The 576,716-nt window shown below is 40.5% G+C and overlaps 18 protein-coding genes and 6 long non-coding RNA genes across 64 annotated transcripts; 20 read left to right on the top strand and 4 right to left on the bottom strand.

The window, feature by feature from the left end:
• The first annotated feature begins 60,361 nt into the window (after positions 1 to 60,361).
• NUP50 (nucleoporin 50) lies at positions 60,362 to 72,382 on the top strand. 2 transcript variants are annotated; one of them, XM_015870382.3, is made up of 8 exons: positions 60,362 to 60,608; positions 63,343 to 63,421; positions 64,102 to 64,185; positions 66,162 to 66,354; positions 67,154 to 67,813; positions 68,853 to 68,931; positions 70,162 to 70,280; positions 71,993 to 72,382. In XM_015870382.3, the coding sequence occupies exons 2-8, from the start codon at positions 63,353 to 63,355 to the stop codon at positions 72,193 to 72,195; spliced, it is 1,407 nt and encodes a 468-aa protein (XP_015725868.1). In that variant the 5' UTR covers positions 60,362 to 60,608; positions 63,343 to 63,352; the 3' UTR covers positions 72,196 to 72,382. The 2 variants fall into 2 exon arrangements, with proteins under 2 accessions (XP_015725868.1, XP_015725877.1); XM_015870391.3 differs by lacking the exon at positions 60,362 to 60,608 and adding an exon at positions 60,804 to 61,500.
• A 5,199-nt stretch (positions 72,383 to 77,581) lies between these two features.
• On the bottom strand, positions 77,582 to 136,508 carry KIAA0930 (KIAA0930 ortholog). 8 transcript variants are annotated; one of them, XM_085543768.1, is made up of 11 exons: positions 136,108 to 136,508; positions 128,853 to 128,906; positions 109,284 to 109,432; positions 94,828 to 94,935; positions 93,477 to 93,554; positions 91,169 to 91,270; positions 90,521 to 90,661; positions 88,537 to 88,731; positions 86,317 to 86,479; positions 84,864 to 85,019; positions 77,582 to 82,386 (listed from the first exon to the last, which is right to left on the bottom strand). In XM_085543768.1, the coding sequence occupies exons 1-11, from the start codon at positions 136,250 to 136,252 to the stop codon at positions 82,346 to 82,348; spliced, it is 1,332 nt and encodes a 443-aa protein (XP_085399894.1). In that variant the 5' UTR covers positions 136,253 to 136,508; the 3' UTR covers positions 77,582 to 82,345. The 8 variants fall into 8 exon arrangements, with proteins under 8 accessions (XP_085399894.1, XP_085399903.1, XP_085399958.1 ...); XM_085543777.1 differs by having other exon boundaries at positions 94,828 to 94,932; XM_085543832.1 differs by lacking the exon at positions 128,853 to 128,906 and adding an exon at positions 89,228 to 89,329.
• A 9-nt stretch (positions 136,509 to 136,517) lies between these two features.
• On the top strand, positions 136,518 to 142,082 carry LOC146762505 (uncharacterized). Of its 2 annotated transcripts, XR_014944931.1 has the most exons (3): positions 136,518 to 136,915; positions 137,754 to 137,847; positions 138,884 to 142,082. It is a non-coding gene; the product is annotated as an uncharacterized LOC146762505 (long non-coding RNA). The 2 variants fall into 2 exon arrangements; XR_014944930.1 differs by having other exon boundaries at positions 137,754 to 142,082.
• A 32,082-nt stretch (positions 142,083 to 174,164) lies between these two features.
• Positions 174,165 to 182,033, top strand: UPK3A (uroplakin 3A). 3 transcript variants are annotated; one of them, XM_085543901.1, is made up of 7 exons: positions 174,165 to 174,245; positions 175,638 to 175,711; positions 175,959 to 176,114; positions 178,613 to 178,892; positions 180,058 to 180,140; positions 180,578 to 180,710; positions 181,035 to 182,033. In XM_085543901.1, the coding sequence occupies exons 1-7, from the start codon at positions 174,232 to 174,234 to the stop codon at positions 181,120 to 181,122; spliced, it is 828 nt and encodes a 275-aa protein (XP_085400027.1). In that variant the 5' UTR covers positions 174,165 to 174,231; the 3' UTR covers positions 181,123 to 182,033. The 3 variants fall into 3 exon arrangements, with proteins under 3 accessions (XP_085400027.1, XP_015725909.3, XP_015725919.3); XM_015870423.3 differs by lacking the exon at positions 174,165 to 174,245 and having other exon boundaries at positions 175,487 to 175,711; XM_015870433.3 differs by lacking the exons at positions 174,165 to 174,245; positions 180,578 to 180,710 and having other exon boundaries at positions 175,540 to 175,711.
• Positions 182,034 to 188,227: 6,194 nt separating this feature from the next.
• On the bottom strand, positions 188,228 to 191,231 carry LOC107317503 (E3 ubiquitin-protein ligase PHF7-like). 2 transcript variants are annotated; one of them, XM_085543756.1, is made up of 9 exons: positions 191,090 to 191,231; positions 190,676 to 190,767; positions 190,483 to 190,584; positions 190,103 to 190,227; positions 189,751 to 189,913; positions 189,552 to 189,658; positions 189,278 to 189,391; positions 189,008 to 189,126; positions 188,228 to 188,866 (listed from the first exon to the last, which is right to left on the bottom strand). In XM_085543756.1, exons 1-9 carry the CDS (start codon positions 191,145 to 191,147, stop codon positions 188,526 to 188,528), a joined length of 1,221 nt encoding a protein of 406 aa, XP_085399882.1. In that variant the 5' UTR covers positions 191,148 to 191,231; the 3' UTR covers positions 188,228 to 188,525. The 2 variants fall into 2 exon arrangements, with proteins under 2 accessions (XP_085399882.1, XP_085399873.1); XM_085543747.1 differs by having other exon boundaries at positions 188,228 to 189,126.
• Positions 191,232 to 191,671: 440 nt separating this feature from the next.
• LOC146762504 (G2/M phase-specific E3 ubiquitin-protein ligase-like) lies at positions 191,672 to 195,187 on the top strand. Its single transcript, XM_085543923.1, has 5 exons — positions 191,672 to 192,011; positions 192,103 to 192,198; positions 192,445 to 192,569; positions 192,758 to 193,119; positions 193,338 to 195,187. Exons 1-4 carry the CDS (start codon positions 191,694 to 191,696, stop codon positions 193,014 to 193,016), a joined length of 798 nt encoding a protein of 265 aa, XP_085400049.1. The 5' UTR covers positions 191,672 to 191,693; the 3' UTR covers positions 193,017 to 193,119; positions 193,338 to 195,187.
• A 5,585-nt stretch (positions 195,188 to 200,772) lies between these two features.
• On the top strand, positions 200,773 to 201,415 carry LOC146762503 (uncharacterized). Its single transcript, XR_014942320.1, has 3 exons — positions 200,773 to 200,882; positions 200,974 to 201,069; positions 201,315 to 201,415. It is a non-coding gene; the product is annotated as an uncharacterized LOC146762503 (long non-coding RNA).
• A 151-nt stretch (positions 201,416 to 201,566) lies between these two features.
• On the top strand, positions 201,567 to 203,949 carry LOC146762502 (uncharacterized). The gene is made up of 3 exons (XM_085536790.1): positions 201,567 to 201,989; positions 202,208 to 202,588; positions 202,758 to 203,949. The coding sequence occupies exons 2-3, from the start codon at positions 202,480 to 202,482 to the stop codon at positions 203,564 to 203,566; spliced, it is 918 nt and encodes a 305-aa protein (XP_085392916.1). The 5' UTR covers positions 201,567 to 201,989; positions 202,208 to 202,479; the 3' UTR covers positions 203,567 to 203,949.
• A 5,477-nt stretch (positions 203,950 to 209,426) lies between these two features.
• Positions 209,427 to 210,818, top strand: LOC146762501 (G2/M phase-specific E3 ubiquitin-protein ligase-like). The gene is made up of 5 exons (XM_085523862.1): positions 209,427 to 209,744; positions 209,836 to 209,931; positions 210,177 to 210,301; positions 210,490 to 210,652; positions 210,774 to 210,818. The coding sequence occupies exons 1-5, from the start codon at positions 209,427 to 209,429 to the stop codon at positions 210,816 to 210,818; spliced, it is 747 nt and encodes a 248-aa protein (XP_085379988.1).
• Positions 210,819 to 210,948: 130 nt separating this feature from the next.
• LOC146762500 (uncharacterized) lies at positions 210,949 to 212,431 on the top strand. Its single transcript, XM_085523183.1, has 3 exons — positions 210,949 to 211,012; positions 211,070 to 211,180; positions 211,401 to 212,431. Exons 1-3 carry the CDS (start codon positions 210,949 to 210,951, stop codon positions 212,429 to 212,431), a joined length of 1,206 nt encoding a protein of 401 aa, XP_085379309.1.
• A 6,047-nt stretch (positions 212,432 to 218,478) lies between these two features.
• LOC146762499 (uncharacterized) lies at positions 218,479 to 219,458 on the top strand. Its single transcript, XR_014942319.1, has 3 exons — positions 218,479 to 218,579; positions 218,671 to 218,766; positions 219,012 to 219,458. It is a non-coding gene; the product is annotated as an uncharacterized LOC146762499 (long non-coding RNA).
• A 136-nt stretch (positions 219,459 to 219,594) lies between these two features.
• Positions 219,595 to 221,299, top strand: LOC146762498 (uncharacterized). Its single transcript, XM_085536789.1, has 2 exons — positions 219,595 to 220,015; positions 220,167 to 221,299. The coding sequence occupies exon 2, from the start codon at positions 220,177 to 220,179 to the stop codon at positions 221,260 to 221,262; it is 1,086 nt and encodes a 361-aa protein (XP_085392915.1). The 5' UTR covers positions 219,595 to 220,015; positions 220,167 to 220,176; the 3' UTR covers positions 221,263 to 221,299.
• Positions 221,300 to 224,344: 3,045 nt separating this feature from the next.
• On the top strand, positions 224,345 to 229,161 carry LOC146762497 (G2/M phase-specific E3 ubiquitin-protein ligase-like). The gene is made up of 5 exons (XM_085522432.1): positions 224,345 to 224,490; positions 227,113 to 227,461; positions 227,553 to 227,648; positions 227,894 to 228,018; positions 228,208 to 229,161. The coding sequence occupies exons 1-5, from the start codon at positions 224,345 to 224,347 to the stop codon at positions 228,464 to 228,466; spliced, it is 975 nt and encodes a 324-aa protein (XP_085378558.1). The 3' UTR covers positions 228,467 to 229,161.
• LOC146762496 (uncharacterized) lies at positions 228,523 to 230,149 on the top strand. Its single transcript, XM_085521705.1, has 3 exons — positions 228,523 to 228,730; positions 228,788 to 228,898; positions 229,119 to 230,149. The coding sequence occupies exons 1-3, from the start codon at positions 228,523 to 228,525 to the stop codon at positions 230,147 to 230,149; spliced, it is 1,350 nt and encodes a 449-aa protein (XP_085377831.1).
• Positions 230,150 to 235,918: 5,769 nt separating this feature from the next.
• Positions 235,919 to 237,430, top strand: LOC107317466 (G2/M phase-specific E3 ubiquitin-protein ligase-like). Its single transcript, XM_085520972.1, has 5 exons — positions 235,919 to 236,355; positions 236,447 to 236,542; positions 236,789 to 236,913; positions 237,102 to 237,264; positions 237,386 to 237,430. The coding sequence occupies exons 1-5, from the start codon at positions 236,038 to 236,040 to the stop codon at positions 237,428 to 237,430; spliced, it is 747 nt and encodes a 248-aa protein (XP_085377098.1). The 5' UTR covers positions 235,919 to 236,037.
• Positions 237,431 to 238,100: 670 nt separating this feature from the next.
• Positions 238,101 to 239,036, top strand: LOC146762495 (uncharacterized; the record flags this gene model as incomplete). The annotated part of the gene is made up of 1 exon (XM_085520221.1): positions 238,101 to 239,036. A coding segment is annotated over one exon (936 nt), but the record flags the coding sequence as incomplete, so codon positions are not given.
• Positions 239,037 to 245,118: 6,082 nt separating this feature from the next.
• On the top strand, positions 245,119 to 246,055 carry LOC146762494 (uncharacterized). Its single transcript, XR_014942318.1, has 3 exons — positions 245,119 to 245,219; positions 245,311 to 245,406; positions 245,652 to 246,055. It is a non-coding gene; the product is annotated as an uncharacterized LOC146762494 (long non-coding RNA).
• A 244-nt stretch (positions 246,056 to 246,299) lies between these two features.
• On the top strand, positions 246,300 to 248,077 carry LOC146762493 (uncharacterized). Its single transcript, XM_085536788.1, has 2 exons — positions 246,300 to 246,655; positions 246,807 to 248,077. Exon 2 carries the CDS (start codon positions 246,817 to 246,819, stop codon positions 247,900 to 247,902), a length of 1,086 nt encoding a protein of 361 aa, XP_085392914.1. The 5' UTR covers positions 246,300 to 246,655; positions 246,807 to 246,816; the 3' UTR covers positions 247,903 to 248,077.
• Positions 248,078 to 257,512: 9,435 nt separating this feature from the next.
• On the bottom strand, positions 257,513 to 287,267 carry SMC1B (structural maintenance of chromosomes 1B). Of its 3 annotated transcripts, none has more exons than XM_015870480.3 (26): positions 286,960 to 287,267; positions 284,735 to 284,923; positions 284,316 to 284,428; positions 282,980 to 283,183; positions 282,411 to 282,649; positions 281,759 to 282,017; positions 280,149 to 280,289; positions 277,490 to 277,572; positions 276,041 to 276,248; positions 274,175 to 274,360; positions 271,863 to 272,042; positions 270,810 to 270,956; positions 270,081 to 270,218; positions 269,464 to 269,580; positions 268,134 to 268,240; positions 266,482 to 266,623; positions 265,704 to 265,849; positions 264,391 to 264,544; positions 262,970 to 263,065; positions 261,966 to 262,122; positions 261,097 to 261,251; positions 259,532 to 259,683; positions 259,186 to 259,255; positions 258,617 to 258,727; positions 258,228 to 258,359; positions 257,513 to 257,946 (listed from the first exon to the last, which is right to left on the bottom strand). In XM_015870480.3, exons 1-25 carry the CDS (start codon positions 287,093 to 287,095, stop codon positions 258,258 to 258,260), a joined length of 3,732 nt encoding a protein of 1,243 aa, XP_015725966.1. In that variant the 5' UTR covers positions 287,096 to 287,267; the 3' UTR covers positions 257,513 to 257,946; positions 258,228 to 258,257. The 3 variants fall into 3 exon arrangements, with proteins under 3 accessions (XP_015725966.1, XP_032302405.1, XP_015725957.1); XM_032446514.2 differs by having other exon boundaries at positions 257,513 to 257,771; XM_015870471.3 differs by having other exon boundaries at positions 257,513 to 258,359.
• Positions 287,268 to 287,313: 46 nt separating this feature from the next.
• Positions 287,314 to 297,673, top strand: RIBC2 (RIB43A domain with coiled-coils 2). Of its 3 annotated transcripts, none has more exons than XM_015870492.3 (7): positions 287,316 to 287,531; positions 289,420 to 289,501; positions 291,747 to 292,091; positions 292,233 to 292,351; positions 294,715 to 294,942; positions 296,395 to 296,561; positions 297,520 to 297,673. In XM_015870492.3, the coding sequence occupies exons 1-7, from the start codon at positions 287,412 to 287,414 to the stop codon at positions 297,599 to 297,601; spliced, it is 1,143 nt and encodes a 380-aa protein (XP_015725978.1). In that variant the 5' UTR covers positions 287,316 to 287,411; the 3' UTR covers positions 297,602 to 297,673. The 3 variants fall into 3 exon arrangements, with proteins under 3 accessions (XP_085378987.1, XP_015725978.1, XP_085378986.1); XM_085522860.1 differs by lacking the exon at positions 287,316 to 287,531 and adding an exon at positions 287,575 to 288,481; XM_085522861.1 differs by lacking the exon at positions 291,747 to 292,091 and having other exon boundaries at positions 287,314 to 287,531.
• Positions 297,674 to 327,035: 29,362 nt separating this feature from the next.
• Positions 327,036 to 407,390, top strand: FBLN1 (fibulin 1). 4 transcript variants are annotated; one of them, XM_015870504.2, is made up of 17 exons: positions 327,036 to 327,190; positions 339,988 to 340,087; positions 348,557 to 348,692; positions 354,789 to 354,960; positions 357,078 to 357,137; positions 361,948 to 362,049; positions 363,161 to 363,298; positions 365,074 to 365,211; positions 367,300 to 367,443; positions 368,057 to 368,185; positions 368,675 to 368,800; positions 369,273 to 369,392; positions 370,258 to 370,389; positions 370,966 to 371,089; positions 384,031 to 384,173; positions 385,814 to 385,945; positions 406,203 to 407,390. In XM_015870504.2, the coding sequence occupies exons 1-17, from the start codon at positions 327,112 to 327,114 to the stop codon at positions 406,340 to 406,342; spliced, it is 2,115 nt and encodes a 704-aa protein (XP_015725990.1). In that variant the 5' UTR covers positions 327,036 to 327,111; the 3' UTR covers positions 406,343 to 407,390. The 4 variants fall into 4 exon arrangements, with proteins under 4 accessions (XP_015725990.1, XP_015725998.1, XP_032302414.1 ...); XM_032446523.2 differs by lacking the exon at positions 327,036 to 327,190 and adding an exon at positions 327,384 to 328,066; XM_015870512.2 differs by lacking the exons at positions 384,031 to 384,173; positions 385,814 to 385,945; positions 406,203 to 407,390 and adding an exon at positions 378,814 to 379,262.
• Positions 407,391 to 417,718: 10,328 nt separating this feature from the next.
• Positions 417,719 to 435,370, bottom strand: LOC107317662 (uncharacterized). The gene is made up of 3 exons (XR_001556963.3): positions 435,234 to 435,370; positions 434,853 to 434,934; positions 417,719 to 420,696 (listed from the first exon to the last, which is right to left on the bottom strand). It is a non-coding gene; the product is annotated as an uncharacterized LOC107317662 (long non-coding RNA).
• On the top strand, positions 435,211 to 546,777 carry ATXN10 (ataxin 10). Of its 21 annotated transcripts, XR_014936748.1 has the most exons (14): positions 435,211 to 435,364; positions 442,538 to 442,729; positions 445,517 to 445,599; positions 464,590 to 464,686; positions 465,631 to 465,795; positions 477,033 to 477,113; positions 484,747 to 484,912; positions 489,518 to 489,626; positions 490,967 to 491,136; positions 502,889 to 502,942; positions 504,032 to 504,195; positions 511,106 to 511,169; positions 511,829 to 511,895; positions 512,261 to 512,377. XR_014936748.1 is itself a non-coding variant. In XM_085522734.1 (13 exons), exons 1-12 carry the CDS (start codon positions 435,237 to 435,239, stop codon positions 511,131 to 511,133), a joined length of 1,437 nt encoding a protein of 478 aa, XP_085378860.1. In that variant the 5' UTR covers positions 435,211 to 435,236; the 3' UTR covers positions 511,134 to 511,169; positions 526,416 to 527,135. The 21 variants fall into 21 exon arrangements, 12 of the variants coding, with proteins under 12 accessions (XP_085378860.1, XP_085378898.1, XP_085378876.1 ...); XR_014936758.1 differs by lacking the exon at positions 502,889 to 502,942; XR_014936762.1 differs by lacking the exon at positions 504,032 to 504,195.
• A 27-nt stretch (positions 546,778 to 546,804) lies between these two features.
• On the top strand, positions 546,805 to 566,125 carry LOC146762492 (uncharacterized). 2 transcript variants are annotated; one of them, XR_014936784.1, is made up of 4 exons: positions 547,445 to 547,566; positions 548,612 to 548,634; positions 548,899 to 549,014; positions 565,510 to 566,125. It is a non-coding gene; the product is annotated as an uncharacterized LOC146762492 (long non-coding RNA). The 2 variants fall into 2 exon arrangements; XR_014936783.1 differs by lacking the exons at positions 548,899 to 549,014; positions 565,510 to 566,125 and adding an exon at positions 546,805 to 546,933 and having other exon boundaries at positions 548,612 to 548,737.
• The last annotated feature ends 10,591 nt before the right edge of the window (positions 566,126 to 576,716 follow it).

Genomic DNA, 576,716 nt, shown 5'->3' with positions numbered 1-576,716 from the left:
GCACTCATAGTCAGGAGGGTCTGCCAAGTGCCTGAACATAATGCAATTTAGCTTTGCCAGATTTTAGCTGGAGCCATACATCAGATGATAATCATTTCAGACCCAAAAGAATTTCAAATAACTATTTTACCTTTATATTTTTTCATTGCATCTCTCTGATTTTTCTGGACTTGTTGGTACGTCTCCTGTTTACAATTAAGAGAGTAGAGAGGTTTTGGGTTTTTTTTGTATTGCCTATTTCTGATGAAAACCTGGGCTATTTCTGCTCTTAATCATTTTTGCCTTGAGCCTCATTTAGGAAGAGGAAGAGGAGCATCATAAAAGAGAGAACAGGCCATGGCCAGGCAGAAAGTTTGGAGGTGAAGTGATCCCACGTCATGTGTTATGGGTCAGCTCTTCAGTGAGTACTTACATTTCTGTGCCTTTACTGAACATTTTACCAACTGCTGATTGCTTTTACTCTTATGTACCAGGTGGATTTTCACAAAAAGGAGTACTTAAATGGTCATTTCCTCGTATCCTATCTTCTAAGCGTGAGTTTTTTGAGCACAAAAATAAGAAACATCAATTTTTCTGAGGGAATATTAACCTTCCTTAAAAAACACCCATGTTAGAGGTTACCAGCTAACCCAGCCTTCATATGTGCATGTGATATTTGTGCTTTTTTCACGTATTTAATATTTCCTTCAGGTTATTTATATGAGAGATTTACTTTTATTTAACCTTGACAGACACAAGGACAGGTTTAGGAACATCCCTACAACATGGACAGAACTGTTGAGAATTTATTTTTCAGACAGCAAAATGCATGAATAAAATCTTCTCCTTCACAGCATCTGCATAGAGATTAGGAAGACAATCCTTCCTCCCAGCCATAACATTGCACAATTGTCTAAGTGCATTTCTGCTTGTTTTAGCTTTTTTCTACAAATCCCTGTGGACCACAGGACAAAGCCAAATATACCAGGCACAAAGTTAATTATGAGTTCTTAATTAAAGAACAATAATTAGCCAAATTACAAAAATAATAGTGGAACTAGACTTGCCATCTCTCTGGTTTTCATCTATGGATATCTTGGATGTCTTAGATACAGTAAAAGCTCTGTTTCTATTCATCTAGGTCCTTATCAAAGAAGTGCACAGTTTGCCATGTGTTCCCATACCTGGCTCTTGGAGTAGTAACTAGTTCTGTTTTTCATTCTTGTAACCTCAAAATGCCTTCATCATTTTGCAGCCTGCAAAGGAAATTCAGTCCTTCCCCACTGAAGGCTGAAGGAGTAAGGCCCACCAACCCTTTTGTGATGGAGTTCCATTCTTATTTTTGCCTAATAAATTACGTCTTGCTCAAAGGTCTTCTGCCCACTTGCAGATGTTCCTGATTTCTTCCTGGTCATCTTTTCCTAGAGCCAAATTAACCTACAAATCAGTATAAACTTCTATCCCTAATGGTAACATATAATTGCGTTAATAATTTCTTTTTGTCTTGGGTCCCCTCTTTCACCACAACAGGAGTTTTGTCCTTGTAAAATCACTAGAATAAATAAGTTATTGTGTTTTCTATTTTTTGTGTTCCGTAACACTGTGAGGATACTCACTATGAGGCAAAGCAAAGATAGATTCAGCATTTAACATTAGGTTTGGATATTTTCATTACTCAGACAAACAGATGCAATCAGACTTAACAGTCATTAAAAATGACTGTTGCATAGAATGGTTATTAAAGTATTAAATTAAATTAAATTAAATTAAATACTGCAGGTATAAAGTAAAAGTGGAATCTGGATGCTTTATTCTTAATTCTCTCACAGCAGTGAAATGGTTAAGGACTTTTTCTGAACAACTTTAGGGGCACAATGGAGAAGCACAGAAGCATAAATCTGAAGGTTAAATTTGTATGGCTTTGCTCCTCCTTCCCATAGGAGCACAGATGGTAAAAACCTTAAAGCTACCCGTGCTATTATCATGGAATAAATGAATTATCAGATTTCTCCCTCACAGTGCTAACTATGGAAGGTGCCTTCCTACTCACATCTTGAGCAAGATCATTTAAATGAAGAAGTGTTCTTTGTTTGATCTGAAAAAGAAAGGAAAAAAAAAAGAGAGAGAGGAAAAAAAAAAAAAAGAAAAAAAAAAAGATCTCTAAAAGATCACCCTTTGGTTTGGAGCAATCACTTCCAACACAGTTGCCTAAAGCCACAAAGCTGCCAAGCCCGCTGGATTTCTAAAAATGATATGGGATGCTGATTCCTCAGCTTCTGCTTCAAAGAGCCACAGTTTGTTTGTTGTGGTGGCTGCAGAAGCTGCTGGTACCTGAGAAGTGGCATTTCTAGAGGGGAGGCAAATTAAAAAGGAATCTGCCTTGCATGTAGCTTCCAGGGAAGAGGGCAAGTTGACATGATGGGTAATGAAAACAAGGCAATGCAAAGCATTAAGGAATGTACTGAGGGAAATATTCTCTCTGAAGCTATGATTAAAATTATCCTTTGGAATAGATGAACCTCTCTCTCTTCACACTTCTGCAAGCCTTCATGCACAACTTAAGACCACTTTAACTAACATTAAGACCATGATAGGCTTCAGGAAAGCATCTCCCTGCAAAGATCACATAAGCAATTAAACCAGATGAAAGTGGGATTTCATCTGACATTCCGATGTTAAAACATGGATGAAACAAAATCAGAATTTAAGCCTCTGAGCCTATATTTTTGTTCAAATTCAATGAGAAAAGGAGACTATGAGAAGCCAGTGGCAGGGGTCTTAATTAAATAAAACTACTATTTGAACCCCAAAGATTAAAGTGAGCATTAGCTCTTGCGCGTACAACCAGCAGCTACTTAGCAGTTCTCACCACCTGTTCTCAGTTCTTTATAGCACGATTTCAGAAAATTTTATAATTTCACTCAAACTCTGGACTTCTAGGGGTCCTATTTAGAAGGCATTTTCCAATGTAAAATAATAATAATAAAAATAAATCTCACATAATCTCCTTATTCTTATCCCAAGAGCTGTGGGCTCACGTGCAACTTGAATCTCAACTAAACAGCAGGTGGTGGTATCTAGGAAAACGTGCACGTGCATTTGCTTCTATATATTCTGTGAAGATGATTGTTCACATTCAATGCTGGATTTGATATTGAGGGACAATGAATAGGTCTGTTGCTTTTCAGATGTGGTTACCACATGTGCCTATAGATTATTGCACGTGGGGTGGACTGCAGTCTGCTTCCTGGGTACAGCTCTACCTTCATGTCCTAGTGTACAAAATCAATGGGGTTGTGTTGTGCAGGTGAATTCTAGCTTGCAGCATCATTGAGTTAGGTGGGAGCTTAAAGAAGTGAAACATTACACAAAATGGAAGGGAGGGTAATCTGAGAAAAGGTATGTTTTTCTTCAGTCAAATCATGTATAGGTCCCTTTTTCCTTTAATTTCTATTACGTATACATTTGGAAAATATTAGTCATTCTTCTTGCAAAAATACAAGTGAGGAAATTACATGGCCATCGAAGCATTCAAATGTAAGTGATATCATTTTAAAAACAGCAGAAATAGAGTAAGGAGAAAATAACAGTTAGTTGTTCTCTTTGAATAAGTTCAGCAAAATTATGGAATACTTCCTCTGAGTTATGAAGGCAGTCATTTGTGCTGTGCTGTTTGCACAGATGAAGGTATGTATAACTCAACTAGATTTTTACTGTTGAGAGCTACCAAGCCATTGTCTGCAACACTACAGCAGCTCAATCAAACAAGGTCCAGGCAAGGGTTACCACAAGGAGTATGCAGAAATCGATAGTACTGAAGAGCAGTCGTTCACTGATGGCCAGCATGAGTGAACTGATAATGGACTGTTCTCTGCATCAAAATCTGTATGGAGGTATCTCTGAGTTTGTGAAATTGTGACTTCTGCCTTCCAAATCCTGAAAGACCCAGACAGGATCTTTTCATGTAGATAGCGAGTAATATGGCTGCTGACTCACAAACCACGTCTTCCACACTTACATATGGCCAAATGGCACACTGCTTTGAGTCGTAGTTGCAGAGTGCAATGGGAGAAAATGGCCTGTTAGGGAAACAGATAAAAGTTAGCAAAGGGATTACAGCAGGAGCTCAGAGATCACCACTTCCACCTCCGGGATTAAAACCCTTAATGAATAAAGAATAACACAGCATCTTTATGCAAGGTGGAATTTCAGCAGTGAATGCAAGCTAGTGGCAAAAGAGCAGCAGCACAGCAGTGACAGAGGGACAGTGTGAGGGAACACAGTTTGCCCAGGAAGACATTCCATGGACAGAGAGGGCAGGTCTCTGGCTTTCCACTACCATGCCCTGCTATGAACCCTGATGTAAAAGCACACAGAAAAAGTAGAGCATGTCCATAAACTGGCAGCAGTTCCAAGCACATCCTCTATAACCAAACAGACCATGGAAGAGGTCTGTTTGCCCAAGAAAACATGCCAAAGGCAATGTGTTTAACAGAGCAGCTGTGCTGGGATAGAGCTCTTTGAGTAGAAACACTGAGATAAGTTGTGACGGTGATGCAATGGCTGATCAGCTCCTGTGTTGAGCTATACTGCAATTTCTACATTCAGGAGACATTTGTCTACCTGAGACCCAGGGCATAGCATGTATTTCTCCCATCAACTGTGCCTTCAAGGAACAATATATGATGTCTGAGATTTACTTCAAGCTTAATTCTGGGCTCAGCATTCAGACACTGATAACAAACTGATTGCTTTTCTCCTGGATCTAATGATGTTTTCTCTGAACAGTCAAAAATTAAATTTCCTTTGATCATGAATTAGTCAGCATGTGAAATGCTGCATGCTCTCTTCCATTTCCACAGGCCTGAGAATGAGCTTGCATATGTTTTTAAGCTGGTGCAATCAGACATACAAAAGGGGAAATCCTCACAGATTCCACCGGAGGACTACAGCACTTTGTGCAGAAGTAGTCCATCCTATTGAACTAGAGGAAGAGAATGTTAAACCCCAATACAGAGATAATCTGAGAAGAACAGCATGCATAGGATGACAAAGTTTTCATTCACTTTAACTTTTGAATGTTAAAAATAAAAATGTAATAGCCATAATAATGGACAAAATTACAGTTAACCATAGTCAGAATACCCACACTCCTAAATAATCTGACTAGAAAAGATAAAAAAGATTCGAGGCATACCGAATTTCTTTGAATACTTGAAATTCCTTTTGTCTCAGAGACAGAGGGTGTTCAGTGCTGTAACATTCATTCACCATTACATTTGTCAAATGCATTTGTCTGGCCTTCTGTTTCCCTGTGATGTCTTGTCCTGCCTGATTTTACACTTTCTGTTTAATTAGCCTTCTGTGACAAGAGCCTGAAGAAGTATTTGCTGAGCATTTCAGGCCAACATTCTTCATCTACCTCACTCTTCTACAAGGCTTGCACTGCTGTTGGTGCCTGACTGGCATCTTTCGCCTTTCAGCATCCACTAAAGGACATTCCAGCATCCACAGTTAATGACAGCTGTTAAATAAGAAACCATTTGAATTAGTTGCTTGTCTGAATGAGAGAAGGATGTGATCTAATAGCATGAGCACTAGACTGGGGACTTTGATTTCTCAACACAACACTGGTATCAAATTCCTCTCTAGCCTTGAGATGATCATTTCAGAGCCTTGCTTTAAGTTCACAGTTTGTAAAGGTAGTGATAACTACTCACCTCATTGAGGTGCTGTGATTCCCATTTCACTGTGCTCACTTATCCCTCTAGACTGATATTCACAGTTTTTAAAAGATAATGTTCTTACTTAAGGATGGAGGGAATTTCAGATAAAGTGAAGCACTGGCTGAGTTTGAAAGTGGTCTCTCCTTTTAGCTGCCGGCACTACTGATTTACCTCGGCAGCTTGTAGACTTTACGTATAACAAAAAGGGGATGCAGAAACAGTGAAAAATAACTTTCCTGACAGATCTTGGTATATATTTTAAAGCTTGATGGTGAATTTCTCACCCACCAGTGTTCTGAGAACAAAGAAGTGAAAGAGGCTGTAAAGTACCCATATTCCCTCTGTCTGGTGATTACCAGTGAGGGATTGAAAACCCAAAAGAAGCCCCTGGAGATTTGAACAGCCCTACCAGAAAGCTTGGGCTGTGCACATGCAGGATGGTGCACCAGCAGAGCATCCAGAACAGCTAAGACTGTGCTTGAATGCTTTGAGTTGAGGGCTTTTGTGAGCAAGGGCCTCTGTTTTTCTGGGTATGGTTCTAAGTGCCTTGCAAGAATCATAGAATCATAGAATTACCCAATCTGGAAAAGTCCTCGAAGATCATCAAGTCCAACTACAGCCTAACCATAGTACCCTAACTCTAACAACCCTCTGCTAAACCATATCCCTGAGCACCACATCCAGACGGCTCTTAAACGCATCCAGGGATGGCGATTCAACCACCTCCTTGGGGAGCCTATTCCAATACTTAACTACCCTTTCTGTAAAGAAGTGTTTCCTAAAGAAACAATTTCCTAAGAAACTGGGAATCTTCTTTTCTTTTACACCACAGCCAACCTGAAGTGATATGAGGTCCAGACAGGAAGAGCCTGCCCTCATCAGTGTTGGCTTGAGGGATTCACTGTACTTAGAACTGAGTTTCCACTTCTCCCTGCCACATGCAAGTGTTTCACCCCTAACCCAATGAGAACAAATGTCAGTAGATATTGGGGATTCATTACTGTTATGATCCTTTTTTGTATATACTTTGAAAAATCACCTTGCCCCCTCCTCTTCTGATCAATGTGAAACATAATTTGGTTGAGCAGGTTGAGCCTCATTGACCTGGTATGTGAGACCTAAGGTAACTGCAATTATACAACTGTTAGTTAGGCATGTTACTTTCCAACTTTTTCTTCGTTTTCCCTAAGTTGCATCTCAGAGAAGATACGACACCTGAAAGTGCTTAATAATGGCCCCCTATACATCGGATTTTTTTCTTCTACCCAGTATCAAACATATTGACCTCCTCTTTACTTCAGTTAATAGATCTTGATTTTAGTCTCTGCAGTAATTTGTGTATGCTAATTAGGAACACCCTCATCCCAATGGAGGCCTCATTATGACACTATGAATCAGTGACTACACAGAAAAGAGTGAAATCATGCACACACAAAGATCTATGCTATGCCACTGTCACCTCTGGCAACCACACGAGCTCATCCAGATCTCTCTTGGGTGTGTATGGTCTGCTCTGTGCTTTGCAAAGAGGTTCTTTAGGTTATACCTCGAGAGCTGCCCACGGCAGTAGTGTTGGAACTGGGTGTTCGTTTAGGCCTCTGTTCTGTGATCTACGAACAGAATCCAGTTCTTCATGGCAGCAGTCAGCTCCTGTCCACAGTGTCCCCCCTACACCTCTCCAAAAAACAAACAAACAAAAACCCTCAAAACTACTCTTAAAGTTTATGTTCTCCTGTATGCACAGGAAGGGCAATTTTAATACCGTAATCTCACCATTTTTTTAATGCTGTACTTTGTGACTTTTGTGTCATTCTTTCAAACACAGGTGTTTGTAATAACAAGAAAGAGGGCAAGTATCTTATTTGAAGTGAGAAGTACCCTCTTAGCTTTGAAATGCCTCTTTCTTCCCTGGAATTATTCCTTTCAGGAAATGACAGTGAGCAATAAGTAGCAAACAGAGCTTTTTAGGACTCCCATGATTGGCACCAGATCGGTGAAACCATATGTTTTACAGCCATCACCTCTGCCCCAAGGAGAACTTTTGCCTTCACCTGTCTTAATTATATTGAACCGAGTCCTTTCCTTGAAGAAAGAAAATGGTGTTCTTCACCTCCCCATGTACTCAGTCACTTCCTCAGGTCCAACCCCATTGCTGTAAGTCACCTGCAAATATTCTGAAGCATTTATTACAGGAATTACACCTTCTGAATAGATGCACATAAATTCACTTTGGACAAATAAAAGAAAATCCCACTCTGTGCAATCCAGTTTTTGTTATGTTTTATTGAGGAATGGCATTTTGTATTAAATTGTTGGCTGTGCTTTTCATTCATGCACATGCAGCTTTTACCAAAGTGTAACCTTAGCAGCTAACAGAGTCACCCCAATAGAACGGGCTGATCTCCAGCACTTCCAGGTTGTAGAAGAAAAGCCTTTATGAAAGGAAGTGTTCCTTCCTGCATGAGGTCTGGTAGGTAGCAGAGGCTCACAGGCAAAGGGCTACTTGGGTATATGTGGTGACTGAGAATAAAATTGTTGATTACAGGTGCCTGACTACTAAGATAAATGCTGTTCATTTCTACCTACAGACATGAAATAAAAACTTCCAGTTGGTGGGCTACCTAGCTTGGCTCATAGACTGAAATAACATGGGGCAAGGGAGTGTCAATCAACCACTTAATAATTCAACTGAGACTGAGCCAGTATTGCAGTAAAGAAGGAAGAAGTTGAGAAAAAAACTTATTACAAGAAACTTAACTTTGGCATAATTCATAGATAAATTGAATTTGGTTTGGTATTTTCAGATAAAATACAAAAGGCAGAATATTATCTACCAGTACTTCAGTCCACACTGGGCAGACATACTGGGCTTGCAGGAAATACCAGCCACAGCAGGCAAAACACCAGCCCCCAGCTGCTTCAAAGCAGGCTGTCAATGGAAGAGTCCGTCTACCTCCTCAGGTCTTCATTACCTCACATTTCTGATGCCTTATTTGCACCAAAGCGGGACAAGTACACCTTCAAAAGATCCACCAGCACCTGGAAGAGAACTCTTCTGGAGTAAAGGGGACATGTGCTGACCTATATCAACTGCTGAAGTCCACTTTTTGAAGCATAGGTATGACATGCTTTGTAAGCCATGTGGCAATTCAAAAGAAGGGACCTAAACTGTAGAGTCTGGGGCTTTTTTGTCTCGTTTGCTTAAGACAGCTGCTCCAACAGTCCACATAAAAACAGATAAAATTGCTGAAAATGTGGATTTCCTGCAACTCTATATTCTTGGAGCAAGTAAAAAAGAGAAAAAAAAGGAAAAAAGAGAAGGATGGAAGCAGGAGTAAAATGTTGAAAACAGGAGACAAAGGAAAATGGGTTTAGATGAAAATCTTTTAAAATATAAATAGAGAGAGAGGCTCCAAATACACTCTCCTCACAGCACAATCTACGATGTGGTCCTTAGCCTGGAGATGTTGTGGGAATGCCACCTACCTGCATAACCAATGTGTTTTAGCAGTGCACGGCATTTCCCAGGCTGCAAACACTGGCATACTCACACACCAGTTACATTTTATGGCCTGGAAACTATAGTAATGATGATAAGAGCAATGCCTCTAATATAGCAAATTAGTGTTGCTAGCGAACTGTTCAATATTACCTTTTCCAACAATGTTATAGAGACAGGAGAGAGTCCTGACAAATTATATGTGGAGTATAAAAATAATAAATTAAATTACAAGTGAACAGCAACTCAATATTTTGCATGAAAAATCAATTTTCTCTCTCAGCTCTGTTATACAGCAGGCAAAAGAAAGAACCCAGCATATTATCTTTTCAGACTCAGAAACCACTGAAGTAGAGACCTTATTGTTATTTTTCCAAGCCATTAAAACTTCTTTTTGTACTGGGTATTGTTTGGTGTTCCTCCTTTTACCCTACACTGGATCTATGATACCGTAACTTTATAGGTGGAGCTGATAGCATTGCCTAATTTTGTGTCAGTCAATTATTTATTCCTCTGCTTATAAGTTTGCCAAACATATTTCATGTGAACTTTACCATTCTATTTGTAGGGCTCAGACAGGCCGCAAGGCATTTGCATTTGTTTAATTTTATTTCAGCCAAAGTGAGACCACTCTTTCTGTAGACAAAACAATGGAAATGCATCTGAGTTTACCTTGGTAAAAGTACAAACTTCTTTAGGATTTGCATCCTGGAAGCTATGGGACACTGCTTGCTTGTGTAGGAAAATGCCTTTGACTGCGGGCATGAAACTTCAGCAAAATTCAGCCAAGCTGCAAGACCATTAAAAGATCAGCTTATACATGTTCAGATGACATATTTGGGGATATTATTTCTTCATCTGTTTTATCCTTACTGAGCTTGAAGATGGACAGATTAAACAGGACTTTCCTTGCAATGCAAGTTTAATCCAAGATCTCAATAAAGGTGTTTGGAAAAGTCAGTCTGGGCATAATCACTCAGAACTACTGGAACCACAGATGGGAATCATAGAATCATTGAATCACCAAGGTTGGAAAAGACCTAAAATATCATCCAGTCCAACCGTTCACCTATTACCAATAGCTCCCACTAAAACATGTCCCTCAGTGCAACGTCCAATCGTTCCTTGAACACCCCCAGGGTCGGTGGCTCCACCACCTCCCTGGGCAGTCCATTCCGCTGCCTGACCACCCTTTCTAAGAAGTAATATTTCCTGATGTCCAGCCTGAATCTCCCCTGCCACAGCTTGAAACCATTCCCTCTAGTCCTAAAACTATTCCCTCTAGTCCTAGAGAGGAAACCAGTACAGGAATAGTTCAGGAATAGTCTTAGAGAGGAAACCAGTTCAGGAATAGGGAGATGAGAATCAGGGAGAACCTATGAATGCGAGTGGGAGCACAGAAAATAGGACATGAAAGCTGGCAAAAGAAAGTTAGTTGGAGATGGCAAAACAACAGGGTGGAGCAAACAAGTGAACCGGAGCCAGAACAGCAAATGAAGTGTGACACTCCCTCCTGAGATGGGATGGAATGAAGGGAGATCACCCACCCCTGAAAGATTTAATCTCTGTTTATGATCAAATCGAATGTCAATACAGTGTCAGGCCATAGCATTTTATTTGTTTTAATTTGCAACTAAAATAGGCAATTTTTAAAATACACTAAAAAAACATTATTGAGGTTGAAAATACTAACTGTAAGAAGTCAAGAAAATGTCTTTAAGCATACAACAGAGAGACAGAATTATCCTGCCTCCATTTTGCCATTTTTTATGCCTTTATTTGACTTTATAACCCCAAACATGCTCTTAAACATCCTGTCCATCTGTGTGCTCTAAAGCAAACACCCAGTGCTGATTTCACGTGGGAGGACCCCAAAAACCCTCCAACTGCCAGAGGGGCACCAAACAGACTGCACCCCACATTCCACCACAGGACTCAGGTTGGAGGAAAAAATAAAAGCACGGCAGGTAAAACAGCTCCCACACAACTGGCCCCTTTATAGCTTCATTGAACATCCAATTAAGTCTTTGAAAAAGCATTAGTTTATCGCCTTTTCACTAGGATTCATTTCAATTAGCTTTGAATAAGGTCATTAGTAATTTTTTACCCAGCCAGGTGGCATTTTTCACCAATGCAGATTTCACATGGAGAATATCAGAAAGCCACTGAATAGCCATTGAGCAGGCTGTATTGGGAAAAAGGGCCATGCTGTAAATCAAAACTTACACAGAGACTTTCTTTCTTTGGATCTTTTGCATCCCTGCTGAAGCTTTCATCTCTTCACAAAGGGTGCAGTGCTCTCCATTTTCCTCTTGAAACTGAGGAACAAGTTTACCAGTGCGGTCTTGACAGGTTTTATTTCCGAGGAGCCAATGGACAGAGACGAAGGCAGTACGCAGCTGTATGTTCATGTTGCTGCTACTGGCTTTGTAAAGTTGCCTTTTAGGGATCATGTACACACAAACTTAGTTGAAATACCTCTAACTTTAGGAGGAAGTTTTTTGCACAGAGAGTGGTGATGCACTGGAACAGGTTGCCCAAGGAGGCTGTGGATGCCCCATTGTTGGAGGCATTCAAGGCCAGGCTGGATGTGGCTCTGGGCAGCCTGGTCTGGTGGTTGGCAACTCTGCACATAGCAGGGAATTTGAAATGGGATGATCATTGTGGTCCTTTTCAACCCAGGCCATTCTATGATTCTATGATTCTATAATTCTATGATTCCATGATTCTGTGATTCCATGATTCCATGATTCTATGATTCTATGAACTGTCTCACTGAAGACAGTGGACTCAAAGCCTGGTTTCCAGAACTACTTTGGGGAATAGTTGTTGCCTGCTTACTACCTTGATTAAAATTTGTAAGCAATAAAATCTACTGTCCCAAATCCACTGCCACAGGATGGATTTGAGTGGAGAGCTGTGCTCAGTGGATGACGCAGAAAGCACGTCTGTACTCACCTTCCTCTTATCTCCTGTCGGATTTTGTGGAAGAAAGGCATCTCATCCCAGCATAGCAGCTGCAATTTCTGGAGGGAAAGGATACCTGGAGGGTTCTTTATCCTGTGTGTTCAGCAGGGGGGAGCTGCCCCACAGCTTGGAGGTGCATTGGCGGGCTGTGCTGCCACCTAGCCCGCATTCTGCTGCAGAGAATGCTACGGGTTTGGCTGGGAGGATATTAATGATCGGACGCACTGTTCTCAAACTGTGGTCGAAAAATCCCCACGGAGTAAGAGCAGCTTCTAAAGGGTCCGTGAAAGGTCATGTGGAGAAGAAAGCTTTTTGTCAATACTGTTCCATCTGCAGGCTAACAGGCTGCAGTGCTGCTGGAAAATATTTAGTGGACTGCAATTGGAATAGATTGAAAACTTCCTGGTTTACGCGGAATCAAAAATACCTCTGTTTCCACATCAAAACTAAAGCTGCGAGAGTGTTGTGGTGCAGTCACTGAGAACAAAATTATCTTCAGGACAAACTGAAAGGATCCTGTGCTGGGCCAGAATTGTCTGTATTCCTATTACTTGATAGCCACACCATCACCCTGCAACGGTGCTGCTTCTTGTTCAGTGATGGCAGCTGAAGCCTCTTTGCTTTCTTGGCATTTTTAATGAGAGCTGGGAAGGCAGTCTGATGCCATAGAAAATTGTGTTCAGTGGCTTTATGACCCTGTCATTACCAGCATGCTCTTTACAAAGGCTGGTCTTGCCAGGGTTTTTGTGGCAGGCTATCATCCCTCAGACTTTGGAAGAAACCCAGGTCACTAAGCCTTTTCAAAAGGCACTAGGATGGAGACAAGCACAGTGTGGTAAAAGCTCTCTGCCATCAAACTCCTGGTCACCTAGAGAAGCATCAAATCCTGGGCTGTGCTGCATAATGGCAGGTGATTCCATGGGTGTGAGAAGGGTATGTGTGCAAAATGAGAAGCCAAATTTGCATGCCCAGCTGAGGTGTTGGGCCACCTAACACATTCACAGTGCTGTGAGTTTAATAGGGATGGGTTTTATTTCTCAGCTCTAAAGCTGGCTGCAGCTTACTTTTGCAAAACCACCTCCAGCACAGCCCTGGCCAGTACCTAGGAGTAGATCAAAATATATTTTGTTCACTTCAGAACACCTGCAGGCTTGGGACAGCCCAGTCAGTGATTCACATGCTGCCTTTCTGCATACAAAAATAAATAAACAATTAATCATACATTTCCAAAAATGGCAATTTTATAAATATCCAAGACAGATGCTTCCTCTGTTCAGAAGAATTCTCATCTAGCTTATGTAAATGGGCAGAAATGTCAGCATTTCCAAACTAAGGTGCTCTGGGGTTGGTATCATCACTGCGATGTTTCCTCCACAAGTCCTAACCTAAGTTTATATAGAGCAGCCTGGTGGAATGAGCATGACACCTTCAGCACCACGCTGAAGGCAGTGGCAGGGCAGCTTTTGAATGGAAGCTTAAAAATCTTTGGTATGGGACGGTGAATTTCTCACAGAACTAAGCAGTACATCACACGATTTTTCTTACAGATCATAGAATCATAGAATCACAATCCTCCCATTACTATTGCTACAGCAAACCACTAAACCATATCTTGTAGCTCCTCATCCAGATACCTCTTGAACACTGCCAGGGACAGTGACTCCATCTCTTCCCTGGGAAGCCACTCCAGTGACTGACCACTCTCTGAGAGAAAAAGTTTTTCCTTATGTCTAATCTAAACCTCCTCTGGCACAATTTGCAGCCATTTCCTTGGGTCCTGTTTGTTGCCTGGGAGAAGAGGCCAAGCCCCTCCTCATCACAACCTCCCCTCAGAAAGTTGTAGAGTGCAAAGAGGTCTCCTCTGAGCCTCCTCTTCTCCAGGCTAAATAATCCCATCTCCCTCAGCTGCTCCTCATAAGACTTGTGCTCCAGACCCCTCACCAGCTTTGTTGCCCTTCTCTGGACACGTTCCAGGGCCTCAAAGTCTTTCCTGTAGTGAGGAGCCTAAAACTGAGCACAGTACTCAAGGTATGGCCTCACCAGAGCTGAGTACAGGGCCAATGGTCTGAATGAATGAATCGTCTTTGAATGCTACCTACGTATCGATGTAGGTTCCTGAACACTGCTAACAGGACATTTCCCCACTCAAAGTAAAGAGTGTAAACACACAGAGTAACTAGTAGCTGTGGTGCTGCAAGCATTACTTTATCCTGTCCTATATAAACTTGTGCAAAAAACAAGAATTCTATGCTTTCTTACTTGATCCCTTCACTTTTGACTCCTTCACAGCTAAAACCAAATACATTCCAAATATTCCTTAGGGAGGAAAACTTACTCTCTGTTTCAAGTCACACCAAAAATACAGCTGACCCAGTTACAACTGTATTTTTTCAGAACTGCTCAGTCAGAAATCAGCTGGGGAAAGCAGGATGAATAAATGACATTCTGGATCAAATAGATAATTAAAGGATACTAAATACAGCTGGCCACATTTTTTTTTTTCCCACAAAGGAAAATGATTTTATATAGCCTTCTATAGATAAACATTTTTCAGTGTTGTTCATGTTATCCAGTTTTTTATATTTGAAAGTCTCACATGTTTTTAATTCAGCTGCTTCTATCAGAACAACTAAGAATGGTTAAGAAACTGAAGCTGGTTTCTTTTCTCAATAAATTAGTTTTTGAGTGTGATTTTCTCTGTGAAATTCAGGGGAATTCTTTCCCTGAAACCACAACTCGATTTGAGAAAATATGAGAAAGTATTTGCTTTTATTCTTCCTGAAAACGTCTGTAAAGTAATGACAGTTTTGTGATGAGTTCAATAATCTGTGCTAAATGTGACATCTTCTTGTGAAGAGTTTATTTACAACTTTGAAGTGATCATCAGTACATTCTTTTACCAAAAGCTGTGCATTAGATTCTACACTTACGATTATTATTTGATGACCATCCTTATAAATTGAACATCCTTATAAAAACATGAAAGGTAACATTAGTTCTACCTCTCCTAAATATAAAGACATATATTTTGAACTCTCAAAATGAAACCACTTTAATATTTAAAAGATAGTAACATTTCTCTCCTTCATGTCCTAAAGATGAAGAAAAGACGCAGAATATGTGGTTTTTTTTTCAAGGGAACCAGGCATTTGTTACTTCCCCTTGTCAGTTTAAATCAATTTAGAGCGATCGTACATGCACTTACACTGCTGGTATTATATTATTTTTATTTGATCACATAGCAGCCTTTCCCCTTCAAAGACTTAACTGCTTCCAATAATAATCAGGAAAAACTGACCTCGGAACTTTCTCATAGAATCTTACTTCTCATTTTTCTTCTAGTTCTGACCTTTCCCTAAGCCTCCTCCCCCAAGAAAGAGACAGGGTGTGAATGGCATTAATTAATTTATCTATTGTACACATCAGTGGAAAGCGGGTCCCCTGAATGTTTCATTGTTAGGAATAAGTGTCTCATCAATCTCAAGCAGATCAACCCACATACACAATTAAAGCCAAACAGAGTAATGACTGCTGTGATTTGAGAGCACACAATGTGACGTCCAGGGAATGCATTCAGCGGGGGCTCTTTCAGCACAAGCATGTACATCTCTTTGCCTCCTGCTAGCAAGTTTCCAGGATGAAATTCTTGCTCAATTGATCTTGGCCAATTTCCATAAGCACTGGGTTGTGGTTTTCTGTTGTTGTTTGTTTGTTTGTTTGTTTTTGGAGGGAAAAGGAAAACAGTGGGGTCAGGCCTAAAGGAAACAATACTCAGAGGGAACCGGGCTCAGGTGCTATTTGGGAAAGCCTTGAGGAGGTCATCTCTCTCAGCAAGCACTTTTGTCCCATAGAGAAGGCTTTGTCTGATGCCTGGGGAACATCAAAGTAATTAATAAGCCAGGCTACTTCTTGGTGTAAAAACAGCCCCATCCTTACCTTGTACACACTGTTTGTTCACGTGCTGGAGCAGTTGGAGGGTGACGGTACTGGGATGACAGTACTGGGATGACTGGGTGACAGGGATACAGATACATGAAGGTGGATGTAAAGAAATGAGCAAATTTCCTACATGCTTTTTTAGTCCTCCTCTGTATTAAAAGTTCAAACCCAGAAGTTTTCCTTGTTTTCTTTCACCTCAGGTTGCTACTTGGATTTTCTTTTCTGTGTTCACACCTTGCTTGTAACATTAACCAAGTACGTTATTATAACTAAGTATTTCTTTCAAGAAACAACTATTCACATGGACTGAAATGCTGATTGCAATTTACATTAGTTTAGAACAAATTCCTAGTAGAATTTTTAAATGTTTTAAAGCTGTTTTACATTATTATTTATTATTTTTATTATTTTGTTGGAAATATATTTAACTATGATAACATGACTTCACTTGAGGATTATTCATTTTGTTTGACTGAAATAACTCCTTCTAACCTGAAAGATGATTAGTGACATTACAGCATTTGGCATTTTCATTTCTTTATTTTGAAATATTCTTTTATTATATATATATATATTTCATTATTTGTTGTCAATTTGGAAGGAACTGAGTTATTTGTAGAGATCAAGCTGTAGCGCTTGTGGCATGTATGTCTGTGTGTTACACATGAGTTCATCTACTCTGGGAACCTGGTTTTGGATCAAATATACTCACTGCTGAGTACATGGCAACTGGAGTAATTATATTCTTGCTAAGTTTCAACTTAATTTGTGTATGGAAAAAACATATTCAGTATGAAATGTTATTGCGCTATAGGTAAAGAGTTGTCATGTTCCACCCTAGCATCTAGACTCAAAGCTTTTGGCAAGTTTTATCCAGGGGGATGAAAGATGTTAAATACTGAATTATCTTCATTTGTTTTATGGTCCTAAAACAACTTTATTTTGCCACAAAGTTAGAAAATATGTGAGTATATCTTGTACCCCATGTTTCACTATGAAAAAGGAAATTCCTCAACAGTGCCAAGCCAAACCAGTTATAATAGAGACACAAAGAAAAAGCTGCTGAGGAAATGTGCATTAAGGAGCAGATAACAGAAAAATGGTGCAGCCTGTGCATTGTGGATACCAAAAGCACAATTTCTGTTCCCAGATTGTAGAGGTTTATTGCCTCTGCCCATTGTGTATCCTTAACAGACAGTAAGTAAGTCACTGCACTTTCTTAACACTGCTTTTCTGCGTTTGACTAAATGGGCGGTCCCATATCTCTAGACTGTAGAAAATTTAGATGTCTAGCTGTGGAAAGATGGAGTCCATCAACTTCCTGCACACCACAACAGAGTTTCTAATTCAAAGAATTAGACTGCAAGCAGGAATTAAACCTTTAGCAATTTGCCTTAATATCTCCCAATATCATAAGGTGAAAACTCTACCATAGAGGGCTCTGGCTTCTGTACACCTTCAGCCTTATTCTGGTCCATGTTGAGAATTACTAATTTACATCAGAAATAATTAACAGTGGGATTTTACAGTCTCAGATAAATTAGGACAAAATTGCATATGTGTGACACTCAGACTCGCAGCCTTGAAAAATTCCACCCAACTCTGTTTTCCCCTCTTTTGGGTGCAGAAGAAGCATCCTAAACTTCAGTAACAGATACAACAGAGAAGGTGTTCAGAGGATCCTTTAGTACTTTTGACATCTAACAGAGCAGCAAAATCCTATCAAAACAAAAGCATTTCTCTAGCACCGTAAGATGGATTGAAAAGGAATCTGGGAAACTTGAGTGCTTGAAACTGGAACAAAGGGAACTGGCAGGCTAAAATAAATTAAGTTATCAAAACACGACAGGAGACGAACGTGAGGGATATATACTAAGCTGATGGAAAGCAATGCAGAAATAGGGGGAAAGCTGCTTGTTAGATTTAACTAATCAGTAGGCAAGCATTTGGGTGGAGGATCTCTGAACAGCAAGTATCTGTTGAAAGAGCATTTGAACTTCACAGAATTGCTGAAATCCCTTTGCATTAGCCAAGGTACTTCGCTACTCTCAGCTGCAGAGTGCAGAATTGTAGGTGCTGTTGGCTCTGAACTTTCTGACTTTTGCGAGTTCCATTATTGTCTTACTGTAGGTTTATGGGGGTTTCTTTTCTTCTTTATTTCCTTCCTTTTCCCATACATTCACACAGATTACATTTCTACTCACAGAGCTGTAACAAGTGAAGAAAAAACTCAGCCCTGGCAGTATTCCTCAACATACTTTGTGCAGCTACTGATTGTATTCATGTTTTCCTCACAGCAGCCTCTTTATGCAATAATAAAAACATACAGACAGTAGAAAAAAAAAAAACAAACATCCTGTCAGAGCAACAAGCTTTGACTGGCCTCTTGATTGCTTGGGAATGTATGTGAAGTGAAGGGAGAACGTGGGGAATCTAACCGTGACAACTGTTTGTGAGTGAATATAAATTTCATGTCTGGGTGACCATTTCCTAATTGCAGCTCAATTTTGATCTTTTTCTAGTGGATCTCACTTCTGAAGCTGGTTCTTCTTGAGTAGCCTGCATAGAGACAGTCCCTGCTAGGAGGTAATTAACAAGAATTAGCACAGGTGCTTCACTTGGCTTCCATCCAGGGTAGTCAGCAGTGCAGCTCGGCACTCCTTGCCCTCCATGCCAGCCTAGGAACATTTTCTGGCAGGGATGCACAGAGCTGCTGCCTCCCCTGCACAGCACAATCGCAGCTTACTCATGAAGAGCAAGATTTTCATCTGTCCGCTGGTTTTCTTTCTTAAAGCTGAATTTATATTCTAGTTATTGTCTCTGCATAAAGGACAAGAACAATTCTTGTTGTTGCTGATCAGCAGTGACCTGAAATCTAGTTACAGTCACTGTGCATTTAGTGTTGTTGGGAGTCGGAGCTGAAAAAGTAACAATTTATAGGTTTCAGTTCCACTTAATGCAAGTCAGTCATGGGATAAACAGATTTACCACGCCAGTAACTCCAAGATAAATTGGTAAGATGAACAAAATGATTTTAGAATTTAGTAGAACTGCTGTCTGTGTTCAGCATTAACACCTTATGCTTATACTATCATTACTTGATTTTGAAGTGACTTTATATGTTGGGCGCATATTGATAGAGGAAGTGAAGCAAAGCACAAAGTGCAGCGACTTCTGAAAATCATTGAAGAGATGCACTGAGAAAGCTAGAAATGAAAAGTAAGTCTTACAGGCTATAACCCTGTAATCTTTAGTAATACCCCCTCACTTTATGAACCTTTCATTTTCATCACTTGTTTATTGTCTTTATTTTTCTAGATAGTCACACAGCTGCTGAAGAGTTGAACTTCTTGAGGTGTATATGGGCTTCTACTTGTGTGGTGCCTTAACTATGTCTGGGGTCCACAGAACTAGCTCTTACAAATGTAGGAAATGCTACAATTAGCATGTCAATTCTAATACCTGATTATTCAAAATGTTTCTTTATGGAAACTGAGAACCCCACCCAGAAGCATAATTACTCCTTGAAATAGTAAAACAGAAATTACAACTTTTGTCTTGTTTTGCACACTTCTTATTACCTAATGATAAATACCAATTCATATTCAAACAATAAGTAACTTTGCATTAAGGAGATGGCTGCCTTAGGAATTCTGTAAAAAGTGTCCTTAAATTGCAGGTAGTACAAAGTAACGTATGGCTCGATCCAGATTGAAACTGGATGATCATTGTGGTCCTTTTCAACCCAGGCCATTCTATGAGTCTATGATTCTCTACCTCAGGATATATGCTGGTGGTGCCATATCACAGACGCTGATAAAATACAAACAAGAATTAGACTTTGTCTAATAGCTGCCTTAAAACTGACCACAGGTTTCCAATTCTATCAATTTCACACAGCGTGCAGAATCAGATGATACAGCAGACACTTCTCAGTTCTCCCCCTTATTCCCTGGCTGTATGTAAGCTACAGAAAAGTGTTTCATTAAAGAAATGGAAATACCAGAAACCACTGTCACGAAAGAGCTATATTCCTACATGGCATAACTGAGGCCACAAGAAGAACATCAAGTTGTCCTTCAAAAATATTTTAAAATTAAACTGTACAAAAGTCTGACTTAAATTCATTTTGTGAACTTTAAAGACGACTATTTCTATCCCCACACCTACGTATGTTCCCACACAAAATGCTGCACAAACTTACAGTGAAAGAACACAGAGGATTATATCCTGACTGAGACTCATGCCTTAAAACACAATGGAAATAGTAATAATCAGGGATACAGAAAGTGCAGAGTAAAAAGTCATACTCAGGGAGAGGAGAGTGGGAGTGAGGAAGGATTAAATGCACAAACCCACAAAAAATATGGACTGTGAGTAGAGTTTCAGCACTGTTGTTGCAACTGGAAAGGATAGTAGAAAAAGGGGAGTCATGCCCTGTGATAACATCAAACACTGGACCACATAAATCAGAATTATACCAGAGTATAACTTTCACATACGTATCAGACATATCTGATTGTCTCAATTAAAGTATTGTACTAAATTTACAAAAAGTAAGCCATTAAAATTAATTCAGATTTGTACATACATTAACAGGCTGTTTTGTTTATGATACTGCAGCCATCACTCCAAGATTAGTTTTTGGCTATTTTTGGGGGAGAGTAAATTACAGATTCAGAACAATATTTAGGTACAAATTGGGCTTCAAAGAAATCTTCCTCCAGGATATTTGTATGTTTACATCTTGAGTGGCACAACTAAAACCAGTAAAGAAGTTTTTCCACTAATATTAGCTATATTACTTCCTCCAAATAAATCCCAACCTAAACCCCCAAGAAAGGCTGCAGCCTGCTTTCTCCTCCCCCTTTCCCCTCTTTTCCATTGGGTTTTGTGGCATTTTTCATTTGCTTTTTTCAGGTCTGCCACAGATAGGCTGGAAAACACCAAAGTCTCCTCAGAAGAGGGCTGCTTCTAATTTGTAATCTACAAAACACAGATAATGATTATTGCCTTCATGTGCTGCAGTTCAACAGTGAAAATTTAAAAAGATTGGGGGCATTTAAAAAGATGTGGGGGTTTCTGTTTCTCCTATGCACAGCTGTTAACTAAAAGAAATCTTAGATGCCCTGTTTCTCATTTAAGACCATCCAATATTCCTGCACTTACAGCTAGGTTAGTTTCAGAGGCAGCAACTTGAGGCTTCCACCACAAGAACAAAACCACTACTGCCTCAAAACTTCAAATGCTGATCTAGTATAAATTAAACCTCCTCATCTAAATAACTTCAGAAAAAACTGAGAGAAAAATGTTGTCGTGTCAGGTACTTAAGCAGCTACCCTCTGTCCTCCTAAACCTGTTGGGTAATTTGGGGAAAACAATCACAGGACACACTTGTTCTGAATCAAATTGGTACTGTAGGTGATGAGGTCAAGCACAGATCTAATATTCACTCCCGCAGCACTTTAGCCTGATATGCTACATAGCATAAGCTGACAGAGACTGTACCTGTTTCTGTACCTGCTATATAACAAGGGCTGCTGATAAGGTCTGCTGCACACAATGCTCAGGATATCCTTTCAATGTGCTGGTGGGAACCAACAGTTTGGTGAATGTGGCCTTGGCATGCAAAGCAGCTCTGAGCTAAGAGAAGATCAAATGAATCATATGGGTTAATACACTGTAAGCTCTGAGGTACATTCCTCAAAGGCATCAACTTCCTCTAGCCTGAACAGAATTTTTTTGGCTTGGGGAGCTCAATTGCACCAAGTAGTCACAGCAAACACATCAGAGAGAAGGTTCCACCTGAAGCATCAGCCCAGGGAAAATGCTGCTTGGCTCCGTTCGCTGCAGAACTGCTTTCCGTGTAGCCATCTAGTGGAAAACAACAGAAATGTTCCCATTTAGGGGGAAATAATAAATAAATTAGGGAGGATTTCTGCAGGCGTTCGGAAGATCTCAGTATAAACATCTGTTAAATCAAAAGGGACAGATACCTCACTGAAACTCTTACAAACAGATAATTTGCAGTTACACAGTAGCAGTTATATTAATCTGCCTCCTGCCTTTAAGAAAACATAATCAAGTATCCCCAAACCTCATAAGTTTATTTCTCCTGTCAGCTTGGTTCTACTTTGTCAGAACTCTATTCTAATTTACAAGAGTTTATTTCTGATTACATAAAGGTAAATGAGGTGGGAACTGGGCCTATTAAGTGTACATTTAGTTGCATCCCTAAGCAATATTTTTATTATTTATTTATTTTCAGACCGTGGATTGCTTATTTAAACCACACAAATAACTAATGGAAAAACTTACCTGCTGCCTGAAGAAAGCCAGCTTTATTCTTGCTGTTAGCACAGGCTTAGGTGACTCCAAAGGACTGAGGTTTCACTGAAGTTGTTAGCAAGTGTCTGCTGCTCAGCTTTGCTGTATCTTGTGGGTAATAAAATGCTGCTTGTTTTATAAGTGAGAAGCAAATGCACAGAGTGCTGCACCAAATTAGTAAGGAAACCGTGAGGGACAATTACTTCAGCTACGGCAGCAGCTGAGTGAGGAGACAAAGCATAGCTGGGCTACACTACACCAGAAATAAAATCCCCATGCACCAGAAATAAAATCCCCATGTTTCCCTTTATTAACAAAAAGGGAATGCACACCTGTATTACCTGTCCTTTCTCCCCTGTTCCTTTTTCACTCAGATCCTTCCATTTTATTTGCCTGCCAGATTCACAAGAAACAGTTACTCTGAAGGACTGCCAGATGCTCCAGTTAAGGGCAGCAGTGCTAAGTAAATGTTAATTCTGGTCCTGACTTCCACCAGCTTTTTGGGCTACAGTCACATTCCTACTTCAGTTTCTCCACCTTTAAAACAAGAGACATGGCATGATGGAAAACACTAGGGGCTGGGATCCTTTTATTGTGAGATTAGTCTTGTCACGTAAGTTTTGATACTAACAATGGTGAAGTGTATGGATGAAATGCTCTGTAAGATGAATTCTAACAAGTAATCATCTCTTCTTGTTCCTGCCTAATGTACAAGAGCTGAGAACTCCAACAGCTGCACATCTGCCTCCAGGTTGTGCCCATGCATTGATTAAATGACAAGAGAATTGGCTTTAATATTTGCAAAGCATTCTGAGGATAAAAGAAACTAGTCACCTGCAAAGAAGTACTGTGGAGGTGATTAGGAAAGCTGAAGATACCAGCAATACCAGTATTTTCAAATCATAACATTAAAAACCTGATTTCTCTTTTTGAAAAATATCTTCCTAACTGATGCCAACAGAGTCAAATGTTACCCTGTACGGTGAATGCATATGAATGTTTTTGCAAAACAGAGGACCACAGTGAGGTAGACTCCTTTATTTTCAGTTCTGTCTTGCTTCACAAAGGACTGACAGAACTGGACTGACTTAGGCTGTCTGAAGAGCAACTTTCCATCTTGTCTAAGTAGAACATGTCATTGCATGGTTGGGTTTTATTGACAGCTAGAGCTCTTTTTCATCTCTAAGATAGTCCCATAAAATAAACAAACAAATACAGTCTCTGAGTTTCTCTAGGCTTTTAGTTGCATTTTTTCTTGAAACACAAAAGCCTCATTTTTATTTTTCTGAATTGCCAGCATTTACTTGCACAACTCCCACTAATATTGATGGGAATTAAACATCTCAAAAATCCCAATGCACACAAAAGAGAATAGACTCCTAAGTGAATGTCTATTATGAAATGACAAAGAAACTGTAGTCTTTGCAAAAGCCGACAAAGAGTATTCTTCAGTTTAATGCTCTAATAAGTGTCCTATTATCCATTTAGTTCAATTACACTGAATGAGTCTGGTTTTTCCAAAGCCTTTCACTTTGCTACACAGAGTACGGGGAGGCTGACAAGAAAGATGAGCCACTGCTAGCTCTTTGGTAACTATACTGATCTCTCTCTATACCTCAGTAAGAAATAGGATCCACTCATTAGCAGAAAGGAAACAGGTGTCACAATAGCTCCCAGTAGAGCCCTCAAGGCACAAATATGACAATGATCCCATTGTAAACCTCTTACCACCAAAATGTTTGTACTCTCATCCATTACTAAACCTTTAGGGACACAGACTTAGAAAACAAGGAGGAAATAACTCCCTTCTGAACTGCTCTGAAGAATATTAGACCGCACTGAACAATTTAAGCCAAGAGCTACATAATTTTTTATATGCTTTTGAATTCTGAGAAGTTGGTTTTGTTGTTTTTAAGTTACAGTGACTTCTTCTAAAAGACATCTACTTTCTTCACAGAAGAGGCCTTTCACAAGGCCACAGAATGGGACACAAATACATTTTACTTTCATGTGAAGAAAGTACACAGAGATTTTTTAAGTGTAAGAGACACAGTAATTAACTATTTAAACTTGTCAAAAGGGTCAATATTTGAAAATATTGGATGGAAAATAATTAAAGACATCAAAGAGAATTTAATATACATATATAAATATGTCGTACATGTGTAAGGTTAGAGCATTCGTAAATACTTCTATATAATCTATAATTTAAAAATTTCATTCTTAAGCAATACATCCAGCTTGCAATGTCTGTAATTACTGTAAAGATAGGTAACTGCTTTATCTAGGCAGACAAGCACACATCGCATACAGCCAAGACCCAGGCCTCCGAGCTCCACCATCATGTTAGATGACTAGCAGTTCTGAAGAAGCCAGTAGTCTTCATACTGGAAGCACAGATTTTAATAGTGACAGATACAAAGCTTCAGAGGAGACCAGTATTAGAAATACTATATATGTATAGTCAACTTGAGAGGTTTACAATATGTACAGTAAGCCATTAAAAATTGAAAAAATATATTGCTGAACAGACATATACATAAAGATGTATGCAATCATATACACTACATATATATGTATAAATATGGATATACATGTACATGCAATAAATTCATCCTTGATATGGTTATTTGAGTCTATAATAAGGATTGATTAAAGTGCCAGAGAGTTCCTTTTTTTTTTTTTTTTAATTTTTTCTTTATTGTGGACCTGTCAGATTATTGTTCATTTCTGTGTATTGAAAGATTCTAAGAGAAATGATAGTTGGACTCTTTATTCGGTCTCTCTTTGACTTAGTTTTGAATGCTGCTGGGGTGATACAATTATAGATTTACCACTTGCTTTCCAGTGTTTACTTGTTTAAAAAGAACCAGATTGTGTGAGCAGGAGCCAACTTTATACTCACCTAAATATTTCAATCAGAAGAGTACTTCCAACATTATAACTACAAAGATATTGTCTCTACTATAGATACAGCTACACCATTTTGCCTTCTGTCAGTTACTCTTCTACCCCAAGGAATAAACCTTGCTTTAAGAATTAAAACCTTTCCAATTGTACATCAATACTTCAAAACCAAAATGACTTATGGAGATTTTCCAAGCATGGAGATTTATTCTACATAATAGAGGAAGTTCATTTGTCAATGTATTCTCACGTCTATTCTCAGCAAATACCCTAACTTACTGCAGGAAAATATGCTTGTTTTCCCTCATGAGATGTGCTCACTGTTCTCATCTACACTATAGCATTAGGGTGTGAAAGAGAGGAATTGGACTGACTTTCAGCTTTCTATACTACAGAATGACCAAAATGTTGGAAATATTGGTCACTTCTGGTGCACAGAGGGAGAAGGCACATGGCTGTCAATCAGGCTGAAGGCATGAGTTGCTCAAAAGAATTTCTCTTAGTGGCAGAAAATGTCTTGCATGGTTTAAGGAGGTTGTCAGATGATAATACATCTTTCAAATGTTTCATAAAATGTGCAGTGACAATAAGCATTTGATGCTGCACTTGACCATCAGAAAGAGCTTTCCCAGAAAAATGCTTTTTCTACTGAAATCAGTTCTCATTTCCTATAAGTAGAGAACATGTTAACAAAAGAATGAACACAAGCAAATCATTCTCTTCATCTCTGATTACATAAAACACATCAGTTTTCAGAAAACTTGAGGTGCAGTTACTTATGGCCTCACTGATCTCAGCACTTTAAGTATTTTACCTTTAAAACCTTTTTTTGGTGTATCTTCAGTGATTCAAATCAACTTCTTGTCTTTAGGCAGACAATAATAATTTAAGAGTTACATTCTAAAATGAAAGTTCTCTTTTAAATTAAAGTGTTTATCTGTGGGAGATAAAATACCACACAGAACTATACCAAGATCAAAAAGAACTGTTGGAAAAAAAAAAAAAAAAAAAGCAAATCCTCTCAAAACATCCATAGAATTTAAAATACCATTTCAGGCTTGGAAAACTACAACATACTTTAAAGACAGCAGGAAATCTGTACTAGAAAGATGTTTCAGAATGACATTTTTATCATTTAGACAAGTGCTGTTTAGTAGGTTCAACTCACCAAATATTGAAATCAATACAAAGATTTCAACCGTCATTACTGAAAATTGTTTTGATCTGAAAAAGAATTTCTGTCTCACCATTTGTACTTAGAAACCAATTCTTTACACTCTGTGTTGGCCATGTCAAAATCTTGATTTTTCAAATAAATATATTCACCAAGTTTCACGTCCCCTTCCTTTTCTTCCTGGTAAGAAGAAACAATGTCTTGCTATAAGACATTCTCCATAATACTTTTAGCAGATTGAAGAGAAGAACTGTGGCTTAAATGCTATATATAAATGAAATTGAAAGACTAAAGACTCTTTGCTCTTACCAACCTTTTCAAGAAATAACTGACAACAGCGAGCACCAAGTTTATGTTTACACGGGTTTGGACATAATCATTGAATTTACTTTTCTTTCACCCATCTTCCAAGTGTTCTTGTGCTATCAGCTTGTCAATGAACTGTAAAGAGTATTTTAGGAACACATGAAGAAATTAAAATTCATTTTGTTCCATTGAAATCCCATTTTCTTACACTTTTCCATAAAAAAACTTGGCAGTCTACTAAGAGAGTAAAAATAATGTAGTACTGATCTGGGCTTCTTTATGTATAGCATAAAAGACAGTCAAGGATGGCAATGGAACAAACAATTTTCAAGTGATCTTTAATTTGCCAGAGAGAATGAGAGAAGCAATTTTGGTAAACATGTAAAAATATCACAAAATATTTTTGATCAAAATTTTGATAGACTTACTGTAAATGGCCTGCCAGAACAGTTTTTCAGATACCCAGACTTTGAACAAATCACAGAATCACAGAATCACAGAATTACCCGGGTTGGAAGGGACCTCAAGGATCATGTAGTTCCAACCCCCCTGCCTAGCAGGGCCACCAAACATACGCCTTTACTAGATCAGGTTGCCCAGGGCCCCGTCCAACCTGGTCTTGAACACCTCCAAGGACGGGGCATCCACAACCTCACTGGGCAGCCTGTTCCAGGACCTAACCACCCTTCTAGTAAAGAACTTTCCCCTGACATCCAACCTAAATCTTCCCTCCTTCAACTTAAAACCATTTCCCCGTGTCCTACTATTATCAGCCCTTTCGAAGAGTTTACTCCCCTCCTGGGAGTAAGTTCCCTTCAGGTACTGAAAGGCTGCAATGAGGTCACCCCGCAACCTTCTCTTCTCCAGGCTGAACAAACCCAACTCCCTCAGCCTGTTCTCATAGGGGAGGTGCTCCAGCCCCCTGATCATCTCTGTGGCCCTCCTCTGGACCCTTTCCAAAATCTCCATATCTTTTTTGTACTGAGGGCTCCACACCTGGACACAGTACTCCAGATGGGGCCTCACAAGAGCAGAGTAGAGAGGGACGATCACCTCCCTATCCCTGCTGACCACCCCTCTCCTGATGGAGCCCAGGATTCCATTTGCTTTCCGGGCTGCCAGAGCGCACTGCTGGCTCATGTTAAGTTTCTCATCTATCAGGACCCCTAGGTCTTTCTCTGCCGAGCTGCTCTCAAGGACAACTCCTCCCAGCCTGTACAGGTGCCTGGGGTTCTTCCGGCCCAAGTGCAAAACCTTGCACTTTGCCGTGTTGAACCTCATTAGGTTCACCCGAGCCCAGCTTTCCAGCCTGTCAAGGTCCCTCTGAATGGCATCTGTTCCCTCCACCGTATCGACTGCACCACTCAGCTTGGTGTCATCAGCAAACTTGCTGAGGGTGCACTCCATTCCCTCATCGATGTCATTAATAAAGATGTTAAAGAGCACCGGTCCCAAGACAGACCCTTGAGGGACGCCGCTCGTTACCGGCCTCCACCTGGACATAGAGCCATTGACCACCACCCTCTGTCTGCGGCCTTTCAACCAATTGCTTATCCATCTAGTTGTCCACCCATCAAATCCACCTCCCTCCAATTTGGAGATGAGGATGTGATGGGGGACCATGTCAAAGGCCTTGCTCAGGTCCAGGTAAATGACATCGGTCGCCTTCCCTTCATCCACCAACGCCGTCACTCCATCATAGAAGGCCACAAGATTAGTTAAGCATGACCTTCCCCTGGTGAAGCCATGCTGGCTGTCTCGGATCACATGCTTGTTCTTTATGTGATCAAGCATGTTGTCCAGGAGGATCTGTTCCATAATCTTCCCAGGCACAGAGGTGAGACTCACCGGCCTGTAGTTACCCGGGTCGTCCCTGCTCCCCTTCTTGTAAATGGGAGTGACGTGACCCTTCCTCCAATCATCCGGGACCTCACCTGACAGCCACGACTTCTCAAATATGATGGAGAGTGGCTCAGCAACCACCTCAGCCAGCTCCTTCAGGACCCTGGGATGCATGCCATCTGGCCCCATAGACTTATACTCATTCAGTCTAAGGAGGCACTCTCGGACTTGCTCTACCCTTACAGTGGGGAGGGATTTACCTCCTTGGTCCCCACATGGAGGTATGGGGGTGCAAGAGTTAGGGATGTGAAAAAGTGAAAAAGACTAGAATCCTGGCCACCAGTGAAGACCGAGGTGAAGAACTCATTCAGCACCTCAGCTTTCTCTTCATCTGTTGAAGCCATTTCTCCTTTTAAATTTACCAGAGTAGGTACGCCCATTTTGGCCTGTCTCTTCTGGCCAATGTACCTGTAGAAGGTTTTCTTATTGTTTTTCACATCCCTCGCCAAGTTCAGTTCTGCCTGCGCCTTGGCTTTCCTGATCCCACATCTGCAAGTTCGGACGGCATCCCTGTATTCTTCCCGGGTGACACAGCCTTGTTTCCAGAGCTTGTACACCCCTTTCTTCACCCTCAGTTCTCTTAGCAGGTCCTTGCTGAGCCATGCCGGTTTTCTACCTCTCCTGCCCACTTTCTTAATCAGGGGAATGGAGACCTCTTGTGCTGCCAGGAGGGCATCCTTGAACAGTAGCCAGCTCTCCTCAACGTTCTTATCTTTGAGGGCAGCGCACCAGGGGATCTTGGCCAGCATTCCATTGAGTAGCTTGAAGTCTGCTCTTCTAAAGTTGAGCATCCTGGTCCTGCTCTTTGCCAGGCCCACATCGCTTGAGATCACAAACTCAACCAGGGCATGATCGCTGGAGCCCAGGCAGCCTCCAACCTTGACGCCTTTGATGATCTCCTCAGCGTTGGTGAGCAGCAGGTCCAGCAACGCTTGACCTCTGGTCGGTCTGTCCAATACCTGAACCAGAAAGCTATCATCAATGGATTCCAAGAGCCTTCTGGAGCTCTTGCAGCTCGCCGTGTGGTTTTCCCAACAGATGTCAGGATGGTTGAAGTCCCCCACCAGGACAAGAGCCCGTGAGCCAGACGCCTCACGCATCTGGAGCAAGAAAGCCTCATCAGCAGCCTCCCCTTGATCAGGTGGCCTGTAGTATACCCCTAATACCAGCTGACCTTTATTAGTCCCATCTCTAATCCTAACCCACAGGCTCTCAACCTGTTCTTGACTGTTTCTCATGGGGAGCTCCTCACAGTTTATCCAATCTCTGACATAAAGGGCGACTCCCCCACCCTTCCTACCTCGCCTATCTCTCCTAAAGAGCCTATAGCCATCAATGGTAGTATCCCAATTGTGGGAGTCATCCCACCATGTTTCTTTGATAGCAACAATGTCATAATTTTCAGAGTGCATCACAGTTTCCAGTTCCTCCTGCTTGTTACTCAGGCTCCGTGCATTAGTATAAAGGCACTTCAGCCTGGCTGTCCGTCTCACCACCTTCATAAGCGATCCAGGATCCGCTAGAACAGCGGCATCCCCAGCATCCCCCTGCCCTACTCCCTCCTTTTGCACTCTGCAATCTTTGCCCACAGAGTTTGGTACAATCCCTCGAATGCACCGTTCAACCCCAGTAGCCCTTATTTTGCCCCCTTCCCCCTTCGTTCCTAGTTTAAAGACCTATCAATGAGTCCCGCTAATTCTTCAGCTAATACCCTCTTATCTTCAGCTAATACCCTCTTCCAAATGCAATGGAAGATCCAATTTGCTATTCCCTAAAACATTTTAAATAACTGCAAAAGGCAAATTTAACTGTGGTTACACAAAGGATGAATGCAGTCCATTGGTTCCTTTCCTAGAGGCCATGACATTAATTATTGAAAAGTTTCTTATTAATGTTTGAAGGGAGTAAATGACCATGTACTAGTGTTTACCTGAGCATCATTTGTTGATGCATCTGTGGCAGAAGATCACTTTGAGTTTCTCAGTATTCAGAAGATCACTAATTATTTGGCAAATACATATCTATATAAAGCCTCTCCTGGCCATGCCTATGGAATCTGCAGGCTTCACAACACCTGAAATGTATTTTCAGTAGTGTATGCAAGCTTGTATTTGGTATGATCAGAAGTGTAACTGAGGTTTCACATAATTTAGAGCTTTAACTGTGAGGCTAAAGGTGACTATGAACCACTTAAAGCCTGTCATTCTAGTCTCATGAAAATTTGATGAGCCATCAAGTGCATAGGTGGAGAGTCTGCATAAACTTTATTGTCTGTATTAGAATTTCTGTCTGAATGGAAGAATTTGGATAGCTTTTGAAAGGGATCTCACTGCTGAGAATTCAGGCTGTCCATTAGAATCCAGCACATTTCTTGATAGTTATTCTAGAATAGTGAGTGCTAAAAAAAACAAGGAAATTAATACTTTTTTCAACTTTAGAACATTAATAACATGTCTATTCCCTCTCTTTCTCCCCTCAGTATCCCCTCGCTAATTCCACCATAATACAATATAATTACATTTTAAAAACAGTGGGCAGGAACTCCCTTCAGTAATGCTCACTACAGTTGAATATTAAAGTCCATTTTCCTGTGCTAAAATCTGGTAAAATTCTTCCCCCTTTTTGCACTTCTGGTTTTCAGTTTGCACATTGCTGCAAGCCACTATGACTTCTCATTTGTTGTACTGATCCCAATCTCTCTGCATAAAGACTCAGAACAGAGTCAAGTGTGTGCCTTTATCTAGTAAAAGACAGGTAAGAAAGAATGGAAAGAGCAAAGTTGGGAAGAAATCTTTCCAGTGTGAAAGACTGATACACTACAGTCATACATGTGCCATCATATGCAAGCACCTTTGGTGATAGATCCTAAAAAAACCTATATGGCATCCCTTTGTTTGTTACTGTGGTCTTCCTTAAGCAAAACATCTACTGGGAGTAAGAAAGACCATACATAACATTATAACCATCCTACTGCAAGAGTGCATTGCTATGACCCTTCTTGAAGAAAATGTTTTGTATTTTAGAGGTTAGTGCACGCACTTTATGTTACGGTATAGGAGATGCTGAGGTTTGTTCATTATAGCAAATTCTACCAGCCAGGTTCTAAGAGGGCAGAATCAAGTTGATCTAAAGAACTTAGCAGACTGAAAGAAATAAGTTGAAATTATCTCTAATAAAGCACAATGATTGTTAATATACTATACCACTGAAAAAATACTTTTAAAAATATGGGAAAAAAATAATGAATTACAGTAATTACAGGATGCATATATCCAACTTTATATCTGTTCCCAGAGAAATTTTGGGAAAAATCAGACAGGAAAATCCATGATATATTTTAGTCACAAAGATATAGGCCCCAGCCTGTGCTTAACTCCATTACTTAACCCTCTGAGCACGGCCCACCAGCCACTTTCTTACCCAAAAGAGAATATACCTTTCCAGGCCACAGTCAGCCAGTTTCCCCAGGAGAATACTGTGAGTGACCACGTCAAAGGCTTTGCTGAAGTCTTAGGTAGACTACATCAGCAGCCTTTCCTCATCTTCCAGTCTGGTCACCCAAAAGTCTTCTGGGAATGGTAGATCTGATGACTAAGAGATCAGTATTCATAACTATTCTCACATTTGTTTATTCTTCCCATCCCTGTCTTCCCTAGTTCTGAAGGTTATTACCACATCAATAAGTTTGCGACTGCGCTTTAGGCTAGATCTGGAGAAAGATCTATCTGAAAATAATTCCTAGGAAGAAAGCAGTAACTACAGACACAAGATCAAGCCTTGACAGTGGAGTAGTGTGCAATAATCTCCAGCCTCTGACAGAGTATAATGTTAGCACAACAGGTTTTGCCAGTCTTGGAAGAAAAGTGATGCAGAAGAAAAACAACAGTTGAAAATGAAGATATGGGCTAAAATGATCTCCCTTAAGAAATTCTGCAGGGAATAAAGTGCATTGATTCAGCTGTAGGATCTGAAAAGGAAAACTTCTGTGACTGTACCACGGGGAAAAGGCCTTAGGGTAAGAAATCAGGCATATAGCTCTTTCACTGCATTAAAATACCATTTTCTTCCTGTTCCAGCTATAAAGACTAAATATGTTAGTTTAAAGAAGCCATTGGGCACTTGAGCACAAGCTTTGGAGGTTCTCTGATCTGCAGGATGCTGACCTCAGAGAGGATGAGAATCAGTGGCCTGTACTCCTTCAAACACAAAGTTCTGGATCTCTACATTACAGGGGTGAGTGAAGGCAGTAATGCAAGTCAAAATGAAAATTTGCCTTCAGAAAATTCAGTGCGTATTTCAGCTATGTTTAAACACAGACAATCCTTCTCCAGCAGTAATGATTCATTTGGTTCAGTATTAAAATATAATTTAATCCTCTCAAGTACATAGAAAATTGAAAGCATTTGCGACTGTGCAACTTCTAATGCATTGCCCACAAGATTTTTAGCCAGGTTATTAAATTCACCACACTCTTTTAACAGGGATGACTTTCCATGCTCCCCATGATGACCAAGGTGCCTCAGCTGACTGAGGTATCTTCCTTTTGTCATGAAAAGCAACTAGACATAGAAAAAATAGCTTTCTGCAGGCAGGCACAATCGGTTGCACAGTCAACCATATGTGTCAGCTACTAATGTATAGATTAACATATTCTTTTGAGGAAAAAGCATTATCAAGCGTCTTTTAGAAATAAGAACATTATAGGGCCAATGTAGTTATGTTACTAATGGACAATACTGCTAAGAAGAGGCTATTTATTAAAGCCTATTATTTGGTTTAGTGAAAATAATAGCTTAACTGCTGCTCAGACTGCTTCCCCCCTGAAGAGCATATTATTTCAAGTATTTCTAGATGTAAGATAAGGTCTTTATTGTCTCAGATTTTGAAGAAGAAAAGATAAGAACAAATCATAATGTTTTCTGACTTTTTTTTTAATACTTGTTTCACAAGGATTTAAAAAAATGCCTTACACAATAGCTCCGAGTACTGTTTTCTTGTAATACTTGCTTCCAACAAAAGTGAATCGCTGTTTCAATTGATTTGGATATTACAGGTAGCCCCCTTATATTTTGATCCCTTTAGAGTCTTTATCACTGATTTCAAAGTTGTTGTGCTGTTGTTTTGTTTTTCAAAAATGCTTTTTTTTTCCCCCTAGATAACTTTGATCAGTTGTCTCCTTTTCGACACTCATTAATTATACACACTGGAACAGATCTGCATCTAGCTCAGCTACTGGAAAAGCCCCTATCTTCTCTCAGGGAATGGCAATGGAACCACATCATATCCATTGTGCAGAAAAAGTGGGCTCATTGCTGAGGACAGAGTAAAGGGTGACAGGTTTCACAGACAACATTGTCTTAATCATTTTTAATTCAGACAAAGTCAATTCATAGCATAGCTCATGTGTATTAAGAAATAGAATTAAATGCCTGCAAACTCAGAAAAGCAGCTGGTACTTTCTGGCTGGTGTTAAATGAGCTCACTGTAGTGGAAAGATCCAGTTAGTCAATTATGTACTTAGGAGGCATGATAAAGCACATTTTATAAGACTGCTTGATACAAATTCCCTCATATTTTGCATCTTGCTTAATAACCTCTAATGATCAGGAAAAGGTTACTCTTTGGATCGCTGTAATTGCCAGTAGCAAGGCATGAATGGGACTTCTGAACAAGAGAAAAAGCAAGAGATTGGCTTTTGAAGCCAGCACAATGAAAACAAAGCAACAAAACAACAACAACAATAACAGATATAAATTGTGCACCTCAAGCATGATGCAACCAGGGTAACACAAAATATACTGCCAGTAGTGATGCAAATAAAATATAAAGAAATAAAATTAATATTTTTTTCTTGACTATTTTATGGCCCCTTGAGAAGTCACAGAAATTAAGAAATTACTTTATGTTAATGGACTTAGGCAAGAGCAATTCAGGCTAAAAGTGAAAAATGCCCACAGTGATAAAAAATCATATGCCACAATCATTGAGCACAGTAGGGATGACATGAGAGGTAACAGGGATCCCACTTAGGTGAATGTCTTGCCAGTAAATGTCTGCTTAAGGCAGCCACAACTTGCTGCCTGCATGGAAATCATGGGCTCACTGAAGAAGAGCAGGGAGAAGAAAGGGAGGACAGACTGCTAGACTGCTTCCAGCTGCTCCTCCCGTGTCTGGGAAAGGAGAGGGCACTCATTCATTTTTGTCCTCTGTCTCTGGACTTCAACGGGATTAGAGTTTTAGCACAAGTAGGATGGAAGAAGTGGTAGGAAAAACAGAACGTACACATACATTCAGATTCTACATTAGGACACAGAGATGGCAGGGCCTCTAAGTCAGTGAGACAGTTGAGGGGGAGCAACTGGGAAAGAAGAACCTCTAACAGCAACCTGCTTTTCAGTGGATGGCCACATACAAGAGGACATGGACCAGAGAAGTTTAAATATGCTTGTTACCATGAAATCCTTCTAGAAACAAGTTGCAGCCCTCAGACTACGGTGGAAGGAGTAGGATTATATTTCTACAGACTTTCCCAATTCTACTAGGATGACATTTACAACCCTCACTTTTCCAAAGCCCAAGTAACCTATTTCAGCTCCACCCCTTATTTCCACCCAGCCCTGACCACAAAAATAACCATTCTTAGTACCAGCAATGAGATCATACAAGCTACTTTTCCTTTCATCCCAAGTGGTAGAACTCTACTTTGCCTCTACTGCTCAGCAATTTTGAACTCGCTGCTTACTTGTGAAGCAGTACTTTTTCAAACATTTATCACTGTTAAGGAAGACATTACCAGTAGGTAAGATAAGATAGCCAGCCATGAAGAACACTGTTTTTAGTGCTGTGAGAATTGGTCTCTGTTTACATACAATGAAAGGTAACTCTGAAAACAAAACGAAGCATCTGTTTTCAGTACATAAAAAAAACAACAAATAATTCGTTGATTTCAATTATTCATCCCTGTTCCTGGGAAGGTGATGAAGCAGCTTATTATGGATGTTATCTCCAACCAAGTAGAAGGAGGTTATCAGTTATAGTCAACATGAATTCACCAAAGGAAAATCTTGCTTAATCAATCTGGTAGCCTTCTATGATATCATGACCAACTGAGAAAATTAGGAGAGAGAATTGGATGTTGTGTACCTTGATTTCAGCAAACCTTTTGGTAAGCTTCCATAAAATCCTTATAGGTAAGCTTAGGAAGTGTGGGATAGATGAGTGGAAATTTAGGTGGATTGAAAATTGGCTGACTGGCAGAGCTCAAAGACTTATTATCAGTGAAGCTGGAAGCCCATAGTTACCAGTGCTCCCCAGGGGTCAATACTGTGTCCAGTCTTGTTCAACATCCTCATCAAAGGACAAATGGGTAGAAAGCACCCTCAACAAGTTTGCTGATGAAATGAAACTGGGAGGAGTGCCTGACACACCAGAAGGCTCTGCTTCCATTAAGTGAGACCTGGACAGGCTGGACAGAGAGGAACCTGAAGAGGTTCAAAGAAGGCAAGTACAGGGTCCTGTACCTAGGGAGGAATAACCACATACATTAACCAGTACAGGTTAGGAGGTGATCTGCTAGAAAGAAGCTCTGCAGAGAAGGACCTTAGTGCCCTGGTAGACAACAGGTTGACCATGAGCCAGCAGTATGTTCTTGTGGACAAAAATGCCAGTGACATCCTGGGATGCATTAAAAAGGATGTGATATTTTCCTCTTCCTCTACTTTGCCCTGGTAAGGCCACATCTGGAATATTGTGTCCAGGTCTGGGCTCTGCATTCCAAGAAACAGGGAACTTCTGGAGAGTGTCCAGTGAGGGACCACAAAGATGATGAGGAGCCTGTAACATCTCTCTTATGAGGAAAGACTGAGAGCCCTGGGACTGCTCAGCCTCAATAAGAGAAGGCTGGGGGGATCTTTTCAATGTTTATAAATATCTGAAGTGTGGAATTCAAGAGGATGGGGCCAGGTGCTTTTCAGCATCGACCTGACTGAGCACAGGCAATGGGCACAAACTCTAGAACACATGAAGTTCCATGCGAACAAGAGGAAAAAGTTACTTTGAGGTTTGTTTTATTTTGAAGATTATGAAACACTTTGAGGCTTTATGAAGCACTGGAACAAGCTGCCCAGAGTGGTTGTGGAGTTTTCTTCTCTGGAGATATTCAAAACCCACCTGGACTCTTTCCTTTCTAACCTACTGCAGGGAATCCTTTTTTTGCTGGCAGTAGATTGGACTAGAACTGGCATACCCAACCCATGGCCAAGCACAGCCCATTTGCAGCCAAGCTCAGCCCAACCTGAGGCTGCCCTCTGCCCTGCACCATCATGGTGGCAGCTCTTCCCCATCAAGCAGCCCAGCCTGGCCCTGAGCATTCATTCATCATTCAGCAACAACCAAACATTGATGCGCAATTGAAATTCTCTGGGCTGAAACCCCAAGGCATGGGGAGGGCACAGTGCAGTGCTAACTCAAGATATAGCAAATAATTATGTGCATTTTGATATACTGCCAGAGATAAAAGAGGCTTGCAAACAGGTTGTGCGGGGCTTGCAAATTCCTCTCCACTTAAAGTCAGTACTTTGTAAACTCTCACAAAATAAGGCTTTGGTTACAAAGGTCATTCAACAGCTTGAACTTATGAACTTTGGACTTACTGTACAGACTTAGTGCACCAATTAACTTTAATGTCTACACCCCGGGTAGCATAAAGTTGGAGTGAATTACACACGGAATACATGTTATGTATGGAGTCTCATACAAGGGGGAATACATATTCGGCAAACTGGGAAGTCTGTAACCACTGAGTACTTCAGATAATGAGGAAAGGGGAAGGGACAGTGTAGACAGAAAGTGCAGATAAGAGAAGACCGTGCCCTCTGATACTCTGAAAGACCCTGCAGGGGTTTTTCCCCCATGGATTCTCCCTTTGTTTGAATAAAGAAAACTAAAGACTTTCCTTTTTTTTTTTTTTTTTAAATGGCTAAGGCAATAAATTGTAGGTGATGTCAGATAACAACCCAAGAAACAAAGGAAAATTGAACAGAAGGGGAAAAAAATGTTGCAGTTTTTTAGCTGTGTTAGCTCAAGCACAAATCTACAATAAGGGGAGAGGTTTCTGTTTTCCTCCAGGAATGAGCAGGCAAAAACACAGAGAAATGAGACAGTTAAAACTCTCAGTTTATATGGGGACAAAATATTGCATGTTAAACAGCTGAAATGACCTGTGAGAAATTTTCTGCCATAAATTGGTGCCATGGGAAAACAAAAGGTTGCATCTTTCTTTCAAACAATTAAGAATGAATATGGGAAATAGAATGCTATTTTTCTGTTTTGTGTCTCTGTTAGTTTTTACAATGCCTTTGCTGGAAAGGCATATTTGAAGAACCCTCCCTTAGAATGCATATTGAAACACTGGGGAAAAAAAAGGGGGGGGGGGGGGGGGGGGCAGAGGATTGGGAGAAGAGCCAGGGAACTCTGTTTTGGAAGATTCTGTTTGGCAGAATATAACTGCACCATTTGCAAAGAGTTTGGGCATTTGAAAAAGAAATGCCCACAGGCTAAGGCTAAGGCTCTGGCTGTAGTAAATGTCACACACCACAGTTAACAATGATGATGCCAGAAGAGTCATTCCCAACTGAATCCCTGGTTACAATAAGATATGGCCAAAGGAAGAGGATGAAACAGAAGCAGGCATAGTGGTTGATAATGCAAGTCCTCCAGATGGTTCACTCATTTTATTTAGCACCTTTTGTACATTTTTTAACTGACATAATTAAGTCAAGAGAAAAGAGAACAAGGCATTTGAGTGTGGTGATCCCTTGGAAGTGAAGGAAGATGTTCCCTGTCTGCTTTGTTACAGTTAAGCCAGAACTTGTTTTTTAAGAGGGTTATTAACTTGCTGAGGAAAGCACTAGACCATGAGGGCTTAATTACTCATATACTGAATGTGATGAATCTACCACAAGAGGTGGCTATAATACATAATTCGGGATTTTTGAAGGAGTCTACAGGTAATTGATATGCAGATGGAAGAAATCTGAGGAGCAGCCCTTCTGCCAGAAGTATCTAAGATCCTCCCATTTCTCCCAGAGGCCCCGCTGGTACCAGTTAAAATGTTTCCCGTCAGAGGAGTTAGAAATAATTAAAAATAGTGGGGCAGAAGAGAGAGAAAATAACTGGTTCACTGGGGATGGTGAGCAGTGGCTACCCAAATCATTGGCCCTACAAGTTTTTAAACAACTTAACAAAGGAAACCACTAGGGCTCCAAAGGATTAACAGGTGTCTTCATGAAAATATGTTCTACCTCAGGGCAATTTGTCCTAGCAAAACGAGTCACCGAGGGATGTTTGATACGTGCTAATATAAATAATAAACAAACAAACAAACATACAAAATGGCAAAAGAAGGCCAGCTCTGAGCAGGGCAACCCTTTCTGTGCTGTCAGGCAGATATTACCTAGATGACCAGAGCTGTGTAATTTAAATACCTCCTAAGAATAGGATGCTAGCTTACAGGATGGCCAGAAGCATTTCTTGTAGTCTTGGCAATATCCAGCTCTGCCATAAAGAGATTCCTGGAACAAGTAATTCCCAGGCACGGGATCACGGAGGCAACAGATTCAAATAGAGGAACTCACATCACTGGGAAGGTGTTGTAGGTGTTGGAAATATCCAAATATTTTTGTCAGAATGGCATCTCTGATAAAAGTAGATTTTATTCACAATTGCAATGGCAGGCATCCCGCAAGCAGGAGTGCACCCATGGACACAGTAGTGCAGCTTTTGTACCTTGTCTCCCCCATGCCCACTCCCTCCCCTGATTTCCCCTTGTCTGGGTACTCCAGGTTCACAATTTTACCCAAAATTTACATTTGTTAATTACATTCTGACACTTGTTGATCCATGTTCTATCTTGTGCCAGTCAGTCACTATCCTGCTGTTTCCAAGATGTCTCAGTACTTTCCTTATCGTGTTGATATAGTGATTCTCTCCACACAGGGAGTCACAACAGTGTTGGGAATACAGTGAGGCTTGCAGACCCCTGGCACCTTAATACATCAGGAAAGATGGAACAGATGAATGGGGAAATAAAGAAACATCTTCTGAAACTGGTGATGGAAACTAGCTTATCTTGGAGCAGATTGCTACCTTTGGCCCTGGCCCAAGCAAGGGGAAAACCTAGGGGAGACATAGGATTAGCCCCCTATGAGTTGCAGCTCAGGATGCCTTACCCAGGTAGATCCCAACCTGGAAGACAGAAGGAAATAAGTGATATTTACCTAGGATAATACACGGGCAAGATACAGCCTCTTGTCAAATCTCTTTGGCAGAAGGCCAGCTAGCACAAACCCTTCCCTTGGACTTTGGGATGCATGGTATTCAGCTTGAAGATTGAATCCTGGTAAAAGTCTGGAAGAAATCATTAGTGACTCTTAAGTGGAATGGACCTTTTCAGGTGCTACTCACTACAGAGACTGCTGTGAAAACAGAGGAACATGAATGGATTCACCATACCAGTGCTAAAGCCCTAAAGTCACACATCTCCAGAAAACTGGACCTTTGAGTTGAAAGAAGACAGAGGACTGTGGATAACCTTTAAATGAAGCCCGCTGTCTAGTGGCCCTAAGAAACTAACCTCCTGGGAAGCCTGAGAGGATAGTGGCAAGGGAGCGCATGAACTGGTTTCACCATGTTATGAGTCTGCATGTTGTTTTCCTACGGATAGGAAGTCAGAGCAATACTTCCAGGAAAACATCCACCCTAGGGGGAAAAACATGTGGTTAGGGTTAGCTTGGAAGGCTACCAATACCTCAGCTTTTTGTGTAGCAGGACAGTCGGCGGACAATACAATGACCACTTGCATGATGAGTGTATCAAACCACCCCCAAATGATACAAACTTCACTGAATTTGACATTAGCATCATGACATGATGCTAATGAGATGATTTGTAGCTGTTTGTCATTTGTCATCTATTGACATGAGATGATCAGTAGCTGTGGGGGAGGAAGTTACCCAGTGGTGTGCCAAAGCATACACATTTAGGTTAGCAAAAGTAACTCACGCAACATGTTTTTTCTAGGTAGTGAGCTGCACTAAGCCCCAGTACAATTTAACTAACCTAGAATTTCAGTGTAATGAGATGATGAAGGCAACCTTTATCTTGATGCATCACCAATAGGGTGTTTCTTTCTCTGCAAGAGTGTCACACACTCCTGTTTTCCCTCTAGTACTATGAGTGGCCCCTGCACTTTGGGATGAAGTACTGTAGCCCTATCTCCTTATGACCTTTCTTACATCTATAGAGGCTGGTTATCCAAATGAGTGGTTCTACAATTTGATGCAAACTGTGATAGTAATGTAAACCTGTTACCAAAGGGAAAGGCAGTTGCCCTAGCCCTTTCTTTAGTGAGTGTCCCAGGACTAACCATCCACAACCATTGACAACTTACTGTGGTCACTATTACCATCACAAAAACAATTAATTTTACATCTCAGGTTCTTGCAGCCTCTAATAAGGAATTTGGAGAAATTCAGCCCGCCATCTAACAGAGCTACAGTTAGTGTTCTGTTACTAAAATAGAATCGTAGGTGTCAGACATTTGAGATAAAGTGTTGTTTTATTATTAGTGATACTTCCTGGTTGGTAGAATGGAAGACTGAATCACAGAATCATAAAATTACCCAGGTTGGAAAAGACCTCAAAGATCACCACAGCCCAACCATAGAACCCTAACTCTAACAACCCTCTGCTAAATCATATCTCTGAGCACATCCAAACGGCTCTTAAACACATCCAGGGATGGTGACTCAACCACCTTCCTGGGAAGCCTATTCCAGTGTTTAACTACCCTTTCTGTAAAGAAGTGTTTCCTAACATCCAACCTAAACAATAAGCAATAAGGTCTCCCCTCAGCCTCCTTTTCTCAGACTAAACAGCACCAACTCCCTCAGCCTCTCCTCATAGGGCTGAATTTCCAAGCCCTTCACAAGCCTTGTTCTAGCCTGAAGATCTAGAATGTTTAACAAAAGATCTAGAATGTTTACCAAAAAGTAATTAACAAGATGAGGGTGAATGGCTCTCCAGGCACCGGGATTACCTTGCCTTCTCCAGTCACTCGGATTAGCTAGATGGGGAGCTTTGCTGGCAATGATCAGAACCATGTTATTGACCTGGGTTTGCTTCAAGATATGAGCCTAGTGAGATGCATGATAAGTCGTGTGCTCTTCTCCATTGAAGAAACTGTAGAAGAACAGGAGGCAGTGGCCCTAGGGCATACCTCCACACCCAGAACTACACAGGAATAGATAATAAAAGCTATGTTAGAAAAGGTTTCCAAGTACAATTTTTGGAATAAAGTTAATTGAACAAGCCTATTTGAGATCCCCCACCCTCCCACCCCCCCAAAATTGGCTAAACACAGTCCTGAAAACAGTGAAAAATAGGTATTTTCACTTCATATTTTTAGAAAGGAAATTGAGAATAGGTTTCAAGATTAAAAAACAATACAGTTTTTGTATACTTGTGATTCCATTTTCAGTCAACATCAAAACATTACCTGCACATTTTCAAATGGAATGTATAGGGTTGCAATCAGACATTCAACTCAAAAACTTGATTATGTCTCTTTACCTGACTTTTATCAGACCTCTTTTAACATGGAAAAATATCCCTCATTTCACCACCATGCCTTATTCATGTCATCACTTTTTGGCAGCATACACACTTGAGAAGAACAGTTTTCAAGAGTGAAGTACAGGAAGAGTAAAGTTTCATCAAAAATCTCCGATGAGCAGCTTAAGAAACCAGTAAGAATTGCATAAGCTGACACCGAGCCAGTCTCCTGCATTTGTTTTACAGAAACAGCATCAAATATCCCAGTATTTTTATGTTTTTATTGTTCTCAGTTTTATATTTTAATAAAAAATAATAAAAATTAAAATGAGTTTAGTTACTTATATACTTGAACATTATTATATATTTTACAAGGGCTGCACTGAAAGGAATGCCTCTTATTTTATTATGTTGGCCCACAACATCAGAGGCAGACGTTGGTATTACAGCAGTAAAGGTTGAACCTTACTGCCAATATTCCATTATGTTGTGTTGCTGTGATGGCAGCAAAGGGGCAGTCCAAGAAAATGGCATCTCACACGGAAGTGCATCTGAATCAAAGATGTGTCACTGAATTCCTCTGTGTGGAAAAAAATAGTACCCACTGACATCCATCAGTGACTGAATGTTTATGGAGACCAAACAGTAGATGTGAGGCAGTGAGTCTCCGCAACAATGCCGTCATAGCAGCAGTGGAACAGTGGGCCACCTCTGCTGGTGCAGATTTCCACAAGTGCAGCATGCAAGCTCTACATCATGGCAGGTGAAAGTATATACCTAATGGTGGCAAGTATGCTGAAAAATAACGTCACCGAGCTGAGAATATGCTCTATCAAATAGTGCTACTGTACTTTTTGTATGGGTTAGAGTAACCAAGGAAATGAATAGGAGGCTTTATTTTCAAAGCACCCTTTGTGGTCCAAAGATGATGGATGATGGAGGAATCACCAAGATGATTCCTCCTCACTCAGTGCAGTCCAAGGAGGCCAAAAGATTGGACAGTAATGGGCTAGATGATTTCCAGAGGTCTCTCCAACCTCTGCAATTCTGTGATCCTGTGACTAAAAAAAATGGGATTAAAATGGAGGAAAGGCCCACAAATCATATACAACTAGTGGAGCTGTACTCAATAGAACCTTTTGTGAAAGGACAAATCACTCACCCAACTAGGGCATGAAAGATCACATTCATTTACTAAATCAACGACTACGTATCTACTGGAGATACTGCAGGAAATACTGTCAGCTAAGAGCGGTAAGGAAAAATGGAGCAAGATGTGTTGCTTCAAGACCATGTTGTCTGGCTACAAAAAAAAAAAAAAAAAAAAAGACATTATGTAGGGCTTGTTACAGCTACATGCAGTATATGAGAAAGGTAAATGCTCAGATGCATTTAAAAGTAAAATACATTCAGCACTCCACCAGGGCCAAGTATTGTTATCATTCATGTTTTCTACTTACAAAACAATGTATGCATATATCTTGTAGACAGGGCCTGGGGGAAGAGAAAATTCAAATGAGATGTGCCATAGTTTGGCTGTCTGAGTCAGCCTGATTAGAATTTCATATATTCAGGAAGATTTACAAATGGATTGTGTGCCTTTATTTTGAAAACATCCTTGTCTACATGACAATCAGCAAATCCAAAACAGCTGCCCTTTCAAGGACACTTGTCCTGAGAACAGGAAGGTGGAAAAAATATTGATAATGGAATTGAAAATGTTTCTAGCTTCCCTAAAGGAGGAAACAAAGACAGTTTGAAGGCATCGAAGAACTGCAGCTTAATATTAAACATGTATTCTATTGGCTTTGAAAGTGGATTCAGATATAAATACAAAACCACAATGAGAAATTCATGGTTGCTTTTTTTCTTCTACAACTCCCTCACAATGTAATCTGTATTTTCCATAATATACAATTCAATGTCTTTTTGTAGCTTTTACACTTCATGTAAATTTACATCCCATCCACAGCAGCTGCCCCTAACAGACTCCAGGATCCTTAGGTCTCTCCCTAAGAGCAGCTGTGCAGTTGGTGCAGATGCAAGCAAAGCAGGAAGGGCCCCTGACCAACCATGTTCACCCTAACCTCTCATGTCTTGGGAGCCTGGCATCAGCCCATGAAATTGCTGTCTCCTTTTCTTTTTATGGGCAACTCTGTTCTCCTAACACCAGCAGGCAGCTCTCTGGGAGCAGTGGAGCTTTCCATAGTATAGTAGGGCAAGGGAAGACCTAGACCTGGAAACTGGGCTTCTCTGTGGGATCAGTGATGGGACAGGACATCAGCAGGGTTGCATGCTGGCACTGCTGTGGTGTGGCTGGGCAGGGACTAATGTCCCTAGGCTGGAGCTGAGGCTGATATGAGGTCCTGAGTCATGGATGTGGATGGAAGGGTGTCCCAGATGGTACTGGTCAAGGCCAATAAGGCCTGTTAGTGTCCCCAGCAATCTGATACTGCCTCACAAACAGGTCAATTGTACTGTGCAGGTCAGTGAGACATAGAAAAACCTATACTGTGTTTTGACAGGCTAAAGCTGGCTAATAATCCAGCTGCTTTTATATGTTAATATTCCTTATATCTCACATCTGGTCACCGAGGATAGTGACAAAAGCAGACAGGTTTACACTAGAGAAGCCTGTGTAAATGACAAAGGCACTTATGAGATGCCTTCAGAGCTACAGAGCACTGGCATCGGGGTGCAGAAAAGATATGACCTATCCATCCCAGTCCATGCTGTGCTCTTTGCCCTGAAAGCCAGAGGGTGACCTTTCCTGTACCCACCAAATCAAATTAGATGTAGCCTCTGTTATTCAACCCACTCTAATTTGAGGATTCATAAAGTCCCATGGCAACTAAAGCAGGATTACCACTAAATAAAAATAACTTTAATGTAGGGTTTTATTCTGATCTTTTGTGCTGCTATTCTCTTGAGCTGGCAGAACTGTTTCTACAGCTGGATGATGAAGCTGATCAGGAAGCTTACCTAAGCTGAAATCAATCTGGTAAGAAAATATAAGTTAGTATTAATTCACACAATTCTCTAACCTCAGCTGCAGAAAACATCTGCCAACACAGAAGAAAGAATAGCTTGAACTGTGAATGGTAGTAAGACTACTTTCTTTTTCTTCTTTTTGGCAGCAATGTCAGTTTAAGTGATTATAAAAACATAGCCTGCCCTATTCAGTAAGACTTGTGGAACTAGCTGCAAAAATACAAGACATTAAATGTCTTGTGAAAAATTCTCAGAAGAGAGTTATGCCAGCAAAAGATCAGTATGAATGACCTATCCTCATTATTTTATGATCAATATTTTGTGTTTTATTTTATTCTTTTTAATAGAAGGACAACATTTCAGCCTGCTACCTAATGATTCAAAGGCATTAGGCTAAATCATTACTTTGCTGAAGAGACTCTAGGGAAAACTGGTGTTACAAAGGGTACAGTGATAATATGTAACTACTAAATCAGCTACAAACTTCCTTTATGAAGTCCAGTTAAAACCTCCTTGCCTCCTGGGCTCAGAAGATTGACATGAACAGAAAAATACCATTGTTTCTGGAATGATAAAGGATAGTGCTTTTCCAAAGTCTGAAACCACACTACTGAGTCATAAAATGATCATCTTTAAGACATATGAAAATCTATTTTTTTCTTTTCCATCAATTTAGAAACATCTTGTTAATGCTCCTTATTAGTCCTCCTCCACCCCATCTCAACAAATCTCCTTAAAATCTCACCTGCCAGCTCTATTTGAAGACGATACAGAAAAACAAAACCATTATAGATTATTTTTTTTCCTGTGGACAGACAGAAATCCAGTACAACTCACAGTGATACCATGATTTTTTTTTCACCATTTTTTTTTTCAGTGACTTCATTTAAAGAAGCTGCTGCCACTATCCTCAAGTGTAAGAGAGGAGCATTTAGTGCAATAAACAGTTAGATGGATGTGGGAATATGGTCTCCCATTACTTTAATATGACATTTGCCACTAAGTGCGTGTGAAGTTCCTGTTAAGTGCAACTATTTAAACACAGAAGTATTCCTTTATGTTCAAACTGAAGAGACAGATTTTCACTTGTTCTCTCTTAGCAGAAGAATAAAAAGATAAAAATTGAAAAAATGGACTTCCAGTCCCATGAGTGTTAGGATTTCCATTATTTAACAAGTAGGGGAGCTATTACAAAGGTTGTATGGGTATTACAGGAACATAAAGAGATCAAATAAAAACTCCAAACATCCAGCATGTATCTTCAAAACTGACAGCTGGAGAGTGTTCTAAAAGTTTAACACCTTCTTAAGGTTGGATTGTGTTATAATACGCTTCTTGTTATTAATCTATTGCGTCCTGTAGTCTTTGATCATTTTTCTGTTCACTGATACTGTGGTTTACCATAACACAAAACAGGGTTGCATCTTGATAACAATGCCTAGAGAACCTAGTTTCCCATGTATGAAGAAAATGCTTTAAAACATTCTCTTACTTTGAAATTAGAAGATATTTTTATCATAAAATTATAACTAAAATTAGTTTGCTTTTCAAGATTTTAAAAACGGAAGGAGATATCAAGATCTGATAATAGGAAATTTATTCCTCTTTCCCTCCCCCTTCTGTATTTGAATGACTTGCCAAAATTATATCTACTGGAAGCAAATGTAGGGAGGTTATATATAGTGCAGTTACATTTGCTGAAAACTCTTTATTTATATAGAAATGCAATAAAACAGGTTAGTAGCACAAACACACTTTCTTCAAATGCATGGAGATCTTCGCAGTGAGATTAAATGCAGATAAAAATATTACATTGAACTGCAAAGCACTGGTCTAGACCGCTCTCATCATATCTTTGTGAACAATAGAGATATCTATCACCAGATTTAGACAAGTCAAGTACTTAAAAGAAAGAAAATGAGTATTTAAGGCTGCAGATGTACTGGTATAAATAAACATCTATTTCATCATAACAAAACATCCTTAGCTACAGAATTCAGAATAAACATTACTATCTGTGTAAACATTGCACAAAAAGCCCTGGAAAAAAAAAAAAAAAAGAAGTGTAGAAGTATGTAATATAAAACATTGTTCAGCCTCAAAGACAAGACAAATGTAAATAATTTTACTACAAAACAGAATTGGAGACTGTTCATCTTGGACTGTGAGTATGTTATTGTCAAGAAACAGTACATATAAATATTTTATCAAGTATTTGTTGACAATGGACTTTTTTTATCAGCTGAAAGCATGTCCACACTAGTTGATGCAGTGCACTGCATATCCATACAACAACAGACACTATCCAGAAAGTGTATGACCCATAAAGTCCTCTATACCACCTTCAAGTTCACTGCCTTGTAGAAGTCAAAGGATAGTTACTGTATATTATAGGTACCCTACATTTCCGTTCAGAAAAATAATTGTAGTTTTACTTACACATAAAAAAGAAAGAAAAACACAGGTTCAAAATGTCTCTTTTAGCAAATCACCTGTCTTCCCTCCAACTCTGTTTCTTAACTCACCATCAAAACTGGTCAATGGAGCTCACTTTTGCACAGGGTAGAGTAACACAGGTGATGTGACACCTATAGATTACTCCAGATAACTGGAGCAGATGGCAAAATGACAGTACTAAAATACATAGCTTTTAGATGCAAGATACCTCATAAGTTTGAGCATTTCACATCTGCAGTACAAATTACCTAGGAACCTGGATAATCCACCCACAGATACATCAAAAACAGTCTAATTCTACACCAATTCAAAGACAATATATAATACCAATGGTTACTGCTGAGAACCTTCAGGAATTCCAGAAGAAACCTTATCTCGAAACTCCTCAAATTCCTGGATTTTTAACCAATTCTCTCAGTTTGATTTGCTATCAATCCTAGTAATAAGTGAATCTTACAAGTATTTGATTTGATTCTGGTTCTGGGGATCGATCTTTTTAATAGGGTAAATAGTTACTGCAGGGAAACATGCATTGGTCTTAGATGATAGACAAGATACTGATTATCATGCAGAAATTTAGTTTTAAGGCTTAGGCATATGCATAAACCCCTTGCTAAGTTCTTATCACTGCTTTTTGCAGAACAAAGCCAAACAAGGACAAAAATAAACATGCATTTGTAAGGAAAAAAAAAACAACTAACAACTATTTTTTTAAAAAGTTTGTTAACTTTTCTTAAGCTTTGTATTTTTGCTGTATCAGCTTTGCAAGACATTTTCCTCAGTAGTGACTTGAAATATGAAATTAATTGCCTAGATATCCTGAAAGCTCAGTAATTCACTTTCCTTATGAACTAACTCTTCCAACAGAATATTTCATAATATAAGTAAAAATACAGTGCCTTATATAAAAAAGCCATTATGCCCCCCCACCTTCCTCCTTCCCCCTTTGATTTTTGCTAATAATATTGAAGTTCGGAGATGAATCAGAAAAATTATTTATATAACTGGCTTGTCTTTTGTTTAACTTGTCTTGCTCTCGCCTTTACCTCGTTGCCCTGGAGTAAATGATATTTTGAATTCATATATTGATGAGATACAATAACCTTTGACTTCCAATACATTTCAAAACCTGCAGGGCTTTTTCACTGTTGTGGTCAATAATACAGTAACACTCCAAGGTTGAAGGCAGCCTGTAACAAAACCAGGTTTGTTTTAAAAGCCCCAGAAAAAGACAAAACTACAGATTTTCTGGAGTACCCCAAAACTCTGTCTAGCAGTGCGGATGGAAAGTACCACTTTCTGGCTGACATTTCACACTCTGTGGATGCTGATGGTGTTTTCAGGCACATTGCCTCTACAGTGGAACAAGGGGAGACAGAAGAAGAGCATGTTTTTAAAACAGACAAGGAAGTTTGATTTCTCCACAAAGAAATTCTACTGAAAACAGAAGGACCAGAAATTCTATTCTGCCACCACTAGGTGAAGAGTGACATTTTCACTGTATCATATTCCATACCTGCTAGGAAAGAAGTTATAAGAGGAAGTAACAGAGAGACTAGGGACTAGTGATCAGTTTTGAGATGGAGACAGGTAATACAGGTGACTACATGCAGATGATTACGTATGCCTTTTGTGTAGAAGCTTGCATTATAGCAAATGAAGATATAGTCACTATATCTGAAAAATACATGTTAATCTGGGTTGTGGAACTCGTAACTGAGTTCCCTCAAGTTACCAGGTGCTAAAATATCCCTAAGAACTCTATAAAAGGCATAAATGATTAATAGTAGTACCAAAACCACCAGGACATAATTTAACAGTGGTATCATTAATAGGGTAATGATGATGTATGTAACACACAAAAAATCATGCACCAGCAACAATTTTGACTTAAGCATTTTATGAGGTTTGTCTTATTGTCTGTTGCAGTCACAGGAAGCTAGGAAAACACTAAAGACAAACAGAGCTCAGCACAGAACTATCTACATTACATACAATGAGGGATCACAGAAGATATTCATGGGGAAATCTACTGACAAAAAGAATCATCACCATTCTTCTGCCCCAGAGTTTTGTGAGTCTACCCAAATGTGCACACAGAGTACTGGATGCAAAGCCAGACCTAATGGAAAAAAAAAATAAAAAATGAGAGTTCAGCAACTTGCACTGAACTAATTGCAAAACACCTGAGGCTTCTGAAAGTTGGCAGTGCATGACAGTTAAGTCTCACTACATGTAGTGAGAAGCCTGGTCTTCTTTTAGCATCTTTTAGCATCTTCACCTAAATGAGTATACAAAGTCTGAGTTTCTTGAATGGTAAACTTGCTCTTATTTTAGGAAAAAAATAATAATTATTTAAAAAAAAATTGTTGTTTAGAAGTCTTGTGGGTAAGAGTTAAGACCTGGACGCCTACCTGTGCGACGTGGTGTAGGGAACCTGCTTTGGCAAGTTGGACTCGATGATCTCTAGAGGTCCCTTCCAACCCCTACAATTCTGTGATTCTGTGACCTAGAACAACAACAAAAAACATACAAAAAAAAAAAAAAAACAGAAAAAAAAACCCACACACACACACACAAAAAAAAAACAACACAAAAAAACAAAAAAAAAAAAAACCACACCAAAAGACACTAATGACTCATTAATAAACGTGCATCTGTCTTGCTGTCCAGCAGGTGATGTTACCAGCTATCCAGAGCCCTTCATGCAGACTGTCTTGAGATTTTTGGCTTAGAACTGGCAACAAATGCTACCCAGCAAATGGGGTTTGCTGCTGATTTCCCCCTCAATCTTCTTCCAGTCAATAACAGATGGAATTTCATTTTTCTAACAATTACTATAGGCTTAGAATAGGCCTAGAATAACAACTCTTATTTCCAACTGAGAAGATGGAAAGCAGCAAAAACAATTAAAAAAAAATAATAATCCCACACAAAAATTCTAGCCATCTGGACACTGAAATGCAGAAATAATGTTTCTCTAAAGTTAGGCTCGCACAACATACTCACATACACACCATCCCACTGTGGATAGAATTAGGTTCTGTATTTCTACAAACTGCCGTATGTAGATAACAACATAACATGATATTCATAAAGAAATAGGTTTCTATAAATATAGAAAATGTTAACAAATCTGATGTTTTCTTAAAAGTTCATGGAAGTCCAGCCAAAAATATGGCATCTGTTTGTAAAATGAAAAAAAAAAAAAAAAAAAAAAAAAAAAAAAAGCTTCTATGTGAAAAATAGCTCAAGTAATTAGTATGTTTTAAATGAAGATAATTACTGCTACAAAGATCTGCAAAGTTGGTACAAACTAATCTTTTGTTTGAAGTCTGGTATAGCACAATTTGCATGATAGTCAGAAAATGACTAAAATTGACAGTCCTGACCTATTTTGCAGCTGAGATTAAAACGAAGAGTGCTTTAAGCACTCTTGGAGTGCTGAGATGATACATCACTGTGACAAAATATTTCAGTGTTTCGTATTGTTTCACCTCAATACTGGTATGTTCGTAAAAATTAATTAGGACTAATGACCCCACTTTGAAGTAAGTAATTACTATTACAGTGATAATAAAGTAGAGTTCTATTAGCAGAATAATCTTGAAAATGGCATCAAAGAAATCTCTTTGATAACAGAGATGGCATTTCCACAAGCATTTTTATAACTGAGTTAGCAGAGGCCAACCACTTCCCCCAAGCAACAGAGGGAAGAATGCAGAGAAATCTTCCTCTTTTTCCTTCTCCCTTCCCTTCCCTTCCCTTCCCTTCCCTTCCCTTCCCTTCCCTTCCCTTCCCTTCCCTTCCCTTCCCTTCCCTTCCCTTCCCTTCCCTTCCCTTCCCTTCCCTTCCCTTCCCTTCTTTTTCTTTTTCCTTTTCCTTTTTCTTTTTTTCCTTCTTTTTTCCTTGCCTTCCCTCCTTTTCCATTTTCTTTTTCCTTTTCCTTTTTTCTTTTTTCCTTCCTTTCTTTTCCCTTTTCTTCTCCTTTCCTTTCCTTTTTTTCTTTTCTTTTTCTGTCCATTTCTCCTAATTTTCAAATTGTTCAAGCACATGCAAAAAATGAGAAGAAACATTTAGTTTCATATTTTTGACAAGAAAAAACAAAAAACCAAACCAAAACAAACAAACAAAAAAACCCAGAAATATATTGGGGAATGAACTATTCCTAATTCATATAGCTCCTATATATGAATATATATATGAATATGCCTTCTAGAAGTGCTGTGATGAACATGTCTTACATACAGACTACCAGAAATATATGTAATGTGCAACTAGACTACAGAACATTCTTTGGTACTTGGTAGCAGTAGAGATGAACACAACACATCAGAAATAGTTTCTATCAAGGACAATACCATATTGAGACTACAGAAGCAACAGTTGTGCTGTTCCCTTTAAAAGCATTGTGAAAAAGGTGAATATTCACACATTCTCAAAGGTCTTCCTCACCAAGGAGAAGAGCTGTGTTTGGCACATTAGTTTTTAGCAGAACTGCAAGGAAAAACAATTTTGACAACACTCAGTAGTGGTAACTTTGGGTCAATTAAAAGGGAAGCAACTAACAACTGCAGTCATCTGTATGAACCACTGGAAGTAATTTGGGAGTTTCTTAGCTATAGCAATGAATAAAGTTTGAATATGCATTTGGAAATGCAGTTTATTTTTAATCTTTTCATAAGAATAATACTTCGTCCTCATTATTTTCATCAACTTTCACATTTCTAAATAAATTGGTATTTTAAAATGCAGCTTCTCACATGGCTCTTGGCTTCCCCTCTTATGCTTTGAGTTTTTCAGGAGTAGTGCAAGCTGCATTTCATTTCTACTCATATTCTTTCTCTCTGAAGACCAATAGACAACATGGTATTCTGAGAGGCTAATTACAAGATCGGTGCTGACACTTCAGCAAACCCAATTCACCGCTGGAAGATATTTCTTTAATTTCCTCTTTTCTATTTTGGACTAGAAATAAAGTCAAGAAAGCCAAGCCATTTCATAGGCAGCTATACTGAGGTACCGGGAGGTTTAACAGATAAACACTGCAAAATGGGGACAATGACAAGAAGAAAACACTGCTATTCTGGATCAGCACTGAGTTTGCTACCCGTCAACAGAACTGTAATTTGTAACACCTGTATAATCACACAGCCTTAGATACTTTCTAATCACTGAGTCTTTTGCATAGTATAGAGTAACACATACATTTCCAATTAAAATAGTTGTTAAAGATAACTTAGAACCCTTCCAGATAACAATGTCCAACCATATAAACATGAAAAGCAGAACCAGTAAATGCCTAGAATCCTACTAAGTGATCCCAGAAAACTTGCTATTGAAGGAATATTTTATAAACAGACCTTTCTTAAGCACTAGGGGTGCTTTAACTACAATGAATGAGAGTTGACAGACCAAGCAATCTAAAATGCTACAGTTCTGGAACAATAAAATGTGTAAACAGCGGAGAAAACATCTATTTTATTAAAAAATGTATTCAAATCTATGTTTTCTTTCCCATTAATTACTTTTTAGAATCATATCTATGTTTGGTGTATTGAGATTTTATCAGCAAACTACACCTGAAACCCCTCATCTTCTGTAAAAACAGATGACCTGTCAAAGCCTCAGACCATACACTGACTTGGCATAGTGGTTGATGCAATCATGTGGGCAATGACCTTTTCAGTTTAAATAGTGTCTTTCAAGGGCAAGGCTGGATTTGTCTTTCAGTTCCTCTTCACATGCTCTCTGCCCCCTACTGAGACAGAATTACAGTCTTTATTTTCATCTTTCAGGCCCAAGATAGAGTTGGACGTAAAGCCCTGCCTGTGGATGACTTTTGTCTTGTCTCATAAAGTCATTTCTCATTATTTTTCTGCTAGAACAAGATGTTATTTAACATTTTCTAGAATGGGACTTGAATTACACCTGTTTCTCCTGAAACCTGGCTCATATTTTCATGGTGCTCTAGGGTAGCTTCAGTCTTGGGTCTTGGCTCAACCTGGCTGAAAAAAAGAGCTCAAATCAAAATGTTGGAGTGAATCAGTGTTTCTACAGCATATTTGCAGTTTGTGTTTTAATTGGATCCGTTCTGAATGTTTCACAAACAAATTCTCTGGGGAAACTTTCCCAGATCACCAGGACTGTAACTGCTCCCTTGTACTTTTTGATGAGTTTGTTCATACAATTCATGGGTCAGAATTTTTCCTGTGCCAAAATCTGCTAAGGGCAGGCTATGGCTCCTTGAGCTCTCAGTGTACATGTGAATCATGGGGTTTCTTGGTGCTTGTGCCAGCTGGCAGAAGGAAACCAGTGGACCAGCTGGCAGCTAAGGCTGGCTGGAGGGCAAGCACCCCCAAACAGCCCTCCTCTCGCTTTCTGCTCACTGGAGGACCAGTGCCAGGGAGCAGTCAGATGCAATCTCTATCTGAACACGCTGTGTCGTCTCTGAGAGGCTATGCTGGAGGTAGACTCTGATCTTGAACTGTTACAATAATGAAAGAGTGTTGAAGCTTTTCTAGTGCAATATTCTCAATTTAAAAGAACTGTGTGGACTGTATGGGTTTTAAACATCAGCGTTCCCATGGGAATTTATGTGAAAATTCAGCTCACTGAACAAGCAGAAAAATATTTTCATTTACTGTATTTGGGTTTCCCACGCTGGAAACTAATCAGCCATTACAAAAGCACGGGAGTGATCTGTGGCTTACATCCAACCAGGATGGTTCAGAGATATCTCTCACTGTACTGTACCCTTGCCTTTTACCAGCCCTACTGAATTTAAAGCTGCTTGTTTGTGTGAGCACTGCAGATTCAAGACTTATATGTCGTGCTATTGCATGCATTAAAACTGCACTTTATACCTGATGGTAACAAGTGTACCTTGCAAGGCCTGGTACAGAAAAGCACTCTGAGAAGAAAATGGTATGTAACATTTATGTTACATAAAGCAGAGATGATTAAATTCACACTGAAAGTTATTTAGAAACAGGTAGCTTTATAATTTTATGTAATTGTCTATCAGACTGCACTACAAAGTGAGTATATAAGCCAGGTAAAATGTATTCATAAACGAATGTTTAAAAGCTGACTAGAGAAATTAAATAACTTGTTTGGGATCAGGTGACTATATCTGTAAACATTCAGGATACTGGAAATTGGGATCTAGAGTATGCATGGCAAATATTCCTATTGTGAGTACTCTCATGTGCATTTATTATGCAGGCATGAGTACTTCCCCAGTCTGGACTGCAATATGCTGGGTGCTGTACAAAGCTAAGAAGAAATAGAGTCTATCCTAAAAGCTTTATAATCAGAACTGATAACGCTTTAATATATTTAACAGGCACTGTGAACATCACAGAGAAATTGCACATGTGAGTAAGCCATACATACAGGTCCATCTCTCAGAGAACACAAAGTACAGCATTTTGACACCAGGCTGTAAGAAAATTAACGGGGGGGGGGGGGGGGAAAGAAGTAGGAAGACACGTGGGTGTTGTACTTAGAAATGCACTGTTTTGTTTAAAAAAGAAAAAAAAAAAAAAAAAGGCTTCATGTTCCCGTGTATTTCTTAATGACTATGTTCTTTCTGAAACAGAAGTAGATATGTTGTGGTTTAAGTTCATTCATTCTAAGATTTGCATAGGCATTTTTCTTCTGACAGTCGTGTTTGTCACACAAGTTGTTTTGCTTTGCAGCCAGACTGGCCTGAAGTTGTACCTTCACTGTGCTTTGAGATAGCTTGAACTTGATCTTAAGGATAACACTGGACACGACTTCCAGAAATTATACGAAATTTAACTATAAAACACTTGTTATTAACCTAATAAATTAAAAATATTAAAATTAAAGTAATTAAAATTTCTAAGAATGAATAATCTAGTGATTTTTCTTTTTTTCAGTAGCCTGTAATAATACTTAAATATACTTTAATACTTTTCTTATTTCTTCTACTGTCCATTGCTACAAATAAAGCCTATTACTACTTACTCATCCCTCAGCAGATGTCCAGGAGGTTTTTCTGTTTTCCTAACAACATATTGAAGAACAAATCATCCTTTATTCCCCAACACCGCATCAAACAAACAATTATTTTGGCTTTGATTTGTTGGTCATCCTCGTACTTTTGCAATTTTGTTATGATTCTGTGGTTATCTTGCATCCACCTGAAAGCTTAGTGCCCAAATCTGGATGAATCTGGACGACCCAAGGGCTCATATTTATTTGACTCTACTCAACAGTAAAATCTGGTCCTTAAACAACTCGTCCCCCTTATATCATTCTAAAATAAATGTAGTGGTTGTCTATTATCAACCCAGGCTACTTCTGCTGTACCATTTATTCCACTCTTCCCATTTGTTCAGGGTCTGTTTGTTTTATTTCTCAGCTGATACTTAAAACTTTTTCACCTGCATCGGTTAAGTCAATGCTTTCCACCAGGAGAGATTGCTACTTCATCTGCCCATCAATCTACTTCTAAGTGTTTAATGTTGACTAGCAGGAATATCTCACTATCTGAGATTACGGGGTGAAATAATATCCTACCATGCCTGTCATATTCTTTAAAGACCTCAGGAAAATGCCTTCCAAAACTTCCCTTTTTCCTAAAGATCCCTAAACTGTGTTTTACAACATCTTCATCTTAGTCACTTATGTCTGCCTCTGAAACCCAACCCAGAACAAGGCTCCTCTGTATCCTACTCAAACACGGAATGCTAATCTCACAGTGCTTTGCACCCAGTGTAGTTCATATGGATACAGGGCAAAGAATTGGGGATTTAATTGGATTGGATTACCCAATTGGACTGGACAACCCAATTCAGGTTGATATCTGATACACAAACTTCAATGTTTCCCAATTAGAAGATCCGAAACACTGTAATTTGAATTTCCCAAATATATCATTGTTACAAAGGAAAATCACCGAGTGATGGTTATGGAGGCTGAGGCCAGAGAATGAGTACATGCAGTGCTGGACTGTGAAGCCACCAACCAAGGGACTGGGGAGTCAGTGAGGGATGACTGCGACCCTTGTACAAATTCGGGCACCAGCAGAGTTCAGCATGGACTCATGCCTGAACTTCAGTTGAGTGTATCTGTGAGACTTGTATCACTGAACAAGGCCTTGACTGGGTTGTACTGTAGGACTGCCAGCAGCTGTGATGCCCATCCCACAGCACCACCCACATTTCCCCATCCCTGCCTGACTCAGGCAGTCAGGACCCCAGAGGGCATGCTCTCAGCAGCAGAGTATGGTGCTGGGACATGGCCCCAAGGGCAGCTTGGTAGAAATCAAGGGCTGGGAGGGCTTGCTGCAGGGTTATCAGTGCACTGCTGCTGCCTCTTCCTGGGGAAGTGAGTGACTGCAGCCTATGTATCTTGCTGTTTGTAATACCTGCCTGCTGCGGCACCAGTGAGGGAGTAGCTTCCTGACCTCAGCTCTCTCCTGCCCACAACACATCCTCTAGCCATGGACTTGGCATCAAGCTGAACCTGCCTGTCTGTTGTCAGCTTTGGGATGATGTCATCTATGTAACTCCCTTTTTCTACCAGCCCCGCTATGGCTGTGTGTTCTGGCGGGCAAAGAAGCAGCTAAGTTGTGCTGTTACACAAAATAACACAAGATAAAAACCATCCAATATTTGGTGAGGTCAGACGATGAATATATTGAGTGTCCTGTCCTGCAGCCCACAGCACATTCAAGTTATGCCTGCAAGAAGAGCAGGGGTCAGCAGAACCGGTGCTTCTCGCTTCGGAGCATAACTTCCCACCTTAGGTTGGGGCTGCCTTTTTCTAAGAACATCCAAAAGACTTCAGACCTCTGCTCCACTGGCTCCAATGAGAGGATCTCCGAGGATGGGTGATGGGAGGTGCTTGCAGGACAGTGCACTGTTGTTGGCTTCACGTGTATGCAAAGGCTTGACCACATGGCCTTGTTGCAGGTGCTGCAGCCATTTATCAAAGACTTCACAGTGCCCTTTGTGAACCTTAAGAGGCAACCCTGGCAGTGGTGCTTGGAAGGCACCCACTGCGTGGCAGAGCACAGCTCAGGGAGACTGGGAGGCCAACACTGACCTCTCAGTTGGCTACTGAAAGAAAATAGAAATAAAAAAAGGAAAAAAAAAAACCAACACATATAATATATAATATATATATATATATAATGTGTGATATAATTTGTTCAGAACTCAATATACACTCTATGGGACATGCTGTGTAGGTTAGCAGTGATGGAACATGGACTATGCACTCACCTGTCTGAGGCTCAGGATGACAGCACAGTCTGAGACTGTGTTGTGCTTTAACCAAGCAGGCAGCTCAGCATCACTCAGCAGCACTTCTCAGCAGTTATCAACATTATTGATAGGATTCCCACTATAAGGATGTCTTGCTTCTTTACTGCAATCTGCATTTATAATATTTATAGCATTGTTATTTGCAGCAATTTTGATTATTATGTTTGGTTTATGTGCCAAATCCAAGCTAATCAGTGCATTAATTCACTAAGCGTGCATGGTGTCCAGGTGGACTGAATCTGAGCTGCATCCAGGTAGGGTGAAAGAAAATTCAGACATATAGGATAACACTTGGTCTTAATTCATGCAAACATGATTTGGACCTTGAATCGAGTGACTATATATTTATGGGGTGAATAACATGGGACTTGCACATAAGGGGTTAAAAATGCTGGTGCCTGCTTATCTCTTGTGTAAACCTTGGGCATGAAAATCTGCAAGGTCGGTATGAAAAGCAGCCAAAAGTGGGAGTCTTGCAGTGGAAGGACAGTTCTCTTTTGGCTAAATGTTTCAAGAAAAAGCAGATATACAGCTTCAGCAAAAAATCTCTAAGGCTGCAACACCCAGAGTTATGCATTTACTGTGAAATTTAATATTAAAATGAACACCTCTGAGTATGCTTATAAGCTCTAAGAAGAACATGCTGAACGTATATGACTATTTACTTGACTGTCCACTCAAATCATGTTAAACATCACCATCTTCAGAGATCCTCTCAGTCTCTTGTAAGGGAGGTATCTTTAGGGGGAAGAACAGGGCAGAGAAGAGGGGAAGAGAAAGGAAGGGAGACTGGAGAAGAGAAAAGAGATAAGAGATGGGACACCTCTTATTAAGTCCTGAGCATCACATCTTGGTGAAGAATACCCAGGGTAGCACTTATTTTGCCAGCACTATCATCATACAATAGCACTATTGCATTTATCAGTGGCAATTCTAAACTTGTTGCATGTGTCACTTCATTAAATCACCTATTTTTTGATGTGAATATGCCCAATGAAAAGAGAGCTTGCCTATAGAAGGAAGCAATTTTTGTGTTTTGGGGGCTAAGCAAGGCAAACAACATGAAGGTCAGGGAAAAAAACCTTCACACTTAGAGAGAGAGGTCCAGGAACAAAGATCTGAACTTAGTTTTGCATGTGTATATTTTGAATATATTCAATATACCATAGAATTATTGGATGGCCTGGATTAAAAAGGACCTCAGAGATCACCTTGTTTCAACCCCCCTGATACATGCAGGGTGTCCAGCCACCAGACCAGGCTGCCCAGAGCCATATCCAGCCTGGCCTTGAATGCCTCCAGGGATGGGGCAGCCACAACATCCTTGGGCAACCTGTTCCAGTGCATCACCACCCTCTGTATTGTGGAACAGACCTCTGCTTCAGGAATCTTAAGGGTGCCTGACAAAAAAAACAGCGTGATCCAGTGGGAGAGTTTTCATTTTTTTTTTTTTTTCCTCTTCCAAGTATTGAATTTGTAATAGAATAGTATGTTCTGAGAGCTTTCATTCGCTGTTACTCTTTCCTCTTAAGGTTATACGGTCGCTATACATGATGCAAACTCGTTTGGAGACACTGCCGTCAAGGCTATAGGGGCAGGCTGTTATACTTCATTCTGGACTTAATCCCCATCGCTATCATACCACAAGTTATAGGTCAGCCAAGCAAACTGCTGCCGCTCCAAACCGGACCTGAGTGCAGCGAGCCGTGACTCAGCGGAGCTACACCCAGCCGGGCAATGCAGGGCAGTGCAGGCAGTGCAGGCAATGTAGGGCAGCCGGGCCCCGAGTCATCACAGTATATACACACAGTATCACAGTCTGGTGCGGGTTGGAAGGGACCTTAGAGATCATCGAGTCCAACCCCCGGGATTCGAGCCCCTGTGTAGCAGAGCGGCACTTCTACCACTTGCACCACAGGGGGGATTCGAACCCAGGGCCTCCAGTGTAGCAAAGTGGCGTCCTTAACCACTGCGCCACCGTGGCACACTAATGCCATGAGGCGCCGGCTCCCCCTCAGAGCAGCACCGCTCCACAGCCGCCACCGGTCCCGGCAGCAGGAAGAGCGCGGCTACGTCACGTGACGAGCAATTCGAACGAGCGGCGCGAGACGCCGACCACGCGCAGGAGCGGTCAGCCTCCCGCGAGAAGCGTCGCAGCGAGGCCTCCCATTGGGCCGCGGGGGTCACGTGTCTCGCATCCCAACGGCCGGCGGCGGGGTAGCGGCCTGCTCCGCCTCCTCCGTCCCTCGAGCTGCGGCCGCGGGGCGGGCTGCGCATGCGCGGTGGGTACGACCGCCGGGCCGGTGTTTCGTGTGGTTCGGAAGGCTCAGGGCGGCACGAAATGGCGGCCTGACGCCGGGCTGCCACACTGCGGGAAGGCACAGCGGGCGGCTGAGGGCCCCGGCGGGGGATGGTGACGGGGCTCCGGAGCCGGGCAACCAGCGAACGCGCTCTGCTCGCCAACCGAAGCTTCGGCCCCGCGGCGAACGACAGTCATCGGGCCGGGCCGCCGGGCCGCGCGGGTGAGTGGCAGTTCCTCCCCTCCTCCCCTCCCGTCTTTTCATAGTATCATAGTCAGAGTATCACAGTCTGGTGCGGGTTGGAAGGGACCTTAGAGACCATCGAGTCCAACCCCCGGGATTCGAGCCTCTGTGTAGCAGAGCGGCACTTCTACCACTTGCGCCACAGGGGGGATTCGAACCCAGGGGCTCCGGTGTTGCAAAGTGGCGTCCTTAACCACTTGAGCCACCGGGACACAGCTCTGTCGCGGCGCTGCGGCAGGGTGAGGCTGAGGCTGCGGGGGCCGTTGCCGGTGGGTTGGCGCCTGCCCGCTGCGGCTCCGGCCGGCCCTGAAGGCCCCGCCGCGTGGGAGCCTCCCCTCGGGGAGGGTCTGCGGGCGGGGAGAGGGATGGCCCGGTTGTGACCGTGTCACCCCGATAAGAGGCCGGCGGATTAAAAAGCAGATGGGCGTTGGTAGCGGGAGTAAGGCAGGGCAGCCAGCTCGCCCTGTAAGGTGTGCGGGCAACGGGTAGGCTCGCGACTTTAAAGGGCGGGTGGCGTTTAGAGGAACTGCGCTGGGAGATGGCAGGAATACGTTGCGCTGCACAGGAACACGGGGCTTTAATCACCGTGAAGAACCGACGGTGTTCTGCGAGACTGCTGCTATAGGCGTTTACAGAGGAAACGACGAGACAGAAGGCGTGTTGAAACAGCACGCTGTTTGAGGAAGCCTGGCTCAGCTGCCCCGTGCCCTGTGATTTCCGGACCTGATGGAAGGCGGCGGCAGCTTCCCACTTAAGAGCAGGGCTGCAAAAAGCTCCATAATGCTGGTCGTGCAGCCCCACTTTAGCTGGCTTAAGGCTCCTGAGCACTGCTGGGGTGACGGTGCCTTCTGTAGCTCCCGCTACTGAGCTTGTAAGTTGTGACAGTGCCGATTTTTTAACCCCCTTTGTAGAAGTTAGATTGTGAAATGTAAGAGAAGTTCTTGTAATACAGCCTTAACTCAGTGGGTCGTAGTAGCTCAACAAAGCACGTGTTGAGCTTCTTAAATAAAAAGCTGTTTCTCATAATTCTCCCATCTAAACCTGCGCTTGTGACAGAAAACTGCCAAAGGTTGTGGCTGCATCTAAAAAGTAACATAGAGCTCGTTTTGTATTGCTTCCTGTTTCACAGCTTAGAAATGCCTAGAATCCTCTTGCTGCTGTCTTCATATAGGTTAGATTCTCTTGTCAGCTCCTATTTTCAGACGTGACCTAGAGAAATCACACAGAATCACACTGATCACAGAATGACTTGGGTTGGAAGGGACCTCAAGGATCATGTAGTTCCAACCCCCCTGCCTGGCAGGGTCACCAAACATACACATTTACTAGATCAGGTTGCCCAGGGCCCCGTCCAACCTGGTCTTGAACACCTCCAAGGACGGGGCATCCACAACCTCCCTGGGCAGCCTGTTCCAGGGCCTAACCACTCTCCTAGTGAAGAACTTCCCCCTAACACCCAACCTAAATCTTCTCTCTTTTAACTTAAAACCATTTCCCCGTATCCTGCTATTATCAGCCCTTTCGAAGAGTTTACTCCCCTCCTGGGTGTAAGTTCCCTTCAGGTATTGAAAGGCTGCAATGATCATGTGAAGACAAGTAGGTATAAAGAACCTGGAGCCTGAGCCAATTAGTTTCCCACTTTTTCCTCATAGTGGAGAACAGGCTTTCTGTTTAATATAGCGCTTGTAATGCTTCAGTGGCTGTCATTAGGACTGGTAATGTGATCTTGTGTGGAATCTGATGGAGTAACTCTAGGTTAGTCTCATGAGCTTTTGAGCTGTGGTCGCTGCCAATGAAATGCAATCTCGCCTTCCTCTGCTGGTAAGTGTTTGTGTGCCCTTGTGGGAAGCTGCACTGGGGAGACAATTGTAAAATAAGTATTTTTAGTTATTTTTCATTGGGTTAATTTAACCAGTTCCCTCGTCTGCAGAGAATCATGTAGTACATGGTAGGACCTCTTTCTTTTCCCCAGCAAAGTGGGGCTTATGCCATTTTAAAGCATTTACGTAGAACAGCTTTTTGCTTCCGCCCTTCTAAAAGATCCTAATAAGTTGCCTTGTGAAATTCATGGCTCTCAGTCACAACCTCTGTAAGTTGTCTCATTTATTTGCAATAGAATTTGTCAGTATTCTAATAGTAATGTCCTAGCAATCTGGTTCTTTGTAGGAGGGTATTGTTTTCATCCTTACCCAAAGTGAACTGGCTTTAGTCAGTCATTATCAGTATATTGATTATAGGTGCTGGCAAGAAACTTTTCTCTTGCAAAGCTGTTAGGTTTTACCAGCTATCCTGAAGGAAGACGGACTGGGATATGTAATCTTTTAGCTAGATCCTTTTATATGTGTTCGTTGTTTTTTTTCAGCCCATCAGCCTAATTGGTGACAAGGGATGGAATACAGGACTGAAAGGAATTTTTCTAGCTTGCTCCACTGCTGAAGAAAAATAACTTTGTGACTGAACTGCATATTTCTGTTGTTGCTTGATTTTAGTATCAAGTACGGCTAATAACCACAATCCCAGTTTCATGTGCTGTGTTGATTGTTGTTGCAACAAATGTTAAAAAACACTTTGTTTCCAAATGTTGTTCTAATTTTGACTTAGTTCTTTGTGAACTCTGATTCCAGTTACTTGTTCTGAATAACAGAAGTTGAAGATTCCCTTCTTAGAATGACCGGGCAATTAAATCTCTGCATTTCTGATCTTTTTTCTACAGGTGTGGAAAAATGGCAAAGAGAATTGCAGAAAAGGAACTGACCGACAGAAACTGGGATCAAGAAGACGAAGCTGAGGAGGTAAAACTATAGATTAGATTCACACAGAATCACAGAATTGTAGGGGTTGGAAGGGACCTCTAGAGATCATCGAGTCCAACCCCCCTGCCAAAGCAGGTTCCCTACACCACATCACACTGGTAGGCGTCCAGGCGGGTCTTGAATATCTCCAGAGAAGGAGACTCCATCACCTCCCTGGGCAGCCTGTTCCAGTGCTCCCTCACCCTCACTTCAGCACATTTAGCACATTAGCTGCCTTTACCACTACTTGAACTGTGGAACATATCTCAATATACCTTCTCTGAACTGGATATGGTTTGTAACAGTGTAGCTGTTACTGATAGAGTACCTTCAGCAAAGTTAGTTTCCTTGTTGACTTGCTTGCCATAGTAAACAGCAATTGAATTGCTTGCAATAGTAAAATTGAGATTGCAGTCTGTATAAAGGGAAATTAAATGCAGAACAGGAAGAACGGAGCTGTGAAATATTAGCTAATCATATCCAAGCACCTGGCAAGCTAATAGTAGAACTGTAATGTTCTTCATTTTTATTTTTATTTCTAATTTCTTCTCTTACTTGTTAATGAGAATTGTTACAGTTCTGTTCAAAAAGTATCTCAGGGTTTCAGTCATCTCATCAGGCTATGACAAATCAGTGTATTCTGAGAGTTACACTAATAATTCCATGTCTTTATCTCAAAGGTGGGAACCTTCTCAGTGGCTAGCGAGGAAGTCCTGAAGAACAGAGCTATTAAAAAAGCAAAGCGTCAGAATGTTGCATCAGAGGTAATGTAATCACTGAACTTTAGTATCATAGTTCCAGTCAGTTGCAAAAAATGACATCTGTGTTCAAATCTTTCCTTATTTTGGCTTGTAACAATTCTGGATAAAGCCATCATTTTAAAGGTATTTGCGACTAGCCAACTGCTCCACTTCCAATCCTAGCAGAGCTGGAGCCTGGAAATCTAGCCTGGAAGCCACTAATTATCATGTTGGAGGGCTCGGGGATGTCCAAGGCAGTAAAAGCCAAGTTATTAAGTTGGTCTAAGAGTGAAATAAATGTGTTCTGTTTAAAAACAGTAGTACTTTTTCCCCTGGAAGACCTTCAGTGTGTGATATACATTTGGCAATAATAAATGGAATGTAGAAGGGAAATTGGCCTTTCTTAGAGATTTAGTTCCTGTGAAAGTATTAACTGTTCTAACCAAAGTTTAGTCCTTTCAGAAATCCTTGACAGATGCTTTGTTGTACATCTTTCTGTGAAACTTTCTTTCAAGATTGCTTGTCTGGTGTTAGGAATTGGACAGTTTTTACCTACCATCCAAGTTCCTTTTAGATAGGACAAGACTGGGCTCAGTTATGAGCTATGTAGCTTTTTCTTATGTTCTTTTTCCTTCTGTCCAAGCAATATAAATGTGGCAGCTGTCCCATCTCACTTCTACCTGTGGTAATTTTAGCCACCAATGTGGTAGAAGGTGCAGTTACTTTAAGAACTCTATTGGGAAGAGGCTTATAGTGATGTTAAAGAAAAAAACAAACACCCAGCACCTTGGACAGGGAGGATTCAGGGGCAAAATAAAATGGAAAGACAGAATTGGTTGAGAAAGGGGACCAGATAATCGCAGAAGAAATGATTGTAAGGTTGGGATTCAGCTGTCAGATATCAGAACTCGAAAAAGTATGATAGGCTAGACAAAGTCTAAAAAGCAGAATAGATGTCAGGGTAGTTGAGTCTGTGTAATAAATCTGTGAAACATTTACAAAAAGATAAACTCAAAGTTTACTGAAGTTCATAAATGGAACAAGCAGAATGCCGCAAAGACAAAACAGGCTGCAGTTTAACTGGCTTGTCCAGAGAGAGGTAGGACTGATCAAAGGGACAGGATAAAAATAGCTAGCTGGAAATGAGAAACAGAGGACTGAACTGGTAAAGGTGAAGCACAAATGGAAACAGAGCCCAGACCTGCAGGGCCAGATAGTGAAAGCGAACCTAAAATTGCTAAGTTCTGTTATTTCTCAGTGACAAAAGCAGATGAACCTCAGAAGATGTTCTCCTTTTTCTCTGATGGCTTTCCAGAGACACTGAAAAAAGAGAAATTCTACTTCAGTGACAAGTGCTCGTTACCTCAAAGCATATGTAGTAGATAAAAGTAGCACTGCCCGTTTGGGTGTTAAATGTGCTATATCACTATCTTATAAAAACGTGTAAAACTATGTCACAAAGTATTATGATGGTAGTAGTGTTCAGAACTGGGTAACGAAAAGGTTGCAGAATGCAGATGCGTTACATTATCAAGCACAGCCTGTCTTTGCTTTTCCCCATCAGTCACACTGGAATAATTTTGGTAAGTTCCTTAGACATTACTGAGGTGACTACAGAGTATGTTGTTTTGATGAGTCTGATGAGTGCTGGACTCTAATTGTGGCTGTTCATGAAAATGAGTCTGCAGTTATATGTTGCTCCATGATTATTTGAAGAAAACAAGATGCTATGAATGTGCGAGTAGGTAGACAAATACATCTGCTGCTCTGAACAATTTCTAGGTATTCACTTCCTGTAAATAGTTTATTTTCATTCCAATCCTCTGAGTCTTTTAAAAATAGTACCAGTATGTGTCATAAGGAAACTACTAATCCTGTTTACATTGCTGACTCAGAATAAGGGATGTAAGGCACGGAATGGCACATTGAAATTTAATACTGGTAGCATTAGAAGCACAGTGATGCATATAACTGATTTTATTTATTTATCTTCTCTCCAGCCTGAAAGTAGAGGAGCGTTTAAAGGGTTTAAAGGCTTTGTATTGCCTTCTGGAAAAGAAGGAGGTGGCTTCAGCGGATTTGGTAATGGTGCAGGAATAAAGCCTTTAGAAGGCCTGTCTAATGGAAACAGTAGTATCTTCAGTACTCCTTTCAGTGGTTTAAAGACAACATCTGAAACAAAATCTGCTTTTGGTAAGCTTTAAATAAGTTAATTTAATAGTGAATAAACATATTCCAATAATTCTGTAGTTCTGTTTCTTAAAGATTTTGGATGGACGTGGTATCAAATAAATGCAGTTTTAAGAGGTAGAAACTACAACTAGAGATAAAACTTACAGAGATAAAGGGAGTGGAAGAAATTTGCTAGAGTATACTCAATAGTACAGAAGAGCTGATAATGCATTCCAGTTAAATATTCATCCCAATTATCTGAATCTTATTAAAAAAATACTGCTAATGGAAAATATCCTTTTAGTAGGTCTGACAACTTTATGGGTTTGGTTTGTTTAGTTTTGTTTTTAAGGTCTTGTTTCTGTATTATTTACTTTTTTTGACGTCTTAAGCTTTGTTTCTTGTACATGTAGTAAGACTGACTGCAGTATAGGAAGTTTATCTCTTACAGTTATACCTACATCTGAAGATCATAGTATCATAGTCTCATGCGGGTTGGAAGGGACCTTAGAGATCATCTAAGGATGCTAAATATTTTGGCAGATCTAACTCTGGTCTTGTGCTTCGGTACTTAGTTCCTTAACTTTACAAGCCTCACTAAGTACTCCTGTCAACGTAGCAAGTTTAGATCTGTTTCATAGCACTGCCTGTTTACTCAGCCTGTGCTATCTGGCACGCAGTGTTGTGATGCAATGAACTGTACATAACTGAGTGGTTTGATAATTTGATACAGAAGTACTGAAAACTTAACATTTGATGAATGAGAATACTTTATATTTTAAAAAGAGAGAGATTCTAAACCATGTTTTTCTTTTAATAGGATCCCCTGTGTCAAATGGTCCGACTACAACCACACTTACTGAGAAGGCGGCTGCAAGCCCAAAAACCAATGGTGGCAGCCAACCATCATCATCTGGCTATACTCAGAGCAAAGTCTGTAGCTCTAGTGTTTATCACAAACAGCTAGCAGCTCTAAACTGTTCTGTGCGTGACTGGATAGTTAAGCATGTAAACACAAACCCACTATGTGATCTGACACCTATCTTTAGAGACTATGAGAAGTATTTAGCAACTATCGAACAGCAGCATGGAAACAGTAGTGATAGTGGCTCTGAAAACGAAAGCAACAAGACACCTGGCACACAGCCTGCTTCCACATTCGGGAATTCAAAGCTACAGCAAGGATCAACTTTTCTATTTAACAACAAAACTGAGGATGCCTCTGACAAAAAAACAGAAGCTGCATCGGAGAAAAGCGACCCATCAATAGGAGCTACGTCAACTGTCTCATTTAATATTGGCAAGAGTGGTCACAGTGAGGGTTTGAGTTCCTTTGGTTCGGGAACACGTAGTAGTTTCTCATTTTCTCCTGGAAATTCAGGTTTGTTTGGAAAAGATGCAAACCAGGCAAAATCTGTCACTGTGGTATCCACCAATGCATCAGAAGCTCAGACAGAAAGTGGGAACAGTGAGGATAAAGGTAAATTCTATGTTTACACATAGAATCTTTTTAATGGTAAACAGTGAATGAATGCGACTTAAGAATACTGCAGAAATTATTAATACCAAGTTGAATGAGATCATAGCTCCTGTATCTGAAAGTTGCAGAATGATGTTACCAATACAGAATTCTCAGTATTGCATGTTGCTTCAGTAACACTGAAAATGTATCACAGAATCACAGAATTGTAGGGGTTGGAAGGGACCTCTAGAGATCATTGAGTCCAACCCCCCTGCCAAAGCAGGTTCCCTACACCATGTCACACAGGTAGGCGTCCAGGCAGGTCTTGAATATCTCCAGAGAAGGAGACTCCACCACCTCCCTGGGCAGCCAGTATGAGTATCGAAACCTACGCATGTCTGTCAGACTTGTATTCAGCATAAGGATTTATTACAGAAAACAAGACTGAACCCAGTGAAATTTAAAGCAGCTGGTATATTCATCTTTGAGCCTGCAGGACACCTCAATCCTATTGCTTTTCCCTGTAGGCTTATTAAAAGATTCCTCAACAAAATACTTGAGATATGAAACACTTTCATGCATCTTATTTGCAAGACTGCAAGAGACAAAATTGCTTGCTATTGGAAGGTTTTTAGCTAAGTTGAATATTGTTAGCTGATAGAAATCCTATAGCAGCTGAAAGAACTGGAATGGCATAATCCTGCCTCTCATCTCTCATATCTGCAGCTGAGTACCCTTCCGCAGATTAAACTCAGCCTCGTGTTCTTATTATTACTGAAAGTTACTCTTAGAAATGTTAGAACGATTTTTTTTCCCCCTGAGAAAAGGTTTTAACTTAAATTTGACTCATTACGCTCTTTTTGCTTTGTTTTAATGCTCTTTGATTGGTTGGTGGGAGTTTGATGTTTTCATCTAATTGAAGTTGAAGATGAGCATATTAAACATATTTTGGCAATCACTGACAAGCTCTGCATGTTTATATAACATCTATAGTCTAACACAATTCTAACACAAGCCTAATGTTAACATGTGGAATGTATTGAAACTTAATTTAAAGGTGGAGAAGAGGAGGAGGAAGAGCCACCAAAAGTCATTGTTAATGAAATAAAAGAAGATGACGCTTTCTACTCAAAGAAGTAAGTTTCTTTATCTTGGAATAGTGAGTCATCACTTTGAGGATAAAATTCATATCTACGTTTTACAATTAACCATAGAGGTATAAAAATTAATGATGTGCATGTTGCCTTTCTGACTTATACGCTATGTAGAACATGAAGTTCTGCCTGTAAAATCATAATTACAATGACATGTAGGATTTTACTAATGTTTTTATGTCACGAACACAGCACTGGTAGCTATTTGTAATAAGGGTTTGTCTTTGTAAATTTTCATTTTATTTTACAGCGATTGAAGAAATGCCTTTGTAGCTGCTTTTTATTATTATTGCTTGTTGAATGATGCCTTTATAATAATTATATTGCTATTACTTACATAACAATAACATAGGACCATATAGGTCCTGAATACAAGCCACTATATTTATGTTTTTATTTTGCTGACAATACTGCTTGTCATTTCAGTACTGAAAGGAATAGCCTCCTCTTACTAAACTGATACGTACCACAGTACTGCATTTTGGGGTGTGTTACAAACAGCATAGGTCAGAAGAGGTAATTCTCCTGTTGTGTCTAGCATTGCTGCAACCTTGTGTGCAGTACTGTGTGCAGATCCACACTGCAAAAAGGATCTTTGAGTGCATACAGAGGAGGGCACCAAAGCCACTAGGAGGACAGGAGGGCATGTCCTATATAGGAGAAGCTGAGGACCAGTGGGCTGTCCTGGATGGAGGAGCCAGGAAGCGATCTCACTGCTCTCTGCAACTCTCTGAGGAGCAAAAGCAGAAAGGGGTGCCAGACACTGCTCCTGTGAACTGATTGCAGGATGGGGACGGCACAGAGCTGCACCAGGGGCTGGTCAGACCAGACACTGCAAAAAGATTATTTACGATGAAGGTGGTCAAGCACTGGAGTAGGTTTCCTAGTGAGGTGCTTGATGTTTCACGTCTGTCAGTGTTCAAGAGGTGTTTGTACGCTGCCCTCAGTAATATCCTAAAACTTTTGGTTAGCCCTGAAGCATTCAGGACTCAATCCTTGAACATCTCTTCCACCTGAACTGTTCTGTCTGTTAGAAAATGAATCAAGTAAGGTCAGGAAGAATAAGGATTTCTTACTCATAGCCCAGAAAGTTAAATGATTTTTGTTAAACTGTTGGCTTCCTGGAAGTCAGACACATGTGTATATATATCTACTTGGGTTGTACTGCTATTTAATCTCTGTACAAACTAGGTCTGCTTTTCTTGCGCACAGGTGTAAACTGTTCTACAAAAAGGATAATGAATTTAAAGAAAAAGGTGTAGGAACATTACACTTAAAACCAGCAGGAAATGAAAAAACTCAACTCCTAGTCCGAGCAGATACCAATTTAGGTAAGTAAATGTCTTCTAGTAACAAGTCTTGATGTAAGACTCTCTGCAAATCATTAGGATTTTGTTACATAATGTAACCAATGAGATTCCTGATCTTAATTTTTTTTTCCTTGAATAATTTCAAACAGTTGGATACCTCTAACAAGTATTCTGAAGTAATACACCTTAAGCGGTGCAAAGAAGTAAAAGGTTACGGCATATGATGGAGTACTTTTTTCCATACTTTTGTTTTAGTAGCCGTTCTCCATCTCTGAATAGCTGTGAAGCTTGGCTTTAGGACTCCACAATCAAGTATATTTGTATCAGTGGTGTGATGAGTGTAGGTGAACATTTCTGCTATGAAGTAGTCCAGGCGTCACCTGCTTTGATAGTAATTGCTGAACAGCTTTGCTACATCTTTAGTACCTCATTTCAACAAATGTGAAACGGAGTTCATGTTAACTTGGCAACTTCCATAAAATACAGTACATTATGCTTATAAAAGATGTGAGAACTTAAACCATGCTGTGCCTGCAAAGCAACTGGTAAATCTTACCTCAGTTTCACTTTATTAAATGCTCTGGCAGGTCTGTAAAAGCCCTCATAGACTTATTAGGCAAAGTTTTCAAGTGTGTGGTGAGACTGGAACTCCTGAGTCAGTTGCTTCCAAATCAACGACTGCTTTTGATGGAAACAGGCAAGGTTTGCCTGATAAAAGGCAATTCTTTTTAGCAATAAAACTTAAGGCAGATGGGTGGCAGCGATCATTTTCTTAAGGATTTGAAGATGGTGAACAGAGCAGGTGAAAACTTGCTTTCTCCAACTTACATACCCTATAAAAGAAGTCTTAGTTTTTAATTCAGCTGATGCTAATTTTCATTACGTTGATTTACATTCCCTCTAACATCATTTAGGTGATGTTAGGAATTTTTTTTTTCTAGCTCACACACTTCAGCTTGGTGACTCCAAGCATTGGTTTGTACAGCAGCTACAGTCATAGTGATGCACACTTTCCTTTTTGCTATCTTCACACAGTGCTGTATTACTTTCCTTAAATCTCACTGTGTTTGAAAAACTGAACTGAAAAGGAAGGCGAAGACTGACTTTCCCATAAATACTACTACCGTGTTCTGAACTATTTACCAGGTTTACCAACTGTGTGCATCGTCTGTTGAAGCAGATTTGAGTTTGTTTGCAACTGTTTTAATAGACCACTAATACCGTGCATCTCCAACTCACTACAGAATTTAACAAGTTGACATAGGTTATTATTAGTAAGTGGTAGACCACATCAGCTGCGGTATATGATTTGAGGATACAAAGTATTTATTCTGTTCTACTTTGTCCATTTTTAGATTAATATGTCTGTATGTGTGTTAAAACTAACTTTTTGCTTTTGTGCTTATGAGCTATGCATCAGAATGAGTAACTTACATAAGCATTAACTAAGTAGTGACTCAATTCCTTATGTGCTGATTCTCTCATGTTCGTTTTCCCTGTGTGTCTCTACTGTCACTTGATACTCCTCAGCTTGCTCCCTTTAAAGCAGGAGCAGGATTCCTCCTTCCTACTGAGGAAATAAATCAGGGGCCATGAGCAGATGCTTAAAGAATAAGATGCTGTGGAAGGAAGTGCCTTCCCTATTTTAATAAGTATATACTAACATCCAGATTGTGGGGAAAAAAAGGTGAAAAATTGCTAAGTTGCATTTTTTTCTCTCCCTTTACATGCAGGAAACATACTGTTGAACGTTCTAATTCCACCCAAGATGCCATGTACAAGAACCGGAAAAAACAACGTTCTTATAGTTTGCGTTCCTAATCCACCCATCGATGAGAATAACCCAACTGTTCCTGTCCCTATGTTAATAAGGGTGAAAACAAGTGAGGATGCAGATGAATTGCACAAAATCTTACTCGAGAAGAAGGCGGCTTAAGCATGTTGCAGCCAATGATCTGAGAAATTATTGCCAAACTGCTGCTGCTCTATTTTTTTTCCCCTTCCATATCTTCACTTGAACACTTAACTCTTTATTCTGATACTAAGAACTACTATAGAAAGTCTGGAAAAAAAATCTGTGAGGAAAAGGTAAACGAGCTAATAAAAGTTTTAATAGAACACAAGTTTTGGACTGTGCTCCCTCATTTTTCATTGTCGAAATGCAGGACCTCTCTTCTGGATAAACTACACTGACTGAAATTAAAGCATGTTTTTAACACTGGTCAGTTTGACTGAATGGACTGAAATCAGAGTATAAAATATGGTACCAGAGATTCCTCACAGACTGCAGTGCAATGCAACGGCCTCCTATTTTGCGAGGATATTCCAATATCCTGTAACTGTTGAAACTGTTTCTGTACTCAAGATTTTTATTTTTAATTGGTCCATCATTCTGGTGAGACTTAATTTTTCAAACTGTCTGTAATGACAATGTGCCCGAACAGCAACGATGTATATTGTACTGTGTTTTAACTCTTACAGACTTTGTGTGATTCTGGGACTGGGGGATTCTGGGATTCGCAGACTGCATCTCCAGCTATTTAATACAAAGTTAGCTTGCATAGTCTTATTGACAATTAGTGTTTCTTAGAGAAGAACTGGCAGTTCTGTTCTTACTGTAGCAACAAGCTAATGATGTGCAATAGTATAAGCGGACAACTGGAAGACTGTTTATCTTGGACCACAACCACAGCTGGCATTTACTGGCTTCTGACAAGTCAGAGGCAAAGGTTCTGATGTTTTCTTCCCTCATCTGTTGGGCTATCACTGCAACGCAGCAGAGGCAGAGCAGGAAGGGTACTTGTCTTGCTAGTTGCTAGTACTTGATGAAGATAGCTTTGTGAAAGACAAAGTTCAGGATCTTTACAAAACCTTGTACTCTGTCCAATGCATGCACAAACATATGTCAATAATTATCTTTCCCGTGTGCTCAAACTGCAGTGCATTGCTGCACTACCTAAAGCAGTGGTTCACAGCTTTGGGATGATCTTTCTATCCCAACCAGGGAGCACGCACTTATTTAATTAGTAACAGGTTTTAGCAGAGTTGAAACAAACCACATGGCAGTGATTCACAGATCCACAGAGTAGAACATTGTTTTGTTCTCTGTTTCCATCAGACCTTGTTCAGTTATTTAATCCTTTTATTTTTCAAGTCTTGCCCTAGTTGGCTGGCAATTCCCTCATAAATATTTCTCTGCTTCATTTCCGTCTCTGAGAACTATCAGAGATCTGGATGCTAATGTTTGATTTGACTTCTGATTTGTTACAGGGACCAGCTCGGGATTTGGAAGAAACACGCCACCCTGCTTCTGGCTAATGAGGCACAGAAGGAAAAACCAAACATTCACTAATGCAGCAGCAGCATGATGTAACTCTCACAGGGGCCGATACAATCTGTAACAGTGGCAGCCTGTGGTGAAAAAAAGAAGTACCTTTTGAGATTCTTGTGCCAGCTCTCCATGAGGGAACAAATGGCTGCTTTTAGTCCTAGTTGACCGCACAATTCAGGTTAAGGCCATTTTTTTCCCCCCTGTTAACCATGAAGGAGGAAAACCTGATAGCATCTACAGCCCTCCTGACCAAAGTTCAGAAACAAAGGCCTTTGTTCACATTTCAGCTTCACTGAGATAACTGGAGTTCCATTTTTAACACTCAATCAAGTGTAAGGGGAATATAGGTACCGCGTCAAGAATTATTCGATAAATACAAAGTTGTGCCTTTATTTTCTTGCATCCAGCTTAGTGCTTTACTGTTGATAACTGACATAACTTTCTTCAGTTTTTATTTTTCTAAAGTCTTGCTGATACCTGAACTGGAGGCCAAAAGCTGAAGGCTTTCATAGTAAATGTGTATGAATGAAAAACAGAACTATTGCCTGAAAGTTGATTTATAGGCTCAGGTGTATCATCCAAGGGCTCAGTTGATTTGTCTTATGATTGTAGTGTCTTAACCTGTCTCCATGCAGCATCATTTATAGGTTAAATTGCTGGATGGGGTGAGCAGATTCTTGTTATGCTTCTCACTTTAAGAGTAATTCGGTACAGATGGTTTCAGGGGTCTTAGTTTTATGTTTATTTCCTAAAGCCCGTGGGTACATAACTGCATATACATTGAAGTGTGGACCAATTAAAACAGTTAAGAGACAAACTGAGCTTCCTAGGTATCCTTAATGACTCACCTCCAAAGCAAGGCAGTCACAGCATTGATACGCTGGAGAACAATATTCATGGCGGCAAGGAATATCTTCTGTTAGCTGTGGGAAAGACTAACAGAGATGAAGCATCACAATTCTTTAACAGTGTATGTGTTTATCAGTAAAGCCTAGGGAAAGGTAATAGAAATCTTGTGTTAATTACAATGTCTTACATTGTCTTATACATGGTCTTAAAAGCATGGCTTGAAAAATGGGAAAGATTAACTGCAAATTAGAGATTTAATCAACATCATTCTTAGTGACCCTGCAATTATTTGTACTATGAAGCAGGAGAAGTTAGTCAAACGTCTGACTTGGTGTTCAATTATAAAGCACAATCCTTCTCAGTACTGTTTCTAAAACAAATCCATGACAAACCTTCAGTTTCTATTTAAATATTGAAATGAAGTGATATTTTTAAGAAGCCAGTGATTATTACATAGAAAACTGAGTTAAAAGCAAGTTAGTGGGGAGAACAGAAACCAATTTATGCCTTCATAACTAAGTGGCTACACAAGGAAGGACTTTGACCAGAGTTCCTGTACAATGAGGCATTCCTGTATCATGGTTGATACTTAATATATTGGACAGCCAGATATCAGACAGACCTAAAGTTGCCTCCCCTAATTAGAGTGAATGCCTAGACTGTTAAAGCTGTACGTAGGTGCTGGAGTGTCTAATGGGTGATATGCATTCTTCCTTTTGTTGCAATTTTGATGTTTCAGCAGCTTGAAAGCCTTTTCCCCTCCCACCTTTCTGCACCTCCAAGAAAAGAAAGTGAAGATCTCAGCTTCTTTTACTTCTCAGTGCCATCTCTAAGAGAGATTATTACACTTGTTGTGTATTTTATTTTAAGATACCAGATTGCTGTTTGCAAAGTCTTTTGCAGTGTACTTAAACAACCTATTTGGGAACACAACAGCATCTTCCTTTAATCTCTTTGTGCTGATGGATGTGAAAACTCAGATCTGTAGTTTAAATGAAGACATTGCAGAATGCAAACCAATGAAGACAGGTAAGGTTTTAGTAGCAGGAACTCTAGTTCAGCTCCCTTTGCAGCACTGTAACACTGAAAATGTTCTTAAAGACTTACTTCCCGATGCCTTAACTTATTTGCATCTGCTAAAGTTTTGTAGCTGGTGCCTGTGTGCAAAAATTTACCGTCATTAAACAATTTTAAGTGGCACGATTTAGTATAAATGGAATGGAAATGCTGAATGTGATGATCTCTTAATAGACTTCAAACTGCTCTAAGTTTTTTCAATGGATGCTTAGTTTTCACATGACTCGTAATAATGTTTTCATTAGTTCTAATGCATTGAGGAAGTGTACAAAAATCCATGGGAAATGTGAATAAATGAATGAGAGAAACATCTTGTGTGCATTCCTTTCACTTGGACTGTGAGCACATAAGGAGATAAAAATAAAATCATCAGACTTGTAAAGAAAAGCTGTGTGTGTACAATGACTTTCCAGTGCACCGTGAACTACTGAGTCCTTGAGAGTACGTCTATCGTACAACTGTGCTTTCTTCCATTGGCCACTGTTGTGCTGTTTGAAACTGAAAGAGTTTAGACAGAAGAACAACAAACTTCCTTGGCTATTCAATAGCTGGTGAATAGATGACAAACTCTACACCACTCTGCACGTTATGTTATGAAGCACTGGAACAGGCTGCCCAGGGAGGTGGTGGAGTCTCTTTCTCTGGAGATATTCAAGACCCGACTGGACACCTACCTGTGCGACGTGGTGTAGGGAACCTGCTTTGGCAGGGGGGTTGGACTCGATGATCTTTAGGGGTCCCTTCCAACTCCTACAATTCTGTGAAGCTGCACAAAACAGGAGCAGTACACGAGAACCAGCGGGAGGATGGTGATGGTACACAGCATGAAAATAGAGCTAGAAGAAAGTTACGCCGTTTGACAGTCACTGATACACCTTTCCATGTTTCTGGCAGGCTTCTGTAAAAAGCAAATATCCAATACCGAAGAGAAAACCATAGGTCACTTACCAAATACAACATCACTGACAATTTATGAAATCAAGTGTTTTCTTACCTTTAAAAGGAAGTCAGAATGATCACCATGAATTACCATCTATGCTTAGTACATAAGGAGAAGATGAGCAGGTTATCTGTGGATATACTTAATAGGAAGTATAGAATTCTGAATTCCTTGTGGGGAATCAAGCTTGAATAACAACTCTTCTTCCTTGATGATCTACCTTCTGTTTTTCCCCAAGCACAGTGTAATTCCACACAAAAGAAGGGATGGAGGATCCACCAACCTCCCTATCTTCAAGAGCAAAGGAACACATCCAGACTTCTTAGCACAGGCTTAAGGCGCTCTATTTCTAGTTGGCATCAGGTTTTGATGAACACACTGGTTCACATATGAATTAAAGTTTGCATCGCTGCCATCACCTTCCATTTATAATTTGCTTGTGTTTCATTTCAGCTATTGTTATGTACCCCTGAAGCTGCCTACTATGAAACATTAGTCACAGAAGTCAGCTAGAGAAGGAAGATGCAGTGCCTCGCAATTCTTCAAATGAGAAAAATGACTCGGTGTTGCTAAGTACAGCTTAAGGAAGCAAAAGCAGTTAAGAGCTAACGAGCAATCTCATTTTAACAATACTATTCAGGTCCATATTGAAGTTCTTCCTATATTTATCACGAAGAAATCCCTGTAGCTTCTCAATATTACACTCTAGTCAAGCCTAAACACTTATGGCTACCTAGCTTAGTTAGAAGAAAACAACTCTTTAGAAGGGCTGATTTTCTGTCGCTTGGTTTTGGATTGTTTGGGTTGTTGTTTTTTTTTGTTGTTTGTTTGTTTCATTTTGCTTTTATTTCAAGTGTCAGCATCTAATGGAAAACTCAGACTTTTAAGACAGATGCGGGAGTGCAGTGACTTGAACCCTTTTTCCCTTCATACAACGTGATTCAGCAAGCAGAGCCAAGTTAGGCCTTGCCCAAATTGGAACAAAAATGGAGAGTAAATAGGCTTTTCTCATGAGTGTCTATTTGGCAATACTTATTACAAGGGCCACAGAGTGCCACCATTAAGGAATACATTCAAGCTCAAAAATCACCAGGTATGGTTGAGAGAAAACACTTAGAGTTTGCAGTCATTTAAGAGGTCTGTTTATTGGCTGCAGGGTCCAACACCTTCTTTGCTGCTGCCATATTCAAAATCAACTCAATTTTTGGTGCACAGAGGTTCTCCTTGCACTTTGTTTCAAGGGCTCAATACAGTACCAGCATGATTTCCAACCCAGCATCTTTTAATCAACACTGATGATCAATGAGGCAAAAAACAAACCATGCAACTTATGTTTGTTCAATAAAATTAAGCTGAGAGTATTTATATATATATACATATACACACACATACACACACACAGAATGTTCAACACTGTAGCCTTCTTGCAGTCTTGACCAAGCATCCAAACACCTATGCTCAGATGTAATATTGTTTGGTGTAAAAGCTACTTATTTAAAAATGCCTTCCACTGGCTTCTACTGCACCTATTTTTGATACCATATTTTTGCTACACACCGGCACCATACACTTTCAGTCATATCACACAGAACAAGGTAAGGCATTCACAGACATCCAATTGCTCTGACCTCAAGACTTCCATTTTCCAGAGCTTTCAGCCATGACCTCTGAAAACCTAACGGGAAGGGTGCAACTGTAGGAGATGGAGAGTTCTTCCAAGAACTATCAACTTATTTCTTTCTTAAACCTCATTGAAACAACAGGACTTAGGCACTTCTAAAGATTTCACATCTTTCATAAGGGGAAGCTTTAGACTACAGGGTGAGCAACCATCTGGGAAGTAAAACATTCGTGATTGGCAAGCAGCAGCCCAACAGCCTAACCATGTAGATTCTATGCAGACTCCATATACAGAGTTCTATAGAGAACCTCAGTGACCAGCAGAGGACTCTGCACATGAGGGTCTGCCAGAAGAAATGTTTGCAAAACCAAGGACCCAAGAGTTAAATTAAAACACGGTCAAATAATACACTTCAGGCAAAACATTGTACTCTGAAAAAAATCACTTTCAAACAACTCTCTTTTCAGGATAGCACATTGTGCCCAGAAATGGAAAACCAAGTAACATGGATTAAAATCCCAACATGCTCGAGCCTTGTAAACAATGAAGACTGATAGAGCAAAAAAAAGAAGGAACACAAACCAACACAGACTGAATTTGCCAAGACAGCTGAAAGATTTGTTGAATTCCTAGAAATGGCTTCTTTTCAAAGGAGACTTGGATCCCATCCTGCACTGGCTGGCACTAAGAGAATATGATTTTACATACACTGTGGTCTCTAAGGCAAAGCAATAATCTGCTAATACAAAACAAGTAATTTAAGAGCTTTCTGTACAAATCAAATGCTTTCTACATGCTGAATTTATGAGTGAAAAATCCGTGCAGGCTGAAGAAACATACAGCCTTGTATATTGTCAGACAACAAATGCAACACAGGTGAAGAAAGTCAGTTGATGCAGTAAGCCTCAGGTCCCCAGAGGGAGTGAATGGGCAGGATAAGGGAAACTAACTTAGTATTGAGGGAGAATGATATTCTGTAAATAAAAACGATTCTGCAAAGCAACCCAAATTTGTTAATGGTGCTGCCTTCTCAGATAGAGCTGTTGCCAAGCATCAACATGAATCTAATGAAAACCACCACACTCCAACAGTCAGGACATCAACACCCATACACTGCTGCAGTCCTTAGAGCATGCACAACATTCCAGTCCATTTCTCAGCAATTTAAATGGCCATCAGAGGCTCAAATCTATTGGTTTACTGCTTTAGAGCATAGAATTTAACCCATCCCTCCCCTTTCCAAATTAAAAAGGGTGAGAGGTTTCTAACTAACATTCCCTTTTCTTTTTTGGTATAGTGCAATAGCAAGCTAAAGGCCCAGCTGTGCTACCCTGACTCGGACAGAAGTTATGTCATCTTCCCTGTCAGTTTGTCTGTACGAGGATAATACATTACAATTTTTTTAGGGATTACTTAAAAGCAAAATAAAATACACATTTTCTCCCCTATCACCTGATCACAACATAAGGAAATTCATCACATACAAGAACTCTAAGTCAGTTGCTTAGAGTGAATAGTTGAGAACAGAGAAAATCTAATTTGCTCCCAAAAGTACCAGACATTCAATAGACTTTTTGTTTACCAGCAATATCCATCTGGGCATACCTGTAGCCCTTTTGTACTTAAAAAAAGTGTGAGTCTTCTATGCATATACTGCACATCTGCTAGCAGGATAAAATACATCAATTAATTCTTCTACAGGACTTTCACATTCAGCCCTTCAAAAACCATACATCAGATTCATCCACATACACATAACAAAGCAGACAATACTTCTTGCTTAGCAGACTTGAGGTTTGCACTGTCCTTTCTATAACGTTGCCCTTCTGCTACTTCAGAATCTTTCCCTATTTGCTCAAAAACCTTACACAAGTTCTGCTCAGGTCTTTCAGACCACATGACATGAAGCTGTCTGAACTTAACACACTGGTATCCAAATGCATTACAAGTTACTTTTGTCGAGGCTGTACTCGCGTACCTACCATTCGGGTTCCAGGGTTCATTGTTTCTGTTTAACCAAACTGTTATCAATTGTCAGTAGCAGTACAAATATTTAACCCACCCTCCCTTCCCTCTCTAGTGACTGATGAAAGAAAACAGCACCACTTTCCCATTCCAATATGAAAATGCAGAACATGGAACACCTTCAGAGGCTTCTGAGTAGGACAGGTCTACAAGCTGAAGACTTCTCGGCATGGCTAAAGGGAGAGAGAGTACTTGCACTGACTGGCTTTAGGTGCACTGCCAGGGATCTCAAGCAAGCACCTGGGCTGCCTATGAAGTTCCCTGAGAGAACATTTCAGTTGCTCTTTCAGGAGTCCACCTTTCTGGTAAGATGGCCCAGATACCTCACCTGCAGGCTTCAAGTTAAGACTGTGTGAACAGCCTCACATGAAGCGTACTCTCCTACAGAGCAAAACTCAGTCTGCAACATGCAAAGCGGCCGTGCTGGCAATGACAAAGTGAACTTTTTTTTTTTTTTTCTCTCTCTAATGCTGTCATAAAACATCTGTAGCAAGCAGAAAGTGCTCAGACGTCCCTGTTATGCACTCAGGCTGCCTGTTTCAGAAATGCCATCACTCAGCACAAAGGTGACTACTCCCAGGCCTAGCCTCAAACAAGAAAAGACCTTACCACACTGGATTCATCATGTTGGGCTGCATGACAGTTAACCTATCTGTTAATGCTGTAGTGAAGCTATTCCCATGGAACTTGGTCTGAGGAAAAAAAGCAGAAAGTCCTATCTGAGAGGTTAAGTCATCAGATGCTATTGAGAAAATATCACAGCACTTTGGGAAAGGCTGAGTTTGAGGGAGACAAAAGGTGCAGGCTCAGAGCACACATCATATTGGTAAGTATGGCACCAGCATTAGAGTTCGGGTGCTCAGCATCTGAAAAGTGACAAAAATGGCACCTTCACTCTCTATGGATCTTTGTGCGTATATCAGAGTGCCTCATGCTACCCCACACTTTGCTTCACCAGTTAGGCAGCTAAAAACAAAGTGAGCCATGGCTAGCTCCCACATTGCTGCAGGGAATCCAGCTGCAGTAGACTCAACAACTCATCATTTAGACTTCATGTGTCAAGGACAGCAGTTGTGTTGTTTTGAGAAAGCTGCACTTTACCTGTAAACATAAGGCATTTTTCCTGAGAGCTCCTGGCACAACTTCCAAACCTCCCCACTATGACATTTTTAGTCACTTTTCAGAGCAGGATCACATTTAAGCCTTCTGCCTTGAAAGAAAACTCCCTGTGCTTCGGCGTGTAACAACAGTATAGCAGAATGTGACCAGGAAATGAAGAATCTGGGAAAGCTGCCCAGACATTAATCAGCTCACATGCCCTCCTTGGCCACAAACACTACCACAAGGACAACTTTTCATACTATGGTCCAGTGCATGAAGAAGGATGATGGTTATCAATAAGATTTTAAGTTTCTGGAGTCCACGTGAATTTTCCAGTTTTTCTACTTTAGCTTCCAACTTGCATGGACTCAGCTAAAAGAGATAAGCAGCATTAGTAGTGGATATGAACCTCAGCTTTACTATATAGCAGCACATTTTAGCCTTCTTTTCCCTGGCTCAGTTTCTTCACCAGTTCTTGAGGATGAAAATGTTCTTTGGTAGATACAGGAATTTTTCAGCAGAGTTCTCCTGTCCTAACACTGGCACATGAACGAATGGGAACATCTTAAGCCTCTTTCAATCTCTGGCCTAACCCACTGCACATAACCAAACGGCAATGTGTTTTCATAGCATCTTTTCCCTTTTCCTCCCTCAACAGGAATTCATCTTATCCCTTCAGTCTCAACACATACACACGCTCACACACACAAAGCCAATCCAACGAGGAGAGTATGGGCGAGAGTCAATGGAACAACGTTCATTAGTACATCGTTATGAAATTGTTTCTTTCAAAGAATATAAAGTTTAACACATTCTGTACATGTTGTTGGTTTCTCAGTTATAAAGTAAACCCAGTAATAAACTGTTCATAAAGCAATGACACAATTCAGACACAGCCCCTTCTTTTGTTTTGTTGAAAGTCCTCTTCCAGTCGGAAACACTCAAGTGATGTACTGCGAGTATGCATATGGTGTATGACAGCAGAGGAAGGAAGAAAGAGGCACTTTTGATCGGCTGGTATTCTTTGACTTCCCTTTTTCTGCGGAGGTTTATGTTCCTGACACTAGATGGTAGTGTTAGCACAGAAAACTGCTGAGGTTAGGCACTTGGCAACAAGGCTCCAAAGCTGTGCCCGCTCTCTGCTATGTCATCAGAATTGGTTTCTGCCGCACTTCCAGGATATCTGGGGAAGGGAGAGAAACAAACAGAAACAGCACATTTAGGAGGCTCCTGGAAGTAGCAACCACACAAGCAATTTTGGACTGCAGCATACACCCCTAATTACACCACTAATGGAGATCAAAACACAACTAGCATGAAATTTTGCCTATAAATGAAGCCTGAACTAATTGCTCCCTGCCTGAAAGATGCTAAGCTATCCCATCACACAGACATGATACCTGACCTATCATTTACAGTGGTACGAAACAACGTGTCCAGACACAGAGAAAGTGGCAGTCTTCCAAAGGAAAAAAAAGTTGAAACATGAAAGGATATGCCAATGTTTGGTTTTTTCCTTCTTGAAGAGAGAAATGCACTATCCTCAAAAATGAAGAAAATTTTTGGCTCTGACGATGCGCGTACAAGCAATTTAATAGTTTCATCTATTTTATAGGTTGAAGTCTACATTCCTGCACTCTAAAGGCCTTGGGTTGCTTAGCACGTAGGGAGAGAAATTCTTAATGAGGATCAGTTCTTAATGGAATTTTTTTTTTTATTTCTTCTCAGCTGAAATCAATTCCTACCCTATATGCAGTGAAATGGCAAATAAGGTAGAAGCATCTCTTTAAGTATAGTTTTTTACCTTATCAGCTAGTTTTCTTTCTCTGTAGAGAACCATTATACTTTTGCAACAGAGTTTGACATCTCTGCCTACAAATGAAGACTGTAGCTATTACTACCACACTAGCATAGTACAATTCATGACATTAGTAGCACACCCATGCTTTCTTCCCATCTCTTTTATCAGATGATTATTCTGTTTAACAACAGATTACCAAGTTCTTTCCTTTTAGTTACTTTTCAGGAACAGTCTGGAAATAACCACTGTGTAATATGTTTGTCCTCTTTCTAGCCCCAGACAAGAAAAAGCAGGCACTGATCAAAAGTGACCCAGTGAATGGCAAGAGAAAGAGAAAAATTAAATTCACAGATGAAGTTAGAAGGCTCTTCAAAGGTTAGTGACAGGACTTTGAACTGCTCTATGATCATAACGTTATTGCAGGGGGTGCCAACTTAATTCAAATCCAGAGTTTAGAGTTAGGTATCTCAGGCAAAACCACTGCTAATTTCTATCTGCATCAAACTTCCTCTGTATCTGAGATAGTCTATGTATACTTTCAGAAAGAAGGCATTTCAGGGCTTCACTCACAATGCATGAAGAGAGTGGACAGCAGCACTAATAACATACAGATGCAAGAAACTACTGCTGTATTTGTAGTGGTATTTACAGAGAAGAGAATGCTTATGAAAATTGAGAAAGCAATAGTATTTAAGCATCCCAGAGTCCTAGGAAGTCCCTCATGCTGCAAGCTATATCCCAGAGATGCTAGCATGCCTGCTGATTGCTAGAGTTTAAACAGATTAGTAGTTTTCCTTGGTTCACCTGTAATTTCAGACATACAAGGATTATTTGGGGAAAAAACTGAAACCTCATTATCTGCCTTCAGGTTGAAAAATACAATTTATTGTGATACTGTAGTCACAGAATTATAGAATAGCTTAGATTGGATAGGACCTTAAAGATCACGGAGCTCCAACCCTCCCACTGTAGGCAGGGCTGCCACCCACCAGCTCAGGCTGCCCAGGGCCCTAACCAAACTGGCCTTGACCACTTCCCTTGCCCTTTGTTAATGTGGCCTTCCTCTAGACCTGCTCCACCAGCTCTGCATCCTTCTTGTGTTTGGGGGTCCCAGGCCTGGATGTAGCACTCCAGACAGGACTTCATGAGGGCAGACAATCATCTCCCTTGCCCTCCTGGCCTATCCCTCTTCTGATCAAGCCCAGGGTACAGCTGGCCTGGGTTGCAAGTATACCCTGAAAATCCAGCTAAACAAACACATACTTGAATATCATCAATATAGAAATTTTCAGAGCTAGACCATCAACTCAGGACCAGTTGTTCATGGTGTTACACAAAAATCACTTAGTTCAGTCAAACAAACTGGGCACCTAAGAGACTTACAGACAGTGTGGATTCTTGGATCAATCCAAGAAACTCATTTAGAAAACAAATCTAGGACTCAGTATTGGCAGAGGAGGTCTCTAAATTGCAAAGCTACCTTTCCATAGCTCTCTCAGTCACATATCTCTGCTACATACGTCTATTGCTCAGTGGACAGTTACACAAAGAATTACATTGAACTTTATATTTCAGCACTATATATTTATATGTAGCCACTAACATTCCTCTGGAAGTAAAATCTACCAGCTTGTTTGAACCCTCACAAATGAAAACCAGCTCAAAGCCTGAGAACAGTTGACACCATTCTGCTTGTTTACATTGATTTGCTGCTACAGTCAGCAAATAGGGTTTGTGAAGTTACATTTCCTTTCAGAGAAAAGCTTGTTCCTCTATCTTAATAGCAAAATCCCACAACACAGGGGCAATCTGGGAGAACCAATTAACTCTGTTTATAGGTAACATATCTTCAAATTCACCTGTTAAAATTCGATGCAATGGCAAAGTGATGTAAGTTAAGTGTGCATAGAGAAGGAAGTTTTCATCTGTTCTGTTCAGTTTCAGCCATGAGCCCACCAGAGACCGTCCTGTCCCAGATAAGGAACGTGACCTCAGATTTGTTGCATTGTGCAGATCTGTAAAGGTAGATGACAGCACATTTTAAAGTGATTGCACTTTCACTGTAAGACTCAATGAAAGCTTCTGAAAGTCAAAGAAAAAGGAAACCCAACTATTCACCTTCTAGAGATCACACATGCATGTCACTTATTTTTAAATGAGTGAGAGTGTGCCAATACAGAATTCACTATTTACGCTGAAGATAATGAACTATAGCAACAGCTGGCAGCAGTGGTAAACCATCATCCACTAATAGGCCAGCAAGAAGAGGGAGGAGAGGGAATCAAGAAACTGCTCAAGCAAAATCCTACTCCAGCCCTCCTTTGTATATAAAATAGAAGACCCTTACAACAAAGTAGCTACTCACATTGAAGTGTAACAGAAAGAAAATCTGAAAGTCTGATCCAAGCTCTGAGATTCACAATCACTCGCTTAAAAATAGGTTCTGATTAATCAGAAGCCCTAGCAAAGTAAAAAGCGGCAGCTACTCTGGCAATGCACATAACAACATAGGATTAGAAAATCCTGATTTCCTTCCCTGTAAATATGTACAGCCAAACATTCTATTCCCTCTACCCATATATTAGAACTGCATCAACAGCACCATGGTGATCAGGTCAGAATGACCTAACTCTGGTAGCTATAATAGGATCAATTCACCTGCTGTGTCATGCTTGTACACAGCAAAAGCAAGTGAAGTCTCTCGGGCTGTTCCTGCCTACAACAGGTCTGTTTGTACTGGAGTCAGGTCTGCAAGCATCACTGGCCAGATCCAGATCAAGAATACTACTGACATTCAGACAAGCCAGTTTTTATCCACCAACAAGGCCAAGACACAGCAGAATTTCCCTACAATAATGCTAAAGGAATAGAAAATGAAAATAATAAGAACGTTCATCATTACGATCAAGTATGCTAGGATCAGACAGTATACTGAGCAGGCACCATCACCACTAATGGAAAGCTGCTGCATAAGAGCTCTGAACACCAGCCTATCTTCTGCAGCCTTCAGGAGAAATAAACTGGGACAGCGGGACTCCATCTGGGGAAGCTGCTCTTCCCATCATAGTACTTAGTAGCCGATCCACACTGTAGCCTTTGTATAATTAAACATGGAGACAAATTGGTCTCCAGCCTCCAAATAGATGCTAAACCCGTGAACCCAGTTTCAGAGTGGCACCAGCATCAGCCTTTTTGAGGAGCTATGCTTTTCATGCTGCAAACCTTTTGCAAAATCCAGCATTGTGATCCCTTTCCACAGATGTGTTTCCCCTTCCCTCTGAAAGTCTGTTTAGTTGATGTTATTTCTCTCACCTCCACCATCATCATCTCTGAAGAACTCCTCACTGTCATTTGCTGAGTGGGATTTTTTCATCTCAGCAATTCGATTTCGGGGCACTTTTCTCTTAAGAGATGGGGAGAAAAAGGACGGCCGGTTGTTGCGTTCTGGGGTTGGTGGGGTGCTGAAAGACGTGAGCTGAAACAGAACAGAAGAAACAATGGAAAAATTTTGTTTACATCTTATTAGAAGCATAGAACTTTTTAGTCTGAAACGTGCCACAACGAGTCACATTTAAAACTCAATCACAGCTGGCATCTAACTGCAAGTTTTAGCGTAGTGGACAGAGAATGTCAACTGCAGAGTCACCTCAGCTTCAAGATGCCCCAAGAACATCAATCTTATTTTTGCATGTTGATATGCAGAAGACTAAAGCTCGGAACGTACACGGTGGACACAAAACTGTGCATCATCATTTCTTTGGTAAGCACAAGGTAGTTGTTCCCCAGGTTAAAGGGGAACATATAAAGGGATGCCACATGAAATCACTGTAAATGTCGCCATCTGTGAAGCAGGGTCACAGGGAAATTACCTAACCCAAGAACATGACACAAAAGCCAAATCAACGTTCAACTTTATGTATATTATTTCTGTATAGTAATAACTTCTCTCATCTCAGCCTTCCTTTCTCACACTGTTGATTTAACAATCCCATAATGTTTCCTAAAATGAGACCTGACACTGCTTATATCTGTCCTTGCAAATATGGAGGGAGGTGATATACAACTGAGAATGACAGCCAAACCATATCAGTGTTGCACTGAAGAAGCCCTCTGTTATCCACATACTAAAAAAAAAAAAAAAAGAACAAAAAAAAGAGGCATTCTATCACTCAAATGATCCTCCCATAAGTGCACTTGTTCTCTAATCTATGCTTGTCTCAATTTCTTTTTAATTCCACAGCCATTTCTTATCACACCTGGAGGTTAAACCAGAAACAAAGGGCCATTAAAACCATTAGCAAAGAGCAACAATGACAGATCAACAGAGACACTGGAAGCCTGATAGCTAAAAGCTCAGGAAGTCCCACCAGGCATGGTTTCTTCAGGCTGTATCTCTACAGTACAGAGCACACACATTCAATTAATGAGCTCAGTGCTGACTGCTTATTTGGGCTTTTAAGAGTCCTGAAGTCACACTCTTCCATGGATACCTCTGGAAGCAGTTCTGTGGGTCTATCAACTACTCACTTAGTGATGTTACATAGGAATCAGTAATCACACTGCCTGGGTCAGGACACACCTGTACAGATATTTTAAAGGCACACTGTCCAATCCCCATTTACTAGGTGAAATGTTGTAACTAAAAACAACACCTAGGATTGATTAAGGGCCAAATCAACATCTCTGGACTTACTCAATTGGTATTTTACTGAGTTTGCATTAGAATTAAGCACATGCATAATTACAGTTCTGCATCTAGATGTATAGTCTTTGCTTTAATATTTTCATCTTCCCACTGCTGGCAAAATCTCTCCATAAGACTCCTCAGAAACTACCTGTGAGGTTTAGTAAGAAAGCTACACCATATGCAAATTGCATGTTTTTTGGTAAACACCACCACGTACAGAAATGGAATCTATTAACTTTCATAGAAAATAGGCAGAACCATCATTTTCCCTGGCATAAACACTGCTGTTGTTTCAACAAAACACTCCTCCAGAAATATGAATCACGCATTCTTCTCTGTATTCAGTATTTGCTCACAGGAAACTGTGACTAGAATCCAACTGCGTATGGGGAGCGTATAAACAGGAGGGAGAACAACTGTTTACATGAATTGACAGTGATAGGACAAGAGGGAATGGTTTTTAAACTAAGACATGAGAGATTTAGGTTAGATACCAGGAAGAAGTTTTTCACACAGAGGGTGGTGACGCACTGGAACAGGTTGCCCAAGGAGGTTGTGGATGCCCCATCCCTGGTAAAAAATCAAGGCCAGGCTGGATGTGGCTCTGGGCAGCCTGGTCTGGTGGTTGGTGACCCTGCACATAGTGGGGAGATTGGAACTACACCATCTTTGAGGTCCTTTTCAACCCATGCCATTCTATAATTCTGTGATATATTGAATATATTCAAAATACACACATGCAAAACTAAGTTCAGAACCATGATGTCGATTAATTCCAGCTTCAGTCCATCCACTGACTTTGAAGTAAAACATACTCATGCTTAAAGTTAGATCAGTCCACTTACTCTCTCATGCACTGGGGAGTCTGGATTTGAATCTTCTTCTGTTCCATATGGTGAAGTGTCGCCAGTAGGAACTCTACTCACTGCCATCTCTGCATGTCCTTTCCCTTGGGGCCCTTTCATCCGAACAAACTCCATGTTGTTGTATTTATAAAAGCCAAAGGACATCCTTTGTGCCATCTTTGCCGCAACACTAACCTACATGGCACCAAGACAGGAAAGAAATACATGCAATTTCATTTCCAGATATAAAATACAATATTCTCTGAAAATAGTTATTTAAGTAAAAACACTGCGAATAATGGTTATTATCTTGATTCTTAGGAAGCATTTTACGCCTCAATAAGAAGTGAATTCTAAAGGGAAAGCAACTTTACAGATAAGAGAATATTGGCTCAGAGAAGAATCAACTCCTTCAGCTATCCAAAAAGCAGAGTTATCCAATGACACACTGAGATAAAAAGTCTTTTACCCAAACCCACCCATCATGGCACATTGGAGCACAGGCAGGCACATGCACAGCCCCTCACAGGTGTGCAGGGATGTTTGCTTGAGTCAAAATACTATAGACACAACTAAAATTGAGCAGAATGGGACTATGTGCCTACCTTTTGGGAAGCACAATTCGGACATCTTTATATTCACATTGTCAAGCCCAAAGCGTAAAGACAGAGTCCTGATGCAAAATTAACACCCGGACCACAACATCACTTGCCACAAAACCCTGACAGCTTTTGAACTCATGGCAGAAAGAAGGGCTCGGTTTCCACTCAACACTACTGAACTGAAAACCGAACTGAGAAATGGAAAAGAGAACAGAATGATATGAAAATGATCAAGGTTTTGTCAAGTGAAATAAGAAGGACTTATCCACACGCTTCAGTTGTTTAATCATAACTTTCAACACTTTAACACCTTGAAGAGCCAAGTTTGTTCATAATGTATCAATCCATACTGCACTAAGAATTAAAGCAGGCAACTAACACACAAGTAACCTTCAAAAGTACACATAGCTTACTACTGCTCTCTTTTGACAAGACAAAGAAGTCAGACTTTTAAGATTTGCCTTCAGCTGCAATCAAATATTAAAACAAACCATTCTATTTTTCATCTAATAAAACTGCAGTATGGTTAAGCAGGACATTCCTTAGCTATAACATGATACTAACACATCAATTGTTGCCTCTCTACTGCAAGACTTTCTTCTTATTTAGTCTTTAGAGGTTCTGCATTCTCACCTGCTGGTAACTTCAGACAGTAGGATGATGGCACAAGAGAGAAAACTTTACTTTCACATTCTTTGGAAGATGAGCTACAAAACTACTCTCATTCCAAATGGGATAAAGAGAAACTGTTCAGGATCTCTATTGAAAAGGGGAGCGAAGGAGTTTACTGTCACAGTAGGTACTGATTGGCTTTATTTTCTTTTAATCCTTCAGTGCTGTCTTCACAGCAAATTTTTGGTGAAGTTGATTGGCTCTTGCCACCTCTCAACTTAACTTCAAAGTACTGAATTTGAAGCTGGAAGTGATGGCATTTCACGTTCCTATCTGAAAACAATGAAGAAGTCTTTTGCAGCTGTGAAACTCAGTGTAGTGTCTTCTGTACTTGTGTACAGAAACATTTCACATATAACAGATAGCAGAGCTTAAGATCTCCCTGCAAAACATGCCTTCTCAGAGGTAAGTAGAAAAATCCACGAGCTTTCAGAAAAATAAAAGGGACCCCAGAACTTTGTTATTCAAGTCTATTCTGGTGTCACATCCTGCCATGCTTATCAGCTTTACTCCTTTTGTCAAACAGAAAACTAATATATAGTGACCTGAGAAACCTCAGATGTTTGAGACAAAAAGCACCAACAGCTTTCAATGCCAAATAGGATAAACTATGATGCAGATGACCTAACAGGACAAAAAACCAACAGTCTCAATACCAAAACTGTGATTAGCATCATTGCTACAAGACACTGCTGTTCAGAGCACCTTACCCTGTTGTCATAGACCTTCTTGAGTGCTTCATAGCGTATGGATCCCTGGAAAATCACACCCTGGAAAGTGTTGCTTTTGTCACTGGCTACCAGCTCCACACAGACCATTTCTCCTTCTCCCACAGTCATGTCACTGAAAACCTGCAAGATGAGAGAAAAAAAGACTTAAAGGAAAAGAGCGGCTGTCAAAGTACAAATACCTTCAGATTCCCTCTCCCTATGCCTAATGCAGAATCAATGTCAATGGGAAAATGCAAGGAATCTGCAGGCTCCTTCCTTGCCTTTCCAAAGATCATAGACTCTAGACAGTGCCCACTGCATATCATAAATTAGGATAGGCATCTCTTAAAATCATCCCCTCTTGCTTCAGTCCTTCATAAAGACCTACAGTAAATTCAGCTCTAAATCCAGATTTCAGACAGAGTAAAGAATTAGAAAGATCACATATGTGTGTGTATATATATATGTATATATATGTGTGTATATATATATATATATATATATATAAAAAATCACCATGACTTACACAAGAAGTTTCTTGGGATACAGCTTGAACAGCCAAAAATATTGGTTCAGAAGTGCTAGAAAACAACTACTTTGGATACAAGACTAGTATAAGACAAAACCCTGCTGCAGCAAGGAACTCACCTCTTCAAAACTGTCAATCATGAAGAATATGTTGGGATAGCTGATCTTTGACTCTTCTCCTTTGCTATCCATTGGGTGTTTGCTGGGAGATGCAAACACTTGCTGAGAAAGATATTGAAAAAGAAAATTACATCTTCTCAGTTAAATGTTTCCAGGAATGGGCACACCAAACACAAGGCAAACCATGCCAAAACACCGCAGTCAACGCTCCTCAGTCAGCCAACACCTGCACTTAAGCTGGACACCCTGCAAGCAAAGCTCATCTTACAATAATGATAGAACCTTCCACTCATGAATTCTTGAGTTTTCATGTATAAACAATCTATTAATTCATGGTAGATGCTTCTGTATGCATCTGACCTCTCATCAACCTATGGTATTGCTTTTCATTAACAGAAAGCTATCCTGAGTTGTCTATATGTTACTGCAGTCTGCTGTAACGTAAGAGCACGTTACAGCAGAGAGTTACTGTGGAGCTGCTGACCTAACACTGTTTGTACAACAAATGTTGTTGTTTGCTCACTTTCACAGTAAGATCAGTATTACTCAGTAATGAGACATGAAGCTCTCAAGAAGACAAGAAGTTGATTTCTCACCATCACCTTCCACTTGTTTCTTTCCCTAGCCATTGTGCTTCCTGTAGCAGTCATCCCCCCTCTGAAGCAACTCCTCATCCTCTTGGTTTATTTCTCTCCAAAACTAGCAACACTTAAGAATATCATGGCTTTAGATTTTAGCAGCCCAACAGGACTGCAAACAGCTAAAGAGAGGAATTCATAGCTTTCTTTGTAGCTTTCTTTGCTTTCACTTCTGTTTACAAAGCTTTGAATTAAAAGAAACATACCAAGTAGCATATCTACTGTATGAACATGGTAGCACACATCACAGCAGTACAGCAGGTCATCCTCCTAAGCAGGGCCTTTTCATACTCAATGTCTATCTGCACATTAGCAGGATAGCATACGTTTTATAAATCAGCAGCAATCAGAGCTGTAGGATAGATCTTAAAAAGTTGATTCATGCATTTTTCAATGAAATGTCCTAATGGAAGTATACTTTCTACAGTACATAGATTTGCCCTTTTTCCTCTCTCCATACAACAGCTTCATAATATTAGGATGTGCAGGTGAATTTTAACAAGTTCCTAGTTTCTCCTAGATAAGAAGAGAAAGTAAAATTCATAAGCAGCCTCACATCATAAACTGCGAGAAATGAGGAACAGAAAAACCTCATTCTTCCACAGAACATTGCCCAAGTGCTTTGGGCAGGCCTTCTATTCTCATCTTCCTAGCTTTCAAAGGCACGCTCAATATTTACAGAACTCTTTCTCAAAAGAATTTTGCTGAAGTTAACTCAGAGTGATATTTGGACTTGTGCACAGCAGAAACAGCAATGAGAAATAAAAGACTTGTTGTCAGTGTTGTAACGTGGTGCCTTAACAGCACCAGGAGGGATTTTTGTGCCCAACATGCAAATTATAAATACAATAACCAGCAGTGCTCATTTTATTTGTAGGAAAAGATTAGAAATAGAAAGAATAGAATTCACTGAAGTAAAGCTGCTTAAAGAATTTTAAAACACTGACTTATTTTAGCTGAAGTCACACAACCAGCAGAGACTAAAAAAAGTTGAAATCTCTGAGACAGTTTATGCAACAGGAGCCCTTTAGAGTAGAATTTCTGTTAAACAGGAAAAGGTATTGCAAGAACTGCTGAAAAATGGGTGACGAAGTCTAGGGTTTCTTATTCTTCATGCTTATCATTCAGTCTCCACCCCTGTGTGAAATGCTGGATTAAACGTATGCTGCACACATCAGTGATAAACGTTCTCTGCAGGCTGATGGAAGGAATAAGCGATTTAAGGAAGAAAATAAGAACTGTGTAAAAACAATAAAAAGATAAGATGCCAATCACTAAATTGTTTACCATTTAATATTGCTGCAATACAGATGTATCCTGCAGGTTTCTTATAACTCACGTCTTGTACAAACTGGGCTTAACCTCTGATTTCACCCTAACAGTCATACTCCTCTCAACTCACTCTTCTCAAACACATCAAGCAAAGATGTAAGTCTTGAGAGCGCAGAGAGGTCTTTATTGCTTTTTGAGAGAGGCTATAAAGCACATTTAGATCCCACATTTAGCTGACTGGCAGGATGTGTCAGCAGGCAGACCTGAGCTGTTTCACAAGGGTGAAGCTGTGACAGAGCACAGCATGAAAACTGCTGTGCTGGTGTTGATACAGTTTTTAGAATCAGTTAATACCGGATGCCAACCTCTTATCCACAGTAAGAATAGGGTAATCTCACCTGAGATTTCTTTTTGTGAATGTGAATATCTCCTCCATCGGAGCGTGTGCACACAGCGCATGTCACCACATAATCCAGCTAAAACAAGGACACCAGACAGAGAAATGAAGTTCTAAAGTCAGAAAAATAAAATGCACACAGCAGAACACGTTCCATCTTCATCTCTTTCAGCTCCCCGACTAAGCAGTAGAATGTTTGGGTACTGCTATTCCCTTCACTATCCTGACACACCTACAGTTTTCTTGATAATAAAAAGACACAAATCTGTGGGCTAACTCAGCAATACTGAAAAAATCTTCTATGGAGATGCTTGCTGGAGTGGACAACCTATGGGTAAAGAATCATCTGTCAGTATTTAACACCAAGCCTACTGGTCAAGTAGAGAACAAGCATGACGCACAGAACACTCTACAGTAGAAATGGAAAATATATTCCCTCCTTTCAAAAAGGGGATAATAAAAACAACAACCAACACAAGTGAAAAATGAGAGAGATCAGAATGCATTAATGCAGCCTGCCAAAAAAAACAACCCCAAAACACTTAGAAGTTGCATGCGTAACAGCTCTGGACAGCAGTGTACTGCTATAGCAGCATCTCCAAATTCTGACTGTAGAATTAAAACAGATTCTGGTTTAAACCAACACCAAATCCATACAGAAACCACTCCTTGCAGGGAATTTCTGCAATTTGAGTTTGTGGAGGAAGGAGAGAGAATAAAACATTTATTCTCCAGGATGTGCGCAATGAGCCAGCAGCCTCATTTTAAAATCATAATCAACAAAACTTTTCAGAGATCTGGAATGATTCCAATAGCATTCGCCTTTTCAAAGCACCAACATAACACACAGTAACTGAACAACAAGAGTTAATTAAGAAAAAATAGGATGTGCTAGTTTCATCTTTCCACCAACAGAAAGAAAAGGTTTCATATAGCTCTGAAGTATAAAGCAGAAAAATCCCATTGCATTTCCATTGAGTAGTTTCCTCTCTTGGCTCTACAGTGAACTAACAAAATTGCTGCCAGCCTAATGGTCTTGTTCACGCTCAAAAACTATTATACTTGACAAAGCCTTCCATTTTGCAGAGCTTTCAGGTAATAATATTCAGCTCAGCTTTACTGAATATATTTAAAGGTTTTGAAGAAAGCTCTTATGCCTCTACTGGAAAATAACAACTATTCCTGGTTTTGTTCATTCAGACTAACAAAAGAAAAAAACATGTTTTGCTTCCATTTTCCAGAGAAGTTCAAATCATCCCAATGCTAGAGAGGAAAGTGGACAGACTAAAGCTTTCCCTTAAACCTTTCCACCACGAACAACATGTGAAAATTAAAGTAAGCACCACTGTTACCTTCTGTAGAATGAGGTTCAAGTAGACACTCTCCTCCCAGTCAATGTCAGGATCTCCCAGCCCAGGAAGCTTCTTAGAATCTCTTCGATAGACTTCAACTTCAACCTGCTAAGAAAAAAATACTTTGAAAAATACCATCCAAAGGTACCAGATGCACATTTAATATTGACTCCAGAAATGACACATTGCCAATGAAGGTGCCAGCATGTTTTTGTGAGGATCAGATTTTGCTGACCAAGACTTTTCATGGAAGCAATGCTTCATTTATTCCCTATGTGTGGGTATGTTTTAGCAAAAGTGAAATCAAGTTTGCTACCCATATGCTGACAGGCATTTCTCTTAACATAATCCCTTGGAACCAGACACTTTAGATGAATGCACACATTCGTCCATCTGGTAGCTGTTCAGAGAAAAATAACATGCAGCAGGAACTGGAACTCAAAGCCATCATATCAGCAATGAGAAACCTTCATCCCAAGGAACCTACAAAAGCTCTGTGAAAAATCCCACGAAGGCAGAACGTCATCAGAGATAAAAAAGCAAACACAACAAATCTGCATGTCACTGTGGAGGCAGAAGGAAAGAACTGAGCTTGTTCCCAAGTGGAGTGGGATACTCCAGGATGAAGTTCACTAATTAATCCCTCAGAAAGCACATTTTGGTTACCCTCCTACACTTTTCACACTGACAGTACTAGATAGACCAGTACTTACATATGAGATTTTCACGTACTGAAAAAAGAGGTAAATAATAATAAAAAAAAAAAAAAAGCCCCAAAAATTCCAGAAAGTAGAAGCAATTCTTCACATGCTGACAAACAGAAGCAGCTGAAATAACAAAAACGTGACTTATTGCACACAGTTAAACAGAAGTCCAGTGTATCACCAACAGCCTTGTCTCTGAAATGGTGCATAAAACAAAACAGAGAGACGGGTAACACTTTGACATAAAAGCTATATAGTATCTTGATATACCTAGAAGAGTATTTCTTCCTCTTTGAGAAATATTTTTAGTTAACATTTCTTACACATCTGTTAAGACACCAGGAATACGCTGACTAGGTAACACAGACAAACTATATAATACCACCATGCAGATGCCATGAAAGCTGAATGTGTAATGTTGTTAATATTTTTTTGCCTTACAAGTATCTTCTAAATGTTATGTTATTTGGTTTTTATTTCCAAAGCTCCTATCAGTTTTTTCACTAGTAACATAATTGCACAGATTGAGTTACTGTGAAAACTGAAGAAAAAGCCGTGAGGAGCTGAGGGCAATAATCTCATCAAAACTCATCTCCAAATAAACTAAGGTGATATTTGCACTTTCGTGCCTAGCAGCACAGAAATGTTATATTCACGGGATGCCAGAAATATCTTGTGAGACAAAGTTGGGCTGTCTGGAAAGGAAAGGAGGATTGGATGAAGGCAAGCGTAATTGAGCATAACTCAACAATTAAAGGGTAAAAGTCCAGGTACAGTTAACAACAGGTCAAGGGAGATAAAGTACACAGCAGACACCCCATTTCACCTCCATGTCTACAAAGCCTTTATTTTAACCCAGGCAGAATCATATCTTCATGATGAAGACCAAATCTCTCTCTACAGAAACTGACCACTAATGTTCTCTACTCATAAAATTAATTCATGCACCACCAGGGAGAAGTAGATCAGAGACATTTGACCACAGCTTTCTCACATAACACCATTCTCATCCTGTGATGGATAATGACAGGCAACAGCCTCTCTCTAATCACCTGTGACTTCTTTTTTCCCCCAAGCTGGGGAGATGGTGTTTCCCCACTCATTTAGCATCTGACCCCCAAGCAGCACAGCTTCTGAGACAGGGCACTGTAGCTCACAGTAAATCCCTTCCACAGGTGCTTAGCACTTGGGCTTCACTGTAATGCAATGGGAACCTTATTAGGTAAGATTAATCAAATCTCTTTTTTCTTTTTCTTTTTTTTTTTTTTTTTGGCAGACAATAAACCACACGGGTCACAGACATATGACACCACCTAGGACATGGGCAGTCTCTTCCACAGCTCACAAATTAACTTCAGCTCCTTCTTTTGCCACAGTGCCAGAAGGTAACAGCGGCCACTTGATTCAAGCTTGTTAATTTATTTCCCATAACATCAATTTGTATGATATGATCCCAATGCTACTGGCACGTTGGAAGGATGACTGGAGTTGAACCCACTTGCAGTGATTTGTTCAGCATCAGCCACTATGAAAGGAGACATTCAAAACAAATAAACCAATCATTTTAAGAGAAGTAAAAAAGAAAACGATGAAGAACTTCAAACACAGACCCTCAGTGTTTCACACACACTGTTAGCCATTGTTTAAAATCAGCTATCTAAATTCCTTGGCAGGTTGATCTAATTTGTTCAGTTCCCTAAGCAATTCACTCACACGCTTGTATACTTTCTTCCTGGTACTACGCAGCAGCAGTGTACATGCCAAACATGCAAAATAAAAGCAGAACCACCCAAACAGTCCCATTTTTCTGTAAGGTTACTTATGTGCAAAAGAATTGCAGTTATTCTACCTCAAATAACTGCATAAACGACTATCTCTCAATTGGCACTAAAAGATTTCTTAATTTAATGAGAAAATCTGAAAAGCAGAAGGTAAGTACTAATCTTTTGTATTTAGGCAAACCATTTTAAGTGACAGTAGTGCTTCTAGAAGACATTGAAAGGGATTGAGAGTATGGTAAACAGAAGATCAACAAGTTGACTATTCTGACCTTTAAGAGTTCAAACAAACAGTAGAGATGTCAAAATCTCAACAGGTTCTCAGTGATAGAAACCATTACTGGAGTTTTGGTAAATTGGTGTTGCCAGTGCTGAGCACAGTGCTCCATGACTGAAGAGGAACATTTACCTTACAGAAGCATTGCCTTAGATTTACATAAAAGCTACATGGCAAATGTGAACCTTTGTTTTGTGTTTGTTTGATTTAATATACATATTTATAATGTGTAAATGAATGTATGTATGGATAAACATAGTGTATACATATAAAATCTATGGGGGTGTTTACACATGCTCAGTGAATCACATGCTTCTCAGCTAAAAATATGTAACTTCATTTGAATTAAAAACTACTACCCCTTTTCCATTCCCTGGTTCTTCTCATGCCTGTTTCTGCTACATTAAGAAGCTCTTTAATACTCAATATATGTGTGTGTGTATATATATATATGTATATATATATATATATATATATATATATTGTTTGCATGAAGAAATGTACATGGTTTAAATTTGTCATTCACCTTTCATATAGAGTAGAATTCCTTTAGGAGTTCTCTATGCCTCCCACAGTTGGGCAACTTCAAATGGTGTCTTTTTCCACTCTCGGTATTTCACCAGTAATTGAGTTTCCCGGTGCTGGTACAGCACTGGTACTTTCACTCGCACTACTCCACTGTTAACACACATCAAGCCCACTGTTTTTCTCCACAGCAGCTCCACGATCTCATGCTTAATTACTTATGCTTCAAGACTTGTGCATTCTTCTCAGAGCCTGCATGCACTCCTGGCACTGAAGTACTGACCTACATTAGTAACAAAGAGTTCCATACTTCTCAGGGAGCATATTGTGCAGGGATAGCCCTGCCGTCACTAATACATGCACCACCAATCTGTGTCATCTACAAATCTGCATCTGCTCTGGTGCTACCATCCCAGTCAGTAACCCCTGTTGATCCTCTTCACCAATATCTCCACTTGGTACCCCCCAACTTAACTTCACATTTTGCCAGAATCCTCCCATTGCCCCATTTCTTTGTCAACACTGGCAAATTCTTGCACATTTCTTACACACTTGCCAAGCTATGGTCCATCTCTAGGATTTCATGCAATCATGTCTAGGATTTCACACAATTACTGTGACTATGCTGCTGTGACATCAGAGGCACTGGAGAGAGCCTGGAAGGGCCATCAGGAGGTTACTGCAGCAGGGAACCTGCAGCATTACTGGAACTGCTGGAAGTGGTAATCTGCATAAAAGAACATTTCAAGTGAGAAGGGACAAAGTATCTACTACAGTTTTAATCACTGAAACATGCCTTTCTGAGATGTAATACAGACTGGATATGTTTGCAGAACTCAAGTAACAGAGAATCACAGATCTTACCCTGGAAACCAATATGACACTCGCATTAGTTATACACTTATTTAGACAGCTGAAGCATTTCTTCATAAAGCCCAGGAAACCCATCTGAACACCATAATAGCTTTAAAACCTTTGTGATAAACTGGATGCTTTTCCCCACCATGCCCACGTACTTCCCAAATAATGGAATGCTATAACATTTAGACACGCTTCCCTTACCCTTCAACTCAGGACAGAATGACTTCTACATAGCTGCTAATGCATTAGAGCTATTTGCAAAAACTTGTGTGAATTGATCACCACCTCATGAGCACAGCTTAGCTCATAAGCCTCTGAAAAACTCCTGAAAGGTGTCTAATCAAAATCAATACAAGCTGTTAGCTGGGCAGCAGGAGAAGAATGGTTTACAGGAAACACTATTTTGTTGGTATTAAGAAGCCATCTCTAAAATAAAACAACAAATAGATTCTTGTCCTTTTTTAAATGAAATCCAATGGGATTACAGGCTTATCTAGTAGTAGCACCTCTTTTGATGAATTTTATGTTTTTCTAAATGCACTGACTACAGGAGCTTACATCCTTCCCTCCCATGCCTCAGATTCCTCCCTTCTCACTCTACACAGTCCCTAGTTTGTTCTGCTCTCTCCTTACGCTTTAATTCACCATAACTGTGATAGAAGACAACAAAATTTTTCACTTAGCAGAATGAAAGATCCCTAAAAAGAAAAGATCAGCTAAAATGAACAAGCATGTTGAAATAACTTGAAATACTTAATACAGCACAGAAGAGTCACTATAGCAAGGCAGTTTATGGCAGTTAATGGATGTGAGGGAGACAGAATTTGCTGCTCTAGGAGCTGCTTATTAGAACCAATTGGTCAGGCAGCAAAAACAAGCTTTGGGGTGCCAACAGCCATCTTTAGCTCCTTCCACCGCAAAAAGCAATTTGTTTCTCCCCAACTTTAGCAAATATATCAATTCTCACTACCACTGCTTCAATGTGTATCCAAAAACATATATAGCTTTGGACTTCTGCATCATCTCCATGACTAACTTCACCAAGGCTATCACAGATATTTTTATCATTGATATTTATCATTGGTACAAATAGACTTTGGAGACAGCTGTAATAAGCTACTTGAATGAATTTTAAAAAGGCATTGAGAGCGAAATCCAAGCACAACTCCTCATAGAAGTTAATGATTCTATGCTATAAGAAAATGCTGAGGGCCTCCATGAGAATTTTTAATTTTACTTCCATTCTATCTCTGAAGCACTTCAAATCCCAGTAAACTTGTTCTTAACTGTTTTAACCAAGAGAGCAAAACACACACATGCATCTTTTAAATAATAATCTTCTGAAAGCTAAAGATGTTAGAGCCTTAACTCTGAAACAGCATCATAAAAAGTTTCAAGCTAAATGTAACTTACTGGTGACGGGAAGAGAAATGGTTTATATTGATTTCTGTATCTAAAAAGAAGCAAACAACACAACAACAATCTATAAGCTGCAAGTCTCTCTACAAAGCACCCTACCCCATTTCATGGTATTTTTACTGTAGGTATCATGACTGAAATTAGCAGATATTAGGTGGTAAATTCAGCCTGAGTCAAAGCTCAGTACCAGGAAAGGGTTTGTGTGCAGTGATTTCTGTTCATCCTGCTCTTAGAAAGGTGGTAGCATGCCAAAATCTTGCAACAGCTCTGGCCCTAGCAACTCTTCCAGCTCCTCAGACCCAAGGCTGGCTACACAGATCTGCCAAAAATCTGCCAAAATGTACCCAAGCTTTTCTTATTTCCTGGAGCTAGCTGCCTTTAGGGCAATGTTCGCTCTCTGAGCACTGTCCCCTCCAAAGCACTGAGCTGCAGGTCATTCCACGCTTCTTTGCCAGCATGCAACAATAAATCAATAGCATGACAAATTCAGAAGGAAACGATAGCATCCCGGGAGCTGTCAAGACTTTCTGATGCAGAAATATGGGATTTTTGTAGAAAAAGAAATCTTCAGGATTGGCAGAGAGGTCACTACTCCAATTTCCAAAGATTTTTATTTCCCATATATTTAATAGGCAAGCAAAAGTTGCAGACATGTATGTGAAGACAAACATTTATGTTTTTTAACAGGCCGCCAAGCATCACTGTAGAGTATATACCCAATAAGACAACATGAGCTGATCTGACCAAGTCACCCATGAAAATCCATCTGCTCATTCATCCGGTCAGCACCAACAGACCTGTCTCTATTAAATGGAAAGAAAAATCAAAGCAGTCTGGCATTTTCTTGAGCATACAGAGAAGCCCTGTGGGAATGGTGCATCCCTGGTCCTGTCAAATACAGTAGCTACAGAAGGGACAGCGACATTAACAACAGACTACATTCTATCCCTTGCCTAGAATATTTACATCCAAGACAATGTTTAAAAGGGGTGAAGTACATGCTGTCGTACAAAAATGAAAAAGATTCTTTCAAACGTAACATGGAGTTTTCATCTTAGGTTTATCAGCTACCCTAACATTCATTGGCAGTAACTCCAGGAGGCAATGAGAAGAAAGCCCTCCAAAACAAGATTCCAATTCCCTTTTCCCAGATACTATTAATTTTTTAGAATCTGCACCTGATGCTCTTGGAACATATTCCAGAGCCCGCATAAAAGGCAGCATAATGCCCAGTAGTTATGGCAACCAGACACACCTAAACTGAAACAAACTAAAAGCTGAAACAAAGCCCACTGTGATAAAGAGATTGTGAACTGCTTTGTGTAAGATGCAAAGTTCAGCTACAGGCTTTTTAACTCATTTTTAACTTGCTTCAATACTATGTTTGTCACAACCACTTCAGTATAGCCAAAAGGTCATACCTACCGAAAGAGCAGTAAATGATCTAAAAAGTTGATTTTACTTCTGCTATTTATTCAAGACCTGCAGGTGAGAAACTCAACAGCCCATATCACCATCCCAAAGTGAAGGCATATAATCTTCCTCTTCCAGGACCAAGCTGACATTTAGCTTTAACATCAACTTGGTTGATTTACTTCAAGTGCTACATGAATGCACAGGTAAGGATTTGGGAGGGTACTTACAGATGGAATAAAAGCCTTAGACAAGGGCAATGGATTACCCTTTTCATTACCCAAGATGTAGGATGGCTGATAATAGACATTGATGTAATAGATGCTGCTCCTATTCTAGCCTGTGCTCACCAGGAACATAGAGTTCACAGAAGGCTACCAGCACAGATGATTTTAAAATAATAACGTAAACAAACATTTTGATGCATTTATCAGTAAATGGGAGATCCACTCAAGTCAAAACCACTCAAACTACACTACAAGAATAGCTCCCGTATCTTTTAGCCTGAAGCTGTGCTGGTTAGAACAAGTAGCTGAACTTATACAACATCCTCTTTCCTCCTGTCCTCACTCACAGCTCTTGCACATACCTAGGACTTCATGAAAACAGGACAGGAGGAAAGAATGCTGTACAAGTTCAGTTGCTTGTGAAAATGGGACTGTCAAACATATTCCATCTTAGAGCAGGCTTCACAAAAAGATGTAGGCTTACCAATGTAACTGTGCATATAGTGGTGGGTAGGAGGGAATCAACATACGCTTTAAGGAAACGGAACTGGCAGAACACACTGATTTCCTTTGTACTCCCACCTATCCTTCATAAGCATCAGCCAACTTCAGACAAATATGACAGAGGTGTCTTAGAGTATATACTCACAATAGTTAGCAATGAGACATCCCCATCTGGGGAAAATGAACCAGGGAAGTTCAGCCTTCGTTCAACTTTTCAGCAGCCATTTGCCATCAATCACTCAAGGTGAAGACCTCAGTGACAACCATAATAACCAGAAAAGAAACAAGTGAAAGGCATGGGATATCACCAGTGGGACACTGGGGGCAGTGAGCAGGGAGCAGCTATTCTTCCAAGTATTCATAACTTCTACTTCAAGTATATTTGACAATGCTGTATCCACAACAATCTAGATTGAAATGTTTATAAAGCAGGCGAGCCCCGACGTAGTGTTAGCACTGGAACAGGCTGCCCAGGGAGGTGGTGGAGTCTCCTTCTCTGGAGATGTTCAAGACCCACCTGGACACCTACCTGTGTGACGTGATGTAGGGAGCCTGCTTTGGCAGGGGGGTTGGACTTGATCTCTAGAGGTCCCTTTCAACCCCTACAATTCTGTGATTCTGTGCTGTGGTTCAATCCAGCAGCAGCTCAGCACTACACAGCTGTTCGCTCACTCCCTCTTCCCAGCTGGATGGGGGAGGGAATGAGGAAAAAAAACCAAAAACTTGTGGGCTGAGATAAAACAAACAAAAACAATTTAACAAGACAGAAAAGGAGGAGAAAAGGAAAACAACAGTAATGATAATATATATGGTATATACCTACAAAACAAGTGATGCAGAACACTATTGCTCACCACCCACCAATACCGAGCTAGCCACCAAGCAGCAGCTGTCCCCCAGCCAAATTGCCTCAGCTTTTAAAAGCTTTCTTGCATGATGTCATATCACGTGGAATATCCCTTTGGCAGTTCAGGTCAGCCGTCTTTGTGCCCCATCAGTCTTTCCCACTTGGCAGCACAGCACAAGAAGCAGAAACATCCCCCAGATTTGTGCAGCACTGCCCAGAAATAAAACACGGTTCTGTTAGCAACACTGTTTCTATCCCAAAGCCACATCACAGCATCATGCCAGACACTATGAAGAAATAAGAACCCAAAACTATATCCCAACTGAAACAAGAGTAGCAAGATTTGCTGAAATCCTATTCTTGTACCATCCTATTATTCAACCCTCAAGTACTTTCCACTGATTAGAGAGCAGTAATACAGAAAGGCGGAGACTAGAGGATAACAAAAGGTAACTGTATCTGCAGATGCATTCATTCATCACAGTCCTTCACCGAATAAGCTCAGTTGCAGTCTGAGCTTGAAAACAACAAAGTACGACTTCATTCACTCCCACTTCCTTTCTTCATGACTCTCAGTTCTGCAAAGCTACTCTCACTACTCAGATCAGTGTTAGTGCAGCTGTAAATCCTTACAAGCCTAATCCTTCCCGTCATATATCAACCTGGTTGCAAATGACAACTTAATGGCACAAGACTGCATTGGAGTGCACATCTTAGCATCTGTTGGAATGAGAAATGCTCTGATTTGTGGAGTCTGACCCCCTGAAACTCAAGGTTAATTACACTGCTCATTACTCCAAACCCATTCAGAAAAGACAAAGCATCACTGCAAACGTTGCCCAGTTTCAACCTGTTTGCATCATCTTCCAAGTAACGGTACATCTGGGGCAGGAACTGAATTTATTCTATGACTGGTTCTGAACCGAACAGTAAACTTAAAGTCAGACCCCGCTTACCTCCCATGAGACAACAGTGGAATGCACAGAGGATGCTTTAAGGATTCTTATTTTCACTCTTCATTATTGGGATCATTTATATCCCAGTAGGAAAAGGAGCATCTTAAAACAGACTACAGCCCTTGTGATAAATAATCCTTAATATATTTGGTAGGAGATCCTTGTGATTAAGTAATATTTAATATTATTTAAGTAATTCTAGCTGCTACCTAACACTTGTACTCTGTGAATTGCATCTATGTTAATTCCCCAATTTAAATGCTCTATAAAATTGCTAAACCAACATTCAAGTACTGAAAGGATAGATATAAGTGCAACTACTTAAACACTATCAAATGCGGTCCCAGACTACAGCGCAACCAATATTTTAGGATGCAACAGGCTGCTTACCACCACCTTATCACCATATTTGACAGCTTCTTTGAAGTCCTCCACAGAAAAGCACAAGTACCTGAAAGTGTGCTGACTGCAGAATCCAGTAAGAAAGGAGAAAGTATGTCTCACCATGAACTCAGGCAGCAGGCAGACATAGGAAAAATAAGGTTACAGAGTGTTAATAAAGTACTGCATTTCAAACCACTTCTGCTGGATGTGGGAATGTATAAACTGAATTACTGAACAGAAAACATAAAAAAAAAAGTAGATAAATTAAACCTGTAAGTCCTAATTACTACTGTCATTAGCAACTGGATTATGATATTCTAGAGCTTCAGTTCAATTGCACAATAGTGCAAGTTTCAACACAGAACACAAGCATTTTCATAACCACAATGAGCAAGCTGACACCGCCTGCACAACCCTCAGATCAAAGGCTACGTGCTCGGCTGAAGCAGCAGCCTGATGTGGCTTTCAGGGAGCTCCAAGCAGACATTCCGACTTTTCCAGGCTGAGCAACCCAGCGAAGCAGTGCTCAGCTGTCCCTCAATCCCCTGGTGACTTAGACACACTGCATTTGAGATACTTAATTATTAATCACTGTTTTATCAATATGGGAAAGTGGGTTTGGGCTTCTTCTCTTCCAGATGAAGCTTCTCTGTCACAGAGAATCAAGCACCTCCTCAACCACAAGACTCGGTGTTGCCACATTTCAGTATAACTCATGTTAAATTAACCTGTGATACTTGCTTTATTGTTACCTGTTCTGACTTCATAAGAAGAGATCTTCAGATGCACAAAGCAATAACCAGTAATCTATCAGAAACACCCATGTGGCACAAGCTGCTTTTTGAGCGGAGAGTTAACCAACTGCAGCACCAAAAAGATATTTCAGCTGCATGCCTGCTTTTCTCAGGCACAAACTTACTCAGGAATAAAGGCAGAACATAAAAGCATCTCCAAACCTAATGCTAATTAGCTTGCCAGATAAGCCACAAGAAATGTCCTAGTTCACAGATAGTTCTGTGTGGAATTGTAACACTCCTGTCATGGTTTACCTTCCCCTTTTCTGCAGAAGCCCCTGTTCCTACTCACTGTAACGCCTCCAAAAGCTTAGCAAAGCAAGAGAGTTGAGTCGTCTTCCTGCAGACTAGCCTATGTTGTAATCATCCTTTGTTCCCACATAGCTATTCACACACAAGACGACAATTTATCTTGCAAATAAGATTCAGAATTTGGCTATTTGTTTCTCTGCTGCATTCAGATGGTGACATGGACCTGTCAGAAAGCGTATCAAGTAGTTCTACAGAAGACATTTTATTTATTTACAGAGTTTAAAAAGCACAGGTCTGAGACTTCTAAGAGGGACAGTTTTATAACACTGCATTTCTGCTAGATGCTAAGATCAGGCTGTCAAATCTTCCTGCCAGACAGATGGTTAATGTGAAATAGATATTCAGCTAAGAATACTGTGAATTTTAGTGGGAGTCATGTGCCTGAAGTCATTTAGAAACTAACTAGTCTCCCACACCAGCCAATATTTGTAGTGTCACAGGTCGTAACATAAATATGTAAACCACTGCTCCTGCTCAGTTCTGTTTCTGAAACCACAGCCACATCAGTAGCTCATGCTTAGTGAAGAATTAGAAGCCTGAATGACTACCACATGCATTTGGCATCAACTCTACTACTTCACAACTGTAGGATGCTGTAGAAAACAGGATCTACTCCAAAATCCAGGCAAGCTCATTTGTATTTATATCTCTGCCTTATAAATACAACACCCTTACCAGATGACAATGCCAGAAGGAGTTTGTACAACCTAGCTCTGCTGATAGACTGATCTTTGAGGTTTTACCTTAGTTTCCCCCTACTATGCAGTTATCCTGCTAACACCATTCTAGTATTTTTCTTTATCCCTAAGAGAAGGCAAAGCTGCTTTCTATAGAACGATCAGAAGCTTGTAATTGTAACATAGCATAATCCTTTATAAATGGCTATTGGGTTGGAAAGATTAACAAATATTAAATTTTGATCTAATGCCATTTTAAGGTCAGAATCCTAAGTTCAACCACTATAACCTTAAAGGTTTTGGCAACATAAAGGAGTCTTTGTAAGTGAGGATCAGGGCTTGTATTTTCAAGCTGGTCATATTAGCTACTGCGTAAGGCAGTGGTGAAGGGATTTTTCTAATCTTGACTTAATAGCAGATAAAGAGCCACAGGCTAAAGGGATTTTACCTTAAAAACCTAGTAAATCAACTTTGAGAAGAGTTGCATTCCACTTTGCCCTGCTGTTACTGATCCTGACAGAGAGCCTATAATTTTGCTTAAAGACATAGAGAGAAAAAGCATCTTCAAAACTTGGCAAGAAGAACTGCACGACTGTTACTGTGAAATGCCAAGAAAAGAAAACACTCGAAGGCACTTACCTGGGATCCAAGAATCTCTAACCAATATAGTATAGAATTAGACACGGCAGTTCTGCCCTGGCAGAAACCATATTAAGAGATTAATTGCTGCTTCACCTGTATACACACAGCTTAGAAACTGGTGAAGCTGAAAGGAGAAGCAAATGGAAAATTTCTTGCACTATGAGGTCTATGAAGCAGATCACTTAAAAGGCTTTTAAAATGAAATTTCAGATAGCAGCAAAGCTAACCACTAGCATCTACTGATAAAGGATTACAAGATTTATTACTTCAAGCTATGGTCACTACACAAGCTGAATTCAAAGCCCGTCTCATTTAGCCTTAAAAATGAACCTCCAACTGATCACAATCCCAACAGTTTTTCTCTGCTTTTCATTTATTTCACTAACTTCACATCAAATATTTTTGCTGACTGTCTTGACCTACAGAAAGCATAAAAAAAAAAGCAAAAGCAGCGATAACTTAAGACACAGAGGACAACCATCAAAACATGGAATGTGCGTGCTAAGTCATCACTTGTCTTCTGCTGACATGAATCATCACTATAGTACGCAATATGAGCATGCTGCATGAGCTCATTATGTCAGAAAACAAACAACCCTACTCTTGGTATCCAAATAGTCCCACTTCAGTCCACTTTTTTCCATCATTGTGATTGGTCCTACAGGAAACTACCGGGCTTAAAGCTGCACAGGTACTATTCTCATGAATATAACTAATATCCTGAGATATCACAGGACAACAATTCACCTCGTGTCTCTCCGCCAGCATTCTTCAGTCAAAACTGATGGTTGCCAGACAAATGCAGAGCAAATAAATGTCTACAGAATAACTACAGTGAGCTTGCTTTATCATATACACAAGTTACAAAGATGCAATTCTACAAATACCCAATATTCAGGCTTTTGTACGGCCAGAAGAACAGTCACTACCACAGACGGTGACCATCAGTAACAGTTTGACACTGCTTAACTATTATACAAGGCATGTACCTGTGGTGCAGTCTGATTCTACCCCTGAGGTCCAAGGCAAGCCCAAACTTCTCCCATTCCCCACTTTCTCAGTCTACCTCTGGGGATGTAAATGAGAACACACAACTTGGTAGATGACAAGGATGTCTGAAGTCAGTGTGAGATGTAAAAAAACAACTGGTCTCCATCTGTTTCCCCTCTTGATGGTATTACTTTGGTATTTTGATACCATCTTTCAAGAAAGAAAAGGCAAAACTAAGAAGTCAAATCAAAAGCTGTTTACTTATATCTCGAAGATCTGAAGTAGTTCAGTGTATCACTGAGTAGGTGCAAAACAGTGTCTTAAAACCTCCGCTATGAGCTACATATAACGTGTTCTCTCCATGTCAGCTGTTAGGGCAAGCAGTTCACTAAAGCAATTTATGAATGCCGATTCTGATATAACTACCACTTACAATAGAGCTCACAAATCAAAATTATCTGTGAGGTTTTTATGAGGCTTAAATAAAGCTCTGATAGCAAATGCAAGGGTTATTTCACTTTCCTCTCTCTGGGGGAGGTCAAACAGTTTGAACTTCTATTAATAAGTTAAATAGAGATTGATTGGAGTCCGTTAATGAATTTTAAGCAATCAGAATTCCTCTAAGGTTCACCTTCTGTGTTGGGAAAGAACGAGAGGTTAAATGACCCGTGTTTTTATTAGGCTAAACAAAGGCACAATGTTGTTTGATGTGAAAATGCATTTGTAGTCATTCAAACAATTTGGGATCAAAATTTCCTTCAAGTCTTAAACACACAAATATGTTATCCTGAAATATTTGCTGAAGAGTAAGGAGCCACCAATCTGACAGGAAAAGATCAATATTCTATCATCCCTACCTTAGGTGGTTGTCATGATAGAGCCCAGAGGCATAAGGGAAAAAGAGGATAACCCTTTGTATTTTCCACATGAACAACAACAGAAAAACACCACAAGAAAACACACTGTTGGAAAGTCTCTTTCAGGATCCCTTTTTCAAGGAAGATGACAACTCTGCGCGATCATATTTTCACCCAAAGAACACACCCAGTTTAAAATAAATAAACAACTCACATACGCCACACACATACATCTGTGATTCATCAGTGCTTATTATTTATATTAAAGTACATATCATTATTCACTCACCTTTTTCCCATCTGTACTATCACTACTAACATAGGACAGTTTTCGACGGACATAGAAGAGCATATCATCCTGCCGGGGGGCCCATTTCTCCATAAAATATGTTGAAAACATCCAAGTCCAGAATACGATACGGTCATCTTTGAAACACCCTAAGAGAGACACAAATTAAAGGGGAAATAAGAGTCATTAAACATCATATTTAATTGAGCCTAATGTGACATACACAGCTATGGATGGTGCAGTCAAGCCCAACTGCAGCAGAAAAGCTTGTACAGCTCCAAGTAGTATATTTGCAGTTGTACAGCTTAGCTACTACTTGGCACAATCCCAGCGCTCATCTTTGGCCACGGACAACTCAAATTGCCCTCTTCAAACCTATCTGCTCCCTTACATGACAAACACAAATCAGGGCCAACAGGAACGTCTCACCTTGTGCCTGTACCGCTGAGAAGTACAGGACCAGTAAAGAGTGCCAGAATTTCTCAGAAGCATTCAAGGAATAGTTCCAAATGTGAATACTGTCAATATATGCTCAAGAAAACAACATGAATCTATCAGCAGATTTATTGTATGCTCTCAAGGAGCACTGCTAATCCCTCAGAAGCTAGCAGCTGTTTCTTTCTTTAAATCAATGTGCAGCAACAAGGACATACCTATGCAGGAGCTAATGTAACTTCTCCTCTAACCAGGAACAAAATCAGTTGTACATCAACAAAACAAGGTGCTTTGAAGTTACTAATCCCAGTTAGGGAGAAGGGGAACATTGAGAGAGGAAGATAACATTAAGCCTTATTGAAGGAGAGAGAAAAATTACAGCATCGAGAACATGGCTGTTGGTCTCTTCCCAGGAAAAGGAGGTATAGCAAAGGTGACCTCACATTTTGTGAAACTCTTCAACATAGTTGGCTATAATAAAAACAGCAAAAGTGTTGCAACTCTGTCATGCTGTAATGTCTACACATTAAAGACCAACACATACAAAGAGAGAAGTCTCAGATCTACACCTGGTAGCTGAAATTCTCCAGCACTGCTTAGGCTGATCAGACTCCCTCAGGAGTCTTGCTGAGTGGGAACTGCAGCTGGCTTAGCCATTCACTGGCTGCTCTGAAACCTGTGCGAATGGCACTGAAAACCGTACACTGTCAAAAAACAGAAAAACCTGAAACTGGTGCACATGTACACATATGGCTGACAGCACAGCCTCCAGAACAAATATCCCTTACAGCAACTTCTTTCCCCAAAATCTATGCACTCGCTGCCAGATTTGTACATGTCACTCCCCAGCCCAGCAACTATTCCCATTGGATCGTTCCAATCCCAGAAGTACACTGAGCATATTAAACGCCGCTGCAGAGAGATGAGCCTTGCGTAAGTGACATTTATGTAGAGTGATACATGAATTAAGCTTTAGAAGATTTTCCAGTCAATTGCAAAAGAAAGCTGACATACCACAACAATGAACATGATTTTTCTTAGGCACTGGTGGCTAACTAACTAACTTCAGGGCTTTATGAAGCAAATCAATCAACTTTCTCATCCACAAGTATAACTCAGCACATTTTCCTACTTCATTATGAGTGCAGTATTTGTAAGCCAAATCTTTCCTCCAAATCTTTAATTACTTGGTGGGCAGGAGATTAGACTTTCAAATTTTTTAGCAGACAAATGAGTGACTGAAATTATATATATATATTTTATATCTTTCCAACTAAATCCAAAAGCAATAATGAAAACAAAGTGAAATTTTACTGATGGAACATACAAGGAATTCAAAGAATCAACATCATGAAAGACAATATTCAAAAATATGAATATAGTTGATTCTAAGTATTAATGAGAAAGGCATGAAAGAACAGCAAAAGGCCAAGACAGAAAGCTTCCAGTAGAGGCTACTTCCAGGCCAAGCTGCAGTTGCTTTATTTGCATAGATGTGCTGAAGTCATTGTGGTCACTTAAGCCAGCACAGAGCATAATGTGCAATTGTGAAATAAAATCTGCACTGTATGCCAGTTTCTCTAGTAGAGAAGGTGAATCTCGCACTGGAAAGTTCGACTCCAGGATGCTGTGCTGCCTTCCCCTAGACGCAAGTGAACAGGACTGCATTGCAAACAGCTGCATTTGGGAGCCTACCAATCCAGAGGAGCTTCAGATGTATTTCTGACTCTCACAGCTAGGGTGAGAAAAGACAATTACCATCATTCAGTATATTCCTAAATAACATACAGAAGACAGAAGAGCTATTCAGGCTTAACGATATACTGCTGACACAAGGATAAACAGCTCCTGAAATACCCACCCATATACCTATATATATATACCCATATACCTACATATACTACAGGTCGGAAGTGAGGAGTATACTCCAAATATTCAGCATACTCCAAAGCATTCAGGTCATGAGCCTCAGGAACAGCCTCCTGAGTAGTAATAGGAAAGGCAAAAATCCCTACAGATGTAAAGGCAGAGTTAACCTTATTTAAGAAGACTGATGTGATACCAGTGACACCAGGGGACAATGTGACCCAGTCCTGCCTCTATATTTAGTGAAGAGTAGGAAACGGGGCATGATTCATTAGTGGTCTCAAAAAAAACCTTATTAAATCTCATGGGTTTTGAGTACCCAAATTCAGAACTTAATTAAAGGGGAGGGATGTGAGGCAGGAGGAGGGGGTAGAGAAAAGGGGGAAAGAGCGTTTGCCCTGAATTCATATGGAGTCTTAGGAAAAAAAGAAAAAAAATGAAGACTAAAAAACCTACAGACTTTAAACAAACATCTGAAGACAACATAGTGTTTGGAAGTACAGTACTTCAGTTTTGGTTTACATGTGGGCAAACAAAATAAACCTAAATAAGACGCTGCTAGATTTATAATGAAAAGTTTTCCTATCAGTGAGAAATTTTACTTTCCCCTTAGTCAAGAAGAATCAAGTTATTTAAATTCAATATCATAAATGAGGGTTAAATAATTTTTAGATTCTGGTAGTACTTGCACAATTCTGAGGAGTGGTTGTATGCGTCGCTGGTAGCATCATTAGCAGCAGGACCTTAATATATGCAGAAGAACAGCAGAACAGAGGAAGATACCAAGACTTCACTTGTGCTCCTGCCCTTGCTGGAGAACAAAGAACAGAATAGCAAGAACAAAGTCTAAACAGAAAACAAGGGGACAGAAGTGCTGTGGCAGTGAAGTTATTTCTGCACTGCAGCATAATGCAGGGGAAAATCCCGACAGCAATTTTGGACAGCCATCAGTTCAAAACCCTACTTCCAAACGATTGGAGAAAGCTGTCCTCCAAACTTCAGAAACATTTTCAGACATTACTGTATCATTAAAAGTGGACTGAAGATGTTCTGACTAATAGGACAGCAGTGGTTGGAGGACTTTTCCTGAATACAAGAAGAGGCAAACCACAGCAGAAAAGTTGCCTTTATTTAATTTTAGTAGAAGCAGGAAGGATGGGGAGTAGCACACAAAGAACTGGCATTAACTTTGAAAATAAGTAAGAAAACTTGTAATTGCAATCATTGCTTCCTAAAGCTCAACAGAAGGGATAATAAATAAATAAATAAAATCAATTCCAATTTCAAGCCATGAACTGACAGGACAAATAAATTCATTCAGTCTTACCTTTCTCAATTAAATCTCCAAAGCAAGTCACATCCTTACAAGTGTTTTGGTAATTTTCAGTGTATCACTTGAAGCCTTCCAGCTCTGCTAAGGAGAATCTTCTAGACTTCTTTTTAAATTCTTTTAGGTAATATCATTGAGTTGGCCAAGCAAACAAAATTCTTCTTTTCAATAAAGAGAACAGAGAAGAGGCCTTAATTTTTCTGACTGTCAGTTATCATTCAAGGAGCCCCAGCTGCACTCGAGATGTCAGGGCTCAGAGGAATACTGGTCACATCATGTGCCAGCCACTAAAGAAGTAGACAGACTCAGCTCTCAGTTGGTTTGCTGACCTCAACCCTCCACTGCAATACTCAATACTACTTCTACCTACTCTGCAAGGACTGAAATAAAAAGGGGAGAGATTTTTTAATAGTCCAGACAATTCTGAGTTGGCAAGAGCTTTCTATGACATTGGTCTGACACTGGTTTGCTCAGACGATGTACATACACACATGCACAGGACTGTCAAGCTGATGGGCACTACATGAAACATCTAACACTCACAAGCCCTGGAAGCTATAACTCCAGCTAGTTGTAGAGTCCTTTCAAAATGCTAAGGTTTATTTTTGCTGGAGAATTTGAGCCTTCTGCAACACCAGAATTAGATGGTATTTGAAAAGGAACCAACTTCCATTTCTAGTTGAGAGCAAGTAGCTTCTGAAAACACTCCTCCCCCAACGAATTCCGTTTCTAAATGAATAAAATGGAAGAGTTGAGAGCATAAATCTTAATACACTAAAAGTTGATTATGTAATTAGAGAACTTTGAAATGAATAAATCCTAATTACAACCATTTACTGTAATGATTCATTTACATGGATTTTATCCTCACTAGAAACAAGATTTATGCCAGCTGCTATGAAATAAATCATTTTTTACCTATTAAGATTTTTCTATCGGGCATTAATTCCAGGGAACTGACTCCAGATTGACATAATAAGCTGGAGACTTTAATTTTTTTTCTTAAATTAATGCTTTTCAAAAAGTCAGTAAATAAAGAGATGTGTCAGTGTATTATTTCGCTTCAAAGGAATAGAAGAAAGTTTCACATTTGGTGAATAATCACCTTTTTTTTTTTTCCCCAGCATGTACCACTATGAATTTTAGAGATGCAATAATTTCAAGGCAGACAGGGTTTACTGTACTTTACTCCTCCAGACTGCCATGAGCTACTATCAACTGTGAAACATCATAAAACTCATTTCACCTAATTTTGTCGCAATGCCATCATTGCAGCCCCAGGATGAGTTCTGAGCAATACATGCTAATTTTGTTTCAAGTGTTCTGCAAGGACAATATGAAAAGTGCTTCACGTAGATTAAAACTACTTTTGGATACTGAAATAGTTTAAACTACAACCACATAATATCAGAACAGATGCCTCCTGTCTCGTGGTAATTGCCAGGGCCCCCACAAAATCAGAAGTTCAGTCTTCTACTCATGCAGACAAGAAATGCCAATATCTAAACCCTTGAGTTTGACCTTATACAAACAGACTTCAGCAAGCATTCGAAAGCTTGCTAGTAACCAACTGTTCCCAATCAGGCAACACACTACCAACTGAGGTCCCCAGAGCAAACCCTTGCAGCATATTCCTCTCAGAAATAGTTGTGCCATGAAATGAGCACTTCCACAAACGCCAGCTGTAATGACAGAGCACTGCAAGAAGCATGTTTCTGCAAGCACAGAAGTCCTAAATCTGTCAGAAAAGACAACATACTTTCAGTGTTAAGTTTCTCTGGCAGAATTCCAGATAAAAAAAGGAAGGCAGCATAGTAACAGCAGAGACAGTGACAAGATAGACACCATAGCTTATCCTTCCTTCTCTGCCATGGGCAGCATGCTTCTTTTCTTACCTCAAAAGAGAGATAACCGTTCCACTGCCCTACCACACATTGCACAAAAACATCCATTATGGTAATATGAAGAAAATAAGCAGAATACTTTTTTTTTCTTTCATCCCTAATTAACAGTTACACCACATGCTCCTCTACTAAAATAGAACAATTAAAGAGGAGAAAAGATCAAGCCTAATCTGAAGCTGAACGAAAACGGTCTAGATCAGATAGAAACATCACCACTTTTTCCTTTCTTTTCAAGCACATTAAAGGACATACAGTTCCAAATATATACCTATTTAAGACCTCTTACAGCAAAACTTATTTTAGACTTGGTTTCACAGTATATCTATAAGGGAGTTGACAAAACTTAAGCTTTGAGCATTGGGTCATCAGTATTAGAAAGCCAAGAAAGAAAATCAGACCAATTGATTTTGCAGCTGCTGTACCCTCTTTGCCAAGAGATTATACTACATCTCTCATTTCTCACCTTCACAAAGCACAAATAAACTGCAGACACCCACTATGAGCTTCAGGATCAATACATAGTTTCAGTGCACACCTTAAATTCAAAGCCTGTTGCCACAGGTAATTGACTGAAAGGCTGAAAGTCATGTAGACAAGAAGCCACTTGGATGTAATACAAATGTGGTCCTTTGTGTGAAGAGGGAGAAAAACACATCACATTTTACTGTTGAACACTGTAAAATCTTCCATGAAGGCATGTGAACAATTCCATGAAATAGCAGGTCCAAAATGCTTATGACTGGGAGAAACTGAGCTTATTTTCAATTGATAACTTCAATTCCCCGAAGCAAAGAAGTGACTCAGAGCTGACTAGACAAATTACACCGAACAAATACAACACAATTATATTCTAAAAACCAAACACAGTTGGTTTACCCCTCTCAGTGAAAGATTCCTTCCCACACCAGAGATTTAACTTTGAAACATTCTGTGACCTCAAACCATGACTGTAGCAATTCATGGTCCATAACCATAAAATAACCGAGAACTGAATCACATGCCTATCTTATCCTCCACCTGCAAAGCAATGGAATTATCACCCCGGTCAAAAATAGAGAGAATTAAGTGCCAAAATACAGAACCTTTTCATTCCCAGTATGAAAATACAACCTTCAAGCATATTTGGCATGCCATAGCAACAACCCTCCACTGCTCCCATGCCTGTTTTGATGGTCTTCATACTTCTATTCATATAATTAAACACAGAGTTCAACCAAAGTGTCCATATAATCAAAGCAATCTAGAAACATTTGCTGCACATGGTTTTTAGGAGTTATAGATTCCCTGTCCCATAACCAGACAGTTACCTAACCACTGATACTTTCATTGGGTAAAATAGATTTGTGCCATAAATGTTAAAACAAAAGGCTTTGGTTACAACACAACACAGTTTCCAAACACCTGAACTGACAGAAACTTCAGATAGCTCATCTTCATAATCATGATTCAGTACTTTCTTCAGCACAGCACACATGTCAACTACGACTGGCCACCTACTTCCCCAGAAAATAAGAAATGCTGACTTTCTTTACTGTAGCATCATTTTCTTTATCATAATGAAGATCTTCATTGCTGCCTAGTGCAGAAATTAATTCATGCAAATTAAACTTTCCCAATATCTCCCTGTGTTTTTAGGAGTACACATTCTTTCCAGCTCAGAATCATCCATGAATAACTTTGGCATGACAAAGTGCACCTTGTGAAAACAGCCAACAGAATTCAGAGCGGTAGTCTGACTTCTGACTCTCATCTATCACTTTTTACTAAGTTCCTTTTCCCCTCTTCACTGATTTAGAATCATAGAATCACAGAATCACCAAGGTTGGAAAAGACCTAAAAGATCATCCAGTCCAACCGTTCACCTATTACTAATACCTCCCACTAAACCATGTCCCTCCCCTGTAAAATTTACAATTTTACTTTAGAGTACCACCAAAATATTCTTCAGAATGTTTTGTGACAGCCAACTATTTGAATATTGACACAAACAGGTACAAACCAAGCAAATATTAGGCTACTCAAAACCAACAAAACCGACTTAAGAATTGGAGACAAAACTTTTTTTGCATAAAATACATTTAACTTTGAAACCCAATTCCAGTTTCCAGGCAAATGCAAGCACACGCAGTTTAATTATCATGGAAAAATCAAAGAACTTGGCTTTCTTAATGCCACATTGTTATATGGTATAATAAACGTGTATAACATTAATAGCATCTTTTTTTCCTCTACTCTTCTAATTGGCTAACAACTAATTCCCATTCTTCATTTCCCTGAGGAAGAAACAACAAAGAAAACAAAATCAGGGTATCAAAACAGCTAAGAGATAGTAGCTAAATGGAAAGCATCTTTTAATACCTGAATACATTCATCCATGGAAGCTAGTACTTCCTCTCCCCCCACAAAAAGGCTTGAGTTTCTCCATTAAAAATGATTTGAGAGACTTTTTTCCATAAATTAAATGAGTGATTGTTTGCTTTGTGTGTTTTGTTTTTTTTTAAATGCAAAGAAAAGTAGCTTGGATAAAAAGTAATAGACCATGATTAGGGGTAAGGCTATTGGAAATGTGAAAGATCTACTGTGTTGAGACAAAGCTTATCACAAATGATATCAGATGTTGTAAGCTGCCACTATCACCTGAACTGGTCTAAACTCTAGTTTAGAATAAACTCCCATTCTAGTAGCTATGTATTTATAATACCTGACACATAAGAACATGAGATAGTAGCAGGTGCCAAAATAAACCCTTTTCAATGTATTACATTTAATATATTCCTGCTGGCTACAAAACAGGAACTGCAAATTGACTGCAGTCTGTATAACTACACATTAAAATCAGGAGTGGTAATTGAGCAGTACATACCTATATCACAAGGTTAAACTAAGTGTTAGGAAGTCTTGACTATTTGATAAAACGTACTGCAAAACAAATCTATAAAAACTTTCAGCAAACGTGCAGTTCTTTAGGAAACACTCCGATTCAGCAGCAATGAAAACAAAGATGTAGAACAGCTATCTCCTGCCATGGTGTCTATGAATCCTTAATATTCATATACTTCAAGATGGAAAAATAAGGTTAGATTTAAAGCAAACAGCTAGCTGAAGGTAGCAATTATACCTTCGCTCTCCAATGCTAATAAAAGCCCATGCCGATCCAGTTTCAGATGTTAACATTCAAATCTTACTTTCCATTAATACCAGCAATGTAGAAAGAAAGAAGCAGAAGCACCTCAAAACAATGCATGACAGACAGCAAGGCTAACATCACAGCAAGGACAGCATTGCTCACCAATGCTTTGTTTTTGGTCACATGCAACTCTGGTTATCTCAGGAAAAGAGCATAAGTGGTACTTTTCTCTTGTGGTCTTCGTTGCTTATGAAAGTTACAAAGATACAGGTAGGATTTCTTTGTTCATTTATTGTTTTTCCCTTTTCAAGGCTCTGAAATTCCCTAATGGTTCCTAAACTCTATATAATACATGCAGCAAAAGCCATTATGACTGCAAAACTAAGACAAAACTGAGATGCATGCCATCCTTACTTCAGTCCTATTATGCAAACGAGAAGATATCATTTCAAGGCCTTACTCAGCCTTTTGTCACTTACCTAGACATCAGTAACCATGTCAGGTTAAGGCTTATGTAACAAGGGGATGACTGCATGCTCTGTCCCTAGTTGCTGAGGCATACTAATTACGGTTTCCCATTCACAGCACAACACTGATACCAGAAGGACATGCCAGGTCTCCAGTCTGTGTAAAATTCCTTCCACTCAGGCTGCAAAAGAAATCAAAATATAATCTTCCTGGATTTTCTTCTTCCCTCCTCTCTTTTCAGCTTTATGCCTATGAGACTGGGCCAGAAACAAGCTTTCTTTACAGGTTTAATCCGTGTAAGTGTCTCAACATCTAAACCCTACTGAGATTAGTGTGAACACTGCTTGAATTTTAACCAGGAACACAAACTCTGAAAAGACAAAGCAGAGCATGAAGAAAACAAATGTTGTCAGCAATGAGGGGAATGACACAGAAGAGTCCTGAACACAAGTTTGTTTTCCAGGTAGTTATAAAAGCAGATTAAAGAGTGCACAGCAACATCTGAGGTAAGCTGTACTACAGAAAGTGTAACATAAGCTCAGGGGGAAAAGTAGGACGGAGCACAACAAAAACAATAAGATGGGCAATATGACTCATTTTACATTTCCTAACTTCATTTTGTTGGGTTTGTCGGCATAAAGCCCGGATTTATGATATCACTGCAAAGTGAAAACTAAATCCATTTATATTCCATGCATTTTAACATCCAGTTTCCTCACCAGATACATGGGAACACCCATGATTTTGTATTTCAGAAGAATATGGATTCTACCATGAGGCTTTTAACTCTATTTTGATACAGTGACTCCTGGCTATGCGGAACAAATGCATTCCTTGAGTCAATTATTTTCAGCCAAAATTCAAAACACGTTTCATAACATGAAACATAATTTAAGGAGGGGGAATATCAGTGTTAAAAGCCATAAACACATAGCTATTACTTTATAGTCTTCTGACATAAGTAAGTATACTAAGCAGGCAAAAAAAATAAAAAAGAAAGAAAAAAAAAGAGAAAAGTACTTCTCTTTTTAGTAACAAGGAACCTAACCTTTCCAGCTTCTAGTGAAAGAAGAACTTCAGTACATCACAATACAAACAAGGAGATGAAACAAAATGAGTGGCTGGTGCTTTGGGTACACAGGGCTACTGGAAGAAAGACAGCGATTAGGTCAGAATAGGGATATAACCAGCTCTCCATTTGCTAAAATGGGAAGTGGAAAGCATAACGCCTACAACACACTTAAGACACAAAACTTGTGCTTCACAGATAATACATCTCAATTCATAACTGCCTTCCAACCCAGTTCTTTTATGTGGGAAATGTGACATCTTGATACCTTTGACATATGCCTCTTTCCTGCAGGAAAGAAAAACCACAATACAACAACCACAACTGAGCTTTCTTCACAGTGTATCAGTTGTCAAGCTGTCAAGATGCCTAACATTCACATCACTACTGCATCACTACTGTTGCCCTTTTTAAGGTCTAAAAGCATTTGTCAGAAATTTTCTGTCAAATTAAAATATGGAAAATAGCAGAAATGATTATGAAAGAGGATTCCCAGCTGGAGAATGAAAAAGTTAGTCAAGAGCAAAACATAAAATTATCTCTCCAAGTACCAGCATGGACAACTGTAATACCTGGAATAAAGACAAATTATCTGTATACTTGATGTGTCAGAATGATAAATTGCAAAGTAGAAGATACTTCCATGCATGAGGCAATAGCACAGCTAGATCAGTTGACTGAAACCATGTAAAAAAGAAAACTTAGAAAAAAAATTAAAAAATACTACAGGCTTTCTTTAACACAGCACCTACTTAAAATAGCCAAGGAAGTATTTGGATCACAGATTTTCTTCCTAGATGGTGCTAGTACTTAGGATTTGAACAGGTAAACTGAAGACAGGAAGGAACATATGGAAGAAGCTCTTCTCACCATAGATGTACACAAGCGTGTCTCCAAATATAGACAACTGCTGTTGGAAAAAATTCAAAAGCTGTTGTCTGTAGCTGATAGCTCATTCTTCCACCATAAAGCACAACCTTTGCAGCAGGGACAGCAAAACAGATGTGGAACTTGCACATTAACTGTTGTAGGTTCAGAGTATTACTGTGTCACTGAATTCATTTCATTATCTGCCAGGCTACAAGCACCTTATGAACAGACCAAGAGACCATGTCTTCATCTGTGCTATATAAGCAGTCACCCTCAGCAAGCAGCAAGGTGGACACAGCTGGGGATGGCAACCTCTCAAATCTTCTCAGCATGAGCCTGCTGATTATAAGATGTCTTTTCCACATTAGTTCTTAGTTCCCCAAAAGCCCAAACCAGTACCAACTTAGCTAAGGAGTACACACAGAATGAAGCTTTATTCCAGAGTTAATAGCAAATTAAAAGCACTAAATTAGTTAAGTCTGACTCAACATTAACCCACCAGGCAAGCCTGAGATAAATACCTTAATGCTCATCCAGAAAACAGATGGAGATAAGAAATCCAAAAGGGAATGCAATCTGTCTGCAGCCAAACAAGTACTAATTTCAAGGAAATCCCTGTCTAGACTCCATGCTATAGATCTGTGTTACTACAAATTCACAAAGCCAGCCCACAGCTCCAGTGTCCATTAACCAAGTCTGTGGTTTGATACCAAATTATTGAATAAACTAGAATGGGAAAGAGACAGAAAGAGTAGAATCAGACTAATACAAATGATTAATATAAAAAAATAAAAATCATTTGTCTTTTGTTTAGCCTTCAGGTCCTGCTCCTGGGTCCATGGGCACCAGGAACACCATCAGGCCCAGCTGCACCAGCACTGGATGTTGAATGTAGAGAAATACTGAAAGCTCTCTGGACTTTTTAAAAGGACCCACATGAAGCACACAAAATTGATGCAATGGCCCAGGGATGCTCCTCACGGCTCCATCAAACTAGAGCTATTCTAGACTAGTTTCATCTTTCCCAAGCAGCTAAAGGGTCAGAATTTGTGAGACATGGGCATTTGGATGGTGTTGGTCAAGTAAGTACCTACTTCTTTCCAGATGTGTTACCTTAGCCAACACCATGTGAATGGATTCTGCATATGCACTAAAGGAGCCGCCTTCCTACTGGACAAGAATTCACATTATATCCGTGTCAAAGATTCATTACAATAATTTTTCCTTCAAAAAGATACAGTGAGGAAAAAAAAAAAAAAGAAAAGAAAAAAGGACCTGAACAATTAAAATCACCAGGTTGCCCTGGCCTTGATGTCTCCAGAGATGGGCCAGTGCTAATCTAACACAGAGATGCAAATAGATGCAATCATAGTATTTCTGTAATCCATTTTGCATCCTCTCCACCTCCTAATCACATACTGGAAAGCAGTAAAAGCAATGACAGAATCAGTGCCTCAGTCTGGGCACCAGTTCTCATTGCAACTGCTTCTGTCTGTCTCTACCACATCAGCAGCCAGTGGACATTTAGCTTGCTTAATTATTTCTGATGCATTTATAGTATCAAAAGAGGCACTTGCAGCAAACAACAGAAAGAACAGTGATAGATTTGTACCATTTGTTTCGTCTGAAAGTGTTTGAACATGGTTCTGGCACAACTAGGCATTATCCTCATCTCCAGAGTTTATTCTCTCTAGAGTTTGTTCTAATTCTTCCTTTTGGTTATTACTAGAAGTAAATCCCACATAAACATCATATTTCATGTACTGTCTTGAAGGTTACTCTTTATTTTCAAATATTTCTGTTTTAGTAGTTGATCTTGCTATCCTACTACCATATTTAATGCCTACAATTTCTTCACCTACCTTTTCCTGACAGCTCCTACAGTTTAAATCTGTAACAAACTGCTTCCTTTCCATGAACTTTGACAGAAAAATACCAAATTACAGCTTTTGGATTTATCACCATACCACCATGAACTCTCCTTAACACATTAATAATGGCACAAGAATATAGCAGCCATTACTGTAAGTCTTCCCTACTGTACTGAAAGACTTAATTTAGCTCCAATACAACTACTGGACTCAAAAGATTTTTGGAAGGGGAAGGGAAAAGGCAAAGAAAATCCTCAGACAAGGACAAATCCCACAGTATTCAGTCTGGGGGAAAAAAAAGGTCTCAGCAGGTGTTCAATAACCAAATAATGCAGTACTTCAGGATAGCTCTAACTTACCTGGCAAAGGCTGAAAGGAAGACAGAAGCAATGAGAAAGGTTCTGCCTTAGAAAATTTACACAGGACAAAGCAAAAAGAAAGGTTTAATCACTTAAGAGCCAAACAGCCTTTTAGCGATATTTAATTTAGTACAAGTAGCAAAATGAGAGGGGTTGAGGGAGGGCACACCTAAATCATGAGAAGCCTCCAGCCAAAAGGAGACAAAACTGTGGGGAAGAGAATAAGACTGCAAAAGCTATAGCACCTGAACATTTCAGAGAAGCTCATTTACACACTCAGGATCTAAGTTAAGTGTTCCCAAATGGCCCTGATTTATATGAAATGCGTGAAATGGGATATTTACTCACTTACAATGTTGCTTGCATAACATTACTCAAAATGCAGCTTTTTAAACAAAAGGTGTTTGACAAAAAACAAAGTCAATGATTAAAATGAAGCTCATAAGCACTTTAGCAGAGAAACTAAATGCAGTATATCGCCCTTCACATGAATCAAAGTTTTACTATGTATATAAGTGTTTTAAGTTATTCCTTATTCTTACTAAGTTCTAATTTTCCTAGATGACAAACCCAAAATAGTACAAGCAAAGATAAACCTAGGAGCGTCAATGGAAACAGACAAGATACTGGAGATCTATTTTGACACCAGTTGTAAGCAAGATAATCATCAGCTGTCTAGAACTACTTTGTGTGCACTGGCAAAATGTGACAAAAGTTACCAAGTTGACCCTCAAACAGAGTCATGAACAGTAATTAAGATTTCAAATGTGCTCTTGTACAAGAAAATACATTAACAAGCTTCAGCAAGAGTGTATTGTAGCCCTCACAAGCAAAACGTCAAGTACAACTAGAGTATGAAGCCACACAACTTCGTAGCACAGAAATTCAGTTCAACTCTTTGTTGGACTAACTCTCATTATTAAGACATAACACAGAGGGGAAAAAGTCCAAAGCAAGAGGCAAGAAAATTAAAACAATAAATGTTGAACTATACTGAATTCATAAAAGACAACTATCAATAATTTAAACAGTTCCATCCACAGAGCTCAAGAGCAATGTATCAACACATTTCTCAGTTGCACTGCTGCTCTTCAGGCCATACACAACTGACTGCCTCTGGATTCAGACCGTTCCTTTTGGCTATTTTCTGTTTTATTGAATTTTACCCAAAAGAAAAGCAATTCACAGGAACTAACTTGAGTATACATTACAGATGCACCTAAAGCAAACACAGAAGGGGAATAATACGCAACAAAAAAGAAATTTCTTCACAGACTTAACCACCATTTATAGGTCACATTCCTATGAGGAGGACAGTAGAACATCAGAACAACTCTCACAAAGAGATTTTACAACAGAAAGCAGAAAAAAGAAAAAAAGAAAATGCCACCAAAAAAAACCAAAAAAACAAAAAAAAACCACACCATGCTTCTTTGTTACTTCATTTCAAGAAAGTAACGATAATAACAAAAGAAAACATCTGTTACCCACACAAAAGCATTAAGAAATCTTAAGAGTTTGGATCCCAGGCACTGTAGCTCTCTCCTTTATTTTCCTTGGGATGCTTTATAGATTATTCAGGAGGGGGGCAATCTTTCTCTTACCCACATTTCTCTGTTTTCTATTTCCATTTGCATATTCTCCATTTTCTCTAACTGCAGAATACTGCTGCACATGTGGTAACCAAGAACACAATCTCCTCTTTCAAAAAAACAAAAAACCACCTGCAAATGGTATTCTTGAAGCTCACATCCTTTTCTAGTGGTCACCTCCATTCTACCATTGCACCCACTGCAGAAAGCATTTTAGTTAATGTGAAATCAAAGGTCATTGAGTTTCAAAATATAAACTACTCAACAGCATTTACAGAATTCCCTTTGAAAGTGTGGAATTCAAACTGAACTGGAAGTTATTTGAGAAATACTGAAACACTGCAGTCTTAGAAGTTAAATTTAGAAAGACATAACATCATTATTAATTATCAAATGAAGACAGCCCGTTACAGAGATCTGCTAGCTTACTTTAAATACATAATCGTAGCAGATGTTAACACAATTGGTAGGATACAGTTATCTGCTAGTAAACTTCAATGCACAGAAGTAATAAACGTTTTTTCATCTAATAGTCATCATATGCATCATGTAATAGTTCCGTCTCCAACATACAGCAAAGATTTATCTGACTTGCTCCAACAGGCAACTAACTATCAGATGTGCTGAAATCACTGAAAGTAACCTGAACCTTCTTCAGAAGCTTCATACAAACCTCACTCACTCCAGGATACAAGTTTCCATCAACTCCAGCAGGGATTGAAGCATTTGTTCCACAGCTTGTTCTCATTTATTCATTAGGATAACATCAGACGATTCAACCACTTCACCTATTCACATAAGAAACTAATGGAGAAAGCACTTCCATGTCTTAACTGACACAGATGTGGAAAACTTCTGTAGGTGTAGCTCTCTTCCTTGAGCAGAAGCTCAACTCCACTGGATGCAATCACTTCCATCCCAGCGGAAGAGGGACAAGTGGCTACACGTGTCCTACTGCTGCTTCCAGTATATGCCAACAACAGACCTAAACTTCCCGAGACTCCCACTCCGGGGGCATCGTTTGAAGACTTGCAAAGCATGTTGGCAGAAGCCTGTCTACAGCAGGACAAACAAATTCTATGTTGTATATACACAGCATTCTTGTTCTCTGCCAACTCAACCATGCCAGCCAGCTGAACGCTGCCAGTCCTGCAAGTTTATGGCATCTAACATCTCTATTTTCATAATTAATAAACATTACAGTCAAAGCACTAACAGACTATTGTTGATGATGTGATAAGACCAGGAAATCAGTTTTCAGCAGAACACTAGCCTTTCAAAACTACTTACAGTCTGCATGTACATACATCCTCTCACATCTTCTCCCTGCTTCATGCTTCTAGCTAACGTCACACCAGCAAGGAAGAAGTAAAGAGCAATTGCTGCAACAGCAATTTGCAGAGAAACAGATTTCCTACCCTGATCACGTACTGGTAGCAGCTGAGTGAGTGTTTAGCAGCTTCACACTGGAAGCTGCAATTCTCACTTCCATTCCCAACCACAAGCCTATTTGCTTCCAGAAGCTGATGACCACTTCTATCCACCTTGTGGTCAAGAATTAAAAACAAACAAACAACCCACCCACCTGTTTGACGTACACTTAAAGAAGACCAGTTTAGAGAAGGAAGGGACTTGCACTTCTGAAAAACAGTTGTTATTAGCTAAAAGGCAGAAAGGGAAAGAAAAGTTGTTAATCATAGGAGAGTTCTTCTGAGGAAATGCCTTGTTATTACCCAATAACATGAAAAGCACAAGCACAAGGAGCATCACCAACTTGCTCAGAATTACAATAAATCTATAGAAACACAGACACTGAATACAGATCTCTGAAGTTCTGCATTAATTGTTGGCATATTCTTTCTCTGGGCGTATCTTCCAAGTTAGATTTCAACTGGGCTTTAGTTTACAGAATGACTCACTCCTCCACCTCCTTACATAGTGTCGGAAGTATCTGGTAAAAGCAAAGAGGAAATCTCATGATGCTTTAGGACTCAAAGCCTTGAGCAGGTATCAAACAAATGACCATCCTCTATTCCACAGCAATGCCTGAAAAACATTTCCAATAGTAAAATATTGCTGATTGAAGATGCTACTCCTGTCCATCCTACTATGTAGGGCAGGCTGCCCTTCAGAGGGGAGCACAGCTTAAAGAAGTGTATATGAATCTGCTAAGAGGGCACTGTCTACATTTCCAGTACCACCCACAAGCCCAAATCACAAGGTCTTTGAGCAAAACAGGAATGAGCCTCCAGAAGGAAGGCCTAGCAAGTCCAAACCTTTCTTTATATTGGAGATACCTAGAAATCTTATTTTATTATGCAGAACACCAAAACTTTAAAATTTACTTTGGATGGTAAATTCTGCCTGTCTTTTATTTTAGGCTTAAAACCATCTATTCCAGCAGAACACATATATTTATTGGAGCAGCCACAAACAGCCGAACATGGAACAACTACTAAAAGCATCACTCTTCCGCATTCATCCTATGATTGTCATATTCAATGTTTTGAATTAAATATCTATATAATATCATACATATATGTAACACATATATAATCAATATTATAGCTGTTGAACGTTAGTAAAAACATTACAATTGTTATTCTGATCCTAGAACATTCAAGAAACTCCTCCTGCATATCATGCATGTCTCACTTTGGTGCTGGACTTGCCCCCCTGTCACGGGCACAGGTAGATTTTTCGGTTAACCTGTGACAACATCTATTACAATTTTAAATTAAAAGGAAGAAAAAAAAAACAAAAACAACAACAACAACAGAAAACACTGCCTATGAAACACATTCTAATATGAATATTTGGCAAATCAGGCCAAAAATAACAAAGAGGAAAAAATTAGTTCCCCTTTAGTCACAAAAAACATGGCCTACTAACAGTTCACATGATGCTTTGACTATAGAGAATTTAGTCACCCTTATTATGAAAAAACACAGGTCATCCATTTACATTATTATATAGACAGAATTAATCTTCTCATTCATACTAAGCAAAAAAATATTAATTAAGCCTTCCTATGGAATGCATAAAGCTGGATTATGATTATTTAGGAACTTTGCTGGGTTTGCAGAGCTTTATCTCCAGGACATACCACGATAAGCCTGTTGCTTTGTTTTGGAAAATATGTATTCAGGCAATAGTCAAGCAGGAGTGACGCTTAGGAAGTATTAAACTCATCTCCTTAAGACTGATTACTTAAATCACTTCGACCGTCCTGCATTCTACGGAGCACTGAGATTTACCATGACTTAAAACTCCCAAGGTTCTTTAAGGTGGTAAGCAAACATACTCTTTATTGAAAATATAACATTGCTAGACACTCAGCAATTCCTGCATTTAGTCTCTGAACAGGGACGCAAGGAGAGGAGCAAGTTTCTAGTGAAACCTTTCAAGTACCTTAGAAGAATAAACCATAAGTACATTTCAAAACATTTTCCTCACCATGATGATGTATCAACATCTACAGGCAACTAGAACTCTTCACAGTGCACACACAGCTCTGGCTTCGCCACTGTATTAATCCGTCTCCCAAATTCTAGGCGAGACCTGGGAGACAGGCCCAAGAAGCCCCAACACACTTTTTCTTTCATTTTCTTGAAAGTTAGACATGTAGAGATGAGAACTAAAACTATCTACGTTACTGTCAAATAGAGGTAATTGGGAAAACAACGTCTTCCACATTCGTTACTTCCAAACAGAGATAACTGGAAATACCTCCTCTTCCAAATCCATGTGACCAAGAGGAGTACTACTCAGCTCCCAAAGGCAGAGCACAGCCCATCTTCCAGGCAGTTCAACACACTGTAGGCACAACTGTTTGTGGAAGCATTAGCTTAATGCAAATCTCCCGAAATTAAGAATCCAGGCATGGAGGAAGCCTCTGGCAATTATTGATTTCTTGCCTCCATCCTCTACATGGTAGCTGACAAAAAGCTAGGTCTTGATTGAGCTGTAAAGATTTTCATCACCCACACATCAACATCAATGTCAGGGACAGTCTCAGTCAGTCTGATTGAGCACATTATGGCTATAGGGGATAGACTCCAGTCCAGTGATGCAATCTCCCATGTAGGGCACCAGACAGTACAACAGATGAGGCAGCTTCAGACCTATCTGTCATGGTTCAACCTGGTTTGGCCTAGTTCTGTGACAGGCTACGAAGGAATCTACAGTCCCACATTGCAGGAAAAGGGGAAGGGAAAAAGGTTTTACAAGGAGACTCCCTGTCATGCTTTGAAATTGTTCCTAACATGAGGGACAACTCTGAAGTGAAATAAAATACACATCTCCAAAATGAATTTCTTTTAATGGCAGAACACAATCTCTTCCCACAAATCAAGGCATTCACTTAAAATATTTGTTTTCAAAAACCCTAATGAAATGTTTAAGGAAAACCTAACAGTATTACAGTTCTACTGCTTTCATTCCATCTTCACGTTTGAAGAAGATGATAAAACTACTGTTACTTACAGGGTTCAAATTCTGTTTAACATCAGCACATAGAGAGAACAGGCAAAACCATATGACAAGAGCTTCCATTTTAAAACTTTGTTTCCATAACAGGATGGCAGAAAACCCTAACATTCCTTATATGTAGTATTCACACCTTTAATGGTAAAGATTTGGGGGGAAAAACTTACTCAGAACAGCTGCTGCATCTTACCAAGTTCTTCCAACATAACAGTTGTTGAAGCATGCTCAGACAGGACCAGGACTCCTATAAAGAGGCAGTATAATGATTTATCTGGCCTTTTTGAATCCTGACTGCATGAAGGAAAGTAATTAATAAGTATAGTAATTAAGTAATTAATTCATTCCTGCAAACAAAGTGTAACCCTCCTTCTTCACGTTGTTTAGCTTTACAGGAATAACTAGATGTAACATGCATTAACTAGTTAATTGCAGGGGGGTTGCTTTTCCAGAAATGCAGATTAAGGTAATAAAGTCTACTTCAATTGCTGGCAACTTTGCATCCTCTGAGTTTTTCTATTGATGAATTCATTCCAAACACAGAATATAAGTGGGGAGAACCACATACTTCATCCACCAAGAAATTCAGTTTTCTTTTCTAGGCAAAGAATCCAAATAGATACACTTTGATCCATCCTGAAGAGTAATGATAGATTGTATTTTAATCCAAGACCTCCTATCCATCTTAAAAGAACAAAACAGAATGCAGACTTCAAAAGGTAATTGTAACCAATAATCCCTTTGAGGATTAATACATATACTGCAGGAACAAAACTAAACAATTATCAGCAAGAACTACATCAATAAAAGATGGATACTTTAAAACTTCCCACCATCAGTCTTACAGACTGACGGTCCAAATTGAAGGGATTCCATCAGTGAGTTAAAGGTAAAAACAACAACAACAAAAAAAACAACTGCTACCAACAAACAGCAGCATGAAAATTAAACCAGTTATTCCATTGGGGCAACAGTGATCTAGAGGGTAGTTTGAGTACTGCTGTCATTTCATTTTGTTGTTTGTTTTTAAAACATCTGCCTCCATATTCCAGCCTCTCCAGCCTGTCCCTTCAAAGATGGATATACTTCTGTAGGACACAGAAATCCCATTAACCATCTCCATTAAAGAGGAAAAAATAAAAATAACCCAACTGCTCAAAAATACATAAAAGCTGTAATAAAAAGATCTCATTATATTATTGATGTGGGATGATGCCTGTCAAGCTCCTGCCAGAAGCTCACTTCCATAGCCAAACTACAAATCCCCTAAAAACACTGATGTGTAATGGAAAGCCTGAAAGGCCGTTAGCTACAACAGTATGAGCAGGGTTCTAGAAAAACAACCAAAATGGTATTTTTAATGAATGACAGTAAAAAAATAATAATAATATTAACAATAACCTGTAAAAAAGGTATTTACCCTGGAGGACCACAGCCCTGGGTTGTACCCCAGACTGCCATTTTCTACAGCACAGTAGTTGGTAACAACAAATAGAAGTAATTAGCACTCAGGCAGTCCAGGAGCTATTTTATATGATTGTCCTAAGGTGGCATATTAAAAAGTAGATGAGGAAGCACATGTTATGGCTTTGATCCTAAGCTGTTACTCCTAAACATGCATGGCTTGATTGCGTGGCAGGACTGAATCATGGGGCACAAGATCTCTGTGTTTGTTCTGGAACCAGACATTTTTTCTCCAGCCTTCAATATTAAACATTATTTGCCTCTGCCCATATCTCCACACAAGCCACACAAGCCTGGACATCACAAGGTCTCCCACTTCCAATGCTAAAGTCTCATTTGTCCCTCCATGGACTCTACCAGCACTGCACAGAAACACACCACAGCAAAAATCACAGCTTATTGCTCTGCAATAGCAACAGAGTGTAATCTCCACTTTAGCTCAAATTCAAATAATCTATTTTAATCTTGCTTTGCATTTTACTTTCTAGAACCTTTCCTAGAAGGAAATACATACTCTTCCTGGCTGGAACACTGTCTTATTTTTACTCATTAGGAAGCTGCTCTATGAACATTTTATTTTAATTGTACTATTTATAAATTACTTACATAAGCACCCTTTTTCGGGATTTGAATATTCATCTTTTCTTGAACATTTCACATGTATTAGCTGCAAAATGTTTTATAAATAGGACAAAGGAATTTGTACAAATATTGAGGTACTATAAAAGATGACTTCAGACTCAAAAAAAAAAATCTTAATGTGTTGAATGAAAATCAATTTAGAAACACAGGTATATTAAACTAATTAAAGAAGACTGTATCCATTGAAATGGATGGGTATACACTCTTCACAAAGGACAGGCAAGGAAGGAGGGATGGTGGCATGGCTCTCTAATGCTAGACAGTGTTTTGATATTGTTGAGCTAGGGGCTGCAAATAATAAGGTTGAATCTTTATGGGTAATCATCGGGGGGGGGGGAAGGAGGGGGGGCAAAAAAGCAGACATCATGGCAGAGGTCTATTATAGACCCTCTAATCAAGATGAAGAGACAGGTTTTCTACAAACAGCTTGTCGAAGTTGTGTAACCACCAGCCCTTGTTCTCATGGGAGACTTCAACTTCCCTAATACATGCTGGAAAAACAAAACAACAGAGAAGAAGCAGTCTGGGAGGTTTCTAGAGTGTTTGGAAGATCAGTCCCTGACACAGCTGGTAAGACCTGCTGTTCACAGAGAAGGACTGGCAGGAGATATGAAGGTCAGGATCTGTCTTAGACAGAGCAACCACAGAACAGTAGAGCTCTCAATTCTTGGTGAAGTCTGGAGGAAAGTCAGCAGAACTGCTACCTTGGACTTCCAGAGGACAGACTTTGGGTTGTTCACAACACTGGCAGGGAGAGATCACTCAGGATTCAGTCCTGAACAGTAAAGAGGCCCAGAAAGGCTGGTTGATCCTCAAGAAGGAAGCACTGAAGGTGCAGAACGGGCTATCCCCTTGTGCCACAAGATGAGCTAATTGGGAAAAAGACCAGCATGGATGAACAGGAGCTCTTCCTGAGGCTCCATGAGAAAAAGAGAATCTATCTTCTATGGAAGAAGGGACAGGCAACATGGGGAGAGTACAAAGAAGTTCTTAGGATGTGCACGGAGAAAATTAGAAAGACAAAAGCCCACCTCAAACTCAGCTTGGCCACTTGGAGAGATCCCAGAGGATTGAAGGCTTGCCAACATGACTCCCATCTACAAGAAGGGTCAGAAGGAGGATCTGGTAACTACAGGCCTGTCAACCTGACCTCAGTGCCAGGGAAGATTATAGAGCAGATCACGCTGAAGGAGATCACACATAGCACGTGCAGGACATGGGCATCTGGCCTAGCTAACATGAGCTCATGAAAGGCAGGTCCTGCTTGACCAACCTGATCTCCTTCTGCAATCAATTGACCCACCTGGTGGATAAGGGAAAGGCTGTTGATACAGTCAACCTAAACTTCAACAAAGCCTTCAACACTCTTCCACAGTATTCTTCTGGAGAAGCCGGCAGCTTCAGGATGTGGCGAGATACGATCAGCCTCTTCTTCCAGGTAACTAGCAATAGGACTGGAAGGAATGGCTTCAAGTTGCAGCGGGGGAGATTCAGGTTGGACATTACTAAATAGGCAGTGAATGTGACTGTTTGTATATGCTCCTCAAGCTCTCAGAAGAGCAGAAGTGATTTACAGTCCTTGTTACTCACAGCTCAAGAGAAAAAGCTTTCCAGCTTTTCTAGTCCCTCACCTTTGACTGGACTAATCACAGAGCCAACTCCACAAACAAACATGAACAAAGAATATATTTTCTTTCTACATCCAAGTTACTCCTGTCAAACTAGCTTAGCAAAACCCTCAGCAGATCCTTCCACCTACTCAGTGGTTATATTTTCATCAGAGTTTCAGAAGCAAATGTATTCTTTGTGAATAATATAATTTAATTAACATTATTACCACTCTATGCAGGTCTGAATTTAATACTTTCAAATCCTAATTATTTGTAATTCTCCTCAATTCTTATTTTTACCCAGTTTGCTTTCCAAACATTTGTTTTGCTGTCCTTAACTCTTTTGCCCACATTTTCCCACTCAAGTCTTCATGTTCCCATCATAATTTCACAATGTCCATAAACACTTAGTATATGCCACCTCATCTTCCCTTCTCTCAAGAAGGTTTGAGACCTACTTATTTCTGAGATTTATTTATTCATCACGATCATTTGGCGCATGAATCATCCCTTTGCCTTTATTCACACGACAGGCTCTGAAGATCACTACTGCACAAACACGTTCACATAGCTCTCAAACTGTGAGGAAAAATGTTCCTCTTTTTGCTGACCCTCTGCCAAGCATGCATCCCCCTGCCCTCCTCTTATCAAGAGTCAGAGGAACAAAAGAGCATCTCCTCCCCAAACAAGAAGCCAAAGGGAACATTTAATTAGTGATAAAACTATCAGGCCTTCTGCAGGGTCTGGCCTCTCAGCCAGCACCTGTAACCACTACAGCTGCTGTCACCAGTGCCTAGTGACAGCAATTTTTGACAGCTGGTTTAGTCCCAAGCCAGCTGCATCAAGACTTTCTCCTGGCTACATCTCTGTCACCAATCAGCTACGGTTCAAGACAGTTCAGACCTATTTATTTATTTATTTATTTTATTTTATTACTAATTATAAGGTCCAGTAGGTAGCAAGTCACAACTCCATCCAACAACATTAGGCTGCACTGAAGACAGGGCAATTCATCCCTGAAAGGATGAAAGACAGAGAAGTTAAGCATCTGACAACACTACACAGTAGTTTCAGATTTAACCTAAGCTCTACCATGTCAGACTTTTGACCAAAAATTAACTTCAGAACTTTATACACAACACTGTTAAGGAGAGCAAGTACAGCAAAGGAAAGGATTCCCAACAGAAAAGCAACAGTTTAAAAGTCCCCAGCTCACACTGTTTTATCAACTAGGTCCTAAAACGAAGAGTGCAGTACTCACAGCCACACAGTTAACACTATATAGAACCATCTAAAACTTTCTTATAAAGCACATAAAGCAACACTATCAATCCCCTAAGTAAGAACTACTTTGACAATGAAATGCAGTACCAAACTGCAAGTCAGAGCTACATTTGAGTGCAATGCTCTGCACAGCTGGGTGACACTGACACGCAGCTGAGCCATCTCACAGCAGCATCATCATTCTCATTAAGTAGCCTGGTACAGAGTCACGTATGAGTCATTATTCTGTAGTGTGACATCAGCGGGTTTGATTATTTTCTATGTTACACAAAGAGGAAAATTAGGAAAATCCCATATGATGGGGATTTACATTTTTTGGACAACACTTGTCTAACTGCTGATGTGATACTCGAAATAAAGCACTTCCTCTCACAGAAAAACCAACATCAGCAAAAAAACCAGCAGTCCCCTCCTTAAACTGGGAAGCATGAGATAACTTAAAAACAACAAAACAAAAAGACATACAGCAGGAAAAAAGCTTCACAAATCTGACCCATTGAGTTTCATTTAAAACAAAGGGGTTAACAGCCAGAAAAACCTACAGTTTAGCAGGATCAAAGCCTTCGACAGATGATATTGAGAGCACTCAAGACAAACTCACAACAGATTGAGTCTACTGTGACTCCTGATACCACTGAAAAGGATTTGGCCATTATGAGAAGACAAACCGCCACCTTAAAACCAGCTGCAGCTATGCTTGTCCTGCAGCCAGGCATGGAACTTGCCCAAGGTCATCATTACCATCTTCAAGGCTGGTTGTTTCAGATGTGACGATTTAAATGTTCATATTACAACCTGATCCTGACAGCAACCCCATTTGTATGTCGGCACTCCTCTGCTGGCAGGACATGCTGATGGGCCAGGTATAGCAGCTACAGACTGGCCAACAGCAGCACTTGCAGCTGGAGTTCAGCTAAATGCAAAAATGAATATCCAAGCTAATCCTATGCTGACATATGACCTAGTTTCAAACAGGCACAGCCACACACAGGAGACCCTTCACAGCCAGAATTAACCTCAGCATAAGGAGCTCAGTCATTCCCCTGGAGTTTTCCTTACATATCTCTGCCAGGAGATGGGAGGAAGGAGAGGGGTTTAAAGACGTAATACTGCCTCATGGATCATGTAGCCATCCAAAAGCCATGCTGTAGCAAGAAATGTTACAGGTATACATTCAAATACAAGCAGCAAGGAAGCAGTCTTATGTCATCACCAGCCAATTTCACTAAAAGAAAGTAGTGGTGGTAGTATTTCTATTTCTGCAAGCTTTTATTTTCACTCAAACCCGATATGGCCAAACTTAAAGTGGCAACAAGTTTTCCATGAAAGCAATCTCACAGACAATTGGCTTTTTTGCTGCTGTTGTTTGTACTTCAACCCCCCCACCCTCCCTTTCATTTACATTTTCTTTGCCATGAGGCTTAATTTGACCATAAGAGGTTTTTATTTGGCCATAACACTTTTATACTTCAGTTTGACCCAGAGACACAACGCCATTAGAAAAAGCACAAAGAAATGAGGAAGACTTGTTTCTTTTTATTTGAAGAAGCTTTCAATATATGCAAGGTAGAAATATGGAAACACCACCCAACCCTGCAGAGACGCCAGTGAGCACTAGAGGCTGACCTGGTACACAGGGGACAGGAGGAGGACCAACAGGGTTTCCCACGTTAACCCCAACCACAGAAATCAGTAAAATCCAAGTCAAACTCTGAGCCTTTATAAAAGACCTGGAGACAGAGATGGCGAGGAAGTCATAAGCGAGCAGTGGAAGGATGAACCACTAATAAAGGCCACACTGAAGAAGTAACAACAATTTCACTTAAGTGTTCCTAATTTAAAGCCCTGACCCTGCAGGAACTCCGAAGCATACATCCCTTCCAGCACAAAGCATACAGCGGTTCTCAACAATGCAAAAAACAGCGCTCACATCACAGCCCACAATCTCTTAGTTGAACGTAACGAGTGATTTCTATTCATTACTCCGGCTGGCAAGAGTTTCCCGGCCCAAAGGCTCTTGCCTAAGGCAGCTGTAGTACCAGTGTCACCTCAAGTCAACTGGAACACAACTCCCAGCTCCTGTTTTGCAACAGGGGCTTAGCCAACACCTGAGCACACGTCACACGCGACGCACATTAGCATGTAAACCCACCGGAGAGCCGGGAGGGACCGTCGCCACGATACACTGCCCGGGCTCCCGCGGTGGCAACGCGGGGCAGCTCGCTGGGCACAGGGAAAAAACCGACTGGGTCCACCCGAGACAAGCGAGCGTACCCCAAACACACCACACGCAATTTCTGCTCCCAGTACTTCCCTCCGCCGGCCCAATAACGCCAAACAACGGAGGAGCGAGAGCCGAGGAGCGGCCCCCCGGCGTTCGCAGCCCTCCGGCTCGCTGCCCGCTGCCGCCCGCTGCCCGCTCCCACCCCGGCCGCCGCCGCCCCTCACCGAGGCCGCTGATCTCGTGGCGGAGGCCGGTGCGGCTGCGTTCCTCCGCTATCGCCCGCAGCATCAGCTGCAAGGAGCGGTCCGGCTCGCCGTTGGCCTCCTCGTCCCGCGGTGCGGCTCGGCCGCCGCTCCCGGCAGAGGCCATGCTGCTGCCGCCGCCGGCGATGATCTCATGTCAGGCCGCCCCCGCCGCCCGCACGGCTCTCCCGGTGGCGGCGGCGGGCGGAGCCGGGGACCGCTCTGTGACAGCGACAAGAGAACCGAACCAAGCCGAGCCGAGCCGCTTCCTTCCACTCGTGCAGCCCGACGGTCCCCGGCTGCCCCCAGCGAGTTCCCGGGGCTCTACCCTATTCGGGGCAGCCCTGGGCTGAAGCCGGCGCGGGCACCGCCCTGCCTGCTACGGCCCAGCCCGGCTCCGCCGCTTCCTGCTTCGCCGACCGCGAGCACCGCCCCAACCCCGCATCAAACCAATGGTGCGATAGAGGGCGGGGAGGAGGGCGGGATTTAAAGCAGGTCCCCGCCCCCTGTGCCGATGGTGCTGGCTACTAAAGCTGAGCTGTGCCGGGTTAAGAAGTCGGACCGTGTGGAGGGATCTTACTGTCACCTGAAGGAGCGGCCTCGAGTCTCCTCTGCTCCTTCGATTAGGTGCTGCAGCTGCTAAGGGTCCTGTCCTGCACAACTGAGGTCCCCTGAGGCTGCCAGCGACCCCATGGGCAATCGCACCCTCTACTACGCCTGACAATGGAACACCGGGGTTTCTTAGCTATCTACCTCGCTTACATCAGCATAAAAGCATCACTGCGTTAGGGTGCGTGTGTTGTGCTAAAGAAATCTCAAGTCATTTAATGCATATGCTGAGTAAGTGCTAGCTGAGCTAACATTGTAAAGAACGTCTTTTGAATCAGTCAGTAATGGTCAAGCTTTGCTACGCCTACATAAATAACTTGTTCCAGCTATGTGCAAGCCTGCATTTTTCTTGCTGTGCTTGTTTTAGTAGCAGCCAATAGGGACAGCCTGCAGGGCTTGTTAGCAGATTCACCAGAGAGTACCTAGCAATTAAAAGGGGGTTGAAAGTCAGCAGATATGAGCTTATTTAATGTATTTGAATGTATTTTTTAATTGTTGAGACAATGCTATATATGCCTTACACTGCTGATGCTGCCAAGGCATTTAGACTTAGGAAACAACAGCTTTGGGCCTCCCATTATGAAATGTGTTAAACTGGGCAGGTTGGAATATGCTCCAAAATTCCTTTTTGTTCTGCTCCCAAGATGAAGCTTACAATTAAAGCTTGAGAAAATACTGTCTTTAGAATGTTGCAGGTTTTTTTTAGCTAGAATTATCCTTCTAGATAGTCCCCTGAGTGCAGCACAGGTCATTATAAGGTCATGTATTTCTGAAGTTAGAGGTGTTTCATCATTTCAGCTTTCTTCAGCCCTTTTGCCCCCTTTTTTGTACTGTTCTTGTCATACCTGTCTCTACTTCCATTAGTTAACTGCCTTGGGTTATGCTGAATGGAAGCCAGAAGTGCTCAGCTTTGCATTGCAAGAGTGGAAACATGTATGAACTCATAGAAACAGCTTTTGAACTTGTCCGATTCCTCTCTTCATTAACAACAACTGAGTCTTCTGTGCCTTTTATTCTAGGTTGCTCCTGTGCTCTTCCTGAGGTGTAATTATCTTAATTGGATTGAGAGGTGAAACACAGCCTTTGTGATAACAGGCTCCTGGGTTTTATTAGGTACTAGCACAGAATCCCTGTTTCATTGTTTTATTTTAACTGTATCTATATTGTATCCAGAAACACCTCACTACTTACAAACCCCCCATCAATTCAGCAAATTTGAAGTCCGAGAAGAAATTCTTTACGTTTTGAGTTTATACCACTTCTTATTTCCTAAGATGAAATGGGCAGGCCCTCAACAAAGCCAAATCACAGGAATTCACTTCCTGCCAGTCTGAAGATGGCTTTGCAGTCAGATGGCAGGGATTTGTTGAAAGGATTAAAGTAATTGGGAAGCTGCTTTGGAAGCAGAGATAACATGGAGCTTTGCACAGGTCAAGTATCTGTTGAGATATAGAATTCCAAGTTGGAAGGGACCTACGGGGATCACTGAGTCCAATTCCTGCCTCCATACAGGATCACCCAAAATCCAAACGTTATGTCTGAGAGTGCTAAGTGCTCCTTGAACTCTGGCAGCTAAGGGCTGCTTTCTGTAATCTGGTAAGAAAGCTAACTCCACTGTGGTGTTAGAAAGCAGCATGTAGTTTAGCCTTCCGTCTCCCAGCTTGTACTGATAGTGAGGGTTGGCATGACCCAGGTGCATGACTTTGCATTTGGCTGTATTGAGCCTCATGACCTCATTGCTGGGATCTCTTGTCTACTGTCAACATCTAATAATGCCAGAGGCTTGTGAAATCTCTTTATAATGACAGAGGGGTTCAGCCCACCCTAAGAAGAAAGTTAAATCCTAGCAGGCAACAATAGAGAGTTTTAAAGAATCACTTGTGGAAGAGGTCAGTCATGCACAGTTTACAGAGGATGTAATGGCTAACTTAATTCTATTGGAAAATTATGCAATAACTTCATTTAAAAAACGATTTCAGCAGGAAATCCTAAGTAGTATTTTAATTAGAAACCAGGGTTTTAAAATCTTGGCCAATTTTGTGAACAATTCTAGAAATGGAAGAGTAAACATTCTGATTGATTCAACTACATTCAAGACAATTCATGTAGTTTTCTATGTTTTTACCACTAACGCAAAGTTTCTCTCTAGATCACACCGCTGATCTCTGCTCAGACCCTCTTTCCTTGGCATCCGATCAGGGTATTTAATCACCTTTGCAAAATATGCTGGTACTCAAATATGTATAAGGTAAAATATTCAGTAAATAATAAATAGATAAGGGCAGACAAGTTTTGAATTAGGGAAATCCTTTCCTGTTTAAAGAAGAAAGAATTTTAAAGCTAGGTGACTATATGTGACCAGATGATCTTGGGTAAAACTGGAACTCAAGTTTGTAAAAGGAAGGTACTAATGGGGTCAGGACATAACTGTAATATTTGGTCATTTAGTGCTTGAACTTCTCTAGGCCTCTAGAATATAGTTGGTAAATGTATTTTACAAAGACAGGAAGTAATTCATGTGTAAGACGAGCTCCATCTCTGACACTTTTCTGACGCAGAATTTTATTTAGAAGGGAAAACAAGAACTTAAGACTCATTTCAGCTAAGGATAAATATGTTTAGAATAAACCATCTGAAGTGTTGACTTTTCTCTCAAATCAAAACATAATGACCTGTATTCTGGTGAACAGGGTGTGGGAGTGAGGAGTGGGAGAAGGGAAGGAAACAAGTTAAAACATTACAACTTTCTTTTTGAACATGGAACATCAACCGTTTTGGTAGGCTGGTGCTTCTGACTGTCCTATTCATGAGAATATCATATTTGTGTTTGGAGTTGCTTGAAACTTTGATGCTAAAATATTAAGCCAGCTCAGTTGTCTGCGTGAGACCTTCATTCCCAACAGAGTTAATGGTACTAGTGATGAGCAAGATGAACTGTAAAAATGTGATTAGCTGGAGTAGCTATAGACTTCAGCTGTGAAATAATCTCAGCTGTTATTCAGTGTCTTGTACAGCATTTCTTGGCCAGAGTCATTATTGCTTCTGAGAACTCATAAATACAACATCCCTCTTATTAAGTGTTTAAAAATCATGAGATTTGAATGTTCAAGCCAAGTCAAGAAGAGAGTAGTTTGCAAGTCTTGGTATCAGTGGTTCATTCACAGATAGCAATTCATTAATTATTATTTACATTTTTTTTTTTTTTGTATTTAATATCTTCTGTGACCTGTTATAGCTTTCTATTTGACATTGCATCTTGTAAACTCTTTTTATTTTTGAAGTAGACCTTTCTATACAGTTTGAAGGTAACGCTTAAACTGACATTGTGTTTTGTAGAGCACGCAATTCTTAGTACAATGGATGGAGAATTAAGTGCATAACTCTTTTACCATAAATGGAAGTTGTTGGATTCCATTTTCTAAAAACTACAAAAATCATGAAGTGTTACTTCCTTCCGGTTTATAACCAAAATTTGCAGGACTATTTACATAAGTGGTAAAAACAAAACATTCTATAATTAACCAAAAGAATGAAATGCAACATTTATTATTATTATTTTAATTAGGATTTACTGCCTTCATAATGTGAACTTAATAAGATATGACTGGCTTGTTACTTGAGTAAGACATCAATAGGGCATTTTAATCATTTAACCAATGAATAAATAAATAAATAGAATAAAACCCAAAAGAAAACAATGTAAAGATTTGTCTGGATTTGGAAGTGAAAGAAGGATGCTGCTTTTGATTTCACTGTTATTCTATCCCGTATTTCTTTCAAGAGGACTGTTTGGTTTTTGACCCTTATTTCTATGAGTGGAATACAGGCATGCATTCAGACTGATTGTGAAAATAATCCTTAATTTTATATATAACAGTGTTATGCTGGATCTTTTTAGCTTGGAAGAGACTGAGGGGTGACCTCATTAATGTTTATAAATATGTAAAGGGCGATTGTCATGAGGATGGAGCCAGGCTCTTCTCAGTGACATCCAGTCACAGGACAAGGGGCAATGTGTAGGAGCTGGAACACAGGAGGTTCCTCATTAATGTGAGAAAAAACATTGTTGTGGTGAGGGTGGCAGAGCACTGGAACAGGCTGCCCAGAGATATTGTGGGGTCTCCATCTCTGGAGACATTCAAAACCCACCTGGACGCATTTCTGTGTGACTTGATGCAGGTATTCCTGCTCCGGCAGGAGGATTGGACTAGGTGATCTTTCAAGGTCCCTTCTGATCCCTGATATTCTGGGATTCTGTGATTTTGTGATAGTGTTATGAGTGATTACTTAAGGTCATGAAGTCAGGAAGAAGCTTTTCCCTCTTGAAACTTGAATTTGATTCCTAAGGCCAAAAACAACAGTGTGTTGTAAATGTCTCTTGTAACAGACATCTTTTCAATCCATCCAGCAAATAGTGTGGTTGTCAGCTTATCTCCTGGAAAATCCTTGATACAATTAAAGTTAGAGGTCAGGCATGCCAAGGAGTGATGCCATGGCTGCTCTGTGTGGAGAACTTTGCTGCACTTGCCAACTCTTACATCTAGTCCTAGCTGCTGAAGTTTTATGAGTATCAAGTGCCAAATGCATAGAAGTATTTCCTGCGCCTTACTATGTTTTTCTTGTTTTGTTTTGTTTTGTTTTATTTTATGTGGAAACATTATGAGAGAGAAGTAATTTCCTGTCAGGAAGAACTAATGTCTCTAAATGAAAGTGCTAAGTCCCTGTAGAATGGTAAATTTGCATGCTGAATCTGCTTACCAAAGTCAATCAAGTAAATGGAAAGACTTGGTAGGTAATTAGCTAGTGCTTCATTGTCTGCTCATGGATGTCTGGCTGCACGTTAGCTCTGACAAATGCTTTGTTTCGGGAGTGTAATTGATAACTGACAGAGTTTCTCTTAACAAGCTGCTCTGACGTCGCATGCTGTATTACAGTCCCTTTTTTGCACCCTTGCAGATAAGCTTAGGTCAACATTTGCCCTATAAGGCCCATATGTTCAGAAATGTGAATGCAGATGTAGATGTTTGCAATAGGTAAACTACTCCACTTTGGAAGACAATATTCTTTTGTTGGGTAGTATGTGACAAATATTAAAGGTATTTCCTTTTTCTCAAGTTAAACTGAAAAAAAACCACCAAACATATTACTTTGAATGTCCCAGTCTCACACACAACACACAGGCTTTAAATGATGTGAATGTATTATTATTATGCATACACAAAGGAAGAGTTCCTGTCCTGAAGGGATTAAGCGACAGTTCTATTATGCATGCATAAAGCTTTGGAAATTAGATGTCAAAAGTCTTTCAAAGCCTCTCAAAGATTAAAGTTGGCATCAATCAAGATAAAGATATTGTCGTAATTGAAAGCATCTTTGGGATGCTCTGCTGTAACTTGGATGTGACCAGACATTTCATCCAACAAAGCCTGCCTGCCTATACAGCTGGCTGCAGGCTACATTCTTATTTCATTTTGGCTCTTTTTTTCCTTGCTTGGGTTGCACTGAGTGAAGAATTGTCTCGGGCTACGTATAAAATATGGTGGTCTCTCCAGAAATAATGCCTCCTATTTATTTCCGTGGAAAATAAAGCAGACATAGAGCATGGTAACAGATAGACTCTTGTTAGTCACTCTCAAAAAATACATAGCTAATGTGTTGAAAAATAGTGTTTTATGGCTAAGAATTTACTCTAACAAATAGTATTATTGTGTTCTTTATTGTCGTTTCCATGGGAATAAATAGGAAGCATTACTTTTGGAGTGACCTACATAGATCACAGTGTTAACAAGCACCGATATTCCTAAGTAAAAAGAAGTACTTAGCACTAATTGCCATATCAATAAAATATATTCCTAAATTGGAATGTTACACAAGTCCTTGTGATGCTCTTTTCTGCTTGCTTTTATTATCATTTTATCATATTTGAGCCTTCTAATGTCAGAAGAATGAACACCAGATTGACAAACATTCCACTTTTGAGTATTTTTTCCTTCAACTTTCAATTATTCTGTTATTCCAAAGAGAAGTAAAAATGTCCCTTACCCCTTTCCAATTGTTGTACTCCACTAATAACGTGTTGAATATTTAAAAGAGAATAATTATAATATCTTCATTTCTTATTTGTACTGTTAGAAAAAAAAATTCAAAGCTATTAGAAAATGTTAAAACTTGTACTTTATTTTCATAGAGTCATAGAATGGCTTGTGTTGGAAAGGACTTCAAAGATCATTTAACTCCAACCTCCCTTTGCAGGTAGGCTTGTCAACCATTAAATCAGGCACTAGAGCAGGGACCCATCCAACATGGCATTGAGTGCCTTCAGGGATGGGGCATCCACAGCCTCTCTGGGCAGCCTGTGCCAGCACCTCACCACTCGCTTGCTAGAGAACTTCCCCCTTGCATCCAATCTAAGCCTGCCCTCCTCAAGCTTAAAACCATTCCCCTTCATCCTATCACTATCTACCCAAGCAAAAAGTTGATTCCCCTCCTTTTTATAGCTCCCTTTTAAATACTGGAAGGCTACAATGTGGTCTCCTTGCAGCCTTCTTTTCTCCAGCTCCCTCAGCCTGTCCTTGCAGGGGAGGTAATGATCATCTTCATGGCCCTTCTGAGGACCCTCTCCAACAGCTCCACCAAAGGTTTAAGGTTGTTTGGCCTGCACCCCTCACTCTCTGACTCACTGTTCCTTTTTTTCTTATTATTTCTCCTTTTTCTTCTTTTTTTTTTTTCTTCTTCCTCTTTTTCCATGCAAGTTCATAAACCAAAGTTGCTTTCTCATGTAAATGTATTTATTTTTCTCATACAAGTGTTAAGTAGGTTGCCAATTTCATTCTGGAAGAATGCATGAATTAAATATACATGTATATGACATTTCTTCAGAGATACGTATCCTAATACATTCTTAAAAGCTTCATTCCTAATACAGCTGTCAGCTGATCTTTTTCAATGAAGATCCTTTGATCCTGCCTTTATACTACTAATTAAGTAATAACAATACAACCTGTCCACTGGTTTTGTTTATCTGGAAAGCTCAGTTTCAGACACACAGAATGTAACTAAGAAACTTTACATGGTTTCTTTAGGCAGGAAAATAAAAAAGGCAGATCAGTATTTCAAGTATTTTCCTTCTAAGAAGATGCTTTTTAACAAACAATAGCAGGATTCTGAAATAATATCTTTCTCCATTTTAAAGGCTTGTGAGACAATTGTGTAGAATTTTGATAGCATTGGAAAGCTGCTAATGCGTGGGATTTGTATCTGGTCTTGCCTGTGTGTACTTTAAAGGAAAAGATGGGAATAAGGGAAAAATTCATCTGGAACCTGAGGGATTTAAGCCTTACACTCTTTCTTTTATAAAACACTGCAAAATAAAAGTGTTTAAACTCTCAATAATGCCAGCTAATGGCAACGGCTCTGACCCGAAGAAATCTATGCAATGCGACTTAACACCAGTAACACATTTAAGTAGATATTCTTACTGGTAGCTCTGGATGCATGGGGTAATCCTCCTATCATGTATACCTTACACAAACAGTCTTCAGTTTATTTACATACCTGGTGTTCCATATGCAGAAGTTTTCCAAGAGGTATGTTACATATTCAGAAGCTTTCTCAGAGTTATGTTATGTATTCAGGTTTTCCCAGAAGTATGTTACATATTCAATGACCCATACCAAGCTGGACCTCCTATTTCCTTGGTATGAAGACTCAGCAGGACTTCCTTATCTCCTTGGTTCAGAGAGACAGCTCTTTCTGTTATCTAAGCAAATTGCAGGGCGGCAGTATTCATCAACAAACATTAGCAAGCTTAACTATGCTCTGACAACTTGTACCATGTTAAAACAGAACTGTCTTAGAACGTGCCTCTCCATTTACAATGCTACCTCACAAATATCATCCATAACATATAAAGGCTTCTATGGTGTTGCTGACAAGCATTACTTACATTTATACAACAATTTAGCAGCTAAGCTTGTAGGGATATATTAACAGAATATTTTGTGTAATTACTTCTTCAAATCAGCTCAAAAGAAAACTTAAAGAAGGACTGCAAGATCAGCTTTTAAGGGTCTTTTCTTCTTTCCAAGAAGAGAGAAGAAAAGCCTTCCAGGGTCAAAATGACAACACCTAGATTGGAGAGGGAAAAAATAAACAAACTAAAAGCAGTCATGGGTACAGCCAGAGGTTGAAGGCCTACTCTGAAAACCTGGAAGTTACGGTGGATGCCAGATTAAACAGAAGCCGGCATCATGCTTTCCTCATGAATAAGGAAAACTATGCTTGGCTTCTTGGTACTGGTAAGGCTGCCTCTGGATTTTTGTGTCCAGTTTTGGGACCTCCTGCTTCAGAATGGCTTCTGATAAACTTGTGTAGATCTAGCGGAGAGTTGCCAGGATAATAACAGATGGGATATGGAGCTGGTCTGGTTTAGTCCAGCAAAGAGGAGGCTGAGGACAGTCTTATTGCATCCACAGCTGCTGTTGGAGAGCCAAACAACAGAGACACAAAGCAGTGTAAGATGATATAGCCCGAGGCAACAGCTGCCAATGAAGGCTTGGCAGGTTCAGACTGGAACAGACTTAACAGCATGAGGTACTGAAGTGTGGAGCATCAAAACCTTGAAAAAAGGCAGAGAGCTGACTCAGCTGGAAAATGTTGAGAAGCTGCTCGAAAAGAGCCTAGGGGCTTGGGTGCCTGGGCTCAAGGCCAGGATAGATTTTATGTAGGTGGCAGCCTTGATAGATAGCAGCCTCAGCAGAGACTTCCCCAAACATCTCTGCCAAGAAGCTACAGCAAGATTTCTCCTTACTTCTCTCTGAAACTGCTTTTAAGGCGAAGCTCTCACATTTAGTAGTCTGAGCTTTGCTGCAACCCTGTGTCAGCTGTGCCTGGCCATGTACCCTGCTGATCCTGGCCCAGACATGTGGTCTTGACCTCCCAAACTGCCACCATGAACTTGCCTGATCCCCTGTGCCAGTGGCTGCCCTGGGCATTCCCTGAACCTGCTCTGATATATTCACAGATCACAGATCTAATGTGGAACAGAAATTACACCTTCTATCCAACCACCCCCGATGATGGCACTCATTGCAGTAATGGGGCTGAGGTAACTGGTGCTGTTTAATCTGGAGAAGAGGAGGCTCAGGGGAGACCTTGTCAGCTCTCAACAACTGCCTGAGAGGAGGTTGTGGCAAGGTGGGGGTTGGCCTCTTCTCCTGAGTAACCGCAGTAGGACAAGATGGAATGGCCTCAAGTTGTGCCAGCGGAGATTCATGTTAAATATTAGGAAAAGCTTGCCTGAAAGAGTGGTCAAATGCTGGGATGGGCTGCTCAGGGAGGTGGTTGAGTCACCATGCCTGTAGATGTTTAAGAGATGGCTACTAAGGGACATGGTTTAGTGGACAACACTGGTGGTAGATGGATGGTTGGACTAGATGATTTTAGAGGTCTTTTCCAACCTTAATTATTCTATGAATAGAGAATTTTCTAGTTCTCACAAGGTATTGCTGGCTCTGCAGACCAAAGGTCAGAAGACACCTCCTCAATGTAGGAATGCAGGAAAACTGGAATACGCATCCTGGCTGTGCTGCTGACATGTTGATCAGTCCTGAATGAGTCAGTTCAAAGCAATGTGCCTCTGTTTCCTGTCCAGTTTGTTCTGTCTGAAGCTTTTATTGAAAGTAAGTAGTAACATTTTTTCACATATGTGTATAAGGGTATGATGGGTCTGTTAGAATGACAAACCCTTTAGGCACTGCTGAGATAATACTAAAAAGGAGAAAGATCCATATTTAAGAAGTGAAGTGTAGATATATGGAGAAATTTTGTCACAGGCTTTCCCATGTTTGTCTTGCCAGTATCTCACTATTTTGGTCTTTAAGGACAAATCTAGTGATGAGAAAACAATCTGACTTCTCAACCCATGATTAGTAATAGAGTGGGAGTTGGCTTCTTCCATTGCTAAAAAGAGTGTGATTTGAAACTGTACTTTCAAAAGCATACAGAAAGTAGGTCTGCCTTATATTAGGATTTCATGATGAGTTCAAAATGACAAGTGATGTTAATGGTATTAGTCAAGCAACAGCATCCATATGTCTTATCCCTTTTCTGGAGCTAAGAATCTATCACATTAATACTTTCCACTTGGTTTCAAAACACCAAAGCGGTTGACAGAAGTACTGTTCTGAGGTGGAAGAAGAACTTGGAGTTATTTACAGTTGCACTTCTGCAAGGAGGGAGTAATTTTTGTACTAGTCAAATACAAGAACAGTGATGAATCTGGCTTACAGTTCTAGCTCCAAGAATTTCATAGTATGCTTACAGTGTACAATGGTGCACAGTGATACCACAACTAGTTAGAAATAAGCTAGTCCAGACTCAATTGCATTAGCAGAACACTCTGCCTATGCAAGTTCACCCAAATTTTACTGGAATGGAAATTGCTCTGCTACGTATTTCTCTGGAAAAAATAAAATAAAATAAAATAATAATAATAACAATAATAATCACCAGTCCTGTTTAACCAAGAATAGTTCAGATTCTGACAGGTCTTAATTTGTTAAATAGGCTGATAGTTCTGCACTCTTCCACTTTCTAGCTGCTTTTACAGTCAGAACTTACAATATGAAACAAAGGACAAGAAGTGAGGCCAGGCCTCACTGGCCTACTGTTGCAAAGAAAACTGAAATTTCATGTGTTTTCATGGCACTGAAGTTAAAGTCAACTGTATCCAGTTTCAAGCTATGGCTGCCTTCTAGTAATGTTTCAGCATTTGTCTTATGTTCTAACAGGGTATTGTAAACCCAGCCTATGGGCAGTGCAGGAAGTGCCTCTTCCTGCTCTAATACCACTGCTATGATAAGCAGCTCAGAGCAGTGTACAATTGTCTTAATGTCCTCCATGCTGCATCGTAGGCATAGCTTGAAAGGAATTACAGTTTATAGCTCTGCAGCCCAGATATTACCACCCTGTCGTAATTGAGGTAGAAAATTAGTAATTCTGGGCTTTGTTTTTCTTTTTGCCTGTGCAACACAATGAACCTTGAAAAGAAAGCCAGAGCTTTCCACTTTAGAAGTATTAAGGTTGTTCACTGGCAAATTTCACAAATATTCTTGTACCACCTCCTTATTGACATTGATTTTATTTTTAGAACAGTCAATATCTTAGTTGGACAACAGAGAAAAAAAGGTTAATTTAATGCAGCGTCACAATGTCTTTGAAATGGTCGCTGTAAATTTATCATGTAATCTGTAAAATGACTCTTAAGAAAAGTCAATGAGAAGGTACCAAGGTCCCTTTTAAACATACACACACACGTACATACACATATGTACTCATGCTTATTCCTGTGCCTTATCCTTCCAGTGGTTAAGTGAATATTTATTATCATTTTGCATGAAAACTGTGTGAAAATGTAGTCATTATTGTTTTTTAAATAATCAGATACAATTATAATTTAGTCTGTAATAATGTCTTTATGAATATTTATTATTACATGTAGAATGAAGCTGAATGATCATAGTATGACGTAGGATCAGGAAATGATCACTGAAGATACAACAAGTTATCAATATCTACAATTTACTGTTCAATGTGCAGCTTGGTCTGTGAATGAATTTAGGGACCAAAGAAAAATGAAAATGTGTGGTGTAATGAAAGACTTTGCAACTTCGATGTTTTCTGTAATTAAAACGTACTCTCCTGTTATTCAGAAACTTTGAGAATGCCAGTATAATAAAACAATAAAATGAAAAATATCACATGTACCCACCACATACTTTTGTTCCATACAAAAGCACATAAAATGAGGGCTTTCTCTTTGATAAAAATTCAACAAAAAGTGACAGAATGAAGAAAGAAGGCATTGCTTAAATTGATATTGACTGTTCTATGACTATTCTTGGGACCTGACTTTGAAGTCTGGCTTCTCAGCTGGGATGTACTGGCTATGTACCAATGGATCTATGCCAGTTGACAAGTGCTAAGGATATGGTCATGGGTTAATAACTACTATAAATCTTTAATGTAACTATCTTGGATAGGCGATCTGCTTTTTATAGCATGCAGCTTACTTGGATTTGGTTGTTAATGAAACTGGAGTGAAATTTCACATCTGATTATCTAAGAGGCTTATGAAAATAAAAACAGAAAGGATGGCTATAAAACAACATGACATTTTTTCAGAAACAAAGCTCGTGTTCCACTGTCATTACCATTTATTTTGTGGCCTTTTCTGATCTATGTCATTCTTAATATGTACATTGTTCCTATACTATCAAAGCTCCTTATGATTGTCACCCTATGTAGTGATGTCACTTCCTTTGTGCCATCTGTGACTGAAAGGTGGGATCCAGCTTCAAGACATTAAACACCTCACCTCCTTTCCCTGTTATTGCAAGCAATGACCTTTACACACCTAACAGGAGACTGTGGTGAGAACACCTCTTAGGGATTTTATCTAAGATTTAAGGACTGTTTCTCCCCTGCCAGTCAAAGCTACAGTGCAGATAGCCAGTAAAACACAAACATCTCAATGGATGCAGTTTTTGCATGAGGCTATTAAAGCTTTGCTAAAATTAGAAATCACAAGAAAAATCAACCCTGGTGTGACTTGCTCTGAGCAAAACAGGGTAGAGTACAGTTGGAAAAAGAGTGACATTGCTCAGTTTTCAAAACACGTGGTTAAGTGTAGGCATTGCTTTGATTTATGGATACACCTGCAGTATGCCAATTTCAGAGTATGTTTTCCAGGTTTTCATACGGGACAAGCCAGGACTGCAAACATGACCCATGATGTTCCCACTGCTATTACAGGAATCCCACTTGTGACTCTGCCTGGCCAAGCTTGACCCAGTAATGACTCAGGCAGCGTATGTCTGTGTTTGTGTCTGTACACGTGTCTGTCTGTGTACTTGCAGATGGATGAGGTCTTTCTTACAAACAACACTCACTCCTTTTTCTTATGTGCCCTCTGATAATGAACAGAATTAGGGTGGGGTGCTTTCTTACTTGGGCTTTATTGTTTTATCTACTTGTCTAGCAGTAACTCCAGAACAACAGATAACTCCTTTCTGAGATGAGACTCAAACCATAATCAGCATTTCTCAGTTACACCCTGTGAAATTAGAAAAAAATTGTTTTTTTATCTGTCATGGCTGTATGGATGGAATTAAATGACTGCAGAAGTACTAACATAAAAGCAGATATGCTCTCAGTACTCTCTGAGAAACAGAGGCAGGATCTAGGGGTCATGCTTCAAGGTAAGTTCTGGCTGGATATGTGTTCCCTTTTCTTGTGGAAAAAAATTCCCAGATAGCGTTCTTGCCATGCAGCTTGAGAAATGCACTCAGCCTGCTGCTGTGCAGCTTCTGGATGATTTCATTTACTATAAAAAGAAGATGATCTCATCCTCAGTACTTAAAGATATATCACTCCATCATTTTCCTTTGCCTAACACAAAGGGGAATTTGAATTTATGAAGCTTGAAGCCTGGCTTAACTATAAAAGGACTGACCTGAATGGCACAAGAGCATTACCTTTAACCCCTTCCCCACTTCTAGCCCAAACATGCAGGTGTGCTGGCAGGAAGAGCAGCCTGAAAGCAGGGAGGAGAGAAGGCTGATCTGAGGTTTGTATGGTGGGTGGCAGAGACACTGGGTTGCTTGATTGCCTGTAGCCTTTCCCTTGAAGCTGTAGAGCCACTGACTTGAGGCCACAGCACACAGCATGCTGTCTTTTAGGAACAAAAGGTGGGATAGACTGTGAGGGGACTGACAGCCTCCCTGAAGGGAAAGATTGCCTCAGTTTCAGGATTATGGAATTGTTTTCTTCAGAGTGTCTGGTGTGATGCTATGTCTTGGTTCTAGGAGATAAACAGTGCTGATAACATGCTGATGTTTATAGCTGCTGCTAAGCAATGTTGTACAAAGCCATGGCCATTCACAGTGAAGGGCCCAAGAAGATGGGAGAGAACAGAATTAGGACAGCTGTCTTAAACTAGCCAAAGGGATATTCCATACCATATTACACCATGTGGAAGGAGTTTTGAGGGAGGTGGGAGTTCATATCACCCTCTTTCTCAGCTTGAGGGCTGAGTTGGGCATCACTTGGGAGTAGTGAGCAATTGCTTGTGCATCACTGGTAATACACAGGTATATATTATTTATATATACATAACTATTGTTCTTTTCTGCATTTTAGTAAATAGTTTTATGTTAACCCATGAGTTCTACATTTTTTTTTCCTCGATTCTCTCCATCATCCCAGTGGGAAGTGGGGGGGTGAGAGAATGACTGCACAGTGCTGAGCCACCAGGTTAAACCACAACAGAGATTCTGTATTTCAGGGTTTTCATCAGTGAAGTCTTCAAAACCAGGAAAGAAAGTATTGAACCCTGAAGTCACATTCTTTGTGTTGTCTATGATCTATTTTCAAAGGACCTGTGGTACATCATTAAGTCAGTGAGAAATGCTAAGGGTGCTTTACCTTTTGCATATCGAACTATTTATTTAGGGACAGATACTAAATTTTTTAGGCTCCGGAAATTTCTTGATGCAGGGTACCTACATTAGAAGTGAGATTTTAGGAACCAAATTCAAAAAGTTCTAGCCTGAGGTTCTTTTGGCCAGTCTGTATGCAGCAATGGTATCTGCAGGGTAGCCATTTCCTCTTAGCTTCCTCTTGCATTGTCATATCATGTGAGTGCTTTCCTGTGGTATCATTTAGTGAGCATAGTCTAACTACAGCATGAATCAAACAAAAACACAGAAGGGCCATATAACTTTGGTGAGAAAAGAATTGTGGCCCATAGTTCTTACATGCTACCTTCAGACTTTTGTGTATTCTACATTAGTTTCCCATGAATGCAAGATCCAAGAGGACCCAGACTACAATGCAGAAATGGTCATCAGTAGTGTATAAATTGCATTTTCTAGATAAATATTCATCTTTTTATTACCACTTTGTTCCAGGCTACAGCTGACAGCACATACCTCAGACTGTAATCGAACCCAATGCTTACATTTCCATTCTTTTTACTGCACTGCTTCTTCAAGAAACACCATAACAACTTCGTTCAGTGGTTTTTAAATGGTCAAAAGATGCCACATTGCTCTGAACACAATAGGTGTACTAACAAGAAAAGAAATTCCCAATATTCCAGATTGTCTTTTTGTCCCCGAAAGCTTTCAAACTGATTCTAATCAATACAGTTTAATTATTTCAGTTTACCTCAGCCAGTACCACACTCATAGGTTCTGTGAAGATGTTCTGTGAAGACAGTAATGCTCTGCACCAAAATTCACTTTCTACTGCCTTCAAGCTGAAGCTCAGTTCTCATTGCCACTTGCAGCATCTCTTGTTAGGAGTAGCATAGTTAATCTGTTACTGCAGCAGAAGACACAGCTCACACAGAAGCCATGGAGGCAATGTAGAAAAGGGTGATTTCAAAAGAAATTATTTTATACTGTGAGCAGCAGCTGAGCTGATATTATGATGCCCATAGATTTTGTTTGGAATGAGAAATTGAGTTGCTCTAGCACAAAGCTCATTTTCCTTTAGTTTTCTCATTCCACTTTCCTCAGTCCTGTCACAGACCATTCAGCAGGTTTCCAAGCACTCTGGAAATGACTGAATTAACATGTTAGAGAAATATAGAGAGGAATAAAAAAGGATAGAAATAATAACGTTCATGAATATTTTTCATTTGTATTATGTCTTTCAACAAGACATTTTAAAAAATATTTTATGGTGTTAATGATGCTTCAAAAATCTCTCAAAGGAAGGTGTTTGTGTGTGGTTTACTGCTAAACATTTGTTGCTGTCAGGGTTTAAAATCAGCTATATAGGTATGTACTGCAACATTACCATTTAGAAAGGAAGATGTAAGGATTACACAGCTGAAAACATAGGGTGAGTTAATAGGAGTAAAATGCACAATGATCTTATCTGCAAGTTGCCCAGAACTTCAGGAATTATAATTCCATGAGGTCTCTCCTGACTGACAACTAGCATCACATATAATGTGCAATTGTGATCTCCCTAAAACGTCAGTAAACCAGAAAGTGACTGAAAGTGTTGTATAATAAAATTACTTTTATCATGTGTTTTCTAACACATGTGTATTTAAGGGAATGGTTCAGAAGCTGGGAAATGGGGGAGCAATGCCCCTCCTGCTGTAATTGAATATCAGGTTTTCGACTGCCTGAGGAACCTGAACATTCATAAATCTACTGGTCCCAATGAGAAGCAGCCCAGATTCCTGAAGGAACTGGTTGAAGCAGTCGCTGAGCCACTCTCAAATGTATCTGAAAACTTATGGCAGTCAACTGAAGTCCCTGGAGACTGGAACAAACACAAAGTCATGCTCATTTTTAAGTAACACAGAAAGGATGACCTAGGGAACTACTAACCTGTCATCTCTGTGCCAGGGTCCCTTCCAAATTAAACAGTGCTATGATAACATGATATTATAGCTATTAATGAAAAATCTTCCTAAAATAAAAGATTAACATGGGGAAAGAAAGATGCTTCCCAAAGTATCCTTCTACTCTTCAGCCATTCTCAGGCAAACTTGAAGGGCATCTTGTAAGTTATCTCACAGATGCCTTAGGCTGCCCTCAGGGAAGGTTCTCTGAAATAGAGGATTTCTGTGGTGGACTTGGAAGCATCAATGACATCCAAGAGCAATCAGAAGGCTTGGGAATAAAGCAGAGACAATGAGCCCTGGGCAGCACCCTTGAGGCTCAGTTCTGTTGAGTCAAACCCTGGTGACTTCTGCAGTGATGCGCCTCAGGGAACTCAGATGAAAGCCTAAGGCTAGGCCTATTGAAATTCTCTCTTGTTTTCCTGCATTTTCAGTTTTAAATGACAATTTAACCATGTTGTTTGATTTTCATTTTCTTTTAAAATGATCTCCAGTGAATCTCAAATTGTGAATTTCTCAAATGAGCCACCACAGTGTTGCAGAGAAGCCAGGTAAGTCTTGGATGAACTGGGGTAAATCACCACCAAAGCTGAAATGCCAGCTTGTAGCATTGTTCAGGGCTCAGCAACCCAGAGAAAGATGATCAATACCATCAGAAAATCCCAGATCACTTAATGTAGTTTGCAGTTTGAGTTCGCCTCAGTTTTGTATTGGTGCTAAGGCCCTGAATCAGCACTATCATTATCAGCAGTATATGTTTGCTGTGAAAATAAATAAATAATATATATATAATTTTCCCCATTTCTTCCATTCTTTTTTGGTTTTGTCAGTAGAAAAAACAACATTAATTATGCATTTTTCATCCTTATTATTTCACTGAGAGTGAAGTCCCCACATGGGACTGCTGGAAGTACGTAGCCTAAGGATCAATGAACCAAAGGGAAAGACACTAATAAAGTGTTATTCAAATGACATTTTAGTGCTAGCAGTTTTCTCTAATCACAGAACCTATAGAATGCATTATGGTGCATTATCTGAAGAATGATTTTTAAAATAATTGTGAGTCACACCTTAGATGTATGACTATATAATGAGTCTGTTCTATTGCCAATTGTACAGAGCATATGAGATGATAAAATACATCTGAGTTTTAAACAGAATGATTTGTTTAAATCCACAAGAAGCATATTTTTTAGTAGTCATGATCTCTCATGTACATTAACTAGAAATGCAGGTGCCGGCTCTGTGAAATGGCTCTTAGTCATCTAGTTCTAACAGAAGACAAGTAGAAGTAATACATTACAAAAATAATATTTGAAAATCTTGTTTTTGAGTTCCCAAAAGAAGACTTTATCAGAAACATGATAGGTAGGAGGGCACGTTTAAGTGCAGTAATAAGTCTAGCATCTCTGCGCTAGTGTTGGGCAGAAAGGTTTGCACTTCTGACTTTGTGTTCTAGGGAGAAACTGTGGGGCAACCATTTCTTGAAAGCTGAATGCAAATCCTTTGCTTATTTTCTACCACTACAGAATTGAAGTTTGCACTGATATTGAGGAAACAAACAAACAAACAAACAAACAAACAAAAAAAACATTAGCTCACTTTCATTTCATATTCAAAGGTTTTTGGTTTTTTGTTTGTCTTGCATTAAAATTGGAGGTAGTGAGGAGTAAAACAATTACCCTGGACAGTCATGACATCCAGCTGCACAGTTAACCCACACTGTTTGCATGTGAGTACATGGACTGACCACAGAACATCCTGTAGGGGAGGAGCCCCGGTATGTTTGACACTTACTAGTGCAAATGCAAATTCATCATTTACAATGCAATGTGCATATCATAGCTGTTAACCAAGGATGAAGATATTTTATCAAACAGACAGAGCTCTGAATACCTGCTGGTTTTGACATGCTTGTAAGGCCAAGCAGCAATAAATTGCATTTCAGCTGAGGGGAAGCTGATGTTGTCTAGACTAATTAAATCCCTTTGGAGTCACCTTTATTACTGTTAATGACACCTCTCAGAAGGTGTGTTGAAATCTAAGTTCTCACAAAATTTTTTCACTGCTAGCATTTCTGATGTTGGTCAAAGTCTCTCATAACCATGTTAGTAAGGTAGTCATGGTATCACCTACAAAATGTAAGTCTCGAGCATACTACTGTTGAGCTATCTGGTGCTGTATAAAACAAATGTTAAACCATTTTGTATATTATCACTGTTGAGTTGGCCCTGCCTTCCCACCAAGTGCTCAATCACTCCTTCAGGCCATGACTTAGCATTTCCACTACAATTACCCATTCTGAAAATGCAAAAGCTATGCTATATAGTTGAAATGAGAAGATGTTTCCACTTGGCCGTGACTTTTATTCTATACCATTCACTGAAACTATGCTGGGTGCTGTGTTCTTGGAATAAGAGGTGGGACAGATTGTTCACCTGGATGGACTGTGAGGGACTGACAGCCTCCCAGAAGAGAGAGATTGTCTTCATTTCTGGTGGGATGGAATTGTTTTCTTCAGAGTATCTGGCATGATGCTGTGTCTTGGTTCTAGGAGAAAAACAGTGTTGACAACACTAATGTTTACAGTTACATCAAAGTTACTTACTAAGCAGAGTAGTTCAGAGATATGGCCATTTACTGTGAAAGGCCCAAGGATCTGGGAGGGAACAGAATTAGGACAGCTGTCTTAAACTGGCCAAAGAGATGTTCCATACCATATGACATCACATGGAAGGAGTTTGAAGGAGGTGAGAGTTCATCTCACTCTCTTCCGCTGCTCAGGGGCTGAGCTGAGCCTTGTTTAGGAGGTGGTGAGCAATTGCTTGTACATCACTTGCCCTTTGTTTGTTTGTATATATAATCATAACTATTATCATTTTCCTTTTCTCTCCTTTAGGAAATAGATTTATCCCAGCCTACAAGTTCTGCTCCTTTTATTCCTGATTCTCTCCCTCATCCCACTGGGAAGGTGGGAGATTTGGGAGATTGAGCAGAGGACAGTGTTGTGCTTGGCCACCACTGGGCTAAACCACAACAAACAGAAGTGTAAGTCCTGATAGAGTGTTTTTATGTCTTTTATTTTTATTAGGTACCAGAACATTCAAGATGTTCGGGAATTACATTGGCAATTAAGTTGTTTTAAAGGCTTTCTTCCAGTATGAAAAGTTTGTGAGTGGCTTTTACTCTCCCACTATCTCTTCGACAGCTACTCCCGGGGTAAAAATCTGGTCTTCGCATGCTTTTCTAGAAAGAAGAGTGCTTCTCTAGAAAGTAACTGGAATTATTAAGTCTTCCTCAGTATTGTCACAGCAAAGGTGCAAAGCCAGTTCACTATTCCCCTTGCAAATGCTTGTGCAGTCACAAGAGACAGCAGGCACTTGCTGATTGGCAAACAGGCTGGAGCACTTCTATACAGCTACGACACTGGATATGCCAGCTTGAACAACTGGTGGAGCTCTGTTGTGAGGAAATGATCCTGTCAGCAGCATCAGCAGTCAGGACCTGACGGAAACTGCACAGCTGAGCTTCAGCTGTACCCTCTGTCAGACCTCACCACACTGCAAATCGTTCTGCACACGTTATGGTGGGTTGTCATGTCAGTCTGGTGGGCTTCCAGATTGGAAACGTTTCATAATTAACGCTAGTTCTACTGAGCTTTGCTTCCCTGAAAAAGTTCAGCTCCATTCTCATCTGCCAGTTACTATAATCAGCTCCTGAGCACTGATGGTAGCTTCTTCCAACAGTCCTGAAACTGCAGTTGTGCTTTTTTTTTTTTTTTTTTGCCAGCTCATAACATTCGCTGTTGCACCAATTTTTCTATGTGACTCAAGCCTACTTTGCCTTGTCTTTAAAACAAGGGATTCTCAACTCCGCAGTTACCTACTAGCTTTTGCAGCCTGCCAAGAGAAAACCTATTATTAAAGCAGGCTGCTTGCCAGAACAGCTATCTTAGTGTGTTCTTGCATTTTAATTTATTTCTGTTGGAATATCCTGTGAGTTTATGAGTTTATGACCTTGAATATCTGGGTGCTTCTGGTCCCTTCTCTCAAATCATCTAGTTTGTATGACTATGTCTAAGTTAAACATCCTGTTAGCACAGAAAATTATAAGCATTTTCACCATGATAGTGCATACTCCAGAGAAGGAATTTATGTAAAGCTATAGGACTCCTCTTCTAGAATTGAATGGGAAACTCACAGCCCTTTTTCTATCCCATCTGTTGGAATAATGAAACGAAATTAAAATTCTTATCTTTTCTTCATTTTTAATTAGCTGAAACAGTTTGGGCAATCTTAAAATCCACTTGTTAAGCACAACAGGTCAGAATCAGATCTGTTGAAATGTGCTGGAAATATTAAACATATTCATTTAGATTATCTGCAACTATGTCCTGCTCTCCCTTATCATAGTCAGTGTTCTACTCCACAGTTTCTAACTTCCTACATGATACAAATGTTAGTGCATTTTCTTCCTAGAACGTGTATGCATTTAATTCATATGGCAAGCTCAGTCAAATTCATGTCAGTTATGAAAACTAGAGTTGCTTATAAAAATAGCTTGGGAGGACTGTTGAAGAAAAAATGTATTTCCATTGGTTCTGAATGCAGGCAATCTAAGAAGCTCTATAATTTGTTAACAGAGAAAATAATTTATTTTAGACAAAATGCCCTGAATAAATAATTTTCCATGGAAAACAATTTTGACTGGGAATTTAATCAGCTTTTGTGTAGGCAAGTGACTCCCATTACAAATCCCACCTCCTACCCACTTCCTCATCTGCTGCCTGCTGCCACACAAGCCTACTACTGCCCTGGCCAGAGTATGGAGTATGAAGACAATGTAGTTCAGGACAAGGAGCAGCACAAGGCTCTTGCTCCTTGGAAGAGATTCTTGGCCTTCACAGTTGTATTACTTCAGAGAGTAGGAAGGAGGCAATGAAGGTTGCTTGAGAAGTGCTCTCTTGTCCTTCCTTCTGGCACTGAGGAGGCTGGTTTTACACACAAAATGCAGAGACACAGTAGCAGCTGTTAGTCTGGAGTTACAGTACATGGAAAAACTCAAAAGAAAGGGTTGTTTATGAGAGCTGTTACAACTGAGGTACTCTTTGACTTCTGCAGAGAACCTTTATGTGTTGCATAAATCATTAAGCTACTTTTCAGCTTTTTAAAGAACAACCTTCTCATGGGTGTCTTCCCTCAGGCCTTTTCAGAGGGATTTGCTGGCAAGTAGCTATGGACAAATTCGTAAATAGGAGCTTGTGCAAGAAAACACAGAGCAGGAAGAGTGGTTGCTAGACTGAATGAATCCTCCTTACAAACTAAACTCAGTTCTTACTCCCAACACTGTACTAAGTCAAGCAGTCAAAGAAAGCAGGCTTCATGGCAGATACACCTCCCTGTAATGGTAGCACATTTCCTCAGCCACTTCAGGGTCTGGAGGACAAAAACAGTTTGGAGAAGCATGTTTACAGAATAATTACCAAATACTGGCTCAGGCAAGAAAACAAGGCAGAAAACCTCCCTGAATTCTTTGGGAGAAGCTGACAGAAGTAGCACAAGGGCTTTTTTGAGTAACAGCTCAGTCATCCAGCTGTGTTAGACATATAGGTCTCCATAACAAGATGTGAAAAGGCTGGGAAGTTCCATTACAGAGATTTCAATTAGATAAAATGGGGATAAAATTGGTTAATACTTACGCTGATTCAATGAGCCATATTTAAACTTAAAAGCCAGAACAGTAATCATTTCAAGTATGTTCTCAGTCATTCAAACATGACAGCCTGAGGGTGAGCCTCTTGAAAAGATTCATCTGAGGAGGCTCATCGAGAGCTGGTTGACACACATCACTTGATTTCTATTTTGGCTTCTGTCTTTTGAGTCAATCATTTTTGTGTTGAGAATTTACATTGATACACCCATTAATGCACTGACTCACTACCATTAACACTTATATATATATATAACTCTTAAAAAGCAATAGCAAATTCTAAAGCAGAATCTAGACCTGTGGTGTCTATCCTAATTTGTATAGCTAGCTCACTGTAATTATGGACACACAGAGCTGTGTTTTTTGACCTCTTTTCCAGTCCCCCATATATAAGCTAGATTCAGTCTGGCAGCCAATGTGCAGTATTAGCACAACAGAGTGACTGAGCTAAACCACTTAGTTCTCTGCAAAACCCCTTCTTACACTCAGCATTGCGTGAACAGGAACTCCTTGATATATTAGTCATTTGTTGAACACCGACTGGAAACATTTCCCACTCTTTCCATTAGTGTGTCAGGCGCTTGGAGCAGGCAGACAGCACATACCCTATAAACTGTTCCCTGAGTTCACACCACTACTCTCCTTAGTCCACCATTTGGAGTGGCTTTACTCGTCTCTCAGAAGACTTTCTCTCCAAACCAAACATTAGTGTGAGTCCATCTCTTCCCTGCTCAGATGTTTCTGTTCCGCAGAGAACAAAGCTAAGAATAAAATTTGATGAAAGACAAATGAGTCTCTTTATGCCTAAAATTAAGTAAAAATGTCCTCTTCAAAATATCTCTCAGACACTTATAACAGAATGTTTGTACCTGAAGAGAATATGTAATGTGTTCTCAGTGTCCTTTTGTGGCTAGCGTTTGCTTACTTCTGAGCCAATTTGTGCTTTATAGAAACACATGGAAGCTTTTGAACATGCAATTAGCGCTGAGATATAGTTCATGCTTATTGGTATACACCTCAGTTAATCTTTGAGAACTTGTTAGAGGTGCCATGTGTTAACTTAGTGTGCAACAACAATTCCTTAACAATGATTCCTCACTCATGTGAAATCATGGCACATTGTGACACATCTACCTGCTCTAGAAAATGTCAGAGCTATTTTAGGAAGTGCATAGTTTTTTGGAAGCTTGCAAAGCATTAACTATTATGTCTCCACTGACAGTTTCATTTTTGCAGTCATTTTTTATTTCATTATGAGGCCTGAAATCCATTAGTAATACCCCGTGCTATTGCACAGTACTATCAAATATAACTGAAATATCTCTCATTCCACAGTTTCTGAGAGTTCTCCAATGCATCTTTCTAAGTTCTCTTTAATCTAGTGAACACAACATGGAAGATTCTTTGTATCTAGTCCTGAGAACAATTCCCTGCTGCACATCACTTATCAAAAGGCAGTTCCTGTTCTTCATTTAATTACATTTGATTTTCTGTTAAGGATAAAAGGTTCCATTTTAAAGAGATACCCACTGCAATGCAGTGCAGAGAATACTTTGCTGGAGGGCCTGCAGTCCTGAATCTGAGGTCTAATCTTCTACTGACCTCTTGGTTTGCTTTTCTTTTTTATGTTTCCCTCGGTCACTTTCTCCTACACACTTGTCTCCATTACCTCAGATCAGACTGCATTAAAACAGATTCTTGATGTATGCATACGCAATAATGCTCGGGAAATAATAAGCAAAAAAGGCCTTTGCATTCTTCATGTGCACTGAAAGACAGGACGCAACAAAACTCTACACAACACCACTGTATCAAATCTGTACTGGCACTACTTAGTGTCTATGAAATTATTTCTGACTTTTCTGGTTCTTCCTCACCCCCTCATATAATCCTATGGCACACAGAAATTGATGGTTTGATTTTACATCCTAAAACAACAAAATCTGACATTCATTAATAAAATTGCCCTTTAGGAAATCTGGACTGTATTAACTTATGTTTTTGTTTTGTTAAGATCTTTTTAAAGATCTCTCCATTGGAGAAATCAGTTTATTACTCCTCAGCCTTCTATTGCAATGTTTTTTTTCCATTTTGTGGAAATTCTCTTGTTCATTTTTAGAGTCCAAACTACAGTAAAATGTACAATTTGTTCTACCAGAGATGTTTGACATTATTATGTGGCTTCTGGGAGTAACAGCTTGGGAAGTGTCAGAGCTGAGTATGAACATGCTAAAACAAAGGGATAAAAATAAAGCAGGAGGAAGATAGCCCAAGAACAGGAAGAAAGCTAAAGAAAAAAAAAGAATATGTTTGTTTGTTTTTTTTTTTAATCTCAAAGAAATAAAAGGCAAAGTAATTAAATAATGACTACAAAACACACTCATTTTAATATTATTTAATTCATAACTACAAGTTATCCACATTACACAGTTTTAAGATGTAGAAGCTGTTCATCTATAAACAGCAGCCAAAGTGTCAGTTCAAAGCTACAGCTGGTTAGGCTGCAAAGTGGATGTGAAATTGCTGGGAAGTGCAAAGCACCTGTATTTGTAACAACATCCAGTAGGAACTGAGTTGTACTGAAATTTGTTCTTGTGTTGCCAGCTGTGGTTCAGGTTGAATGGCCAAAAGCCACACTTAGTTGTAACAGACTACAGCTTCATACAGTTAGATACATATTAATTTTAAGCTTTCTTAGAGTCTTAGTGATCTCCATTGGAGTTTTTTATTTTTGCAATTAGTATTTGATAGTGTTGAAAGAGTTCAGAGGATGCTCCAGCAAATAACAATAACAACAAAAAGCAAAAAGCAGAGGCCCAGCAGAGTCACAGGTACACATCTGCAGGAGTTCACTTCACTAGAGGGAGCTATTGCTATTTCCTTTCAGTTAGCAGCTCCTGCAACAAAATCGAAGAACCAGAGGAGAAAAAAAATAAAATCTTTTATAAAAATGCCTACTGATGACCCATCAGTCAATAATTTTCTGATACACGACATAGACAAGTTCCCCTGCTTTTGACAGAAAGACTATGATACTATGATGATACTGGATAAAAGGCAGAGTGTGAGAATGCCAGATAAGAGTCAAAACATGACAGCAAGAACAATGCTCTCTATGCTTAATAGTGATCACCACATACCCATTTGAAAGTTGAAAGTCTACTCTTTTATTCTTTCCATCTAATTGATTTTTTTTTTATTTAATATGCAATATATTCAAGATACAGAATCATAGAATCATAAAGGAGAATTGTTTGGGTTGGAAAGGAGCTTTAAGATCATTTAGTTCCAACCATCAGCTGTAGGCAGGGACACCTCCCTTTAGACCAGGTAGCTCAAAGCCCCATCCAGCCTGGCCTTTAATGCTCCAGGGAGGGGGCATCCACAGCCATTCTGGGCAACCTGTTCCAGTGTCTCACCACCCTCACAGTAAAGAATTTCTTTCTAATATCTAGTCTAAATCTACCCTCTTCCAGTTTAAAGACACTTGCTTTCTGCTACCTTCATTTATGCTACTGTCAACAGCACTGAGGTACCGCTGAGGTATGTGCAAATGAAATTAGAAATCTATTACACGCTATTTGATAATAACCGCCTACAGATAACTGTAACATGCCTATAGATAGTATGTCCTTGGTGTGCCTCAAAGAATGGTAACATAACCACAGGTAAGCACTGAGTTTGGAAGTCTTCACCTGCCTTGGAAATACAAGGTATGAAAATATCTGTTAATTCTCTGACCTCAGATAAAAATTCTCTTGATCTCAGGTGCTATTTATGAGCCTACCCCATCAAGACTAAAATAAATGTGTGGTTTTAAAAACAAAACCAACACCTTTTAATTCTACCAGCTTTTCAAATCAGCAGATTTTTTGCAACCTATGAATGACGTACCTCTGAAACTTAATGTCTTCACCAAAGATAGTTAAATCTATGTTTGTAGCTTGCAAGGAGTGATCATATCAGTTTCTGAGATTTTCAAGCCTTTCAGTCCTGCAATTTATTGCTTAATTTATTTTATTAGTTGAACGGGAGATGTTTATTGGAAGAATTATCTTGTTGAGATCTTTCATTGACCAGATTACAAATGTGCAAAATGTAATGTCAGAAACCTAGAAGAACATCTTAGGTATCAACTCAAGTCAATAAGATTGTTGTTTGCAACAGAGTTGTCAAGTTGTAGTAAGTATTGATTCTTATTTTGCCAGGGAGTGGAAATGAAAGCTTTTAACCTGTTCTATATCTCATGTTACCCTTCTGAACAGAAGAGACACAATGGAACAAATGAAGGAAAGAGATTCAGGAACTGAACTAGGTTTTCAAGAACCAATTTAGCATCCTAGGAGTCATCTGTATGTCACATCTCTTTTCTGACGTTTTGGGGGCCATAGAGTCATAGAACCATAGAATTACTCAGGTTGGAAAAGACCTCAAATATCATCAGGTCCAACCACATCCTAACCATAGTACCCTAACTCTAACAACCCTCTGCTAAATCGTATCTCTGAGTACCACATCCAAACGGCTCTTAAACACATCAGGGATGGTGACTCAACCACCTCCCTGGGGAGCCTATTCTCGTGTTTAACTACTCTTTCTGTACATAAGTGTTTCCTAATGCCCAACCTAAACTTACCTTGGTGCAACTTGAGGCCATTTTCCCTCGTCCTGTCACCTGTCACCGGTGAGAAGAGACTTTCCCCACTATCACTGTAAAGGATAACAGGAGTCAGAATTAGGACCAGTCAGAAGAGAGATTCACTTGCACTGCCAAAACATATCAAAACTATCATGAGGAATATTTACTTTCCAAACACTAAATGAAGAATGTGTCTTGCTCATAGTAAGGGCAAATGGGAGGGAAACAGCATAAAGACCAATATTTGAAGGGGAAGGAATAGAAGCAGAAAGGAAGAAAAAGAAGACAAAATGACCTAGGGGCAAGGGGTAATGGGAAAGACTGCTCTGAAATGAGGAAGAAGTAGGAGTATAAGAAACACCTTATGCTGCTTTACCAGAGAGATACCAGGCAACCAGTCCGCACTTAGAACATGAATAAATTTCCATCAGCCAAGGAGCTTATGAGAGCTTCCCCAAGTTGGCCTATCTTGACTCACAGCAAAATAACATACCAGAAAATCTTTCCACTCTTTCCCAACAATGGATACAGTTTCTGAAGTTTCATTTTTTCTTTTCCTTTCAGACAACGAGGTAATAAAAATCTCAAGCAAGAACCAAACTAACAAACAGAACACAGATCCATCATGAAATCACTTTTGAATTCACTAGGTGGCAACAAGGAGTAAGAAATAAGCACTGGAATCTTTAACCAGAACATCTGGTTGGACCTTTGAAGCCCCAGCACCCCTTCATCCCCACCAAACAAACTGAAGCTCTGGTCGATCAAATGACCACCTTCTAAACACTAAATAAAACATACTCCCTGCAGATGTATAAATATTGTCTCAGTTGGCCAGTGCTCATGCTGACTGACTATCAGTGCATTTATCTGGTTTCACTCACAGCCACATTTGTGTGGCTTTGATGTGGCATTGGGGTTACCAGTTTTGACGTAAGCCCTGTATCTGTACCTCTCGTTGCCTCTCAAAAGCAGAGCAATTACTTTCAAATCAAACAGCTTAGGAGTGGGGAGGGGGAAAAAATGTTCATTTTTTTGAAGTATAAATCAATTACATGTGCTGAAATGTTCCCATTTCACTGAATATGGGTTTCCAAGGGAATCATGGGTCTAATATGCCCTTGTTCCCCTAGGGTTTAAGTAAGTAAACAAAGTGATGTATATTTAAAATGCCTATTTCTCTTATATTTTAAATACACAGTTTTTGTGTTTATTTTTCTGTGTAAATCCCTAAATTGAACCATTTAAGAAGAAAAAGAGAGAGAAGGATAGAAAGAAAGAGAGAAAGGGAGGAAGGGAGGGAGGGAGGAAGGGAGGGGAAAAGGTGAAATGGGAGAGAGGGAGAAGGGAGGGAAGAAAGAGGGAAGGGAGAAAGGAGGGAAGGGAGAAAGGAGGGAAGAAAGAAAGGAGTGAAGGAGTGAAGAAGTGAAGGAGTGAAGGAAGGAGGGAAGGAAGGAGGGAAGGAGTGAAGGAAGGAGTGAAGGAAGGAGTGAAGGAAGGAAGGAGTGAAGGAGTGAAGGAAGGAGGGAAGGAAGGAGTGAAGGAGTGAAGGAAGGAGTGAAGGAAGGAGTGAAGGAAGGAAGGAGTGAAGGAGTGAAGGAGGGAAGGAAGGAAGGAAGGAAGGAGGGAAGGAAGGAAGGAAGGAAGGAAGGAAGGAAGGAAGGAAGGAAGGAAGGAAGGAAGGAAGGAAGGAAGGAAGGAAGGAAGGAAGGAAGGAAGGAAGGAAGGAAGGAAGGAAGGAAGGAAGGAAGGAAGGAAGGAAGGAAGGAAGGAAGGAAGGAAGGAAGGAAGGAAGGAAGGAAGGAAGGAAGGAAGGAAGGAAGGAAGGAAGGAAGGAAGGAAGGAAGGAAGGAAGGAAGGAAGGAAGGAAGGAAGGAAGGAAGGAAGGAAGGAAGGAAGGAAGGAAGGAAGGAAGGAAGGAAGGAAGGAAGGAAGGAAGGAAGGAAGGAAGGAAGGAAGGAAGGAAGGAGGGAGGGAGGGAGGGAGGGAGGGAGGGAGGGAGGGAGGGAGGGAGGGAGGGAGGGAGGGAGGGAGGGAGGGAGGGAGGGAGGGAGGGAGGGAGGGAGGGAGGGAGGGAGGGAGGGAAGGAACCCTCTGCTAAATCATATCTCTGAGCACCACATCCAAATGGCTCATAAACACATCCAGGAATGGTGATTCAACCACCTCCCTGGGGAGCCTATTCCAGTGTTTAACTGCCCTTTCTGTAAAGAAGTGTTTCCTAGTGTCCAGCCTAAACTTATCTTGGTACAACTTGAGGCCATTTCCCCTTGTCCTGTCACTTGTCACTAGTGAGAAGACACCAGCCCTGCTCTCACTGTAAGAACCTTTCAGGTACTGGAAGAGGGCGATAAGGTCTCCCCTTAGCCTCCTTTTCCCCAAACTAAACAGCCCCAGCTCACTCAGCTTCTCCTCATAGGAGATCTGAGCCCTTCACAAGCCCTTCACAAGGAACAGGAGGCAGACGTTTGTCTCCATTGCCACCCTTTACATTCATTGCTGTATGCCTGCCATTTTACTCTGTGCTTTAGCTCTGCAGATGTAGAATGAGAACAGCACTCCTCAGATTCACTCTGCTGGGATACAAATCCAACCCATCCATGGGACTTCCAGGCTATATCCTCTGTGGACTGCACAGTTTTTAGTTCTTATCTAGCATTGCTAGCACTATTAATGCTATTGACATCCTACTCAAAGTGCCTAGGATGTCAGCAACCATTGTATTGGTTTCACTCTGACAAGGTGAATGTGTGCTGCAGTTCTCACTTCCCTTCAACCACAAGTAAGCACTATGACATCTTTCTGGAGGATATCTCAAAAGACACAGAGGCCCCAGTGAATCAGCCATGGAAACATTTACACATTTACTTCAGTGGGCATAAATAGTATATAGTGATATATCAGTTTTTATAGTTAACTAAGTCACTTAAGTGCAGCAATTAGGCAATGCAGTAAAAGTCTTGATTATTAGAATCTTCTGATTTATTTTGTTGCCTTGCCTCCTAGTTCTCAGCCAGAGACTCATAATCTGAAGTCAGCTGTCCTTCTCAGCTTTTCTTCCACATCTCCAAAGTATTGTCTGAAACCCTATAAGGGAAACTAAGAAGATCTTAAGTGCTTAGTTTCTGCAAATACAACTAGAACAAGAAGACTTTTAATTAGTTGTGACCACATAGTCACTGTGCATTGCTTTCAGCGTGCACCTGCAGACAGGAGGGACACCAGCAAGGGAAAAATGGCAGTTTAGGAATATCTATTCCCAGAATCTCTGTGCTGTAACACTTCTACTTCTGTTATACTTTTATTATAGTAATATCAGCAATTGCAAACACTGCCTTCCAAGCCAGATCAGTGCCATCTGCAGGGTTTATTCAGAAGGACAGGAGAAATGGGCCTTCAGGAGGAGTCAGATTAATGAGGTCAGGTCTGAAATCAGGGGTTGGATCAGTAAAACTTACTCTCTTGTGCATAAAGAAGGGATGGTGAACCTTGCATGTTTTTCTCCGTGCATGGTGTAAAATCATTCTGTGCTTTTCTGAGTAACTCATAAGCTTTAGATGTATGGAAGGCAATTCTGGGGAAATGAAAAGACATGTTGTCTTTCTGTGGGGTATAATGAAGTAAGACTCTCTGAAAGAAGAAGCCACCTACCTGCCCAATTCCCCCACAGTCCAAACTAACATTGGGAAGGAGTGTGGGTTGAACTGTTCATAAATCAGCATATAAAATAAAGCTTAAAATCCAAGGGATCATTTGGAAAACAAACCTCACATTGACATCCATAGCTTTTCTAGAAACATCACCAATAGGACAATGGTTATTTCAAAGGATGTTCTGGTTTGTAACATCTAGACTCTCCGCATGCTTTCTTTCCTCACTTGTTTATACTGCATGCTTTTCAGGCTGGAAGTTATTATTCTGTGTTTGCATCAAGACTTACATAGTGAAGTCAGCATCTCCAGTGGGATTTCCACATTCAGCTGAAATATAATAGAAAAACATAAAGCCTCTTAAGATATAAATAATGAAGATAAATGCATGCACTTATTTATCCAATGTGATTTCCTGTCCCCCCAGCTTATTTTCAAGCTATTTATATTATGCCATATGCCTAATCATAAGCGCTGTATTTTAGGAAGACCTTTTATCCTAAAATTCAAAGTTTATCTAATTCACTCAGTATCCAAAATAGAAGGGTAATAAAGACAAAAATGCTCTTAGATAACTAAGCACCATATGTGAAGCGAATCACTTTTACTCATTTAACTCATGCCACAAAAACGAGTGTTGCATTTAACTTAAGTAGCATATATAAAGATTTAGAAGATTTCAGTGACTTTAGTTCTCAGTTGAACAGTTCCATGATTGAAAGGAGCTGCATAGACAGGCAGCAGAACTCCGTTCTTGTTGGTCAGGTTGAAGTCAAAGAACAAGTGTATACACCTGATCACACATGAATTAGGATTGAATAAATATCATCAAGTCACTATAGCCTCCATCATTTTCAAGATCTCTGAACTAACTTGTAAAACAAACTGTCTGGTGCCCTGTTTCATCTAGATGAGAAAGTGCTCTATAAAGGTGAGAGACTGCTACTGCTAAGCCCCGTGTCTTTATTACTCGTGTTATCTCCTCATCCATCATATGGCATTTTGGTGAAACAGGGAAGGGAATTTTAAATGTTAATAGGGATGCTAACTTTGCTCATAAATATTTAAGTAAATGATAGAAATGTTAAATATCAGTGTAGCTAATATGGCCTATAAAAACAAGTATCTATGCTTCCTCAGAGACAATGTTTTATTTAACTGAGGCCTTTCGTCATGCTGGTAAGATGAATTACAGTCTACCTGCTACAGTTCACTTCTTTCAAATCCTTATAGATTCTAATCATTTTAGAGATATATGATACTTTCATTTAAGAAGACTTTGAATCAAAGCCTCATTGCTTCAGTCAAAGAAAGCTAATACAGAAAAAAATACAGAATTTTCCTGGGAGATATTAGCCCATCCAATCATTACAGTGTAAGTTCCAACATGTAAAGCTTCATTGGTTTGATGTCCTCAGATGCCGCTAAGACCGAAGAATACTGAGCAATGAAACACAGAAATAAAAGGTCAGATTCTGATATATACACAAATATATGATTACATTTCTGACAAGGTTGAATCTCTCCTTACTCTAATGAAACTGGAGGCACTAACTATGTTGAAATGACTTTCTTTAACTATCACTAACTAAAGCCAAGTAGGTTGTCCCCAAATCCTGACTTTCAAAACCAGAGCACAGGACCTCCAAGTACAAAAGCCAGTGAGCTTCCATACCAACACATAAACAAGTAAAATGCAGGAGTTGTTAAGGTAACTAGGCAAGTTAAGCTATGTGCAATGCTATTCTTCAGAAGAGATCCCAATGACCTGTGGATCTCTGTGGAGAGACAATGAATTTCAGAGATACAACCTCGTACTCTCTTTCAGAGTCCTCTGAAAGACTTTCTTAAGAACAGGCATTTAGCCCAACATTCCCCAAAGGCTCTAAAAAGCAGAGGGTTGAGAGAAAAAAAAGTCATAAACAGACAAAGAAAAATGAATTTCTGCTCTCAGATAATATAATACAACTCACTAAGAAAGCTATTGCTAGTCACCATCTCTCACTTAATCGTGATCACTAATGTAATTACATAACGAGTTTAGTATTCATTATTCCAGGAGACAATTTAGATGCTGGAATAACAATTCCAGTAACTGCACACTGTTTTATTAGTTAGTAGCCTTAGTATGTTAACACATCTTAATGTCTCTATGCATGTTTTTCTGAGGAGTACAGGGAAGCTTTGCTTAAAGTAGGGATGAACCAGTGGAGACCTCTGTTAGGTTTTCCTTCCAGCAAAGTCAAGCAAAAGTCTGCCTGAAGTGAATTGTAATTTTATTTGTGGTAAGGTTAAGAGGGGATTACAAGATCCACATCTACAGTAATATAGGTAGCATCCATCAGCATTTATTCATCATTAGTAACATATTCTATAAAAATTGTGTAGTATTGTTTCTCAGCCATTAATAATGGAGTCTGAACTACTGTTATACATTTACGGGATCTTTATAGAAAGCCAGCAGAAGACTTTTATTTATCCTGCTTATCAGTGTTCCTACATGTTGCCATCCATTTGCTCCCATCACAATCCCAGGATGCTGCCCCATGTCTGCTGTAGGCCAAGAGAGAGGAGAAATAAGGTTTAAGTAGTTCTACACAAGACAATCAAGCTTCTGCTTACCACTTAAGTAAAAATATCTTAGCTCCATCCATTAGATTTTGGACTGGGAGAAACAAGAGCAGACGTGTTTTTTTTCCAAGTCCCTGAACTTCAGCGTGCCTTAGTTTTTACACTTAGACATCAGTCACAGCAGTGCTTGCATGTCTCGTATAATCTTACAATAAAATATATATGTATTTTTTCCTGTCATAGGCTTATAGGTTTAAGTCCTCTGTCCCAGATGGACATTCAGTGCCTCACTTGTGAGTTACTCCATCTTCCCGCACAGTCTGCATTTCAACCACGGATATGAAGACCAAGGACCGATGCACCAGAATTATTTCTCAAAACTTCTACTTTTTTTAGAAGGCAACTGCATGAGGTTTTTCTCTGGTATTGTCTGAAGAATGCAGACTCAGACTAATTAACATCTAATTCATATACCTCATTCTAAAGGCTAGCTCTGTTCTGGCATTTATCTGGTTATTTTCTAACAGCATCTATCAGAATGTAACCTAAAGTATTTCAGCTGCAACTTTAGTCAGGATAACGTACTTTTTATCCTCCTGGAAACAATAAATAAATGATTTTGGTTAAAATTAATGCATAAATGAAGTTCTAATGAAAAGCTTTATCCATTTAAAATTATGATATTATGGACTTAATTCATCATTTTGTTAGAAAACTTCACTCTGACTGCAGTGGAATTCAGAGCATTGGTCAGCATGGGAGCCTGGTTATGTTGTACTTCATGCTCATTTGAAACCACAGCCACTGCACTGAATTTCAGCTGAGTCTCAAAGGTATTAGAATAGCTCCATGCAGTGATGCGTCAAGATTCTAGATTTAGAAGACTTCCAAGCTCTATAAAAATCTCCAAGAGCAAAAAAACTTACTCTCCAGCCCTTACACAGGAATCCATCTCAAACCTCAAGTGTTAATCTAGTAGGATTTCATTAACATTCACTTTTGGTTGCAAACTCAGAAAGCTAAATATCATTTACCTGGTAAAATGAAGGTACAAGGGCTATATCATACAGATACTCGGGGCCATCATGAGGGATCATATTGCTTGGAAAGGCCTGCTTACCTACATCATCCAGGGAAGTGTCATTGCTTTAGCCCTTTTCAGTGCCAATACAGTCAAGTCACTTTTGCACAAAGCCAATAAAAGAAACTGCAGCTTAAGGAATGTAGTCATAAGCCAGGAATATTAACTTGATCCCCTGTCATCTCTGCTTAGCTCTTCATCAAAAAATGCATTACTTTTTCATAGATACAACACACCATTATCCATCCACAATGAACTACCAACAATATTTTGTCTTTTCCTTCTTTTACACCAGTGTGACCCTTGATTGTAAATGATGTTTAGACCAAGTTTCTCATTCAGTCAACAGTAAATTAGGAAACTATCATTATTACCATCTTGCATGCACAGAACTGTGTGACTGCCCTATATGGACCTGTCTGTCTGGTACAAATGATCCATCATAACAGGTAGTTCTGAGAAGGCTGCAGTAAAGAAAGGGTGTTTGGTTTTTATCAGGGACATCTCCACTGTCACATAAACTGAGGATTTTAATAAACACGAATACCTCTTAGATGTTCCCAGCAGTACGAGACTGAAGTTCAAAAAGTTATCTGTAAATGGTAAGAAATTTCCTCAGCAAACACAACAGTAATTTTTGTGTAACAAAGGGGCCTTTCATTTTAACCTCTGGCTCCCCTAAACTGCAGATGCTTCGGTGCTGTGAGGTTGTTTGGAGTTTACTGCAATGTTAAGATCTTGCATGAGATTTCTGAGGGGAAAGCTAGAAGGACCAGTTCTGTCAGTAAGAAATTCACCTCAATGGAGCTGTGCCAATTTACATCATTAAACAATGGTGTGGCTCTGATTTCTGTAGCAAGCTGTTTTTCCCTTCTTATTGCTATCACTGCTTGATCTTTCAAGGCTGAACAAAATTAATTTTCACCAGATGATAAAATAAGCTCTAAGAGTTGTCTTCATAACTGATCCTTCCTATTTCCTTATGAACACAAGAAAGATTTCTAATTTAAGGAGATCTATGGCTCAGTGTGTTACACTGCCCAGATCTGTGCACAGATGGGATCTCAACACAGCAGGTAGGTCTGTTCCTTTGCAGAGTGACTGTAGGATGGAGCTTATCTCCATCACTTCAGCCCCTTTTCAACATCCTGAGGCCCGTAATCCTTAAACACAAAGGGACTTTATTAGGAAAGGAAGAAGCCACGTCAATAGGTGTGCAGATTTAAAGATCTGAAGTGAGTGCTCCTTGTGGCAGCCACAAAGGGCAGTAATACTCTCCCAAGGAGCCAACGATGTATCAAAGAAATTCCACAACAGCTCAAAAATATCAGGCATCCTTGTGGCCTCTGTGCAGCAGATCTTGAGGTGTGAATTGCCTCCTCTCCAAGTATCCTGGAATGACTTTGAGAGAGAAATGTCATAGAAGGTATTTCAACTCCTGCTTCAGTGGGCAGTTTTATCCCTGGATAAATGGGAAATTTCTAACTTTTATTTATAGCCCTATGATGTAAGTACATTGTGGCAGTGACTGCAAGGTATTTGTTGATAACTGGAAGTTATCATTGCCAGGATAGCCTGGATTTCTAGATACTATTATTACATTATTAACACTGGCCAGCAGAACAACCACTTTTGAACCCTATAGTAGCAGCCTAGTAACAGCTTAGAACAGTCTTATTGGTTTCAGTGCAACTCTCAAAAGGTCAAACTCCTTTACCATCATAGCAGCACTACAGCAGCTTTCCTTGCTGGTAAAATCTGTGGGGTTGATAATGCGAGACCAAGCATCAGAAGCAGTTACAGATTCCACCAGGCCATGTTAGGTAGGGTGACTGGCAGAAGGAGAAATATTTCCATTGTTTCATATTCCATCTTGTCCTCACTTTCAGGATTTTTCACAGTGTTACATCTCCATACTTGCCCATTTTTATCTGCCTGTTCTCCACCACTGTCACAAACCTTGATCACCAGTTTATCGTTGTTTTTAATGAGATCTCCATATTCTCTCCCACATCTTTTATATTCATTGAAGGTTTTTTATTATTTTTTTTTATTATTTTTTATTAATTCACAAAGGCATTACTACTCTCTTCTTTCAGCTCATTCCTCGCGATCCCCATCCACCAAGATATAGGCAGGAAATTGCAAGCTTATTATAGCTTTTCCAACAACCAGTGATGATGCTCGAAGCACTTCAAAATGGATTCTATGTATTACTTATTTTTCTACCCTCTGCACCGGATTCTTTCTGAACTGGTTGATGTCACCCCCCTGTTTTTAATCTCTTTATTAAACACTGTAATGTTCTCTACAGGGATCTGTGCTTGCAAGCTGAACGCAAATTTCAGGCTCTGTAGTGAATAAGAGAGATGAAACACAGCAGAATATGGGGGGTTATCTCCACCCTGCACACAGCTGAAGATGGCTTCAACTACATATCTTGGAAGACTCTATACGCTTCATGGCCTTTGGGGCCCTATCATCCCCAGTTAATTATGGTTTTCATACAGCCCTGGAAAGACAGGGTTACAGGTAAGTTTTGTTCTCACAAAGCCATTGATCCAGACTGACTCTAAGGACTTCTACAGATTACTCCAGAATGAACCACAAGGTAACAGAGAGCAAGAAGACTGGCGTAGTTACTTAAACAAAGACACAGAAGTTTACAGTGATCTCATCTGCTTGCTTTAGGGGACACTATAGTTACACTGTGGTTAAGTTCATGGTAACATGCTGTAAATCCAGACCAGTTCTCCTGACTTCAGTGGAGTCCATATGGATTTACATGAGTGTAAGCAAGGATGGAATCTGGTCCTAATTTAGGACACATCTGTCAACACAGATGGAGCTGAGAGAGCTTATTGTCATGTTACTTTCCTATTTTTGCTTGAGATGCTGTTCAGTATGGAGTAAACCCAACAGTTTTAAAATCTCAGAAGACAGGCAGTGTTATCCCCCCTTTTGTGTGTCTGGTGAATGCAAGATGGCCAGGTACTCAGGCTAAGTCACAACAGCTTAAGAAAATATCATCATGAGAAATAATGAATAGAATCGTCATCCTGTGACCACTTAAAAAGTTGATTAACTTTTCTGTGATGAGCAACTCTTCTGGCATACTTCTGACAGTTGTAAAATCAATCACATGAGTAACAGCTTGTATGATCATATCCCACAGAGTGCTGTACTACAGCCTTCATCCAGGCAAAGTTCCAAGAAGTTCATGTAGAGCTTTGTCTGAGTGGTGAACTTATTGCTTGACAGCAGCAAATCTAAAAAGAAATAATGATTGTTACCTTTCAACCAAAATTTATGTTGTGATTCTGGACCTCAACCCATTGCTCTTTAAAACTGTTGTTCTTTCTGTTGTCCATCTGTTTTGACCACTACAGGAAGCAGATGAGGGAGAAGATATTTGCTGCAAAACATGGAAGAGTATCTGTAAGTACCTTGTACGTCACAAAATAGGCTGTTTCTTTTCCTCCGACATCCAATATGTTCTGGTGGTTTATTTGCTTTGTTTTAATTAGGCAAATAATATGTGCATTTTCTGTCTCAAGAAAAAGATAAAAATAAAAAGGAAAAAAAGACTGCTTATCTGGAGTTACCTACCTAAGGAACTCATAATCTGATTCTATGGGAATCACTGGAGAAAGCAATGATTTTATGATCTAGAAAGAAGCCTTGTTGTTCTTAAGCTGTGCAGTTGCTTTGTAGCCAGGAGCCTTCCAGATTTTGGGCATCACTGATAATGTTTTAAGGAATAAAAACACTCTTGAGTGCTTAAGGACCAACTTTGTGCAACAAATCAAAAGCAGAAGTATTAAAAGTTAGATTCCTAGTAATAAAAGACAGAAGGGTAAGTTTTATTTTTCTGATTTACATGAGTATTTTCAATCTGATAGACCTGAGTGTTTATGCCAGCAGTGGCTCAGAGTGTACGGTGAAGTGATAAGGAATACTAACACACATCCTTGCTCTATAGCAGTGCAAATCTGGGATAACTTCACAATTCAAAATCTTCCCTCAAAAGTAGCGTGACAAAAAATAGTCGAACCAAACACATGCTGATATGCAGGATTTAAAACAAACTGAGACACATATGGAGAGGAAATTGCATTATAATTATTTGATTATATATTTCAAATGAATGTCAGGGTCCCGTGACATATCCATGAAGGAGATGGATTTGCTAATCTAACAGTAGTGATATTACCGTATGTCTGGAGTTGGCTCAGTGGCTTCAAGCTAATTCCAAATATTCTGTAAAATCTTGCAGTTATTTTTCCCCTCCGCCTACTTTAAGCAGGTGGTTATTAGTTTTGTAATCTTTTGTAACAGACCATCCTTAATAGCAATACTCATCAGGTGTATTCTCAGATGAACAATTCAGTACAACAGGTTCAGCTTTCCCAGTGGCTTGTTATTCATGTTGATGCTCTGAAATCTACCAAGGTTGAGCAGAATCAAAAGACGTATGTTTTTCAACACATAACCCAGGAAACACAATTCAAAAGGCAACTGCAACCTAGTGGCTGGCAACCCTGCCCATGACAGGGAGCTTGGAACTAGATGATCTGTAAAGAACCTTCCAACCCAATCTCCACTCACAGCCCTGCTGAGAGCCATGCTGCTGCCTACCACCAGGTAAAAACATACATCACCCTCCCTCAGCTGGAAGCTTGTGAGAGCCAGGGTAATTGACACTACCTGAAAAGGAGGGTGATAAGCATAGGGGGAGGTGCTAAGGATGGAGAAGCTTTTGGAAGGGAGTGGATATATGAGATCTCTAGTAGGGGCTACTTACCAGTGTTACTTTTCTTTTTGTGGCAGGTGCTCAGAGAGCTCTGGCATGCTCAGCCATTGGGTTATGTTAGTCTTTTGCTTCTTGGGGCAGCTTTGTGCGGGTAAGTGGTACTTATCTCCAGTATTTTTTCTTGTTGCTCTCTTTGTATCTCTTCATTTTCTGTTTTGGCGGGGTAATTTTTTATTATTATTATTATTATTATTATTATTATTATTATTATTAGTGTGCGTGTGTGTGATTTTTGTTGTTGTTGTTTTTCTTCTTTTTTTGCTTTCTCTTAAAGCTCTTTCCTAGGACCTGTGTTGAAAAAGGTTTTCCAATATTATTTTGGTCACTTTATCTTCCAGATCAGAGCATGAAACCTCAGCTTGCAGCCCCTCAGCTTGCAACCAACAATCCCACTCTCACTACAGTTGCCCTAGAGAAACCATTCTGTACATTTGATAGCTCACTACACCCAAACAAATCTTATGCCATCTACTTGTATGTGATGAAAAGTTCAGGTAAGTACCAAGCATTATTTCATCTCTAGAAAATAACTACATTACATGGCTACTGCATGCTATTCTTCAGAATTTGGTTGGAGCAAATATCAATGGAGGAAAAGAGAAAAGCTGGTAGCTGTAAGTTACATGTAAGCTGAGCCTCTGGTCTCAGTCTTTTTCTAAGGTCTTCCTATAAAATAGCTGTAGGAATTCCATGGGACTGATTAAAGGTGTGCACTGTAAGCTGACCCTGTGTAGGTGTGGAACAGCACTACAAGTTATAAGCAGTTTGCCCTGATCTTGCTAATGAATCCAAGCAGACCAAAATCTTCTACCTTCTCCAAACAGGAATAGATTGAATAAAAGCCCCAATCCCCTAAGTAAGTCTGCTGAGAAAAGATGGGCAACCTCTGCTGTTTGTTTCACAGTTAAGGTTGCATAGACCCAATTTATTTATGACTAAAACAAGTCATGCTGGACTTGTGAGCAAAGATACCTGGCACACACAGATTCATTTATGAAATTAATTTCATAGTTGCTTGGCAATGAATCATTACTGGCCATGACCAAAAGCTACCTTTGCTGCTTCCTGCTGTTCTGACAGACTGTGTGAAATGCCAGCTAGAGCTGCTCCTTAAGCTGACAGGAACGAATGACTTGATATCATCCTGTTGCACCCAAAGGCTGTCTGCAGCCTCCTTCTCTGAGGAGAGTTTATGTGGGGTGGGAGGGAGAAACAGTTCAACAGCACAAAAATGCTAAAGCTTGCACTGCTGAGTGATGCTATTTTGGAAAAACTGGGAAGTTTTCTTCATTGCCTTGGACTGGTTGAAACCTTAACCAGACACACTGTCTGATACAGCTACCAGTGCAATTATGAGAGCGCTGCCTTTTGAGATGATTCCCAGTAATGAAGTACACCTCTTTGCATGTCTAAAACAGATTGCAAGTGCATTATGTGTATACAAAAGGCTACAATGACCTGAAAGCAGTTATAACTGCAAATCTGGATCTGACATTTTGTGTTAGAAAAGACTGATGTCAGACACCCCGTCTCCTATGGATTCTGTGGGAAAAGCTTTCTACAGATGGATGAATCTCTACAAATGAGGTTTCATAAAGAAAAACCTATTCTGCTGTTTTTAAAACAGGCAGATGCAAACTTGTTTCTTGGCAGAAGGGGAAGGAATTTTGTTTGGATTTTATTTTTATGGCCTGCAGAAAAGTGCATTGTCTCACTCTCGGTTGCATTTTTGAGCAGGGAGAGAGGAAACTTAAGAATTTAATTTTCTAAACATCTTATGTTCAGCTCTGTTGTCAAGGAAATGCATCAATACGCAACAAAACTAAGAGCCTAGCAAATTTCTGCAGAACGAATGTAACCTTTAGGTCTACTCTTGCTAATCACACTATCAGACTTGATCTACCTAATACGTTTAAAAAGCAAACACAATAACTGATTGCTTAGAGAATAGCTCACCACAGCCATGCTGAGAGTTACTGAAAGAAGACACTGGGAGAGCAGGGAGACCCAGGTGTAATTATTTGAATTTAGGAAAGACAGTCTCTGTAGCTCATGTCATGGCTTAGCCTTCACTTTCATGTTCTTGACTCTGTTCAGATAACTTGAGCACTGTCTCCCAAGTTAGATTTTGAACCCTTATCTTTCAGAACAGACTTAATTTTGCACTGTGTCATACCTAAAAACTTCTCATGGCCAAACAGTTGCAAGAACTCTGCTCCAGGAGCACAGCAGAATGTTTACAAACCTAAGTAGTCCTTAGTATACTGCAGCTGTGGGAAAACTGGCAGTCTTTAAGTGCTGACAGTGCTGAACAGCTGGAAGGAGCTCTCAGAATAAATTATCTCTCAGTTGCAGAGCTTGGGAGCATCTCTGGACACTTGTGCCTTGGCTTTGCAATAGGAAAAATGTGAGAGTTGGAACTGAAGTTTCTAAATGATGCTGTGGAGTTGGGTGCAGATGTACACTTGGCTTGAAGCCATGAAGACTTTCAAAATTTCTGTCATGTCATCTGGAAGCATTAGCATGGCCTGGCTGGTTGGGAATACAGATAACTGCATCTGCTCGTGCAGCTCCTATACGCTAGTCTGCATGTTGTGATGTTCTGAGAGGTGCAGCTGTTGTGCAACTGAGGTCTCAGGGTTTCTGCTCCACGAGACAGAATTGTGGCTCTATAGAAACTGCCTTGGCAGTATCAAGTCAGAAATGGCAGAACTGGATGCTTTTTGGAGACACATGGGATAAGGGTGAAGAACAGCCTTTGCCACCACAGTCAGTCAGATCCTTCTCAGAAAGGAGGAAATTTTGGAGGAACAAACATAAAAAGTTTTGACAACAGATGGGGAAGATGCAGTAGGATCCCCACACATACTGTTAGCAGATGTCTGGTTTCAGGTGTTTGGGGGTAGAAGAGCTACCTGTCAACTAAATGCAAGATAAAAGGAAAAGCCTTCATCAGTTCTAACAACCTTGTTAAAAATCACCTCTCCTGCAGGAAGCACAATAAGCTCTGTGGTGACTGACAGCAGCAGCAAGCCACTGGACAATACATTCCAGCAAACACATGGGGGACAGCTTGGACCTTACAAGGCTGCCTCATTCGATGTACCCAACTGTATGTCACCCCCCAAGTTTACTGATGCAGGAGACACCAACAAAGTTTCCGATGTCCTGAAACAATACCTCTTCAGAGTTGGGGACGATGGGAGTTGTTTGTATGACCCAAACTTCCTAGACATCTGCAACCCACCTCTTGCACCAGACACAACATACAGGTATAACTCTTATTTCTTACAAGGTTGTTGCTGCTTTTAAAACTCAGTTAAGAAGGAAAATTTACTCTTCTGAGTTCCCTTGTGATAATATGATGTGAATTACCGGTACCTAACTGGGGGCTGAAATGCACTACTGCAGTGACAGTTATGAAGAAGGCTTGGCTTTGGTCTAGCACCCTGCAGATTGTGCTCTATGGTGTTTTTGTAAGGGTGAGCTGTCGTGTTAAATTCATGGGTCAGCAGGAAAACTCATGTGTGAACTTCTGGATTTATGCCTACATTGGAGCAGATGATTTAGGGGCAGTATCTGATCAGAAACTGATGGAAGAAAAGGAGATTGAAGAATGAAGTTGAGATTATTCACCGTGTATTTTGAGTTAGACAGATCTGCCAAACAGCAGACATGAGTTTGGCTCTGCTCGATTTGTTTTGATGGGATTTTTGGGAGCCAAAAGTTTCTGTAACCTCCTGCTCCAGGAAGTTCTCAATGTAATTGGAGGTGTCACAGTAAGGGCCAGGCAGCTTTCAGGCTTGTCTGTTGAAGTGAACCATCCGGGGAGTGTGAGGATGATCACTGCTGTTACCCAAGATACTGGGTTTTGCTGTCATCCACTGTTTAAAAGCTGTAGTAAAGATGGCAGCCATATGAAGCTGTATCTTCTGTAGAAACTTTTGCTTCTGAAACAAAATGCTATGGGATCTTTTGAGAAAACTGCCTACCTTCCTCTCCAGACATTTATGAAAACTCAAAGTATTGTGGAATGGAAACTGAATTTCTTTGCCAAATCTGCTGTTGGCCTGCTTTTTCAATGCTTTCCCTATCAAAAATAGTGCCAAAGGTTTCTGTTGTTGGACAAAGTCTTTGACTTCCATATGAAAGTCAAAACCACTTGCGAGGCTTTTCATAAGGGAATAGCAAGCTGGGAAAAACTAGTTTTGGAAAGCTAATACCTGCCAAGTCTCATAAGAATAGAGTGCAAACTACATGTCATAGCACAGAATACTTCTGCTATTAATACTATTTGTTCCTTATATGGTCTCTGAAAATAGTTGTCTTTCACTGTTTCTGCCTAATGCTTCAACCAAAAACTAGAGTCTGACTAGCTAATCTACAAAAGGAAGCTCAAATTTTGAATTACCTAATTTAATGCTTTTTTCCCCTCAGATTTAAATATGTTTTGGTCGATAACACTGAAGGTATCATGAAAGACCAAACTCTTTGGTCTGATCCAATCAAAACAAGAAAAGGTAAGTCTGCAGCTTTGTTCAGGTCTTCTGAAGTAGCCTTGCTTGCCTTAGGACATTATTGATTTCCTAATAAGCAATGTCTAGTACTTTTCTACAGCTTTAACAATGTTTTCAGCCTTTTAGTACTGAAGTCGCAAACTTAAATATGGGATAATGGTCTTCTTCTTTTGTGTACTTTAAAGCTTTCATGAAGTTTGTCCATGTGGTTGCAGAGTTGGTGCCTGTTCATGTAATTGGGTGTTGCCAAAATTTCTGGGTAACACAGATATTTGTCAAGCTTATAACTTCAAAATGCTGACACCGAGTCTGAAGCTTGTTCGCCATAAATCACCTGGATATCAGTTTTCCTCTCTTAAATCACCTGCTTTCTGCCTTTTAATAAGGTTGTACATAGTCAAAAAGCAAATCATAGGAACATTCTTTTCATGGTTTTCTAGGTAAACTTCCCATGAAAATTGATATCTGGCCCGGACAAAGGAGTGGAAGCATGATTGTCATTACATCAATTCTAAGTGTGTCAATGTTCCTTCTGCTTGCTGGCTTGCTCGCTTCTGTGCTTTCTGCTCTCGTGTAAGTACTGCTATACCCTGCAGCTTCTAGTAATAGTACCTAATCCCCTGACAATCGGCATTTTTTTCTATGGTTCCAAGCCACTGTTTCTAGTGGTGTTCAAAACTGAAAGGATATCATCTGATCTGTCATGTCAAACCTGCTTTAGAATCATAGAATCACAGAATCACCAAGGTTAGAAAAGACCTAAAAGATCATCCAGTAGGCTGTAGGCTGCTCTGAATGAAATGTTTTAAGTAGTAATTGGCCTTTGCAAAATATACTGACAATAGGCTCCACTTGGTCTCTTCTGGAACTTATTGAAGTCTTTCCCATAACCACTAGGGTATCAGAAGATCCTTCTGCAGAGACAAAGGGCCCTTCTGGGACTACTCAACAGAGTGAACTGAGACCACAGCTGAGCTCTGAGTGAACAGCCTGATTCAAGTGAAGTCTGGAAATACAGCTGGACATGTGCTGTGCCCTGCAGGACTTCTGCCCAGCACTGGCCTCCTGCTACAATATGCAACAAACTGGGCCTGTACAACACAGAAAATTGACTGTTTTTTAAGTCTTGCAGTGCATGATATCCTGTCTTGTCTTGAAATCTTAATAAGATTTCACTTAGGTGACTGCAGTCGATAGCACACATCGGGTGCCTGATCTGGAGATGAAGGTTTATGAGATCCTTCAGCTTCAACATTCCAATAATAAGTTTTCTAGCATATGTTCCCATGTGGAGTAAACATTACAGCAGACCTGATTTGCTTCTCATATTCAGCTGAATGTGACATAGCCATTGGAGTCTCAGCACTTCTCTATATAGTAACTGCTGAGGAGTTAAAAAATAAATAAATACACCTAACTGCTTTAGAAAACAGTGTTATAAGACATGAGTAGGGATTGAAAGGTGGGTAAAAAAACAGGGCAATACTCCTTCCTCAACATTTTAGTGACCAGTTGTCATACCTTCAACTTTGTCTTTTCTTCCTAGAAAGGAAGAAACCAAGTTCCAATTACCCTGCAGGTAGCAGAGTAATCCTGACCTCGTACACTTAAATATCCTCAAATAGTTTTGCAGGAATGGTGGCTAATAGAATTGCTTCAAATCTCTTCAGAGCTCCATATAACTGTTGATTGGCTGGTAAAGGGGTGATACTGCTTTGATGGAAAAGCTCAAGTATATTCACAGCTATCTGGCTTAGCCTCATTTCTGTCTTTTCTTTACCTTAGACAGCAGCGTCTTCACATCTTACAGTCTAGGCTGGTGGGGGGTTTAGAGTGATTCTTCATTTTGTGATTTATTGGTGATTAGAAATAAATCTTTGCACCAGGTTTAAGTTATGTACTGCTTTTTTGTTTGTTTGTTTTCCGTTAATACCAGCTTGCAACAGGTTTGTCTCCATAGATGACCAATAAGGATTCATCTTCAAAGTCCTTTTCAGTATGTATAAGCAACTGTTCTACTTACTGGTGATGAGCAAAAAGCTCTTACTAGTTATTATTGATTTTCTCCTTGTTTATCATTACATTATATTAAACTGTCTTGGTTTATAAATGGGTAGCTGCTCTTTTTTGACACAAGTCCTCTGGCTAGAAATGGATGCTCAAGGATTGGGAATGGTTTGGGTTTTTTTGTTTGTTTCGTTCTTTAAATTGGTGCTTTGCTGCTCTAAACACCCTCCTGAGGTACTTTCCCATTCGTGTATTGAATCAAGGGATATCTGGAGAAAATGGCAGTCTGAGTTACAGATGCACAATGTTGAAAATCAGAGTGTACGAGGGATCTTTGTACTGTTTACCTCCCTTATAAGCCCGAACAAGTACTTCTTTTTCAGAAGGCTGTTCAGAAGGAGCTGGAGCCGAATCTGGCTGCATTTTTGCTTAAATACAATATAGATAAAACAAAAGGATGTTTTCCAGCACTTACATGTGTTTTCATTAGAAATATCAACAGAAATGAAGTGAAATGGTTATCTAGGTACTGTAGCTGCTAACAGGTTGAGCTCAGGTTCTGTCACTGTTGCACATAACAATTGTGAACAAGCTGAACTTGGAATGCTCTGAGACTTTGACCTACACCTGGTGTTCTTTACAGAGGTGGATGTAATCCTAATGGATTTAGGTTGCCTGTAGTTTTGAATTCTATTTTTGGTATTTATTATATGGCTCCTGGTACTTCTCTGGATCAAATGATCTGGAAAAATTAGTGCAAGGAAGCAGTTATGGTACACATTTTTAGCTGTACTTTAGGTTGGGATTTAAATGATGGACAAATTACATTAAATTATGTTTGCATCACTTATTCCAGCATGCTTTCAGCTGAGGTTCTAGCAGGAATGTTTCCTTAGGCTTGCTAGCAGATGGACTGACTGCAATGAGATTCTGTACAGTTGAAAGCTGAAGTTCTGTGATATCTTGCATTCCTCTGTGGGTTTATTGCTTCATCCCCTGTTAGGCTGTAAATTCCTCAGGATAAAGACTATGTTTGGGCAAACATACTAGAACTCTATATTGCTATTTCACAACTGGATGTATTGCAATGCACAGCTATAATGCTAATATTGACAACAAGTATCAATATTCCATAATGCTTTGTTTGCACGCCTCTGATCCTAGACAAGTTTTTAGTAATGCTGATAAAAATCAGACATCCTAGACGTGTCTTTTCTGTAGAAATGTTTCCAATATCTCAGTCAGTACTAGAAATCTGAGGTTATTTGCTATCTGTCCCTCTTCAAGCCTTCTAAAACAACAAATACTCCAGGAAAGATAACATATTTTCTCTATACAAAGTCAATGGCATTATCTGCGTTGTTGCTACAACCCAAAGCTGGATGTAGAGAGTCTGTAAGTCTCCCTAGTAAATTTAGTGTCTTGTATACAGAAAAACTACTTGTATATAAGATGGGTTTTGCTCCATCATTGTCTCATGGACTGTATCTTTACAACCTCTCACATGTGCTAGAGAAAACTGAAAGAATATAAATCTCATCAGAAGGTAAAGGATTGTTTCTCATATCTAAATGATAAGGACTCATGATATTCATGAAATAGCCTTAATTCCAAATAATGTTCTCAGTCCTTTATATAAATAGTGCACAATATTTGGAAGAGAAAATAGGTGTAACTCTAACAGAAGAAAACTACAGCTCTGCTGTACAAGTACAAGCTCAGCTCAAGCTTTCTCCTCTGGAAAAGAAGTTGACAAAAATTATGTGCATCAACATCTTTTCTTTTTTCCATATCTTCTTTCTTGATTTTTATTTACTGGAAGTAAATCTGTCCGTCCTTCCAATGATGCAAACTCAGCCTCTCAGATGTTTGATAAGCTGGGCTACCTCCCTCTCTTTGCCTTAGGATAGAGAGAGCTGTTCAGGTTAGACAGTGTCTGCAAATACCCCTTTATTACTTTGACGTTTGGGTTTTATTACATAATACACACCATACTGCTGCTTTGGAGCATTGCAAATGGATTTTGTAATTGAAAAGCTGAAATGCAGAGGATGAGCAAGTGGTAATAATCAGTTTAATATGCTGTAGCAGTTCTTAAATACATAGTTCTGTGTGTCTGCTGGTTCTGATTATTTAATTTAATGTGGTTTTTTTATTATTATTTTTTTAGATAATCTGGATACATTCAGCTATAAGATACAGTGGTCCTTCAAACTGTGTCATAATAGCAATATAATAATGGAATCAGAAAGGAATAAGAATAGAATCATTAAGGAATGAGAATAAATCGTGAAAGTCTGGTACTTTACTAATAATAGAATTTTTATTTTGCCTGAGCACAGGAACTTCTTCCAAGGTAGCTCATAGGAGTACTATGGAATAAGGATGTGCTGCAGTATATCCATTTTGCCTAGCTCAGGCAGTGATATAGCAGTGTATATCTGAAGGCTCAATAGCACTTGGAAGAGTTTTCCTCGTATTCTCCTGATAAAACTGGGTAAAAAGGATGGTACTTACAGTATCTCGTTCCACATCAGCAGCTTCAAGACTAAAAGTTTGTACATGAATATACAAGTGCATGTAAGTTTGCTTCTTCTATTCACCTGAATAGCTTAGGACTTCAATGTGAGATAGAGATGCCATTGTATTCTAGGAGACTGATGTTTTTGAGGGCAATGCTTCATTTCCTGGTTTAGCTGGGAGTTAATATTTTTAGATAAGATCTGTGAGTGTCCACATTCTTCAACTGTTAGGACATTTCATTATTATACTTAGTCATGTGATGCTTCATGGACAAAAATGAAGTACCAGCTGATTTTTCTTTTAAATACCTTTTTTAATGACTTTGAGGAATTACATATATATTCTTTGAAACATTGCAAATTCCTTCTGGATGAAAGGAGTTATTCCCTTGATGGTATGAGTAACACTGGAATGGACCTTCCACACTTCCCAATGCAATACCTGCCAAATCCACTGAAGCCTGTCCATTTTCTTTGCATTTGTACAAGCATAGATTAACAGCTGAATGTGCTCCAGAACTGCAACCCTTTCTCAGGAAACATCCCCATTTAGATTTGCCAAAGATTTGAAACCTCGTGCACAGTTGGAATCAGTTTATTAATGTTCAGTTTCTCCTTCCTGGCATTAGTGCAGCTGGCCATAGCCCAGCCAGAGTGCACTAGGACCAGAGCCACAGAATGTCACTCTGCAGACTCACTGAAATTCCAATCTGCTCTTTGCAGCCACACGAGAATCCCAGGGTTTATCTTAAATTTGGCATAAGGAAAAGAATTCTCAGCTTAAATGTCAATAAAGGTTCATGCATTGTTGATAGTACACGAGGCAATTATAGTACAATACGATGGAAATAATGCCATGTGTTCTTACATCCTTTTCAAACCTTAGTTAAATAAGGAGTTAGAGTCTGAACACAGTTTCAAGTATGAGGTTAGAAAACAACTATTAAATACAAAGAATTCTCACAAAAAGTATATTGTCATAGTCAGAAATGTGTTTTTCACAAATGGAAAAAGGAAATGACGAAGAGTTGATGGATATGAATGATTTTTTGCTGCACTTTTGAACACGTATTGTTTGGGTTATTTTTTACGTTTGTATTCTGGATGGGTGGGGGGGCAGAAATGATTTACTAACCAGATGCAATAGAGATGATATACTCATTTCTATTAGGTTTCCTGACCATCACATCTTTATCTGGAAAAGAATTTGCTCTTGTGTTGCCTTTTACCTTCAGCATTGCATTTTTTGTCTATTTACAAACAAAATTATAGCAATAAGAATGTTTATTTCTTAGATTATTCATGTTCCACAGAATATCCTTCCTTTACAGTTTGCAACCAAACCCCATCAAGGCAGCAGTACGTATTCTTGTAGATTCAACTACTCTTCGCTCTGTTTTTTTTTGTGTTTGTGGGTTTTTTTAACTTACTGGTGTATTACCAGTCATAAATGTGGGAAGCATCACCACCCTCACAGACTTTTTGGATATTCGCTGTAAGTCAAGGCAGTGAATGCATTTTCCTCATTTATGATTTTCCCTGTGTGGAAAAAGTTAGTTCACATCTGTTCAGATTTTAGAAAGACCTGGTTATAAATTGGCAGTGCTATGAGGAATGGCTGTATTTCATATTTGGTTAAAGGGAGTTTTGTGAGAAATGGGCATAGTCTGTGAGTGACTGGAGGGCACCGCTGGGGTCCTGTAGGAGAGCAGAATCTGGTAAGGTCAAGAACACCCACCTAAGCCATCTCAGTAATATTGTAAGGCCAAGATAACCAAGGAGACAGTACCAGAAATTACATATTTGGATACATGTATGGCAACACTGTATGGAAATCAGTACGGAAAGTGACATCATCTAAGAAGGAGCTTAACTGAAGAAAGGGATGAATAAAAAACACAAAAAGGTAAATGCTGTCACTGGGGATGTCCACAGCTCACAGGCAGCACTTTGATAATTGCAGCTTGGAGAAGAACAGTAAACCAACACTGTTCTGATGTTACAATACATCTGAAACCTCCTTATACAGTCAAGAGAGCTGCAGTGCCTATTCTTTTTTTTCTTTTTTTTAATGACCTGGGTTGGAAGGGACCTCAAGGATCATGAAGCTCCAAACCCCCTGCCTGGCAGGGCCACCAGACTTCCACGTTTACTAGATCAGGTTGCCCAGGGCCCCGTCCAACCTGGCCTTGAACACCTCCAAGGACGGGGCATCCACAACCTCCCTGGGCAGCCTGTTCCAGGGCCTAACCACTCTCCTAGTGAAGAACTTCCCCTTAACATCCAACCTAAATCTTCCCTCTTTCAACATAAATCCATTTCCCGTTGTCTTACTATTATTGGCCCTTTCAAAGAGTTTACTCCCCTCCTGATTATAGGTTCCCTTCAGGTACTGAAAGGCTGCAATGAGGTCACCCCGCAGCCTTCTTTTCTCCTGGCTGAACAAGCCCAGCTCCCTCTGCCTGTCTTCATAGGGGAGGTGCTCCAGCCCCTCGATCGTCTTCGCGGCCCTCCTCTGGACCTTTTCCAACAGCTCACTGTCTTTCTTGTACTGAGGGCTCCATATCTGCACACAGTACTCCAGATGGGGCCTCACAAGAGCAGAGTAGAGAGGGACAATCACCTCCCTGTCCCTGCTGGCCACCCCTCTCCTGATGGAGCCCAGGATGCCATTTGCTTTCCGAGCTGCAAGAGCACACTGCTGGCTCATGTTAAGTTTCTTGTCCATCAGGACCCCCAGGTCCTTCTCTGCTGAGGGAAGCCTTCTTGAGGGAAGGCTTGATCTGACATTTATCGCGCTTTAAAAGGCTGCATGTTACAGTGTACAGAACTGACCAGAAAGCATCAGACTGTATAGGAACGAGCAAAAGGACGCTTGCTCCAAAGCCTGCAATGCACTTGTGCAAAAGCCATGGGGTTGGCTGGGGCTCATCCAGGGCAGGACAGCCTGGCCTGCGGCTGCTCACATCAGCACGCAGCTGTTTGCTCACAAGGATGCTGTCAGGGGTCCAAACTTGGCACACTCTCTGTCCTTCCGTGTGTAGGGGGATGTGATGTTTAAGAGCAGTTTCACTTACTGAGATGCTCAGCATGACGTGGGGTTTCTAATTGAGCAGAGTGATTAAAGAATATCCAAACTGATGCATGGGTTGCTTACCCTTACTGAAATGCAGCGGTGGCAGCGCACAGTGGGGTCCCAATGTAAGCACAGTCATGACAGTGCACTGTCAGACACTGCACTTGCTGTCGAGGCTGGGCACTCCTGGCTGTGGAGCAGTGCATGGACTGACAGCAGCTCGAAGTCCTTAGCTTGGATTTGTGCCACCAAACCACGGGGTTCAGCTGGGTGTTTTATTCCCACAGTGCTGCTCTGGCTGGACATGTTCTTGGCGGGAGCATCACCTAAACTAAGGCTGACTTTGCATCGGCTTCCATGTGAGTAGTAGTGAAGGTGAATACCCAAAACCCGTTGGATATGGATACATGCATCATAGAATTAAGACTGGCAAAGACCTCCAAGGTCATCATGTCCATCCCCCCCCCCCCCCTCCCCCCCCCCCACCAGCCCACTGCCCGCGTCCCTCAGTGCCACATCCCCACAGTTCTGGAGCACCCCCGTGGACGCTGACTCCCCTAAAACTGCCCAGCTCAGAAAGGGCAGAGCAGAAGAAAACTGACAGTGGTATGATGGAATTCAGTTTTATTGGGATGGATTCAGATGACTTGATGACTTTGTGTAGGGAACCTGCTTTGGCAGGGGGGTTGGACTCGATGATCTCTACAGGTCCCTTCCAACCCCTACAATTCTGTGATGACTTTGGATAGGAAGCGGAGCTTGGACGCGGTTGCTCCTACGGCATCAGCGGGGCCGCCTGGTGATGCGCCGGGCCCGACGTGGTGCCCGGGAGCGGCTCCGCCCCTGGGCTGGCCCTCGCCGCCTGGACCGGCTCCTAAGGCGTCTTCGGGGCTGGCTGTCGGTGTCTGCAGCCCGACGATCGAGGGGCGAGCGGCTTCGAGTCCGCGCCCGCCCCGGCTGCCCGGAGAGCAGCTCAGGCACCTGGGAAGTGGGATCCGGCTCCGACGGTGCCTGGCTGGTGGTGTCGGAGCTGCTGCTCTGCTGTCCTGCGGAGCTTTGGGACGGCCCCGGTCCCTGCTGGCTGGCGGTGTTGGGGCCAGCGCTGTCCGAGTTGGTGCCGGAGGCTGTAAGGAAAGACAGGAAGGTGAGCGGGACAGATCTCCAGCCCCGTGGTGGGACGGGCTCCCATCCGTCGTGGGCCAAAGGGACTGGAGCGAGGCCTCGCCTGGCCCCAGCCCGGCAGCACGCGGCTGTTGGCCTCTTACCGGTGCCCTCTCCAGCACAGCTGGCGCACTCCCAGCTGGTGGTGCTGGGACTCAGGTTGGAGCACAGTCGGTGCGTGCCTTGTGCAGCGCAGGAGCTGCAGAGGAGCAGCTGCCAGGGCCTGTGGAAAGCAACGGGTTGTGGCCGTGAGGACAAAGTGCCCTGAGCCAGGGAGTGCCCGGCACAGCTCTGGTGCTCGGTCTGTGCTCCCGCAGCCTGTGGTGAGGCTGCGATGCCACGCAGAGCCCCAGAGGGCAGCTGAGGTCACTCACCCCTCTCCCTCTCTCTGCTCCCTGCCATGGGGGTGACGGCAGTCGCTGGCATCGCAGCGTCTGTGCCGAACTCCCAGTGCTGCGTAGGCACGGTTGTGCTCCCACTTGGGTTTCCTGCCAGAGAAGAGTGGGAATGTGATGAGCTCTGAGTGCCTCTAGACTAAGACTGAACAAAGCCAGCCCTGCAGCAAAGGGCCAGGCCTGCCGGGGTAGTCCTTGGGCAGGCACAGCTCTTGTGCCCTCACACCTCAAGAGCTGGATGAAAGACACCAACCTGACTGGGATGTAGATGCCCAAGTTGAGCATTTCCTGCACGAACCTCTCTCTGTCTCGGCAGAGAGGGCATTGGAAACAGCGAAGCCCAGCGCTCCTGGCCATTTTCTGCAGCAGAAACACAAGCAGCGCTGAGTGTGAGCCGGGCCTGGTGCTGCTGAGCGCCTGCGGTGCCCGCGGGGCGAGGGGAGGGCTCCTACCTGGATGCAGGCCCGGTGGAACCAGGCGTGCTGGCAGGCTGGGCACACCATGGTGGCATATGACCTGCTGTCACCCACGGGCTCCAAGCAGATGATGCAGGTGGTGTCCTGCATCGGTGCTGTCTCCACTGGCTGGTGCGGGAGGTGCTCCCAGCAGAAGGACCTGGGGGAAGATGGAAGGGATGGGTGAGGTGAGAAGGGCTGCAAGGAGGGCAGAGGAACGGGAAGGAGCCCCAGGCCTTGGCTCTGGCTCTGTCAGGCTGCTGGGAGGCGTCACAGCGCGTTCCTCGCTGCTTTGGCTGATGCTGACAGCAGGGTTGAAGGGCCACAGGTGACAGCTGGGAGCCCTTACCTGTGGTCTCCAAAGTGTTGGGTGACACATTGACCCTCTCGGGCACAGGGGAAATGGAAGCTCCGCGTGCAGCCCGGCTCTGCGCAGGTGACGCTGGCCCCCATTTTGCCGCAGACGAAGCAAAGCTGGAAAGAGCAGAGCAGCCCCATCAGCTGCAGGCTCAGGGCCTATGCAGCGGGCCCCGCACCTCTGGGCAGGGCGCAGGATGCGGGCAGGGCTGGGTGGCACTGTGCAGAGGTGCCTGGTGAACAGGGCTGGTCTGCAAGAGCAGGAATTTCTCCTGGAGCTGGGAGGAGGGTCTGGGATTGCTTTCTTGGGACCAGGCTAAGCTCGCCGTGCCTCTCCTGGCACCAAGCTCCCTGTTCCGGTCCGGTGCTCACCTTCTGCGCTGCCACCCTCATCAAGTCAATGAGGTGTTCAATGTGGAAAAGCCCCCTGTTTTGATCGTCTATGCCATGTTGGCAAAGACCGTTGGCAAATCCCTGATCAGGAGGAAAGAGCGTGATTTTGTTAATGCAGAAACGAGGGAACCACTGGTTGGAGGAAGGTGTCAGGAGCCACGAGGGAACTCACCACACAATATGCATGGAAACACAGCCCATACATCTCATATCTCTTGCCGAAGATGGATGGCTTGTTATCCACTCGGCCACAGAGCACGCATGCTGGAGAGGAGAGAGTAACAGTCGTGAGTGCCTTGTGGGGCCAGGTGCCCCCGGGGGCTGTCCCAGGGGCTGCTCTGTGCCAGCTGTGCCAGCTGAGGGGCAGGGCTGGAGGCCGTGGAGGGGAAGGGGCACCGTAGGCCTAGCAGTGCCAGTGGGCAGCCACAGCCCAACCGCAGCCCCCCTGGCCAAGGAGCAGAGGGGCCCTGCCTGCGGCAGATGGGAGGCCCTGCGTGCCCCCACCTCCTCTCTCTGCTGCAGGCAGACCACCAGCACCCCTCTGCCCAGCGGCAGGGAGCTGCGTGCAGGGATACTCTGCTCTCACCTAGCTCAGTCGAGCCGGCGGCCTCCTGTGTCCCCTCGGACATCCCCTCAGACATCATGTGAAAAAACGGCGAGCAATCACAGAGTGTCTGTCCCAGAAAAACCAGGCTTTGTCCTCTGTGTGCCAACCTATGGGAGAAGCAAGACAAGGATGAGTTGGCAGCTCAGCCTCCGAGCACTGGGGAACCCTCCTCCCTCCCTCAGCAGCCTCAGGCAGCCCCTTCCTCCCTGCTCACCTCACAAATTGTATTGAGCTCCGCCTGAGCCCCGCAGCCTCAGGTCTACATCACAGCCAACGCGTCACAATGGCTGTTCCATTCTGATGCCATTCTTGGGTGCCCTCAGCCCAGCCCTGTGAGGTGTGATGGCGTCACAGAGGGTGACATGGAACGGCCATTGTGACTCATGGGCAGTGGAGCAGAGCTGTGGCTGCAGGGCTCAGGCTGAGCTCAGTGCGACCTGGTGAGGTGAGCAGGGAGGAAGGGGCTGCCTGAGGCTGCCGAGGGAGGGAGGAGGGTTCCCCAGCGCTCAGGGGCCTGAGCTGCCAACTCAGCCTCGTCCCGCTTCTCCATAGGTTGGCACGCAGAGGACGAAGCCCCGCAGTGATGGGACAGACACTCTGCACTTGGTTGCGGTCGACGCTCACGGCGCGAGCGGAGACACAGGAGGCTGCCGGCTCGAGAGGGCCAAGTGAGTGCCAAGTATCCCTGCATCCACGGCCTGCGGCCTTGCCCCTCAGCTGGCACAGCCAGCACAGAGCAGCCCCTGGGACAGCCACCGGGGGCACCTGGCCCCGCAAGACGCTCACTGCTGTTACTCTCTCCTCTCCAGTTTGCGTGCTCTGTGGCCTAGTGGATGAGGACTCCGTCATCCTTGGCCACAAAGAGCGTATTTGTGGATTGTATTTCCATGGGTTTTGTGCGGTGAGTTCCCTCATGTCTCCTGCCACCTTCCTCCAATCAGTGATTCCCTCCTTTCTGCCCTAACTAGACCGTGCTCTTTCCTCCGTTACAGGTCTTTGCCAACGGTCTTTGTGAAAACGTGCGAGTTAACGGGCTACGTTTTTGCTTTGAAGACCTGATACGCATAGTGAGGGAGGCAGAGCAGAAGGTGAGCACTGGACCGGAACAGGGACCTTGGTGCCAGAAGAGCTTAGCCTGGTCCCCAGAAAGCAATCCCAGCCCCTCCTCCCAGCTCCAGGAGAAATTCCTGCTCTTGCAGACCAGCCCTGTTCACCAGGCAGCTCCGCACAGAGCCACCCAGCCCTGCCCGCATCCTGCGCCCTGCCCAGAGGTGCAGGGACCCACTGCATAGGCCCTGAGCCTGCAGCTGATGGGGCTGCTCTGCTCTTTCTAGTTCTGCTTCGTCTGTGAGACTTCAGGGCCCACCATCATCTGCGCAGAGCCGGGATGTGAGCGGAGCTTCCATCTCCCCTGCGCCTATGGGGGTCAATGTGTCACCCAACACTTTGGAGAACACAGGTAAGGGCTCCCAGCTGTCACCTGTGGGCCTCCAACCCTGCTGTCAGCACCAACCTAAGCAGCGAGGAACGTGCTGTGACGCCTCCCAGCAGCCTGACAGAGCCAGAGCCAAGGCCTGGGGCTCCTTCCCGTTCCTCTGCCCTCCTCGCAGCCCTTCTCACCTTGCCCATCCCTTCCATCTTCCCCAGGTCCTACTGCTGGGAGCACAGGCCGCAGCAGGCAGTGCAGGCAGCACCGGAGCCAGACACGACCTGTGTCATCTGCTTGGAGCCCGTGGGTGACAGCAGGTCATATATCACCATGGTGTGCCCAGCCTGCCAGCACGCCTGGTTCCACCGGGCCTGCATCCAGGTAGGAGCCCTCCCCTCGCCCCGCGGGCACCGCAGGCGCTCAGCAGCACCAGGCCCGGCTCACACTCAGCGCTGCTTGTGTTTCTGCTGCAGATAATGGCCCTGCGCTCTGGGCTTTTCAGCTTCCAGTGCCCCCACTGCAGAGACGGAGAGATGTTTCTTCGTGAGATGCTGACTGTGGGAATCCATATCCCACTCAGGTTGGTGTCTTTCATCCAGCTCTTGAGGTGTGAGGGCACAAGAGCTGTGCCCGCCCAAGGACTGCCCCGGCAGGCCTGGCCCTTGGCAGCCCTTAACATGGGCCTCAGCGCCATTGGGAAGCTGGAACCAGGGATAAGGTGGATGGGGATGGATTTCATGGGTTAGTTTTAGTTCTGGGCCAGTGAGTGCTCATCACATTCCCTCCCTTCTCTGGCAGAATTGCAGAAGGGGAGGACAACACCACCTATGAAGCACTGGCAGTTTGGCACCGACGCTGCCATGCCAGCGACTGCCTTTACCCCTATGGCAGACTGCGGTCAGGAGAGGGGTGAGTGACCTCAGCTGCCCTCTGGGGCTCTGCGTGGCATCGCAGCCTCACCACAGGCTGCGGGAGCACAGACCGAGCACCAGAGCTGTGCCGGGCACTCCCTGGCTCAGGGCACTTTGTCCTCACGGCCACAACCCGTTGCTTTCCACAGGCCCTGGGAAATGCTCTTCTGCAGCTCCTGCACTGTACGAGGGACACACCGGCGTTGTTCCCTCTTGAGTAACGGCACAACCGTATGGGAGTGCAACGCCTGTGCTGGAGAGGGAACCGGTAAGAGGCAAACATCCACGTGCTGCTGGGCTGGGGCCAGGCCAGGCCTAGCAGGGGTTGCTCAGAGCGGCCCTGCTCAAATCCCTCCAGCCCGGCACAAACGGGAGCCAGTTCCACCCCATGGCTGTAATTCCATCCTGCTCACCTTCCTGCCTCCCCTTACAGCCTCCAGCACCAGCTCAGGTCTTGCTGGTCTCGGCACCACCAGCCAGCAGGGACTGCAGCTGTCACCAATGTATGTGACACCCGAGAGCAGCAGCTCCGGCACCACCAGCGAGCATGGATTGCCGCCATGCCAAGGCTCCACAGCACCAAAGAGCAGCAGCTCCACAACCACCAGCCAGGCACCACCGGAGCCAGCTCACAGATCCCATGTGCCTGAGAGCAGCGGCCTGTCCATCCAGCGCAGGACGGACCGCAGGAGAGTCATGCCACGTCTGCATAGGGATGAAAACAGCTTGAATGAGTCTCGAGGACACCGTGGCACAACCCATAATGCTGCCCCAATTGCTGAGAGCAGCACCTCAGACTCGGCCAGCCAGGGGACATCTCGGTCCTCGAGGCGCTGCCCTGCACTGGGATACAACCTCAGGTGCAGGCAGGGACAGCGGGCCCGGACAAGAAGCCGCTCTCCGTTGCGGCGCCAGGGCCCAGAATCTCCGAGCCGGCCCCAGGGACACCGTGGGAGCATGCAGACACCAAGCCGAGGTGCTCAGAGCTGCACCCGCAGCTACACCACACCGGCAGCACCAGGGTCCTCCAGGGCTTCCAGAACAGACGACGGAAGCCCATCCAGACATCCAGGGCGGGCGCGGACTCGAAGCCGCTCGCCCCTCGATCGTCGGGCTGCAGACACCGACAGCCAGCCCCGAAGACGCCTTAGGAGCCGGTCCAGGCGGCGAGGGCCAGCCCAGGGGCGGAGCCGCTCCCGGGCACCACGTCGGGCCCGGCGCATCACCAGGCGGCCCCGCTGATGCCGCGGGAGCAGCAGCGTGCAACCTACAAGCTGGCACCGATCCTCAGAGTCCAGCACCATTCGCTGAGAGGTGTCACATTTTTTTATTATTTATTTACATTTTTTTTTTTTTAAATTATTTTTTATTTAGTTTATTTTATAATATTATATAATATTATTTATTTATGTATTATTTTTATATATATGTTTATTATATCCCCTAATAAACTTCCCCACCCTATTTCTGTGTCATGTTTTGCTTTGTTATAAATCAGTCGCAGTGTCAATAGTAACGTGCAGTGTAAAGGCTGGGGCTGCTCCAGGCGCTGCTGCACTGATGGCTCAAGGCCTGACAGGAAGCACCAGCCCTGCTCATGGGGAAAGCTGAAGCAGACAGCAGAGAGCTGCCCAGGAGATGGGCTGTGTTGGTAGAGACAGCAGGCAAAGGGTGCTGCAGAGGCTGTTGGCAGAGGCAGCTCTTGCAGCATCACACAGTGAGGGGCCCAGTGCCGGACGCAGCCCTGCTGGAACCCGGCGTGTTGGTGCTGCCGAAGGCACTGGGTGGCACATCCACCCTCCTGGCCCCACCTGAACTCTACGGGGCCTGTGGCACCAGCAGTTTCCCAGTCAAGCGTTTATGTGTTGCTGTGATGTTCTCCAGGCTCTGCTTGGGTCTGTTGGCTGCTGTTACCTCTCGTTCCAATAAATGACTCACAGAATCACAGAATCTCTATGGTTGGCAAAGACCTCTAAGATCACCAAGTCCCACCGACCACCCCCCAGCTGCCCACTGCCCGCGTCCCTCAGGGCCACATCCCCACGCTTCTGGAGCACCTCCATGGACGCTGACTCCCCCAGCTCCTCGGGCAGCTGTGCCAGTGCCCGAACGCTCTTTCAGCACAGATTCTTCCTAATATCCTACAGGGACCTCCACTGTTGCAACTTGAGGCCGTTCCCTCTGGTCCCATCACTGTTACCTGGGAGAAGAGGCCGACCCCCACCTGGCTACAGCCTCCTTTCAGGGAGTTCCATGAAGTGAGGCCTCCCCTGAGCCTGATTTCCTCAGTGGTGTTAGTACTGCAATGCAAACCATTGCTTGCACCCGTTGGTACCCAGGCATTCTCATTAAAGATGTTAGGAGTGACAGTACATCAGCATAAGGGTGTTATTTTCGTATGAGTGTCCCTAATCTTTATCCTGTATTTCTCTGGCAAGGGAAAAAGCGAACCTGTTGGTTAAGCATCAGGTTGTTATACGGCAGGAACAGCAGTGGTGGGGTGCGTGTGTGCTGTAACACAAACGAGTGCTGTTCCTGTGAGGTTTCTTCTCTGAGTGCAGCAGGGAGCAGCCTTCCATTGGCAAAAACACTGTGGCTGCCTACCACAATAGTGAGGCTGAGGCAGAGATGTGCAGGGCTGAGCTCCCGGGAGCAGAGATGCGCCCAAATACGCTCAGGTGACCTCCAGGTTTGGGGCTCAGGGTCTCCTTTTTCATGACTGAATCCTTGTTGTCAGGGCCCTGAGCCTCTGGCTTGGATCCAAAGATGCCACCGTGTTGCTTACATGCTCCTTTGGACATCCCAGGCTGTCACCTTCAGGGTGCGGTGTCTTAGTTTCAGAGCCCACCATTTCCTTTTAAGGTGCAAAATCACCTTCTGAGGCTCCCAGTGCTTTCCTCAAGAGGAAAGCCCCATTTTTTGAGCTCCCAAATCCTTGTCCTAGGAGCCAAGGCCTGAAGTTTAGGACCAAAATCCTCCTTTCGGGAAGCAAACACTCATTTTGTGGGATCGAACCATCTTTTGGGGTTCCAGCCCCCAAGGTGGAGTGTCCAGATACCCAGTTCTAAGTGCTAAGGCTCCATGTTGAGGCGCAGACCGTGGTCTGTGGAGCACAAAGCCTCTTCTCAGGCTCCACATTATTTTTTTGCAGAACCAAAGCCCTGCTGTAGTCATCTGAGCCTCTTCTGGAGCACCCGCTGTCCCTCCTGTAGGACCAAAGCTGCTGCTTGGAGTTCAGAGAACCATTCTTGGTTCTCATTCTTTTCAGGCCCAACATGTCCTTAGTGGCCTCAAGCTTCCTTTTTGAGGTCCCAAAGTTGCATGCTGGGGGCCAAAGCCTGATTTTTAGGGTTCAAAGTCTCTTTTGCAGATCAAACTGCCATTTTGAGAGCTCAAAGCATCACTTCAGGGCATCCAAAGCCATTGTTTTATTGCCCAAACCTCGGTCTCTGTTTTTCATGGCCAAAGCCTGATTTGCACAACCCTAAGCTTCAGGTTCATATCCTGAGCCAGTGCAGGAGGAGATGCACAGGAGCAGAGCTGAGCAGAGGGCAGGAGGAGATGCCAAGAGATTTCCAGCGTGCTCAGCTGTCTGCCTGGGAGGAGTGCCACCAGCGCCACACACTGCGGAGCCTGGAGAAGAGCTGTCAAAAGCTGAAGCTTGACAGTGGTGGTGGGCTTGTTTCTCTCAGGATCTGTACTGTCTGAAGGGACTGCAAAGAGATGGATCCACTGGGGTCTCACAGCACACTGTGAAGGCCTGAGATAACAGAGGAACAGAGGCTTGATGACAGCCGTGTACCTGCAGGGCGCCCAGCTCTCCCCACTGGCAGGAGGGAGCAGGCGACAGGCACGTCACCTGCCAGCTACCCTGACATCCCACTCCCTGGCTTACCCTGGTAGATATTCTTCTCTCTCAGCCTGCTGCTGATCCCTCTTGTGCTGCCCTAAGAGCCCTGGTGACATACAGCCCCATCAGCAACCCCAGCTTCTGGCTGTGTGCATCATGGAGGGCCGGGGACAGGGGAACCTCAGCTTCAAGGCTCACCCATGAACCTCCCGGTTTCCCACCACAGGGGCTCCTGCGGGCTCAGTAGGTAGAGCAGGTTCTGCCCAGGTAGTCCTGCGCTGCGCTTTTCCTCCTCTCTACCAGCTGGAGAGAAAAGGGCATGGGGTGAGCGCAGAGTGGTCTCAAGCCAGTCTTTGGCTGTAGAAACCTGCATACCGGGCATTCGCCGATCTGCCAGAACTGTGCCACCTCTGTCAGCTGCTCCAGCCGTCTCCAGTGCAGGAATTGTGCAGCACCAAGGAAGGCTTTCTGGGAGACCTGCCAAAGAGCTGAGATGGCACCACAGCCCAAGCAGCAGCAGAGCCTGCGTTCCTTGGAGCCCATCCGCAAGGAGGATGCAGCTGCAGGGGCTGACGCTGCCATGGGTTGCAGTCCCTTGTGTTTGGAGGGCACCACAGGGGCAGCATCGCCCTCCCCCAGGTAAACGCGATTCCCACCTTGGCCACGCTCTCTTCCTCATCGTGCGGTACTCTCTGGGAGGGATGAGCTGCTGCCTATCGAGTATGTTTAAAGCAGTACCTGTTACATGGCTTTGGGGTTCTGGAAATGGAGGTCCTTACAACAGGACCGGTAATGACCACTGGAGACCTGTGGCACCAAAGTCTTCAGAAGTTAAATAAGATGCACCTTAAATGTTTAACTACTGTAGTAAAAAAACAAATGAACAAAGGGAACCCAATGTGTTCTTTTTATCCTCTGAGAACAAGTACTTGGTCGCTGTAGGGAACTGTAGGAATACCTATTGTACTTTTGAACACTGGATTTTACCTAGGAAGAAACCTGTGCTCTAAATGTTGGGTCAGTAGAAGGAGAACCTGTTGTGTCCTGTTGGTAGCAAACGCACTGGATAGCTCTGGTGCACAAGAGGTCCTCTGGGTGTAATCTGAGTGCTCTGGGGCACCTTCCATAGTCAGAGATAGAGCTGTGGTGGCTTAGCTGGAAGCTGTGACACTTGGGATATCCAGCCTTATCCCAGATAGCTAGCTCCTGTTTCTTGTGCTTTGATGGCCAGACCATTTGCTACTTTACTAAGCCCATATTTCAGTGGCAAAGATTAGACTTCATTTTATTAAATCACCTGCTACTGGGGAGTATGAATTAAATCTGAATCTTAAAAGCAGAAATGTAATTTGACTCACAGCTAGATGGAAAGCAATCTTAAGGTCTAGGGCCATTTGTTCCAACTGGTAGTGCATTACATGGTATAAACTTTAAAAATTCTCTTCAAGCAACAACTTTATAGTATGTATTCAACTAGTCAAACTCCTGAAAATGAATATAATTTTTTTCATGAAATCCGAAATTTGGAGACTCTCCATTCAAACTACTGCAGTTGAAAGCTAGTTGAAGTTCCTTCAGATGTTGTCCAACGAAGCTCTGTGGGAAGTTATGATGTTTCCATAAGCCATCTTCTATGATGATCTTCTATTTTTACCGTAGTTCCTGCTTTCTGATCAGCATTTATACGGAATTTTCTGACAGACCGCGTCTTCATTCTGTCTGAAACTGTAATCGTGTCCATTTGCAAAGTTTTCTTGTAGAAAAGAACAGATCTACATTGATGAACATGAGGGGGAGATTTCTGATTTATGATGGTTAAATGGGTCCAGCACGTGGAAATGAAAACTGTCAGAACTTCCATTTATTTTATTTATTTATTTATGTTTACTCTGGAGTCTGAATACTTTTGGGTTTCCCTACAAAATGAAAAGGCAATCTCTGCAGGTCTGCTTCTGATGTACATGGTTTGCTGTGAAAGTAGTGCCTCCTGATTATTTCCACTGAAAATGCAACCAGCACAAAAAGCACAATAACACATAGAACATCTGTCATTTCATAGAGCAGATTCTCAGCTACGAAGCACTATTTTTCAGCATAGTCACCACCATTAGCTATGCATTTCACCACCGATGAACAAGAGCCTGGATGCCTTACTTGTAAAAATCCACATAGCCATCCAGAATGTGGCTTGTCTTTCATTTCACTGTTTCCACTGCTGAAATGCATGATTCACTACCTCACTGTGCTCACATTCACTGCTCTTTTCAACAGTACCTATTACATGGCTTTGGGATTCTGGAAATGGAGGTTCTTACAGAAGTGTTGGTCATGGTGAATAGAGACCTGCAGCACTAAAGTCTTCAAAAGAGCACCCTGAGTATTTAACTAAAGTAGTTAAAATCAAACAAACAAAAGAAACTTTTATGGTCTTTGTAAAAACCTGCAATAAGCATTAATGAATGGCAGTGGTTGCCATTTTTTTTCTACCCGGAAAGGAATTTGGTGTCAAATCTTCCACGTCTGACATTTTGTCAGACTGTTCTTCTGCTGCCACGTGTTACATGGCAACAAAATGTAATGAATACTAGCGGGAAGAGTCAACCTCTACTGCCAGACCACCAACATCTACATCTGAAATTCTGAGTCAATATCATAAAATAGGGAACATTACTTTTGCAGCAGCTCTGACAAGGGTCCTGGAAACATGAGGGTGAGCTGCTGGCTCTGAATTCAGAGGATGTATCCCTCTGGTGTGGATCAGGCTAGGTTTTGCTTCTGATTTTCTGATCTGATCTGATCTGATCTGATCTGATTTTCAGCAAAACTGAGTATCTGAGAACTCTCTGCAGTATATTAGAATGTTGAGTTGCCGGGATGTGTTGATAGACAGTCACAGTTACTGTGCTACAAGAAAATGAAATCATTGTCAGTTAACATGATAGACATCACAGCCAACGCGTCACAATGGCCGTTCCATTCTGATGCCATTCTTGGGTGCCCTCAGACCAGCCCTGTGAGGTGTGATGGCGTCACAGAAGGTGACATGGAACGGCCATTGTGACTCATGGGCAGTGGAGCAGAGCTGAGGCTGCAGGGCTCAGCCTGAGCTCAGTGTGACCTGGTGAGGTGAGCAGGGAGGAAGGGGCTGCCTGAGGCTGCCGAGGGAGGGAGGAGGGTTCCCCAGCGCTCAGGGGCCTGAGCTGCCAACTCAGCCTCGTCCCGCTTCTCCATAGGTTGGCACGCAGAGGACGAAGCCCCGCAGTGATGGGACAGACACTCTGCACTTGGTTGCGGTCGACGCTCACAGCGCGAGCGGAGACACAGGAGGATGCCGGCTCGAGAGGGCCAAGTGAGTGCCAAGTATCCCTGCATCCACGGCCTGCGGCCTTGCCCCTCAGCTGGAACAGTCAGCACAGAGCAGCCCCTGGGACAGGCCCCGGGGGCACCTGGCCCCGCAAGACGCTCACTGCTGTTACTCTCTCCTCTCCAGTTTGCGTGCTCTGTGGCCTAGTGGATGAGGACTCCGTCATCCTTGGCCACAAAGAGCGTATTTGTGGATTGTATTTCCATGGGTTTTGTGCGGTGAGTTCCCTCGTGTCTCCTGCCACCTTCCTCCAATCAGTGATTCCCTCCTTTCTGCCCTAACTAGACCGTGCTCTTTCCTCCTGTAAAGGTCTTTGCCAACGGTCTTTGTGAAAACGTGCGAGTTAACGGGCTACGTTTTTGCTTTGAAGACCTGATACGCATAGTGAGGGAGGCAGAGCAGAAGGTGAGCACTGGACCGGAATAGGGACCTCGGTGCCAGAAGAGCTTAGCCTGGTCCCAAGAAAGCAATCCCAGCCCCTCCTCCCAGCTCCAGGAGAAATTCCTGCTCTTGCAGACCAGCCCTGTTCACCAGGCAGCTCTGCACAGTGCCACCCAGCCCTGCCCGCATCCTGCGCCCTGCCCAGAGGTGCGGGGCCCGCTGCGTAGGCCCTGAGCCTGCAGCTGATGGGGCTGCTCTGCTCTTTCTAGTTCTGCTTCGTCTGTGAGACTTCAGGGCCCACCATCATCTGCGCAGAGCCGGGATGTGAGCGGAGCTTCCATCTCCCCTGCGCCTATGGGGGTCAATGTGTCACCCAACACTTTGGAGACCACAGGTAAGGGCTCCCAGCTGTCACCTGTGGGCCTCCAACCCTGCTGTCAGCACCAACCTAAGCAGCGAGGAACGCGCTGTGACGCCTCCCAGCAGCCTGACAAAGCCAGAGCCAAGGCCTGGGGCTCCTTCCCGTTCCTCTGCCCTCCTCGCAGCCCTTCTCACCTTGCCCATCCCTTCCATCTTCCCCAGGTCCTACTGCTGGGAGCACAGGCCGCAGCAGGCAGTGCAGGCAGCACCGGAGCCAGACACGACCTGTGTCATCTGCTTGGAGCCCGTGGGTGACAGCAGGTCATATATCACCATGGTGTGCCCAGCCTGCCAGCACGCCTGGTTCCACCGGGCCTGCATCCAGGTAGGAGCCCTCCCCTCGCCCCGCAGGCACCGCAGGCGCTCAGCAGCACCAGGCCCGGCTCACACTCAGCGCTGCTTGTGTTTCTGCTGCAGATAATGGCCCTGCGCTCTGGGCTTTTCAGCTTCCAGTGCCCCCACTGCAGAGACGGAGAGATGTTTCTTCGTGAGATGCTGACTGTGGGAATCCATATCCCACTCAGGTTGGTGTCTTTCAGCCAGCTCTTGAGGTGTGAGGGCACAAGAGCTGTGCCCGCCCAAGGACTGCCCCGGCAGGCCTGGCCCTTGGCAGCCCTTAACATGGGCGTCAGCGCCATTGGGAAGCTGGAACCAGGGATAAGGTGGATGGGGATGGATTTCAAGGGTTAGTTTTAGTTCTGGGCCAGTGAGCGCTCATCACATTCCTTCCCTTCTCTGGCAGAATTGCAGAAGGGGAGGACAACACCACCTATGAAGCACTGGCAGTTTGGCACCGACGCTGCCATGCCAGCGACTGCCTTTACCCCTATGGCAGACTGCGGTCAGGAGAGGGGTGAGTGACCTCAGCTGCCCTCTGGGGCTCTGCGTGGCATCGCAGCCTCACCACAGGCTGCGGGAGCACAGACCGAGCACCAGAGCTGTGCCGGGCATGCCCTGGCTCAGGGCACTTTGTCCTCACGGCCACAACCCGTTGCTTTCCACAGGCCCTGGGAAATGCTCTTCTGCAGCTCCTGCACTGTACGAGGGACACACCGGCGTTGTTCCCTCTTGAGTAATGGCACAACCGTATGGGAGTGCAACGCCTGTGCTGGAGAGGGCACCGGTAAGAGGCAAACATCCGCGTGCTGCTGGGCTGGGGCCAGCAGCAACCCCGCTACCAGGGGTTGCTCAGAGCGGCCCTGGTCAAATCCCTCCAGCCCGGCACAAACAAGAGCCAGTTCCACCCCATGGCTGGAATTCCATCCTGCTCACCTTCCTGCCTCCCCTTACAGCCTCCAGCACCAGCTCAGGCCTTGCTGGTCTCGGCACCACCAGCCAGCAGGGACTGCAGCTTTCTCCAATGTATGTGACACCTCAGAGCAGCAGCTCCGGCACCACCAGCGAGCATGGATTGCCGCCACCCAAAGGCTCCACAGCACCAGAGAGCAGCAGCTCCACAACCACCAGCCAGGCACCACCGGAGCCAGCTCACAGATCCCATGTGCCTGAGAGCAGCGGCCTGTCCATCCCGCGCAGGACGGACCGCAGGAGAGTCATGCCACGTCTGCATAGGGATGAAAACAGCTTGAATGAGTCCCGAGGACACCGTGGCACAACCCATAATGCTGCCCCAATTGCTGAGAGCAGCACCTCAGACTCGGCCAGCCAGGAGACATCTCGGTCCTCGAGGCGCTGCCCTGCACGGGGATACAACCTCAGGTGCAGGCAGGGACAGCGGGCCCGGACAAGAAGCCGCTCTCCGTTGCGGCGCCAGGCCCCAGAATCTCCGAGCGGGCCCCAGGGACACCGTGGGAGCATGCAGACACCAAGCCGAGGTGCTCAGAGCTGCACCCGCAGCTACACCACACCGGCAGCACCAGGGTCTTCCAGGGCTTCCAGAACAGACGACGGAAGCCCATCCAGACATCCAGGGCGGGCGCGGACTCGAAGCCGCTCGCCCCTCGATCGTCGGGCTGCAGACACCGACAGCCAGCCCCGAAGACGCCGCAGGAGCCGGTCCAGGCGGCGAGGGCCAGCCCAGGGGCGGAGCCGCTCCCGGGCATCACGTCGGGCCCGGCGCATCACCAGGCGGCCCCGCTGATGCCGCGGGAGCAGCAGCGTGCAACCTACAAGCTGGCACCGATCCTCAGAGTCCAGCACCATTCGCTGAGAGGTGTCACATTTTTTTTTTTTTAAATTATTTTTTATATAGTTTATTTTATAATATTATATAATATTATTTATTTATGTATTATTTTTATATATATGTTTATTATATCCCCTAATAAACTTCCCCACCCTATTTCTGTGTCATGTTTTGCTTTGTTATAAATCAGTCGCAGTGTCAATAGTAACGTGCAGTGTAAAGGCTGGGGCTGCTCCAGGCGCTGCTGCACTGATGGCTCAAGGCCTGACAGGAAGCACCAGCCCTGCTCATGGGGAAAGCTGAAGCAGACAGCAGAGAGCTGCCCAGGAGATGGGCTGTGTTGGTAGAGACAGCAGGCAAAGGGTGCTGCAGAGGCTGTTGGCAGAGGCAGCTCTTGCAGCATCACACAGTGAGGAGCCCAGTGCCGGACGCAGCCCTGCTGGAACCCGGCGTGTTGGTGCTGCCGAAGGCACTGGGTGGCACATCCACCCTCCTGGCCCCACCTGAACTCTACGGGGCCTGTGGCACCAGCAGTTTCCCAGTCAAGCGTTTACGTGTTGCTGTGATGTTCTCCAGGCTCTGCTTGTGGGCTGTTGGCTGCTGTTACCTCTCGTTCCCATAAACGACTCACAGAATCACAGAATCTCTATGGTTGGCAAAGACCTCTAAGATCACCGAGTCCCACCGACCACCCCCCAGCTGCCCGCTGCCCACGTCCCTCAGGGCCACATCCCCACTCTTCTGGAGCACCTCCATGGACGCTGACTCCCCCAGCTCCCTGGGCAGGTGTGCCAGTGCCCGACAGCTCTTTCAGCACAGATGTTCTTCCTAATATCCTACAGGGACCTCCACTGTTGCAACTTGAGGCCGTTCCCTCTGGTCCCATCCCTGTTACCTGGGAGAAGAGGCCGACCCCCACCTGGCTACAGCCTCCTTTCAGGGAGTTCCATGAAGTGAGGCCTCCCCTGAGCCTGATTTCCTCAGTGGTGTTAGTACTGCAATGCAACCAATTGCTTGCACCCGTTGGTACCCAGGCATTCTCATTAAAGATGTTAGGAGTGACAGTACATCAGCATAAGGGTGTTATTTTCCTATGAGTGTCCCTAATCTGTAGCCTGTATTTCTCTGGCAAGGGAAAAAGCGAACCTGTTGGTTAAGCATCGGGTTGTTATAGGGCAGGAGCAGCAGTGGTGGGGTGCGTGTGTGCTGTAACACAAACGAGTGCTGTTCCTGTGAGGTTTCTTCTCTGAGTGCAGCAGGGAGCAGCCTTCCATTGGCAAAAACACTGTGGCTGCCTACCACAATAGTGAGGCTGAGGCAGAGATGTGCAGGGCTGAGCTCCCGGGAGCAGAGGTGCGCCCAAATACACTCAGGTCACCAAAAAACCTCCAGGTTTGGGTCTCAGGGTCTCCTTTTTCATGACTGAATCCTTGTTGTCAGGGCCCTGAGCCTCTGGCTTGGATCCAAAGATGCCACCGTGTTGCTCACATGCTCCTTTGGACATCCCAGGCTGTCACCTTCAGGGTGCGGCGTCTTAGTTTCAGAGCCCACCATTTCCTTTTAAGGTGCAAAATCACCTTCTGAGGCTCCAAGTGCTTTCCTCAAGAGGAAAGCCCCATTTTTTGAGCTCCCAAATCCGTGTCCTAGGAGCCAAGGCCTGAAGTTTAGGACCAAAATCCTCCTTTCGGGAAGCAAACACTCATTTTGTGGGATCGAACCATCTTTTGGGGTTCCAGCCCCCAAGGTGGAGTGTCCAGATACCCAGTTCTAAGTGCTAAGGCTCCGTGTTGAGGCGCAGACCGTGGTCTGTGGAGCACAAAGCCTCTTCTCAGGCTCCACATTATTTTTTTGCAGAACCAAAGCCCTGCTGTAGTCATCTGAGCCTCTTCTGGAGCACCCACTGTCCCTCCAGTAGGACCAAAGCTGCTGCTTGGAGTTCAGAGAACCATTCTTGGTTCTCATTCTTTTCAGGCCCAACATGTCCTTAGTGGCCTCAAGCTTCCTTTTTGAGGTCCCAAAGTTGCATGCTGGGGGCCAAAGCCTGATTCTTAGGGTTCATAGTCTCTTTTGCAGATCAAACTGCCATTTTGAGAGCTCAAAGCATCACTTCAGGGCATCCAAAGCCATTGTTTTATTGCCCAAACCTCGGTCTCTGTTTTTCATGGCCAAAGCCTGATTTGCACAACCCTAAGCTTCAGGTTCATATCCTGAGCCAGTGCAGGAGGAGATGCACAGGAGCAGAGCTGAGCTGAGGGCAGGAGGAGATGCCAAGAGATTTCCAGCGTGCTCAGCTGTCTGCCTGGGAGGAGTGCCACCAGTGCCACAAACTGCGAAGCCTGGAGAAGAGCTGCCTCAAGCTGAAGCCTGACAGTGGTGGTGGCCTTGTTTCTCTCAGGATCTGTGATGTCTGAAGGGACTGCAAAGAGATGGATCCACTGGGGTCTCACAGCACACTGTGAAGGCCTGAGATAACAGAGGAACAGAGGCTTGATGACAGCCGTGTACCTGCAGGGCGCCCAGTTCTCCCCACTGGCAGGAGGGAGCAGGCGACAGGCACGTCACCTGCCAGCTACCCTGACATCCCACTCCCTGGCTCACCCTGGTAGATATTCTTCTCTCTCAGCCTGCTGCTGATCCCTCTTGTGCTGCCCTAAGAGCCCTGGTTACATACAGCCCCATCAGAAACCCCAGCTTCTGGCTGTGTGCATCATGGAGGGACAGGGACAGGGGAACCTCAGCTTCATGGCTCACCCATGAACCTCCCGGTTTCCCACCACAGGGGCTCCTGTGGGCTCAGTAGGTAGAGCAGGCTCTGGCCCAGGTAGTCCTGCGCTGCGCTCTTCTTCCTCTCTACCAGCTGGAGAGAAAAGGGCATGGGGTGAGCGCAGAGTGGTCTCAAGCCAGTCTTGGGCTGTAGAAACCTTCATACCATGCACTCGCCGATCTGCCAGAACTGTGCCACCTCTGCCAGCTGCTCCAGCCGCCTCCAGTGCAGGAACTGTGCAGCACCAAGGAAGGCTTTCTGGGAGGCCTGCCAAAGAGCTGAGATGGCACCGCAGCCCAAGCAGCAGCAGAGCCTACATTCCTTAGAGCCCATCCGCAAGGAGGATGCAGCTGCAGGGGCTGACGCTGCCATGGGTTGCAGTCCCCTGTGTTTGGAGGGCACCACAGGGGCAGCATCGCCCTCCCCCAGGTAAACGCGATTCCCACCTTGGCCACGCTCTCTTCCTCATCGTGCAGTACTTTCTGGAAGGGATGATCCGCTGCCTATCGAGTATCTTTTCAGCAGTACCTGTTACATGCCTTTGGGGTTCTGGAAATGGAGGTCCTTACAACAGCACCGGTAATGACCACTAGAGATCTGTGGCACCAAGGTCTTCAGAAGTTAAATAAGATGCACTTTGAGTGTTAACTACTGTAGTAAAAAACAAATGAACAAAGGGAACCCAATGTGTTCTTTTTATCCTCTGAGAACAAGTACTTGGTTACTTTAGGGAACTGTAGGAATACCTATTGTACTTTTGAACACTGGATTTTACCTAGGAAGAAACCTGTGCTCTAAATGTTGGGTCAGTAGAAGGAGAACCTGTTGTGTCCTGTTGGTAGCAAACGCACTGGATAGCTCTGGTGCACAAGAGGTCCTCTGGGTGTAATCTGAGTGCTCTGGGGCACCTTCCATAGTCAGAGATAGAGCTGTGGTGGCTTAGCTGGAAGCTGTGACACTTGGGATATCCAGCTTTATCCCAGATAACTAGCTCCCGTTTCTTGTGCTTTGTTGGCCAGACCATTTGCTACTTTACTAAGCCCATATTTCAGTGGCAAAGATTAGACTTCATTTTATTAAATCACCTGCTACTGGGGAGTATGAATTAAATCTGAATCTTAAAAGCAGAAATGTAATTTGACTCACAGCTAGATGGAAAGCAATCTTAAGGTCTAGGGCCATTTGTTCCAACTGGTAGTGCATTACATGGTATAAACTTTCAAAATTCTCTTCAAGCAACAACTTTATAGTATGTATTCAACTAGTCAAACTCCTGAAAATGAATATAATTTTTTTCATGAAATCTGAAATTTGGAGACTCTCCATTCAAACTACTGCAGTTGAAAGCTAGTTGAATTTCCTTCAGATGTTGTCCAACGAAGCTCTGTGGGAAGTTATGATGTTTTCATAAGCCATCTTCTATGATGATCTTCTATTTTTACCGTAGTTCCTGCTTTCTGATCAGCATTTATACGGAATTTTCTGACAGACCGCGTCTTCATTCTGTCTGAAACTGTAATCGTGTCCATTTGCAAAGTTTTCTTGTAGAAAAGAACAGATCTACACTGATGAACATGAGGGGGAGATTTCTGATTTATGATTGTTAAATGGGTCCACAACGTGGAAATGAAAACTGTCAGAACTTCCTTTTATTTTATTTATTTATTTATGTTTACTCTGGAGTCTGAATACTTTTGGGTTTCCCTCAAAAATGAAAAGGCAATCTCTGCAGGTCTGCATCTGATGTACATAGTTTGCTGTGAAAGTAGTGCCTCCTGATTATTTCCACTGAAAATGCAACCAGCACAAAAAGCACAATAACACATAGAACATCTGTCATTTCATAGAGCAGATTCTCAGCTACGAAGCACTATTTTTCAGCATAGTCACCACCATTGGCTATGCATTTCACCACCAATGAACAAGAGCCTGGATGCCTTACTTGTAAAAATCCACATAGCCATCCAGAATGTGGCTTGTCTTTCATTTCACTGTTTCCACTGCTGAAATGCATGATTCACTACCTCACTGTGCTCACATTCACTGCTCTTTTCAACAGTACCTATTACATGGCTTTGGGATTCTGGAAATGGAGGTTCTTACAGAAGTGTTGGTCATGGTGAATAGAGACCTGCAGCACTAAAGTCTTCAAAAGAAGCACCCTGAGTATTTAACTAAAGTAGTTAAAATCAAACAAACAAAAGAAACTTTTATGGTCTTTGTAAAAACCTGCAATGAGCATTAATGAATGGCAGTGGGTGCTGTTTTTTTTCTACCCGGAAAGGAATTTGGTGTCAAATCTTCCACGTCTGACATTTTGTCAGACTGTTCTTCTGCTGCCATGTGTTACATGGTAGCAAAATGTAATGAATACTAGCGGGAAGAGTCAACCTCTACTGCCAGACCACCAACGCCTACATCTAAAATTTTGAGTCAATATAATAAAATAGGGAACATTACTTTTGCAGCAGCTCTGACAAGGGTCCTGGAAACATGAGGGTGAGCTGCTGGCTCTGAATTCAGAGGATGTTTCCCTCTGGTGTGGATCAGGCTAGGTTTTGCTTCTGATTTTCTGATCTGATTTTCTGATCTGATCTGATTTTCAGCAAAACTGAGTATTTGAGTATTGTCTGCAGTATATTAGAATGTTGAGTTGCCGGGTTGTGTTGATAGACAGTCACAGTTACTGTGCTACAAGAAAATGAAATCATTGCCAGTTTAAATGATAGACATCACAGCCAACGCGTCACAATGGCTGTTCCATTCTGATGCCATCCTTGGGTGCCCTCAGACCAGCCCTGTGAGGTGTGATGGCGTCACAGAAGGTGACATGGAACGGCCATTGTGACTCATGGGCAGTGGAGCAGAGCTGAGGCTGCAGGGCTCAGGCTGAGCTCAGTGCGACCTGGTGAGGTGAGCAGGGAGGAAGGGGCTGCCTGAGGCTGCCGAGGGAGGGAGGCCGGTTCCCCAGTGCTCGGGGGCCTGAGCTGCCAACTCAGCCTCGTCCCGCTTCTCCATAGGTTGGCACGCAGAGGACGAAGCCCAGCAGTGATGGGACAGACACTCTGCACTTGGTTGCGGTCGACGCTCACGGCGCGAGCGGAGACACAGGAGGCTGCCGGCTCGAGAGGGCCAAGTGAGTGCCAAGTATCCCTGCATCCACGGCCTGCGGCCTTGCCCCTCAGCTGGCACAGCCAGAACAGAGCAGCCCCTGGGACAGGCCCCGGGGGCACCTGGCCCCGCAAGACGCTCACTGCTGTTACTCTCTCCTCTCCAGTATGCGTGCTCTGTGGCCTAGTGGATGAGGACTCCGTCATCCTTGGCCACAAAGAGCGTATTTGTGGATTGTATTTCCATGGGTTTTGTGCGGTGAGTTCCCTCGTGTCTCCTGCCACCTTCCTCCAATCAGTGATTCCCTCCTTTCTGCCCTAACTAGACCGTGCTCTTTCCTCCTGTACAGGTCTTTGCCAACGGTCTTTGTGAAAACGTGCGAGTTAACGGGCTACGTTTTTGCTTTGGAGACCTGATACGCATAGTGAGGGAGGCAGAGCAGAAGGTGAGCACTGGACCGGAACAGGGACCTCGGTGCCAGAAGAGCTTAGCCTGGTCCCCAGAAAGCAATCCCAGCCCCTCCTCCCAGCTCCAGGAGAAATTCCTGCTCTTGCAGACCAGCCCTGTTCACCAGGCAGCTCTGCACAGTGCCACCCAGCCCTGCCCGCATCCTGCGCCCTGCCCAGAGGTGCGGGGCCCGCTGCGTAGGCCCTGAGCCTGCAGCTGATGGGGCTGCTCTGCTCTTTCTAGTTCTGCTTCGTCTGTGAGACTTCAGGGCCCACCATCATCTGCGCAGAGCCGGGATGTGAGCGGAGCTTCCATCTCCCCTGCGCCTATGGGGGTCAATGTGTCACCCAACACTTTGGAGAACACAGGTAAGGGCTCCCAGCTGTCACCTGTGGGCCTCCAACCCTGCTGTCAGCACCAACCTAAGCAGCGAGGAACGTGCTGTGACGCCTCCCAGCAGCCTGACAGAGCCAGAGCCAAGGCCTGGGGCTCCTTCCCGTTCCTCTGCCCTCCTCGCAGCCCTTCTCACCTTGCCCATCCCTTCCATCTTCCCCAGGTCCTACTGCTGGGAGCACAGGCCGCAGCAGGCAGTGCAGGCAGCACCGGAGCCAGACACGACCTGTGTCATCTGCTTGGAGCCCGTGGGTGACAGCAGGTCATATATCACCATGGTGTGCCCAGCCTGCCAGCACGCCTGGTTCCACCGGGCCTGCATCCAGGTAGGAGCCCTCCCCTCGCCCCGCAGGCACCGCAGGCACTCTGCAGCACCAGGCCCGGCTCACACTCAGCGCTGCTTGTGTTTCTGCTGCAGATAATGGCCCTGCGCTCTGGGCTTTTCAGCTTCCAGTGCCCCCACTGCAGAGACGGAGAGATGTTTCTTCGTGAGATGCTGACTGTGGGGATCCATATCCCACTCAGGTTGGTGTCTTTCATCCAGCTCTTGAGGTGTGAGGGCACAAGAGCTGTGCCCGCCCAAGGACTACCCCGGCAGGCCTGGCCCTTGGCAGCCCTTAACATGGGCCTCAGCGCCATTGGGAAGCTGGAACCAGGGATAAGGTGGATGGGGATGGATTTCATGGGTTAGTTTTAGTTCTGGGCCAGTGAGTGCTCATCACATTCCCTCCCTTCTCTGGCAGAATTGCAGAAGGGGAGGACAACACCACCTATGAAGCACTGGCAGATTGGCACCGACGCTGCCATGCCAGCGACTGCCTTTACCCCTATGGCAGATTGCGGTCAGGAGAGGGGTGAGTGACGTCAGCTGCCCTCTGGGGCTCTGCGTGGCATCGCAGCCTCATCACAGGCTGCGGGAGCACAGACCGAGCACCAGAGCTGTGCCGGGCATGCCCTGGCTCAGGGCACTTTGTCCTCACGGCCACAACCCGTTGCTTTCCACAGGCCCTGGGAAATGCTCTTCTGCAGCTCCTGCACTGTACGAGGGACACACCGGCGTTGTTCCCTCTTGAGTAACGGCACAACCGTATGGGAGTGCAGCGCCTGTGCTGGAGAGGGCACCGGTAAGAGGCAAACATCCGCGTGCTGCTGGGCTGGGGCCAGCAGCAACCCCGCTACCAGGGGTTGCTCAGAGCGGCCCTGGTCAAATCCCTCCTGCCCGGCACAAACAAGAGCCAGTTCCACCCCATGGCTGGAATTCCATCCTGCTCACCTTCCTGCCTCCCCTTACAGCCTCCAGCACCAGCTCAGGCCTTGCTGGTCTCGGCACCACCAGCCAGCAGGGACTGCAGCTTTCTCCAATGTATGTGACACCTCAGAGCAGCAGCTCCGGCACCACCAGCGAGCATGGATTGCCGCCACCCAAAGGCTCCACAGCACCAGAGAGCAGCAGCTCCACAACCACCAGCCAGGCACCACCGGAGCCAGCTCACAGATCCCATGTGCCTGAGAGCAGCGGCCTGTCCATCCCGTGCAGGACGGACCGCAGGAGAGTCATGCCACGTCTACATAGGGATGAAAACAGCTTGAATGAGTCCCGAGGACACCGTGGCACAACCCATAATGCTGCCCCAATTGCTGAGAGCAGCACCTCAGACTCGGCCAGCCAGGGGACATCTCGGTCCTCGAGGCGCTGCCCTGCACGGGGATACAACCTCAGGTGCAGGCAGGGACAGCGGGCCCGGACAAGAAGCCGCTCTCCGTTGCGGCGCCAGGCCCCAGAATCTCCGAGCCGGCCCCAGGGACACCGTGGGAGCATGCAGACACCAAGCCGAGGTGCTCAGAGCTGCACCCGCAGCTACACCACACCGGCAGCACCAGGGTCCTCCAGGGCTTCCAGAACAGACGACGGAAGCCCATCCAGACATCCAGGGCGGGCGCGGACTCGAAGCCGCTCGCCCCTCGATCGTGGTCGGGCTGCAGACACCGACAGCCAGCCCCGAGGACGCCGCAGGAGCCGGTCCAGGCGGCGAGGGCCAGCCCAGGGGCGGAGCCGCTCCCGGGCATCACGTCGGGCCCGGCGCATCACCAGGCGGCCCCGCTGATTCCGCGGGAGCAGCAGCGTGCAACCTACAAGCTGGCACCGATCCTCAGAGTCCAGCACCATTCGCTGAGAGCTGTCACATTTTTTTTTTTTAAAATTATTTTTTATTTAGTTTATTTTATAATATTATATAATATTATTTATTTATGTATTATTTTTATATATATGTTTATTATATCCCCTAATAAACTTCCCCACCCTATTTCTGTGTCATGTTTTGCTTTGTTATAAATCAGTCGCAGTGTCAATAGTAACGTGCAGTGTAAAGGCTGGGGCTGCTCCAGGCGCTGCTGCACTGATGGCTCAAGGCCTGACAGGAAGCACCAGCCCTGCTCATGGGGAAAGCTGAAGCAGACAGCAGAGAGCTGCCCAGGAGATGGGCTGTGTTGGTAGAGACAGCAGGCAAAGGGTGCTGCAGAGGCTGTTGGCAGAGGCAGCTCTTGCAGCATCACACAGTGAGGGGCCCAGTGCCGGACGCAGCCCTGCTGGAACCCGGCGTGTTGGTGCTGCCGAAGGCACTGGGTGGCACATCCACCCTCCTGGCCCCACCTGAACTCTACGGGGCCTGTGGCACCAGCAGTTTCCCAGTCAAGCGTTTATGTGTTGCGGTGATGTTCTCTAGGCTCTGCTTGTGGGCTGTTGGCTGCTGTTACCTCTCGTTCCAATAAACGACTCACAGAATCACAGAATCTCTATGGTTGGCAAAGACCTCTAAGATCACCGAGTCCCACTGACCACCCCCCAGCTGCCCGCTGCCCACGTCCCTCAGGGCCACATCCCCACGCTTCTGGAGCACCTCCATGGACGCTGACTCCCCCAGCTCCCTGGGCAGGTGTGCCAGTGCCTGACAGCTCTTTCAGCACAGATGTTCTTCCTAATATCCTACAGGGACCTCCACTGTTGCAACTTGAGGCCGTTCCCTCTGGTCCCATCACTGTTACCTGGGAGAAGAGGCCGACCCCCACCTGGCTACAGCCTCCTTTCAGGGAGTTCCATGAAGTGAGGCCTCCCCTGAGCCTGATTTCCTCAGTGGTGTTAGTACTGCAATGAAAACAATTACAAAACCATGTACCCAGGCATTCTCATTAAAGATGTTAGGAGTGACAGTACATCAGCATAAGGGTGTTATTTTCGTATGAATGTCCCTAATCTGTAGCCTGTATTTCTCTGGCAAGGGAAAAAGCGAACCTGTTGGTTAAGCATCGGGTTGTTATAGGGCAGGAGCAGCAGTGGTGGGGTGCGTGTGTGCTGTAACACAAACGAGTGCTGTTCCTGTGAGGTTTCTTCTCTGAGTGCAGCAGGGAGCAGCCTTCCATTGGCAAAAACACTGTGGCTGCCTACCACAATAGTGAGGCTGAGGCAGAGATGTGCAGGGCTGAGCTCCCGGGAGCAGAGGTGCGCCCAAATACACTCAGGTCACCAAAAAACCTCCAGGTTTGGGTCTCAGGGTCTCCTTTTTCATGACTGAATCCTTGTTGTCAGGGCCTTGAGCCTCTGGCTTGGATCCAAAGATGCCACCGTGTTGCTTACATGCTCCTTTGGACATCCCAGGCTGTCACCTTCAGGGTGCGGCGTCTTAGTTTCAGAGCCCACCATTTCCTTTTAAGGTGCAAAATCACCTTCTGAGGCTCCCAGTGCTTTCCTCAAGAGGAAAGCCCAATTTTTTGAGCTCCCAAATCCTTGTCCTAGGAGCCAAGGCCTGAAGTTTAGGACCAAAATCCTCCTTTCGGGAAGCAAACACTCATTTTGTGGGATCGAACCATCTTTTGGGGTTCCAGCCCCCAAGGTGGAGTGTCCAGATACCCAGTTCTAAGTGCTAAGGCTCCGTGTTGAGGCGCAGACCGTGGTCTGTGGAGCACAAAGCCTCTTCTCAGGCTCCACATCATTTTTTTGCAGACCCAAATCCCTGCTGTAGTCATCTGAGCCTCTTCTGGAGCACCCGCTGTCCCTCCTGTAGGACCAAAGCTGCTGCTTGGAGTTCAGAGAACCATTCTTGGTTCTCATTCTTTTCAGGCCCAACATGTCCTTAGTGGCCTCAAGCTTCCTTTTTGAGGTCCCAAAGTTGCATGCTGGGGGCCAAAGCCTGATTTTTAGGGTTCAAAGTCTCTTTTGCAGATCAAACTGCCATTTTGAGAGCTCAAAGCATCACTTCAGGGCATCCAAAGCCATTGTTTTATTGCCCAAACCTCGGTCTCTGTTTTTCATGGCCAAAGCCTGATTTGCACAACCCTAAGCTTCAGGTTCATATCCTGAGCCAGTGCAGGAGGAGATGCACAGGAGCAGAGCTGAGCAGAGGGCAGGAGGAGATGCCATGAGATTTCCAGCGTGCTCAGCTGTCTGCCTGGCAGGAGTGCCACCAGTGCCACACACTGCGAAGCCTGGAGAAGAGCTGCCACAAGCTGAAGCCTGACAGTGGTGGTGGCCTTGTTTCTCTCAGGATTCGTGCTGTCTGAAGGGACTGCAAAGAGATGGATCCACTGGGGTCTCGTAGCACACTGTGAAGGCCTGAGATAACAGAGGAACAGAGGCTTGATGACAGCCGTGTACCTGCAGGGTTCCCAGCTCTCCCCACTGGCAGGAGGGAGCAGGCGACAGGCACGTCACCTGCCAGCTACCCTGACATCCCACTCCCTGGCTTACCCTGGTAGATATTCTTCTCTCTCAGCCTGCTGCTGATCCCTCTTGTGCTGCCCTAAGAGCCCTGGTGACATACAGCCCCATCAGCAACCCCAGCTTCTGCCTGCGTGCATCATGGAGGGACAGGGACAGGGGAACCTCAGCTTCATGGCTCACCCATGAACCTCCCGGCCTCCCACCACAGGGGCTCCTGCGGGCTCAGTAGGTAGAGCAGGCTCTGCCCAGGTAGTCCTGTGCTGCGCTCTTCCTCCTCTCTACCAGCTGGAGAGAAAAGGGCATGGGGTGAGCGCAGAGTGGTCTCAAGCCAGTCTTGGGCTGTAGAAACCTGCAAACCGTGCACTCGCCGATCTGCCAGAACTGTGCCACCTCTGTCAGCTGCTCCAGTCACCTCCAGCGCAGGAACTGTGCAGCACCAAGGAAGGTTTTCTGGGATGGCACGGCAGACCAAGCAGCAGCAGAGCCTGCGTTCCTTGGAGCCCATCCGCAAGGAGGATGCAGCTGCAGGGGCTGACGCTGCCATGGGTTGCAGTCCCCTGTGTTTGGAGGGCACCACAGGGGCAGCATCACCCTCCCCCAGGTAAACGCGATTCCCACCTTGGCCACGCTCTCTTCCTCATCGTGCAGTACTTTTTGGAAGGGATGAGCTGCTGCCTATCGAGTATGTTTAAAGCAGTACCTGTTACATGGCTTTGGGGTTCTGGAAATGGAGGTCCTTACAACAGGACCGGTAATGACCAGTGGAGACCTGTCGCACCAAAGTCTTCAGAAGTTAAATAAGATGCACCTTGAGTGTTTAACTACTGTAGTAAAACACAAATGAACAAAGGGAACCCAATGTGTTCTTTTTATCCTCTGAGAACAAGTACTTGGTTGCTGTAGGGAACTGTAGGAATACCTATTGTACTTTTGAACACTGGATTTTACCTAGGAAGAAACCTGTGCTCTAAATGTTGGGTCAGTATTAGGAGAGCCTGTTGTGTCCTGTTGGTAGCAAACGCACTGGATAGCTCTGGTGCACAAGAGGTCCTCTGGGTGTAATCTGAGTGCTCTGGGGCACCTTCCATAGTCAGAGATAGAGCTGTGGTGGCTTAGCTGGAAGCTGTGACACTTGGGATATCCAGCCTTATCCCAGATAACTAGCTCCTGTTTCTTGTGCTTTGTTGGCCAGACCATTTGCTACTTTACTAAGCCCATATTTCAGTGGCAAATATTAGACTTCATTTTATTAAATCACCTGCTACTGGGGAGTATGAATTAAATCAGAATCTTAAAAGCAGAAATGTAATTTGACTCACAGCTAGATGGAAAGCAATCTTAAGGTCTAGGGCCATTTGTTCCAACTGGTAGTGCATTACATGGTATAAACTTTCAAAATTCTCTTCAAGCAACAGCTTTATAGTATGTATTCAACTAGTCAAACTCCTGAAAATGAATATAATTTTTTTCACGAAATCCGAAATTTGGAGACACTCCATTCAAACTACTGCAGTTGAAAGCTAGTTGAAGTTCCTTCAGATGTTGTCCAACGAAGCTCTGTGGGAAGTTATGATGTTTTCATAAGCCATCTTCTATGATTATCTTCTATTTTTACCGTAGTTCCTGCTTTCTGATCAGCATTTATACGGAATTTTCTGACAGACTGCGTCTTCATTCTGTCTGAAACTGTAATCGTGTCCATTTGCAAAGTTTTCTTGTAGAAAAGAACAGATCTACATTGATGAACATGAGGGGGAGATTTCTGATTTATGATGGTTAAATGGGTCCAGCACGTGGAAATGAAAACTGTCAGAACTTCCTTTTATTTTATTTATTTATTTGTGTTTACTCTGGAGTCTGAATACTTTTGGGTTTCCCTCAAAAATGAAAAGGCAATCTCTGCAGGTCTGCATCTGATGTACATAGTTTGCTCTGAAAGTAGTGCCTCCTGATTATTTCCACTGAAAATGCAACCAGCACAAAAAGCACAATAACACATAGAACATCTGTCATTTCATAGAGCAGATTCTCAGCTACAAAGCACTATTTTTCAGCATAGTCACCACCATTGGCTATGCATTTCACCACCAATGAACAATAGCCTGGATGCCTTACTTGTAAAAATCCACATAGCCATCCAGAACGTGGCTTGTCTTTCATTTCACTGTTTCCACTGCTGAAATGCATGATTCACTACCTCACTGTGCTCACATTCACTGCTCTTTTCAACAGTACCTATTACATGGCTTTGGGATTCTGGAAATGGAGGTTCTTACAGAAGTGTTGGTCATGGTGAATAGAGACCTGCAGCACTAAAGTCTTCAAAAGAAGCACCCTGAGTATTTAACTAAAGTAGTTAAAATCAAACAAACAAAAGAAACTTTTATGGTCTTTGTAAAAACCTGCAATAAGCATTAATGAATGGCAGTGGGTGCCATTTTTTTTCTACCCGGAAAGGAATTTGGTGTCAAATCTTCCACGTCTGACATTTTGTCAGACTGTTCTTCTGCTGCCACGTGTTACATGGCAACAAAATGTAATGAATACTAGCGGGAAGAGTCAACCTCTACTGCCAGACCACCAACACCTACATCTAAAATTCTGAGTCAATATCATAAAATAGGGAACATTACTTTCGCAGCAGCTCTGACAAGGGTCCTGGAAACATGAGGGTGAGCTGCTGGCTCTGAATTCAGAGGATGTTTCCCTCTGGTGTGGATCAGGCTAGGTTTTGCTTCTGATTTTCTGATCTGATCTGATCTGATCTGATTTTCAGCAAAACTGAGTATTTGAGTACGCTCTGCAGTATATTAGAATGTGTTGCCTGGTTGTGTTGATAGACAGTCACAGTTACTGTGCTACAAGAAAATGAAATCATTGCCAGTTTACATGATAGACATCACAGCCAATGCGTCACAATGGCCGTTCCATTCTGATGCCATTCTTGGGTGCCCTCAGACCAGCCCTGTGAGGTGTGATGGCGTCACAGAGGGTGACATGGAACGGCCATTGTGACTCATGGGCAGTGGAGCAGAGCTGTGGCTGCAGGGCTCAGGCTGAGCTCAGTGCGACCTGGTGAGGTGAGCAGGGAGGAAGGGGCTGCCTGAGGCTGCCGAGGGAGGGAGGAGGGTTCCCCAGCGCTCAGGGGCCTGAGCTGCCAACTCAGCCTCGTCCCACTTCTCCATAGGTTGGCACGCAGAGGACGAAGCCCCGCAGTGATGGGACAGACACTCTGCACTTGGTTGCGGTCGACGCTCACGGCGCGAGCGGAGACACAGGAGGCTGCCGGCTCGAGAGGGCCAAGTGAGTGCCAAGTATCCCTGCATCCACGGCCTGCGGCCTTGCCCCTCAGCTGGCACAGCCAGCACAGAGCAGCCCCTGGGACAGTCCCTGGGGGCACCTGGCCCCACAAGACGCTCACTGCTGTTACTCTCTCCTCTCCAGTTTGCGTGCTCTGTGGCCTAGTGGATGAGGACTCCGTCATCCTTGGCCACAAAGAGCGTATTTGTGGATTGTATTTCCATGGGTTTTGTGCGGTGAGTTCCCTCGTGTCTCCTGCCACCTTCCTCCAATCAGTGATTCCCTCCTTTCTGCCCTAATTAGACTGTGCTCTTTCCTCCTGTACAGGTCTTTGCCAACGGTCTTTGTGAAAACGTGCGAGTTAACGGGCTACGTTTTTGCTTTGGAGACCTGATACGCATAGTGAGGGAGGCAGAGCAGAAGGTGAGCACTGGACCGGAACAGGGACCTTGATGCCAGAAGAGCTTAGCCTGGTCCCAAGAAAGCAATCCCAGCCCCTCCTCCCAGCTCCAGGAGAAATTCCTGCTCTTGCAGACCAGCCCTGTTCACCAGGCAGCTCTGCACAGAGCCACCCAGCCCTGCCCGCATCCTGCGCCCTGCCCAGAGGTGCGGGGCCCACTACGTAGGCCCTGAGCCTGCAGCTGATGGGGCTGCTCTGCTCTTTCTAGTTCTGCTTCGTCTGTGAGACTTCAGGGCCCACCATCATCTGCGCAGAGCCGGGATGTGAGCGGAGCTTCCATCTCCCCTGCGCCTATGGGGGTCAGTGTGTCACCCAACACTTTGGAGAACACAGGTAAGGGCTCACAGCTGTCACCTGTGGGCCTCCAACCCTGCTGTCAGCACCAACCTAAGCAGCGAGGAACGCGCTGTGACGCCTCCCAGCAGCCTGACAGAGCCAGAGCCAAGGCCTGGGGCTCCTTCCCGTTCCTCTGCCCTCCTCGCAGCCCTTCTCACCTTGCCCATCCCTTCCATCTTCCCCAGGTCCTACTGCTGGGAGCACAGGCCGCAGCAGGCAGTGCAGGCAGCACCGGAGCCAGACACGACCTGTGTCATCTGCTTGGAGCCCGTGGGTGACAGCAGGTCATATATCACTATGGTGTGCCCAGCCTGCCAGAACGCCTGGTTCCACCGGGCCTGCATCCAGGTAGGAGCCCTCCCCTCGCCCCGCAGGCACCGCAGGCGCTCAGCAGCACCAGGCCCAGCTCACACTCAGCACTGCTTGTGTTTCTGCTGCAGATAATGGCCCTGCGCTCTGGGCTTTTCAGCTTCCAGTGCCCCCACTGCAGAGACGGAGAGACATTTCTTCGTGAGATGCTGACTGTGGGGATCCATATCCCACTCAGGTTGGTGTCTTTCATCCAGCTCTTGAGGTGTGAGGGCACAAGAGCTGTGCCCGCCCAAGGACTGCCCCGGCAGGCCTGGCCCTTGGCAGCCCTTAACATGGGCCTCAGCGCCATTGGGAAGCTGGAACCAGGGATAAGGTGGAAGGGGATGGATTTAATGGGTTAGTTTTAGTTCTGGGCCAGTGAGTGCTCATCACATTCCCTCCCTTCTCTGGCAGAATTGCAGAAGGGGAGGACAACACCACCTATGAAGCACTGGCAGTTTGGCACCGACGCTGCCATGCCAGCGACTGCCTTTACCCCTATGGCAGATTGCGGTCAGGAGAGGGGTGAGTGACCTCAGCTGCCCTCTGGGGCTCTGCGTGGCATCGCAGCCTCATCACAGGCTGCGGGAGCACAGACTGAGCACCAGAGCTGTGCCGGGCACTCCCTGGCTCAGGGCACTTTGTCCTCACGGCCACAACCCGTTGCTTTCCACAGGCCCTGGGAAATGCTCTTCTGCAGCTCCTGCACTGTACGAGGGACACACCGGCGTTGTTCCCTCTTGAGTAACGGCACAACCGTATGGGAGTGCAGCGCCTGTGCTGGAGAGGGCACCGGTAAGAGGCAAACATCCGCGTGCTGCTGGGCTGGGGCCAGGCCAGGCCTAGCAGGGGCTGCTCAGAGCAGCCCTGCTCAAATCCCTCCAGCCCGGGACAAACAAGAGCCAGTTCCACCCCATGGCTGGAATTCCATCCTGCTCACCTTCCTGCCTCCCCTTACAGCCTCCAGCACCAGCTCAGGCCTTGCTGGTCTCGGCACCACCAGCCAGCAGGGACTGCAGCTGTCTCCAATGTATGTGACACCTCAGAGCAGCAGCTCCGGCACCACCAGCGAGCACGGATTGCCGCCATCCCAAGGCTACACAGCACCAAAGAGCAGCAGCTCCACAACCACCAGCCAGGCACCACCGGAGCCAGCTCACAGATCCCATGTGCCTGAGAGCAGCGGCCTGTCCATCCAGCGCAGGACGGACCGCAGGAGAGTCATGCCACGTCTACATAGGGATGAAAACAGCTTGAATGAGTCCCGAGGACACCGTGGCACAACCCATAATGCTGCCCCAATTGCTGAGAGCAGCACCTCAGACTCGGCCAGCCAGGGGACATCTCGGTCCTCGAGGCGCTGCCCTGCACGGGGATACAACCTCAGGTGCAGGCAGGGACAGCGGGCCCGGACAAGAAGCCGCTCTCCGTTGCGGCGCCAGGCCCCAGAATCTCCGAGCGGGCCCCAGGGACACCGTGGGAGCATGCAGACACCAAGCCGAGGTGCTCAGAGCTGCACCCGCAGCTACACCACACCGGCAGCACCAGGGTCTTCCAGGGCTTCCAGAACAGACGACGGAAGCCCATCCAGACATCCAGGGCGGGCGCGGACTCGAAGCCGCTCGCCCCTCGATCGTGGTCGGGCTGCAGACACCGACAGCCAGCCCCGAGGACGCCGCAGGAGCCGGTCCAGGCGGCGAGGGCCAGCCCAGGGGCGGAGCCGCTCCCGGGCACCACGTCGGGCCCGGCGCATCACCAGGCGGCCCCGCTGATGCCGCGGGAGCAGCAGCGTGCAACCTACAAGCTGGCACCGATCCCCAGAGTCCAGCACCATTCGCTGAGAGGTGTCACATTTTTTTTTTTTTAAATTATTTTTTATATAGTTTATTTTATAATATTATATAATATTATTTATTTATGTATTATTTTTATATATATGTTTATTATATCCCCTAATAAACTTCCCCACCCTATTTCTGTGTCATGTTTTGCTTTGTTATAAATCAGTCGCAGTGTCAATAGTAACGTGCAGTGTAAAGGCTGGGGCTGCTCCAGGCGCTGCTGCACTGATGGCTCAAGGCCTGACAGGAAGCACCAGCCCTGCTCATGGGGAAAGCTGAAGCAGACAGCAGAGAGCTGCCCAGGAGATGGGCTGTGTTGGTAGAGACAGATGGCAAAGGGTGCTGCAGAGGCTGTTGGCAGAGGCAGCTCTTGCAGCAGCACACAGTGAGGGGCCCAGTGCCGGACGCAGCCCTGCTGGAACCCGGCGTGTTGGTGCTGCCGAAGGCACTGGGTGGCACATCCACCCTCCTGGCCCCAGCTGAACTCTACGGGGCCTGTGGCACCAGCAGTTTCCCAGTCAAGCGTTTACGTGTTGCTGTGATGTTCTCCAGGCTCTGCTTGTGGGCTGTTGGCTGCTGTTACCTCTCGTTCCAATAAACGACTCACAGAATCACAGAATCTCTATGGTTGGCAAAGACCTCTAAGATCACCGAGTCCCACCGACCACCCCCCAGCTGCTCACTGCCCACGTCCCTCAGGGCCACATCCCCACGCTTCTGGAGCACCTCCATGGACGCTGACTCCCCCAGCTCCCTGGGCAGCTGTGCCAGTGCCCGACAGCTCTTTCAGCACAGATGTTCTTCCTAATATCCTACAGGGACCTCCACTGTTGCAACTTGAGGCTGTTCCTTCTGGTCCCATCGCTTTTACCTGGGAGAAGAGGCCGACCCCCACCTGGCTACAGCCTCCTTTCAGGGAGATCCATGAAGTGAGGCTTCCCCTGAGCCTGATTTCCTCAGTGGTGTTAGTACTGCAATGCAAACCATTGCTTGCACCCGTTGGTACCCAGGCATTCTCATTAAAGATGTTAGGAGGGACAGTACATCAGCATAAGGGTGTTATTTTCGTATGAGTGTCCCTAATCTGTATCCCGTATTTCTCTGGCAAGGAAAAAAGCGAACCTGTTGGTTAAGCATCAGGTTGTTATAGGGCAGGAGCAGCAGTGGTGGGGTGCGTGTGTGCTGTAACACAAACGAGTGCTGTTCCTGTGAGGTTTCTTCTTTGAGTGCAGCAGGGAGCAGCCTTCCATTGGCAAAAACACTGTGGCTGCCTACCACAATAGTGAGGCTGAGGCAGAGATGTGCAGGGCTGAGCTCCCGGGAGCAGAGGTGCGCCCAAATACGCTCAGATGACCTCCAGGTTTGGGGCTCAGGGTCTCTTTTTCATGACTGAATCCTTGTTGTCAGGGCCCTGAGCCTCTGGCTTGGATCCAAAGATGCCACCGTGTTGCTTACATGCTCCTTTGGACATCCCAGGCTGTCACCTTCAGGGTGCGGCGTCTTAGTTTCAGAGCCCACCATTTCCTTTTAAGGTGCAAAATCACCTTCTGAGGCTCCCAGTGCTTTCCTCAAGAGGAAAGCCCCATTTTTTGAGCTCCCAAATCCGTGTCCTAGGAGCCAAGGCCTGAAGTTTAGGACCAAAATCCTCCTTTTGGGAAGCAAACACTCATTTTGTGGGATCAAACCATCTTTTGGGGTTCCAGCCCCCAAGGTGGAGTGTCCAGATACCCAGTTCTAAGTGCTAAGGCTCCGTGTTGAGGCGCAGACCGTGGTCTGTGGGGCACAAAGCCTCTTCTCAGGCTCCACATTATTTTTTTGCAGACCCAAAGCCCTGCTGTAGTCATCTGAGCCTCTTCTGGAGCACCCACTGTCCCTCCAGTAGGACCAAAGCTGCTGTTTGGAGTTCAGAGAACCATTCTTGGTTCTCATTCTTTTCAGGCCCAACATGTCCTTAATGGCCTCAAGCTTCCTTTTTGAGATCCCAAAGTTGCATGCTGGGGGCCAAAGCCTGATTTTTAGGGTTCAAAGTCTCTTTTGCAGATCAAACTGCCATTTTGAGAGCTCAAAGCATCACTTCAGGGCATCCAAAGCCATTGTTTTATTGCCCAAACCTTGGTCTCTGTTTTTCATGGCCAAAGCCTGATTTGCACAACCCTAAGCTTCAGGTTCATATCCTGAGCCATTGCAGGAGGAGATGCACAGGAGCAGAGCTGAGCAGAGGGCAGGAGGAGATGCCAAGAGATTTCCAGCGTGCTCAGCTGTCTGCCTGGCAGGAGTGCCACCAGTGCCACACACTGCGGAGCCTGGAGAAGAGCTGTCAAAAGCTGAAGCTTGACAGTGGTGGTGGCCTTGTTTCTCTCAGGATCCGTGATGTCTGAAGGGACTGCAAAGAGATGGATCCACTGGGGTCTCACAGCACACTGTGAAGGCCTGAGATAACAGAGGAACAGAGGCTTGATGACAACTGTGTACCTGCATGGTGCCCAGCTCTCCCCACTGGCAGGAGGGAGCAGGCGACAGGCACGTCACCTGCCAGCTACCCTGACATCCCACTCCCTGGCTTACCCTGGTAGATATTCTTCTCTCTCAGCCTGCTGCTGATCCCTCTTGTGCTGCCCTAAGAGCCCTGGTGACATACAGCCCCATCAGCAACCCCAGCTTCTGCCTGCGTGCATCATGGAGGGACAGGGACAGGGGAACCTCAGCTTCATGGCTCACCCATGAACCTCCCGGCCTCCCACCACAGGGGCTCCTGCGGGCTCAGTAGGTAGAGCAGGCTCTGCCCAGGTAGTCCTGTGCTGCGCTCTTCCTTCTCTCTACCAGCTGGAGAGAAAAGGGCATGGGGTGAGCGCAGAGTGGTCTCAAGCCAGTCTTGGGCTGTAGAAACCTGCAAACCGTGCACTCGCCAATCTGCCAGAACTGTGCCACCTCTGTCAGCTGCTCCAGTCGCCTCCAGCGCAGGAACTGTGCAGCACCAAGGAAGGCTTTCTGGGAGGCCTGCCAAAGAGCTGAGATGGCACCGCAGACCAAGCAGCAGCAGAGCCTGCGTTCCTTGGAGCCCATCGACAGGGAGGATGCAGCTGCAGGGGCTGATGCTGCCATGGGTTGCAGTCCCCTGTGTTTGGAGGGCACCACAGGAGCAGCATCGCCCTCCCCCAGGTGAACGCGATTCCCACCTTGGCCACGCTCTCTTCCTCATCGTGCAGTACTTTCTGGAAGGGATGAGCTGCTGCCTATCGAGTATGTTTAAAGCAGTACCTGTTACATGGCTTTGGGGTTCTGGAAATGGAGGTCCTTACAACAGGACCGGTAATGACCAGTGGAGACCTGTGGCACCAAAGTCTTCAGAAGTTAAATAAGATGCACCTTGAGTGTTAACTACTGTAGTAAAAAACAAATGAACAAAGGGAACCCAATGTGTTCTTTTTATCCTCTGAGAACAAGTACTTGGTTGCTTTAGGGAACTGTAGGAATACCTATTGTACTTTTGAACACTGGATTTTACCTAGGAAGAAACCTGTGCTCTAAATGTTGGGTCAGGTGAAGGAGAACCTGTTCTGTCCTGTTGGTAGCAAACGCACTAGATAGCTCTGGTGCACAAGAGGTTCTCTGGGTGTAATCTGAGTGCTCTGGGGCACCTTCCATAGTCAGAGATAGAGCTGTGGTGGCTTAGCTGGAAGCTGTGACACTTGGGATATCCAGCTTTATCCCAGATAACTAGCTCCCGTTTCTTGTGCTTTGTTGGCCAGACCATTTGCTACTTTACTAAGCCCATATTTCAGTGGCAAATATTAGACTTCATTTTATTAAATCACCTGCTACTGGGGAGTATGAATTAAATCAGAATCTTAAAAGCAGAAATGTAATTTGACTCACAGCTAGATGGAAAGCAATCTTAAGGTCTAGGGCCATTTGTTCCAACTGGTAGTGCATTACATGGTATAAACTTTCAAAATTCTCTTCAAGCAACAGCTTTATAGTATGTATTCACCTAGTCAAACTCCTGAAAATGAATATAATTTTTTTCATGAAATCTGAAATTTGGAGACTCTCCATTCAAACTACTGCAGTTGAAAGCTAGTTGAAGTTCCTTCAGATGTTGTCCGGCGAAGCTCTGTGGGAAGTTATGATGTTTTCATAAGCCATCTTCTATGATGATCTTCTATTTTTACCGTAGTTCCTGTTTTCTGATCAGCATTTATACGGAATTTTCTGACAGACCGCGTCTTCATTCTGTCTGAAACTGTAATCGTGTCCATTTGCAAAGTTTTCTTGTAGAAAAGAACAGATCTACATTGATGCACATGAGGGGGAGATTTCTGATTCATGATGGTTAAATGGGTCCACAACGTGGAAATGAAAACTGTCAGAACTTCCTTTTATTTTATTTATTTATTTATGTTTACTCTGGAGTCTGAATACTTTTGGGTTTCCCTCAAAAATGAAAAGGCAATCTCTGCAGGTCTGCATCTGATGTACATGGTTTGCTCTGAAAGTAGTGCCTCCTGATTATTTCCACTGAAAATGCAACCAGCACAAAAAGCACAATAACACATAGAACATCTGTCATTTCATAGAGCAGATTCTCAGCTACGAAGCACTATTTTTCAGCATAGTCACCACCATTAGCTATGCATTTCACCACCGATGAACAAGAGCCTGGATGCCTTACTTGTAAAAATCCACATAGCCATCCAGAATGTGGCTTGTCTTTCATTTCACTGTTTCCACTGCTGAAATGCATGATTCACTACCTCACTGTGCTCACATTCACTGCTCTTTTCAACAGTACCTATTACATGGCTTTGGGATTCTGGAAATGGAGGTTCTTACAGAAGTGTTGGTCATGGTGAATAGAGACCTGCAGCACTAAAGTCTTCAAAAGAAGCACCCTGAGTATTTAACTAAAGTAGTTAAAATCAAACAAACAAAAGAAACTTTTATGGTCTTTGTAAAAACCTGCAATGAGCATTAATGAATGGCAGTGGGTGCCATTTTTTTTCTACCCGGAAAGGAATTTGGTGTCAAATCTTCCACGTCTGACATTTTGTCAGACTGTTCTTCTGCTGCCACGTGTTACATGGTAACAAAATGTAATGAATACTAGCGGGAAGAGTCAACCTCTACTGCCAGACCACCAACATCTACATCTGAAATGTCAATATAATACTACATCTACATCTAAATCTGAGTCAATATAATAAAATAGGGAACATTACTTTTGCAGCAGCTCTGACAAGGGTCCTGGAAACATGAGGGTGAGCTGCTGGCTCTGAATTCAGAGGATGTATCCCTCTGGTGTGGATCAGGCTAGGTTTTGCTTCTGATTTTCTGATCTGATCTGATCTGATCTGATCTGATTTTCAGCAAAACTGAGTATCTGAGAACTCTCTGCAGTATATTAGAATGTTGAGTTGCCGGGTTGTGTTGATAGACAGTCACAGTTACTGTGCTACAAGAAAATGAAATCATTGTCAGTTAACATGATAGACATCACAGCCAACGCGTCACAATGGCCGTTCCATTCTGATGCCATTCTTGGGTGCCCTCAGCCCAGCCCTGTGAGGTGTGATGGCGTCACAGAAGGTGACATGGAACGGCCATTGTGACTCATGGGCAGTGGAGCAGAGCTGAGGCTGCAGGGCTCAGCCTGAGCTCAGTGTGACCTGGTGAGGTGAGCAGGGAGGATTGGGCTGCCTGAGGCTGCCGAGGGAGGGAGGCCGGTTCCCCAGTGCTCGGGGGCCTGAGCTGCCAACTCAGCCTCGTCCCGCTTCTCCATAGGTTGGCACGCAGAGGACGAAGCCCAGCAGTGATGGGACAGACACTCTGCACTTGGTTGCGGTCGACGCTCACGGCGCGAGCGGAGACACAGGAGGCTGCCGGCTCGAGAGGGCCAAGTGAGTGCCAAGTATCCCTGCATCCACGGCCTGCGGCCTTGCCCCTCAGCTGGCACAGCCAGCACAGAGCAGCCCCTGGGACAGGCCCCGGGGGCACCTGGCCCCGCAAGACGCTCACTGCTGTTACTCTCTCCTCTCCAGTTTGCGTGCTCTGTGGCCTAGTGGATGAGGACTCCGTCATCCTTGGCCACAAAGAGCGTATTTGTGGATTGTATTTCCATGGGTTTTGTGCGGTGAGTTCCCTCGTGTCTCCTGCCACCTTCCTCCAATCAGTGATTCCCTCCTTTCTGCCCAAACTAGACCGTGCTCTTTCCTCCTGTACAGGTCTTTGCCAACGGTCTTTGTGAAAACGTGCGAGTTAACGGGCTACGTTTTTGCTTTGAAGACCTGATACGCATAGTGAGGGAGGCAGAGCAGAAGGTGAGCACTGGACCGGAACAGGGACCTCGGTGCCAGAAGAGCTTAGCCTGGTCCCCAGAAAGCAATCCCAGCCCCTCCTCCCAGCTCCAGGAGAAATTCCTGCTCTTGCAGACCAGCCCTGTTCACCAGGCAGCTCTGCACAGAGCCACCCAGCCCTGCCCGCATCCTGCGCCCTGCCCAGAGGTGCGGGGCCCACTACGTAGGCCCTGAGCCTGCAGCTGATGGGGCTGCTCTGCTCTTTCTAGTTCTGCTTCGTCTGTGAGACTTCAGGGCCCACCATCATCTGCGCAGAGCCGGGATGTGAGCGGAGCTTCCATCTCCCCTGCGCCTATGGGGGTCAATGTGTCACCCAACACTTTGGAGAACACAGGTAAGGGCTCCCAGCTGTCCCCTGTGGGCCTCCAACCCCTGCTGTCAGCACCAACCTAAGCAGCGAGGAACACGCTGTGACGCCTCCCAGCAGCCTGACAGAGCCAGAGCCAAGGCCTGGGGCTCCTTCCCGTTCCTCTGCCCTCCTCGCAGCCCTTCTCACCTTGCCCATCCCTTCCATCTTCCCCAGGTCCTACTGCTGGGAGCACAGGCCGCAGCAGGCAGTGCAGGCAGCACCGGAGCCAGACACGACCTGTGTCATCTGCTTGGAGCCCGTGGGTGACAGCAGGTCATATATCACCATGGTGTGCCCAGCCTGCCAGCACGCCTGGTTCCACCGGGCCTGCATCCAGGTAGGAGCCCTCCCCTCGCCCCGCGGGCACCGCAGGCGCTCAGCAGCACCAGGCCCGGCTCACACTCAGCGCTGCTTGTGTTTCTGCTGCAGATAATGGCCCTGCGCTCTGGGCTTTTCAGCTTCCAGTGCCCCCACTGCAGAGACGGAGAGATGTTTCTTCGTGAGATGCTGACTGTGGGAATCCATATCCCACTCAGGTTGGTGTCTTTCATCCAGCTCTCGAGCCGGGAGGGCACAAGAGCTGTGCCCGCCCAAGGACTGCCCCGGCAGGCCTGGCCCTTGGCAGCCCTTAACATGGGCCTCAGCGCCATTGGGAAGCTGGAACCAGGGATAAGGTGGATGGGGATGGATTTCATGGGTTAGTTTTAGTTCTGGGCCAGTGAGCGCTCATCACATTCCCTCCCTTCTCTGGCAGAATTGCAGAAGGGGAGGACAACACCACCTATGAAGCACTGGCAGTTTGGCACCGACGCTGCCATGCCAGCGACTGCCTTTACCCCTATGGCAGATTGCGGTCAGGAGAGGGGTGAGTGACCTCAGCTGCCCTCTGGGGCTCTGCGTGGCATCGCAGCCTCACCACAGGCTGCGGGAGCACAGACCGAGCACCAGAGCTGTGCCGGGCACTCCCTGGCTCAGGGCACTTTGTCCTCACGGCCACAACCCGTTGCTTTCCACAGGCCCTGGGAAATGCTCTTCTGCAGCTCCTGCACTGTACGAGGGACACACCGGCGTTGTTCCCTCTTGAGTAACAGCACAACCATATGGGAGTGCAGCGCCTGTGCTGGAGAGGGCACCGGTAAGAGGCAAACATCCGCGTGCTGCTGGGCTGGGGCCAGCAGCAACCCCGCTACCAGGGGTTGCTCAGAGCGGCCCTGGTCAAATCCCTCCAGCCCGGCACAAACAAGAGCCAGTTCCACCCCATGGCTGGAATTCCATCCTGCTCACCTTCCTGCCTCCCCTTACAGCCTCCAGCACCAGCTCAGGCCTTGCTGGTCTCGGCACCACCAGCCAGCAGGGACTGCAGCTGTCTCCAATGTATGTGACACCTCAGAGCAGCAGCTCCACCACCACCAGCGAGCATGGATTGCCGCCACCCAAAGGCTCCACAGCACCAGAGAGCAGCAGCTCCACAACCACCAGCCAGGCACCACCGGAGCCAGCTCACAGATCCCATGTGCCTGAGAGCAGCGGCCTGTCCATCCCGCGCAGGACGGACCGCAGGAGAGTCATGCCACGTCTGCATAGGGATGAAAACAGCTTGAATGAGTCCCGAGGACACCGTGGCACAACCCATAATGCTGCCCCAATTGCTGAGAGCAGCACCTCAGACTCGGCCAGCCAGGGGACATCTCGGTCCTCGAGGCGCTGCCCTGCACGGGGATACAACCTCAGGTGCAGGCAGGGACAGCGGGCCCGGACAAGAAGCCGCTCTCCGTTGCGGCGCCAGGCCCCAGAATCTCCGAGCGGGCCCCAGGGACACCGTGGGAGCATGCAGACACCAAGCCGAGGTGCTCAGAGCTGCACCCGCAGCTACACCACACCGGCAGCACCAGGGTCCTCCAGGGCTTCCAGAACAGACGACGGAAGCCCATCCAGACATCCAGGGCGGGCGCGGACTCGAAGCCGCTCGCCCCTCGATCGTGGTCGGGCTGCAGACACCGACAGCCAGCCCCGAGGACGCCGCAGGAGCCGGTCCAGGCGGCGAGGGCCAGCCCAGGGGCGGAGCCGCTCCCGGGCATCACGTCGGGCCCGGCGCATCACCAGGCGGCCCCGCTGATTCCGCGGGAGCAGCAGCGTGCAACCTACAAGCTGGCACCGATCCTCAGAGTCCAGCACCATTCGCTGAGAGGTGTCACATTTTTTTTTTTTTTTAAAATTATTTTTTATATAGTTTATTTTATAATATTATATAATATTATTTATTTATGTATTATTTTTACATATATGTTTATTATATCCCCTAATAAACTTCCCCACCCTATTTCTGTGTCATGTTTTGCTTTGTTATAAATCAGTCGCAGTGTCAATAGTAACGTGCAGTGTAAAGGCTGGGGCTGCTCCAGGCGCTGCTGCACTGATGGCTCAAGGCCTGACAGGAAGCACCAGCCCTGCTCATGGGGAAAGCTGAAGCAGACAGCAGAGAGCTGCCCAGGAGATGGGCTGTGTTGGTAGAGACAGCAGGCAAAGGGTGCTGCAGAGGCTGTTGGCAGAGGCAGCTCTTGCAGCAGCACACAGTGAGGGGCCCAGTGCCGGACGCAGCCCTGCTGGAACCCGGCGTGTTGGTGCTGCCGAAGGCACTGGGTGGCACATCCACCCTCCTGGCCCCACCTGAACTCTACGGGGCCTGTGGCACCAGCAGTTTCCCAGTCGAGCGTTTACGTGTTGCTGTGATGTTCTCCAGGCTCTGCTTGTGGGCTGTTGGCTGCTGTTACCTCTCGTTCCAATAAACGACTCACAGAATCACAGAATCTCTATGGTTGGCAAAGACCTCTAAGATCACCGAGTCCCACCGACCACCCCCCAGCTGCCCACTGCCCACGTCCCACAGGGCCACATCCCCACACTTCTGGAGCACCTCCATGGACGCTGACTCCCCCAGCTCCCTGGGCAGCTGTGCCAGTGCCCGACAGCTCTTTCAGCACAGATGTTCTTCCTAATATCCTACAGGGACCTCCACTGTTGCAACTTGAGGCCGTTCCTTTTGGTCCCATCACTTTTACCTGGGAGAAGAGGCCGACCCCCACCTGGCTACAGCCTCCTTTCAGGGAGATCCATGAAGTGAGGCTTCCCCTGAGCCTGATTTCTACAGTGGTGTTAGTACTGCAATGCAAACCATTGCTTGCACCCGTTGGTACCCAGGCATTCTCATTAAAGATGTTAGGAGTGACAGTACATCAGCATAAGGGTGTTATTTTCGTATGAGTGTCCCTAATCTGTATCCTGTATTTCTCTGGCAAGGAAAAAAGCGAACCTGTTGGTTAAGCATCAGGTTGTTATAGGGCAGGAGCAGCAGTGGTGGGGTGCATGTGTGCTGTAACACAAACGAGTGCTGTTCCTTTGAGGTTTCTTCTCTGAGTGCAGCAGGGAGCAGCCTTCCATTGGCAAAAACACTGTGGCTGCCTACCACAATAGTGAGGCTGAGGCAGAGATGTGCAGGGCTGAGCTCCCGGGAGCAGAGGTGCGCCCAAATACGCTCAAGTGACCTCCAGGTTTGGGTCTCAGGGTCTCCTTTTTCATGACTGAATCTTTGTTGTCAGGGCCCTGAGCCTCTGGCTTGGATCCAAAGATGCCACGGTGTTGCTTACATGCTCCTTTGGACATCCCAGGCTGTCACCTTCAGGGTGCGGTGTCTTAGTTTCAGAGCCCACCATTTCCTTTTAAGGTGCAAAATCACCTTCTGAGGCTCCCAATGCTTTCCTCAAGAGGAAAGCCCCATTTTTTGAGCTCCCAAATCCTTATCCTAGGAGCCAAGGCCTGAAGTTTAGGACCAAAATCCTCCTTTCGGGAAGCAAACACTCATTTTGTGGGATCGAACCATCTTTTGGGGTTCCAGCCTCCAAGGTGGAGTGTCCAGATACCCAGTTCTAAGTGCTAAGGCTCCATGTTGAGGCGCAGACCGTGGTCTGTGGGGCACAAAGCCTCTTCTCAGGCTCCACATTATTTTTTTGCAGACCCAAAGCCCTGCTGTAGTCATCTGAGCCTCTTCTGGAGCACCCACTGTCCCTCCAGTAGGACCAAAGCTGCTGCTTGGAGTTCAGAGAACCATTCTTGGTTCTCATTCTTTTCAGGCCCAACATGTCCTTAGTGGCCTCAAGCTTCCTTTTTGAGGTCCCAAAGTTGCATGCTGGGGGCCAAAGCCTGATTTTTAGGGTTCAAAGTCTCTTTTGCAGATCAAACTGCCATTTTGAGAGCTCAAAGCATCACTTCAGGGCATCCAAAGCCATTGTTTTATTGCCCAAACCTCGGTCTCTGTTTTTCATGGCCAAAGCCTGATTTGCACAACCCTAAGCTTCAGGTTCATATCCTGAGCCAGTGCAGGAGGAGATGCACAGGAGCAGAGCTGAGCAGAGGGCAGGAGGAGATGCCAAGAGATTTCCAGCGTGCTCAGCTGTCTGCCTGGGAGGAGTGCCACCAGTGCCACACACAGCGGAGCCTGGAGAAGAGCTGCCACAAGCTGAAGCCTGACAGTGGTGGTGGGCTTGTTTCTCTCAGGATCCGTGCTGTCTGAAGGGACTGCAAAGAGATGGATCCACTGGGGTCTCACAGCACACTGTGAAGGCCTGAGATAACAGAGGAACAGAGGCTTGATGACAGCTGTGTACCTGCAGGGTGCCCAGCTCTCCCCACTGGCAGGAGGGAGCAGGCGACAGGCACGTCACCTGCCAGCTACCCTGACATCCCACTCCCTGGCTTACCCTGGTAGATATTCTTCTCTCTCAGCCTGCTGCTGATCCCTCTTGTGCTGCCCTAAGAGCCCTGGTGACATACAGCCCCATCAGCAACCCCAGCTTCTGCCTGCGTGCATCATGGAGGGACAGGGACAGGGGAACCTCAGCTTCATGGCTCACCCATGAACCTCCCGGCCTCCCACCACAGGGGCTCCTGCGCGTTCAGTAGGTAGAGCAGGCTCTGGCCCAGGTAGTCCTGCGCTGCGCTCTTCCTCCTCTCTACCAGCTGGAGAGAAAAGGGCATGGGGTGAGCGCAGAGTGGTCTCAAGCCAGTCTTGGGCTGTAGAAACCTGAAAACCGTGCATTCGCCGATCTGCCAGAACTGTGCCACCTCTGTCAGCTGCTCCAGTCGCCTCCGGTGCAGGAACTGTGCAGCACCAAGGAAGGCTTTCTGGGAGGCCTGCCAAAGAGCTGAGATGGCACCGCAGCCCAAGCAGCAGCAGAGCCTGCGTTCCTTGGAGCCCATCCGCAAGGAGGATGCAGCTGCAGGGGCTGATGCTGCCATGGGTTGCAGTCCCCTGTGTTTGGAGGGCACCACAGGGGCAGCATCGCCCTCCCCCAGGTGAACGTGATTCCCACCTTGGCCACGCTCTCTTCCTCATCGTGCAGTACTTTCTGGAAGGGATGAGCTGCTGCCTATCGAGTATGTTTAAAGCAGTACCTGTTACATGGCTTTGGGGTTCTGGAAATGGAGGTCCTTACAACAGGACCGGTAATGACCACTGGAGACCTGTGGCACCAAAGTCTTCAGAAGTTAAATAAGATGCAACATAAATGTTTAACTACTGTAGTAAAAAAACAAATGAACAAAGGGAACCCAATGTGTTCTTTTTATCCTCTGAGAACAAGTACTTGGTTGCTTTAGGGAACTGTAGGAATACCTATTGTACTTTTGAACACTGGATTTTACCTAGGAAGAAACCTGTGCTCTAAATGTTGGGTCAGTATTAGGAGAGCCTGTTGTGTCCTGTTGGTTGCAAACGCACTTGATAGCTCTGGTGCACAAGAGGTCCTCTGGGTGTAATCTGAGTGCTCTGGGGCACCTTCCATAGTCAGAGATAGAGCTGTGGTGGCTTAGCTGGAAGCTGTGACACTTGGGATATCCAGCCTTATCCCAGATAGCTAGCTCCTGTTTCTTGTGCTGTGATGGCCAGACCATTTGCTACTTTACTAAGCCCATATTTCAGTGGCAAAGATTACACTTCATTTTATTAAATCACCTGCTACTGGGGAGTATGAATTAAATCAGAATCTTAAAAGCAGAAATGTAATTTGACTCACAGCTAGATGGAAAGCAATCTTAAGGTCTAGGGCCATTTGTTCCAACTGGTAGTGCATTACATGGTATAAACTTTCAAAATTCTCTTCAAGCAACAGCTTTATAGTATGTATTCAACTAGTCAAACTCCTGAAAATGAATATAATTTTTTTCATGAAATCCAAAATTTGGAGACTCTCCATTCAAACTACTGCAGTTGAAAGCTAGTTGAAGTTCCTTCAGATGTTGTCCAACGAAGCTCTGTGGGAAGTTATGATGTTTTCATAAGCCATCTTCTATGATGATCTTCTATTTTTACCGTAGTTCCTGTTTTCTGATCAGCATTTATACGGAATTTTCTGACAGACCGCGTCTTCATTCTGTCTGAAACTGTAATCGTGTCCATTTGCAAAGTTTTCTTGTAGAAAAGAACAGATCTACATTGATGAACATGAGGGGGAGATTTCTGATTTATGATTGTTAAATGGGTCCACAACGTGGAAATGAAAACTGTCAGAACTTTCTTTTATTTTATTTATTTATTTATGTTTACTCTGGAGTCTGAATACTTTTGGGTTTCCCTCAAAAATGAAAAGGCAATCTCTGCAGGTCTGCTTCTGATGTACATGGTTTGCTCTGAAAGTAGTGCCTCCTGATTATTTCCACTGAAAATGCAACCAGCACAAAAAGCACAATAACACATAGAACATCTGTCATTTCATAGAGCAGATTCTCAGCTACGAAGCACTATTTTTCAGCATAGTCACCACCATTGGCTATGCATTTCACCACCGATGAACAAGAGCCTGGATGCCTTACTTGTAAAAATCCACATAGCCATCCAGAATGTGGCTTGTCTTTCATTTCACTGTTTCCACTGCTGAAATGCATGATTCACTACCTCACTGTGCTCACATTCACTGCTCTTTTCAACAGTACCTATTACATGGCTTTGGGATTCTGGAAATGGAGGTTCTTACAGAAGTGTTGGTCATGGTGAATAGAGACCTGCAGCACTAAAGTCTTCAAAAGAAGCACCCTGAGTATTTAACTAAAGTAGTTAAAATCAAACAAACAAAAGAAACTTTTATGGTCTTTGTAAAAACCTGCAATAAGCATTAATGAATGGCAGTGGGTGCCATTTTTTTTCTACCCGGAAAGGAATTTGGTGTCAAATCTTCCACGTCTGACATTTTGTCAGACTGTTCTTCTGCTGCCACGTGTTACATGGTAACAAAATGTAATGAATACTAGCGGGAAGAGTCAACCTCTACTGCCAGACCACCAACATCTACATCTGAAATGTCAATATAATACTACATCTACATCTACATCTGAGTCAATATAATAAAATAGGGAACATTACTTTTGCAGCAGCTCTGACAAGGGTCCTGGAAACATGAGGGTGAGCTGCTGGCTCTGAATTCAGAGGATGTTTCCCTCTGGTGTGGATCAGGCTAGGTTTTGCTTCTGATTTTCTGATCTGATCTGATCTGATCTGATCTGATTTTCAGCAAAACTGAGTATCTGAGAACTCTCTGCAGTATATTAGAATGTTGAGTTGCCGGGTTGTGTTGATAGACAGTCACAGTTACTGTGCTACAAGAAAATGAAATCATTGCCAGTTTAAATGATAGACATCACAGCCAACGCGTCACAATGGCCGTTCCATTCTGATGCCATTCTTGGGTGCCCTCAGCCCAGCCCTGTGAGGTGTGATGGCGTCACAGAAGGTGACATGGAACGGCCATTGTGACTCATGGGCAGAGGAGCAGAGCTGAGGCTGCAGGGCTCAGCCTGAGCTCAGTGCGACCTGGTGAGGTGAGCAGGGAGGAAGGGGCTGCCTGAGGCTGCCGAGGGAGGGAGGCCGGTTCCCCAGTGCTCGGGGGCCTGAGCTGCCAACTCAGCCTCGTCCCGCTTCTCCATAGGTTGGCACGCAGAGGACGAAGCCCAGCAGTGATGGGACAGACACTCTGCACTTGGTTGCGGTCGACGCTCACGGCGCGAGCGGAGACACAGGAGGCTGCCGGCTCGAGAGGGCCAAGTGAGTGCCAAGTATCCCTGCATCCACGGCCTGCGGCCTTGCCCCTCAGCTGGCACAGCCAGCACAGAGCAGCCCCTGGGACAGCCCCCGGGGGCACCTGGCCCCGCAAGACGCTCACGGCTGTTACTCTCTCCTCTCCAGTATGCGTGCTCTGTGGCCTAGTGGATGAGGACTCCGTCATCCTTGGCCACAAAGAGCGTATTTGTGGATTGTATTTCCATGGGTTTTGTGCGGTGAGTTCCCTCGTGTCTCCTGCCACCTTCCTCCAATCAGTGATTCCCTCCTTTCTGCCCTAACTAGACCGTGCTCTTTCCTCCTGTACAGGTCTTTGCCAACGGTCTTTGTGAAAACGTGCGAGTTAACGGGCTACGTTTTTGCTTTGGAGACCTGATACGCATAGTGAGGGAGGCAGAGCAGAAGGTGAGCACTGGACCGGAACAGGGACCTCGGTGCCAGAAGAGCTTAGCCTGGTCCCAAGAAAGCAATCCCAGCCCCTCCTCCCAGCTCCAGGAGAAATTCCTGCTCTTGCAGACCAGCCCTGTTCACCAGGCAGCTCCGCACAGAGCCACCCAGCCCTGCCCGCATCCTGCGCCCTGCCCAGAGGTGCAGGGACCCACTGCGTAGGCCCTGAGCCTGCAGCTGATGGGGCTGCTCTGCTCTTTCTAGTTCTGCTTCGTCTGTGAGACTTCAGGGCCCACCATCATCTGCGCAGAGCCGGGATGTGAGCGGAGCTTCCATCTCCCCTGCGCCTATGGGGGTCAATGTGTCACCCAACACTTTGGAGAACACAGGTAAGGGCTCCCAGCTCTCCCCTGTGGGCCTCCAACCCTGCTGTCAGCACCAGCCAAAGCAGCGAGGAACGCGCTGTGACGCCTCCCAGCAGCCTGACAGAGCCAGAGCCAAGGCCAGGGGCTCCTTCCCGTTCCTCTGCCCTCCTCGCAGCCCTTCTCACCTTGCCCATCCCTTCCATCTTCCCCAGGTCCTACTGCTGGGAGCACAGGCCGCAGAACGCAGTGCAGGCAGCACCGGAGCCAGACACGACCTGTGTCATCTGCTTGGAGCCCGTGGGTGACAGCAGGTCATATATCACCATGGTGTGCCCAGCCTGCCAGAACGCCTGGTTCCACCGGGCCTGCATCCAGGTAGGAGCCCTCCCCTCGCCCCGCAGGCACCGCAGGCGCTCAGCAGCACCAGGCCCGGCTCACACTCAGCGCTGCTTGTGTTTCTGCTGCAGATAATGGCCCTGCGCTCTGGGCTTTTCAGCTTCCAGTGCCCCCACTGCAGAGACGGAGAGATGTTTCTTCGTGAGATGCTGACTGTGGGGATCCATATCCCACTCAGGTTGGTGTTCTTCATCCAGCTCTTGAGGTGTGAGGGCACAAGAGCTGTGCCCGCCCAAGGACTGCCCCGGCAGGCGTGGCCCTTGGCAGCCCTTAACATGGGCCTCAGCGCCATTGGGAAGCTGGAACCAGGGATAAGGTGGATGGGGATGGATTTCATGGGTTAGTTTTAGTTCTGGGCCAGTGAGTGCTCATCACATTCCCTCCCTTCTCTGGCAGAATTGCAGAAGGGGAGGACAACACCACCTATGAAGCACTGGCAGTTTGGCACCGACGCTGCCATGCCAGCGACTGCCTTTACCCCTATGGCAGATTGCGGTCAGGAGAGGGGTGAGTGACCTCAGCTGCCCTCTGGGGCTCTGCGTGGCATCGCAGCCTCACCACAGGCTGCGGGAGCACAGACCGAGCACCAGAGCTGTGCCGGGCACTCCCTGGCTCAGGGCACTTTGTCCTCACGGCCACAACCCGTTGCTTTCCACAGGCCCTGGGAAATGCTCTTCTGCAGCTCCTGCACTGTACGAGGGACACACCGGCGTTGTTCCCTCTTGAGTAACAGCACAACCATATGGGAGTGCAACGCCTGTGCTGGAGAGGGCACCGGTAAGAGGCAAATATCCGTTTGCTGCTGGGCTGGGGCCAGGCCAGGCCTAGCAGGGGTTGCTCAGAGCGGCCCCGCTCAAATCCCTCCAGCCCGGCACAAACGGGAGCCAGTTCCACCCCATGGCTGGAATTCCATCCTGCTCACCTTCCTGCCTCCCCTTACAGCCTCCAGCACCAGCTCAGGCCTTGCTGGTCTCGGCACCACCAGCCAGCAGGGACTGCAGCTGTCTCCAGTGTCTGTGACACCTCAGAGCAGCAGCTCCACAACCACCAGCAAGCACGGACTGCCACCACCCCAAGGCTCCACAGCACCAGAGAGCAGCAGCTCCACAACCACCAGCCAGGCACCACCGGAGCCAGCTCACAGATCCCATGTGCCTGAGAGCAGCGGCCTGTCCATCCCGCGCAGGACGGACCGCAGGAGAGTCATGCCACGTCTGCATAGGGATGAAAACAGCTTGAATGAGTCCCGAGGACACCGTGGCACAACCCATAATGCTGCCCCAATTGCTGAGAGCAGCACCTCAGACTCGGCCAGCCAGGGGACATCTCGGTCCTCGAGGCGCTGCCCTGCACGGGGATACAACCTCAGGTGCAGGCAGGGACAGCGGGCCCGGACAAGAAGCCGCTCTCCGTTGCGGCGCCAGGCCCCAGAATCTCCGAGCCGGCCCCAGGGACACCGTGGGAGCATGCAGACACCAAGCCGAGGTGCTCAGAGCTGCACCCGCAGCTACACCACACCGGCAGCACCAGGGTCCTCCAGGGCTTCCAGAACAGACGACGGAAGCCCATCCAGACATCCAGGGCGGGCGCGGACTCGAAGCCGCTCGCCCCTCGATCGTCGGGCTGCAGACACCGACAGGCAGCCCCGAAGACGCCGCAGGAGCCGGTCCAGGCGGCGAGGGCCAGCCCAGGGGCGGAGCCGCTCCCGGGCATCACGTCGGGCCCGGCGCATCACCCGCCGGCCCCGCTGATGCCGCGGGAGCAGCAGCGTGCAACCTACAAGCTGGCACCGATCCTCAGAGTCCAGCACCATTCGCTAAGAGCTGTCACATTTTTTTATTATTTATTTACATTTATTTTTTTAAAAAATTATTTTTTATTTAGTTTATTTTATAATATTATATAATATTATTTATTTATGTATTATTTATATATATATGTTTATTATATCCCCTAATAAACTTCCCCACCCTATTTCTGTGTCATGTTTTGCTTTGTTATAAATCAGTCGCAGTGTCAATAGTAACGTGCAGTGTAAAGGCTGGGGCTGCTCCAGGCGCTGCTGCACTGATGGCTCAAGGCCTGACAGGAAGCACCAGCCCTGCTCATGGGGAAAGCTGAAGCAGACAGCAGAGAGCTGCCCAGGAGATGGGCTGTGTTGGTAGAGACAGCAGGCAAAGGGTGCTGCAGAGGCTGTTGGCAGAGGCAGCTCTTGCAGCATCACACAGTGAGGGGCCCAGTGCCGGACGCAGCCCTGCTGGAACCCGGCGAGTTGGTGCTGCCGAAGGCACTGGGTGGCACATCCACCCTCCTGGCCCCACCTGAACTCTACGGGGCCTGTGGCACCAGCAGTTTCCCAGTCGAGCGTTTACGTGTTGCTGTGATGTTCTCCAGGCTCTGCTTGTGGGCTGTTGGCTGCTGTTACCTCTCGTTCCAATAAACGACTCACAGAATCACAGAATCTCTATGGTTGGCAAAGACCTCTAAGATCACCGAGTCCCACCGACCACCCCCCAGCTGCCCGCTACCCACGTACCTCAGGGCCACATCCCCACGCTTCTGGAGCACCTCCATGGACGCTGACTCCCCCAGCTCCCCGGGCAGCTGTGCCAGTGCCCGAACGCTCTTTCAGCACAGATTCTTCCTAATATCCAACTGGGACCTCCACTGTTGCAACTTGAGGCCGTTCCCTCTGGTCCCATCACTGTTACCTGGGAGAAGAGGCCGACCCCCACCTGGCTACAGCCTCCTTTCAGGGAGTTCCATGAAGTGAGGCCTCCCCTGAGCCTGATTTCCTCAGTGGTGTTAGTACTGCAATGCAAACCATTGCTTGCACCCGTTGGTACACAGGCATTCTCATTAAAGATGTTAGGAGTGACAGTACATCAGCATAAGTGTGTTATTTTCGTATGAGTGTCCCTAATCTGTATCCTGTATTTCTCTGGCAAGGGAAAAAGCGAACCTGTTGGTTAAGCATCAGGTTGTTATAGGGCAGGAGCAGCAGTGGTGGGGTGCGTGTGTGCTGTAACACAAACGAGTGCTGTTCCTGTGAGGTTTCTTCTCTGAGTGCAGCAGGGAGCAGCCTTCCATTGGCAAAAACACTGTGGCTGCCTACCACAATAGTGAGGCTGAGGCAGAGATGTGCAGGGCTGAGCTCCCGGGAGCAGAGGTGCGCCCAAATACGCTCAGGTGACCTCCAGGTTTGGGGCTCAGGGTCTCCTTTTTCATGACTGAATCCTTGTTGTCAGGGCCCTGAGCCTCTGGCTTGGATCCAAAGATGCCACCGTGTTGCTTACATGCTCCTTTGGACATCCCAGGCTGTCACCTTCAGGGTGCGGTGTCTTAGTTTCAGAGCCCACCATTTCCTTTTAAGGTGCAAAATCACCTTCTGAGGCTCCCAGTGCTTTCCTCAAGAGGAAAGCCCCATTTTTTGAGCTCCCAAATCCTTGTCCTAGGAGCCAAGGCCTGAAGTTTAGGACCAAAATCCTCCTTTTGGGAAGCAAACACTCATTTTGTGGGATCGAACCATCTTTTGGGGTTCCAGCCCCTAAGGTGGAGTGTCCAGATACCCAGTTCTAAGTGCTAAGGCTCCATGTTGAGGCGCAGACCGTGGTCTGTGGAGCACAAAGCCTCTTCTCAGGCTCCACATCAATTTTTTGCAGACCCAAAGCCCTGCTGTAGTCATCTGAGCCTCTTCTGGAGCACCCACTGTCCCTCCTGTAGGACCAAAGCTGCTGCTTGGAGTTCAGAGAACCATTCTTGGTTCTCATTCTTTTCAGGCCCAACATGTCCTTAGTGGCCTGAAGCTTCCTTTTTGAGGCCCCAAAGTTGCATGCTGGGGGCCAAAGCCTGATTTTTAGGGTTCAAAGTCTCTTTTGCAGATCAAACTGCCATTTTGAGAGCTCAAAGCATCACTTCAGGGCATCCAAAGCCATTGTTTTATTGCCCAAACTTCGGTCTCTGTTTTTCATGGCCAAAGCCTGATTTGCACAACCCTAAGCTTCAGGTTCATATCCTGAGCCAGTGCAGGAGGAGATGCACAGGAGCAGAGCTGAGCAGAGGGCAGGAGGAGATGCCAAGAGATTTCCAGCGTGCTCAGCTGTCTGCCTGGGAGGAGTGCCACCAGTGCCACACACTGCGGAGCCTGGAGAAGAGCTGCCACAAGCTGAAGCTTGACAGTGGTGGTGGGCTTGTTTCTCTCAGGATCTGTGCTGTCTGAAGAGACTGCAAAGAGATGGATCCACTGGGGTCTCGCGGCACACTGTGTAGGCCTGAGATAACAGAGGAACAGAGGCTTGATGACAGCCGTGTACCTGCAGGGCGCTCAGCTCTCCCCACTGACAGGAGGCAGCAGGCGACAGGCACGTCACCTGCCAGCTACCCTGACATCCCACTCCCTGGCTCACCCTTGTAGATATTCTTCTCTCTCAGCCTGCTGCTGATCCCTCTTGTGCTGCCTTAAGAGCCCTGGTGACATACAGCCCCATCAGCAACCCCAGCTTCTGGCTGTGTGCATCATGGAGGGACAGGGACAGGGGAACCTCAGCTCCATGGCTCAACCATGAACCTCCTGGCCTCCCACCACAGGGGCTCCTGTGGGCTCAGTAGGTAGAGCAGGCTCTGCCCAGGTAGTCCTGCGCTGCGCTCTTCCACCTCTCTACCAGCTGGAGAGAAAAGGGCATGGGGTGAGCGCAGAGTGGTCTCAAGCCAGTCTTGGGCTGTAGAAACCTGAAAACCGTGCACTCGCCGATCTGCCAGAACTGTGCCACCTCTGTCAGCTGCTCCAGTCGCCTCCAGCGCAGGAACTGAGCAGCACCAAGGAAGGCTTTCTGGGAGGCCTGCCAAAGAGCTGAGATGGCACCGCAGCCCAAGCAGCAGCAGAGCCTGTGTTCCTTGGAGCCCATCCACAGGGAGGATGCAGTTGCAGGGGCTGACGCTGCCATGGGTTTCAGTCCCCTGTGTTTGGAGGGCACCACAGGGGCAGCATCGCCCTCCCCCAGGTAAACGCGATTCCCACCTTGGCCACGCTCTCTTCCTCATCGTGCAGTACTTTCTGGAAGGGATGAGCTGCTGCCTATCGAGTATGTTTAAAGCAGTACCTGTTACATGGCTTTGGGGTTCTGGAAATGGAGGTCCTTACAACAGGACCGGTAATGACCACTGGAGACCTGTGGTACCAATGTCTTCATAAGTTAAATAAGATGCATTTTGAGTGTTAACTACTGTAGTAAAAAACAAATGAACAAAGGGAACCCAATGTGTTCTTTTTATCCTCTGAGAACAAGTACTTGGTTGCTTTAGGGAACTGTAGGAATACCTATTGTACTTTTGAAAACTGGATTTTACCTAGGAAGAAACCTGTGCTCTAAATGTTGGGTCAGTAGAAGGAGAACCTCTTGTGTCCTGTTGGTAGCAAACGTACTGGATAGCTCTGGTGCACAAGAGGTCCTCTGGGTGTAATCTGAGTGCTCTGGGGCACCTTCCATAGTCAGAGATAGAGCTGTGGTGGCTTATCTGGAAGCTGTGACACTTGGGATATCCAGCCTTATCCCAGATAACTAGCTCCTGTTTCTTGTGCTTTGTTGGCCACACCATTTGCTACTTTACTAAGCCCATATTTCAGTGGCAAAGATTAGACTTCATTTTATTAAATCACCTGCTACTGGGGAGTATGAATTAAATCAGAATCTTAAAAGCAGAAATGTAATTTGACTCACAGCTAGATGGAAAGCAATCTTAAGGTCTAGGGCCATTTGTTCCAACTGGTAGTGCATTACATGGTATAAACTTTCAAAATTCTCTTCAAGCAACAGCTTTATAGTATGTATTCAACTAGTCAAACTCCTGAAAATGAATATAATTTTTTTCATGAAATCCGAAATTTGGAGACTCTCCATTCAAACTACTGCAGTTGAAAGCTAGTTGAAGTTCCTTCAGATGTTGTCCAACGAAGCTCTGTGGGAAGTTATGATGTTTTCATAAGCCATCTTCTATGATGATCTTCTATTTTTACCGTAGTTCCTGCTTTCTGATCAGCATTTATACGGAATTTTCTGACAGACCGCGTCTTCATTCTGTCTGAAACTGTAATCGTGTCCATTTGCAAAGTTTTCTTGTAGAAAAGAACAGAACTACATTGATGAACATGAGGGGGAGATTTCTGATTTATGATGGTTAAATGGGTCCACAACGTGGAAATGAAAACTGTCAGAACTTCCTTTTATTTTATTTATTTATTTATGTTTATTCTGGAGTCTGAATACTTTTGGGTTTCCCTCAAAAATGAAAAGGCAATCTCTGCAGGTCTGCATCTGATGTACATAGTTTGCTCTGAAAGTAGTGCCTCCTGATTATTTTTACTGAAAATGCAACCAGCACAAAAAGCACAATAACACATAGAACATCTGTCATTTCATAGAGCAGATTCTCAGCTACAAAGCACTATTTTTCAGCATAGTCACCACCATTGGCTATGCATTTCACCACCGATGAACAAGAGCCTGGATGCCTTACTTGTAAAAATCCACATAGCCATCCAGAATGTGGCTTGTCTTTCATTTCACTGTTTCCACTGCTGAAATGCATGATTCACTACCTCACTGTGCTCACATTCACTGCTCTTTTCAACAGTACCTATTACATGGCTTTGGGATTCTGGAAATGGAGGTTCTTACAGAAGTGTTGGTCATGGTGAATAGAGACCTGCAGCACTAAAGTCTTCAAAAGAAGCACCCTGAGTATTTAACTAAAGTAGTTAAAATCAAACAAACAAAAGAAACTTTTATGGTCTTTGTAAAAACCTGCAATAAGCATTAATGAATGGCAGTGGGTGCCATTTTTTTTCTACCCGGAAAGGAATTTGGTGTCAAATCTTCCACGTCTGACATTTTGTCAGACTGTTCTTCTGCTGCCACGTGTTACATGGCAACAAAATGTAATGAATACTAGCGGGAAGAGTCAACCTCTACTGCCAGACCACCAACACCTACATCTAAAATTCTGAGTCAATATCATAAAATAGGGAACATTACTTTTGCAGCAGCTCTGACAAGGGTCCTGGAAACATGAGGGTGAGCTGCTGGCTCTGAATTCAGAGGATGTTTCCCTCTGGTGTGGATCAGGCTAGGTTTTGCTTCTGATTTTCTGATCTGATCTGATCTGATCTGATTTTCAGCAAAACTGAGTATTTGAGTACGCTCTGCAGTATATTAGAATGTGTTGCCTGGTTGTGTTGATAGACAGTCACAGTTACTGTGCTACAAGAAAATGAAATCATTGCCAGTTTAAATGATAGACATCACAGCCAACGCGTCACAATGGCTGTTCCATTCTGATGCCATTCTTGGGTGCCCTCAGCCCAGCCCTGTGAGGTGTGATGGCGTCACAGAGGGTGACATGGAACGGCCATTGTGACTCATGGGCAGTGGAGCAGAGCTGTGGCTGCAGGGCTCAGGCTGAGCTCAGTGCGACCTGGTGAGGTGAGCAGGGAGGAAGGGGCTGCCTGAGGCTGCCGAGGGAGGGAGGAGGGTTCCCCAGCGCTCAGGGGCCTGAGCTGCCAACTCAGCCTCGTCCCACTTCTCCATAGGTTGGCACGCAGAGGACGAAGCCCCGCAGTGATGGGACAGACACTCTGCACTTGGTTGCGGTCGACGCTCACGGCGCGAGCGGAGACACAGGAGGCTGCCGGCTCGAGAGGGCCAAGTGAGTGCCAAGTATCCCTGCATCCACGGCCTGCGGCCTTGCCCCTCAGCTGGCACAGCCAGCACAGAGCAGCCCCTGGGACAGTCCCTGGGGGCACCTGGCCCCACAAGACGCTCACTGCTGTTACTCTCTCCTCTCCAGTTTGCGTGCTCTGTGGCCTAGTGGATGAGGACTCCGTCATCCTTGGCCACAAAGAGCGTATTTGTGGATTGTATTTCCATGGGTTTTGTGCGGTGAGTTCCCTCGTGTCTCCTGCCACCTTCCTCCAATCAGTGATTCCCTCCTTTCTGCCCTAATTAGACTGTGCTCTTTCCTCCTGTACAGGTCTTTGCCAACGGTCTTTGTGAAAACGTGCGAGTTAACGGGCTACGTTTTTGCTTTGGAGACCTGATACGCATAGTGAGGGAGGCAGAGCAGAAGGTGAGCACTGGACCGGAACAGGGACCTTGATGCCAGAAGAGCTTAGCCTGGTCCCAAGAAAGCAATCCCAGCCCCTCCTCCCAGCTCCAGGAGAAATTCCTGCTCTTGCAGACCAGCCCTGTTCACCAGGCAGCTCTGCACAGAGCCACCCAGCCCTGCCCGCATCCTGCGCCCTGCCCAGAGGTGCGGGGCCCACTACGTAGGCCCTGAGCCTGCAGCTGATGGGGCTGCTCTGCTCTTTCTAGTTCTGCTTCGTCTGTGAGACTTCAGGGCCCACCATCATCTGCGCAGAGCCGGGATGTGAGCGGAGCTTCCATCTCCCCTGCGCCTATGGGGGTCAGTGTGTCACCCAACACTTTGGAGAACACAGGTAAGGGCTCACAGCTGTCACCTGTGGGCCTCCAACCCTGCTGTCAGCACCAACCTAAGCAGCGAGGAACGCGCTGTGACGCCTCCCAGCAGCCTGACAGAGCCAGAGCCAAGGCCTGGGGCTCCTTCCCGTTCCTCTGCCCTCCTCGCAGCCCTTCTCACCTTGCCCATCCCTTCCATCTTCCCCAGGTCCTACTGCTGGGAGCACAGGCCGCAGCAGGCAGTGCAGGCAGCACCGGAGCCAGACACGACCTGTGTCATCTGCTTGGAGCCCGTGGGTGACAGCAGGTCATATATCACTATGGTGTGCCCAGCCTGCCAGAACGCCTGGTTCCACCGGGCCTGCATCCAGGTAGGAGCCCTCCCCTCGCCCCGCAGGCACCGCAGGCGCTCAGCAGCACCAGGCCCAGCTCACACTCAGCGCTGCTTGTGTTTCTGCTGCAGATAATGGCCCTGCGATCTGGGCTTTTCAGCTTCCAGTGCCCCCACTGCAGAGACGGAGAGACATTTCTTCGTGAGATGCTGACTGTGGGGATCCATATCCCACTCAGGTTGGTGTCTTTCATCCAGCTCTTGAGGTGTGAGGGCACAAGAGCTGTGCCCGCCCAAGGACTGCCCCGGCAGGCCTGGCCCTTGGCAGCCCTTAACATGGGCCTCAGCGCCATTGGGAAGCTGGAACCAGGGATAAGGTGGAAGGGGATGGATTTAATGGGTTAGTTTTAGTTCTGGGCCAGTGAGTGCTCATCACATTCCCTCCCTTCTCTGGCAGAATTGCAGAAGGGGAGGACAACACCACCTATGAAGCACTGGCAGTTTGGCACCGACGCTGCCATGCCAGCGACTGCCTTTACCCCTATGGCAGATTGCGGTCAGGAGAGGGGTGAGTGACCTCAGCTGCCCTCTGGGGCTCTGCGTGGCATCGCAGCCTCATCACAGGCTGCGGGAGCACAGACTGAGCACCAGAGCTGTGCCGGGCACTCCCTGGCTCAGGGCACTTTGTCCTCACGGCCACAACCCGTTGCTTTCCACAGGCCCTGGGAAATGCTCTTCTGCAGCTCCTGCACTGTACGAGGGACACACCGGCGTTGTTCCCTCTTGAGTAACGGCACAACCGTATGGGAGTGCAGCGCCTGTGCTGGAGAGGGCACCGGTAAGAGGCAAACATCCGCGTGCTGCTGGGCTGGGGCCAGGCCAGGCCTAGCAGGGGCTGCTCAGAGCAGCCCTGCTCAAATCCCTCCAGCCCGGGACAAACAAGAGCCAGTTCCACCCCATGGCTGGAATTCCATCCTGCTCACCTTCCTGCCTCCCCTTACAGCCTCCAGCACCAGCTCAGGCCTTGCTGGTCTCGGCACCACCAGCCAGCAGGGACTGCAGCTGTCTCCAATGTATGTGACACCTCAGAGCAGCAGCTCCGGCACCACCAGCGAGCACGGATTGCCGCCATCCCAAGGCTACACAGCACCAAAGAGCAGCAGCTCCACAACCACCAGCCAGGCACCACCGGAGCCAGCTCACAGATCCCATGTGCCTGAGAGCAGCGGCCTGTCCATCCAGCGCAGGACGGACCGCAGGAGAGTCATGCCACGTCTACATAGGGATGAAAACAGCTTGAATGAGTCCCGAGGACACCGTGGCACAACCCATAATGCTGCCCCAATTGCTGAGAGCAGCACCTCAGACTCGGCCAGCCAGGGGACATCTCGGTCCTCGAGGCGCTGCCCTGCACGGGGATACAACCTCAGGTGCAGGCAGGGACAGCGGGCCCGGACAAGAAGCCGCTCTCCGTTGCGGCGCCAGGCCCCAGAATCTCCGAGCGGGCCCCAGGGACACCGTGGGAGCATGCAGACACCAAGCCGAGGTGCTCAGAGCTGCACCCGCAGCTACACCACACCGGCAGCACCAGGGTCCTCCAGGGCTTCCAGAACAGACGACGGAAGCCCATCCAGACATCCAGGGCGGGCGCGGACTCGAAGCCGCTCGCCCCTCGATCGTGGTCGGGCTGCAGACACCGACAGCCAGCCCCGAGGACGCCGCAGGAGCCGGTCCAGGCGGCGAGGGCCAGCCCAGGGGCGGAGCCGCTCCCGGGCACCACGTCGGGCCCGGCGCATCACCAGGCGGCCCCGCTGATGCCGCGGGAGCAGCAGCGTGCAACCTACAAGCTGGCACCGATCCTCAGAGTCCAGCACCATTCGCTGAGAGCTGTCACATTTTTTTTTAATTATTTTTTTATATAGTTTATTTTATAATATTATATAATATTATTTATTTATGTAGTATTTTTATATATATGTTTATTATATCCCCTAATAAACTTCCCCACCCTATTTCTGTGTCATGTTTGGCTTTGTTATAAATCAGTCGCAGTGTCAATAGTAACGTGCAGTACGCTGCTGCACCGACTTTTTGGTGGATTAGGAATTGGTTGGTCGGTTGCAGCCAAAGGGTTCTAATCAGAGGTTCTGTCTCAGGGTGGAGGCCGGTCACAAGCGTTTTCTCTCAGGGGCTGGTCTTCAGATTGGTGCTCTTCAGCATCTTCATCAGTGACACAGACGCTGGCATCGAGTGCACCCTCAGCAAGTTTGCAGATGATACCAAGCTGAGTGGTGAGGCTGATACATTGGAAGGATGGGAAGCCATCGATAGGGACCTGGACAGGCTGGAGAAGTGGGCCCTTGTGAACCTAATGAGATTCAACAAGGCCAAGTGCAGAGTACTGCACTTGGGTCAGGGCAATCCCAGGTGTTTATGCAGTCTGGGAGAAGATGTCCTTGAGACCAGCCCTGTGGAGTAGGACTTGGGGGTCCTGGTGGACGAGAAGCTGGACATGAGCCAGCAGTGTGTGCTTGCAGCCCGGAAGGCCAACTGTGTTCTGAGCTGCATTAAAAATGGGGTGACCAGCAGGGAGAGGGAGGTGATTGTCCCCCTCTACTCAGCTCTTGTGAGGCCCCATCTAGAGTACTGCATCCAGGCCTGGGGCCCCCAGTATAAGAAGGATGTGGAGCTCTTGGAGCTGGTCCAGAGGAGGCTAAGGTGATCAGAGGGCTGGAGCGCCTCTCCTGTGAGAAAAGGCTGAGGGAAATGGGCTTGTTTAACTTGGAGAGGAGAAGGCCCTGGAGACACCTCCTCACTGCAGCCATCCAATACTTGAAGGGAGTGTATAAACAGGAGAGAAAATGGCTGTTTATGAGAGTTGATAGTGACAGGACAAGGGGGAATGGTTTTAAACTACGACAGAGTAGTTTTGTGTTGGATAGTAGGAGGAAGTTTTTCCCCCAGAGGGTGGTGACACACTGGAACAGGTTGCCCAAGGAGTCTGTGGGTGCCCCATCCCTGTGGGTGCCCTGTGGGTGCCCCATCCATTCAGGGCCAGGCTGGATGTGGCTCTGGGCAGCCTGGTCTGTTGGTTGGCAGCTCTGCACATAGCAGTAGGGTTGAAACTACGTGATCATTGTGGTCCTTTTCAACCCAGGCCCTTCTGTGGTTCTGGGATTCTATGATTTTCCATAGCCTTGCTCTTAGAAAGTGCTGTATAGTCTAAGTGAATTTTCTGGAGTGTTTTCTACCTCTTGAAAAACATCAGTCAGCTTGGTTTGACAGTGGGAATATCACACAATGTCTAAAAACAAAGTTCCTCAATGGAAAGTGATGGGCAAACTTCACTATTAGTGCTTACAAGAAGGTAGCCCACAGAACAGAGATGGGATAGGAATTCCGGATTATCTGCAAAGAAATTTCTTCCAGACAGAAACAGTGGAATATTTTACCTGATGTATGTGAGAGAGACTGATACACATAACGGTACTTAAAAACTTAATTTAGTTGTCTGTCATCCAACAATTTAAAAGGTGTTTTAAAAGTCTCCCAGAACTCACTGCTTCTGGGAGTGAATCCAGGACTTGTGGGGTGAGCGCCCTGGGCGTGTTGTAACTGAGACAATATACACTGATCCCTCTGCAGATGATTCATTCTGAGTACAGATAAGGCTTTGGAAGTAATGATGGAAATATTCCATTTCTACAAAAAATGATGCATAAAACTGGGAACATGCCAGGCATGTGCACTGCTCTAAGGTCTCAAATACAGTGGGGAAATAAAAAAAATAATAATTAAAAAAAAAATAAAGGAATATATTATATAAGCTAGAAGTAACAAAATGCATTATATTAATATATTTTTTATTCCTCAGGAGAAGTATCTTGATTAATATAAAGAGAATCCTGCAATCCACTTATGATTTTTGTGATGCACTGTGTCCATACTAATAACAAGGTAGTACACGAATAACTGATTGCAAAAATAAGCCTTTTCCAGGTGTGGGACCTGGAGCTTCCCTCAGTTGTATAGCAAAGTTTCCCTCATGCCAAATGATGAAGTGTTTAGCTGCTTCACCCAGATGCACTTAGGGCCAGGTTCGCTCTCTTTTTTCTGGAAGAGATAGCACAGTGAGGTCTTGTTTTTACAAGAGAGGAGCTCTTAAACGTCGCACAGTGCAAACAAGGGCAAAAGTATGTACACAAGTATTTTAACTCTCAATAGGATGTGTATTTTAATGGTTCCTAGGAATCAGAACTGCAAACTCAGGCAAAAAATAGCTCCCTTTAGAAATGAACTCTGTGCAAAATTTTATGATTTCTGGACCATTTTATTCATTGCTTGGCATAATGTCCTGTAGATGAGTCATCTGTCAGATGAGTAACCTGCCATATGACATAATACTTCAGAGGATGTCTTCTTTGTTTTGGGCATGCTGCTCTGAAAGTAATGCCTCCTATTTTATTATACTGGCCTGTGACATCAGAGGCAGATGTCTGTGGTACAGCAACAGAGGTAGAACCTTCCTGCCAATATTCCACCACATTCTGTTACTGAGGGAAAAGAACAGTTTCAGTCCTGAGGGATAAAGAAAGAGGAAATTAAACATGACCTGATAAATCCTGAACAAGAGCCTCAGATTCCTGAATCTTACCATTCCTCTCCTGTCCTCTGGTTATCTGTGAAACCTACAAGAAAAAATCACCATCTGTCGCAAGTGTCTCTGTATTTAGACCATGTTAATTTTTCTCCTAGTATCACTTGTTCTGTTAAATTAAGTGACAAAGTTCCTTGAATTGATTCTAGAGTCTCCTGTCTTAAAGTCACATCATAGAATTTTGTACGTATGTCTTTCACTAAAATTACACTCAAGGCAGCGTTGAAAGAAGGCTAATACTGCAAAGTTAAGTTAGTTACAAGAGAGGAAATCAGTATTCTGGACATTTCTTCATTATTAGCATTACTTATGGATGTTATGCTACTGTCTTGGTTATTTCTTCCATATGCTGCCTCTGTATGAATCGGGTTCATATGCTGGGTAACACCACTTCTTTCCTTGCATCAGTCAAATGGAGACAATATTTTCTCTTCAGCTCACAGGATGTTAAAAAACTTACAAACCATCATATAAAGAAAAAATGTCATTGAAGAGAAATAAGTAGCCTCACTTTTGGCTCCAGTTCAGGGAACGTGCAGTTTTTTAATCAAATCGCTGTACATTTGAAAGAAAAATTGAATAAAAAATTGAAGCAAGTGCCACCCACTCTGTGCAGTAAAAGAGAGGTGGGATGGGCTAAAGAAGTGCGCATTCCTGTATAGAAGTTGTAGAATTTTTATCATGATGGAAATCAACGGTAAAGAAAATCAGGGATGCACTGGCAATGTTTGCTTTCTTCTTTCCTGCCTTTTTGGTGTTTGAGCTTGAACCTTTTGTACAGTTTTGCAAGAGGGTTGTTTATATTTGCTAATATTACCTACAAACCTTGGTTTATCCAAATTTCTCTGCAATTCTGTTGAGTTAGTCATTAAATCATTTGTTCTGCCCACTTTGTCTCTGTAAAGAAATGACTCTGTTTATACTACTAATGCTTTCCTTCCAAAGCTTCTGATTTAGGTACTGACTTCTCTCACCAGCGCAACTCAGCTTCTGGCTATTTAATAATACAGCTAAAATACTGACCTGAACTTATATACCCAACAGATTCTTTCTAAATCTAATCACTATGTTCCTGTATAAAACCATGGAATAGTTCAAACACACAGACAGTAGGAATGTAGTTGAAAATGCTGGAGGAAGTTAAACAGAACTGAATTATTCAGATAGGAATTTGATCGAGTCGGAAGCATTAATACAGGTCTGTTAAATTTGTGTCATCAGAATAGCTTTTTGTTGTTTCTTCCCTTTAATTATATCTCAGAACTGGTGACATATTCTAGAAATTACAGGTGTACCTGTGGGCATCAAATTCTATGTATAGGGGGGGAGTATCAGGAGAAGACTGACACATATTAGAAAGCTAGCTTTTAAAATCTAACCACAAATGAACTAATCACGACTGCATTAGCAGATGAAATCTAATTATATTGTTTCTTATTAAAAATGGGCATGGGGAATTCTGGGGTGAGTCACGTTGCAATATGACTGAATATTGGAGTTCATAACTTCCACAATAAATCCAGTGGATTTAGTGAAAGAAAGGTGTGATGTGTTCAGATTATGGAGCCTATTGTGTCTCATCAGAGACTTGGAGCCAGAAAAGTATCAAACTGAAAATTTCATACAGAAATTTCTTACTGTGGTACATTCAAGTGAAACTTTAAAACTCAAAAGTAGCCTCTTGATTTTTCTGTGGAAAGTAGGATCTTCACATTATACCATTTCAAGCCTTTGTATATTGCCTATCTCTCAAATGGTTAAAGCTGAGGTCTGAAGATACTGCTGTTATAATCCTGCCTGATTGTCTTGCTTTTGTGTTTCAGTATCTATGGGATCCTGCATCAAAGCCCAGGTTCTCAAAGGAAAGAACAAGAGATAAGTACCCAAACATCCCTGAACTCTCAGCCTGGATCTGCAATCCTTATTAGAGTGATAGGACACGTTATAGCAAAGCACTTCATTACAACATGGTGTTGCTGGAGTAACATCAGTAAGTTCTGTCCATGGAAGAACTGACTAGGAGTCAGCGTGAGAGAGCTACATGCAAGGTAATGCAGAGCTTACATCAAGTTATGCTCTATGAAGTAAAAGCTGACTGTAGGGAGAACTTTGTTAGTATCTGTCACTTATCACTTGGTCATTTAAAAAGTAGACTCTGATGTGCTGTTGCAGTTACATCCTGAGTTATTTTAAAGCAGGTATTGTGCATATACAGTGCTGGAAGTAAAAACTGGAAGGTTTACTTAGAGAATTCATCTCTATATTCAATCATAGTTAAACTCAAAGTGATCTGACACTGGCTTTTGAAAACATACTTTGAATTTTTGATAGTATCTTTCTTCTTCAAAGCATTTTACAAACTCTTCTGCTTACGGAGATGACAAACTAGTGAGATCCAGCCAGCACTGCACTAGAAAAGAGCGAGCAACTATCAAGGAGTAACTAGAAGCTCAATTGTGCATGCAGAAGGAATTTTATCTCAATCAACAAGGGTACACTGGTTTTCTGTTAGGAAGTAAATTAAGATATGAATTTGTTGGTCTGTTAAAGATGCTTTCCAATAAGCTCAATAGATTTTCATTGTGAGTTTTACTGGTTTGCTTTTCAACCATGAGGATCTGGCACACATATTGTAGGATTTAATTTACCAAAACTTATAAAATAGCTGAAAAATTGGACTCAGTGCCTCCTCTAGCCAAAGCCAACCAGCAGTGCTGCTTATCCTGATTACATCAATTTCAGTGGTATTCACAGAGGTAGCAATAAAGTCCAAAATAAGCCACTGAATGAATATATTGTTTGGTACACTTGGATAAGCATATGGATTTAGTATAAGATGGGAGATTAACCTGAGGTTGAATCAAGTGGTAAGCTTCTACAGTTATTTTAAATGTGTTCTGTTATGTTAAATGTGTTGCCTGTCACCAAGTTTCTCACTTGCAGCAGCAGTACTTACCTTTCCTTGTTGTTTCTTGACAGAAACTCCTTTCTATTTCCAAGTTTACAATTCAACACATTTTGCCATTCTCTTCTCAGTATGGCTTTTGCTACTGAGCTTTTTTCCCTATTTTCTTGCAACATTATGTGCTTGTCTCTGTCATACACAGCTTGAATTATAACAAACTAAATTTGTAATTAAAAATGTAATGAAAAAAATACACAATTGCTTATTGCTTTATACTAAAGCTCCTTTTGATTGTGTTTTGTATGACTATGTTTGGATTTTATTTGGTTGGAAAATATTAATATTCTTCATCCTTAGTGACTTTCACAGCTCCTTGCGAGCAAATATAGAGCTAATGTAATTTATTACTGTTGTGATTACTGTTGTTTTTAAATTAGTTATTGCCTAAGAATGTAAAAGGGGCAAGATGTACTGGAAAAAAGTAATAACATTTATGAAAAGGGAAAAGATTTGAGGGCTTTTCTTCATGGGTATTTCCTCTCAGTTTAAAATCAATGTGAAACAAAGATTATTAGGTATCATAAGTCAAGGGGGGGATGGGTCTGACCTTGAGTCAACTCAGGAAAATATTTAGCAAGCCTCTGTGACTCCTATCTACATCTGTAAAAATATTCAGAGATATTCATCAAATTATTTAGTAATACATTCCAACTTTACTGCAAGGCAGTGTCAAACAGCATTCCAAGCTCAACAATGCTGGTTTTTCACCGGGGTTTCACAGCACAGAACCACCTGGTTCTTTTAAAATAGAATGTTTGACTTTCAGGTGTACTGAACCTAAAATACTGGTGTGTTAAATTGCCTTTTGGAAGGAGTGGCCTTGGTGAATGGTGTAAGGCAAAAGAGCTGGAAGTACGGCAGAGCTTCTCTTAACTACCTCAGACTTGAATTTTCAGGTGAGACTGTAGTCTCAGTCTTCCTTCTGCCTTCCTGTTCTCTCTGATCCTGTCCTCCTCTGTCCTTGTTTGTGATTATGAATACAAATGTCTACATAGTTTGTTAAGACTTCTGGGGGACACTGCAATGCAGTAATATAAGAAATCATAGAATCACAGAATTACCCAGGTTGGAAAAGACCTTGAAGATGATCAGATCCAACCGCAGTCTAACTAGTACCCTAACTCTAAAAACCCTACACTAAATCATATCCCTACCCATGGATACATCCATTGTTGGTAATTAAATGATGTCTTTTCTTCCTTTTCTTCCTGTGTTTTCTCATCACTCTAATACTTACCATTTTCAATAGTTGTGTCATCTGTGGTATCAATCGCACTAACTCCATTCATCTTCAAGGTTACCCCTCCCCCTTCTGTAACGACAGACGAGTAGATTGCTAACCTCTATTTTTGCCTTTAAAGCATTTCTGGGATTTTTAGAGGCGTGCAAGAATTGCTCAGCTCCATTTTAGGAGTGAAGTACAGGAGTGTCTCACACTTTGCATACATCCCTGATGTAAAATTGGAGCAGGCCTGTGGAACACAGGCACCTCTCCCACCTGACAGCTCTGCCTGCCTGCCTTTTGTTTAACGAGGAAACGTGTTGCAGTAGCAATGGTGGGACAGGGTGACAACGGGAGAGAGAGGAGAACTGTCTGAGAGATTGTTGAAGAAGGGTAACATTTGATATCTTATGCCTGATAAAGGATCTTCTGGTGAGGAGTGTTATTAGCAGCTTACTCATCCTGTGTGGGAACAACAAAGATCTGTGTGGATTTCAGGATGGGGAGAGATTCTGAATTACCTGAGTACATTTTGTTAAACTGTGAAACGAATGAGATCAGAATCCTGGTTATTTAGATTCTGTTTTTCTGTACCTGATATATCGTATTTACCACGTTGAGCCTCGGGGACGTATTTCTGTGGTTTCACGGATTTCAGACTATGAGACACAATTGCAATTTTTGACAACAGTTGCAAAAAAAAGAGTAACTTGAGTGTCTTAGTTCTAGATTTATGGTTGCTAGCTGAACTTCTCTTCATTATAACCATGTGCTTTGAATAAATAGATGCTTCAGAGTAGCAGTTGGCTTAGCTAACAAGGAACCACAGCAGTCAGCACTCGTACGTCAGCTTTCTTCCTATGAGTGTGTTTCTGAACTGACACAGATCGTTGATTTTAAAATAATTGCTGGGGAAAAAAAAGAAAGGAGAAAAAAAGAGAAAAAAAGAAGTGTAACAGTGACACAACTGTCTTGAAATTTGGCCTTTTCCAAGGTAGATGCATTAAGAATTATTTTACTTTTTGTTTTAGGTTTCAGAGATGGATTTATCAGAAAGGTCAACAATGTGAAGTGAACAAACATCCAGTTAACTTGTGTTGCAAAGGTTAATTATGAAACCGTTAGTGAAAATCTGGAAACACAATGGAAAGGCATTGCTGAAAATGGAGCATGAGAACATCACGTCTGAAAGCGTGAAATGATCTTTTAGAAACTGTTTTCTTCATTAATCATGCCCTTCATACTCAGTCTATTAATGAGGAATGAATAATATTCTTCTTAAGAGAAAACAATTTGCGCTGAATATGAGGACAAAGGAATTACCAGCGATGTTTTCTTTGTTAGCATTAGTTAAAAACCTTGGAAAAGGGGAAACATAACCCCCATTTTCAAGAAGGAAAAAAAAGAAGATCCAGGGAACTACAGGCCAGTTGGTCTCACCTCTGTGCATGGCAAGATCATGAAGCAGATCTTGCTGAAGGCCCTACTAAGGCACATGGAAAATCAAGATGAGGTTACTGGTGGTAACGAACGTGGATTCACCAAGAGCAAGTCACGCCTGGCAAACTTGGTGGCCTTTCATGATGGAGTTGCAGCATCAGTGGATAAAGGAAGAGCAACTTGATGGGGCTTTGAGACTAGTGGGAGGTGTCCTTGCCTATAGCAGGGGACTGGAATTAGGTGATCTTAAAGGTCCCTTCCAACCCAAACTATTCTATGATTCTGTGATATAACTGATGTTTATGCTCCAGTATCCATAGCCTGCTGAATATTCTTTCCAGACCAATGAATCACCAGTTGACACTGTGCCTCCAGCCCCTTCTAGAGGCCCTAGTTCCAAGGGATTTTGGCTCCTATGTCATGCCATTTAGCTAGGCAGTCTCCAAGTCTTCTTCCTCTGATGGCTCGGCTGCAGCTGTCTGGGCTGCCTGAGGAGATTTACTCTTTTCTTTTTTTTTTTTTTTTTTTTTAATGGGACTGTGAAATCCTCTAGATTCCATATTTCCAATGGAATACATTCTACAATTCTAACTCCTTCCACTTTAATTGCCTCCATAATTGTGATAGGACATGATTAGGCTATCTGTCAATACTTTTAAATTGAACTCCTGCCCTAATCAAGTCATTGAACATTAGCCTTCTCAAGACTCTAATGGGTCCAGATCAGATTACTTTAGAGGTTGGTCTCCAAGGTTGAGGTCATAGGTGGACCTCTGACCTCTCCAACACCATTTAGACATTATGCCTGGCCCATCAGTGCCCTGTCTCCCTCAGATCTGCCACTAATTGGGTGGTCTGAATACAATGAAAAGAACTAACCATAGAGCTAGACATGTTTAATGATGTTTCCGTAGTCCACTGCAGAGTTGTGTTTTTTTTGACTTTTTTATTTAGAATAAGATATTTACTGACTGAGAACAATCTTTTGCCAATTTACCCTGTTTTGCTCATGTGGTGTAATGAAGTTGATAGGACATTCCTGAAAAACACTTTAAGTCTGCTCTCCTCTCCATCCTTCACACCAATAAAAGCACTGCCATGCCTAATACATTAATACAAAGGAATTAAACTTACTCGTGGATTATGCTCAGAGTAAACTTTATTTAACAGAATGCGGCTACAATGGAACTATTTGATAAACCTTTGTCTACAGCTGGGTGGATACATTTATGTCATTGCAGCGCTCTTCTACACTCTATCTACTGTTTGCAGAGGTCATTTCTTCCTTAAACTCAACCGTTGTGTGCAACAAGCACTGTATTAGCAACACATCACAAGGCCCAAGTAAATAACAGCCACAGGGAAAATGCATAGGGAATTTCTTCCTGGGTACATCAAACCTTTGGAGAGATGAGATGAGCTTTTGTGAAGTTAACTATTTCATAATACTACAGTGGATAACTGATGTATTACAGCCATTGCAAAAGTCAAGATAAAGCCCCAGCCATATTCCAGTATCTTGTTATTTTTTTCCAAAAGAAGTAAATGATCTCACCTGAATGTAAAAAGAGGCAGCTGCAACATGAAAAAAAAAAAGAAACTGTAAAGGTCTTGAGATCAGTCCAGTGTTAGCATGCACTGGAGTTACTACTAAACATGCCTCTTCTCATAACAGAACACAAATCTCATGCTCCATAATAGTGTGCTTATCACTCATCTTAAGGCAGCAGAACAAACAATCAAAAACTTGAAGAAAATGCTTTTCTTCTTTTTCAAAAGGTAAAAAATATCTATTAGCCACTAATGGCCACATTCAAACTCAGATCTTTAACAGTCAGTTGTGATCAGAGTTCTACCTGCTGCCTGGCCCTGAATCCATCCATGTTTTATTCTAAAGGACTGCGTTTGTGATTCTCTGTTTCTTCTTCATCCTCTGGATACTGGGTAAGATCCAAAGTCAGTACTCGACTGAACATATAGTCATCACGCTGAAAAGGGGAAGGATCATACAATTTAAAACATCTGAAATAAGCATTTTGTAAGTGACTGTGATACAGTAACAAGCTTGAGTTACCAAAGTGATCTTTTCATCAAGACAATATATGTAGTTATTTCTAAACACAAAGTACTTCAGATCCAACAATAGTATTTCATACATGTTTCAATGTATTAATTAAGATGTAAATCAGTACTGCAACAGAATCCGCTTGCATTATTTAACATAAATATAAGAAAGAACTGTTACCTCTGGACACACTCCAATCAATGCGTCTGCTTTGGAATAAAACTCTTCCTTTAGAGAAATAACTACCATTTGAAACTGTTTGTGCGCCTGTTCCCTAATGAAAATTGATACCTTTGGAATGAAGACAAATAAGTTAGTTCTGGTAGACTTAGACTGTGCTGTAATTACTATAATTAAGCATTGATGAAGAGATGATAACTGAACTACATCACATCCAGCAATTCATTTGTGAACTAAGTATCTGAAGACATAAATTGCACTGTCCTATGGAAATGCCTCAGATTTGCTGCTTTTTGAAAATGTATAAGAAAACTATCATTCGCTCTGATGGATAAAGCTACAGAAGAACATGACAGAAACTACTTTTCATTGGCACTAAAGCAATTATTGAAGGGAGGTGGAAATTCCTGAGTATGAAAAAAAAAATGCCAAAGTGCACTTGTATTTTATTGCACTGTATTCCATGCTACTCTACTGTACTCTATTCTACTCTCATCTTCTTGCCATCCTCCTGCAAAAGCTACCATTACGTGTGGATTAAAAGGACAAGGTAAGAGAGACCAACTTACTTTATCAATGTTTGTGTTATCCAGGGCAGCATCTATCTCATCTAAAATAAAAAATGGCGCAGGCCGAAAACTGTAGAAGAAAATACAGTATTTTGCATTTAGATGCAAAAATATTGATAAGTGTTGTAATTACTTTGAGTCATATTGCCAAAAAATTATTCTGATAGAGAGTAATGACAGGTAAAGAATGATTTTCGTAAGTATTAGGATAGCGTACTAGCAGACACTTTAACATGTGTAAGTATGCATTCTTCCTATCACTTCTATCCTATCTTCCTATCACTTACGCAGCCTTACTTTATAATACCAAAATACCAACTTACTTTATAATACCAAAATATGTTACCTGTGTACAGCAAATATAAGAGCCAAAGCAGCCACAGTTTTTTCTCCTCCTGACAAACTGTCCATTGGCATAAAACGCTTTCCAGGTGCCACACAATTAAAGCCTATGCCTTCCAGATAAGGCTCCTCAGGATTCTCAGGACTAAGGAACGCCTGGAAATGCATAATTTCAATAAATAATGACATTAATAAAACTGTTTGATGTGTATTTTTTTAGACTTAAATACTGACTGAGATACGTTTGAAGCTGATAAATCACCTTCACTCGTAGGATGAAACTTTTCAGCCATTTTGAAGATTAACACTATTAAACTTCCCAGTGAATATCCCTCCTGATGAATGACAAAGGAGGCTAATGAACAAAACCATTTTGATTTTGGCTCCACATATTCTTTATTTGCAAACTTTCAACCATAAAACAGACTGGATTTTATCAAACTTTTACAATAATTACTTTTCATAATGACTGGATACAGGTAAAATAACACTTTCAACTAGAAAGTCATTTAAAATGGCTCCTGTAAGATCACAGATGTAATGAAAGAAAAAAAACCAAAATGCTACTTTTGAACTGATTTAAAGCAACTTCTGTGACAAACAGTCATGAAGATAAGATACAGTCTTTCCTTTGGTGTTTTTTTGTTTTGTTTGGTTTTGGTTTTGGGGTTTTTTTTGGAAGTAATGCACATTTTCCTCCTTTTCTCCACTGAGAAAATGCCCTTCATTGCCATTCAGGCTGTATACGTGTCAAGTATCTTGCAAAGTAACTTCCAGTTCTATTTCACTGCAAATACCTCAGATGGAATTTTTTCACAAGTATAGACACTTAGCAAATCACTGCGAGCAAAAACAATCTTGTAGCTCCTTGTATACTGCTCATACATTCCTTGGTCATCATTATGAAAGGAATGGCATTTCTTTACAGAAAAATAATGCAAGAGAATTGGTGGAGAAGTGAGCAGCGAACCTGTGTTTCTTAGGCAGCAGTTTCTTTAGAAGTAAAACAAACACAGGAGGTCAGGAAGAAAACACTCCACTGCTTATTTCTGGCATTACATCTGAAAAATACTGGTAGCTGTAGTGATGCAAAGTCAAGACCTGACTACTGTTTAGTCTAGGATAGCAGGTATGGACCCAGTAGCTGTGAAGAAAGAGATGCTTTATTATATAATCCAGCCTAGGAGCAGAAAGGGTATATTTAAAGATACCTGAAGTGTTCACTGAATAACTGACTGAAGGACAACACAAAATCTGAAGTTTAAGGAAGTCAGGGCCTTAAGTGTGAACTCTAAACATTCAACCACCTACTAAATCTGATGTGACTACAGCATTTGGGAGTTTCCTCTTTACTTTCATCACTAACACTGAAACTCTAATAAAGATTAGAATAGTTGTGACATAGCTTTTTAAACACATCATTTATTCTTCCTCTTACTATAAAACTGTGAACTCATTATTATTTGTGCGCATTTCTTCCTCAGAACTGAAACCGTTCAACAGAAACTAAAAATACTAATAAGTATTTATTTATAAGTAATAAGCATGGAGGCATTTTAAGCCAAGTACCTGAGCACTATTGTTTCTGCAAAGTTTCTTGTAGACCTGATCAATAACTACGGATGCATGCTCAAAGCACTGGCTGAAAAGTTCGTATCTCCTTTTTTTCACCTCTTCAAATTCTTGCTTGGATATTCTGGCCTCCTTTCTGCTGCTCTCAAAAGCTATGGAAAAAAAAAATAATCTAAAATTATTCCATAATAAGTCTATAAGAAAATATACAGGAGAAATAAGCGTACTGTGTCCCACAACAAGCATCAAGGAAAATACTACAGAAAACGATTCTAAGACAGCACACCAACATAATGATTTTCCTCACAGATTTTAATTGGTGGCCTCCAAAATGAGAAAGTTACATATATTCAGTATGGTCTACGCCACACTGCATAGTAACTGAATAGCAACACTGAAGCAACAAAGTTTTTCTTTCTAATCATTTCTCAAGACAGCGTGGCCTTACGCAGCACAAGCATTTTCTGGTTACAGATTCAGAACTCCTTCAATTTGGTAGTATTTCAGAGCATTGCAGGCATTGAACAAGCTTTTAATTAAGAAAAAAGAATTTTACAATTAAGGTCAGTCATTTTAAGAAAATATTTCACAATGCCATTTGGCCAAGAAATTACTTGTAACCACTTCTGCAAAGTGATTCTTTGCTAACCATTTAAAATGTGTTTCAATAAAATACTGCTGAGTATATGTTAATAAACTATTTACATATAGTTAAAAAACAACTGAGGATAAACACTTGAACACGAGAAATACCTTAATAACTGAAAGTAGCAAAAACAACAGGACCAACCCCATAAAAGGGAATTTTAATTAGGGCAAGAACTTTCAAGGCCATTAAACAAATAATAAGGAAGACTCAGTGTTACCTTCCGTTGATTCTTGGAACTTGTTCCGAGCTACCTGTAATTTCTCTACTGCTCTCAGGTTTGGTACAGCTGTCTTCATTAAAATACTCTCTTTAGATTTTATTTCCTGCTCAATTTGGTCCAGATGAGCCTCTATCTCCTTATCAGACTCCAGATCCTAAAGAATTAAACAACAACAAAAGAGAAAATAAAACAATCTCAGATAGTAAAATTTGCTTTTATGCCAAGACACTTCAATGTATACAACAAGCAGTCGTGGTTTCCGGATAAGCACTCAATTTATCTAATAGTTCTATCTAGAAACAAAACTGAAAAGAACCCAACACCTAATACCCCATATGCAGGGTCTTAGTTCATAGAATCAATCTACTAGGTCCTAAGCACTGTTTTACAAGTCCTTTGACAATAAAAAAAGTCTCTTCAGCCCAGATATCCATCAAAGTTACAACACAGGAGGCAGCTCCGCTGTTTCCATTCCTTCATTTGCAAAGAAAACATTTCATTGTGGTTTACTGAAGAGTTTTTGGGACAGGTTCAAATTCCTCCTGGCTCTGTGCCTAACATCAATAATTCATTTTAGCTATGATGGTTAGAAAGAAATATTTACACCCATGCAAATATACTAAGAAAACATGACTCTCATGGAATCACAGAGTTCCAAGACTCAGTTTCTGAAAATACAATGGGAAAGAAAATGATAGAGTTTCCTCTCACCACTTCCAGTAGACAATCCCTATTTTCTGTATTTTCACGCTCTTCTTATGGTTTAGGTAAACTTTCAGATACATGTAACAGAAAAGATATCTTACCTATCTAAAAACTTCATACGCTTGTGTCACATACAATTGCAAAACCAAAACAAACACATACAAACATTTCAGCTTACCAGTGTTTTTCAAATGTTCCATTTGTAGGCTAGGGTGAGGAATAAATAAATATTTTCAAGAAATGAAATATTTTATATAAGAATAAACTCAACGTGTGTTTATTTAAAATGAGATTACCTTCAGATCTTTAGGTAGGCTACTGTAGTCTATTTGAATTGCCTCTTCCCTTTCATAGATACCTGTAGTCTGAGTGTCTTCTGTTTCAGTTCCTAGCTATAGACAAAATGGACATTCCAGATGTGAGAAAAAGTGTCTAAATCATTTAAACAATACACTGAAAGGATGGAAAAAGAAGAGACAGTGATAACAGGTTATGAGGTAAACATTTTCCTTTGCTTGACCCCTGTCCAAAATTGAGCTAGCAGTTAAGATGCTAAGATTCTAAGAAAATAAACGCACATTTTATATGAAGATAGAAGACCCACCAATTTCAGGTTAATGCTAGTATGAAAGAAGCAGTACTTTATCTGAAACATATTTATAGAATAATGTGCATACTGGAAGTATACCATTCTCTCCTGATGGAAAATAATTTACTTTTCTGTGGTAATTCATTCTTCTTTCAAGGAAAGGCTCTTTAGTGTGCAAGTCAAGGTGCATCTTTTATTCAACTGGCTTGAGGAAAATGAGTAGCTTCGGTTCTGTTTTTCATAAGCAGAGTATCTTCTGGACACTGTAAGTCTGGATTTCAAACAGCTACTTTTCTTTAAATGAAATGCATACCATGCTGCATGTCATATCACTCCTTTTCCTACCAAGCTTCTCGGAACCAAATATTTCTGTATTTTCAGTACTATTACGTAGGAATCAAATTTTTTATTCCTGTTGCCAACTTCCTTGATTTTTTCTTCTTTATTCATAAACCGATAGCCAAGCTTGCCTACAAACACACACCTATTTAGACCTGTCCTCTAATGAAAGCACTTTTCTAAGGAGTGGGTTCAACAAGATTCCTTCCAACCTTATAGGCACAAATCCATCAAAAGAAATAACTTCTTTCACAACAGGGGATAAAGAATAATTTCCCCACACAAAAGATACTGTTGCTGAAAGAGGGAAAACTGAGAAAAATAGTAATGTTCAATACCCTGGTATCAGGAATATTTCTGTTTTAGCCTTTTTCTGTTTCTGTGAATATACTGAAGTCAAAAGGATTTTAGACCAAATTATATAATGCGTGGGTAATTAACCAAATATTATCACAACCCACACACATGCCATATTTGCTTATGATTGACTTGATCCCCCTGTTATACATATGTATCTAGAATACTCCTTCATGCCATTTTGAACCACAATGATTTTACATGTTGAGCAGGAATATATCACAAGCACATGCAAAAACTCTTGCAAACAACATCTCTGTCTTCAAAAATAAACTAAGTCCTTCTTTTAAATGGATGAGGCTTGATCACACAAAACCAATTAATTTATCATTATTATTTAAGTCAACCAGCCCTGTAAAGAAAATAATACAATTAAATTTAAGGCTAAGTAACATCTCCTCCACGACATCTATTTTTACTTATAGAAAGTACCTCTACTTCACTGATGTCATCCAACGATCCAAACAGGAGATTTATTTTCAAGTCCTGCACCTTGCATTCTAGAAGCATATTATGTCTTCTTAATCTTTTATCTTCTAGAGAAGCTTCTATAGCTGCAGCTTCCTTCTGCAACTTTGCAGCTTCCCTGCATACACAAAAGGCACAAAACCACTGAAGAACAGAAGCATCGCTGCCAATGATATCTATAGTCATACATCACAAAAACCTGTTACCTTCGTAATCCTCATTAAAATATAATGAAAACAGCGCTAACTTTTTTCACTCCCTTCATTCCCTGTAATCACTGAAATGGACATGGGAACCATGCATTATTCTAGCATGCAAACTAAAGCTCTGTTGTTATGGACTAACTCTACACTCTACTATAATGCAAGTGTTAATAGCAAGGATGTAATCCCAACATATTCCAAGTTCACACTATAGCATCCTTTCCAACTATAACAATTAATAACCAAGTTCTGTTCTGCTCAGCTTAGCATATAAGGAGATTTGATGCCTTTCAAGCTGTAATCAAGAATATTTTATCATTACTCCAATTGCAACAAATCCTTTTGATGGCATTAAGTTATTTAATGAGGCAGAGACAAAACTGTCTTGTGCTGCTGATCTTAAGCACCATAAAACTCATTACTAGGCATGAAAATTAAGGGCTCATTTTAAATTCTAAACATTTGTGCTAACATATAATTTTTTTTTTTTTCCCAAACATCACAAAAACTCCTGAACAAGATACAGTATTAAATGGAACTGCAAACCATCACTACAGCAGTTGATTTAAAAGAAGGGAAAAGACAAGACAGTGACCCTAAATTAATGTTAGTGTAAGATGTCCAACATTTGAAGGAATCAGGAAAAAAAAACACTCACTAAATAAACTTAGATGAAAATATGAAACAACTAGCAAGTAGCGTATGCAGCAAAACACTTCCAGAAGCATTCAACGTCTTTTAACATGCCCCCCTCAAATCAAGCTGTAAACTACCATGTACTTATCAGAAATTAATACCTATTTATAAGAAATCACAAGAAGAACTAAACAGATAAGCTATATAGAACAGTGAATATTGTTACAGAATGGTCTCATAAAATATTCTCATTCAATTTACTTCTGGGAACCAAGTATCAAGTTAGAAGGTCTTTTTAACTAATGCATAGTGTACCAGCATGTTACCATGTCTGTACTGATTTTTCATAAGACAACAGAACGTAAGAAATTCAAACATCACTAGAACTCTTTTAAAGAATATTACATGCATCATTTTTCCCAAGTGTACAATAATTACCTATTAAGAGTTAAAAACGTTCTTCTCAACTCCTCTGTTTCACTTTGGACTTTTATAATCTCAGATTTCTGAGCACTTAATCTATCCTTAAGATGCTGCTCTTCCTCCTCAGTTTCCTTCACCCTTTTTAGATGCTTTTCTTCATCCTGCATAGAAATATCAATACATTTTTTTTTTAAGAAAGATTTTAACATTTTAATAAAAGACCTTTAACATACAAACAGCTACATAGAGAGCTGAATTTTAAACCTGTTATAATACTTTCAAATGTGCTTCAGCATAAAGTCTGAAGAGTACTTTGAAAAATGCCCATATTAAATGTTAGAAGATCCAGTTGTTTTTTATATATAGGCATGGCCAGCTCCAGATTTGTGCCTGCACCAGATATCTAACACCATCAAACATGGCAGGAATCCTAGAACTCCTACAGTCTATAGCCTACTCTCTTTTCCTCAGTTATTCCAGCAGCCTCCCAAAATTGTACCCATCTGCTGTACTTGTACGAAATATTTAACATCATCTCACATAACCTGAAATCATGTAAATGAAATCATCACAACAAATCTCTGCAAAGAACAAAACACAAGTGGAAGGACATCATATGAGTTTACCCGTGTAAATCATACCACTGCTAAATTGCTAAAACTGAGGTGCAAAAATATAGTAAACCTACACTAAAACACTAGAATTACTCTACAGAATTAACTATGTGCGACCGAATGCACTCCTTCCTTTCAGCCTCAGATATTTTCTATATACACATATATATATTAGTTACCTTCTGTAGTCCAGTAATCGCAGATTCATCTTTATGAATAGTATCCCTTAGCTTGTTGACTGTATCTGTTATTTTCTGTAGATGTTCACGATTATATTCCATCTGAACACTTAGTCGCGTCTTCTGATTTTCAAACTCCAATCTAGTCAAAGAACGGTATTTCAAGCCAACACTTAAAGAAGGCTAGTAACCATGACCTGATGAAAGGTCTATCAGAAAATCTATCAGAAGATAGATTTTCAACTATTTCTATCTCTCTAGGCATATTTTTTTTTTACTAGATCACAGGTATTTAAATATATTTTCATCACTAATTTTACTAAGCCAAATCCCATGGATACACTGGAACTTAAAAATACTGTAGAAATTCTTCAACACATTTGTTATAAAAGACACATCAAGTGTTCAAATTCAAAACCAAATCTAACGCTACGGGTTCCAGTATCTCAGTATAAGGGATATATCTGTAAGGGATTAAAATATGAGCTGAACACAAGATGTGTATTTATCCAATGACCGCACTTCCAGCTCAGCCTTAGGAGTAAAGCCTTATCAGCAGACATATACAGTTATATGAATATTACAGGGAACCTAACTCAGCTGGGAGGTAGCAATTAACCAGATATTTTTAGGCCACTGTCAACCATGTTCACCATCTCTTAATTAAGACCCGTATTTGTTTCTAGGGGTACAATAGTAGAAAATTCATGACATTCCGCTATAAGAAAAGAGCGAAGTAAAACTAAGAGTTTTACTGTTTATATCTGATTGTTTATATCAAGACTGTTGATATCAACTGTTTATATCAAGATTTCCTCTCAGGTGTTACTTTCTGACTCTCAGCTTTGACCTAGATAACATTCCATCTGTTTTTCAGGCAATAATGCTGCCAACATCAGCTTCAGGCTCTTTAGACCAAGGTATCATATAAAAACCTGAACTGGACGGGACCTGTAAGGGTCTCTGAGCCCAACTCCTGGCTATACAAAGGAACACCCAAAATTCAAATCCTAGATCTGAGGGCACTGACAGTAAGAAGGTCCTCTAGCATAGTTACAAGATCAGTGATAGAGAGTTAAGGTACATCAAAAAGTTTCCTTTTCTATAAAATGCACTATCATCTGCCTGAAAATACCCATGCAACAAGCAGACTATTCATTTTAATGCTCTTATTCCTTTAAGACACACATCTGTGGTATTGTTAAATACACCTGTCTGAGTGAAATACCAGCTGAAGGTTGTCTGCGAGAAAATTAAGATACCATTTTCCTTAGTAGTACATTTCTGTACCAAATCAGTGCATCTTACAATCAGTCCTCCTCTAAGATTTATGACCACGAGGAAACCTTCATATCATCCTGAACTGCCACTTCTCATGTGGATTTAAGAAAACTGTTATTTACTTTATTTTTCTACAACAGTATAACCAAAATACTACATTTTATCTTCACGTTTGTTGCAAAATGTCACTGGCTGTACTGCTTAGAAAGTCCAAAATACGGCTGTGCAACTGATAACTCATTATTGCAATGGTAATGTAACACTTTCCATCTTTTTGTTTGTTTGTTTTAATGGTATGACAGAGCTACTCATCTACTGGTGTGCCTAATCTCATGCCTACACTGTTTTCACATTGTAATTACAAACACCACCTTCTCTTTTCAATCTCTTCTAGCTTTCTCATGTGCTCTTGTTCATACACACGTATATTTTCAATCCCAATTTCTTCACAGAATTCCCGGAAAACAGCATCTTCAGCCTTTGAATAAATGGAAAGGGAGAAAATAAAGATTAATACTATTTTGCAAATCACAGAAGTAAAACGCTTAGATGATAATCTCGTGTTACAGGCTGGGCTTTCAAAGGAAACAAGCTCATCAAGGAGAGAGAATCTGTACTTGACATTTTCAAAGAAGAGCTTCAGCACAAACGCCAACTTTGTATACATTGTTTTGACTCGTCTGTAGGCTTGTTAAGCGTGATATCAAATTCTATAGCCAGTCAAGTCATACTATTCATAGGAAACTGATGGCCAGCCTTTTTTGTTTTGTTGTTTCTTGTTCCCCCTCTCTACAAGCAAAATTACCTGGATGTGGAATTCTTACGGCCAAAACACTAACAAATTTCTCAGTGCCTGCAGATGACTCACATCTGTACTCCCCCATGTCTGTACCACAAGCAAGAAAGACAACACACAGTACTTTTGGTTTCTCTTCACATACAAAATTTCACCCATAGATTAATTCAAGAAAGTTCCTTGCTTCTGACCCTCTCATGAGTCTGAATTACCATACACCTCAAATAACTGCAGACTGTGGTGACAAATAGTCTATGGATCTACGTTTACCTAAGTATCTAGGGGCAGGGCTTTGAATTCCCCTGTTAAAACTGCAGCATCACTCTTCAGCAGTCTCTACCAGAATCCCTAGTGTTTGACAAAAGTAATGAGAAAGGTGGTTTCCTTTTTTTTCCCTCATAAGGGACAGAGTTGCCAGAATTCTAATAGAACACAATGTGAAACTGCTTTTGTTGTCAGATTAGGCACCTCACTGAATACCTTCAGTCTCTTCACAGTAACATATGAATTTGTCAGCTGTCTGTATGAACTGTTCTGGGGACTGACTAAAGGGAATGATAGGGAACTGGGTTATAAGGTGGCAGAACAGTCTACAGAAAGGACAGTCTGGAAATGTAACCTGCTAGATCGTGTAACATCTCAGAAAACTTTTCCTGTTGCTGATAAAAAGTGCAAAAGAGCAGGCTTTCACATAGATGTTACTGGGCAAAAAAACATAGAATGGCTTAGGTTGGAAGGGATCTTAACAATCACCATGCTCCTAACTCCCCGCTGCAGGCAGCGCTGCCACTAGATAAGCTGCCCAGAGCCTCACCCAGGCTGACCTTGAATGCCTCCTGGGATGGAGCATTCACAACTTCTTTGGGCACACCTGTTCCTGTTCTGACTAGGACAGAAGGACCTACCTCATTAATCTGCTTCTGAAATTCTTCAATTTTTAATTTTCTTTGTACTACTCCTTCCTTTATCATATCACGCTGAGACTCAGTATTTAATAGTTCACTTTCCAGCTTTGACTTTTCCTACATACAAGGGAAAAAAATAGAAACAATTCTTAACAAGATGGTCAGCTTTCTAGAAACTAACACAATTCTCAACCAGATTAACTGTTTGTGCAATTAAAAATACTAAATGTTATTTACCCACACATTGCTGATTCACCAGCAATAGTTACAGTCTTAGTAAACAGCAGAACAAATCACACAAGCATCATTTAAAAACACAATTTGAGTTACACAGGTTTGAAGATTATTAAATGATAGACCAGACTTAGCAGAAATTCAAATTAATTTTAGAACTAACTTTAAAATAGTTCATTTTAATTGTTTTTAACTAATATATATGTATATGTATGCATATATATATGTCTTAGAAATTCTTTATCATAAATGATGTATGTAAAATGAATCAGAGTAAAAAGTCTCCATAAGGAATTCATGTTTACTTCACTGGTTAATTACAGCTTAGGTAAAATAAAAATACAATGATTAAGCATGAAAATTATCAAGTCTTGGTACTACACCATATAGAGATTAGGAAGATGTTTCTTTTTAATAAGATCTAGTTCACTCTGTGAATATTTAAGTCGTGTCTGAGTTCCATGGCATTGAGCTTGCAACTGTTTCAAATCAGCCTCCTTGCGTTTGATCTTCATTAAGTCCTAGAAAATATTAGAGTGGGAACAGAGGAAAAAAAAACAAAAACATTTAAAACACAGCATTATTTATTTGGAAACTCCTTGTTTTTCAAGTTTCATGTGCTATTTAAGCTAACCTCAAGGAGAAAGGCCATGTTGAAGGAAAACGCCGATAGCATTGGTGACATTCAATAGTTATTCTGCACAGATTTATTTGTCAAAAGAAAGCATATATGAACAAACTCCTACTCTCTTCTCTACCTCATACTACAGTCATAGAAAATCTTATATTGACAGGTTTTGGTCTGTGATAATATTTTTATGTGGGCAGAATGTATTGAATTCTTTTGCTAAAAGTCTTCAGGAACACAGTCCCTTTCCTTTGGAGAACGATGTATTAACTATGTTTGACCGGCTCTCCACCTTTAAGATATATGAACCAACTCACAAGCCAAAGACAGGGACCTACAGCACCTTACTAAAAACTAAAAGAGTATAAACAACTACTCTCTCCTCTTTGCTTCTTCCAGAAGTTTGAGACTCCTCCTCATCTTTCCCACAGCTAATTTAAAGTAAATGCATCTTCTGTAGTTAAGTGCATTTTAAGAGACATACCTTCAACTCAGTAATCAATGAATCTCTTCTTTCTTTCATTTTATTTATTTCTTTATCATCCCAACATCTGGCTTTAACTCTTAAATCACTAGATCCTCCAGAAATCACTCCAGATTTCTGAAACAATGTTCCATCAAGTGCCACTGTCTGCAAGTAAAAATGAGAATTTTCCTTTATATAGACAAGCCAAAGTATCCCATGAAATAGAGCACCAAAATATGGTGGTTAAGAAAGCGACAAATGCATGTTAGCTGGGACTCCGTACTTCTACCCTGTTCCAAAATCTGTTAACGTGAAGTACACTAAGCCACAAAAAAAACCTGCTGTTTCTTGGCACAGGTCACATTTTGGTATTATTACAACGGATCAAAAAGGGAAATGAAATGCTCTCATTTCCTTGCGTTTAGGAAATTAATGAGGGATTTGTGTACATTGGCAGTGACGGCTATAGCCAGGTCAGAAAAGTAAAACAAGCAAGGTGATAATGGAGAGGAGGAAATCTAGGCAGCTGGAAAAACAAACAGCTCATCTGTAAAAAGAAAACGTAAATTTCAGTAAAGAAAACGGAGTTTGGGGGGAGTTAATTTCAAGAAAACATGACTTCACGTTCATCTTCAACCCAGAGCTGCTTCAACCAGCATTTTTGAAAGGCTGAGTAAGAACATAAAAGTGCTCTATAGACAACAGATATAGCTAAAAAGAAAAAATGGAATGAAAAGAGAAAAAAGCTGCCTCATACATTTATAGTCTACATCTGCAACTGTCTAAAAGATAGAGATTCCCTCATCCTTCCTTCCATTAGTAAAGGACCATCTCAAGAAATACATCTGGACACTAAAAATCTTTTTCATTTCCTTTTCCTAGGGAATCATTTATATGTACCATAGAGAGGAAAAAGTAAACATGTGCAATACCTGGTGGTTTATGTAGGAGCAGTTTAAACAGCACACCATCATTTTTGTGTTTTTCTGCAGTAGTTTGTGGGATGTTTACAGAAATATTATTTAAATGGCATCAAGTACATAACACATGCAAGCAAATTGATCTTCTTACCGTCAATCTCACCGGTCCATCAAATGCTATATGTCTCGCTTCTTTAACTGTTTCACAGACCAAGCCATTCCCACTCACAAACTGAATCACTTTTTTCAATGGAGGAAATGAAGTTTGCACAACATCCACTATCATTTTAGCTCCTTTTATCTCTCTCAACCTCTCATTGATGGGCTTGACCTTTAAAACAAATATGCATTGTTCAAAACTCATGCTGTAATAGCAAACCATGTCCAAATCTCAATGGTCTGGAAACAAGATACATAAGTCAACAGTATAGGTATCAACTGCTAAAAGACTAGAAACATCTGTTTTGCATGTTCCATGTGCAGTACCAGTCCTGGAACTTATAAAATGACTCTTACTGTACATGACGTGCGCATAAACTAAGACATGCACCATAAGAAATAAACACAATGAATTTAAGACATCTATATGTAGTTGCGTGGCAGCAATCTTGGCACCATGTAGACATGGTGAGATGGCTCACATGATCAGAGCACTGCAATGGAGACACAGTCTTTTGAGGGTGGCAAGTTTGTGAATGTGAGCTGGAGCTGCCCTGTATGTGAGGAAACAGCTGCACTGCAGAGCTCTGCTTGGAGATGAGTGAACTCTAAGACAGAATTTTGGTAAGGATGTGGAAAATAAAAAGAAAGAAGAGAAAGTATGTGTTACACTATAGTGGGTGTCTGCAAAAGGATACTTCACCACGAAGACAACGTGGATTAAGGCTGTTATCTGCTCAAGAAAGAAAAGGATGTGTGTAATTCAGGAGGTTCCTGAAGATCATTGACAACTTCCTCACAAAAAGCAAGGGAGAAGCCTAAGAGGAGTGGAGCTCTACTGGACCTCACAATCAACAACAAGAAGAGGTTCATTGGTGACCTGCAGATAGAAGGCAACCTTGGTTGTAATGATCAAGAATGAGATAGGGGAACTCAGGAACCCATGCGAACAGAGTAGGACATAAAAACAAGATCATTGTGCTGGACTTCAATAAAACATATTTTGGTCCCTTCAAGGATCTGTTTGGAAGAGTCCCAAGGGACAAGGCTCTGAATGGAAGAGTGGTCCACAAATGTTAGTTTATTATCAAAGATCATTCCCCCAAGAGTGGCCCATACCATCAAGCAAAGTAAGTCAAGCAAAAATGCCATGGAAGAACAATTCATTACTGGCAAAAGGAAAAAAGTAATAATCAAAAGAAAAAAAAAAGAAGTGAGAAAAAGAAAACATACAAAGGGCACCTTCAGGAAGTTTGCAGATGGCACAGAACTTGGAGGAATGGCTGGCTGGCCAGATGGTCATGCATTCCTCCAGATGAACCTAGACAAGGCTAGACAGCTGGTCAGTGAGGAACTTCTTAAAATTTAACAAACTTAAGTATGAAGTCCTATCCCTGGGGAGGAATTACCCCGTGCTCCAGTACACTCTATGGGCTGACATCAGAAAAAAAAATAGAGAAAAGCAGTCTGGCAGAAAAGAACAAGAGTCCTAGTAGACATGAAGTTGAACATAAGACAGTAACCGGCCCTTGGAGAGAAGAAGGTTAACGGCATCTTAGGCTGAACTGGAAGAAATGTTGCCAGCAGGCTGAGGCAGGTGATCCTTCCCCTCTCCTCAGCACTGCTGAAGAGAAAACTGCCCAGGCCTGGGCTCACCAGTAAAAGACATACAAGGAGCTGCTGAACAGAGTACAACAAAGGGATGCTAAGATGACTAAAGGGACTGGAATATCTTCCCTCAGAGGAAATGCTAAGACACCTAGGCTTGTTTAGGATGGAGAATACACAGCTTAAGGCAGATATCACTTGCATGGACACATATCTAAAGGGAAGGTATAAAGACTACAGAATCATGGTGTTTTGTTTTGTTCTTGTGGTGCCCAGCAACAAAACAAGAGGCAGCAGGCACAAACTGGAACACAGGAGGTTTCATGTGAACACCAGAGAACATTTCTTTCCTGTGTGGGTGACCAAGCAATGAACCAGACTGCCCAGAGAGGCTGTGGAGTCACCACCCTTGAAGATTTTCAGCAATCACTTGGGCAGCCTGCTGAAGTTGGCCCTGCTTGAGCAGGGTGGTTGTACAAGATGACATCCAAACTTAACTGGTTTGTGATACTATTTCCACACAAAACATCTAAGTTTATAGGTGGAAGATATTATTACATTTTTCAAGCTATACGGTGGCTCTCAAAACATGCTGGCTTTCCCTCAGCACCTAAGCCTGTTTAAGTTAGCTTAAATGAGCCAGCATTAAAATTTACAAGTGTATTAACTTGCTGATGATAGGAAAATTATACTTGCCTCAAGGTAATCCAAAGCAAGGAATGTTTCAGGTTCAGCTCGTTCTTGTTTTAGAAACTGAATGCAATCTCTTGCTGTTTTTTCAGTGGCAACAACAATAGCAGTCACATATTTGCTGAATACTTTGGTAACGGCAAGCTGATATTTCTTATGAATAGGATGGCACAGGTCAAGCAATCTTCCAAACTGAAAATAAATATACATAGATAAATAAAAACTTAATTATAGATATCAATTAGTACTTCTGCATGCAAGATTCTTAAGTAGCAGAAGTAAAATGTATTACATGTCTATAATCTGTGCTTTCATGCAATGGGTGCATGACAGAAAAACAGTTTCTACAGAATGACAGTAAATCTCAGTAACCACTGAGTATTTGCTGCAGATAAAAGCAAATTCAACTATGATCAGATATCACTGTGATAAAACAAATACCTACCACAAAAAATCACTTACAAGCCACAAGTATTCCTTCAAGTTTCACAAATATATTCACATTCACTATCATTCAACAATAGCTTTAACCCATAATATGGTCCTAGAACAACTTAATTTGCTGTATGTGCTCCCTAGAGATCTTTTGTTTTTATAATGAAACTTCAGATACAGTTGACCTTTCTCTGAAAGACTGAAGCCATGCACTAATACATACTCTGACCATTATAAGGAAATAAATATGGGCAGTCCAACCAACTATTCAAAAAATAGTAATATTGCCAATCTACTGATGCAGGAATGATAAAAACTGAAATAAGCTGTGATATTCATTTTGCTGATCAGTCAAATCAGTGAAAAGGCACTCTCACAGCAGTGCTGCATGGCTATTCCAGTACTTTGAACGTTCACCAACTACTAAAAGAATCTTTCAATAGGAGTACACCAACTTTAATATTTTAGATCTAAGCATTTAGAAGCAGTAAACCATTACTACCTTCAAAATTAATTAATTCAAAATTTCCCCCAGTTCTGACTGAGTGGATTACAAGAAGGTGAAATCTGTCATGACCCTTTCAGCCCGAGACTTTAATTTGGACTGTATTAACTCATCTGGAATTAATACGTCAGAGTGTAAGGAGCAGCTCAAAAGCAACGCTGCCACCTTACATGATGATGATTCAACTTATCCATCTTTCATTTGTTTGAAGCCATTCTATTGGCGAGCACTCTTAAATTCACAGCTCCTGGAAGAAAATGATTAAGAGCACCTTCAACAACGGATCTCCCCTAGGCAACACTCAGTCCAATTCCTGTCGCCTGGGTCACCTGCAGTGCTAGAATAAAGAACCACAGATTTCACCTTATAAGCATTATTTTCAAATGGGGAACCCTAGGCTGTACGTCTCAAATGAGAATGAATGAGGACATATACACAAAGATATACCTGGAAATCACCTATGCAATTGATTAGATGTATTAAAGAGGTGGAAACAACTCCAAGTAGTAATATCAGAAGTTATCTTTAAAAGTGTCTATAAAATGATTTAAGTCATAAAACAACCTTGGTAAATTCTGAGGTCTTAAGAAAATGCAATACCAGAATCTACAAAACATATACCACCTAAAAGTAATTTCAGTAAAATATGGTATATACTAAGCAAAGGCAAATCATGCAGGAAAATAAAAATCTGGACTGGGATCTGAGCAAGATGACGTAGTTATAGATGTCCCTGCAGGGGAGCCAGACCAGGTGACCTTATGAAGTTCAATCCAACAGAAATAATTCTATCATTATATTTTGCCAGGTGCACTTAAGCTGAAAATAACATACAGGACAGTCCAGTTCACTCTAGCTGCTTAGTCACACTAAAGCATAGTTCTCAGTTTGTAATACTGAAATAAGGCATTTAAATGAGGCCATTCAATTACCACAGAATCTGGATACAGTCTTTTAAGACTTTCAACGATCTCTGCTCTCATTTGCTGACGCTTTCCCTCATGGTAATCAATTCTGGCATTCTGTAGTTCACCGACTACTTTGTTCAGTTCTTCATTCACTTCAGCTATTCGTCTTGTTGAATTCTCCATTTCCTCAGCTAGCATTTCCTCCTTCTTTTTTTCTTCTGTCAGTGACTCACTTCGAACAGAAGCAAAAACAGTAAAGCTCTTTACTTTTTCAATTATACAAGCTTTCAGCTTATAATATTAAAATAATTCTATGGTCACAGATTATATAAAAAATTACTGGTGAAATGCACCACCCATACCCTCACTGTGCTAACATTCACTGTTTTGTCTCCATAAACCCTGCACAAACATCAGTGAATGTCAATGAGTGCAATTTTTTCAGCATGAAGAAATTCCAACTCCACACCTTTGTTTCATACACACGTCCATGCCAGATGCTGTTTTGTCAGCATGCCCCTCTGCTGCCATCTGTTGCACAGCAACAAAACCTATCTATATATTGGCAGGAAGGTTCAACCATTGTTGCCATTCTACCAACATCTGCCTCCAGTGTTGAGGGCCAACACAGTAAAATAGCAGGCACTGCTTTTGGAGCAGCCCTCATGAAGCAAGTCAATTACTGAGTTGCACAGTTTCACATCTTTTAAGGTTTCAAAATTAAGTTCAAGTGAGCATATATGGCTGTGTGTATATTAAAATGTACTATTTTACCTGCTACTAATAAAAGGTCTGATACTGTAAAAAATAAAATGCCTGAAAATGTTCACATATAATACATTTTGCAACCTTCCAAAGACTCTACTATAAACTACTTGATTAAAATAATTTTTTTCATCATAGTCACAATGGATCGGTTGCTCTCTGTCCACAGCAGAACTTTGTTCAGTACACAGACAGCATCACTAAGTCAAAGCACATGTTGCAGATGCGCAGAAGAAGACGGGTTGAAAGAAATCTCCAAAAATATCTACCCTGACTTCTTGCAGAACACATGACTAACATAAAAGCTGGATCAGGCTGCTCAGTGTAGAGCTTGCATCCTCTATTTCATAAAGAATGAAAACCACACAGGAAACAGAGAGACAAGGAATAAGAATTAACATAAGTTTCTAATGCACAAGATTGATATTAACTCGTTTCTAAAGTAGCACTACAGAAATGCTCTATTCTCTCACCGAGAATTTGTCCATTAACAGCCTCAAACTCTACCCACAGTGACATAACCTACACACCCACAAACATAAGGAACAATAAAACTGTTTCAAACAATGAATGAGTCATGATAATTCCTAATATACACAATAATTAAAATTTAACGATAAAGTAACTGAAATATTAACATCACAGCAAAAATAACCAACACCTGAAAATACATAATATAAAAAAACAGTTTTTCATTTTTAAACATACGTGCATTTCTTCGTATATTCTTCCAACTTCTCTACTTTTTTCTTATATTCTTCTATCTGTTCCTCAGTCTGTACAATGGTTTCCTGGGCAATCACAAATAGACTGTGTTATAAAAACAAATGAAAAATACTAATTTTTTTCAACAAGACACAAAGCTCTTAATTCAGTTTAAGCACTAAAATGTTACCTATTCTTCCTTTTATGTATCACGTGCTAAAGAAATAGTATCTTTCTCATCAGTAGATAAGCCACACCACAAACAACAAAATAATTCACCTTACCAAGGATGCTACTGTATTTTTTGTGTTCAGCAACAGTTCAGATAATGCCTCATATCATAGGAAACAATTTTAAACACAGTAGTAGTGAATTACAGCTTTTAAAACACACAATAAAAAAGATTCTCTTCTATTCAAAAGGTTAATAAAAGCTTTATCCCAGGAAGAACACATGAAGTTGTATTAGCAAAACCAAACCAACAATGAGACAAGTCTTTTTAGTCACTTAAGCTGAATGGAAATCCATAAACTACAGCAAGTAAAAGAAAAACATAAAGTTACTTAAGTATTTTATTAAGTCATAACTTTTGAAATCCTCAAGACCTTCTGTTTCCTTTCAAGAAAAATCTTACATATCTCCATCATCTACTATTCTAAACATATTGATCTCTTTCAATCACTTGTCTTTTAAAGATAGATTTTCTAGCATTGCACACTAATTATCTGCTATCTGCGTTTCACAGAATCACAGAACTGTTGGGGCTGGAAGGGGCCTTTAGAGATCATCAAATTCACCCCCCACTGCAAATCAGGCCTCTTACAGCAGGCTGCACAGGCAGGCATCCAAATGGGTCTTGAGTATCTCCAGAGATCTGAAGGAGATAAGTGGATTTCCGGGCAAAATACAGAAGCACTAAGTTTAATCTTATTTTAGCTGAAATTTCATATACATAACACTTAACGGGATCTCTGGAGCTTGCCTAGCTCACCAGTTGATGCAAAGGAAAGTCACTCATACAAGCAGTTAGCACTAAGTTTTCCTCTTCACTTTTCTTTCTACAGGATGAAGAGATACAGCTCAAACAACCTCTCCTAATATGCCAAGTGCTCCAACCCCAATAGCATGGTGACTCACTAGTGTAATTGAATACCACCATCTTACTTACACTGGCACTATATGCTTGATGCAATCACATGCATATCTGAATGTGGGGAATAACTACCAGCTGTCAATAGCATGAATGAGTAATGCCAACTCTGAATGGTCAGACATGCATTTTATGAACTCTCAGCATCCCTTATTTCATTCTGAATGCTAAAATATGATTTGTGGAGTTTCAGAAGCACAAGGAATGGAATTGATTTCACTTCTAGTCAGTAAATAGTTTCTTCTGGTAACTAGTCCTTCAACAAGAAAAGGTAGTGTAATATAAACAGCAAACAGATGTACAAGCATTACCTTAAGTCTGATGGCAAGGATGACTTCACACTCAATTTTCTCTACAAGCAAATTTGTATTTAGAACAATTACAGAATCACAGAATTGTAGGGGTTGGAAAGGACCTCTAGAGATCATCGAGTCCAACCCCCCTGCCAAAGCAGGCTCCCTACACCATGTCACACAGGTAGGTGTGCAGGCAGGTCTTGAATATCTCGAGAAGGAGACTCCACCACCTCCCTGGGCAGCCTGTTCCAGTGCTCTGTCACCCTCACTGTAAAGAAGATCTTCCGTACATTTGTGCGGAACTTCCTATGCTGTAGTTTCATCCCATTACCCCTAGTCCTATCCCCATGCACTACTGAAAAGAGACCAGCCTCACCACTATGGCCCCCACACCTCAAGTATTTATAAACCTGGATCAAATCCCCTCTCAGCCTTCTTTTCTCAAGGCTAAACAGACCCAGTTCACTTAGTCTCTCCTCATAGGGGAAATGAGGCCCTTCACCATCTTTATGGCCCTCATCTGGACTCTAAGAGATCCCTGTCTTTTTTGTATTAGATGTCAGGACTTTTAGAACTGGTAACATCTCATCTGACTAATTTGAGTTCTCAGAACATAAGAATCTCCTCCAAACCTAATCTTTCTAAGAGTGCATAGTCCGCTATGCAATGATGTACATCAGAAGCAAAATGATACCAAATATGTATATTCACAGGCATGTTCTCTGACCTGCAATACCAGAGTGATCACCATGATTCTCCATCTCTCTTATTCTGGTTCTTCAAGTCCCATCTGAACTATTTCAGCTGCTGTAAACAAACTAAGCCTCAAAAGGGGATGACAATCATACAGATAAAGAGTGCTAGGGAACTTCAGAAAGAACTACATTTATAAAACCAGGAACTTCTTAGAGTTATGTACATGCCCTAAGTAACTGATGCCAGAGCCAGACTGTTCAAAGCAATCCTAAGTATGGACCCATGCAATCATTCTCTGGGAAAAAAAAAAGAAAAAAAAAAAGAAAAAAAAAAGAAAAAAAAGTCATTTTTCTAAACCTGCTGCAATATGAGAACTGTATTAATACTTGCAATGTATCTCCTTTGCCAAGGATTTCTGTCAGAGCATTTTACACATTTAGGTAGGCATTCATACCAGAGGCAGAGGTGCAGAAGTACATTTTTTTTCCCTTAAAGCAGAATTCTAGCTTGATACAAATACCTTAATATCTTTTTTCTTCCTCTGATAAAGTTTCATCCTTTCTTCATCTGCTTTTTGCTCCCAACGAAGTTTACCTAGCTGCTGCGTTAGTGTAGCTACCTTCCTCCTTACTATTTCCTTTAGTTCTTTGTAGCGCTCCAGCTGAAGAAAAAACAAAAAATAAAATCAATGCACTGAAAATGAAACAACTCCTGTTTTTATACTCTCAAATAGTTATTTCCTACCTTATCAAAATTAATATTATGAAAGATACTGAATTCTGCAGGCCTTTCCATCCATTATATTTTATTAAGGGAAGATTCAGTTCAAAGTTTACTCTTAGAATTGTAGAATCACTAAAGTAAGACCACAGGCACTAACTAGTCTGACTTTTAGCAATTCCTGTTTTATCAAGTTTACGGTACTTTACAGTGAATATTAAGTTTAAAACAATGCCTTTGTTCAGTCCAAAATTAGTACAGGCTTTGAATTTATTATTGTACCATTCTATCGCAGCATTTCAGGGTTACCAAATCTACATTTAAGGTTAACACAAAAAATGGTACTTGAAGCAATCCCACCAAGTTATGACTAATTTAAGAGATCTATTCAAGGTGCAAAATAACATTCACGTGGTAAATAAGCAACTCTTCAGGTTCTCTGTTAATTGATCAGAAAATATTTTGTGGAAAAGAAAGTGAAGGACAGAAGCAAGTACTTGAGTACAGAGGAGTTTCTGGGCAAATGGTTTCGAAGACAGACTTTCAAAATGTGAATTTACAATAAAAGAATATTGTACTTTCCTTCTAAAACTTATAATAATACAAGTAAGTTACCTCAGCATTAGACTCTGACCCACAGTAAACGGGATGTACAATATGAAGCCTTGGGAGAACTTCTGTCATCTCTTTCCTAACTGAACACGTATTTCTTCTATACTACGGCAACATGCCATTTCACAAAGTGAATCCTCTCAGCCCCAAGACCCTACGTGGTATTTTTTCTACCTTCCCGCACTGTACTATCTGAACTCCTGTAAGGAAGGAAAACTAAACAAAAGAAAACAAGAAGAGCTCTCATCCTAGCCCTACATAATTATTTATGTAGCTATAACTCCAATCCACAGAGAAGAGTCCTTCCATACAACTCTTCTGAAGTTTCCATTAAATTCTTCTCAATTTCTTTTTCACTGGAAATTCATTGCTTCCTCCAGTATCCTCTCACGTTACTTAGAAAATGGATTTTGATTACTGAACTACACACCCTCACTAATCTCAGAATAGCACATTTATGACTCTCTATGCAACTTAGATACATTTCTTAGAACTGTTCCTCACTCAAAACTTCCGAATTTGACATTATCTCTCTCTTTCCCAGAAAAGAGATGTCTCACTACCCCAAAAGGCTGAAGAATCAGTTCTATTTAACTTATTAAATTGTCCTGGGGGAAAAAAAAGAAGAAAAAAAAAGAAAAAAAAAAAAAAGAAGTTAGAATTTAGTTCTGTTTGAACTCAACACTAGTAAATCACAGGTCATTCATGAAAAAAAAATAAAAATAGTTTCTTTGTCCTCAATGGAGATTTCAGACTTCACTAGTAAACTATATTTTGCTTCCCAGTCGCCCAATTTACCTGACGTTCTCTCAGCTCAACATGTTCTACTCTCAGCAATATCTCCTCTTGAGTTTCCTTCTCAAATTCTCTCCACAGCTTCTCAATATCATGCAATTCCATCTCCAGTTCTTTTATGTTCTGTTTTTCTTTATCACAGTATTTCTCCTTGTCCCTTAGAGATCTTTTAGACATTTCTACTTTCTTGATTTGGTGGGAAGTATTTTCCTTTGCTTTTATATAGAGGGCTTTCTGCTGAATCAGGGATGCCTGAAGAGTCCTGAAAGAACAAAAGGAAAACAACCCCTTCAAACAAACATGTAAACCAGCCACCAGTTTCCAGCTGCAAGATTACATACCCAGTGATGTCACTTTTAAGGATCCACTGAAAATAAAAGCTTAAGAAATGCAGCCTAAAATTCTGAAATCTCACGACAAACAAGCAATTAAACTACTGAAAATGCTGGCAAGGTTGCGGGGGCGGGGTGCAAAAGGAGAAAGAATAATAAATCATTCTTTAGCTATTGCTCAAGTAAAATGCTACAACCCAACTTCCATAGCATTGGGAGCTATCACCCTACTCGCCTCAATAGGAAATGCCCACCTGCCAAGCAATTCCCAGTGCAGACTATGCTTTAACTCAACTATCAGATAACTTGATTGGAAAACCTACTTCATTTCTCTTTCTATGTGTTGTTGGTCTCTGTTTAGTGCACCAAGCTCCTTTTTCTTTGCTCTAAAGTCATCTTCTGCTGTAGAAAGGGAGTCTTTCTTGATCCTAGCCTCCGTATTCTTTTCATTCAAACTCTCTTTCAGAGATTCAATGCTTCTTTCATTGTGATAGAGCTGGAAAAGCTGAAGCTGAATCCTTTCTGCATCCAGTTCACTAACAAGCATCTGGTAATGCTCTGCCTGCCAACATTAAAAATTCACTTTTATCTTAAGAAAGGCTTTAAAAATCACTAGTAGTCTAAAGTCCAAAGTGATGTAGGCTGTTGTATACCACTAGCGCGCACTGTCAAAACTCAGGTATCTATGTCAACCCTCACTGTAATGATACTGGCTACTCTACTCTTCAATTTATTTAGTTTTTATAATAACATATTTAAAATAATAGAGAAATGCATATTTTACAGCATATTGAAAAAGTACTAAATGAAAAATGTTTTGTTTTTTTCCTCTAACATCTACCTAAGTTCAGAAAAGACTCAAAAATACACAACAATAGTAACTTTGAGTTACCTCCTCTTTCTCTAACTTTGCTTGCTTGCGTTCTGCTGCAATATTTTTTTTCTTGTTATAATTAAAGTGTGCATCCTCTTCTGCCTGCTGCATTTTTTTCTTTTTTCTTTCATATTCCTCAGCATATTGCCATGAATTACTGATTTGTTCAAAGAGTTGAGTTCTTTCTTTTGGCTTCTTCATTGCAATCGACTCTACTGTTCCCTAAAACAAAATTGCAAAATAATACAAAAAACAAAAACAAAACACCGCAGGTCATGTCACAGAATGATAAATTTCTTCTCTAAGAGCACACAATACAAGTTTATCTCCTGATATTTTAATGATGAGCATTATTGAATATATATACTTACAGATTCAAAGCCAAGGAAAAGTTCAGTAATGTAAAAACTAGCCAACTCAACAAGTCACACTACTAATAATTTTATAATATCAGATACTACCTTAGAAACTCACATTCGAATTAAATCTACCTAAACAAAAGAGTAAGCAGTATCAGAAACAACAAAGTTTACCTCATTAGCTCCTTTAAGAGAACAGAAAGACATTCGCAATGAAAAAAAACCAGCTACTTCCAAAGTGTAATTGCTCGTCAGTGTATTTGAACTCCCAGAGCTAATAAGCACACAAGCTTTGTCCATACATTAGCTTTCAAATCCTCCCTAGCCTAAAACAACCATCATATTCAGAAAACTCTATTCAATACGTTTTCTGACTTCAGTCTGCTGTAATGGTGGACAAATGCCCTCACCATAGAAATTAGGATCACAACAAGAACGCACACTCAGGTTTTCTGTAGAAGAGAAACAGCAGTGCTTCCTTGGGAATTTCACAATCACAGTTCAGTAAAATGTAAGGAAGGGAATCGTGAAATATACTCACGAGCACATAAGCTTATGCATCATATGCACATGATGTTTATGACTTGTATCATTAAATGCTTTTGAAGTAATAATTCAATAGGGTTTTCAATACCTAAAATATAGTCATACAGATTTTCATATCTCTCGATTAACGTTATATGATGCAAATGCTTTCCTATTTATAACATTTCTAGAAATTAATAGTGAAAGCTTTTAAAAGTAAAGACCCACACCTCTTATTTTGAAGAATCAAAGCATTCTTCCAAACTAGCTTCTTTCTTCCTAATGTAATCCTGCACAATTCAGGTCTATCATTCCCATTCTGAAGACTTAATTTTTTTTTATAAGACCAAGATAAAGTTTATTGGCTTAACAGCATCACAAAACTAGCTTGAATACCAAAGAGATAACTGTTACAGATATTAAATAATCTCAAAAACTTATTCTCTTTATGAAACACCATAAGCGCTCACCTGAAAAATAAGACAATTCCTGGCTTTGACAAGTATACCTATTTTTTCAAGCTCAGATATGTAAGCAGACCGGGTAATAGACTTATCATTGAAAATATATTCTGAACAACCATCTAAAGGAGGAAAGAAAAAACAATCATCATAAAAAGGGTACAACAGAAAATAACACTGGTAAAATTGCTCCACATTTTTTTCCCTGAGCAATTTCCTCAAGGAAAATGGACTTCAGCTATTCTCTTAGCCCTTGGTTAATTTTTAACATTACCCTTAGTATAGGTTTTCTGCAATTTTTACACTTGGTATCAAGATACTGCTGATGGACTTTAAGAAGAATCTGAAATTCAAAGTTAACTACTCTGGGTCTTTATTTTTTAGGTGTCAGATGACAGAACATACATCCAAAATAACCTGCCACCTACCACGGATAACTCTTGAAAATGTCTTTTCTTCCCCACTTTCTTCACAGTATACAATCTTCACACTTGCTGTAGAAGAAACTGGTCTTCCAACGTGAGCTCCATGAATTAGTTCTCGAACACTTTTAACTCTCAAATTAGCTATCTTTTCACACAGCACAAAACTAACAGCATCCATTATGTTAGATTTTCCTAGAAAGAAACAAACAAGTCAATGCTCTGACATAGAAGAGACTGAAGGAGGGATATGATTAACAATTAGCTAAAAATATAAATGTAAGCACAAAAGCCTTCAATAATTCCAATTCTGTATTTCATTGGTGAAAACATATTGCACAGTGAAGAAATACATTTCTGAAATGCAACAGTGGCAGCAGATAAAAAGCTTGTCTTTAATAAAAACCATCATAAAAACTTACCTGTTATTTATTTAGCTCAGTAGAACAAATTTTATTGCCATTACTTATGCTGAACTAACAGCATCATAGTCCTTACTTCACAGAGCCCTTTTTTGTTTATCATGGGTGTCCAACATTTTGTCTTACTAGGGCTGCACTGAGTGAAGAGGAATTGCCTTGGGCCACTTATTAAATACATAGTAAACTTAAGGTATATAAGTAACAAAACTTCCTTAATATATTTTTTTTTCTATAACATTAAAAAAAGGGAGAGCAACAAAAACAAAATAAACCTAGTGGGATATTTGACCTCATTTTTGCAAAACCAATGCATCAGTCTGATTCAGCAGAAGTGGGCGTCATTCTTACTCAGTTCTCAAGGTGCTCGTCAGAGATTTCTGATGAAATATTACTCTTCCTGTGCTTCAGACTTGAAAATATTTATCCACAAAGCTACATGCTGCCAAAAAGCAATGAAGTGAATAAGGCACGACTGTGAAGCAAGGGATATTTATCTCTGGTATGATAGGTTGACATAAAAGTCTAGTAGAGCAATATGATCAAATCCATCAGCTGGTTACGTGAACTTACTCTTTATTCCCTTTACCAAAATAGGAAGTAAGGCTGCCTATTTTTCATTGTTAACAGGACTGCATTTAGCCAATGAATCGAAACACAACTTTTTTCTTTCCCCCACTGCTTGACTTAGCACAGCACTCTACCAACCCCCTGCTGGGTTTCATCCCAGACAGTGCTTATCATACACCAGTGTATCATACACCAGTGTTTGGCTGTTGCTGAGCAATGGAAAAAGCTGGTGGAGAAGAACAGGTGCCATAATGATGCTGGGCAAGATGTGGAGCTCAGCACAGACTGAGCCAGACCACCTGTAAGCTGCAGGAGCAGCAGGATCTAAAACCAAAATCATAAACTAATGGACTGGGGAACTAAGACCAAATGCTAAGCCTGTCCTTGTGGCTCCTCATTAGAGCATCGCCTTATTCTCTGCCAAGTAAAGAATAAAATCCCATCTGCTTGAATAGCGTGTTCAGCAGAAACGAGCCCGTTTTAAAACTTCCAGCACCCACCACCTAACTATGCTGAGACACACTGACAAGCAAAGGCTCTTGAGGACTAAACTGCTATGTCCAAAGTGTTTGGTGGTGATACTGCTATTTTTTCTAAATGTGAGAAAGGGAAAGCATTCAAAATATTACACAACTTGACCCAAACAGCTTTCCTTGGATTTCTTAATGTCATTTATTTTTCTCATCAAATCTAGACCAAATCCTGTCTAACCAATTCCCTGCCTCTAACAAAGCCTGCTACCTTAAAGTTTGCCTTAGTCATGCGATGGAAGATTTTCATACTGTTTTCCACAATGCAAATAGTACAAGTTAAGAGACATTACTGTTTCTCTTTATTACTCCACCTCCTGGGGCAAGGAAATCTGAAAGATGATCTGACATATTCACTGACATGATAAAACACTTTTATGACAAAAGAAAAAAAAAAGCCCTCAGGTCCCTGTAAAGAGGCCACATAAGTCTACATCCCCTGTGCAAAACCATGTAGTTCTGCTCCTCAGGGGACAAGCTGCTGCCCATTCGGTGCCATAATAGGGCTGTGGTAGCCCAATTACTGGGCCCACACTTGGATGCAATTGCTGTTATGGGTTCTTCCTCATGAGTCTTGAAGAGACCTGAAAATGAGCCCAGAACTAAGACTGGGAAAAAGCCTGGGAAAGCAGGGCAAAGGCAACAGAAACCTCCATCTTGGCAGCAGTGGAGGACACACACAACCACCAAATGCCCCTTTCCAGCCTCCTACCTGATCCATTGGGCCCAATTATACAGTTGAACCTCATGAAGGGGCCAATAAGCTGCTCCCCACGCCAGGACTTGAAGTCCTTCACCATCAGCAGCTTCAGGTAGCCCATCCCTTGGGCAGTGGGTGCAGAGGCCATTCCCCCCTTCCAACTTCGGCCACACACAAAATTCAAACCACCAGGTATTTTTTTTAATGGCTTGTCTTCCAGAAGGAGACACGAAGGGAAAGAAACCCCACAGCAGGAGGCCTCCAGACGACGGCAAAGCTGACACCCCTCCAAGCTCAGCCTCGCCCCTTAGCGGCCGACATAGAAGGCCGCAGCCTGCCTCGTGCTCCCTGCCCCGCCTGATTGGCCACCAGGCGCTGGGAGGGGGCGGGAGCTCATTGCCATGGCGATGCGGTGTGTTGTGCTTTGGTAGCCATCGTCGCCGCTTGTGCTCCTTGCCGGCGCCATGAGCGGGCTGACGGTGCAGCAGCGGGAGCTGCAGGAGGCGGCCGCTCTGGAGCGGCGGCGGCAGCGGGAGCTGCAGCGTCAGGGCCGCATCTTTAACGTGCGAGTTCGGACCATCGGGGTGAGGCGCTGCCGAAGCCTCCTTTGCGGGTCGGGGCGCGGTTGGAGCCTGCCCGGCTGTGGAGCCGAGTAGATTTGAGTCGGTCTGGCTCCGGGGAGGGGAGGGAAGAGGCAGCAAACACCCCGAATTTGTGTTTGGGTATCAGGAAATCAAGTGGTACTTTGTAGTTATCTAAATAGCCGTGAAGATTCTGTACTTGTGGTAGTTAATTTTCCCTTACTGTGCCTGAAATCTCATGTTAACATTCTGGATGCGTGTGTTGTGAGGTGAAATAAGTTTAGATGTTGCTGCTAAGTTGCTTTTCAGGGCTCTGTTGCAATAACTAGCTTATAATCAAAGTTAGAAGCTCACTTAGTGGAAAGAACCTAGCTTATAATCGAAGTTAGGAGCTCGCATAGTGGAAAGAAATGAGCCCAGTGTGTTAACTTCACTGTGCAGGTAGGGTTGCAGCAGGTGACAGTCTGATCTAAGTGATCTCAGGTAATGAAGCATCTCACATGTCAGCAGAAGGATCCGTTTGCCTTGGAATTGCTCTTGTGACCTCTGTGCAGCAGTCAGTTATATAGTAAAATAGCAATTCCTGCAAGGAACTCAACAGGCTGGTACAGCATCCTGACGCATGGTAGCCAATGGTACAGTCAAGTGGTAGGAGCTAATAATGTGTTTTAACAAAAAGTTGGGTGGGCACAGTAAGAAAGTTCAACTTTCTTTGCCAGGAAACACACTTTCTCTGTTAGATGCCTTTTCTTGGGCCTTAAAAATTAAATGTAAAATGCCATTTCTCACTTAGGGAAGATCATTGGATCTCAGTGTACTTTACTGAGCAGTGCTGATTTACACCATATCTGGAGGTCTTTCCCAAATACTGTTGTAGGACGACCGTTGGACAGGTTTTAATAGCTCCATTTACACGAGACAAACATCTAAAGTGAAAGTATTGGAAGAATTCTGTGAGTATCTTGATGAACATCATTTAATAATACCATATTTGTTGGCTGAGCAAGAAGTGCTTACAGAAGGGACTGTTCTTGCTGTTTGCAATTAAGCCACATCCAAAACAGGTGAAGTCAACAAAGCTATACAGGTATATAGTATATCTCTATTTCCTCTATAAGAGGTTTTAGATTCTTTGTTTTCTCATTCTCTCACTAATTTATCTGAGTGATTGTCTGCAACAATTCAAAAATGAAGGCAATATTTGACAGCTTAAAAATATTTGAACTGGGGATTGAGTAGTTTTTAACATGTGGGGATAAAATACTGATGGATGCATTCACATTAACAGTATTTTGGAGGGCCCTCTGCTTTCTGCCCTGGTGAAAAAGAACACAGCGTAAAATCTGTATTTTATAAAGGTTTGCTTCCCCAGAGTGGGTTGGCCTTTTTTAATGCAATGAGAATTGCATGTGTGACAGAGGTAAATGCTCCATAGCTATTGCACTTCTCATCCTCTGGTGTGCATGGTTATAAGTGTGAGGGGCAACAGGGAAGTCATCTGAGGGGGGAAAAAAAAACAAACAGCAAGAACTGGAAGAAATCAGGAAAGCAAAGCAGGGGGGTAGTGATTGAAAGTGAAGCAAATGGTCAACTTACATCTCTTTTATTGTTATAGAAATGAGACAGAATAGTTTGAGTAACGTGTAGATGTGGCACTGAGAGGCATGTGTGGTAGGTGGACAGTTGGAATAGTTGGAATAGATAATCTTAGGTCTTTACCAAGCTTAGTGATTCTATGATTCTAATAGGCAGAGACTATTAAAATACTTTATCAGGCTCTTGAAGAATTGTCAGTAGTTTTTTTTTATGTCTTACAATGACATCCAGTGACTTAGCCAGTAACAGCTGGTGTGTTGTTGTTATTACTCTTTGTTTTGTTTTGTTTTAATAGGTTGATAAAGATGCATTGGATGCCCAGGTCAAGGATAGAAAATTTCAAGAAGCAACTGAAAAAGCACGAAATGAAGAATTTGGTATATTCATAGATAGTCTAATGTTTGTATAAAGTTGAATGTAAATAGATTTGTCCTGTATTTCATTCCTTTTTCTTTTCATACACGTCCAGCCTACTGGTTTTGTTTTTGTTGCGTTATTTTTTAACGTTTTAATAAAAAAAAATAAAAAAATAATGTTTTTGTTGCTTGTATGTATTAACTATATTATATATTTATATATATGGCCAAATATAATTCATTTTCATTCAGTGCAGCCCAGCAAACCAAAAGGTTGGACACCCATGTATTTTCAAATGAAATCTATCTCCTCAAATATCAGTTCTGTATATCTATGTATTTCTAGGTGCATGTGCAATTAGGCTTCTGTCTAAATTCAGACTTACAAACTGAATCCTTTGTGTATCCCTATTTATGTTTGCATTGGTAGAATGTGTTTTCCTTATTATCACAGGGATTCATTCATATTGTCATGGGTAAAATGGTATGTATTTCTGAATAGATTTCAATCTTCTGTGTTTTCTTTTAATAAATCACGATAAATAGCATTGTTAGAGACCTGAAAATATAGGATCATTTAGAAAAATAATTATTATTTTTCAAGCAGAAGTGGCAAACTTATTTTACTGCTGTCTTTCAACATAAGTTTATGTTCCTTCTGGCTGTTCATATACAGAATCAATAGATAGAATATTATACAGATTTCTGTTGCTAAAGTCACACAACGGCATAGGTTAGAAGGGACAGTCCAACCCCCTTGCCATAAGCAGGAACAGCATTTACTAGATCAGGCTGCCCAAACTCCTGTCCAGGCTTACTTTGAACACTTGACATGATAGGACATCCATAACTTCTCTGGCCAACCTGTTCCATTCTCACCACTCTCATCTCTTTCTCACATCCAATCCAAATTTACCTTCCTTACATTTAAAATCCTTGTTTGTTGTTCTGTCACTACAGACCTTAGGAAAAAGTCTATTTCTTATTAGCCCTTTTTACACATTGAAAGGTTGCAATAAGGTCGTCTTGAAGCCTTTTCTTCTCCAGGCTAAAGAAGCCCAGTTCCTTCAGCCTTTTCTCATAGGAGAGGTGTTCCAGCTCTCTTTTATTGGGCCCTCATCAGGACTCATTTCAACAGCTTCTTGTGCTGGGGGCCCCAAAGTGAGTTACACAACACCCCATTCTTTACTGTTGACAGGGGATGTGGCTATAATTGCCTTACTCAAACTGCCAGCTGCACTTCTTATGAGGCCAGGATATGACTAACATTTCAGGCTGCAAGGGCACATTATAAGCACATATTAAGTTTTCATCCAGCAATATCCCCAAGTCCTTCTCAGCAGGGTGGTTCCCAATCAATTCATCTCCTAGTCTATACTGATGTATGTACTATCCCAGCTCATATACAGGACTTGTACTTGGCCTTGTTGAACTTAAAGATGCTTGTGAGCCTTCTTCTCAAGCATGTCAAGGTTTCTCTGAATGGCATGCCTTTCCAACAGTGCATCAGCACTATTGCTTGCCTTGGGGTATCATCCACCGACTTGCCTGTGTTGCAAACAGGTCTCTAATTGAGAGGTACTGCTGAGTCAGAACACATAGCCACAGAAATATTAGCTATGTCCACTCATCTCAGAACTCTTGATGTGACTCTCTGTGGCTGGAACACCTTTTCGATGGTATCACTTCTAAAGGTCCCACAGACTGGGCACACTGTGTTGAGAAATAGTATTTTATAGCTGAGAATGTGCTATGTCAAATAGTGTTATTGTGCTCTTTTTATCTGTTGCAGTTTCCATGGAAATAAACAGGAGGCATTACTTTTGGAGCAGCCTACGTATCTACATGCTTTAAACTGAGAATCCTTTATTGTGTGTGTGTTTCTTAATAAGGAAACCATAGTATTTTAGTCATAATAGTAAATTGGAAGTAAATATGAAGAATTAGTAAACAGTACACTTAATCTGTTAAAGTAAGCTTTCATCACATGAAATTTAATAGCTCTAGAGGTACTTACTGTATTCTTTTCACATGCGTATATATAATTGTAACAATAATAAGAAAATTAATTCATAGAAAGATTAAAGTAATCTAGAAATAAATATTACTAATATTATTTTGCAGAATGACTCTTTGTAGATCATTCCTGAAGTGTTGACCCTGCAATACATATATTCCTATTTATTCCTTTTGAGAATGTCATTTTCCATCTTGATGTGTATACCCTTCTAAGAATTATATGTTCATTGTCCTCATTTTACTCTAGCTAATGAAATGAAGAAGCACGACAAGATGCTGTGTATGTTAGAAGAACGACAGAAATGCAATATCAGAAACATTAACAAGGCTGTCAGTAACTTTCAGAAGAATTTTCAGAAGCCAGAAACAAGACGTGAATTTGATCTATATGATCCCCAGGCTTTAAAGAAGGACAAACCTGCTCGACTTTCAGATAATGATCCTCGATGCACTGTATCTGGTTTGCAGAAGTTTATGGGTGAAGACTTAAACTATGCTCAGAGGACGAAATTTCAAAAAGAGCAGTTAAGAGAGTGGTCTCTTCAGCAGCAGAGAGAACGCAAGAATGCATTAGCTGATCAAAAATATTTAGGTATCAAAAGAAGATAGGGTGACAGGATTGGAAAATAGTTTCCTAAATCAGCTTGCTACATCTGTAGCCTCCCCTCCCTCCATATTCATATGACACATATGTCTAAGAAAACTGACTACATTTCATTTTAATCTAATGCAGATGATCTTCATGACAAGAATAGGATTCAACTTGACCAAAAGATTATGGAGCAACAACGAATGGAAGAGAGAACTAGACGTGCTGTTTGTGAAGCTACCAAAGACTTTAACAAAAGCCAGGTAAATTCATTTTGTTGGTTTCTGTTTCTCTGAGCAGAGGAGGAGAGGAATTGGAGGGGAAAGAAAGGAGATGACCAGTGAGCATAAGTACAGCGAATAGTGATGTTTTCACAGGTGTTGGATAGCAGCTACCTTTCAGTGATGAGTCAGAAGATTTATTCACTTCTTTGTCCTCTGCAAGGATCTGGCCATTCTCTGTCTAATTACACTCTCTGAGAATTCTTCCTTCTGGTTCTTAGCTTTCTGTAGGAGGCAGCCAAAAATTCCTTGTCTCTCTGGGACTTCTAGTCTGTAAAGTGGGGTACAGCAAAAGTTTTCAGTGCTTCTTTCTGGTTTTATTTCAGTCATCTGATAATTTTAACTGCCTCTGACAGCTTTTCTTTTTCATTGTGTGGAAAAATTACTACCAGTGGCTTTTTGTTTTTATCACTTCTATTACTGCCCCAAGACCATTGTTTTTAGCACGATGTGTATATGTTGGTTGTTTTCCAAACAGGCTTTGGAGCTCATTGAAACGTGACATGAACTTTTCTGTATCATTGATAACCAGACCAATTTTATACTGTGATGATAGTCAAGCACTGGAACATGATTCCTAGAGAGGTGGTTGATGCCCCAAGGTTCAAGGGGCATTCAGACAATGCCAGAAATAATTTGCTGTAACTTCTGGTTAGCTTTAAAGAGGTCAGGCAGTTAAACTTGATGGTCTTCCAGTCCATTCACTTCCATTCCAACTGTCTTAGTACTGCAATCTGTCATGCTCCAATTCTTCATCTTACTGTGCAGTTTTTCTTTTTAGGTTAATCCTGTACATCTTATATGTACAGCTTAAAGGGCTAGATGGACACTATTTGTTTAGTTAAACAATATTTGGTCTGAATTACCTTTATTTAGTCGCAACAAAATAAAGCACGTTCACATTACCTACATAAGGTATGGTATATTTTGATTACAAAGTGTGGAGCACAGATTAAAAGAAATGAAGTAGCATATATTTGTGCATCTGTTTGCTTTTTTGGTTTGTTTTCATGCTACACCAATGAATTACATTTTGTTGGGCAATTGACTTGATGGAAAATGTATCAGATTTTATCCAGTTAAAAATCTTTATTTCACAGTGTCGTTAATCATTTTGTAGTGCTAAATACATGGCTATGCATGGGGTTGAGAGTTTTCTCCAGTAAGATTCCCAGGCAGCTCAGAAAACTTTAGGCTCTCCCTCTTAGTGAGAAGGTTAAGATAACAAGGAATAAGTGCCTATTTTGGAACTAAATCACAGTGGAACTGCCTTAATAAAGTGATGTTAATAAAAATTACACTGTTTAAACTTCAGTAATTCTTCATAATTGTTCAGGAGTTATTTATGTTAAATCCATCCAAAATGACTTTCTGTTAAATGTGCTTTATTTTGGAGCATTTCCACAGTTAAAAATAATCGCTGTATTTGTAGTATTAATAAACTAAAAGTATATACCAAGATTTTCTGGTTCGGAGTCCCAGAAATATCAAAACCTTGGAAATCTTTCTGGTTTTTGTTCTGTGTTTTTGTTGGCATTTGTAATCTTTTATGAATCATCTAATGAACATGGTATTTCCTGCATAATCTTATTTAATTTGAGGCTTGACTTATCATTAAAAATAGGAATTCATCTTTTATTAGTTTGCACATCTGATTCTTCTGTTATTTTTTCTTCTGGTCTAGTCTTTAATGGGTCATTGCCTCTGACATTCTTCAGTCCTGATGCTTGGGAGAATTCTAGTCTTAGAAACCTGAAGTCCATAAAAGCAAGTGTAGAGATAAATCCAGGTTAGAAGTCTTCTCTGGTGGGATGGATCACATGCTTGCTAAGTGGAGAATGCTTCTCTGTAACTCTTGCAAAGGACCAGATTTCTACATTTGGGTCTAGATAGGCCTGTCATTTTCAGTTGTTGATATCTTTTAGTGATTCTGGCTCAGAGTTTTCAACTTCTCACTTTCAAAGCCAGTAATTTTCAGCACACAATGAGAGAATCTTGGAAAAACAGGAGAAATTGGTATCCGCTGTCCTGTTGCAGTCATGATATATGTGCAAAACCATATATGCAAGAGACAGGTCTGACAGCCCATGCTCTTTGTGCCCTAGCAAGGAGGAGATACAATAATATTAAAACTATGCTGCTATGCTTATATAATTAATGTGTGCCATTAGATTTTCAGTCTCTTTGACCAGGAGGGCCTTGATCATAATGTTTACATGTGATGCTGTTGACAATTGTATGCAATTTGAGAATAAATCTATTTGTAGGTGCTAAGTTTGTTGCATCCCCTTAGTTAATATTTTCTATCAGAAGAGCTACTAGTTCTCTTCTTCTGTTGACTTCAGGCTGCTGATCTAGCTGATAGAAAGAGGCGGGATAAGCGTCAAACAATGAAAGATAATATGGATGAAATTTCCAACCTGCTTCAAGGAGACTTACTTTCTGAAAACCCTGATCAAGCCATCAGTTCCTTTGGTCCGCATCGTGTGGTCACAGATCGGTGGAAGGGAATGAGTCATGATCAGTTGATGAAAATCCGCTCCGATCAACAGCAACAAGTTCTGGAGAAGCTGGTATTTAAGTTTATGTGCATATTCTGTAATCTTAGTTGTAACAGTACTATAAACAGTATCTTTTGAAGAACATATTTTTAAGTTGGTGCCACATAGCCAGTTTTAAGACTTTTTCTGTTGTTCAGAGTTTCACCCAAACGTTAATCATTCACACTTAATACGCTGTCTCTGAAGCATTTGGAACATGCCAGGGAGAAGCAAGAGCAAGCTGGAGCCTTGGGGTTGGGCTGAAAGGTAGGTTGATGTGAAGCCCAAGGCCAGGGGCTTTTGGAATCTTGGGGCATGGTCCCTGGTTGCCAGCTGGAAAACAAGGCCCTGCACAGCCCAAAGGCCAGGCTTCTTGGTGCTCAGTGTAGAACTTGAAACAGCATGAACTGCCAGCAACAGATGAGCAGGAATGGGAATGGTCTGCTCCATAGGGGAAGAGGAGCTGGGAGCTGACAGTCACAGCAGGAGAGATATGCTGGAGCAGTGTCCTCATGGACACTGGATACCTGAGCAAGGCAATGAGAGCTGGTCCAGTGATACAACTCAAGCATATTTCACAGTCTTAGAAGTTGCTGAATTTCCTTTCTACTTCACACTCTGAGATGGGATTGCAATAGAAAAACTAAATATTGCCAGTAATTAATGTGCTGCAGGTGGATGGAAGAAAGCAATCTAAACGAAGAAACTTACTCTTCTTTTTGCAGTGTGTTGGCATAGGTATTAGTATATAGGAAGCTACTTAATTTATTTAGTGCAGGAGCTGAATTAGCTTAATGAAGGGATGTTCAATTTTTATTTTTTAAAATCCCTACAATAGCATATCTTACACTGTCTTATCTGCTCTGGTGAATATGGAGTTGTTTTTTTTCTTAAGGGCTTCTTTGAAGCTCATGATGAAAGTACTGGTACTGACTCTCCTCCGGTCCTATGCTGAAGCCATTTAAATTGCTAAGATGGCAGAAAATAAGCCCTACTGAGAAAAGTGAGAAGATTTTTGCTGTCTTGTTCTTGATTCAGTACACAGTGATATCAAATAAGAAATGCATTAGAAGTGGTAGAATGACAAAGAGGTGATAGAGAAAGAAATTATTTGGCTCTAGCAACTTAAAAAATAAATAAATTAATTAAAGGTAATCTGTGTATTTTGGAAAGAGCTAGTATGTAGATAAGAGTAGTAGTCTAGCTATATTTCTTACCTTCTTCTTTTGCAAAAGTAGGAGACTCTTCTAGGGAGTGCTCCTTAGAAAAGAGTAGCTTCCTAATCTGAACTGTTTTAGTACTCTCTAGTATGTGTGCTCCTACCTTGTTTGGAAGCGTATACTTTCTCTCCCTATTTTGATTGCTACCCCTAGTGTTCAGTAAAGGGAAACAAGTTTGTTTTTTGGATAAATTTACCAATAAGACTTTGTATAGGATGTTGTGTCTTAGAGAAAAAAAATAAAGCATTTCTTTTCCCTCTTGTAGAGACAAAAAGAGGAGGAACGCCACAGAGATGCTGAATGGGATAGGCAAAATATGCAGGCTGCAAGAGCACTGTTGATTTTAGAACGGCATCAAGAACGACAGAATCGGGAACGCCGCCAAGCTCTAGACAGCATAAATGCACAACTATCCCATGAGCAGAAATCAAGGTAAGCGCCAAGAGAGATTTCTTCTTTTTGAAAAAACTCTTTGCCATTAATACAATTGCTTGGCTTTCAAAGAACTTTTCTACTTGTATTGAGTTTGTTTCTTTTCTAACAAACTTACTGCAAAATTATACTTTTTTTAAAAAAATAAGCAATTCAGATTAAGAACTGCCATTGAAAATACCTTCAAAGAGTAGACTGTGATGTTTACTGATCCACACAGTGGATCAACAGTAGATGAAATTCTTAGCAGTGTTCCACTGACAACAGACTGTTAAGTATATATAGACAGCAAAGGGCAAATAAATACAGTTAGACAGCAAGTCATATTAGCGGGTATGAAACTGTGTGTTTCGTTAATTTACCTTCCTTCTGAAATAATTAAGAAAATAGGTGTCCACTCCTTTAAAAAATTCCAGTTTCTCATAGCTCTGAGTGAAGTTGATCACACAAATGGAGCTTTGACATTATGACAAAACTATGTGATTTTCTTGCTAGCCACTGACATCATGATGTACAGGTGTTGTTTCTGATGTGCTGAGAAAGAGGGAAGATGATACGTGACAGGGAAAAATAATCAAGCCAACTGATTCATTGTTCTAATCCTCCAATCTGATTTTTTTTTTCCTTCTCTTCACGTATCCATCTATACATCTTGCAAAAGAATTCCTAATAGCTGGTGTTTTCTTATTATAAAAGCAAACATTCTGAATTATGATAATTTAGCTTTTCATTGTGAGGATTTTGAAGGTTACTTTAGGATGAAAACTAAAATTTGCTGTATTGAGACATGATATTCATATTGGAGATACAGTTACATTTAATTCCATTCATAATAATTCTGAATTTTGTGAGTAGTTATGTATTTATACATTACATCTTCCTTAGGTCTCTCAAGTAACTTCTGTGTAATGATAAAACATTCACTAACTGTGCTTTTTCTTTGTTTATTTGTTGCTAGGAACATTTATCTTAAAGAAGAAGAATATTCAAATTGTCCAACAAGTCAGTACTTTGCTCAGTTCAATACAACCAGTCGATGACATTGTTGATGCATTAGCCCGAAGTACACAGAGAATTAAAGCATATTAAAATTTTTAATTGACCGATCCCAATTTTTTATGCTGATTATTTCTGTTATTTTTCTGTATCAATAATGCTGTTTGAACAGCACACTTGAAATAGAGGATGGTCTGCTGTGTTCTATTTGTGCTGAGAAAACTGTAATAGTTTTTAAGCATAATCGTTTCTAAACTGTGTCTCTGTCTTAACTGTAAGACTGATGTTATAAAGGTCTTTAATCTCTAGAATGTGATCACAGTTTAAAATATAACGCTACTTGCTGCAGCTTGGTCAGAGAGATGTAACTTCTGGAGCAGCCCTTGTATGCATTTACCGAGGCAATTATAGCAGTCAAGCGTGGTACAAAAACTGAATGTGTGTTATAGTAGGTGGGCAAAGGAAAGGGAGAAAATATTCCTACATTCACCATCACTCATTAGAAATAATGGAAAAAAACTTCAAGAGAGCATACTTCTTTAGAAGAATGTAGGGATAGCTTAAAGATGTGATGAAAGCAAGGAGAAGCGGGCTTGCACCAGACAAAACCAAGGAGAAAAAGCTCAGTATGTTGCAGGGTAATAGTTAATTGTTTTCCATCCCTACGACTAAGAATTGACTTGGCAATTGAAGAGCCAATGAAGGTTGTTTGTTTTTTTTTAATCACAAAGGGGAAATATATATATATATGTAGAAGCTAGGTAAGTGGCTACATAAGATAGATGGATATGGAGATACCAATAAATGAAATTCATTAGGGAAAGAGATTACATGCAATGGACTGGAAGGAGGGTTAGAAAACTTAAATTATCTAAAGCAGAAGAGATGTGTATCTGAATCTTTGGTCATATTCAATTCTAAGATCTTTAAAAGATTGCTCACTAAGTAAAAATAGACATTTTATGAGATTAAGTGTGGTTTGCCCTAGGTTCTAGGATGTAAACTTGCTGTAAAAGCATCCTAATGATGTTTACATAGAGTCCACTGATCTCTGTATTGAGATAAGTGATAACTGAATTCCTGTGGAAAGGGTTGAAGATGATTTCCACAAAGCTAACTAGGAAAAATGTTTTAAACAAACTGACGGAGATAAACTGAGACGGAGGGACCTCAACAGACTCAAAAGATGGGCCCAGCTCAATCTAATGAGGTTCAAGACAGCAAAGACCAAGGTTTTACACTTGGGCCAGAGCAATCCCAGGCATATGTACAGACTGGGAAGAACAGTCCTGGAGGGTAGCCCTGCAGAGAAGGACCTGGGGGTCCTGATGGATGAAAAACCAAACATGATCCAGCTCTTGCAGCTCGGAAAGCAAATGGTATCTTGAGATACATCAGAAAAGGGGTGGTCAGCAGAGGCGGGGAGGTGATGGTTCCTACTCTGCCCTTGTGAAGCCCCATCTGGAGTACTGTGTCCAAATCGTGGGCCCCCAATACAAGAAAGGCAGGGAACTTTAGCAGAGTGTCCAGAGGAAGGCCACAAAGATGATCAGAGGGCTGGAGCTCCTCCCCTGCAAAGACAGACTGAGGGAGCTGGGCTTGTTCAGCCTGGAGAAGAGAAGGCTGAGGACAGAAAGTATGAAGGGTACTTTAAATGATTAGCAGTAGATGCTGCTTTTTTTTTTTTTTTGAAAGCAATTTGGATAAAATTGGAATTTATTCAGTATCTATGGGTTGTTTTAGATTGTTGCCAGCTACATTGCCACTACTTTTCTTTAAACTTATATTATTGCTAACATACTTATGTGCCTTTCTCTGCATCAGTCTTTGAATGGTCTTTTTTAGGACTTAACCATGCTTTCTCTTGGCTTAAATATTTCTTGAAGGATACTGTGCTCTTCAGGATTTATTACAAGGCACAGCCTTACCAATTGTATGTACTCCCTGCATTTTACACAGACAGCTTCAGAAAGATAATCCTTACTGCAGTGGTTCCTTTCGACAAACTACCTGCCAGGAGAATTGATTAAAATGTGTACAAGGTACTGGTCATGAAAGTTGACTCCCATATAAATATGGGCATGTCCCAAGTCTAGAAAAATATACATTAGTTTCTTTACTGATAATAAAGTGAAGTATTTGCAGGAGGACTTGATAGTCAGGAGAGGATGTTGTTAAATTTTTCCTTTCTATGGATAACCATGCTCACAGATCTAGTGCTGCTTAGCAAAACTGTAAGGAACATTGACCCTGACAAATCTAATTCCTGTGGCTTCTTATTAGCAATCCTAATTCTTAACAGAAGAACCATAAAAATTGTCTGTAGAAGAAACCACAGAAATTAAACAGCAGCCACTAGACGTCATAGTAGAAGTTGCACAATTGCTGTTAACACAGCAAAAAAAAATGCTTTCATTAAACTCCAAAGACTAATAGCCTCATTCTTTATATCCTTAGAGAAGATGGATAAGAGTTGTTTTTAAACAAATCTTTTATAGTAATACTTTATCTAATCTAATTTTGCCTGTTTTGCAATAAAGCAGGAGAGTGGGAAGATTAAGGATCTAGATGTGTCATCTTTATGCCAAATTGAAACAAAGCAGCGGTTCAGTGTACAGTCTGGTTTTCCCAACAGAATATTTGCTATGATAGTGGCGGCACTTGAAATAAGTTTTTAACTGAATACCATGAACACTGGCTATCTATTTGAGTCAGCATGTGATAAATGAAAATTGCTCAGCTCTGAGCTTTATTAGATTTTCTGTGGTGTTCTTCCATTAACACAGTTTTAAGAGTTTAATCATACTACTTTAGTAACTGAAAATGCTAGTAAAGGAGTAAGATTTGGGGGGGAAGCATACTACATATGCAGGAAAAAATGGGAAACAGGAACAGCAAGTAACGTAAAGATGATTATTATTTATTTAATGAAAGATGTCACTTGTAGTGTCAACTTGCTCTTTATGTTGTCGCAGACAACTAAGTGATGAGATGCTGAAACATAGATGTCAGGAAAATAAGCTAGAATACTTGAAACCAACAACACTCCTGGCAACAGGGTGAGTGAGGTAATGAGTGAATACACAGGTAAGAAAGAAGTAAAACTGGTGGACAGTTTAATAATGTACTCTATGAGAGTCCTTGGGTATTAGAAACTGCACAGCACACAGTGCTTGGAGTTTTGATTATTTTACCCCTTTGCTGCTCAGTGATCAGCAATTCAAGTAGCTGGAAAAAGCTGTCTGTCTTACAGTGTGTCCTTCTGCATGTGCTCGTTTTCCAGGTTTGTGCTCCCACTGGGTTAACAGTCTCAAGTACTAATAAGTTTGAGTTACGAATTCTTGAGTGATTCAGGTCTCCTTAAGTCTAATTGCAGTGGATCAATTCCTTAGCCTACTACTGTATATGTGCATGAGTGTGTAATGTCTGCGTGTAGATGAATATGCATTCACATAAATGAAAATGCAGTTTTCAAAGCCATGTGTTTATCTCCTGCTGACTTTAAATAAATAAAAAATGACTTAGCTTCTGGAGGGATGACTCGCAACAGAGCTAATTCCAACAGAGATCATAAGCTTTTTTTTTTTTTCCTACAAAGAAAAATGTGTTTTCATTGAAAACCTCAGTGCCTGAAGAATGAGAGATTCTGCCAAGGCTACCCAAGTGTTATGCAGATGGTGTAGAGTTGGGAAAGAGCTTGTTTCTTCTGTGAATTGCATTAAGGGTGTCAAAGCTCCTAGCTTTTCTATTTTGAGACCTTAGCAGTATATATTACAATTCCTGCAGGACCAGAAGCATTATTCATGTGTGGCTCAAACAATAGAGTGAGCTCTGCTGATGCAAATATATGTGCATGTATGAAAGATAGATGTTTAAAAAAAAAACAACCTAATTCCTGAGCAGAACCAGAACTCCATCTATTTTCTTTTCCTCTTCTCTTTTTCACCTTCCAAGCTCAACACAGTGCCTTCAGTAGCTACATTTTCTACAAACTAGATAGCGGAGACAACACCTATTTGATTGGGTAGTACATATACAGTAATGGAGAGAGAGCTGGAGAGCTGGGGCTGTTCAGCCTGGAGAAGGGAAGACTTGAGGTCACCTTTCCTATAGCTCCAGTTTTAGATACTGCAAGGATGCTATCAGGTCTCCGTGGAGCTTTCTCTTCTCCAAGCTGAACAGCCCCAGCTCTCAGCCTGTCTTCACAGGGAGTATGTTCCATCCCATAGACCATTTCTGTGGCCCTCTTCTAGATGCAGTGCAAGAGATTAACAGATTATGTAGCTCAGTAATGTGTGATCTTATATGTGATGGTTGGCTCTGATTGTCTCCTTTCAAAAAAAACAAAACAAAAACACATTGAATCTCAAAAAATTGCCTGTGCAATAGCTTAGAACATGTAATACCTTGATGGCATACCCTCTGTCTACCATGCATTTTGTGTCTGACTACAATAATATTTTTTAAGCTTTCTGCCCTTATATTTCCAGTATGCAAAATGAGAGTAACAGCATAGAGAAAAATATAAATAGATGCTTATGTTATTCCTACTCTTACCTTCTATACTGCCTTGAAATATGAAGAGGCTATTGCACATGTTTCCAATGATAAAGACAGCTTAAGCAGAGGGACTGAATAAAATGAGCTAAGTATACTAAAGATTCTATGTGGCTTTAAAAAGATAGCAAATATATAATAAATTGATAAGTACAATACACTTCAAATTTCATTGGGTTGATACACCCATGTGCTGAGCTATCACAGGTCTTATTATTTTGAGATTAGTTTGGTACTTCTTTGTGGACATTCAGGTGATCTATTACAAACCCTGCTCAGGTTTGTGAGGACTTTTCTTAACTGTCCTCTGTGCCATGTGGTAACACCAACTGCATTCTGAGATGCAGCTAGACTTGTAAATAGAACGGTTTTATTCATATGGAATTGTGAACTAATTTAGTCTTGGCTTGGGCTACCTCAGCTGTCTCCATGCTTTCAAGCTTTCCACAAATAGTGTAGGTATGAACATAGAAAAAGTGAATAGGCATCTTATTTATCTCAAAAAAAAAAACAACAAAACAAAACATGATAGAAGGTAATTAACAAAACAAAGGCAGTATACTTAAGACTGTAGGAGGAAATGTTTGAAATGTAATGTGATGAAATAGAATCTCTAGGGTAGGCAACCTTAGATTTTTCTTCATTGAAATTGATGAGAATCCATGGAACTGCCTTAGGTATTTTGAGAAAATAATTACGTAAACAGTCATGTTTCTAGTCTCAGGGCAGTTATTAAGACCACCATCTGATGCATCACAGGAGCACATTAAGAATATGATATTATTCATGCTTAAAGGTGCCATGCACTCAAGTTTTACTGGCTAAGGAGCTAATATTTCAGTGGTAGAAAGACAACACCATTATGGGCAGATTCTTTCTTTTCTCTGAAGCAAATAATGAAAGTTACTATCAAATGCAGAATATTGCAATAGATGAATCACTGGCTTTATCCAAGAGATAATTCATGTTTTTATATATTCCTTTAGTGAGCAATTTTTCAGTCTTGTTTTTCCTACTCATGCAGTACACAGAGAGAAACTGTAAGCCTAATCTCTGCAGAATCTGTTTGACCTCTAAAAACAGAGAAGATATATCCACTAGGAAATGTAAATGGTGAGATTTGAACATACAATGAAGATTACCTTTTTAAAACACATAGCATTCTAATTTTTAAGTAGGTGGGGGAGTTGTTTCATTCTTCAGCAATGATGTCGCTAAGCTTGTAGCCCAAATGTTGTTCTCATTCTTGGCAAGTAACTTTAAACAAAGAATGTATGGTTTAGAAATGCTCTTCAAATTCAGTAAAAAGCATTTATGCAAACAAAAGCTGTTGTTGTGTCTAGAAACTGTTGTTTATCTTTAGAGTGGAGCCATGTTAATAGTTTTAAGATGCTAAAATGCAAGGTCATTGATGCACAAAATAATCAAATTCTGATAATCTTGCTTTATACTGCTGTCATATTATGACCTGAATTAAAACTATGTGCAAGAGTAAATATCTGAACACTGAATCTTCGTGCTCTGACTAAGTTGTGTAAAATAAATAAATAAATAAAAATTAGGTGCCAGAGAAGCCTTTTCTACGCTTAATTTTCATGAAAGGCTTATCTAAATGAGTATTTCTAAGATGTTTCTAAGTTTCAGCTATCTTTTCTGGAACATGTAATAGCTGCATCAGTATACACCTTTTCTCTACACAAGTTTTCTGATCTAATTAAATGGATATCTATGCTTGAATCCTAAAAGAGGTGTACACTGAAGACATAATGAGTCTTAGTTCAAAGTGGTTACTGTCACCATCCAAACCCATTAAGTCCTCTTCCCCTAAATACTAATAGAATTATGCAGGTTAGAGGAGATCTTAAAGTCCTACTGCAACCTAACCATACTACCCTAACTGTAACAGCTCTCTGCTAAATCATGTCCCTAAGCACCACATCCAAGTGGTTTTTAAACACATCCAAGGATGGTGACTCAACCACCTCCCTGGGGAGCCTATTTCAGTGCTTAACAACCCTTTTTGTAAAGAACTCTTTCCTGATATGCAACCTAAACTTACCCTGGTGCAACTTCAGGCCATTTCTCCTTGTCCTGTCACCAGTGAGAAAAGACTGACCTTTCAGTCAGCACCTTTCAGATACTGGAAGAGAGCAATAAGGTTGCCCCTCAGCATGTAGAGGAGGAATGATGAAGACCAAGTACCATGTTAACTTTTTCATAGTAGAAACCTACAAACTATGACATGCCGAGTATCTTCACAAAGAAAGCTCTGAATGCTACTGTAGTATATTATAAGTTCCCTTTTTATTTTATTTTAAATTATTGTTACTGGTGTGTCAGTAGCTGAGACCTGATAAGGATAGAGCAAAAGAACAGGGAGAGGCCTCGCTCTTTGAAGTTGTTTGTTTGAACCAGGTGTATTCCAGGCAGGCAATGATTTAGAAGAGTACAGAATGTAATTTACAAATCTTGTGGGATAGTCTATAGAACAGCACTGTATATCAGTTTTATCTGGATGGCTCCCCTATTAAGTTGGTACTTAGGCATTTTTAAGTCACATTCAGCTGAATAGGAAAGGTTTCATTGAGAAGTTCCCACAAGTTTGTATATAGGTAAGAGGTTGTTCTCTGTTACACGAGGAATTTTTAACAGGTTTAGTTAAAGAAAATTTGCATCTGTATTTGTCTCCAGTAAAGCTACATGTGTGAGGAAAAAAGAATACAATTTCTTCAGCCATGAGAACCACCCGCAGGAGTTTGTATCTTTTAAACATCTGTTTCAAATAATGACAAGGGGAAAAAAAGTCAGAAATAAAGTTTAGTTTTGATATTTTAATGTAACTTGTCTTATTGTTTATGTAGTGTCCAGGAGAAATGATGAGAAGAAGACAAGAAAAGAAGATTGGAGGAGAAAAGAGAGTTGGCTGTGATTAAAGAACTTTTAAACAGTGGGTAGATAAAAGTGGTAATAGTGAATTGACATATGAAGTACATTTTTTTTTTTTTTTCCCCCAGTTAAAATTTCCATCTGTGTATTGAAACATCTTTTCATCTGAATGTGATTGTGGCATTCAGTGAAATATGGGTGAAATATTTGTATGTCAGCTACATACAACAGTGCTGTAAAGCATGATTTCCAGACTATTTGGATGGCTACCAACACAAGTAACATGTAAGTCATTTCTGAGGTAATTTAAAACAAAAGTAGATTTTTACTACTCATGGGCTGGTCATCAATTGCTTTTGTTTGTTTTTCTATGTTATTGAAGTCTCAAAAGGCCTTAGAAAGCGAAAGGAAGAACATAAAACATAAAAGGAAGAGGAGAAATCTGAATAACAAGAGAAGGAAAGGATTGAATGAATATTGTGATAAAAATAACAGCTATCCATTGAGAGCAAAAAGAAACTCTTGGTGGGATAAAATCTGTCTTTGCAGAACTGGGAAGTTTTAAACCCTTCCAGGAAGTTGAGGTAGAATGTTCAGGCTGGATGTGGCTCTGGGCAGGCTGGTCGAGTGGTTGGTTGAAACTAGATGATCTTTGAGTTCCATTTCAATCCAGGCCATTCTGTGGTTCTATGATTCTAGGCTTTTTTGGAATATGAAAAGCATATCTAAGACTCCGTGGATTCCCTCCTCAGCAATAGTGTGGAAACAGTATCACCACTACTACATGTGGTGATACTGTTTCCACACTATACAGCCATGCAGTTGTAGATGCTACACAACTGGTCATTCAAATAGGCAGAATTTTCTTTCATTATCTTCCATCATATGAAATGATGCTTACTCTGGCTTAAGGACAGAATCAAAGATCTGGTTGCAATAGTAAATATAGTAGACCTATTAGATTACAAAAGTGTATATTTGCCAGCATCACATTCCAGTTCACAGATCTGCTCCCAGTAATTAGAAACTAATAAACTTTCACACAGCGTGATGCAAAATCTGCTTAACAGCAGAGCTGCCAGAATTAACTAAACATCAGACTGTAGCGCAATCTTCCTGGTGTGAAACCGAAATAGTGTGGTCTGTCTGGATTACTTTTTCTGTTTCTGAGAATCTTTGCGGGAGATGCATATTGCAGTTTGCTATGCCGTTTGCTAACGTTTATTGTAAAATTAACTGTAAAATAATGACGAATAGTGCTTGCTTCATACATACTTTGGCCTCAACTATGGAGTCTTAAGAAGTTTTAGCAGCTAACTTGGCTTCAGCCAATGCTGAGAAATTGGTATGTTCACTCTTTCTCCTGGTACCTCTCATATCAAAATTCTCTGCCATCTAATTAAGTAGCAAAGCTGGATCATAGATGATATTTCTTTATCCAAGTACCTGTCACCACAGGCCCTAATGGAAATTAATTATATATTGGACATTCATGTGTCTATTGAATCTGACCCAGGCTGCAAAAACAACCTGGGACTGTACAGGAGACAGAAGTGTGACTGCATGATGGTGGGACTTGGAAAGCATTTTATACAGTCTACTTTTTTCCTGCATTTTTTTCTTTTTTTTTTTAATCCTTTCCTATTTGCCTTATAAGCCATGTTATTTACAAGAATTTACCACCCTGGCTAGAAATAAAGCAGGAGTTAAATGCCAAAGGTAACTCAGAGTAAAACAGCTCAAGTGTCAAGCAAGTAATTCTAACATGCTAAGGTAAAAACCATTTAACTGCTTTGCGCATTTGCCTGTGTACTGCATACCCAATTCTGGCATGTTGTCATCTTTCATTAGTTGCCTAAAATGTTACACAACAGTCATGTTCCCAAGGAAGCAGCAGTTCACACTGTGAAGTATTTGCCATTGTTTGCCAAGGCAAGTCATGATCAGCTACCCTTGATTATGTTTTTATAGCTGGCTTTTCCGTTGTCTTGGGAGTAGTTGTTACCTGATACTGACATGCAGTATTCATTCTAGCAGTTACAGTGATTTAATAGAGGGATTTTTACTGAGATTCTGAACTTCTAAGGAAATCTTGAGAAGATTCTTCTGTTTTGGAAATTTCTTGAATCTCTAGAGGGGCACTGAATTGGCAGGTAAATTACATTTCAAACTTACTTTGAAGATAAACCTCTCATATCAGGGACTTTGGAGGATTCCTAGCAGATTTAGCTAAATGCAAACTATCGGTGCAGAGTAGTAACTGAGACTTTGTTCTCATAGAGGGGCACTACAATCAAAGGATTTCTTTTCCACCACCTAATTCTCAAATCTAAGTCTGATAGGGTGTGTGAATGCCTGTTTTTCCATGCAAACAAATCAAACTCACAACGACTTTCAGTCTAAAGTGATTACGCTACATTGGAAATGTTACCAGTATCTTGCTCACAACTTTATTTCTCTACAGTTGTATATAATTCTAACAACTGTTAATATTGCAAATACCAAAAGGCAAAAAGTTATCCACTCACATGCACAACTTCTATTTCCAAAGACCCAGCAATTACTCCTAAAATATTCTGATTTCATCTTGTTGCTATAGCTACCTCTTTTGTCAATGCTAAAGCATACAGTAAGAATGCTGTAATTGTAGCATGCTCCCTGCTGTCTTAAGTAGTTTTCACAGCACTGTTTTCAGAGTGTTTGTGAAGTATACCATATGGTTTCCACTCTTGAGAGCTGATTGGACTCTGGTAATTACCAAAAGATGTGAACAACATATCTTCACAAACTCGCATTCTTTGCTCTGTACCTCCTAGTTGCATTAAAGAGTAAAGAAGTTTGGCAGGAAAGAAACCCCTTCCACTCCTCATTTATCAGAGGAGCTGGAGATGGCTGGCGTTAGATTCTGAGTGATACCCAATTAAGTGCTGCAAGTCTGATAGCATTTGAACAAGGTAACATGGCTACCCTAGAAGGAGTTTGGTTGTGCTCAGTGAGAACTCTTAAGGCTAAATTAATGAAGAGTGCTGTTTATTAAAGCAACAGAATGCAGATTCTTTTCATAAAATCACAGACTTGTTTGAATTGGTAGGGACCTTTAAATGTCATCTCATCCAACTCCCCTGCAATGAACAGGGATGTCTACAGCTAGATCAAGTTGCTCAGAGCCCTTGTATTACCAGTGATAAATATACTGTCTGCACAGCTTGTGCAAGTACCAAGAGTGTGAATAATACAGCTGCCCAGGAACATGTTAAACTATGTTAAACTATAACTCTACTGAGATTTTTAAATTTCCCTGGGGAGCACTTGGTATGAGTGTGCAAATCTTATCTATTAGGTGTCCTTTTGGGGAGGAGGAGAGAGTTAGTCCATCAACTGGTCCCAAAAGTCAGTGATATCCTCCCAACTTGCCTGTGATGTTATCTTTCCCAAATATCTTTTAAGCTATTTTAATACTATTTTCTTACTTCCAGGTGGAGCTTGATTGTCTCTAGTCATACAGATCTTTGTTGCAGTTGGTGCTGATGGTTAATGGAAAACCGCTGACTCAGAGTGACAGCTATGGAATCTATCAGTTTCATAGTACCACTAAGTTCCCATCCCTGCTGTGTTAGCATGGAGCCTGGCCTGTGATGTTTGTGCTCCATTTCATCTTCCATGCTGTATCTCTTGGAGTCAGCTTAACAAACTGCTGCGGTGTTACTAATATCTAAGGCTGTAGGTTTGTCTTGCTTATGGAACTGTCGTGTAACAGACTCCTTACATATTCACCGCATTTCACCCTGAAGGTTTCCTCAGAGCTGTACTGTCTCCTAAGAAGTGGCCATCTCAATCAGTCACTACCAATTACTCTATGTAATCCTTCCTGTGACTGTATTCACTTAACCTTCATGGTATTTAGAAGCAATTGAGGACTAAACTCAAAGGGTTCATGGGCTGCTCGCTATTTATGGGGACAGGGAAGAGTACACCATCACACTCCTGTCATCATTTCATTTTTGCAGAAATTCTTTAGTGAAGTAGAATTCATTAGAATGGAATAAAGTGAAACTGCTTTTTCTGCATGTGAAAAGCTGCTGCCCACACCCAGGACACAAGTTGTCCTTGTACACCTCTTGAATTCACTTCCTAGTGAGTATCTCTGTTCAGAATTAATTTCATAGGGGTTATGAGCTAGTGTGACGAATAAAGGTTAGATGGTAGTACAGCTGGTTATAGACACTGGCTGTGGGGGTCACATTTAAAATGCTACTTCAGCTGGTACAGTTACTTTTAAATCTCCATCAGTCAGATGGAGGAAGAAGAGTTGCATTTAAAGGCTGTTGGTTGTCTTGTGGTTTGTTTTGTTTTTAAGGTTTTTTTTTTTTTTTAAAGTTTTTAAGGTTTTCTTATGTGTTTTAACCAATCTTTGCCTATGAAAGATTCAAGCGATAGCTATGTGAACTTGCTTCCCAGACGACTTTAGGGTGAACAGAGAGTAGAAGAGGTTTGTGGAAAATACTCTGCTATTCATGGCAGAAATGAGAAGTCAGTAAAGAACTTATTAAAGCTGAGACGCAAAGTATTAAAATGACAGCTGAAATTCAGGGTAGGGAGATGTCAAGTGATACACATAGTGAAAACAACCGGAGTCATGTATAAAACTGAACCAGCTGTTACCACTCAAGGGCAAGATTCTGAGGTTATGATCTTTAGTTCCATGAAAGCATGGATTCATTGTCCAATGACGTTAAAAAAAATCAGCTGTTAGGCATTTCCAGGACTGAAAACAAAACAGAACACTATTATACCCCTCTCAACATCTACAGTTCATCTGTGTTTTAAGTACCATGCAAGTTCTGATCTCTTGATCTTCAAATGGAAGATGTTAAAACTGGAAATAGGTTCAAAAGAAGGCAAAAGGTATTGAAAATATGGAACTGATTTTTACTGAAGGGGATGTATTAGGCAACTAGGCATTTTTAACTTGGGAAAGAATGACAAAGAGAGCTGATGATAGAAATTTATGGAATCCTGAGTTTCATGGAGACTCTCTATGGGGATGAGATATTCACTGTCTCTAGTCGTACAAGAGCAAAAGACCATCATGTTACATAGACTAAGATATCTATGCATTGCACATGTTCACGTTTATGTGTAATTTAAGGGAGACTGGACAAACACATTGTAGAGAAACCTACTGATGTTTATTAGGAAGAAAAATTCCATTAACCTCAGGAAGGAGCGTGACCTGAATATAATTGAAGGTTTAGGGGCTACTAAGGGAAATTGAAGTCTGCCTTGTGGCTCCTCTTACTCCTCTCTGAGAATCCTCTTATGGCTACTGTTAGATAAAAATATTAGGTAAAGTGCATCTTTGGTTTGAATCCATAGATGTGTTTCTTTTGTACAGCTCCAGATGCTGAGTGCTCATGCTGGAAATATATGAAGTGCTAACAATGTGTTTCTCTTTTTAAAAATAGTAGAGATCAGTGTTACCTAATTAGAAAGCAATAGGCATAAAATCATAGAATCAGAATGCTTTTGGTTGGAAGGGACCTTTAAGATCATATAGTTCCAGCCCCCCTGCTCTAGGCAGGGACACCTCCCTCTAGACCAGATTGCTCAGAGCCCCGTCCAGCCTGGCCTTGAACGTTTCCAGGGAGAGGGCATTCACAACCTCATGGGACCTCATGGGCAACCTGTTTCAATGTCTCACTGCCCTCACAGTAAAGAATTCCTTCCTAATATCTAGTGTAAATCTTCCCTCTTCCAGTTTAAAGCTTATTTTCCCTCATCTTGTCTCTACCTGCATTTTTACAAAGTCCTTCCCCAGCTTTCCTCTAGGTTCCCTTCAGGTACTGAAAGGCCTCTATAAGGTCCTCTGGAGTCTTCTCTTCTCCATGCTGAATAGCCCCAACACTCTCAGCTTGTCCTTGTAGGGGAGGTGCTTCGGCCCTTTGATCATCTCTGTGGCCTTCCTCTGGACCTGCTCCAACAGCTGCATGTCCATCTTCTGTTGAGAGCTCCAGAACTGGACTCAGTACTCCAGGTGGGATCTCATGAGAAGAGAGCAGAGGGGCAGAGTCACCTCCCTTGATCTGCTGGTCACGTTTCTACTGATGCAACCCAGGATACAGTTGGCCTTCTGAGCTTTAAGTGCTGTGTTGCTGATGCGTGTTGAGCCTTTCATCTACCTCTACCACCACCCACAAATCCTCCTCCTCCAGGCTGCTCTCAAGCCATTCGCTTCTCAGCCTGTATTTATGCTTGGGAGTATTCTATGTTACTAGTCCATATTGATATCAAAGAAGGAACTTATAGCTGATGATTTCGGAAAAGTCAGGGAGCCTGTCTTCCCAGTGTGACTGAATTGCAATCAGGCATAAATACTTCCTTGTATCTTATGTCCTTGAGAACTGGGGCATAGAATAACACACAAACAAATTAGCATGTTATGATTCCAGTAAAACTATATTGACATCTTCACTTTAATTAACTCTTCCATGAATGTACTGTATTGTTTATTCAAGTACAATAGCGCTCTCTGCATTTGCTGATTCACTGAGGCTCTTACAACACTTTCAGAATGTGCAACTCTTCAGAATATCTTTTTTTTTTTTCCTAAAACATCAACTGTTTTTTCTTTGTTCAGCTAATACTCAATAAAAAATTATGTGGTTCCTTAATGAATATATTTCTTAAAACCTCAAAGTAAACAGTTTAAGATCTAGAAGAATATTGCTGTCCAAGATTATATTAATGCTTTCAAATATTTCATCTGAGAATTTATGTATGAATGGACATTCCCAAACCATATGCATTAGATTAACAGGCAGTCCACCACAACTACAGTGCTTTATACACAGTTCTTTAATGAATTCCAGGGATTTCAGAAGAGTGTATTTTATAGTATTCACTTCAGCTTAATGCTATTATAACAATTAATCCTTTTTTTTTATTTGACTTCATGAGATTAATGCGAGTTTAGGACTTTGAAGATAACATTATTGTATTACCATAAATCTACAAATGAAGGGATAAGTAGTCAAGAAAAATCTGGTAATTCACTGTCTATCCAGATGCTACCACACTTCTCATTGTTAGCATGCCTGACTTCATCCTTGAGTAATTTGGTTAGTGCACTAGGGCTCTGAATTTCTACATCAAGATATTTTGGTTGCAGTGTACTTTAATCCTCAGCAGTAATATGGGGGGGCAACACGGCAGTTTTTAATGTCAGATTCATGTGCAGTATAACAACATAAGGTAGCAGACAACAGCTTGTTTCTTGATCTACACACCTAGTAAAGGATAAAATAATAGAATATTGTTATTAATAGAACAATGAAAAATTCAAGATTTTTTGAGTTGGAATAAGAGAGTATTTCTGAAGTTTTGAAGGAAGGAGGGAAAACTCACTGAGAATTTTCCTACCATTTCAGTATGTCGAAGAGTAGAGTCAACTCTAGAAATACAAGCAATTTAGGTAATCATGTTGTTCCTTTTATTTTTTTTCTTTTTCTCTTGCCTTAACAAATAATTTTGTTAGCCGGTGTTCTTGATAGCATCTAGCATATTTAATCTGTTAGCATATTATTTCAATCGTAAGACCACAAGACAGAGTGCATTGGTTACTCTGTATTGGCATTCACTCAGAAAGATGCTTAATGCAGTTTGTCACGTTAAAATGAGAGCTGTCGTGTTCAATTAAGCGCATACTTCAGGTACTTAAAAAGATATGCTCATGTTCAAATTCCTGTCAAAAGTAATGCATGCCACTTTTGACATAACCGGTTTCTGTTTTGCCAGCAGATGATACGTGTCTGGATCTGGGCAAAGTGCCAAAAAGCATCTGCTGTATTATCTTTCTCCTATTAAGAATTTGCTCCTAGTACATCAGAGGGTTTAGCATCGGCAAATCTGTAGAACTATGGGCAAAACATAGTATTTTTCTTTTTCCTGTTGCGCACTCTGAAGACAGACTTGCTGTATGAATAGAGATATAGCATATATAAAAAGAGTTGCATTTAAATTACTTAAGGATGTTAAAGGTTTTTAATTTTTCCCTTAGGCTATGTAAAAGCCTGCTGGACTTTTATAGACATGTGATAGTAACTGCTCTGGAAGGAAAGAGCATGTTTTATTCTGCAGCAGAAATATGTAAGTCACTCCAAAAGTAATGTTTACTCTTTATTTCTATGGAAACTACAACAGATACAAAGAGCAGAATAACACCATTTGATAGGGCAGATTCTCAGCTACAAAAATGCTGTTTTTCAACGTAGTCACCACTGTTAACTATGCATTATCGCCAGCGATGAACAAGAGAGTCTGCGTGCTATACTTCAACTCATTCACAATGTGAACCACCATTGTTACTGCTGAAACGTACCATCCACTGTCTCACTGCATCCACTGTCTGGTCTTCAAAAACATCTAGCAAGTGTCAATGGGTGCCACTTTTTCTGTGTACAGGAATTCAATGACATCCCTTTTTTGACTGCCTCTCTGCTGCTGTCTGTCACACAGCAACAAAATGTCATGGAATATTGGCGGGAAGGTTCAACTCTACTGCCATACCTCCAACACCTGCCTCTGATATCGTGGGCTAAAATAAGGAAACAGGAGTCATTGCTTTCAGGGCAGCCCTCATATAATGAGCTAAGTATGATAAAAAGAACATAAAATTAAGACTAAAGAGATTTTGCATGTTAATAAACAGCATCCAAAAATAGCACATACGTGGTTGATTATGTACGTGTGTGTGTACGAGCACACACGAACTGCCTGTTAGTTTTAATTTCCTTTGAAGGAAAAAGTATGGCTAAATTGATCTCCATAAAATATTTCACATAACTAGGATTGGTTCCTGTTTCCCATGAAGTCAATTATACTTTTGCTGTAGGATTCAATGGACCGAAGTCTTGCCTGAGTGCTGATATAGTCATTTGAGATAAGCAAAGAAAATGAAAGAAAAAAAAACCAAACCACACTATTATTATGCCTTATTTGCAATTAGCACCAGAGATAATGACTAAGATGAGATATGGAACAAGAGATATAAGGCTCATAAGACACTGTTATTTAGAGTATGTCAGATGTCATATGTTCAACTATATTGTTATGTTGTATTGTACAAAAAAAATCTACAAACACAAAACTAAAGTGTTTAATCAGGTGTGGGTGCTACTTTCTTACTCAGTTAAATAATTAGAACAGCCGATGCAGACTTTCTGAAAAGCTGGTATGAGTTGGCTGACTTTAGTGGACTTTAGACAAGGCTGATGTGTAAATGTACAAAACTGTCTTGATTATTTGTAATTAGATGCTTTTATTTTTTACAACACTAGATTTCAAATGGACTGTGGTCTGTTTTAACTCTGTGGGCAGTAAGTACTTGTGTTGATTACATTGTTGGGTCTGTAAAGTAGTTTGCTTGGTCTTTCAATCATTTAAGTTAATGGCAAAATTCCTGCCGATTCCAGCAGCAAAAGCAGGTTGCATCTTAACTAACCACTCCCTCTACTCTCCATCCCCTCTCTGAATATCTTGTTTATTATAGAAGAAGTATTTTTAAATGATCTTTGCATATTGACCTACAGAAAGAACTCTTTTAATTTCAATTTATTTTTCAAAAGTTAAGAAACAGGTTGCTTGAAATGAGAAACAAAAGAATTTGATTAATGGCTTTCTTTCTCAGTTTGTGCATGAGTGGAGAGGAGATGTTAACAGGATATATAGTATATTGTGAACACAGCATTTAGAAAGATCTGTATTAATGTAGTTTTCCTACTTAAATACATCTTTTGTGTTTTGCATGGTACTAGTTAAAGCTTGCTATTATCATGCATGCTAAATGAAAGAGACCAGTGAAACAGGAGGTCGTCAGATCCCACAGAATGAATTGTAACTTCAGGCATTTCTGTATAAATCTAACCTGTTACCAATTAGTGACATCTGGATCCAGATTTCTTTCATTTAAAGCAGAGGCTTTTAGAAGTTCTGATTCTGAAAGAAAAAAAAAAAAAAGCATTTAAAAAAAAAGAAAAGATGGGAGGTGTATGAACAGAAGAAGCTTCAAATCCAAGTCCTGTATATGATTTCAGAAGCAATGTCAGAATATTTTTTAAGTATCACAGCTAAGTGCAGTACTTTATACCATGGTGTATGAAAGGTCTGACTTTAGCTAGGATTGCTTTAAATTGTTTGTTTGTTTGTTTTTTGTTTTGTTTTTTTTTCATTCCCTCTATAGGAACTGGAATATCTTTGAAGAAACAGTAGTAAAATTACTATTGTAAATATAGAAATTTAGAAAGAGCTTGGATACCTACCTCTTTTTCCAAGAGTTGGAAATCCTCTTGTATTGAAAACTGGCACAGTTCATTTGAAATGAATGGAGCCATAAGGATTTCCACAGTTGAGAATCTTGGCTTACATGTATTTATGTTGCCTTTGCATTGTTGGTGCTGATACTACTTCTGGTTTTTTTTCACACCATGGATGATTTTTTTAGACTAAGCATCTGTTGTCTTTCAGTGAAATTATGGCTGGAGGTGAAGGAATCCTGAGGAGAAAACATCTACTTTGCTAAAACATACAAGTGATCTTTTAAACATGAAATCTTTGTTTTGAGAGAGTATTAATCTCTCATGCTTTTCAGCTGGAGCACAGATAGTTAAAACTTGAACATAGGAAGTTCCATACACGCAGAAGAACTTCTTTATGGTAAGGGTGACAAAGCCCTGGAACAGGTTGCCCAGAGATGTTGTGAAATCTTGTTCTATAGAGATATTCAAGACCCAGCTGGACACCTATCTGTGCAACCTACTGCAGGGTACTTGCTTTAGCTAGAGGTTGAATGTTATGATCCCTTGAGGTCCCTTCCAACTCCTGCAATTCTGTGATTCTGTGAAATGCTGAACCAAAGACCAGACAAATGTAAAAATACATATGCATAAATACACAAACATGTAAAGAAATGTATGCTCAAACACAGCAATTCTGTGGTCATAATTTAAGGAAATTCAAGTAAATTATTTTTTGTTGTTCCAGAAAGTAGACACACTTTTCTTGTAATTGTGCTTAAGTAATAAGATGCATATGTGTAGTGTACATGCTGTAATGACAGCTAGAAACCCACACCACAAAGGATATGTCAGGCCAGTGTCAGATGTACAGTGGAAAACAGCAAAACACTGTACTTTTGAGTCTGCTGAAATACAGAAAGGAACACCATGAAAATGCCTGCAAATAATGTACAACTTGGGTGGTGTATGGTAATCATAGGATCACAAGGTTGGAAAGGACCTACAAGATCATCTAGTCCAACTGTCCTCCATTTACCATACCTACAGAAAAACCACTAAACCATATCTCCTAGCTTCCTATCCAGATTAGTACATACACAGTAAAACCTGAGCCTGACCCCAAGCCAACTCACATTGGCTATTTTCTCTTAAATAAATAATATAAAAAACCAGTAGACATTTTGAAGAATGTAATGTGGGACAGACATAGATGGACAGACATAGATCACTGTGTGTGTTCAGGTATACAGGCTGCGTAAGGCCCTTGTAGTCAGCTGCTGTGTATGTTGCCCAGCTGTGGCAGTTAATAAGACAGAGGATGTAAACAAAACTTCTTTTACATGACTCTGGACAGAACTGGAGAACTTTAAAGTGAATTTATTAGTCAGTGTCTCACAAAGGCATAGTAACCATGGTATACCATAGTTGGGTAACAGCCAAAGCATTCAATAAAATGACTGCAAATTAAAACATAGCAAACAAAACCAAAAAAGATGAAAGAATATCAGGTAGGAAATATTTTAAACAACAGCAAGTAGTTGAGATGCAGGAAACACGCAACTGTTTTGTCATTCATTGGCAGTATTTGTAAATGGTTGTTACAGATGGTTGTTCCTAGACATGATAGAAACTTCCACTAGAATCTGTATTAGTTTAAAACACTAATTTTAGAAAGAAGTACTTTAAGCTACTCTCATCATTATATGCCTCGACTTAATAGTCATGCAAGAATGAAGACCCTAGAAAAACATTTAGAAAATACTGTGAATGCTCAGACTGTGCTCTAAAGAGCCCACGCTGAAAGCAGTATAAAGATGATAAGTAAATCTTTCCAATAAATTGGAATTTGGGCCTTGCTAACCTGCTAGCATAAATAGTGAGACTTGTGCAGAGTCACAGTTCAGTCCCCTGTCCGGCCTGGCTGTGCTCTTGGAGCTGTCATGTCTTTCAAACAACACAGTTATCTCATTAGTCTCCCATCCAGATGGCTACCAGGCTGATGATAAGCTGTCAACAACTTCAAGAGCTTAAGGCTTGATTATTTTAACTGGCAGCTAAGGCAAATATTACGTATATTGTATGAGGAGGTGCCATGCAAGAAAGAAAAAAGGACAGATGAAAGGAATTCTTTAGGCTGTCATCAAAAAGTTTTCGGCACTTCTTATTTATTTAAAGCATGTTATTACTATAATTATTTATTACTTATAGCAAGAAAATATCTAGAGGTCTGTCTCACAAATGGGATGCCACAGTGCCATACAGTCTAGAAGCATGAAGGAATGTCTGTGTAATCAAGTAAGGGAACGACTGTACCATATCCAATAATGTCAGCATTGCTTTTGTGTCTAAAAGTGACCCTACATGTTATTATTCACAACTTCTCCAAAACTGAGTGAAAGATGATTAGTAGCTCTGGCAAGAATTTGTTACTAGAAAATGAACAGGAAAACAGGAGAGACTGTGCCGACATTTCTAGTAAGAATGGCTTTTCTAAAGGAGGAAATAACCCACTGTAACAGCAAATGGACTTCAGACTGCATGAGCTATCAGGAAGTCCAGAAGGAGGCACTAGGACAATGCATGTGAAAATGGTTCTTTTGACCCTTGATGGATTGTGGCTAATGCTAACTTTTAAATAGTACTTTAGAAGTAGTAGTGCAAGACTGCAGTTCCCATCATTAGAAAATGAAAAGCATGAGTGAGCTTCTCTGTTTAAAACAATTTGTATAACCCCAGTCAGTAAAGAATTTAAGGACACCTATTAATTCAGAACGAGCAGAAATGGTTTTAAACTGGAAGAGGGTAGATTTAAACTAGATATTAGGAAGCAATTCTTTACTGTGATGGTGGTGAGACACTGGAGCAGGTTGCTCATTGAGGCTGTGAATACCTCTTCTCTGGAAGCATTCAAGGCCAGGCTGGATGGGGCTTTGAGCTGTATGACTATACTTTCTTGTATCTGTTGAATGCAGAGGTTTTTGTTGTCTGGTTATAGTTCAGTACCTGGATTTCAGTCTTTGTGTGGTGGTTAGAGAATGGGCAAAAATAAGTTGTGCATAATGCATCATATGGATCATAATGCCACCAAACCATTCATGATTGTAAAGTTTATTTCAGAAGCATAATATACAGTAAAGGGTCATATTCTGATGAATATTAATGCCCTATCTTCACTGAATGGAACAATTACAATAGCATTGACTTCTGGTATTTCTGTTGCTAGGTAGAACAGATCTGAAGAGTAAGGCACATTAAAAGAAGTAACTAAATGAGTGTAGAAACTTCAGTAGATAACTGAAGTAGATCTGAGTCTTCGGTGGATGGTGCAGAAGTGTGATATGTGTATCTTTAAGACATAATGCACAAAAGTTTTTTTCCTATTCAGATCAAAGTCATCTTCATATTGTGATGGGAATAAGCAAGCTGAAATGTACTAAGTGTAGTAATGAATAGCCTGGTGTAAACACACAATTAAATCATCCCTAATTTTGATAGCCTCAGGAGATATGAAAATAACATAGTAATGCATCACCAAATTCCGAGTATTTTAAGTGTGTTTATGGTGAAATATCTGACCTGAGGGCAAAACATTTCATCAGCGTACACTTAAAAACATGAGTTTTCTTCTGTAGCCTAGAATTACTTTTAAATTTCTATACAAGCAAAACTGTCATTGAAACATTCAGGAGATATATCTATGTAGGTGCTTTCATTTATAAAGTGAGAAGGTATGTTTTACTCCAGGGTATAATTCAGGGGAAAATTTATGATGCTAGTTTTGTCTTAAGGATTTGGCAAATTCTCAAGAACAACAGCCTTAGTAGTTGTGCAAGGTCTGTTCAGCTTGTAAGCAGTCTGAATCTGCGTCTTAACTATGGCAGGTCAGTTTCTTAGGCAATCTTCATTTCTGCTATAGGGAAGAGTTAAAACAGCAGTACTGGCCCCACTGAAGTCAGTGGGAACGTTGCCAATGACTTCCATAGAGCCAAGATTTCATCTGTCTTTAGCAGAGCTATTAAATATAGTATATAGCATAACTGAGGAAAATAATGAAAGCTTAAAGTAAGGAAACTTCTGGATTTGTGTTAATGATTCTGTAAGCACATTTCTTACTAGATTTTTTCTTTATAAGAGCTAAGGCAATTTATATTACCACCAGGTAAACAGCTAATGACACCTACTTAATGAGGAATCTAAAATCTTAGAATAATACTATTTTTTGTCTTGCAGTGAAGCTCCTACTTACATGGGTAAGTTAGATTGTTGTAATGACTGGCCTGTGTGTTTTTGAAACTTTTCAGAAGTAAAATTACAGAATAACAATCCAAGCAAATGTATTTACCTGCTGTTGATCTGGAAATCTGGCTGTATCTATACATTTCTAAGTTTAGAGGAAAGAATGTTGTATAGTCAACAAGTATACAGAGAAGTTAGCTGGTCTTCAGAGAGCTTATAGCAGGAAAGATTATCATGTTGGAAAAGGATAATCAGAAATAAATAGAAAATGCTCACAAGAAAACTCAAAGAGAAGAGATCTTTCCCCAGTGGCAGTCAGCCCTTAAATGGGGTCTAGGAGAGGTGCAGCCAGGCTCCATCCCTTCCAGTCACAGCTGAACTGCCTTCACCTGTGTTCCCATACCTCATTGCTTGCCTCTGGTGGTAAATCAGAGGTTCAGGCCATGATTCAGCAGTTCACATACAAATATGAAGGCTATTCTGAATGCTAACGTTACTCCAATGCAGATGACTGTATAATATGATGTTTTTAAATAAGAGAAATAGAATCTAAGCTAATGTTGGCCTGAATCACTTTGCATCCCATTCATGTGAACTTAATGGCTTACAGTTGCTAGTTCATAACAGCTAAGTTAGGAAGTTTATAACAGCTAACTATAACATAAGCTGCAGCTTATGCAGCTTGTTGAATTTTACGGAGCTCAGAAAGTTTTACAGGTCGGGTTATTATAGATAAAATGAAGCACAAGATTGTAAATTGTTTTGCCAAAAGACGTCTCATAAGCCAGAGAGAAAGCTGGAAGCAGACCCTCTGTTAAAGACTGCTCACGCATGTTATTTACCAGGCCATGTTTCTTCCAGATAATTATTTCCTGAACAGTTGGGTATTGCAGGGGGTGAGGGGTCAGTTTTTGAGAGGAGTCTGAGCATGGTTTTTCTAATTCCTTTTAGAGTAAATTGCTGTTGTCTGTATGTCACATCCTTCTGTACATTGAGCTGGGGACTGCTCCTTCCTCTAGCAGGAGGATCATTGATCCAGTTCCAAAGTGTGACTAGATATAAGAACAACTGTGAGATTATAGTCAAAAGGATTAAGTAGAAGACTGAGAGAAAGTAGTTTGCTGGAATAAACAGCAGGTAGTACAGGGCTAGTTGGTTAGATCTCATTTTCAAATGGAGTCTCAATTCTACTGCTAGGTCTACTTCCAGAACTCAGTGAGGACCTAATATGGGAACATCACACCTGGCACACTGAAAAACTCAATTTTAATGCAAAGCTAAAAATAAATCACTGTATTTCTCCAAAGATTGAGATAATCTCATCTGCATAGGCTGTTCCTAATAATGTAGTATATTCAGCTGAAAATGTCTACTCTGATTACCATGAACCATAGGGTACATGAAGCGTAGGATAGTTTAATCCATTAGTGTTCATTTAATGGGTCCAATCCGTTGGCTTTTGGTTTTCATTCTTTACATCTGTCCAAAGGTAATCTAGTTTTTCCAGCCTTCTGATTAAGAGCCAGAGTCCACCAGCTTTGCGTATCCAGTCAGCCAGTTTCTGTAGAACAGCGCAGAAAATATGGTAATATTTATGACATTTTTATTTCACTTTGCTAAACTACTATAACTTTTTAATTAATTTGCATTAATGTGTTATCCAATAGCCATCACTAAAAATTGTATATGCATTGGCGACCCACTGTTGTTGTCATTGCTGCTGAAATGCAGCACCCACCGCTTCACTGTGCTCACAACCACTGTTTGGTCTCCATAAATGTTCAACAAGCATTGATGAGTGCCAGTAGGTGCCATTTTTTTTGCATGGGGAAATTCAGGGACACACCTTTGCACTATACATATTTCTATGTCAGACCTCGTTTTGTCAGACTGTCCCTCTGCTGCCATCTGTTGCACGGCAACAAAACGTAAGGGAAGATGGTGGGAAGGTTCAACCTCTACTGCCATACAATGTCCACACCAGACATTGTGGGCCAGCATGATAAAGTAGGAAGCACTACTTTTGGAGCAGCCCACGTAAAAGCAGGCCAGCAAGGATGATCTTGGCTTCCTGAGACAAAACCATCGCAGCCCAAGTCTATAACATGTGGTAGATGAGTACATGAAGTTTGGGAATCTATCAAAGAATCCAAGGCTAAGGAAAAGGAACAGAGACAGTCTACAAAGCTGAAGGAAGAGAAGGAAACCTGCTATACATTAACTTGTTACAGAGCTTTATCAACATTATTGCTCTTCTCTGCTGACTGGCTGTTTACGTTGAGTCCTGAGTTTAAATCTCAGTCTTTATTGGTAAGATAAAGGTTTTCTAGCAGGACTAAGACCGTTTGCAGATGGATCGCTTTTTTTCCTTATTAAACTTATTTTATAAATAAATAAAGTTCATAATAAACACAGCAAATTCATAAATTCATAAAATAATGAAATAGTAGTGAAAGAAATAGACTTTAAGTGACCGTGTGGAAATGTAGAAAGCTGCATGTCCCTGATTTTGAGCCATTAATTGCTCTGGGATTTTATTTATGCAAATCTGAAATGTCTTGAATTCACTTGTGTACTTTCTTCTTTTCAAGATCACTTGACCACATACTTGGATATTGTCTTTGTTTGACAGGGATGGAGCTCAGATTTATCAGAGATGTCAGAAAGGGAAATGGCTTTTTGCCAGAATAGCCATTTACTTTATTGATGGATTTTCCCCAAGCTTTATAATGAGATTTTGTTTTTGTTTGAACATTGAAACTAACTACTGGCACAGATGCTGATGGGCAAATTCAAGTCACCCTCCAGCAGACCGCAATAAAAGTAATGACTGATCCATGCTGTTAGATTTCTGGAGGCCCCAGGCAGGATCTAAGGCAGATACCGTTGTCCCCTCCAAGCCATATGTGCATGACTCACATTGCTCTATATCCTATGTGAACTGAGCCCAGCCTTCCTAAGCCACAGGTCCTGCAAAATGCCTTGACTGTTCACACAGAAGACTTGCTCTTCCTGGGGTGACGTGAGAGAGTCTTGAAAGGGGAAGGAAATTTATGAGATGGAGGTGATCTGAGAGACTGCAAGGATGCATCCCTAGAAGGAGAGCCAGGAAATACCTCATGAATGTCAGACTGACTTATTCCTGAATTCTACAAGGAATGCCACAAGGGAAATGGCATGGATCATCAAAGCATTCCTTTATCTCCCAATAAGCTCTTCCATGTCTTAGAAGACGTATGAATAGAAAGCTGTTATCTTTTTTGAGTGTCCAAGATAGCTATATCTATGTTTTTCTCAATCCAACAGAAAATAGAGAGTAGGCAACACCTACAAAGTGGATATCAACTCAACAATGGGTTAAGACTGGAAACATTTAGAAGAAATAATGTTGAAAAAGGCTCAGGGTTATCAGTCTCAGTCTGGAATATTAAACAATAGCAAAAAAAAAAAAAAATAGTTGAATTCTGCCTCAATATTAGCAAACCAATCCATACAAAGAGGAAAAAAAAAATGTTCAGAGATCAGCCTAGCAGTGAAAGGGTTTGTCTGTGAGATGAAAGCTCTATTAACTATCCTCTTGTGTATTTGAGCTGTAGAGAACAACTACATTCCCTGGTTTGGATGCAAGCATCTGTATTGCTACCAGTATGGTATAAGTGGCTTGGGCTATAGGAATTCATATTATTTTACATATATGTTTATATACAGTATATGTATATATTTGTATAAAGAGCAGTTCCAATTTAGGATGGTTAAAAATTTCATCTGACATTGCAATTATTCTGGAAAGATTCCTGAGCCAGATTAGCTGCAGGATGCCATTCTAAACCAAATGAGATATGGGATGGTGTCCAGGGCAGCCTTCTTGACGCAGCTGGAGGCACAGTTTTGTACACACTAGGGAACAGAGCAGGCTCCCACGCATCCTGTCTTCCCTTGCTCATCTAGGGCCTGGCATGATTCAGGCCGGTATCTGTTTGGTATGGATAATCAGTTGTCTTGATTTTGAGGAGCCTATGGCTTGGGGTACAAACTGGCTTATCTAAAAAGTGATTTATTCTAAGCTAATCCCTAGCAAAGATATGCAAGTGATATGAATTTTCCACAAGCTACATTATTCTAAGTTACTTTGAAGGTCACTTAGGATGCACAGAGCACTGAATCCATAGTGATGGTAACGTCACCATGAGTATGAGCCCAGATATCTATTCAGAATGAAACTAGATTGATATAGGCTCAAAATAACCACTAAATTGTCATCTGTGATGACACTAACAATTTTGAAACATAACTTAGGATTGTTGTGCATCCATTTCTGAAAATTTTGATGTGGATTTTCTGTTAAACGTGTGTTGGAGTTCAATCAGAGAAACTAATGCCCAACCAGGACAGACAAGAACATCAGAATGGTGCCCATAAACCTTAAAAATCAGTTTCCAGTATTAAATTGCTAAAAAATATATGTAAGCCAAATTTCCAGTGTAATTTGACACAGTTGTTTCCAAGTCTTTTGAAAAGAGAAAGCTTTATTATTACAATAGTATTTTAATTCAAAAAAGATTCAGATAGTGTTTTCTCCAGCAAAGAAACTGAATGCCAGCTATACTTCACACACACCAATGGTTGGAACAAATTTGCGTGAATCATCTGTACTCCAGTAACTATGGATTTGCTTACTGTAGAGTTTGGGGTCTTATTTAATGCAGGGAGATGGACTCCATGGACTTTGCTTAATCATTGTGCATTCATAACAGAGTTATAGAGTATTATTCCTCATGGGTAACCTTTGTTCACCAGGCCTTACACAGGCCTTTTAAAGCCACTGCAAGAACTGCTGTTTCCATTAAACTATGTAGAAAAATGACAACTGTGAACCTGCTGCCATAGATGGTAATGGATTTGTTGGAGCAAGTCAGAATTCTTTGTCATTCTTCTCGATTGTATCTACTTGCAACAAGACCCTTGGAAATGGCTTATGCAATGATTTGTTACACTGTCATTACTCATTAATCTGAGCTTTCGCAAATTATTTTTATTCTTCTGAAGTAAAAATACAATCCTCATTAAAGAATTTGTTTGTTTTAAAAGCTACACAAAGGATTACAAGGCTTTCGCAAACAGATGCAAGAAAAAAAAATGTGGTTGTGCAAAATGTTCCCTCTCATAAGCCTTTACTTTCAATGGACTTCCAGGAGCTTTGAATTGAGCCCCAAGTGCATGGTTTAGCTCACTACAAAGCTTGGGGTCAGTAACTAGAATCACATGTACCTGAAGCCACTGAATCTGACTGTAGGTGAGAGGGCCAATTTATACACTGGAGATACAAATTAATATGAAAAAGGCAACCAAGGACTATTATCAGATCTTCAGATGGCTGTAGCTGTGAAGGTTTCTGGAAATATTTCTTAAATTCTTAGTTGAGTTTGCCTCGTTCCTGGTAATCAACTTGTGGTGGCAAACCAAGCAGGAAGAAGGAATTCTTACTCTACAGATGATGTTAATCAGAGTAAGCCCTTGTGTGGACTAGCTATTATGTGTGACTTTATATTGCTTCAGTAAAACTGGTGAACTTCTTTATTTTCATCTTTTATCGGTTAGAAGCAGGTTTAAAGTAATGTGAAATAAGCCACTGTGGAACTGACTCTAGGGTTTCTGTAAAGGAGACACAGCTATTCCAGTTAAGCTGGTGCAAAATTTAGACAAGGTGTGATCTTTGTTAGTTGCCTCCTGAGGCTGTCTATGTGTTAAAAACAGCAGCTGGGAGGTGGTGAAGAAACTGCCAAAGTCCCACTGTAACTGATGCAAGAAGACTTGAAAGCAGGGCATTTAAAGAAGAGGCAGAAATAGAGGGGATGTGTGTAGAAAAGGCAAGCAAAGATACCCCTGCATAAAGTTAGTCCTCTGTCCTCCCTCACCTTTTTTTAACTGCCCCATACAAATGAAATGGGGGGTGGAGGGAAGAAAAAAATAAAATTAGGGGGAGGGGAGGAAGAAACAGTGGTCACAGAAAGGATGACCTGGTGGGCAGGATATCCATGGCATGAGGAGTGGGGATAGGGCTCAGTTCTTTCATGTGTCTTCCTGCAGCAGTGAGGAGGCACCAGCAGAAGATGGATGAAGCTGGGTGCAGAGGGAAAAAAATGGACTTTCACACAAGCAGTGGAAGATCAGTGTAAATCTGTTGCCAAAGGATATTTCGGATGATAAAGGTTTACGAGAACTCATGGTGAGACTGGATAAATACCTGGGATAGGAATTCACCGAGGTCTACTAAGTACACAGAAATTACATTGCTCTGAGGAAATGTTCCAAACTCAATGCAGCTGGAGGCTGGCAGGATAACTGAGAGAAGGCTTTCCTTGAGCTTGTCCTTCCTCAGTTGACCACTTGAAACCATTGCTGAAAGCAAGCTGTTCGGCTAGTTGAACTCATGGCCACAAGAGAGAAAAGACCAAGTCACCAGAGGCAGAAAGAAATCTGCATGCTTTCAACTCTAATGCGTCTTAAATGCTGTTTTCCAGTTGGATGTTTTGAGGAGAGATACTCAGGCACACTGAGTGCTCACAAGACAAATAGTCCAATCAGAGTCCCCTGTGGCACAACTGCCAAGCAAACATAAAGAAACTTACAGCTATTCCTGAGTAAAACCAACTGCAAAGTGGAGTGGAGCGATGAACTCCCTGTTTGTTTCCACATGTTTTTGCACGTAAACATTGTTCCCATGTTATCTGAAAGATCTTGGCAGCGACATAGCCAACTGAGTGCCTCCAACCCAGCTCTGCCTTTGACCACTATCAGTGTTTGTGTTCCTGTTTAAATAAGATAATGGAGGTGGGGGTCGACAGAGCAGAGCTGGGTAGAAATTCTCATCCTGGTATTTTACCAGAAGTAAGAACGGTGGGGTTGATTTGTTTGTTTGTCTTCCCCCCTCCTCCCCCCACACCCCCAGCGAAGCTTGTTTAGAAATTCTAGAATGTCTCTCCTTTTTAAAATCCTTTGCACTGGAAAAATAAAAGTTATTGCAAAGCAAAATCCATGGAAAGACCAAGGAAGGGGGAAGGGGAGGGGAGTGTTGAAAAATCTCCTCTCCAGAGGTTAAACCTTTCCTCCCCTGCTAGGTGGTTTCTTTTGTTTTTCCTCTGCTTTGCCTTTGTTTGTGGCTTTCTCCCACTTGGCTCCGACAGAACTCGCTGCGTTTCTCGCTCACACAATCAGTCAGGCCGTCCCTAGGTTCACTCTGAGGATCTGTAAAGTTTTCCGAGCCGAAGGGAGTCGCATTTACAGCCTGTGTGGGGGTGGCGAGGAGAGAGTAGGGGTATCAGCACAACAGGGGCTCTGCCTCCGAGCCGCGGTGCCGCTCAGTTCTGCTGAGCACTTGCAGGCTGTGTAATTAACCGGGGGAGGCAGTGAATTAAATCTTTGTAAAGCCCACCGAGTGTGTGTGTGTAGGGGGGGGGGGTTCTTCCGAGCTCTTTTCCAACCGGTCTCAGGCGGCTGGGATAACCTCAGGCACAGCAGCTACGGCGGCGAGCGAGAAGCGGGGAGAGCCAAGCCCCGCTCGGTGCGAGTGCTCCCGCCGGCCGATGGACAAGCTCCGCGGGGCCCGGCCGCTGAGGCTGCTGCTGCTGCTCCTGGCGTTGTTGCCTGCGCTCCGGGGACAAGGTAAGTACGGCAAGCGGCACCCAGTGCGGGCGGCGGGGGTCCCGGCGGGCTGCCTGAGGGGCGAGCAAGACCGCGGGGCGGGAGCAAACTTAGAGCGAAGGGCCACCGGGCTACCCTGCGGCTTTCACCCCTCCACACACACCTCACCCGTGCCCCTGGACGTCCCGGGCAGGCTTTACAGCGCCGCTGCCACGTTCCCGTGAGGAGAAAGGCGTGGCGAGCACCGCTCCCGAGGCTCCGGCCCGGCAGGTTGGCTGTGCTGCCCAGGGCAAGGAGTCGGTGTAACAGCCGTAGTGGGGCTGCCCAGGCGGCGGGGCCGGGCGCGGCCCGCGGAGTTCGGCAGCTCCGAAGCAGTGACGTGAGGGGCTCCGAGGCCGGCCCTGGGGAGAGGGCAGGTGTGAGCCGCCGGGCACCGGGTTGCACTCCAAAAGTGGGATGTGGGTCCGAGGGGGAGCTGAGGATTTGGCCGCAGCAGGAGGCAGTGAGGCAGGGCGCTGGCATGTCAAAGACTGAATGTGAAACGTCCGAGTGGAGCTGCGTGGTGGAGTTGCTGAGGAGGGTGAGGACCTGGGTCCTGCTGGCCTTGTCTCTATACCGTGCACGTATTTCCCTGTTCTCTTGGAACCGCATCAAAAGAGGACATTTGTTTGGTTTAAACCGGCAGAGTGTATGGAAGTGTAACTGTTAAGATATATCAGAGAAGCTGCTTTTCATGCTGTGACGGTGGGTTCATCATAGCTAGCGGCTCAGTGGCATCTGTCTGCCTGACTCTGAGGGGCTGTTCTGAGCCCAGAATGGATCATACTGCACGCCAGCAAACATTTACAAACATGTGCCCCCCCACAAGCCTAACGATGGCAGACGAAAGCCAGTGAGGTAATTTATTATTTACTATTTGGCTCTTGGATTTCCCAATTGCACAGCAGTTGTGACAGCCGTCCTTTGAAATACTTGCCTTGGACGGGGATGTTAGCCACTCCTTTTAAAGACGAGGAACAGGATAAGGAGGGACTGGAAAGCGAAGTTTAGTGCTAAAATCCAAGGATAGCTTCTACTTTCTTTCTGAGGGCAGGGTACATTTGTAGCTTTGATGCTTCACAATGAAGGGATGTAATAATATTGACTGCTGAAAACTGCTGTAAAACACTGAATCACTTCACTGTGTAATTCAGTGTATCTTTAACCTTAGCTAATTCACTCCTTTTTTTTTTTTTTTTTTTTTTTTGGTGGGGGGAAGTCATTGGATGTGTTATGTCAGGCTTTTGAATCTTACTGCAAATTATAGACAAATTTGTCCATAGAAGGTATATCAGGTCTTTATTCTCGAATAAAAATCAGAACTCTAATTTCAGTGGGAATTGCTGTGTCTTCAGAATAATAAAACATTAAATTAGATAAAGTTAGACTTAAACGTCTAAGAGCAAATGAGGGTCCTTGTTTAGGACACTACTTCTTGAAGGGAAGACTTCGAATAAAGTATTATTCGAAGATGTGGATATGCTATGGAACCTACCAGTAATTGTAATCACTGTAAGATATTTTTTTCTGCTTTCCTTCACAAGGCTATCTGAGTTTTGCAAGCAAATGAGCTGGTTACATGGCAAACTCACGTTGTTTGAGTGTTTGCTGTTTGGGGCAGAATCTGTTTTCCTCTGTGTGAGTACTATAAAGAGGCTTGGGATAAAGGCAAGGGCCTCTTTATGATGTAATTTGCCAAGTTACTTTATCAACTTATTTCTGAAATACAGCCTCCTCATAAGCTTTCTTCTTTCAGCTTTCTCGTTTGCTTTTCTCTTCTAATGAATTATCAGATAATCAGTATTTATTAATTAAAGACCTGGGGCTAAGTTCAGAGGAAATGCCCATTGCATGTGGAGATAGAATGCTTATAGGAATGTGCGTACTTGGATTTTATGATGCAACTTCATTTTAAGTTAAATATTGCACTTTTATTATAACAACTTTTGCTTATGGTATAAATTGCCATCCCTACTGAAAGAGGTGGATTAGTCACATCATTACATCCAGTCAGTGTATGAACAGTTCACGCTCTTACTGGGTCTTTGGCATGTCTTGGTATGACAGACACAGACAGTTTAACTCACTAAACATCTGGAAACGTGTCTATTCAGTGTGAGCTTATATTTTGTAATAAAAAAATGTTCCACTGAGTTTGTGGAATGAGTTTTATTTTAAGATCATGATTTTTACATGTGCTTTTATAGCAGTAAGTTTATAAGAAATATGTGGGTGGAGTAGGACTTATAAAAGGCTGGTTTTATTCTTTTTTGCTTGCTATCATAGCTACAGTCTCCCTAATCATAGAATCATAGAATGGCTTGAAGAGCATCGAGTTCCAACCCCCTAAAAATCATGTACCACCAAAAAATCTAATCCTAAAACATGAGTGCTGTCTACCTCTAAATTAGTTTTCTGTTGAATTTCTTTTTAATAAACCGTTTTCAGTCATGATGTTTTATTGCAATCAGGGGAAGAGCAAAATGTTAAACTCTTGTTTTTCATCTCTGTAATTGAAAGCAGACGTGTTGGTCAAATCCAAGACAAAAATTCATAAACTAGCTTATCAAGTTACTGCAGTGTATTTATATGATTCCTTGAGATTGCAGGCAAAATCTGATGGCAGGTCAGTGGATTTTCAAAATGTGTTTATTTATTGCTATGCACAGCCAATATTGCAAGCTTGATATCAACTCTACATGTACTGTCAATAAATAGATCTATGTCACAGAATCACAGAACTGTAGGGGTTGGAAGGGACCTCTAGAGATCATTGAGTCCAACCCCCCTGCCAAAGCAGGCTCCCTACACCATGTCACACAGGTAGGCATCCAATGTCAGTTATTCAGCAGTATTTTTGTTAGCATTTTTGAAAGCAGAAGGCGAATATAAAGGTGAATATGAATTTGTTTTCATGAACTGTGGATAGATCTGAAGATGATGGCGTGGAAATCAGTTTGATTAGCAGAATAAGAGTCTACTGTCTTCAAAGTATACTTGTAAAGAACATGAGGGGAATGAGACAGAGCAGGTCAAGAGTTGAAATCTGAACTAAAAAATCATGGTATGGGCAAGAATTTTCATAGTAGGATGAAATGGCTTAGTATGAAAAAGATAAATAAACAAAACTTTGTGAATACAAGTAGCAAAAAGTGGTGCTTGCCAGTGACAAGGAATAAGGAAAATGGATGAAGTTGAGGAAGGAAGAAATTAGCAGATAATTTTAGCCAGAATAGACAAATGTTTTTGTAAAGCACTCAGGAAATGTCAGGCCCGTGGATTAGATGAAATAGGTCAGAAGCTGGGATTTTAATAGTGAAGTCATTACATGCAACTGGAATAGTGGATGACATCACTCCAAGATAAAACGTGTAAGTGGAGGCGAAAGACTAAAATTCTGCTGAGTCAGAAGTAACTGAAAGGTTGTCCACAAAGAAGTCAGTGGAGGAGTCAAGAGGAGCAAGAGGAACATACTGCAAGAGGTCACATGAAGCCAAAAGAATATGAAGTAGAGGAAGGTCAGTAAAGATCAGTGAATAGGCCTAGGAGAACATGAAGAATTCCTGGGCGTAATATGGTTATAGTAAAATGTAGGTTGGAAACAGGAATAGTCAAAGTAATATCTACAGAGGCAGCATACTGGGTATTTTACAGTGACAGGGACACATAATAAAGGGAAAATTACAATATTAACTTGCCAGTTTATCAGACAGGATGATGATTCTTGTCCTGCTACAGTCATCTCTAGCAAGACAGTAAGACATTGCAATAAGAGTTAGTCTGAAATTATTAGTAAAAGTTGTGTTGAAATTTTTCTCTTGTTGACAATACAATAATCTTCAGTTCTCATGTTTTCCTCGGTGCACTGACACATCTTCTGCTAATGCATTTACTAAGCTCTGGAACCATGTGAATGATACCAGCACTACATCCATTTGAAACGTTACTGTTGGTCTGCTTTGAAGCTCTTAGTGCAGGCTGAGTTCCGGGCTCAGAGTACTGAGTACCTCTAATGACAAAGCTTTGGAAGAAAATCTCTAAGAGCTAGATGGCAATTTGTGGTTCAATATACATAATTTGACCAATGAGGAAAATCTCCTGTAAGACAGGTTTAGTAATGTCTCCAAGAGAACCTTTCCTAACCCACTGCAATGTAACTATATACGAAAAATGGATCTTTGTTTTCTCCGGTTCTTTCCATTTTCATTAGGTACTTGAACCTTGTCCCCTGGTGCTATGCATCTTATCCAATTTGTATCCAGACTAACTATAACAATAGTAGTAAATCAAAATCATTCATCACTGTCCATCTTAATTTTATATTTTCAGTAACCAAGCTTAAAGAGTATACCACTTAAACGGTATATAATAACGTTATTATTCTTGTTGATTCTCTGGTCAGATGAAAACAGAGAGGTTCCAATATGAAACTGACTTTGGTGCAACCATTTTACAAAAGAAGGTACAGGAATGTTAGAGCATGAATTTGTTTTAAGCTGTGAGATGTGCTGCTCAGTCATATTTTCACATACTTCCCATTTCAATTGCTTTAATTTAAATATATATGTGTTCACTTGGACTTGCTCCAAAGCTATTTGAGGTCTGTTATTTATTACAGTACATCTTGGATCATGGCCTTTATACAAATGAACAGGACTAATCATAAATAAATTATAACGTCTTATGTAAAGCTTCTCAATGACATATTCCCTGAAGATTGGAAATGAGGAATCAAGAGAGGATTAACAAAAAATATTCTTAATTGAGAAAGGAAAAAAACACTGCTTTTATTTTTAAAGTTCAGGACTGGGGAAGCAGCCTCTCTTGATATTGTTATGAACAACTAAAAAGAGGTCTGCCTAGAACTACCAAATTTTATGATTTCTTCCTGAGAGTAATGGATACAGCAAGATAATCTCACATGGGTTCCTCCATCCTTGTTATCTATGGTGTTTTGATATACATATAGGACACATTATGGTTTTCCTGGAGTCTTCTCTCATTTTTTGAGTAGGCAATTGCCTCCTTTTTTGACAGATTTTCTTAATTAGAAGTTAGGCAAAATAAAAAACAAAACAAACAACAACACCCACATTTAGTATTTACTTTCTCTGTCAGAGAAAATAAGGCATGTTACAAAAAAGCATTGCCTCCCTTATCACCAAACACATCAACTACCTCATCCCCAGCTGCCACCATCAACAATTTTAAGAGCTTCATTTTATAGACTGCAAACAGACACACCTCATAAATTGAGGTTTGGCCATATTTGAAAAATCCCCTTAATTGTGTGATGGCCACTGCTGGTGCTACCAGAGCCACATTCCCCATAAATGAGTGTTCTCCAGACCTAAGAAAATTTCCAGTAAAACGTTGGCTGTTTTAAAACCAACCACAAAACACTCTAACATACCAGGCATTTCCTTTAGGGTGCTGCTACTTTAGTTAGTATGCTAGCTGGGTTTTCTCAGTAATCTCAGCTGTTCTGAAGTAATCACACTCAGATGAGAATTCATCTGAATCTGAAACCTTTTAAGGGTGTTTGTGGATAATATCCCCTTTTTTAGCAACAGATGAACCATGAGTGATTAGTTTGTCGGTCCATAAGTTTTAAATGTGCCCTCCCTGCCTGGAAGAGAGGCCTGTTTTCACAGGTTCCCTTGGGGTAGCCTGGAACAGCAGTGGGGAAGGCCAGTAGGTGGTGAAGCCAGGCCTTGTAGGATGCAGTAGATCCACTGGTTTGTGTTTTAGTCAGGAGCGCATCTTGTCTTCAGGTTTTGTGCATGTGTTATGAAGCTCAAGCTGATATCATCGAATCATAGAATAGGTAGAGTTGAAAGGGGTCTCATAGATCATATATTTCCAAAGCCCCTGCCATGGGCAGAGCTGCTACCACTAGGTCAGGTTGTCCAGACCCCCATCCAGCCTGACCTTGAGTGTCTCCAGGGATGGAGGGTGGCTTCACCACCTTCTGAGTAAATGTTTTTTTCTTAATATTTAATTTAAATCTTGCCTCTTTTAATTTAAAATAATACCTCCTTATCGCTATCAGACTGTAAAAAGTCAGTCTCCCACCTGCTTTGAATGCTCCCCTCAAGTACCAGAAGGCCCAATGAAGTCTCCCCAGAGTCTTCTCCAGGCAGAACCAGCCCAGTTCCCTCAACTTTTCTTTATAGGGGAGGTGCTCCAGCCCTCTGATCATCTTTGTGGCCCTCCTTTGCACCCTCTCAAACAGCTCCACATCTTTCTTGAGTTGGGGGCCCCAGGCCTGAATGCAGTACTCATGTATTTGTTAGGGAAACTGTACGAGCAGTTTAATGGAAGGACTAATAATGGGTAACTGTCCAAAGGTTTACAACTTCTCCTTCCAACCCCCAGATCACTCCCTTATTTACCTCACTCATCTCCTCTTTTTTTTTTTTTTTTTTTTTTTTTTTTTTAGGTTGGCTGGGGAGGGAGGTGGGAGGCTGTTTGCTTGGTACTTCCCTCACAGAGCTAGAAGGTTCTTTGAGAGGGAAAGGAGGAAAAGTATCCATTTGCTTTTGCTTCTTTTCTTTAGATGTGTAAGGAAGGAAGAGCTTAATTCCAGCTTAATTCTGAAGAAATCCAGCAAATACACCATCTCAAGTTAAGGGATACTGTGCTTTCGTTTGGTGCTCCATAACTCTCAATTCAAAGTGTTTGTTTCAGGGACTTGTGAGGCCAAGTTTTCCTTTGTACATTATTTTCTTTCATCATTATTTCCTCACTGTATGCCTAATCCCTAGGTTTACCCACAAGATTGGGTGCAACAATGCAGTCTTATCCTGATAGTTTGTTACTAGCTGGACCTTTGAAATCAGCTTTCTTCCCTTGTCTAAATCTGTCTCTTTGACTGTTTGATCCCATGCGTCACCAGCCAATGTTTGCATTGCCAGAAAGAGCTATTCTACAGTTACAGTAAGGATAACCAGAAAAGTAAACCTACAAATTCCAGCCACCAGTACTTCACTGTCATCCTTGCTACAAAGGTAGCTGACTTGTCTACCTAGTATTAGCCAAGTGTCATTGTTTCATGAACAACTAGTACGGCAGAGGCAGAGCTGGCCAAGCACAGTTAGTCTGCTCTGAACCTACATCACAGTGAAGCTGCAGCCAAAGGGATACGCAGTTTCTCTGGATCCGTCAGAACAGTATAACTAAAAAGGGAGTTTGGAAGACAAAAACCATGACCCTAATTAATACACATTGTCAACCTGTCATTTTGAGGATCAAATGGTGTATAAAAGTTTGCATTTTTTATTTTTTTATTTTTTCTTCTTTATCTAGGAGTTAGATGAGCACTACCAGTAAGGGAGTTTTCTTGACAAGAAAGTTATGCTGTAAAAGTTGAAAATATTTTTTTTTTTTTTTCTAATTGGAAACTTAAACCAATGCATGTCTGTTGTAAGCAAGGGTTCCAGAAATTCAATATGATGTACTGTTGCTGAAACTTGTTGGACTGGTGCTGAGCTTTCACAGAGTCTGTCTGCTGTCTGTATCTTCATATGCTGAGAAGTGATAATCGTGTTCTGTTTTCTTGCATTCCATTAGTGCTGAGTCTCTTGCAGAGTAAATTGATGTGCTTAAAAGATTGAAAACAACTTAGTAAGAAGTTGTGACTTTGACCCCTTGACCTGGACTTATTTCCAAATCTGTACTCTACTCCATCTTGTTGTGTGTGCTGGGGGGTCGATGAATATCATGGTCACTTCACTTGTAGTGAGGAACTAGAAGGCTTGAATAGCATTAGTGTGATAAGTCCAACTGTGTTTAGGCGTAGCTTTGGTTTGATCATATGATCAGTGATAGCAGCTTTATAAGTGATCAGCACTGAGTAATGAACAGCTATCTTAATCCTGGGCCATGCATCGACTTTTCCATCAGCAGTGCAGCTGTACAGAATAACTGCTATTGTAGGTTGTTAATTAAAAAATCTGACCTTTTTTGGTCTAGTTGGAAAGCTAGTATCATGAGAATTATCCAGTCTGATTTACTCCTTACTTTGTTCCATGATTCCCAGAAGCAATGCAGGGTTTCTCATTCCAGGAATCATGCTTTTGGATAACATTCTTAAGCTTATCTTCATTTACAGAAATTATTAACTGTAGCAGCTGAATAAGCAGTTATTACATCATAGAAGTCTAAAGTTATAGAAATTTTTACTGAATTTGACCACATTTTTTGCTTTGAACTCCTTCACAGTATGGCAGTCCATCTAAGATTAGCAAAGTACTTTTTGAAAACCAACCATATGCTGCGACGTGTTTTGCCAGTGTCAGCATAATTCATAGCTGGCAGATGAATGCATCATGTGCACAAAATGTTTTAATTACTGTGACCTTTTGCCTCTTGTTATCTGGTAAGTCCCCTTCATGACAGCTTCTATAAAATTAGGGATCTGAGTTCCAGCTGTGTTCCTTCTATCCTTTTCCTTGAAGAGGACTCCTGGAACCTCTCTCAGAATACTGCATGTACCACCTTAACATCAAGATAGGGACCCCAGTTGTTATCATATTAACATGTAGAGTTTTCACAGCTCAAGTTCTCATGGCTGCCCTTCTGCACGTATTTTTTTACAGGGATAAGGTGGTGATGGAGATGCATTTGATTTTATCCAAATTAGGCTTGAATTTTCTCCTGAATCAGTCAAGTAACCTGCAAAATCTGAATGAGAAGTAAATGTTACCATCTTAACAGATCTTGGTTTTATCTTCATATCTTTGTCTCATGATATCAGATAGCCAAATGATTTCTTCAGAAGCTTACGCAATGGACCACACAGTTCATTCCTGTATATTACAACTTTCCTCCAGAGTTCTTCCTTCCAAATAAAAGTGCGTATTTTATCCGAATGCAAACAGTATCATCAGCCTTTTCCCAGAAATGTTTTGTCTCTCAGATGCCTGGGATTTCTTTGTCTGACTTGCATGTAACATTAAGCATTTGGCTAATCAGTTTTAGGGGCACCAAGTTCAGAAGAGCAGTACTGTAACGTGTATTTGATCTCAGTCATTCCAGCACAGAGGGGTGCAATGAGCTGCTCAGCTGCAGTAAAAGCCATGTAGTTATATTCAGAATAAATAAATAAGTAAATAAATAAATAAATAAATAAAAATCATCACTTTTTACATAGTAAGTGAGACTCCTTGGGATGTTGTTGCCAAGGTAGCTTCTATTGTCTGCTTTCCACTACCCCTTCTTTCCAGGTCCTCTATATAAGGAACTTCTGATTGTGAGAAGTGAGGACATGCTGCGGCTGCCCTGCACTGTTGGTTCCCTGAAGAGGACAAAGAAGGCACAGATGTCCTCAATACGAACTGCTTGCCCAAAGACTTCCAACTGGGAGCCACGTGAATATACACACGTACAGTTCAATCCACAACACTGGAAAAAATAAAGTTACAAGGCAATAAGTCTACCCTGTTTCTAAATGATCATTAGTAACTCTTGATGCCAAAAAAAAATCAGAATGAATTCCAGTGCAGTCAGGAGATGAACCTTGAGGTGTGAGACATGCGCTTTCAGAGATTTTGCAAGAATAGAGTTTTATCCATATAATACCATTTTTAATGGCGAACTGTGAAGGAAAGCTAGAGAAAATGTTTTTCGCTCTTTTATTGTTATGTATGAGAAGAATGGCCTTGAGGGTGGAGTCCTTCTTTTTTTCTGCTTGTTTTCCACTTCCCCCTGTTCTCCAGAGAGTTCTAGTAGGATCTTTGGAGGATACGAATTCTGATGTCACAAAAGAAAAAGAAAAAAAGAAGGGGATCTTGGACCACAGTTCTCCCTCAACAATCTATCTGAAAGCCTTCTTTTTCTGGACACACTTCTGCAGAGGAAGTTGCTTAGCTTGGCCTGCTTCGATTCTTGAGTTATTTGGTTGGAGTAGAGGTGTATTGCCAGAGCTGGGAGGAAGAATCTGTGTCCAGAGCCAGGGATTGTCCTTCTAGAGAGGAATTTGGCTAAAGACTCATTTGTACAAAGCCATGCAAAAGCCTGCAGCCAGCTCTGCACTTCAGTTAAATGTGTATCATTTTTCAGCATGAGTAAGATTAATTGCAGTCAACAGCACTAAAAAAATACAATTATTTGTAACACATTGTATGAAATTCAGTGCATGAAATGTTTGTTAGCAGTATACTGGCAGAGAGCACCAGACAGGATCCCCTATTCCCAAAGAAGAGATCAGACACAAATGTATGTCTTTCACCACAGGCAGATATTTATTCACAGGACAGATTTTCTCTGCGTCATTGTAAGCTGCAATTAGTTTTCAGACACTGGCATAAATTTAGGACACACTGAGGAATTCATGAGAAATATTGCCTGGACTTCAGAGTTACAGTTTTGATCAGTATTTTGGATATGCAAGTAAGACTAGAAGAATGACCTGGGTCACAAAGCTCTCTTATAAGCTAACATTAAGTGCAATTCCATTTAGAAATATAATGATTTTCTTATTACAGAGTGTTTGGCTTACTTGATCCCATCATCCTGATTGCTGTTTACCTCTGTACTATTTTTTGACAGAAACCATGTTCTTCCACAAGCTTTTAAAATAGCCTTTTGTTCTTGTTTTTGTTTGTTTGTTTTTCCAGCCTCCCCTCATATACCAGGGCTTTGATTCCTCTGACCACCCTCCCAGCCTTTCTTTACTCATTTTCCATTTTAATTTAATCTTTCCTAAAGAGGGATAGCAGAATTATCCTCAGTGGCTGAGACATTTGCACAGTAGAATTAGTAGCATCCTTAAGGGTACCTACCCTTAGATGACTGATGCATCCTAAAATCTTATCTAACCTTTTTTGCTTGGAATTGTCAGGTTATAATCACTCATCAGAAATATAGGTTATTCTCTGAAAGCAACTATGTTACTGGGGAGGATTATCTTGCTTTCAGCTGCTGTTTACTGCTCCATGAACAAAAGTTTGCCAGTTGAGGAACATGTATAAGTTCCTTCTGGTCTTTGTCAAAATAAATGTGAACATGAACAGGTTAAATAACATTTTGGCTTCTTTTAATGATTGCAACAGGTTAGAAGGTGGATCTGCAGACAGGTGGAAGAGGGCTGTAGTCCTCAAAGAGCAGGAGCAGATGGAGAATAACCTCATTACTAGAACAGGGAGAACCAGAGGAGGATGTGTGTTTCTACCAGACTCTGCAGGAAGTCATTTGTACAGCTTAAGATGGTGTTGACTGCCATTGTCACAAAGGCACTGATGGTCATGATATTTGCTCACGGGAAGCTTGGTGTCAGATCCTTCTTTGCAGAGCTGCTTTCTGGTTTGTCAGGCTCTGGTGTGCACTGGTGGAAGGATTTTATTCCACTTCAGATGCAGTACTTTGCATTTCCCTTTGTTGAATGTCATGAGGTTCCCCACTGCCTAGTTCTCCAGCTCTTGACAGTGCTCTTGACCTGACTGTTCAGTTTTCAGTCCACCTCGAACTCTTAAAACCTCTTAAAGCTTGTACGCTGTCTCCTTGTCTCTGTGGAAGTATTGGGAGACAGTGTCAAAAGCCTTAGTGAAGTAAAGGTACACAGCAGCCAGGCTGGCCACTTTTTGTAGAAGGCTTAGAGGTTGACTAAGCACATTTTTCCCTTTATAAATTCAAGCTGACTTCTTTAATCACTTTCATATCCTCCTGTTCTGAAATGGTTTCCAGAAGGATTTTCTCCTTCAGCTTCCCAGGTTGTGAGATGACACTGACAGATTTGTACTTTCCCCGATGTTTTCTCTTGCCCTTTTTGAAGATGGGGGGATGTTTTTTTCTCCCATTCTTCAGGAACTTTTATCAGACAAAGATAATCAAGAGTAGTTTCACAATGACATCAACCAGCCACCTCAGCACTCCTGGGTGCAACCCATGAGGTCAATTAGCCAAAAACAGATGAGACAAAGGTTGCATATTTGTTCTACGAGGAACTGTTCATTGTGTGGACTGCAAAATAATTAATAGGAAAATGTGACTCATGTTTTATTCCAAGTTCTGATGCACCTGCTGTGCAGTGAACTTTTGCACTTGGAATATGAAACAAACATGTAGTGATTGTCAGTTCATTAATGGTATTTAGTTTTCCTTAGTTAGAGATTTCAGCAAAAATAATGCTCTGCACAGATAATTACCTTAAGTATGCTTTTGCTCTGAGTTTGAGGGTTGGTATCAATTGGTATCCATATAATTTTTATTTTATATTTTAAGTGATTAAAACACTGCATACCTTTATTTCTCTCTATGCAATATTTTTTCATTACAGGCATATTTTTAGGTCAAACAGATTAATTGGATGATAACCTCAGGAAGAAAGAACAACAGTTCTGTAAATTACTTTATAATGAGAGTCACTCATCTTTCGTGTCACTTAGTTATTTGACTTATCCTGTTTTCTTCTGTATTTTGATGGTTCCTTATGACTACTGCCACTTGTGATAATAAAGAAGTGCAATGGGACATATCTCTTTACATGCAATCTCTGCCTGAACTGTTTTCTGCTGGAGTATCAGTCCTTGGTCTGTGTCTTTATTTGGAAGGATAAAGGAAACTGTAGGTTACTTCACAGATGAAGAAGTACCTTGGGCTTATTGCAAGGTGTTGATGGATATCTCATTGGGCCCCGGCTGCCTTTCTGGATAGGTGCACTGTTCTATGCATAGATTAGGGAGGGAAAATGAACTATCCTTCTTTCTTTACACTCACAGTTACAGTAATATTTATTAAGATTATAAGATTATAATATGTTTCTTTTCTCATTTCTGCAGATCTTTCGATGGAAGAATGCTGTGACAAGGGTGTTGAGTGGGCAAACGCAAACAGAATATGTACTTCTCTACCATTAATTTCTGAGTCCAGAGAATGCAGGTATATTATACATTACATGAAAATGTGAACTCTAGTATAAAACCATGGAAATGGCAGGTATGAAAGCTGATTATAAAGTGAAAAATCTAGCTCTTACATCAGAGTTTTTTATATCTGTGTTTTCAATCCTTGAAGAAACCTGAGGACTTAACTTCTACTAAGTCTTTTAAATTTCAGCTGCTGTTTTAGTGCAGAGTAACCCTGCTCTACTCTGTTCATTGTGCACTGTATCCATTAGAAGGTTTTCCACTGATATCTGCTCACAGGGCTTGAACTTAACCTATAGTCAGTGTATTTCAGCATGGCTTTACTGATGTCAGCAGAGCATCTTCACCTTATGCTGACTGAAAATTTTTGAGTAGATGTTTTTGAAGAAACAGCAGATCATGTACATGAATAGTATATAGACTGTGTACATATGTATGTATTTAAGACAGTCTATTAAAACTGCCTGTTCTTTATGATGCCACACAGATAATTGTCTGCAGCTTGGAATTATATTTCTTGATGGGGGAGCTTTAAGCTTCAGTCAGCTTTAAACTTCAGTTACCTAGAGCATATGACTTCTGTCAAATATATTCTATTGTGTAGAATAGTAACTTCACTTAGTAAATACATTTCCTAATTCAAATTAGACTTTATATGATACTGATTTATTTTTTGCATCTAGCAAATGAAATAATAAAGTCAAACCTAAAAATTAGTTGCACAGTAGTATTTTGGTAATACTGAATGTCTTATATGATTGGAGGCACACATATTTTTCCTCTCAGTTTATGTTGTATTTGCCATTAAATACACTCATTACATTTTATTTGTGAAGCTAACAGTTTGTGGTTGGTAATTTGAGGGATAGCTTCGTAGACAATTTTATACACATTACATTGCCTCCTCTGTCTTCCCAAGTGGATTGCAAAATGATTTAACTTCAGTAACTGTAGCAGAGTTGGATTGATCTTTGTTATGGAAAGAATGTTTCTCACAGTCCAGTCTGTTCATGTTTTCTGACTTCTGCATTTGTATTGGCATTGAAAGCAGTCTCTTAGGCAGAAGAATTGACAGATAGGACTTAAATCCCGGTTTAGAAAATGCTTGAAGAATCAGAAGAGTTACAGACAAAACATGAGGGAAAAACAGGAAACCAAGTTGATTGAACAATCAGGCATCAAGAATCTCTATGATTATCATTTAATTACTCTGATGAGTGATTCTGCTGTAAATGCAATTCATTTTCAAAGAGTGCCATTTTAAAGAGTCTTTAGGACTTCACAGGAAAACTCGAAAAGCTTATTAATACTTTGCCTAACTTTTGTGTATAATTGGCACAATAAGTAAATTATAGTGATGTGATAGTAAATCAGAACTGGGTAAACTCGCATATTCTGTGAGAAGTATGAGTGCTCATCAGACAAAAATAGAAGTGGATAAATTCACTTGCATCTATTCATGGCTGTGGCATAAATAAACGTAACTTCCCTTGAAGCTTGGCTCCACACTGAGAAATGGCTAAGTAAAACTGGCACTCTTTACTTTCTTATTTTACTCCAGTTATGGTTGCAGACTGGCATATCTGTGAAAAACACAGGAGTCACTTTATTATGCCATTTCAGACACAAAAGTAAGAGCCAAATTCTGCTCTTCTTTATTAGTGTAACTGAAGCCAGAATGAATGAAGAGGGAACATGATTCCCTTTGCAAGCACGCTTGGATAACAACACTGATTCAGCATATACATTCCTTTTGCACAGAGATGTGAGCAAAACCAAAACCAGATTCATTACATTTGCTGACATCTAGGCAGGGAGAATATGGCACAGGATATCTTATTGGTTACAGATTTCAAAAAGAGCTTCAGATTTCAAAGCTTGCTTTCTATTTAGACACATACGCAACAGGAGCTGCTGGGGGCCAGTCTGTCTGATGTCTGCCATTTACTTAGTTGTTTAAAGCACTGCTGGGACCTTCTGACTATTTAGTGCATCGTGATGTTGAACAAACAGTCTATAAAGCCCCTTGTTGAAAAAGTCATGACCTCCTGTGTGTAGGATCCATTAATACATTATGCCAGAGGGTGCTTGGTTTGTCCCACATGTGCAGAACAGTTCCATGTTTACTAATTGTATGAGGAGTAAGCTGCCTTATTGAATTACAGTGCACCAACTTGACCTTTTTTTCAGTCACATAAAGCACATTCATAGGAATCCAGGAGGATTTCCATGCAACCAAGCAGATAGCTGTGGACTTCACTATCTCTAGGATTCATCCCTTGAAGTCCCTTGTGGTCACTGAGGGACTTGCCATCTGTGTGGGTGTCACTGATTATGGGCAGTTTATACTGCAGGTTTACATCTACACTAAAGGTGTGCTAGATGAAGTTCACATGAATTCCTTAAATCTACTTGTTACTTGGTTGCATTTAGCTTGAAACACAGCTCCTAGCCTGAAGTCAAAACCTGTCTACAATCATTTGTTGTGGTGTCTTGTCTACAAATTAGTATAACTCCTCATATTATCATTCTTTAAAATGATAGGGTTTTTGTTTGTTTTGTCTTTGTTTGTTTGTTTGTTTGTTTTGTGTGCACTCATGAGTCAAAAAAGGTGAATGTAAGGTTTCGATGAATGATGAATTTGGCTGTCATAACAGCAGCTTTTTGCCCATTCATCCATTTTCCTGTAATGTGGTCAAACTCACAGCAGCTGGAAACAGCTGCCATTTAATTAATTAATTTATTTTGGAACTCAACCTGACCAATAAATCTTCCTTACAAAATGTAGAGTTTCCCCTGCTCAGAACTCTTTGCAAATGAATGTAATTCCTGCTCCAGAAATAGCATATCTTTGTATGACAATTGCTTACCCTTAGCATTGCAAAAAGTCTTTTTGGAATTACATTTGGAACAACATTATTCATAATCAGTTTTGCAAGAATGCACTAAAAAAAAAAGATGCACAGCACTCTGCTAGCTGCTGTGCACAGAGCAAAAAGGTGATCCATGTTCCCAAGCAGAGACCAGCAGCAGCACTTCAACTCAGACCCAAATAGGAACACAAGGAAGTAATAAGACATGACTGTTTGGAGTGATAGGAACCAGATGTTTAAGTGCGGGTAGATGGCTGTTGATTTATGCCATTGTAATCCTGGAAGAGCCTGAGACTTCAGGCATCAAAATCGTGACAGTTTTGTGTCTGAAAAAGCTGTTTACTTCTTGAGAAAATTTCTTATTTGTCATCTCTTTTCTGTAGCTTGCTAAGTGTGCCTCGGTCATTTTTGCTTTGCAGTCACATTGATAGAAGAACAATGCTGTGCTGTCAGAATTGTATTGCCACTCTTGTAGGATGATTTGCTTACTTCATCATGTAAATAAAGGCAGAATCAGTCCTTTCTCTGCCACAAAGTTATCAGTATCGTTTATCTACATAATGCATGGCATCAGTATAAATTTACCTCTTTCTTCTGAGAAAATTTTTATTAAGTAAATTACAAAGTTTAGATATGGACTGCAGCTGAGTAATTTTGAGGCTTGTTAATTCAATAAGTTTTCAGTCCCTTTCTAACCTGCAACATATGATCAAACATACGTATTTTAATTGTTGTCCAACTCTTTAATTACACCTGCCATGTATCATTCATTATACCAGATCTTGCTCTTACTTGTGTAGCATTTTAAACTTTTGCTGTAAGGATGAAGGGTGGAAGATTCAGCTTGCATTTGTAAAATAATTATAGAGTGGGATCATTCCGTTTTTAAATCAGTTTGGTTTACTTTTAAAATCTTTTTTCAAAGGCCTTTCATTATGCAAGCACAGTTTAGCACCTACATAGTCTGGAGGCTAACAGGCAGGAGAGATGGAGACATTAATGAAGAATTTTATTTTTTTTTTTGCCTAAGTGAAGGAGACAATAAATAAATTGTTTTCAACGCAAAGTTATAATTTTTTTATGGAAAGAAAAATAAGTAACTCGGAAATCTACACTGGTTTAGGTGTATATCTTCTAATTAAAATCTTACCTCTTTTAACTTGAAATCATTCCTCCTTCTCCTGTCACTATCAGACTGTGTAAAAAGTCAGTCTTCCTCCAGCTTTTAAGCTCTCCTCAAATACTGAAGTCTTCTCCCCAGAGCCTTCTCTTTTCCAAGCTGAACCAGCCCAGTTCTCTCAACCTGTCTTCGCAGGAGAGGTACTTTTGCTCTCTGATCATCTTCGTAGCTTCCTCTGGACCAGCTCCAACAGTTCTGCATAGTTCTTTTACTGAGCGCCCAAAACCTAGATGCAGTACTCAGTCCAGGTCATGCCTCATGGAGGTGGAATAGAAGGGGACAATCACTGGCCTGTCCCTGCTGGCCAGCCTTCTTTTGATGCAACCCAGTGTACAGTTGGCTTTCTAAGCTACAAGCACAAACTGCATGCTCAAGTCCAGCTTTTCATCCACCAGGACCCATAAATCCTTCTTGCCAGGGCTCCTGACTGGGTGAATTCTTCTCTTACGGATGGCATTCCTTCCTTCTGTTGTGTCAACTGCACCACACATCTTGGTGTAATATGCAAACTTGCTGAGGATGTGCTCAATCCCCCTGCCTGTGTCACTGATGAAGATGCTGCAGAGCACCAGTCCCAAGACAGACTCCTGGAGTACACCACTTGTAACTGGACTCCACCTGAACATAGAGCCACCCAACCAATTCTTTATTCACCAAATAGTCCAGCTTTCAAATCCACATCTCTTCAATTTAGAGAAGAATTTATTTTGTGCGCAACCATGTCAAAGGCCTTGCAGAAGTCCACATAGATGTCATCAGCAACCCTACCTTTGTCCACTGATTCTCCATCCTAGAAGGCCTCCAGACTGGTCTGGAATGATCTCCCCTTGGTAAGAGGGAGACATGCTGGCTGTCTCAGATCAACTCTTCATCATGTGTTTGCTTTAATGTTGCTTCCAGGAGGAGCTGCCCCCTTATTTCCCCAGGCACAGAGGTGAGGCTTAACAGCCCATAGTGCCCTAGGTATTCCTTTCTCCCATCTTGAAAATGAGAGTGATATTTTCTATTTTCCACTCACCAGAGACTTCACCTGGAAGCTCTGATTTTTTAAGTATGATGAAAAGTGGCTTGGCAACCACATCAACCAGTTCATTCAGGACCCTGTTATGTGTGTAATCTGCCCCATAGACTGGTACACATTTGGTCTCATGAGGCAATTTCAGACTTGCTGTGCTCCTACAGTAGGAGGGATTTTTCTCCCCCAAACCTGACCTAAAGGTTCAGGGTCATGAGAAGTTTGGGAATCCTGACAGCCAGCCTTCTCCATGTCTGTTGTAGCCAGTTTTCGCTCATTTATCAGAGCGGGTACATTGTCTTTTCCTGTCTCTTCTGATCAATGTCTCTAAAGAAGCCCTTGTTATTTTTCACATCCTTTGCCAGTTTTTTTTTTTTCCTCCTGTACCTTGGCTTTCCTGATACCCTCTCTGCATGTTCCTACATTCTTCCTAGGCCACCCATCTCTGCTTCCTCTGCTTATGCTTTACCTACATGTGCTCCTGATCCCTTCAGCATCAGTATAATTTCTTAACTTCAGTTATAATCTAATTACCTTATAATGGAATAAATTGAATTTTAAATGAACATCTGCAACAGAGAATAAGTATTTTCTGAAGATCTGATTCACATCTGTCTGTTAGTGATCCATGAATAAAATGCATCTTTCGGAGACTAGAATATACATGATTTTATCTGTAATATCCTGAGTGAATATCAGTTACGATACCACATCGTCCTAGATGTCCCATATATAATGTTTTCCATCCTAGCAAGATTTCAGCCATATCGTAAGTGCATATTATAAGAATTTAATTCAGTAAAGTTTGTTTATGCTGTATAACTGAAAATCAGAATAAAGCAGATGAGGAAGAAGTAGCTTTTTTAACTACCAGGAGTAATTAAACACAAAACAAAGGAAAACAACCAAAACCAAAACCAGGAAAGTATTTCGCTTATTTCTTTTTTCAGAAATAGTACACAGGATAAGTTATTTTTTTACTTGCACAGACACAAATCTGAATGTCCTACTAACCACTAGAGTTGGTTCCTTTACTGTGAAGTAGAAAGTGAGTACAGATCACATTTGGGTCTAAGCTAGGGGAATACATAGCTTAGCAAAGGTAAGGAGAGAGAATCTTCATCTCAAAAGTCTTGAGTCTAAATTGCTTCTGGTGACATGCTGTAGACACCAAAGAATGGCTTTGGTTGGGAGGGACCTTAAGGATCATGTAGTTCCAGCTCCCTCACCACCAGTGTGGGAAGTGGAGAGCAAGGGAAAAAGGCTGGTCAGCCGGACTGAGCAAATCAAGATTAAGACCATTAATGTACAATTTTTGGTAGCATTATTCTTTGCCATCTTTCAAGGGTTTCTGCCTCTGTTACAGCCACACAAGTGTTTACAGTCTCAAGCAATATTTGTGACCAGTGTAGCTTCACTGTAGGATTCAGGCAATTAAGTGTAATTTTATTGTTGTTCTGAGAATGAACAACTGGTATTTTAATCTAGTATTTCCATTCAATTGGAAATTCCTTGTTACAGTTGGGGTGGGCCACATGACTTACGAATACAGCTGTGGGAAAAACTTTGAGAAACTGTTTTGTTTTGGTTGCAATTGCCAATTTGTCAGGGATTTCAAAGAGATGTCTTGTATTTGAAAAAGAAAAGAAAAGGAGAAAAAAAAAAAGCCACACTTGAAATCAAACAGATCTCCTGAAAAACTTCTGCTGCTTGTTTATTTGTTTGTTTGTCTGCGGCCAACATCTCTATATCCTCAACAGGACTAAAAGGATCTGTAAAGTCTCAGCTCCCCAACATTTAGGCCTGAAGCTCAGGTTTTACAGGCCTGCAGAGCCCTGACAGGCAGACCACCTCGGAGCTGGGCTGGGACTGGAAATTCTGCATCAGAGGGAATCGCAGCAACAAAAAAAGCTGCATGTTCTTCCCAGACTGGAACTAAATCAAATATCAAAAACTTCATATATTCTGCCAATAAAGTTACCGTACTGGGCATAACTTCTAGCTATGACTTTAGAATCTATTTTTGAATCATTTGTTTATGAAGTTTGCCTGACTTCTGTTCCTATGCCTTGAAATTCCATATATGTTTTTGTCAATGTGAGAACTGCACTGTCAGACCAATACAAAACCCAATATATAAGAATTTGAAATCTCCAGGATCATAGCTTGATATCCTTGCCTCACCAGCATGCACAACAAAGCAGTCTAAGCACCATATTAATATTAATGTATTCAATGTCATCAGTCTGTAAGATATGCAGAACTTTCCACGCTGTATATTTCTTGTAGATCTTCAGCATAACTGGGTATGACTTTTAAGTGCTTCTGTTGGACTGGGAATAAAATTAATTTAGCAGCTTGGATTACTTTGGGAAAGTTTCCTTTCCCCTTAGAAACTCCTGCAACGGTATTCTCAGTGAATGGTGAATGGCATTATCAGAAAGCAGACGTTTATGTTTGTATCTTGTGTTTCTATCTTTTGTGTAGTCTGATTTACTTACCTGCTTTTTTTTTTTTTTTTTTTTTTTTTTCCCCCCTGTTCCCTGCTGTTTGTTATAGGAGATGATAGTGGTGGGAGGGCATTAAGCCTTAAGCTCTATTGACAATGCTAGCCCATAAAACAGAGTTGTATGTTAGAGGAGTGGTGAGAGCAGAGCGGACCTGTCTCCTTGGGTGGGTGACAGATGCATAAGAATTTAAAGCGTTCTTGCTCAGAATTTTTCAACAGGAACAAGGAGACATTTTTATTTAATTAATTCAATGAAATGGAGAGGAAATGATTTTATGAGCAGCAGAACTAACAAAACTGAGTTTCCTTCTTCATTGCCTTTCTTCTCCTCTTTATTGCAGTGCACTTTTTTCTCACTGTCCTCAGTATCTTCAGTCCATGCCATATTTCCATTTCTTCCCCAGAGTGACACTCTGAGCCTCCTTCAGTGTGTTGGACTGTTTGAACAAGGGTCAGCAAATGCTAGTATCAATTGGCCATAGGATTGTGGACTTTTAGTGTCCAGAGCCTGACTTTCCTTTTCTATTAGTGGGAGGTGCTGACTGGATTCTTATCATTCTCTGTTTAGCCACCAGCTGTGATAATGCTTACCAGATTGCAGTGTCCTAGTGTACTGTGGCAAATGTTGTTGAAGTTATGCATTTACTTCAAAAACCTTTGTAAGAAACTGCAGGGTAGACAGAGAGTTTAATTGTATTATACGCATCACCTTAACTATTAAACAAGTGACCTAGATATTCTAGGTTCTGCCTAAACAATATTTTCACTCCATGAAATTTCACAAATGTCCACAGGAACCTCTTTCCATGTGATTAGTACAAGTGCTAATTGCCAAACCAAGCTGCACTATCTGTTCTTGACTTACATGTGACATTCTTCTCCCATTGCTTCCATGCTCTTGTCAGCATGACTCAGGTGCAGTGCTGTCGCAGCAAGCTGGAGGAGCACTACTGTTCAGATGGGATTGAATTTGCCAACGTGCGTGAGGAGTGTGACTCACACATTGGTGAAAATTCCACCTGTGAAGCTGAATACTTTAAGGTGAGATATCAGAGCTACTCCTGTTCATCTGTTCAGAAAATTGTACTAACTAGATTAGTATTAAGGTTGATCCCACAGGTCATTGTACTCAGTTCTGATGCACATAAACAGTTCTTCCCCACCTACGCCTCTTGTCTCAGTTAAGACATTAAGCTTTGTGTGTCTTTGAGAGAACAGTCCCTCTTTGAGTGAAGCAGTCTACTTAATTATATTTTAGTGAAGACAGATGGTAAATTCAAAAGGGTGGAAAGTCTCAAATGGATAATTGGCTAGGAAATTACTTTTGCATCAACACAGTGTAGGAAGGGATGGGTAAGAAACTCAGGCTCATTTCAGACTTCAGCTTTCATTAGAGTTTTATTGTCTAAGATGGTGGTCCTAGGGCTAGGACTGAAGTAAATCCTCACAGCACACTTTGTAATTCTTTAGTTAGCTGACTTTGATTTCCAATTTAACTGAGACATCTGTGAGCTTGTAATAACAATATTTGATGCTAGAATGAAAATGCCCATCAGTTGCATCTTTAATTATGTGTTCTATCCTCCACCTTTATTACTAGTGTCTTTATCTCTCCTTTTTTTTTTTTTTTTTGTAAACAATATGTCTGTGACCTTGACCACAACCTTGACCATGACTCAGTCATGGACAGTCTGGTCCTATAATAGATTTCAGTCAGTGGTGATGAAGATATGGTGATTTTATTACTTCATACTACTCGAAAATGCTGGATGTTTTGGTACCGTAGAATCATTGAATCATCAAGGTTGTGAAAGACGTCCAAGATCATCCAGTCCTATTGTGCACTTACCACTCACTAAACCATGTTCCTTAGTACAACATCTAAATATTTCATGAACACCTCCTGGGACAGTGACTCAACTACTTGGGGCAGCCCATTCCAGTGCCTGACCACTCTTTGTGAGCAGAAGTTTTTCCTAATTCCCAACCTGAACCACCTCTGGTACAACTTGAGGCCATTCCCTCTTGTTCTGTTGCTACTTACGAGGAAGAAGAGGTTGACCCCCACCTGGCCACAACCTCATTTCAGGTAGTTGTAGAGAGCTATAAGGTCTCCCTTGAACCTTCTCTTCTCCAGACTAAACAGTTCCCTCAGCTGCTCCTCATAAGACTTGTGCTCCAAGTAGAACCCTGCTGGTGGTGGGGCTTTGAAGTAATCCACATTCTCGCTGTGAGAAGAACAGTAACATGTTCTGTTGAGTCTGTCATTGGCTTGCCACAGACTTGTTTGTACATACATCATGTTTTCTTATTCATGAGATAATAGAAATAAAATCACAGAAGAAATATCTCTCACTTGTTGACCATGTGTGGGATATACCTTGCTTTGTCAAGGACAGGTACACTGAGATTCTTGTACCATTAAGAAGCTTGTCCATCTCTATCTGAATATAGAAAAACACTGAGAAGTAAAGAATGAATGAACGATGACTGGGATGGCAAATACTCTGCTGATTCAAGTTCTTGCTGTTAGAGATATGTTTATAACAGCAATACAGTTCTAAACAAATGCCAAAGCACAACTCTAAAACAGAATACAACTGTTCAAGGAAAATTACTTTCCTGTCAATTGACTGGTGTTTCAGTATGTGTTCTTGTCAGCATGAGGAAGAAGTGTTAGTAATTTTTTTTTTAAAGTCCAGTTTTCTTTACAGATGTCAGGTTTTTATGGTGACAGCTGTGTTATTAAATAAAATGGACTAAAATGGACTAGGCCTTGATCTTTAGCCCTGGGAATAAATAACTGAACATAGCTCATGTCACGAAAGTGAAGGCTTTCCCCTGCAAAACGCATGTGTGTAGGCAGTTTGTGAACATTCTCTGACCTTTGGTAACCTCAAAATATGCTTCAGGGCTGTACAAGAGAATGTTAGTAGTCAATAGAGCTTGCTAATACTTAAACAGTAGAGAAGATTGTGGACATGAGCTCATGTTTTGTCCCTGTTTAATTTACTTGTATAAACATTATCAGTTTTATTTAACATTTTTGAGCCACATTCTATTCCTCTATTCCCTAACAGGAATATCAACATGCACATGTCTAGCTGTAGTAATATTATTGTAAATCATTTCTTTGATCCACGATGGTAATGCATGATTTATGATTTAGTATCAGTGAATAATTCATCTTTTTTTTTTTTTTTTTCTTTTTTTTTTTTTTTTCTTCTGATATTATTTTGCACCTGATGACCTGGGTTCATTCAATATATTCTGTGATTATACTCTGCTGTGGTAAACTAACATTCACGTCAAGCTTATCTCACATGGACTTGGATCTCATTTTGCCTAGGCTGGTCTATTTTAGTTTAGTTTAAATAGCACAGGAAGTCTTTTGGATTTTGTCTCCTTCAGGGAAACAGAAAGAGTAGCTTGGTATTACATTTATTAGGATTAGTGGATCAAATGAGGCAGCTGGTTTGACATTGGAAAGAAGATAAAAAGACCATGTTTGAAAACATTTCCCTCAACTTTTACATTTTGGCTGTAAGGCACAGGTAATAATGGACATAATTCTACTTCTTCAGGGTTTTGGAATTACAACTTCTCTTGCCTTAAAAAAATGAATGCAAAATTGATAATAGGTCTTTAAAATATTCCTCAAAAGATTGTAAACAAAAGCAGATTTTATTGCTGATACAGGAAATGGAAAATGGTTAGTTAGGAAAGCTTCTACCGGTGCAGCTCCTCAAAAGGGGAGAAATTTGTAGATATTTCATGTTCTTTAAGATGCTTGGATATCTTCACCAAATCCTAGGCGCTTTCTTCTTCCAAAGATCAAGGTACATCAAAAATATTTTGTTTGTATATATTAATTGAGCTTAGCATTTTCATTACCATGGCCTACTGGTAATAGTTTTAGTTTCTGTTCATCTCTTCAAAAATTATGCAAAATTCCACTGAGTTGCCTGTATTTTTTCTGACCATTTTTCACATTTTTCATATCCATCTACTGGTTAGTCTGGATTTCAGCAAGTGAGAGACCTCTTGTGGACAGACATAAAAAAAGCAGTGTTACTGTATGGTTTACCCTCCAAGTTTTGGTACTTTAAACAATGACATAAATAGTAAAGAATTATTATCAAATGTAACTAATCAAGAAAGCTTATCAGGTACAGCAATTTCAGATTATTTCTAATCAAATGAAAATAAAACTTCAGACATTTTATAAGTAACTGTTGCTGGACTGATGTACTTATGCCAACTTAATTTTCATGTTGTTAGGCACTGGTAATTTTCCCTCGGTGCAGTCAACCACAGCAATCAGGACAGTACAGTAAAGCCTTATTTCTAAAATAACTGTATAGCATTGCAGCATGTACTTATTCCTTTCAGTGAGAGGGCAAAATATGAGAGCAGTGGAGGGATCATACGAATAAAGGTGAGAAACAGATTTCTGTCACAGAAAGCTTAAGGTTGAAAGGGGCCTCTGGAGGTCACTTTTTCCTATCCTAGCATGAAGATCAAGTCATGTCTTAGATTCTGCATGGACTTTTGCAGGTGAGAGACAAAGCAAAAATGTCTGAGACTATTATCAGGATCACTTAAAAAGCAAAAACTTACAGGCAGAGAAATTGTGGCATTCAGTGGTTCTAGCAAATGAGTAGATGGTCTGCCTCTAGACAGCTGGCAGCCTTTGGAAAATGACTGCAAGCACATTAAGGACTCAACTGATATTGACTCTAGACTGCATTTCAGTCTAAAGGATTAAAGACTATCAAAATAAACTAACAACCCTGGAAAAAAATATTAGTGTGAAAAAGAAAATATTGATATTAATTTTATCAGGATAGTGCTAGTTATAACGACATAATACCTAGTGTCTTGGCATACCAAAGTGCTCTGTGAATATTGGTTAAACAAGCTTTATTGCTGTTATATTATTACCATTCCACTGTGGAAGAACAGAAAGAAAAAAGGAGAATTAAGTGACCTTCCAGGTTCACAGATGACATGTGTAGAGGATTATGCAAGTATACAGGGTTCTGAGTGTGCTCTGCATATGAGGCCATCTATCAGCTTCTTCGTCTTACTTCTGTAGCTGAACAAGAAATCTTAGGCTTTAGAACTTCCAGTACAAAATATTTTAGGGTCAATATTAAAAGCCACCTATGGTAAATATCAGTTAAGAAAATGTTTGACACTTTCCACGTCTATGTAATTTTGCCATGGTATATGAACCTAAATTATTATCATTATCAAGATGTTAAATCAAGATGGATAGTGCACAGTTAAAATAAATATAGGCTTGAACAAATGTGCAATTATTTTAAATGAGGATTTGGTTTCTCGCAAGACATAGCAGGCTCTATAGTTGAAGATTCACATTAGCTGAAGACAGAGATTTTTTAAGTTAAGTCCTGTCTCAGCCTGAAGGAGATAAAGAACATAAGGTTATTCAGCACTTCAAGAACAGCAAGATGAGTGATCACTCCCTACACAAACATCCAGAGGAACTATGCAACTCCCAGTTTGAGCATTCTGTGACAAGGCAGATAAGTAGATGTGAGTTACTTTATATGCCTAACAGTAGAAACCAGTGAGGATATCCAGACAGATGTAATAGGACAATTTGGCAAATTATCAGCTGTAATTCAATGTTTGGTTGTCAAAAATACATTATCTTAAGCCAAGCAATGAATCTTTAGCTCAGTTTTAATTTCTGTATCCTAAAAAAATGTTTGCAAAAATTGGAAAACCACCAAAATTTTAGACATATTTAAAACTTTAAGAAGGATGCCTCAGGAAAGTATCAGACAACTTAGACAAAGTAAATATCCAGAAGTATGTCAATCCTTGAAAAAAAAAAAAAAAAAAAAAGACATCAAGTCTTTATTTCTAATATAATCCAGAATATGAAAATATCCCAGACATGTTGGTGGTGAAGCCAGAGCATCCACCACTGCAAAATAAATAAATAAATAAGAAGAAACAAGGAAAAAATATTCTATTATTTTACCTTCCTGATACTCTGTGCTTTAAAATGAGCATTTTGCTGCCATGTAATGAGAGAAACATGCATGCAATGCCCTCTATGGGAAAACTGAGAATATAGATGGTTCCAAAGCAGTGAAAGAAATGTAATGGTTACCTACTTTTCAGTAAGCGAGGTGCTTAAATTTACAGAAATCTGCTTTGCTTTTTATTTCTTTATTCCATCTGCTCAGTTTAAGGGTGAAGGTTACTTTTGTTTTCTTTTTTTCAAGCAAAAAAAGAGTCCGGAAGAATAGTAAAGTTAATAATAAAAGCTTATATCTACTTTTGACATGACAGGAACAGTTAGCAGATACCAATCGCAAAGAACCAAATATTGTTGCCACTTTCCAAAAGCAAAAAGGAATAGCAAATAAGTTAGCAGTGTCTCTTCAATAAAAAACTGAAATAAACATACACAGGAGTAACTTCCCCTGCCTTCACTTCTATGGTGTGTTCCTTGGCTGTAGTTCAGCGAGTCTGGAAGGTGTGGGTCATGTTTAATTGCTGGAAGTTGTGTCAGTACTGTGATGCTCTTAAAGAATACTAGGCAATGTGGTTTGTTCTTCAGAGCAGAGTAGTTTCTTTTTCTGACCTGTTAGCACTAGCTTTGGATGAATCATGCTTGCTTGCTTACTTGTTTGTCTGTTAGGTTTGAAAAGGATGCACTTTATTGATCATGCCCCAGTTTAAGGAACTGAACACAAAAGGGACACAGAAATGTTAAGAGTTCCAGCTGTTCACTGGTGTTTGAAACTGTGGTGTGCAGGCATAGAACCACGTAATTCCATATTCCATATTCCATAGACAGTTCTGGTCCTCCACAACACCATAGTGCTGTATTTGTATACAACATTCATGTACATACTTTACTTACGAAATCTTGATCCAAGTACTAAGTTTGGCTCTATGTAAGCAGATCCAGAGCTCACTGAATTCAACTACAGATTAAAATATGTCAGGCTAAGTAAAGCAGAAGTTGCTGAAGAATTTGCAGAAAAGTTTTGATCAGTTTGCCAAGGTGAGATAACACTATTTATCCTACTAAGAAAACTTGCAGTGATTTGTTTGGGCATAGGATGTGACTCTCCTATATTTTTAAAACAGAAATGTTGTTACTGTTGTCTACTGGGAAAGACTGCCCAAGTTCAAGGCCAGAGCTGTGAACCCAACCTGAAGATAGGATACCAATGTGGAATTGTCTTCAGAGCTTGTTGTGTGAAGGGTCAAGAAGGCACAGATGTGTCCATCAGTGATGATGCTCCTAAAAAGGAACAAGGTATGTTGCAAGTTATAAGAGACTGAGACAGAAAATGATAAGGGTTACAAAGAATGCTTGTATTTGAAAGAATTTCTGCTGCAGTTCCTCTAATTTGAGATCTCTTTTAGTGATACATGTATATTGGAACTCATTTTTTGTCTAGTCATGGCTGAAATGTGTATTCCAAGAAGCTAAACTACTGATGCTTTTAATTGGGTTTAAAAGCCAAATAGACTTTGCCAGCTATGTGGAATTCAAATGTTTCTTTTAGTGTGAGACACATACCCACAGATTTGAAATGCTGTGAGGACTGATCATTTCTAAACAACATGGTGTCTGCATTTATTTGATGTTGTCAGAAGAGAGGGAGTCTAGACAGCAGCAGCAGCTCTTGCCACACCTGTCCATACTTAGTCCACAGAGCTGAAGAGAATCAGCAGACTGATTCTTACAGACCTGTTTTTGACTTTTTTTCATCTTTCACTCAACAGACTTAGCTGAAACTGCAGAAAAGTCATGCTGTAGGATGTTGCCCCCTTCATGGACAGCTGAGCACTGAATATATGTGCTCTGGCTTGTAGATCATCAGTAGCAGGTTTTAAAAAAGGACTACTTAAACTCAAACCCCACTGCAACAAGATGCACTAGTGTGCCTGAGCCAGTGTATTATCAGAGCCAGTGTGTTTCATATCTTTGAAATTTTGCTTATGTCAGTGTACATCCTTATCAAGTAACCTTTAGAAATAGCCTGCCAATTTCTTTGTGTACTGTCACAGCAGGGAAATTGCCCTTGTCCATTTGCTCTGGCTGAAGGGCATGTAACTGCAGGGTAGATACCTTGCACCTAGCTTACTGTGTCAATACTAAGAATTTGCAGACTCAAATTATTTGCATGTCTGGAGAAATATATCAATACCTGAAAATGCAGAATTGTAAACACAACATGCAGTATTTCCCCACTGACTCCCGTGGGCAATTTGCACTCACAAAGACCCTTGATATGAAGACATCAGCAAGCAAGGCAGGACAAAATTCTCATCAGTAAACTAAGAGACAGCCACATGGATGAACATATGACAAATATCCCGTAAGTCAAAGAATCTATGCCTAAAAAAGGCAGAGCAAACAACGTGAGTGGACACCTCTCTTTGATTTTGTAATACAGCACCTTGTGTTTTTGTTGTGCAATAGCAAGGCACACAGGGGTTATGCTGCAAACGATAAGACAGAGTGACTACATGTATGATACCTTCTTGGTCACATGAAGAGAAATCTCTGATGCTGTGTCCCAGAAGTACTCTATCAAGTCAGACCAGACTTGAGCAAAATATTTACAGTAGTTTCTGTGTGACCAAAATGTACCATTATGGCCTGAGGGGTCTGTGTACCAACTCAGCCTTGTGCACACAAACTTACTTCCACATCCATGATGTAGTATTTTCTTGTAAGTGACCATGGGTTGAAAGGCACATGGACAAGTACTCCCATTCCCAAAGTATTCAAATCAGTGGGGATTGGGGAAGTCCATTAGCTAATTCTTTGGCCAAAGATGGGGATTCGGAGAGTGTATGTATCCAGCCCTTTTGTGCCTTTCATGTAGAGTGAAATAACTCTCAGGACACATGTATGAGGCTAACGTATTGCTGATCATGAAGTATAGTTGGAAGAATGCTATAATTAGGTTCCCAAATGTTGGGTGTGGAGTTTTTTTGGAATGGAGTCTAAATAAATAACTGAGGTTAATCTGATTTTCATTAAAACTGTAAGTACCCCAAGCTACTGGAAAGTCAGTGGAAACCAAGCATGCCTCAACAACATGTTTTATGAAAATCAGGTTAAGCTCTGGTTAGAAGCCTAATGGTAAGAACCTGCATTTGAAAATCTCAGCCCATATATAATCTATGATCACAGCATGACTTTCATACTGAATCGGTCAGATGGAAAATACCCCATGGGCATATGCATTTGAATGTCAAATTTAAGTATGAAATAGCTGTAAAATATGTAAATAATGCTCTTTAATTTTGTCCTGTTGTATCCCAAAGCTCTGGTCTGAACCCCATCCCAAGCAGGCAGCTTTTTACTGTTAGAAGAAAAATGCTTTCTCTTCTAATGCCTCTCTCTCCTCTTTTTAGTTGAAATTTCAAAGGAGGAACTAGACCAAGAAGATCCTTATCTGCATGATGGCTGCAGAGGTAAGTCACATGACTAGTCCTGTTAGCCAGGTCTTTTGTGATTGCCTCCAATAAAGTTTAGCAGACTTAGATGTAGTGATTAGTCAAAACCTTTTGCTTAAGCTAGTTTTGAGTAAAAATAACAGAATCAGAATCCTTTTGAAGAAATAGTAAAGCATTATGGGATGCCTCAGTTGTTCTAAAGGGAGACATTATCTATCATGGTGAAGTTAAATCTTAACCAGCTGAAGCTTGAACAATACATTTAACTTTCATTTAATTTCTAGTTGATAATACTTCTGTTGTGTTATTTACTGAATGCATGAAGAACTCTGGATTCTTAAGACTACGTGAATGCTATATTACATATGTGAGTTCTATTGGGATGATCAGAATGATTGGATATAAAATGGGACTTGTTTCCTTTTGAGATGCATCTCTTGAAAAAAAAAGGAAGAAAACTGTCTAGTGTCCTCATTAATTGAACAGTTCTGTCTCATGGGAAGAATATGTTGTTGGGTTATTGTTCTGCTAAGTATTCTGATTTACTGCTTGTCACATGTGATTTATATGTCTATAAACTTAAAACAGCAGTGATGTATTATGTTCTACAAGCATTTCAGAACTAAGTAATGTATTTAGGTTAAAATCAATTTAATGGACTTCAATTCCAGTTGAGAGATGATTTACTGTGCTGCATGTTGGATTGCTATTAAATTCTAGAGAGGTTGGAAATGTGTATTAGGTCATTAGCTAGTCAAAGCCAACACTAGCACTAACTCGTCTCTAGCTGCCAGTGATGTACAAGAGATGACATAAAAAATGTGTTACATATTTTCCTAGCATTATTTCTTTACGTAGTCAGTTGTTGCCTTTGTCAGTTAATCAACTGTCTTCAAGAGATATATTGTTGTGACTAATTACAAATGAGAGTTTCTGTCTGCAGTATATTTTCTGATAAACTTGGCAAGCTAAAATTACTTGTGATTTTCCAAGCTTCACCAGAGGGAAACTTAAATTTCTTAAGAAGTAGAACTTCCAATAGTTTGTTTTGGAGCACTGTCATGACACATGAGGAAATAAATTATATTATTTCACCATCTCAACAACAGATTTTACATTGCTTAACTGGAGCCCGCATTATTAGCAGAGGTTCAAAAAGCAGTTGCTGGCCATCTCAGCTCAAGACTATTCCATGTAGTGTCATTGCCTTTGCCAGTGCTTTGTCTGAAAAACTATTTTCCTGTTTTCTGTTAATGCCTCTCATTAGAAACTGTGAAAGTTTTAAAATTTGTTTTCTTTAATTCACTTGAAAGTTTTATTTATGATAGCTGCGTTTGCCCACATTGGTTGTGTTGTCTCAAACTTTTTGTTTAATGCCTATCCAGACATTCTCTTGAAAACCAAAAGAAGATAGACTTGTAGTGAGAGTCTGTATGAATATCATCAATATTGTTAAAACAATATAGTTGGAAGTATGTAACCCTTTTTCTGTTCTGAGAATATCGAAAGGATAGGTACCTTGGTCCCTGGTGACCCACAAAAATAGGTCTCTGCTTCAGTCCCTACCCTCCAACTTCAGATATGAAGCTTTTGCAGCTACAGACAGTCATGATACCAATGACCAGGACCTGCAAGAAGAAACCATACCTGCTGCTTGCAGCGTATATCGTAAAAAGAAACTCTGTGTGTTTATAGTGGATAACTCCCTGTTAAAAGGCACTGAAGCTTCCCTCTGCTGGCCTGACAGGGAGTCTCAGGAAGTCTGCTGCCTCCCAGGAGCCAAGATCAGGGATGCTGCCAAGAGTTTTGCACCTTATCAAGAGCACAGACTACTATCCACTATTACTCTTTCCTTTGGACTTGCACTGCAATCCAGAACATGGGCAGAAGCAAAGAAGATTGTAAAGCCACAGGAATACAAATGAAGAACACTGATGCCCAGCTCTTCATTTTTTCCAGTTGGAGGAAAGAGGGAAGCCAGAAATAGATATATACTGTACATCAAGTCCTATCCACTCCTGGCTAAGTGGTTGATGCTGGCATGAGAGTTTTGAGTTTTATGACAGTAAGGCTTTCTATGAAGATTATAACCTGTTAGGGGGGTGTAGGATCCACTTGTCTAGAAGAGGCAGGGCAATTTTTGGCAGTAGGCTGGCTGACTTAGTGAAGTGGGCTTTAATCTGAAGGGCTTGGAATGTGGGGTCCAAAATGACTGTGCTCATGCCACTGCTACCAACTGGGAGTCAGCCAGGCCAACCAAAACAGTGACAAATTTTCCATAGCAGCATCCTGTGACATGAGCCAGAAGGCCAGCTACCTCAAGGGTTTGTACAGCTATGGAGGATCGCTTGCATCCCTCTAGGGAAACATGCATCCTAGACTGTTTTCTTCTCTGATGTGCCTGTGTATCAATGCGACTGGAAATAAACAGGAAGAATTAGAGATCTCTGTGTGATCACAGGGCTATAATTTCATTGTGATTACATAAGCATGGTGGGACAGCTTGTGTGACTGAAATGTCATGGATGGCTAGGTACATTTTAGGAAAGACAAACCCGCAAGACAGTGGTAGAGTTGCTTCTTATGTGAGAGGACAACTGGAATGTATCCCTATTTATGTTGAATGAGTGGAGAATGGATAAGAATTAAGTGGCAGGCTATTGTGGGTGATATCGTTATAGGTGTTTACTTCAGGTTGCCTGATCAGGTGGAAGAAGCTGGCCTTCAACAGACAGCTGAAAGTAGCCTCATGATCAGAGGCATTTGTTCTCATGGGGGACTTCAGTCACACTGGTATTTGCTGGAAAAACAATACGTCCAGGCACACACAGTCCAGCACTTTCCTGCAGTGTGTGGAAGATAACCTTCTAATGCAGGTTGTGGAGGAGCCAATGAGGAGATGTGTGCTGCTAGACATTGCTCTTTAAAACAAGGAAGGATTGGTTAGGAATGTAAAGGTTGGGGACAGCCTTGGATGCAACAATCATCAGATACTGGAGTTTAGGTTTTTTATAGGAGAGGCAATAAGTAGGATTGCAACCCTGGATTTCAGGAGAGCCAATTTTGACCTCTGAACACCTTCTTTGTTTCAGTCCGTACTGCTGAGACTGTCCTTAGAGAATCCCAAACCCTGGAGATAAGAAAGAGTGTCTGGGGAAAGAAAGACTTCTCCTTGGTTGAGGAGTATCTGGTTAGAAATCATCTAGGCAAACTCTACACACACAGATCCAGGGGCCCTCATTGGATGCGCCTATGAATACTGAGGGAGCTGGCAGAAGTGATTGCCAGGCTGCTCTCTTGAAAGGTCATGAGGAATGTGAGAGGTGCCTTATCTCCATCACTAGGAAGATGATGGAACAGCTTATTCTGGATGTCATCTCCAAGCAAGTGGAAGAAAAGGAGGTTATCAAGAGTAGTCAGCATGGATTCACCAAGGGAAAATCATGACTGACTTCCATGATGTTGTGACCAGCTGGGTAGATGAGGGGACAGCAGTGAATGTTGTATACCTTGACTTCAGCAAGATTTTTGACACTGTCTCTTACAACTTCCTTGTAAGTAAGCTTAGGAAGTGTGAGATAGAGGCATAGCCAGTGTGGTGGGTTGAGAACTGGCTGACTGGCAGAGCTCGGAGGGTTGTGATCAGTAACAGAGTCTGATTTTAGGCCTGTAGCTACTGGTGGTCCACAAGGGTTGCTCCTGGGTCTGGTCTTGTTCGTCATCTTCATCAGTTATCAAAATTAATGGATAGAATGCATCCTCAGCAAGTTTGCTGGGAAGAGTGGTTGACACACCACAAATCTGGGCAGGCTGGAGAGTCAAGTGGGAAGGAACTTTATGAGGTACAACAAGAGCAAGTGCAGAGTCCTACACATTGGGGGAATAATTGCAAACATCAGTACAGGTTAGAGTCTGACCTGCTGTTGTGAGCTGTGCAGAGAACCTAGGTGTCCTGGCGGACAACAGGTTGACTGTGAGCCAGCAGTGAGTTTGTTCTTGTGGCCAGGAAGGCCAATGGTATCCTGGGATGCATTAAAATGAGAGTCACCAGCAGGCTGAGAGAAGTTCTCCTCCCTGTCTACTCTGCCCTCGCAAAGCCACATCTGTGTCCAGTTCAGGATTCTTCAGTTCAAGAAAGACAGGGAAATTCCAAGGATAGTCCAGCAGAGGGCACTAAAGATGATCAAGAACCTGGTGCATTTTCCTTATGAGGAAAGGCTGAAAGACCTGGGACTTTTCACCCTGGAGAACTCTGAGAAAGGATCAATGCTCATAAATATCTAAATCAAGTAGATGAGGCCAGGCTCTTTTCAATGGTGCCTAGCAACAGAGAAAAGAAAAGGGGGGGGAGGGGGGGAAGGAAGGAGGGAGAGGATGGGGCAACGGGCACAAACTGGGGCATAAGACTAAATTATTCGCAGAGGCCCCTTCCAACTCCTACAATTATGTGACTAATTTATTTCTGAACAAGATCAGATAAGCCAAATTTTGTGTAAATTTTATAGTGTCCTCTCTGTCACCAGAACAAACCTAGCTCTTTTCCACATTCTTTGTGGAGGCATCTGAGCTCCCAGCATTTTCACTTTGTGTTCTAAAAATGATGAGTTATGAGCAACTGTTTAATTTACTTCCTCCTTGTATTCTTTGTTGATAAAAGGAATCAGTAATTTCAAACACTTCCTCCTGTGTTCAGCCCTTTCCTTCTTTTATATATGTGCATGTCTAGTTACTTTTAGAATAAATCAGTAAGCAACCTGTAAATCAGTGGTTTGATTCAGTCCCTATATTAGGCCTTCTAATTTTATAAGACTTCTTAAAATCTAATTAGGTGGTGGTCCCTGCTCTCAGCAGTGCAGAGACACAGGATCCAGTTATGTCTGCTCGTGCTTTGTTGGATATCAGCTTCAACCAGATGGTGTCAACTGTGAAGGTAAAAAAACTAAAAAATATTTCCTTGGTGATTATCAACATGTTTATTGTAAAAGTCAGTCAGAAGATATCATAATATTCTTACATACACTTATCCCAGGTGGGGAAGGGTGTGAGATCTTAAAAAGTTTGTTTAAATAGAAAGTTGGAATTAGTTTGAAGGTGGAATGGTAGATCAATAGAGCAAGTGGAGAATTCAGAGTAGAAAAGACCAAGGAGATGTTGAGATTTTTATTGTGAGTAAAACAAACAAAATCATGCTTTCTTTTACTGTAGTATATAGTAAATAATATAACAGATGAAATAGAGTAGAATTGTTCAGCCTGCTGACAGGAAGTTTGAAAGTTGTTGATGTTGTTAATCATAGGGAATACTTGAGCTATTCAATAGTAAAAGGTGGTACTCATCAGGAGTGCCTTTTTCTCTCATTGACTGAAGATGAAAGCTTAGTAAGTAGACCTGATACAAAATTCAGAGTTATAAATTAGATACTGATGATTGATCAGATTAACACTAGCCCAGTGTGAAATATAAAAAGGAAGAACTTTTACATTTGACACCTATGGGTGCCAAATACTCTCATAGATTCCAAGAGAAAATGAAAAAATTCCAAAATAAATGTTTTTCAGTAGCTAGAAAGTAGAATGTGAAGAATTGCAGTCTGTGGGTTGAGCAGTCCCTAGGCCATGCATGGGTGGAATTCAGAGCAAAGTAAATGTTTCTGAAAGTTAGCCTCATTCATGAAGTCACTCTAGTTGTCTCCTACTAGAAACAGCCACATGGATAGTTGTTGGTCCTTTGCTCTCATTTAGTACAATTTATTTCCATTCTTAAATACAGTGAGCCAGCAGTTGTTGGTCCTGTTAACTGTGGGATCAAATTGTCTTTAACACTCTTGAGAACATAGACAAGCAGACATGTTGTGAGCTTGTGAGTTTGTATCCTTATGCTCAGAATAATGACTGTTTGAAGCTGCTTGAAGGTATGCCCACAACTATCCTTTAACCTAACCTTTTCTCAGGGATTTTTTATTTATTTATTTTTTAATTTACTCTCTCTCTTTTTTTTTTTTCCCTTTTCTTTTTGTTTGTCTCTCGTTTTGCATGTTCTAGATATTAACGAGTGTATCACTGGGACACACAGCTGTGGGATTGGACAAACTTGTGTCAATACGTTGGGATCTTTTCGTTGTCAGCGGGACACCAGCTGTGGAACTGGTTATGAGCTAACTGATGACAGTCGTTGCAAAGGTATGTCCTGGGCAGAGAAACTGAAATCTCCCAGACTTGTGTAAAAAGAAAGAAAGAGTGACTAAGTTTTTCAGTTTTAAAATGCTAAGGCAGATGCAGCATTTGTCCTCAGGAAGTTTGTTACCGAGGGATTCTGTTCTTAAGCACAGTGTTATTAAGAATGTAAAACTTGAAAAAACAACAAACAAAAAGGTTAAAACTAGTGTTGTTGACTAGCTATGTTTGAGGAAAAAAAATGAAATAAAAGGGGGAGGGGGCAATAGGCTTTTGTATTTATTCGATAAATGACTGATTCCAAGTTTTGTCTAACTCAAAATACACAGTTATGTAAATCCATGCTACCTTTGCAGAGATACAAATTAGCAGCAAACTCTATTTATTGTAGAACTGATTTTCACCATAAAGAAGTACGTTCCTGCAGAGCTTAGAACTGTTTAAAACAGACTGTAATTTTATTGCATTGAGTAAGTGAACTTTGCCAGAATTCTGGGTAAGGTTTTATTATAGGAACTGATCAGTGAAGTGTATTAGAGTAGGGGGATATGTGAGAACAGAAATAAAAAGACCTGATGAACAAACTCCAACAGAAAACCCAGAAAATATGCAGATGATAATTTTCAAAGTATTATGATCTAACTTTGCTCCCTTTCAAATAAAATTTCTACTGATTTAAATTACATCAGTTTTAGGCCAATAAATTGCTTACCAGCAAGTATTAACAATATTTCTCTGAAAGTGGGAGTACAGCCATTAAATTATGCATGCCATTAGCTTTAGAAATTTCCTATCTGGATAGGATATGTTAATAATGTTAATGATTAACATTATGCTAATAGTAATGAAAATGGAAGAGGAATGATCTTAGTATATAGTTTTTAAAAGCCTCATAAAATGACATGTAAAATACTAATACTTGTATCATTACTGAATTGAGCAACATGTAAAACACTGCTGATTTACCCCACATCAGCATTAAACCATCAAAAATTTAAAGCAGGCTCCATAATTATTTTCTTAATCTCACAAGATTTAACAGTTTATCTCTCTTGTTTTGTCCACTGCATTGATGGGAAAGATTAGGCATCCTATAGCTCAGGATTGCCTTCATTTTGATAATTTAAGGAGATTTCTTCCCACTGCAAGGTCGCAAACATAAGATTTTAGTTATTTGCATGCAGACTAGGTTTCATTCCTGGACAAAGCCTTGTTAACCCTTATCTGTTTTGTCTGAATAATAATTTATTCACAAATATTTGTTTTCTATGATGAAGTAGAGTGGACTATAAAAGTAAGCAGAAATCATATGCATTTTAAAGCAGAATAATTTAAGGAGACCTTAATATGGATGGGATTCAAGGCCAACTAATTTCCTTTTGAAAGAAATGAACAAGGTCTACATTGAGTCTAATGTTAAAATTAACTCTTGGACGTGTAATTAAGTTGCACTGACTTCAAAGTTTAGCCTGTGCGTAAGCACAGTGCTGAAACAAGATGGAACACTGCTGAACATGGTGCTTCAGATACACTGTAGTAATTTTGAACCTTATAGTTGTGAGAGTATGCAATGTTATACTAAACTCATACACACACGTATATGCTTTTTTCCCGAGATTCTGTTTTAGGCAACAGTTCAGATTGATTATGGTTCATTGCGCTGAATTGCATGAGATATGCTATGGCTTTAACCTGTCTGACATTTTAAATTCTGTGCTGTGTTTTAAATGTGTTGAAAATGTTTGTCAACCTCCTAACAAATTTTTTTTGTGATGTACCAGATATTGACGAATGTGAGACTGGTACTCATAACTGCCCCCCCGATTTTATCTGTCAGAATACTCCAGGATCTTTCCGTTGCCGACCCAAGCTACAGTGCATGAATGGGTTTATACAAGATGCTCTAGGCAACTGTATTGGTAAGATATACTCTTATCTCAGCGAATGCTTAAGTGCTGCTTAAGAAATAAATTATAGCTTCATTGGGTAAGTTCTGAGCTTCTCAAGTCATTTTTCATGCATGTATGTATTTTTCTATTATGTGTTTTTTCTCTTTTTAAAGATAGAGGTTGGTCCTGCAGGTAACATTTATGGGAAAACAAACAAACAAACAAACAAAAAACTTCTGAATACAACTTAATTATTGAATCTATGAGATTTAAGTACTTAAATTATGTGGCTGTGTTTGAATTTTTGTTAAGTCTTTGGGTTTTTGTTGTTTTTTCTTTTTTTATCTGGAGAAGAAAAATCAGGAAAAAAAGAAGTGATATGTTTGATCTCCCACCATCCAAAAGATTTTAGCTAGAGTTTAGTACAAAAACTGTAAATTTTGATGTCCTCTGTAACAACTTCATCTATACTAGCATGCAGAAGTTATACAGGCATATATATACAGGACTTAGTAGTCCTATTCCCCTTTAGTTATGGCTTATGAAGGATCTTACTGTGTACAAGTGATGGTCCAGTTATAATACACTGTAGAGAAAAGTTTTATTTTAAAGACTGCTTATGAACTGTTGTGCTAATGCCTTGTTTCCAAGACCTGTCAAAGTATTGTGAGACTTCTACAATATAGAATTAGAACCTTTCTGTAAATACAATACAATTACTACTTTCCAGCAGGCTCCAAATGAAATTGTCTCATGTGATCTACCAATCTATCAGTTACCCCCTTAAGTATTATTTTCAAGTCTCAACCTAACTAAATTACCCCAGCGGCAAAGCATGTTTTAAACTTGTGGAACTGGCTGAGCAGCAGCAGCTGCCAGTTCTAGCTCATTGTCAGTCCCATGTTCTCCTGACCATCTCATACTCTGCAGCGCTGAAATCCGACACTGGCAACACTGATGCTGAAAACAAAATTGAAGCTTTTAAAATGAAGCTGATGACTGTGCACAATAAACTCTTTGAGGGTTTACGTCTGCCATAGCTAGCACTAGATCCATGGCTGTAGGAGTTAGCATTCCCGCACTGACATTAGTAAAGCCACACCAATTTGCAGCAGTAATAGTTATGTCCCCTAAAATAAAATAATCACCAAAACAATTTTACAGGTGGATTTTACAATATATGAATCAAAGGCTGCTCTATGTGGATGTAGGAGGGAAAATGTATGAAAAATTTACTGCCTTTCCAGCAAAGGAATACTTTGCTTAATACCATCCCAACTGGAAAACAGTAACTCTTCAGCAGTTAGCAATGCCACAGTACAAAATTATGTCATGTCTCAGTGATATAGGCAGAAAAATTTTAGGCTAAGTACACACACGAAGCTGTACATTGCTGAAGGTTGTGAAACAGGCTCATACATTCGCAAGCAGTGACTGCTCCTACAGACCTCCAGATTGCAGATACAATAACATTTCAATTTTTATGAAGGCTGTCTCCTGTAGTCACTGATTTCTCAGTCTGAAACTCCTTTTCCCCAAACGAATAGCATGTTGCTAACCATGGTTAACAGCAAGTTCCCTGTTTTTCTAGTTATGTACATTGCACTAGATCACACTCTAATGTAGATTAGTTTCATCTCATTACATATTTTGGGTTTTTACTTTTTAGCTTTATTTTTAATAGACAAAGAGTATCTGTGTCACGAACTGATATGATGTGTAGTTTGTAAAAAGATAAATAGTGGAGGGATGCATAGTCTTTTGAATACATAGAAGAGCTCTTAAAGTTCTTACATGTTTCTATGGATAGCCTATTGTGAGACAAGGCAAAGAGCCTATTATGAGACAAGGCAAAGTTTCTATGGTGAGTACCCAGTTGAGATAATTAACTGAGTTCTTGATCATTGTGCTTTTGGGGGAGACTTTCAGAGGTTTTTAAATTAGTACAAATTCTATAACCGATTTCCACTGCTTTTTCATACCTCTCCCAGTCTTAATCCCATAGGCCAAATTACATAAATTTGTGCTTTTCCATGAGTAGAGCCTTTCAGACCATGAAGGATGTAAGAAACATGTTCAGGCAGCAGATTATTACATTAACTTGCTGTGCTCTTGCAGATATCAATGAATGCTTGAGCACCAACATGCCGTGTCCAGCTGGTCAGATATGTATCAACACTGATGGCTCATATACCTGTCAGCGAATCTCACCCAGCTGTGGCCGAGGTTATCATCTCAATGAAGATGGAACAAGATGTGTAGGTAAGTAACAGTTCTGAAGAATAAAACAGTTGAAAGAAAATGGAACACACCTGATTATATCAGCCTGTTTCTTGAAGTCTACCCAAAGTCTTGTTTCTACAATCAATTTTTAACCTGTTTATGTCCCAGCATATAAACAGTGGCAAAGATCCTCTCTGCCCTTCAAATAATTCATAAAACTCTATATGCAAAGAAGAATTAAAGTGATGGTAACCCCTGCAAAATGGCATTATCAGTGGCCCATCTGCCACTTAGTGTCTCTCAAAAGATAGTCAAATACAGCTGAAAGGCATACATGCCTTGATCTGGCATTTAGCTAAAGTGGCTTTTTCAGAGAGGTGTTATGCGTGTGTTTTTAATTATTTCAAAGTTTGCATTTATTACTGTGATCTTACAGCAGTCAGTAGTTTGATCAAAGCCTTTCTATTTCAGAACACTTTACAAGTACCACTGAAGGAAGCTTGTGGCATGCTTGTAAGGCAGCAAGAATTTATACCTTGTTTTTTAGATGAAAAGGGCACACAAATATGCATCTGAACTAAGGGTTAACGTTTTGCTGTTTTCTCAACTTGCATGCTCATAATTATACTTCCAATCACTTCTCTTTTTTAAGATGTGGATGAATGCTCATCTTCTAATCAGCCATGTGGTGAAGGACATGTTTGTATAAATGGACCAGGCAATTACCGCTGTGAGTGCAAGGCTGGGTACTCTTTTGATGTCATCAGTAGAACTTGTATAGGTAAGTTGCGCCTATTAACAACGGCATTATAAAAAATGAACCTGAGTAAAATACATTATTGCTCTCTGCAGAATCTTTTTCATCTGAAAGTAAAATCGACCGCTATATTGCTTATATAAATCTAATAGCACACTATAAAGATACTGATACTTTAAAGGGAGATGTATTAGTATTGTCAACATGTACTCGATTACATTGTTAGAAGCTAAGATTATGAGAGTGCATGTAATTGTTTTCTGTGATATTTTAACATGCACTTACAGCAAAACATTCCTTTGAAAGATCAAAGTGACTTTCTTCTTTATACAGTTAATTCAGTTGTGCACTGAGATTCTTCTAAATGAGTATTTTGAGCAAATCTTTCTCTTTCTATCAAGAAAATTTGCATCTGGAAAATAAAAATCAAACTCAAGACCACATTCTCATCCAGAATACTACTGTAGGGATGCCAGACAATCCACAGATCTCTGTATATATTTATCATTGCAGATATCAATGAATGCAGACGCTATCCAGGCCGCCTTTGTGCTCACAAGTGTGAAAATACTCCTGGTTCCTACTACTGCACTTGTACCATGGGATTCAAACTTTCATCTGATGGCAGGTCATGTGAAGGTACTGCTGTCATATGTACTGACCATGTTGTATGAGATGTAACTGCCGTTGTTCAGCTATTTTTGTTTAATTTTAGCTGATAAGGCTGCATTGGAATAGCATGTTAAATAACCCATTTGGTGCCTTTGATAACATGAAGGCTGTTATGATTAATCAAAGCCACTGCAGTCCACAGTTCCAATATATTACTTCTTGGCTGGATGTTGTGACCTGTTCTTCACAACCAGCCTTGCTAATACCCAGAAGTAAAAATGTGAGTGTGTTACTAATGATTCCCTCCAAGTCACATGCCTTAAAGGACAGTGGGAAACAGATAGCACATAGTAGCTTATACTGCCAGACCTTGTTGAGAGTGATGCTTCCAAAGCCCAATACTTCCAGTTATTTTTTCAAATTCGTGCTTCAGTCCTGTAACAGGAGTGACAAATATATCAAGAAATTTGAGTTTCACATATTTAATTTTGCGTTTCAGATTTAAATGAGTGTGAGAGCAGCCCCTGTAGTCAAGAGTGTGCCAATGTGTATGGCTCTTATCAGTGTTACTGCCGACGTGGCTTTCAACTTAGTGACATAGATGGAATTTCATGTGAAGGTAAGAACTGTCTTTGCAGATAAAGGATGAGTTAGCATTTATTGTTCGCACCAAATCACACATAAAGAATTCCATACAGTCTTAACTGTTGCATTTTAACATCTGATTCTTCTTGGTATTTTCCTGTGAAACACTGAAACTGTATTTAATGAAGATCTCCCATTCATGTCTTAGTCTAAAAATACCTGTGCTTGAAAGGTATCGTTTTGTTGTTTACGGTGAACTGTATCTTTGCATACTCTTCTGTCTTATTGGAAATGTGTTGGGTTTTGTTTGTATTGTTTTGGTTTTTTTTCCAGTCAACTAACAGAATTTCTTGTCTTCAGGAAGTGAAGATACAGATGTGTGTGTACTACATCATATTACTATACAGTATTTTATGTATCTTCTTTTTGTGGCTTGCTCTGAACAAATGTTTAAGTAGGCTTTGCTCAAATACTAGGAAGATGTGGTTGGCACTCAGATGACAAGTTCTTGAAAACACAAGTCAGATGTCTAGGATTTACTAGACAGTAAAACCACGGGCAAAACATCAAATTTTACCTTTTATAAAAATAGAGATAATACTTTTCTCTTTCTGCCTATAGTGAAGTTGTTCAATAATGCGTCAATGTGAAGTGTCACTACGCATATACAGAACAAAATCAGACTGCCCCTTAGGCATTTATATTGAATTTAAATTTTCATTCCTCCATTTATTCCTGACACCTTTTATTGACTCGAACCAGCCTTATTTGATTTTTTTTTCTACCCCCAAACCAGAATCATGAAATAGTGCTTGAACCTCACAACATGAATACCATACGTGTGCTCTTGGTTGAACATGATGCAGACATAGTAAATTAATGCTGTTTTCTTCTTGTAGATATTGATGAATGTGCTTTACCTACTGGAGGTCATATCTGTTCTTTTCGGTGTATTAATATTCCTGGGAGCTTTCAATGTACTTGTCCCTCCACGGGTTACAGGTTGGCACCCAATGCACGCAACTGCCAAGGTATGTCCCTTTAGCTGCATGGAGACTTAATTGTGGGGGGATTGTGGGCTTCTGAAAGGTTTTGAGAAGGTTTTAAATTTTAAAATAAGTCTTTCTTACATCTTTATAGGCAAAGTAATCAATATCAGTTTGAAATCTGTAGAGATTAATATTGTATTATAAAAAAATAAAAAAATAAGAAGAACCTGTAAAAATTTATATAGAATTCCTATAGAATGGAGTAAAAATTTTATAACTGTATTAAAGAATTCTAACCAACTCAAAGAAGATTCCCACTGTGAAATGAAGTAAATTAGTTTAACCGTCAAAAGGAAATATCATCATGCTATGGACATTTCATCAAATATTTAGGTCTTGTCCACTTAGTGGCACTGCTGCTCTTCCTTTTCTTGTTCTTGCCTGTTGTTTAGGTTAGTTTTCTTCTTTTTTGTTCTCCTGCCCTTGCTACCCAATCCTGTAATAGTGCTTAATTGCACCCCATATTTTGTTGTCCCTAATATGATACTTTCATTATCTGGCACCTGCAAATTCAGGAAAAGCATGTATTTAACCCACTGTTCTTGTTCCGTTTGGCAGATATCGATGAGTGTGTTACAGAAACTCACAACTGCTCTTTCAATGAGACCTGCTTTAATATCCAGGGAGGGTTTCGCTGTCTGTCTTTGGAATGTCCAGAAAATTACCGCAAGTCTGGAGATACGTAAGTACTTTTCTTTTCAAAGGTACAATCTTCTGGGCTGACTCTCCTTTATGTCACACTAATGCTGACTGAATATGTAAGGGATTCTGGCAGATAAGTATGTTACTGGTAGGCTTACAATGTACTTTGCACACACTCTGGTCTCTTCCTCATAGTTCTGTTACAGCCCCTATAAAATTTGCCACGTGTCAGCTGTTTGCATTGTAATGATCTCTAGAGGCATACACTGATGTTCTTTCTCTGGCTGCCCTGTCTGTTAGGAGGGTTATGTTCTGCTACAAAATTCAGACTTTTCTTTCACCCTTGGTTTTTGCTTACTATTACACTCCAGTGACAGAATCATCTTTTATACTGTCTCTTAACCTAGGTCAGGGAAAGTCTGTGCATTCTGATTTCTAAAATAGTAGACATAGATACGGGAGTAGGGGTAGCAGTCAGCACATTTACACCCATCCAAAAGTGCTAGCAATGTGGAGAAGTCGCAAAATTTCAGTAGCATAACAATATGGCTGATGTAGATGGCTATTTTTCCTCCTGTCTCATGGCTTTATGGCCACCCTGTACTCCAGATATTTTTTAGAATGCTGCTCAACATTCTTCTAATGTACACCATATCCAGGTAAGTGTATGCATCAGCTGGAGAGGAAAGCTGATACATCACACTGATTGTCAGCCTGCTATTGCTCTTCACAGTGTTCATATATCCATAATCCCTTAGATGAAGTTGAGTATTCTGTACCTTGCCTGTAAAACAAAACTGGTGCTTATCTTCCTCTGAGAGACTTTGTGGAGTTAGTTTCCATTTAAACCTTAAGCTGTAAAATGCCATGTAAGTAGTTTAGCAGTTGTATTTGATAAGAATGTTTTAGAAATTCATCATATAAAAACAGGTATTTATGCAATATGCTTGTACTTCAAAAGGCATCAGTAGTAATTAGATTTTAGATTACTTTTGTCACATTAGTAAAAAAGAAGTGTCTCATGACATGAATGGACTGTTTATTTGAGATATCATGTAACCTAATTCAAAAAAACACATTTGCAGTGGGCCACTAAGCAGAATTAGTAAATTTTCTCTCTTACAGAGATCCTAGAATTACAAAGTTCATTCTGTTAAATGGATATAAACACATTCCATTTTCATCTTGTTTGTGGTTCTTTTTCTTCTGTATTTTTATGTATTGAAAATGTTGAAAGTAATGGCTATTTGAGAATTTAAGGATCTTTTTTGGAAGTAATAGAATGTCTGAATTGTTTTTCTGTCTGGGTTGTTACAGCTCTGTAATGGCTTACTCTGCCTAACTCAAACAGATTAATAGGGAGAGATTCTTCTGATGTGCCAAGACTATAATTAGGCAGTGAGTCAGACACAAATCCTGTAGCTGCTCAGTAAAGTTCTAATTATTTTAATTATTTGAGTTATTATCTTCTTGGATTTATTAGGCTTCTCCCTCTCAAAAACTACAGACATAGATCCTAAATGTATTGTCAAAAAATGTCATTTAATCGATGAAAAAGAATACAAGTATATTATCCTTATTGCAAAAAGTCCAGGTTAGTTTAGTGGACAAATACTCTTATGGTTCACCAGAGTGATTCAGCATGCCTGAATCAAGGTGTATATTTTGGGTTACCTTGTAAGCAATGGGGATCAGTTCCTTAGGATAGTTCTTTACCACCCTTTCTACATCCAAACTACTTTATACATTCTTGAATCATTTATTTTTTTGCATATATGAGGCAACATAGCTGATAGATAACTTATCCTTTGCACGATAGCGACACTAAATCACTTTTTCACCTAACCTTGTGCCAAGGCTCTAAAATCAAAACAGTTGGCTTCTTGGAACGCCTATCTGTTATCAATACTAGTTTCCTCTCTTTCATTCAGAACACATTCCAGTTTCACCAACTTGGCACATGATAAGAAAGACAATACATTTTCTTTTCCTATCATGTTGGCAATTCATAAGACTTTTTACTCTATACCCCTAATTTTCTTTTGATCATCTATAATTTAATGAGTCTCAATCCTTCAAACAAAAGTTTTTTTATTCTGATTTTTCCTTAAAGTTCTTATGTACAGGCAGCAGTTGTCAGCGATCCAAAAATTCCATACCTAATACCTTTAAAGCAGAGATGGTTGCGATTAGGTGATGTAATTGCAGGATTCTCAGAAGCTACAGGCTGAAAGCTCGGAATGATGTACAGATACACAGCTCTGTGAGCAAACACCCTGCGTAAGCTTCCTTGGAGACCAGCAAAGTGCCTGGCATGGTGTGGTCCATAATGTAATAACTTTTAACTTTTTGAAGGTCATAACACTTTTGCTTAAATTCTCTCTGCTTTGTTTGTTGTTGTCGTTTTTTTTGTTTGTTTGTTTGTTTGGGGGGGGTGGTTTTTTTTTTTTTGTTTTTTTTTTTTTTGTGTGTGTGTGTGTGTGTGTGTATGTGTGTGTGTTTGCGTGTGTTTTTAGGGTTTTGTCTTGCTTTTTTTCTTTCTTAGAAGCCCATAGGCTTGGAATTTTTCCAAGGGTAATTATGACTTACTACTTCTCACAATGGGACTTGCTGCACTGCCCTTGCCAAACACTTTTTGTTATCAAATTGCATAACAATTAAATTCCCTTTATGTGACACCGGAGTCAAACATTTGTAATATTTAAGCCAAGAAAAATACTAGTAAAGATAAAGAAGCAGTTATGGTGGTGTGTGAAAAAAAAATATGCATGCTGCACTGAGCCAGATTGGGAAATATTTTCATATTTTAAACCTGTCTGTGTATTACTAAGGTTGTCTGTCTCTTCTCATTATTATTACCTGCTTTTAACTGCTTAGAAAGTTGCCAAAATGTAACCAACGTCTGAAATTGTACATGCCAGGTGTTTGATGCAGGTTCAGGCTTTGGCAAATTTCTTCCAAAGCAATTCAATTATTTCCAGGAACAAAGATAGGCAGAAACAAGTTGTTTCGTGTGCATGAGAAGTTTTTTTTGTTTTGTTTTAATTTAATTTAACTGTTCGGAGCAGAAACCTGAAACTGTTAGGAGACTACTTTTGCACTTTTCGTCATCCTTACCAAAAGCCTCTGAAATTTTTGAAGTTAAGATTTTCTTGCATAATAGCGGATAGCTTTTTTCATATGCCTTAGAAAATGAGGACTTTGATGGTTAATCAGCCCCTATCTACCAAAATAGGACCAGGTCTACCCGACTATTTCTGAAAGGTATTGAACTTTTGCTTCAAATGCTTCAGTGATAAGGGATTTCTCAGCATAACAGTTGTAGAATGGCTTGGATTGGAAGGGACCTCAAAGATCATTAAGTTCCAGTGGCAGTTTTCTCTGTGTTCGACTGTCCTCAGTGCAATTTAAATTCTCTTGTCTGTAGAAAGGCCTTTCTATTTTAGCAGCAAACAATTCTCATTTAGAAGATTTAATATTCTTGCAGCCCGCAAAGCAGTCTAAAATGCAGACGTACCAAGACTGTCTTAGCCTGTTCCCACAATATGAAACAGCCAGACCTTCCCTGAAATGTTAGCTCCTAGCTGTCCTGGGCCCAGAATTGACAACCTTGACAGCTCCTGAGCATCTTTCTTTTGAGCTTTTACCAGCCAGACTTAATGAAAGGTAATTCTCATATGAGTAAGGGAAAAGCCAACTCACTAAGAAGGAAACGCACACTTAGGGCTGAAGCTGAATGTAAGGAGGCCCACATTTGAAGTTGTGATCAGGAGAGGAGAATTAATCTAGGAGATGCTTGAAGGATGGAACATAAAATTGAGTAAACAATTCAGATAAAAGGGGGAAAGAAACGATGGAAATCAGTTCAGAGTCAGCACCCTGCTGGTAAAGATTGATTAATGCCAAATTTGAGTGCAGACCATCAGAGCAAGAAATAGTTTAGGGTGGCTGCACAGAGATAAAAATGAGACTAGGACTGTGAGGTTGAAATTGAAAGTATCAGGTGTCAGCCAGGAGAACATGGAGCAAGAATAGGAAAATTGGCACCGTAGAAAATCCTTATAGCAGAGGTTTGAGTAAGAAAAAGAAAGATGATAGGAGGAACGAGCCTGGTTGAGAAAGATAGATGAAGGAGTCAAGGATCACAGAGTCACAGAGTGCTTAAGGTTGGAACAGACTTCTAGAGGTCATCTGATACAAATGCCGGTTCCAGGGAACAGGACAATATGTAAAGGCTTAGTGCTGAGAACTAAATGGAGATGGGTCTGCATCTTCTACATCTTAAAACTGAAATTCCCAGCTCCAGAAGGGAGGAACATGCAGAGTGTACGTCAACTGCACCAACTTCCCACTTAAGCTTGAAGTGGTCTGCAGATTTATTCTGTGATTAAGAAACATTCGTGGAAACCAACCATACATTGGTTTTGTTATCTTTAAATTCTGGTCTGTCTAAGACAAAAATCATTTTCCCCTGCACAGTTGTGCAATTGACCTAAATGTAGAGATGTAATGTGGAGATATGCATTATGTGCATGATTTAATGATGGATCATCTTGGCCTTAAGGTGCAGTGCAAACTGCTGATAAAGACATAAGTGAATGCCTTTGTAGTGGAGTATGTTGTAGGAGGTACAAAAGACAGTTACAGCTCTGAAAATCTACAGCGATGCATTTCACACTTTGTTTGTCATTCAGCAACTTGAGATAGTTTCCCTATATGAAGTAAATTGCAAAGCATGATTTACATGCTAAAAAATGTTCTTTTCAATGTATGAGCAGTTGTATACCACTCAACTTCTTCTGGTACAATATAATAAATTGCCTCTGTACCATGTGAATACCAGACTCAGAACTCAGAAGAAAGACAAAATATTTGCTTATGTAGGAAATGTGGTATTCATTCTCTAGAATAAAATCTCTTTGGTTCTGATAGTTTTATTTTTGTTTATCTGTAACTGATATTTGGTACATAAAATTCAGACTATTTGTAATTCCTTGAAGCTAGTACTTTAAATAAGTAAAGAAACACAATAGAAGAAAGTAGGAAAGGTGCTAAAAATATCAGTGAGCTACATAATCAGAAACAAATTCAGGAATAAGCAGTTAGTAGCACAGTACACTTGTTTCTCTAGCCCATGCTCCTCATTGCACAGATCTACAAGGATGCATTTATAGCTTCCTCACTGCCTAGTGGTGTGCATTTCTCTGGCAGCATACCTTTACCTTCTCCAGCCCATCCCTTCTCCTACAGGTTGCCCAGTAATGCTGGGCACAGTATCATATGGTGGTCAGGCGTAGTGACTGCACAGCCACTTCATCCATCTTGAGATGTCAGAGAGATGGGAGAGCACCCAGGGTCTCGGGCTGCTTACTCACTAGCAGTAGGCTACTGAATACACTGCTATATGATGTCCTTCTGCCCATGAAAGGTAGCATGTAAATAAGGTCTAGAGAATACACCGTGACTTAAATGCTCATTGCTTATTACCTTTGTGGTGCATGACCCCAGAATGAACTCTGGCTCTTGAAAGCAATAATACTTGCTATCTCTTCTTTGTGGTTATTTGAAGGAACAATTAGCACACATTAACTAAACCTAGAGTGAAGTGTGCAGTGTCTAAGTGTGTACCACCAAAGAATAAGATAAAAGATGATGAATTTTGAATTATTCTTAACTCCTAGCCCCAGGCACATCTGTCTCTACATACACCTTTCTGAATCAGCACAGTGTCCTTTTTCAAATCTTATGGAGTTGGGAGTTTGGGTTTTATTTTGCTTTTTTGTTTGTTTGTTTTTTGTTTTGTTTTGTTTTTTTGTTTTTTTTTCTTTTTTTTTTTTCTTTTTGTTTTTGTTACTGTTCTTTAGAAAAATATGGCTATCACAAAACATTTTACTTTTATGCAAGAGTAAGTTGTGGCACTTTCATAAACATATACAGGCTTCCAAAAAGTTCTGCACGGAGAACGCAATTTCAGCAAAGAAATTAAACTGTGTTGGCTTCCGTCGTGATTTCAACAAAACCAAGTAGCCTCCTCAATGATTTGCTAAAGCTCTTTTGTGGAGTTAGCAATGACATTTCAGAAAGGAATGCAGAACTTACTATACCTGATCATATTCCTAGAGAATCCACACTTAATTAGATGGCCATCCTGTGAAGACTTGTGTTTGCACTTCACACATATGAATAAAATTAAAAATGCACTTAAGTCTTCAAAGAATTGCTTTGTACTCTGGTTTGCAAGTGATGTTAAAAGAAAACATACAACTCATTAACTGAAGAACTGAGGGTGCTTTTAACTACTCTTTTTGAAAACACATTGTTTTGCATATAATGAGCCACAGTTCTTTTGATACCAGATATTCTTGATAAAACCTTAATTTTATATGTCATAACAAAATAAATGAAATGGGCAGTCAGATTTCTTAATACACTGCGATGGAATAAGAAGTGTCCTTTCTGGCTGGAGCATTCCTCTGTGAAGAAATGAATAAACATGTTAGGTTCCAAAATCTCAGCCTGTGGACTGAATATTGTACTAAGTTTGGATATTTTTGTACATACTTTCATTGATTCATAGCTATTGTGAGGCGGATTTGGAGCAAATCTCATAACCCGATCTTCCTGAAATTTTGCAAAGTCAACATCCAGCTTAAATTGTCTGTCTACCTCTACTTCTATTATCTATCAGAGAGGATATTTGGATACCAATTTAGTTTGATGAAGTGGACGTAATTTTCATCTGAAATTCATATAATCTTTCCTTTTATGCAGTATTCTAAACATTTCTCAAATCCAACTTTACTTCTTTCAGTAGCAGAAAAGGATGAGATTTTTCCTTTTATGAAGATCTGGATTTCCAGTGCTGACACTAGGACTGAGTTCAATGTTTGCTGGCCTTTATCTTTTTATTAAGACGGATTTGTTGCTGTAATACAGTGCTCAGCGATAGCATTAGCAGACCAATATTTCCTCACTCAGGAGAATCATTCCTGTGATTTGAGCAAGCCTAAGAGTGTACTGAACACGTAGGGTATATGTGGAAACATCAGGCTGTTGGAGTTTTTCAGTTCTTGTTTAGAAGTATGTTAAAATGACTTACTTAGGTTGATTATCTTGAACAGATAAATACTCTGCCATCTCAGGAGTAGGAAGAAAGTATGTTTTTAAAGCAAATACACTTGAACATGCAGTGAGGGATCAACTTTTATGTTCTCCTGAATGCTGTCAGATGATGAATGTACACAGTACAGTATCTATAATGCCTCTTCTAATAAATTCCAGCTACTTCTACAGTTCTACTTCTAAACCTACACTGTTGTTTTCAGAATACTTTGGTCAGTCTTAAAATCCAGTCCCAAAAGGGCATCCAAACTAGGACACAGCCAACTCACCAGTCACCTAGGATCATCTCCTTTAATACACATCCAATCAACAAGATAGTAAAACTTAAAGGTAAAAAATACAAAACTGATGTTTTCCTTAAAAAGTATGGTCTGATGTGCCAGACCCAGTCCATCTGTGTGTGCAAAGAAAGAGCAACACTTCTGAAAATGGCAACCCTCCTTCGAAAGCACTAACTACAGTCAAGTTCATCCTTATTTAATAAACGTCCATTTGCTAAATAACTGATCTGCCAGGCTGAAGAATGGATACAGTATGCAAGTCAACATATCTTTTCCCATCCCCACTGCCCTTGCTTTCCTATCACGCTTGCTGAATGTACGCTAATCTTCCTCTTGTCTTGTGTTCTCACTTTTCTTGCAGTCGCTGTGAGCGCTTGCCTTGTAATGAAAATAAGGAGTGCCAGAGCCTGCCTCTGAGAATAACCTACTATCACCTCTCTTTTCCTACCAACATTCAAGTACCCACCGACATTTTCCGCATGGGCCCTTCCAATGCTGTCCCTGGGGATAAAATACTGCTGTCCATCATCAGCGGGAACCAGGAGGGTTTTTTCACCACAAAAAAAGTGAACAACCACAGTGGCATTGTGGTAATGCAGCGGCAAATCACAGAGCCCAGAGACCTTCTTCTGACAATTCAAATGCAACTTACCCGCCATGGAACTGTCAACACATTTATTGCCAAACTTTTTGTCTTTGTCTCTGCACAGCTTTGATCTCTAACTTACAGGCATAAGTGACTACATTTCTTCTCTTAAGAGTAGCTTGTTTTTTTCCCTCCAATTTTAATAAAGTTTTAGTTCATCTGTTGCATGCTGCACTTGCATTTTATTTACCATGATCATTATAGTTCTTCACTTTCCCCCATCAGTGAACATGGCAATTTTGAGAGATTATTCTGTGTAATGAGCATCATTATAAAAAGCAGCAATAAGTGTACATGAAGTAATAATCTGAACATACTGAAGACTGAAACTATTAAGTTGCTTCACTCAATACTGGAATTGGTGTCATCTGAAAGGACATAACTCCATATGCTTAGGTCTAAATTTTACAAAAAACAAACAAACAAACAAACAAAAACAGATACGTAACCTGCTGAAACATCTTTAGGAGTTTCATCTTGTGGGATATATATATATATTTAAATCAAATAACTCACAGCCTTGGCGTCTCAGAGATGCCCCAGCACAGAAGTTGCTGTGAAAGCAAGGAGCCAGATTCTCAAGCTGCACCAGTTCTCATTTCTCTGTTTTGGCTAGTGCATCTGTGCTGATACACACCAGGTGCAAATCTCACTTCTGTTTTATCAGGAGGGTAGAAAAAAGAATCTCCACAAAAGAAGATTTATTTTAGATGTTTTTCATCCTCTGTTCTGTAGAATTTCCATCGAGGTTGTACAACTAATGATAACAAAATAGCAATGTACTCCTAGCTATGCCCTAAGAAGTTATCGACAGGAATATTTGAATAAGATATTAGTCTCATAACATTTTATTTTCTCTGACATTCAAATCAAAGCCGGTAAATTTGAAACTTTAAAGACTTTACCTGCCAAAGCAGCAGCCCTCAAAAGCCAGCTAGAATTCTAGTAACCAGATTTTTCTTGCCTTACTTCTATGATATCAAAGGCTGTATAGACAATACAAGAAATTTCAATTTCTTTGAAATTCTTCTGTATTTTGAGCCGGAAGAGGACTTATTTTACTCTTCAGTCCTTGTATTGATACATATTAAAAGCTCTGTCCCATATGGTCTCCAAATCAGTGTTCATTGACACCATCCTGGGCTCAGTTTCTTTACACAAGCAGAACAGTCAGTTGACAGATGGAATAATCAGTGTGAAAATACATATCGAAAACATCTACCTATGTAAATACAAAGATCCATCAAGGTACAAAGTTAGAAACTGGAAACCTCCTAAATCAAGTTCACAAATCTTTATCACCTGATCACAAGGAATTTGAGATCTTGGGCAGCCTGATCTAGTGCCTGATTTAGTGGCAGGCAACCCTACCCAGGCCAGAATTGGAACTAGATGATCTTTGAGGTCCCTCTCAACCCAAACCATGCAATGATCATAGGATTAGCTGCAAGCTATTGGCTCTTGGGCTCATTGTAAGCCAAGGACTAGACTGGGACATGATTACAGCACTCTGCCAAACAATTACATATTCCCTACATTAAAGCTTATCCCAGCTGGCTGACAGGAGGTCAAATTGAATGAGGAATCTGAATATTTAATGAGTTTTTTGATGCATACATATTAAGCTTTCGGAAGTTGCCAGTGGGGATACATTAAATACTGAAAGCACAAGACCATTCTACTTGAGCTAATGGGGTTTCTTGCTGCCCCAGAAGATGCTTCCATAGAAATGCCCCCTGGTTACCAGTTCATTATGAGGCCATAATTAATTAGGATAAAGATTCAAAAATAACATTTGTTTTTGCAAGCATTAGTCTATATTTATTTGGAAGAAGAAGAAGAGAGTGTAAGAATCTGGTCCTCAGTATTGTAAAATTCTAGTATAGTCTATCATTTCATTGCATTTAGCGATTAACTAAAGAAGATAGAGATTGCTATCAGATATACTAATGCTGCAGCACAGCTGGAACTTCCAGAAAGATGTAACTGTTTAGAACAACTAATGTGTATGGGTCTTTCCAAATGAAAATGAAATCAGGGCTCCTGTTCCAAAGAACTTACTCACTGAATCCAGAAGAGAATATGAAAATGAAAGACACCAGACCTCAAGAAGAAAGAAAAAAAAAAAACAAAAAAAAACTATATTTGTGAAAGATAGAGATCTTTTCAAGGAAAGATTTGAATAAAGAAAGTTCCCAGCATATAGAAACTTTTTTTTTTCAATCACAGTACCCACTGTTGGAGGTTGTGGGCAAAAAAGAAAGTCTTCAGCTAGCTAAAATATCAAATTTTGTGTAAGGCCGAAATAATAAGTGTTTTGAAAGCAGAGCACATCATTAGTAGTAAATACTCAGAATCTGGAATGAACAAAGAAACTGTTCAGTAAGATTCCTAAATATGTGCAGTCAAAGCATTGGAAGAGCAAGGTGTTACCAAGTGCATTCTGGATAAACTGAAGCAAAAGAAAATATACCAGAGAAGGAAAATTTAGGCAGTAGAAAATGAAAGCACAAACTTAAGTTCATCATTGTGGATGGAGCACACACACACAAAAGTTGAGCAGTTTCTTAAAGGAAATTTTATTTTTTCTGAAAAGAGAGAAAAGATGTAAATAAATACAGCTGACACAAAACCTTGCTATGTTTGTCATTACAAGCTGGATGGATCTGTGCAGTACCTTTAGTTAGTAGCTAACAAGATCACTTGTGGTCATTGTGATCTTCCATTTCCTAGGTACATAGGGTACCTAGTTCATTGCAGAATGCTTTACTCCAGTGAATCAGAAGGTAGAATTATCTACACATATATTACTTAGGGCTTAATTGTAAACAAAGTAATGACTTTTTTGGATAAGAATTTCAGAAACATTTGCATGTGTCAAATGTTCATGCTGAGGTTGCGAGTAACACATCCTTTCCTTCCCAGAAAGGAGCAAAGGTAGTGTGATACTGAAAACTACATACACTCCCTCCAGAATGGTTTTGCATACAAATCCCCATATCTAACAATAGCTTTGAAAATTTAAGATTCTGTATGTATTGTACCAGTACTTCTTTAGTTGTAAAAGCCTAAAATGAATTACACAAGACGCTCGTTAATGGTGTCCCTCAAACCTTTAGAAGATTCCCACTGTTATTCTTTATGTGTTATGTAAGAGTACTTTCAATTAAATGTTTCAGGATTCTTAAGCATGCTATTGGAAGTAAAACTAGCCTGACTTGGCTGTTATGACCCCAGAACAGTAAAGATTCTCTATTTGTTTATATGTCTGTATTATGTGTCAACATCCACTAAACTCCCATGTACACAGTAGGACAAAAAAAAGGGAGAGAGGGAAATACGCATGACTGATGCACATTTTACCACAGTTCTATTTCTTACTTATTTTGAAATAGACCACTAGAAGAAGTCTGTACAATTTAGATCTTATTTATTGCAGAGATGCAAGGGTCATCTACCTGCTGGAAATCCTCTCTTAATTTGGCAGCTAGGTTTTAAAATAAGAAAGTGCAATCTCTTGTTGTAGGTCAGATTACTATATCTGTATACACAGAATTAATGCCATCATGAGGCATTTCAGCAGAAAGCCTTGTTCTCTTCACTGATATTTAGAAATCATGAAATTTTGTACCTGAATAAAGATAGGAAATAATGGATCTCTCCTGATCTGTATCTCCATTCTCTAGGTTCACTCTCAAAATATGGAATGAGAACAACAAACCAGTAGATGTAAATTAATTGAGCTTCATCACCATCTCTTGGAACATGCCAGTTCACATCTGTTGAAACATGATTTCCTTTTATTATTAATAAAACCATAACGCCCCTTGAAATGCTTTAAAAAGATGGTTTCTGGGTGTGAGCTTGGGTAACACATTTTGAACAGAGCAAGAACCATTTGTTTCTAGAGGTATCTGACAAACTAAAGCTTCCATTTTTGTTTCCCATTTACTCCGTGAATTTTTCTTTCTTTAATCTTTTAATTCCCTCACTCTGACACTGCAGTCTTTTCTTTCTTTTACTTAGAAATATGAAGAAATGGGCAGGTCAAAGTTGAGATCATTTGTGGGGCTTAGCCACATTGTAAGTCCCAGCACAGCCCTTTCATCTCTCATGAACACAGACTGGCTATTGTGTGAAGTTCTTGAACTGTAAGTGACTTTAAATTCACTCTGGTGGACAAGGGTGAGAAGAAGTCATTTAACTTTTAATAGACTTTCAAGGCCGAGTGAGCAGCTGGTTGAGATAGAATATGGAATGACCCTTACCATTTCCCCAAACTTAGACTTCAATCTTGGAGGTTTTGAATAACACGGTTAACTTTTACCTCCCCCAGTTTCCATCCCTCTGTGTTTTCTCAGTTTAGATGGAAAGGGTTGTGTGTGAAAAAGACTGAAGAGAAGCTTTTCTGATTCTTGAAGCACAAAAAATTGCAAAAACAAAAGTGGTCTTTTCTGAGATATCCTGCCAGATTTCCAGAATGGGAACAATTGTTTCTGCTTTATATGACTGATATCAAATTGAATACAAAGAGACTTGCGTAAATAACTGTAGGTCTACTGAAATGGGTGAGGCCATGCCAAAGCAATGCATCTGAGGACCTGGTTCTGTTGTACGGCAACTTTCCTTCGTATCTTATACTACAGTTATCCCAAATTTTACACACCTAACTTGATGAAATGGGTTTGAGGTGATTTTGACTGCAACTCTTAGCCAAGCCAGGGTTGGTTTTTTGTTTAGTTTTGCTTTGTTTTTGGTTTGGTTTGGTTTGCTTTGTTTTTTTTCCTGTGGACTGGCAATTCTGCTAATTTGCTTTTGTCAGCATTTTTGAGGAGAGGAATGAGTACTTACATCAATTTCTAGCTCCCTGGACTGCAAAACACAAAGAAATTAATTTTCAGAATATATATGCATCTCTCTTGTTTCTCTTAGTGTCAGACTTGAAAAGACAGATACTATACGTTGCATTAAGTCTTGTCGACCAAATGATGTCAACTGTGTGTTGGATCCAGTCCACACAATTTCCCACACTGTCATTTCACTACCCACATTCAGAGAATTTACAAGACCTGAAGGTAAGTGGTTTGTTCCTTGCTTCATTTAATAGACTACAACATATAAAACCTCCACCGGAAATCCTTGCCTAAAGCCAGACTAACTACTAGTGCAGTAAAATGTTTGCACAGTTCAAAATTATAGTGTACTATTCATTTAATTAAAACCTTCAATATCCAGGAGTTTCAATTTTATGTGGCAAAAAAAGTAAATCTGAGCTCTAAGTCATACAACTTATCAGTCTAAGGAAATACTGAGTCTGAATTCCCATTTACCACATTTACTCACATAATAGCAGTGTGCCCCATTGCTTTTTCTTCCCTCTTGCAGATTTTGCTGTAGGAAGTAGATACTCCTTATACTTTTTTCGTCTGTTTACAGTCTGTTGCGTCCTGAAGTATCAGAAGGATTATGCTCACTTTGTTTTTTTTTCACATGTAAAGAATCAGCCTTTTGCTACTTGCCATTTGTATTCACTTTCAGATAGCTTTACTGGGATTTACCTCTGCATCAAGAGGTGGAATGACTGCCTTCATCTCAGCTTCATTGTAGGATGAACCACTCAGCAACTCACTGTTTGATGAAGATACAGGGAGAGAAGAAGGGAAGGGAGAATAGGAAGAGTATTCTTAAATTCCTATTTCTGATCCACCCAGAGTCTCAGCCTTGATTCTTCAGGAAACTGTCCAAAATGAAAGCCAAGGCTGATTCTTCATGTCTCTATCAGTCACTCTCAGTCCCTTTAAGGTAGGGACTGAGAGCGAGGCAAGAGACATCCCAATCCCTGTACAATTTAGACACACATAACTTTGATGCAGAGGTGTGCTCTAAAGAGTACTGGGCATGCTACCTGCCTTAGCTGGCCCTACTTCGCAGAGAATGGGGGAATGCCCCATAGCCACATTTACTACTATACACACTTGGTCTGTTTCACCAGGTGTACTGGCAGCAGACCTAAGGATTTAGCCCAGGACTCTTCCCAAGCAGTTTGCTCAGTAGTCCATTGTGATTTAATAACAAGAGATGAGACTTAGCAATCTGAGAGTAATTTCAGAGCCCAGAAGGCATTCCTGAACTGTAATTCACTGCATGGCCTTAGGTGAATTCTTACAGATCTGTGCTTTGGTTTTATCATCTGTAGAGCAAGGATAATAATGTGAACAATAAAATTTATCTCCCTCAAGTAAGGCTTGAAATATAGTTTGTTTATTTGAATTTATTTATAAATTCCTACTCCAATTCTTAAAAAGACTCTTCAATTTGTAATATTGATACTTTGTGTAACTGCCTAGGGTAATGAGAGTTCAAAGGTCTACCTGTTTGGTCCCTCTTCTCTCCCCAGCTTGTGGATCCGTAGCATTGTCCTTTTTATGTACATGCTAGAGGTCTGATGGATTTCTAAGAGTGGTCTTTCTGGACTCTAACATAACAGTGTTTTGGCTTCAGGGCTTCTTGGGTGGTACAGGAGGAGAAAATAAATCCATCTGAATGTTCTCTTCCCCACAGAAATTCCTTCTTTCTGTTTTAAAAGACAAATGAGAGAGGGACATTAGTCTTCCACTGGCTTTGAGAATAAGTCATTCTGGATCAGATGCTGTTGGGTTTCTCAGTGATATTTTCATTACTTCTCAGTATATTCTGTGATGCCTTTTATTTGCAGAGATTATTTTCCTTCGTGCCATTACACCTACGTATCCAGCCAACCAGGCAGACATCATATTTGACATAACAGAAGGAAATTTAAGGGAATCCTTTGATATCATCAAGCGTTACATGGATGGTATGACAGTGGGTGAGTAGATATTTCTACGTAAAATACTGTTTCATTTTTCAATAATATTGTAGAAAAATGTCAGAGATTTGAGTGATTCTTTCACACCTTGATTCTCAAGGCTCCACTGATTTTATGTTCTCTTTCTCCAGCCCAGTAAAACTGATTTTTACTCATATCACCATTTATTTTTTTTTAATTATTCTTAATATCAGTGGCCTAAACCTTAATTTCCGAAGCATTTTAGATTTATTTATTTTACCAGAATTAACTCTAACTGCAAATGCAAATGACTTAGCTTTAAAATTGTAGGATTTGGCTATTATCATTAACCCAAATATAAAATATATAGTCTGTCAGCAGAGAGACTACAAATTCAATTAATTCTTCATTCTTGTTTAAACAGCATGGCATCAATTTTTTTGGATACCAATCAAAATGTTATTGCCAGAATGAATTTTCTTAATGTGTTCCCTGTTTTAATATTAAATAACAGGCTAGTTCAAGTGTAAATTAATGTCGCTTTCTGTTGAGGGTAAAAGGAATCTGTCAAATGCTGTGGTTTACAATAAATTTTAAAACCAGAATGGATCATAGACATTTTATTTGCAGCCTCATTTTGGCAGAGGGAAGATTTGCTGGTGTGTATGGTCATGTGCTAGACCTGCAACCCATCATAGGAGAGAGAGGCTGCAGGACAACATGGGATTGCACGTTATGAAAGGTTTCTTCCAGAGCAGGGCTCTTTAGGGGGATATAATGTATATTGTATATTGTATATAATCTATTGAGTATATCTGGTACATATACATACAGACATACAGAAATATATTTAAAATGTTTATTGTGATTTGGCTCTCACATGTATGTTGGACCCAACATACCCAGTTGTAGCTGACAAATGATGTGGAAGTCACAGAGCAGTAGCAGTTCCAGTTGTTGTGTTTCTCAGCCCCATGTGAATTGCTACTGCAGCAGCAGGGGAATAATTCTGTGACTCAAGTTCAGAGAATGAATATACAAGGGCTGCTCTGAAGGTAATGCCTCCAGTTTTATTATGTTGGCCCATGATGGAAGAGGCAGTAGGGCATGATCATTTCTGATATTCCATTACATTTTGTTGCCATACAACAGATGGCAGCAGAGGGGCAGTCTGGCAAAATGGCATCTGACATGGAAGGTGTCATTGAATTCCACCATGTGGAGAAAATGGGACCCGTTGGCATCCATTAACATTTGCTGGACGTTTATGAAGACCAAACAGAGAATGTGAGCAAAGTGAGGTGGTGGATGGTACATTTTAGCAGTAGTGACTGGGACACTGGGTCACCTCTACTGGTGCAGATTTTTACAAGCACAGCACTCAGGCTCTTGTTCATCGCTGGCAAAAATGCATAATTAATGGTAATTACTGTGCTGAAAAATGGTGTTTTGTAGTTGAGAATTTGTTCTATCAAATGCTGCTACTGTTCTCTTTGCATTTGTTGTAGTTTCTGTGGAAATAAATAGGAGCCATCACTTGTGGAGCAACCTAGGTAGCAGTTGTGCTCTATTAAAAATATTTTATTACACCTTATTAATACTTATTTACGAAAATAAAGGATGACAGTTTCCAGTGAACACCTGTGCTTCATCATGTGAATGTGCAGGTTTTGCTCAGCTTTATACACACACTTCTGGGCTTGCTAGTAGGATTTGTCTGGATGGAGAGAAAAATCATTGTTCTTCCATGAATTTTGTGATAAGCCATATTCAGCACGATCTGAAGGTGGCACTGTTGCATTTCAGAAGCGTGATAGTACAGTGTCAGCTGTGCGAAGGTATTATGAACTGTAGATAAAATAAGTCATTAGGTTTATATTTCTTTCTTTATCAATCAGAGGTATACATGTGAATGCTGAGAAAGAGGGAGAGTCTGTTAAAGCAGGATGATAAGATTACAGATTTCAAGAGTTGGGTTGATTCTTTAAAACAGTATAAATGTTATCAGATTCCACAGTAGTTACAGTAGTTAGCTTTTTGTGCTATGTGCTTCTTTCTGTCTGAAATAAGAAAGAAGGATGTGTTGACTAGCTAAGGCATTCCCCTGAGGGAAATGTTTCCATTTTGAATAATAGTACTGCATGTCAATGGTATTTTACTTGGTAAAGTGGATATATGCTTCACAATGTTAGGGGATAAGGAATATTTTTACGTACCATGTTGAAATGCCCAAATACATTCTCAGCTCTACTGAAGAATTGGGCAACAATTTCATCACCTCTGTTTGCCCATCTGCAACATGGAGATGATAAAACATGCCTACTACTGTCTTAATTAATTCTTGTATATAAGAATCTTAATTAATTCCTCTGTGTAGAAGTACTTTGAGATTAATGGATAGAAGCTGCAAAGTAAACTGCCTGCAGCAAAATTGGAAAAGGAAAAATAAGTCCTGCCCCTGGAGGGCTAGGGGCTCAGGACAGCATGTTGTCTGTGTGCAATTAGGATTGCAAATAATTCTGCCATCAGCAGTTTTACTGTTTCCATCATAATATCACTTTTCTTGCTAATAATAATCAGAATATAATGTGTTCCTGTTGAGGTTTCCTAGACAAATAAGACGGCACTATAGTCTACAGGGATTAACAATGCTAAGTCCCTTTTATAAAGAAAGGGGAAGATTTTGAATAATGATTAAATAAGAGGAAAGGTGTAGGTGGTATAAAAAAGACTTTTTGGTTATCCCATTAAATTAAAAGAACATAAAAACTGTGGGAATCTAACATACAGACTCTAGGAAAGCAAATGCCAAACTAGCTGAGTATCCTGCATCTGATGTTATAACAGATGGATATTGAGGAATCTTTCTCTAAAGATAAGGACCCAGATGTTCTAATCATCAGTTTATATGCTTCTGATTTCTGGGAGAGCACATCTGAACTTCTTAATGACCACTGATGGAAATATTCCACTTGGATTTGTTCAGTCTCTTTTAAAACTATTCTTTGCTTCTTAAAATACAGAGGAAAGAATACGCGTACCCTCATAATATGTCATAGATGCATGGGTGAAAATACTTCTGTTCATGTTTCATTCTGTTGCAATATTTCAGGAGAAATTATCAGAGTATCAAAGCTATTTTATCTACTAATAGAAAGTAGATCACCATCAGCTCCCCATTTTCTACAAAAGTAAACATAGAAAACCTCTACAGGAGTATCTGAGCTGTGTTTGTGTGAATGGAAAGGAGCAATATGGTTTTAAAAGTGTAACATTTAAAATAATGAAACCATGCAGATTTCTTTTGGAAAATGCTTAGAGAGAGGGAGGATCTGTGAAAGATGCATTTTCAGAAGGAAAGCAAGGACTTCAGCATTGACAGAGAATCATGGCCTGAAGAGAGTCAGATCATCAGTTTTAGTCATTATCCCATTAAGTTGATGCTGGGACATCAAAGAGAAGATGTTAAAGAAGCTGAGAAATATGTAGGATTAGATGCAGAATGAGTGATCAGTCTGGTTTGTGATTTGCTGATGGAGAAATGGAAGCTGAGGTCATAGGAGGAGATGAGACAGTAGGAGCAGGTTATGAGGAAGGAGAAAGAGTACTAGAAACAAAGGAAGGATTTAGGTTAGAAGAAGAAAGAACAAGCATTCCCAAAGGAGCTTCAGGAGGAGCCACCACCAGATGAAGGAGGCAAGGACACTATTTCAAAGTGAAAGAAAGAAAATATATCAAACAGGAGTCAATGACCAGCAGTAGAAGATAGGGAGGAGCCGAAAGAAGTAAGCACTGACTACAACAACTAGCAGTTCTGCCCTACAGAAAAGTATCTTCCAATGGAACAGAGGGAATGAATGCCAGCCTGCTGGGGTGGCAGTATGTAGACTTCATGCAACCTAAAAAGAAACAAACAAACAAAAAAAGAACTGTGCAAACAGTGACCTCCAATATTTCTACCCAATTGTATTAGAATGCCAAACTCCTTTCTCCTTTCTTTCCTTGTACCGAAAGTGCTAAACTCTCTGTTGCCTGGTGTAGTTACAGGCCAACGGCCACTGGATCCAAAAGATTCAACTTGAAGTTAACAACTGCACTTCGCTTATTAACATGGGTGGGAGAAACAAAGAAGCACAGACCTATCTAGTTCTGCTGTGTATTTTTTTTAAAGCTTTTATAGACTTCTCACTGCATTCCTCCTTTAACCAGCTGTCAGTGAAAAATGAAGAATGCATTTTCAACCTGTACAAAAATGTCCTATTAAGGCCTAAGGTATTATCAGATACTATAAAACATTTTTGCCCTCAGCTATGCATTCATTTCCTTAGGTGACTGTAATACCACCTTGTAGTCTGGAAAACATCAGGAAAGATTTAAAATTTCTTAATACAACTAAAATTACTATTGGTAGGATGAAATCTTCCCCACCACATTTGATGGCAACACAAGTCTATATTTTTTTGCTTGTTAAGCAGAATGATACTATTCTTAGCAAAATCCAGAGCCAATACAATTAGGAGAGCTTCCCAGGGGTGTTGTGCTGGTGCTTGAATGTGCTGATATCATCAGTTGCTTATAATTTTACAGATATGCACTACTACCCTCCATTGCGATTGGTGTATACATGCATTCATAGTTTTCAAATCATGCTGTTACTAAAGGCATCATTTATACACTGCACTACTGAATGTGTTTTTCAGCTTGCAATGAGATCAAGGATTTGTTTTATTGTTCACTTAAAGCAATTATTTGAGGAAGTTTAATTTATCATAGTTACTGTCATTTAACTTCTGCTTTTTGCCACCAAATAGCAAGTGACATTGATTTCAATTACATTTGCAAGGGTTCCGCTGCCAACTCTGTCCCCTTTCCAATCTCTTTCCTATGTTACTGTCGAACCATTACAGAGAGTGTCTTAACTATTGGTGTTACAACACTGGATTTATTGGTAGTCTAATTTTTACTATAATACCATGATCCTTTAGTTTATTTCAGAGTCTGGACAGAAACATTTTTAAAAGGAGCCAAAGGTAAACCAAAATAGATGGCTAACATAACTGCGCTTGCAGGATCCCATACTGGTTGGGTGTGGGAGTAGGAAACTGAACATTTATTTTTTGTTTTGGGCAAACCTTTGTGCCCTTAGCACAAAGGCACTTCAGTATTTCACAAGCAATTTGTCCATTCCCAGATACAGCAAAGTGTTTCACAGTCAGCACGTGCATGTTCATGTGGCCTGTTAAATTCAGAGTCACTGGGCTACTAAAGATGCGTTTTGTCAGGGGACCCACTCTGAAGTGCCAGGCAAGTGTCTTCACATTTCTCTCTGCTTCTGTACTGTTTCTCTGATCTCTTTACCTTTCAGCCAGAAGCTGGCTGGCTCTTACTGTTCCTTTGTACACTGTTTAGCATAATGAGATCCTTGGACTGATTTTGGCTTCCTGGCAAGGAATTAATGCTGAAAGTAGCAACTCACCTACAGCTGCTTTGCTGTGCTGAAATGGAGCCCAGGAGAAGGCAGAGCTGGAGTATCCAGGAGAGATCCAGTGTTTGCAGGGGCAAGGATTTCAGCACATACGTTATCTTCCCTTGTGGATACTCTTACTAGAAAGTAAGCAACAATAGCCAACTTTTGTCATGACTATAATGTCATTAGCATGAAATGACAATGCTGTCTGGCAATACAAAAACGATGCTGTCCAGTCATTCACAAATAGCACACAGAGCAGTGACATAATTCAGCAGGTTTTTAGACAGGCTCTTGCAGCCTTACATTAAAAAAGACACAGGCCCTTTCAGTATTTTTGTTCTAGTTGTAGCCAGGCTTGCCCCTTTCACAATAGGCGCCCCTCTGCAGAGAATATCTTGGGAGCTTTTTGCTATGCCAGCTTGCCCTCTCAAAATTAGTAGCTACACATTTGCAACTTGGGTGCCCAGAAGCCATTTGGTAAATGGGATCCTAGATTTATTGCCTGAACCTGCCCTTCTGGGATGCTGCTGACTGCACTGTGCTGTAGTCAGATCTCTCAAAACCCTCCCTCCCCTCCAGATAAAAATGGTAGGCTGCAGAGCTCTTCGGGAAGCAAATATGCACCTCTAGCAGGAGGTGAATTTTCATTTCATGTCTGAGAAATGCTGAAAGTTCTTTTCTTGTGAGAATAAGTCTCTCTTGCTGGAACAGAATGACATTCCTTGTGCCAGATTTTGCTCTAGCACATTGCAAGTATCTGGTTAATCCCACTTTTCCATTATCAATATTCATCTCATCCCTTGGGTAGGAAGATGTAATGTATTACAAAAGCATTAATCCAGACTTCTTTTGAGTGCAGTTTTCATAAACCAGCAGACAAATAAATAATACAGCAACTCTGAGAAAGTATTGTGAGCTGCTGCTTGAAGCATACACCCTGCCAGCTTGGGAGAGAAAAAGTGACTGAGTCAGAGAAGAGCTAATGGGACTGCTGAAGATTGTTGGCTCACATTGCGTAGCATGCATTTTTTTGGTATTAATTTCAAACTCTGGGCAGAAATATTATATGAATGAGTGCATAAAGCCAAATTTGTAATCCAGTACACCAAGAAACGTACTATAGAGTTCCTCTTGTTCTGACCTGGTTTAAAGAGTACTGGAAAACATGCTTTTATGAGGATCTCCAAGTGTGAAATATTTGTTTAGCGCATTAAGCTACTTCAGCTGCTGCTCTGAGTTTGTGTTCATAGCAGGAATCTCATTCTAGCAGTAGTTCCTACACCTTATAAAAGCTGGAGACAGAAGATAAGAAACCTGAAGTATATCATAAGTCTTCCTCTATATGATGCAAAAATGCATGGCGTATATTAAAAAAACACTTTTGTTTTTAACAGGGTCAGATGTCGTGGTGAGCCCTTATTTCAGCCTTATTTTGTGAATTAGTCAGGGATTAATCTACATTAACATTCAGAAATCTTCTTTCATCAAAAGTTCTGCAAATAATGTCAGCAGAGCTATTGCCTCTAAATGATGACTGAACAGCTATCTAAAGGCTTTCATGGCAAATCCTCAGGATTAGGTACTTTTTCTTCCTTGATAGATTGAATCACAGAGCTCTATAGCATGCTGTGTACAATAATGTGGCTCTTTGCCAATAAATGATTAGGGTTACAAAATTAATTACCCAGGTGTCATTGTTATACAACTGTATCAAAACTTGGCTGAAACTGAATAATGGGATGAGGTAAACTAAACTCAGCCGCTCTCCATAAATGGACTAAATACACGCATGTTAAGCACTTAGGTTTTTCTGTGGCGGGCATTAAACCTGGAGTAAAAAGGACTGTGGAAATAAAGTATCAGGAATCTGATATATGTAATTTTGAATGATTTCAAAGTCTGATTTTCAATTCAGCCTTGATGTTTTTCCACCTGTTTTTGTAATATATAAGATTCTTGTACTACACGAAGTGTGATGCATTCTCCAAGGAGGAATAGGAAGGATTAAAATATTTATGGTGGAAACTATTTTTTAATGAGACTACCTCAAGTACAGTTATTGCATTTTAGGCGTGAGTGATTTCACAGCATTGTCAACATTAAAAGCCATTGCAAGTTTTGGCTGGAAGGCAAACCAGAGATCTAAAAGCACTCTGAGTTTGCCAAACCAAGTTAAGAGCACATCTCTCTGAAGTTATTTGGTATCCTTAATAAAGATCATAGTATTTGTAAACTGGCCAAACCTCAGTAAAATCAAAGGTTGTTTTTAATTCTTTCATAATACCAATGCTCCATGTGATCCAACACGACAGATAATAGCTTTGCAAACATTTACCATTTGTTTCTGGCCAAAAATATATTAATACCATGAGGCCTCTTTATTGCCTCTTTATTTGGTGCATTTCAACAATCACGGCTTTCTAGAGAAGCTCAAACGTTAATGAAACTCAACTTTGTTGAGTAGTTGAAGGATACATCTATAATAGATTGAATCCCAAATTTCTAATCGGTTGAAGAAAGCTAATCGGAAAGATCCTGTTTTCTTAGGTAAATGCAACTCATTTACTGTCATTTCTTTCTTCATTTTCCTTTCTTCAGAGATAAAATGAAAGGCTAAAAAAGAAGCAGATGAAAAGTTTAAGCTAAACTAAAGGAAGACCTACACCATAGGTGAGAATTTCAGAGATCATGAGCACCTGTAGAGTGTTAGACACAATTATTAGGCCAGATTTTAAGTGAAAACCTTGTCTTTACATGGTTCATCAATGATCACTCTGTTCAAGAGACACTGTGTACGCGTTAGATATGTGAGCAATAGGTGTTGCTAATAGTCACAGCACAAACCATCAACGTCACATGCTCTTATTTTCTTTGTGTTGTCTTGCTCTATATCTTATACTCTTTTACTTCCTTCAGAAAAGGATCCAGTATGTCTCTGAGTTGTGCTGTTAAACTGTTGAACTGATCTGGGGACACAGACATTTTTCTTGATTCAGAAATAATGTGCTACTACAGTCAATGCTGCACCAACTGACCCACATCATTAGGCGTCAAGTTCATGCTACTGGTGCAGTATTCACTGTTTCAAAGCCTGAATTGCTGTTACCTTTCTGTTCCCCAGTAGGAAAAACTGGTGTTGTATTAAGGGATCTGGAGTTCTGTTGATGCTCAAAAGGGAAATACACTCCAGCCTTTTCCCATTTGTCAGCAGCATTAGTGCTTCTGTAGCAAATTTCATTTTTGTTTATCTTTCAGGTATTGATCCAAGAGAAAGGGGGGAGGGAGGATTTAGGACTACTGTTTTTTATCTTAAACCAACAGAGAATTGTAGCTTATGAAAATGCAATTGCATGTCTACAAACTTACTTCCGAAGTATTTTATAAGCACTTGTTTTCTCAACAGTTGAAATTTTTTAGGAATTTGAACAAAGATCTGTGAAGGCAATGTTTCAAAAGTGTATGTTTTTCAAAATCTTATCCCAGATACTTCAGCAAAGGTTTGTACAGCAGCTACACTCCTATGAAGCAGTTCTGCATTAGCATGGAAACCTTGATAACGTTGAGCTCTAAACTTCATTCTCCTAAATCTATTCTTTTATGAGCTGCTTACCATCAAACTTGAATGAAGGTCTGATTCACAACGTTGTGAGGGCAATATACTTCAAAGCAAGAGGAAATCTATTTCAGTACTAGCATTTTGATTAATGAGTTTTCTGAGTCCTTTAGCCATATTTATGTTTGTCAGGTGTGACAGTTCCAGGATTGATGATATCTTCAGAGCTATTTTTCTGCATATGGTTTGATGCCTGCAGTTATGATTACCATGAAGTATTTCATTTTCCAAGTAACAGCCACTTATTAATAAAGCAGATTATATAAAAAACTCTAGAATGCCACATAGCAGGAGTCTACATTGTTATTGTCACAAATAATGGAGAGAAATATAGATAGCTTTCACACACACACACACACACACAAAGTGATAGAAAAATGAAAAGGATTGTTAAGCTTTTGAAAGATGGAGGAATCTAAGGTGCGCATTAACCTTCTGAAGTCAGCATACATCTGGTGGCCTGGGAAATACCTGCAATTTGACAGCTAGATTGTGCCTTTAGGCACAGTCATGAACTAGGGGAGTGGAGGAACGTACTGCTTGTAAGGCTGCTTACAGAGGCACAGCCTTCTGCTCTGAAGTGCAACAAGAAGGGCTTCTACAAGTGCATCAGTAGTAAAAGGAAGATTAAATATAGACCAGCTGGGGCAGGAAATCTTGTGACAAAAGACATTCAATGCCTTCTTTTCTCATTCTTTACTGGTAAGACTGGTCTTCAGGTGTCACAGGACTCTCAGAATAATTGGAAGGTTTGTAACAAGAAATCCTTGTCCTTGTTGAAAGAGGATTATGGTGGGGAGCATACAAATGAACTAGACTTACCAAGGGACTGTGAGACCCTCAACTGTTTTTAAAACACTGAGGTGACCAGGAGGAGTTCCTGAAGACTGTAAGAGAGCAAATATAACATCAGTCCTCTAGAATGGCAACAGGAGGTTCTGTGGAACTACAGCTCAGTCAGCCTCACCTTAGTCTCTGGAAAGGTGATAAAGCAAACGCACATGGAAACTATTTTCAAATATACTGAGGACAGGAAGGTAACCAGGAAGAGTCAGCAAGAGTTTATGAAGGAAGAACAATTCCTGACCAACCTACAAACTGTCTACAAATATATTATTGGATTAGTGGAAGAGAGCAGATGTTGCTTTAATAACTTTAGCAAGGCTTTCAACAACTTCATGGGCCACCTGAGGAAATGTGGACTAGATGTGTGGATAGTGAGTCTGAAAAAGAGCTAAACTACAAGGCTTAGAGGGTTGTGAACAGCAGAATATAGTCCACTGGCAGCAAGTCACCAGCGATGTATCTGAGGGATCAACCAATACTGCTTAACATCTTCTTTAATGACCTGGATGAAGGGGTCAAGATGAAGAGTGCACCTTAAGAGGTTTGAAGAGAGCACAACATTTTGAGGAGTATCTGATATGCCAGAGGATTGGGGTACTGCCCAGAGAGACCTTTGCAGGCTGGGGTAAATGGGCTAATAGGAATCTCATGAAGTTTGGTAAAGGGAAGTTCAGAATTTTGTCCCTGGGCAGGAATAGTCTCCTACTCTATTACACGCTCAAGGCTGATGAGCTGGAAAGCAGCTCTGGAGAAACAGACCTTTGTGTCTTGGTGGACACTTGATTATGAATCAAAGGTGGGCAATAGCCTCCTGGTCTGCATTAGGAATAATGTTGTCAGCAGACTGAAGGAGGTGATCTTCTGCTCAGGTAAGACACGTCTGAAGTGTTGTGTCCTGTTCTGGGCTTCCTGGTATAAAACAGATGTGGACATAGTCCAGAAATATGTGCTGAATAGGATCGAGACATTGGAGCGTCTGCTGTATAAGGAAACACTGAAAGATGGAACTGTCCTGACTTAATAAGGGAGGGCTTGGGAGAATCTTATGAATATGATGAGGGAAATAAGGAAGGCAGAGTTAGAGTCTTTACAGTGATGTCAATGAAATGGCAAGTCAAAGGGTACAAATGGAAATACTGTAATTTACACTTAAACATAATTTTTCTCCTTTTCTTTTCTTTTCTTTTCTTTTCTTTTCTTTTCTTTTCTTTTCTTTTCTTTTCTTTTCTTTTCTTTTCTTTTCTTTTCTTTTCTTTTCTTTTCTTTTCTTTTCTTTTCTTTTCTTTCTTTTCTTTTTTTCTCCTCTCCTCTCCTCTCCTCTCCTCTCCTCTCCTCTCCTCTCCTCTCCTCTCCTCTCCTCTCCTCTCCTCTCCTCTCCTCTCCTCTCCTCTCCTCTCCTCTCCTCTCCTCTCCTCTCCTCTCCTCTCCTCTCCTCTCCTCTCCTCTCCTCTCCTCTCCTCTCCTCTCCTCTCCTCTCCTCTCCTCTCCTCTCCTCTCCTCTCCTCTCCTCTCCTCTCATTTTGACTGTGGTGTTGTTGAAACCATGAGAAGACTGGATTGCTACAGAAACACTTTGCAGCATTTACTCTATGAAATGCAGTGAGACATTCTCCAACATGCAACATTTGAGGCATTAGATTTTCAAATTGGAATTATCAAGGAATTATCCAATATCGAGGAATTATCCAAGAGGATGTTCGCTTAGGAGTGGGTAATTACTCCAGTAACTAGCTGACAGAAGTAATTTAAGCACTGAAAATCATTACATAGACCCAACTTTTCGAATAAAGAGAAGCTACTAGGAATAGAATTTAATTAAGCTTTAAATCCTGCAGAGCTTTAAACATTTTGACAGGAAAAAGAAATGGATAAAATCGCTTAAACTATATGTTTTCTGTTTGCAGACAGGCTGTCAGTTATTTTTCAACCTTATTGATGAAGTTTGGGTGTTTGTAATGAATACTGAGGAAGAAATCTCAACATAAATTCTTTGAATTGATGTCTACAGAGCCAATAAAAATTGTCTGTATAGTTTTTGCTTCACAAAGTAGATATGTATTTACATGTTGTACACTGATACAGTCTGGTATTCAAGCCTAACCTGCAACTTGTCTGTGTTGTCTGTGGTTTGATCCAAAGAAGCATTTCTTCGTTGCTGGATTTTTTTTTTCCTGCTTGTTTCTGGAATGATCCTATCACCACTGCCTTTTAAAATAGCCACTGCAACATTAATTTCCCTAGCCATTAACTTCCTAATTGCCAGAACATCTCTTCTGAAACGATGACTAGGCTGTTAAGTAACACTGATGCATCTAAGGTGTTACTCTTAATTTTGAAAATCTTGGCCAGCAGTATAAAGCAAGAGGCCTTGAGGATAAAAGCGAATTTCAAATTATAGTTCAGGATCTTGCATTAACATGAGGAGATCAGTCTTCTTGTATTGCTTAAGGGAAGCTCATAAGCATGCTTTTCACCTACAGAAAGTTCATTGCACATTACAGATACCGTGCAGATGTTTGAGGCTAGTTTCCTTTAACAGCCATACAATAGCCTTAAATTCCATGAGGCTGCAATGACCTTTTTGCTCTATTACTGCAACATCCACGTGGGCTTAAAGAAGTTTGCTAAATTTAGAGGATAGCCTACATCCCTCCTTTGTATGCAGTCTTACATACCTGTGGCTTGACAAGGGCTAGCAGACCTTATGAAAGCTATTTTTGAGATTCAAAAGGTCCATTGCTTAGAAAAGGGTAGTCACTGTTGCATAGTGGCAGCTAGGGCTGTTCATGTCTCACAAACCCATAAAAAAGACCAGTGAGCTTCTTGTGGGGAAACAGAATTAGAGATCTAGGAACAGCCAAATACAGGACTTTGTAACATAGGTGGAGATTATATAGAAGTTATTATAAAGCCCAATAAATTAATAATTTCATGTTCTAAGAGTCCATTCCAAGGACATGGAAAACAAGTGGAGGATAAATGGTCTCTCTTGTGGTTGTAATTCATCTCAAATGTTCCATCTGAACAAAAAGGACAGCCCTAAACTCTCACCATATAATAGCATATTTTTCTTGAAGAACCTTTCTGTGATATTTTTCAAAAGGGCCACAAATTGTGATGGACTTTAGCATTCATTTACAATCACATTTACAGTTTCACAGCCTGAAGATTAGGAAATATAGGGGGAAAATGGATTTCCTTGTGCTCTTAAGCAGCTCAAGTAAGATTTTATTTATCTCATCAATAATCTCTGGAATAGAAATGAATATATGGCTACCAAAACATCACATTCTGCATGAGAAACTTCTGGTTTTTTATTTACTTATTTATTTTTAATTTTTATTTTTATTTTTTCCCTAGTATGTATTTCTGCTTTTCGCTTGTTAAGCCTTAATACCCTTCTTAGATTTTCAGTCCAGCTCTCCCACATGCCTCACTGGCTTGTACTTGATTAGGAATTGCCTGAGGATCTCATAGATAGGGGGCCAATGAAACAGGCTGAGCATCAGCCTGGTGAAGCTTCACCACACACAGAATTACCAAGTGGATCCTGGGAGGTTCTGTAGCTTTCACAGTCCTTAGACCTTTTGCCATCTATGACTGTATTTTCTAATGGAGCCATATTCCACACAGAATTCATGTCGTATTTAATATACTAAACTTCAATTAATTCTAGGTAATGCAAAATATTCTTCTTTCTTTTTTCTTTAGTATGGTCGGTATTTTCACTTTCATTAGAGTGAATGAAGACAAGTTCTCAATTGCGCTGTTAGATTCTGCTTTGTGGAAGTTGATTTTAATAATGCATGGCCAGGATGCAAATGCAAATGCAAAAGAAAGCAACAAAAAGTACCAGCTGTATTTTGAAGGAAAAATGAACAACGAAATATGCTCAGGCTTGTTAGTCTACCTATAGTATTTCAAAAATATAACTCATCCTTGCTGTTTTAGATAACTTCTTACACAGTATTTATTTTAAACCAAAATGAACCAAAATATGTGTTTTGTTCTATTTAAGGTTGGATTTGTGTGTTCAGTACAGAATGAGGATTCAGAAAAGTGAATGGGTTCCTTTTTTTTCCATTAGTTCATGCTCCTTCAGTAACTTAACACCATCCATCCCAAGTCTAGTCATTTTGTGGTCAGTTTTTAGTTGACCTCAAGTCATACAAGTAAACAATGTAAAAAAAAAAAAAACCTAGAAATTTTTCTTAACTAAATCATTTATTGCCAGAAAAGTTGGCTAAATTAGTATTTGTCTGTAATATCAAGTGTGAAGTTTTCTACTAATGAGAAAAGAGTAATGCTGTTGGATACAGCTGATACTAAAAGCTGTGTCTGTTGATCTGCCACCTGAGAAGAATCACAGAAAGGAGACTGTGTGTGTGTTAATGAGCACAAAGAATACTACCCTTCAGCATGTGATGACCAGAACAAAACAATGTAGCTGTAACAGAGCATATAGAGAAAAAGATGGGAAGGTGGTAAAAAGAAAAGAGATTTCGTGCTTGTTCCTTAACATAAGGCTTGCAGTCTTGTTGAGGGGATTGATGACATTTTTGATAACTGTGTTTATTGTACTCCCCGGGGTGTAGCTCACAGGTTATTTGGAAGAACAGCATTTGATTTGGCAGTAGTGTGAACTGTTTATATATACACAAAAACATAGGCCTGCATATACACATTCAGGTAAGACAAGAGGAGGTTTACTTCAGCAGATCCCATCTCCCAGCAGCCAACGAGTACAGCTCCCCACTCATCAGCTGCACCCATTGCCTCTCCCTACAGTCCCTGATCCCTCGCCCACTCCTCTAACACTTCTCCAATTGATTTTCTGGGGGGATCTGAGTATTTCTATCTGAAGAAGAGTACTTTTAAAAGGATGCAACTTATACTTGTACCGTGTTCTTGTGTTATTACAAATATAAGCATTTGAATAGAATCAGGAATCTCCCCTGTGGAAAATCTTTTCAACCTTTGCCTCCAGAACAGAAAACATATCATGATTAATTCTCTCTGCCAACCCAAAACAGCCTTTTCTCGTGGCAATATGAAAATCAGCTTCATGCTCACTGTTTCTGCTTTTCTTTCTGGCCAGCTGTGGAGACCCTGTTAGAGGAGCTTTCTCTAGGGAAAATGCAAATTCAGTGTTCTGCAAATGGTGTAAGGAACACAATGACCCAGATTCAGTGCAAGTGTAATTGCTGCAGATTTTGTGGTTATTAGTGAAGAAGAAAAAAATAAAAATAAAATAAATAAAGTTTTAAAAGGAAGTATTTTAAAGATTTTTTACCAGAGCTCCTTTGGCATATTGGGCAGTAAACAGTGCAAAAATCAGAACCAGGAGTCTGGATTTCTGGAAAGCAAGTGCTAATGTGTGATAACACAGGAATTTGTCATCCAGAATGGGTTAATGTGTTAACAAAACGACAGTGCTTCTTCTGAGTTCAAAATGGAGCTTCTTAGCAAATTGGCTGCATAATGCAAAAATACAAGCAGAAACCAGACACGGAGGTGAATTGCCTGAGGGTCCCACATATTTCAAAGCAGAGAAGTGTAATGATATCTTAAAGAGGTATGGACAAGCCAAGGAATACCTGTGTCATCTGATTACAATAATAGAAATTCTACTGAAAGGCTTAGGAAGATTAACAATATTAACCTTGCTGTCTCATTTATCCCATATTCTTTGATAAGCAGGACTTCAGTAATCCAGTGATGGTATCTCTATGATATTGCCATTATTTTCTCTTGAAAATAAATATTACATATTATTCAGAGTAATGTCTTCACTACACATGATGCTTTACAAGAAGAATCCCTTCATTAAAAGTGACATGCTTTTACCTTAGACAAGGTTGAAATGCAATATGTAAAAGGAGAAGGCAGAGCAGGAGAACAGCTCAATGTGTTAATTACAGAGCTTTGAAAAGTTTGGACTGTGGAGTGACAATCACTGCAGAAGTAACCGTGACATCCAAGAGCTTGCTGCATTTCAGGCTGAAGCTGTTGCTCAAACAAGTCAGCAGATGGAAAGGATTGGCACAGATCCTTTTTACAGTATGGGCAAAGTGTGCAAGAAAAAGAAGTTGTAATGTCGTAAGATTTAGAACAAGTAGTAACATCTCTGATCAGTTAACAAAAATGCAAAAGCAAGAATATTGGAGCTGATGGAAAGCTGTCTGCCTTGTGACATGTAGGACTTTATGTAGGTTGAGTCAGTTTGGGTCAGAGTATGAACTGAAGAGGATAAACAGCAACAGCAGCATACCATATGTATGCATAACAGCACTTGCTTTGGTATGCCTGTAGACAGATACTCAAAACTGTATGGCACATGGGATTAGTAGCAGGGAGGATCTCCTTGATTACTGTCGCTGAGCCATTGAGACATTAGCAGTGGCAGCCCATAATAGTTTGATCTGTAGAAGCAAAATGGTAAGCTGTTGTGATATGTATATGTTATCAGGAAGTGCATGCTCAGGAGGTGCATGCAAATATATTGACCATGTATGTTAGCTGTGATACCCCTGCAATAACAGTGGGTACACGGAGTAATGCATCTTTATGATTGCATATCAGCGGAACAGTTTTGTTCATTTATTATCAGTGACTCACCCTGCTTTATATAAAAACTTCTTTTTATTTTATTGGCAAAATTTAACCACTTATTTTGTGCAGAACTTTGGCTGAAATCTAAATTTGTTGGAAAAGAATGTATGTGAACTTGATTAAGTAAATTCAGCCTGTTTACCTAGTGTTGAGTTCGCAGATTTGGTCCCAGAGAACACCAGTTGATCTTGATGTCTGAGAGCACTCTGTTTTCAGATCACATCATAAACTTCACTGTTACTCTTCTGGCATTCTACAGATAGTGACTCATGGGATTGTGTGTACTGCTACAGTAATCCAGGACCATATCCCATTCTGCATTTATCCCCATGTCACCTCTTGCTGGCTCCATCCAGCTACTTTGGTTTTAGACTGGTAAAAATAAAAGTCTGAACGATCCCATATCTGTCAGCCTTTACTAATAGGAGACATGCTCCAGTCCCTTTGCTGTCTTCATGGCCTTAATGTTGGACTCTTTCCAGTTGCTCTCAATGTCTTTTTCTGCCAAGCTTCTTTCCAGTTGTTCTTTCTAGTTGTGGATGCACATTTGCATGGGGTTGTTCTTTCCTGCAGACAGGACTCTGCACTACTTGTTAAACTCTTTAAACCTCAGGTTCCTGTCAGCCCAGCATTAAGGCCTTGATTACACCACTTGTTCCTGGCCTCCAGTTGGACTTTGTGCCATGGTCCCCAACCTTTGAGCCCAGCCATTCAGTTAGTTTTCTGTACACCTCACTTCCCACTCATACATTCTACCTGGAAAATAGGGAGTACTTTTTTTAGCCTGTCTACTAGCTGAGAATATCCAAATAATGTGTAAGTTACTAATTGCTTTGAGCGCTATGTCAGTATTGTATGGATCAATGCTAAACTGTAATATAGATCAGCTTGAGTAGAATAGTAATCAGAAAAAAAAAAAAAAAAACAAACACAATTTGTAGTCACACTTTTAGACTGAGTAAGGAAGTGTAGAGCACTATCCAAAAACTGCTAACTGGAAACTGCAGCCTTTGTCATCTGATGCTTGGTGATCATTGCATTAGATCTTAACTGTGTGAGTTAAACAACTGGCCAGTATTGAGTGATTCCAATGCTGTGTGTTTCCGTGGTTGTCAGTTAAATTGTTGCCTGCAATAATGTGATGTGTTGTTAGTAAGATGCTTTAAATGCTACCCTAAAGGGAGGGCAATTTAAACAAGGCTTTTCTTCTTCGATGTATCATCTGCCAAGCCCAGTAATTTTTATACGGTGCAGGAGAGTGGCCAAGAAAACTAAAAAAATGTATATATATATGTATATTAATATGTATGTGTGTGTATGTATGTACATATAAATTATGGGTGGAAGAATGCTTAAAAAGCATATTCATGAAATATGGCAAGCAAAGTGAATGTGGTGAAAAGTTTGCAATTTTACTGGATGCTGAAGATATTAGTTGGTATTTAAACGAGACAAAACTGTAATGTCATCACTGCCTTGGAAAAAGGTGCTGACAGCCTGCATAAGCAAACATTTATCTCTCCCATCAGATCTTAAGCCAGTGTATTTGTCGGGGAGTGCTGGAGGAGTTCAGCTGGGACTCCAGGAAGCTTTGGTGTGCTGCCTGCTTGTGAAACATAACCCCTAGCATGCAGAAAGAATATGTCTTAAATAACTCTTTCATAAACTGCACATTTCCTTCTGAATCCCACACATCAGGCAGGTCTGTTGTCAGAAAGAAGCATCTGAGGAGGGGTCTCCACCAGGCTTCAGCTGCCCGCAGCCTTACCTCGTGTTTACAGGATTTTGGCCTTTTCTGCTACGTACAGTTTGGTAGCTCCTTACTCTAATAACACCAGGCCTCAAAAATAAAGTGAGAACATGCCTACGGCCTGATACTGAGCCAGTTGGGTGCCCACAGCAAAACTCTTGCTGACTTTCTTTTGGGTAGGTCTAAAGCTTTAATGCTATTCCTTTTGGCCATGTCATGTCAAGACCCTGAGGGCATTGATACACCTCTGTGGCCTGGAAAGGCTTGCCCTACACCATGGGTGTTCAACCTTTTGGCTTTCCTGGGCCACGTTCAGCAAACTGGAATTGTTAGAGGCCACGTGTAAAATATACAATAAACTTAATGTATATAAGTAACAAAACTTATTTATTTATTTATTATTAAAACATAAAAACCAGGGAGCAACAAAAACATAAAACTTTGTTTTTGTGAAGCTAATGCATTAGGCTGAGTCAATGGAAGTTGCTGCCATTCCTGGTAAGTTCTCAAGGAATTCATCAGAGATTTTTGATTCCAACTCTAGAGGCTCTGTGTGAAAATATGCAAGTAATTTTGACTGAAAATGGAGTTGAAAATATACCAAAAAAAAAAAAAAAAGATGATTTTTTAAATTCCTTTATCAAAACAAGAAGCAAGTCTGCATTTTTTTCACTGTTAATGGGAATGTGTTTAGCCAGCGTATCAAAATATATGAGAGTATTTGCTATAACTTGACCTTGCCATAATAGAAGTTTCATTTCAAACACTGTTGTCCTATGAAACATAGCACAGATAAGGCAATTTTCACATTGAAGACGCCATTTCACTCATTTAAATGAACAGACAAGTCCACCAAAAATGATAAATCTGTGCGCCATTCTTAATCTTCACATTCTGGCACAGATTTTCTTTTGATGCATCCATACTTATAATAAACTCCTTGAATTAGTGGCAATTCCATCCCCTTGACTGAAATTCACGGCTTTGATGACATTATACATTTTAAATGCTTTTGCACGTAGTTTTTCTTGATTCCTAATGCAATGATATTTCATGAAATGTGGGGTACCAGTGGTAGTTGCGTCATCTTCCATTAATTTTACAAGCCCCTCCTTTTTCCCAGCCATCACTGTGCCACCAGCAGTAGCTGTATGAGACATGTTGACAAAGGGTAAAGAAAATCTATTAATTTTTTTTTTCTTTTACTGCTACATATAAAACAAGAGATTTAGTTGTGTATTTCAGTGGCATAAAAAAATCCATTTGTTTAGTGACATTATGTTCATTATCAATACTAGAAATGAAAATGGCCAGTTGAGCCATATCTGTAGCATCAATACTTTCAACAATCACCAAAGCATAAAATTTGAAATTAGCAGCTTTACTCTCCAATTATTACTATTATTATTATTATTGTTGTTGTTGTTGTTATTAATATTCAGTACATTTTCCTGTTTTCTTCATTTCACTTGACTACAGTTTGGTGTGACAAACCGATTTCAGAAAAATCCATTTTTCATTTAATCAGGGCATGTTATATCTGCTATGCTCTCCATACATTGTTCAACAAACACACCATCGTGAAATGGTTTTGATTTTTTTTCAATCACATTTGCTATCACATAAGTAGAGTTTTTAACAGTACACTTGAGTTTTCAACAGAGTCCAGCTTGAGCTTTTTCTTGCTTGTGCAGACTTTGTCTCCCTGAATAAAGAATAAAATTAATTCTGATTTCAGAATATACAGTTTTTCTGCCACTAGCAGCATTTAGCACTATTTCTAAATGTTCTGCAAGACATTTTGAACAGTGTATATATATATATTATTCTTATATTGCAAGCTTTCTTGCAAGCAATTTACTGATCCTGCTGGTATAGTCGTTTTCTTTCAGCTGTATCAGGAATGAAGTGGAGTTTTTCTCTTGCAGAAACAAAACAGGCTACATAACTCATATGAGCCCGTTTGATTCCCGTTAATCTCAGCAACCTCTCTCTGTTCCAACAGGTGTGGTGCGCCAAGTAAGACCCATTGTTGGACCTTTCCATGCCATCCTGAAACTGGAAATGAACTATGTCATGGGTGGAGTGGTATCTCATCGTAATATTGTCAATGTTCACATCTTTGTCTCTGAGTACTGGTTCTGAGAGTGCTGTTAAGGTCCCAGACAAGCAAGCTGCTCCAACCTAAGTCATTACAACAAGCAACTATATGTCATATACTTGTTTGTAAAACCCAGTAGAGTTTTTTTGTTGTTGTTGTTTTATTTTTAAATATTTGTTTCTTGGTTTAAGCAAAATAACAAGCTGTTACGTTGATTAGACATAGAGTGGGGCAAATTAAATGAGCTGATTTAGTTGTGTGTATAAATAAGTAGTGTGTGAAAGTGCTCAACTGCCTAGTGAAATTTAAAACTTTCCTAAATGTTTATGCAGACTTAACTATTGCTCCTTGGCCTGATAACCAGAGCGACTGAGGATGTGGAACAAACTACATGCCAGAGTTCACTGGGATGAATATATGGTATCTTTGGATGGAAGAAGTTTGGTAAGAATTAGTTATTTCAGCTCCACGTAAATTACTTTGAAGGAGTTAGATTGTCAGAAAGTGCCAGATACTCACTTCTGGGCTCCAGTAGAGTAATTCTGAGTGGGCACCCCAAGCTACTAATCATTTCTGAAATGTTTAGCCTAGGTATTCAGCTATGATTGCAAAAGAAAGTACAAAAAGAATTAGGAATAGTAGGAGACTAACAAGCTATTGCACATATTAAGAAATTACTTTTTTTTTAATCTTGTTATTTGATTGTAAAGTTATGTTTGATTCTAATTAAACAAATACCTCTCAGTGAAATTATTTGTTACAAGGGTAATGAATTAAATTCCAGTCTCATCTGTACTCAGCAATACATGGAAACTCAAACCTGTATCTCCTGTCTATCATAGAGTAAAGCTTGACACCTTTTTAAAAGTTGATATTCAAATGAGCTTGTTAAGCTGTACACCTCCTATGCATCAAATCAAGGCATATGTACTAATACAATGAAACATTCATAAATAAATGAATTTTTAATGTAATTTTTGGGCATTGAAGTAATGTATCATTTCTATTACGGAACCAAATATAAATAGCTCCATGTTTCATTTGTCACATTTGTTAAGATATGAAAAAATAAAGAAAGTCAAATGGGAAAAACTTAGATGTGTTCTATGGTTTATGTTTACCAGAAAAACAGTATAATATACAAAAATATATATTCAGTAAGGAAATCAATTATATGTGTATATTATGCTTTTGCCTCTTAACTTTACAGAAAAGCCCCTCAAGCTAAAGGGAATCATTCTGTTGACCTGGATGATCTTTTAAGTTAAACTAAAAGAGGCAGTCCACTCTGATCTACCACAAATAAATGACCATAGCAACTTTACTGTGAACATACAGAAGCCTTCGTGCAGGGAAAGCCTTCATGGTAGGGAAAATTCTTTGCCTGCAGCCGTCTCATTCTATAAATTCAGATTTTGTGATAACACTTTTTCATAAACAAGTGTCGAGTAAAGATTACCCTCTTGGCAGTGTTTGGTTCCCTCCATGCATTTACAGAGAATCTCAGCCCCATACCTCACCTGCTTTTTAGGATTACTTCAGCTGAATATACTGTCAGTATTTTTAGTGTCTGACTCTACAGTCCTATTTCACTAAACTGTTATTATACTGGAGTAGCAAAATGCTGTGAAGCAGATATATTTGCTACAGATATATTTGTAGCATTCATCAGTTAACTACCTTAAGGGGATTCTGGAAAACTCCAAATTATGAGAGTTGATTTCAGTTATTACCAGCATAGGTAATTCTGATTTAGAATGGAAATTAAAAAAAGAGAAGTTTTATTATCTTCTGCTCCGAGAAAAAGAAGACGGAAGACTCAAACTATGTTGCCAAGTTCTTTTTCTTGCCAGAGTAGGAAACTAAGTAGCCTTAGTACCAAAAATACAAAACCTCTTTCCATCTGATTTTCTAAACTGTAATTTTATTTGCTTGATTTCCTCTGAACATGGTATTTACTTGCAGTGGAAAGAAATTTGGGACAGCAGAAATTTAATTTTAGGATCAATCTGGTGAACAATCCAATTTACACATTTATTTTTGCAAAGGAAAAACCACACAGCACCACACACCTCTCCCTTTCTTCTCTCTACTTTTTTTTTTTTTTTTTTTTTTTGAGTAAAAATAGGGTAGAAAAAGGATTGCCATTACTTCTTAAAAAACTATTTTCCTACATTGTCCCAAATAACACTTAAAGAAGTGTTCCCTGAGTAAGCAGGGCCATAGCTTCAGTCTTACTTAAGTAAATACAATGATGAATAACAGGACAGGAATATTTCATATCGCTTTGCTATTAAGCTGGTTTACTTCTTACTTTGTCAGTTAAAAAAGAATTTCTTGATGAATCTGTAATTTATTAGCAGATAGAGAAGGCAAAATAACACAGTACATGTAACCGTAGCACAGCTACTACTTTTACAAAGGGCTTTGAAGCCAAGGACAGTAGCAACAGAGAACAAACATGTTTCATAATAATGCTCAGATGAATATGTTCCATGTATGATAGCTGGTTCAGTGATGACAAAAGTTGTTTCACGATTTGAGAGAAATGCTGTGTATCATCCCAGGTTAACTTTCCTAACTGCAGTGTTTGGTAACGCTTGGAAGCCAATGGTGACTGACTGCAATGATGCAGCACAGCAAATAGCTTGTCATCACTGTGAATATGTATGTTATTTAGAGCTTGAGCAGCATTAATGTGTTCCTGTCTCAACCACAAAATCACACTACACCCATGAAAAATATTATAGCATCTATTTTGTCTACCCTGTTCAGGACTGCTTCAATGACTGAACACATGTAATCAATCAATGCTGCAAACATGACCCATGTGAAATCCCCTGTGTGAGGGAGCTTGCCTAGTGCAAGGCAGGGCGGAGTGAAAAAGCCAGCACAAGCTCAATTCTGGAGCAGGCTAAGTCATAGAAGCATCACCAGCACATGGCAGACTGCACTCCTTAAGGAAGCAGGTTCAGTGCAGTTGTCTTCCTACATCCTTGTCAGTTTAAAAGATTAGAGTTGGTTTCCAGATTCAACAGCTGCTCTTTTGGATTAACAAATATATGTGGATAACAGCTCTAACTTCAGGCCACTTAAAACTATACATTCTGGTAAATGAAGTGAATTCAATTTTTCTGCTATTTTTACAAATATTATCCTAAGATTGCTCCCTCTCCTCTGCCCTTGTGAGGCCTCATCTGGAGTACTGTGCCCAAGCCTGGAGCCCCCAATACAGGACAGGTGAAGAGCTGTTGGAGTGGGTCCAGAGGAAGGTCACAAAGATAATTCAGGAACTCTCCTACAAAATGGAAGTTGAGGGAGTTGGCCTTGTTTTGCTGGGTGAAGAGAAGGGCTTGTGAAGATCTCATTGCGGCCTTCAAGTGCTTGAAGGAAGCTTACAGTCTGGACAGGTACCATCATTTTACACAATCTGATACTGATAGGATAAAAAAAAATGGTTTAAAATTAAAAGAGAGGAGATCTAGTTTAGATGTCAAGAAGAAATAGTTCATCCAGAGGGTGGTGAGGCACTTAAACAGGTTGGCCAGAGAAGTTGTGGATGCTCCATCCCTGGAAGCATTCAAGGCCAAAATGGATGGGATCCTGGGCAGCCTGATTTATTGGCTGGCAACCCTGCTATGTCAGGGGGGGTGGAATGAGGTGATATTTAAGATCCCCTCTAACCTAAGTCGTTCTATGACTCTATGATATGATTCTAACAGAATCTGAAACAAAGTTGTCGGGATTCAGTACAGTTGAAATATATAAATGTTCTCCTTAAGTTTAACTATTAAAAAACGTTAACATTTAAAAAAAAAAGAAATGAAAATCTGCTTATAGAAGCATTTTGCAGCTTTTCTTCTGCAGGCATACCTACTGTCTTGCTACAGTGTGTTCCCATTTGAAAGGTGTTTTCAATAGAAAGGTTCGATTTTGGGTCCATTGGCTGCAGATGTGTTTTTGTTTTTCAGTAGGCTTAAGACAGAGTCAGAGCTAATTAAATAAACTCCTCCTGATTTGTGGAATAGGCCATTCTGTCTGAAAGGGGGAAAAAAAAAAGAAAAGAAAGAAAATAGTTCTTTCCCTCCACCGGGATTTTTGCTGGCTCTTTAAAAGATGTCAGATGAGGACTCCTCCGGATGCTCATTCCAAGGGCTGCAGTCAGTCTCCCTCGCAAATAGCACTTGATTGTTCTGTCTTGGCTGAAGCCTGAAGTGAGCACAGTTTTGATAATAATGCCAGAGCCACTTCTGGTTGGCCAGTGCGCGCTCAGCCAGGGAACAAATGCTGCTTTACCAGGATGTCCCAGAGTTGGATTTAACGCCTCATGCCCCGGCTCTGCCTGAGGTTTCTGACACACATGCAGGCCTACCACACCCTCGCTGCCCTCTGCACCTCTGCCCCTGGCCACCATGGCCGGGCTGCTGGGCCTCACCACGTGCCTGTGGAGGCTCTTTCCTCAAATTACCCGTGCGGCCAGGCGCTGAGCGTTACTCTGCTCTGCGACTTGCATGGAATTCCACAGCCCTTCCCAGGATCGTTTCTGAGCGTCTTTGTTCCCTGCTGCCTGTGGTGAGCTCAGGAGGTGTGAGGCTGTGTAGAAATTGCTACTCCCAGACAAGAGAGACATAAAGTACACCCACCAAGTCTCCAAAATCATTGATCTGATGAAAGATTTTTCATTCCTGCTGGGGCTAATAATGCACTATCTGTTCTGTAATAAGCCCCTCTTTTGCTTTCACCTTATCCTATTTCATCTTCTCCAACCCCTTCAATTTATTGTACTCTCTTCTCTCTTTCCTTATTCTTACTCTCTGCTCTTAACTTTTTCTTCTATCACTGTTTCAAGTGTTTACTTGAAACTAAGCAATTGGAGTTAAATGGGTCCACCAGACCCACAGGAGAGACCTTGAAGAGCTCAAGAAAGAAAACCTACCCTGGAATCCTGATAGATAACCAGAGAAAAGACTTGGGTTCATACCCCAAAGATTTTAATGTGGCTTTTCTGGATTATGCCCGGATGGGCACCTGTGTGGTACAGTTCATGCCCACTCTCTCTCTCTCTTTTTATTTTTTTTCCTAACATTTAAATCAATGTATTTCTTCATTTTAAAGTGGAATAGCCAATATGGGGCAACAGAGAAGATTCAGAAGCCCCTTTTCTCTAGGGTTTTCCCATTTGGGATGGTACTTTGTTGCTCCCTGTTGGAAGACAGGCAACAGAGGGAATCACTGAACTTCCAGATTTGTAGCAAGTGATATTTTTGAGTGCACCGTGCTTCATCCACAGTATGTCACAGGGTCCAGCTAAAACTGCTGCTCACAGCCCTGTGAGCATGTATGTATGGGCAGATCCCATAGAAAACACTGAGATCAGAATAAACAACTGTTTACATGGGTTGATAGTGTTAGGACAAGGGGGAATATTTTTAAACTGGGACAAGGGAGTTTTAGGTTATATATTAGGAATAAGTTTTCCACCCAGAGGATGGGATGCACTGGAACAGGTTGCCCAAGCAGGCTGTGGATGCGACCCTGCACATAGCAGGGGGATTGAAACTAGATGATCATTGTGGTCCTTTTCAACCCAGGCCCAGCCATGATTCCATGATTCTATGATTCTATGAAATAGTTCCACAGATGAAGACAGGAAAATTACGAGAAGTAATACATTATTGATGGTAAGATATAAATACATTTTCTTCCTGCTGCTTCCAGATCTATTTTTCTGAGGGTTTCTCTGTGAGTACATGTGAGAGAAGTGGGTTGTTGGTCTGGTGGAAATGGATTTCCTCAACCCCTTTGCATTAAAGAAATCAAAAGAAAGAAAAACAGTTATATCTTGCTTGACACCAGTGGTGATAGATGTTTTGGCCTGGCAATTAGCACAGCATGATTGGTGCACGTTGATCTGCAGGATGGCGATTAGCTCTTTTGATGTGCAATGAGTTGATTTTCCTTACACAGGTGAAATGTGGTGCAGGTCACGTGGGGTTGATGAGAGGGAGCTGATAAAAGGGGCTTGGTTCTCCCAGTCATACTGACCCTGAAAAAGGCAAAAGTGACTTTCTCCGAACCTGCCCCATCTGTGACCTCGAACCTGATCTGAGGGACCACCCTCATCTCTGGATGCAAAGCAAGTTAAATTATATGCTGCTGGATTGTTCTAATATTGCCAGCGTTCTGGGCAGAAGTTGTAATAATGATAAAAAAGCACCAGTGTAATGGATACCATCATAACTCCATAACTACAGTTTAGGTTTTGAAAATTACAAATATGTGTTTAAGTAAGGCTAACCAGAAAGTACTAGATTGGTGTTTTAACTGCGGCCAGCTGTCTAGTATTTAGAAATTAGTAAAGAATGTTTTTTTCCCTTCTAAAGTGGAAAAATTGCTGTACGTTTGTGCATACTGAGCTGGTGACCATTTGTCCAGTCCACGAAGAAACATCAGGCTATCGGCTGTATGCAAGCAGCCAGCAGATGACAAAGTACTTTGTAAGTAGCTGCACAAAATATAAGCAGAAATGGTCTCTGTAGCCTTAAACTTCATGATGCACTTTGCCTCTTTTGGATTAAAGACCTGATTCATAGCCACTAATATTTGTAGGCTTTTCATCAGTCCTTACCAGTTCACTTTCCTCAGTAATTGTGAGGTTCATTTTGCCTTGAGTTGTACATATGAGACTTCAGTGATATTTCTTCAGCTCATGCAGGCAGCTGGTCTCTTTCTAACTCATTTACTCCTGCCTGCTCACCTTTCTATGAATGTTTGTAATTCCCTTATAATTCCATTTGATCTTTACCTCAAGAAAACCTCACACAGAATCACAGAATCGTAGGGGTTGGAAAGGACCTCCAGAGATCATTGAGTCCAACCCCCCTGCCAAAGCAGGTTCCCTACACTCTGTCACACAGGTAGGCGTCCAGTCAGGTCTTGAATATCTCCAGATAAGGAGACTCCACAACCCCCTGGGCAGCCTGTTCCAGTGCTCCGAAAGGAAGTTCTTGCGCATATTCGTTTGATTCCCTGTTCCACCTCCAGCTCTGTAAGCTGGGATACAGCTGGGAACAGGGAAAGAGCACTTCATCTACTGATGTTTGTGCCAATTAAGCTGAAATGAGCTGGGTTGCCCCTCCAAGCCAACATGTTTGTATAGCTTCTGGATCCATGTTGGGAAGAGACCTAAGTTACGTGGATGAAGAAGACATGTGGACACGATGTGCAGCAAAGCACTGTTGTCATAACATACGATGGAAGACTTCAATAAATATACAATAAATATTAAAGCCGAGATTGACCAAAATGGCACAGCAATGTAAGCAGAAAGATTTAACAAGGAAATGGGGAGAACTGACATTTTATCTATTTGTTTCTTCCCTTTTCATCTGATGAAGGTAATTTTGGTGCAGCGGGTTTACAGCTAGGTGTTTGACTGGCTGCCCAATACTATCAGTGTAAAGTGCATGTGATAGATGCTACCTGTATGTCAATCAGATAAGTCATGTATCAACCACAAACTCCAATATGGATGAGAAGTGCTATCACTTGTCTGGTTCTTAATAGAAACAGCATCAGACCTCCCAGTCTGCCCAAAGCTGTGCTCAGGGTAATCTCTGCTTGAAGCACTTCCATCTTTAGGGATCTATCAGTAGGAACTACCAGCAGCAATCTAGGAAGCTTAAATCCTATTATTTTTCTGTTATATATGAAAGAGTTGTATGAGTATTTTTCTCTGTTTGCAGGAAACACTCTGAGATTAGGGTTCAGGGTGACTTACTGGTGAGGCAGGAATGAAACTATTCTCCATATAATCCAGAACAGGATTCAGTTCTGCTCTAGATCATCAGCATTTGGAAAAAGTCAATGCAGACAGGGTAGCTGCAGAAAGGATAATGTATAACAAAAGGATGTCATAATAAAATAGACAGGTAAAGCCTAAATATAACCAAATGAGCTATGACTAACTTAAAATGCAATATCAGGAACTATCAGATGCAAGTAAGTTCAACAAATCATCTTCAAACCACATCCTACGCATGTGAGATTAAAGGAAATACAAGAGTGTAATTATTTGCAGTATGCTAAAGAGTTTACTTTTTTTTTTTTTAAGGGCTCTGTAAAAGCAGGCATATACCAACTTAGTATTTATGTTCAGCTTATTTAATTTCCTTTGCAAGACTAATTATGTACTTAAGTCATCTTACCCCATGCACTGTATGGCTCTTTGGTATATGCCATACACCTTAGTAATTCTTTGAAATATCATACAAGCAACTGTGTCAATGTGAACTCTGTTCTGCAGCTAGTAAACACTGTATGAAACATCACTCAGATTCAGATAAGGAGTGCTAAGATAAGCAACATGTTAAAATGGCTGACTAACATTCATCTCTGAACCTACCTTCACCAAGATCTTGTCCAGACAATGCTTCTAATAGATTCTTCCATTTGTGTTTCACGGCCTATAGAGGCTTTCTTGGAGTGAGTGGAGCATTTGAATTAGTTTTGACTAGAGGAGACTCACGATTCCATTAATGGTTGAATCTCTCTCTGCCTCACTTTCACCCCGCCTTTTTGTCTTTTCCTTTTTACTATTTTGCAATCCTAAATGCAATAAATCCTTTATAATAAATCAACATTCTTTTTTATTCACTACGAAGGAAATTCCTGGGGAGAAAAACTAATGAAGATCTGATAGGCTCTGCAGATTCAAAGTCATCTTCCACATCACCAGGTTTCTGAAGGTCTGCAGATAACCAGTGAAGTTGTCCATAAGAGTCAAGGCAGATGTGTGGCTTTTTTAATCTAGTCATTAAACCTGGCTATATTACAAATAAGCAAACACACACCAAAATATGTACAGAAATGCAATTCAGAAAATATCAATCTTTCTTGACAAAAAAAACCCAACAACACGATACCAAAAATATATTTGATTTCCTATAAAGTTTCATTTTCCTGCTGCCCAGCCTTACAATTAAACCAGAGTTTATACACATAAAATTCAAAACAAATGACAATGGTATTGGCCCCTCAACCAGGACAGAGAAACAGAAATGCTGACAGGCATAGAGAATTTAATATCCTATAGGATATCAGTGAACTATGAATCAACTGACTGTAAACCACCTACAGAGTAGAGAAAATAGTCACTTGTTATACAGTGGATGAAAGTCTACTGGTAGAAAGACTTGCAGTCTCTTCACCTTCAGCTCATGGTCAATAAATCTCCTTTGAAAAGCAGCACTGGCAATTTATTCTTTCAGCACCAACAGCCTGTCATCACCATGTTATATTTTTTCTGGCCTCACAGTATGTGCACTGCTGACCTATTATTAGTCATGCTATATCATCATCCTCAACTAATTTGGTTTGTCAGAAGTCAGTGGGTAGAATCGCCCCATTTCACTGTGGTACTCACTGATGGAAGGAAAGGCACTTTACTGTGGAAAAGAAAGATGTGAGGGATAGGCCCATGCAAAGGGGGAGCATCTTGTCTGACCACAGCTGGTGGTAGAACAGATGTGAATCCTCACATGAGGTTATATCTAGCCTGAGCTGTTTGGATGCAGTAAGTTATATATAACTGCACATGTGATTGTGTTGAATGTCTTGAAGAGATGAAAGGAAACTCAGAAGGGCTGAGCTGTCTTCCCAGTGCTGTTGACATACACTCTATGGAATTGAGCAAATTGCTTAGGTTTTGTCCACACTACCAAGTAGTGAATAGGATGGGAGAGTATCCCTGGGAAGAATCATCATGTACCCAACCCAGTTACCCAGTACTGGCTACTCCCAGAGAGAGGGTAATGGGACAAGGTGCATCTGTGATCAAAAATGCCAGAATAACTCCTGAATTGTTCATTTCCATAAAAACCTTCAGAAGTTTCCAAATCTAATTCACATAACTAAACTCAAATGAAATTAATTTCAATGAATTGGGTTTTTAATTACTTATATTTGAAATACACCTCTTTGGAAAAAGATATTACGGGAAAAGGAAACAGCAGAGCTCCTTCTGCAGACTGTCAGTCACAAAGTAATGCCACATGTCCCTCCATCTGGATACAGGATGGTCTGTGATGAGAAACATAGCCTCTCTTGATCACAGGATAAAAACTTTGGCTCCTTGGCACTATGGTGGAGTGCTGAAAATTGAACATTTCTATTTCAGCCTCAGTATTTGGGGGACTGAGCATTCACACTTACACAGAATGGTCCCCTGAAACCAGATACTTCTTATGAAAATGAATCTGTTCCATCACAATCTTAGGATTCTACCAAAAGGGCAAAAATTCCCTACCAGTTTACACCAAAGCTATTAATCTGCCACTGGTGGAAAGCCTCAGCTTACACATAGGATGTACCTACAGCTGATACTGGTCACATGCTCCTGACAGCTTTTCTTCTCAACACCAATTTCAGAAGCTCCTAATTTGCTGAAGACTTTCCAAACCCTGCATGCCATTTCCCTGTCCTATTACTGTGATTAGTGCTAACCTTGTGTCACTTGTGCTGTAAACCAAGTTTTTGTTGTTTTTTTTGTTTGTTTGTTTGTTTGTGTGTTTGTTTGTTTTATTTAAAAAAATAAATACATCTCTCTTTTCTGGAAGGTATTTTAACCCAGATGCATTTAGCAGTCCAGTATATAGCTCATTACACTAGAAGATTGCATAAGCACAACAAAGGAGCTACAAATAACTAAGGGGATTTTCTTCTTAAAATTGAAAAAATATCCTGGCTATGCAATAGAATTAAGTTACACATTGTTTGTTGTACTTATGCTTGTAGTGACTCTCATTTATTTGTCCAGATTTTGGCCTCAAAGCCATCAGTTTTCTTCTACAGATCCGTGCAACAGCTACATTCTTTGTGCAATGCAAAAGGTGGACTGTTTATCAACCAATCGATAGAACCTGGGTGACACTACAGGAAATGAAGTTGAGCCTCTTGCCCATAGAGTAGGTAAGGGCTGGCTTTGTGGGTTTTTTTTTCCCCCTTTTCTATCTGTCATTCCTAAGCCATAAAATTTTTTTCTAGGTGTTAGGGATAAGGAAGTCCCAGCTCTAGCAGCTGGCCAGCTGGTACTGATCTATTGCTTCCTAGCAATTAATCATTTTAAAAAATACATATATGTCAGCCTCCTGGTTTATAAAGCCCAGGTATTTTTTCTTTTTAAACCTAACCCCATCCTTTCAGAGTATCCAATTTCTGCATGAAATTCAGAGGCAGGCCAATCCAGGTTCCAAAGCTACTTGAAAGCACATTGATTTTCTTGAATAGAAGTATGGCATGCAGCGAACACTGCTCACTATGTGCTGCAAAGAAGTAAACTGTGGAATGGAGAATGGACTTAGATGGAGAAACACCTGCAGCCAGTGGGATAAACACACTGATGAAATGAATTCTTTGTTTTTCAAGAAAATGCTTTTATTTACATAAACTTTCCCAAATTCAAGGCGATTCTCAGTCCCCAATCTTGTGCCATGTAATCATGGTGTAGCATTCAGCCTGTTCTGTTGCAGGAGTCCTCTTCAGCTCTAATGCTTGCCAAGGATTAAAGCTGTGCTATCTAGCTGCTGCAGAACAGAGCTGTGACTGTAAAGTTTAGCTTAAGCGATTCCATTTTGAAGGGGGAATCAAGTATTCAGTGTGGAACTAGAGAAAGCTTTATGGTAACATTAATTATTTGGTCATAGTTGTGTAAATGGCTTTAAATGTAAGTTTGGTGGATGTGCCAGGCAGGGGGGTTGGAACTTCATGATCCTTGAGGTCCCTTCCAACCTGGGTCATTCTGTGATTCTGTGAAATGGCTTTGCAGAATAGTAGCTCTGTACTTGCCATCTCAACTTTTCTTCTTTAGAAGGTTTTGCATTTCTTAGGCTGCTTACTCTTTTCCTTCTGATAAGATTCAGCACACAAGTTGGGTTGGGTTAGGTATACATTTCAACAATATCTGGATTAGTTCATTTTTCTTTTTAGCTTTTATGTTACACTGATGTACAAAATGCAAGATGCCGAAAGCATGACTTTAAAAGCATAATATGTGTCCTTTTTAGCAATTGATCTGTAATAAAAGCAGGATAGTGTGTTTGTTAAGAGCTGCTTGTAGAGATGCACAAAGAAAGCTGTTTGTAATGCATAGAAGGAAGTTTGATCTGGTCCAGGAGAAATAACTAGAATCTACTGGGGCTTTATCCATCAGCAATTAACATGTCTATACATGCATCTGCTATTTAGGATATATTAGTATTTAGGTTTAAATCTCCTGAAATAAAATTGTGTAGTAGTAGCAGAAATGGCTGGATGCTCACAGAGCCAGGACAAAACAGTAAGCTCAATTATCCGGGAGGGCAGAAGAGATAGATGATACAGTAGTTCTGTTGAGTTTGACTTCTATGCTGGAGTGTATTTACCCATGCATTTATGCAGTACTTCATCTCAACAACATCCACGGGCATGCAAATGAAGGGCAGAAACAAGGGATACGCTGTCCAGCCCAGTGCCTTGCAAACAACACTCTGGTTATTAAAGAAATTCAGTCTTATTTAGCCAAGGCAGGTAATAGAAACCAGGATGCCCAGGCAACCTACTCTGCTTGTACTTCTTATATTGCAGCTACCTTTCTGTTTTGTATCCTTTGGTCCAAGATGAAGAGCTAGACCTTTGGTCTCACCTAGGGCTGTTGTGTTTGTTGCTGTTGTTGAGATCCTGAGAAATCCCTAAAAGAAAGTGGGATGCTAATGCGTGAAGGAGGGCTCTTGGCTAGGAGCATGAGGCAGGTCCAGTCAGGGGTCTTGGTTCAACCAAATTTCTCTAAGGAGAAATTTTTCTTGCACACAAATTAAGTGTAGCAAATGCTAGAGTTCTCAATAATCTGAGATTGAAAAGAATCCTAAAATCAAAGTAGTTCATAGAAGGAAGCTTCAGTTTCTCCTCTAAGCAGTCCAACCCAGAGACCAACAGATTAAGTTGACAGAAGGACTGGAAAAATACGGTACACGCTGAGGTGTGTAAGACAGATGAAGTAGTTACATGTAAACACTAGGCTTATAATACAAACATACTGATTCCCCCCTTGCAAGGGTGGGGATGGCAGTGCAGAACTGAAGTGCTGGTTTCCATACCATCATAAAATAATCCATTATTGACATTTGATAATGTATGGGGAAAATTTGTGCAGTGCCTTCAGCTAATGAGCTCAGAAGTAATCTGCCCCTCTAATTGTGTGGTGTCTCCTGGAGGTGCTGAAGGAATCATTCAGGTGTTTGAAATTAGTTGAGATGTTTGGGACTTTTATAGCCCGCCCTGGCTCTGGCCGCCTCTCCAGAAAGGCATGCGTCTTCCACAGTTCTTATAGCCCTATGTGGGCATCTCAGCTAGCCTAAATCATCCCAAATGGCACTACACATCTGTGTTCAGGCACCTGGGTTGCTCCCATAGGGAGCTCTGCTGAAACATGTATTTGGATAGAATTATAGTCAGGCGATGGTTGATTTTCACTATTTGGAAGACCCACACACTGTGGAAGGAAGAAAAAAATTATAATAGATTACATAGGGATTGCCTGACTAAAATGCTACCAGCTGTGCACAGAAGTATGGAATTTTGTTGCTGCAAGCAGGAAAAGGAGTAAAATGCCCACTTTGTTAGCTGGGGGAGACCTAATTTGTAAAGTTCAAATTGCATTCAGACTGAAGTCCAGGGTTACTTTGATCAAAGAGGTGAGCACAGCCTGCTACACAGGGAAAAAAATACAAACCCAAAAGCCAGACTGGACCAACAGAGCAAGCTGAAGTTTTCAAGCACATTTTCATTGAGTATCGAACCTGGACACAGCTACCCAGGAGTGAATTAATTCAGAAAAAAGCTGCACTTGGGAAAGCTGAAGTTATCTCATATAGCTAATGCACCAGTGGTGGACTAAATTAGGTAATTACCTCCTTCAGTGTGCTAAGGAAAATCTGCTTTGCAGAACAGCAAAAGCAATACAGAGAGAACATAAGCTGATTTTTCATGGTATTGACAACTTTGTTTGCTCTTCAGCTCTGGATACTCAGTGATGTTTTCTTCATTTTTCCACTCATCAGTCGAGAACTTCCTGCTTCTCACTGCTGGCAAGATGTTCTTGCAGGAGGTCCCAGGTGTTGCCCATAATGGAAACTGCAGTTGAGAAGGGCCAATTCAACACTGATGCTTGATTTAAGGTGGTGAATCACGCAGAAGTGATTCACTGTGTGAATCACACAGTGTTTACGATGTTGCATAAGAAGCATCTGCATTTCTCAGAGATAGTCAAGTCATTATTGAATCATCCATCAGATAACCAACGTGGATTTAACAGCATCTACCCCTTCTGCTCTTCTCCTTTCTCTCTGCATGGTGCCCTTCTGCCCTGAAAAAAAGAAACATCAAACTGGTCCTGACAACAACAGTCACTTCAAGAAATAAAAATACCGACAGAACAGCAGCAGATATGAATTTTACGCATACAGTTGCAGAAGCTACAGGGAGCCATGAGAGTTACGTTCCCAGTGAGGGAATAATTGATTTTTTTTTCATAAGTTCACCTGCCTCTCACTGATAGATGACTGCTTATTTTGGTCCCTAGAAAACAGTTCTGCACAATAACGTAGGTGCACTGAACGCTCCAAAGGTCAAGCAGCTTGAGCATGGGAAAATATTTGTGAATGAGGCCAAAAAACCTACTGAAAGAACTGATTTCTGGCTCAAAGATTAGTCTTCATTTAGAGACTGAGAATTTATTGCTGCCAAAACCAGCATTATCAGCTTTCTGTCAGCAACAATCATCAGGATTTCCTTTCCCAATCAACATGAGCTGTGACCTCATCGTTGCAAAGGTGAAACCCTGACAGGGATTAAAGGCTAATAGAGAGAAATGAGGTAGCAGGGCTAAACAAAGGGGAGATTGTTACGTGGCAAGAGTGAGCTGAGGCTGAATGTTACAGCTGAAACTTGAACTGGGAGCCAAAGGGAAAACCAGAGTATTTTTAAGGAGAGTTGAAGTAACACTGGGTCTCTCAGCGTTTGGTGGAGCAGTAAGGCAGGCTGCCATCCTGGCCGTCGGAGAGTTTTGAAGCGGGATTAACGTAGCCTTGTGGTTTGTCAAGTGTTTAATTGCAATTCTTCGGGGACACAGCCTGAAAGACACTGGAAACCAATTTAACAATCACGCCTATCATTATATGCACCAAATTGCTCCTGTGCACACATAATATTCAGTAGAATGAAACAGAGTCTGGGGGCAAGGTTTAGAACACGAAAAGTGATGAAAGGCAAATGTGTTCTTTATATTCATCAAAGCAATGTAAACTGTGGCTGGGAAATAAAAAGAGGTAAAAAGGGCTTTATGTTGTTGATCTGTGAGTTATTAGCTTTTTTCACTCATCCTTCCACTTTGTGGAACCAAGGAGTGAGGAGATCTATTCTGTGGCGATGCTCTTCTCCTAAAGGTCACTCTTAGCTGCTGCAGAGCCTTCTGATCTCAAATCTCACCGCAGACTTGAATGCAGTCCTAGCAGAAGCAGTGTGTGTCATGCTGTGCAGCGGGCTTCTGGGTTAGGACCTTCTGGAGCCTCCTGCACAGCCCAGTTTTTTTCCAGCAGAGGTAGACTTGTGCTGCAGTGCAATTCCAGATGTCTGGTAGCTCCTGGCATCCAGATTTCTTTCTGTATAAGCTTTAAGTATCTTTACCCATCAATATGGTATGACACTCTTCCTGCCCTGTAGTGGACTCCTTTAAAAGGCACCACACAACCTGAGCTCTTGCTGGAGCATAGAAATTACCCAGTGATGTGAAAGAACTCAGCACCTTCCAGCATGAAGTTTCTAGGTTGCAAGTGTATTTATATGTGAAAAGGGAGGTTTGCAAACCAAATTCAACTTAAATGTGCAATAATAGTACAGACTTGGCATGGATTACATGCTGTAATATTTGATATGGCCTACATGCATCCCACCTCAATCTGGCAAAATGATTTAAAGTGAATGTTGAGCAGAAAGGTCAGGTGAAAGCTTTTTTATGATGATAATTACAAGGATATGTGCCAGTGTCCCTATTGATAGTGAGAGGCCTTCAGGAACTGCTCTGAAAAGAATGCATCCAGCAAAACACATTTCAGGGCCTTCTGTGAGGAACCTACACATTTCAAACTTCTACAGTATGTTATTCTTTATATTCTAGACATCATCATCACCCATAAGTACAACAAGGTTAAGTCCCTGTCTAGTAAAGAAATAATCAGTCCAAGCATTCTGATTGTTCCTCAGCTCCCAAAAGGTGGAGCTGCAGGAACAGCCTTTGGCTGCTTTTGAACAGTTTTCAAGCTTGGTCTGAAAGGTGAAGTCACACGCAGATAATCTCCAGCCCCCAGGGAAGCACTCAAATATAAGGTTCCTATCTGTGGAAGGTAGCCAGGCTGAAGTTTGCTTCCTGACTAATGATAAAAGCACACAGCAGCTCTGAGAGGTTGGGGGAAACTTGTGTGCTTTCTGGGCTGAACTCTGATCTGTTTCTTTGGAATGGCTCACACATTAAAATATTTAATTGCGTGAAAATACTAGAAGTATTAGGATTTAGCAACACTGTGACTCAAGCCCTATTTTTTAGTGCTATCAGGCTAAGAAATATGAAGGTTAATAGTGTAGGAGCATAAAGAATCTTGTAACAAAACCTGAAACTATCTACCATCAAAAGATAAGTGGCAGGCTTGAGATTTGTTAGACAACAGTTTTTGGAGAGGAAGACACATATATCATGCTGAACTGAAGGGGAAATTTAAGTAGGCACGATGTAATTACCTTATCTGGAATACAGCCAGAAAGCCAGACTAGGATCCTTTTTTCTCAAAGAAAACTTCATGGATTTATGCTTGGCAAACAAATTGCCGTGAATAATTTATTAATTTATATGGTCTCTCTGATTTTTAGTCTAATTTTTTGTGACCTACCACTTGCAAACAAAGTTAATTTTTCTCTTTTCTTCTTCCTAACTTGAGTTGTGATCAAACATTGGTCTGAAACCATTTCAGTTGCAGCAGTTCTTGCAAAGTTCTTGTTTTACTTTCATTCACACTATTTCCACGAAGGGATCTCAAGACATGAGAAAAATAAATAGATCTGAAGATGTCTGCCTGTTTCAAGGTTTGATCATTTTTACTAAGTGCTGAGTTTGGGGAAGACCATTTTGCAGACTTTTACAATATTCTACTAACAAAGTCAACAAATACCTTGACACTTTTTATGACATCTTTACCAGGAATTAAGCCTGGAAGTTTCACATTGGAATGGGGCATGAAGTCTTGCTTTCTCCTTGAAATGACACGGAGTACAGGTACTTTCATTCCCACTAAAGCCCTGTGCAAATTCTTATCCTAAAGAATTATGGCACGTTACTTCGAGATCTTTGGTCTACTGTTTTTGAGTGTGTTTTATTAATATTACGATCAACTCTAAAGCACGACAGCTAGAGAAAAAAAGCTGTGCCTTTCACAACATGATCTATTTAAGGGCCAAATTCAGCATAACTCTTCAACTACTATCAGAGCCCCCTTCCTTTCACTGCTCCCTCTCTTTGCATGCACATTCTAATTTGAAGCGATCTGGAACCATTATTTATTTTTCACTCTATATATGGAAGACTGACTTGGTGTTTGCATTGGCTTTGGGCCTGATATGGCATTTTTGAGGATGAACCACATGTGTATGTGGTATTCCAGCTAAACTGAACTAAGAAAATGTGCACACTAACCAGAAACTCCTTCCTGCTCCATTCCACAGTTTCAAAACTGATAACAGGCAAAGTGCATGTCAAGCTTCTGATGGCTAATGTGCAGCCACAGCTTCCTCTCACATCCCTCTGTTTTTCTGAAAGACATACACTGAAACCGTTTTTCAACAACAGGTGTGGCCAGAGCTGTTTGAGAGTTTGGTGGGACAGCATTTGGAGAGGTGGGAGGGGAAGAACATGGAGGCAGTCATAAATAGGTGGAATTTTTGCTTTATTCCTATAATTTGTGAGCGTTCCCGTAGGAGAAGGTAGTGTATACCTAATATAAGTATTAACCAAGAAAGTTCACAACTGGAGCAAGGAAAAAGAATGCGCTAGCAAGGATGTTAGAACTTGATATCCTGGCTTACCAATGGGTTCCTTTAAACTCTTCTACTGCCTCAGGATGGCTAACACATATCTACGCATTGCAGCCAGCAGTATTTTGCTGTGTGATACAAAGACATGTTCTGTAACAAGATGAATCTTAAATGGTGGGATGGAGAGGCTTGGTGTGTGAAGTAACTAATGAATTGCAGAACCCGTGGCTTGATGGCCATTGGTTCAAATCTCACCCCCTTGGTAACAGCCAAACTCCCTGAGACAGACTTTCCCCTGTTCTTAGGCATCCTTCGCAGTCAGCCATGGCCTTCTATCCACTTCCACAACACCCAGTACAAATAACACCTCTCTGTCTGGAAGCTTGCCGGAGATGGATTGGTGCTATGCTAACAGCAGGTATTGATTGTGTTTGAACGCGTACCTTCTTTTGGTCGCCAGGGGAAAGGCTTGAAACTGAATGAATACAAACTGAAATGCAAGCTGTTCCTATCCTTACTAGAGCACTATGGGAACAGCCGTAGCTGGTATTTGTGCTGAACTGGTTTAAGGGGCAGACCTTGGTATTTTTTCCAATAAGTTCACAGACTGACATGGGAAGGAGATGAAATCTGTGTTAATATTTATGAACCAAACCTGACATGTAGTGACAGGGTTTTCCATCTAACACAGAGCAAAACGGCCAAGATTCAGTGACTGCACTGACATTGATGCTCAGAGCTCAGGAAGCAAGCAGTAACTGGGAAGCAACAACTGTGCACAGTAATTGCAGTTTGCTCTTCCTTGTATCATTTCAGTGGAATCTTCCCAGTGGAAGATTCCCAAGCAACTTCCATTTCCAAAGCAATTTACTTTCCATCTGTGCTCAGCTGAAGGTTGTTCATTGTAATGAACAATTCAGATTTTTAAGGTTGTCGACAATTTGGAAAACCTCGATCAGCTCAAAGACAGGGAGACTTAAAAATGTTCACAAATGGAACAAAGAATCATAGAATCATAGAATCACCCAGGTTGGAAAAGATCTTGAAGATCATCAAGTCCGACCACAGCCTAACCATAGTACCCTAACTCTAACAGCACTAAAGCCTGATGTTTGGGGACTTTTTTTTTTAAAGATTGAAATAGGAAATAAACACCTCATTATCTGTACATTTAATGTTAGCTAGAGCTAACTCAGTCCACATCATCAACACATCTAAGTGAATTATTAAGAATTCAAAGGTAGACACATTGATAAACTGCCGTTAATATGTTTCCTTGATAGATTCCTCAGTCACTTACACATTCTCTTTTTGTTTAATCATTACATTGATCAATATTTTCTGCTTCATGGGAATCTCATTTATATTGTTATGCAAGGATCTGAGATATTTTTCCCTCAGAGAAATCATACAGGAATTAAGAAGACATTTTTATAAGTTAAAAGAATGAACAAACAAACAAAACAGATCAGAACAAGAAAATTGCCTCTTTATATAAGCAAGTTGGCTTTGCTTCTTGTAGAATGTTTCTCTTTTACTCATCGTGAAGTTCTCTTAGCAAGATTCTTAAACACAAAGAAAAGTAGAATGGCGTTTTGAAGAGAGAACTTTGGACAGAGTGCCTGTAAAAGTTAAAATACAAGTTTAAAAAGAAGGTATTTCTGAGAAACCTGGCTTGAAAAAGGAAGCTGGAAGCTGCTGTCAGCTCAGGTCTTTGTTTGCCAGAGGTCAGTGTGTGATGAGAAAAGATTATGCAGCAAGTAAGGAATATTGAGCTTTGAACCTTGTCTGAAGCTTCAAGCTTGCATTTCTTTCTTTCATTTCTTTTACATCAGTATGAATAAACCCTCTTAATTTTTGAAGAAAATCAACATCTGGAACAAACTTTGATTTGTCATGTAAACCACAGTGCTCAACAAGTCTTCTTGTTTTGTTCAGGCTTTAGCATAGTGCAGCAGGTGAGTGCAAGGCTGCTGTACCTGAGCTGTACCTACTCCATGGATGGATGCTTGTAGGACTTTGTCCATCCTCTCCTTCTCAGCACTGAATGGGCAAGTCCTGGACAGTAAGAGAGGCTGACACGTGCCCCAGTTAATGATGCCCTTGTAAAATCCCAGCGTAGCAGAACAGAATTTCACTGCCCTTGCTAAAATGAATTTATGAGAGGCTGGATTGTTGAGAATTGAAGCATCCTCTAAAATAAGGAGAGGAGTTTCTCAGAAAGGCTCTTCAAGTCATCTTGTCATGCATCAGTATGGGAGTAAAGCACCACAACTCATTTAAGTCTCAGAAAACTGTTAAACTGTGAAGCCGGTGGCTGAGTCTGTGGCCATGTTTAAATCTCGGGTATCATTAGTGGGACAGGAGAGGGGTGGAAAAAAGACAGAAATGGCCTATTCAGGACAAAACAAGTCATTATTTCTTCCTTCGCAAACAATGGGGGAAAAAGTAAAAGGGCTCTCATGAGAACCTGTATGAATTTCTTTAAGAGGGTGTACTTCAGATGGAGAATAGGCTAATTGTGTGAGATATCGGGGTTACTAAGGCAACAATGCAACTTTCTGAATATGAAAGCAAACAGATGTAAAAACCCAAAGTAAATCATTAATGTGCATCAGTATTTTGAGATGAGTTGGAGTGACTTATATATTGTAGTCCCTCTTTATTTAATATTTCAAAAGTGTTCTTTGATTTAAAAGCAAACACTTAATAGGGCTCTTTTCAGACAATTATGCTCTTTTCTATACAGCACTCTGAGAAGAGACTGGTTATTGATGCCCTCTAACAGAACAAACACATACATCTGATGGAGTTAAATTAAACAGGAAGGCCTTGATACCTCACGAAACTTAAATATAGGCTGTGAATCCTCCCAGCCTTGGTGAACACTCGGCTCTTTGCAGACTTGCACTGGCTCCAGCATCCTGCTGAAGTAAGCCTTACTCAGCCAGTTTGCACTGTACTTTCAGTTGCAACAAACATCTTTTTGTAGCAGCATTTTTTAACCAAGCCTTTCTCTAACAAAGGTAGACAGTTTTAGACTGGAGGTTATTTCTTAGAAGAAAGAAACCCACACTATGTGTAGCATTATGGAATGGAATTAAACTGTTACTTGCAGCTTGAAAAGCTTTCTAATTGCTTTCTAGTCCAGCAGAGAAATAAAACTCTTCTCTGATATACAAAGTGTTAAATCTGTGGTGATTTACCCAGTGCTGGAGTTTTTCCAGTTCATAATGTATGTGAATGATTACACAAATAAGTTCTTAAGAATTTAAGTAGTGCTTCTTCCTACAGTTATTTTTGGCACATCACATTTGCTGTATGTTATTCATGTTCCTTCTGTCTTCAGACTTAAGTGACTGGGTTGTAAGAAGTTTCTGTTGCAGGCCTGGAGAAGGACTTAGGCACCTAAGAATTGGGTTTTATGTTTGTTTGTTTGTTGGAGGACTTAGTTATTGATCTAACGAAATGTCTAATTTCTTGCAAATTTTGCCTCTTGTAGGCTACCCCAGCTGCAGCAAACTTCCATCACTTTGAGGCACAGAGGACAGCCAGGAACTCAGAGCAAATTTCTCTGTAAAACAAGACACTTTACTGGGAGATTTCCCTTCCAGGACATCCTGTTGACTGTGCCATGAAATGACACAGCCATACAGAGCTGAAAGGGAAGGGGGCTAAGGTACAGCACAACAAGCAGGGAAACTCCCTCGATCTCCCCATGAAAGCTCCAGCCCAATGATTATGCCACACCACATCACTACTGACAGTTCCCCGAACAGATTCCTTCCATGGGTAATTAGTCTTCACGAAGCATGAATGGACTCGTTTTCTACCAGGAGACTGAATTTTAGCTGACAAATTAGACAGATTCCCTGAGGCCAGAGTTATGCAGCTTTGCCAGTCTCACTAAAAATGTGATTTATAATAGATTCCTAGTTGCAGGCACTCCTTTCTTCAGGAATGAAGGCACACACCATACTCAAGTCTTTGCCTAACATGATGGTCTTACAAACCTTTGTCCTCTGCTAATGAAAGCTGACTCTGTTGCTTGCTTTTGTCCTAACAAGTAACTCCTCTTTTGCCCTATTGAGAATGATAATATTGGGAAACTTCAGTCTTTATGCAAAAGTTATGCATGTGCATGCGAAAATAGCACTGTAGGAGGCAAGTGTATATGTTAGCTTGGTACATCGAACTAGATGGAGCTTCTAGCTGGAAAACCAGATCAAGAGATTTTGACTAAGTTCTTACTAAGCGAGGCTACACCTTCCAACTCACCACTGTGTTTTCTTCTTATTTACCCCTCCAGTGAAACTGGTATTAGTATTCAGCAAATATCAGCACTTGCTCAGATCAAAAAGTAGGCTCGCCCATCCCCAACAGTGTCTTGAACATGTCTGTATTTGCATGGTATTAATAGTTAATAGTTGTTTTAATTATTAATTTATTTTATTTAATAACCGCTCGCAGCATTATTAAGGTGCCATCAGGCTGGAAAATGATGCGAGAAGAGGCTAATAAAAATATAAATTCTGGATCTAGTAAGTGGATAATGTGAGGTGGATGGATACAGATACAGGGGGCTGGTTTTATTTGTATGAGTTTTGGAGGACTCTACACAGGTGAACAGCTGGACGAACCCTCTGTTAGAACTTCCTTTCATCTACATGTGAGCTGTTCCATAGTATTATTATACTCAGGCATTAAGGAGAGCGCTTTTTTTTTAAACTTACTTAGAAAATCAGAATCCTGTCATGAAAATTTAATGGCTCCTGCAGTGGCTGAATCTTACAATCAGTACATGCAAAAGGAAACTATGTGATTTAATCTATGTCTGTGGCTGCTTAAAAAAGTCAAGATGGTTGTATAAAAATCATAATAATCTACAGATCACTTAACCTTTGTCTTCCGATGTGATCTTGTGGGAAGGAGAGATGAAGCATGTATGTGGCAAGTTCTGAATTACCAGGAGACTCGAAAGTACTATTAATTAGACATGATATAAGACTGGCTTTCAGAAATGCTCCAAAATCAAATGTTTTTCTTAACAGATACTATATGAATCCTAGCCCTGTTGCCCTACCTGATATAGAGTATCTGCTGGCAAAGCACTGTTAGTATGGGAGACCTACGTTCTTGTTCTTATGGGATTTATTTAGATCCTAATCTGTCTGTGGGCTAAATGAAATGCTGCGAATTTAACTGTCTCCTGCTAATTTAGTTTATAATAACTATTAATAGATGCACTCATTAAATTATATTCCATAAATGGAATAAATAATTGAAGTAAACTCAACATCCACCATAAATACTCTGTGCGGTCATTCAATTTATAGGACTGAAGAGATGAGAAGAATTTCAGTTTCCCAGCCCACATTTTATCTCCACTAGATGTCAGTCTGTGGATGGACCTTGAGGGGTTTGAGCCCAATTCCATAGTTAAACATGTGCTCAGATTCACACCCACACTGCCACTAGCAGCAACCCCAAATAACAAATACTTACGATATAGTAGTCACGATATTGGGTGTTGGGTTTTTTTTGTTTCTTGCTCTTCTACCCCCTATCTTTTCCCTCCAGCAAATTTCTCAGCACTGACAACGTGCACCGATGCTGATAAATGGGAGCAGCACTGTGTAGTGAAGGATTCCCCATGGGCATTTCCCTTCACTCATCCATTCATAAAGGGCCAGACGTGACACATCTACTCTTGAGGACTGCCTTGCTTGTAAGTTTGTTGAAAATATTTGAGAGCATACCTTTAATCGCTGACAGCAGCCAGGTGCTGGGAAGGCTTTTGTTTATTTCCATTCTGTAAGAGGGGATATTTGTTATTGTTTTCTGTGAAGAAAATGTATTTTCAGAAAGTATTCTGACCACTCCAACAGTATCTTTATAGGACAGCCAAAGGCAGTGGACTGTTTGCAGGTTCAGCAGGTGAAATCAATTTCACAAGCAACAGAATCAGAGTCATATTTCCATGACTGCTCACAGGATTCCTGGAGGTGCTGTACGTGGATGCTGATGGCTTCTGCAGCCTCTACGAGGTAAGTGTCTCACATGCAGCTCTGCAAACATAATGTGACCCCAGCACACTGGGTTTAATGTGACTGTCTTATTGCACACACAGGCTGAGATTCTGGGTGAGCTATGTGCCTGAGAAACACAGGTGCTCTGGGACTGCACAAAAGCCTGGTAAGCTTAGTGTTGGATTTAAGAGCAAAGGAGAGATTCATGTGCACGTACTTCATAGCTATTTACTGCATGCTCAGCTGTCCAGGCTGCTGAAGTCCAGAAAAATTGTTGCTGCTATCAAAACACAGGAAAAGCCAAGAATTTCATGAGATGAGATCCAATCGTACATATATAGGAAATCCTTATTATATGGCACAATTCTCAAACTTCACACTGCTCTTGGCAGTATTTTCACACAGGAGTTAAGAACTTGAGTAACACTAGATAGCTGAAAAAGTCAAGAGAGGAAAATAGTAACTGCATGGTCTCACCTTCACCCTGGCCACAATTTTTGCTTTGCTTGCTTGCTCCTTGGTTGCATGAGAATTGCTTCTTGTCACCACTAAATGAAAATGGACTGGATGGAGGAAGTTGTTTAGCAGAGAAGAGATCCGGGAGAAGGCATAAAGAAAGGTGGTGAGAGTACCTTGTTAGCAGCTAGCATTTGTGATCAAGCAGCCAAAGATATTTTCAGCTCAGTGCGGGAGAGGCCGCAGCTGTGCAATGTGTGGAATGTGACCTGTTGGGAAGGTGTGGACAGAGAAGCAGATCAGGGTGGAAAGGGGGAAAGGGAGCAGGTGGCAGAGCAGAACTGGATTTTTCTTCATCCTCTGAAGGAGCTGTTGCCAAGGACAAAGCCATAAGCAACCAGATTTAAAAAAAAAATTACTCTTCTCTGAGTGTTTCCTGGTTGATAACCTCATTGTTTAACATCAGGGTGATGGAGAACTTTAGAGATGATGATCCAGGCCTGGACACAGGCTGACACACACTCTTGGTGTGTATGACAATCTATGTCCCTAGAGGAAACTGCAGGATTCTGTGTTAGAGTATGTGGAGTTTCCTTTCACTTAGTACCAACCTTCCTATGATTTAGCTGTGTTTCTTGCTGTATCAGACCAAAACATAAAGTCAAACTGTACATTATATCAATCAGCTGGTCCATGAATGAGGTGAAAATTCCTCAGGTTGTCACAGAACTATATTTTGGTTAACAGCTATCCTAGGTAGCATGTCTCCCTTCTTGTTGATATATGCTTGCACAGTTGCCCAGCAGGATGATGACAATGCTGATCCTGACGAAAACACTCCATGCAGATGCGATATAAAAACTTTGTCAAGATAAGTGTTGAGAAGTTCCTTATTTGCTCTGGAATCTGGACTGCATCAAACATATGAGTCAAAAGTATCTGCAGTGACTCAGAGCCCAAGAACTGTGACAGAAGATGAAATTCATTCCTATTTGCACCATTCATTTTTGTGATAAATGGCAAGTGTTTTGAACATCTCCTCCAGGATTTAGCGGGATTTTTTCCTACCCAGATCTCTTATTCATGAAGGACTGATTTGTGATATTATATAACAAATGAGTGACATATACACCTCAACACTGAATGGATCCACTGTTATGGCCCTCGTACACATGTGCAATATCTCATCTGAAGCCACATAAACTCCCGAGTTTTTGGCTTAGGACAGTAATAACTACTTCTGTGATTAAGACAGTCTGCAGTATCTATTGCATATAGATTCTTCATTGCTTTCAAATGCCTCCCAAAAAACCATAAAAGCTGTTTTTGTTCCACCCTTGGTTATTAAGATAGTTCTACCCACTATTAGGTGTGCTTCTAGTCATCTTGATCAAAATTCCTAAGCCAGTTTCCATAATTTGCCCCACGTAAGTGGGAAACTGAGGTTCTGGATGTGGGTATGCTCCATGGCACCACATGGTGAATCTGCAGTGGAATTCACTGCTCAGCAACAAAGGCTAATCAAAAGCATTTTCCTAAGTGCATCAATCAGTTTCATTGGATCCTATTAAATACTAGACCAAAAATAAAAGCTTTGGTCTATAGCTTCAAAGCTCTGTGGCCAAATACATACTTAATCTAATACAGGCCCGAATAAGAGACAGAAAACTAATGTTTGTGCCGGAAGAAAACATGCTGAGAGATTTGTTTCCTTAGTGTAAAGTAACTTTTTCCAGAGCCCACGTTTTATTTTCTGATGGAAGTCCCTTCAATAAAAAAAAGTCAAGCTAACATACATGTTTTGATTAAAATTAATGACCATCTTTATGCATTTGAGACACGAGGTTTCAAAGTCTGTGACCTGCTTTGTTATGACCATCCTGTAGAGCTACCATCTGTTGAACCAGGGGAACTGTCTCCCTCCAGAGTCTCAGCTGTGACAGTTCTTTCTCACTGTCCAGCTTCAAATGTCAGTGCCTCAAAAAACAGTTCTACATCTTAATTTCATACAGAATTCTTAAAAGTAGGACTTGCATCGTTTATTCTCCAGTAGAACAGCCAGCTTTGGGTGGATTCTTTTCCTTATGGTAGTTCTCTAAATCCACGCTAAGACAAAGTAACATTTTAACGTTCATATTAAAACATTTTAACTGGTTAACGTTCATATTAAAACATCAAATGCCATTGAAAAAGAATCTCTGAACAGAAATGTTAAAAAGGGGTGAACAAAAATTTGATGCTTACAAGATCCATGTTTTGTAAAAGATGGGCAAAATAGCAAGTGAAAGGCAACGATGGTGAATTAAACTGGACTGCTGGCCAAACTGCACCCCTTTCCTAACAGTGCAGAATTATAGAATCAAGGTTGGAAAAGCCCTCCAAGATCCATTTACTACCAGTATTTCCCCATGTAACCATGTACATGATGTACAACACCTACATGTTTCTTGAATATGTCTAGGGATGGTGATTCAACCACCTCCTGGGCAGCCCATTCCAGCATCTGACCACTCTTTCAGCGAGTTTTTCTATCATCCAAATGGAATCTACCCTGGTGCAAATTAAGGCCATTCCCTTTAGTCCTATCACTAGTTACACAGGAGAGGAGGCCACCCCCCCTTTTTCTCAGGTAGTTGTAGAGAGCAGTAAGGTCTCCCCTGAGTTTCCTCCAGACTAAACAATCTCAGCTCCCACAGCCATTCCTCATAAGGCTTGTGCTCCAAACCCCTCACCAGCTTTGTTGCCTGTCTCTGGACACATTCCAGGGCCTTGATGTCTTTCTTGTAGTGAGGGGCCCAAATCTGAACACAGTACATAAGATGCAGCCATACCAGAGCTGAGTAGTGGGATGCTTACCTCCCTGCTCCTGCTGGCTGCACTATTTCTGATGCAAGCTAGAATTTTGTTGGCCTTCTTGGCCATCTGGGCACACTGCTGGCTCATGTTCAGCCAAGCATCAACCAATACCCCCAGGTCCATTTGTTCCACACAGTCTTCCAGCCACCCTGCCCCAAGCCTGTAGAGTTGCCTGGGCTTGCTGTAGCCAAAGTGCAGGACCCAGCACTGGATCTTGTTGAATGTATGGTAACTCCTGAGTCACAGCCTGAACCACTGATTGAGCAGCTGGTCAACCCTGGGAGCACAGGTGAAGGCAATTTAGCTGTGAGACCAGTAGAGATGGAGCCTGGCTCCATTTCTCTTAGACCTCATTTAAGGGCTGACTGCCATTGTGGAAGGATCTCTGGTTGGAGATCTCTGTTTTGTGGAATTTCCCCTTGCAAGCCCTGATCTTTGGAGACAGGTGAGTGCTTTTCCTTTGAAACCCCGTACTATTTGTGCTAGTCCCTTTACTACTACATTCCTGTATTGTCCTTCCACCATGCTGACCTTTCTGATTGTGACATTCAACTTCATCCCACTGGCACCAGCAGATCAATGCTTCCTTCCAACTTGGTGACATTTGTAAACTTGCTGAGAGTTCTCAATGCCCTCACCCAGGCCATCAATGAAGATACTGATCAATTCTGTGATTCTGTGATATTGAATGGGAGAGGCTCCAACACTGACCCATGGGGAATACCGCTCATTACCTGCTACCAACTCAAACTCCATTCACCACTGGATGTGAATGGTGAGAATTAAATAACCCATACTTTTTTTGTATCATGCTTTCTTTCTGAAGTATAATTTCTGAATTCCTTGTCACATCTCTGGTGAATTAAGTTTGGTTTCTGTCTAGCGAGGCCTTTTGTAGTATGTGGCTACAAATAGTTATTCACTGAAAGTTCCAATTCTTATCCTGTAACAATAATAATAACTGTAAATATGTTAACCTTTTCTATATGTATTTAAAACATACAGTATTACCTACTTGGAGGCAAGCATTTGTGAAAGTATATGGGAAGTGAGGGAGGAAAACACTTGGGAAATGTTTGTGTTGCATGTGGCAAGCATTTACCTTCCAGGCTGTGCAGAGAGCCACAGGATGGTCCTGAGGGCCCCTGTGGGCCGACGAATAAAAGCTGACCGGGAAGACATACCTACAGATAACTTGTTAAGGGTATTTTTGAGGAAAAGGCAATGTTTTACAGAGCACAGCCCAGAGTGCCCACTTTGCCCCGTGGGCCAGCCCAGTAGACATCCTGCCACGGGCAGAAAACGCAAAAAGCAGCGATCTAAGGGCAAAAAACACTCTCCCTTCAGCAGCAGCACGGGACCTGGGCAGCTCCAGGGCGCTGCGGAACGCACCGCACACCCACCCTCTCCCTCGGCCCGCTGCTGGGGCCGGGCCGCCGCCATTTCCGCGCGGCGGGGGCGGAGCTGGGCCGTGCCGGGATACGCGATGGCGGCGAAAGCCGGAGCGTTGCCTGAGGTGGCGGCGCGACTGAAGAGACTCATGGCTGCCGAACCGTCGGCCCGTCTGGAGAGCGTGCGGGCCATGACGGGCCTGTTCCGGGAGGCGCAGCCCAGGTAGCGTGGAGGAGGGCCCGCCTGCGGCCACGTGTGCCGGGGGAGGGAGCTCCGGCCGTGCCGCCGGGCCTGGGTGGTCCTTGTGACTGCGAGCAATGCTTGTTGACTGCCGCGGGTTCGGTGTGGTGTTCGAGGTGCTCGCGTAGCTAAAGAGCCCTTGGGAAGCGACCACCGGTGGCTGAGTGTCGCTTATTCCTGTTGTTATGGCTCTGCCTTCCCGAGGGCGCCGTGGTTTACCTGGGAGGGCCCGGGAGTCACTTGTGGGGCGGGGGCCAGTGCGGTGTCCTCCTACGGGTGCTATGGGTACGGGGCAGGTGGCTGCAGTTTCCCTGCTAGGTAAGAAGTGAGTTCATGTGAGCAGTGTACACGCGTGGCACTTTCATGTTGTGCTGCTGCAGTCCAAGCAAAGCTCTGGGGGTTTGAGGTGGTTGGTCTGTGCCGGGCAGCAGAACAAGCTTGAGCGAGAGGAAGGGGGGAATTACCATAGGTAACTTAAAGACATGAAAAACAGAACGTATAGTTAATGGGAAAAAAAGCAAACGTGGTGTGTCCCTGTTCTGTAAGGTCAGGGATGGATGTCTGCAGCACCATGTGATGCTGCTGGCTACAGCAAAGTGCTCTGGATGTGCAGAGGTTCAGCTGTGACTGTGGTGGTTTTAGCTTTCCCTGGAAGGTAGGAGTCAGTGGAGGCTTATGGGAAGCTTGTGCCCTGCTCTTGTAACAGTAGCTGAAGATTATAACTTCTAGGAAGTTTGATCTTTGTGTAAAAGTGTATTATCTTTCTGGCTTTCTTTTTCTCTTGGGAGGCCAAAGGCCCTGTGCAAATGTTAGGCTTACACACTGATGCTTTCTCTGCTTCTTGCCTCCATCCCTGACATCTCTGAAACCAGCATTGACAGGGGGGTAGGTAACAGTAACCAGTAACAGTAACCAGTGTTCTTTGTATACATATAGTGAAGTGAAAGAGTGTAATCCTTCTTCTGAGGTGAGGAAGATGTAGCGTGAGTTTACAGCCCGTAGTACATGACAGAATGAATATGAGAACAACTTACAGAGCTGGCCAGCCATGGAAGATTAATGTACTTGGTGATATTGAACCAGAAGAAATAATCCAGTGAACACTTGATATTTAACTTGTGACACTGAGTGATAATTATTTTGTCATTATGTGATTGGTAAATCTGTAGTGTTCATGGTAACAAAAAAAATAAATGTAAAAAGGGAATGGCACTGTTTTGTAATTTAGAAGCAAATAAGGTTAGCAAAATAGGGGTAAAATAATTCAGTTATGTGGAATTAACTCAAGTTTCCCGCATGTTTCAATTGAGATTTTAAGTGCCTTTGAACAAATGAATTGTTTCTAATTTACACATAGAGATATAGAATGGCCGAGTTGAAAAAGACCACAATGATCATGAAGTTTCAACCCTCTGCTATGTCCAGGGACATCAACCACCAGACGAGGCTGCCCAGAGCCACATCCAGCCTGGCCTTGAATGCCTCCAGGGATGGGGCATCCACAGCCTCCTTGGGCAACCTGTTCCAGTGCGCCACCATGATTTTTGAAGGTCTGGTGTCTTGAACACAGTTAGATTAGTATTCTTAAACCTGTGTTCAATTGGATATCATTGTATAATTCATTTTTTTTAACAATGAATCTCTAAGGTCATAGAGTGGCAGTAATCTTTCTTTCAGCATGGATAAGTGAGTTCTAAAATGATGTTTTGACTTAAGAAGAAATTGTTTATGTCTGAAGGCTGGGCTGCTGTACCATTTGCTTCTGCTTTCAGTGTTCCTGCAGCATGTTTTTTCTTGATTCTGAAAACAAGTGGCAGCAGCAAACTGTGAAGGTCTGTCTGAAAGAATAAAATGCAGGAAGAAGTTTCTGGGATACTGATAGAGTGAGTGAATGAATTCTGGATGAATTTCAAGGCATGTTTAACGCGAAAGATATCTTTTCAGAGAAAAGCTACTAAAGGGACTTGTTGCGAACTTCACAGAATAATACTTAAAGATGAGGAAAAGGTTATGGAAGGGAAATATTTTCCTTTTCAAAAACGTTTTTAAAATATTTGTAGCCACTGTTCATATCTTCATGAAAATCTTTGACAAGAAAGATCTGGAAAGAGGACCACTTAAAACAAGCAAAAAACAATGGTGGTAAGGATTGCTACCTTTAGTTACCTGAAATCAATCTTAACTCATTCTTTAATGCTAGCTAAACATTTCCTGCTCTCCGCACTAGTTTGAAAATTGAGTTTTATGTTCAGAGAGATGATTTTAATTAAAATGTATTTGTAGCATGCACTCAAATTGCAACAATCTGTAAAAGTTTAAGTGCAAGAATCATATTTAAATTTTCTGTAATTATTATCCGCTTTACTGAACAATCTTTAAATCATGACTTCTTTGTTCAGGAGAACTTTTGTGTGTTCACATAAGCTTTTCATTTCTGTTGTAGGAAGAGATTTGACTTCTACATAGAAACATCTGGCTTGATTTCTTTCATAATGTATGAGAGAGAAACTTGGAGGGCTCTCTCTCCTTGCTAATATGTGGAAATCCACATCTACTTCTGTGTTTACAGTGAAGACAGGCAATTCCTTGTGTGTTTCACCTTTACTATCTTGTGAGGCAAAAATTTAATCTTTGTTTTTATTGGAACATCTGAGCTCTTACTATACTCAGGGATATGATTTAGCAGAGGGTTGTTAGAGTTAGGGTGCTGGTTAGGCTGCAGTTGTACTTGATGATCTTCAAGGTCTTTTCCAACCTGGGTAATTCTATGATTCTATACTAATTGAATGGTATTTTTCTCTCTGAACTTAAGAGAAGTTTTTACTTGATACCTTTGTGATCCAGTATCTGCTTCAAACTAACGTTCCACTGCATAACTCTAACAAAAGTAGTGTAGAAACTTCTCCAGAATCAGAACAACTTTAAGGTGTTCTTTCAGCAGTAGAGTTGCTAGAGCATGCGCAGAAATACTTGTAGCTTTTTTTGCTTTACTTTTTTGTTAATCTGTTTTATGCATTAAAATAATTCAGTGTTGTAAAGTAGTGCATGTCTTGCACTGACTGCTGATTTCTTCATTTTGAAGTTGACCCTGGAGAGGACCATTTGAAGTGCTACCAACACATGGCATAGACATATGTAAAGCAAACTGCGATCATAGAATCAGATGGAGTTTTCCTCTGATAGAATAATGTTGGTGTTTTCAGGCTCTATGTGACGTCTTTACAGAGAAAACATGTCTTCTCAATAGAGAAGACAGGGCCCAGTGCGTTATCCTTTGCCAGAACGTAGCTTGTGTCTGTGTAGGTTCACCACGTGCACAGTGGCGTGTTAACCACTTAATTTATCTTTGGCATGCGTATTTGTGTTGAAATGGCAGGAGCTGCAGCACTTATTGCAGGTGGAAGGCTTGAGTCCTGTGAATGTCTTTTATTTTAAAACCAAATTCCAGGCCTGCTTTCAGGTAAGCTCTACTATTTTCTTTGAGCAAGGACCAGGTTTGCATTTGTTCTTCCTTGTGTCACTTTATTTCCCTTCATTTTATTCCTCTGAAAAATGTAGGTTTTTTTTTTCTTCCCCTATTGATAATTCTTACTGATAGTATATTGTAGTTTTCTTTAGTGTTTATTAAGTATCTGGAGATTGTGATAGTGTATTGGTCTTGATCTGCTGTGAGGTATCAGCATAAAACATGTATTTCCTAAAGATCTGTGATCTGATGTTTTATAAGTTTATCTGGGTTTATGTACATGGATTGATTTATGGAAGTGTGATCACTTTTGGTAAAGTATGGGTAGCCCTATTGTGCATATCTTTTAGATATTTGAGGTAGCTCTTGTAATGCTATATCATCTTGTTTAACCAAGAACTTTTAATGTTCTTTAGAGTGTTATGTGTGAACACAGTATTACCATTATATCTTACTTTCTCAAGACTGATTTCTTAATCTTACATCTAATAACTTAGAACCTACATGTTTGACCTTAAGCATGTTACAATTCCGCTTAAGCTTCAGGGAAGTTGCATCTGCATTTCCCCTTCCTTTACTCTAGTCAGAAGTAATGCATGAATAAGTTTATGGTATTGTACAGGAATGTTCAATAAACACTATCTGTTGTGGCTTCTTTCTGTAGCATGGTGTATCAAAATGAGTTATCAATGGGTTGCCTTCATCTTGAACGTAGAATCAGGGGAGAGTGTGTGAATAGCTGCACTTAGGAAATGTTGTGTCCACGCAAGGGGAAGAAGCTGAGCAAGGAAGTCTTGAAGAGACAGACCACAGTAACACAAAAGAAGGAGTCTGGGCCCTTGTCTCTGCTTGGAGCAGTAGAAGTGTTTCCCCATTGCCCCCAAAGTGCCCCAAAGCAACAGATAGAGGGCTCTGGGGCTGGAAGGAGGAGAGGGTGTGGGTAGCAGGCAGTCAGGACTCAGGAAGAGGCAGCCACAAAAATTTGGTCTAACCAAGGATGTGTGTTAGAACCAGTGCTACTGGAAAAAGGCAAAGGGTGTTAGCAACTGGGGACTCTGCACTTAGGGGCATTGAGGCACTTGTTTGCCACCCACACAAACTCTCTAGAGAGGTTTGCTGCCTACTGGGGGCCACCATTCATGGTATCAAGATGATACTGGGTATGGTAGAGCCGAAGGACTGCTGCTCATTTTAGCTATATCAGTTTGTCCATATAAGGCTGCAGTAAAGAGACTACAAAATACTTAAAAGGATCTTTATATCCTTTGAAAAGATGTTCAAGGTAGCATTCTCTATCCTCCCACTTGAAGACTGGGACCTGAGAAGGGAGAGGATCAGGTGAGTGATTGGCTGTGGGGCTGGTGCTACACTCAAAGCTTTGGGTTCCATGATCCCAGAGGCATCTTTGAGATACTGTGGTGTGTTGACATCAGGTGGGACACAACTGACCACATTAGGCATGAATATTCTGGGCAGCAAGCTGACTGGGCTGATTAACAGAGCTCTAACCTAGATTTGATGGGGGAAAGGGGATGTTCTTATGAGTGACATAGAAGAGCCAGGGAATGCTGTCACTTTAAGAAACAGCCGGGGGAAAAACTGGAGTTTTCTCTCAAGGATTTAGGAAGGGCTCTTTGAAGGGCAGTCCAGCTGAAGTACCTCTACACCAATGCGTGCAGTGTGAGAAGTAAGTAGGAGGAGTTGGAAACCAGAGTGCAATTAGAAAACTGTGACCTGACAGCTATTAGAAGAGCATGGTGGGATGAACTGCAGATCTGGAACACCTAGGCCTACAAGCTTTTTAGTAGAGATAGGCAAGGAAAGAGTCACAGGAGAGTTGTCTTCTATGTTAAAAAACTGATAGTTTGCGAAGAGCTGCCTCTGAGAGACAGCCATGAACAGGCTGAGAGCTTGTGGATTAAAACTAGGGACCAGACCAGTAAAGGGCATTTCATGGTTGGGAGTCTAAAACAGGCTGCCTGATCAAGGAAGGCCTGTTGACAAGGCCTTCTTGCTTTAGCTACAATTTTGTGCTCACAGGCTTTCATCCCTATGGGAGATTTTAGCCACTGAATGTCTACTTTGGATGCAACGCTGCAGGCTGCAAGCAGTCCAGGATTATGTTGAGGATAACTTCTTGGTCCAGTTATTGGACATCCCAGCTAGAAGTGAAGAGTTTCTAGACCCTGTGCTCACCAATGCAGATAAGTTCTACGATGAGCTTAAGACAGGTGGTGGGCTGGGCTGTAGTGTCCATACTACAGTTGAGTTTTTGAACTCAGGGAATATGGGCTTGGTGTTTAAGTGAGGTCAGAACTTCAGAGAAGTGAAGTTATGGCTGTGTAAGGAATTACTGGATGAGATCCCATGGGAAACTATCCCAGGGCAAAGGAATGGCTGGCACTTGTTTAAGGATACCTTTCTGAGAGTACAAGAACCCTTCATCCCTCAGTGTAAGAAGTCAAGCAGAGGAGGCAGGAAACTGGCATGCATGAGCAAGGACCTGCTGGTTAAACTGAGGGATAAAAAGGCAGTGGAAGCTGTGGAGGCTGATGATGGGTGATGTTCCTGAGGAGCTGGCTTGGAACCAGTGCTCTTCAACATCTTTATTCATAACTTAGTGAATTAGACAAGCTCCCTCTCCTGGTTTGCTGATAACACTAAGCAGAGCTGTGCAGTTGATAAAAAGAGAAGGAAGGGATGCCATTCAAAGAGACCTGGGAAGGCTGGAAAAGTGGGCCTCATTAGATTCAACCAGACCTAATACAAGGTGCCGCACTTGAGTCAGGGCAATCCCAAACAGAAGTACAGACTGGAAGAAGAATTCATTGAGAGCAGATCTGCAGGGAAGGACTTGAAGGTTCTGGTGGATGGAAAGCTTGATGTGAGCCAGCAGGGTGCTCTTGTAGCTTTGGAAGGCCAACGGTCTGCTGGGCTGCATCAAAAGATGGGTGACAGCAGAATATGAGAGATTATTGTCCTTCTCTGCTCTTGTACTATGTGGTGGAGCCCCAGAATCCATAAAGACGTGGAGTTTTTGGAGTGGGTCTAAAGGAGAGCCAGGAAGATGAGCAGAGGGTTGGCACATCTCTCTTTTGAAAACAGGCTGAGGGAGCTGAGCATGTTTGGTCTGGAGAAGGGGGACCTTACTGTAGCCCTTTAGTATGTATAGGGAGCTTATGAACAGGAGGGGGGCTGACTTTTTATGCAAATGGACAGTGATAGTACAGGACAAAGGAGAATGGCTTTAGACTAAAAAAGAAGAAACTTAGGATGCAAGGAGGAAGCTCTGCTTTGAAGTATTGAGTCACTGGAACACATTACCTAGACAAGCTGTGGATGCCCTATCACTAGAGGTGTTCAAGGCCATGTTGGTTGGGGCCTAACACATGTATTGGTATGTATTTAGTAGCTTATTTATTTATTTAAATATTCCGAGGTAGTGTTGGAAAGCTGTAAGGAATACCAAGGCAGTACTTAACTCCCTCACAGGTCTTGTCCTGAAAAGATTGATTGTATGCACACATCTTGCACTTTCTGCTTCAGGGATCTTGCATACTAAGGACAGTTACATATTGTTGCAGTAATATCTTAGGGGTAAAAATAAATATAGATGACCGGATATGAGCTTTCTTATTAATTGAGCTTTTTTTTTTTTTTTTTTTTGTGATTTGACACATTTATTTCAGAGAAATGGCAGAAGAAAGTCTGTTCCGGGACCTCCTGGAAATCCTGATGAGAGCCTCAAATGAAATTGAACAGGCCTGTAAAGATTCCTCTGAACTGCTGGGTTTAGACACCTGTCTGATGCTCATAGCAGAATGTTTCAGGTGTCTGAGGAATGCCTGTGTTCAGTGTGCCAAGAATCAACATATCATGAGGTACAGTTTTGATCATTTTAACTCATATTACATTATAATTGTCTGATGTTTGTGTGGCTTTATATAGAGATTCTTACTTTACACTGCTGTGTTAACTGGTATTTCCTTTTTGATTCAGTCACTTGAATTGATGTATGCAAGTAGCAATAATAGCTGACCTGTTTGTAGGTCAGAGTTTGTGACAGAAGAAAACTGTAGTTTGTGTTCTTAGCGTGGGTTGATATGAAAATGATACAAGCCTTTTGTAAGTTTGACTGTGGAACTAGACTTCATTTTATTTTTTATTTTTTTTGGATAATGTCATCAATAAGTAAACAGCCTTAATGGTTACAAGATCAATACTTTTTTTTCCCTCTAACGTACATATAGATCTACTTAGCAGTCTTGGGAGAATATAGTATATAGATATATTTAGTGTATTTCAACTCTGATATATACATTGAATCAGGCTCATTAAGTTATTCAGGCTCTCCTTTTAACCTGCATCTGTTATGACATTTAAGTGATGCCTGGGATATAGCTAGCAGTCGTAACTGAGAATCTGGTAGTCTACCTGCTGTTCAAAAGTAACTCCAGATCCAGCCAAGGCAAACAAGAACCGCTAACTGAAATCCAGACCTGTTTCAAAGTTGTTAATTCTTCAATAATTGTAATACAATCTTGAAATTCGGTTTCTTGGGACTTCTCAAACTTTATTGAACTAAATAAAATAGAGCATGGGACAAAGTTCAACTCCTGTGCTGGGGTGGGATTTTTGTTAATAGCACAAAAGTTGCAGGGCTTTTTGCAGAAACCATTAGTTTTAGAAAAAGTTAAACCTAAATTCGGGATCCTAAATGTTTTTTGTATTGATGTTGCTAGCAGTTGTTATTATGTTGTGGGCCAAGAAACTGATCTGAAAGATAATTTACTTATTTTTTTCTGAGGGATTGTTCAACCACTGTAGGTTTCCTTATTTGTAACTTCTTGTAGCTTCTTAGTTGTTCAGTTTAACAAAAGAGAGAGAACAGAATTGCATGGCTGGGAGTTGGTATAATTGACCTTCTTGGCGGCATGTTGCTTATTACCTAGTAATAGGTCTGATATTTTCTTTCTAATGGAATTCAGGTATTAAACCTGCTTCTTGGTAAAAATGTGCTTGGCACACTCTATGCTCATGCTGTATGCTTACCCTTGGTATAGTTATAGTCTTATAGAGTTATTAGCATTCAGCTTTCTATGCAGAGTTATAATAATTGTAGTTCCCTGTAGACTGTAGGAGGTGGAGAATCCCTGTCTGGCTGGAAAGTTCTGGCAGTGTTTATAGCAGTAAATGATGTTGTGGGTCACTCTGACAGTGCAATGTGCTTTGTAGCAATATAACGTTTTATGCCCTCTAATTGGTGTTTTGAGCATTTTTATACTGGTTGTATGTTTGTGTTGATTTCTAATCAGTTACAAATGTACAACTTAATTAGGAATTAAATATCTTGAATGATAAAAAGCTGTGAGAAGAAAAGTTATGAGTCTTCGATGTTTTTGAAGTGTTAAATGTTCAGATATTAAAAAACTACAATTTTTTTTTTTTTTTTTTTTTTACCAGAATCAAAACTGATCCTTTATAGGAAAGAATGCAATGATTGTAAACACATGGGTTGTTTAATAACTTTGAAGCTACTAGGGAATTCAAAATGTTGCTCTTTCCAGCTTCTCTGTTTTGTATGCAATGAGGATTTTCGGGGTCTGAACAAATGGGAAGTGTTTTAGCAAATTTGATATATGTATTGTCTATTTATAAATGTATCTTTTTTGTGTTAAAACATAATCAGGAAGGTAATGTCTAATAAACCCCCTGCAGAAGAGAAATAATCAACATTCGTCTGTAATGACGTGATATTTTTGCAGTAACTTGTGCTTGGTTGTGGAGATTTAATATCAGTGTTATTATGAGGTTTCAGCCACACTATCTTAGCTGATCTCTTCTCAAACAGTTGAACTACTAAAGTATACAAGTGAGTTAAAAGCTGAAACTTTATCTGTTTATAATGTGTTCTTTGACTTACTGGGTTTTGGTTTGGTTTTGGTTTTTAACCCCTGTTGCATTCTTCATATCCTGACATATATATTGTCTGCCTTCAAGATTGCTGATTTTTGGCTATATAGTTATTTTGGCGCTTTTGATGCCAACTTTGCTTTTGGTAGACTGTGAATTAGTACATATTTACTGTCACCCTGACATATTGTTAGAACAGGAATTAATGTCTGCTTTGTTGTCTTTGCTTCCTGCAAAGAATATTTTGAAAACCTTCCCTAATAATTCCAATTCTATATTAATTCTAATAATAATTTGTGGGAGTTAATATTAGAATATGTCTTAGTGAGAGATAATACATGAATTAGATTGCATTGTGGGACCAGCAAGCAACCAGTAAATGTATGTTATGTGGGTTTTCTTGGAAGTTGCTACTATGACAATGTGAACTCATTCCTTTCTAGTTACTTTTTTTCCATTGTCTGCTTATCATTTGCAAGGCATAACAAAGTGTTAAGAAATGGGGAAGGGTACAGAAATACCTAAGATGTTGAACATCAAACTGTTGAAGTCTGAAACAGAATATACACCTGTTCCTTTTCCTTCTAACAGCATTACTATGGTTAGTGTTAGTCAGACACAGTAGAAGAAACAACTTTTTATTTCAGGCTTTCTGAAAATGTTGAAGGCTTTCCATTAACTGAAGTGAAAAGGGTTTTTGCTTTATTTGGGAGTGTTTCATACAAAATATTTTTTTTCCCCCAATTGCATAATAGGAACTTGGGTCTCATCGCTACATCTGTCCATTTGATCAAATTGCTTGATGGGATGCAGGTCAAAGAAGAGCCATTACTGATTGGTAAGGACGTGGATTTTGTTAAACGTATTGTCTGTGCTGTATTTTTTATGTGGGAAGTCATGTGGCGGTATGATGCCACCTTATCAATACTTTTTTTTTTCTGTACACAGACTTTGTTTCTGGAATTGTAAAATGCTAATTTGTTCTCCTTTCTTTCTTACATAACATTATGGATGGTGGGATAGAAGGGCAAAGGAAATTCTGCTTAGTTGGTATTTCAGAAGTTGATTAAAAAGTTAAGAACTGTGGGCCTTCTGTTAGGCTTCTTAGAAAAAAATCCCCCTTTCTCTTTCCACTGCCGCCCCCCCCCCCCCCCCGTTCAAAATATGTTATGCTGTTTTGCTGTCTCTTTATTTGATCTGTGAACATACTGAGATGGATGAATGTTCCCATTATTTTGATTGCAGTTGAAATAATGTAGATGATTCTAATAAAATTTGTCTGTGAGATTTTTTTTGATTTTTTTTTTTGGTTGGCTTTTAATTTTTTTCATTTATTGTTTTTGCTGGTTGGTTGGGGTGAAAGTTGCCAGGAACCGATTACTGATTTGAGTACTGTTCACGCGTCCTTTGTTAATGAAGTTGTTTTTTCTTTTCCACTCTTTCATATAATGAAGAGAAAATCTGTCTGAAGTATCCTTCCTGCTTAATGACAGTTATTACGACTCATTTCTACCAAATTCCTTCTAACCAAAAATTAAGGCATTTTCAGTAATTTTCTTCACATTCTGTGTGTGTGTGTGGAACTTGATACAGGGCAGTGGACCCCACTCTTTATTGTCTGTGGTTGCAGGGAACAGGGAACATTTTGTTTCTCTTGCTGCTTTTATTTCTTTTCAGTTCTTTTACTTGAAAAAGGTTTTTGCTGGGTTCCTGTTGCTGCTTTTCTGTAACATTTGTGAAAGCGAATGCATCACTTCTTCATCCACTGATGGAATTCTCCCAGAAAAAGATTACTGATGTTCTTCCTAATGTTAGCGAGGAGCTTCCGGTGTTTCTGCCCTTTGTCTCTTGCTCTGTTGCTTCACACCACTGAAAAGTGTCCACCCCCATCCACTTGATTCCCAAGTTTTAGATATCTATAAGCACTTATCCTCTTTCAGCCTTCTCCAGGCCGATCAGTCCCAGGTTTCTTAGCCTTTCCTTGCACAGGAGATGTTCCAGACCCCTAATCATTTTTGTGGCCTTGTGATGGACTCTTTCTAGGATATCCTTGTCATTTTTTAAATTAAGAGCCCAGAGCTGGATATGATATTCTAAGTGTGGAGTCACCAGGGCAGATTAGAGCTGGAAGGTCACCACCCATCACAGGATGCAGCTGGCCTTTTTAGCCACAAGGCCACATTGCTGATTCATGGCCCATCTACTGTCCACCAGTGCACCTTCTCCGTAAAGTTCCTTGCCAAGTGAACTTTGTTGCAAGTGAAAATCAAGCTAGTGCTTAGAGCACAGTCTCTTTCCGTAGATCATGCTTCAGAATTTAGAGGATTAATATCAGTAGTGGATTATTAGCTGCATTTTCAGAAAGTGTGGTAAATTCCTAAACTGAATTTAGAAAGCCCTGTTGAAACAAAAGAAACCCATGAAATTTTGTGTTATTTGTTAATTGCATTTCTGCTTCATGGTTCTCCTCCTTGTAGTTGATGTAGCAAATGAAGTCATAAAGAAAAGAGTATCATATTTATTTTGTTCTCTAGCAGATAATACTTAAGTAGCTCCAAAAGTAATGCCTCCTATTAGTTTCTATGAAAACTACAACAGATGCGGAGGGCACACAAGCACTGTTCAATAGAGCCAATTGTCAACTATAAAACTGTGTTTTTTCAATGTAATTGGCACCATTAGCTCTGCAGGCTGTACTCATAAAAATCTGCGCTAGCAGGGGTGACCCACTGTTGTTGCTACTGCTGAAAAGTATCACCCACCACTGTGCTCGCGTACACTGTTTGATATCTGTGAATGTTCAGCAAGCATTAATGAATGTCAGCAGGTGCCATTTTCTCTGCATGGAAGGATTCAGTGATACATTTTTGCTTCATACATACTTCCTTGTCAGATTGCCCCTCTGCTGCAATTCATCACACAGCAACAAAACTGAATGGGATGTTGGTGGGAAAGTTCAACTTCTACTGTCACACTACCATCATCCAGCTCTGATATACTGGGCTTATGTAGTAAAATATGAGGAATTACTTTCAGAGCAGCCCTTATAAGTTGTTTAGGTATGTCCTGCTTCCTCCTTTAAATTGGCGCTTAAATCTGATGATTATACTTAAATGTGTGGTTTTTTTTTTTTTAATGTCCTATGGGTATTTTAAATATCTTCATGTTGCTTCTATAGCCATAGACTACATATAATACACAGATAAAAAGGTAACACTGTATTGCAGGGAGAGAAACACTATGTAGTGTTTCAGTTCATGCCTTTGTTAAGGTTTTCCTGAACCATATCTTTGTAGGATTAAAAAAAAAATGAATTTCCAATTTTATTGTACTCATGAAGAAGAAAACCTGAAAATTTTGGTTCAATCTGAAAAAATCTTTTAATCTGGTCTGTGATTTGTTTTCAGTCTTAAATCTGTTGGTGGCTGTTAAGTTTCAGAATGATGTGGTAAGTTTTGTAGGAAAGTTCAGTGTACATGCAATTCATAATGGATATTAAAAAAAATGAAATAAAGTATATATACCTGGGCCAGCACTGTACTCAGTGTGATGGTTTTCAAGGGGGAGAAGAGGTACTCTTCAAATGATTTATGATTTATTAGTTATAGGAGCAAATAAGAAAGTTGTGTGATTAAAAAAAAAAAAAAGGATTTTTTTTTTTGCATTTTCTCTGCAAGAAGCAACTTCTTATAAATAGCTGTTAGGAGGCTTATCCTGGGCCTCAGTTTATTACCTTTACTAAAACAACTCTACTGCAAATTTTCAGCATTTCTCATTGTTCCTCTTCAATAAAAAGATAAATTCCAATGAGCTGTGGAAAGAGCTGTACTTTTGAGTACGTTACACAACTAAGGCAGTGGACCAGAAAATCTGGAGGTGAGTTAGTATGTCTGTCCAGGAATAGCTCTCTGAGGCTCTAGAGAGATTAAAAATAGCTAGTTAATTCCTACATATGGCACGTAAAGATAGTTCAACCCCACCTGCAAGCCAGCCATCCCTTTAACGATTTTTTTTTTTCTTTTAATACATATGCTAAAAGAACATATTTAGGCCTTTGAGATACGGTGTTGCTTTCAAATAGCTGTTTGTTCCCACTCTTCCTCTGTTCTTGCTTCCTAAGTCTTAGTTTTAGCGGTGTTGCATGGCCTGATTTGTCTTGTATTTCCATAAAATACATAGTGGTAATTTTTCTTGATCAAGTAATATTTTGTAGCATCTGGAGAAGGGGGTCTCCTTTAAGAGATGTTGGAAAAAGCCAACATTTAGATAGGTGCAGGAGCTTGCTGGGCCGTGATGCTAAACAACTGTTTAATGATTTGTAGTCTTTCCATGCAGGATCAAGACTGATCTGTATCAGGTGAGTCACACGTAGTTGTAAATGTGCTCTCCCTCTTCCTTTGGAGAGCAAAGTTCCTAGTCAAGCAGAGGAAAATCTGAGGCCACATGATCTTCCAATAAACAACAAATAACTTATTCAAATTTTTACTAACAGTGTAGTGAATAAAAATATGAATTTCTGCAGAATATAAGATTAATACCCTCTCCATGTCCTTTTTTTTTTTTTTTTTTTTTTTTTTTTTTTTGTAATAATAAAATAAAATAGGCACATCACTACAACCTTTTTTTTCTGCTGTGGGTACAAAGACCAAGAGCATTTGCCAGAGGAGCAGATGAAGCTGCTGGATGAACTTTAACTGAACTTAAAACAGACCCAGATCTCCTAAGAGCTGAGAAGTAGTTCAGTATGTTAGTGATTGCAGCAGACATAGGAAATATCCTTGTCAGAAGCCCAACTAGAAAATCTCCTGCACTTGATAGTGTGTGTCTTAGTTTGTTTTTTTGGGATATTTTTTTTCACCCCCTTTTTCCTATGGAAAATCTTAAAGCTTTCCAGTAAATCTAGGAGACCTGTGAATGTTACATTGGTGTTTGTTAGGATGATAGACCTTCCTCTCCAGATTCCAGAGTGAAAATTAGATGTAGGATTCATCTCTGAAATCTGGAGAAAACAAAGAAAGTTTCTTTTCTCCTTGATAAATTACAGCAAGGGCATGCCTGTTTTCAAGCAAGCTGCAATAGTCTGATCCTTTCATTGATCACGTTTTTCTTTTACATTTTGTACAGAAGGTGCTTTAATCTTGTTTGTAAATAGATCTCCTCAAGCCTTTCACCGCTTCAAAATATTGCAGATGCTGAAGAATGTGCTCTGAATTCCAACATAATTGCTGTAAAGTATTTATCCGCCAGTATACTTTGCTGTGCTCTTGGAAGAAAAGGCACTGAATGCCCGATAAGTGCTCCGTGAGGGACAATTTGTTGTGAAGGTTCTCTGAATGAGCTGATTGTACTTTAAAGCAGACCTTAGTGCAACTGTGTCAGCTACTGAAGGGTACAGCTCTGCGTGTGCCTGAGGGAGGTGCTCCAGGCTTTACACTGGTGATCCTCAGCTCCAGGCTGCTGGTGATATTCGAGCAGGCATTAAACCGAGAAGCAGGACTATTATTGTTATGCTGTCCTGATGCCTCAAAGTTCTTATGGGTTTTAAACCAACCGGGGGAAGCTACATAAAAATTACTTAATAGGAGAGTATTGACAACAAATGTCAATGGCATGTGTGCTGTGGGAGAGTTCTGTCAAAACTAGTGTCCAGATGTGCAGGCTGCTGTACAGGGCTTCAGACTGTTTGCTCGTTGTAATGTCATGTCCAGAAATGCTAGCAAAATTGCCATAGATAATAAACTTAGATCCGAGAACAGGAATTTGACTATGCTTCCCAGTTTTCTGAAAAGCTTTCAGATATAGTTAAGCTTCTACAGATAGTGCATTCAGAACAGCAGGTGAAACATTTCTTTAAAGACAGTGTTGAAAGGTGACTGTATGTAGGATTTTCATACTGCAATGATTATAGTAACATAAGCGTTTTCTGGTAGGCTGTTTAGCAACATGGCTATAAAGTGCCTGGCACTTGTTCACACTGCTTCTCCTGAAGGAGGATTTAGGGGAAATAAAGAATGTTTTATCTCGAATCATAGAATAACCTGGGTAGACAAAGACCACAATGATCACTTAGTTTCAACCCCCTGCTATGTTCAGGCTTGCCAACCATGAGGCCAGGCTGCCCCGAGCCACATCCAGCCTGGCCTTGAATGCCTACAGGGATGGGGGGATCCACAACCTCCTTGGGCAACCTGTTCTAGTGCAACATCACCTGAGTGAAAAACTTTCTCCTAATCTCTAAGCTAAATCTCCTCTGTCTTAGTTTAAAACCATTCCTCCTTGTCCTATCACTATCTACTCTCATAAACTTCTGTCCCCTCCTGTTTGTATGCTCCCTTCGAGTCTTGGAAGGCCACAGCGAGGTCCCCTTGAAGCCTTCTCTTTTCCAAGCTAAATAAGCCCCATAAAGGCCAGTAGACCCCAGTATGGTCTTGGCTTAAATGGTTTTGAAGTACCCCCAAATGTAACATGTTATGTGGAACTGCGAAGAAACATTTCTTGCTATGAGGAGAAGAGAAGCCCTGTGGTGTTGTTCAGATAAAGAATCGTGCTGAATCTGAAAAGTCTGTGGGAAGGGGGGGGGGGGGGAATGGACGGACTGCTTGACTGGGTTTTTTTGTTTTGTGGTGTTTATTTTTTTTCCCCCTATCTCAGCATTCATAATTTTTAGGATTCAGCTTCAGTCAGTGTTCTTTCAGTGTTCTAACTGATTTGGACCTGATCTTCTATCATATGTATTCAATTAATGAAAAGGAAAATACAATTTCTCTTGACTCGCTGCTGCCGTTTTGGGTTGGTTGTGGCATTTAATTCTTGAGTTATCTTTGCAAAACTTCCTGGCAACAAAAGTGATTTAATAGAAGGGATTTCTGCTTCCTCAAGAAAGGCAAGAGGAGATAAACTTATGAGTTCTGTTCTCTCTTGCAATGAAGGTAAATATGAAAAGTTTTTTTTCATCTGACCTTTTCCTCAATCTGCATTCAGCTATTTGTAATTTGGAGCTGCTTTGGAAAACAGACCGATTGATTCTGAAGGTATGGAAAAGCAGTGGAAGGTGATGTTTTCAAACCTGCTGATTAATACTGAATTGATTTTCCTTTCTAAATTTTTAAATAGACATTCCTTTGTCCTTAACTGCTCTTAAATTTTTATCCATTTTTACTATGTATTTAGTTAGTTATTTTGTTCCCCTAAACGAGGCGATGGCCGCAGCTGCACTGCGGGGATGGAACCGGGGGCGGCTGCTGCTCAGGGGTTGCAGGGAGTCGGTCAGCAGGGGGCGAGACCTCGCGTTGCTGGCAGCCGTCGTGGTCCAATTCTGTTTCCAATTCTCTCCATCCCACTGGGGGGGAGCGAGCGAATGGCTGTGTGGTACCGTGCTGCTGCTGGGTTAAACCACAGCAGTATTTTAACAGGAAAAAGAGCTGGAGTGGTCAAATACGGAGCCTAAATATTCTTTACCAAATGCCAGTATTGACCAAAGAAGTTTCTTTCTTATCTTTTCTGCTTCTGTTTTATTTCCTGTTCAGGAAATATATATATATATATATATATATATCTTTTTGCTTTAGTCTTTAAAAAATTGCATTCTGCTTTTCACTGCTTTTTGTAGTTCTCCAAGCACGTTGCACTGAATGATTTCATTTCCTGTTTGCGTTTTATTCTGCGTATGAAAAATAAATATTTTTAAAACATGGGAAGTGTGATAGAGCAGTAAAATTTTATTTGACAGCGCATTTGGGAAACCATTGTTAAATTTTATTGCCTATAAACTGAGACTTTTTTTTTTTCTTTTTTTTTCTTTTTCTGTTTGAACAGTGAGCATCTTCACGCTGACTTGGTTATATGGCTTTGATTGTAAGGTAACCTACAGCTGGAGAAGATGCAACTTCTTAGTTATGTCCTGGAGATTCTGTAACACAGTGGCTACTAAATATAAACCAACTGACTTGTCCTTTATAAAGTTAATCCTTCTTCTCTTCCTACATCAATGCTATCTATATTTATCTCCAGAGGAGGAAGCAAACCATGTATGTGTGTTGTTTCTTGGGTTGTGGGTTTTTTTGGTCTTTTTTTTTTTTCTTCGAGTGATTTTTATGAGTTAATGTATTGCAAAATTGTCGTGCAAGTCAGATGTATGCTGATTTACATGGAATGAGAGTAAACTCTTATAAAACTTGAGCCATTTTACTTGTCATGCAGGGTCAAAAATACTGACTCTTATCATATTATGTGCTAGTTTTTCTTTCAAGGGTGAGGAAGGGGGAAAGAGAGATACCCGTATGGATTTACAGTCCATGAGGTTAATTCCCAACAAGCACTATGAAGGAAGCATACTTCAGCAAGACAGAGGAAAGGAGAATTTAAGTATCTTCATCTTCATTTTTAATTTAATTTTATTTTTTCATTTGAGGTTTCCTTTTGCTTAGTCTTAGCAAAACTAAATAAACCAGGCACTAACTTAAATAGACTTTTTTTAGTCATATAAATAAAGGACAGCCCCGATCTAAAGAGTTGCCAGTTTCCATGTGTGATCTTTGCTTTATCTGTCTAGGCTTTTTGTGTAGGGGATTGGTGCCAGTACTTTGCTGCCACTGTTGAAGTAAAAACTATAATTACTTTGTCAAAATAATATTTATAGTATTTTCAGGGAATAATTGTGGGAGTGTGACGAATATATTATACTCATCAAACTTTTATGTAAACATAAGCATGAGTTTTTTATTTGAGTTATTGGTGTTGTTTTTGGCCTTTGTGTGTTTCCAATTGGTAAAAATAATATTGGGATGTCCATGGTCTTTGTGAATTTGCAGAGTATGTGCCCTAACAATCAGTTGATATGCTGTCTGGTAGATGTAAACTGCTATTTGCACTTGTGTTGGGATTTTAGTCTCATGTTTCCATAGCTTTTAAAAAATCCTGTGTTTTTAGAGTTTTGTGATCCCCTAATTATTAGAGCACGTACCATTTTACTACTTCACTACTTCGCCAAAGAGGAAAGTTTTAAGAAATCGCTTTGTTCTCTTGGTATCATTTGTTTTGGGTTTTTTTTGCTTGGTGTTTTTTTTTTGTTTGTTTTTTTTTTTTTTGTTGTTGTTTGTTTGTTTGTTTGTTTGTTTGTTTGTTTTAAGCTTATGTTGAATGCTAGTTTGAGTGCCTGTGAATGTCTCCGAGAAAAATCTATGCTAGCAATCAAGTACAGAGTTGCTCCTATGCTAGTTGATGGTATAGGGATGACTTTGTGTTCTTACTGTTGGTTGATGGTGAATATTTTCATAGATTTATAGTGAAGCATTTGTCTTTGGAACATCTGCAGTGAAGACGATGTTCCTGCAAGCTTCACCCTTCCTATGACGCCCTAATGTCACCTTAGCTGGATGGGAACGGTCTGTGTCTTCACAGTTTGGTTCAAAATCTTTAAAGGCAGTGAAAGGACTCTGACTTGGGTGGGCTTTGGTTCAAGCTTTTGTTCTTTGACCTTTTTTCAGAAACTGCAAAATAGAAAGCCAGTTTTTACACCTCTTTCAGCTGTCCACATAAGGAAAAGAACCAAACCTAGATTAAGACCAGTCAAAATTGTGCTAAGTTCTCAAACGCTTTGTTCTCTCTTGTTTGTGTCTATGCAGTACTGGCCCCATCTGCAGCTCTTTGGTTCCTGGTGCTGAGTGGCTAATTTGTCCTGTATACTGGGCTATATCTTTATTTATATCTTAAATTTTGTGCATACTATAGAGACATTGGTGTGGTGCTGCTGCTCTCCTGAAGGAGCTGATTTATCACTACTGTATGTGGCAAGTATAGTCAAATGTATCTATGTAACAGTAAGTCAGCAGAAACTTTAATTTTGTGTCAATGATAGCAGTATCATTGTTTTCAGCCTGATACATCTGTGTTCATGCACACAGCTTGCCTGTGATTTCTAATATTAATATGGAGCTTTACATGTGTTTTAGTTTCTTTCACTTCATACATCTGGAGTAGAATGAGGTTTGGGGTGAACAAGTTCAAATCCAGGTAATAATGACAAGTTTAGGATAAGGGATGCTATTTAAATGCATCATTTTCTCACTGATAAAAAGGGAAGAGGGACAGAATGGAGTTTTGAACTTGAAAATAGAAGCCTGAGCAGGGCCTGAATCATCATTTCTTGAGTTGTGATTCCACAGTAGTTATTGGATCCTGTGTCTGAATACAGTAAACTCCAGTTGACTGTACTTGTCCTTTGGTAGTCCTGTGGAATATTGCTATACTCTCCTCACTCCCCTTATACTTTACCAAATAAAAACCCAGCACTCAACTCCAAAAAGAAACCTCAGCCATCCAACCTTTTCAAGTTCTGATCTAGATTTCCTTTTTTTTTTTTTCTTTTTTTTTTTTTTTCCTTTTTTCTTTTTTTTTCTTCCCCGTGTTTGGACTTGATTCCCTGCCTGATTCCTGTTGCTTCTGCAGTGACTGACAGATCTGAAGTGACTGACTGGTTTAAGCAGTGCTAAGCTAAATTGCTTTATTTATTGTGGACCAAGAATAAATGTTTATGACTGTAATCCAGGTCCTGGCTAGAAAAATTCACCTTTCTCACACAATTGAATTAGATGGAATTGAAACCAGCCCTTCTAACAGTGACAGAAATGTTAGTGCATTCCAGCAGTGTGGTATTCATTGTACTGATGGTCAAAACTATCCGTTCCATGTTGTTCATGGAAATTCTTTTTAATTGGTGTACTGATAGACAGAGACAGTGGATGTTTCAGATTCTCTGTGGATCATTCTACTTCTTAGAAAGAGTCCAATCTGAGCCTTAAATTGCAACAGTAAATAGATCAATGAGCTATCTTGTACAGTTCCCCTTTCTAGTTGCTGATACTGCTTTTAGGCAGTGTTTATAGCTGATTCTTTGTTTGGTTGCTTCTTTTTATTTATTTATTTATTTTGTTATTTTTCTTCTTTATTTCTTGTTCCTTCAATTTGGAAGCTTTCTGGTAAAGCCTGCCAAGAGGTTGCTGATTTATGACACATGCATAGTGGTTTTATTATGTGGAATGATATCCACTTGAAGCACAAAGGAAATGGGAGTTTGCTGATGTCTATTTAATTGGAATGGTTTCTGGTTACTTTGCTGTTCATTTCAAGTCGCAACCAACGTCTGTGTTTCTGTGGACCTTTAAACATAGTGTTCTGTAAGCCATTTCCTTCCTTCCTTCCTCTTTACTATCCCCTACCCTACCAACAAGCATGTCAGCAAGATTCATAAGGAGGTAGGGCATAAGTACACGTGAGTCAAAACCTTCATAAATATCTGAAGATGTAATGTGATGACCGTTGGTTGACTGTAAAGGTAAAGGTGTGGAAAAATAAATAGTTTTGATATTGTGGTTGGAAAATGTTTTTGCTGTCCCTTTCTTTTGTTAAAAGGGCTGTGGCTTTCACTCTGCTCTGACGCTGTATGCCAAATCAGCAGCTGCATGGGCAGCTCTGGCATGAGCAGTACCATTGTAATCCTGATGGTCTGACCTCACAGCTGCTGCTTGATGCCTGTGTTAGTAGCTGCCCTCTGCATCACAGGCGGATAGAGGGACTAGTCTTTATCTCATAATTAACTGCTATGAATTGGAACAGGAAAGTGTAGGGTGTGCCAATTGTTTACTGTCCTGTAGATCCTGAGGTTATTTGCAGTAATGGAATAGTGCAGGCCACATGCTTCCTTTCTGTCTTGTGGCTGTAATGAAGGAGAAGCAGAAGAGATGAAGTATACATTTGTGCTATTACAGGATATGGCCAGATTTATGTAGTTCTTCTTGTTCATTTTAGTTTTTGTCAGCTGGAACTTCAAGATGGTAAGATCAAGATAAGGAGAACAGGAACAAAAGCAAGCCTTCTAGTGCAGATAGCTTTCTAAAGGCAGAGCATCTGAATATAATGTAGAGAGTTGTTTTCATGTGTACTAAGAGGTAATGCCCTTTCTTTAAGAGTCTTCCACAGACATCCAAGAGTGATATCATTCCTCCTGCAGTTAAAGTGAAGATGGAGAGATGATGCAAAGGATCTAGAAGAGGTTCCAGGGAAGAAAGAACAATGTCAGTCAACCGCATCTGTTTAGATAAACTGTTTCTGGTTTGAATCAAAATCCAAGCACTAAAAATTATGTAAAAGTCAGCTTTTTGGGCATCCTACCTGACCTTTTGATTGTCACTATCACATCACAGCTTCCAGACTCTGAAGTTACTTAACATGGCTCTGATGGGAGAAGGAGGGCATCTGTCTGTAACTGTGGCTTTCCAGACATAAGCTACAAGATTCCTTTTCATTCTACTGCATCCTTTTTGTTAACAGCTTTGGTCTGGCAGAGAAATTTTGCGTGACTGTCCTTTTCTTCTCGGTGAGAATTCTAGGGAATACTGCCAGTGCAGAAAGGAAAAGTGACAATGTTTGTGCCAGAAGATATCAAGTTCTTTCTCTTTATTCCATTCTGCATACTTAATAATGTGTCATATGGAAGGAACCATAGCAAGGCAATAAGAGAAAGGAAGCAACCTTTAAATACATATAAGAATGGCAGTTCCCCAAAACATGGACACCGATGCTATTGCTGTATATTAAAGTGGATATGGAACTAAGTGTATTGAATATAAGTTTATTTGTTGATCTCTGCCAGTTACAAAAGGGCCATGACCCATTATTACCCAGACATAAATTGTCCAAGGGAGAAAAAAATCGGATAACCTTTTCACAGATCTACAGAAAAAGATTTAAGTATTTAAGTATTTAAGTATCCTAAAGAAACACAGAGCACTTGAATGGAAATTTTGGCTTAAACATCTACAGCATGCCATCAAAAATAGCAGTAATGGTAACAATAAATAATTGAAGCAGATTGCTTGTAATCTTGGTTAGTATTTTAGATGTTAGCGATTTCCTACTTTTTAGACCTGTACAAGGTATCTTGTAGTAATGTGTCGTATGTTGGTTGTGTTTGTGTGTTTGTTTTGGTTTCCTGGCATGATTTAAGACTGTATTGAGTCTCCCAAGTACTTTAAACTTGCTGATTTAGCCAGAGCAAGGTCCTTAAAGAGACATTAGGTTAAGATTTAATTTTTTGGGCTGAATTAAAAGAAAAAGATTTTTTCATCTTGATGTGTGTAAGAAGCTTATTAATGCAGTTTGGCAGTTTTCAAGCATGGACGCACTTTACATAGGAGAGTAATCTCAAGCATGTTTTTGGGGATTATAACAGGATTCACATTTGCTACACCTTTAGACTTTGGCAGGTAATTTGCTGCAGAAGTGAACACACCTGTGATTTTTTTCTTTCTAAAATTAAAAAGCAACATGATTGAAACACTAGAACATAAATCCTCGTTACTGTATTTAATAAGATTTTGAACGTTCTGTATGAACGTTCTGTTTGATACTGATCCCATGTCAAACAACGCAGTGTCAAACTGATGATTTTCCAAAGTGTACAAATACGATTTTTGAAATCTACTATTATGAGGTCTTATTAGAATTTACTTTACATTAGAAACTCATTGGGTTTTGTGTTGATTGAATCCAGCTTCTTTCTGGTACACAACTTTACATTTTGCATAACTTTTTTTTTCTTTTTTTTTTTTTTTTTTTCTTCTCCCTGTTTTTAAGGCAAGTTCTCCTTCGTAGGAAAAACAAAGTGTTAAGATTTTGCCTAGGCTTTTATCTTCCAGAACCAGAATGGTTGTCCAGTCACTGCACATAATGTTCTTTTACTATTAGAGTTGGCATTTCTGAAGGGAAAGAAAATTAAGAATTGCTTTCTTTTGGAGCTGAAGGAGATGAAGAGTGGGAACAGAAACATTAAACGCAACATTCTTGGTATTCCACAGATGGTTAAAAATGGGTTACTAGTCTGCACTGCAGCAAGTGCACTATGATCAATGCCGAAATGTAATCAGTAGCTAGACGTTCATTTTATTTACGGAAATAAAACACTGAGCACTGTTTTAATAACTGCAAATGACAGAGCCCATATATGTATTGTACATTCAGTTTGAGTCGTCTAGACAGTCTGTTCTCCAAGGAAAATACATTTTCATCAGTATTTGTGGTATGATTCATGGTGGTGAAGAGGCAAATAGCTCTTTTTATGACTGGAAGTTGCTTTAACTTCAAGCCACAAGGAAAGAAGTCCATGACCGGATGATAGTGGTGGAAAGTAAGGTTTTATAGTAATAGAGGTTTACACCTTATGCTGAGCTGAAGGTTTTTATTTCTCCAGGGCTGGCAGCATCGAAAAGCATCTTGCACTTGTTTGCTAACAGGCAGAAGAGGTTTATGTAATATTTTTGGTTCACAACTCAGATTTGCAAAGCTCACAGTGGCAGGCTGTTTAGAAGGTGTACAGGCTGTCAGCAGGTGGGGATTTGGCATAAGTGCTTGTAAATTTTTGTGCATGAACCCAGAGCAGAGGAGATACACCGACTCTATCTTCTATGCACAGTTAGTTGTCAGCAAAACATTGGAGAGATATGCAAGTTTGCTAGTGTTGTGTTTGCAGTTTTGTATTTCATTGTACACATCGGGATTGGATTTATTTTCTATCTTTAAGCAATGCCAGCTTATGTTTGGGCTAAATGTTACATAGATGGCATTTCTAATAAGAGAGAAAGGCAAAAGGCTAAGTAATATATTTACAGTTGACTGTGCTGCCCGCCTCAAATAAAAATAATGAAAGTCTCTTCGCATGACTGTTGTAATCTGGAACTGCAGTAACTTTTCTTTGGAAATACTACCAAATGGAGCAGGAGGAAACTGTACTGCCTCTTCAAAATGCAGTGCTTAAAATCTTTGTTCTACTAACTTGAAGTATTTTTTCATTTGATGCACAGTCTGATTCTGCAGATGGCTCTATTTGAAATGACTTCCTTTGGACTGTAAGGAGCAATAGAGAGACAGGCCTGTGAAATATGCATGTCTGTGCTTCAGACTGTCTCGGTAGCACTGCAGAATAATCAAATGAAAGCTTTTTGTTAGAGCTTGGTTCCTTTTGGCTATGATCATTAATGACTGAAAGGAACATATGGAACTATGTTCTTGAAGAAGCTGATGTTCTAGAGTGCATTTAAGTCACTGTCTTGCAAGGGCATAAAATAATAGCATTTGCCTCATTTTTTGCATGGTTAGTGTTAAGTGATTCAGAAAGATCAGTTTACATGTTGTCAAACATGCTAAAATTCATTAGGAAAAATGTTCATTGTGCATGTTTTATACTGAGATTATTTTTGGAGATCCTTGGTTTTCTAGGAACTATTGGAATTTCAATGGGCAAAAAGCTTCTTCAGCTCTAGGGTTGATCTGTGTATCAGAAGTTACATCTTAGTACATATAATTTCACAGTGGTTGACCATCAGGTTAAAAATAGTCTGGTTGACCACACACAGTGTAACAGTTTTTTGTTGTTTTCTTTTATAAATTAAAATTTAGCTGTCCCTACAGCCACAGAAGCAGTTGTTAAGGTCAACACTGATAGACACCAACAGCTGAGTGGATGGAGTTCAGGTGTAAAATGAATCACTCCTATGGAAAGGACATGGTGTTTTATAATTGTTATGGGTGCTGTTTCACAAATAATAGCTAAAGCAGCTGTAAGTAGTGGTTGGCAATCATTCTAGCTTCATAAAGATCTCAAGATTTCATGGAAAAAGGGAAGTAGTCTCTCAATCCCTTTTTCAGACAGTATGCAACTGAATGGATAGCAGAGTCCTTTCAGCTGTGTAATGGAATTGGACTCAGTAATCCCAGAGAATATCTGGGGTTTTTTTTTGGTTGCTTTTCCTCTAAGGACAATCAGTTTTTGTAGAGGAGAAATCAGTATCTGTGTTCTAGCTGTTTGTAAGGACTGCTGGAGGATGCGTTGCAGCAATGAAGTCTGATAGATATAAAACAAAAGAGAAGAACCTGGAAGTTACATGCTATGAGGCTTCCATTGTTTGGTTTTTGCTTGTTTCTTTAATTCATCTGTACCTCTGGGTCTTGCTATGAATTAACAGATGAGTTGCTTTTTTGTTGTTGTTGTTAATCTGTGCTGCAAACAAACAATCAGAAAACAATACAACTTTAAATATCAAGGTATAGATTTTCAATGCTTAAATCAAAATTCAGTGTTAGTTGATGTCATATGATATCATATGATATATGATAGTCATATGCTAGTACGTTTAATGTAGAATCCATTTTGGATCTAAATGCCACTTCTCTGATACGTGTGTGCGGTAAGACAACCAAGTTCACCTCAGAGGTGTGTGGGTGTGGTAGTAGGTTTTTTGTGTTTTGTTTTTTTTAATGCATAACTATGCAGACAGTACTGCAATGGGATGCAGTGTGTGTGTGCTGTGATGAGCTGCTCTGCTTGTGGTGCTGTAATGACTTATAATGTTGTTCACCCCTCTTCATCATTTGCTTTCTTTTGTGACTATTGAACATGGTACATAAATATACTCCAGTACACAAAGTGTATTTGGCATGTGCCATTCACCTGACATTTCAATCTGTAATGAATTATGTTTTTAATGTAATATTATATTTTTGAGGTCTAGGAAAAAGAAAATCAGGAGCTCTAGAAATAGTGCAGCAGTTGTATTGTAGCTGTGGTAGAACATATGAATTGAGTCGACACATTCTGAGCAAAGATTTATACACTGATTTGTGTAATCTTTATTCCTGAAGTAGATCACTTGCTTTGGGTGCTTGTAGAATTGCACCTTTCATTTAAATTGCTTGAGATTACTTGTGTGAGGAAACACTGCAATATTGAGATATCTTTTTCTGCTTAATTGTGAATAGATGATACTGCTTTTGTCTCACAGATTAACTGCTTGCCCATATATTGATTTTTGTCTTCAAATTAAATGAAAAATATTAGCCTCTGTGGGTTAAAAAGCACTTATAGATTAGACTGTTTCTTTTTCCATGCCACGTCGACAAAATCATGATCTTCCCTGGATCTTTCTCATTTCTTCAGGGAATCTAGATCAATGAAGGATTTTGATTACTTTCACAAATACTAAAACTCTAATGTGTGATTAATAAAGAATTTATGGTTATTTATTATCATATTACAAACATATGCTTTTTATAGTTATTACTGTAAGAATGTCAATGTTAAAATGTTTTAAGTCGTTAACTTCTTTTTCCTTAGTCTGGAATTTTTTGACAGCCAAGTCTCCAATGAGCTAACTGTGATTGATATGTGAAAAAGGTCAAGCAAATCTTAGTTAAAAAAGTCTTAGTTACAGACTATAACTAATTTAAGAGGTCTTTTCATAGTAGAATAGGTAAGGAGTTCACATTTAGAAATAAAAACTTATTAGGATTTACCACCTTTTTAGTTTTTTTTCTAGCAGGGAAAGATTTCTGTAAGATGTCTGCTAGAAGAGTAGTGTGCCTATGCTAGCTGTCCTGCAGAAAAACTCTTGAGTCAGCAGGATGGGAAACAGATGAATGGGAGAAATGGCAGCACAGTAATGGGCAGAGGGAGAAAAGAAGTAAATATAAAGGTGCTGACGTGCAAGTAGAAAAAACACAGATAGTAAGAACCAAAGCCTAAAGAAGGTGATCCGAAATGCATTGTGGAAGAGATGTGCATAGTTTGGACTTAAATAATGTGCATAGGAAAAAGTTAATATTCTTTAAAACCAAGTTGTCTCAATTTTTGACTTGCTTTCATTTTGTTCCCAAGAGGACATAAACCCAAACCTTGGTAGAAAATGTGACTGCCAGTTGGCACACCTTTCAAAGAGATATTATGTTTTCAGAACTTGACAATATTTGTCACATCTATCTATAACAGGCTACTATTTTTATTATCTATTAAACTGCATTTTAATATTTAAGATTCCTTGACAACCTGTAAAAAAGAATCAAGCTACTGAAAGCTGTCAGTAACACCAAAAATGTTTAATTTCTGTGGGTTCGTGCTTTTGAGCTGTTTTGTTTTGGTTTTGTTTTGTTTTGTTTTTTTACATCGTTTTATTTTTCGTAGAATGGCTGAGTTTGGAAGGGGCGTGAAAGATCATCCAGTTCTAACTCTTCTTCTGTGGACTGGGATTCTACCTGCTAGATTGCACTGCCCAGGTCCCTATCCAACTTGATCTCAAACACCTCTAGAGATGATGCATCTGCAGCAACTTCTTGTTCCAGTGCCTCACCACTCTCTGAGTAGAGAATTCCTTCCTGACATCTAACCTAAATTTCCCCTCTGTTATTCTAAATCCATTTCCCCTTGTTTTATCACAATCCGACTGAGTAGCAAGTTGGTCTCCCTCCTTCAAGTACTGGAAAGGAGGGGTTCTTGGTTATTAACTTCATCAACAACAATGGTTAACAGGCTGGAGAAGTGAGCACATGTAAACCTAATGAGGTTCAGCAATGACAAGTGCAAGGTGTTGCACTTGGGCCAGGGCAATCCCAGGTATTTATACGGACTGGTCAAAGAACCCCTTGAAAGCAGCCCTGTGGAGAAGGACTTTGGGGGTGTCCTGGTGAACAAGAAGCTGGACGTGAGCCAGCAGTGTGTGTTTGCAGCCTGGAAGGGCAACTGTGTTCTTGACTGCATTAAAAAAGGAATGACCAGCAGGGGGAGGAGAGTGATTGTTCCCCTCTACTTAGCTCTTGTGCAAAGAGGAGGCTCCAGGGAGACCTCATTGTGGCCTTCCAGTACTTGAAGGGAGGGTTACAACTGTTTATGAGGGTTTATGACTGAGACAGGGGAGGTTTAGGTTAGAGATTAGGAGGAAGTTTTTCACAGAGAGTGGTGACACGCTGGAACAGGTTGTCCAAAGAGGTTGTGAATGCCCCATCCCTGGAGGCATTCAAGGCCAGGCTGGATGTGGCTCTGGGCAGCCTGGTCTGGTGGTTGGCGATCCTGCACGTAGCAGGGGGTCTGAAACTAAATGATCATTGTAGACTTTTCCAACCCCGGCCATTCTATGATTCTATGATTTATTTTGTTCCTGTATTTTAGAACTGTATTAAGATTAGTCTGATATAAATCATTTGCAGTAGTAGTAGGAATTTGTCATTAAATAGTGTTAAAATGACAGGCAGTATTGCTCAGTATACTGGTTTTTATTTTACTGTGGTAGAGATCTGAAATCATTAACTGTGATGTCGTATCATATATTTGTCCAACTACACAAAATTTAATGTAGATAGGTAGGGAGTAGATTGGGTTCTCCTGTTGTGTTTTTGCCTGCCATAGCATATTTTTAAAGCTCACTTATGGAGAGTGCCCCAGGAGCTCCTCCAGTTGCAGGAGGATCAGCTTTTGCAGAGTTTGAATGATGGCAAGTAGCCTATTTACGTTAATCCAGTGCTAGAAAGAAAGCCACCTCCGATCTGGAAATTAGAGGTAAAATGGCCACTGCAATGCGGCAGTGACTGCTTCAGCATGGGTCTGTTTCAAATTGCACTGACTGCAACTCCAAGCTTTCATTGTCTTCCATCTGTCTTAGACTTTTGCCGATTCAGTTAGTTTTTGTAATCATTAGTGGCCATTGCTTGATGTTAATGTAAGTCTCATTGGAGGAGGGAAAAAAAGTTTCATTCTGATTACAATTCCAGAACGGCGTGGAAAATTAATTGCGTTCAAAGGGAAAAAGCTAATATTAACATACAGTAACAGTGAGATACTGCACGGAAAGCTGAATTGCAATGTATTGTGTGTGTGTGTGTGTGTGTACATATATGTAAAAAATGTGTGTATGAAAAGTATCATTTCTAAGAAATTGATTAGTGTTTTGTTGGATTTCCTGTTAATGTATTTTCTGGGATTTTTTTTGTTTTTGTTTTTGTTTTTTTCCAGCTTTTCGATGTAGCCTCCAGTTTCTTGGAAACATTGCAGCAGGAAATGGAGATTCCCAGAATAGCATTTGGAAGTGTGCTTTCCCAGATCTCTTCTTGTAAGCATGGATGCGGCTTTTTTTATAATGTAATTTCTGTGGTTTTATTCAAATCTTTTGTACACGACAGTTGTGCTTCTTCTAGCACCATAAAGCTTTGAAAAATAACTTTGGGGAAATGGGACGGTTGAGACCATATCCTGTAGATGTTTTTTTTTGTTAGTCAACCACAGGGGTTGGGACCTTTGAAAACCTGCTTGTTCTGAACTGACAGTAAATTGATTTTATTTGACACAAACTGGAAGAAAATTGTTTAAATAATGAGGTTCAAGTGTAATCTTTATTTCAGAGGTATTTTCAAGTAGTTATACACAGCTTGTTTCCAAGAATGTGACTTCTCTGTTATTCATGTTGCTTCTGTGCAGACCAGTCAGTTATTTGTGGATTAGATGGGATCTATGTAAAGTGACTTAATATTTGTGTCTTCCATTCCCTTTGCTTCCATCCTAACCTTAATGAAATACGTTTCTGCAGACTGATGACAAGTGAGTCATGAAACATTACATAAACCATTTTGTGCCGACACATGACAATATTTTTGGTGTTGTTGGCCAAATGTTTCCCAGTAAGCTACTGAGAAAGGCATATTCATTGAACTTGATACTCAGAATGAGTGTATGTTTTGAGTCTGCTTGTCAGCACTGCATGTAGGAAGAGGAAGATCATATGGTAATAGAAACAGGTATTTATTGTTATTTCACTCAATTCTTTAATTTGTAGTTAGTTCTGATACTGTCCTAGTTTTATAAATCACATCTTAAGTTTGACTTTTGGTTTCAGATTTTCTTTCTTTGCAGTTGACTTTATATCTCTTGAGCTATAGCAAACTCATGACTCACTAAAAGACAGAAAACAAGGACAACTAAACAAGCTGAATATCCTTAAGTGCATTTTTCCAGCAGTGGTTTTAACTTACTCTTTTAACTATTCATCTTCTCTTGAAGGACCTGCCTAACATACAGTGATGAGAAAATTGTTGCCTACTGTTGTATGGTCTTGTTTACCTGCCTTAATTCAGAGAAAGTGAAAGAACTGCTGGATCCTGGGAACTTGTCTGTGGCTCTTCACGTCATAAAAGTCTACAAAGAACGATTGGAGTCTGAGTGGTCGTATGTATCTTTAGACATTTTTCCCTCTTAAATATGTGTTTTAGTAGCATCACTCTGTGTAAAAATGTCTGAATTTGTGACTCTGAAGAGTAGTAAACGAAGTTCTATGTATAAGTTACTAATCTGATCACAAGTTCTTTCATAAACTTCTACTTACTACTCTTTTGATTTCTCTTAAGCTAAGACTGTTTTTGTTGAGGATGTAGACACGAGTTGTAGAATCAGTGGAGTATTCTTATTATTAACAAATCTGCTGTCTAGTATGACATACTATGATTTTTACATTGAAACAGAGAAGACGTGTTTTATATGAATCTTCTAAATTTCATTTTTTAAAGGAAATCAGTGGGTTTATTCCATCCAGCTTTGAATTTTTTGCTGATGGCTGTTTCTGTGAATATTGCTGTCACTTACGCATTTGATAAATGTTCTGTTCGTCAACAAGGATATGCACAATAACTCAGTTCTATTTTTATATGAGAAAAATATTGGGAAAAAGGGGATTATTAAAACAAAGCTCCATATACTTATATACTTACATACTTATATATATATATATATAATATATACTTATATATATATCCATATATACTATAGTTCTCTTGAAGGACATGTTTAAAATAAAAATTTGATTAGGAACAATTACCAAGTTTTGAATAGATATTTTGAAACTGTTTTCTATGCTTTAGTACTGAAAAAAATTACTTTTTTTTTTTTTTTTTGGATGGTCTTTTTTTTTAACCAGGTCAGTTTGTATAGGACTCAAGTAGTTTTCAGAAAGCAAACTTAGTTTCAGGAGCAGACTTCCATTTCAAAAGTGACAAACTGAATTGTTTTGAATTGGCCTCAGTAGAAATACATGTGAAACAGATGGCTTTTCAGGTAATTCTCGTGATTATCCTTTGCTTTCTTCATGTATTGAAGATAATATTTTAACTAAGATATGAAAGATAAGAAATTACCAACTCTAGAAAAGACCTCTATGATTGTTCAGTCCAACCATCCGCATATCACCAATATTTCCCAGCAAAGCATGTCTTTCAGTACCACATCTAAATGTTTCTCGAACACCACCCAGGTTGATGACTCCACCACCAGCCCATTGCAGTGCCTGACCTCACTCTCACGGAAGAAGCAGCAATTCCCAATATCCAACCTGAATTTACCTTTGTGCAACTTGAGGTCATTTCCCTCTAGTTCTATTGCTAGTTACGTGGGAGAACAGGCCAATCCCCCACCTCACCACAACCTCCCTTAAGGTAGCTGTAGAAAGCGATAATGTCACCCCTGATTCTCCTCTAGACTAAATAATTCCAGTTCCCTCGACCACTCCTCGTAAGGCTTGTCTGACAGACTCCTCACCAGCTTTATTTACTTTCCAAACTTCTTTTCTTATTCCACTTAGCCACTGTATTAACACTAATATCTTAGTATCATAGTCTCATGCAGGTTGGAAGGGACCTTAGAGATCATCGAGTCCAACCCCCGGGATTCGAGCCTCTGTGTAGCAGAGCGGCACTTCTACCACTTGCACCACAGGGGGGATTCGAACTCTGGGCCCCAGTGTTGCAAGGCGGCGTCCTTAACCACTGTGCCACCAGGGCACACATAATATCATACTTTGATACACTAATATCATACTTTGAACTTACATTGTACAGTGCAACCTATGGACATAAAGTATGTGGCGCATTTCTGAGTACTGGAAGATATGGGAAAGCCTAGCAAATTAGTATTCTTGTTTTGAGCAGTACAAGTATTATTTTCTTTTATTATTATTTTTGCAATATCTGTACTGCAAATTAGCAAGAGGGTTTTTTTTGTTTTTTTTTTTTAATATTAACGTAAAATGTTTCCCTTAGACAAGTTGTTCTCTATCTTTAATTACAGACAATATTAGCTTAATCTTATGAATCTGGATATTTTTTCACAAGGTAGTGGGTTGTATTTTAGATTCTTCTTTACTTCCTGCCTTTCTCTATAATTTTGCAATCTGTGAAGTGCATAGTTATAAAAGCATTATTACACCTGATGCAATACAGCCAAACCTTCTTGCCTAAAAATTTCTCTTTATTATCTAGAGTATGAGAATATATATTTTTTTTTGAGGGTAGTCCTCAGGTGTGTCAGAAAGCCAGTTTAATTTTTTTACTACTAATTTTCCTCCTGTGAAATAAATATGAATGGATGCTTTCATATAATACTAGGATGATATCAGATTAACTTTTCTGTTGCTTTCTCTTCTTGCTCCTGTTGAGTGCTTCTGCTGACTTTCTCACATTCTGCCTACTCTTGCTGCTTTTTCCCCCAGTTCTCAAAACTTAGGGGAAAGTTGTACCTATTTCCAGCAGTATTAAATCTGCTTTATCAGTGCTCTCTAATTACTAGTGTAAAATGCTGTTCTACTCTGTCACGCATAAGCTGGAATTCTTTTGAGGTGTAAGTGCCCTTCTGTTAGAGCTGTTATTTAGGCTTGATTTGTTAGGGTGCATAAATTTCTTCATAACGTGTTCTCAGCTCTGAAGAGAAAAGCTGAGCAGTAAACAGGATTTCTTATTTTGATAGAAGTGATGTTATTTATGAGTTCTTTGGCCAAGGAAAGTTGAAAGTTCTAGTCTTGGCTCTCTGACTGTACTACAGAAAAAATATTTGGTCAGCAATTCATTGAAAATTTTGGAGCTGTGCTTTGCTTTTCACTGAAGTACAGTCCTAGTGATATGTTTAAATGAACTTGCATAGCTGCAGTATTTGCTGCAAAGCTGGTACTTTGTTGTGAAGATTTGAGCCCCTTATGCCATAGCTACTACAGTGCGCAGAAACCATTTTGAAGCAGCTGTTCTTGCATTATATAGCTGAGCCAAAATATAGACTAGTCATCCTCCAAGAGGTCATGCTAACTGCCAGACTCATATGTGACTGAATTTAGAATGTTCTTATTTTTAAAGTTAAAAATATTACTTAATTTCTGCCTACCTTCTTGTGTCTCAGTTTGAGCATCTGGTTTCTTATTACACTGAATAAAAAGTGTATGCCACGTGTGTTTATTCATCTTGGCCATGCTTTCTTTCTGTCAAATGTTGCTTTTACATGTTGAAAATTTTTCTTTGAATAACCGGATGAGTTCTGGTTATAGGCAAACCATTTATTCATGATTGTGTTCTATTTCATTTTATTACTTACTAAAGCTTATGAATTGATGTTCCTCCAGAGTTAGTATCCAGTGAACTCTGCAAATAATTGTGATGCTTAAGTTATTTTTCCAATTGCTGCTATGAGTCGTTAGGACAGAGAGAGGACAGCCAGGACAAACATTTGGATTTAAGACAACTGGCTGAACTATAATCTCTCTCATGAGGTCCTTACTGTTCCTTTATGCTAGCACATTTGTGTTTCTTAATCTAGCCCCATCACAACAGGGGAAGCACATCTTGAAAATCTTTTTCTCATTCTGTTCACAGTTCTTGCTCAGTTCTTGATCCCACATTCGTGTTTAGAGTCTGGATTCCATACTGGCAAAGTCCTCAAGGATTGTTCAGGAGGAATCTCATTGTAGCCTTTGGCTTATGACAGTCCTGATTCTAGTCTTGCAGCAGTTCTGTTGGAAGAAGACTTTGTCAGAGAAAATCTGAGATAATTCTAAGCAGTTCCTTAGAGCTTTCTTTGCTATAAGTGGCTGTTGGTGGTAGAACTCCTGCAATTCCTATGTTGACTACAATAAACTCCTTTTCCAATTAAAGTGGATGAACAAGGGAAGCATATCTGAAGACAGGGCATAGTTTTCTGGGTTTCCCCTCACTTTTGCCTGCTTCTTGAATCAAAAGCTATTCAGTAAAAAACAAGGATCTCCTGTTCGGAAAGGAGGAATATGTGTTGCATGTTGATGGCTCTTCTTCCTGAGGGGAGTGGGTAATAAGAGAGAAGACATCAGATTAGCATCTTCTGGATCTATTCAGTGCTTCAGCGGTGGAAAGCGTGCTAACCATTTTTAAAAGCTTTTTTTTTTTTTAGTCTTGAAAGGTCTGTTTTGAAGATCAGCACACTGAGATTTTTGAGACTAAGCACTGATGTGTTTATATAAGATTTTTATAGGCATAATGGAAATTACCTCAGAACTTGGAAGAAATGGAGATAACAGTTCAATGATACACACCTACATTGGTCTTTCTCAGTGACTCAGTTTTTAAGTGTTTTCTGTAACATACTCTGAGCTAAGAAATAGTGAATAAATTTAAGAACTAAGTTGGTTCTATAAGGAATGCCCTTCTAGAATCATACCTGTTTATCCATACTAGATGGTCTGAAGGCGCTTCTCATTAAGCTTGTAGTTACTTGTAAGCTTCAGAAATGTCTCTATCTCTGAAATCTTTTAAGCTGCAGAGTGTAATTCACACTTTTTACTGAAACCTTCTTTCTCTTTTAGAAGCTTGGTCCTCTGAACTGCTCCAAGTTATTTTTTTTTAACATTTATTTCTTTGCCATCTTTAATATTGGATACAAAGTGGTACTTCAGAATAGCTTTAATTAACATTTATTAGGCTTTGTATTTTTGAACTGCCTCTAAACATTCAGTCAACACAGCTTCTTAACTTGTTTCATGGCAGCAGTTCTATAATCTTGAATACTAGGCAATTCTGAGATTGTTGCTGGTCTGAATCCCAAGAGCAACGATCTGAGGGATGCATCTCTAACAGATTCTTCAGAATGTAGCCTGTCTGGATGTATACCCCTTGTTTTGTAGCCTTTAGCTAAAATGTTAGAACAAGACAAAACTAGAATTTTTACGGACTGAAAGCTGTTGAAACTTACCTGTCTTGTCCTGAATGTTTGGATCTGTATTTGGGCCTGTAAAGAATGCCCAGAGCTTACTGCATTCAGAATGTTTGGAGGGGAGTGATGTTAAAGAATGTGATTTAAAAGCCTTTGCAAAGACCGGCTCTGCAGAAACAAGTTAGTAAGTTTATTTTCTTTGGTTTGATTTATGCCACAGTAATTAAATGATCCTATCTACTCAACAGTTTTTTGCAGTGTAGTTGTTCTCTGGAAAATGCAGGGACCTTTGTAACGTGCATTTAATGCCTAGGCTGCTAGCCTAAGAACACATACCTACTGACTTTAGTGGAAAATATTTTAAGCTGCTACAGTTTGGTGTGTGAGTTACTGTTCCTGTCCTGCCTTCAGTCCTGAGAACTTGTCTTTTAATGTAGGCTCCCCTTAGAGGTGTTGGTTGTGATCACTTACTTTCACTTTACTCTGTTCATGGTCACAGTTGTGGAATCAGCATTCCCTCTTGCAAGTGGAAAGGTTTTAAACCTCCTTATTTATTTATTTTTTTCCTGTTTACAGCTTCTTATGAGGTTTTTTTTTGTTTGTTTTTTGTTTTTCCATTTAGTATTCTTTCTCTTTTATCTCTCACAACAGATTTGTCTGTTAAACTGTGATCGGTTTTTCTGTATTGTTCATATTTAGGTTGTACTTCTTCCAAGCTGTAATCCACCATTCATTTCCATTCAAAGGAATGAGCATGGTCTGCAAGCCCCTGTGGAGACAGTCCTTTATTTTCTGTGTATCCTCTTCTTTCCAGTGTACCTACATACTGGTGTGCTAATGCACTTCTGAAAAGTTGGTACTTTGTTTTGACCATATCTTAAGCATGTAAGTGAATATACTTAGTCCATAAGGTAATGTTCCTTTTACAATGCTGCTTTCTTTTGGCAACTGTTGCCGGCCTAAGGGTACTATCTGGGAATTGGGCAGATCCTTCCCTTAGGAAACAAAGCTGGAGCACCCTGTTCAGTAACTGAAACATGTTTCCCACTCACTATTCCCTTGTGATTACTACCAAAATCTAAAGAATCCTCCGTAACAAGCTCCTCTGCAGCAGTTCCAAAGGAAGAAGAAAGCACAAGCAATATCCAGTGTTACGTGTGCAGTATGATGAAAAACCTTGCCAAGCACTGACATTTGTTTTTCTACAAAAACGTTTTTGTTGTAAACAAAATGTAAACATGCAGAAGCCTATGTGTTTGGGCTCTGGAAAATTGTGGAGCCTTTAAAAAGTTATTCCTCTGTGTTCCCCCGCACATCCACATCCACTCCCTTTTGGGTTTATATTAATCAGCAGCAGTGAAGTGTGTTGCACGGTTTAGAAGCTGCTGTATTTAGAAGAGAAACCAGCATCGAATGCCACATGAAATCTATTTTAGAATATTGAACCTGCAAACATATGTGTTTTGTAAAATAATTAGGCAAAAGTAGTACAAAACTACGTTATAATTTATCCTAAGCGAGACCAATGTGTAGTCTAAAAGCTGTTTATTTTAGAAATAGTTTGGTGGTTCCATTAGAGATGAGAGTATAGCTTTGTCATCACTTTTTCCAAGTGTGTGCAACAGGCAGCGTTGTTGCTATGTGAAAACAGGTTGCATTTCTGATTCCTGAAAAGCGAGGAACAGAAATCCTCCATTTTAAATAAAAGGCATAATATGCCTTTTGGCTTTCAGCAAAATGATATTAAGAGTATGGTCAGCTTTTTGGCATCAGAAATAAGATTTTCTGAACATCTACTTTTTCTTTTTGAAACCACAGCTCAACGATGACTATAAAGATTAGGATATGGGGCTACCCCTCCCCTTTTTTTGCCTTTGGTTATTTTGTCCTGGCTTATGAAAAGAAGTGTGGACAGAAACTAGTTGCTCCTGTGGCAAGGAGTCTTGCCCATGGGCACAGATTTAAAGGCAAAGATGGAACTCCTCAGTAGAGTGCTTGTTGCTTAATTGGTATGCATGTGGTGTAGAAACCAAAAAATGTTACTTTTTTTTTTTTCTTCTGGGGCTGGCAAATCTGTCTCTCCTCTCTGACAGTTTAGGCTTTCCCCTGCCCCCTTCTACTCTTCAGAAGGTAATTCTTATTTTTAATTCCAGGAAAGTTCGAGTTATTTTGCAAGTTCCAAGTTCAACTGTGGTTTTAAATAGTACTGACAATTGGAAAAGTTTCCTTAATTGTAGAGATCTGAGTAGCTTCTACTACTTATTTGCAGAAGCAGCATATTGGCACAGATTTCCCCATCTCTCAAAGCTTGGATTCTCATGTTTATTTGCCTTGTCACCTCTTTCTTCCTATGTGTTTCATGGAGACAAAGGAGTAGAAAGTAATTTTTTGCTTGGTAGCACTTCAGGAAAGAAAATAAAATTAAATTAAAAGTGATTCCAAGTTTTCTCAGAAGTAAAAATGAATCTCATTTCAATGTCTTTTAGATGTAGCTATCAAATTGGACAGGAGTATATTCTAAATCTAAGAAATATTATAGATAATTTGAAGATGGTCTTGTAGAACTGAGAGTTGACTTAGTGGACTATATCATGGCCTGTGCAAGGAGAATTCATTCATTGTAAGTAATAACTTTTGAAGATGGAAGGATGTTCACTGTTGTGTTTTCTTCTGTTCAGGAGAATATGTATTGTTTTATACTTGGGAGTGAGCTTTAAATATATAAATGTTTTTCCTTACTGTCCTTTTGAGCAAGAAGTGCTGTAATGCTGCTGTTTGAGTAGAGTGATTTGCATACGCTCCAATTTTCATTACTTTTTGTTTGTTTGTTTGTTTGTCTTCTTTTAGTTGTTTAAGTAGAATGCTCATGTTGTGAAAGGCCAGAAAATACTTCTGCTTCTCAAGCATGTCCTGGTCCCAAGCACATTGCTTTTTGCTGTTATTTGTTTTCACACCTATAAAGGCATGTGAGACAGCTTTAAAAGATTGGCTGCATAAATTTTCTTCTCTTTTCTTCAAATTTTTGGTTATTTATGTTTGAGATGGTGAAATATGCTCTTAGTTGATGAGAAGTTTGAGATGAGAAGTTCTTAGATGAGAAGTTTGCTGATCAAACAGAGAATTCTCATGTGTTTTTCTTCTTTCTGCTAAAACATTTATTTTTCCCTTATCTTCTGAGACAAAGGATGCTGTTCTCTAGAATTGCTAATGTAATGAAACCAACTTAATATATAGTACTGCATTTTATGATCAAGTTGATTGCTTATACCCAGCTTTGACAGGAGAAGGCTTAGCCGTCATTTGAGATAAACTGAGTGCAACTGTAGCTTACACTATTTTGTCTTGTCTGATGCTCAAGTTCCATTTGTAACAGTGAAACCCTTCACTATTTTTAAATCTTTGAGCATCCACTCCTGTAGTAACCTACTATGTAAGTGCCTGATTTTATTTATTTTTTTTAAGATTTTTAAGATTTTAGCCAAGCAATTTTTAAAATTCAAGAACACTAGTATATTTAACTCTGTTCATTTGTTACTTTGTTGATTTGCATAACAACTTAAATTTTGACCAGTTCCTTCACTAAATAACAGTGGTCCTGAGTTTATCCCAGTGGTTTTTCTGTTGACCTCCAAAGAGATTTAAATCTACTATCGAAGCCTTTTTTTTGGGCACCTGAAATTCCATGTTAAGTCAATTACCTGAAATGAAATATCTTTCTTATTTCAAGGTTCTGGATTGTCTTACTTTCATTCTTCTTCTCCTTCCTTACCTAAATGAAAAACAGGAGAGCTGAAGGCTGAAAATGGCAACTTTAATTTCTTGCACCCTTGTTTAGCTACCACCAGATTTTCTAGAGAAATTCTTGCCTAGAGATAAGTGCTTTGTTCCACTACTGATTTTTTTGTTGACATCTCTTGGTAATGCTCTTGTAAAATGTGTTAGCACTGTATTCTTTCATGTAGTTATGTAGGAAGTGGATAGGGTGAAAGAGAAAATCAAATATGGAAGGAATTTCTGAGGCTTTACATGTTGTCTTGAAGTTAAAAGATGAAGAAGCACATAGAGTATTTGCATCTTTATAAACAAAAACTTTCTTCTAAAACACTGCAGACTTGTCTGGCTGTGCAATTCTAGTCCAGTTCTAATTCTAGTGAAAGATGAATGTGAATAAATACAAGAGTGTAGACCAAATAATGACTTAAATACGGATCTTCCATTTAATAGTAGCAATCGCCAATCCACTATTATTAGCATTATATTTTTTTTGTGATAATTGAGTTTTGTAACTACAAGTACCCAATAAGATTTCCCTAAAGCGATATTGATCGTGAAAATTAGAACATAAATTTATAGTTCCAGTTGCCAAATTGAAAAATCAAGCTTCACATTGCTCTTTAAAGGCAGTATTAACATGCTTCATTGTCAACTGAAATTCTTTCATTAAGAAGCTACACAGTACTGTGTTTTTCACAGCTGTAGTTATTGGTTTGGGGTTTGTTTGCTTGTCCCTTTATGGCTGCAGATGGAAACCTTTGCTTCTACTCAGATTCTTAAGAAATGCAGTCAGTTATCATCCTGAAGGTTTAACTGTGGACAGTTCTTGTTCGTTCAAGTACTGTGGAAATGTTCTTCTTGACTGCCATGTCAATGGTTTGGTGTAATTGGGGTGTTACATCTGAGTCTGTGCTACTTCGTGTTGGAATACACAAGGGCTGCACCAAAAATAATACTACCCATTTTATTATGTTGGCCAGTGATATCTGAGTCAGGCGTTGGTAGGACAGCAGTAAAGTTGAACCTTCCCACCAGCATTTCATAAAATTTTGTTGCAATGTGACAAATGACAGCAGAGGGGCAGTCTGACAAGATGACAGCTGAAATGGAAGTGCGTATGAAGCTAAGGTGTGTCAGTGAATTCATTGATGCAGGAAAAAAATGCATCCAGTGACATTCATCAACACTTGCTGAATGTTTAGGGAGACCAAATTGTGGATGCTAGCACAGTAAGCTGATGGCTTGTGCATTCCAGCAGTGGTGAAAGTGATGGTTGGTCTCCTCTCCCAGTATGCAGGCTGTTCTGCATTGCTGGCAAAAACTGCAGGTGGAGACAATATTGGAAAATCATGTTTTGTAGCTCAGGATTTGCCTTATAAAATAGTGTTACTGTGCTCTTTGTCTCTGTTGTAGCTTCCTTGGGAAAAAATAGGTGGTATTACTTCTGGAACAACATACATAATTGTGGGGAATTCTGTACGTTCAGATTTGTGTTGAGAAACTCTTAGATTGATGTTATACTGCTCAAAGTGCCAGTTTTTGGTTGGTGCTTCCCTATGTCTATATATGTGTATATACAAATATCATTCTAAAATTTCCATTTTAAAATAAATGAACCAGGTGCTGGCTGAGTCTATATTTAGCACTGGAAACAGAAATAGCTATTAGTCTTCTCAACTTCTTGTTCACTTGTTCCCCAAGTTGTTATTGATATTTATTTGTTCTAAAAATAGTTTGTTAAATCTGTAGGCTTTCTATGTAATCTTTCTGTTGGCGATGTCATGGATAATTGATAAGCAAAAAGCTACTTGTGGAGTGGAATGTTAGCAGGAGGTGGATGGAGTATTTGAAATGCTTGGTTTTCATCATGCTCTACCTATTCTTCACGGTAGCTTCATGGGCAGAGGATGTTCTGAGATTTGTTTGGTAATTAATTTATATTTTATAGGGATAAACACAGATTGAAAAGTTCATTGTTTAGTATTTGTATACCTGTAGAGAATATAGAACACTGTTACTACTTCTAGGTTCATAACTTGAAGATTTTTTAATTATTATTTTTTAATGATGCTGAATGTTCAAGACTAGGTTGAAATTACAGGCCTAGTGTCTAATGTTGTGAATGATACTTCAGAAAGTGATCAGTGTAAATACTTGCACAAGGACAGACCGTATTCCATCCCCTTACAGAGCAAGGAGTTGAATTTGGATATTGGCTTCAGTTTGTGTTAAAGAAGGGCAGTGTTTCTTTGGCAAGCTAAGAAAAGTATTTTGCTGCTGTGCATCTGACAGTGCAGTTTCTGTTGCTTTGTTAGATTTTATTATTTTATTGAGAATTTATCTGGATGCTCTTCATGACTGATGGGCTTAAAATCAGTGTTGTGATGAATACCATAATAGCATTCAAGCCTAAGCTTTGGCTTTTTGCTGAGGTATGTAAAAATTGGATTAGTCATTTATTATTGAAATTGTGGCATTCCTTTTATATCTGGTGAAAGATTTTAACTAGCTTTCCTCCAAGCTTGTTTGGAAATGGGAAAATGTAGGGAGAACAATATACAATTAGAGAAATAATATTAGAAGTATGTCAAATGGTTCTTTACGAGTAAAATTAAATATCACCATTTGGAATAATGTAGAAGCTGTTTTCTTTGTAGAACGAATAATAAATATTTTTCTTTTTTTTTTTTTTTTAGGTTCTTAATTGTTACAGACTATTTGCTGCAGTGTCCAGAGTTGGTAAAAGCCCTGTATGCCAAACTGAGCAATCAAGAAAGGTAACCCCAAAACCAATGTGGCTTTTAGTATTTAGCATTCCATATAGAGTATCCTGTTCACATGATTGAAAAACTGTGTGGTTTCGTAGTTGGCACAAAATCTCTAAATACATGTTTCTATGTCAGTAATGGTTTTAAATTGGTTGGTTAACATTACAGTTTAGCCACAACTGGCAGTGATTTATGTAGGGTTGCAGAATCCAGGTTGGCGCCATTACTTGGTAAAGAAATACTTCAGAAAAAAAAAACAACAAAAAAAAACACAACAGAAGACTTCATGCCTGTGCCCTGATTTCATAAAAGCACCACACCCTGCAGCGTTTTATAGCTATATGTCAAACGTGTTCATCTGTTCATGCACCCATTGTAATAGTAAGAAATGAAAAGGAAGCCTTTACTGGACTTGGAAGTATACCTAATACTGGTTAGTGGAAAATAAAAAAAAACAAACAGAAGTAGATGTGCCGACGCTTGTGATTACTTAATCATTTTAGTATTTCCAGTACTGAAAATAATAGTATTATAAAAATATTCTCACATTATGTGATCCTATGTTTATGTATTCAAAATAGGTACTTTCTTCCCCTTTTACCTAGGGAAGTTGCAGTTAAAAGACAATGTATTAAAAAAAAAATAAATGTGACTTATGTTTTTCTATGTAATTTTGATCTGAGCCAAAGTGTTATTACAAATGATCATTCGGACAGATGTTTGAGCAATGAAAGAAACGAAATGTTATAAACTGAGGTAAATAATGAAGGAGATATAGTCTTTCTCCTTTCTTTCCAGTTGGAAACAAAAAATGAAGTGTGTGCTCAAGGGGTTCTTTGACCAGTCTGTATAAACACCTGGATTGCCCAGGCCCAAGTGCAGCACCTTGCACTTTGGCTTGTTGATCCTTATTAGGTTCATGCATGCCCACTTCTCCAGCCTGTCTAGGTCCCTCTGGATAGCTTCCCTTCCCTCCAGTATATCAACGGCAACACTCAGCTTTGTGTCATCTGCAAACTTTCTGACGGTGCACTCACTTTTCTGAAAGAGTGGTCAGGCAGTGGAATGGGCTGCCCTGGGAGGTGGTGGAGTCATCAACCATGGAGGTGTTCAAGGAATGTTTGGATGTTGTGTTGAAATGGTTTAGTGAGACATGGTTTAGTGAGAACTATTGGTGAGCAGTGGATGGTTGGACTGGATAATCTCGTAGGTCTTTTCCAACCTTGGTGATTCTGTGATTCAGTGCTATAATCAGTTTGTAGAGAGGTCTCTGCTGAGTTTGTTTCACACACTGTACAGAGATGGTGATCAGCAACACTGACAAGAAGTATGTTTATGTAGTTTTATGGATTTTCACTGAATTTATTATCAGTTCCAAGAGTTCTACAAATCATGTAAACTCTCATGTTCTTCAAAAAGAAAATCACAGTTCAGTTGTGAATTTGGTGCCGCTTGATCTTTACTGTTAAACATGTGGAAATGCATGTTATAGAAACAGTCCTTTCGTATCTCAGTTAAAAAAAAAAAAAAACCAACATTGCAGCGGTGGCATCTTACTCTGCAACATTCTAGCATATTTAAAAATGCATTCTTTTGAGATATGTGAGAAGACAAATCCAGTTCAGATAAACACATTATGTCTATCATTAACTAGTCAAAAAAAAAAAAGTGCCTGTATAAACCGAAGCATAGGGAATTCATTGTTTCGAAACGAGACAAGGAGCCTTCACCGCAAGAGTGCCACATTGGTGTCCAATAAGGCTGACTGAGCCAAATAAACGGAGAAAGGACAGATGCGGTATTGAGGTGTCTGGAGAAAGCTGCTTGAGCTCATGAATAAATGGTACCTCTCAGTTACAGTGTTTTCCATCGTGCACTTTAAATACGCTTACTTTAAATATATTTACCAAAAGGAATTAACTATGTTGAGAAAATCTGTGAGTACATACGTTAGTAGTGACTCTTAAAGTTGGCAGTTGCTTTAGATAACCAAGTACATGCAGTTGTATAACCGCAATATTTGCAGTATTTGCACTATTCAAAGCATTTCCTGTAATTGAAATCTAGTATATTTGTGATAATTGTGGCCATGATGAGTGCCATAAGCAGCTCTTCTTGTAGAAGTGGTTCTGGAATCTGAATTTCCTAGTAAAAGACAAATTCCTGACTTCAGAACAATTTTTCATTTCCAAGGAAATTTTAGAAATTTGATGTTGCATGCCTTAGTTTGCCAATGGCATGGAATACGTACTGTGAAAACATGATCAGCTCTTTTAATGATATTCTTGCTCTGAAAAGTGTATGATGATGTGACAGTGCCTTCTCTTTCTTTACAAGTGATTACTGCAGAAGCATACGGCTATGGTATTTAAGCCAAAAAATTGTACAGATACTTGAATTCTTTGCCAGATTTGACACATGCACATGTGCAGAAGTATTTAGAAAAAGCTTACTCAAGTTAGGCATGAGTATGGACAATTCAAGTTAATGCCTTGAAAGTCTTAATTATGTTGTAAAACTTTCAAAATGCATACATCTATTGTCATTTTTAAGAAGGTTTCTTGCATTAATAAACAGCAACAACACTACAAAACAAATGCTTAAGATGTTTTTACAAATCTGAACTATTTGTAGATTTAGATTGGATTACTGTTCTCAGTGGATGATGAATCAATTGAACAAATTAACAGCACTGAAATCAGTACTCGAGTAATGTAACTGGCACCTCTTCTTGCTGCAGGACTGTTGATGACCATCTTGTGTCAGTTTCTCATTCGTGGTTATGTTTACAGATTTACAGACACAAAATAACTGAAGTTAATTGTGGGATTATAGATCACCCTGCTTACCAGTTAGAAGTCAGTACATTTACATAAGGCGCTTAGGAGTACTTTTTCAGATCAAAAGAGTTTCTGATAAAAAAAAACATCTTCATCAATGACATAGATGATGGCATGTAATGCACCCTCAGGAAGTTTGCAGATGACACAAAGCTGAGCGGTGCAGTCGATAAACTGGAAAGAAGGGAAGCCATCCAGAGGGACCTGGACAGGCTGAAGAAGTGGGCCCATCTGAACCTGATGGGGTACAACAAGCCCAAGTGCAGAGTGTTGCACTTGGGCTGGGGCAATCCCAGGTATTTATACAGACTGGTCAAAGAACCCCTTGAAAGCAACCCTGTGGAGAAGGACTTTGGGGGTGTCCTGGTGAAAAAGAAGCTGGACGTGAGCCAGCAGTGTGTGTTTGCAGCCTGGAAGGGCAACTGTGTTCTGGGCTGCATTAAAAAAGGAATGGCCAGCAGGGGGAGGAGAGTGATTGTTCCCCACTACTCAGCTCCTGCGAGTCCCCATCTGGAGTACTGTGTCTAGGCCGGGTGCCCCCAGCACTACAAAGATGTGGAACTCCTGGAGCGGGTCCAGAGGAGGGCCACCAAGATAATCAGAGGGCTGGAGAACCTCTCCTGTGAGGAAAAGTTGAAGGAACTGGGCTTGTTTAGCTTGGAGGAGAGAAGGCTCCAGGGAGACCTCGTTGCGGCCTTCCAATACTTGGAGTGTATAAACAGGAGGGGGAACGTCTGTTTACAAGGGTGGATAGTGATAGGACAGGGGGAATGGTTTTAAACTGAGACAGGGGAGGTTTAGGTTAGAAATAAGGAGGACGTTTTTCACAGAGAGGGCGGTGATGCACTGGAACAGGTTGCCCAAGGAGGCTGTGGATGCCCAATCCCTGGAGGAGGCATTCAAGGCCAGGCTGGATGTGGCTCTGGGCAGCCTGGTCTAGTGGTTGGCAACCCTGCACATAGCAGGAGGGTTGAAACTAGATGGTCTTTGAGATCCTTTTCAGTCCATGCTGTTCTGTGAATTGGGGTATTTTGAGAAGGGGTTCATTTGTCTTACAGGACCACTGTTCTTAGTGGAGTGCTTCAGGGTAGGGATATCCCAGTGTCATAGAAAGAATGTTACAATTGGCATTTTAGAAGCTATGAATGATTCAAGTTTCCTGTAAAAAAATTGTTGAATGATAATAAAATTAATGAAATTTTATATTACTGTTTTTAGTTAACTTAGCAGGACCACACTGTGCTTTGTAATAATGGTTTTCCAGTTATAAATTGTACATTAGGGTTGTAATTTGTTTGCAGATTCTGAGAGACACAGCATATTTATTAGCAATTGCAAATTCTTGATAGTAATTATTTTAAGTTCTTGCTAATTAGATTAGATTTAGGATCAAATGGGTTCTGGAGGAATAAATTCGGTTATGGGGGGAAAAAAAAACTAGGATCTTCATAAGTTGTGCCAAAAAAATAAAAAAAAAAAAGGAAGATAACACTTACTGGCATGATCATTTCCAAATAAATGTAATAGACACCATAAATCTGTATTCAGATATTGAATGTCATGAAAATTCATGGTGAGACATGCTAAAACTGGTAGTAGCACTTGTCATGTTTTGTGGCACTTTGCTGTTCATTGTTTGCATTTAGCTGTCATCTGAATGACTAAACAGCTCTGAGATCAGATAAAAGAAATAGGCAAATTATATTATTTGGGAAAAATGACTTGGAAGAATTCTAGGGAGTCTTGGAAGAAAAACTTGAGAGTCACAATAGAAGAAAGGAATGTGAGGGAACTTGCATCAGAACAAAAAGTGTTGGTCTCAGTAAATTTTTTGCTGAATGCCAGACTTGCTTGAAATTCTGAGGAAAGATGGGCATGTTCTGAATGACTGCCTGAAAGTCAACTCAATAATAACAATTTTGACATATAAATACCCGAAGAGAACAGAAAAAAACTTCATATACTGCGTGCATGTAATTTCTTTTAAATATAACTACTATTTTTCTCCAGAAGGATTATGGCTGCCTCACAGGGTAGCTGACTGTATTCCAAGAAGAGTAATGCAAAATATTTTCTTAGTGGTAGTAATTTTGTATCACTAATACACTTTATGCAAATATAAGGTGACCCTCTAACTTCTTTACTAAAGAATTGCTTGTCTGTTTTAAACATGGTTATTTGGTTTATTGGTGCAACATTAGCTGACTGGTATCCTGTTATACAGGAGATATTTTATTGTAATAATTCCAGTAATCATAAATGCTGTGTGGAACCTTTTGTCATAGCTCAACATATACTTGAAATGCTCTAAACGTGGTAAAAAGAGACAAGTAAAATCTAGCCCTGTCTTGGGGATGAGTGGAATGTTGATGTAGTTAACCCGATTTTAGTCTAGATTACCAAATACAAAGGCCTAAGGTTGTTGGTTGAAGGTAGTTTGTAGACAGGAAAGCTTGTGTTACCCAGTTTTTAACCTGTAGAAGAAATATAAAGACTGTTCTGTGTTGTTGTTCGATCACGTTTGTAAGTGAAGCCTGTGAGAGTTTACCAGTGTTTGACAGATTTCTTACTTAAGTCCACCCTTTTGCAAATGTGTTGAGTATATTTCTGTGCTACCGTATTGAAAAAGCATTTTCTGTTCATTCAGATAATTGTTTAATGCAGCTATATTAATGACATTTAGGGATAAGTTTAGCAAGAACTGAGTAACTGTTACTTGATTAATAGGGGTGAGGTTAATAAAGCAGTGACCATGCTGTTCCCACAGAAGATGACATTTTTCTTCCTCTTCTGACAATTTGCTTGGTGAATTTAAAGAAAAGAAGAAAGAAAAAGAAAGAGAAGAAGAAGCATCTGACTTGCTCCACATATGTAAATATCAGCCTTTCCATTTGAATTGCAAATATTTTAGCAAAATAGCCTACTGTTGAATTTGTTCAATAAATAGAGTTCTTTCAGATTGGGAAAATTACAGTTAACTCCACTAGCCCATACTCTCTCTTCAGTGCAGGAGTTCTACAGCAAAGCTGTGGTAGAGCCACTGCCACGTTAAAGTTATCTTCTCCTGAGTACATTTTGTAGAGCAGCTATGTTATGTATCCATTTTTCATATGCTGAATTACTTGCATTGGATATATGATTAATTAACTATAAAAGAGCCCAGAGTACATGCAAGGTCTGTTCCAAAAGTTCTCCTATTTTATTTTTTCTGCATACGAGGTGAGAGGTGAATGTTGGTAGTATGGCAGTAGAGGTTGAACCTTCTCAGCAACATGTCATTAAATTTTGCTGCCATGTGACAGATGACAGCAGAGATGCAGTCTGATGAAATTAAAGTGCATATGAAGCAGAAGTGTGTCAGTGAGTTCCTTCATGTGGAAAAAATTGCATCCAGTGACATTCATCAACATTTGCTGAATGTTTAGGGAGACCAAGTTGTGGATGTTAGCTCAGTGACGTGGTTGCTGTAGTGTTCCAGCAGTGATGACAGCATGTGAAGTACAAGCCATGTTCCAGACGGCCAAGCACAACTGTCACACCACAAAATGAAGAGCATCTCTATCAGTTGATCACATAGAAGCGTGTATGAAGCTGAATATCGGCTTTAGTGTGTTGGAAACAATGATGGCAATGTTGGAATATTGCGAAATTTATGCAAGGTGGGCCCCACAATTGCTGGGACAGAAAGAACACCATCTGAAAGGTTTTCAGGACCTGTTGAGGTGGTATGAGTCTTAAAGTGACAATATCTTGGATTGCATCCTCATTGGTGATGAGACATGGCGTCACCACTACTGGCTGGAGTCAAAATGACAGTCTGCAGAGTAGCGACATGAGAATTCCCCAGCAAAGGATAAGTTCAGGTTATCAGCCATTATCGCTGCCTACGCTGAAGGCTTGAACTTCCTGAGTCCGGTCAGAAAAGTAGAAAATCTTTCTTGAATGGATATGAAAACATCAGGCCTGATACCATTTTGAAGACCTTGGAGCACACTGCCGATCTTGCCTGAACTCTCCTTTCACACCCACTGTATAGTCTGTTTTCCATCTGTTCAAGCTGATGAAAAATGGAATGGACTGCGTGGACTATATTTCCTAACAACAGTGCCATCACAGCAGCTGTGAAGCGTTGGATCACCTCTGCTGGTGCAGACTTTTTTTTTTTTTTTTTACAAGTGCAGCATGCAGATTTATTATTCGTGGGTGGTAAAAATGCATAGCTAATGACTGTGACTATGTTAAAAACAAGTGTTTTTTAGATGAAAATTTGCTCTAACAAATAGAATTGTTCTCTTTATATCAGTTGTACTTTCCATGAAAATAAATAGAAGGTATTACTTCTGGAGCAACCTACATAACAAGTTTTATTTCCTCTTTTTCTTCTCTGAACTGGTTTAGGGGGAGGAAGATTAGTGAAGGACTGTGCAAAGCAAGGGCCATGTGGAAGCTGTCAAATAGACTGTTTGGTTTGCTTTACTTAACACCAGTTTATGCACGTTTTTTTTAATGGAAATTTTAGACATATGTAGTATGCATAGTAATGTTATGTTAGAACATAAGAAATTGAAATAGACCTGACAAAACTATTGAACATCTGGCCAGATTGCACACATCAGAGAATGAATTAAATTAATGGTGTGCAGAAATAAACCAGTGAATAGGCAGTGATTGCCAGTCTTCTTTGTTTTTTAAAAATCCACTGTTAGTAGCATGCTCATTGTCAATAGTTAAACAACTATTATTTGACTTATAATTCTATAACACTTAGTGAATATAATTAACAAGGTGTCTTCTGATTCTAGGGTTACTTTTTTAGAGCTGATGATGGCAAAAGTGAGTGAGAAGAACTCAGTTACCAGTGAAGAAATGAATGTGTTCATGAGACATGCTGAGTTCCTTTCAGGCTGTTTCAAAGAAAAATGTGAAGCCGTGCTCAAGCTAACTTCTGCAGCAGATGCAGAAGATGAGGTATGACTAATTATAACAAACATGTTACAGTATTAGAATGTGAAGTAGCAAATTACTACTTGACTGCATTCCCAAGCTTCCTTTGCAGGGGGAAAGCAGTAATAGAGTTCACAGTTAGGGCTGACTATTTTGTTTTGTACAATAACTGATGGTCATTTAAATTAATATTTAATATACCAGTAAACTCCCCAGCACTAATTTTTGGAAGTGCATTTAGCTGCTTGTTGGGCCTATGTTCCCTGACTGTTCAGGACATGGAACGTAATTTCTCTTTGTGGAATGCATGTGTGATCAGCTCAGTGCAAGGCTGCTGTCTGAAATGTTTCGTGACCCGCCATGGAAGGGAGGGCTTTAATTGCTGACTTCCTTTTTCTATGTGATCTGGGACAATTTGGTGGACTTTCCTGCTTCTCACAAGGTGGCACTCCTGGGGTTAGCTTGGGTCCTCAGTTTGAAGTTGCGGTGCTTACTGGATTCTTAGTGGCAAATAGCTCCTGTCTCCTGAGCCCTCAGACACTTGCCTCAACTGCAGTCCAGTTGGAAGAAATTTGTTATTGCTTCAGACTTAATGAAGTGTTTTTGTTGAGGATGGTCACAGTAAATTCCCTTTGCAAGCTAAATAGGAAAGATTTTATGGGTCACAAGTGGCTTGTGGGCTGCACTTTGGGAGCCTCAGATACAGAGCTGAGTTTGGGATGGTCTTATTTTATTTCCTTCTGCTGAAGTATCCAGGAGTTGCTGGCACACCATATTGTACACTACAGAGATTCAGACTATCTAAGGGTAGAGCTCTTTTCAAATTATTCAGTCCAGTTTTTAATTTTACTTTCAGCAAGCTTCTCAAAGACCTAACCAATGCATTTGGGATTGCAGAACAATTAACACCATATCTTGCAGTGAGCTTTTTTGTGTTGTGATATTGGTGATTGTATTCTAAGTAGGTAGTGACAGTAATATTGGTCTCAATTCCTGATGTCTTTCATTGAGTTTTTAATTTTTCAGCTCAGCTGAAGATTATTTATTCTTTTGAGGCAATGAGACAGGATACTTAAAGCTTGAGAAGAGAAATACACCTTAGTCAAATACTGATTAATTACACTCAGTTTCAGAAGTGTAATTAACAGATTTAGTTGATAATTAAAAGCTATATTTCAAAAGAAGTCACAGATAGTTTCTGTATTGACAGAGGACCACTGTAGTACTTGGAAGTATCTTATGGTTAAACAAAATTAAGCTGTAATAGTTTATTTTGTAGAAACACTTCTGAACATCGGTCATAGATGTAATATAAGTGGAAAGTAGTGATTTTTATTTGATTTTACATGATGTGTTGCACTTTCTTACAATTTTTTTTTCTAGTTTAAATTTTTACAGTGTTTTACGTGTATATTGAGAAGTTTTATGAATATACACCTAAAATCATCTCAGGTGGAGGTGATAGCCGGGTGCATAGGAAAAAAACCCACTGCAATCCTTTCCTTATTTTCAAAGGAGGGATTTTCACTTCTCATGCTTCTCCTGAAACACTACTGACTGCACAGTCGAAGTTTCATTTCCAAACTTAATTGACTACTTCTGGAAAAGGTATCAGCTTGACAGTAAGAGGAAATACACTGAGACAGTTCCATCTTTTTTTATTCTTTTTTCTCTTTTAAATCCTGTATGGTTCCTTTCCAAGTATTGAGTGGTTTCAGTTCTTGGAAAAAAAGCATTTGTTTGTGCCTAGCAGGAGGAGGCTTCCATCCAGCTTGAATCTTTTGGGGCAGCAGTATTGAGAATACTAATATAGCTTAATATAGTGAGATAAATGACATTTTTGTTTTAAGTGTTTGCGTATTGATTGTATGCATTTATTCATGATATGTGCTTGCCATAGGTAAAGACAAAAAAAAACCAGGTAGATTCATTCAACTCTTTCTTGTTAGAAATGATGAAAAACTGTACTGGTTTCTCTTTGATTGGGTAAATATTTTAGGTTTTGCCTAAAAGTTGTACTTAACTGGAGGGGAAAAAAAGAGCAATTGTGTACAGTGTCTTTCATTTAAGGTGCTTTATTCATCATCTGTGATATTAAACTAAACACTGCCTGGACTTCTATTTGGCCCTGAGTCTAAGTGCCTTTGTCAGGTGATTCCTGCACTTAGGAAGCTGACATGACCTCCACAACTAGGAGACTGCATTTGAAAACTGCCTTCTGGGAATAGTCTTTGACCTGGCCCAACTCCCAGAGTGATGTCTCAGGGGTCAGGTTTACTGCTTAATTTGTTATATGTAAATGCTGCTTTTTTCCATGAGGAGCATTTGGTTTTGTACCTTCTGTCTCAAATCAATGAAAAGTTTATTCTGTCCTTCTGCAGTATTTAAACCAACGTTTAAAATAGCTTTTCCATTACAAGTCTGACTTCAGCATCGATTTGTTTTCACTAATTTTCAGATATACTTGTAAAATAAAATACTTCCCTAAATTTTGGGTTATTTCATTTCTTTATAAAGAACATCTTTTCTGGGTCTCTGTGAAAACATGTTCAAAAAAACTTTTCAGTAATTTCCTTGCTTACTTCTCAGGTTATACCCAAATTATGATGGCTGTTAGTTTTCAAAATATTTTGCAGTCTGAATAGCTTCTTATCTCTGAGTTGTTAAGGAAATATCCTACCTTCTTGCCTTTCTTTTGTGCAGCCATAGGGAAACCTGAAGAGGAGAAAAAAAAAGAAAGGGTTTGAAAAAATCTGAACGTGCATATGTGCAAAAACATCTGTATATTCAAGCTTCATAAGTAGATAAGAAATTGTGGCTTCATTTGTGCTTTCTAAGCAGTCTGTTCCTCTTTTCAAATCCAAGTGGAACAGTGGTTGACCTGAGCCAGATGATGGTATAAGAGGAAGGAAGAGAAAGTGAAGAATGGAGAGGGCAGTAAACAAACAAAAAGTAAACAAGTGTTTAATTTTCTATTTCCTTTCTTTTATTCTCTCTTTTTTTTTTTTTTTTTTTTTTTTTTAAAGGAGAGGAATAGGGTCATGGTAATGAAAAGTGAAAAAGCATAAGAATGAGAAATAAGTAAGTTTTGGCTTTTCCCAGTGTTAGATATTACAGAGCTTTACCACTTAAGTGGGCAAAAAGTGGGGTATAAGTAGGCAGCAAAGGCTGCTGTATCTTCCTGGAGTGGTTTATGGTTGCCATTGACACTTTTTTGCTTTACAGTTGTAAAGCAGGTAACTCAGTTTTGTTGTAAAGTGTAACTTTGTGCCCAGAGAGATTTCAGAGTTTACCTCTGCAATGAGAGGCTACACGGACATTGTCCTGAGTACCCTACACAGGACATCCTTTCTGGAGAGGGGATTGGAACAGTTGCACCCAGAGGACCCTGCCGACTTAAACCAATCTGTGATTCTATGATAAATTTTTGTTACGCAAAGGTCAGTGTTAAGTGTACGAGAGGATATTGGTTAAGCTACTGTCTTATACAGCGCTGTATGAGGTGAAAAATGCAAATACCTCATTACTTTCTTTGAAATACAGTTGAGGTAAGCTAATTTTATTCAAGTACAATGACCAGTTTATTCAAACACTGTTTCTTTTCTACTGAAAGGACAAGTTGAGTTGTACACTTATGTGAGGAAGAAAGTCAAGATACAGTTTGGCCTCTATACTCATTTCTGTTGTCAAAGGTAGTTGAGGAAATAAAGAATGTATATATTCTTAGTCCTTAACATTAAACACCATTGCTGACTATTTAAATTATCCTATATTGTTTACATGGATTCAAAAATATAATGCTGTTTGTATGTAAAGGTATTCTTTTCCCGGACTTGAACAAAACAAGACAGAAATAGTTAATGTGGTCTGCGTGTGAGTCTTTTTAGGGCTACTTTCAGTTTACATACCACACCTTGTGTGGCACCTTCTTGCAGTCACAATATGGTTCTTGAGTAATATGTGTGTTCAGAATTTTACTATTCACTCCTATGGTAGCGGATTGTCATTCCAAGCACGCATCGACATAGCCTGTGAGAAAATATAGTTTTCTAGTTGAATAAATAATACACAAATAAGATTGTGTCTCATACCTAACCAAAATGCTGCATCTGTGATCTGAGTCCTATTTACCCAAGAATAATGTAAATTCTCGCAGCCAAAGTTCATTTGACCACAGAACTTTACAGAATTCCTGCGGATAACAAATTGGTGTCTTGCAGGCGGTGTTTGTGTCTTTAAAGTGGGACGGTCCTACTGAATAAAGTCAAAGAAAACATTTATACAGAAATAATTTTCTCAGCTAGTAATTTTCTGCTTTTCTGCTTGTGGAAGCTACTGTGTTTTTGTTGAAAACATCTGTTATGCCTCTGTTTTGTTTTCCCCATGACTTTTCAGGGCGTGTATAACACTGTTGGACTGTGGAAAATAAATTATTTCAATGTAATACATTGTTGTAGAAAGATCCCTTTCTTTACACAGATTTTTAGTGGCTATCAAGAAGATGAAAGAAGAAATGCAAAAAGAAAATGAGGTTCTAAGATCTGACAACAATCTGACAGATTGTTGAACTTTCATATTCTTATGGTATCGTTCATAAAACATTTTCAGAAATGTAGCTTTCATTTATAGGAAGCCCTGGTTACAATTCGGCTTCTTGACATTCTTTGTGAAATGACATCAAACAATGGACAACTGGAGTATCTGCAGACCTTGCCTGATTTGCTTCAAACAGCCATAGGTAAGTGAAAGCCACAGAGTTTATTAGCTGTTGGCTTGCTCCAAATCATGTTGCACAGTGAATGAAAAGTTGTTTTTCACAACTGGTGGCAATTTTGATTTTGACCTTTAAAAAAAAAATAAATAAATAGGGGATTGAATTAATGTACATTTTCAAATATTTGATTTGTTCCTGGAATTTTTTTGCTGCTCAGCTTGCTCTGTTGGCTCCTATTACCCAACAGAGCTTTTATTCAACTCTCAGCACTGCAGTTTATACAGTAAAAGTTGAGCAAAAAAAACTGCTTCCCCTGTTCTTCCATGGACTGAGTGTGTGAAGAAGTACCTCCAAAAGCAGATAAGGTAATTCTCCAAGCCTGTTTCCTTCTTTTTCCTGAATTCCTTCAACTAAGTACAGTTGAAGTTTTAGCCACATTCTAGGACCTTGGAAGTTTAGTTTGAAAGAAGCTTTCCTCTGCTAAATAACAACAAACTGAGAGTTGCCCACAAATGAAATGAAGCCAAGATGGTCCATAGAGACCCTCTATGAGAGGTCTCAGAGGAGGAAGGAGGATGACATAACTGACATAACCTTCATAAACTGTAGCATCCTCTGAAATTGATCTGTGGTACCATGTTCTGAGTAACCTGTGAAAATTTGATGGATGTTAAAGAGAGATATGTAATACTAAAGGCAAAAGATATGTAATACTAAAATACGTGTAATACTAAAAATGAATGAAACACGTGTTAATTATGAATATTTTAAGGTATTCTAGGATTCAGGTTTAATTAAAAAAAAAAAAAAACTTCTGTATTTGATTACAGGAGCACCTAGCACTTACTATAACATAAATTAGTTATTTCTCAGTTTGCACAATTATGACAGTGTTTTATAATGATGGGGTAAAGTGCAAGATGTTCACGATATCCTTTCTCATATTACAGAGTTAGGAACACATTCCAGAAGAGAGAAAAAAATAATTCCATAATTAAAACATATTTATGTAAGAATTATTAACTAAAAGAAGTTTTTGTAGAAATATTCTGTTTTAAATCAAAAATCAGATTGTATTTACAATGCCAGAAGTATCAATCGCCTACAAGTTGTGACCCTGAGAGCACAGATAGTCGGAACTAGCCTTTGAACTTAACACTGAACTATGTAAGTATGTAAAAAAAAAAGATTCAGAAATACCTTCTAGCCTTGACAACAGCCTTTGAAATTATTTTGATACAATTCTAAAAATATGAAATTTCATTGACTTTCTTGAACCTAACAATTAAAAATGGTAGTAAAGCTCTGCAAAGTAATGCTAATTTTTGTGTATATAATAATTCAAGTGTTTTTGTTTTCTGTAGATACACTGAGACTAACTCATCTTGCTGGAAAACAGACTGTAAATATTTTCACAGCAACACATTCTATGAAGTGGCAAGAAGAAATTTCACATCCAGCTGTGGGTTTTAAGGCTCATCTCATTCGTTTGATTGGAAACTTGTGTTACAAAAATAAGGAAAACCAAGACAAGGTAAGTGTGTACTTATTTATTGCAAAACTCTCACAGGTGAGCAGGTGTGTACCTTGAACTATGACTTTATGTCATGGTTTTATGTTTTTTTGTTATCAGTATTCTACATCACAACATCATTGGTGCACTGGGAGTTAGAGTTAATGCTCCAGTTCCAGGTACCTGTCCCAGAAGAGAAGAAGAACCATATGCCCCAGAGGACCGTTCACTGTTCTGTTATCATTTCCGCTCAGAGAGAAAAGATGTTAAGGCCCTTTGTAGGTCATTTGCCCTTCCCTTTTTGATCTGAGCAGTGTGTGAGCTCCCTAGGTTGTCTCACCTCAGCATTACAGTAAGGGCTTTGGCTTTCGGACACTCTCATTTAGTTGTTTTATTAGCTTCAATTCTAATAATATTGTATTATATTGTATTATAGTGTGTTATCTACATCCCAGTATCATATTTAGTAAATTAGTTTGTTTCTCTTCAGATCATTGCTGCTGTTTTGTTTTTAGGCTCATCTCTCTACCCTTTTCCCCTTTTTTTTCCCTTTTCCCTTTCCTGGAGTGTGGGTCTATGGGTCCTCCCTCCCCCACTAGTCACCTTGTACTAGGCCTTGCTGATTCTCATTAGGTTCATGAGGCAAACTTTTCAAGTTTGTCTGGGTCCCTCTGGATCACATCCCTTCCTTTTGTTTTATTAACTGCACCAGTCAGCTTTTTGTCTGCAAACCTGCTGAAGATGCACTCAATGCCACTATCTAGGTCACTGATGAAGATGTTGAAGAGCACTGGTCCCAGTACAGTGGGTCACTGGTCCCCTCCATCTGAATATAGAGCTGTTGACCACAACCCTCTGACTGTAACTATCCAACCACTGGACTGGCTTTGGCTTACCTTGAGAATTAAATTCTCTTCAGTCAGTTTCACATGTTGCATGACATGAGAGGGTTATATGTGCCATATCAAAACCTCTGAAACAACTCTGTTACTGTCCTGAGTCATTAATAAGCCAAGGCTTTCATACGTAATTTTTCTAATGTTTCTTTCTTTCAGTCCCAGTAGGCCTCATTTCCCAGTAACAATAATAAATGCTCTGTCCTAATGTATGATAGTGCAGTCCTACCACGAAGAGCACTAGTGGCAGAGGTAAAGTAATGGAGAAAGCCAGTAGTGGCTTCTACAGAGGCTGTTTCTCTATCTCTGCTTGAGACATCCCCCTGCTGTCAGAGCAACAGTTGCAGGGGCTTTACATACTGGTTTGTCGGTAGTAGTGAAGAGTCTTATGATAAAATATATATATATTATCTTACCAATGCTTTATTACTTCATTTTATTTAAAAGCATTCTTTGTTTTTAGAAAGCATTCTTTGCCTCCTACTGTGTTAGTTTAGGAATGCATTCATTCCAACTTAACTTCCTCATAGTTTTATTTACACTATTGTGATCAGTTCTGAAGATAAAAGGGAGCGGACAGACATATAAGCTGTTAACTGAGTGGCATTTATTAAAATAGATCTTGCCAGGCTTACTGTTGAATTACATGTTTTGGTATGCTGAATGGGTTGGTATTTATTAGAAGAATGTTTGATAAAGTGATCATTTTGGACTTTAAAAAGTTGTGTACGTGCTGGCAGTAGCATGTTCTGGCTTCTGTAATGTGCCTTATATAAACAAGGATTGTTATTACATGCTTTTTTACTGAATTCTGTCATACTTAATAATAAGAAACCAGTAACAATAACTGATAATGTTATGATTATTACCTTTGTTATTGATCATTCCTGAATTGCATACATTTTTGCATTAAGAGAAGAGAGCAAATAGAACTGCTGTTCAGAAGATACTAGTTGTTGAGCTAGTTGAATGTGAACTTGCCAGAATCCTGCATTGGTTGTGCAGTTTTCTGTGCTTATCCTCATTGCTGGAGGAGAAGCTGCCAAGAATTGCTGCTCTACATACAAGGCAGTCCTGTAGCTTGTATTTTGTGCTTCCTTCATAAATACAAATTTTATTAACTACTGAAAGAAAGAAGGTGGATTCTTAGACTGAGCAGGGAATGGATTTTGGCTGTTCATCTATACTACAGCTATAGTTGTAGAAATGAAACAAATACAAGGCAGGCCATGGTGTTTAATTTATGCCCATGTTTCCATGTCTATTTACAGAAGAATCTGCTAGAAGGTCAGATGACTGATTTTCTGCCTTATTTTGACAGTGCTCTGCATAACCTTGTTACCTTTCCCTAAAACTAAAATGCTTAGATTAATTTAACACTGTGTCATCAGTACTCAAATAACCAACCCACAGAGTATTATAGACCTTGTTCTGTATTGTTTCAGTTGAAAGAGAGGAATTCTGTTCACTTTAATCATATAACCTTACTGGAGTTAGTAAAAAGAGAAATGAAAGGCAGAGAAGATTTGACAAAGTTTGATTACCGTCTTTATTTGTGAATTATTTTGGTTCATTACTACATCTGAGATCAAACAAGGAAATCTGCATCTTCTGGAGATTCTGTCCTGTGCAGACCATCCTTGAAAGATGCAGAGTTGTCTGAAATAAACTATACATGAGACATCAGCTGTGTGTATTGCATGGAGGGAGCAGCAATTTGTCAGAACATTGGCATGCTGAGATCACTGTGTAATGCTGCCTTTTGAGAGGAATCTTGAAGGAAAAATTGTGGCATTTCTGAATTTAAGGTTAAGGCTAATTGAGTGAGAACAAAATTTGGGTTTGATGTTGTAATATTATTGCTGTCTTCAGCTGATTGTCATTATTGATAGTTTATTACTGCTTGTTACTTTGTGTAACGAAGTGTGTAAAGTTGATACGCTAAGCCAGTTTGATGCCCATTCAGGTCAGGACAGTGATCTCTTAATGGTGAATTTGCACAAGTATACTGTTGAGATGTCTTCTGTAATTAAGCAATACTAATCTCAGAAGTAAAGAAAGCAATCCGTATGCTTATGCCAAGAAGTTTTTGCATAATAGTGGTACTGATGAACACAATCCTGGGATGTTAATCTTAGCATTTTACAGAAATGTTGTGTTCTTTATGAAGGAGGAAAAAAATTAGGTATAAAGTTGTCTGTGGTAAATGTGACCATTACCTTCTTTCCTAAATGAGTTCACTCTGAGTTGTAAGGGAAATTTTTTGACATGCCTTTTCTTTATTTGAGTTGAGGGAGGTGCTTCTGCTAACATAATTGTAATACAAAGCTCAGTGGAATTTTTTCTGTGAGTAAAGCAGAAAGAACGGTTTAAAAAGTCTAAGCAAAAATAGCGTATAAAAGGTCCAGATGCTGTTTAATGCAATTTGTATTTTTTTAATATACATTTGAGTTTAACTGTTTTATCTAAAACTTACTCTCCCTAAATTGAAAATTCTTCTTCTTGCGGTATGAACAAGATTTGTTGTGTTTGGAATTCACTTTTCTCTCCTTCACTTGGAGAGCAACAAAAGACAACTTAGCCATTTGTTAAATAAAATGTTTCTCACCTAAGTTTGACAGAAAGACTGTGTGTACTTGTCTGTTCTAATTGTTCAAGTCTAACTTAAGTATTTGAACTAATTAAAATCCTCCTGACATGGCACGACAGGATCTGGAGTTGCTTGCAATGAATACTACTCCACATTTGTTTATGTTTGTTGTTGAGAGAAAGAGAAGAAAATCGAGCTGCTGCTACATAGGTTTCTAAAGGAAGGGAGCAATATGATAATCGTTTTTTTTCATAATGTTAAACATATACTTAAAACGGAAGAGTTCCTTAGTTTAGACTTGAGCAAAAAGGAAGGTACTTTTGGATCTGATCACTGAAGTGGCGGAATCTTGCATGCTTAACTGTAAAAATAAGCACAGTTTCACTGCCTAAGATGTTTGGATGGGACTATTTTGGTATTGTAGCTATCCACATTGTAATGCTTTACTAGGTAAAAGCAAGAACATTCAGAATGTTGAACCTTTTCTGGAAACTGAAGGTTAATAAGCCTTACCTCTGTCCCAGGTAAGATGCTGAATCTACTTAGTCTGCATGTCATCTCCAAGGAAGTGGAAGAAAAACAGTTTGTTATGAGTAGTCAGCGTGAATTCACCAAGGGCAAATCATGTTTAACCAATCTGATAGCCTTCTATAATGTCAGGACCATCTGGGTAGATATGTGTAGGGCACTGAATGTTGTGTACCTTGACTTCAGCAAGGCTTTTGACATCGTATGAGGTGAGGTGGATTGAGAACTGCCTGACTGGCAGGGCTCAGAGTTGTGATCAATGATTTGGTCTCATTGGAGGCCTATAGCTGGTGGTGTTCCTTAGGGTTCAGTACAGGATCTGGTGTTGTTCAGCATCTTCATCAGTGCTCTTCATAAAGGGTTAGAATGCACTTCCATTAGGAAGTGATAAGGGTAAAACAATGACTATTATTTATTATTTACATATTTAGAACTGCGTATCTCCAAATTAATACATCATACATGCAGTTCATCAGACCTGTTCAAACAGCTGTGGTGGAAGTGTTTTTCTGGAAGGATCTTGAAGGATTTTTAAGGGGACGTTGACCAAATATCCACTAATTACACTGAAAAATGAATTGTTTTTTAATTTAAGTTTCTTGAGTGATACACTACCTATATATCAGAAATGTAGGAGTAGGTGCAACATCAAAGTACTGTGTCAGATGATCTGTGCTGAAATTCAGAGCACAAAGATAATACTGAATTAACTCCCAGCTGTTTGTGAAATGCAGATTGAGCTAGATTTGTGAAAGCCAAGATGAGGTCTTGATTGTGTATATTAAGGATCCCAGGGTCCTGAAGAACCTGAAATTTTTATCTTTGACTAAACACTGAGTTGGTTTTATTTATATTTTTATTTTGGGGTAGAGGTTCTCATCAAAAAATAAGAGATTAAAATTTTGACCTAGGAATTACCACTCTAAAGCAAATATGGAGCTCAGTGAATTCATACGGAACTCAATAACATCCTGTTGTAGTGACGGTAAACTGCAACATTTAATTTCAAATGGATGTCAAGGAGGAGTGCCATCCATGGAGCTGTTTGAGGATTGGAATTTTCTGTAAGTTTTCCAGCTTATCTAAAAAACCTTTCACCCTTTAGTGAGGAAAAGTTAAGGTTTTGTATTTTGCTTCAGGAATATTGCTGGATTTACTTCAGGCAATAGTTAAGGATTTTAGTAACAAAAAATAGTAGTAAAGAAATGTATTGTTTTGCCCACTGCAATTCAGTAAATTAATAATAAAACTTGTAGGTTCCCACAGACTTAGACCTAACTTAAATTCCCTTGGACTTAAATAAAGTGTCATTGGAATAGTATTGTCTCAGCCATTCCTGCTCTCTGCAACTCCAGTCTTTAAGAAGCCAACGCAGTTTGAGAGGAAGTTTCCTACTGCCAGTTCTCTTGGAATTTGCAGTGCAGCTGGTGATTGGGAGTGCCTCCTTTTAATTCTGGGCCTTGAATTGCACAGTGTCATGTTAGCACTTCAGCACATGATGTAATTTTTTTAAGTGCTTTTTGAATTTGTAGCTGCTTAAGAAAGCTTTAACAGTACTTTCTTCATTAATAAAGTAAAAATATGGTTTTTAATGATCCTGTGATGAATCAGTCCTATGGCAGCTAATGGAGGATGCAATTCAGTGCTTTTTCTCTTCTTATGTTCTGACCCTCCATTACTGTCAACCTACTCCTGCAGGCTTTTCTATAAAATTGTCAAACTATTCCTTTGAAAATCAACTTTAAAGAAAACGTATTCATTAATACAGACCTACAGAAGATTTCTTTGCTTAAAAGAAAAATTACTAGTGATTTTTAGATCTTAAAAATATTTTTTTCTTATTAGTGTTTGTACTTTTTTAAAAAAAATCAAACCAATTTTCAGGTATTGAGATGGACTTAAATCATGAGAGATTTTTTTTTATGGACTTTGTTAGGAAGAGTTTCTGTGTGTATGTAGTTTCCATTTCAGGAAGTTTTAATGACTATGTGTATGTTTTATGCATATACATTTAATGTACAGTAATGAATCTGTCCCCTGAAATAAGAACTTCTTTCTAGCTTTCACATGGAATCTGCGGTCTTTATTTTGTAATTAATTAATGATCTGTTGTAAGAGTAGAAAGGAAATAAGAAAATAATTAAAATTATAGAGAATACGTAAATTGTTTTAAACATTTGGTTTTATGGCTGTGGTTATGAATATGTATCCTCTTACATAATAATGTTTTAATGTAAATTTACTATATGCATTTTTTACAGACTTGTTAAAATAATTCCTTTGCAAATTTATATATAGAAAATTAGAATTTTGTTCAGCATAGATTAACTCATCCAGAAACTGGGAATTTTACTTCCATAGTGTCTGCAGTTGTTATTACCAGACTTCAAGATATTTATAGACAGAAATACTAAAAAAAACAAGCCTTTGATAGATGTAATTTAGAAATAAATTAAGAAACTAATATGCAGTCTACTTAGGTTCAGCTTCATGTTTCATCTCGCACAAAAGCCTGAGGCATTATCAAGCTTTCAGCATGAAATGTAGTGCTAGAGCATGCATACCTGAGTTACTGTACATCATACATCCTAAGTATATGATTTTTATAGACATATAAATCACAACATTGGGGTTCTTATATTTTTTTCAATGTAAAGTTGATTTTAATCTCAACAAAGTGGATAGATTTGTCTTAATAAAGAGTCTGATCCATTGCAAAGGTTATGCTTGCTGATTCACTAAAGGAAAATGCATTTTCTGAGAATTTCAGGTAAATGTAGAGGGTAATTGTTGGCAATCCTGACTTGTGGGAGGCAGAACAAAGAAACAGTCAATGTCATGTGAGGACTGGACTGTTCCCTATTGGCTACAGTAATATATAATGTTGAGTGCAAGTAGTATAATGCTGCATGGCTTGCATTCACATGGTTTATCTCAGTTTGAGGCATCTTCACCTTCATCTTCCTGCACCAAAATCAAATCACAGAATTAACTTTCCTGTGCATCTTCTTGAGAGGAGCCCAACCAGTCCCAAATGATGTCAAGGAATGCTAGTAGTGAGTTGGGGGTCAGCCTCTTCTCTCATGTTACAAGTGATAGGATTAGAGGGAATGGCTTTAAGCTGTGCCAGGGGAGGTTCAGGCTGGACGTTAGAAAATACTACTACTCTGAAAGAGTGGTCCGGCAGTGGAATGGGCTGCCCAGGGAGGTGGTGGAGTTACCAATCCTGGAGGTGTTCAAAGAACATTTGGATGCTGTGTTGAGGGACATGGTTTAGTGAGAACTATTGGTGAATGGTTGGACTGGATGATCTCGTAGGTCTTTTCCGACCTTGGTGATTCTGTGATTCTAGTTTTCTTCAGTCAGCAGCTGCCAGTAGACCATCTTAATAGTATGATGACAGAAAGGACAACCACAAGCCAGTGCTGAAGCTACTGCCCTTTAATACAATTAGAAGCTCTGCTGAAATGAGCTGTAGAAGCCAAGTTTGTTGCAGCCCTCAGACTTGACCAGTATGTTGTTGCTTAGTATGAGCTTGGCGAGTCTCTCCCTTTCTTCCAATCTGTCTTGCATCTCCTGTAAAGACTCTTGAACTTATTTCATTTGCTGTAAATGAAAGTAGACCTTGGTTCCCCTTGGCATAAGCAATCAAAAATAAAGACACACTCTTCAATATGTAATTTGTTGGCAAACATTTAGTAACTCCTTGCTTGTTCAATTTTAGTTCCCTTGAATTACAGGACACAGTTATGAAGCTGCTATATCCTGCTCCTGTATTATTAGTCATGGCATTTTGTAATATCTAACCCTTTCAGTAGCTTGTTTTTCTTTGAAACAGTTCTCAGAACTCTCAAACATTCTCAAACAGAATATTCTCAACCTATAGGAGCTTTGTAAAGTATTTCATTTACCTGTTTGTGAGAGGATGCTCAGAGAGTTAACTATTTGGAGTTTGCAGTGGCTTTTTAGTATGCAATGGAATTGGATTGTAAAGCAAGTGGACTGTGTGATTTGATAACAGATTTCCTCAGCTGTTGCAGGGCATACTATAACATGTAAGGATTTTACTCTGTTCTGATATATTGCTTACAGAAGTGTTTCAGGTAACAGAACTACTGGAAGGAGCCAAGTACTGTTACACAGAGTGCAATTTAGTTTACTTTCTGAATCCTTTTGTGGTTGGCCATTTGTAATTTGGGACTTTCCAGGACTATAAGGGAAATGTTATAAAAACATATTGCAGCCAGTATTACACAGTGTAGTGACTGTCAATGGGAAAACGAGCAGTTTATAATGACGCTACTTTAGCAAAAGCGGTTGCACATATCAAGAACAACGAACAGTTACTAAAGGATCAACATTCAGATTTTTTTTTCAGTTAAAAATGTATTTATAATTTTCATTATAAGAAAAGTCCTGGAGTTGAGGGTCTGTTTGTAAAAAAAGCTACAAAGAAAAAGACCTCAAACTAACGCAAAAATCTTTTGCTTGAAAATGTGAGGAGCAATAAATGCCTGAATAGTAAGCACAAGCAGGGCTTTATGCCGTTTATTTAGACAACCTGGTAAAGAATAACACTTCAATGAAACTATTACTGTTTTACAAACCAGAAGTTAATGTTTTTCTCTGTAAATGATGGAGAAATCTTGCTTGTTATCTTCCCGTATGTTGTTATTTTCTGTTTCTCGTGTGGCTGCTAGCCACTCTATAATAGGTTGGTAAATCAAAACACCTTTTTGAGTACTTCCCTTTTTATTATTTAATGGCTCTCTTATATAACACACAGCTGATGGAAAATAAATGCTAAAGGTCAAATTTACAAAATATTTGTTCACGGCACACCATACCACGGGAAGAACATACACATTGTGTTACTAATTGTTAATGTTAATGTAGCCTCTCAATGTGTTTTAACATTTTTTTCCATATAAGAGTATTTCTTTAGTTTCACAGTGTCCTTTGCATTAAAACCATGAAATCTCTTAAATATTTCAGTGTAAGTTTTCTGTTTCCTTTTAATGTTTGATTTTAGCCTGTGAGAAATCGTTTCTCTGGAATATTCTGTTTCTAGGAGACTATTTTCTTTAGACAGTGTTTTTGAAGAACACAAGGATTTTTTTATCCATAAAATATATGGCTATATTTGTCCCAGTAAGAATGTTGCTGAGATAGTTCATGGCATTGTTTCAGTGAAGAAAAAGTATGTTGTCTGCCTCATAAACAGAGTGACTCTGCACTAAAGAGGTCACTCCATTTATAGTCACTTAGTTTATGATAATATAATATTTATTACTTTTTCCACTGCTTACAAGCAGTTTGTTTCACTTTGCAAGTTATTGGGATTTGTGTACTCAGCACTGAATAAAAAAATAATAATACTTTAACTGTATTTGATTACAAAATTATTTGCAGGAATAAATGAAAGGCCTTTAGAGGGAAGTGCTAAGGATAGTATTGATATTTTTGCAATGGCTTGTAAGATTAGAAGAAAAAAAAAAAAAAAAAAAGGAAGCCAATACTTATTTTTGAAAAATGGAATAGAACATACTTACTTTGCTTTGTTTGAAATTCTGCACCACCTCTTCTGTTCTGGATGAAGAATATGCTGTGACCTGAAGGTATCATAAAACAAAAAGTTAATCATAGGAAAGAAGATACAAAAGATTCTTAAAATTTCCTTTGTCATGTTTTTCCAACTTCATAGCAACTGCATTAGCCTGATTTGTAACTATCCTCAATATGCTCTAATTTACTGACTTGAAGTGAATGTGATGCTACGTTTTCTAGTCCTTAAACAAAGTAATTATTGTAATTGCAAGTTGTTTCTTTTTTCTTTCTGAAAGACATGATTCTGCTATTTATATGTTTGTTGGAAAAAGTAACATATCATATAAAATGAATAACAGGATTAGTATTATTAACTTAGAAGTATTCTGCCCTGCACTGTTAAAAAAGAAGAGAGTTTTGTGGCTGTCTGCAGACTTCTGAAGGCTTCCCTGACTGGTCTGATTCAAAACACAAACAGCAAACACCATTAAACTGTCTTCTGGCTTTAGTAGTCAGATGAGCCCTGCAGTCTACTACTTTCAGTTTCGCTAGAGTTCTAGAAAGGTGTTTCATAGTCCTTTCCTGAAGCTCTTGCTTTATTTTACTATGTGAAAAAAAAATAATTATCATAAAAGATAGCTTCACACTTAATGTGTAATAGAGTGCATATCCTTTACAGACACAATAGAAAATTAATGGTTTGTTCTTTGTCCCATCACTAAAATACTGGAAGCCTTGTGAACAAGGAACATGGAAACAGAATAGTGAATGCCATTAATAATGTCTGTGTGCTGTTTCCAATTTTCAGTCCTACTAGCTTTCTGCTTTTTACTTTAACCCTCCTTGGCTGCAAGGTTTGAGATGATATAAATATACTCAATAACTTATTCTTTACAGTTCCTTAAAACATTTTATTGCTACTATTCACTTCAGAATTGCAATAGGAAACTCTGGGGTGTGTCATTATAGGAAACGGCCACCACTTGGGTGGTTGTACTACTTTGCTTTTTGTTTTAAATCAGTGCTCTCCAACCAGTGCAGTTGAGTATGATGTACTGTTGTACTTGCTGCAGAAAGTTATCACAAGCACAAATGGTTGTCTTAAAGTAATCCTACAGCTTTTCTCACATGGTATTTTCATAATTTGAGTGTTGTGTTGGTATCTTTGTCACAGATTAATTTGTATGTGTGGCGCTGAATTTTTTAAACCTTTGATTCAATCTGAAGGAAAAGGAGAGTGCTAAGTAAATCTGAACTCAACAGTACTTATCGTTAGAGTATACCTTATTCGATTCGTATTTATTTTCCTTGCTGAATTCATAGGCTTCTGAGAAAATCTTATAGGCATGCCTGAATGACTTGGAACTTCCCGCTGCAGTTAAGAACTATGATAGTTGAAATTAATCATCTGATTTTCCCAACCTTTGTCTTAGTATTTTTTCATAACTCTGGAGTAGCTGGAAATCTTCAGTTATTACTCTTGTTTAGAACAAAATTCAGTTTTGAAACTTCTTGTAAGAAGTGTCCTCAGCCCAGTTCAAGTCACATAGTTGATTTTTGCATTTAACTTCCTTTAGCTTTATAATTTTTATTCTGGTGATAGGAAAAAATATGAGAGCCACTTTTATGACAGTGTTTTGAAAACTAACAGATTAAGACCATCTGATAACTGTCTTTAGTGGGCTGAGAATAAGATAGTGAGTGACTAAAAGTAGAGAAGCATATACTGTGATGTTGATGTTGAAATTGTACAAATTCAACTGTCCAAATAAATCACAGAACTTTAATATTGGATGATGTTTAACATTATTATGTGTGGGGTTTTTTCTTACTCCTACTGCACGGATAGGCAAAGACCGTGCTAGAAAATACGTGATATTTCAAGTGAAATCCATCTGTGTTGGACCTTAATTTATCCATACTGAGTAGCAGATCTAGCCCTTAAGAAAGCCAGGAGGCTGCTCCTTGTGGCAGCATCTATTTGTTCATGAAAGCGGTTTCTGTTTCAGGAACTGTAAATAAGTGAATGATGAACGCTGAATTGTTTAAAAATAAATGAACCAATTGTGTTACTGTCTTTTGCGGGAACCTATTCTGAAGTCTCAAGTGTTTATATTATCATCTCAATGGTTGGAAACTACTGTGTTTTGCTTTGGAAAGACTAGTGGAAAAAATTATTCAGCAGCTGAGATGGTTTGTTACTCTTTTCTAGTGGCTGGACACTTCAGATGCTGCCCGTTTTGGCTCAGTCTTGATGAAGTGCAAGGTACCTTCTTGCTGTCTTCCCTTCTGCCTCAGTAAGGTCAAAGTCCTCATCTTCTCAACCAGCTCTCCAGAGAGTTTTAGAATATCATAGAGAAATTCCACTTTAAGATTCTAATTTTTTTTTTTCTTTCCAGAGAGATGCCAAGGGAGCTCTCTGGGGAGGGCTGAAAAAAATCAAACTCATGGCTTTCCAAGAAATAATACTGAAAGTGGGAGAATATATCAGAAGTTAATGTAGCAGGAGCCAGTTTCATTGCCATGATATCTGGATTTCAGATATAAAAACAGTTGTCCAATTTTGTTATACAAGCTTATCTAAGCATATATCTACAGGACAGTAAGGGGAAGAGTATTCTGGGGTCACTAACTTCACTGAAATGGACTTAAAGGTATTTCTTAGCTATCAACATCATTCCCACCAGTACAAGTTGCTCTCAGACTAGCCAGGCAAGTCTGCTAGAGAAAGGAGCCTCTGTCCACAAGTATTTCAGTAGATCTGCAGGATGTGGTGAACTCCAATAATAGACTTGATTGCCACAAGCCACAGCTGCCTCTATTCTAAGCCAAACTGCCTGTAGTCTGCAGTAGACCTAGGAATTCAGTAGTATTAGGATTAGAGGATTACTGTTCTTTTCTCCTTTGAGTTAGAACCTCCCATTATCTCCCGTCACTTCCACTGTTTAGAAAAACAAAAACAATGAAAAAACCTCTCATAAATAAGGTAAAATATTATTCTCTGCACCATCATAGGTGTGAAGAAACCTAGTAAATAGGTTTATTTCTTCTGCTGTTAAGCTGCTCTGTTGCTCAAATCTGAATTCCGAATTCTGTCCAGATTTCCAATTCTTATTACTTATTACCTATGCTGTTGAGCAGGTCCTAGGGGAAAACCAGCACCTGTTTGTCAGCCTGTCTGGTTGCAGGACCTCGAGTATATATCTCTCACTACATAATCTTTATGTAGTTCTCATGAGGTACATTCAGCAGGAATAAGCCTTTAAACGTATCTTTAATGTTGACTAAAGATTGCTTGCAAATCTTCAGTGTGCATTTCATGGGGTTGCTTTTCTTTGGTGTTTTTTTATTCCAGTATGATTTTCTGCCTGGAAAAGTCCTGCAGAGTTGCCAAAAGAAGGGCCTCAATGGATCATACCAATTCACATTTCCAGAGCAGGACTGGTTAGAGTACTCGTGGTTAATATTTGGCAGCTCATTTGTGGAGACTTGCAATATTGAAGATTGCTTCAGCATTCTGTGAGTCTCATGTTCCAGCATACTGCAGTTTGACACACCATTGCCATTATAGATATTTTCTGTGTGTTTAGTGTGAATGTTCTCTACTATAGGCCCACTATTTCTTGTCCTAGTTGATGTAGACAGAAGACTAGACTTTTTTTCTTGAAGCTCTTTAGAGTTCATTGTGATCCCTAGCAAAATTTTGCGTTAGATTAGCCGTGTTGCTTTTGATGTCATGGTTTTTGTCATGTATTGTGGTTTTATATCTCACTTTTCTTTCCAGCCAACACAGATATTTTTCAATATGTTGGTTTATAAAGAATTCTTATCTTATATTTGCTTGAGAAGTTTCACTACTCTCAAATAATTTACATGTAGATTTATTATGTGCACTTAGAAGAATACATTTAAATGAGCAGTTTGCATCTGAAAAAGAAATTAAGGTATCTCTGTCGTGACAGCTAATTGAATATTCAGAATTATTGCAGCAATGGACAAGATTTTTTTTTATAGAACCATTTCTGTTTGTTACATGCTGTGGTAAATTTTCTGACTACTCTTTGTAGTTTTATAATCAGTAAATGCTCATATCATGGCGGAAAGAACTTGACCTTGGACAAACAGCAGTTGGTAGAGTGAGATGGAAGTTGTTTCTTAGCCTCCTAAAGGCATTAACACTGAAGGGATTTCAGGATCTATAGTCCAACCTCCTGCTTGAAGTTGAGTTCTTCAAGCCCTGCAGGCTTGGGGAGGAGTGGCTGGAAAGCTGCCTGATGGAAAGGGACCTTGGTGTGCTGATGGACAGTCAGCTGAATATGAGCCAGCAGTGTGCCCAGGTGGCCAAGAAGGCCAATGGCATCCTGGCTTGTTTCAAAAACAGTGTGGTGAGTAGCACTAGGATGATAATCCTGCCCCTGTACTTGACACTGGTGAGGCTTTACCTTGAGTACTGTGTTCAGTTTTGGGCACCTCAATACAAAAAAGGGCATTGAGGTGCTGGAGTAGATCCACAGAAGGTCAGTAAGGCTGGTGAAGGGCTTAGAGAATATGCCCAGTGAGAAGCAATTGAAGGAATTGGATCTGTTTAGTCTGGGGAAGAGGAGGCTGAGAGTAGAGCTTATTGCTCTCTTCCAGTATCTCAAAGGTGCTTTCAGTGGGGTTGGTCTCTTCTTGCTGGTGACAGGTGACAGGATGAGGGGAAATGGCCTCAAGCTGCATCAGGGTAAGTTTAGACTGGATATCGGGAAAGAATTATTATTATACATAAAGGGTTGTTAAGCACTGGCATAGACTCCCTAGGGAGGTGGTTGAGTCACCATCCCTGTATGTGTTTAAAAACCATTTGGATCTGCTCAGGGACATGATGTAGCGGAGTTCTGTTAGGATAGTATGGTTAGGTTGCAGTTGGACTTGATGATCTTTAAGGTCTTTTCCAACCTGGCCAATTCTGTAATTTTGTGATTTAGACCATGTTGCCTCAGGTCTTTATCCAGACAAGTCTTGAAGACTCCCAAGATGGAAAGTCCACAGTGCCTGCTGGCAAACTGCTCCATATCTTCATAATTAAGTTTTTGTTTTTATACAATGAGAAACTTTTGTTTCATTCTTACTACTCTAGTTTTCTTTGTTTAATCCACTAGAACATGAATCAGGAGTGTTGCTCGGTAATGTCCTTGTGGCATGGGCAAGTTGCTGTCAGGTTATTTAAGCCTTCTACTCTCCAGCCTGAAAAAGTACTTCTTTTAAATACTCTTCACATGGTGTAGATTCAGCCCCTTAAGCTGGTTGTAGTTTAATGAGTACCAAGAAGAATAATTGCTTTCCTCAATCTTCTGGCTATGCTCCTTTTCATATAGTTTACAATGCTGTCAGACTTCATCTCTGCCAGAGCACACTGGGTTGCTTTCAGCCTACTGTTCAGCAGGATCTCCAGGTCCTTTTCAGCAAAGCTGCTGTATAGGCAGACAGGCCACAGCCTGCATCTTTGTTAGGAATTAGTCTATTCCAAGCATAGATCGCTGCATTTGTCATCACTGAGTTTCTAAGGCTTCTGTCTAGGATTATAGCCTGCTTTTAAGAGTATCAACAATATATAGGTGTCCCAAATTCAGTGAGGGTGCATTCGCTCTCCTCCTCCAGGTAGCTGATAGAGATCCTAAGTAGGATAGGACCTGTGGCAGGCCCTTGAAGAACTCTGCCTGCAATGATCCTTCAGGTAAACTATAAACTAGTACCTTTACAACCTTTTGTCTGATGATTCAACCTTGATTGCCTAATTCTCTAACTTTTGTGAAAATTCACAGAATTATTGTTCAGGACAGAAATTATCTAATTGCATTCTTTGCTATCTGAAATGTGAAGGTTCTTGTTTTCTTCTGTAAAGGTTGCCAGACCATGCATCATGATGCACACTAGGGGAATAAATGTAGTTTCCTTAAAGGGGAAGTGCAAAATTTAATTATATTCATCTGTTGTTTAATGTAAGATTGATGCTGGTACATTGATTGAGCTTGAGATGTATGTTGAAAGATGATAATTGTTGTAATCTCAAATACTAAGAAAAAAAGGGAAAATACAATCAATAAATTTCTTTCCTGTGGTCATGCCATCCCAGCTGTGTTATTCTTTCCCTTTTCTCTTCCTTTCCCTCCTCCAGCTTTCATGTTCAATAGCCAGTTTAAATTCAATAAAGAAATATGGGTACCAGAAATGTTGTTGTATTCCTACTGCTACGCATCATGAGAGTGAGTGAATAGATAAATGAGAAACTCAGAGTGGAAAGTTGGGTGATGGCCAGTCCCTGAAGAACTGCAAGCTAAGACTGGCGTTTGGCAACCAGTCAGCAAAACTGTACTTCTGAATCATGTTCTGCTATTTGCCTGTTTCTAGGCATTTAACTGTGTGGCAGAACTAGGAGTATTGCAAAAAGTAGAGTGAAGGAACCAAGCCCATGTAAAGTTTGCTGATTTAGTTACCTCAGAAACCCTTTTTTCTTTCAAGTGCCATAACGTGAATTAAAAATTAATAATCTGGAGCTAACGATTTCATTGCCCAAAGATTGCTCTCAGCTTGCAGAGAAGGGCACCTGCCTTTGCATGCTGAGTACTTCATTTCTCTCCTTTTTTAGAAAACATGTTCAGAAACTGACACAGTGATATTAGGTCAAAATTTGCAGTACTGACTTGACCAAAGCCCTAGAGATTGCCATCAGAGAACTATGTGTTTAAATTTAAGTAACTTTCCAAATCTACTTAATTAAAGATTTCAGCCTACTGACTGAAGCATCCTTTAGTATTTAAATGCTGTTCAGAATTAATCATATATATATATATATATATATATATATAAATGGACTATAATTATACATATATAGAAAGCCATGATTCTGCATAGTAAGATAACCTTTTTATGGTCACGTGCAATTCCATAGTACTGGCCAGCTTTGTTGCCAGTAATGTAAACAGAGGGTAGGTTTAATGAACTTAAGTACACTTAGACTTAGAAGACATGCCAGGACCATCCTTTTTCTTAGTTTCTGCCTATATTTTCTTGAAAAATGTGGATGGGTTGCAGCCAGATTCACAGTACTACGTATTTTCTTTCCAGGATGTTTTTGCACCTGATTTAAAATTAAATATGGCACATTTCTTTTCAATGGAAGAATTCTAAGGCCAATAATTATGTAGAAAAAAAATCAATGAATCCTTCATATTGGGCAGTAAAGTTCCAATAAATCTCTTTAAGAGCTTGAGGCCTATGATATTGTTTTCCTAATGTTTACAAAATCTACTAGCATGGAAGATTATAGTAACAACCTGTCATGGTTTTATGATGTTTGGTTATCTGTATTCCACATTATAACATCATGTAGTGCACTGGGAGTTAGTTAATGCTCCAGTTCCAGGCACCTGTGTGGAAGAGAAGTTCAACATCTCCCAGAGGACTGTGTGTTCACAGAGGAGATATAACCCCTGGCAAGGTCACAAGACCTTCCCATTTTTTAATTTTTTTTTTTCAACTCTCCTCCCTGCTGCTCGACCCAACAGCATATGGTGAGGCCTTTCCATCTTTCGGACACTCTTTCTCATTATATTTGATTTATTAGCTTCAGTTCTAATTATATTGTATTATAGTGTGTTGTCTTGCATTCTGATACCATATTTAGTAAATTAGTTTGTTTCTCCTCAGATTGTTGCTGCTGTTTTAATTATTTGGGGTCCACTGTCTTCCCTTTCTGGAGGTGTGGATCTGCAGATCCCTCTGCCCTACTAGTCATGGAACTGAGCCGAGACAGCCCATAAACCAACCCTTTCTTCAGGCTGATGAGAGAGATTCAGCATGTGCATGGGGTACCCTGTTAGGGCCAGCAATCCTTTCCTTTAAAGATCTTTGGCACTCCAGTTGCAAAAGTGGCTCCGCTATTCGGAGAGCTGAACCGGCTTACTTTGCAGCCCAGATTATTGCAGTGCAATTGCGTAAATTCTGGGTTACCATAAAATGCAGTTTTGATGGCTCATGAACAGCTGGCATGGACTGAAATTTCTCCAGCAGTGGTTGCTCAGGATTTGGGGCTCATGGAGTTGACCTCATGAGGCTCTCTGACAAGTACAGAGATTTGTCTTTGGTCCAGTTTAATTTCTTGTTTTACTGTGTAGTAAGAGACAGACTAAAGCTGGAGTACTGGTGTTGGAAAAGGGAAAGGGAAAGGGAAAAGAAAAGAAAAGAAAAGAAAAGAAAAGAAAAGAAAAGAAAAGAAAAGAAAAGAAAAGAAAAGAAAAGAAAAGAAAAGAAAAGAAAAGAGAGAAAGCTGGGCCTGTTCATTTTAATTGTATGCAATTCACGAGACTGTCAGTGCATGTGTGACACAGTTAGCAAGTTGTTTTTACATTAGGTACTGCTAAGGCTGCGGTCTGATGCTTCTGTTTCCCCTTGCTTTGTAGGAAACTCATTATATCCCCACAGTAACTTTTTGAAGCATGAATTTTAATTAAAATTTTATTTTCCCAGAATGATTCCTTTGTTAGCTGAATAACTCATCGGTATCAAACTGAAACAGATTGCGTACTTTATTTCAGTTGACAGCACTTAATGTAGATTAATTTTCACTGTTCAGCCATTCACTGGTGGAAAATACAAGGTGATGTGGTAGGCATATCCGAGTTTGGCTGCAGTGTAAAAATCAAAGAACTAACATTTTCCAAGCATGCACAACTTCTGTGTTATTGAAAGGTCACCATTTGTTCAAGCTTTGAAGTATGATATCATACATGATACATGGCCTTTGGAAAGCACACAAAAATGTTGTGGAAAGAATGAATATTTAAAGACTTCTTTTATTAACTATATTTCATGGAAGTATAGTTACACACGTTAACACAAATGTGCCAGTTAGGTCTAGACCAAGCAATGGTCTTTGCTTTTTTTGCATGTTAGCCTTTTCTGCCTGCGTATCTGTCTCTGCTACTGTTACTTTCTCATGTTTGAGCATTAGATTATATAAAGAACAACTTTAAAGAGACATGTGCTCAGATTTGTCTCTAAGTTAGTTTTTCTGATCTGTTTTGGATTTCACATGTAAATTTCCCCCTACCCAACTTCACTCAAGATTTGAGAAAGCTGATCCATCCTGTAGTGTAAACTTTGATTTACTGTTTTATAAGATAGATAAAAAATGCTTTTGATCTTGGACAAAAAAAGATGAAAGAAAGAATCCTATAATCAATCCACAACCTAGATTGGCATTGTACCTAAATTCCTTTGCTCACCAGTTCTTGGTTGGAAATTAAATGTTAAAGCATTAAAAAAAAATGTTAGACTTGAACAAGTATGATTTGTGTGAGGTTGGAAGGGGCCTCTGGAGGGGCCTCTTGTCCAAACCCACTGTTCAAGTTTGCCTAGAACAGGTTGCCTAGGACCATGTCCAGACAGTTTAAATAAGTTTAAAGAATATAAAAGATATACCGGTATAAACACAATCATCACATGATCGAGTCTTATTAAAATATCAATAGTTTTCTGATTGTAAAATAAATGCGCGTATGTTGTAAGAAGATATTTTGAAGGTTGAAATTTTGCAGATAATTTAGAACAGGTTTTCATTTAAATAGGTAACCCTTCCTACAAGCCTACAAATATGTATGATGATGTATGGCACAGCCATATATCTTAAAATAATAGATGAATTTCTTATGGAGTGTATTTTTTTAAAAATAACTATGCTACAAATACATAGTTAAGATCAACTTACCCTAAGTTTTTGGTAAGATGGTACATTGGAGTATGAATACATAAAAGCACTGTACTATTACATATCCACAGACATGAATGTTTGATGGTGTTTCTGAATTGACATCTGTATATATATAAAATGAAACATAATAGATCTCATCTTTGCTAGTTTGCTGTTAGTACAGTGAAGACCTTATCAAAGAAAATATAGTTGGTGGCTCTCATTTGATATAAAGATTTTGTGCTTAGGTATGTGCAGGTAACACATTGCCTTGAAGGCTGTGTATAGAAGAAGATGAGCAAGACAAGCTAGCTAGCAGTCGTGTGCGCATTTGTGTTTTATAACATTTTTCCTATTTTTTTTCCACCCAGTAGCTTTTCATTTTTCTTCCAGAAAGCAAACATTGCCTGTCAGTAAGTATAGATTCCCTGGCTCAGCATAAGTCTATGACATAGAACTTGGATGGTAAAATACCTCAGTCCGAAATGTGGTAGATGAAAGAGGAATATTAAATTAATGTCTGCTTTTATTTCTGTTGTGTTATGCTTAACGCCAATGATGCCATCATCACGTCTACATTTTTTCTTTTCTTTTTTTTTTTTTTTTTTTCCTTTTTCTTTTTTTTTTTTTTTTCCCTGCATGGAATATCATTAGTATTGTTGATCAATCTGTTAATTTAAGCTTTTGGGTTTGTTTTAGGTTTACGAGTTGGATGGCATCCCACTGATTCTAGACAACTGCAGCATCGATGACAACAATCCTTGTATCCTTTATGGAAGAAATCTAGTCTATTATATACAACACATTTTAGAAAAGTTAAAGAAAGAAGGTGAAGAGTTAAATGTAAGCATGTCAACACTGCTTTCACTCAGTATCTAAGTCTTACTAACCTCAGTAATTTCTAGCTTGTTTTTAAATGCTCTGTTCAGAAGCGATGAATTCATGAAGATGCTTTTATGAACTGGACATTAAGTGAGTTGGAATATAGTTGTAGTCTGCTTCTTAAAATAGTAAATATTACTGTTTTACAGATGTAAATTCAGACAGCTGACTGTGATAGAAATCTGAATTAAGAATACATTTGATTGTTGTGTCCAATCTGAGCTCGTTTCAACTGAAATCTATTCAGTAAGCTATAGTAAGTCAGTTCACTTATTAAATCTGACTGTGCTGGAAAGCACAACTTTTGGAATCTTTCTATGACTAATTTTTCATTCTAGCTGTTAGAAAAAGAGGATAAATTTGAGGCCTTCAAAGAGTAGAACTGTAATTTACAGTCTTGAGTGAAAAGAAAATAAAATGCCGTGGGAGCTTTTACTACATTGTCAAACTTCTTACAACTTCTGGTACAAGCCAGCATTTTATGGCTGAACTATAAACTTCTTACCAGGCGTTAAAACTTTGCTTAATTGGTTTTAACAGCTTACTAAACGTGGTGACACATCTTAATATGAGCTTTCATCACTGATCCATAGCATACAATTTACAGGTATGTGAAAATGTAGTAGCTCTTGAGCAGAGTTGAGACTAGCCTGCTGTGACAAAGTTTGCTTTGTCAGCTTTTGGAGAACAGTTTCTAGCTACTGCATTTATTGTTTTGGCATGAAGTTATTCCAAACAATGCTGGGCTGCTTAAAGTTATTGCTTCCCTACTTCAATTCTGCCTCTTGGCATTCCTTGTCTGTTGTGTACTGAGCTGTCTGTATCCAACTAAGCTGTTATCTGCTTCTTAGAACGTTTAGATTCTTCAGACACCATAAACCAAGGCCTCAGTAGCATGTAGGTGTCTACCTCCATTGCATTTCATAGCATCCTTCTGAAGAGATTTGACTGATTCCCATCTCTCTCTTCCAGGCACCCAGTTCTGCCAAGCAACTCCATTTGGAACAAATCCATTTTGTGGTGCCTGTGAAACAGAACAGTGCTCTTACTGATTTGAAAGCCTACTTGCTTAAAATTGAAACATCTTAAGCCCACATTTTAATTTTGTAATCCAGAGTGAATGTATTTTGTCTCTTCTCAAGGAATATTTCTTAAAAGAAAGTATATGGACATCTCTCGAGCTAAATGTTGAGGGAGTTGCTGAAAATTCAGTACAATCACTCGCCTGCCAAGAGGATGTAGAATGCTGCAAGGGGAATCATTCTGTAGCTCTTCAACATGGGTTTCTTTAGGAAGTCATTTCCAGAAACTTTATATTATTTTTTTCCTAGTACCTTTTTTTTGTGGTTTCAGGCTGTGTTGTTGTTTGTGTTTCCTTTTGTAAGATGTCTGGAAAAGCTTCAGCCATTTTCCTTCAATATAAGAGCACCTTGTATTTCCTCCTAAAGCTCTGCATAGATGCACATTTTCATTTGAGCTTTGTCAGTTTTGGAGACATCCAAGCTCAACAGCTAAGATGCTGTTAGATTTTCTACATAAAACAAAGTAAATGCACTTATTTTGAAGATTTTATTGAGTTCTGCCTTCAAGTCATACCTACAAACTCTTCTAAAGGAAGACGTAATTGTGGTAAAAGTGATATGATGCTTTTCTGGGTAAAAACAAAATCGTTTTCCTACAGCCTGCAGCTCATCGGGAAAAGGTGAACTGCTATGTTAGATCTTAAGAGCCCTTTATTACTTCTGAGAGGAGAAATCTTATTTAATAATCTTTTTATTTGTTGCTTGTGGAAGCACAATGAAAGAGGAAATGGATCTGCTCTTATCTTAAAATAAATTCCTATGTAAACCTGTCATTACTATAAAATTGCATCCTTTGAGTTCTTGAACGACTTTGTAATGTGCATAGAAATACTAGGAAGTTCATTACTTATGAAATTGCTAGCTGAAGTTCAGCTGGTATGTTTGAGTTACTTCAGCTTTGTTTTTCAATTTGAATTCATATTTTGGTGATTAGAATAAAATGTCTTTTATTCTGCTCCCTTTAGCTATCGTCTTCCTCATATCTGACAGATACTAGTATCAGATAAGGGCCCCTCTTTCCATCCTCATCTTCTACCTTTTTGTCATCTCTTACTGCTCCTTCCAGCTTCATTTCTTGTCCTTTCAAAGGTACCAGTTGCTTAGTGCAAACAAAAGGAAGGAGGCTAGCTCATTCTGATCAAAGTATTGTTGATCCTCAACATCCAAAAATAGATGTTTATTACTGAAATCATTTCAGTTTATCTTAACTAACTGTGGCACTCTCTGAAAGTTGTTCTCTGTGTTTCTCATCTTCCTGACATTTAGGCTTATTCGGGAGTAGTACATAGACATGCATCTTCCTTTTTAAAATTAACTACCCTTTAAAATATTTATTGCAAATTAAGGAGTAATCAATGCATTCAGAACACTACAATGTAGTAACTGCTGGTTCGTGGTAAAATTGTAAGATGAGAAGTGAAATGCAGTTTTGAAGATATAATATTTTAATCAGTTGGGGTTGCCTACCAGTCTTAAAGTTATGAGATTCCTTTAGTCGGTTCTCAATACATTGATTTTGTGACAGAAGTTAATTGGAATTGATCTTCTGTAGGTGTCTGTGATATGTTAACCCTAATCGGGCATGTTTTTCTGTTAGTCAAAGTGCAGTTATACTTGGGGGGAAAAAAAGATATTGTTGTGTGGTATGTGCACACACGTAATTTTACATGTATGAGTAAAAACCCAGCTGACTTCGTTTTAGCAATAAAAATATTCAGCATTAGTGAAAGGGGAACTGGTGGCTACTGTGGATATCCATATACAGTCTTTAGTCCTTAGTCTGAGTAATTTGAATTGTGGATGAAAATGTAGCAAAAGAAGTTAATTTTCAGATTCTCCTTCCATAAGCGTTAGTCTGACATTTATATTTAATCTGAAAGTATGTAAGAGGTAGATAAAAAATACTTCTGATCTGACGACAGCAACAGATACAATTGTGGTTCGTGAAACTTTTAGCTAAAACTAGAAGAAATCCAGTTGCTATGGTTTACAGCAATGGTCATTTGTTTTTGTGAGTTGCCAGCAAAAACTTTAGAGGGAGCTGACAGGCATTTTATTTCTGAGTTACAGAGTACAACTTAAAGCAAGCCACTTACAGTGAAAAAGCCTCACTGCTGAATAGAAACCAGCAGAAAGCAAAAACAGTAGTGCAAGTTGACTTTTTAGAGTAAACCACGATATAGTTGGGCATTTTCATGTAAATTTGGCTATCCCTTTTTGTCTGTGAAGAGACAGCATAATATTATATTGGTAATAGTTATCCTTCTTTGGAAAGGTTGGTTTAGGCACTGCCTCTGCATTCAGCATTTTAAGGTGAACTATTCGACTGTATTTTCATGAGCATACATAAAACAACATTGTTTCAATGGATATGGTCCTTGCAAAAGAACTCAACTACTGATGAAAACTCTCCACAGCCTTTATAGTTCGGTCCACTTGGAAGAAATTTCCCTTGTCCTCATCCTTTGGTGCATAAGTCTGAAGTCTGTTTGGGCTAGAAAGAACTGTGGCAGAGGGCATCAGTTTTCCGTTATCACAGGCTGCTGCTGCTGCAACCCTGATCCTCAGATACTGAACACTATGAGAAATTTAATTGCTCTAAACCAGTGCTGGTTGTCACGGTGACTTTAACAGAAAGGTAGCGACTCAGTTTTTGGTGTCCCCACAGTAGCTGAGGGGCTATAGATTGGCAATGGGGAAGAAAAAAAAAAAATGGGACTTGTCAGCACAGTTGAAGAGCAGAAACTTGTTTACCTGGAACTTGTCAAGCAAGAAGAAATTACTGTAGTGGCTCACTCTGGTTCAATCCGATTGAACTCCCATGTGCTGACAATTCTTTTTTAAATCCTCAGAAAGCATGGAGAATTTGTGGTTAATGGCATATACGAAATCTTCAGTTTCCTTTCTGTATCTTATATTGAGATTAACTGGTCAGAGTAGAAGCATGAACAGGTGCAAGTATGGTTTAGTTGCTGAGAAAGTACAGTCTCTGAGACGGGCTTATTTCTTTCACCTTGATCAGCAGACCTCATCATATTCCTGCAAGTAGCTGTGAATTCTTTGTAGCTATATTTTGTTAATAATGGAGCTAATTTTGTAACTAATGGAGCCTACGGGGTCTACATGGTTCACAAGGGAATCCTGTAGTGTTGTATGATAATGGATTCTCTAGCAGCTATAGTGGGCCCACTTTGTAAATGATTCCCAAGAGGCTTCAAACTTCTCATGATGAAAGGAAAAATGAAACTATTCCACAATTATGCTTTTGGTTTTAGTTGTGAAGGTCATCTGCCCACCAGTGCCTATTTATGTCACTATGCATGTGGGGATCTTTACGCTTATGAAATGAGCATTACAAGTAGCTGGTCTTGTTCTTACAGAAGTGCTAGGGACCTAAAGAATTGTGGATTCCATAGTAAGTAGAGCGTTGTATAATGGCTGTTTTTTCTTAATAGGATGTTGAGTGAAGTGTCCAAAGTGGGACTTACATAAAAAGGCAAGATCAAGGTTGTGGTCCCTGTTGACAAAGGCACAGGAGGCATTTGTGTAAATTAATCCTACTTTGAATCACTCTTGACATTGGCTTCCCACCTGAAGAGTTGGAATGTAACTTCCATGTCTTAACCAATTGTTTATCTTCTCTGTATTTTGAAAATTCTTTGGAACAGAACCCACCTAGAGGTAATAAAAGAGCCAAGAAAAAAAAAATACTTAATCTTTATATTTGGTTGATTTAATTTCTGACTCAGAGTGCACTTCTGAAACATTTATTTTGTCAGAGGAAAAATGTCTATTTCAGAATGAGAACAATGAATGTAGGGTTTGCTTGTAAGATGTTCTACATCAGTTGGCTGGATTAGTAATAAAGTTTTGTTTTTTGTTTTTTTGTTTTTTGTTTTTTAATGCAAAGTTCTCTTTAATATTAAAGACCATAGGAGGAATGCGGTGTGCAGCTCATAGAGAGACTGGCTGGGAAATGAAAGTTCTGTCTTCTCTTTTTCTCAGCTTCTTGATTTGGGAAGAAAACTGGGAGTTATGCTTTTGGTATCAAATTTCTAGATACATTTCATATATAACATGACTTTATTGAGTTCTTTAGAGCACATAAAGGTACTTTCCTGGTAAATGAAATTGATGCTCCTTTGTGATGTCTTAATTAGTTCACAGTTGCCAAGCACACTGAGGTTTTTGGCTAACACACAACTCTAAAAAAATCCCCAAACTCTCAGAATTAATTTATAGAGGTTTTTCTTTGAGAACTGTTAATAGATTAAATTTGTTTGGCCATTTATCAGTGGCATATTTCAAATTGCTGATTCCTTAATGATTCCTAAATGATTTGTGAGAATACTTGAATTCAGATTTCACAGGGAAGTTAGTATTAGTTTTCTTGAGGATACATAAAATACTAAAGCATATTTGACAGCATGTAAATATGAAGTCTGTTCTTTAGTATATGACTTCAACCCAGTTTCAGCAAATGACAACTGTCATCAATAATAAATGTGTACTGGAGAATGTTTAGCAGAGCTGTACAGAATGACTCTCTCAAGTGTCACATTACAATATTTCTAATCCCTTGAAAAGAGTAATCTCTGCAAGCACCAATTCATGCATGTAAAAGTAAAGAATTAAAGTTAATAATTCTATTTCCAAACAAAATTTTGTCATATTTATCCTCTGTCTTAATCTTCTTGGTGGACTGAAATCCATGACAGCCTTGAGTTTTTGAAAGAAAGCAGATCTTTAGAGCACTAAATAAATAAATAAATGCATAAATGTTCATTCACAGAATCACAGAACCGTAGGGGTTGGAAGGGACCTCTAGAGATCATTGAGTCCAACCCCCCTGCCAAAGCAGGTTCCCTACACCACGTTGCACAGGTAGGCGTCCAGGCGGGTCTTGAATATCTCCAGAGAAGGAGACTCCACCACCTCCCTGGGCAGCCTGTTCCAGTGCTCCGTCACCCTCACTGAAAGGAAGTTCTTGTGCACATTCGTGCAGAACTTCCTATGCTCCAGTTTCTGGCCATTTCCCCTTGTCCTGTCTCCAAACACTGCTGAAGAGTCTCACCTCGCCACTTTGCCCCCCACACCTCAGATATTTATAGCTATTATAGCTATAGTTACTGTTTTTATAGCTCAAACAACTCAATTTTTCTGTACACTTTTAAAAAATGACCTGGGTTGAGACAGAGCACTAGAAATTTGAGACCCAAAGGAGGTTTTGTTTTGTTCTGTTTGTTTGTTTAAGTAAATCTAAGAAATTATCAGAAATATTGTTGAGAATGGAATGCCTCCAACAACTGCCTTATAGTATTTCAGTCCTTCTTCTTGATGTTGTTTTTTGCATGCCTCCAAAAAAATATTCAGATGCAATATGGCTAATGCTCTGCATAATATCTTTATTCTGACATTTTTCTGTTGTTCCACTATCTGTCACTCCTGTTAAAACAGTCTGTAATTTCAGCTGGTGAATGCACTGTCTTATGTACCTCCTTCCTGATCCTTTAATCTTTTTCCTTCTCTTCCCTGGATCTTTGTTCTTTCAATTTCCAAAATGTTTTACAAAATCCAGCCTTTGCTTTCTGTCTCACTAAGAGTATATTTGCAGTCCCCCACTTACCCTGTTTATTTGTTCTTTTCCCTTAGTGTTCTGTGATTCTTCAAGGAAATGCAGACATTTCCTGAGGTCGCAGCAGGTGTAATGGTAGCCAGTGTCTATCTGCCAAACATGATGAAAAAAGCTTACCTAGTTGTAATTCAGTTACATCTTTCAAAACACCCGTTTATTTGACTGATGTTATTTTTAGATGCACACTGGATGTCATCTAATATCTACGAAACTGGAAGAGGAGTTTCATTTACGTTAGTTGTTTGGTTTGTCATAAAGTGACATTTGAAATTACTGAAAACACTGGGATGTGAGTTAGGCCACCTGCATTATTCAGAAGCCCTAATTCAATAAAATACTTGAGTACTGTGCTGAAAGGGGAGCAGGCATACAGATCTTTGTTGAATCTGCACATGCAGTGGAATCTGTCTTCCAGATAGAAAAGGCTTCTATCCAAATTGTGATTCTGCTTATCTCATTATCTTAGTTTTCAGAAATATAGTTATCTTGACTGCATTTCATGTGTTAAGATGCTTTTTTCCAGTCTAGTGCAAGATTGTTTGAAGTGCTATTTGATCTCTTTAATTTCCATTTTATAAGGGTTTTAGAAAAGCTGTTTATTTCAAGCTGTTTAAAGCTGTGTTCATAGAGATGTGCGTGAATATATTTCTGTGTATAGGTGGAGCTTATTTCTTTGTATGTCTAAGGATGTTTACAATGACTGTAGTCTTCTTGAGATCTATTGAGTTTGTTAAAACAATTACCATCCACCTGTGCTTCAGTGCTTTAAGCCTCAATGTTTGCAGTAAGTTTTAGTAGAATTTGACACACGAGTTTCAACTTAATGGGATTTTACTTTTTTTTTTTTTTTTTTTTTTCTGTACCAGGGAAAAAGAAAGGCAGACTAAGGCATTTTAACTATAGTGAATTAGCTTGAACTTTGAGTGTGATTATTTCTGTTTTAAAACAGGTGATTTAAAGTTACTCATATATTATGAGTTTCTACTAAAAACATGTCATAATGTTTTAAAAAATGGGCAATGTAAGCAGCGAAAATGAATGTGTCACATTCATGGTCTTAAGCTACTATCGCAAGACTGAGTATAGGAAAAAGTGTAACAAAGTAGAGGTTATGGCTTAAATTTAAAAAAAAAAAAAAAGTTTTGTGTAAGACATTAAAATAATATAAAAACATACTCTGATGTAAATAAGTATGTAACATGGCTTTAGTAGCTCCATAGTACTTGACAGAAATAGTGTTTTATTTTTTTAGTGTATTGAAGTATGTTGGCATTCAACTTTTAAGTCCTGCAGAGAATGAAAGGAGCCACACAGAATATATATATATATATATATATATATATAGGCAGCTAAGATATATTGAACTTTTCAGTGGTATTTTGTATGATCTGTTAACCTAGAAATACAAGTGAAACAGTATACAAGTGAAAAAAAAATCTATATAATGATTCTAGTAAGTCAAATTACTTACGTACAGCAATTTAATGAATATTGGGTACCAACTATCTGGCCATCATTGATGTTTGCTGTGCATAGCTAAAAGCAGACAAGCAAGCCCTGAAAGAAAGAGCCTCAGAATCTGGATCCATCCATTGTATAGTTAAGTAGTGCTGGACAAAATATTTCCAAATAACATGGAGAGCTAAGACTATTTCTGAGGGCAATGCAATAGGGCACCTGTAGGTTTAGTTCATACTAAAGATCTGTACTGTTTGCCGTGATCAAGATCTGTGTTTTATTTATTTTTTCTTTTCCAAATCTATAATAAAAATTAGTGTTTGGGGAAAAAAAAACTGAACTACAAAGAAATCTCAAACTGTAATGCATGAAAAGATTTAGCCAGTGGAATATTAAGGATTCAGCGAAATCTCCCTGTTAATACTGGATATCTTTCATATGAAACGTCTTATGAATCAAACTGAATTGACAGGCTCGATTTCACGAGTGCCTTAAATTTCAGTGGTCTGTATTCTTTGCAGAAGAGTGGAACAAAAGATTAATAGTTGTTCATTCTGGTCTTAAATTGTTGGCCGTAGATGTTTAGTTGGGTTAAATTTCACTGGAAGTTGCAGAGGCGATACAACATGCCTATGTACGTATTATACACCGTGCATCAGCTCAATTTTAAAGGAAACTGTATATCACAAGGAATATTTTAAGAAACAGCTAACAGGTAGGATGTTTGGAAACTGGTAGATGTATAGGAAACTATAAGAAGACAGTGTTGGGTGAAGGAAGAAATAACTGCTGGAAGGCAGTCTGCAATCATTTTCTACTGCAGATATTTCATAATTTCTTTAGACTGCGAATTACACAGTCCTAATATTGAAACTATTTAATTACTTCAAACAAGGTAGTTTGGCCCATCTGAAATTGGACCATTTGAGATCTTGCTCTGGCAAAGCAACATTATTCTGTGGAGAGGAATTCTAACTGTAAACCCTAGCTCAGATTTTTGTGGGTAGGCTTCCTTTCTTAGTCAGAATACCTCGTGGAGGTGTATTTGGGCTTGGAGTGCTTGTACCTCTCTGCTCATTCCCTCCCACTGAGGAGGAGGAGAAGGGCAAGGCTGTCTGCAGGCACCTTAGTAGTGCATTTCCAGCGAAGCTTTGCTGCCACATAGTGGTCAAGATTGAAGCTGGCTTGGAGGTGGATGGTCCAACTCTCCTACTGACCTATGAGCAAATGAGAGTTGCAGTGAAATTGAACCTCTGTTTTCAGTTCCCCGATGTTATAGATAAGGAATAAATGCTTCTTACAGTAACCAGTGTACCTTTGAGGCTTCTATTTGAGATGAGTTTGATTGTACTCTCTGTAAGAGCCAAGTGAAGCAGGGTGTAGGGAAGGAAATTCCTGGCTGATACGGCACTGCCTGTTTCCAGCTTTTGAACTCAGAATGTGGCAACTGCAGGCATGGATGGTGGTGACTGCTGTGGAATCTGCTAAGTAAAAATACAACAACCAAAATATTTTAGGCTTTTTTATTGTAGCTTCTAGTCAGAGTATTCCTAGTTTGCATAGACTGAATTCCTAAACTTTTCTGATGGTGATAATCAAATGTCAGGAATAAATGGAATAACAAACATGTGTTCTAAAAATACTATATAACTTCTTCAAAATAAGTATGTTAATGTGGTATCTTTGATCTTTATGTTTTCCGTGATTACTTTTTTCAGGTAATGTCTTAAACTGGCATAAAACATATTTACAGATCAAGGAGGAGTTTTAAAGAATTGCTGTCATTTTCTACAGTTTTTAGTACTAAAAAACAAAACAAAACAAAAAACAACAACAACAACAAAACCACACACACACAAAAAAAAAGACTAAAATCCCCAATAGGAAGAGACTTGTATCACTTTGTAAGTGATTTGTCTGACAGTGAGGAACGAAAATCATGACTATCTACTACATGTGGTCAATCATGGCACATCACCAACTTGTTAATCATGAACTGTGATTAACAGTGCCAGTAGCTGTCTAGAATGGTGAGAAAAATTGTTTTGAACTTGCTATGGTATGAAAGTATTTTAAATGACTTCAAAGACTTAAAAGGAAGATCTTTTTATTTCTTGCCAGTGTGGTCCAGTCAGGTCCATAAGTGGAAGTGATTCTTGTAATTTAACACTTCAGTATTTCATTCTTGTCTGTAAAAGCTGTATCGAGAATTGGATTGTGTGCTGAAGACTGGAAAGAAATATATTTAGCAAGGACTGTGTTTTGATTATCTTTGTTTTCCAGTCCTACAGACCTGTTCCAGAAAAGGTCTTCGAGAAGAAGGACAGCTTTAGCTATTGCATAAAAAGTCAGTTTGATTATGATTCCGAATTGTGTGGGTTGTCAGTCTTGATAATGTTTTGCATCTCTTCCTATATTTGGCTTGGATTAAGTTAATGTTTAAGTAGTCAGGAAAAAAAAAAAAAAAAAAAAATCTGAATTAAATGAGTTAATGAAATCAGACATGGAATATCATCTTTTTCTCATTTGAACAAATGACGGTTATGGAAGAGTTTCCAAAGCAGCTGTTTAAGTATAGAAAAGCTAATGTTATGCAGGTAATTGTGAAACTGAAACAAACAAAAGTATCTGAACTATGTAGCATATCAAACTCTCCACCAACTATGTTACATTTAGAAATTCTCAGAAATAATAAACATCAAGAGAACTTAAGAAGAACAAAGTACATATTTGTCTCCTTGCCCCCATTCTTTAATGTCTTGTATCAGTTAATACTGAACTTGCTTAAGAACTTATTACCTGCCTTTTTCAAGCAAAGGACTTTCAGCATTACTTGTGCATTCATGTTTATCTACCAGGTCAGATTCAAAACTCATTAATAATTATGAATGCTCTTTTTCACCTGTAGACTCCAAACTGTTTTACAGAACAATTCATAGAGGTCACAGAATCACAGAATTGCAGGAGTTGGAAGGGACCTCAATAGATCATCGAGTCCAGCCTCCCTACTAAAGCAAGTACCCTACAAAAGGTTGTAGTGGTAGGCATCCAGATGGATCTTGATTATTTCCATAGGAGACTCCTATGGAAATGCCTCTCTGGGCAACCCTTAATGTACGGAAGTTCTTCCACATGTTAGTAGAGAACTTCCTATGTTCAACTTAGAGGCCATTACTCATTCTCCTGCTGGTATGCAGCACCAAGATTCCCCCTCCTGGTAACCTTCTCTTCCAATTACTTGGAGAGTGTATACAAAACATATTGTTCCATTACCTTTCCAGGAACAGAGGTGAGGTCCTGAAGGTTACAACAAACTTAGCAAATTTGAGCACCTGAGATGAGAATGAAAAGATGGAGTTGTTTTGGGGTTTTTTTTTCTTTCTTTTTTTTTTAATAAGTCCCCTTCTCCAGTAATGCTTCACAACAAGGTATTGATTAGTGGCTCCTGACAGCAAACAATTGTATTTTCATGTGGCAGTAAACACCTAATCAGTCACTATTTTATTGCTAGCACTAGGTTTCTCTTGCAGTCTGTTGTAGCATAACTACAGAGTCCATCTGAAAATAAAGAGTAGGGTTATGAAAAGTTCCCTTTGTGATCAACAGCAAAACTACTACAGAATTCTTGTGGCATAGTTTTTGTATTTGTTAATTCCAGATAGGAACACTTTTCATTCTTTAGGGCAGACACCTTTTCTTTCTGCCTCCATGCCTCCTCCCTGCCAGTTGAAGTTATGACCCAGAGGAGACTGGATGGTTCATTTTAAATTGCTGTTTGAAGATTTGTTGCACAAATGTGGAACACAGAACAAGTTGGTTTTGTATTGTTTGTATAAGTAAAAGTAATTTAGGAACCATGCAGCATACAGTACTAAACTGCACTGGAAAAGAATTTCTGTAAATGTGTATAAATGTTTGTGTCTAGTAGTGAAACTCCTGTAAAAATGAAATTAAATTATAATTTCTTCTATATGCCCTCTCCACTGCAATAGAGAGATGTAGTCTTCACTTCCATTTCTGTAATGTTAATTTAAGACTGCAGTATGTTCTGCTGGAAGGATTTAGACAGCATTACTCCAGTCAGATCTACAGTGCTTGCTACATTTCTTTTATGCTGTATCACAACAAACAGGCTCATGCTGCTATTTGTAGTAACTATGGAAACTTTAGAAGCTCTCTTTCTAAAGCTGAGCTTACAATAAAGTGCTTAAAGTGTTGGTAGGATTAGAGATTCTAGAATATGTTTAATTTTCTCTGTGTGTCTCTATTTTTGGAGAGGAGCAAGAGGGTAATGTGAATATTAACTGGCGACTAGCTTTAATCTCTGCTGACACTTAAGACTGTCTAGTTTTGCACACAGCCATCCAAAGGTCTTAGCCTCACACAGCATGCGAACAAGGGAAATCATGCATATTCATGACTGAATTTACAATGGAAAACCTGTATACAGAAAAGAGTTCTTGAATGAGTGAAAAAACGTCATTGAAACCATTTTGCAGCTTCAGCTACAGTAGTCAATAATGATAAATGCCATAATGCTGATGGAGTTCATAAAATAATGGGGATGTCTTAGATATTATCTAAGCATGAATGGATATGATAATAGGAAAACATCATTTGCTGTGGATTTTAGCAGTGCAGCAGGAGTATTCCCAAGACAAATTAAAAAATAAAGTAAATGAAATAAAAGAATACTTTTTTATTTTCTGGGAGGCTCTTTGCATGATTGAAAACTATCAGTCTTTGAATTTTATCTTTTTTTTTTTTCTTTTAGGAGATGATATTTTCTTATGCAATTGAAATTCAGTCTTGTGTTTTAGGAATGCCAGAGAATTCTGCACCTTCTCCTAGGAGAAGAGCTATGGGGGTGACAGCATTTTTCTCTAATCCATTGGAAGAACTTCATGTTACTTTCTGTCACCCATTAAATGCCCTAAATCAGACCTAGGAAAAACCTGCTAGGTCTCAGCCTCTTTCCGTGTGTTTATTCATCTCCATTCATTGCATGCTTCAGCATTCTGAAATTTGTTCTCTCAATTTGAGCTGGTTAAGGAGATTCTGCTTCCATATGACTTGATTTTTTCCATATTTTGTTATTTTTTAAAAAAATACACCAATTTACTCTTAGTGGAAATAATCACTTCATCTCACTTACGTACGTATTCTGGCGCTTGTTGTTTCATTTAACCTTAGTAGTGATATACTGTCAGAAGACAATACATCGATGCTCTGTCAGATTCACCTTTTCAGGTTTTCATGTGAAATCTGATTTTATTTCCTTCTGCGTTTCTTTTCTTTGTCTTTACCCCACTTGGATCCAACCTTTGGCCAGAATTTTTTAAATGACAGAGATGTGCAACGTGTTCCCTGACAGTCTGAAAAACTGTTGGAAAAAAGAACTGCTATACTTATTACTGCTTTGCCACTTTTGATTTCCAGGTTTGCACTGCATGAATTTTTAAGTAAATATAAATTACTATTAAAGGGCATCAGACTTTCACTAATGCATGCCGCTGCAGGATTGTTCCCTAGCATGTATGTTTCCTCTGATGTTTGGCCAATATACTCTTCATTTAAACATTTCTCTCTGCTGAGGATTCCCTGTGGACCTTTTATTTCAGTCTGTTCTTTTTTGGCATTTAACTATTTCTGTGGTTAGGAGGACGCAGGATTGGGGTGGGCACAACATTGAGTGGAAGATACATACAGAAGATGTTAAGACTATTATAAGAATACACGTGCAGCAGCTGCTGCAGAAATAGCAGATTTTCCAAATGTTGTCATGATAGACTGTGTAACAATGTCCAATTTGCATATTTTATTCTTTTGGCTGAGATTCCCATCTCCCCTCATTGATTTTCCTCTCCGGTCACCCCCTGGCAAATGCCCATAAAAGCACTATCTCATCTCTCTGCTTAGACACTGTCCAGCCCAAAACACATCAATGAGATGAGTAAATTATGCATATTCTTCTACTGGATGTGAAGCTACATGCAGTAAATAATTGGTGCCCTGAAGGCAAACCACTTTTGTGTGATGCAGAATTGCTCGCCTCCCGTATGGGTAACTTGGGAAAGATTATATCATCACATAGCTCTTCAGCTGCAGAATTAGGGCTAACAACTCTGACACTTCATAAAATGAGCACTGTAGTTCACTTGGAAAATGCCTGACTGATAATCCTGGGAGTTAATATCCCTTGTCTGTGTCCCTGAAGTATGCCTCAATCCTGGCCTCAAGGGACCACCTTAGGTGAATAAGTTGCAGCTTGTGCCCATTTAAACATGAGCAGGAACTACCTACTGGTGATCATCGTGTCTTTTATGTTGGCAAGGTTGTAAAAGCATCCAGGCACAAAGAACTGAATCGAGATTACTTTAAAGGTTAAATATTTAAAGTGTCTCCCACATTCTTTGTGCTGTTTTTAGTTGTTAGCATGAACGTGTTTCTCTTTAACTACATTTCTTTAACGTTTGCAGTGAAAGTAATCAGTCATCTTCTTGCTTGTACCTGTACAGATCATGTTGTGTGCCAGTTCTTGGATGTGCAGTGTTGAGATGTTAGGACTGTAAGCACAGTGAATGATTTTATCTTTTATTTTAATCTTATTAAGAATTTTATTAGCACAGTTAATTAACTGTTGTTCTATTTTTTTAAATGTCCTTTTAATTCCTCCAGTTTGTGTTCTTATTTTTATTTTTATTTTTATTCAAGGTAAAACCTAGTAATCTTGACTGAAGTTAATGGATGTAGCTCATTTAAACGTAGATTACTTCTTATGCAAGTCTTTTAGGTTCAGAGACATAATCTGTAAGTATCTTACTTTTTCAAACCCTGGATTTCTTCTGTTTTTCTGGGTTTCGGGGAATGGGGGGAAACATGTTAACAAAATGAAAAAAGAAAAAAAAAAATAAAAATGCACAAAAAAATGTTCCTTAACTCTATTCAACAGTTCTGAACCAGTGGGCAGTATACGCTATCCGAAATCTCACTGAACAAAATGAGAGAAACCAAGAGCTTATTGCGCAGATGGAGGAGAAAGGGCTGGCAGATAATTCTGCCCTTGAGAGTATGGGTTTACAGATAGAGAAACAAGATGAGAAGTTAATTCTGAGATCTGCCCAAAAAAAGCCTTCATGAACAAAAAAAAAGTAAGAACAGTTGATTCATTAAAAGAGGATTTCTCCTTTAAAATGTTTTCCCTGCTGAGACAATCAAGACTTCTTCAATTTTAGTTCCAGTTGGCTGAATGAGTTCTGTTCATTCTTGGAGAAAGTGCCATACAATTGCTCTCCCTTCCTGTTGTAAACAAAGAGATACATCTGCTTTTTCTAAATACCTAGATAGATGAACTTATGGAAAAAAATCCTTCTTTTTCATATGGTTGAAATGTCATTACTTTCCTGTTTCATTAGTACAAAGATGACCTACTGAGTTAGAATTTCCTTTGCTATGTCTGAGGGAAACTATCATTAAAAACACAACTAAAATAACTGCTTTGCAATTTGCCCTCTATATTTACAAGATCTGTGCTGAATCAGGGCAAAACAATGAAAGTTGTTTGTTTTCTCCTATGATGCTTAAATAACTGTACTTAGATAAAGAACAGTGGAATGTTGGATGTACCTAAATATTTAATGAATTAAACAAAACATGCCTTCAGCATATTAAATTGTTAGTAAATTGTTTTTTCTGCCTTGATACCTTTCAGTCTTTGTGACAAGTATATTAAAAACAAAGCTGAAGCTGTTGTGGCAACAGATGCTACATTCCTTTGCACTGGGGCATGTCTCTGTTTTGGAGACTTTGGTGTTTGTTTGAATTTTATTTGTTCCTTTGGATGGTAAGTCAGCCCACTTTCCTTTTATTTTGCACTTCTCATGGGTTTTCTGAACTCTGGCAGACTGCTGAAGAGGTAGTTTCTCACTGTGATTAATTCTAGCAGATTCTTTTCACCCCTCTGCCTTTCCAAAACATTGACAAAACTCATTTCCAGTTAATTAATTCAAGAGAGGCAGAAGAATGGAGGGCCCTGCCTCTTCATTTTGGGTACCCTCCTATATAGTTGTTGGACCCTGCCACTGTGGAATGTGGCATGAATGAGATGGGGGTTGAGAAGGGGGGCTGAGAAAGGGGAGGATTGGGGGGTGGTGTGGGAGGGGGTTGGGGGTGGTAGTTACGGTTAACACTCTGTTTGCCATACCTTGCCCTGGTATTGAAGATACGTAGTCCTCCACGTATCAACCAAGTAAGAATCACAACTGAATGTACTAGCTCTTGTGTATCATTGCTTTCATTTGGTTGTCTTCAGTCCAAAGTGAAAGGTCTCAGTAAAGTTAAATTGTTTATGTTTTTGTAATTTAATCATATTCTGAACTGGAAAGGTAAGGCTATGTCCTGAAACAACTTGTAGCTTGCACTGGGCCATGTGCATCAGCTTCACTTCTCAAGTCCAGTGTTGTACTTAAAAATAGAAAGGAGAAAAACAAAAAAGTACGAAGTACTTTGAACTCAGGGGAATGTATTTTGCTGCTTAAAACCAATAAGGAGTTTAGCCAGATTACTAAGATCTTCTCCATTTTACTGTAAGACTTCGATGTCATTCATTCTGAGTAGATGAAACTATGAACTTGATCTAGTGAGATTTTAGTCACATTTTGGCTTTAAAGACCTCGATACAAAATTACAAGGTCTTCATCCATTTATTAAGTAAAGGGATAATGACTAGGAAAAAGGCTGTATGCTTTTTTGTTTGTTGGTTTGCTTGCTTACTTTTTGTGACAATTTTAATTAACTTATTCAAAACAAATGGAGAAAAGCATTGTTTTAGAAAAAAAGCTTACTTAATAAATAATAATTTGACAGAAACATTTCAGAGAATATTTAAAATGGTTGTGTTTAGAATCCAGTGTGTAAAGTATTTTCTTATACTGGTAAATGTCATTTGCTACCTGAGTGGAAGAGCTTATGGTTTTGGTTCTTCCTGAGTAAGTGTGCTATCAGATTGTGGTCTCTTAATGATTTTCATATGCCTTAATTCTTGTACTTGGGCCAGAATTCACTTGACAGTTAAATTACTACATCTCATTAGATTTAGAGCCGGCAATCTTAATCTTCACAGCGTTATCTGAAAATTCACAGTTCCAGTATCTAAGTGATGAAAAAAAATCACTCTAAAAAACATCACTCTTTTTATTTAGAAAGCAGCATCTTTTGACTTTTAAAGGAAAGAATGAAGCTTTTTATTAACAAAGAATCATCAAGTATAGTAGAACCTAGAAATAAAGTGACATGGTTTTTAATTGAGGAATTATAAAACCTCAAACATTTACTTTAGCCATGCTAGTTAGGGAATTCATGTCAGATAGTTTAACCAAGTGAGGAAAAAGTGCTTATTGTGAAGAGAAAATAAACTTCATATTTGAGGGAAAAAAAAATGCAAATAACTTCCTTTTATTTAGGGTAACAAAGAGTTAAAATCCTATTCACAGAGCAAATCCAGAAAGACCTTTGGTTGTGGAAAAAACAGTGGGAGTCCCTTTTTCCTTTTAAGCTATAGGGAATAGGAAGCTTTTTTATTTCTTCCTTTTTTTTTTTTTTTTCTTTTTTTTTTTCTTCTTTAAACTTAATCGTTGTGTACCCATCGTGCACACAAACCTGTAAATGTAAAGCAAATAATAACAAACACAAATTAGTAAAAGGGTTTTGTGTGTTTCAGTGCATAATGGAGTAATGGTTGTGTTTTCTAAATGGGAAATGTAGGGCTTTCACGGTGGAGAACATGCTGATTACTGTATTGTGAGTGGTTGGCTTTTGATTTTCCTAGATGGATTAATTCTCAGAACACAACAGCTTCCCTGTACTCCCCCAGTGGAGTCCTAGACTCCAAAAGGCTTGTTTTATATGGTAGGGGATTAATACAGCACAGCAATCAGTCATAAAAAGCAAGCTTTATTGAGTTTGTAAAGAGGCAGAATAGTCAGATCAAGTCTTGTGACCATCTTATCGCTTTTGAGTGCTTTCAAACAATAGTGATCAGATCTTTTTTTTAAGGTCTATTTTTTATATCACGAGTAGAATTTTAAAAAGCCTCTTTTTACTTGTGAGAAACAATTTTAAATGTTTGTAGAGTTCTGAATTTTTACTGCTTCATCTAACAACTTTTTAGACTTAGATTTGTTTTGCCTTAGGTACTTGTAAAATACATTGTTTGTAAATGTAACAAACAAAAAAATAAAATCCCTGTCACTTAATATCATTGTCACCACTTTTATTTAGCAGGTGATTTTCTGTTTTGAACTTGGTGCAAGTGTTTGAGCAGGGAGACTTAAAAATCTCCCCTTTATTTCCAAATAAAAGCAATGCAGATGTGAGGTGGCACCTAAAACTACTTAAACCTTTCTTTATACCTAACCTAATCTGCATCATTGTCTCACATGGTCTTGGAACTTGCTGTCTTGCTGCATTGTTACAGGCTTCTTTGTATCAAATGCTAGAGAGGAAGAAAGTGTGAGGTAAGCAGAAGCAGCCATTTTCCTTTCGATTTTCACTTCCTCCCTAAAATCGCTAAGGTCTCCCTGCCACCATTCTGGCATCTGTCAGAGGCAGGGGTAGTGTAGGGCTGCGGGAGAAGTGCGGGTGCCGCAGCCTTTGAAACTGGCCTCCTCCCACTTGGAGGCCCAGCGGTGCTGTCCAAGGTGCTGATGCCGCTCCTTCTCATCCGTTCGTATGAGGAGATGTTCGATGCTTCGGGTCGTTCTCCGGGTGGATTGTCACTTCATTTCCTTAGGAGTTGCTCCTGGCTATGTTGAAGTCACAGCAGGCTAAAAACATGACTGGAGACAAATGTTTCTTATTCTTTTTTATATGGGAGATATTTAAGTAGTTGTTATTTACATGCAGACCTGTTAGCGGTGTCCGTGTTTAGGATTAAATAATACTTTAACTATTGAGATCCATTTACAGTTGCTTGTAGTTTCATCAAATAGTTATTGTGAAAGCAGAATTTCCTTCTGGACCCGAGCAGTTTCAGAAGTTTGGAATATAAAATGCATCATCCTTTGTGCACCTCCTCTAATAAATGACGTGGAGAAGACTGAAGTACTTAGCAAGTCCTTTGCTTTGGTCTTCACAGTCAGTCAGGTTTCTGCATGTCTTGTGTCCCTGAACTTCTAAAACAGGGTACAAGAGAGCAAAATTCCTTCCAATCAAAGAGTGGAGCATATCTGAGACCATCTCGTGAGACAGAATATCTATGTGAGTAGATGACCCAGGGTTCTAAAGAACCTGGCCAATTAGGTTGCCAAAGTACCCTCCATCATATCTGAAGAATCTTGGCTGTCAGGCAAAATTCCCAGTGACTGAAAAAAGTGAAACATTACTCCCATATTCAAGAATGGGGGAAAGACCCAGGGAAAGCAGTCCAGTGAGCCTCACCTCTGTGCTTGGGAAGATCATGGGACAGAGCCTCCTGGAAGCTATGTTAATGTACATGCAGTGGAGGTGATCTAAAACAGCCAGCACAGCTTTAGCAAGAGCAGACAGTATCTGGCCTATTTGGTGGCCTTTCATGATGGAGTGACAGCATCAGTGGACCAAGTAAGGGCAACTGATGTCATCTACCTGGAGTTGAGCAAATATTTTCACATGGTCCTGCATTACATTCTTACTTCTAAATTGGTGAGATATGGATTGGAAGGCTGGACTGTTTGGTGGATAAAGGATTGATTGGATGTTCATAGCTAGAGTGTCGTTGTTAGTGGCTTTGTGTCCAGCTAGAGGCTGGTCATGAGTGATGTCCCCCAGGGGTCATCTTGGGACTGGAGCTCTTCAACATCTTTATTGGTGACATAGACACAGGGATTGAGTGTACCCTCAGCAAGTTTGGTGATGATGCCAAGCTGAATGGTGCAGTTGACACAATAAAAAGGAGGGACATCATCCAGAGGGACCTAGACACACTTGTAAAGTGGACCCACGTGAAAACCTAATGAGGTTTAACAAGGCTAAGTGCAAGGTGTTGCACTTGGGTCAAGTCAATTATAAATATGAAAACAAACTGGGAGAACTTATTGAGAGCAGTCCTATGGAGAAGGACTTGGGGATCCCAATGGACAAAATGCTGGTTGTGAGCCAGCAGCTTGCTCTTGCAGCTCAGAAGGCCAACAGTATCCTGGGCTGCATCAAAAAGGGTAGCCAGCAGGGAAAGAGAGGTGATTGTCCCTCTCTACTCTGCCCTTGTGAGGCCCCATCTGGAGTATTGTGTACAAGAAGGATGTAGAACTGTTGGAGAGGGTCCAGAGGAGAGCAACTAAGATGATCAAGGCGCTGGAGAACCTTTCCTGTGAAGAAAGATTGTGGGAGTTTGGCTTATTTAGCTTGGAGAAGGCTCAAGGGGGACCTCACTGTAACTTTCCAGTGCGTGAAGGGAGCTTATAAGCAGAAGAAGGAACAACTTCTTACATGGTCTGATAAGTAATAGAACAAGGAGGAATGGCTTTAAACTAAAAGAGGGGAGATGTAGATTAGATGTTTGGAAGAAAGTTTTTACTCAGAGGGTGATAAGGTGCTGGAACAGTTTGCCAAAGGAGATTGTGGATGCCCCATCACTGGACACATTTAAGGCCAGATTGGATGGGATCCTGGGCAGACTAACCTAGAGGTTGGCAACCCTGCCTGTAGCAGGAACTAGATGACCTTTTGGTCCCTTCCAATCTAATACACTCTATGTTTCTAAGATCTAAACCTACTAAGCTGTGTATATATATGTGTGTGTGTGTATAGATATGCACATATATATGTCTATATGTGTGTACATATATATATATATATATATATGTGCATCTATATTTGTGTATCCATATGCAGGCTATACACTTTGCATCAAATGCTACCATCTAGCCTTACTTAAAAGATAAAAGCCTAATAAAAAGCATGAACTCTGTTTCTCTGCAGTTTACGTCCATTCTGCCTGTGCTTTCCCTCAATTCACTTCAAGATTTGTTTTCTCAAGAACTTTTGAAAATTCTTAGCAAAAATGACAACAAAACTACTTTATAAAGGAATTAGGGATGAAAATACCTACCTGCTTGGAAACCAGCAACATTACTAGTACCTGTGAAGAGTCTCATACTTAATGCTATTTCTTTTCAGATAGAGAAGTGAGCTCAAATATACATTTTTACCTCTTACTAAGGACAAATTGCATTCATAATACAATTAACAGATCAGCAAGGAATTTCACAAATAGTGAAATAGTCATTAAACCTACAGCACATTTGTTGTCATTCTAAACATTAGTGTATCGTGCAAATCTTTGCAGGGTGGCTCATGCTTCACTCTCTTCTACTTTCCTTGTTAGGTCCTTGTTGTAGGCATTCATTACTGCATTTAGACAGACATTTCAACAGCTGTCATGGCCAATGCTAAATATTATTTGATAAGCTTTTTTTTTTTTTTTTACTCCATGCTTCATAAATTGGTTCTTCTTCCAGACCCTAGTCTGAGCCTATATATCTCTGATGATACCAAGATATGTCTGAAGTGTATTTTCCTTTGCCAGTGCTTTCTTCTAAATTGCACCAACCACAATGAGCCTGCATTCCATGGGTTAAAGTGTATTTTGATATTAGAACAAGCTTTCATTATGTTTTCCCTCTTTCTCCCCTTTTCCCACCCCGCACAATTTGGAACTTTAAGCTTTCTAGTTAAGCTATTATGGTTGCCATAAACAGGTGCATGCTCTACAGAGGGTCTCATTCTGTGGTTTCCACTGGCATCCCTGGCCTTCTGAACTCCCCTTTGCTACCTCCTTCCCCCTCAATAATTTTTTATGAATGATAGCTTTTCAACACCCTGGGAACAGCTTGTTGGGAAAAACACTCTTCATGGGGTGCAGTCAAATCCTACACATTTCTTCAAGGGAGTTTTATGAAAGGAATGGTACTGTGCTGCAGGTATGACGTATGCTTGGACCCCCCCACCCCTTCCTGCTCATTCCTGCACCTCCCCCTCTGTGATAAATTTGCTTTTTAATAATGCCAGCAGACTCTCACCACAGGTGCTTCTCAATTAAAATCTAGTTTGTTTAAAAACTGGAGGCTTGTTTAACTGAGCCCCTGGTGAGAGTTGTCAGATCCCAGGATAGGTGACAAAAATAGATTGCTGGAACTCATGAGTTGCTTTGAAAATACCATATCCCGGGGAGCCAGGGGGCAGTTTCACTCCTGAAACAAATCTGTACGTTTAAGAAGCCCTGGATGGAATCCCTGGGAGTTGTCATTCTCAATGCCTGGCTTCTTTAAATCCTTGTTTTAACATCATGTTTTGCTCTTCAAACCTTTCTCACACCCCCACTGTTCTTTCTACTGCAGACTTGCCTATTTAGAAAACAGAAAGGTAAAAGAAATGTATATTTTTTCCAAGAGCACATTCCCTTCAGCATTCTAATAATATTTGCACAGACTTAATTGGGACAGCAAAAGAGAAGAAAAATAAAAATAAAAATAAATGCCTTCCATTTATTAAATAAAGAAGAAAAGAAAGGAAAATGGGGGGAGGGAAAAAGGTGTTAGGATCATGATTCCTTTTTTTTTTTTTTTTTTTTTCCTTCTTTTTTTCTTAATCGAAAGAATGGAAAACTTACTTTTCAATGATCTGATCTTTCCCTTGCTCTCTCAGATCTATATTTTTAGCATTTTGAACACATGTAATGTCCTCAGATACTGCTTACCAAAGCTCTTTGGAATAACTATAGAGGGTGGATGGGATGACTCAGGGGACTGGTAATTGAATATGGAGCCTTTTCACCTTGAAGTCACTAGTTTGAACCTAACCAAAGTTGCTAGAGACCCAGTGGTTACCCTCAGATAGCTGTTTAGTGGCCTGTCTGAAGTGAGTTGGTGGTCTCCATCCAGCTTTTCGCAAGCATCTGTCCACATCACAGAAACCACAATCACAGCTAGTACTAATTAGCAGCCCTGTTGGCAGTATCGGTAAGCGAGGCGAAGGACTAAATTAGCCACTGAACTGCCTTCAGCTGTTAGAGGTGGTCCCTCTGAATCAGAGCCAAGGCATCCTTCTTCTGGAGTTGCAGAAGAAGATTGGTTCAGTGCTGTCTGAATTGAATGTGTATTTTTTCCCACTGGAGATACTGATAATTTCATACTTGCACAGTGTCAGGCTGTCTACTTTTATTTTGCTCTCCCTCTGTAATTTATTGATTCCTGCATTCAGCAGCATCCCTATGCCTGGTGGCTGGATTGTTAATCAGTCAGTTAAACAGTCCCATAACATATGAGCTAAATATATCCCAGTTATAATTCTTGGCACTTTATTCAGTTTTGTTGCAGTTATTACACCACAGGTAGCCATCAGCTGCAAAGTCTCCATCATTTGTAGTCATCTCTTTCTGAAACATTTTTAACAATTTTTTTTCTCTGCAACAGCTTTCATTCTTAAGCTTCAAATAAAGAGAGAAAGAGAGAAAGGGAGAAAGGAAAGGAGAAAGGAAAGGAGAAATAAAGGGAGAAAGAAAGGGAGAAGAAAGGGAGAAAGGGAGAAAGGGAGAGGGAGAGAGGGACAGAGGGACAGAGAAAGGGAGAGAGAGAGAAAGAGGGAAGAGAGAGAGAAAGAGGGAAGAGAGGGAAGAGAGGGAAGAGAGGGAAGAGAGGGAAGGAGGGAGGAAGGGAGGGAGGGAGGGAGGGAGGGAGGGAGGAAGGAAGAAAGGAAGGAAGGAAGGAAGGAAGGAAGGAAGGAAGGAAGGAAGGAAGGAAGGAAGGAAGGAAGGAAGGAAGGAAGGAAGGAAGGAAGGAAGGAAGGAAGGAAGGAAGGAAGGAAGGAAGGAAGGAAGGAAGGAAGGAAGGAAGGAAGGAAGGAAGGAAGGAAGGAAGGAAGGAAGGAAGGAAGGAAGGAAGGAAGGAAGGAAGGAAGGAAGGAAGGAAGGAAGGAAGGAAGGAAGGAAGGAAGGAAGGAAGGAAGGAAGGAAGGAAGGAAGGAAGGAAGGAAGGAAGGAAGGAAGAGAAAGAAAGAAAGAGTCTTTATTGAAAGAAGATAATGTGAGGATAATGTGGGTTATCTCTGCATTTTAGAAAACGTACAACCGGGAAAAATAATGCAATGAATATACTGTATTTTGGGAGTGTGAGAATATAGCTGCCACATATACTCCTGATATGGATATATATGAATCCCAGGGCCCACCATGGATTCGCCTTTAGGTAAAAAGCATTTGTGTTGTCACATAACTCTATCTGTGGTAATCCATTTGCACCATCATAGAGATACACGGAAGTAGCTGTAGGAAGTTCTTTCTGAAAAGCCCGACTTAGGGCTTTCTCTGCCTTCTTGTTTTTGCCAGGCCTGAGAAGTTAACTCTTGAGCTGACTGGAGGGGTCCATTTGAAGAATCCTGAATTGGCTGCTATCTTAAAGCAATCAAGATAAAGAAGAAATTTTTGCTGTCTTTCGGGAGCTGACCGTGACCACTTTCTGTTTTTAGAGTTTAAGCAGAAAAGAGAACTATGCAAAGTGCTGCACTGAAATTGTCTATTTGACTGAGTGTTTATAGCAGAAATACTGGAGGCAGGAGGAGGTGAAGTCTTTTGAATAATTACATTTCTATGGAGGAAGTTTTTTTCTCATCTTGTGAAGGAAGGAGATGGGAAGAACCAAAGCAGTGGTAACATTGGTCTTCCCTGCTGCCACAAGAGTGTCAGGAATCACAGAATCATAGAATGGCCTGGGTTGAAAAGGACCTCAAAGATCATGTAGTTTCAAACCCCCCTGCTATTTGCAGGGTCGCCAGCCACCAGACCAGGCTGCCCAGAGCCACATCCAGCCTGGCTTTGAGTGCCTCCAGGGATGGGGCATCCACAACTTCCTTGGGCAACTTATTCCAGTGCTTCACCACACTCTGAGTGAAAAACTTCCTCCTAATCTAACCTAAACCTTCCTGTCTCAGTTTAAAACCCTTCCCCCTTGTCCTACCACTGTTTTCCAAAGGAGGAAGAAGGCCTCATAACAAACCAAAGCCCAGGAGAGAGACAATTCCCAATTTCTTTCTACTCACATAAAATTCTTATTCAAGGCATTTCTGAATAAAGGTTAGGAATTGAGCATTGTGAGCGCAAGGCATCAGTACAGTACTATTAGAAGCAAGTTTATTTTCTCCATCTACTTAAAAAATCTTTGTCCAGACATGAATCAAAGCTTGTAACCTGCCATGTTGTAAAATGGAATTACACAAATATATACAAGTTTTTCTGAAAAAAAAATAAACGATGAAAAAAGCATTAGCTGGCAATTCCAGAATAAGAGTGACTGTTGAGTCAACATGATTATAATCATGTACTGCATGTTGATCTCAAGGGAAGAAATTCCACTACGGTAGACAAACATCACATGGCAAAAAATGATTTATGTATAATGTACTAGTAAAAATGAAAAAGAGAAGGAGGAGCAAAATTTCTTGGCTACTAGGGGCTAGTCTGAGATAACAGAGCTTTGAGAGTCTATACCAGCAGAATGTCTACCTTGTCATACATACCCATGAAGTCCTCCCTTTTACTTTGCCAACAGTACAAAGATCGTGGATGATCAAGTGCCTCCGTAAAGTAAAACCAAACCTAGGAGAAGGCAAGACTAGTTTTTGCATTTGAGAATCAGACAATGCTGTTAAGGCATAAGCAGTTTTGACATGCCAGTGCTTGAGCCCATGTTCACTTCATTTGTACAGACTTTCAAATACCTGGAAAATTTCTCAGTGATGTTTTGATTTCAGAAGATATCCAGTGGCATAAGTGTCCATGCCCAGCAGCTGAAACAATGCATTCAGAGGCCTGTCTTTAAAGTTCTGAACTTCAAACACTACCACTAGTACATTATAGACAGATTTGTATTTTTCCTTTGATATCTCTCTATGGTGTGATCTATATAGCAGAAAAGAACCCACATCTGTCTGTTTATACCACCGTGAAAATTCCTGTAGGCAACCAAAAGAGTTGAGTACATGTAACTGCTAGGCTACAAACATAGTATGTGAAGTACCTCCACCCACCTGACATTGGGTAGATTTCTAAATCATATCTGAAAATGAAAAAAATCAGATCCGGAAAAGAGAGAGGGAGGATAGACTGGGGGCTGTAAGGAAAGGACCCATTGGAAAAACTAACCTGAAATTAGCTGAAATAGTGTAAGCAGTCATTTTATTTTAATGCAGTAGGTTACGTTTACATCCTATTGTGACGCATCTCATCAAATCAGATCATTTGACATAGGGGCTGAGGTTTGAACCATTTTATGCTCAGAATGAGCAAGATCCTCTAACCATTGTCATAATACAATGGTGGGAAGAAAACTTCCTATAACCCACTTTGAAAATGTAGGAATAATTTTCCAATGAGAAACTGAGAGAAGCATTAAATTCCAGCTTTTCCCTGGCTGATGAGGGCTGACTGGATCATTCTTTGTTACAACCTCAGGGTTTCTTTATGTTAATATGGGCCTCAGTGAAGAGAGCTGCAATTTCCATTGGCATGAAATGGTTCTCAACATGTCCAAAGATTAAGTTCTTATCAAGAATTTAACATACAAAATATTGGGTGAATATGCCCGAACTTTAATCATTTGATTACCCTTCTTTTGGCATCCAGCAAGCTGATTCTCACCATATGACCTTGAGAAGTAGAAAATATTTCTGTTTATTGACTTGATCTTGTATTATGCTGCTTGATTTGCAGTATTCAGTGAGTTCAGAACTCTGCTTTGGCTGTTTTGCTTTGTTTTATTGTTTGGGTTTTGTTGTGGTTTTTTGTTTTTTTTTTTAATTTTTTTTTTTTTTTTCTCACTGATGCTTAATCAGATGTTCCATTTTAACTTGATACATGAAAAAATAACACGATGCAGATGTTTTAAAGATGTTGTTTCCAATAAATACTTTCTCAGTCAAGTGCATTATCTGGTTTAAAGCTTTTGTTACTGAGATAATTTTTCGCTGATGCAGAACATGCTCTGTACTTCTCCTCTTAAAAATGTGTTACTCTTAAAGCTGGGTAACATTTTTTTCTCCATTCCAGTTATACTCAGTTTTCTGATAAATATTTTTTCCTTTCTTTTTCCTTAAAGCAGCAAGTCATAACCAGTTTCCATGAGGAGACATATTTTCTAAGAGCTTAAGGCTACCTTTTAATACACACAGCATCTCAGTCCCCTATTACAAACAACAACAACAGCACAACAACTTTATTTTAAATCTTTCTTTTTCTTTGTTTCTAAATCAGAAACTTAGGAAGAAGATTTTTTTTCTTTTTAGCACTAAGCCCATAAGTTCTTCATGACAACAGAAATTCTAACCAACTTGTTGATTCTGAGTGCCTTTTTTGCTCCTCCTGACTTACTCCCTTGTTCTGTTTGTCTTTACTGTGGAAAATGGCCACAGTTCCTCCATTTTGTGCAAGTTTGATGTACTGCTGGGGACCCTGGCAAGGTACCAATACAGGTTTCAGATGACTTAAATCCTTCCCATGGGTACATCGACACATTATTGAGCAATTACATTCTCTTGTGGCAGTCATCTGTGAAATAAGTAAACTCCCTCTATTAGCCACACAATGATATCATGCACCATAAATGCATGCTTGGCCTCCATTATGTCAATAATCAGTTACATTCTCCAAGGAAGAAATGCGAATATAGTTCTGAAACTACGCTGACTAATAACCAGGTCAGTTTTATTACCTGTTTCTACCTTGAGTGCCAACATCACATTTAATGTAAAAGATTAACATTAAAGGGGAATGCATATAGGTAAGCATAAAGTTACTATTTATTCACTGTAAATATATTAACTTCTTTCCTGGGAGATGGAAATAGAGGCCAAGAGAGGAGAGTGATTTACATTTAGATCTCTCTTATTTCCCTGTCTAAATGAAAGGAAGTTGTAAAGATAATCTTCTCAAAAACAATTTTTGTAAGACTATGACGTACATTACAGATCACGTGGATCTGCTCACACAAGGAGAATATTTATGCATCAAAATTGTGATGAGTCTTTTTTTTCTCTCTCTTTTAAAAACACATACGCAAATGTTTTGTAAAACTTTGTAAACTTTCAAAGGCAATGTGTATCTACAAGATTGACCTTGCTTTCTGGGTACACTTTAATAGCATGGGTTAGCTATCATTAGTCAGCCTGTTCTTAGGTGTTTTCTTCAGTGTTCAAGAGTCCACGTTTAGTGATGTAGTCAAGGCTGATCACTCTTACTAATACATAATTTGTGGAATTATGAGGACTTATGCCTAGTGATGTTTATGTAATATGAAGATGGGCTGCTGTTAAAAATTCAAGATGGGATGGGGCTGACAAGCAAAATAAATGGGAAATATTCTACCATATGAAGGAGTCAGGAAAGTTTGAAAGATTCATACTGCCCTCAGATAAACTTAATGACCACAGGGTGGATTGTGGCCTTTCTAAGGGCAAAACCCTTTCCAGCCTCGATAACCCCATGTCAGAGATGGATAGCTCTGGGTGTCCTGCAGGCCGTAATCCCCACATGAGGCCAATCACAAGTTGCTTCCCATAGCACTTACATTCTGCCTGATGACAGAGCACACATCCCAGTGTGTTTTTCAAGGTTTTAAGGTATTATTCAGTCTGGATGAATGATTACCTTTTGCTTTCTCATCAGAGAATATTTATGATTGTTGAAGCAAGGCTGAGTTCCTGGAGACAGGATAACGCGTGGCTTTGTGCTGCCAGACAGAGAGTTCCTTTTGGTGGTCACACCAATGTTTTTTCATACTCCCACGGACACCACAGCTTTTTTGGATAAGGAAGAAGATGATGGAACACAGATGAGGGAAAGAAATGGCCTCAGAGAACTTGGATACATGGGGGTATTTTTACCCTTTGGGGTTTTTCTTCCTGAATTTCAATGAGTGACTTATTGGAAACTTCTTTGGGTTTGAAGTGTTTTGTTCTTGTTCCACACACACAAAACTGTTTTGGGTTGTTTTGTTTGTCTTTGTTTATAATGCAGCTGAGATAGTGTGACCTGATATTTTTAAAGTAGTAAACGAATGCCTTCTGAGGGATCAAGGGGGGAATAGTGGAGGATTTATTCAAGCTGGAAACATGAGTCATGCCAAGGACTATTTGTTGCTGTGAAAAATGTGTTAGAGATAGAAGGAGGATTGTGTAGAAGCTGCTTCTCCTTGTGTGCCCCACACACTGACCAGTCTGCAAATGCCAGACCCCAAAAGTTCTTCCACATCAGTCACACATCTCCTCGTATTCCTTTTATTATCCCTTTTCTCCCCCCTCCTAAGACAAATTGCAGACTGAGCTTCCAACCCCCAGCATTAGTAACTCTGAGGAACTGAATGACAAACAGATACTATCTGTTTCATTCACTACTGTCCCAGTATCTCCTATCAATCCATTAAAATAAACAATAAAAAATAAATCCTGACTTATTGTTGAGGTAACAATGCCAATGGGATTACAGATCTGTCTGAATGAATGCCTTCTTGGACCCTCATAGAAATACTCTGCATCTTATCCCTTCTGGTTTAATCATTGCTTGAGAACATGAGGTTCTGGAATTTAGGAGTGTACTGTTTTGGAGACTGATGCACACTGAGCTTCAGTGTGCATGGATTGCCTAGCATACCCAAGGGTAATACACTGTCAATAAATTGTCAGATATGGGGCAGAATAGGAGGGTAATGAGCCAATGACAGAGTGCCTTCCAGGGATTTCTGATCAAATTTTCAGCGTGATTCTCCATACTAGAACTGTTTGTTTCCACTTCATGGCTGTTTGTATTAGCACAGTCTTGTTTCTGTCTTGGACAACTAAGTTAATGAGTAGCACAAGTAAGGTACTCTGGTTTTGGACTAATTTAGTAGTTTGTACTTAATGTTTTGTTGCCATTTCTATGTCTATATAGAGAATATGTGACAAATGCCATGATAGTGGAAGACATGACTAAAATATTGACCACTCTAAGGTAATTCTCTTTAATGATAATCCTCTTGCCGTAAGAGCTGTCACTGTCATTGCATAGCTTCCTCACTTATCTGTGAGAACTGGTCAAAGTGGGAAGGGAACTGAAATTACTGTTAGTACTGAAAAGAAAAAACACTATTAGTCTGAGTTGCATCTTCCTCCTGGTGCTGATGGCATTCAAATACAACTTCAGATAGGCTTTGCTAGCTCCTACTCTTGAACTAAGAGGGGAAATGGCATTGTTTTTGTATATCTGTTACCACTTTTGATTTTGTTGCTCAGAAATAGCTAACATTTCAGGTAATTCAAGAAGTCTAATGAAGGTACACTTGATGCGGGTTATCTTCAAACACCAGAATATACTGAGAGCTGGGAAATTGTGTTGGACAGGACAGTATTAAGAGCCATTCTTTCTGCCACTTCCTTTCTGACTGATGTTTAATAAAAGCATGTTTTTGTGCTTGGTAAAGGTAGAACAACTAAAACAGTCAGTATGTGATTTTTCCATAGCTGCTCATGAAAGTCCATTCCAAAATCTTTTTTAATCATAGCTTTCCTGGTGTTTGTTGAAAGGATATAGTTCTTCAGTTTTGATCCTCCATACATTATAGAATCTGGCTAACTGAAACAAAGCTGGATTAACAAGTTTTATGGTACAATAAAGACATGTTTGTGTGTTTATGAATATCGTGCAATTTTTAAAGTGAAATAATGACCATTAAAGATAATGTTATATTTGCTGTAGCCTTCTGTATTAACTTACTGCTCTATACAAGCAATTTTCATATTTGTTTTGTATTTTCCGTCAGAATTTCTAGCAGATTTGTGGAAGCTGGATTTTGTGGCTTCTGAACCTCTGCAATCCCTTTTCACTGAGCAAGAACCTGAGATACTCTATGTTGGACAAATTGCATCAGGGAGCTTTTCAGCCACAGATTTGCAGGTTTAGCAAATGGATTGTGAGGCAGGTTCTTAGAACAGGCAAGAAATGGGTTAACAGTGTATCTTACAAACTGCGTTTGAAGGGGCTCTTGAACCTCCATCCAGATTTGGGAGGGGTCAGAGCTTGTGAGGCCAACCATGGGGATTACAGGAGATAAGAAATGGTGCTTTTTAATTGCATTGAGAGCTCTTTCAACAGAGCAGTCAGACAGTATATACAGGTAAAAAATGACAATATAGTGTTGGAAGACGTGGTAATCTTGTGGTTCAGTCACTGGATAGGAATCAGGAGTCCTTGGATCAGTTTTTGACTTTGCCACAGACTTCCTGTGTTACTTTCAGCCAGTCACTTAATCTCTACATCCACCATCTGTGAAACGACAAGGCCTGGAACAGTTTGTCTCTGAAAGCATGTATCTAATTTAGTTGTTATTATAAAAGTTAAATATTAAGGAACTGTTACATTATCATAGGATAAAACCACACTGCATCTATTTTCACTGTGAACTTTGTTCTTCTTCTATTACATTCTTTTTCCTCAAAAATAGTTGTCACTGCATGCAAGTAAGTAAAGCAGAAATTCACAATGTACGTTGTGAGAGCTGCACTTACTGACCTTGTGTCTGACACAAAAGTAAGAGATGCATATTTAATGCCAGTGGAAAGACTTCGGAGCTCATAGTTCAATAAAATTAAGCACAGAAACATACAAAATAAATGTCATTAGTCTCTGTACATGCCAGTCTTCCAAAGTGTTTCAAAGTGTTTAGTTGATTGTGTCTGACTGAACACAGACACAATGTCATCCACATGTAGACATACATGATACTTTGAATTCTTTGTTCAGATTCCATTAATATTCTTTAGAGAAGGGAAATAGCTTGGATAAGATCGATTTTCTAATGTGTTCCTTCAGAAAGGAACTAAGTAGTGATCCTAAGAATGACTAATTGGAATATAAAAATTTCTGATCTTTGGTAAAATAATGGATCTGGTGTCTAAAATGGAAAAAAAAAATCAGTATATTTTGAGGACAGGTGAGTAAGTAGCTGTCATTTCCCAAACTAGACTTTATTTTCCAACTTTGTCTTACTTTGAATATGCACAGTATGTTTGTGTTGAGGTGCTTCCAAATAAAGGGAGCATTAGTGAATCTCAAAGAAATTATCATTATTCATTTAATGAAATGTGGGAGCTTCCTACTTGGTTGACTACATGTCCATGTAGGGAAGATGATGATGGAGACTCTTTAAAAGGTCAGCATTGGGTTCATTCTAATTTGAAATATTTATTAATGAATATGGGAATTTGTAATCATCTAGCAGCAGACTGGACCAGTAATATCTATCCAGCAGAAATGCAGGGACATCTGTAGCACAATTACATGCAAACAAACTGGCAGTGAAGCTATTGGTGTGGAAGCATACGTGACACTTGCAGTCAGCAGCTTGACCAAGCTGGCTCTATCGATATCTTCATTCTAACTGATAAGAAATTTCTCAGCATAATGGTAGCCTGCAAGTGATGTAACGCTGAAAGGTACATATTACCTCCCCCTTACAGCCATAACCCTGCAATGCAAGCTAACAATAGTGACCCATTATGTTTTACAGATTTTTAATATTCCAGCTGTGATGTGTCTACACTGTCACACACATTGACCTGTAATCCCTGGAGCATTCCTGTCACTGGATTAAGGAGTCTGTCTCAGCCATCTCAGCTTGCTGTCTGAAATTTTGTGGGGTAAAATAATCCTTGAGAGGTGGCATCATCTTTTCTCCACTGAGTATTTGATATGGCCCACAGACTGTTTCAGACTGGTTACAAATCACTTTACAGCAACATTTTTGGGAACATTTGATCAGAGATCTATAATGTAGATCTCTTTCCAAAAACTCTAGAAAACATGCCTAGAATCATCAAATCAGGGAGGTATTCAGTTGGAAAGTCACTCACCTTTACTGGAAACAAATCATACGTATTCTTTGGTCTGCCTTTTGTAATGCAGGAGCTGTTACAAACCTCAAAACCAGAGAGTTGCTTTGGCTTCTGCAGCTACCAAAAAATTTGTACAGTTGTGTTCTCAGATGGTTTGGCACAGGTTTAGCAGTGCAGTTTTGCTCCAAGGAGCCTTTGTATCCCTTACTTGTCTGCTGGAACAGATGTTTAGTGATGTCCTTAGTCTACCATGAGTTACTCTTGTACCTTATTGTGTTAGCATCTCCTACAACATACATTATATTACTTTTGCTGAGATAGCTTGTATTTTATATTTGGAGTTGCAGACAGAGCCTAGTAAGAGCTGACAGGCCTTGCAGAGGCCCCCTTGCAGGAATCTCATGTCTAGCAACAGCCTGATTCATGCAGTGACCTTCCAGAGGTTAGAAGGAGTCTCTGCTTGGTAAAGCTGTCTCATACAGTAGTAGCATAATGTACTTCAGAGAGGTATATTATAACCAACTACATATGATCTAGTCAGTCTTTTCTACTTCTGTTTTTTCTGATACATATGCTGAACCTTAAATACCATATGACACAGAATTGACACTAGTAAAGCAAGACTTCATTTTACATTGCTCAGATCAAACAAATTCTGTGCCTGACAGTGTCACTAACAGTGGAAGGCAACAGAGTATTTTAATTAAAAAGCTAAATCAAAGCAGTAATAATTAATGTTATCTCACCAAAACCATACTCATCTCCCCTGCAGCTACAGGATTTGCTATAAAAACAACTACCAAAAAGCCATAAAAAATGAATTAAAGATGCCTTCTAGCCTGGAAGCATTGGACAATACATTACCAGTACATGATTCTCAATAGGAATTTTGCAAGGGGCATCATCATTTAGCAGCATAGTCAGTAGGCATCAGTTTCATCATTTCTTCTTCTTCTTCCTCTTTTTTTTTTTTTTCTTCCTTTTTCTTTCTTTTTTTTATTTTTTTTATTTTTTATTTTTTTGGCATTGCAGACTGGCAGTACTTCTCTCCAGATGTACCATTTGGCACATTAAGCTATTCTTTTCTTAGAAGGGGAACCTATGGTTTCGCCGTGTAATGCAAAACACCAATGGAATCACTACATAAGCAAAATGCCAGTAATGGTATAGTGGTCCAGCCGCAAACACTGGTATGTTAATTTTGTTTTATTTTTCCCAGTGTGTCATCTGTAGTACTGTATTTTGCATCGGGACTATAGCTGAGCTGTTTAGTATCAGATTTTAAAGTGCATTTTCAGGGAGAGATTTAAGCTATGAAACTAATGGTTTTGATGCTTTAGGGAAGAAAAACAAAGCAAAACAAAACAAAATCTACACTTAATATGGCTCTAGCTATCATTTTAGCCTGATTTTAGAGAACAGGCCAAATTTACCCCTCAATTATAGCTGTTCAACCTAACAGCTGCATGCAATGATAATGGTATCCAAATACATTTGAAAGCAAGTAGTTTATGTTAAAAACTGTGGCTTATACTTGCCATTACTTTCTAAGAATAACTTTGCCTTCAAATGAGATTTTGGCTTATTATAAGAAGAATTAAAAAAAATAAGAGCATACTCAGTTTGCATTTAAAAAGCAGGTGATAGGTCTTTTAGTCTCCTGTGCTGTCATCATTCTTTAATGGCTCATCAAATTGTTCAGTTTTTAGCAAACATAGCAGCTCTGAAGTTGTAAATCCCACATTTCAGCTTACTGTCTGAACGTGTTCTCTGCTGCAGATAATCATGGAATAGAATATTGCAAGCTGGGAGTGACCTGAAAGGATCACTGAGTCCAACTCCTGGCTCCGCACAGCACTACCCAAATATCAGACCACATGTCTGAAAGCACTGTCCAGGTGCTTCTGGAACTCTGGCAAGTTCAATGCCATGATCACCTCTTTGAAAAGACTGTTCCATGCCCACCACCCTGTGGTGCAGACCATTTCCCTCACCCCCAGCTGCTCCTCTTCTGGCACAGCTCCATGCCATTCCGTTGGACCCTGTTGCTCTCACACAGCGCAGACCTCAGCGCTGCCCCTCCACTCCCTGTGAGGAGCTGCAGCCACCCCTCTGCTCTAGGCCAACACACCGAAGGGACCTCAGCTCCTCCCCTCCAGTCTCCCCCTCCATGCCCTTCGCTGTCTTTGCAGCCCTCCCTTGGACAATGTCTAATAGTTTTGTGTCCTTTCTGTACTGTGGCAACCAAAACAGCACACAGTACTCAAGGTGAGTTCGTACCGATGCAGTGTAGAGCAGAACAACTACTTCCTTCACCTGGCTAGCAATGCCATGCTTGAATTAGTTAAAAAGGACCTCACCTCACGAACCTATGTTGGCTGTGGCCAATGACCATTTTGTTCTTCAGGTGTTTTTCAATAATTCCCAGCATAATTTTCTCCATGATTTTACCAGGCACTGAAGTGAAACTGACAGGCACGTAACGACCAGGATCTTCTTTCTTGCCCTTCTTGAAAATTGGAGCAACATTTGCTGGCTTCCAATCAACTGGGACATCTCCACATCCCCAAGGCTGTTGAAAAGTAATTCAGAGATCTCACAGTGACATAGAATCATAGAATCATAGAATTACCAAGGTTGGAAAAGACCTAAAAGATCAGCCAGTCCAACTGTTCACCTATTACCAATAGCTCCCACTAAACCATGTCTCTCAGCACAACATCCAGTCGTTCCTTGAACACCCTCAGGGTCGGTGACTCCACCACTTCCCTGGGCAGCCCATTCCAGTGCCTGACCACCCTTTCTGAGAAGTGATACTTCCTAATGTCCAGCCTGAATGCCCCCTGACGTAGCTTGAAACCATTCCCTCTAGTCCAGCAAGCTCTAAATATCCTGGGACAAATCCCATTGGGAAATAGATAGCTAGATAGGTAGATAAACAGATAAATAAATGGCTTTAGTCCCTTTCTGGGAGCAGCAAATCTGGAAAGGGATTACATACTGAAGGGGTTTGTTGATGATCACCACTCTGTTTTTGCATGTTAAGAGCAAAACATGTGTTGTTCTTCACTTTATTTTTTTCCGCTTTTCTAGATGGAGATGGGTGTTTTGTACCTTATGGAGAGGTCAGGGCCTGCTTTTGTAATAGATGCCATTCACATGTGTTTAAGTCTAAGGAGCAAGAAGAAAGACTGGAGAAAGGAGAACAAGCCAGGGTAGGTACAGAAGGAATGATTTGCATAAGTTCATAAAGCATATCAGCACCAATATGATGTTTTTTATAAACCCTCCATAATGCTCTGAATTGCTGGAAGCTGACAAGAAATATCTCAAGGAGGACTGTTTTATTCTTGCTATGTTTCCTATGTACCCACCCCTGCTGCTGGATACCATCAAAAGCAGGATATTGGATTAGACAGTTGTTTGGTCTGACCTGACTGCCTCTCATGTAGTGATTTCCCAAGCTGGATCTATTTTTTCACCTTGATGTGAAGTAATCACAGATCTTGTTCTCCTACTGCCTGTGCCCTGCTGTAATATATTTGATGATGTTAGTCTTGTTTCTGATTTGTTTGTATAACCATGCCCATAGTCTCATCAGCTAGGCACAAAGTAGGGCTGAGGGCAAGGAAGTCAATGTCCGCGCTGTGCTCCCACAGCAAGCAGCTCTTTGCTGCAGTAGACCAATCTTGTAGGAGTGAGAAGTCCTGATTTCCCCAGATTCATAATCAAATTTTCCTTGGCTGGGCTGCCATATGAACTGGGAGAAACGCTGTCATCTTGGGGAGAGAAAAGCAATGTACTCCCCAGTCTGATTCCTAACTTTTGTTCCTCTGTATTTTACTGTTTGCTGTAACAAATATCCTGTAATTCAAGCTCTCCATAGGCGGGGTCAATCTGTACTCAGCAGAGTTTCAGTAGATAGCAGATTTCTTTCAATTTAAAATGACAAGTGTTTAGTTTTTAACTGGCTCCTGCCATTCACTATAAATCTCACCTTTCCTCCTCCCAGGTTAAATATGTCAGCTTTGACTTTAGTCCACCCACACGTTCTGAAAACAACAGCTTTTTATTGCCTATATATAGAGAGCAGTGGAAGATCAACAGTAAGAAATGAAAGTTATTTCTGCCCAAATTTCTGCATACATTATGTTGTGTAGCCTTTCCAGCTTTATTAACTATGTCATTAATAATGACCAGGTGTGGCATTTTATTCTGGGTAGCTTTTTTGTTTGTTTATTCATTGTTTTTTTTTTTCAGCTCCATGAATGCTGGGAAAGAATGTAAGGAAGGCATTCGGTTGTGAGAATACTTTCATGCTCATACCGGTTCTGTTCCAGAAGTTGACTCATGATTAAAACCCCCAGGAAAAGGGTGCAAGCAAAATTTCACTTTTTGGGCCTGTGCAGGCAAAACACTGGAGGATTTTGGGAAGGAAGCTGATCCTCACTCCTGATCAGCTGCAGGAGTGAGAAGGATGGTGCTGATGCAGTAACTTGTTTGGGTTTTTTTTTCCTTCATTATTTTAAAACTTTTTCTCTTTGTAGCAAATGAGTTGTAAAGGTTTACAGCTTTTGGAGTTCAGTTGGAGAAAGTTGCCACAATATTGCTGCGAGCTCTGCCATACTGATAGAGAATAGAAAAACCAAGATTCCTATCCAAGGTAAACTACTTCTTGCAAAATTACTAGCTAAATGTTTCAAATTCTATTTTCTCACACCCATTTCTGTTGCAGAAAATGATCACTTTCCATTTGTAGGGTGCTGGAGGGGTGGAGGGTTCAAGGTAAACTGTGAATACCAGAGGGATATTACTTCTTTGAGGCAAACATGTTAAATGCAGTCAAAGTTCAAATTGGCATTGGTAATTCTTAAAAGTACTGGCACTGCTTTACTCACCAGTATGCTGTGAGTCAGTGTACCCATGAAAGAAGTGTTGATTTAGGCAATCAACCTCTTTAAGACTTTTCACTGTGGCATGCCATTTACTCCTCATATTTGCTCTATTTTTGTAAGGCTTAGGCAACAAAAGTTACATGTTCTCCATTCCAAAGTCCATTCCATTTTTTAATACTTTTCACTTAGATGTGACTTTTCATGCCTGGCAGTCATCCAAGTTGCATGTTAGAAGGCATTCCTGGGGAAACTTGAAATTGTAGAGTGTTAATGAATTGTTGCCTGCTACAACAAAGCAAGAGTGATTTACCACCAATTCTAAAGAGTACAGAAACAGTGAAGGCTGAAATGTCAAAAGAAATAAGGATCATTCTAAAAAAAAGTCAGTCTGTGCTCAAGTTATGTTGGTGACAGTTTGAGCTGTTTTAGTGGGAATTATTATACACGATGCACTGCTATATACTGAGTATGTCAAGCTTCTCTCCTACTGCTACTATTCATATTTTAGAGAGCTCTTATATATCATATAAAATCTTACATTATTTTCCTTAAGAAACTTCACCGAGCCTTTGCTCTGCAAGAATATATACAAGAAGTTTTACTGCAGCTAGTTGCATCTAGTTTCACATTCATTCCTCCTTCCTGATTTCTGTGCATCTTCTATCCTTTACCTGTCTGCCTGTATCTGCATCTTATCACTTGAACTCTTTGTTTGGAAGTTCTTTGAGGCAAGATCCAAATACATATCCTGCGAGCATACAGCATCTAGATCCCTGTCTGTAATTACAACTCCCTATCGATACATCCAGAATCATACAATACTTCCTAAGAATAAGGAATTCTTTGCTTAAGGATGGAATTAGGTTAGTCTGCTATAGTTAAGTCTTTCATTTTTATGTCATTGTACTTTGGGCACTTTAATATCAAAAGCTACTACTGAGTGAGGTTAGAATTATGTAAAGAGTAGCATGACATAATCAGAAAGGAATGTGCCGCTAAACAACAAAAATCTTTTTAAAATATTTTTCCATGTAGATTTTTTATTAATTATACTGTATATGTCCTGTTGAAAGTAATGTCATCTATTTAAATAAATTCCATGGAAACTACAAAACATATAATGAGCACAGTAACACACTATTTGATATAGCAAAATCACACCTAGAAAATAGTAGTTTTTTACATAGTCACAACCATTAAGTATGCATTTTCACCAGTGAAATTCACCTCTGACTTCATGGGCCAATGTAATAAAATAGGAGGAATTACGTATGGAGTAATACTTGTATAGAAATAAATACGAAAGTGGAAAATTGTTTTTTTCCCATTACAAATTGCATGTCTAATATTTTGCACTGAGCTTTGGAGTGCAAATGAAATGCAACTGTCCCTGGAAATTTCTTTTTAATATAGTCCCATTTTCTAGTTAAACATTCCAGATTAAATATACTGAGCAAGCAAAAGAGGACTTCTTTGTTTGGAGTACTGTATAACTAGAAGATTATCTGAGGACTTCCTTATCCTTATCGTGCTCTGTACCTGTAACGAATTGAGAAGGAGAGTAAAGTATCTCAAGCTATGTTTGAATTTATTTTTTTTCACCCCATCTACATGGTTTAGTGCTATTAAGATTGTTGGTCTAAGTCACAAGAGTTTTGGAGACCGGAAATACTTGATTTCAGTAGTTGAATTTGAACTTATCTGAAGTTATCAAGATGGTACATAAGTTGTGTATTCATCTGATTTTTTTTCCTTATTCAATATCAGTTTCCCTTGAAGAGTAGTTCAAACTGCTTCCTGAGCAGAACTAGACAAAACTCCTTAATCACTTCCTGCCTTCCATGAGCTCTGTGAAATTTCTTATTTTCTTTCCTTTAATCATTCCTTTCCTGCTTTCCAAATGATCGAGTTGGGAAGTAGTTCTGCAAAACTTTTCTTGTTATCATCTGCATGCTTCTCACAAACTTCTCACCCTAAAATTAGTGCATATGATATCTGACTATCATCTGATAGTGTGCTTTGAGGCTGGTGAGCCTGGGGAGCCATAACCTACAGCTCTAAATTATTATTCAACTGTTCCAAAGATGACACTTGACTCAAAACCTTAGATAAATGGCAGTGGTATGTTGCTAAATATATTGCATACAGCCCAGAACCTACTAAAATCCAATGGTTACCCCAGTTTTCAAAAGGATGTGTGAGATGCATAGAATGCTCATTGTATGGGCATTTTTACAAGTACTGTGTGTGGATATGCATATATATTTATTCTAATGGGAAGGAATTATGAATAATATTCTAGTTAATGCACTGCCTTCCAGTGGAAATTACTACTTTAAAAAATAATTATTTGTAAAAATCACCTTTTTTTCCATGCACTGTTACTGTTCCATAACATACCAATGTCTGCAAACACCTGATAGCATATCTCTATATTCTTGCTGTAGTGAAAGAAAACAGCATTTACTACTTTTATGTCTTTAGACAATGCCATATGTGCAGATATCTCAGTTCTGGAGTCAGTCTTAGTGTTGTCAATTATTTTGCTCATGTGGTTTCAAATCTTGCCTTTATTTGCTTTTGTTCTACCTCACTGGAAACAGTGAGTTGTCCACACGGAGCTGAGGATGGAGACTGGCTCTAAAAACTCTGTTCTCAGTGGAGATACATAAGCCAGATGAAAAGCAGCTTGACTTCAGTCAGGATCCAGGCTAACTTTTCTCAGCCTGGCAAGCAGAAATACCATTTTGATCAATAAGTTAGCATGCAAAGGATTGATGCACTGCTGTTGCTACGCTGGTTGTGTACTTTAGGGTCATACAAAACTGTATGGAGAAAATACTGTTAAAACTATGGAGAAAATAAAAGAATTTCCACCAACAGCACGAATGGGATCTTCTTGCAATCTCTATACATTCTTTGCACATGCAAAGCTGCAGTCCTGCGGATAGTGGGATAAGTGGCAGAGTAAGATCTGCATGGCGACACTTGTTTTCATCACCATTCCTGGAGCTGTTCTGGGGCTGTGAAGTTAACTGAACGACACATTCTCCTTTGAGATCCCAAATGAGGGGCAGAGGTAGGAGATGGAAGTTCAGTACCTCTCATACCCATCTCAAATGATTCATTTTAAAGTAGCTGGGATGTGGACATGCTGTATCAGCTAAGAACTAAGGAGCAGTCCCAAAACCACATGGAGTTTAAACATGGGTATCCAATCTTTTGGCATGCCTGGGCTGCACTGAGTGAAGAGGAATTGTCTTGGCCCACATATGTGTAGGTCACTCCAAAAGTAATACCTCCTATTTATTTCCATACAAACTACAGCACATGAGCAATGAGCACAGTAACAGTGTTTGATAGTTCAAATTCTCAGCTAGGAAACACTGTTTTTCAGCACAGTCACCACCTTTAGCTCTGCACTTTCACCAGTAATGATTGTAATAATGTGTACAAGTGACCCCCTGTTGTTGTTGCCAGTTCTGAAACACTGCTCACATCTGCAATTTGGTCTCCATAGACCTTTAGCAACTGTCAGTGTATGTCAGTGGATGCCATTTTTTCTGCATTCTAGAGGAATTCACTGACATGTCTTTGCTTAATTCACACTTCCATGACAGACACAATTTTGTCAGACCTATCTGTTGCACAGCAACAAAATTTGACAGAATATCACTGATAATGTTCATCCTCCACTGCCATCCCTCCAACATCTGCCTCCTACATCACAGATGATATAATAAAATAGGAAGGATTACTTTTGGAGCAGCCCTCATGGAATATATATTATAGTTAATGTACATATGTAACAAAACTTTTTTCAAATGTTTTTTTTGTTTTGATTTGTTTTTTGCTATAATGCAAAAAATGAGAGCAGCACAATAATAAAACTAGTAGGATATTTAACCTTGTTTTTGTGAAACTGTTGCGTCAGTTTGGATCAATGGCAGTTGTTTCAATTCTCGGTGAGTTCTCAAGATGTTTGTCAGTGATTTCTGATGAAATTTTATTTTTCCTTTGCTTCAACCTTGAAAACCATTGTTCACAAGCCAAAAAGTGATTACATTAATATGGTCTTATTGATATATGACGGATATTTCTGGAAGGTGACGGCTTATAAAAGTCTGCTTTTATAAGACATGATCATGATTGGATTTTTGAGTTGAATAATTCTGCACATTTTGTTTGAAATTTTGCAGGTAATGTATTCATTTTGACTAAAAAGAGAGTAGCAAATATACCAAAAAATTGACAATTTTTTAGCTATCTTGAAACCTGATCTCAAGTTTCTTTATCATAATGAAAAGCATGGCTGCATATTTCTTGCTGTTCACAGGACTATATTTAGCCAATGCATCTAAATCCATTAACTTACTTGCCATAACTTGAGCTGGTACTGCACTGCACACCATGTCCTTGTTTTAGCACAAAGGAGGGCCCATAGCACACCAATGTTTGGTTGGTGCTAAGGTGCTGGGCTGAGCCAAGCTGGGAGGAGCTGCCACCATGATGGCGCAGGGCACTCAGTGGGTCACAGTACAAGCTGGGCCAGGCTTCAGACATCCCACAGGCTGCAGGTGGGACATGCCTGACTTTAAAGGTCTCTCTTAAAGCTCAGACTACATTGTTGAGTTAATTTACTTGGTGATGGATTTGAAAAGACCCAAATTGCAAGGTCAGTGGGAAGTGGAAGAAATGGGATCCTTTCCCAATTTTTGTGGCCTTCTATGCTGCTGTTTTGGTTTTTTTACGTGATGTAAGGGAATGTCCCCACTGTTGCATGGCCTTCCTGAATTCCTGAAGAATTCCTGAAGGAATTCTGATATAGTTCCAGTTCAGCTGAGATAGCGATTTGGTGTTTGGTGGCATTTGTACAGCCCTATGCCAAAGTTCTGCAGCTGCTTTGTATTTAATCTCTGGAATGACATTTCCTTGAAACCAGTCTTCAGGAATACAGTGAATGAGCTGGTGGGATGGTATCCTCAATTTCATTAAAATCATATCCAGGACGTCTGTGAAGGAAAGGACTTGGAGAAAGAGAAGAAGCCAGCAGGCTATTAATGAAACAATTAGATTCTGTGCAGAATGCCACTTTTCTTGCAAGGCTAACATCAAACAGGGGAAGAAGTGATCCTTAGGTTTCTGATTTCTGTGTCCCTCTGTGCTGATTTGCAGCCATGAGAAAAGTGCCAACATCTTTGTATTATTTGGCAGGGAAAGGACTACCTTGTAACTCATCTTGTCTGGCCATGTCCTGGCACTGTATCATGACCAGGTTGATGGCAGCCTAACAGTTTTTAAAGAACATGTTGGCATTTTATGAAAAGGGAAGTTATTGCATTTCAAAGGAGGCAAAAATAAAACAGAAGGTCTACGCTTGTCAGTTTTATGGTAGAGGCAGTAAAAATTCTGGCATGTTACTTCAGCCAATTCCTGCGACAAATTAGTGTACTCAACTGATTACAAAATCAAAGATTAATTTACATAAGCATTTGTGTTGTAGTTATCCTGCTCCTACAGTGTGTTAGATACTCAAAGGAATCAACCCCATGCCCCTTACAGTTAAAATTAGTTTACAGCCTAAATTTAGATGTGTGGCAGCGAGAAAGGAGTGTGGAAAGAAAAGAAGAGCCTGGGAAGGGATGAGACCTCCTGGGTCACTGGCTCCAGTGCCTCGCTGTCTTGGGAAACCTCATTGTGTTATCTTCTTTCAGACTGCGATCCAACCTTCTGACATACCATTAGATGGTACAAAAGATGGGGTTTAATTTACAGATTTGTTCCAGTTCAGTGCAGTTTTCCTCTGTCTCCATTAGTTGGACTGGGCCCATGCTGACTCTTATCATACATTTCTGCTGGTGGCTTGGTTTTGAAATGAGATGCACCAGCTCCCTGGCACCTTGCAGGGCATGACAGAAGGGGAAGATTCAGGATAGCTCTTCTAGCAGCCAAGTGAAGTAAGAAATCAGAAAATAAAGCATTATTAGTCTTTCTGTTTCCAGACTGCTGATAGAGAAGTCAAAGCAAATGGTTTCGGGTATGACTATCCTGCGGTGCAACTTGATGTGAGAGGATGCCTTGGTGCTGGAGGCAGAGTGAACCAGGGCCAGGGTTGTTTCCCACTCTGTGGCTAGCTCATGTTCCTGTGTTGTGCATGAAAACCTTTTCTCATGCCATTCTTTGAAACCATTCAGTGAGCATCTTCACCTTCTCAGTTATACAAGAATTCGTTATGAATAGACCTGCAAAGAAGGGTTCCTCAGTGAGATCGCAGGCCTCAAAAGTGGTTGTGAATTATTTTGTTTTGTCAGTCAGAACTGTAAACTGCAACCTTATGGCTTTAAGTCCAGAGAGGCTGAGTGGAGTTCCTAGCATTATAGTATGTTTTTACTTAGGCAACGTAGCCAAAGCAAACGATGAAACCAGACTTCTTTTTGTGGTCAGAAAGAAACAAACAATTTGTTTTGATTGAAGGCTCAGCGCTGTGGAGAGGCCTAGAGTTACGAGCAGCTGCGTAGGAAGCACAGTGATACAGGGTGGTGGTTGCCAGCACCAGTTTACATCCGTTACAATGGACCCTACAGTAGATAAACATCTTGAGAGGGAGGCGTACAGCTGGGAGAGACCTGTCAACACTGACAGGAAGCACAGCTGGGACAAAGCGATCTGCTTCTCTTAATGCCAATCAAAGTTTTTGAATATTGGATGTAATTGCCTCAAGAGATATATATAATCTTCAGACTGGCAGTAATTTTCTACAAGAGTTGTGTTGCCTGTTTTGGGACGGATTGGTTCCATGGCAATACATTGGCACTGTAACACATGCAGTTACACTTTCCTGCAGCCAGAGAACTGGTATTTCTCCTACCTCCCTCAATCTAGAGGCAGATATCTCTGAGCATCCTGTTCAGATTGGATTTTCTTGTTTTCACACAGCAATTTCTTCTACATCACTTCATGTTTAGAAACCATTTCCGTTGTCATTTGTTTTTGTCCGTAGCTTTGTTCAAGGGATTTAAGTTTGCTACTTTATCTGTGGTTTTGTTTTTCTTTATTTAATAACTGTGACATGTTTTCTTTAGACATTAAAAACAAAGTCTGTTGTGTTTGGTATAGAATTCAATATAAGAAGCATGTATTGGGTATGTTCAGATTTCTTATGGGATTTTAGTCCTAAGAACTCCTCCTGGTTTATAATTCCAAAACAACTTGTTGCATTAAATGGGAATAAAGCTGCCCTTTTCAGATGAAAAGCCTGGAGTCCTGTGCAAGAAAAATGGACATCTTTAGAAATTTTTGATGACAGATATTTTGCTTAGGTAGCATGTTTCTGAAAGTTGTGCTTTAGATTTTGAGAACTCTTACTTCACTCAAGATGATACTTACATAAAAATGTTGTCTCATCATGGGGGTGGGAGAAAATTTGGTGAATATCTGGTTCTTAATGACTTTGTGCCTAATTGGGCTCACTTGTAAATGAGCTTTGCATTAAGTTGCATTAAAAATGCTTCCAGGGAATTTTGCAAAAGGAATTTCTGCTGAGCTTGTAGTTAAAGAAATTGTATTACAAAATGTGCTAACTTTTGCTTTGAAGCTCTTAACAAGAGCTAAACTGCAAATAAATGATGTTCTGAGCTTGCACTCCTGAGCTTTACCATCCACAGTTGTCCATCAGTTAGACAGCTGTTTGTCCCTGTAAATGTGTGTGATGAAATATGGCCCAAACTGGCAAGAGCAGAATATCCTGATGGGAATGGCCTCTCCGTCCACCTTGCTGCTTCAGAATACCATCAAGCTGTTCAAATAAAGATGAGCAGGAACAATGTAACAGCTGGCTAAGATGAGCATGGGAAAGAAATGTCACCATATGGTGACAGGGGATGCAGAAGTGACTTGGTGTGTTGGCATTCCTTTCTTTTCAATGTGAGGACATGTGAAAGGACTTGTCACTGACAGAAAGGCCTTCTCACATTCTATTGTGGCAGAACCTTCAGGCTCCAAATAATATCACAATCTGTGTGTTTCCAAATGTAATTGGCATACGCATGTTCTCACACTGCAGGAATTTGAGTTGGTCTTCTCACGCCACAGCTGTGGTGACTGAGATCTGGTGTTGTACTCAGGGAGAGGCTTGAGAATTTGTTTGTTTTGTATTTTCAAATACACAATTTTGGTACGTTGTTTTTGCTTTTAATATCAAATTACATGCAGGCTGAAATCCTTTTATGCATCACTAACTGAAACACATCCACAAACCTTCGAAATGAGGTTTTCTAATTTCCGTAGATTGGCTACAATAGGAGATGAGGAGACTCACCTTGCATCTTGAAGTGTACAAGCTCAAACTTTTAGTTTACTTTAAACAAAACAAATTCCAGGGAAAATGTGGAACAAGGGAAGAAAATAATAGTATGTGTAAGAAAAAAAAATGTAATGCCATGCTTTATTTTTTATAATCTGCTAGTATTTAATGTGAAGGTCCTTGTTGATAAGGGGCTTTGTGAAAAGTTGATTTTCCAGTTTAGCAAAACTTATAATAAAAACACTTGCTTGAGGTCAGCTGTAGCAAGTTTCTCTCCCTCTTTCTTTCTTTCCCTCGTTAAAATGAAAAGCAAGTCGTCCTACTTCATTCAGCCTTGAATGACCCATTTGAACCACACAGAGCTTCTCCCAGACCTAAGGCCTGACACTGACTCAACTCTGGAGGATTCTTAGTCTCTGCAATTGTGATAGCTCGTTAGGTCACAGTTAATTAGGCCCCGAAACAAGGAACACAATCCAGGGTCCCACCCCTAGATGGATGTCGAACCACTGGGATGTCAGGACTTGTGGGATGTTTTAATCAGTCCCTCCTGAAGTGCAGCTTCACTTTATCTCACAGGTGTATTGAGCCAAATTGTGAAAAAGGATTGTTCCCTTGGTGATAGAATGCAAACACATCATCCAATGATTATATAAAGTAGAACTTTGCTGAGTAATATTAAGATGTTGTCTTAGAGTGCACCTGGACACATAGATGGGGTCACATGATCAAATTCACTCTTTGTGGAATAACTTCTCCAGATGGCCATAAATTGACCACTTGATTACAATGGTAAGGAGGTATATTTTTTTTTTCAGGAATAATTGTCATTAATTTTACTCAAATATGTATCACTGTTCAGTCTAGTCCTTCTCATTGCTAGTGGAATAGTTTCGAAAAAAGAAGGTAGAAAAGGAAGTTTATCAAGCAATTGGTCCAACCCTTAGCATTAGAAATAATGTCACAGAGCTTGCAAATCAGGCAAGACAGCATTTTTATGGTCTCAAAAGGTCTGAACAGTCTGTTCTGTGCATGTTTGCAAAAAGCTCTGCCCATCTTCCTAATGAAGCAATGGTGCTGAGGTAGTTGTGTTGCACTCACATCCTTCGTTCTAGATGCTCTGGATATGATCACGTGGGTTTGATACTGTGCCCGAGAAGGTATGAGCTCATACCCTGACCTCATACCATCTGTTCAACAGATGGATTTGTAGGGTGGGGATAATGGTTAAAAACCTGACTCCACTTATATCAGTGGTATCAAGATTTTTACCCATGATTGGAAGGGGAAAAAAAACTGTCCAAAGATAGGTTTCATAAAACTCTGCTGGAAAAAGCTTCAGAGAATCCCTTACTGTTCTGTCATTTGGCTGATAGTTATTTGTGCTTGGCCCTAGGACAGTGTGTTTGATCTTTATGTCTAAGCTTATATATTTGTTGGTACAGATTGATAAAATAGTGACATGCATATGGCTGTTGAAAGATACGGAAGAAATACAGCTCATGTCTTATGAAACTGTGGATATTATTGACATAGATGGCATTGATCAGAATCCTGTTTGTACATGTCTGTTCTTTAATAAGCACAGATATAAATCACGCTTATTGATACGTTTAGATGTTCTGTTTTGCTGCACTAGCTCAGACATTTAGATTATTTTCTTGTCAGCTGAACTCCCAACAACACATAAATCATCCCTGGACTTCTTTAACCCACAGAGTATCATTGTTCTACACTCACTGAAATGTTAAATGTAGTCTGTGGACTGGGATATGCCTGGTGGGGCACTGCTCAGTTTCCAGCCTAAAATCCGGCAATGGCTTCTAAAATACAGACCTCCATAGATTAAATCCAGCTGTTGCACAGGTGCACTGAGGCTATGCAGCAAGGAAGTTTACCCACTTAAAAACTTCTGTCTATGTGCGTCATTAAACCAAGATATTTTTGGTTTTCAAATATATACTTTTTTGTTTTTTTTATTAGGCAAACCAAGTGGTCTTCATTAAAGCCACAGACAGCAGAACAGTATCATTTCGATTCATCTTGGTAATTGCAGACAAACCCAAGTATTATAGTACTCTGACTTCTTCCCATCCTGCTGATTGAGTCATTCGTATCACTGGGGTAGAAACCTGCAAAATCTTGTTTGTCTAATTTAACACTTCAACATCCTACACTAAAATGGTTTCTAGGAAGTTTCATTTTGATTGGAGCGCTTTTCCACCCGTAATCTATGACGTGTGATTTTCCAACACTGCAAACATGGCCCTCCTCTATAACTCAGTTGTTAAAAGAGACATGGGTTAATATGCATTGGAATACAGCACTACAGAATATATCATTGAGCACGGAAATGCTCAAGAAATCCAGGTAGCTACAGTCAACATTGCTTCTTGCTGACTCTGGCTGGAGGTATGGCTGATAAGCAAGAGGAAGGAAAAGCCAACTGACGCCCATATCTTTAGTAAACTCTATTCCAGCATGTGGAGCAGCAGTGGAGAATGTAGCCAAAAGTGTTGGGATAACCCTAAACTTTGCCATAACCTTTCCTAGCCTGAGGACAAAATTTGCCTCATGCAATGACTGTTTCTCACATTGTAGTTATGTTCTGGTGGCATAAAGCCAAGCACATCCATAATGAAGAAAGGATGCTATTTTAGAACAATGCCTTCTATTTTATTATGTTGGTCTTCGAAGTCAGAGGTGGATGTTGGTGGCATGGCAGATGAGGATGAACCTTCCCACCAATACTCCATAACATTTTGTTGCAGTGTGACAGATAGCAGCAGAGGAGCTGCTGTCTGTCATGGTGTCTGTCATGGAAGTGTGAATTAAGCAAAGACATGTCAGTGAATTCCTCTAGAATGCAGAAAAAATGGCATCCACTGACATACACTGACAGTTGCTAAAGGTCTATGGAGACCAAATTGCAGATGTGAGCAGTGTTTCAGAACTGGCAACAACAACAAGGGGTCTCCTGTGCACGTTATTACAATCATTACTGGTGAAAATGCAGAGCTAAAGGTGGTGACTGCGCTGAAAAACAGTGTTTCCTAGCTGAGAATTTGAACTATCAAACACTGTTACTGTGCTCATTGCTCATGTGCTGTAGTTTGTATGGAAATAAATAGGAGGTATTACTTTTGGAGTGACCTACACATATGTGGGCCAAGACAATTCCTCTTCACTCAGTGCAGCCCAGGCATGCCAAAAGGTTGGATACCCATGTTTAAACTCCATGTGGTTTTGGGACTGCTCCTTAGTTCTTAGCTGATACAGCATGTCCACATCCCGGCTACTTTAAAATGAATCATTTGAGATGGGTATGAGAGGTACTGAACTTCCAGCTCCTACCTCTGCCCCTCATTTGGGATCTCAAAGGAGGATGTGTCATTCAGTTAACTTCACAGCCCCAGAACAGCTCCAGGAATGGTGATGAAAACAAGTGTCACCATGCAGATCTTACTCTGCCACTTATCCCACTATCCGCAGGACTGCAGCTTTGCACGTGCAAAGAATGTATAGAGATTGCAAGAAGATCCCATTCGTGCTGTTGGTGGAAATTCTTTTATTTTCTCCACAGTTTTAATTGACACAGTATGACCCTAAAGTACACAACCAGCGTAGCAACAGCAGTTCATCAATCCTTTGCATGCTAACTTATTGATCAAAATGGTATTTCTGCTTGCCAGGCTGAGAAAAGTTAGCCTGGATCCTGACTGAAGTCAAGCTGCTTTTCATCTGGCTTATGTATCTCCACTGAGAACAGAGATTTTTAGAGCCAGCCTTGTAGACAACTCACTGTTTCCAGTGAGGTAGAACAAAAGCAAATAAAGGCAAGATTTGAACCCGCAGTAGCAAAGTACTTGACAGTGATGCTGAAACTATGTAGAACATCAGAAATACCATCATAATGGAAAAATTCCATGTAATAACCCTTACTGATAAGTATATACGTGGCTTAATCACAAATCATTTTTTTTCATTCATGTTTTTCACCCTTCTATAATGATCAAGTAATTAAAAAATCAACTGATCAGTGACCAGCAACCAATGTTGTCTGATTTTGTTGGCTGACAAAATGTTGGCTAGTCATAAAAAACAGTTTCCAGACAAATCTGGTAGTCCTTGGAAAGGCAGTAATGCTTGATATTTCTTTTGTGAATCAACCCAACCAACTTTTACCTAAATACCAGTCTTCCAAGAATTCTTCTCTTCTGTCCCCATGTAGGTTTTGATTGTTTTCTCCTCTGAGGCAATTAAGCCTATAATTTGTTAGATGATTTCAAGAAAAAATGTTAAATCTTAGTACCTGAGCCCCACAGGTAGAGTCAGCAAATAGTGCTGGATTTGAGAGTTGGGACTCAGCTGTTTTTGGTTCTGCTCAGGATCAAACAATCTAATAGTAACAGCATAATCCACAAGGGCATCTCTATTAACTTAAATAGACCCATATTCATATTTTTCAGTTCATGAGATCTCCCTGTTCCTACAGAGGTTTGCAGACAACCTGTGCGTCATTGGTCTCTCTGACTGTCCTCTCACCTACAGAAGTCAGGTGTTTTTTCTGTGTCATTTTTCAGTGTGGGTAATTTGAGGGTATTGCTTTATATGTGCTTTCTTTACACCCTTTTATTTACTGACTCTCTGAAAAACTTGCTTTCCTGTTGTAACATGTGCCCCTTCTGTCAGTTCTTTTGTTTCTGTTGTAACACTTCTCTATGATTTTCTTTGAGTAGATAGTTGAATTTTTTATATCATCCAAACTACCAGCATCTTTTTGAAGAGCTGAATTTTGATCCAGTTCCACAACTGGCAATTCAATACTAACAATATGAAATAAAATGAGTCAATGAAAACTACTGCAGCAACATGTTAGGCTTTTTTCGTTCTTGTGCATAGGTTGCTCTGAAAATAATGCCTCCTATTTATTTCCCAGGCAACTACAACAAAGAGCACAATAACATTATTTGATAGAGCAAATTCTCAGCTACAAAACACTGTTTTTGAACACGGTCCCCACCTTCAGCTCTGCATTTTCACAGTGATGAACAGGAGCCTGAGTTCTACACTCATAACATCCTGCATCAGTGGAGGTGACACACTGTTGCTGTTGACACCGCTGAAACACACCACCCAACACCTCACTGTGCTCATATCCATTGTTTAGTCTTCATAGACATTCAGCAAGTGTCAATGGATGTCAGTAGATGTTGCTTTTTCTGCATGGAGGAATTCAGTGACACACCTTTGCTTCATTCACACTGTCATGTCAGACACCATTTAGTCACACTGCCACTCTGTTGCCATCTGTTGCTCAGTAACAAAACACGACGGAGTATAGGTGGAAAGGTTCATCCTCTACTGCCATCCCACCAAACCGCCTCTGACATTGTGGGCTATATAATGAAATAGGAGAGATAACTTTTGGAGCAACCCTCATAGGTTATACACTATAATTAATGTATAACAGTATTAAAACATTTAACTTGTTGTTGTTGTTGTTAAAACATAGAAAAGGAGAACAGCAAAAACATAAAAATTGTGAGATATTTAACTTTGTTTTTGTGAAACTAGTGATGGCAGTGGTCTCAGTTCTTAATGAGTTCTCAAGATGTTCATCAGAGATTTTTAATGAAATGTTATTTTTACTTTGCTTCAACCTTGAAAACAGTTGTTCACAATTGTATGCACTGCTAAAAAGTGATGACATGAATAAGGTGTTATTGTTAAATGAGGGATATTTCTGGTAAGAGTGCTTATAAAAGTCTGGTGGAAAGATGACCAATTTGACAGACTATCCCTGTGCTACCATCTGTGTCACAGCAACAAAAGGTACTGGATTATTGGCAGGAAGGTACAGTCTATACTCCCATACCACCAACATCCACCTCTGACATCATGGGTCAACATAATAAAATAGTACACATTACTTTTGGAGCAGCCCTCATATAAATGATCTTTAAAAAAACAAACAAACAAACAAAAAAAAAACTAAGAGTTTTGTTGCCTGAGTCAAGTAATCACAGAACTGTGAAGCTGATAGACATCCTATAATACATGTTTCCAACCTAGAACAGGATCAGTCCTAAACTTTATTGAAGCTTTATGAAGCCTCTCACATTTTTGGTGGTGGAAATTGTGCGATTTCCCTACTCATTTCCATCCCAGTGGTTCACTACTGTTAGTATGTATTTGTTTTCTAAACTTATTTAATTACAGTCCTTGGCCCAATCACTACTCTCGTGTGAGGACTGGAGTTCCCTTTCTAACACTGTTACTTACTGTTATAGAAAACAAACAATTCTGAATAAGACCTAACCTAAAGTAAAAATAAATAAATAAATCTGGTGCTTAAAATTTCAAAACATGAGGGTTTTTTCTTTAACACATGATTTTTTACTTGCTGGCTTTACTTCAAAGCATTATGGAGAATGCTGTCTTTATGGTGTGTCAGAAATCTAGTCCCAATTTGGATATGCAATTAATCATAAAAGACAGACCACTATCACAAGACTAGAAGCCTCACATCTGCACCAGTATGGTTTCAGAAAAAAAGTTAAGCAATCAGATTCTTATCTAAACCAAGTGATTTGAGGCTTACCCATCACTTGCTAGTAATCTAGGTTTCAACTTCAGAGACTTAAGTTTAAATCCTGGTTTAGGTAATGGTGAAAATGAGCTTGGTGGTTTGCATGCTAGTGGACCTCTGTTAACACTGAAAAAACACACTGCAGTCCAACCCAATGAAAAACTTTTGCTTGAAAGAAAGCCTGGACTGCAATACCAGAGGTCATTATGAACTGAAAAAGAACTATCATGGCATAGCAACATGAAGAATTTTGCACAGCACCTGAGAAGTCTAGCAACCATCAATAGAAACCATCTGCTACCTCAAAAGGAATGTATGTATTGCTTGTCTAAACTCAAACATTTTTTACTTTGTAATTCCACATATTGTTCCCAAAAAAATCTAATGAGAATCTAGTAGTGAGCAATAATGACAAGAGAAAATGATTTCAGACACTGTACTTTAAATTGTTAGCATTATGTTTTACCATCACCCCACAAAACACAGCTATTAAGGAAATAGTTTGATGTTTTGTTTTGTTTTTTTTTAAAAAAAAAAGCTTCTGTGTGCATGTGTATTAGAAAGATTGATATTGTTGGCCCCAACAGAAATACAGAAATGGCACCCACTGACATTCATCAATGCTTGCTGAATGTTCATGGAGATTAAACAGTGGGTGTGAGCACACTAAGCTCGTGGGTGTTGTGTTTCAGCAGTGTCAACAGCAACAGTAGGTCAACTTCACTGGTGCAAGTTTCTACAAGCACAGCATGTAGGTTCCTGTTCATCGCTGGTGAACATGGAAAGCTAACGACAATGACTATGTTGTAGCTAATAATTTGCTCTATCAAATACTGTTATTGAGCTCATTAAATGTGTTGTAGTTTCCATGAAAATAAATGGGAGGCATTATTTCTGCGGTAACCTACACAGTTTATTTTACTTAATCTTTGTTAATCTTCTTTGTTAAAGATATGGCATCTTCTGCATCCTGGGGCTTCTCTTTGCATCTTCAACAGCACCTTTGCACAAGTCAGTTAGGGGATGCTGACTAGTATTAACAGTGTCCTGCAACTACTTTCCATGTTTTAACCCCAAAACAGTAGTTTGTTTTGCATACTGGAATGAATAGGTGTTCCCACTTCCCTTATTCTTGTTTCTTGAAAGTTGAAATGTTAATTGGATATAGGTACAGAGAAATAATTGATGACATGAGAAGATATAAGTACTGGAAATGATGGCTCCAATAGTTGAGATTCACTCAGATAATAAAAGAGTCACCTCTCATTCATGCGCTATTGTGGTAAAGATCAAAGTTTCACTGTTTTTAAATTCTTCGCACAAACACCATGATGCATCAGAATATGTCTAAAAATAATTCTCCCCACAGCGGATATGTCCACAAACCCCGCACAAAACCACTTATGCCTCTCAAACCCAACTACAGTGCTATGAAACTGTGGGTGGGTGAGTGGCCTTGATCAAGATAAACTTCAATCAACATTTAAATAAGGATGAGAAAAATAGATCTTATAAAAAGCAAGTTCCAGAAGGGAAGCAGAGAGCTGAATGTGCCACCACGGCTCCTTCTCAGATCTGTGCTATGATTTCAGGCTGATGTGACACATTTCTCTGACCTTCTCTTTTCGCTAGCTGCTGAAAGTGCTTTCTCACTTTTTAGCACCAATGTTTGACTTTCTAAGAACTATTAAAAGTGCCTCTCATCTGAGCTGAGCAGTTTTATACAAAAAATAATTCACCTAAATTAGTGCCTTGAAGTAATAAGACGTACTAGTTTTGCTGTGGTCAGATTTACTGGGAGCTAGGAAAAATGAGACTGGCAAATGATATTTGCAGCTGGATGCAGTGGAGAGAAAATGATAAAGTCATAGAATAATAAAAGCATTGCAATGTCATATAAATGATGTTCTACTATGTAACAGGCTGGTTTTTTTACATTTATATTTTTGCTTTTTAATAAAGAACTTCCAATGGCTGTTGATCTGAAAAAGAAATCTTTGCTGTTTAGTTGGTACTACCAGACTACACTGTCCTCTTAGTTCACAGAAGCATAGTGAGGTTTGGTGCTTGGGTATATCACATTACTGAAAACAGGAAGGTTACTCCTTGCAAATGAATAATCTTTGATCCTTTCTGGAAAGAAAAAATAATGCTGGTTTTAGTGGATACTTTTTATGGCTTTTTATGCCAACTTACTAAATGTAGATCCTCATTGGAGCTGCAGAATGCCAGGCATACGTCCTCCTGCTATTTTCTCACACCAAAAACTGAATAAAAGCCCAGTATTTCTGGGCTTTCATTGAAGTTCGCTCCTGGCCCTCTTCTTGGGTCCTGAAAATTTTTATAGTTAGTTCATTGCTGGGGGGAAAAAAAAAAAAAAGAGTTATCATGACTTAAATGAGGGAGTAGTCTGATTGTACAACCAGTAAAGCTACCACTTGGATTGAACTGAGATAGCTTCATTCACAATATTCACCCGCTTTCAGAAACTGCATCTTCTGTCCAGGTGGAGAGTTAGGGGGTATTGTTGCAGTACCTTTTTCAAAAGTAACCAAAAAAACCCCAAACCAAACCAAACCAACCAACAAACAAACAAAAACAGCACAAGCAAATCAAAGCAAAAAAGGTTTAAATGTGAATTCAGCAAATTCAGCAAACCAGCGAACAGAGTCTGAAAAATAGAAAATATATTTTTTCTGGCTTGGTTTTTTGAAGTAGTTTCTATATTTTAGGTATAAAATAGTAAGTGTTATATGGATTTTATTTTGCTTTAATCCTTGAGTGAATAATCCTGAAATACATTTTCAGCTAAATCCCCTGTGACCAGAAATATTCCTTTAAACTCTAGGGATTCAGCCAGCTATAGTGATGTGTTTGTGCCAACCAGCCAGATGTATTTAAACAAAAGAAAATTCTACTGTAAGTAAAATAAATTCAAGGCTCTTTACCATAAAGTTTAAAAAATAAAGCTAAAAAGACTACACACATTTTATTCCCACAATGGGACAGAATAAATATGAACAAAATATATGTCAGATGGGATCAGAGGTGATCTTTATGCATTGCAGGATAGTGCCTTACAAGGACCAGTGCAATCCCCTGGATTAATGGAGACAGTCAATTAGCAGTGATATTTCATGTTTGGTAGAGCCACCTCCTGACCACTGAATTATTTTTTTTGTCATGAATCTGAAATGTTTGCAATTTCCAGAATTTGGTTGACTTAAAAGAAGCTCGTGTTTGTCTGAAAGTCTCTAAATAGCAGAAAAGGAGCATGGAGCTTGTCAGGATCTAATTCAGAATGCAGTGAGGCTGATGAGAGAGCATACTGTGACCCAACCAGGTATGTAGGTATTACAATCTAAATAAACAACTGTCTCCTAATACTGATTGATAGAGATTTAGAAGTATTCTGAAGTTGCATCCTCAAATGCATGGGTGAGCCCTAGTTTTCTAGTATTTTCCTCCCCAGTTCCTTTCATTTCCTTTTTTGTACTCCTCCATTCCTTCTTCTCCCCGCCTCCTTTTTTCCCCCCTTTGCTGCCATTTAGCATTGCATCAGCAGAAAATCTCAGCAGTAGTGGCTTCCATAAAGCAGCAAGTAGATTTAAAATCGAGGAACAGTTTCAAAGATGGGTTTGCTGTGCTCATGAGAATATATCATAACTATAATGAGGTTTTGGAATACATCTACACACACCATAGGGGTAACCTCATCATTACCCACCCATGGTGACTCTGATCTCGAGTGATCTCATTCCATATCCTCAGCACAGTTCTGGCATATTCCCTCTGCATGGAGGGGGGATAGAGAATGACCTTCCTTTGAAATCCTAGATGTATTTACACGAGAGCATGCCAAATGCATTAACAAGTGGTGGAGTGAAACCCCGAGTGAGTAAACATGGTCAACCCAAACACATGTAAATAAATCTAAAATTTCTGAGAATGTCATGCTTGCTTTGATTTACACCACAAAGTATTGGAGGAAATGTCGGCCCAGTGAAAATCTGCTTTATTTATTCATTTTTAATTGCTATTTTGTCATGGCATAGCCCATCAAGCTCTCAGGGAGCTTTTATCTCCTCCTTGCAAAGTAGACTTGGCTCTGTTGACAGCCCTGCTTTGTTGCGACTCACAGGTCCTCTCCCATAGCAGCATCTTCTGGTGGCAGCTATTTGGGATGATGCACTCCTTGTATGAACTGCTGTACACTTATCTCTCTCTTCATCTGCTACTCTCTTGCTTAGAGAAAAGAAGGCTGCTACTAATCTGGAAGAAGATATTTGGCTGAGTGCTTCCCTGGTTTTGGATGAATGCTCCTACTTCTAGCAGCATGCCTAGACTTTGAGAAGTACCTTATGATGAGTGAACAGGAGGAACTTCCAAACTTTCAATCGTATCCACGGAACCTCCAGTAATAAGGGCTTCAGCTCATACCCACAAGTGGTCCTGCAGGAAAACTGGTCTTTGGCTTTTATTTCCTGAAAGGAAGGATTGTATGGCAGTGCTGGGGCTTCGGGGTCTATATAATCAAGGCTCAGCATGATGAATTTGATGTCCTGGCATCTGTTCTGTGTGCTTTGTAAAGCTTCCAATAAAATATGAATAAAAAAAGAAATATACTTCATATGTCTATATAAGACATATGGCAGTTAAATCTTTGGATATGGCATTTTTCAAGAGTTAAGAAGGATATGTTAGAACACATATAAGTGGCACAGTTCTTTCAAAAACAAAAGTCAGGGAAAGTCTAGGAAGGCAATCAAGGCAGATCTGACTTTTATTTTTTTTTTTTTTCCTCATTTTTTGGAGGCAAGGGATTGCTTCAAGCTTGAATGAACCTTCAAAAAATCTGAAGCTCCAGACAGCATCGTGTTACTGTATATAATCCTTCAAAGAGGGCAAGGTGTGAAAACAAGCCAATAAATGTGTAAGGAGTGAAGGAAGATTTTTACAGACCAGAGTCAATGTTGCCAGCTTTTCCCCACCACAAAACCCCAACATCCCTCTCCAGGAACTCAACCCAGAATATTATTTTTGGATGCCTGCCTCTGCAAATCAGGGCAGTGCAGATAATGCCCCTCCTCCATGATCCTTCCCCATCTCTCTATGAGTGGAGAAAAGACAAAAATAAAGGACAAAGATGGAGTTTTGGTGGCTTTGGTCTGTAGTGGCTTTTCCAGCACTGGCAGTGTGTGCCCTCCCTTCTTCTGATGAAAATTAGAAGCACGGTTAGGGGAATCAAACATTTTCTATCTTACTCGTTCTTTCACTTAAAGGAAAAGAAAAAAAGAAGAAAAAAAAAGAAAAAAGAAAAAGAAAAGAAAAAGAAAAGAAAAAAAAAAGAAAAAAGAAAAGAAAAGAAAAGAAAAGAAAAGAAAAGAAAAGAAAAGAAAAGAAAAGAAAAGAAAAGAAAAGAAAAGAAAAGAAAAGAAAAGAAAAGAAAAGAAAAGAAAAGAAAAGAAAAGAAAAGAAAAGAAAAGAAAAGAAAAGAAAAGAAAAGAAAAGAAAAGAAAAAAAAAAAGAAAAAGAAAAGAAAGAAAGAAAAGAAAAAAAAAGAAGAAAAAAGAACCGTCCTCATGCTCCATTGGTTAGCCAGCATCCTGAGAGCCGCACCAGGCCCAGCAGAAGCTCCGTGTTGGGGCTGGCTCCTCTGTGCCCCAGTTCTGAGAGAAGACAACAGGAAAGGGCCACAGATCAGTGCCTTACCAGGAGTCTGATACTCAAGGCTTGCATCTGTTCTCACCCTTGGTCCTTGCCTGTGCTGTGCCTGGCCACATGCATATTCTGATCTGGACCATAAAACAGGAATAGCTCACAATTATGTCATTGGCTTATCTGTACCACCCTGTACCTCTAATTTAATATAACTGATATCACATTAAATGTCACTTATGTGAATGTCACTGCACTTAGAACCCTATCTGGGAACAGAGAGAGTTTTTCTGACCATGCAGAGGATAAACTTGTTTGAAATGTTTGGGTGTAAGTCAAAGAGTGGCCCTAGGTTTCTGTGTAAAACACTCCAAATGCCATTTTTAAGTTTCTTCAAGAGTTAAAAGATGGAACTGAAAAAGAGACCACTCTTTCCCTTGGAGGTGGTCCAAGGGAATACTTGTGGAAGATACTTCACAAGCAATGGGTAACTTATGAATCCCCTGCCTCAAATTTATGAAATATGAATTGGGCAGAAGATGAAATGCTTTGTAACATGATTTGGTTTCAGTCATTCAAGCTGATCATGAGCTACCCACTGTTCAAACTGGCTGATTGTAAGAACAAAATAGTGCACTTGGTGGGTACTTATTCTGCGCAGTGGCCTGACAAAAACACTTATCATCAACCTGTGTCTACCCCTTGGACAGCTTCTTCTGGACACAGTAGCATTTGGTCTCTTCCAAACAGTACATGTGTTTCTGTTCTTGCTCATTCTCCCAAGTCTGTAAAACAAGTTAGTTCATTCCACTGTTCTTCTGGCCCAGGAATGCCCTTTCCTGCACTGCAGGAATGCCACAACTGTCATTACTCACTGTAACAACACCGACCTGTGTTCCACAATTAGAAAAATTCTCCTGAGCACAAAGACTGATTGCTACTCCTACTTCCCAATCCTCTTCAGTGAATTGGTGGGCCAGAACCAAAACCCTTTAAGGAAGAACAAAAGTTTAATTTATCTTTCATCATGGGTAAGAAAAGGTACAACTAATTTCTAAGAGTGCAGTACTGCAAGAGAAGGAAATTTTGTTCAGTTCAGATTCTGGCTGAAAAGGCAGTTATCTTCTGGGATTCACTCAAATGAAGTTTCTTCCCTGGGAAACTCATCAGAGCCATCAGCCTGTGCGGATTGGTGTAGTGAAAGGGGTGGCTGAGACAAATTATTCTCAAAGAGGCTCTGCTGGTGTAGAGCAGTACAACTTTACTGATCACAGTGCTGGCAGTGTAAATTATGCTGGCTGTAAGACCTTTTATTGCTGCAAGCAGAAGCTTAATGAACAGAAAGGTGAAAACTTTTGTGAGATGAAGGAATTCTTTGTGAAGGAGATAGGAAGCAATGTGGAAAATGTTTCAGATGATTTTATATTAAGGCAGAAAGAATCAACTAGTGGTGTACGCTGGAGTACTAAATTCTTAATTCCTGACCAGAAACCTCTGGGTATGGGACACAGTACAAGCATATTCCTTACCCTCTCCTTGCACTGGGACAGCTTTCCTCCCTGGAACCTTCTTTACAAGAGGGTATGGTAGTAATGACTCATGGCCTTGCTGGTCACAACTAAGTATCACATATGTACGCTCCTATGAAACCAAAACATACTCTCAAAGAGCTCTTGTACTCCAGGGCTTCCACTTCAGGAAGGATATTAGATTTCAAAGCATATTTAAATATTTACTATAACACTTCCAAGAGCAGTTTTTTTTAAAAGGTTATAGCAACATCTATTTGCCTTTGATAGGGAACATAAGCAAGAGGAATTGTCCCTAGACTGTTGAACTCCTGAATCTTGCAGAAATCATGAGCATTTTAAATTGTCTGAAGGGTTTATATGTTTTAGTGTAAGAGATTTTAAAATAATTGTCTACAGAGTATTTAAAGAATAAACAAATAGAAGAGCAGTCCACTCAAAAGACATGAAAATTATGCTTCTAAGTAAGTGCATTCATTTGCTGAATTTAACAGGGAAAAGAGTGATTCTATCTGTGTTTCTTACAACAATGTGTTCATTAGCCAGTAGTGCAAAGGGAAAAGACAGTTGTCTGTTCATTCCACAGAATTACAAGGCAGATGGATGTGGAAAGATATCTATGATCAAGTAGGTCTGGAAGACCTACTTGGATCTTAAGGAATTGTAAGTCTAGTAATAATGTGACTGGATTAAAAAATTGAATTTCCAAGTATGAAATTGGGAAGATTGATCTTTTAGGTTGTTGTTTTCTCCCCAGCTATCCAGCTCATTCTTGTTTAAAAATTAGAAGTTCATATTCCTGTAAAAATTATCAACATCAGATACTGTGAGATAAAGAAAGCAACTCAACAGAAAGAAATTAATGCCAAAAAAACTTTACTTGCTTGACTGTCAGCTGCATAGTCCATATTCACCTGAATATAGGAAAATACTTTGTAATAAATTATATTTATTATTTATTTTTAATATAAATTATTGCAGTATGTGGATGTGACAGACATTATCTGCTTTAAGAGCTGCTGTAACAGTACTCACTCAAAAAACAAAAAAATTAACTCAGTCTGTCAATGACTTTATGTGCTGTCTGAAAGCTTAGCACAATGTTTGGAAAAGCTAGTACTAACGCTGCTTCTACACTTTTGTTTGTGTGTGCCTTTGAAATTCTGGCTTCCAGACAGAAGTAGATAAAGCAGAAGGCCAGGAGAATCTTTAGGGAATTACAGAAGAAGAGAGTCATTAAGGCTTAACGAGTTGTGTCCAGTGGTGAAAGAGAAAGTAACTTGGGTAGCTTTTTTTGAGGTTTCTCCATCTCCTATCAGTGTTCAGTTCTAAATCTTCCTGAATCATCTCTTTCTCAGCCAGCCTACTTAGCTCCAGAGGCCTAGATGATTCAACCCTACCAATGCACATGGGAGATATGTGGTCCTCCAATATAAATTGTGTTTCCCTGTCACTGAGGGTGGATTAAGCTTCATTTAAAGGACACTGTCAAACCTCTTGACATATCTTGTCCCTTAAGAGTTCAGTGTTCTTTAGGGGATGAAGTGGGAAAATCTCAGCTTTTCTCTTAACCTGTCATTTCATACAGCCCACTCAGCTGACAGACAGGCATGGATTCTGTCCATCCCAATGAACTCCGAGCCTCACACAGGGATTGTTTCAAGTACAGATAGCAAGAGTTGCTAATCCTTTTACCCTGGTGGATGGTGGTATGAGATGCTGAGTGCTGAGTGCATCACACAGTCCGAGAGCTGTGTTTTCTCTTCCTACCTGTTTTATACTCTAACAGGTATGTAGGAAATATTAGTTCAGATTGTCATCTGTCAAGCTGTACAAGTGACAGAAATCACACAAGTTTTTCAAGATGTTGTCTTTTAGTGCAAAAGGGAGAAATGGTTGTATGATCCTTGAACTTCCAAAAGAAATGTCTGATCTGATAGCAAATGCTCAATGGTCAGACAGTGATGCCTTGATGCAGAGAAGCAGAAAGAGCAAGAGTTGGAGAAATGTGAATTCTTGTCCCAGTCCTGACTCTAACTGCAGGTGCTCAGAGGAAGGATTTGGCTTTCACTTTGAACAAGAAAACCACAGCATGAAAGCACCATTTAGATTCACAATTCCTAAAGCTGTCCCAGCTATTAAAAAACACGTGGCTACCAGACCTCTTAGTTTGTTCTTCAGAGAAGCAGAAAAAAGACTTGAAGGTTTTGTTTGTTTGTTTGACAGATTGCTTCAGTGAGTAGAGAGGAACACTGACATTCAAACAATCCAAGGACTTAAGCTACATTTACCCAACTATTAATCTCCAAATGAAACTACAAAGTGGATGTTTCCATGCTGATATGTGTTAGTCAATGCGGAGATAAAAGTGTGGAGAAGAACCATTATTTATTAGGCTTTAGATATGTTTCTGAAATTCTTCAGTTTTCAAGACGAAATTTAGACCAAGCTTTTATTTTTAATTAAAGATCTCTTATGTGTTGGTGGATCTTACCTACCACATATACTAGTGTCACAGCTGAATAGTTGTGGAGTTGGGGAATTAGGTATCAATGCAGTACAAGCCTACCCTCAGAGTACATCTTATACATCTTGCAGAGGGCTATTAATACCCATCTCTAGAGAGCAGAAGGATGTTCTCCTCTTACTTATGCAAGGCATCTATTTTTTTATCCTTTCCTGTACCCTTGAACAGAGTACAGGTGAACTTGTGCCTTCCAAAGATCTGAAATAGTGAACAGCTGGGATCTTCTGGATTTCTTATTCTTTGTAATCACCTTTCTGCTCTAAAAAGAATGGAGACACAATTTTTGTAACATCTGAAGAAATACTGTTTGTTTGGTATAGTTAAATTTCTTTATCCCACAGCTGCAATTATTTTAAATAAACAAAACCTTGTGTTTTGGTTCCATCGAAAGAATTTCTATTATTTTCTCTATGCTAAACCATCTCATCTGAATTATGTTAGGGATTAGCCTGGGAAATGTTACGCAAATGGCTGATTTTTAAAATTTTATTTTAACAGATCAAAACCCCTTTAAGTTTATGAAAGCTTTTTTCCCACAATTGATATTATTCCTTCTTTTTCTTTTAAGTCCTTAGAGGATTATGAATGTCAGTATTAGAATAAAAAGAAGATTGCTTTAGATAATTTTATGTGCAGGGCACTGTTCCAAAGGAACCAAACTCAGATGGAGAGCTTTGAGAACACTGGTAAAGGGACATGATAAAATTAAGGTGGGGGTGAGGAAGACCAAAGTTGGAGAGGGAAAGAAAAATCTACAAATCAGATTCTACAGAGGTTTCCAATACAGCTCACATTATGCACTTCTGATTATTACAATCCAGCTGCAAAGTTTTTGTGCTCTAGCATAACATTGGTTCAAGTTTGTTTTCACATAATACTGATGATTTTTTTCCTGACTTCTGTGAGCTTTCAAGTAATTGGAGTAGCATGCTGTTATCCCAGATTAACACAGGACGTGACTGTAGGCGTTGGGACTACATCCCTAAGACTGTAGTGTCATCTTTCTCTAGTCTAAAGCCATAGTTGCTTTCTGACACAGGAGCAGGAGATAAAACTTTAAAGGGCAGTTCCTAGCTTAACAAGTCACATTACTTCAGTTGCATACTTGGAGAAGATATGATTCTATATCACGGAGATGTCAAGCTGGCAGTCCCTTCAGTTACTGATAAAACAAGAAAGAGCAGGCTTTTGAGACAAACTACAGTATGGTTTGAAATCACACTTCTCATTAAAAGACTACAGTGAATAGGCTCCTAGGACATCTTTTCCTATTAATCTGAGCAGACATATAGGAAACATCCTAAATTTGTACTATCCAGACTACAAGTTTTTGTTGGCAGGCAGTGACCAAAATTAAGTTTTCCTCCAACTTTTTACTGCATTAGTTGAAGCTGTCTTGGAGCAACAAAGAAAGGCTGGGATGCAAAGGAAATCTCATCAGCATAATGCAGCTTCTTAACAACTTATTTTCTGTATCATAGACAATGAGAAGGGTAATCTGAAAGGTAAATTTGGGGGGATGTTTGCAAAGTTTCCCCTTTTCAAAGGTTGTTATGATGACACCAGTACAAGTCTGAGTAACAACAGTAGCTTTAGCACGAAATAAAAATCATTTGACCTTTTGGGGGGGCTTTGACTGCTGGTGAGTTTTGTGCAAACACCAATGTTAGGATGCTGACAAAGAGGAGTCTTATTTTGTCTGATGGGGATGCTGATGTCCTGATTTTGTCTGCTTTCCTAAAGGCAACCACACATGCACCATTTGTTAGACCTGGAGGAAATGCAGCTTGTTTCCCTGGTAGATATTGTCCAGCAGGATCATGGGGATGCCAAGCCTCTGTTTGGCAGAGCTAATAACTACTTACAACCAAGAATGTTTGTTGACTAAGAGAGCAGTTCTGTTATTCTCCCTATCCTGCCTAGTTGACCTGAAGCTGAAAATTTTGATGGCAGGATATGACACTGTGTAGTGATTGTTTATCAGAATAACAGAATTCCAGACACTGGTTAAATGAAATAGCTGCATCCCACTCAAGTTCATTACAAATTTCTTCTGTAAATTTAGAGGTTTTTATCAAGATATAGCAGTCAACACAGCTATAGGAAATTGAAGTAACTCCAGTTGAAACATTTCCACAGATATCCCAGATGATTTAGTCACTTCAGCTGTTAGTGCCTCTAAATCTGGATTGATTTAGATTCTGGGGAACTGTCAGCCCAAAATTCCCCCAGCCCCCACTCCCCAAAATAGGTTTGCAGTAAAGAAAATAATCCAAGCTAACTATACAAGTTAATGTCTTATAGAGTTAAGGCTAACTATATGAAATATTTTGAAATAGATTATTACATTGCTGGAGAACTTGTATGTCAATTAAAAGCCTGGAAAGCAGTTACAGAATCACAGAATCATTAAGGTTGGGAAAGACCACTAAGATCATCTAGTCCAACCATCAACCCATCACCACCATGCACACTAAGCCATGTCACTCAGTGGCAAGTCATCATGCTACATCTGCCCTTTTTCATGAACACCTCCAGGAACGACGACTCCACCAGCTCCCTGGACAAACTGTTCAGATACCTCACCACTGTTTCTGAGAAGCAATTTTGCCTAATATCCAAATTGAACCTCCTCTGGCACAACTTAAAGCCATTACCTCTCATTGTATCACTAGTTACCTGGGAAAAGAGGCTGATTTCCACCTCATTACAACCTCCTTTCAGGTAGCTTTAGAGAGGGATAAAGTCTCCCCTGAACTTCCTCTTGTCCAGACTAAACAATCCCAGTTCCTTCAGCCGTTCCTCATAAGACCTGTGCTCCAGACTCCTTACCAGCTTCACTGCCCTTCTTTCAACACATTC

Source organism: Coturnix japonica, chromosome 1 (genome assembly GCF_054131305.1).
Source record: "Coturnix japonica strain WE chromosome 1, WE-NBRP24, whole genome shotgun sequence".
NCBI lineage: Eukaryota > Metazoa > Chordata > Aves > Galliformes > Phasianidae > Coturnix > Coturnix japonica.
The sequence above is the reverse complement of the archived record's forward strand: the minus strand, read 5'-3'. Positions and strand labels throughout refer to the sequence as shown.

Bases quoted from the DNA above. Each gene is read 5' to 3' on its own strand.
- NUP50 (XM_015870382.3), top strand. From the start codon at position 63,353: ATGGCAAAGAGAATTGCAGAAAAGGAACTGACCGACAGAAACTGGGAT. The intron at 66,355-67,153 runs GTAAGCTTTAAA...TTCTTTTAATAG, and splicing joins TGAAACAAAATCTGCTTTTG to GATCCCCTGTGTCAAATGGT. The intron at 68,932-70,161 runs GTAAGTTTCTTT...TCTTGCGCACAG, and splicing joins GACGCTTTCTACTCAAAGAA to GTGTAAACTGTTCTACAAAA.
- KIAA0930 (XM_085543832.1), bottom strand. From the start codon at position 136,252: ATGGCCTCTGCCGGGAGCGGCGGCCGAGCCGCACCGCGGGACGAGGAG. The intron at 86,480-88,536 runs GTAAGTGGACTG...GTTCTGTTTCAG, and splicing joins ACTCCCCAGTGCATGAGAGA to CTCACGTCTTTCAGCACCCC. The intron at 85,020-86,316 runs GTGAGAGAAATA...CTACCTTTACAG, and splicing joins CAGAGATGATGATGGTGGAG to ATCTGCACAATGCAACAAAT.
- UPK3A (XM_015870423.3), top strand. From the start codon at position 175,555: ATGGAGAAGCTTTTGGAAGGGAGTGGATATATGAGATCTCTAGTAGGG. The intron at 175,712-175,958 runs GTAAGTGGTACT...TTTATCTTCCAG, and splicing joins CTTGGGGCAGCTTTGTGCGG to ATCAGAGCATGAAACCTCAG. The intron at 180,711-181,034 runs GTAAGTACTGCT...CATAACCACTAG, and splicing joins TCTGTGCTTTCTGCTCTCGT to GGTATCAGAAGATCCTTCTG.
- LOC107317503 (XM_085543747.1), bottom strand. From the start codon at position 191,147: ATGATGTCTGAGGGGATGTCCGAGGGGACACAGGAGGCCGCCGGCTCG. The intron at 190,585-190,675 runs GTGAGTTCCCTC...CCTCCTGATCAG, and splicing joins GTTTCCATGCATATTGTGTG to GGATTTGCCAACGGTCTTTG. The intron at 189,392-189,551 runs GTTGGTGTCTTT...CTTCTCTGGCAG, and splicing joins GGCATCTACATCCCAGTCAG to GAAACCCAAGTGGGAGCACA.
- LOC146762504 (XM_085543923.1), top strand. From the start codon at position 191,694: ATGGGACAGACACTCTGCACTTGGTTGCGGTCGACGCTCACGGCGCGA. The intron at 192,012-192,102 runs GTGAGTTCCCTC...CCTCCGTTACAG, and splicing joins ATTTCCATGGGTTTTGTGCG to GTCTTTGCCAACGGTCTTTG. The intron at 192,570-192,757 runs GTAAGGGCTCCC...CATCTTCCCCAG, and splicing joins CAACACTTTGGAGAACACAG to GTCCTACTGCTGGGAGCACA.
- LOC146762502 (XM_085536790.1), top strand. From the start codon at position 202,480: ATGCTCTTCTGCAGCTCCTGCACTGTACGAGGGACACACCGGCGTTGT. The intron at 202,589-202,757 runs GTAAGAGGCAAA...CTCCCCTTACAG, and splicing joins CTGTGCTGGAGAGGGCACCG to CCTCCAGCACCAGCTCAGGC.
- LOC146762501 (XM_085523862.1), top strand. From the start codon at position 209,427: ATGGGACAGACACTCTGCACTTGGTTGCGGTCGACGCTCACGGCGCGA. The intron at 210,302-210,489 runs GTAAGGGCTCCC...CATCTTCCCCAG, and splicing joins CAACACTTTGGAGAACACAG to GTCCTACTGCTGGGAGCACA. The intron at 210,653-210,773 runs GTAGGAGCCCTC...TGGGCTTTTCAG, and splicing joins TCCACCGGGCCTGCATCCAG to CTTCCAGTGCCCCCACTGCA.
- LOC146762500 (XM_085523183.1), top strand. From the start codon at position 210,949: ATGGGCCTCAGCGCCATTGGGAAGCTGGAACCAGGGATAAGGTGGATG. The intron at 211,013-211,069 runs GTTAGTTTTAGT...CTTCTCTGGCAG, and splicing joins GATGGGGATGGATTTCATGG to AATTGCAGAAGGGGAGGACA. The intron at 211,181-211,400 runs GTGAGTGACGTC...TTCCCTCTTGAG, and splicing joins AGATTGCGGTCAGGAGAGGG to TAACGGCACAACCGTATGGG.
- LOC146762498 (XM_085536789.1), top strand. From the start codon at position 220,177: ATGCTCTTCTGCAGCTCCTGCACTGTACGAGGGACACACCGGCGTTGT.
- LOC146762497 (XM_085522432.1), top strand. From the start codon at position 224,345: ATGGCACCGCAGACCAAGCAGCAGCAGAGCCTGCGTTCCTTGGAGCCC. The intron at 227,649-227,893 runs GTGAGCACTGGA...TGCTCTTTCTAG, and splicing joins TGAGGGAGGCAGAGCAGAAG to TTCTGCTTCGTCTGTGAGAC. The intron at 228,019-228,207 runs GTAAGGGCTCCC...CATCTTCCCCAG, and splicing joins CAACACTTTGGAGAACACAG to GTCCTACTGCTGGGAGCACA.
- LOC146762496 (XM_085521705.1), top strand. From the start codon at position 228,523: ATGTTTCTTCGTGAGATGCTGACTGTGGGAATCCATATCCCACTCAGG. The intron at 228,731-228,787 runs GTTAGTTTTAGT...CTTCTCTGGCAG, and splicing joins GATGGGGATGGATTTCATGG to AATTGCAGAAGGGGAGGACA. The intron at 228,899-229,118 runs GTGAGTGACCTC...TTCCCTCTTGAG, and splicing joins AGATTGCGGTCAGGAGAGGG to TAACAGCACAACCATATGGG.
- LOC107317466 (XM_085520972.1), top strand. From the start codon at position 236,038: ATGGGACAGACACTCTGCACTTGGTTGCGGTCGACGCTCACGGCGCGA. The intron at 236,914-237,101 runs GTAAGGGCTCCC...CATCTTCCCCAG, and splicing joins CAACACTTTGGAGAACACAG to GTCCTACTGCTGGGAGCACA. The intron at 237,265-237,385 runs GTAGGAGCCCTC...TGGGCTTTTCAG, and splicing joins TCCACCGGGCCTGCATCCAG to CTTCCAGTGCCCCCACTGCA.
- LOC146762493 (XM_085536788.1), top strand. From the start codon at position 246,817: ATGCTCTTCTGCAGCTCCTGCACTGTACGAGGGACACACCGGCGTTGT.
- SMC1B (XM_015870471.3), bottom strand. From the start codon at position 287,095: ATGGCCTCTGCACCCACTGCCCAAGGGATGGGCTACCTGAAGCTGCTG. The intron at 276,249-277,489 runs GTATGTTTAAAA...TTCTGTTCGAAG, and splicing joins GAATATACGAAGAAATGCAC to TGAGTCACTGACAGAAGAAA. The intron at 263,066-264,390 runs GTACTTTCTATA...TTTTGTCTATAG, and splicing joins ATGACATCAGTGAAGTAGAG to CTAGGAACTGAAACAGAAGA.
- RIBC2 (XM_015870492.3), top strand. From the start codon at position 287,412: ATGAGCGGGCTGACGGTGCAGCAGCGGGAGCTGCAGGAGGCGGCCGCT. The intron at 287,532-289,419 runs GTGAGGCGCTGC...TTGTTTTAATAG, and splicing joins TGCGAGTTCGGACCATCGGG to GTTGATAAAGATGCATTGGA. The intron at 292,352-294,714 runs GTAAATTCATTT...TGTTGACTTCAG, and splicing joins AAGACTTTAACAAAAGCCAG to GCTGCTGATCTAGCTGATAG.
- FBLN1 (XM_015870504.2), top strand. From the start codon at position 327,112: ATGGACAAGCTCCGCGGGGCCCGGCCGCTGAGGCTGCTGCTGCTGCTC. The intron at 363,299-365,073 runs GTATGTCCTGGG...GTGATGTACCAG, and splicing joins TGATGACAGTCGTTGCAAAG to ATATTGACGAATGTGAGACT. The intron at 367,444-368,056 runs GTAAGTAACAGT...CTCTTTTTTAAG, and splicing joins AGATGGAACAAGATGTGTAG to ATGTGGATGAATGCTCATCT.
- ATXN10 (XM_085522723.1), top strand. From the start codon at position 435,237: ATGGCGGCGAAAGCCGGAGCGTTGCCTGAGGTGGCGGCGCGACTGAAG. The intron at 442,730-445,516 runs GTACAGTTTTGA...ATTGCATAATAG, and splicing joins AAGAATCAACATATCATGAG to GAACTTGGGTCTCATCGCTA. The intron at 477,114-484,746 runs GTAACCCCAAAA...TTCTGATTCTAG, and splicing joins AAACTGAGCAATCAAGAAAG to GGTTACTTTTTTAGAGCTGA.